Raw genomic sequence first — 542,488 nt, forward strand, 5'->3', positions numbered from 1 at the left:
ATAGTTTTGTTGTAGAAATGGCTTTAGCTAGCAGTCTCCTTAACTTCCCAGCCACACAGCCATGTGAATGGCTACCAGTGGTATCTGACAGAGGTGTGCCAGTCCCTCCTGGCTGCAGAGAACAAAAATAACTGCAGAAGATAACTTGAGTGTACTTGAACCCAGGTGGCAGAAACCCAAACAGTTTACTTAAACAATACAATTATTTGAAATAATAAGGTTGATAATTTTGGGAAAAGAATTTCTATTTTTAAGTCTCTGGACAGGTTTACTTTTGTAAATATAAACCCCTTCTCATATAGCAAAGAGGGAGAAACTTCTGGTAGAAGTGCAGTCCTGGACTGGCATGAGTCCCCTATGAGGGAGAAAGTGAACACTGGCCCAATCCCAGATCACTCCCTGGAGAACTGGTGGCAAACAGGCAGGAGAATGTGTTTCTTGTGGTTTATGTGGTGAAACATGGGGCTCAGCCTCCTGTTTCCAGCAGCCAGTGTGGAGGCTGAGTCCACAGTAACCAGTCTGCTCAGTGATGGTGACAGAAAGCCCACCTCCATGCTGGGAACATGGTGACAGTCCCTGCTCCAGCTGGGGCCTGCTGCCTTGCTGGCTGTGGTGGGCAAGGAAGTTTTGTGCTGGGGAATTTCAATCAATTTAATTTATTGCCATTGGTGATAAAACCAGAAGTGTAGAGCCAGAGGCACAGTTCCTGTGAAGAGTTTATTGGTGTAGCTGTTTCCACTACAATCAGAAGAGTCACAATGCACAGAAACAACAGGCCTCCTACACTACACAGGGAGGACAGGACACACACGGCCACAGACACACAGAGACACTCGTCTCTCTGCCCCGGGCCCTGTAGGGGCCAGGCTGTGGGCAGGACCTGCTGTGGGGAGGCTTCTTTCTCTGATGGGATATTTCTGCAGCCTCCCGAGGAAGGCATTGGACCCTCCCGGTAATGAAGCACCCACCATCTCTCGCAGGAGCCAGGCTGGTACATGGGAATGGGGGCAGCATCTTCTCCCAAGTCCAATGGTGAAGTGAGCATCCCAGCTCCCTCTGGAAGAACAGTCCAGCTCTGACCATCAGGAAGAGGCTGAGCTGCCTTTCTCTCCTGGCACTAACCTTGGAGTTTCCAGGGGCAGCAAGGGCACCATCAAACAGTTCCTGGACCAGCTCTGCACAAAGGCTGCCCGCTCGAGGACACCCCAGGGAACAGGTCTGTCAGGTGGGAAGGTGTGATGCACAGCAAGTCCCACCTGAACACGAGGAAGAACTTTACTGTGCAGTGACTGAGCACTGGAACAAGTTGCCCAGAGAGACTGTGGAGTGTCCCTCCCTAGAGATATTGCAGAACTGTCTGGATACAATCCTGTGCCATGTGCTCTGGGATGACTTGGCTTGGGCAGGGAGGTTGGACCAGATGATCCACTGTGGTCTCTTCCAACCTGAGCCATTCTGTGATTCTGTGAAGCTGCCCAGGGGTGATGGGGGCTGAGTGCTGGGCACCCTGAGTGCAGCTTCTTCCTACCTGGAGGGCACCACTGGATGTGAAAGGCGATCTCAGTATGGCAGCAAAACTGGGGCTGGGGTTTCAGTGACTTCCTTGCAAGCTTGCAGCGAGCCAGACTCAGTGGATCACTGCACAGGGAAAAGGAGGGGACCCAAAGGACTGGTTTGTGCTCCAGCACTATATTTCGTGTGTAGCTTCTTAAACATTGTTTGTTCTCAGAGACGGGAATGTGGGGATCAGGAACTGCGACACAGCCCTGTGATGAGTGTTTACTCCTGTAACCTCTGTGGAGGTGCAGAATGGCAGAGGGCTCCTCTTAATTCCTGCAAGAGGGCAAGCATTCAAGGCTTCTGAATACCTGTTTGTCTCCAGCCTTTCCTCCCTGTGCAGTTTGCCTTTGGAAATAAGGTTAGGAAAACTGAGAGGGAGAGGAGCCAAACAGCCTCTTCCATGTCAAGCAAGAGCTGAAAACAGTCAGTTGGGAAGGCGACTGGACAGAAAACGGTCCAGAGGACTAGGGGCTAGGGTGCCAGTCCCTCTTTGCCTGTCTGCCAGGCTGCAGCAGCCTCGTGGGCCAGAAGCTGTGGCAGAGGCTCGGTGTGAGCACTCCCAGAAGGGGGCAGAGAGAGCAGGAGCAAGGCATCTGCCAGCTGAGCCTGGGAGAAGAGGCAGCTTCTGGCCCATTCCTGTGAGTGCTCAGTGTCACGTGCTGAGATGCCCAAGCTACCCAAGCATCATGGTAGTGGAGGGGAATGCAGTGGCACCAGCTGGCATGGTTCCCCTTCACCGCCTGGACACCAGGCACAGGCTGCCTCCAGCAGGGAGGGGACAGACCCCTGACCCAGGGGCACTCAAGACCCACACAGCTTTGGGATGTGAGAGGCATCTCTCAGCACACCAGGTCCAAGAGGAGAGAGACTCACAGCCTCTGCTGAGCGAGCGATGGGGCAGCCAGAGCCGGGCTGCATCCTGCAGGGCTATGGAACAGCCATTCATTGGTCCAGGCAAGAGACAGTGTGACTCATGGCAAGTCTCCAGTTAGTTCTTGGGAGGGGTGAGCAGGCCTGAGCCGCCTGTCTCACGAGCAGGGAGGGCAGCTCCCAGCTCACACAGGCATGTGCAGCTCGTTGTACTCATCCCGGCCATCCTCGTCGAAATTTGGCTCCGCATCTTCCGAGTCCAACTGAGAAGAGGCAGAGACCAGGCTATGAAGGCCACAGCTGCCCCCACTGTGGGGTTAAGCCTGGCACAGAGGGATCAGTACACAGCCACCCAGTCAGCTGAGTTGTGCTGGGAAAAGCAAAGCTCTTGCTCCTTCCCCTCCCAACAGGCTCCTTCTTTAAACCCTCATGCCCATCCATGCGTCCCCAGCCCAATGCCCTTTCTGTTCTAAAGCCTGGGGCTTTGGTCCAGCACTGCAGCTCCTTCCTCTCCCCCTGCTGGCAGCACTCACTTCTGGGTGCTGCTCCAGGCTCTCCTCCAACAAAAGCTCAGGATGTTGACAGCAGCAGAGGAGCTGCCAGCTCTTGAAGAGCTGCCAGCACCCTGGCACTGTGGTTACATGCTGAAGTGCCTACAGCCATAGGCTCTGATGTGCTGCTGGGCTGTTCTTGCTGCTGGTTCAGTGGGGAATTGGTGTGTTTCTTGATGAATGAGCCACAAGATGGAAGGGGAAATCCTTATTCCAGGCCTCTGCCTGGTAGGAACCTGTTTCCTTGCCCCAGGCTGCCCATCCATCTCTTACTGCGCTCCCAGGGCTACAAGATCCAAGGAAGCCATCCACCCACTTACTGCTATTGAGCAAACACCCTCAAGGCTTTGCTGGCCCATGATCTCCCAGCCTTTCAGGCTGCCAAATCTCCTCAACCTTATTCCAGTGTTGCAAGCTAGACTGAGGACAGCTCACCGCTTTGAGTTCCCTGTCGTGGAAGAAGCGGGGCAGCACGAAGCGTCGCAATGGCACTGTCATGATCAGGACAAAGGGGAAGGCCAGTGATGCCACTGTAGATTTCACCACCCAGAGCAGTACAATGCAGGCCAGTTGAATGCAGGTGAAGAGATTCATTCTCCAGGTCTTCACCTAGTAGGTAAATCCAGTCTAAGAACACATTATCTTTCCACACAGATTAACAAAGACCCAACTGGCAAAACAAAACTCTTCTGTATAGCATAGTACAGCAGAGTACTGCTGCTGCAGAGTCCATCCTCCTTTACTCTACAGCCAGGTAGAACTCCATAACACATCAGCCTCTGTGCTACCTGGCAGCATACCTACCTGGCAAGGCAGTGTCCCTCTACCCCCTCAAGCAGTGCATCAATCCTACAAATTATCTGTCAAATCCATACAATATCCTGGCAATACACTCCTGGGTGCAGCCTGCCAGCATTGTACCACCTCTCTGCATGCCTTGCACTTCTCAGCACAAACTTGCAGCCAAGCAGGATCACTAAGCCAAGTATCACTCTAACAAAATGCCATCGTCCCCTCACCTGTTTCTTCTTCCTCTTCTCCTCATTACCTCGTTCTGTGCAACCTGCCTTTGCTCACCTTGACAACGTAGATGTGGTCAGGGTGGTGCTTGGATGGCATGAAGATCAGGAGCAGGCGCTCGTAGAGCTGGATGCCGGTGAGCGATGTAACCCCCATGTAGAGGAAGATGCCGAAGAGCACGGCCAGGGGGATCTGCCTCAGCATGTTCCCCATCACAATGGACAGACCTGCACAGACAGAGCTCAGGGCATGCGTGTCCCACACCAGCCCCTCCACAAGGCACCTCAGCCTCCCCACCTCCTCTGTGGCCTGGAGCACAAGGGAAAGGCAGCTCAGTATGGGTAGGTGTGGGCACTCCTGCAGTGAGCAGGCAGAGCATGGACAGGCCCATGGGGCAGGGACACTGCCAGGAGATTCCAGTGCTCGGTGCTGACCTCTCCCCTCCCTTGCTCCCTGAGCAGAGGCTCACCAACAAGGGCAGCAATGAGCACTCCGGTGACACGCTGCTCCTTCACCTCCTCGATCCTGGGCTTCTCCCCGGGTGCAATGGCCTTGCTCATGACGGTCAGGGCATTGACGTGCGTGACGGAGCGCACCGTGGCCGCCGTCAGCCAGGGCAGCCCGAAGAGAGCGCACAGGCCCCCCATAGTGCCAATGAGCAGAAGGTCCAGGTGGAAGCCAGAGCCTTTCAGCAACTTCCTCTCCTTCTTGCTAACAATCAGCCTGGAAGAAAATAGAGCCTGGGTCAGTGCAAGGCCCAGGTCAGGGCCCAGGGACAGCACTGCAGCTGGGGACAACTCGCTCTCTGGAGACAGCACACATGGGGATAACAAAAAGATGGCTGAGGAGGGGGATGGTGGCTGCTAGCCTCAGGTTAGCAGTTTCCTCCTGTGCTTGGCTGAGGCAAGTCTCCACCACAGCATTTGCCAAGAGGGGAACCAAAGGATGACGGGAGAAACCAAGGTACAGTCTGAAATGGCCAGAATCCTGCTCTTGCTGTTCCTCTGGGATGTCCGTTGCATTTCCAAGTGAACCAGCACCCATCCTGGCCTTGCCTGTCTAGGGGTTAGCAGTGGTTGAGGTTGGAGGGGGAGGTACTCACGTAGTGATCTGTGTCTCCATGAAGATAAGAATGAAGACCAGGAGGGCAGGGATGGCAGAGGCAAACATCATCCACAGTGGAAAGGTCCCACTACTGCCCATGGGGTGGATGAACCAGCCACGCTTGTGAGGGGATGTGACCGACAGGCCGGAGGGGACATTCAGCTTCTGGTGGTGTAGTTGCAAAACCCAGCAGTTACTCATTAATACAAACAAGCCCACAGCCTCACACAGCTTTGATCCTCCTGCTCTCCCTATTCTGAATGCCTCCAATGATGGGATAAGCCACCCTGAACTGAGCAGGACTTTCTCATGGATAATCCCCTTCAGTATAAAAAAATCCATGTTCTTTAACATAGGCCGGTGTCATTTCCTTTCAGCTACATAAATTCCCTTCATTTTTTCCAAGAGACCAAGGAAATTACTCTCAGGAACGTCGCTCCCATGTCAGTCCTTGCAGACCATGGTTAAAATGCTTCCTTGACCTCAGCTTGGACAAATTAAGTGTTCTGAACTGCCTACCATTTTCTGAGGTGGCTTTCTAGACTTTCCAAGGCTTTTCTGAGACGTTTTACAGCATTGTTTTTGAAGTGCAAACCCCAGAAGTGGCCACATTCTGTGGAAATGACCTCACCCTGACCATGTTCAGAGGGAATATCATGTTTGTGCTCCCATCAGACCACACAGACTCCTAGCTGTACATCATCCTGACCCTGCGTTCATCAGCATTTGAACCCTTGGCTCTGTGCGGCTCTACAGCAATTTCTGCTATCTGCACTGCAGGCAGAGTTTATGATTTGCATTTATGTTAATCAGCATAAGTATGAATAATATTTCTGGAATGTTTGTCCTTGAGTTAAGCTGTGTAACTAAGTACCATTTTCTCGGAAAGCTTTGTACATTTGCTGAGTTAATACTAAAATGATAATGCTTTTGATATTAACTGGAGAAGTGTAGAAGGGTATGAAAAGAATGTAACAAAGTGCATGATTTTACTAATGTCTGATAGACTGAAATTTTTCATTGAAATTCAAATGAATAAAAATGCATTTGGATTCCACCAGGCCTTGGGCTGTTTTGATAAAAAGCTTGCATGATGAACAGGAAATACTTTTCAACCTCTTCCCAATCTTAGTGCAAAAAAAAACCCCAAAAAAACCAGAAAAACAAAAACCCAACCCAATATATAATTCCATATCTACTGAAAAAGGAGAAAAAAAATAAAACCTGTGAGATATGTTCGTTCGATAACATTAAGTTATGAAACTTAAGTTTGTGCATAAACTGGGAAAAAAATTGTATTTGAGATAAAGTTATCAAAATATTAGTATCCTACCATCAAGAAAAGAATAAGTACATTGAGTACTAAACTCATGACAAATACCCCCATTGAAGCTATTCTACATGCCACCTTCTTCAGGGTGCATAAACAGTTTATGTCTTGTCGATTGAATGCAAGTGTTTAGTGTTGCAAAGAAGGAACGAGCTGCATTGAATCTCCCTAAAGCCCCTAAGATTTCTCCTACTAGCAGCTAGAAGAGCAGAAGGACACTGGGGCACTCCAGTCCCTGTAGCTCTGGCCTCAGCCTCAGCAAGACCTTGGGAGCTTCCCTTCAGCGTGGGAGTGAGGATGAGGGGAATGTTTCTGTTTGCTTTGTGCTGTTATGACTAAAGAGGCAGGAAATACAAATTCCCCTTTGCACAAGAGCAGGCCAGTGCCACAGGGATCACTGCTGGGCTGCAGGAAAGGCTCGGCTGGCACCTACCTGTGTGTATGTGTCAGTGATGGTGTAATCCACCAGCACCATGACCAGGATGGAGATGGGGATCCCAAAGTCTCCGATGATCCGCCGCGCCTGCAGAACACAGACCTGTCATTAGCAAAGGAGCAGGGCAGCTCCGTGCATGCACAGGGAGCCTACGGCAGAGAGAAGCCCCAAATGGGGCCAACACCACTGCAAACCTGAGCACTGCTGATGGGCAGGGCAAGGAAACCCAGCCTTAACCCCTGGGGCTGTGCATCCCACTGCCCACACAACATGCTCCTGTATGACTGGCTAATTGCTCCTGCTGGCCTATTTACACAGTGCTCCAGGTACTACACAGGTACCCTGCATGTAGAGAGATGTCCAAAGAGAAAAACTTGTAAGCTCTTCTTCTTATATTCTAGTTTAACAGACTTGTATCCAATCCAAGGAGCTTTCCCAAGGTCCAGAGGACTTTCCAGCAGCCTCACTGGAGCAGGACAGTCCAGATACCATCATCAACAGTCAGCTCTTGTCTGCACCCTAGGGTGGGCTACCATCCCTCCTGCAAGGTATTTAAAGGGTTTCTTGTGTTTCTTTGGGGGACGTCCAAGTGTTCTGGACAATAAAGATCTGTAGCCAGAAGCATTATTTGTTTGGTGTGTCCCTTGTCCTTGACATGTGAATCCCACACACTTCTCACCTTTCCTCCTAAGAAGCGGCTGTTCTTGAACTTGCGCATAAAGAAGGCAATGAAGAAGGTGCCCAGCATGAGGATGAGGGAGAGCAGAGCAGTGTTGGGCTGCATCCTGGTTCCCAGTGACATCGCATCCGTAGAGAGCACGCTGGCATTCACGCTGCTCTGCACGTTTGGTGGGTAGAACTTCAACAAAGGATGTTCTGCAAACACCTGAGCAGGTGAGAGAAGCAGCAGACAAATTACCACAAGGAGGGGCAGGGGGCACTGTCACTACTGGGGCAGGGGGAAGCGGAGCTGTCCTGCTCTGTGGAGGGGTGAGGGCAGTAGATGGTGGGCACGAACAATCCCAGCATCCGTCACCTCGCCTCGCAACCTACCCAGCTGGAGAGGGTTGGGGAGAGAAAAGTGGCCCCTCTTTAATGCCTCCTGCAGGAAGAGAAGGGGAGAGAGACATTAGGGCTCTTCCTGCCACTCTCTGTGGTGGCACAGGAGCCAGCTGGGCTGAGGCATGAGACCAGCAAAGAACTGCTCTGCAGAATGTCTAGGAAAGTTGTGGCTGAGCTGGCCCTGTTCCCTCACCTCCTGTGTGCTAAAGCAGCAGGTTCCTAAGGGATTAAGAGATGCAGCAACCCATCTCCCCAGGGAAGGTTCACCTTGTACAGTTTGTAGAAGGTCTCATAGATAAAGATGAGGGAGATGAGGAAAGCAAAGATCTCCTGGGTGAAGGGCGAGATGTAGCGCACCAAGAAGCTTCCTTCTGCTGCCACGATAATGAAGATGAAGACGATGAGCCACAAACCAATCCACACTCTGCCTGTGAGATACTCAATGCCTTGCGTCTGGCAGAACTGAAATGGAAAGGGGAAGGAGTTACTCATGTCTCCTCAGGCTGCCTCCTGCATCCACTCCCCATTAAGATCAAAGACTGTCCTGGAAAAAAGCATCTACATCTGCTTGGGCATCCAGCACAGAAACAGTCAATTCATGGCTAGAATCACAGGTAAATTTGCAGACTTTGCATTAACACCTGACAGCTCACACCAAGCAGGTCTTTACTGCTCCAGTCTTTGTAACAGTACCTCCTTCATGCTCTGCTGAAGCCAGCCCAGCATAACACTCCCCATCCCACCCATATGGAGGTGCCATTGCTCAAACACAGCTCTCCGCTGTTCCATGCACTCAACAGCACAAGCCTGTTCCCTACAAAGGAGAGCCTGAGCATCCTGCTACATCCCAGTGCATAAAGGCCACGATCTCACACAGCACCCTGTGTACAGACAGTTGTATGTGCGTGGAGAAAAGGCCCCAGGCTGCCACCACAGAGAAGACCATCTCCACTGCATCTTCTCATCTACACACCCCAGCTGTTTCCAGGACAAATCACATCCCTCCCCTTTGCAGCCTCCCTCAGTACCACCACAGGCAGAGGTACTCCTCTGTACACAGTGACTGGACAAAGCAAAAGTGGTCAGTGAGAAGTGCAGTCACAGGAGAGCAGAGAAATTCCCACTCTGCAATAGCATCACCAGCTCCAAACTCTTGACAAGGTGAAAATCGAGCTGTAGAAAAAAACATGCTTTTTCAAAGACACAGACATGCTGGGAGTCAGAGAAAAGGAGAAGAATTAGATCCATTGCTTGAAGGTACAGTGATACAGGGATGCTTTCAAGAGCAAAGAGGTCATGCTACTTGAGAAAGAAACATATGCATCCTGGCTGGCCAGGATACCCCTCCACAAACCCTTGGGCTCATCCTTAGAGGTGGGAGTAATATATGTGGCACATCCCAAATGGGTGGTACACTCAATGTTATTGAGCTCCCATAAAAGGAAACCTAGACACAGATAAAAGTAGTGAAATGGACTTCAAAAGAAGCCCCAAGAACAATAAAGTTTTAGGATGCAGCAGCACAGGGCTGGGAGACAGTGCTGTCCTCACAATCAGCATGTAGAGGAGTGCTGTTATCAGTGTCACACCTCAAGGGATTATGGATACAATGGATACAGCAGTGGGAGGTAGAAGTCCTTGTAGTGGGACCTGCCAAGGGTCAGCAGAGCCAAGGGCAGCCCTGGCTGAGCTGAGAGCAGCCTGGAAGGACTCAAAGAGTTCACAGCAACAAAGACCCTTTGTATAGCTGAGAAATGCCAGCTGCCCTCTCCAGAGCAAGCACACAGTGAGCAGGTGCCAAGCACAGACACTGTCTCACATTTACCTTGTAAAAAGCTTCTTCAAACACCAGCAGAGGCCCTGAGAAGCCAATGACCAGGAGTGGCTGGGCTCCAAGCAGGGAGAAGAGGATCCCTAAAACCGAGGTGGAGATTATCAGCTCGGAGACCCCCATGAGACCCTCAGTTTTCTCTCCTGGGAAAGAGAACAATGTATGAGTGTTACAGCCCAGACACAGGCACCATCACCACAGACAGGAAGTTTTCGACAGAGGAGGCAGGTCCCCATCCCATCAGTCAGAGGTGCCCTGTGTTAGGCAGGGAGCATGGAGGGAGCCCTGGCAGCCGAGGCTGGAGAGGCCAAATGGCAGGGAGGGAACAAGGCAGCAGCTGAGGCACAGCACTACCACTCTCCCTGAGTGAACAGCACCAAAGCCCACCCCAGAACAGCATCACACAGACACAGCCAGTGTCCCAGAGTGCAAAGAGCAGACCAGAAAGCAGGCCCATTACCTAGGAGTCCCCCGAAGGTGATGGCAGGAGAGAGAGCAGCAAAGTAGATGAAGAGAACGGCTGCGAGACACTGGCTGTGCAAGGCGTCTCTGATGTCACTGAGGTATTTGGGGTACCTGCGCTTTATGTCCCGAACCAGACCTCCAAAAAAGATCCCGGTTCGCTTCAAAGGGTCATCCTCAGCTTCCTCCTCTTCTTCCTCAGCTTTCACTTCACACAGCTCTGGAGGTGCATGGAGGGCAAGGCTTCAGCAAGGAACACAGCTGGGCCCTTGGGCTGTCCCTCTCCCCAGTACCTCACAGAGCAGCACTAGCCTGGTGGGCCTCTGCAACAGCACATCCCACTGCCTCCAGCTGTCCCCAGCCACCAGGGCTGCCCACAGTCACTGTCCTGCTCCCCTTTCCTGCTCTCCACTCCCCACTGCAGGAGCCAGGCCCTGCTCACCCTTCTGCCAGGCTCTGGGAGGGGAGGGCCTATTGGTGCACACAGGGCACTAGGCACAAACTTGCCCAAATGTGAATGGAGAGACCTTTGGCTTCCTGAGCAGTGCCCTCCTTCATGGACTTCTGCTCCCTCTCCTTCCTCTTCTTCAGCAGCAACTTCTGGAAGGTGGCAATGGATTTGAGCAAGTCTTTCCCCTCCACCTCTGATGGGGGAATGACAATGCTGCAGTCCAAGAACTCGTTGATTGCATTGAGGAGGTCTTGACGGTCATCTGCCATGTATGCAGCCTCATGGAAGTGCTGGAAGGGGCAGGGAAAAAGAGAGAGGGAGAAGGGTCATACCAAGGCTAGACCCAGCTACTACAGCCGGGAAAGACAATGCTTGCTGTGATCTTTAGAGGAACATTCTCCCCCTCCATCCACTACTCATCTCACTACTGCCACTCTGTGACCCACACTCCTGAATCCCACCTCCTGTTTCGAGGGAGAAGCTGGTAGAGCCCTAAAGCATCACAGTTAGAAAGCACAAGAACCACAAACTGAGCAGGGAGCATAAGAGATTCTTGGGAGTGTCCACATGGGAGACAGAAAGAGAGCAAGAAAATAGGCATCTACAGCATGAGGGAAGCCATGCAAAGGAAACTAGGCAGAAAAGGGGAGATATTTCTGACAGCAAGAGCAGGCTAGCAAGGAAGGACTAAGGAGACCGGGCAGGGAGCTGCTGGCAAACAGGTGGAAGTGCTGCAGTGCCTCTGGAACATGCCTCCAGAGAAAAGGCTGGAGGATGATGAATGAGTGAACAGCCTGTAAAGGAGGTAGGGGACAGCTAAGGTCCCTGCAGCACACAGACTCCCTGGAGCCACAGCTTCAATGTAAATGATACTGTGCTCTCTCCACGGCGCCAGGACTGTGTAACCTTGCTGTGGCCAGTCCTGGCTGCAGCAGCTGGCTCTGCTCTTCCAGCAGGAGCACCAGAGACTCAAATGAATGAGCTCAGCCCACAAACAGCACTGGAGCTGGAATGGCACCTCTCCTCTTCTGGCTAAAAACACATTCTCAGCTGAGCCCCACACAGCTTCAGGGAAGGAATCTTTCAGTCTTGCTGCCTCTAATGCACTTTTTCTGATTGAGCCTTTTAGTCTCCAGTTCAGTGAAAGTTGTGCAATAGAGGCAGTGCAGGAAGGTTTGTTACTTGCTTATAGTTACATGGCACCAGCAGGAAGGACCTGTGAACCTCTGATCCTCTTGTGCTGGATGTATGCAGCAGATGCTCAGATTGTCTTTCCTTTCTAAGGTAATCAATTTCAATTTCTGCCATCTAGACAGATGGGGGACTTCTAGCAGTGCACTTGCTTGGGTGAAAAACCTTCCTCTCTCCTCATCTCTCCTATATGGATATGCTCCTCTGCATGGATGCCCCAGCCATGGGACTCAGCTAAAAAAGCTCCATCTAAACACCTGAAAACAGTCCCCAGGAACTGCTGGGTTTTTGTTAGTGTAGTCCAGGCCAGGTGCCATGGTCACAGGCATCACTCAGCCTCCCCACCTCTCTGTGAAATGTCAACTGAACACCACTCCTCTAACCCTGGGACATCCTTTTCTCCTGCTTTTACTCATGGTCCCTTTCTTCACCCAGCCTAGCACACTCTGTCCCAGCCAAATAAGTGTCTGTCCTACTCTTTCCTCTCCACTGGAGCATTCTACCTTGGCCAAGCCAGGCTGATCTTAAAAATCCCAGGTACTCACACCTGCCTACCCCACCTGAGCCATTCCATAGCTCTCATCTAAGGGCTGTCTTCTGAGGAGCCAGCAAAGCTCCCCCACAGCATCACTGCCCACCAGCTCCTCACCTTGTCAGACATGAGGGTGGAGATTGAGCGGCCAATTTCGTGGTAGTCCATGTTGGCCTGGCTAGGTCCCAGCAGCACAAAGATGAATCTGACAGGAATTGGGACCTCCAAGACAGATTCCAGGAAGACAGCCTCATTCAGTCGGACGAAGGCCATGGTTGGCTGCTCCAGAAACTGCACACAACCTACCAGGGGACAATGTTTGGAGCAGAGTTAATCTTTGGAGTGGGCTGTACTGGGCTGCCTTTAACAGCAGACAGGGGTTTTGGAGGTTCCTACAAGCCCTGTAGTCGTGTACTTTCTCCAGACCACAGACACAGCACTGAACTTCACACTGAGGACTGCTCCAAGCGCTTCACTGATCATTCAAAAGCAGTGCTACTTTTTTTAGCCTCCCAGTTAGCCCATTCTCAATCCCTACAGATGGGCTCTATTTACACTATAAGGGTCTAAGTTTAAATCAGAAGGTTTTTTTCCCACTTATGGAAGGAAACTTTTACATGTTACTTTTATCAAACAAACTTCTAATCTCATCAAAGAATGAAATCAGGTTTGTTTGACATGACCTATTTCCCATAAACCTTACTGCTTGGCAATAATTACATTCATATTCTTTAGCTCTTTAGTAATTGAATCCCATATTAGCTCTGCCACTATGCTGGTCGAGAAGGATGTCAGGTTAAACAGCCTATAGGAACTGGCTCACTGTTCTCCCCTCCTTGAGCTATGAGTTTTCTCTGTTAACTGGTACCTTCCCTGTATTCCTAAACTTTTTTTTTTTTCAGAGAAAAGTAAGTCAGTGCTCTAAAGACTCATAGGTGCAAACTGCACATTTTGTTTTACAATGTCTGCATCTCATCAGTGCTTGGCAGTCTCCTTGGTTCCTAACAGATTGGGAAGTACTCCTGCATCCTCCAGCACACCAGCCACTTCCTTCACATACCCAGCACAAATGTTTATTGAATACTGGTATTTCACTGGCATTATTACTGATCTTTCTGCCATCTGTGTCCAGCAAAGAGCTGTGCTCTATGTCAGGCTGGCAAATCTGGGCCTTCCGAGAGTCAAAGCAAATCCCAAGACACAGCCTTAGCTCAGAAACAAGCCAATGTTTAGTTATTTGAGTACTCAAAAGTGCACTTATGAACCTGAGTTGGCCTCATCGTGATTAAGCATCAGTTAGGTTGAGCTGCCAAGCCTCTTTGCCTGAGCTTTTAATCTACTGGGTAGACAATGACATTTATTTTGCTTGTAGTGTAGTTTGCTGAGAAGTTAATGCCAGCAAAGTGCCAAGAGGAATACTCTTGCAATCAGAAGGCACCAAGCCCACTGATGCTCAGGCCTGTCTGCTCACAGCCCTCCTGTACAGGGAAATATGTCCTGGTAGTGCTACAGTCATTACCTGAGACCTTGCCACCAGCCAGGCCCTGCTTCTGTCAGCTCAAAGCTTGCTGGCACACACAGCCAGCAGCCAACACTGGTCAGGAACAGGGCCCAGCTACTTGCAAGGTGTTAAGAGGCCAGACAAGAGAGCAGCAATGGTCAAGGGGCGGGGTGATGGCTTGGCCATCAGTCCCTCAGGCACCACTCACCTACTTCTGAGCTGCAAAACCAGACATACTGTGAGCCTGGCAGGACTTCCACCCCTAAGTTGGGCCCCAGCTCCCAGGAGCAACATCAGTCAACCTCTTTTTTAATTTAGGAAAAGAACTAGCCTGGCAGGCCATATATCTGCTATACACAAACAGAAGATGAACCATCACCAAAGGAGGGAGTGTACCAGGCTCACTCCCCAGCTGAAAACGTATGAGAGGACCAAATATCCCAGGGGAGTGAGGGCACACCAGGATCTGCACTAGTCACTGGGGGACTCTACATGCCACCTCTTACCCACAAGCACCACTGTGGCCTCTGCATCTTCAGGGATTTTCTCCATTAGCTTCAAGTATTTACGATGGCCCTCAGAGTTATGAAGATGTGGGTTTTTCTGCCAGGAAAGAACACAAATAAGTAAGGGTGAAGTCCCCATGCTTTGGTCTCCCTACACAGCCTCGTGCCCCACTGGCACAAATGCAGCTGGGCTTGCCTTGGCTGCACACTCAATGCCTGCTTCACAAGGCACCCTCACAGCAAAGGCCACCCTGCAAGTGCCAGGGCTGCTGCTGCCACTACATGCTCAAGCAGACATCTGCACACAGTGCAAAGCCATAACTAGGTACCAAAATCATAATGCAGCAACCCGATGTCCAGTGCTCCAGGTGATCCAGTCCTTGCATTACAAAGTTTCCCCACAAAGGGACTCAGAGGTGGGCACCATGGCCTGCCAACAGCTGTCCCCAGAGTGTGGAAAAAACACAGTAACCCCCCCCCCCCAGGTCACCCTCACCTCCTTGCACTCAGTCTCGTTGGCCTTGGGGTCAGCCATCTCAATGCGCTCCTCCCCCATGAGGGGCACACATGTGTCTGTGGTGTGGTTGTGATGGTGGTTCCCCACGATGGAGTTCATGCTGGAGCTGGAGTGGTTCCTCGGGAAGAAGCCCTCTTTCTCATCATTGGGATGGCTGAGGGGAGAGTGGTGGCCATGAGGCAACGTGCCTCCCTTGCCACCTGGGGCTCACAGGTGACCCCCAGCCCTGAGAGCCCGCACCCACATGCACCCACCTGTGCTTCAGCAGCAGGGCACGCAGCACGTTGGCTCGATCTTCTGCCCTGATCTGGTCAGAGATGATCATGGTCTCCACCATGAGGTGAGCAATGCCAGGCAGAGTGGTCTGCTCCAAGTCAAGGAGGACAGCACCTGCCAGCATGAGGGGAAGAGCCCTGCTCCTAGAGTGCAACACTCCCCATTGCATTCACACTCTGGGGACACAGCTGTTCCACCAGGAGCCAGGCTTTGGTTGGGGTACAGATTCAGCTGAGAGATTCCCAAGTGCCCCATGTCCTTTCTGTAAACCCTTGCCCCAAGAGAACCCAAAAGCTCCAAGATGCAGTTGTCATTCTGGTATCTCCTTTCATTTCAGTCTCCCACTCTGACCAAATTTACTGACCTCATCAAAGACGGGTCCAAGGCCTGCTGGCCAAGGCACAGCTGGGGGTTGCAGCTTCCATGTGCCTGAGACCAGTGAAGCAGAGTGTGGAACTAACACAGGCACCCTTGAGCTAATGCAAACCCTGAAAACAGGCTGCAGAGTGTGTCTCCACAGACCCTACATGAAGCCTGGACACAGATGTTGTTTCATGCCTCCAGTGAGGCACCTAACAGTGACAGAAGCTATCCAACAAAACCTGTCCTAGAGCAAGAGACAAACCCTGGTCTGCTCTTCCTCACTCACCGTGGGCAATAGTCTTCCTGAGCTCCAACAGACTGCGGAAGGACAGTGAAGCCACATGGGGCTTCCCCCACCTTGCTGTATCCTCCTCCACATCCTCCTCAAACTTGATCCAGCGGGCTGTCTCCCTCCAGTGCATCTCCTGGTTCTTATCCACCACCAGCTCATTCAGCTCCACAAACACCTAATGTGGACCACAAGGACATGAGATGCATACAGCTCTACCAGCAGCACACAGAAAGCCTCAGCTCTCTTCTCAAGGTACTGCCTGGTCTGACAGGATACTGGAATAGACCTGCCATGGTTTAACCAGAGGTGTACTGCACAGAAGCAGCCAGGATAAATATCACTGACAGCATGGCAGGAGTTTCCATCAGCACATGGAGCACCAGAAAGCTCCAAGTCACGTGATGTGGGCAGAAAGGAGAGAATAATGCAATGCAGCATCCCTTTCTACCAAACTGCTGCAATTTTGTCCTCTGCCTTCCTCTTGGTGTCCCCCTAATTTTCCCACACTTACCAAAGATAGCGATGCTACTGTGCTGCCAATTGCCACAATAACATCACAATTTCTGTGACTTTTAAATGTCTTTCCTAAAGTCAGAGCTTTGTGGTTTCAGGGAAATCTCCCCTTATATTGAAAAAAGTGTATTTTCAGCTCTCATGGTAATGGATAACAGCATAAAATGTCACCCTCAAGGTCATGTAAACAATTAATTATATTGAAACACATCACTTTATAAATTGCATGTTTCTAGTCCTGATTTATGGCTTCTGAACAAATGTGGGAGGACAGCACATGGATACCTCGTGGGGCTTTCTATCCAACTTCTTCTTCTTCTTCTTTTTCTTGACAGATGGAGTTGATGCTAATTTTTTGCTTGTCCTGGTGACCTGACTCCGAGATGGTTTTTTCATCAGATGCCTCCTCACACCTGGGTTATCTTCAAAGCGGTGGCCTGAAGACATAGGAAAGGAAAAAAGCCACCAATTTGTCTAGTGGATATACACTGTCTGGCAGGGAAACACATCCGAGCACATCCTTCTCTCATTAACTTAGGCTATCAAAACCCTGGCAGCTGTAGAACTCACCATCCTCCGCCAGAATTCTGAAGATCCTTTCTGCCTCATTTGCCTACTTTCATCTCTTCCAGAGATGTGAACTAACCTCTTCACAGAGAAGGCTTCCTCCTAGGCTGTGCTTACTCTTGGGGCTTCATCACAAATGCTTTTACTCGTGGCACTCAAACAAGTGGTGTGGGAATCTTCCCCATAATCTCCCAAAAAAAGCAACCTGCAGCCTTGCCTGCACAGTTCTGCACCCACACAGCAAAGGCAGGCACCTAGCTGGGCCTCACCCTTGCACCAGGGAAGGTCTAGTGCTCAGCAAGCATGAAGGGCAGTGAAAGGGAAGGCTATTTAGCTGCTGGTCTGGGAGACATAAGGAAATATCAATGTCTGTTTTATTTAATTGTGTGACGAGACTGTAGGATAACACTGCAGCCTGGGGCTGGCTCAGAGGCTGGCAGTGAAGTTGAGCTATCGCTGCTTCTAAATGATCCGCAGTGCTGCTGTAATGTCCTCAAAAAGGTCTGAGTTAGAGACTGGCTGGCTGAGGCAAAGCCTCACAAAGGCTGTTAAGGCTGCTCCACAGACCCATCACTGTGCTGCTGGCTAGCCAGTGACCACCAAAATGCAGCCACAACCATGCCAGCCTTTTTGCAATGCCAGAGAAACAGCACCAGGCAACAGCCTGCCAGGGAGGATTTCCCTGGACACTACCCAGGGACAGCAAGTGTATCTTTCTCAGCACAGACAACCCACAGGAATGTGGAAACCCTCAGAGCCTCATTACAGGATGGGCAGGCTCACCCAACTAGATTATGGAGTCAGGGCTCTTGCTCAGCTTTGGTCAATTGAGGTTTGCTGGCTGTGCTTGTAAGACAATGCCAAGGTCTTCTCCCTGGCAGAGCAAGGGCAGCTCTCCATTGGCTGGGGTGAATGTTCTACTTGCATACAGCTTTCTGCACCTAGCTTCAAGACCTGCAGCTTCAGGGTATGAGAGACAGTAAAAAGCACAGGGTTTTAAGTCTGAGTGGCCTCTTTGATGTTGCAGAAAAATATCTGTACACCTCTGGCATGGAAAGACACACCCAGTATCAGGCCAGGCATACCATGGCCTTGCACCTTGGAAATCTGGGTCGCTAAATTAAATATAAAAGGAATCAATACTGAGCCTGAGGACATTTTCCCCCATTGGCTGCCCTGCTGATGCACGTCCTGCTGATGGTGGGACTCCTCCCTGCTCCACTTACTGCCCTGCAATGTCGATAGGAGCCAATACCGGCCCAATAACCACCACGAACGTTTCTGGGAGCCGGGCACGTGTGGGGCTTCCATTGAGTTTCACATGGATTTCTCCGTTCCTGCACGCACAGCAGCCACTTCAGCACACTCAGTATGAGCTCATGCATGAAACAAGCAGTCCAGCATGCTGATGACCTTGGTATCTGGCACCTTTGCTCCAATCCCTGCAGTTTCTGATTCTCCTGTGCACCCTGGGACTCCTTCTCTCTGTGTCCCTGGAAAACCAGGCCCCAGGCACACTCTACTCAGCAAGACAAAGGACAGCAAGTTTTCCTCTCAGCAATGACAACTTATTACACAGTGCTCTTTAACAACAGCCCTAGAAAGCATCCACAGTCTTAGCCAGACAATGGCTGGAGGACAAATAAAAAGCAAGGAGCCACGTTTCCTGACAGCACCTCCAGTGACTCCCACACTCAGTGACAGGGACAGGAATCAGAGTGCTGCAGGGTCAGAGAGCATCAGTGAATGCATATCTCCAGAGCCCTACCTACAGCAGAATAAGGAGAGATCTACTTTGCTGCTCTTCCTTGGTAGTGTTTGTGGATATTGAGATGTCAGCTGGGGGATACAACTCATAGGAGCAGGGTGGGCACCTGGTCTTAATTTAGGAGAACCACTGGCTTAGGGAGTCCCAAACAGAACCCAGCTGAAATGCTCCAGGCTGCTCTACAGAGACCATTTCCGGTGCCTTCCCCAATGAAAGTCAAGCTCAAGAGAGCACCTAAAATTCCTTATTCAGGACAGGATCTTAGACTGAGACCAAAGGGTGATATGCTCAGGGCATACATCTGTCATTTTTGCTTGAAGCCAAACTCCCCAAGGAGTGCTGCTCTTGCTGTAGCTCCTCTCCAGTGCTCCCCATGATCTGAGTGTGAAGACAGTGACGTCAGAGGACAGAGAGCAATTCCTGTGGTAGCTCCACTACCATGAACTGGTATGTCACCCTCCCACACAGCATCTCCTACAGTCTCTTCCAGAAGATGATCTCGTCACGTTAGCTTCCACAGTCAGATTTTTTCAGATGAACATCTGAATATGACAAATATGACTGCACTGGTTAAAGTCTTCCCCAAGAATGCCTTCGCTAGCAGGCAATTGCCTTCAATTTACACCTTCAATAGCTCCTGCTCCCCTCCTTTCATTTCCCTCAATCCACAAGAAGGAAGACCAGAAAGAGGCATCCAAGTATTTGTATCAGTACTAGACAGCAACCTGCTATCCTGGCATCACAAGGATAATGGACACTGCCCATTCACCCTAATGCTTAAGCTATAGCAAAAAAAAGGACTTTAAACGCAGACTCTTGAAATATATAAAAAGATACTTCTGGAAAAAGCTACTGCCCTGTCATGCACAGAGCCCAAGTCTCTCCTGGCTGATGCTGAGTTCAGTGTGATAGGGATAGCTCATCCCTGCTGCCAACCAGGTGCCAGGTCCAGCACTCTCCACACTCTAAACAGTTAAAAGAATGCAAGGAGACCAAGGACTCCATTCTGTTCAAAATATATTCCTCCTGGATCTGAGCTGGTTCTGGAAGAGACATTGCCATGGAGTAAATAGGTGGGCAAGTGGCACTGGCTGAAAGTGAGCTGGCTCTACACAAAACAGACTCTGGTGTCTCAGCCATGTCTGACTCTGCCATACCTCTCTGCAGGATTGATCCACAATGTGGATTCATTATACAATTAAGAGTTTACTGTACAGAGCACCTACAGTATTAGCTGTAGCAATCAATGAATGTGTTAACTACTAGAAAGCCCATCTTCCCCACTTTGTAAGTGATGCATTATCACACCTTGCAGGGTGATCTGCCCCTTTTACCTTCCCAAGAATATCCATGTTTTCCAAGCTGAACCTGGAACAATTTATTCACACTTTTAATTTACAGCTCATTCAGCTTGGGACAGCTGATGGGACCAATTTGCTCCAGGTTTCTATTTTGAACTTTGCTACTATTATATGCCCTATCAATTTACAGTAACAAGTAGCAGAGCTGTTAATGTAACAGCCAGAAGCTAATCCCCACTAGCTGGTCCCTGCAGAAGCACACAGGCAGACATTTTTTCCTGAAGGCTTATAAGGATGGAACAGATGACAAAGAGAACACAATATTGGGACTGAAAGGCAGGGCAAATTAAGTTTTTTGCCTGAGATCAAACAGTCTGTGGCAGAGGCAGAAGCTGAACCGAGGCATCCTGAGCTCCAGTTACAATCACTCTGCTTTCCCACTCTTCTGTGTATAACTGTTTAGTGGGCTAGTTCTGGGACACCACCCTCCCATGTGCACTCCTAAAATCCCTTGAAAAATTAACACATGATCCAGATGAGGACACCCATGAGCCATGGCTATGAATAGTACCACTCCCAAGGTGGGCTACCTTTTAGCAACAGGTACCAAGGAAGGAGCCCTGTGAGAGATGGGAGTGAGGCTCTGGTTTCTGCATGGTCTCTGAAACAGCTCAGAGATTGCTCTGCAGGGGATGTGAAGGTACAGAAACAGATGCAGAGAACAGGAAGACATTCTTGACTCTCAAGATCCCTATTCTCTCCTTCCCTGCTTTTCCCACTCTTGCTTCCTTTCTTCCTCTTTTCTCCAGGCACACCAGCCAGCCTGCCATCAGCTAGTTTCACAGCCATGTTCAAGCATGCAGATACAAAGACAAGGTTATTTTTTTTTCCTTTGGGCAATTAGGCTACGGTGCAGAGCTAGAACCTGATACCACCTCTGCTGTCAGATCTGCACCTCAACTCAAATTCCAGGAAAAAGAGCAGCAGCACACTGTCACCTTGTGCTACAAATGGAAGGGGAAATCTCTTTGTCTTTACACACCTCAGAGCAGCTGCTTTTTCTCTGCCCACAGCATGGGCCACATCCTGACAAGCACAAACAGCAAGATGCAGCTGCCTCTGGAGCTGCTCGAGCAAGACACACGGGGAAAGCACCTCAGCACTACAACACAGATTGGTACCAAGACCTCACACAGACACACGGGCGTCAGGCAGCTCCTCTGGTGTCCCCAGACACACAGTGGGGCAGACTGTACTTCCTCTAAACCAGAAGACCAACCTGACACGGAGAGGGTACAGACAACAAACACAGGAGGGGGTTATGCACTGTAGCAGGGGGCTCTGATCTACAGCTGCAATCATGGGGTCACTGCTCTGGTACTTACAGGTGGGCTCCCCGCCTGGGTAGCCCAGATGGTTTCTGATGGCCTCCCATAAATCATAGTCTTCAAAATTGAAGGCAAATTCATCAAAGTCTTCATAGCCGAGTGAGTTGCGAATACAGGTGCTTATCACTACCTCCGGGCTGCTGCCCCCTTCTGATTCCTTTGCTGGCTCCTCTCTCTCTTGAAGGGTTGTCATGTTGTCCTTGTGAAGGTCAGGGGTCAGGTGTCATGAACGACACGCCTTCAGATGAGGAGCCAGGACAGGCAGGCTGACGTGTGGGAAGCAAGCTGCCCCCCTGGGGGATTCAGCACAGCCCTGGGGCCAGCCCCGGTGCCTCGCTCCCCTGCTCACGGGGCATGAAGATGCCGGCTGCAGCAGCCCCGGGGACTGATGAGGTTCCAGGAAGCCTGGCTCCACCCAGGGATGCTTCTGTGGGGGGCTGCCCACCAGCTCCTCCAGAGCAGGGTCCTCGCTTTTCCGTGGGGTCTTGTGCCAGATGCCCAGGGATGCAGCACCCGTGGCCCGGGCTGCATGTGCAGCACCGCTTTTCTCCCTCACTCCCCTCTGGTGTCTCCCTCCCTCTCCAGCCTGCAGAGCAACCTATTGAATTCTCCATGTCCTCAGGCCCGGAGCGTGCATTTCCATGACGTCTCTGTCTCTGTCCTCGTGCCACGCACAGGGGCAGTCCCCCTCTGAGGCGCTCCAGAGGAGGCAGCTGCCTCTGCCAGGAGAGCAGAGGAGAGGGGCGGCTCCTCACCTCAGGTTTTTGCAATAGCAGAGCTGGCAGTGTGTCGTACAGAGGGCTGATCGCTGGGAAAGTGTGTCAGGAGAGGAGAGAGCTGGGTCTCAGGGAAATGCTGGGAACCCTGAACTGGAGAGGACAGGGGGGTGGGTGGTGGAGCAGGCATCCATGGGGTAGGTGGGAGTAGAGATGCTGAAAACATAAAGATCAGCACTGTGGACAATGCAAAGCTGACAGAGATGAGACACTGATGGAAAAGAAGGATGTGGGGAGCAGGAAGGTGAGGACCAGGTCCTGTGGCAGGCTGAAGACCATGCCTGCAGCTGCTAGGGGAGAGCCAGAGAAGCATGGGACAAAGGGACACCAAGAGAAGCACAGGACAAAGGGACACAGGCACTGGTAAGACAAGTAGTGTTGTAAAGCCTCACTTTTCATGCCATCCAAGTCAGCAGACGCCAGCATCTGGGCCTCGGCCTCGTCAGTGGGGACGCGCTGGTAGGCCGCGCTCTCCAGGGTGGTCATGCTGCCGATGCACATCCTCTCCTTCAAGTCATAGGTACCCCTGGGGCCGCTCGCCACCTGGCCCCAGGCCTTGCGCTTCTCCCACCCACGGGACAGACGCTCTCGAGGCCCGGGGGGGCTGTAGGAACCAAAGAGACTGACAGTAGTAAGCAGGGTGAATGACAATGGCCAGTGGCCTCAGGGGTTGGGGTCCCATGGCCCAGCCCTGACTGGCAAGACCTTGAGAATGAGCAGGGCCAGGAGTCATCTCCTGCTAAACCTGAAGGCTGCTCCTTCTGCTCCTTCTCTTCCCTACCACAGAGTGGGATCAGCTTGTGCCCAGTGTCAGGGACCTACCCCTGAGTCAATGGCCTCATGGTCCCCTCCTGGGGCTTCCCAGCTTGCAGCTCAGCATGACAGCACAAGTTAGCTGCGAGGAAGGGTACACCAGGTGTGCAGCCCAGTGCCTCTAACCCCGCACTATGGGGATCCCATGGAGGTTGCAGGAGTCCCATGGAATCATCATCCCTCCAGAGAGCAGCCCTCTTGCTCACAGATGCTCTCCCTCTGGGGCGCATCCATGTCCCTTCTGACTCAGCAGGCAAGTTTGGGCTAAGCACAGCCACCTCCCCTGGGGACAGACTCTGTGCAGTGACCTTGAGCCAGGGAGAGCAGGCAGCTTGGCACTGCTCACCTACCTGTGGAGAGAGGCAGAGCCCTTGTCCTGCAGCAGATCAGCAAAGCGAGGCATGGGGGACAGGATGCCACACTCCTCCTCCACGTGGAACTGCGCGGGAGCCGCAGTGCTGCTGGGCTCCTCCTCATCGCTGCCAACGGTGAACTGCAGAGACAACAGCCCTGACAGCAGGAGCTGGGCAGGCAGCCTTCACCCCAATCCTTGGCACACGCATCCTCCCCAAAATGGGCCACAGTGGCTCTCCCCACATGCCCCATACCCTGGGACTGCTCATATTGAGCCCTCCACTGTACTATAAAACTTAAGAACAAGACACACTAATCTTCCCTCATGGGTCTTACAGCCCCAAAATGCTCATGCACACCCACCCCTGCATCCATACCAAGCAATGACTTACCTGTCACTGTCCTTTGGCAGCCGTCTCTACCAGACCAACTCTACTAGGCAAGGACAAAAACACTCTTCCCACAATACTGCACAGCTACAACTTCTTATCCCTGAGCAGCAACTTGCTGGCACCCTCCTACCACCTCCCTCCAGACTCCAAGCCCCATCCAGATAGGCACATCCTGGCCTTGCCTTTGGTTTGCTTGGGGACTCCAGCTTAGGGGATGTGTCCTTCCCACGAGCTTCGGCCTCAGATTTTACAGAGATTTCTTTCTCCTGGACCTCCTCTGCCTCAGACTCTCCTTCTTCCTCTTCTTCCTCTTCTTCCTCCTCTTCTCCTCCCTCCTCGTCCTCTTCCTGGATGGTGGGGGTCACCTCCGAGGGAGGTATTGAGGTTTTCTTCTTTTTCCTCCTCCTTTTTTTCCTCCTGCTGGCACGGGGTGGCCTCTTTTGAAACTTGAGGGCAGAAGGGAGGTGAGTGGAAAGGGGATGATGGATGTGGTGCGAGGTTTGGCGGTGGACTGAGAGAGAAAAAGAGAGTCAGGGGCAGGAAGAGGCTGGGAGGAACCTGCCAGGCGCCCCTCCAGGAAACAGCATGGTCTGAAGATCAAGGGCCAGGAAGGGCAAGGAGAGCCACCAGCCCACAGGGACATAGCAAAGCTCTTTCACTGATGTGGCAGGCTGTGTCCAGCCTGGGATAGGTGGGGATAGAGCCCCTGTGCAATCCCAAACCACCCCAACACAGCTCCACTGCCTGGGGGAAGGCAGCACTCTCCCTGTGCTGCCAAAAGCCATCTGCAAGGCTGTGCAGAGCTGCAGTGACCTGCCACGGGCAACATCCTCTTCCTAAACATGGGGAAATGTTTCTTGCATCCTCAAACAAGCATAATTTGGGCCCTTTACAAACTTTTTAGGGACATTAGTTATTGGTTAGGCCATGGCTTAGTGGTGGACTTGGTGTTAGGTTTACAGTTGAACTTGGTGATCTTAAAGGTCTTTTCCATCCTAAATGGTAATGATTTCTTTTCTGCATAATGTTTCTTTGAGTTGAATAGATGTAGCTTATTTATCCCCCAGGCTTTGACAAAAAACTCCTCCTACACAGCCACAGGAACAACAGTGCAGAAGTAACCTAAGTCCAAATCCCAGGTACTTTGAGAGTATGTGTTGTACCAGCCTCTGAAATTCAGGTTCAGTTAGGAGGCTGTCTTTTAAAAACCAGGGTAAAGAAACAGGGCAGAAGGACTTTTCTTTAAACTAATCTACAAAGAGAAATTCATACAGGTTTGACCTGGGTGTCATGGGAATTACAGAATGAGAAGAAATTAAGGACATTTCTGAGCCTTCATTCCAAAACAAAGGCAACACACCAGGCAAGGAAGAGGGTAAGTTCAGCACCCCACTGTGAGAGAAAGAGAAGCCATTGCTGCCAGGGCTCGCTGCAGGCACAAAGCCTCCCACGGACAGTCTACAGGACACACAGGTCCTGGGGCTGCACCCAGAGAGGCTGAAATCAGGGGGCACCAGCCACTTGGCAAGGGGGTGTTGCTCGGCAGCTCTTCCTGAGCAATTGTTTCCAGACGGTTTAGGTTTGGTTCCTTCCCAGCTTTCCTGTGACATGGCAGCAAAATCTGTTTATAGTGAAAACTACCTTCAAAGGACATTTTCAATGTAGGCTGTAACCTTCTCCCTGGGAGAGCCAGGCAGGTTCATTGTTCTGCTGTCATGTTTCCTTTCCTTTGGTTTCTCAAGTCTTTTCTTCCTTGTTTCCCCCCTTGGGAACAGCAGGGATATTTCACACATCCCCCTGTTTCAGAAGAAGCAGCTTGTGGCAAGATTTGAGGAGATTTAGAATGGTCAGACGTCTGCACATTGGAAAGAGTTTGAGTTCTTTAGAAACACTTTTCTCTCAAAAGTGTTTTTTTCTTTGACTTAACTGGGTGTACCCTATTTCATTCACAAGATGTGGAAGATAAACCCTCCTGTCCTGCTGCTGTACTTCCATAGCATGCCACAGGTAGGTCAGGCACGAATTTCTAATATAAGAAGCAAGGAAGACCCCAGCTATACACATGTTACTCCTTCAACAGCACAAAGCTGCTGATGAGGACACAGCCCATCTTTCCCTTCTGGCTTGTTCACTTCAGTCCAAGACAGAAACATTTATGTTTTGGATCAGAAGGAGACTGAAGCCTTGGGCTGCAGGGAAGGGTAGTGATGGTGTGTGACCTGGCACAGAAGAGGGGAGCACTGCTCTCCTCTTCACCCCTGCACTCAGCCTTCCTCAGGTCAACTGATCACATCTCCACAGAGGTGGTCTGCAGGTGGGAAAAACACACCTCTCCCAAACACGAAAGGATTCACACCTCCCTTTTCTTCCTCCTTGTCCTCCTGTGCACCCAGTCCCTGCCCTCCCTCCCTGCTCCCTTCCTTGCACTGCCTGCCTGTATGGAAAGTTACTGCCAAACTAGTGTCCCAGATGTTTGATTACATCTCTTGGTGAACTTGATACAAGAGATATGAAAAAATAATTTAGATAAGGAGCCCAGAAGGAAGAGCCTACATATTAGGAATTCCTGGCTTCGACTGAGGCAGGAAACATTTCTAAGCCTAGAGAACATTCACCTCTATGGGCTGGTAGGTTATCTTTAAAAGTCTAATGACCTAACCAGATCTTCCAGCTTTATGAATACAAACTGCATAAAACTTTTGATAACCAAGGTTGATGTAGCCCTACACAACAGAAATACATCAGGAGTTCGGAGGAAAACAAGCTTGATTCTGACAAAAGAAAAATTATTCTCCTATTAATAAGGGGAAAAAGCCCAACCCCAAACAGTACAAATCTCTAGTTAAAATTTTCAAAAAGCTTCTGCCATGCATGCTCAAGCAGATCATCCATGTCCTCCAAGCCAACCTGCACACCTGTGCACTCAGGCAGAGCTTCTGAGCAGGTAGGTCCTACAGGACAGGAATTCAACCCACAGCAAAGCTATCAGCACCTTGCAGCCATGTGCACGAGTGACTGTGAGCCCAGATGGGAAGTGTTATTTAAATGGAGCCTCTGTAGAGAAATGACACAGGCAAAAAAACAGCAGCTGAGGTGCACTACAGTAATAGACTTTTACCAGCAAGCTTTTATAACAGCCATTGGAAATGAGTGGCCAAGCAGAAAACAGCCTGGTGATGTACTTGGGACATAATGTTCCCAAGGTTGTAGCTCATCAAAGCCAAACTGGAAAAGAAGCAATATGTGACTGTGCAGAGCCACAGACTGGGAAAATCTCCCAACCACTGCTACGTGTCTGCCACACAAACAGGCTGCTGGATGGGGGCCTCTTCCTGCCCTTCACTGCTGTTACTACAAAGTAACATCACCCACCTACACCAGGCAACAGCTTATGGTCACTCTTGTCAGTACATTCTCATCTAACACACAAAGTGACTTTGGGCAGGCCAGCTGCCTTCATCATGAAAGAGCAGACAGAGGAATAGATATGCTGCTCAGATGAATTCAGGTGAGATAACTAGATAACTACAGCACTTTAAATTCACACTCCATTTTTATTTTGCAGTTCCTTTCTTTGATCAGATAAGCCCAGTGGATTCTCGAGTGCTATTTAGAAATACACAGGCATGTCTGACTGGAGCCATCTGCTTTCAGACTGGGGAGGACAGCCTGTCTTCTGGTCATGTTTGGTTGTTTCTTTGCAGCCACATGGAAGAAAAATTGTTTCAAAACTGGAAAATTCAACTTGGAGAAGTAGCTGCAGAGGTCTCAGAGACTGGTCTAGAAGGTGAACAAACACCCTGGGCTGAGCTACGGCTGCTGGGTGGGGTGTGCAGCAGCTATGCCTATGGAGACAGAGAAAACAGGAACAGACTGGAAACAGGCCATGGGCACTGGTGCTAAACTGTGTGTACACAGCACCTTGGGAATGCTCTGGAGGAAGGAAGTGAATAGCAGGCTAATACAATCTGCAGTCCTGGCACAAGGCTGCAGAGCACATGGGACTGAGAGAGGGCTGGTGGTGAGGGTAGAAGGGGGTACAACGTTTCGAAACCTACATACATTCAAAATCTCTCTCACTGTAGCTGCGACTTTGCTTCTCCAGATTGCTCGATGCTGACTTGCTTATCAGGTCCCCAAATCTCTCGATTGACAAAGTCTTATCCAAGTCCTCATCGTCCTCGGCACCAGGAGAGGCTTTCTCTGCGTCATCTCTGCCCTGCACAGAAACCGCCAGGTAAGAATCAAACACGGCAGACCCCTAAAGCCCTCTGGATCCTCCTGCCCTTCCAACAGCACCAGGCTCCATACAACAGGCCTGGGGCACAATGTCTCACATAGAGGCACAGCTCTGCTCAAAATCAAGTGCCAGAACGGACCATCAAGCTCCAAGGCACACTCTGCAGGGATACCTTAGTGGTCCTCCACACCTCTCTTGAGTGGCAGGTATCAAGGGAATATGCCAGCGCCAGTTTTCCCATTACAGGAAATGCATAGCTTTTGTTTGGCTGGGATTGCTCTCTCCTCACATTTAACTGCTGCTCTCTGGTCTTCCCTTTGCCCAGTCTGCATCTCTCTCATTCTTAGACCTCCTCTGTATTTCCCCTTGGGAGACAGCATCCCTGCTCTGGTAAGTTGCCCTTGGGTCAGTGACTACCCTGTGCCTTCCCACCTCCCCTCCACAATCTAGAGACTCCCCATTCCTCTTGGATGCCTTCTTCAGGCTTTTCTGCCCATTTTCCTCTAGTTTCAGACAATGGGAACTTCTCTGCCTTTTGCTGGTGGAAGTGCCCTGACATGAGCATCACCAGGTGCCCGCTGGCCTTTCTTTCTTTCTTTCTTCCTTTCTCCTGAGCAGCTGCAGCTGGTAAAATTTTCCATCAATATAGCCGAAATGCCAGCGTGGAGCTGTTGTGGACTCCCGTGTTTCCATGGAAACAGGAGGAGGCCCAACTGTGACAAATCTGCTAGGCAGAAAGAGGGAGCAATGCAGCTTTAGCTGAGAGATCCCTCTCCTCGCATCACTGTTCTTAGCTGTGGCCTAGGAGCAGCTTTGTGTCTGTGGGTGAGACTGCTTCTTCTCTCACCTTAGCTCAGGTGTCCCAAGCCCAGCCTAAAGAGGGACAGTCTGTTTTCAAGCTGCTCAGCCCCTCTGTCACTTGTGTAGCCTACCCAATGGCATGTGGAGGCACAGGGACCTCAGAGAGCAATCTCTGGCCTTTCCTGGGCTGCAGTTTGCTGTCTGTGTGCTGAGGATCGAGGCTCATGGGCAGCTCGGTGCAGCCTGTCGCGGTAAGCACAGCTGTGTCTCCTGCCCTGCTGCAGCACGCTACCAGGACACCCAGGACACTGGCCCTGCTCTCAGCCAGCAGGAGCACGGCCCCCGGGGAAGAGACAGCCCCACTGCTGCTGCTGCTGCTGCTGCTGGATTCCCAGCTCACCTGCTGCAAGTTGATGAAGACATCTCCTACGGGAGGGGACTCTCCAGCTGCCATTTTGGTTCAGGACCTAAGGGCCTGGGCAAAATATCAACCCTTCTCTTTCACCGGCAGGCACCCAGCAAACCTGGAGAGTGGCATAACCTGTGGAGAGAGGGCAGGACAAGGGAATGTCGTGGGAGACTGCTGGCCACTGCCCTCAAGCCCCTGGCTCCTGATCCAGAGGTCACCTCAGCAGCCCCTGGAGAACCTCCCTGGCATCACTAGGACAGGCCTGTCCCCGGCAGTGTGCAGGGACAAGTGGCCCAGCCCATGCTGCTTTGGCCACCAGCTCCAGCTGATCACGGATAAATGGGATCCTGTCCTTCTCTGAAAGGTCACAGGGGCCAATGGAGACATCAGCTACATATAGCTCCTGCATGGGCTGCGCAAGGGAAGGGAACGCTTCCTGCTCAGCCACCTCTACAGCAGCACACCAGTGCAAAGCTGGGGCGTGACCACCAGGGAAAGAAAAAGTGGGAGAGATCAGGTGCTGGGGGTACATGCCAGGAGCAGGCAGCAGAGTGGTCCTGTGGCACCTAGCTTTAACTGGACAGATCCCAAAAAAGGCCAGAAGGAACCACAGAGAGAGCTGTGCAGACCACAGAGATAGGACAAGGACAAACAGTTCATCATTCAAACGCCACACACAAAACAATACATGTTACAAGGAGACCAAGGCTGCAGATCTGTGCTCTGGCAGGGCTAAAGGACACACAAGTCCCTGAGGACAGCACAAATAAACAATCTGCTCAATACACAACTGCAGGTGAGGAAGGCAAAGAGGTGCTATGCTTGACAAGGACAGCAATACAGACTAACACAGAAACACCTCAGGTCAAACCATCTACAGCAGCAGCAGCACAGCCTAAACAGCATGGGCTGCACTCCAGGAAGAACTGGAGATGATACAGAGGCTGGCACTGGGAAGATCTCAAAAAACTCATCTGAAACAGAGAAGATGTAAGCATATACACAGTGATTTGGGCACAGGGAGAAGCAAAGTGTCCTCAGCTCACAGCACAAGAAAAGGGACATTCGTTAAAACTACAAGGGTAGAATACAAATGAATTCAAAATTGACAAAATGGGTTTTTTTCAGTGATGTCATCAAGAAGCAAAACACTGCAATGTCAGAGGATAGCTTGGCCATCTCTCTGGTAACAACTTGTATTTATGGCAAATAAAATTAAGAGAAATTAAACCCATCTTTCAGAACAAGCTATTCTCCAGCTATGAAAGCTTTGGAGTAAGTACTACAGTCCATGTCCTGGCTATCTGCTGAGGGGCTTCTTACTATCTCATCTGAAGTACCTAGCATGGGACACTGTTCAAGACAGGTGACCAAAACACTAAAGATTGTCTAAGGAGGAAACCAGTAAGGTCACTTCATCATTCCTTCTATCTTTGAAGATCTCCAGAACATCTACAGTCTGCTTACTCTGCCGACATGAAGAGCTTATTCAAATCAAAAATCCCAGGGCCATCTGTAAGGCAAGATTTTGAGGAGCTAATCTGACCACTGATGAACGATGGTCCTTTGCTCTACCTTCCTAATTATCAGGAATGAGGCAAAACATAATGGAAGAACCCCCTGAAACACACTTCATTGGACTCATCACTAATTTCATCCTCAGTAAGACATCAACAGCTCACGAGAAATAGGCTGCCAAGACAGACATCTAAACAGCAAATGCAGCAACCAGGCCATCCTTTTAGTAGGAGACATGATAGAGAAAAGGTTAATATCCGTCCTTTTTTTTAGCTTTTTTTTTTTTTTATTTAATTCAAGAAAAGGGTATAATTCCATGAAAACAAACAGCAGTACTTTTGGAACTGAAGGCAGGGAACGTTTTATTCCAGTGGGAAGAGCTGGCAGGGGAGCCTCACTTTGCAGGGCCATGGCATCACCATGGTTAAAGAAAGGATTAGACATTTTTAAGGAACAGAACAGTCACAGCTACAGAATGACTGAAAAAAACATGTTGCAAGGACTATAACTTAGGGAGTAAAAAGATAATGGAGCTTTGGACAGCGGGTCCTGTAGAGGCAGAATCCTTAATACTTAGCAAAACGGTAAGAGTAATTTAACAAAAGAAATGCTAATGCTCAGCTTCACCTCTGTGCCACTAACATGCCTTGTGGGGCCTTTGAAGTAAACTAAAACTATCAGCAGGGCTGTGAAGCAATGTGCTTTGTTTCAGGGCAACCTTAGGTACGTCTGAAGCAAGGCAGAGGCTTCAGGGGCATTTTGTGCTCTGGGAGGGAGGAAACTCACATCCTGGAGAACTACTGGGTGCAACATATTTTGCTGACACCAGATTTCTAAGATGTTATACTGCGTTTAAAACTACAGCCCGACTGCCTAAGTGGAGTTAAAAGGGAGGGAAAATCCAGCACCTAGTCTTTCTTTACCCATCATAGCAGCACATTCAGAATTATGCTGAAGCCATCACTCTAATGAGGCTGAACAGCTAAAAGCCAGACAGTTGTAGTAGCAGTAAGAGAGCCCTGGGGACTTGCTTTGAAATTTCAGAGGGACTGGGAGATACCCACGGGGTTTCCATCAATGAAAGCACGATGCAGTGTGTGGGCACCTCAATCTGACAGGACTTGGGGCTGGAAGGCTCTGACGCTTTGGGGACGAGAGAGGAGGTGAGGATGAGAGGTGTGTTCTCTGATTCTAACCCTACCAGCTCTCCTGGTCCTGAAGAATGGAGAGCCCACAGCCTGAAACACTGCTGCTCACATTCAGCACATTCACGGCTGTCCACGGCCACTAGAGGCCACTTGCCCCTCACTTTGTGACACCTCTGGAGGAAGGTGGGATGGAAACCTTCAGGATCCTGCCTGGCGTTTCTACCACCCTCAACAGATGGAGTTCAGAGAAGAGCAAAATTTTGCCAGTGGGCCAGAGGGATTGATTTATAAGGAAAGGTTAGGAGCTAATTTTATCTAGCACAATATGGGATGACTAAGATGGGGATGGAACAAACCAGCAGTCTGGAAAGATCTCAAGGATGTAAAACACAACTGAAGATTATTTTTTTGTCAGGCAGCCCTTCATAAAGAGACTTAAGAATAGGTTAAAATTGAAAATAGAAACTTAAAAGGAGTATCAGGGAGAATTCTGCTAATAAGCACCATGCTGAAGTGCCCAGCCTGCTGGCATCACTGCCTGGGTTGCCATAAGAAGAGCACAAGATAAAATGGGAAAATAAAAAACCAAACACCACTAAAGAAAAGCAAATGACTGATACCTTCATCCTACTGTATCTCCTGGTTATGGGGAGTACGTGATTCAGCATTCCCGCTAGAAGTAATTTTCAGTAATAGAAGCGTCATGCCAGCAGGCCAGATTCAAAGGGAGGCCAGAAAAATCCACAGCCTGCCAACCTGTGTGCACTCACACATCCCTGCTCTCTCCAGGAGCACATCAGTAAACAGAACTGGCTCACAAAAACCACCATACCTTGTACTGACCATTGTACCAACCACCTAGGCTTAAGGGATTCTGAAGGAAAGAGAGCAGGCACATCCCTGCGATGCTGGCAGCTACAGCATCTCCCACATGTTGATCACAGGGACTCCAGTGGGGCTCTCCCTCATCCCCAAAGGCTGCTTCACAGTGCCAGTGCTTCCCTGTTTTGCTGAGAAAAACAAAATTTGGCACATCTTTGAGGGCCAAGGCGAGCAGTTCACGCTGTCCCTTTGTAACAAAGATGAGTCAGTAACGCTGCAGGCAGGCTGCCCCAGCTCCGTGGGCAAGCGCCTGCATGGAGACAGCCATCAGGTCCCACATCCATCCCCTCAGCTCTTCCTTAATCCCTTGGCCATTGGCTGAAAATAATTTAGCTGTGGAGTGTCTAGACTAGGAGTGGATGTTAAGATAGGGATAAAGCCACAGGGGCAAAGCTGGTTTGAGGATAGGGGAGGAGAAGGGACTCTGGCTGATAGGCACAGACTGGAAGAGCTCACAAAGGAGAAGGATTAGAGGCCTTGGAAGATTTTCCTGGGAAGAAATACTGATGTGCGTGTCCACAGAGAAAAGGAGCAGGAGGGGTGCTGCTGCATACATCAAAGCATTTGGATGCTACTGTGACACTCACAGCCTCAAAGCCAAACAAAACAGGAGTGGGCTGCGCTGCCCCTACCTCTCCTCTGTCATGGCCGAGGAACAGGACACACATACCAGAATGAAAAGGCAACACATAAGACAGTAAACACACAAAGTTTTGTGGCACAAAGGTTTTAACCTGTAGATCTCTCTCCCACATGGCTATGTTGAAATCTGTATTATTACACAAACACTTTAGAAGGCTTAAATATTTCAATGAATCCTCTACTCCACTGAACTACCCTGGAACCATCACAGCCATTCACTCCTAAAGCACTGTCTGTTGCGTGACTCTCCCTCTCAACAGGCCCTTCACAGGGTACCAGACGGGACGGAGCCTGCACGGTCCACAGACACATAAACGAACACACGGAACAAAATTCACTCCAGAACGAAGTGCCAACACCAGACAGTAACAATAAGCCACCCCTCCACTGGACGTACGGACGGCTCTGACAGACACACGTACAGTCGGGGAAGGAAAGGGACACAGACAGACAGCCACCGGGGTCACTGCACCACCTCCGTGCCGTGCCGTGCCGTGCAAGCCCGTACGGTGCGGAGCGCGGGACTGCTCCACGCCGCGCCGCATCCAGCCCCGAGCACCGCGCTGCGTGCCATGCCGTGCCGTGCCGTGCCCCGTGCCATGCACCGCCCCGCACCGTGCCGTGCCATGCACCATGCCCCGCACCGGCAGCCACCCGCACCGCGCCACGCACCGTGCAGCACCGGAGCGCTCCGCAGACGGGCCGGGGCAGGGCAGCCAGGCGGAGCTGCTGCAGCCGGGGCAGCAGCGCAGGTACAACCCACCCCCCGACCCCCTCCCTCCGGCCCGTACCTCGCACCGCCGGAGCAGGAGAGCCGCCCGCCGCCGCCGCCGCGCCGCGCCCCGGCCCCGCCGCCGCCGCGCTCCGCCCGACACGTGCCGTGCCGCGCCGCGCTGGCGGCGGGCGGCGCTGCTCCCCGGCCTCCCGCCGGCCCGGCCCGCTCCGCGCCGAGCGCCGCCGCTGCCGGGCCTCCGCCGCTTACCGGGAGGGCTGCGGGGCGGCGGCGCGGGGCGGCGGCGGGGCGGGGGCCGGGGGGCGAGGGCCCCGCCGAGCGGGAGGGGGACGCTGGGGCGGGCTCCATGGCAACCGGATGTGAGCGGCGGCCGCCTCGCTGGTGCGGCGGAAGGGCGCGCCTCGGCGGCAACGCGGAAGAGCGGCGGAGCGGCGGCGGGACCGGCCGGGCCGTGCCGAACCGGGCCTCGGCCTCCCCGCTGCACATGGCGGCGGCCGAGACGCTGGTGCGCGGCCTGGCGCGGCTGCTGCAGGACGCGGGTGAGTGGCGGCCGCCGCGGGCCGGGCCGGGCCGGGTCGCGTCAGTGCCCCCGGCGTGTGGGCACTCACGGCCTGTCCTGTCCCTTCCCTGTCCTGCAGGGGACCTCGTCCTGGACGGCTCCAGCACGCTGACGCTGCTCACCTCCACCCTGCAGCACCTCACGCAGGTCTTCGAACAGCACCTGGGCTCCCGCAACCAGAACCGGGGCTTCGTAGCGCTGCCCTCGCACCCCGCCGAGACAGCCGCCATCCTCCAGGCGCAGTTCCTTTTCGATGTCCTGCAGAAGACTCACTCTCTGAAGGTCCGTACCCAGCGGGGCCGGGCCGGCCAGGGGAGGTGGCAGGCACAGCCTCAGAGCAGCCTCCTCTGGTGCCCATTGTCCCCGTGTGACCTGCGGGCCCCGTGGGTCACAGGGCTCCCCCAGGGCTCTTGAGTGGAGTCGTCGCTTAGCACGATAGTCTATAGCTGCTTACCTAGGGTCAGCCGTGCAACTCAGCAGAAAGTTTATCGGAGTTAAAAACGGGAGCAACAGGAGTTAATTAAGTTCTGTCCTTGGTAAGGTGTTGTCATTGTTGGGGAAATTATTATTTCCTGAAGAGCTTGAGCAATTCAGGCAGCATCTGGCACCTGAGCACCGCTGAGTGCTCCTGGAGTGATGATTGATGTGCCCAAGGCAGTGGAGCCAGGGAACTTGAGCAGACAGTCAGATGCTGTGCACACTCTGAGGCTGCTGCTTACTTCGGCAGCCTGGGCAGTGGTTCTGGTTGATGAGTTTCACAGCACAGGATATGTCTAGTAACGTATCTTCATTAATTTTAACAATAAATAGGCTGTAGTAAAGAGGCTGTAATAAAGATATAACTGCAGATCAAGAAATTCTTCCGAGAGGTTTTCGAAAGGTGGCATGTGCATTGATGCTGCACATGATTCTGCTCAGCACTGAGACATGCTGGGTGGGTAGCAGAGGTGAAAGGAGCCTGAAAGGGGGAAGAGGCATTAGCAGCTGTTCTGGGCTCTGCCATGGGGCTCAAAAGGTATTGCGGCTGAGCACTAAAATCTGTGGTGTCTTTAAAAACTTGTTTTCCCTGTGAGAGTGGAGCAGTATCAGAATGTTGTTGGGAGGATTTTCTAACAGTGTAGTAAAGAGGGGCACAGAGTCTGGGGAGAAACATGGGTCTCCTGGCAGGAGGAGGCAGGGAGGGACGATGCAATCAGAGGGATGTTGTGGTGAGCTCATGTTCTTTGGAAAATGTGCTCTTTCTGGAACAAGCCTCTAAAGAAGCCCCTGCCCATTGATGTCTGGTAACTCATTTACTTGGAGAAGCTAATAATTTATATCAGCCTGATAGATTTTTAAGACGGTGGAGGGAGAGGAGATGATCAAGACACAGCAAGAATGGCATCTGAAATAAACTTTGCTAGACCTGGTCATTAAAGCTTGCCAGTGCAAGCTCCACTTACAAATGCTCTTGTTCAACGCGCAGCATTACTGCTGGCAGGCAGTGGGCAGTGATTCATTCCTGGCAGGGCTGTAGCTGTGGATGCAGTAGTGGTGATGAGACCTTAGGATGTCAGTTCTGCATCTGATGAGTCACTTCTATGTGAATGTATATGTAACTGGCAGAGATGGTCTTTCTGGTTGTACTTTGCTGTCCACAGTGGAAGTGGTAACTGTTTCATTACTTACTTTCAGTAGCAGCCAGAAATACTGTTTATGTGCTAGAAGGTTAGAAGGTGGTTTTAATAGGCTGCTTTATGGTGCATGAACACAGCCTAACTGCCCTGTGCTGAAAGGACCTGTGGCTGCACTACAGAATGCAAAGAGGAGGTTTGCAGGCACCTCAGTCTAACACTAACAGTTTCTTGGAGACCAACTCTGTTTTCCATTCTATCTGCTTGTGATTTGCCTTATTTGGCCTCTTGTGGTGAAATGTACATGCACACCTCCCACCAGAGTGCTAGTTCTACTCAGCTGCTTGATAAACATACCTCCAGCAGTTAGTTTTGTCTTTAGTAGATTTGCTGGTTGTGGCTGATGAGGAATCCAGCTGTCAGACCTCCCAGTGGCGCTGAAAGTGGCATAGCCATGTAGGCAGGGGAGATGAAGAGGAGCTCTGTGGGCTGGCAGACCACACTAACTAACATGCTGTTCTCTGTGACCTCTACTGTACTATGGATCCAGGGAGACAGTGCCACTACCAGCACTGGGAGAGGGCTTTTAAGGGATCACCCGAGCTGGAGGGACAGCCTGTTCAAGGTGCTGCAGTTGGTGCATCAGGAAGGTGATAATGCAGCACAAATCAAGCTTGACATGAGACTTCTTTTCTAATTTCTCCAGCTTGTTCATGTTCCAAACTGTGTTTTGCAATCTGCTGTGAAGATCTTCCCTTTCAAGTCCCTCCGGCATCTGGAAGTAAGTATAGATGGCAAGAGTGATTTTGAGTCTTGCTGTTTGGGTTTTCTTGGCTAGTTTTGTGGCTGCAGAATGCCTCTGCTCCTAAAAACTGGGTAGGCTTTTGTGGCTTCCCTGGAAGGCTAAGATTAAGCTCCTGCAACACTTGCTTGGGGTAAAACTTGGACCTGCTTCACCACTGTAATATTTTGATGTATGTTGTTCTTACTTTCTCATCACTGCTGCAGTTGAAGTCTGTCCCTCCACACTGCCTCCGGGGACTGCGATTTGTCTATTCTCAGCTGGAATCTCTAACCTGCTGCAAATGTATCAGTACACTGGAGGTGAGTGTCTACACAGCTTATGGGTCAATTGCAAGAGAAAGGCTGTCTTCATCCTACAGCTTCTATAGCTCTTCACACAGGGAAAATGTAGGAAACTGTGTCACTCCTTTTATTCATTCATGTTGTGTATGGTTTCATCTCCCTTCCTTGTTCTGGGGTCCTACTCCTGTCTCAAGCAGTGTTGAAGGATTCCCTGCTTGCAAGCACATGTGCTCTGTAATCTTCTCTTTAGCTTCTTGAGAATTTCTGGGTCTAGACAACATTTGTGCCAGCTAGGTCTGACAGCTCTGTGTATCTGGCTGTTTCCACATTCAAGGACTGCAGCTGGTCAAGGTTTATTTCATTATACCTCAGCAGCCTTCTTAGAGCTTATTGTCAGAGGAAATACTGTGCCACAGTGTCTTACCTGCACTGCTGCCCAGCACATTTCTGAGATGTGAAGGCAAGCTCCAGCCATGAAGAGCTGAGTAGCATGGGCTGTGCTGGCCATGGGCCTCTGGGCTTCTCTCTGGGATGTAGAAGCAGACACCTGCTGGAGAGCAGGGGCTCATAGTAGGGAGTGCTTTCAGAGCTCTTTATCTGTTAGGATACAAGTGTGTATCTATCTTGCTTTTATTTGAGGGAGACCTGGAAATGATTTTGTTAGCATGAATCTTTGTGCTCAGTGTTCTGAGCCTAAGAAATCTAACAGATTAGGTTAACTATTGCCACTTCAGAGGAAACAAAAGCATCTCCTTTCTTTCTAAATATCTGGCCATGGGATTTGCATCACCTCCAAATACTTGAATTAGGGACATAAAAGTCACTGCCTCTCTAAGCAAAACAAGTATGTCAGCCACCTTCTAGACTGTTCTCCTGTGTTCATCTGCTTTTACTATAGCAGCTAGTACTCACCAAGGTATGGCTCCTCTCTTCCTCCTAGGAAATAATTTCAGCATGCGGTGGAGATCTGAGCTGTGCTCTCCCGTGGTTGGAACTGCAGACTGTGAACTTCAGCTATAACTCAATCACTGCCTTGGATGACTCACTGGTGAGTGGGGCATCCTTCCTGCATGGCTGAGGAGAAGAGAGGAGGTGATCACAGCCAAGAGCCAGGCCTTCTGTTACTGATGCTGCTAGGTCTGGGTGGGAGGGAGCAGGCAGTGTTAATTTTGCTGGCCTCTCCCAGCAGGAGAGGCTTTTCATGCTGTAACAGAGACAGTTGTAGGATCTGATATAGTATCTTTTTGTCCCTCAGCAATTACTGAATGCTCTGAGGGTCTTGGATTTGAGTCACAACAAGATCCAGGATTGTGAGCACTATTTAACGGTGAGTATTTTGGGCTGACCACCAGAGCTTCCTCCTATGCAGAGGATGCTGCTAAAATTCTGTAATCATTGACATCACTTTCCTACTAGGTGAGGTACAGTAAAAGAAGTTACAGATGTGATGTGGCTTAGAGCTGGTGCTTGCAGCCTGAAAACCATTGCCCTGTGTGTGCAGTCTGAGTGCCACTGAGGCAGAGAACGCTGTGTTCCTCACCTCTAAGACAGAGAGTTAGCTCTAGTTGTCACTTGGCATGGCTGAGTGGTAAATGCACTGATACACACAGGGTACTCTGGGTGTACAGCCCCCCCACAGGGTGGGCACTCCACTGTGACCAAGGCTTTGCTGTAGTCTGTGCAGCCGGTGAGAATTATGTAGCCAGGCATGGGGCTGTAGTTCAGTTTGTCCAAACTGCCAGCAGCATTTACTTCCTGCTCTGAGAAACTGGTCAGTTACTCTAGAAAAGGAATAGTCCATCACAATGGCATGTGTGTTTGTGGGGAACAGCAGTGAAATCCATGCTTTGCTGGGCTGGATCTGCTTCTTTGAAGGAAAGCTATGAAACACTCTTTTTGTGTAGTTGGTGGGCTCACAATGTATCATTCCCTATCATCTTTACAACAGTAAGAAAGGGTTTATTTTGGTAGTTCACTCCTTTTGCTGAGGCAGGATGTGCAGTCCTTTCCTATGCTCCATCAGAGTTGGTGAGGAAAGAGAAAGGTGCTCCTGGTAAATTTTGTAAAGCAGTCAGATGATGCTGAGTGCCCCTAAACAAACCACTCCCAATGTGAACACCGAACTCTTCCTACAGAAACAGTCTAAAGAAACTCACTTGTTGGTTCACCTTGTTGGGATGAAAAAAAATGGTAGAAGCTAGTGCTCTGCCTTGAGTTCAGGGCCAGGCTTTGAGATAAGGTCCCAACTGATCCAATGCTGCTCTTCTCTCTGAACAGACCCTTACAGAGCTAGAATACCTCAATCTGGCATACAACTTCCTGTCCAAGGTGCCAGCCCTTGGCATCTTCAGCCGATCCAAGCTGGTGACTCTGATCCTGCGCAACAATGAGCTCGACAGCATCAATGGTGAGCCCACAGGGGAGAAGCATTTCTGAGTTTGAAGCATTTCTGTCGTCCTTGGGAATGAACAGAACTTGGAATCTTGGGCACAACTATTTTTACTAGGGTTCAGTTTTGGGGAAGGTTATGTTGTCTAGTATGCTGATGGCTTCTTGCTTTGTTCACAGGGGTGGAACAGCTTGTGAATCTACAGCACCTGGATGTGGCCTATAACCTGCTGCTGGAACATGCCCAGCTGGCACCATTGTCCACTCTGCACTGTTTGAAAAAAGTAAGCATAAAGCCTGATGATTTGGTAAATTAGGGATTTCATGGTGAGGGTGTGCAAGATGGAGACTGTGTAGTAACCAGAGAGTTTTGAAAGATAGGTTCAACTCCTGAGCATTTAATTTTATTGCAGGAAACTGATGGGGCAGCCTTACAGAGACACCTGTGTTTCAGCCTTCATTTTTAGTGACCCTTCCTCAAGCTAACCTTTTTTCATATATTCACCGCCATTTCCTTGCTCGCCCTTTCTGATTTTAACATTGTCAAGTTCAGTTAAGATCCTGCCATAATCCTGTTGTGGATTTGTGTGTTCAGAGAAGTCTGAAGGAGCCTGGCAGTCACTATAGTGCTTGTGAAAGAAGATCATAGAATCAGAGAGTGGTTTTGGTTGGTAGGGACCTCAAAGGTCTAGTTCCAACCCTCCTGCCATGGGCAGGGACACACCTCCCACTAGACCAGGTTGCTCAAAGCCACATCCAGTCTGGCCTTGAACACATCCAGGGATGGGACATCTACGGCTTCTCTGGGCCTGCAAAGGACTGTTCTTTCAACACTTCTCAGAGTCAGTACTGAAAAAACTCATAATGATTTAGGTCATGAATAGGAGGTACTTTAATCTGCTTCTCTATTTGCTGAACTAATTTCAAGAAGAATTTTAAAAGCCTAGTCCTCTCCTGGCTTGATAACTGTTCCACTGCAAGGATATTTCTTGAAGCAGAGAGAAAGACTGGAGCCTGCAGGCAGGATAGACTGGGGTAGAGAATATTGCTTCTAATAACAACTTGTGTGTTTCCCTCACCCAGCTATATTTGGAGGGAAACCCAATATGGTTCCATCAAAATCACCGATCTGCAGCCCTTGCCCATGTGTCTCCCAGGGCAGCCTTCTCCAATGTGAGTATTAGCCACCTGCCTTCTGCCCCTGCTGTTGAAGGCATAGGGTGTTCTAACACTTGGGGCAAATGAGGGAAAAGAAACTTATAGATTTATTCCAGCTGTGTAACAGTGGTGATTCTTTTGTGGTTGCTTCTTTTTCTTTTTTTTTACCTGCAGTAGAGTAGTTTAACCTTACATTTTTATGTCATGTGCTGGCCAGCACAGAGTTGAATACTGATCTCAGGTTTGCAACACCTCAAATCTTAATATGGTTTCACTGTCTACCTCTTCAGTTTTGCTCACTGATGGAACTTTACTCTGCTCATGCTAGATAGTAATGATGTAGCTGGACTGTGCAAAGAAGGAGCTCACGTCTTTGCCCACCTGACCAAAGTATGTACTGCTTTGGCAGACATGGCCACCTCTTTGTCTCCTTCACTCTGCTCTCAGTCAGGTGTCATTACTGTTCCCTTACACTCCAGTGCTTAGGTCAGTTCTTGGTAATCTGATTTCAAATAAAGAAGCCAGCAAATCCAGTGTTTGGCAGTTTAGCAGAATAAACTTACTTGCTAAGGGTCAAAGGTGTTCCAGAGCTGGTCTGCCCTTCATATTAGTGGCAAATGGCTGGATTCATTGTCTTCAAACTGCATCTTGGAAAAAGCTCAAATTACTGGAAGCTATGTGAAGTCAGGCTAGAAGTAGGATAAAGGCTTTGAGGTGAAAGTGAATACCTTTCAAAACAATTTGAGTTGTTGTAGAATAATCCATTGTACCTCTTCCGTGAACTGTCTTGGATACGTCTCTGGAAGTTATAAAGTCTGTAAACAGGAAAACCACAACGGTCCCTTCTGGCCTTACATGCTGTTAGGTAGCTACAGCTAAAGGAGTGGTGGATAGGCAGGAACAGGGTTGTTTCTTTGCAGTTTTTTTGCCAGGGATCCCAACCCTAGGGTGGCCTGAAGGGATGTAGGAGTCAGCAGAAGTTGTCCTGAGTATGTGCCAGCCAAATGGAATCTGACTGCAAATGGGTCTCTAATTACAGTTCTTCTTGGACGGGGAGCCACTCTCTTCCTCAGACCTAATGGTAAGTATAATTGTTAAAAACTGATCTTACTGGCTTTGGGACTGGGAACTCTGACAGGTTTTTGCATTGTCATGTGTCCTATTAAATCTTTATGGGCTACCTTGACTTTGACACAGATCATTTTGTCTCAGTTCATGCTGATTCCTAATAATTGCTGGAACTGGCCAGTGTGATTTATTCTGGCTTATGTAGCCTTGCAGGACTTGGAGCCTTGCCTGTTTTCTCTTCAGGTACTATATGGTACTTGACACTTGAGCTACATGTCAGCAAAATACTTATCAGTTTCCCATCTGCTATTTTTAAGAAAGGCAGAGATTGAGGTAAATGAGAGTGGTTGTGATAAACAATCCAATCAATCAGGCAGGATCTGTTGTCAGTGCTTAGAGATGGTGAAAGCTTGAGGTGAGGAGCAGGAAAGCTGTCAGCCTGAATTGTGGCTTGGTTACCTTGTCTGCCCTTTGCACTCAGCTGGAAATACTCTCTTTTTCTTGTTTTAGCACCTTCCAAGACTTGTGCAAAGTGTGTCCCAGTCCATCCACACTTCTACCTCAGAGAAGACTGCACTGGACCGCAGTGCACTGGAGAGCTCCTGTGCTGCAGACTTCAGTGACAGCCAGTCCCCATCAGAGAATGTGGCTGTCAAGGTCTCTCGAAAGAAAAGCAAGGTCAGGGACTGACATAGCTTCTTAGCCATGTAGCTGGTGTGTTGGGTGAAGGGGATGCCTTGATGTGAAAGCCTTCTGCACTGAGATGTGGTCTGGTACTGACTGCGTGGTTAGTGAGCCTCTACATTGCTGTGTGTTAGGAAAGGGCTTTAATGTTAATCTTCATATACCCTCTGTTTCAGGGTGTGTCTCTATACTGTAACAGCTATAAACCCTTCAGCTTGGCAGAGCCCCTCATCAGGTGCTGTTTTCATTGTTCTAGTTTCACAACTACTTTTATCCTGTTTTTTTCCAGGGAAAAGTCAAAGTGCGCAGAGCAAGTATTTCGGAGCCAAGTGACACAGAACATGAGCCCCAGGCATTACCCCTCTCTGCTGGTGAGCCTTGTTGTCTCCTTAATAACATAGCAGCTAAAGTGCCCACAGTAAGAGTGTTCTGGCCTGGTGACTACTTTCATACTTCCCAAGTTTTCTCTTTGCAGGTCTGGTCCTAGAGCATCAGAAGGAGATGAAGCGCCTGGCCAGCTTCAGGGATCGCTTTGGTGCTGACTGGCTGCAGTACAAGAGACACCTGGAGGAGCATGACCAAGTGCCCGTCATGTCCCACAGTCGCTCTGCAGAGGAGATCACAGGCACACCTGCTGCAATGGACCAGCAGAGCGAGAGCTCTGACCCAGAGCAAGGAAAGCCCCAGGTATCCCAGGAAGAAGGATCCTCTCCTCCTTTGGATGACACTGCAAAGGAGGAGGAGCCTGAAGTACAGCTGGATGAGCCTATGGAAGGAGAACAGAGAGAGGAGGAGGCAGACGAGCTAATGCTTGGAGAGGAAGAAGACGAGAAGGTAGAAGGTAAACAGGTCCTTTCACTGCTGTTTTTAAGGGCTTGGATGAGAACAAAATAGATTAATCAAATGTGTTTTGTTTCTGAAGCTGTACCATGGTGCCCAGTATTGTGGGAATGCTAAGGACCTAGGTCCAGCAGGACTGAAGGCCTACTGCATGTACTGACCTGTATTGTGTCTTGTTTGGCAGTGGACCTGTGCCAGCCAGTGCTGGTGAGCCAAATAGAAGGAGAAGGGGACCCAGAGCCAGAGTGGATCTTCCTGCGAGTCACAGCTAAGCATGTGATTGAGGTGGAACTGAAGGCTGCCAGAGTCCTCCACAAGCTGGAGCTGAAATGCCTGAAGAATGTGGAGACCTCTGAGTTGACCTGGAAGAGGATGGTGAGTTACACTTCTCTGTGACCCTTTGTCTTACTCCCTGTGTATGGCAGCATTCTAGATTTGGGCTCCTGTCGAGAATCCTGCAGGTCTTTCCCTAGCTCCTGCAAAGCCTGATTGAGCATCCCTTCAACCCAATGCATGTGTATCTAATGGCATCTCTATTGCTTAGACTAACTGTGATAATGCAGCAGAAGCCAGCATCAAATCTGTTCCAAAGCTGGAATTTAAAGACAATGGCTGGAGTTGTTCTGGTGTGGAGGAATGAGAGGCTTCTCAAGAGGAACTTAAACGTAATGGCGATCTCCTTCCCATCCATTCCTCACTGGGATATCACCCTGGTCTTGGAGGACTCTTTGTGGATTGCATTGTCTCTAGAGCAGCACAGAGGCTAGTTTGGCAGCTCAGTGGGCAGTGTGCCATCTGCTCTGGGTGCACACTTTAGCATTACCAGCCCTATTTGGCTTTTGTGGTTCTTTAGAAATGGAGTCTGGAAATCCCTTTTTCCATGTGGTAAGATTTTAACATTCAGTCTGCATACAGACATGTTCACAGGTTTCTCTAATTCTGTTTTCTCTAAAAGCTCCAACTCATTTTTAAACCCTGCCCTTGTGCCTTTTTGAATGTTTGTGGTTTGATATTCTTCTGAAATACCTTTATGAAAAAGATGTTTTGTTTGAAACGCTTTGTTCTAGGCCTTGAGAGTTACTGTTGTAAGTTTCAAGCGCTCATGCAATTTTTCAAGCACTCAATGCAAGTCTTGTCAGCACTTAATAGCTTTATATTTGTTTATTTATTTCTGCCCATTTTACCAGACTCCCAAATGCTATCAGCTGTGGAGGGATGCTTAGGACTCACTAAATTAAGTGCTTGTATGGCCATGTTTCAGCCCTTTGCAAGCAAATGTAGTCTGTGAAAGCTTCTCCCTCATCCTAGAAAGGGTGTTTTCTGTCTCCTGCAGGACCTGGAGCGAGTTTTCCCTGTCCTCACGTTGCACTTCAGCTACATCCGCAAGGACCGGCAGAAGCGCAGATACGTGGTGCTTGACGACTGCCCCGAGCAGTGTCTGCAGGTGGGGGCCTTGGGGAGGGGCCACTGTCACTGCAAGGCACTGAATTATTCCAGCCAGCACAGGGCTGCTGTTCTCAGAGCACACGAGCACCTGCTGCCCATGTCTGGCTTGTAGGGATTTCTTCTTCTGCACAGGTGACCTGTGGAGGGCCCTGTGAGCATGGCTTGGGCAGTGGAGCTCCTGTAGCATAAACATTGCTCTCAAGGAGAGAGTCTTGCAGTTTCCTCCCTCTTGGGATGAAAAGTTTGTAGTCAAGCTAGTGATCATTACTTGTACACATGCAATGTAATGTTTTGTGGGTGCTAAGTGATGTGCTGGCCTGTGCTTGGTCCTCTGGACAGTGAATGTCAGTGCTATGTCCACACAGCTGCTGTAGGGACTCTGGTCTCTCATTCAGTAATTTCTCTCAAGATTTAAGTACATTTGAACAAGTTGTTAGAGACAAGGCACAAATAGATGGGACCCTTGTGATCAGAGTTCCAGAGGGAGCCTGTCAGTATGTAGCTATCAGGCACAGACCTGCAAAAACAGGTTGTCTTGGTCTTCTGCAGTGAAGCTCCATGCCCTTGGCAAGTCTTGCACAGCTGGGAAATATTCTTGCACCCCTTACACTCTGAAATGCTATAGTGAGGCATGTGAAAAGACTTGCTGGTGTCAGAAGCTTGATTTTATTAGTATAATCATAGCTACCTGACAGAACCCTTTTCCCTGTGCTGCTATTTATAGTGTATCCTTGAAGTGTTGTCCCCAGCTGTTGAGGAGAATCGGCGAAATCAGGACCAAGAGAAGGGGTCCATGAAGCTCCAGTGCCTGAAATGCAAGCAAGAGTTTTCACAGTCCCTGCCCCCCTGGCATCAAGGTTCCTATTCTTCAGAGCTTGGAGACACCAAAATCCTGGAGACTCTAGTTGCCGCAGGTCAAGGTAGGCTGTAGTGCCAAGAAGAAGGATGTTTGCTAATTAATGCCCAGGCAGACTTCCAGGGTGGCAGTTGTGGTGCAGAGCATGGAGTGTATAGGAGATGTGTTGTCTGTACTGGAATTTAAAACCTATTTGGGATGAACTCTCACTTGGCCTACTTGGACTGGGAAAAGCCTTGTTTCCTAGCAGGAATAAACCACTGGTTTAAGGTTAAGTAAACACCACTCCTGTGCTGAGTGGCCTGGGGGAACACAAGGGTGCTGGAAACTGAAGTCTGGGAGAGGAATTAAAGGTCATGTAGTCAGTTCTGCCACAGAGACTTTATTTGTTCTAAAGAGCTTTTGCTAATGGAAGTTTCCAGGGAATCTGCATCAGTATTTCAGGTAAAACTTTGGCTGTTAGACATCAGAAAAACAACCAGAACCCTAATCTAAGTCTCCCTGTCTGTGATCTTAAGCCACTCTTGCTGCCACTTCAGAGGAGCAATTTATTTTTTTCTTTGTACTTGAGGGCCATTGTTCTCCCCTGGCAACTTTTCCTAGTTTCTGTCCTCTAGACTAAATAAGCTCAATTATCTAGATAATTTACTTGTCAGTCATATCTCATACATTCAGTTTCTTGCTGGTCTTTGTACTTTTTCCCATTTGTCCACGCTTTTCTTTGGCTGTTTAAAACTAAATGTGGTATTTCAGCTGAGATGTGGCTATTCCTGTGTAGGCATCTTGTGATTGCTGTGTTTTTTGAAGCTCAGTTTATATTCCAAGTGGGGAGTGCCATAGCTGAGAAGATGCTGTTTTGAGAAAGTATCCTGGGATTGAAGTACTGCAATGAACACAGAAGTGCTGTCCTGGCTGCAACACTTTTCTCCACCCCAGGATACTTTCTTGTCCCTGCCGGAGTAATGGGAATGCCATGATCCAGCTGGGAGTCTGTTCTGGTGTGGGTGAAGGGAGCAACAGGAATCAGTGTCAGAAGGGATGAGGGCAGCTGGGAAAGGGACACAGCATGCTGGGGGTGGAGGTGGCTAAGGAAGACTGGATTGACTGGTCATGAGCTTGGGCTTCTGAGGTTCTGTGGGCACTTGCAGATGTGAAGTGAAGGAAAGTCACGAGACAAAGCCCTGGTACAGTTTCAGTTGCAACCACAGCACACACTGGGCTACCCTAAATCTGAGCAGAACTATTTCATGTGGCACTGATCCAGAATTTCTGGTTGATTTGTGAGGGGAGGTATGTAGGATATGCTTCTGAACAAGTTGCTCAACAAGCTGCTCAAGTCAGACTGTAACTATTCTCTACTTTGAAAAGGGAGGTTTCTGTTAACTATTCTCTACTTTGAAAAGGGAGGTTTCTTGGTTTGCAGAGGGGGTGGGGGGAAGTAAAATCCTGCCTTTTCTTTATACCTGGCAAACTCTTTCACAGGTCCTGCAGCAGCTGGTGAACCCATAGCCTGTCCCAGTTGTTCCAGTGACCATGTGGTCATTCTGCCTTCAGAGGAGTGCTCCAGCACGCCTCTGCTGCCTGGTGCCGACAGCACGAGTGAGGACCTGTCAGACTCCGTGCTGGAGGGAGGCAGCCAGCAGGAGGGCCCAGAGGAAATGTCTGTCCTGGCCACTGGGAGTGGGCAGTTCTACATTGGTGGGGAGGACAGCTCGGAGATAGACACCAGCAACAGCGCCAGGAGCCCGGAGCTGAGCGCTGAGCCTGAGCCTGGCAGCACTCCTCATCCCACGTGCCGTGGATCAGAGGGTGGCTCTGGGAAGGAGCAGGGTGTGAAGAGCCAGTCCTTGTCCCTCAGCCACCCGGACACCAGCGGGGGCAGCCTGGTGGGAAGCTGCCGTCACAGCGCTTCTCGGGGGCCCACGCCTTCCCCGCTCTCTGTCAACTCTGAGTCCGAGGAAACATGGAATCTCAGTCCTTGTGAGTATGAGGAAGCTGTGCAGCGTTTAGGGGTGTTGGCAGCTTGTTGCTGGTTTTATCACTGGTGCTTGCACGGTACACTTTCTCCTGTTTAATGGGGAAGGGGGACATCAAGTGTGAGCAGCCATAAACATGTGGTTCTTATAAGCAGAGACTTTCATTCCCCTCTCTCTTAAATCCTCATGCCTGAAGGTAGGAAAAGTGAGTCAGCTCCTAATACCTATTATTGCTTAGACTCTGAGTAATAGGGTCTTGTTCTAGAAGCTGCATTGCCCAGTTATGGACACTCTGGGTTCCTGTGGCATCCATGAGCTGCCAGCTGGAGCATTACCTTTGGAGAGTAGTATGCACAATTACTCTCTATTTATTCTTGGCTTAAGTGCAGTGTGAGGCTGGTGTGCTAGTAGGAGGCTCTGGTTTGTGGATCTACAGTTCTTGTGCTTTCCTCACTTTTTTTTGTGAGCTTCAGATGACAAAACCTGTCCAATAGACTGCATGCTGGCTGTGTGTAAGTCTTACATGACTGAGTGCTGTCATGTAAGACAGGAGGTCCACAAATTATTTTTCTGAAGGACCTTGGATTTCTGATGTATCAGATTGCCTTTGGCTGGGTAGCAGGTTGTGATTTACAGAATAACAAGTTGGAGAGGAGCTGTGGAGGTTATCTGGTCTAGCCCAGCAAATGACTCTACTGCAGCTGAGTGTAGTTCTGATTTATAACCCGTTGTTTTATTGATCTATAGAGGTCTCCCCCAGTCCTTCAAGACTGCTGTGCCTCAGAAGAGGAGTCAGTGTAGAATCAAAGTTTTAAGGTTGCTAGGTTCAGTCTTGTACAGTTGAAGTATGAGAAATAAGGCAGTCTCTTTTCTGGGGTCAAATTGCGAGGTCCCAATTTAAAATGGAGCCTATGGAAAGTTCCTGGTGAGGAGTGGTTGATTAATGTAGCATTTCTGGTGGAGAACAGGCTCTGCTGGGAAGTGCGAACTCTCGGGCAGTACTATGGCTGTTGTGTAAATTTTTTGGTTATACAATTTCATGACAAACCTAATTATACTATTTAGCAGTTTTATTGGTGTCTTCCTCAGGCCTCTTTAACCTTGCCACGATCAAAGCCAGTTAAAAAGTTGACCTGAGCTGACACCAGCTGAAATAAGAAATATCTTTCTGGCTTTGTGATAAAGAATTGTCCTCCTGCCAAATCCACCAGCACAGTGTCCTTCTGTGACTAAACAGCCAAGAACAGTTTGAATCTGACTTAGACCAAAGCTTTGTATATCTGAAAAAAAAGCAAGTGTTGGAGCAATGAATTCCTCTTTTATCTCCACATGGGGACCTGTGGCCTGTAAAGCCCACAGGTTTGGCCCTTTGTCTTGAGGAGAGACCTGATGGAAGCAGGTGTGCAGAGGGGGTGACACTGTGTCCTGGTGCCTGTGTGCATGCTCAGGCAGCCCCTGGCCAGGGGACAGTGTCATTGCTGCCCTCTGCTCTCCTCAGCTCTAAACAGCGTCCTGAACACGAGGGACTTCCGCGCAGTGGATCATCGCCTGAAGCTCTACCTGGACATGGAAGTGTTTGAGGAGAATGCTGAGGAGTTCCAGTGCTTCCTCAAGGTGAGCTCCCACAGCACCACTCCTACAGCTCTTCTGCTGTCCCTCTTGCCACCCTGCGAGTTCTGCACCGAGGTGGCGTCTCAGAGACTGTGGGGTGCGAAGGGAGCTGAAGTGTCTTTGAGTCTGGCCTTTCTGTGGATGAGCTGTCAAGGGGCAGGCCAAAGCTGTGACCCACCCTCTGTGTGCTCTAGGTGGTCATGGTGAAGTTTGGCCGGCCAGGAGAGTTCCTCTCAATCCTGGTTGCTTCTGACCTCAAGATTTATGTGCTGGAAGTCACTGGAGCTATCAGGTGAGGACCCTGCAGCAAGTCTGCGAGTGCTGGGTAGTGCCAGCCTGTGCCAGCCTTGCTGCCCTTACCCTGCAGGGGTGGTGACATGCACAGGCCCTGCTGGCAAACCCCCTGCTGCAGTGGGAGAGGAGATGGGGCAGCCTGCTGCAGCTGGGGGCTGTGCTCTGTGATTAGGGGACAACCTGCAGACTGGCTGAAGAAGAATGACTCTCACTACCTGTCTGATATTTCTCATCTGGAAGTGGGACTCTGCCACCAGACCTTGAGAATGGAGTTTGAGAACCCAAAAACTTCCTACAATCTGCTGATCCGGAACCAAAGCTGCTGTGACCAGTTCCTGCAGACCCTGACAGGTAAGAGTAGAGCTGTAGGGGCGTTGGGCAGAGGATTTGAAAGATTTGTTCTTGGGGAACTATCAGGACAGCTATTGTTGGATAGATGTTGGAAATAAACTTCTTGACAGGTCAGAAAAAGAGCTGGGAGAGAATCTCACTGCCATCATAACTTGGAACACCTCTCTGAACAGTAGAGAAGTGTCCTGAGCTGTTTTGTGCTGCCCTTGGGTTTGCAATAAAAGACACTTGCCTTCTTCCCCTCTTTAGATCTCATGCAAGAACTGCCTGCTAAGCACAGGAGTAAGGTGAAGGAAATCCCCACTGTGGAAATGAATCCCCAGCACTGGTTATGGTAAGAGCCTGTGAGAGGTTTGGATTTCAGGTAGGAAGGGATGTCTGCTTGTCCAGCAGACCCTGGGAAGCATTGGGGGTAGCACAGAAGGAGGCACCACTGGAGTTGCAGCCAGGCCTGTGTTAGTGGTTTAGGGCAGCTGTCTCAAGTCCTGCTGCACAGAGGGTGAGCAGGCAAAGGGTGTCATGGGCTGAGCCAGGCAGGGCAACTTCAGCTCTTCTGGAGCAGCCAGACTATAATGGAGGGAGTAAAAGTGGGAGGCATAGGGCAGCCTTCTTACTTGCAAGAAACATTTGGCTCCTGGCTGTCAAGGTGGTAGTCAGAGGACCAGGAGAAGGAGGACTTTGCATTATCTGGGAGGCATGGGTCCTTCCCTTCACTGGGAGGACTGGGAATAGTAGCTAGTTCACAGCAAGCCTAGACTGGAAACAGATTGCTTCCTTATCAGCCCAGTGTTTTATCTCCTCCAGGCCTCTGCTGGACTCCAAGAGCACAGATTCTGCAGCTGCAGATGACACTTGTTTCTTCTACCTGCTGGCATACCTGATCCAAGGTACAGGAGATCTCAGCAGCCAGATGTCCTGCACATTGTGCTGTCTGCTTACATGCTTGTGATTTTAGTGCACAGTCTGGGGGAAAAGAGCTGTGCCTTTTTTCCAGCAATGAAATGGGTTAGGGGCATGGGTGAGGGCTCTTTTCTAGTGTTGGGCTGTGTAGAATAGCAGCATACTTCTGTTCATCCACTAAATCTCCCAGTCCTTTTCTACATGGAAGTCTAAGCTCTAGGGAGCAGCTGGTCCTGCACACACAGTTTTGGTGACAGCTTGAGAAGCTGGAGATTATGTGAGGGCTGGATCGTTGCCCTGATCTGAAGGAAAGATGAGGAGTCATAAAAACAGATGGTTTGTCTGAGTTGCTGAAAGGCTTCTTCATTTGGGAAAACAGAAGTAGGTGACCAGAACCTGAGATAATAGTACAGGAGGAGCCTGCTGGAGCCCTTCAGGTTTTGTTCCAGGCCTTGCTGAGGGACAGACGTGTTAAACTTGAGGTTTGAGTGAATAATTCCAGTGTTGTCATAGCTTGGGACACTGAAAAAAAGCAACCTAACTCTTAATCACATTCTGACCAATCTGCTAAGCTTTTGCACCCCTGATCTCCATTGACCATCGGGGAGGCATGGGAGTGTGAGGATCAGAAGGAACCTGTGGGAAGTATGTTTATTGCTATCCTTAAGCTGAACAAATAGTATGTGAGAGGGAGAACTTAAAGTGTGTTTTTCTTACTCTAAAGTTTTCTCCTCTTTTAGAGTATGGTGCCCAAAACTGGACACAGTTCCAGCTGAGATCTCATTACCAAGTAGACAGGATTAATTAAACATCCCCTTTCTGATAGTCCTACTAATTCACAAGAGTGAGATGTGATGAGAAAAGCAACATACTGCTGCATCAGCTTGTGATCCCCTGTGACCTCAGCCAGTTTTGCTAATGGTTTCTATTACTGTGCATCTAACTTATTCCCAAGTTGTAGTGCTTTTAATTTGCATCAACTGAAAGAGCTGGATTATATTTATGTTGCCTAAAGTTTATCAAAACTACTTTACTTCCTGTCATATTTATGATGCATCCCAGCTCGGTATTAAACTTTATGTGTGTGCTCTCTGTTCCACCCATCAGATATCTGCAGCCAGAGAAATTCAGGCCAAAAAAGGCAGGCTTTGAGCTGCAGCTGTCAAATTTTAACTAAGGAGTAGTAAAATGTTGTTTAAGAGGTCAAAGGACTCAGATGACTCTTCCTGCCTCACTTGAGGGCATAGCAGGACAAGCCTTGCTGGGCAGTGGTGCATGCTCCTGCAACAACCTTGGATAAGCTGGTCAAGCCCAGCCACATTTCAGTACCCTGGTCTCCTCTTCACTCAGGAAACTGGATAAAGTCATTCACCCAAGTTATTGCTGCTGTAAAGGATTTCCCTAGGGGAGGAATGGAGAGCAAAGCTGGTTCTGTGGTGACTCAGGCTCTCAGCAAAGCATTTCTTATTCCCTCATATCCTTTTAGGGGCATCTGCTTTTCCTGTGACCCTGCTGAGTACCCGAAGCATGCTATTTCTGCTGGAGGAGAATCACCAGTGGCAGGTGCAGCCCTCCTTGGATGAAGACCACGAGGCAGAAATGCCTCCCAGGAGCAACATGCAGTTGAAGGAGAAGCAGCCAATCACCAGTATCAGCAATATCATCACCTATCGCCTCTGTCCTTGTGACATCAAGCTGATGCTTTACGATGAGGTAAGCGGGCGGTGCTCATGGGCTCAGGGTGCTGGGGGCTGACTGTGCTCAGATCCTGTTCCTGCAGGAGTGTCTTGGAGCTGTCATCTCCCATCCTAACCCAGGGCCTTGTACCACAGAGCCAGGGGAGCACACTGGAAAGTCTTGCAAGGGACACTCGGCTGCTGGCAGCAGAGAGGGTCGAGGAGGTCACAGAGGAATTAGGAGGAGCCGGCAGCTGTGCTGGGGGATGGTGGCTCAGGCTGATTGGTGCCTGTCGGGCCAGTCTGCTCATTCCCCTGCCTGCCTTTCCTCCCTGCCAGGTGCTGAAGCTAGAGAGCACGTGGCACATCCGCACAGAGTGCCCGGAGCTCCTGGTGGAGCTGGTGGAGTGGATCCGCGGGCCCTGGGAGGAGATGTTCTCCATCGAGCTCCGGAAGGCTGTGCACGAGGCACTGGAGTGAGCCTGGGGGCTGGAGCAGCCGGGGCCTGCAGCCAAGTGCTGCTGTGCCAGCAGTGGTGCGCAAGTGTCTCCCACTCCATCTGGCCTTGCCGTCCTGTGGCCTCTGTTTTCCACTCTACTCTTGCCCCTGGCCCCTTCTGGTGGGTAAGAGGGGAGCACACGATGGTTCGGGCTGCACAGTCAGTTATTTGCACTGGATTGGACACCCAAGAGAAGGTGGAGAGTGTTCCTTGTAATAAGTAGTGTGTAAGGTACCCAAAGGCAGTCAGGTGCCATTTCTGGCAGATGCATTTGCTGCCTTCTTAGCTGTTTCAGGACAGCTATCATCATATGCTGATGATTTTTTTTTTCCTCTCCCTCCTTCTTGTCCATGGTTTCCCTAAAGCTACCTGCTTCAAACTGGAGCCTGATTGCACAAGGGGATGAAGCATGTTGTGCACAATCCCACAGAGAGCCCTTGCCTCTGTGCCTGATGGGGCATGGCTCAGTCTGCTGCTGTAGTCTTTCACTGTCACTGGGAGGAAGGAGCCTCGAGGTTCTCAGCACAGAAATGTGTTGCTCATTGCTTAGGGGTCAGGACCTTGATGGGCACCAACAAGAATAAGCAAGGCTTAGGCTTTTTCTGAGAAGTCCAAAAGCAAGAGTCTATTTTAACATGAGTTTTACTATTTTCTATTGTAATAAAAGCTTATATTTATTGAATTGTCATGTTTTCCTTGTTTCATTCTTTTGCAGTGGTGTAATGTCTTTCTAAGGGCTTCCATACTGCTGCCTCAAGGGTTCCCTAACATCTCACTGGATTTAGGCCATTCTCCCTGTCCTGTTCAGGGTGGGTGTGAATGGGATGCTAGGCTAATCTTCTCCACTTTCTTCCAAGGAGCAACAAAGGAACAATTTTAAACAGGATTAGACTGACACCAGGTACAGGTTGTGGTGTTCTCCTTTGACTGTTGCCCTTATGTGGGCATCCTGTGGCCTTTCAGCCCCAGCTGCTTACTGGCTGCACAGGCCCTCAGAGGCCTGCCTGTCTCAGGAACTGTTGTTGGTGTGGCTGTAGAGGTGGGAGTGCCTGCCTCTATGTTCTTCCCCAAATAGAGGTTTACCTTGTCTCAACTTCTCCTACAGAGTTAAATGTGCCTCAAAAAATGCTGCTGCCTGGCCAGGGCTTTGCTAATTTCACAGTCTCTGCCCCTGCCCAGTGAAGAGCAAAGATAGAACTGTGTGTGATGTTTGATGCAGTTGAAGCTCCCTGTGGGGGTGGGCAGAAATGGACCTGTTACATTAGCTGCTGATAGTGGGATCTGATACCCTAAGTAGGGACCTTTACTGATGGTAGCTTTTCCCAGAACAGCTTCTGTTTTCCTATGAATGTTCAGTCTGCAGCTTCAGGGCAAGTTTTCTGACTGTTCAGTCCTTAGTGACAAACCTGTATTTTATGTCAATGTGATCTTGATTTTTATGAAGATGTGCATTTGACATTCAGTGACCTGATGCCTGTTTTCTTTGGATATTGAATATAGCAGCTATTCACAGTAGTCTGTATGACATTTAAACTTTCCACATGCCCAAAGTTGGTGTCAGTGGCTTCAGTTTCTGTCATCGAGAAAACAGCAGGGACTTGGCCCCACTGCATCCTGCTGCTTCCCTGAAAAGATGCAATAAAGTTTCCCTTCCTGCTCAAACCCATCTATGCCATTCTCATAGCCTTAGGAGAGCAGGAAGTTCAGTTTCCATCCTGGGTCTGAAGGCCACTCTTTCTTGGGGTCACTGTACTATTGGACGTTTTTCTGTCACTTCCAGAGGCAGCTGAGTTGCTGAAGGCCCACAGTGGCCAATATTTTTATCCAGCCATCTATAGACTTGATAAGATCTGTACTGTCTGGAGGCAGATGTCACAATTCATCCCACTTTCTCCCCTCTTCCTCAATCGGCTGCTGCTCTCTGTTCCTTTGGGGATCTCAGACTGAGTGAGCTCAGTCCCCAGCTTTGTCTGGGGGAAGGACTCTGGGAGAGCTGAGCCAGTAAACACCAGTAGGGTTTTATGTCTTCATCTTGCCATTTAAGGAGCTTGTGTGTAAGTTCTGCCTTCACCTTCTATAGCTGCGTTTTTCACAAAGGGCAAGAGTCAAATTTGGAGTTACTGGACCAGTTCGTTGATGTCTCTTCTGCTCCAGCTGATTCCCTGAGAAAACTCATCCCGAACTTGCTTTTCTGGTCCTAGCCAAGCTGCACCTTTGCTACTCCAGTATCTGGGTGTGTGTTGAGGGGTCTGACAAAGTGTGGACTGCCAGAACCAAAGGTTTTGGTTGTGTGCCTGTCCACAGCTCTTCTCACGTTTTATTTCAGAGGTGACTGCTTATTTGCCACTCTTCTTTGCCATGTCTGTCGTAGTCTGTGCTCCCAGCTCAGCACCAGCCTCTTGGTCCCCTTAACAGCACCTTGCTTTTCTGCATTCCTTTGGCTGCTGCACTGACAGGAAAGCTCACATGCACTACTGCAACCTGTCTCTCCTCTTCATGGAACACTTGCTTTGTTTTCACTTAGCGTGTTCTCCTGGTTAGTACAGATTAACCCCTTTTTGCTTACTCCATAATCACAATGCTTTGCTGTAGAGCTCCTGCACCTGGTGCAGTGACTACATTAACTGGTCTCCTTGCATCAGCTGGGTGTGTGCAAGGGCTCCCCTAACACATTCCACCATCCAGCACTGCAGGCATCCCACTGATGGCTGTGTGGGAGCTGGGGCTGTATAGGACAGCTGGGGTTTGCAGAAAGGTGGAATAGACATTGAACCAGCCGCAGATACCTTCTGCCTGTCTCAGTTTTGATTATGCCATCCCCTAGCTGTGCTCTTAAACAATCTGGATTTTGCTCCTCCTTCTCCTTTTCTGGGTGCACTGTGCTCCAGCACTCAGCTGCTAGCACAGAGCAAGGCTGGTCTGACCCTCTGTTTCCCTGCCTGTGCTTGCCTGTAGCAGTCTCTTCTCGAGGTGTATGTAGCTGCAAGGATTCCCAGGCCGGGGTGGCCACAGGGCTCTGGAGACAGGCTGCAGGCAGCCGTGGGCTCAGGAAGCCATTGCCACCAGCCTGAAGCTACCACCACTGCTCCATGGGCATGTACCAGCCCTGCTTTGCTCTGCTGTTATCAATGAAAATGATGCCTTCAGTCGTGGGCTTGGCTATTTCAGTGCTTCTTGCTGCATCTCTGCCCTCTAAAGCAGTGCTGCCTTGAGCATATATAGTTTGTATGCTCATAGTCCCCTTGCACTGTGCTGAACTAGAGAAGCCTGGTGACTGGAGTGACTGGTCATTTACTTCTAGCAGAATATCCCTGCTGCCTCATCTCCAGGGGATGTGGGATGTACCAGCAAAGGGCACATGTTCCTCATTTGTCATGGAGCTGTCTGGGCAGCTTCATCTCTCCAAGGTGCCAGTGATCCTTACCCAGCACACAGAGCAGTGTCCAGGGCCTGTGTAAAGCCCTTCCCTATGGGCTGCCCTCCAGTTTGGCAGGCAGGGGAAGAGCAGCCAACGCAGGCTGGGCTCAGTGCTGTGCATGGTGCTGGCAGAAGTCACCAGAAGCACCCAGGAACTGTGAAGGACACTGTAGCATGAGAGAGGAGAGCAGGGGCTGTGCCCCCACTGTGCTGCATAATCAAGTGGGGGGATAAAAGGGAAGGAAACTATTTTAAAGCCATCTTAGCCTTTGCCCAGCCTCTGATGGAGGGCATGGTCATTGCCCTTCGTGCTGCTGCAATGGAGTGTGCCTCTGCCCCTTATCAGAGGAAGGGTATTAAGCTAGTTATGGAGCTGTCCTGTGTCAGGACAAACAATCCCTAATAGAATTGTCTGCTCCCTGTCCCAGTGCCAGAGAAGTTGTTTAATCTGGGAAGAGTGTGTTTGCTGCCAGGGCTACGTGCTGCCTACCTGCAGTGCTGCCTACCTGTAGTGCTGCCTGCTCGGCCCTGCCTGGAGATGGTGGAGCTGGCTTCCTCAGCCTGCTGCCCTGCACCAGCCAGGCATTGTCCATGTCACCCCACAGCAAACACACCCAGGGCGCCCAGCCCCACCGTCTGCTTACTGCCACTGTCCCCAAAAGCAGAGGCAGTCATAGCAGGGCCCAGCCCATCCTGCTATATTGATCAGAGCAGAAACTGAGGCTGCTATCAAGAGCCAGGCTGGGCCCTGCATGCTGTGTCTGGTGGCCAAAGCAGGGGCTGGCACTGGCATCTCAGAGGGTGCCTATCTTGCAGCACTGTGCCTAAACAGAGAGGGAGTTCCTGCACCAGCTCTTGCCAATGTCCATCCTGAGCTGCAGCACTTGTCCAAGAAGTGGATGTTCTTCTTATCCCTATGCTTACACTCCCCCTCAGCCACTATCTCCTCTTTTGCCAGCTCCCCTTGCTCTCACTGGGCTGTGCAGCTGCCCTTCCGTGGCTCTGCCCCACAGACTCAGTGGTTTGGGGCTGATCCTGGTTTTTGCAGTTAGTGACAGTGCCCGTTTCCTCTGCAAAGCTGGTCTTTGGCCAGAGCCACAAGAATGCTGCTCTGTACATCCTTCCTGCCCACAATGCTGTCAGCCTCAGCTGATGTGGAAAGGGATGAGGGTGGGCAACACCCTTCATCCCCCGTCTTCCCTTCCCAGATGATGTGGGTTTTCCCTCTGCCCCAAGCTGAAAGAACGATGCCTCCGCAGGCATTTGGATTATGCAAGCTTAAGAAAAGGGTAGAGTGCAGGAACACCCAGGGCAACAGCACAGGGGAAGCTGGAGGGCTCTGACGCCAATGCTCGGATGCTGACAAGCACAGTAATGCTGTCCGTGGGCTGTGTAACACCAGCCCCAGGCCTGGCCTGCCAAGGCCATCCCCACCCTGCAGCCCAGGCTTGGGCTGAGCTGTGCTGAACAAAAATGCTGCAGCAGTGGTGCCTGACCCCAGTGCAACAAGCACCTTCTCTCTGGGCACAAGGGCTTCATTTTGCAGCGCCCCAGAGGTCACACTCCCGGTTTAACGTGAGGCTGGTGAAACAGGGGCTTGCTTTTAATGCACTGAGCACCAGAGTCAAGGGGTCACATCGGTCCCTTACCCCTGGCAAACTGCTCGGCTGCCTGGGGTTGAAGCCAGGCTGGAGGCAAGCTTTCCAGGCTGGAAGCACTTGAAAACAAGTGGTTACAGTGGGAAAGCCACAAGTCACTTCACTGCCAGGCAAGAGCAGGAGGTTGAACATGCGCTGCTTGACCTCCCCAGCATGCTGGAATGCCGTCCCCATGCTGGCAGCCCACTGCCCTGTTCCCACCTCTCCATGCTGCACTGCAGGTGTCACTTTCCTGCAGCTCTGGGTTCCATTTCTGGAGCTGAAAGCTTCCCTACATCCCTCCAAAAACAAAGCTTGAGTTTCCATGCACAGCTTGCTGTCTCCTTGCATCCACCTCTTCCGTTTCTCCTGGCCTGGGATGGAGATTGTGACCAGAGTGTCTGTGCTGAATCTGGAACACACTTTTCCCTTACAGAAATGTTAATGCCACAGTTGCATGCATGAGAATGGAATTCAACGGAAACTATTTCTTCATGCCCTGGTCAAATTCCTCTCCATTTGCTGCAGCTCTCCCTCCACAGAACTTAATGTGTTACCTGGGACTGACCCATCCATGGCCAGAAGGAATGAGTGAGCAAGAGTCCAAAGCAGGGCCCTTTCCCCCAACCTGTTGTGCACACACCTGCATCTCTGTCAGGGTACAGAGCACTGCTCTGGGGGGTTCCAGCTGCCCTCCCATGTCAGAGCACTAAGCCTGTGTCCAGGCTCTGTGAGTGCTGATGCAATGCCCTGGTGGCTTTGCTGATTTAGGGAAGAATAACCAAGACCCCACACTGGATGTGATGGCCACAGTCCCCATAACTCTCCTTGCCCCAGCCTCTTGGCCTTAGCCCTGCCCCAGCCAGCCCCAGTGCTGCACCAGAGTGCCAGTTCATAGAAACCCTTCAGCAGAAGGAGCAGGTGTTTCAGTAAGGAGAAGCAGTGCTTCATGAGCTTATGCAGACACCAGCTTTGGCATGACGATTCGGGTTGTGCAAGACTGCCCGGTATCCCTTTTCGTCCCCACACAACGGGGCCCAGGATGTCAAGGGTGTGGTTGGCCCAGTGTGGAGACTCAGCCCCAACAAAATTCCCACAGAGCCAATTTTAGCAATGCAGAAGTTCAGTGGCCAGGGTCCCTTGGTGAAAGGACAGGGCACGTCTCCAGGGTGGTGACTCAAAGCCGCTGCTGCCTCTATGCTGGCCTTGGCGGTGCAGTAGGCGACTCTAAGGGCACATCTCGAGGTGCTGCATGCTCAGCCCGGTGCTGCTGCAGGAACTTGGCCTGGGACACCAGAAGAAGCACGGGCTTCAAAAAGCTTGAGGCACATTATCACCACACAGGCACGTCTTGTTCTGCGTTCCCACCATGTGTGCGGCCACCTCTCCTCTGTGCACCAGATCTCTCCTTTCTTCCATCCTCGCTCTCCACTGGGCGGGGAAGAACGCGATTAGGAACAGGAGGTTATTGTGCAGAAGCCTCTCAGGCCGGAGCGGGGGCTCCCTCCTCTGACCCTGCGGCCGGACTCACCCCTGAAAATCCCGCGGGCTGAGCCGCACCCGCGCTTCGCAGCGAGCAGCAGGCAGGGAGGCTCCGCTTCGCCCAGGGAGGGAGCGGCCTCCCGGGAGCGCAGGGCTGCGCTGGGCGCGGACACAGAGCCGGTCAGCGGCGCCGGGCGGAACTGCTGGGGCGGGAGGCGCCGCTGGGAGAGTTTTGGCCGGCGCCGGTCCCGCCCGCAGCCCAGCGCGGCCTCCCGAGCCGCAGCACCGAGGGCGGCACGGCCCGACGGGCGCAGGAGGCGCGGAGCGGAGCGGGGCGGGCCGGGGCCGCCGCTCGGGCCGCGTGGCGCGGGCGCTGCCGCCGCGGAGCGGGACCCGCGGGGCGGGGATGCGAGCGGGGCGGTCGGTGCGCACCGGCGGGAGCGGGGCGGGAGCGGGGCGGGGCGGCCCCGGGCCCCTTTGTTCGGCGGGAGGCGGCGGCGCGCCGCCCCACCGCTTTGTCCGCCCTGCCGGCGGGAGCCGCTCGTCCCGGTGCGCCGTGAGTGGGTCCGGGGGGCTGCGGGAGCGAGCGGGGCGGCGGGGCAGGGCCGGGCAGGCGGGCAGGGCACGGTCCCCGGGCGGCGGGAGCCCCAGGAGTGCGCTGGGGCCGCGGGCGGGCGGGATCGCGGGCTGGGGGTCTCGGACAGGCGGGGCCAGCTGGGCTGGAGGCCCTCGGGGCGCTGGAGTCGGTGGGAGCGGGGACCCGGGGAAGGCTGGGGTTGAGGGCTGGGTCCCCAGGGTAGCAGGGGTCGGTGGGACAGCGACCCCGGATGGGCAGGGGCCGGTGAGCCCCAGGGGAGGATGCTGCTGCTGTGCCCCGGGCAGGGGAAACTGGGGGTCTCCGGCAGGGCAGAGGGGACTGGGAGCCCCTCGCGGGGGGACTGGGGTCGGTAGGACTGAGGGGTGGGCGTGGGGCCCAGCCAAGGTGTGTGGTGCTAGTCCTGACTCCCAGCGTGGCCGGGAGGCCCTGGGTGGCTGTGCTGCTTTGGAAACTGGCCTCTGGATACCTGCCCCGGCTGGGGGACAGCCTGCAGGTAGTTGTGCCCCGGCTGCCATCCCACGTTGCCAGCCATTCCCATGCCACACTTCCATAGTGTGACATTGCCATCACAGCAATGCCACCCTATTTTTGATTTCCTTGGGCTTGGTACCTGTCGTGGTTTGACATAGCTTGGGTTTTAGTTCCTGGAACTGTCCTCCTGCCTCGTCCTCTCACCTTGTTCTTCACCCCGGTGCCAGGGTGGTGTGCTGCTAGAGACTGGGGTAAAGGCAGACACAAAGCACCCACCTTCCAGGGAGGTGCTGGGGGAGAGGGGCTCACACCTGGGAGACAGGGCAGCACTGAAACCTTGCAGGGCATATCACCACAGGAGGATGGTGGCCCTGATGTGCTGAATTTGGGCCCCTGGTGCCGCCAGCCTGTGCCACCTTCTGCAGCAAGAGCATGTCCCCAGCACAGATGCTTGTGCTGGAGGGACTGTTCTGCTTAGGTGAGGTTGGTCAGGAGGCTGGCTGAGCTTGGTGTTAGAGATCCTCTTGTTCTGGACAATAATGGAATCAGTGCAGCATCAATCATCATCTGCAGGGACATGCCCTGGCCAGAGGTGATGGGATGGGGCTGGCAGGGGCTGCTGGGGGCTCTGTGCAGACACCAACCTTCTGCTCCCCCTGGGCCATCCCTGCCACCTGCTGCCCTGGCTTGCATCATCTCATCCACAAGCTGCTGAAACCAGGGTGGGCAGTGGGTGTGGGTGTCTTGTGTCTTCTTTGGTCGGGAGATGTGACATGGTCCTTGTAATTTCCTCCCCAGTCTCTAGTGTCAGCTGTTTTGCCAGGGTTTTGTGCAATTCCTTGGCTACCCCACACTGCCCCTTGCTATCACTGTCCTGTTCCCTGTTCCACCCCCCACCAGCCCTTTCCATTGAGCTGCAGGGTGCTGTGAGCACTGGCCACTGCAGGCTCGGGGGGCTGGGGTCCTGCAAGAGAGAGGGTGCAGTACGGAGGTTTGGTGGGAGAGTGATGCTGCATCTCTACTGGCCCTCGGAGGAGAGCTCTGTGGAGTGAAGGGGACGTGGCTGGTTAGCACATGGGGGGGGGATGCTGCTCTGGGGACCTGCCCCCCTCAGCCAGGGCTCAGGGCTGGCAGCTGCAGTGGGCCAGTGGAGCTGCCATGTGTTGCCTTCCTCCAGTGGCCCGTGGACCCCCGTGGGAGGCTGTGAGTGCTTTCACAGGGTGTGACGCTGGTTAGGGACCTGTTCAGTGCCAGGTGATAAAAGGGTGTTGTGTCACTAGGGGAGAAGGAAGTGGTTCTGCTCCTGCTTGTCCCCTCACAGTCCCCAGCTGGTGCTGCCCTACGCTGGCATGTTTGCTCTGGTTGTGACTGTGCTCACTCTTCCCCTAGATATGTCCCTGCAGGCAATCAGGATGTCCCAGCCTTTCCCCATCCCTCCACCCACCTGGCTGGCGGCAGGATGGGAGCAGGATGCAGACGGGAGCACAGGGAGGCGGTGCTGAGCAGGGAATAAAGTTTTGGGGAGGCAGCTTCCTGAGTAGGGCTGTGTTTATGGATCTGTGGGTAAGGGAAGGGACAGTGGTGCTGGAAGAGGGAGCGGGACAGAGCTGGGCTAACGGCTGGCAGACTTCAGGGTCACGGTGAGATGTGAGATGCCTGTGAAATTACTCAGTGCCTCTTTGCCTGCCTCTTCCCTGCAGGATTTGAGTCAACTGCCTGGTCAGGATGAGCTGGAGTTTCCTGACACGGCTCCTGGAGGAGATCAACAACCACTCGACCTTCGTGGGCAAGATCTGGCTGACCGTCCTCATCGTCTTCCGCATCGTGCTGACGGCCGTGGGGGGAGAGTCCATCTACTACGACGAGCAGAGCAAGTTCGTGTGCAACACGCAGCAGCCGGGCTGTGAGAACGTCTGCTACGACGCCTTCGCGCCCCTGTCCCACGTGCGCTTCTGGATCTTCCAGATCATCATGGTGGCGACGCCGTCGGTGCTCTACCTGGGCTTTGCCATGCACCGCATCGCCCGCATGCCCGAGGCCTCGCGGCGCCGGCCGCCGGCAGCCCGGCGGGCGCGCATGCCCGTGGTGCGCCGGGGAGCCGGGCGAGACTACGAGGAGGCGGAAGATGACAATGAAGAAGATCCCATGATCTTTGAGGAGATCGAGGTGGAGAAGGAGAAGAGCCCGGAGGGCGGAGAGAAGCACGATGGCCGGCGCCGTATCAAGCAGGACGGGCTGATGCGTGCCTATGTGCTGCACCTGCTGTGCCGCTCCGTGCTGGAGATGGTGTTCCTCTTCGGGCAGTACCTGCTCTACCGCTTCGAGGTGAGCCCCTCCTACGTGTGCAGCCGCAGCCCCTGCCCACACACTGTCGACTGTTTTGTCTCCCGCCCCACTGAGAAGACCATCTTCCTCCTCATCATGTACGCTGTCAGCGGGCTCTGCCTCTTCCTCAACCTCTGCGAGCTCTTGCATCTTGGCGTGGGGCGTATCCGTGATGCCCTGAGCCGAGCCGATGGCCCCCCACTCCCAGCTGGCGACAGCCCTGCGCCACAATACCCCAAGAAAGCCCCCAGCGCCCCCCCCACCTACCACTCCCTGAAGAAGGAGCTGCCGCAAGCCCCGCTGACCAGCAGCAAGCTGGACTACCGGGAGAGCCTGGCCCAGGGGCGCTTCGCCCTGGCTGGAGCTCCCCCGGTGCACGAGCTGGACCGGCTGCGTGAGCACCTGCGCCTGGCCCAGGAGCACCTGGAGGTGGCCTTCCACCTGCAGCCCCCACCACGGCCCCCCAGCCCTGCCCGCAGCAGCAGCCCCGAGGCCAACGGCATCGCCGCCGAGCAGAACCGCCTCAACCTGGCCCACGAGAAGGGGACCGCCGCCTGCGACAGGACCACGGGTGAGCCGGGACGGGGGATGGATCCCGCCCACTGGCGTGGAGGAATGGGGGGCTGCCCCGAGGCTCCCCTGGAGAGAGGATGCTGTTCCCCCTGGGGTGGGTGCTAACGTGCTTTTTGCTCCCCACAGGGCTGTGAGTGTCGCCAGGGACGACAGCGGTGTCTGCCGGAGTGGCTGCCGCTGCCACCGTGGGATAGGCGTCCTGCCAGGAGCACAGGGCAAAGGATGCCACACGCCTGCCCAGCGGGGCAGTCTGGACAGCCCTGTCCCGGTGGGCAGCAGAGGGGTCGGGGGCCATGGGGTTCATTCCTACTTAATTTTCAAAAAGGGAATATCTTATTTTTGTACGTTTTATAAACTCATCAACATGTGCACCCTGGCATTTTTATACTCCATCCCAATCTCCACTCTGGCCCTGTGCCCCCCCATCTCCTGTTTCACCCACTTTTCCTCCTCCCACACCCATTTTCCCCAGCATGTTGTTTTCACACCTCCCTGTGCCCCCCATGCCCTCTGCCACCCGTGTCAGCACTGGCTGGTGCTGTGCATGTGCTGGTGATTTTGGTACTGTTCCCTGAGGTGTGGGGGACTTAGGGGAGCAAGCTAGGGGTCTGGCTGGCCGGGCCAACTGTGGGACAGAGGGCTGGGCTGGCATTACTTTGGAGGCGGTGGGAGAGGTTCTGGTGGCACTGCACTGCCAGAAAGTGACTTTGTACCTTGGGGGGCCGTGCTGCGCAGCATCCTGGCACGGGGCTGTGAGTTGCGTGGCTGGCCTGCTTGGAAATGTCTGTGCAGAGGTCAGGGGCTGTTGTTCCCACTGCCTCCGCCCTGTCCTGGCAGGCCGCCCTTGGACCAAAACTTGTCTCCTCCCACTCTGGCTGCAGGGCTGGGACCCCCTGCACGGAGCCAGACCCTGGCCTCACAGTGGGGACGTGGTGCCCCGAGCTGGGCTCGGCCGGGAGCCAGTGGAGCATTCCTCATCATCTCAGCCTGGGTCACATGGGGACTTTTGTAGCGTTGTTTTTTACTCGGAAATGATTGTCACTCTGTTTTTCTTTTTTTTTTTTTTAATATCTATATTAGTAAAGGCTGAAGACGTTTTGTACTGAACTGCTGCATCCGCTCATTTGGGAGGAAGGGGTGGGAAGGGAATCCTGTGCGTCTGGGCTGGCGCTGCCGTGCGTGCCTTGGGACCTCCCTGCTGCCCTGGGTGACTCAGTCATTCCTGCCGTGAGGAGGCGGCTGCGGCCGGCCGGGGCGGCCGTCATCATCCTGCTGGAGAGGGATTGCACTGGCCACATTCCCATTTGGCCCTATCCCTGTCAGGGGGCCAGGTGAGGGGCTTTCCTCTGCCTCCCCATCCTCCCACCATGCCTGTGTCTCCCCAGCCCTCCGCTGCCCCCGTTCCTGCACAACCTGCTGCCCAGAGCAGAAGGGATGTTGCTCTGCTCTGCGCACCCCTGCCTGGGGCAGGATCAAACCCAGCCACACCATGCCCATTTTGGCCAGCATACTCCAGTCCTCACTCTGGTACCCCAAATCAGAGCTAGATTCCTCTCACAGTATTTGCCCATCCCCTCATTTCTCCCTCTAGATAGAAGCTGGCACTTCTAGGCTGCTTTAGTAAAGGGAACAGGTTTATTTCACTCATCCCATGAAGCTTTCCAACAAGCTGTGCTGCTGGAAGAGGGCTCACTTGTGGTGCCATGTGTGCTACCACCCTGCCCACCAGTGTGAGGTTCATGGGCTCACCCAGGCACCTCCTGATCCTGCTGCAGCAGCCTGGCTCTGCCTGGAGCACGGGGGATGCTGTTGAACTCTGCAGGAGGAGGAAGACACTGATCTTTGTGGAGGTGCAGAACTGCAGGAGGGAAGCAGGTGGGAGAGATGAGGGCTAATCTGGTTGCAGACGGCAGCCTGGCTTTGGCAGGGCAGCGATGCCTTTGCCATAGGCTGTGCCTATCTATGCCCAGCCATGCCCTGATTTGCTCTGAGCTGGGACTGGCCCTAGGCCAAGTCTGCCAGTGTGATGGTACCAGGGCCAGCCCAAAAATCCGGCGTGTGCAAGGGAGGGTGGTACAGCCAAACTGCCCCATCCCAGCGGCCAGGGTTCCACTGGGCAAGCAACTCCTCCTGGGTGGGCTCAGGGTCCGGGGCTGGGCTGCAGGGTGCCCTAGACACAGGTGCAGTCCTGGGCCAGGATGTTGGGCACCGTCTCGTACTTGAAGGAGTATCCGCCGTCGGAGGTGGTGCGGACGCGCAGGGAGCGCATGGTGCCGGGCAGGGCGGCGCAGCACAGCTGCACGCCCAGCCGGTGGCTCAGCCCGTGGCCTGCGGCGCAGCTCCCGTGGCAGTAGTGGAACACAAAGCTGCTGGGATGCACGATCCACTTGTCCCAGCCCAGCTCCTCGAAGGAGATGTTGAGGGAAGCCCGGCGGCAGTTGGTGTGGGCAGCAAGCTCCTCGGATGGACGCTGCAGCAGGCTCAGGGCGGCTGGGGACCAGGGCATGGCAGAGCGACGAGCCCTCTCGCTGCCCTTGGCCCGGGTTGTGGCCGCCAGGAAAGGCATCTTGTCCCCATCAGCCAGGCAGGGGCAGCCAGGGCAGCGCACCAGGAGCACGAAGAGCGGCTGCCAGAGCTGGGGCAGCAGCACCGGGGCCAGGTGAAACACGGTCCAGTGCTCGGGCGTCCGCTCCACCATGGCCGGCACCGGCACCCGGCCCTGAGGTGACAGGGTCAGCACGTCAGGGGTGGAGTGGTTGGGGGCGGCCGAGGGGCCCGTGTAAAACCAGAGCTGGGCAGAAGTCACTGCACGGCTCAGGGTGTGTGCCGAGGGCTGGAAGAGGTAGGTGAAAATCCCTTCTTCCTCCAGCAGCTTGTCTGGCTGTGTGGACTCACAGGGAACATCTGTGGGGTGGGAAAACATGATCAGGGTGTGCAGCCAAACCTGGGGAGAATCCCCAATGCCAGATGGCAAGTGGGATGTTGCAGAGGTCCCTGGAGTGCTAGCAGGGCACCTGGCTGCTGGCACAGGCGGTGGCAGGGTGCAGGGCAGCTTGATGTGCTGTGCAGCAGCTTCTGTGCTGTGCCCCACAGCTGATCCCTGCTATGCCCTAGGCTGGTCCATTACTGTCCCCTATGTCCCCTAGTATCCTGCCCCACAGCTGGTTGGGTTGCCCCTTTCCCCCAGAGTCCATATCATGCGCTGTCCCCCAGCATTCAGCCCCATAGCATTCAGCCCCATTCAGCCCCATTGCTGGTCATCCTGTCCCCGTGTCCCATCCTCTGCATCCTGACCATCTCCCCAGCATCCTGGCCCATCTCCCAGTCCTGTCCCATACCTGGTCATCCTGCTCCTTTCCCCCAGCATGTACATGCCATGCCATCCCATCCCATTCCCCAGCGTTCTGCCCCATCCCTGCTGTTATAGCTGATCATCCTGCTCCATGCTTCAGCATCCTGCCCTGTCCCTTAGTATCCCAACCCACCTTCCAGTATCCTGCCCCATTCCCTAGCATCCCACCCTATTCCACCCTGCTCCTCAGCCCTCCCCATGTCTCTGCATCCTGCCTGGCCAGCTGTTTCCCAGCCTCTCAGCACCCTCTTGTGCTGCCTCTCCCTCTGCCGTCTGTCCTGAGCTGTTCTGCGTGTCCCTGCCTGCCATACCTTTCCATCTCCGGGCTCTCCACCAAATCTCACTTGTGCCCATGTCCCAGCCTGGCACACCTTCCTCCCCTTCTCCCCCAGACCACCACATCAGGCTCTCCATCCTTCAGCATCTGCCTCGCTCCAACCCCCCACCCCTGCTTCACCCTTTCATCAGGATGTCCTCACCTGTGGCAGGGAACAAGATCACCTGGGAGGTGTCCTCCAGCTCCTCTGGCTCCACTTCGGTGCTTTCAAGGACGTCTCTCCGGTGCACCCTCCTGGCTTCCATCTGCGGCTCCTCCTGGAGCAGGGGGGGGCTCAGGTGTTCCAGCACCCGGGCCCGCACCTTGGCCAGGACGAGCTGCCGGTCGGGGCCGGCCGCGGTGCAGCTGGCCAGGGCGGCGCTGGGCAGCATGGCAGGCAGCAGGTGCAGCAGCAGCAGCATGGCCGTGGGGCGCACGGCTGGCAGGCTGGCAGCTCGGGGGGCTCCTCTGCCGCGGCCTTCTGCCTGCCCGCCCGGCCCGTCTGCCCGCGGCGCTCCCCCCGGGGCAGGGTGGCATTGAGATCTATCTGACACTGACGCAAACGTCTGCTCGCCGTGAATATTATCTCTGAGCTGCGAAAGCGCTGAGACGTCTGGAATGCGAGGACTGCAAGGACAGTGTGGTCTGGGGGGGCCGGCGCCCGGGCAGGGGGGTGTGTGTGGGGGATGCTGCCGGCAGCAGCGAGTGTGTGGGGCTGGGGTGGTGCCAGGAGCCAAAGCTGGCAGGGATGCAGGGGGGTACCTTGGGTAGCCCTGCAGCTGCTGATGCTGGGCGCCCCCCGGGCGGAGGAGTTGAAGGTCTAGGGCTTCTGGGGAGCTAGTGGGAAGTGACAGCAGTCGTGCACAGCAGGGATATCCGGGCAAGGACCTGGCGGGGATCAGTGACCTGTGAGGATCTGGCATGGGGGAGGCACTTTGCAGGTGGCAGTGCCCAGGGCAGCCAAAATGTGAGGATGGGGCCTTGAAAAGGGCGAGGTGAGGGGCAGGGTGGTTGTGGCATCTCCATGTCAGTCAGGCGATTGGCAAGGTCCTGGGGACATGAAGCAGGAGGGATGGCAAAAGGTTCCTGCTCTACCTGGGGCTGCAGAAGGCTGGCCCAGCTTCAGGGGGAGAAGAACAGATGAGACAGAGGCAGGCCCAGCTGGAGACCCTACAGCAGGTCCAGGAGAAGGATCCTAGGGTGCTGTTCGGCTGTCTAGCCACAGGCTGGCTCACAGGGTGGGAGCTGCAGGAGAGGCATGGGCTGTAAGGAGACCAAGCGCCCTTCCTCTCATCACTGCCTGAGGGGACAGTGCCAGGTGTTCCCTATCCACTAACCCTGTGGATGGTGGGCAGCCTGTGCATCCCCTCTGTGCCTCTGACGGCTCAGTGTCCTGCACACCCCTGGCACCCCATGCAGCACCCAGTGCAGCACATCCCCCCGTGCAGCATGTCCCGGGTGACACGTCCTGTCCCGCTGCAGTCTGGTGTCCAGCTCAGGGTACAGCACACCCTGCACACCATGCCATGCTCTCCACAGGGCACGCTGTCCCTCGCTGCTGGCTGGGGCAGCACAGAGGCACAGCCAGGCCTGCAGCACCCCTGCAGCTCCCTGGGGTGGCTGCTATACATAGGTAGGCCAGCCCAGCCTCGGCGAGGCGCTGAACGGAGCAGGCTCACTCTTATCAAGCCCGCGTGTCATCAGAGGGTATTTTTGGGGACAGCAGCTGCAGGCATTTGTAACATTTGGTCCCTGCGCACTGACACCCCGGAGGGGAGCTGGGGGAAGCAGCAGGAGCTGGGTGCCGGCACTGAGACGCAGGGAGACGCGGCACAGCGAGGTACCTGAGAGGGGCAGGGGCTGGGCTGGGGCTGCCTGGGGCAGGGGGGCCGGGGAAGGAGGGGTTGAAGGGTGCAATGGCGTGGCTGAGCCATCAGAGCCGTCCCTTTATGTCCGAAGGAGCTGCTGTGGGGTGGCCCACGGGTCAGGGCCGTGTGGATGGAGAGGTGGCTCTGGATGGGTGCACTGTCCCGGGGGTAGGGCTCTGGGAGGAGAAGCTGGCCGCAGTCCCTGTGGCTCCTTGGGGACCAGCCCTCTCCTACCCTCTGGCTCATTCAATAAGTATTTTTGTTTCCCCTCCCCCTGCCTGAGCAAGTCACAGACGACCCTGCCCCTGTCCCGGCCATGGTGAGCAGAGGGTGGGGTGCACTAACCGGGGGGTGCCACAGAGCCACTCCTTGCCCCACTCCTGCTCCTGATGGTGGGCACGGTTACCCACAAAGCCGGGATGGAGGCAGTGCCCTGCAAAAGCAGGACCCACCTCCCCGGCTTTCATTTATTCTGCCTGGGACTGATGATTTCCAGCTGTAGTTTTGAGTGCACAAGGGCTGGATCCTGGCTGTGGGACCACTCTCTGGAAGGGGCACCCTTTCCAGAGCCCCATTTTGTCCCAGGGCACTGCCCCGAGGGCTGGCACAGGGGGTCCCCTGCCCACCCAAGTCTGGGAGGAAGTCCCAGCCCGGGTCCAGCCGGGGCCTCGGGCCCGTGACAGCCCCGTGTCAGCACCTGCCCGCTGAGCCGGCCCAGATGCTGCAGGAATGCGGCTCTGCCACCACCCGATACTGCAGGAATGTGAATGCCCGGCGGGTGGGGAAGGGGCGGGCGGGGGCCCTTTCGCCTCTGCTGTCCCCCAGCCCCAGCACCCAGCAAGCAGCTGCCCATGCTCCCTGTCTAGACAGGGGTCCCCCACCTCTGGAACTGGAGTCCCCTCTGCATCCCTGGGATAGGCTCCAAGTGTCTCAGCCCCCCGGGGTGCAAAGAGCCACCTTTTGTCACCTCTCCTATTGCCTTGGGCTGGGAAATGCATGATTTGGGTGACTCGGGGGCAAATCCAGTGGGGCTGTGCTGCTCCGAATGAGGGTGATGCTCCTGAAGCAGGGCAGGGGGTCCATGATGGGGATTTGGCTCCAGGTGTGGGTCCCTCCTGGCTGGGGGCTCCACACTGGTCCATCTCTTTGGTGAAGCCCAAGCCTCCAGTCTGGTCTGTGTGTACATCCCCTCAGGCTGATGGTCCCCACTGCTGCTCCAGCCAGCTGCCTGCTGTGACCCTGGGGAGCTGGTGATGGAGGGGTTCGGGGGAGCCCCCAGGTTCCTGGCCTATCCACGCGCCTTCACGGTCCAAAGCGGCACCGACGCGGTCCTGAGCTGCCAGATCATGGGTGATCCCCAGCCGAGCATCCTCTGGGAAAAGGACAAGAATGCCATCGAGCCCTCGGGCCGTTTCCACATGGAGTCCAAAGGGGACCTGTACAGCCTGCTGGTGTCCTGTGCCACCCCCAAGGACAGTGGACTCTACGTCTGCAGGGCCAAGAATAGCGTTGGCGAGACTTACGCTGCCACCATGCTCAGGGTGGAGCCAGCGGAGCGGCGAGGGGAGGAGGGATGCTCAGGCAGCGTCGCGCCTGCCTTCCTCATTGCCCCCTCGTCCCTGCGGGTGTGCCGGGGGGAGGACGTGATGTTCACCTGCAGGGTGTCTGGGCAGCCCTGCCCTGTGCTGGAGTGGGAGAAGGACGGGCACAAGCTCTCCGAACTCTTTGAGAGCAGCCACTTTGCAGTGGGGCAGAAACCAGAGGACTGGCACTTCCTGAAGCTGTTCAGTGCCCGGCCCCAGGATGGAGGAGTGTACGTCTGCCGGGCACGCAGCGGCTCCCAGGAGGCCCTGGCTGCTGCCGTGCTCCTGGTTGAGCCCCGGGCGCTGCCGGACGGGCTCCCCAATGGCTGCCCCCCGGCCAATGGCGCCGAGGCGCTGGTGGAGCGGCAGCGGTGGCGGCGACATGCAGCGGGACGGCGCCTGGCACCGGAGACCTGGGTGCCCAATGGAGTAGTGCCAGCCAGGGTGCCAGGGGCCAAGGCATTTGCCGTGAGCGCAGGGAAGCACGCCAAGTTTCGCTGTTATGTTACTGGCAAGCCCAAGCCAGAGATCATCTGGCAGAAAGATGGTGAGCCCCTCGCCCCCGGCCGCAGGCATCTCATCTACGAGGACAGGGAGGGCTACTTCATCCTCAAGGTGCTGTACTGCAAACCTCAGGACCAGGGGCTGTACATGTGCACCGCTTCCAACACTGCTGGCCAGACCCTGAGCGCAGTGCAGCTCCAGGTGAAAGGTAGGAACATGCCCAGGCAGTGTCAGAGGTGGCCGGGCCCTGGGGGCTCAGGGAAGTTTCTGGCAGGGGTGTGTCTGTGTGGGAGCCCAGCATCCCTGGGCTCCTTCCTGCCCCGTGCAGCCAGGGTCACCCCAGGCTCCTCAGGACAGAGCTGTGGGCTTCTCCAGGAGCTGTGTCCTGCTCCATGTCTCTCTCCTTGCAAACAGAGGTGTGGCTTCTCGAGATGACTGCAGGTGTCCAGCCACAAACAGGGAAGAGGGAGAGTGCCTTGGTGACAAATTCCCCTGGAAGTGCTGAGTGATTTTGGCAGCCAGCCCTGCAGGGCACGGCTCCAACATTCTGCACTGGCAGCTGCCCAATTCCCCCCGAGCCATCCAGCCAGCTGGGGACAGCCCGTGGCTGGGTTACCCAGAACTGGTGCAGCCCCTGCCTGCACCCCACTGCTCCCCTCCACTGAGATGCCTGCTACAGCATGCTGGCTTCCATGCTCCTGCATCCCCCAGAACTCCCTGCTGAGATACTGGAGGCATCCCTGTGTCTCCCCAGGCTGTGCCCTGGTCCTCCCTGCTCTGGGGGATGTCCTTGTCAGGGCAGTGTCTGTCTCTTGCAAGCCAAAGGAGAGGGCAAAGGAGGGACAAGGGTTTGCTGCTCTTTGTGAGCTGGGAGCGCCTTGAGCGAAGGGCTGACAGTGGATGCTGTACACCGCATGCCCTAAGCTCCTGTCTCTTCTGTGGCAGAGCACCGGCTGCGGTTCCAGGTGCAGCTGGCAGACGTGGAGGTCGCAGAGCGGGAGGACGCAGTGCTGGAGTGCCAGGTGCCCTTGGAGACCATCCCCACCTCCTGGTACCTGGAGGACAGGGAGCTGCAGCCCAGCCACAAGTACGTGATGGAGGAGCAGGGGGTGGTGCGGCGCCTGACCATCCGCGATGCCCGCATCGACGACGACGGCATCTACCTCTGCCAGATGAAGGACAAAGGACGCAGCATCGCCGAGGTCTCTGTCCGAGGTGGGTTCAGGCCTCCGGTAGCACAGCTTTGCCTTCCTATTCCCCTTGCCCGGGGAATCCACTGCCCCCTGCATTCGCCTTCCCTCCATTTGGCTGGTGCCTGCTGCTGCCCCTCCTCCTCCTCCTCCTCTCCCACCTCAAAGCGCCTATCCTGGTCCCCAGAATTCCTCCCTCATATATCTCTTCTCATAGGGGTGATTGCGAAGCGGCTGCCACGGAAGCTGGATGTGATGGAGGGGGAGAATGCAGTTTTCTGTGTGGAGACACGGGATGTGGTGGAGGGCAGCTGCTGGAGCCGGGACGGGCTGCAGCTGCGGGAGTCACCCCGTACCGTGCTCAAGAGCTTCGGCAGGACACACCTCCTGGTGCTCGTGCACGTCACCCGCCAGGACGCGGGCATCATCTCCTTCACTGTCGGGGAGTCGCAGACATCCTCCCAGCTCCGAGTCAAGTGTAAGCTCCAGCCTTGAAGGGGTCCTGTGCCCTCTCTCCTGCCTGTTTGAGAGAGATGATGCAGAAGGGGGGATGGAATAGGCACCCAATATGCTGGGGGGGTGATGCTGCAATGTGTTTTCTGGGGAGGGGGCTTTGAGCAGGGCTCCAGGATCCCAGCTTTACAGGCACTCACAAACCCCTGTAGCCAGCTACATGAGAGCAAGACCGTCCTCTCCATCAGAGAGAGAATCCCCAAAGAAACAGGCTGTGTTTCTGTGCCCACTTAGCCCTTCTGCCGTCCCACCTAGAGCCTCCCCAAGCAGGCAGCCTGGGCTGTGACTTGCAGGTGTGAAGCACGACCCTCCGAGCGCACCGGTGGCAGCTGAGATGAGCGTGGTGGAGACTAACACGGCTCTGCTGACTTGGTGTCCCGCGCCCGATTCCCACCTCCGCCCCGCCAGCCACTACCTGCTGGAGCGCCGGGAGGTGGCGGGAGGGGAGTGGGTGCAGTGCCTTGCCACCGACCTGCCCAGCAGCGTGCGGGTGCTGGGCGACAGCGTGCCCCGCGAGGCCGACTACTGCTTCCGCATCTCTGCCGCCAACAAGCACGGCAGGAGCAGCCCCGTGGAGTTCCTGGGATCCGTGCATCTTGGTGAGGAGACAGGCAAAAGCTGGGATGTGGTGCCACAGTGTGCTGGTAGTCAGTGCCACTGGGGCTGAATACAACTGTGCTCCAGCCCCAGCAGCTCGTGTGGAGAGGGGTCTGCAGGACGCGTGGGTGAGGGATGGCGAGGACGCGCAGTTCTCCCTGGAGCTGTCGGCTGCGGTTCGTGGGTCCTGGTTCCTCAACGGTGCCAGGCTGCCTGAGGAGGACATGGGCGGCCGGTGGAGTGTACAGCGCCATGGGATGGAGCACTCGCTGCTGATCCGAGGAGCACGGCTGGTTGACAGTGGGGCCCAGGTCACCTTTGTGTCCGGTGGTGTGAGGGACTCAGCTATCCTGCATGTGGAAGGTGATCAGGGCACTCACCTTGGGGTCCTACCAGGACCCCAGCAGCAGGGGCTGTCATGCTGGAGGATGCTTCTCACCACTCCTCAATGTCTCTCAGCCCCACAGGTCCGCATCGCCCCAGTGTCTGAGGCTGAACGGCTCCGAAAAGTGCCAGCAGGGATGCCTGTGCTGCTGGAATGCCAGGTGTCCACCCCAGATGCCCCTGTCTGCTGGCTGAAGGATGGCAAGGCCGTGCCCCTGGATGACGTTATGGCAGTGCAGGCAGAAGGCTGCGTGCGGAGGCTGCTGCTCCGCTCAGCGTGTCCCTCAGACACCGGGGTGTACACCTGTGACACCGGGGATGATGCCGTGAGCTTCGTGGTGACCGTGACCGGTGAGCTGGGGACTGTGTGTGGGAGCCTGGCCTTTACCTCCTGATAGTGCTCCTGCCCTGCTTCTTGCCCCATCATGTGGCTGAAAGCTGCGGCCAGTCATGCTGAGGCCCACGTTATCCCTGGCAGAGGTGCCAGTCAGGATCGTCAGCTCCAACGAGGAAGCCCCCCACACCTACATGGCCGGACAGCGTGTGGAGCTGTGGTGCCAGCTGTCCCGCCCGGCAGCCCCCGTGCGCTGGTACAAGGATGGAGAGGAGGTGGAGGTGGGCCAGAGCCTGGTGCTGGAGCAGGAGGGGCCACGGTGCAAGCTGGTGCTGCCCTGCGCTCAGACACAGGACACAGGGGAGTTCGTCTGTGATGCTGGTGGGGACTCTGCCTTCTACACCATCACTGTGGCAGGTGAGTGTGATGCAGGAGGGCTGGTAGGGTCTCAGGGGGCTTTCTTTGCCGGTGCAGGATGCCACAACACATGTGCTGGTGTCAGTACTGCTGTCACCCGCTGTGATGGGATACTTGTCAGACTTGATCTTGCCAGGTGCTCGCCAGCAGTTTGGTTGGTTGCTCAGTTGGGGTCCTTGTAGGACTCAGACCAGGGGCCAGAGGGAACAGCTCACTCAGCCTGTCTGAAACACTAGAGCACACGAGAGCACCCAGCACCTGCACACCAGGGTGTTTGCCGGACTTCTGCCATGGCTAGTAACCAAGCCCTCCTGCAAGGTCCTAAAAATAGTGGGCCTGGCACCTGGCATGAGGTGACTCATGGTTGGTCATTGCTCTGATGGACAGCGTTAATTGCTGACCTGAAAATGAGCAGTTGCCTGGAGACCGATGGCTGGGAGGTGTTTGCTGGATGGGAGCAGGGCTCAGCACCTGGGGCGGCTGCCCCGGCTGTGGAGCGGCTGCTGGCGTCACCGCCTGGCACAGGATAATGAAAGCTGAAAGCAAACTAAAGGCTTCCCCTTGCTGGCCCCAAAACCCACATCCCACAACCACAGGAAGGCAAGCAGGGGCAGAGCTCAAGCCCAGTTGAAAGGTGATGTGACCACAGTGGTAAAGCCTTGCTGTGATATTAACACACGGCAAAGGGCCAAAGTTGATGGCCAAGGACGTAGGAGTGAAGATAGGATGAGTGATAAGAGAAGCTGAAGAGTCAGTGGAGTGGTAACTGCTGGGAGGGTGAGGAAGGGAGGGGGTTCTAGTGAGATAAAGGTTAAATTGCCAGTGGGAAGGACAGGCAGCAGGGGCTTTGGGAAGAGGCAGGAGTCGTGTGCTGTGTGGGAGTGTGGGGCATGGAGAGCTCTGCTTCCCTAGGCTGGGAGAGGGAACACCATCTGCTGAAGCTCAGCCTTTTGGCTGAGCAGCTTTGCATAACTTTGACAGAAGGGTCTTAGGGAGGCTGTCTTGGTTCAATCTGGATTTGGACATCAATGTCACCGCAGGGCTGGGGGTGGGTGCCTGGAGGCTCAGGCTGACACCTCTCTGGCACAAGTGCCAGGCTGGCTGCTGCAGTCAAGCACTGCTGTGGCACGCTTGGGTTTCCCTGAGGCATCTCAGCTATCGGGCTGCTATGGCATGTAGCCTGCCTGCCTCAAGTTCGGCCATCCCCAGCATCCTCTGGGTTTTCTGTCAGCTGTTGAGCACTGGAGCTCCCTCAGAACTAGCGAGAGGCTGAGGCCAGAGCGATGCTGCCCACTGCGGGCTGGCACATTATCCATCCCCTCACTTCAGCGCTGCTCAACATCTCCAGCTGCACTCCAGCAATGTGATTGCTTTTAGCAGGTCCTGGCAGGGAGGCGGCCGGCAGTGCTTTGATCAGGGGCTGGGCGGATGCAGGCTCAGCGTGCTGCAGGTTAATCGCTGCGAAGCGGCGCCGCACCGCTCCGCACGCTGCGGGGCAGCGCCGTGCTGCTGAGCCTGGGCAGCGCAGCTGGGAGCTGTCTGGGAAGCTTCCACCCGGACACCCAGCACGGAGCAGATGAGGGCTGTGGAGGGGCAGGTTGTGCTTGTCCACCATTGTGGCCCAGAGCCGGCTGTGCCTTGTGCCCGCATGGAGCCGTGGGCTCTGTGAGCACCATAGTCGAGACCAGCTACGGCTGTCTGCAATGTGCGCGGCCAGGCAGGCAGTGCTGGCTCTAGGTGGCATCCTGAACTTTCCCAGGAGAGAGGAGGGCTGGTCAGATAAAATTTGTGCTGGGAGCCCCTCTGTCTTTAGAGCTCTGACTCAATTCAGAGGGGCGGTGCGAGCAGTGGCACACATTTTATATAGCAAATTAATGGTGATTTTAGTGATTACTGCAATCTGGAACTGGGTCCTGGGTCCTGGTGAGCTGGAGGGACGGGGCTGCTGGCTGCAAGCAAACCACGTTCCTGTGCCACAGGATAAGCAAATGTCAAGGCTGAGCCAGGACAGAAGCACTGGCTGGCACTTGAATGGGGAGATAGGCAGAGGGGAGGGCAGCCCCTGGAAGAGCAGCTGCAGGGGCTGGTGCTGGCACCACAGACAGTGGTTATCAGTGCTGGGGCTTGCCTATATGCATCCTCCCTCCACAACCTTCAGCTCCACCACAGGGCAAAGCAGGGCAGGTACCGTGGGAGCAAGGGCACTGCAGCAATTTACAGCCAGTTCAAAGCCTGGTGCTCCTCCTGGTTGTAGTGTGTGAGGAGAAGAGGGAGACTTAGGCACGATGGTGCAGAAGCTTGTGCTATGTAGAATGTAGATGATTGGTATCTTCCAGCCTTAAAGCCAGCAAGTGGTGAAGCCATCACTCCACACAGGGCTGTGATGGCCACCACCACTAGCTCTGGTGCTTATGTCCTGGCTGAGCCCCACGTCTCTCCGTGACAGAGGAGCCGGTGAGGATTGTCAGCTCCAACGAGGGGGCCTCCCATGCCTACATGGCCGGACAGCGTGTGGAGCTGTGGTGCCAGCTGTCCCGCCCGGCAGCCCCCGTGCACTGGTACAAGGATGGGGAGGAGGTGGAGGCAAGTGAGAGCCTGGTGCTGGAGCAGGAGGGGCTGCAGTGCCAGCTGGTGCTGCCCTGCGCCCGGCCACAGGACACAGGGGAGTTCGTCTGTGATGCTGGTGGGGACTCTGTCTTCTACACAGTCACCGTGGCAGGTGGGTACAACAGACACCTACATCCCTCTGCCCCTTCTCCCTCTGCCCCAGCTCCTTGCTCACGCTGTGGCTTCAGCACCTCAGCTGCCTGTCATCTCCTTGAGAGCAGTTCCTTGCCCATGTCCGTGGGCTGGAAGGGGATGTGGGCAGGAGCATACAAGCTGGTCTGTCTCCTCCCAGAGCTCTGTGTCACACTGCCCCCCCTACACTCCAGAGCACAACCATCTGCCTGCCTCTGGGTGATGCCACCTCACACCCCAGCCCTGCTGTTCCCTCAGCTTGCAGCACTGCAGGGCTGGGATATCCATGGCCACAGCTGCCAGGGCAGGTAGGACAGGAGGCCAAGTGACACAAGGTCTTGGTCCTCTCACCCCTGAAGGTCTGTCTCACCCCAGTGCTGGAGGCAGAGCAGCTCTGGGAGGTGTTAGCAGGGCAGCCCTTGGTGTTGGAGTGCCAGGTATCCCCTGCAGATGCCCCTGTCCACTGGCTGAAGGACAGGGAGGCTGTGGTCCCCATGCAGGTCCTGGCCATCTGCTCAGAGGGACGCTCACAGATGCTGCACATTGCTGCAGCTGCACTGCCTGACTCAGGGGGTACCTGTGCCATGCTGGGGACAATGCTGCCAGCTTTGAGGTGACCGTGAGCAGTGAGCTGCCCAGGGGATTCCTGTCCTCACGTGAGACTCACTCAGCAGCACAGCTGAGCCCTGCCATGTCCCCAGCAGAGGTACCAGTGAGGATTGTCAGTTCCAACAAGGAGGCCTCTCACTCCTACGTGGTCGGGCAGCGCGTGGAGCTGTGGTGCCAGCTGTCCCGCCCAGTGTCCCTGGTGCGCTGGTACAAGGATGGCAAAGAAGTGGAGGTGGGCGAGAGACTGGTGCTGGAGCAGGAAGGGCTGCAGTGCCGCCTGGTGCTGCCCTGTGCCCAGATACAAGACACAGGGGAGTTCCTCTGCAATGCCAGCGATGCATCTGTCTCCTACTCCATCTTGGTGGCAGGTTGGTGGCACAGCAGGGACATCCTGGAAAGGGTAGCACTGCCCCATCTCTGTGCTCTGGGGTCCCCAGCCCTGCTCCCTGCCCTCAGCATTGTGGAGGAGGGCATGCAGTTCCATCTCTGTGCCTGCTGCCCCTGCTCTGAGCAGTTCCATCCTCTTTGCCCTGGGGTGAGAGGATGTAGCTTCCATACAGGGATACAGGTGACAGCAAATAGACACAGCAGAGCAGGAAGCAGAGCACTGAACAGGTCTCACACTCTTCCTCTACACCCCCAACAGAGCCACCAGTGAGGATCCTGCAGCCTCCACAGCGCTCACTGGAGCTGCTGGTTCAGGCGCCGGGGTGTGTGGAACTGCGGTGCGAGCTCTCCGTGCCGGATGCTCCGGTGCACTGGTTCAAGGACGGCCTGGAGGTGGACGAGACTGACAACCTGCAGCTGCTGGTGGAGGGGGCCTGGCGCTGCCTCTTCATCCCCAGGAGCAGTGCAGAGGATGCAGGCGAGTACATCTGCGAGACCAAGGATGAGGCCGTCTCCTTCGATGTCAAGGTGTCAGGTCAGTGCTGATGTGGTTCTGGCCACAGTGGGTGCCCATCCTCTGGGTCACCCAGCACAGGGGCTTACCTGGGGCTGGCAGCAGAGGGGTGCCCAGGGCTGTGCTGTCCCTGGGCTGCTCTGTATCACAGATATGCCATACCTGCAGAGCCCCCGGTGAGGATCCTGCAGCCCTGCAGACCTGTCCCTGTCATGACGGTGTCCCCGGGGGAGACGGTGACACTGTGCTGTGAGCTGTCCCGTGCGGATACACCTGTGTGCTGGGCAAAGGAGGGTGTCAGGCTCGAGGCTGGGGGTGGCCTGGTCCTGGAGGAGGAGGGTGTCCATCGCCGGCTGCTCATCCCCGCTGCCCAAGCTGAGCACTCTGGAAAATACACCTGTGACACCGCCAATGACACAGTGACTTTCACCATCCAAGTGTTGGGTGAGCACGAGGGTAGGGAAGAGCCTGGTGTGGGTGTTGGGTGCACAAACCCCAGAGACCTCAGCACTATTGGTGCTGGATGCTGCAGATCCGCTGGTCAGGATCCTGGAGAAGGATGTCCTGCCTACCCACCGGCGTTGCCAGGCCATGGAGGACCTGGTGCTGGAGGTGCAGCTCTCACACACCCACGGGGAGGTGAAGTGGTACAAGGATGGGGAGAAGCTGCAGGACACGGGGCGTGTGCGGCTGGAGGAGGACGGGGTGCGCCGATCCCTCGTGATCCTGGGTGCTACGGGCAAGGATGCTGGGGAGTATCTCTGTGACACTGGTGATGACAGCATCGTCTTCTTCATCACTGTAGAAGGTGAGCAGGAGGTCCTGGTGGGGATGGTCGGGGGAACAGGAGTGAGGTGGGTCTGTGGCTGCTGGCAGGGTGGTGTGAGGCTGGGTTGGGTGGCAGTGAGCACAGGGAGGCTGGTGGGGGGCACGTGGGGAGTGGGCTGCATCTGTATGGTGGCCCTGTGGAAACCCCTGCGCTGCTCAGCTGCAGCCAGAGGAGTCTGGACAGGGTGTGGCTATTGTGCCACCCAGCACAGGCTGCTGTTGGGCTGACAGCCCATCTCTCCAGCCCCAGAGCCACCGGTGACCATTGTGGGCAGCACGGGCGCCGTGGCACATCGCTGCCTGGTGGCTGGGGAAGACCTGGTGCTGGCTTGTGAGCTCTCTCGGCCCGACGCCGTGGTGCGCTGGCTCCGGAATGGCCAGGAGGTGCAGCCGGGTGAGCGGGTGCAGCTGGAGGCCCGCGGGGTGCTGCGGCAGCTCACCATCACTGGGGCACAGCCCAGCGATGCGGGGTGCTACATCTGTGATGCTGCCAGCGACCGCATGGTGACAAACGTGGAGGTGTCGGGTGAGCTGGCTCAGAACCCAGGGACCCCCAGAATGGTGGGGTCGTGCCACAGACACAAGGGGAGGGGAAGCCTTTGTGACCCTGCTGATGCAGAGGCCGGGGTGGCAGCATGGCAGGGAAGGGTGGGAGCCCTGTCCCCAACCCTCCAGGAGCCGTTGGTTAGAAAGAGACGCGTCAGGGTCGTGGCGAGACATGTCCCTGCTGCCTCCCCCAGCCAGGGGCTGTTTAAATTTAGCCTTGGCTGGCTCCCAGGCGCCTCTCCTCCTGCTTCAGCTGCCAAAGGCTGAGCTCAGCCTGGACCCTTATCAGCTGGAGATGGAGGGCTGTGCAGGGTGGGAGGGGGCCTGTTGCAGGCGGGTGTCCTGGCTCCCCAGCAAGGTGTTCTGGGTGGGCAGTACAATTAAATTAATGGTCTCAACATGGCAGCGGTGCTGCCTGTACAGGGAGTGCTGTGGGAGTGATGGGCTCTGCGGCTGTCCCTTCCCTGAGGGAACCCTGAGCTGCCAGACCTCTCCATTCTGCATGCCTGCCCCTTGGGACCCCTGTCTAGTCCCACTATGACCCCTAGCCAGCCCCACAGCCCTTCTGCCCCATGGTGACCCACTGAGGGATCACCTCTCCTCTTGAAGCATTGCTATCCCTGCACTGCCCCACACTGTGGGGACATCCCTGAACCCTGTCTTGTCCCCTGCACCCCTCAGCCCGGCCTGTGTGCATTGTCAACAAGGAGGAGGCGCAGAGCCCGCTGGAGGTGCAGGAGGGGGACAGTGTGACACTGGTGGCTCGGCTGTCCCCGGAGACAGCGGCAGTGCAGTGGCAGAAGGATGGACAGACGCTGTGCTCAGGTGGGCGGCTGCTGGTGTGCAGCGAGGGTCCCACACGCAGCCTCACCATCAAGCAAGCGGAACTGGGTGACGGTGGCATCTTCCTCTGCGACGCCGGTGATGATGAGGTGCATTTCACACTGCGTGTGAAAGGTGAGCCTGGAGGTGTCCCTCGCCCATGCCAGGGGCAGGTGCAGTCTCATCCTGCCTCACGCCGGGATGCTTGGCATCCCCATGCCATGCTGTGCCGCTGGCAGGGCCACAGCTGAGCGCAGTGCTCCTCCGGCAGAGGCACCCGTGCTGTTCGTGAACAAACGAGAGGAGCAGGAGAAGCTGCTGGTGCTGGAGGGCGGCAGTGCCGTGCTCTCTGCCGTCACCTCCACGGAGCGCTGCGATGTCACCTGGCTGGGCCCGCGGCAGGCGGCGGTGGCCGGGGAGCGCTGCGAGCTGCGCCGGGACGGCCGCGTGCACAGCCTCATCATCCTCAACGTGGCCATGGAGGACGCGGGCACCTACACCTGCCTCTCACCGCACGACCAGATGCAGTTCGACGTGACCGTCCGAGGTGGGGGCAGGGGGGCAGTGGGGGTGCCCGGGGATCCCCCTGCGGTGCCAGCGGGTGCTGATCTGGGGGGTTTGACTGTGCAGAGCTGCGGGTGAAGTTCCTGCGCGGGCTGTCGGACGTGCGGGCGCGGCAGGGCGAGCGGGTGGTGCTGTGGTGCGAGCTCTGCAAGGCGCGGGGCGACGTGGTGTGGCGGAAGGACGGGCGGGTGCTGGCGCCTGGCCCCCGCCGGCAGATGACGGCGGAGGGACGGGAGCGGTCGCTGGTGCTGAGCCGCGTGGAGCCCGGGGATGCCGGCGAGTACTGCTGCGAGTCCAACGACGACCAGACCCTGGCGACGCTGACGGTGCAGGGTGAGCCCAAGGCATCCCCACCACCTGGGGGACGCCTATTCCATGGGGGTGGCGGGGATGCCGGCACAGCGATGTCAGGATTGCAGAAATGCTCAGCGTCTCCACATGACGGGGGGTCCCTTATGCTGTGCCCTGACAACCTGGGTGTAGTCCCCAGGGTGGTGGAGATCATCACGGAACTGCAGAACCTGACAGTGCTGGAGGGTGAGGATGCCACCTTCAAGTGTCTGGTATCCCCCGAAGATGTGGCTGTGACATGGCAGCTGAATGGCCAGCCCGTGGTCCCCAGTGAGCGTCTGCTGGTGACAAGGAGTGGACTGTGCCACAGCCTCACCCTCCGGCAGTGCCAGACAGGTGATGCAGGCACTGTGACGGCCAATGCCGAGGGGCTGGTGAGCACAGCTCGGCTGAGCGTGCAAGGTGAGGGGGAAGGACAAAGCTGGGGCTCAGCCCAGGACACAGCCCTGGGGCCGGCTGCTGACCCAGCACACGGGCCATGCAGAGGCACAGGTGCTGTTTGTGCGGAAGCTGCAGGATGTGGTGGCAGAGGAGCAGGGGGACGTGTGCCTGGAGGTGGAGGTGAGCCACGAGGCTGCCGAGGTGCAGTGGCTGAAGCAGGGCATCCTCCTTCAGCCGGGCAGCAAGTACCAGCTGCGGGAGTCGGGGTGCCGGCGCACCCTCACCATCTGCTGCCTCGGCCCTGCTGACCGCGGCACCTACCGCTGCGAGAGCCTGCACGACCGCACGCAGGCCAAGCTCCACGTGGAGCGTGAGTACCGGGATGGGGGTGGAAGGCAATGGGGAAGGGAATGGGGACAGGGAGGGCACCCAACTGCTGCAATGGGAGCATGTGGGCAGAGCTGGTACTTGGCTGGAAGGGGTGCTCAGAGAGGTGGGTGCATGGGCAGGGGTGGGAGTCCTGTACAAACAACTCTATTTAGATGATCACTCCAGCAAGCACAGACTGGGAGCTGGGGTTCTGCAGTGGAGCAGACACCTACTCACAGACATGGGTCCCTCACAGCCCGGAAGGTGTCGATCCGGACACCGCTGACAGATGTGGAGACCTTTGAGAAGGAGACAGCCACCTTTCACCTGGAACTGTCTCACCCTGGCGTGACCGGGGTGTGGACACGGGACGGCATCCGGGTGAAGCCCAGCAGTACGTGCCGGATCAGTGCCACGGGCTGCGGGCACAGCCTGACACTGGAGAGGCTCACACTGGAAGACTCAGGCACCGTCACCTTCACTGCTGACACTCTGCGCTGCAGTGCCCACCTGCGTGTGCGGGGTACGGTCCCTGGGGCAGGCTGGGGGTGGGTGGCACTGGCGCTGTCTGACCTGCTGCTGTTCTGCACTGGGACACACTGAGGCTGAGCTGGGCCACACTGGGCACATGCATTCCCCTGTCCTCAGCAGGGGTGATAGAGTGCTGGCAAGTGTCCCCCTGTCCTCAGGGAGGAGATGTGAACTGAGCAGTGGGGACACCCAGCCAGGGTCTGGGTCCAGAGCCAGCTGGAACACCACTGACGAGTGCTTGCCCATGGGTGGTGCCACTCTCACCCCATGCTGAAATGCTGCAGGCACAGCTACTCTTCCCTGCAGCCCCAAATCCATGCCTTGTCCAATCAAGCCTTCCTGTCCTGTGTCCTGACTCCTCAGAGCCTCCAGTCACCATGGTGAGGGTCCCACGAGACCTGGGGGTCCCAGAGACGGGGGTCGCCAGCTTTGAGTGTGAGCTGTCTCGCCCCAATGCAGAGGTGAAATGGTTCAAGGTGAGGGCTCACCCTTGCCCCCTCCACCAGCACCTGGCCATGTCCTCCTCCTTGTTTTGTCCCCTGGCCGCTGCCCTCCCTGCCAGGGCTGCAGGCAGAGCAGAGGGGCCAAAGCAGTGGGGTGCTGCCTGTTTGCTTCCATGCAGGACGGGCAGGAGCTGCGGCCAGGGCCCAACTGCCGCATCTACTCGGCGGGACGGCGCCGCATCCTGCAGCTGAGCCGCTGCGAGCTGAGCGACGCCGGCAGCTACACCTGCGATGCGGGTGACTGCCAGGCCTCCGCCGTGCTGCACGTACAGGGTACGGTCACCCAGCTCCCAGCAGGGTGTACACCCCCAAACCCTGCGCTGCCTGCTCCCCCCATCCTTGGCTGCCCTGGCACCCTGTCCATTACTTGCAGAGCGCCAGGTCCACATTGTGCAGGAGCTGCAGGATGTCCAGGTCCGGGAAGGTGACAATGCAGTCTTCACCTGCGAGGTGTCACACGGGGATGTGAAGGGCGAGTGGTTTCGGGACGGGGAGAAGATCAAGCTCTCCAGCACAGTGAAGATACGGCAAGAAGGTGGGGATGCAGGTGGCTCCACACCCGGTTTGGGGCTGGGATAGGGCAAATTCAAGCAAGGAGAGTTTGTGTAGACAAAGGAAGGTCCCTGTCCCCCTGCTTCCTATGGGTGTGCATTGCTGTTGCCTTGAGCCAGCCTCTCCCTCCCCAGGGACCCGGCATTTCCTGCTGTTCTGTGGTGTGCGCCCTGAGGACCAGGGACTCATCCGCTTCACAGCCAGGACAGTCACCTCGGAGGCCAGTCTGCAGGTGGAAGGTACCAGTGCAGGCTGCAAGGTCTGGCTGGGCTCCAGCACCAGGGCTGGGGTGTACCAGGTCAGCTTGTGGTGTGCCCATGGAAGCCTGCTCACCCCACAGTGCTGACACCCTGTCCCCACCTCCAGCACTGCCAATCCGGATTGTGAAGCCACTGCGGGACAAGACGGTGCTGGCGAGGCACAAGGCGACACTGGAGTGCACCGTGTCCCACGCCCGGGGCCGCGTGCGCTGGCTCCGTGGGGACACCGAGATCTTTGCTGGTGACAAGTATGAGATCTGCAACCTGGACTGCTACCGCACACTCATCATTCACCGCGTGGGCCCCGAGGACGAGGACTCGTACACCTGCGACGCCTTCGACGACCGCTCCACTGCCCGGCTCCTTGTGGAGGGTGAGTGGGCACCTAAGGGACACCCACTGACAGCTGCCAGCGCTGCTGTGCCTTACAGTAAAGGGACACCAGAACCCGTGTCCCTGTCCCCCATTGCTTGCGAGAGTCTGAGTGCTGGGCTGGAGGCAGCAGGTTGATACAGGGCCAGGGTTCTGATCCTCCTTGTCTGGGATACAACTTTTGGGTGGCACAGCTGCTCTGGCAATGCCCCAGCTCACTCTGACTCCCATTGTTCCCACAGGGAGCTAGAAGCCAGGATACAGTTCTCAGGGCCTGCATGGACTGACAGATGCCACTGCTGAGAGATGGGGTCATGCTCCCCCTGGCATACACAGACACATGGACACCATCCCCAGCCTGCTTCAACCTCACGGCTCTGCATTAAACAGCCTTTTTTTCTGACATGGCTTCTTCCACACCAGCAAGCTGGGGTCTCATTAAGAGAAAAGGTTGTGGCACCACTCTACAGCCTGCTCAGCACCCCTGGAAGCCCGGCCCTCTGGGCCCCCTCACCCCTGCCCCCCGCTCCCCACAGTCCTTGGCTTTGCACGCCAGACTCCGAAAGGCTCTTTACTGTGTGGCCGAGGCCTCAACAGCGTTTGGCACATTTACAAAAGAGACTGAAAAGGGGGATGGCAGCACAATGCTGCGGGAAGGGGGTGCCTGGCAGAAACATGCAGTTCCTGGGGCAGCGGGGCCAGCTGGGCTGGGCTGGGCTGGGGGGGCTCCCAAAGCCGAGGGCTCCCCGGTCCAGTCTCACCACCATCCTGCCTGCCTGGCCATGGGGAAATCCTGGCTCACTCCATAATAAGTTAATACAAATCACAGCAAGAGAAATATATACAAGGCGTGAGCCTCTGCCCGCAGCAGTGCTCTGGGCAGGGGCTCCTGCCCTGCCCTGCCCCAGGGTCCCCCGGCCACTATAAAAATCCAGTCGCCAGCAAAACAGCGACGGTCTCTGATGCTGCAGGGGTCCCCGCATCCCTGAGGCAGCCCAGCCTTTGCCCAAAGGCTGGAGCCAATGTCCTGTCTCCCATCAAAACATTTTGTGGGGGATGCACCCTGCCAGCGCAGCTCCCGCTGGGCAGGCACCGATTGCCAGCATCACCTTGGGAACCACCTGGCCGTGGCAGTCTCTGCCCCAGGACCACCCCGGTCCAGCTTGGGAAAAAGGAGTGGCAAGCCGCTCTGGGGTGTAGGGAGGGTGGCTAGGGCAGGAGGATCTTCTGAGGAGGCAGATTTTGGGAAACACTGCCTGGGAGCTGCTCTTGGGGACAGGGTGGGACAGGGCTCACATGCTCAGGGAATTCCCGGCTGGGAAAAGGGCCATGGGACCTACTCTTTGAGGAAGGGACATAGGGGACAGGCACTTGGGGAGTTGCTGGGGGTGCAATGGGGTGGGGAGCTGCTCCTGGTAAGGGGAGGGACTCAAATATGGGGAAACGTTAAGATGCAGGATGAGCGTGCCCGGGCCATAGGGTAATGCACAGCAGTGGGGGCTCGGGGACCCACCACCCCAGCAGAGCCACTCGCACTGCACGTCCATGGGTTCTGGTCCTTGGGCTGAGTCCCTGCCAAAGGGCTTTCCCAGCACCTTTGGGCCCCACTGGCAGCTGGGGCTTCCCCAGACAAGTCCCATGTGTCTCCAAGAAGGGTTTCCATCTGCAGCCCCAAGCTGCATGTGGCCACTTGGGGCCGAGGACAAAGCCCTGCCTGTCTCAGGGGGTCTGTCAGAGCAGGCTGGGGTGCTGGTGTTGCTCGAGGTCACTGGGTTGGCTTATACCCTCACAGCAGGGCCAGAGCCCGAGGTGAGGGGCACGGTGGAGCTGCAGTCATAGTCCAGGTCCACCACGGCATGGGAGCTGGCGATGAGGCTGTTCAGAGACGGTCCTGTCTGCCGCTCTCGGAAACTCTGGATGTAGCTCTGTGAGAGAGGAACAGAAAGTGAGGGGGGCTCTGCTCCTGGACCACTCCACCCCATCCTAAATGCTGCTGCAGCCCCTCCCTGCCCCCCCCTCAAAAACAGCCCAGTGAAATTCCCAGCACTCAGGCCCTCCACAAGCTGGCCACAGCAGGGAGCACAGTCTTATCCCTCCCCTGGGCATTTTGCACCTTGCCTACTGCTTATTTCTGCTATGCCAACAGTGCTCTTGGCCAGCAGTTTCCATTTGCTTGCAAAGGCTGAAGTGCTCCATGGTAGGAACGGCCCATTCCAACCTGAGTTGCTCAATCCCTGGGACACCCCAATCCCCAGTCTCATCCCTTGAGAAGCTCAGATGTTAGCTGGTGCCTGGGCACCTCTCCATGCCCCAGCCCCCAGTGTGGAGAGGGAATGAGTGTGGAGACTGGGGGAGATCTCTACCCTGGCTGCGGGACTCACGGGGGAGAGCACGTCCCCATCAAAGCGGCGCACAGGGTTGGGCTTGCGGCGGTAAGCAGGCTCGGGGGGGTGGGCCTTGTGCTGGTGGGGTGGGGGGTGGTGGGGTCTCCGCTTCTTCTTCTTCTCCTTTCGGTCCTCCCGCTGCTTGATGCGCATCAGCTGCACGCGGCGCTGCTGCCGGCTGATGATCACTGTGGAGCAAAGCGGCCTGTGAGCACTGGGGAGCACATCCAAACGATCCCCACAGCCAAACCAGCACCAGCTTTGTGCAACCAGGTCTCCCTTGGGTAGTGTGCCACCACAGAGTCCTGAACCCCGTATCTGATCTTGTGAACTGCATGCTGGAAACATCCACTCCAGTCCCCAGGTTCCCAGTTCCTACACTCGCCCTGTGCCATGCCCATCTGCCACACTCCCCACACACCTTCTGTATGGGAGTAGCCCTCAGCTGTGACCTTCCACTGGACCAGGACACCCAGTGTGGTGAGGAGCGGCCAGATGCCCAGGATGACCCAGCTGTACCAGCACACGGGGCGAGCAGGGGCCACCTTGATGCGCTCATAGATGTACTGCACCAGGAGGAAGAGCTCGATGAAGTAGTCGACAGTGACGGTCATGATGGCGCTGCCGAAGACGGCGGTGGAGAGGGTGGTGAAGAAGCGCTGCCACTGCAGTGTGAGGACAGCAAAGAGCATGCCCACCCCCAAGAGCAGTGCAATGGGGATCCACACCGTTGGTGGGTGGTAGAATTGCTCCATCACCACCAGCGTGGCCACTGCCAGCAGCAGCCCCAGGAGCAGCCCCACCATGAAGAGGCCAACGCTGCGCACCAGCATGGTGACCAGCCCACACAAGACCCCAATGCCCAACCCAATGCCCACTGAGGCTTCCACGCTCAGCTGTGTGTCCAGCACCCGCTCCTTGTAGCACAGCATGAAGATGATGATAGAGCCGAACATCAGCCCCGTCAGGAACATGACAGCCTTGAAGCACCGGTAGCCTGTGGAGAGACCACCATAGTCAGGGAGGGGATGGCCAGCACCCCCCAGCTCCCCTCTGCCCTCCTCCCCACTTGCCCCACCAGCCGTTGGGCTGGCCTGGCTCACCGAAGAAGCAGTAGATGATGCCAAAAAGGCAGCACATGGCGCACACTACTGAGGGCACCACCTGGTAGCGACGCTCAATTTCCTGCTGGCAGCTGTGCCCCCACTCCTGGCCTGGCTCGTGCGGCAGCAGCTTGAACCGCAGCGTCTGCACAGTTGCAGTCATGGCTCTGGAGACTCCTGGGAGAGGCATCAGAATCTCCACTCCTGCCTCATAGCCCGCCAGCAGAACTGTGTCCCGGCACCCGCCCCACCTGGTGGGAAAGAGACAAGGAGAATGGAGGAACTGGTGGCACACGCCCGGCAGCCATCCCACCACTCACCACTGGCTACCAGAAATCCTGCTCTGTCCCCCCACTGTGTGGGTAGGAACAGAGGGAATGGGGGAACAGCCTCATCAGTGGGGGTGCAGACAGTCACCCAACCTGTGGCTGAAGGGATGTGCTGTCCCCAGAGAATCTGACTGTGTCCCTGGGAGCTTCGTGTCGCTTAATAATTTGTCTGTGACTTCAATTTCCTGCCCATGCCTCTCCGGCACCCATTCCCTGTTCGATTACCAGGAGACTTCCACAACTTGGTATTTTCTGCCTGTGAAGTAATTATGCTCAGTAATTAAGTCACCCCTCAGTCTTCTATTTTTATAGGCTAAACAGATTGAGCTCTTTAAGCTTGTACTCCAAGGCATTTTCTCCAATCCTCTAATCATATTTCTGGCTATTTTTCATCTCTGCTCCAGCTCCCACTGTCCTTGTAAAAACAAATTGGGCCTTCATGCTAGATCCAGCCCTCCCATGCCAATCCATGGGGCTGGAAGGGCACCAGCTGTAGCTGGCACTGCCCCTTACCCAGGGCTCACCCGTAACACTGTGGCTACGCCGGGATGCTGAGCAAACAGTTACCGGGCCCCCTGCAGCGCCTACACAGATGGAGGGGTCATAATCCCCTGCAAAGACTGATCCAGCTTCAGTTTAAACCTAATTACAGCGTCCGTCTGCCTGCTCCCACCTGGAGCCAGTTCCATCACCCCTTCACTCCCCTAGTCCCTTTATAGGCTCAGTTGGTTTAGAATGGGTTTATTGTCACAAATTGTCCCCAGGCCAACATCACTCCTTTCAAGTGCCAAGTTTATGCGGCCAGTTCAGGACAGCTCACAAAAACAGCGCTCTGGGAAGGAGCTGGGAAGAGGGCAAAGGCTGTAGGCATGGCTTCCTGTTGCCCAGCATCTTGCTGCTGCCCAGACGGGCTCCACTGGCATCTCATCCCTTGCCGACAACCTCCTTCCTCCCTTTGGCTGGAGAAGGCAACACCAGCCCCGGCAAATCCCCGTGGGGAAGCCGAGCAGAGCCTAATCCCAAGGAAGCAGGCGGGCAGGCAGTGGGTAGCCAAGCGCCGGGCCCCTTGTCGAGCCCGCGGGGGGACGCTAAGCAGGATTGGACTTTACCCGCAGAGCCCAGACGCGACGCTCGGGCCCTGCTGGGGATGGGCGATGGTGTGAGGAGTGCGAGCAGGGCTCTGCCGGCCCGGGGGCCCGGGGATGCGGCACGGCAGGGCTGGCCGGCCGGTGCGGGGATGGCACGGGCCGGCACGGGCTGCGGGGCCGGGCTGCGGGCAGCGGTGCGGGCGGCTCGCGGCGCCCATTGGCGCGGGCACTGTTGCTAGGGGAGCCCAGCGCCTGCTCATTGGCGCCGGGACTTACCCACCTGCTGCCGCCCGCCCCGGGCCCCCGAGCCCCCTCCCTTCCCCGCAGGCCACGGCGCGGCGGGGGCCGGGAGCGGCGCCCGGGGCTCAGCCCCGCCGCGGCGCCTCCACCGCCGCCCCCCGGCCGGGCCCCGCTGCACCCGCCGGGCCGCCGGGCCCCGGGCCGGGCGCGGCGTTGCCGAGCGACGGCCGCAAAGGCCGCCGGGGCGCGGGGCCGCTCCGCCCCTCTCTTTGTTCGGGGCGGGGGTCCCGGGGGCGCTACGGCGGGTTCCCCGCGCGCCCATCCTGGGCTCCGCGCTCGCTCCGCCGGACGACGGAAGGATCGGGAACCGAGTGCCCCAGCCCTTCCCCCGAGGGGTCCGGCGCGTCACCCGCCGGCCGGATCCCCTCGTGCTGCCCCCCCTCTGCCGCTCCGCCCGCTCCCACCTGCGCTCCCGGCGCGGCAGCGGCGGCGGCCCCGCGGCGCCCGGCGCTCCCGGCGCTCCCGGCGCTCCCGGCCGCGGACCCCGCGCATGGTGGCGGCGCGGCCGCCGCGCGGTGCTGAGCGGACAGCTCCGCTGACGTCACCGCGCCGTCACCGCGCGCCGGCGGCGGGGCCTCGGTGGCCGGGGCGGGGCCTCTGCAGGGGGCGGGGCTGAGGTGGGGTAAATGGGGGGTGCACTGGGGTGCCCATTGGGGGTATATAGGGGTGCGCATTGGGGGTACACCGGGGTGCCATGGCCTGTGCCGCAGCCCAAGGCTGTGTGTGAAGTGTGGCACAGCACACCCTGCGCTGGGCCATGTGTGCCGTGCAGCTGCTGCGAGAGCTGCAAGCTCCTCGGCACAGTGTGCGGGGACAGAGCAGTACAGGGTGCCGGGGTGTGGATGTGGGAGCTGCAGGATAATCTTGTGTCAGGTGGGACCTGGCGGTGCACTGTGCCAGGGCCATGGGGACTGGAGTGCCTGCGTTCAAGAGGGCCAAACACACATGTCAGGGGCATCTAGAGCAGCTGCCCACCTGTCCCCCATGAGAGGATGGGAGATACGGCCATGGCAAGCAGGTGGGGGGACATGGTGCTCTGCAGAGGCAGAGCTCTCTGGAGCTGGCACCTCCTGGCTATAGCGCCTAGGGACCCCCAGGAAATCCTGGCACACAGAAGACTGTTGGCAGCAGCTGCCGTTCCCTCTGGCAGCCCCTTCTTAGCCCCTGCCAGCACTGGGGAGACAAAGGCGGGAGCTGCAGCTGGCAGGGGGCTGAGAAGGGGCTGCTGGAGGAACGGCACTGCAGCCTTCCCGCTGCTTCCCTACAGAATCTTCCAAGGCTGCTAGGCATGGGGGCCCTGGGCTCAGCCACTGCCAGGCAAGCCCTTGGGGAGGTGTGTGCTCTGCCCTCAGCTTCCCATGCATGTTTCCTGAGCTCAGACTCTGGAAACTTCTTTACTTTCTCTGATCAACACCTCTGTCTGAATATAAGTTTAGATCAACAGGGTCATTTCAGAATGAAACATCTCATCCCTCACATGAAATGATCTGGGTTTGTGTAAGGTGGCTAAAGTTAAATATTCCAACCCATAAAGGAAATCAAATACACCTATTTCTAATGCATTTTGCTATGTACAGAAAACAGGATACTTTGGTTTTTGTTTTTTTTTTTTGGTTTTTTTGTTTTTTTTTTTGTTTTTTTTTTTTTTTTTTGTTTTGTTTTGTTTTTTTTTTTTTTTTTTTTTTTTTATCATCATGGCTGTTTTTTGACCTCTGTGCATGGAAGATCTCTGTTCCTTTCTTAGCTCTGCATCTTTTTTTCCTCGTGGTATCTCCTCATCCCATCGCATTCTCTCTGATTCTACTTTTTATATGTTCTTCATTAAACTGCCATCCACGTGACTGCTTTTGCCTATTGCTTGTCTTGGTCTATTCAAGAGTAAAAAGGCCTATGAAAAGCAGCCAGGCTTGGATGATGGTCTAGTATCTCAGGGGGGTGGGATGCTGCCAACTGCTTTCCGATGAAAACAGGCTGCTTTGTTTTAGAAAATGAAAGAAATCCTGGAGCTGAGTGGGCCCCCACATGCCCTCAGTGCCCTGCAGTGCTCCGTGGCTGCTGGTGCTCCCCGGGGCAAGTGGGCTGTGTTTCATGGGGAGGGTGGAATGGTCTGCCCGCCCAGAGTAAATCCAGAGGCGCTTGAGAGTCCCAACAGCTGCAAGGCTGTGGAAGTGAAGCCATGGGCTGGGAATGGGCGGAAAGGCCAGGTCCTCCTTCTTGCCCTTATTCAGCAATGCCTGGCACCGAGCAGCCATGTAGGGCTGCTTGCCTTGCAGCTTCTGGGTTGGATCATTCCTGTGCTGGAAGCTCCATTTGTGCAGCAAACTCTGCCCTGATACGGTTCTTTCAGCTCTGTCTGCCCCAGGGGCTCTTTCTGGCGGCCGGTGCGATGGTGCATGTATGCTGCAGGACAGCTCACAGTGGGATGGTGACCCGACCCCAGCTGGAGGAGCTCCTTTCACTCCCGTTTGAAACACATGATAAAGGCCCCTGCTGCTGGGATCTCCTGGTGTCTGCCTGCCCTCCGACTGCCCAGGATGGTTTGGTTCTGTGCATTCAAAGGACTTCCAGCCGCCGTTCCTTTGCTGCTATGCCTGCCCCACAGGCACCCGGCGCGCCCATCTGCCTCCTGCAGCCCGCACTATGCTGCTCTGACCTCAAACACTCAGGCCCCGCTGGTCCCCCCGACGACTCAGCCACCAGCCACACCGAGGGGACGACCCTCGGGCAGCGGTTTGGGGAACCGAGCGCCGTGGCTTGGGCTGTCCCGGGGAGGGGATACACGGCCCTGCGGAGGCTCTCGTGTCCCGGGCACAAAAGGCCGGGGAAATGCTCCCTGAAGCCCTCTCAGGTGCCGGTTCCCGGCGGATGCGCTTTCCGCTCTGTGACCCGGCAGCCGGGGCCTGAGGCGCTGCCCTGCTGGCCCGCAGCACCGGGGGCGCTCCCGGCGGCCCAGCCGGCGGGGCACGGGGTGCGGAGCGCGGGATGCGGGGCACGGAGTGCAGGGCACGGAGTGCAGGGCACGGAGCAGTCCCGCGGGTTGCGGGGTGCGGGACACGGAGCAGCCCCGCGCGCCGTCCCCGGCCCGGCCGCTGCCCCGCGGTCTCCCGGCAACCTGACCCGGCCCCCACGCTTGCCCCCTCCCCCGATTGGCCGCCCCGCCCCGTGACACGTCGGTCGCAGCGCGGGCCATTGGTCGGGGCGGGTGACGCGCGGCAGGGCGGGGCCCGCGGGTGACACGTCGGACGGCGGCGCCGCCAGCGGCAGCGGCAGCCGGTCCCGGTCGCGGTCCCTTCCCGGCCATGCGGCTGTCGCTGGTGTTGTCGGTGCTGCGGCCCGCCGGGCCCGTCGCCATCGGCGTCTCGCTGGGCTTCACCCTCAGCCTGCTCAGCGTCACTTGGGTGGAGGAGCCCTGCGGGCCGCCGCCGCGCCCCGCCACCCGCCCGCACCCCGACGGCGGCCCCGCGCCGCCCCCCGGCCCCGCCAACGGCAACGCGGCGCGCAGGCCCAACGCCGTGCCCGCCGCGCTGGGCGCTGACAGCTGGGAGCCCCGCGTCGTGCCCTACCGACCGCCCAGCCCCGGCAGGGCCGCCAAGAAGGCCGTCAGGTGCGGGGGGGCCGGGCCGGGCCGGGCTGGGGACTTGGGCCGCCGCTCACCGGGGTTTATCTGGGGGTAGCTGCCGGCGAGCTTCCGGTCCCTGCCTTGGCGGGGCTGGGAGGCTTCAAAGGGGGCTTTACAGAAGGCTTAGCGGTAGGCTGTGCCCTCCTTTCAGCCACCGAGACGGGTTTTTCTCACTGAGAGTGCCTTTCCCCTCTGCTTCCTTTCCTCCCCTGTGCCCGACTTCACGCTGATCCCAGCCCGCAGCGAAGAGCCTCCCGCCCATGCTGGTGCCCGCTGTGCCAAGGTTGCCTGCTGCAGCACGTGCTGCCGGGCACCCTGCGACGGTCCCCTCCTGTCTGAGCAGGGACCCCTGCCGTGGTGGCACGTCCCCAGCCAGTGCTGCAAACGCCAGCCGCTCCGGAGTCGGCTGCAGCCCCATCCCAGCGTCCCCTGGATGACAGGGAGCAGGCAGTGAAAGGGCCTCCTTGTCCTGGCGAGGTGGTGGGCGGATGAAGGGGGCTGAATGGGGCCACTGTGTACCAGGCGGCGGTGGGGGGACGTGCTGGGGGGGGTCGCTTCCTGCTACTGCGCCAGACTGGGAGAATTAAACCTGAAAGTCATTGTGAGTGCGACGGCTGGGGGCTGTGCTGGGGAGGGGGACACAACCGGCCCCCTTGCTGGCTTCAGCAACCTGTGTGGGGCCTGGCTTCCCCCGGGAGGGCAGTACAGGCTCTCCTGCCTGCCTGCTTTAGAGTAGTATGACTGGCATGGATGGCAGGAAGGTGCTTCCCAGTTCAGACCTTTCTGGGGCTAGCCTCATGGTTGGGGTGTCTGGTGGGTCATGTCCCTGCTACAGCTGGGTTGTGCAGCCCTGTTTCCTGCTTTGAGCTGCGATCAGCCTTTTGAGAGCATCTGTTTTGAGCTGGACTGGCCAACTTGTGTGAAAGTAGGGTCCCCTTTGATGTCATGTTGACAGGGGACCTCAGCAAAGTGCTCTGCAGTGCCTCTGAGGCAGGTGTAGTGGCAGCTGGTGACACTGGGTGATGTCTTATGTGCGTGGCTGAAGCCTGGGAACAGTTCCAGCAGAGGAACCGAGGTCAATGCCATTGGTTACAGCAGGGAGGTGCAGGCTGGGGTGGGTTGCAGTGCCCTAGGGGCTATACATTGTCTTCTTCTTGCAGGACCCGGTACATTAGCACCGAGCTGGGGATGCGGCAGCGGCTCTTGGTGGGAGTGCTGACCTCCAAGAGCACACTGAACACGCTGGGGGTGGCTGTCAACCGCACGCTGGCCCACCGCCTGGAGCGCCTGGTGTACTTCACCGGCACGCGGGGCCGCAAGGTGCCCCATGGCATGACGGTGGTGACACACAGCGACGAGCGGCCCATCTGGAACATGTACCAGACCGTCAGGTACCTTCTGGACCACTACGTGAACGATTTCGACTGGTTCTTCCTGGTGCAGGACGATACCTACACGGAGGCGCACCGCATCAGCCGCCTGGTTGCCCACCTCAGCATTGACACCCACCTCTACCTGGGCCGTCCTGAGGAGTTCATCGGCGGGGACACTGAGGGACGTTATTGCTATGGAGGGTTTGGCTACTTGCTGTCCCGCAGCCTCCTCCTGCTCCTGCAGCAGCACCTGGAGAGCTGCCGCAATGACATCCTCAGTGCCCGGCCCGATGAGTGGCTGGGCCGCTGCATCATTGATTACACAGATGTCAACTGTGTTGAGGAACATGAGGTAGGTCCTGAAGCAGAGATGTCTGGATCCATTCCCAGTGTTCTCCCTCCTCCCTGTGGGCTCTCTCAACCCTGGGAGGACTAGCTGTTGCACCCTGACATCCTTTGAGCTTGCTGTGCTGGCATCTGGTGGTGTGGGAGTACAGGTTGGGGCTGGCTGTGACCTATCTTTCCTGGCTGGCACAGGGTCTGCATTACCACTATTTTGAGCTGGGGAAGAACGCAGACCCCGAACGGGAGACCGACCTCCGCTTTCAGAGCGCCTTCACTGTCCACCCTGTGCTGGATCCCCTCCAGATGTACCGGCTGCACAAGTACTTTGCACAGGTGGAGCTCGAGAGAACCTACCAGGAGATCCAGCAGCTCCAGGTGAGACCTGGCTTGGCTGGGAGGGTCTTGGTTCTGTTTGTCATCCCTGTGGGCTTTCTGGTTTCTCTGATCCTGCTGTTGGACAGGATCAGCTGAGTTCATGTGGCTACAGAGGCAGTGGTGCTGTCTGGAAAGCAGCTTTGAACCTAGATGGGTCCTGGAGATGCAGTGGTGGTTCAGGGTGATGAGGACAGAAGGCTGCAGAGGTCTGTCACAAAGGCTGGGTAGGGTGGGGGAGAAAATCTGAGGTGCTGGACAGGAGTCTGATTGACAGCAGAGTTGTTCTGGCACTCCTTTTTGAGCCAGCTCTGGCTAATCTCTGTGTATCAGAAATCAGTTTGAGTGCTGCCAGAGCTGGAAGACCTGCTTGTGCCTGCCTTGGCTCTCACTCATCCATCTCTTGTCTTGCAGATGGAGATCCAGAACGCCAGCAGCCTGTCTGCGGATGGGGACCACATCGCCACATGGCCCATTGGCATCCCACCCCCATTCCAGCCCAAAACTCGCTTTGAGGTGCTGCGCTGGGACTATTTCACAGAGGAGCAAGTCTATGCCTGTGTGGATGGCTCCCCCAAGTGTGAGCTGCATGGTGCGGATCTGGCGGACGTGGCCGACGTGGTGGCCACGGCCATGGAGGAGCTGAACCGCAAGTACCAGCCGGTGCTCCACGTCCGCAAGCAGCAGCTGGTGAACGGCTACCGGCGCTTCGACCCCACACGTGGCATGGAGTACACGCTGGACCTTCAGGTGGAGGTGGTCACCCAGAAGGGACACAGCCGCTCCATCACTAAGCGAGTGCACCTGGTGCGGCCCCTCAGCGAGGTGGAGATCATCCCCATGCCCTATGTGACAGAGGCCAGTCGCATCAATGTCATCCTGCCGCTGACGGCCCACGACCGGGACTACGCCGCCCGCTTTCTGGAGGCTTATGCGGCAGCTGCTTTTGAGAGCAGTGAGAACGCAGTGCTCACCTTCCTCTTCATCTATGACCCCTTTGAGGCCCAGCAGGTCACCCAGAATGACATCTTTGCCTCTGTGAAGTCCCAGATCACCGAGTATGAGCGCAAGTATGCAGAGGTAAAGATCCCCTGGATCAGTGTTAAGACAGACGCGCCCTCCCAAATCAAGGTCATGGACATTATCTCCAAGAAGCATCCTGTGGACACACTTTTCTTTGTGGCTGGCGTGGGGACAGAGATCACCATTGACTTCCTTAACCGCTGCCGGATGAACACCATAAACAACTGGCAGGTTTTCTTCCCCATCCACTTCCAGGGCTACAACCCAGCCATTGCTTACCACAACCAGGTGCCACCCACCACACTGGACCTGCTGAGGGACATGGGGCGCTTTGACCGTGACGTCTTCCACGAAGCCTGCTTCTACAACGCTGACTACATGGCAGCACGCACCCGCATGGCGGGGGACGTGCAGGAGAATGAGGACATCCTGGAGACCCTGGACATCTATGACATGTTCATCAAATACTCCAACCTCCACGTCTTCCGGGCTGTGGAGCCTGCCCTGCTGCAGCGCTACCGGCACCAGGCTTGCAATCCCCGGCTCAGCGAGGACATCTACCACCGCTGTGTGCAGAGCAGCCTGGAGGGCGTAGGCTCTCGCTCCCAGCTGGCCATGGTCCTTTTTGAGCAGGAGCAGGGGAACAGCACCTGAACCCTGGATGGTGGAGGGGCTGGCCCTACCATGTTATGCCTGCCTGCCCGCTCCACTTCTTCTTCTGCCCTAATCTGTCTTCCTTCTGCAGTGGCTGCAGAGAGTGCTGGTGTCCAAGCTTGTGACCTGCCCCCCTGGGGCTCCCCAGGCCGGGGTCTGCCAGCCCAGGGTGCCTGGGTCTTTCTCAAGCAGCCATGGCTGTGCAGACCCCGGGCAAGATGGGGTCAGAGTCACTGAGCTGCAAGCTGGAACACCTGGCTCCTCACTCAGAGCTGGTGGCTGCTGGCCCCATCTGTCTGTCCTGGCCCTGCTGCTGAGCACTGGGGAGATGGGCTACTGTGTCTCTTGTTGTCCCCCCTTAACTGGGGGAATGTAGAGCCCAAAGTCCCCCTTCTGCAGGGCTGTGACTGCCACAGGGCCTGGAGTGATCCCTCGTAGTTCTCCCAGTGTCCTAGAATGGGAATGTGCTCCTTGCTCCTTTGGAGCATTGGCCTGGTTGTACAGGGAGGGTGATGTCCCTGTGCCCGCCACAAGCTTGGACAGTGGAATGGGGCACATCCCATCCCAAAAGAGCAATAAGGATGTTGGTTTGGGGTTTTGCCACTTGGCAATGAGCTGGAGTGCTCCTGGCCGGTTAGGGTGTGAGGAACTTGGGCCTCTGAGGCTGGTGGGTGTAGGGGGTGCCAGAGGGGATCCTGCTGATTTCATGTACCGTGAGCTGCTCCCCATGGGAACCATGACCCAGGCCGCTTCGGCCTTCGCAGTATTGATAGGACGTCGGAGGTCACAGCCCTCAGACGAGAGCCTCCTGACAGAGGTGGGATCCCTCCCCACTGTGGGGCTGCCCTCAGGGTCAAGGGACATTGTGCCTGACACTGATGGGCATGGCAGAGGGTTTGGCTGTGCATCTCCTAAGGAGAAAGCGACTGAGGAGCTGCTCACTGCTCCTGGTTTGTATTTAATAGGGGGGAGAGGAGGGGGGATGGGGTGCATTTACACTAATAAAATGGAGAGATGTACTTGTGGGTCTGGCTGATTCTCTCATGAGGCAACTGTGGGTGTTGTGCTGGGGTCTTTGTGGTGGTAGGTGCTGGCTGCTTGTGTAAGTTCTGTCTGCAGCTGGCTGGACAGATTCCTTACAGAGATGCCTCTTTCCCTGAACACCTGCAACATCCTTTAACTGAGCAGGGAGATGCCTGCTTCTTCAGGAGGCTGTGGGAGCCCATTGCCTTATGGACAGGCTGGCAGATGTGCCAAGCAGACACTTGGAAATACCTGCTCGAACCCCTGCAGCTTGCAGTAAGAGTCCTGCGCTTCCTCTGATGCTCACAGTCTCTGGGGCTGTCCTGCTGGAGCTGCCTGTTGCCATCACTAGTGGTGTGGCAGGATGCTGAGCCCCTTGACGTGGAAAGTCCAGTGCAGTGTCCAGTGCCCTGTCTTTCCTGTTGCTGTAAACTTGTGGTCCCACTGACCAGTCCTCCTCAGCCCTGTCTGTGGGTGGAAAAGCACCAGTAAAGGGCTGGTGGAGCTGTGTGTCCTCCCACATCTGCTATCTCTGTAACAGCCTTCGTGGTCTGTATGTGAGTCATGGGGGACTCCTGGCCCATGTCAGAGCAGACTGAGCTGGCTGCTCAAGTGAGGTGAACTCTGCCCTCCAGGATCTGGGATCAGCTCTCAAGAAAGCTCCCAGGCTAGAAACTTGATCTGAGCATTGTGTTGGATCACTGGTGCTGGATCTGCTCTCTGCATTGTTCTCGCTCTTTTTTTAGCTGTTTTACATCTCAGGGCTTCTCAGCACTTGTGTTTTCCAGTTCTTAGTTGGGTAGAGCACTGTGGTACTGTCCTGGACTGTTTCATCACCTAACACTCCTATTTGCATTATGAGGTGTGGGGACTGTGTCCCCTGCCTGTGCTTCCTGCTCCAGGCATCACTTTCATAACTCCATGTGCCCTTCCCACCAGCCCTTTACTCATCATGTTTTACTGCTCCATGAAACACACGTATCAAAGAGACACCCTCAAGAAAATCAACTGAACCTACTCACTATTACTTATCAAAGCTGCTAGTGCTCAGCAAAACTCATGGAGGCCCCTGGGCTGTGTGGTATGCCTTTTCCAAGGATACCTCATTCATCTCTTCCTGCTCCCGTCTCTGTATCCATGGTGTAGGAGTGTATATGTTTAAATATAATTTTATTATATTTCAGACAGTAACTGTTAGCTTGTTCTGAGGATTTCTATTTTTGGTCTTCCCTGAGCAGATCCTTAATTCCCTTCAAGTGGAAATCTGGGGCAGAGGGAGTGAGGCAGATGCAGGTGTGTTACAGATAGATTTATCCTTTGAAAAGTGGACCAAGTAGTAAGATGTGATTAGGCATTAGAAGAGTATCCAAATGGTAATAAAGCAGCTTCAAATCAAGTTGGCTGTAAAAAGAAACCCAGAATTGTCATTTAATTATCATGAGACTGTCAAGATAAAGTTGCTGTTGCCTCACTGCTGTTCACCCAGACCGAGTTAGAGGTATTTGCATACTTAATGCTTTGCACCGTCAATACCAGCAGAGGCTCCCTGCTCTGGCATATGTATGAGCAAATGACTGCTTGTGGCACTCCCAGCACAGTTACTTCTCCCTTTCCAAGGGAGCTTGCAAGGTTTGAAGCTGTTTTAGTGTTTGCCAGGCTATCTGCAGCATCATAACATGTTGAAACCCCAAAGAAGGATGTGCAAAACTTTGGGAAGGGGGTTGGTGACGCAGGCAAGGTGAGCGCTGGCTGTGAAGTGAGCGCTGGCTGTGCTCACTGGGACGTGGCAGAGACCTGTGGCAACAGGGGCAAGGGCACAGGTGCACTGCCCCTCTCCTGCCCTCATAGGGCTAGCAGGTGCAGGCAGGGTGCCAGACTGGGACAGTGACACCTTTGAAAGGGGCGGAAGGAACAGCTGATGTGGGCAGATGAGAAAACAGAGACATTCTGTGATCCCTCTTCAGGCTTGACCTGTGCTTTCATGCAATGTGTGGATTTTTGCACTTATCCAGTTGCAGAGGCAGGGCAGTGAAAGGTCAATTTTAGAAATGAGGCAGGAGAAAACTTGTCTCCTGCATTGCAGACTTCTGCTTCCCTTGCAGAAATGTTCTAAGTGTTACTGGCTCACCACAGCAATCAACAGAGACAGAGCAATGTTCTCTTGGGAACTATTTCAGAAGAGAGAGTGAAGAGGTGGTTCAGAGCACTCTGAAGCACAAGGGCATGTCTGAATACACTGGGCCTGGGTGGGCACCTGACTTCCCTCTTGCCTCCTCTCATTTTTGCACTGTGGCAAGGAAAGAGACTCAAATTAGGGAAAACCCAAGCTACTGCTATTCTCCCCTCCCCATGGTTTGTTTTCCTGTGTATGCAAACACAACAGTGAGCCTGTGAGCACGGAAGGCAAAACCTACTTCTCTAGCCTTGCTTGGGTCACTTCAGGCTGTGCTCAACTCTGTGGCAAAGCTACTTCAGGCCCAGCAGTATTAATTGGTTTGATGGCTGACCTTTGGGAGGATATGGGAATTGGGAGGATTGGGAATTGCAGCCGTGCCACGAAAGGGCTGGAGGGCAAGGGGAAATGCAATGCCCTTTCTTCCTTGTGCTTTCTTTGGGAAGGGGCCAGGGGTGCCTGCCATACAGGAGCAGCTCTACCGACCATGGGCCAGGACCCAATTCCAGCAAACATTTCCTCCTCTCTCTAAGTGAAGGCAGAAGAACCTGATCTGCTTGAGGAGGAGCGGACAGGGAGGTACCAAGCTGTGCCTGCATCCAATACCTTGGATGTCCAACCTACTGCTAAGGCCCTCTGAAGGGTGAGAGGGGCTTTGGTTAGGGGGTTTTCTGGCCAAGCTCAGGGAAATCAGAGCATTTCAATGAAGAAAGAAGGCTGTAGGTGGAGGCACAGCTGCTGTTGGTGTGTGCCTGCCTGCAGGGGTTTCTTTCCACGGGGTGTTGGCATATCTGGCTATGCCCAGGGATGTCCCTTCTGGGGCCACACCACCCCAGCATTGGCAGAATATAAGACCCTGAAGCTCTGGCACTGGGGGAAGAGGCAGGCAGCTTGCTTGGACTTTTTTTTAAAATTGCCTCCTTAGTTTTTCCAGCCTCCTTGCCCACTGTCAGGAGCTGAGTACTGGAAAGTGGATGCTGTGTGTCCCTTACCTGGCCCAACTGATTGGCACCACCAGTCCATTTTTCCAGCAAGGGCGTCATGGACAAATGATCAAAGAGCAAAGCAGTGAGCTTTGCATGTCATACAGACATGCTGAGAGTCACTCCTTTCTCCAGGTGCTGCCTGTCACCATCAGCATCTCCATGCTCGGGGAGGAGGTGACAGCAGTGAGGCCACATGTCCCATTGCATTTCAGGGCTTACTTTCAAGCCCTCTGCTCCCAAGCTTTTTCTTTCATTGAAATGCAGCTTTTCTATGAGAACAGCTGTAATTACTGTTTGTGGCAGTGGTGGCATGTTGGAAAGTGCCCAGAGGAATGCCTGCCCCACAGACAGAGGAGATCCTTGCTGCCTGCTCCATCCTGGTGCCTACTCCCTACTGCCACTCCTGCTGTGTCTTCTGGGGTTGTCACCTCTACGGTGACAGAAGCTGTCGCCAGTACAGCCGGTCCTGCTGTGATCAGGTACTTGGCATTTGTCCAGAGCACTGTGCTCATTAAAATTAAGGGCCTGTTTCACTGTAGTGGATCTCCTTCTAATTATGCCCCAGCTATTTCATGTGGTTCATTACAGGTGTTTCAAGCAGTGCTGCGCTGGGTGAGCCCCAGGTGGCAGCATCTCCATCTCTGGGCAGGACTAAGCCCCTGCTGGCCCTTGAACAGGCACAGCATGGGAGGGGGCACCCAGAAGCCAAAGCATCGGGGTTTGTGGTTGACCCTGGGGTGCTAAACCTGGATTGTCTCACTGGCCCTCCTCAGCCCAGTGCCATCTGTGCTGGGACATGAGGCATATCACAGGCGGGAGGTGGTGCTGGGTTCATGTCATCTGCCTGTCCTGTTTGGAGAAGTGGAAGTGACAGGAGCTGTCACTTCCAGATAGCACCTGGAAGTTGTCAAATTAAAGAATAAAGGTGCTGAGAGCAACAGAGAAAAATACATGTCAAATCTTCGTTAGGTTATCACTACAGGGCTCCTGGGAATGGTCCTGAGGCTGCTTTGTTGACATAGAAGCCAGAATGGGCCATGCATGAAGCTCAGCCTTTCTTTCTGCCATGCTTCACTCCTGTGCATGGTGCTGGAGGAGCTGGAGGACATCGTGAGGAAGGACCTTGTGGGCCCACCACACAATCCTGCTCTCCTTACTCAGCTCCTGTGACACGTCTTCACATAGAGCAGGAAGAACCATGAGGCTCCCAGTTACTGTCTTGGTGCAGGTGAAATGATGGGGCATCATGGAGGGGCAGATGGGTCAGAATCTGGTGGCAGGGACAGTCTCATCCCACAGGGATCCAATCTTCTTACTTGATGATAACAAGATGTGGAACATGCAGCCATTTCCCTGCTTTTCCTTTTAGCACCCCAGCTCAATGCTCTTCTCACAGAGCATGGTGTAATCTGTGGGATGTGGCCCTGTGTCCCAGCTGCACCCAGGTAACTCAGGCTTTTTCAGCCCTCACTGCTTTAGAAGGAAACCTGTGGTGCCTGGTGCTGGCAGCCTTCTCCAAGAGGTCAGCTTCTGTTTTCACCTGTGCTTCAGGATAGCTGGGGCAGATGGATAAATTTTTGGAGAAGGCAGGAACAGGAAGAGCATTTCTGCCAGGGGAACCCTCAGCAGGGCCCCCTTCCCCTCCACCCATCCTCTGTCTCCCCAGTTTCAGTTCCACCCTGCACCCCTCATACATGAGCACAAGGCGGTGAAGTGTTCCCTGGGTCCCACCACCATGTCCTCTAGGGTGGTGTCTCACCCATCTCTCTGCCCCATCAGCCCTCACAGGCATCTCTGGACCTACTTGTGCCTCTTTATTAGGGAGTATTTGTACATTTATAAAACAGTGACGCACATCTCTCACGTTCACCAGCACGAGGGCAGTTTGTGCTGGCCTTCCCACCATGGTGTCCGTGCCCACCCCGCTCAGGGCCTGCTGCTCCCACTGGCAAGAAGGGGACACATCCTGCATCCCCCTTGTCTCAGGAGACCTTGGTGTAAGGCTGGCTGGCATGGCCGTGGCACATTCCTGGGATAACATGTGGCGCCCCTGTGGGAACCCTCCTGCTTGCAGGTTGGCACATGGGAACCCCATGGGGAGCTGGCACAGGGTGCTCTGGAGGGCTCCCTGGGGAGCACCAGTGTGGCTGGCCTGCTGGGAGGCTCGCTGTGTATCCCCCACACAGGGGAACGTGGAACACCACGCAGCTGGGTGCTTGCACCCACAGGAACATGCTTACTGTGGGTGCATACTTCAGGGGAGCTGTTGGACCATGCAGACCCAGAGCCAGGGCTGCTGTGCCCCGGTCCCTGCCCTGCGCCTCCCATCTGTGGGGCCTTGAGGGCTGCAGGGATGATGGCTCCTCCTGCGTCTATGGCTTTGGGCACGGCACAACATGGCCGTGATCCATCTGTGGGCACCAGGGACGGGAACCAAACCAGCAGGGCCAGAGGCTGCCTGGCTCAGCCCCAGCCTTCCCCAGAGGTCCCAAATTCCTGCCCTGGGGTCCCCCTCTGCCAAGTGTGTGTATTGAGGGGGGCTTTGCCAGCTCACCCCCCCTCCTGAGATATTTTGGGGCAGTTTGCCCTGCGCTGGTGTCTGCTGCTACAGTGGAGGGGGTGGAGGCAATGTACAACAGGACAGGGGAAGCGCTGCGGGTCCTGCTGTGAGTCCTGCCGTGCATCCTGCCATCTCAGGGCAGGCAGGAGGGCTGTGGGCGCCAGTTTGGGCCAAGGCTCCAGCCAGTGGGCTGGACTGTGGCTGTCTGGACAGAGCTGGGCACGGAGCACCCTCCTAACCATGTGCAGTCTGGGGGAGGCACAGAGGGTGCTCAGCACCTGGGGCCGGGAGCATGGCAAGGGGTACGTGCACGGTGCAAAAGGGCAGCGACAGGCAGGGGAGGGAGGGCAGGACCCGCCACGCTGCCTGGGCTATGCCAGGCAGCTACACCAAGGGATGAGCCACTCTGGGCAATAGCTGGGCAAGGAGAGGATGGGTTCACAACAGATTGGGGCAGGAGATGGGGGAGGCAGTAGGTTTGCAGTGCTGAAATGACTGGGGATTATTGGGGGCCAACACTGGAGTGGCAGGGGGAGTCACAGTGCAGGGGTCTGGCTGGGAACAGTGAAGGTGGGGCTGCAGCCCTGAGAGACTGCATGAGGTTGGGCGAGGGTGGGCAGATGTTTAGGGGAGTGTCACAGTGGTGGTGGTGGTGCCAGGGTTCAGGGTGGTGCCATGCAGGTGTGGCTGCAGTTGGGGTGTCCCTGGGCTGGCCATGGGGGCCATGCTGCTCAGAGGGGTGCCCTGCAATGCTGCCCTGCCCTGCAGCAGGAAGGGAAGGAGGTGGTTCCCAGGCAGAGGGAAGCTGTTCCAGGTATGTCTCTCTCCTAGGGAAAACCATGCAGGGCAGAGACCACCACCCAGGAGGGGTCAGCAAGGGAAGGCTTGGAGGGGCTCACAGGAACCTCAGCTTCCCCCTTCATGCTCTGCAGCACCAGGGCCTCTCTGGCCCACACCTGCTGCTCCCCCAAACCCCCCTGGCATGCCCATCACCCTCCACGCTGTGTGCTTGAAACTGGGCTGAGCCCACGTGCTAGGGGCAAGCAGAGGGGACAGGCAAAAGGGCCAGGGGGCTGCTCCAGTGCCGGGGCTGAGGCAGCTCCAGTGGCATCACTGGGGGCGAACGGTGTGGCTGGTCCTGGCAGTGGGGTGGGGGAGGCAGGGGCCTGTGCCCACCGCACCCAGTGCCACTGTCCCTCTCCAGAACACTGGGGAGGGGGGTGACAGGTGGCTGCCCCCCCAAACCCAATCTTGCCTAGCAGGCGAAGTCCTCGAAGACTCCCTGGTGAGGGTAGTGGTGGCGGTGGTGGTGGTTGGGCAGGATGCCCGCGTTGTAGGCGCCCTCCACGTGCCGACCCAATGTCTCACAGGGGCTCTGTGGGGAAGGCAGGCAGTAGGGTGGGCACAGATTCCACGCATCCTCCCACCTCCCTAGTCCTCCCACCCATCACAGCCTGTCCGCAGGAGCTCCCCAGGGGACACCCAGCTCCCTGCCCCCCTGGGACTGCTCTGACTCTGCAGCCTGAAGGCACCAAATACAGAGCCACACAGACCCTTGATCTTGGGATGATGTGCCCTCCCCATGGAGTGGGGGCAGACACATGGCCAGGCCCTGTTCTCACAACCTCCAAGCAGCCCAGCCCTGCAGGGGTACCTGGTCCTTCATCTCCTCCAATCCCAGTGTGGCGATGCTGCCCGAGGGCTTCTTCAGAGGTGGCTTGGAGCGGCGCAGGACCCGGCTCACCTTATCTCGGATCACCTGGGTGCAGATGGGGGGTCAGACCTAGACCTGCACACAGGTAGCACCCTGTCTACACAGAACTGCTGCCTGCTCCTCTCTCACCCAGGGATAGTGGAACAGTACCTTGGCACACCACCCTCCCTGTCCTCGGGTCACTGAGGAATGCAGAGGGACCCATTCTCCTCCCACTGCCTTGCTCCAGGTGTTCCCTAATTTGGGGGCTGCTACAGCCCTCTGGGGTGGCCACATATTTTACGCCCTCCCCAGGAAGCGTGTCTCTGTACCCACTGCTGAGACACATCCCTGAAGGCTAACACACCTCATAGATGTAGTCCAGGATCTCCAAGATGGTGAGGATGCTGGCACCGATGAACAGGCCCATCTGCCCCCCGATGTCCCCTGGGGAGGAGGATGGGAAGATGGTCACCAGGAGATGCTGTGCAGCCCACTGGAAGCCTGGGGTGGGCCAGCCGGGCAGTGCCAAGGCTGCCAGATTGTGGGGCACAGAGCAGTCATGGGGCAGGGTCAGCAGGATCGAGGGCATGGGGAACATGCAGGATAGGGGACAGTCAGCAGTGTTCCACCCTTCAGCCAGCCTGCGTCTGGCTGCTGCTCTGTGTGATTTCTTCCCCTCCAGACCCTCATCTTCCCAGGGCTGGGACCCAGAGCTCCGCGCCTTAGGGCCCCAGAGGAAGGGGAGGGGAGTCACCGAGAAGCCCAGCAAGGTCATAGGCTTTCTTCTGCTCAATGGCTTCGTAGTTGAGCGCCTCAAAGAAGATGTCCAGCACCAGGAAGTTCTCCCTGTGGGGACACCGTTGTGCTGAGCAAAAAGGGCTGATCTGGACCCTCCTTCATCACTTCCCACAAACCTCCCATGTCCCCCAGCCCTCCAGCTCTCAGGTGCTCCCAGATGCTCCCATGGCCCTCATGAATATTTGGGCTGGTGCAGTGGGGACATGGATGGGGCAAGTCCCAGGCCAGGAGAGACAGTGGGGTGGGCAGGTGCTGGCAGGAGGGCTGGGAAGATTGGACAAGTTGGGAAGAAGCTCTAGTGAAAACACCTGCGCACAGAGGATGCTGCAGCAACCAAGTGTGCCAGGACCCTCTCTCTGCATGCTGCCAGGAGTGGAGTGGAAGTTCCCCGGGTCCCCAGCCCCCTGCCCATGCCCTGGAATACCCCAGTGCTGGCAACTCACCGAATGTAGGTCTCATTCTTGTTGTACTTGCGGGCGAGGTAGCGCGCTGAGCCCTTGTTGGGGATGCGGACCATGGAGATCTCCTTGCCATAGCGTGTCAGGTTGCACGGCGTGGGGCAGCTGCAGCGCTCCTGGCTGTCCTCCACTGCTGCATCTGGGGGCAGACACCCATTGGCACAGGCACAATCTCCAGCCCCCTCCCTGGGGCACTCAGCCAGCCCCTAGATGCCCACCCACTGCCTCACCTACCCAGTGTGTGGTCAGCACACTCGATGTACACATTAGGGGAGCAGATGGACTCATTGCCTGTGGAGAAGCAGTGGTTGGGAGGGGGGGAGTCCAGTCAGATTCTGCCCCCCCCACTCTTAACTCACTCCCTTGGAGGTAGTGCAGAGGGCAGGGTGCAAAGAGGATGGGGATGAGTGACCCTTGGGTGCAGGTTAGTTGAGGAAGATGTGGCCCAGGTACAAGGCAAACAGGGAAGGTGCTGACCTGTGGTGTGAGGAGGGTAGGACAGGGGCTGACCCAGCATGTGGAGAGGATGGGGTGGTCCCTGGGTGGAGAGAGATGGGGCCAGGGGAATCCTTGGGTACAGAGGTGATCTTTGGGTGCAGACTGCAGGGAGTTGGAGCAACCCCAGCAGGACTGTTGGGGCAGTGGGGCGCCCCTCACACCATCATGCACACCCCTCACCTGGCATATGGACCATGCGGCAGTGGCAGCTCTGCACCACGGCCTCCTTCTCACACTGGAGGCGGCAGGCAGCGATGCTGTAGGTGTCATAGCCGGGCAGCAGCTGCTCCCCCTGCATGCTGGCCCGGCAGTTCCCCCACGGCTGTGGCAGGTAGGTGAGCTGGTAGGGTGAGAAGGGCATTGCTACAGGGCTGTGCTGGGCTGAGTGCCAGCAGGCACCACCCCGGGGCTGTGGGGCATCCCACCTTACCCGCTGCTCCTGGCAGGACACAAAGGTCTGGAAGCCAGGCGAGACACCAAAGCCCAGCTGATGGATATAGGGTGGCTCGTCCTGGCTGTGGATCTGGACCCGGATGCCAGCTTCAAATGATGTCTCATCTATGGGAGTACGGAGGTGCTGCATGCGCTGACCCAGCACCTGCACCCCTCTGATGCCCTGCTTCATCCATAGTCCCCTCACAGGGTGCTCTGCTTGCCCAGCAACCTGCATCCTAGCACCCATCACCTGTGCCCTGCCTGAGCCATAGCCCCACTTACTGGTCTCTCTCCAGATGGGCAGGTACTCTTCCTGCTGGATGTCCAGCATGATCTCCAGCCCGTTGCCCATGCCACCCTGGCGGGTCACACGTGGATTCCTCCGATCCCCATTGAAGGTGTAGCACTTCCCATAGCGTGTGTAGACCTGGGGATAGAGAGAGCAGTGGTAAGGGAGCAGGCAGGGATCTGGTCGAGTATTCTGCAAGCAGGATGAGGTCCAGAAACTCCTTTTTGATTCCATGGAGGTGATGGAAGGAAGGTACAGTCTTTCATGACCTTTGGAAAGGCTCATCACAGCCTGACTCCCTACTATACCACTCCTCCACCCTGGCAGGACGGGGAGTGAAGCATCATTCCCAGTACCCATGGGGCAGCCCAGCTGTCCTGCACCTTCCAGCAGGGAACTCACGGGAGTGAAGTGCTGGGGGCCACAGCGCTCTCCCTGAAAGCGACACTCCACCAGCATGTCCTCGATCTGGTGGCCCAGGCGGTGAAAGAAGCTCTGCATGGTGCGCTCGGAGCGGCGGGGTGGCAGGAAGCGCGAGTAGTTGGCCAGACGCGTCAGCCAGGCACGCTGGTCCTCCCCCAGCACGGCCAGCATCTCGGGCACCAGCGAGTGGTTCTCCCGGGCCAGCCCCAGCCACTCTCCCACCGAGTAGAGGTCGGGCTTGGTGAGGTGCAGGAAGCGTGCCCGGTTGGGGTTGCAGAGGGTGACAGCCGGGAAGCGGAGCTGGGGTGCCCAGGCGAGGCGTGCGCGGGTGTGCACGGGCCGCGAGAGCAGGTGGTGCAGGCGGTCGGCGGCGCCGGTGGCCAGCAGCCCGGCGGAGGCCAGGAAGGCCAGGCTCCAGAGCAGGCGGCGCAGGCGGGACTGGGGCCGGGTACACATGTAGTGCAGCCCGGGGATCCGGGTGGCTCGCAGGATGCCGACAACGAGCTGGGGCGCGCTGCTGTCCTGGCGTCGTGTCAGAACTTCCCCGTCCTGGCAGCAGGCAAGGGGCAGCGGCATGGCTGCATTCAGGATGGCTCCTCTGAGGGTGGAAAGTGGGCTGCAGACTGCCCCTGAAGCTGCCCAGGGTCCCTGCTCCCCTCCAGGGATCTCTCCCTCCTGGGAGGCTTTTGCTCTGCACCTTCCTGGAGATGAACAAGGCAGGCGCCTTCCTGAGCTGCTTCGGTGATGGGTGAGGGGAGGGAGAGGAGGGGGTTGCTGCAAACACGCCTTTCCCCAACCTGCATTCAGGAATGGAAAATTCCTTCTCGAGCTGGGTCGGGACAGGGGTGTGTGTTGTCTTACCCCAGGCAAGCTGAACTGGCAGCCCCCAGTGTCCCAGCATGGTGGGCATCTCTGTCTGGATAGCAATGACCTGTCTCAGGCACACTGTGTGAACCCTGTGCCTAGGAATGTCATGCTTCAGCTCTTCCTCCTTGTCCCTTGCCTTGCATTTCAGTGTCACCACAAAATATTGCCTGGACCTCAAGGGTTCCCAGTTGTGTCTGCTTGGCAGCTGGGTACTCTGCCCCATGGAGGCAGGACAGTGACAGCACTGGGAGGCCATCACCTGCTGCAAGTTCTGCTTGGGACCTTGTCTACCTTGTACCTTGGTCTCCCTGTCTCTGAAGCTGGGGTCCTCAGTGCATCTGGGCCAGGTGGGGCGGGAGAAGCGAGACTGTGGGTCAGGAGGAGCGGAACCATGGGGTGGGAGGCTGCACGACAACCCACCTGCGCCTGGCGGGTGCTTTGAAGTGACGGGAGGCTGTGATCAGAGCGCAGCAGTGGCGGGGAGGGGGGGTGGGTGTCTGTACCCAGCTGTCAGCGTGGCTGGCAGCGCCCCGACAGCCTGTCAGCTGCCTTCAAAGCTCAGCACTGTACTCTCCTCAGCCTCTCATCTCCTGCTGCTGCTGCTTCCAGGCACCCACCTTCAGCGCTCACCGGCGTGGGCTGGCATGGGGAGGGGGTGTCCCTCATGCTCCACAGCTCCAGGAGAAGTCAGGGCTACTGGGCCCTGTCAAGAGCAGCATCAGGGCAGAAAAAAGCCAGTGGTAGCAGAAGAGATTGGAACAAAGGGAACTCCTGATGATCTCAGCAGTGACTCCCCAGCACCATCCCTGCCGCAGGCCTTGATGCCTGAGCAGCACGTAACTATAGCCACGATGGGGACACGGCCAGGATCCCATCTGGCAGCTTGGTTACAGGTGCAGGAGGACTTCAGGCCGGTCAGAAGCAGGACAGGCACCGAGGGGGGTGAGCGGAGGCAGCGGGCAGCACCCAAGGGCAGCAGGGCCGCCCATGCCGTCCCTCGCAGGCCGCGCCCGCTGTCCCTCGCAGGCCATGCCCGCTGTCCCTCACACGCCGTGCCCGCCGTCCCTCACACGCCGTGCCCGCCGTCGCTCACAGGCCGTGCCCGCTGTCCCTCACACGCCGTGCCTGCCGTCCCTCACACGCCGTGCCCGCTGTCCCTCGCAGGCCATGCCCGCTGTCCCTCACACGCCGTGCCCGCTGTCCCTCGCAGGCCGTGCCTGCCGTCCCTCACACGCCGTGCCCGCCGTCCCTCACACGCCGTGCCCGCTGTCCCTCGCAAGCTGTGCCCGCTGTCCCTCGCAGGCCGTGCCCGCTGTCCCTCACACGCCGTGCCCGCCGTCGCTCACAGGCCGTGCCCGCTGTCCTTCGCAGGCCGTGCCCGCTGTCCCTCACAGGCCGTGCCCGCTGTCCCTCACAGGCCGTGCCTGCCGTCGCTCACAGGCCGTGCCCGCTGTCCCTCACACGCCGTGCCCGCTGTCCCTCACACGCCGTGCCCGCCGTCGCTCACAGGCCGTGCCCGCTGTCCCTCGCAAGCCGTGCCCGCCGTCCCACACAGGCCGTGCCCGCGGTGCCGGGTGCTCGGCGGGCGCTGCCCGGCAGGGGGCAGCAGCGCCCCGCGCTCCGCGGCCCCGCGCCCCCGCCGCCCCCGGGCCCGGCCCGGCCCAGCCCCAGGGCAGCCCCTGAGCCGCACCGGGCGGCCGCTGAGCTCTCCGGCTCCTGCTGTACCCCCGCCGCCCAGTCCAGCGCTGGCACCATCCCCGGCGCGGACGCTCCGCTCCCTGCACGCTCGGGACCCTGCGGTACCCGCCCTGAGCTGTCCCCTCAGCGCTGTATCACCGCAGCAGCGCCAGGACACGGCTCAGCCCCTCTCTGTGGGGCGGCTGCAGCCGGCTCGGCTCTTCTCTGAGATTTATCGCGGCTGTGAGCGCCGGCGGCTGCCAGCCTGATACCATCAGCCACGGCACACCAGGGCAGCTTCTATATTAGTTTTCTTTAAACGGAGGATTTTCTCCCCAGGCTGGAGAAAATGTCATTTCTGTGAACGCTTCCATCTCGTGTCAGTTCAGACATCTCCGGGCGGCATGGCAATCACCCGGAGGGGGTGAGGGATGGGGATGGGATGCAGAGGCTGGGGCATATGGGGACAGATCTTAGGGACAGGGACCAGTGTTGGGCAGGATTGGAGGCCCAGGTCCAGCTGTGGTGGTGGCCGTGTTCCAGGCAGGTGGGCACAGCTGTCGGGGAGGGTGAGGAGCAGGGGTGCCCATGGCGTCCAGCTGAGTTACTCACTTGTCGGGTACTGGGGTACTGAGGCCAGCTGTGAAATCACACTGGCGAGAGCACAGCGCAGTCCTGAAGGGCTTTGCCTTTCCAGCATGACAAATCCAATTAGATAACAGGGAGCGCATGAGGAGGAGGAGGAGGAGGAAGAAGAGCAGAGGAGAGCCTGCCTGTACCAGGAACAGGATTTTCTTCCCACAGCTGACCCAGAAAAATACCTTGCAGGACTGAAGTGCACATGTCCAGCCAAGGATAGCAACTGAGATATGGGCCCTTGGGCACCCAGCTCTGCCTGCTGGGCACCCATGCATGTTGCAGTCTTAGGGCCAGAGACACAGCGTTCCCATGTTACATGCTGGTCTCCTTGCCCAGCCAGTGCATGCCAGCATCCCCACACCATGCTCACATGCAGGGGAGACCCCATTTAGGGAGGTAATTTCTTGACATGATTCCTCATTTTCTTCTCTCTCCCATGGAGACACGCTGACCTTGACAGAAATAGCTGCCTGCGCCTCGGCAGGCAGATCCCAGTCAGTTATTGCTGGGGCCCCCGGCATCTTCTTCCCAAATCCACACAATTCTGGGGGCCCCCAAGTGCCCCCCATGCTCCCAAGACTTGCCTCCCAGCCCCCTTGCTGTGGGGAGCTTTTTGGGAGCAAGATGCTGACTGCCAGCATCCTCATCCTGGCTCACGGCAGCCCACCCGTGAGCACTGGGGGCACGAGGACCAAGATCAGGCATTCCCAGTCCCCCATCCCCAGTGCTGCCAGCCCATTGTGCCAGCCTCGGGCTGATCCCAGCTCATGCAGGTATTTCCACGGCTTACACGGCTCCCCATGGTATTTAGCCTCTGGAAGACGACGTTAAACATTGCAGGCAGTGACAAATCCTGATTGCTCTGAGGAGACAAGAGGCCGCACTAAGCTTCCAGCCAAATGTTTTCATGCAAGGGGAACGAGCTGCAACATGTGTGGTGCCAGCGGGGCCTGCTGCTGTGTGCCTGGGCCACCCAGCCCTGCTCCCACATCCCCACGGGGACAGCCAGCCCTGCTCCCACATCCCCACGGGGACAGCCAGCCCTGTTCTCACATTCCCACTGGGACATGCAGCTGACGGGCAGGCCCTGGGCATGGGCACACCACACAGGAGCAATCACCCCAGCATAGAAGCACCCCTGAGAACAGTCATCACTGGGGCCTAGTGGGGATGGAGACAGGAATGGGAGGACACCAGAGTGCTCCCCACCTGGATTTGGTGGGGATGCTAGCCCAGGGGTAACCTTGAGGGGCATGTCCAGGTACTTGAGCCCAGAGAGCAAATTAGCATGGGCAAGGCTGTGACACAAAGGAAAGCAGCCTCCAAAACCTGAAGTGCTTTTTCCTGCATGAGTGCAGGCAGCTGGAGCACCGGGATGTTCCTGGACAGGACACACGGCACAGGAACTGGGGCCAAACTGGGATGACACTGGTAGAGCTGGGGCAATGGCACACCCAGGCACCCTGCCTCCTGCTCTGCCCCTGCCCCACACTGTGGCCATCCCAGCTCTGCTGGAGCCCCTCCCCATGCCAGAGGCCCCCCCCGAGGCAGCCCCCATCCCCACCAGCCCTCTCCCCCCGCACAGCACAGCCAGCCCCGCCTGGGTGCCCCGGGAGGGAAGCCGCAGCGCTGACGCCAGCATTACAACTGCCCGGGATATGAGATCCGCTTGGATTCAGCAATTTCAACTCATTTCAAGCCCGATTCTGCAGCAATTTTCTGAGCCAGTGGGATGTTTTTGCCACTGCAAACGTCCCTTCTCATGCATGGTCGCACCATTTCCTTTCCCCGCTCCCAGGAGGATTTGGGGAACGGTGCCAGTTTGGCTCGACCCCAGCTCTGGCAGTAGCACAACCATCTCCCACACTAGCAGCCCCTCAGTGCAGCCCCTGCCCCACACGGAGCCGCTGGGATGCCTCCTGCAGGACACACAGCCCTGCATATGGGCTCTGGGGCTGCTGCCTCCATGGGGCACCAGGCTCTGCATCCTCAGCCCAAACAGAGCAGGGCACCTTAGGCACAGCACACACAAGTGATGGTTTAGGCTTTTTGTTTCCCCTATCCTGTGAAGGACTAAGCTCTGGAATATCTCCTGCAGCTCCCTGATCTACCTCCAAAGGAAGAGGGAAAACAGTGTGGGGCAAGGGGGCCAGAGGCTGCTGCAGGCATATCCAGAAAGGCCAGGACCCCTCTGCCACTGCAGCTGTGCCTCTCTCTGTGCTACAGGACAGCCCTTGCCAGCTGAGTCCCCTTGGCTAGGCCTGAGCCAGCAGTGGAGCTGTGGGCGTGTGGGGCTGGCAGAGCCCCTTTCATGCCAAGCAGGCTCGCTGCTGGAATACCAATATCTCAGCTGTGCTGCAGGCTGTGCTGCTGGCCAGCCAGAGCAGGGGGAGACACCCCAGCCCCAGCACTGGGCAGGGCAAGCATGTCACAACCAGGCTGCTGCCTCAGGGACAGTGTGTAACCCATGTCCTCAGGAACAGGTAGGATCTAGACCAGGGCATCCTGCTCCTGGTGGCTCAGGAGCGTAGGGATGCAATGCAAGGCAGAGGGGAGCACATGGGCAAGGACACCCTCCCAGAATATCTGCCCAGTACTGCCAGTGGCTGTTAAAGCAGGGGGACGTTGGCACCATCCAGCTTTCAGGATCAGCACCTGTGACAGCATGCCCAAATTCATGTGCCAGAGAAAGACCCTTCCCTGCAAACCATTGCCTCAGGAGTCCTGCCCTGGCCAAGCCAGAAGCTGCAGAGAGCTGTGCTGTTTATGCCACATGGAGCCAGGGTGGCTGTGACACAGAGGGGAGTAGCTGGGGACCCCAGCTCCTCATCTCTTGACTTCACTGCACAGGCATGGCAGCACACTGCACACACATGACAGCCTGTTGTAGCAGGGAAAAGTGCCATCATGTGGTTGTGCTTTCTACTCCTGCTGCTCCTGGGGGGAATTTGTCCCAGAATCTCACTCATTTCCAACCTAAATTTATTCACGGCCAGTTTTTACCATTTGTTCTCATGCCAGCATTGTCCCTTAGCTTAAATAGCTCTCTTTCCTCCCTTGTGTTTACTCCCTTGATGTATTTATAAACAGCAATCCTATCCCCTCGCAGTCTCCAGCCTGCCAGCCTTCACGTGCCAATCGCTTCTGGTTTCCTCTCCTGATTCAGCCTCTGCCTGCCTGCACAGCCCGGCTGCATCAGCTCCAGCTCCTCAGCCCTGCTTGCCCAGGGCTCACACACAGCTCTGCTCCTCATTCCACAGCAGCCTGCCTGCCCAGGGCTCACACACAGCTCTGCCCCTCATTCCACAGCAGCCGTGGGGCACCATCCCACGCCATTCCAGACTGCTGCCCCAGCCAGGGGTAACCTGCCCCCTGCAGATTTCCCGGCAGCTTGTGCTTTCATACAGCTTGTTTTCATTGTAAGAATCCACCAAAAGTGACACCTGGGCAGGTGAAGGAGCCAACGCCAAGGGAATTGCAGAAGATGAAGTGCCAGTGGCCAAGACATGCTGCAGTGCAGGGCAGGGATATGAGGAGGAGGGCGGGCAGGAGCAGTGAAATGAGGGGGCAGGGGCTGGGGAAGTCCAGTTCATCCTGTTGGCAGCCAGAAAACCCCTCTGAGTTGCTGAGCATGCTGCCCACCTACCCTGATCTCCCCTGTAGTACGAGTGGGGTGCTGGAGCTGCAGAAGGTTTCTGAATGATGTTTCTACCTCCTGCTTCAGGAGGAGATCAGGGTCCCCACGGGAAAGACTGCACCAAAGCTGCACCCCCAAAATGCCACAACGAGTTTGTCGAACTGCCAAGACACTCCCTAGCTTGGATTTGGAGTGTGCTGAGCAGCAATCCTGCCATCTCTCTGTGCACCCTCCGGCGCTCTCCAGCCGGCTTCCCACCCTCAGACACCCCCACGCCGGGCACGCCGCTCCCGGGCACACAGCACAGCACAGCACAGCACGCTAGGGATAAGCGCTGGGATGGGCTGCAGCTCAGCCCCCCTGCTGCAAACCCAACAGAACACTCACATACACAGACGGCAATAATGATGGGTTTGGGTAGCGGGCTCCCCTTGGCACTTGGAGGAGATCCAGCACCACGCACGGTACTGTGCAGACACAGCTGGCCCGTGCCACTTGTCTTCAGGACCATAGAAGGATCCCCAGCCCTGTGGTTTCACAGAGATGTAGCACTGAGCCCACACGTCTTGCAGGCTGGAGGAAGCAGGGAACATCAAGGACACCGGAAAGCGGGGTGTGCAATGTCCCCGGGGCTCCTTTGTGGAGCTTAGGCAGCCTCTGTTGTTCGACTGTTGTCACCTCGCAGGAGCCCCAGTGCCTCTGCATGGTGCTGGTTGGGCGCTGGTGGCTTTTGGCTGCAGATCCTGGGCACCGCCGGCCCTGTCTTGCTGTCCTTCGCATGCGGGGCCCTGCGGGGATGTGGCCCCGCGTCCCCCTTGGCTCCCGGGCAGCGCATCCCCCGGGGACCGCTTCTCTTTGAAAGCAGCCGTACAGGGAGCTCTGCCGCCCGTCCCCAAAGGGTTAACAAGCAATTTCCTTTGCTGACAGCTCGGAGACCGTTCTCTATCGACTGCGGGAGAATAAGAGGGGAGAAGCAGCGAGATAAAAAGGCAGCAGAGCTGGCACCGCCTGCTTAATCCCAGCGTTTAATCTGCTGGGGCAGCGCAGGCAGCCTTATCTCGCCGTCCTTCTGCTGCTCCATCTCATTACTGCTCCCACGGCTGCCGGGAGATGGGGGAGCTGAGCCGAGGAGCGGGGCCCGGGGCAGGGATGCCGCCTGCCGCCCCGCTCAGCAGCCCCCGCTCCTGGCACCGCCGCACCCCCCGGAGCCCGGCCGGAGCGGGGGGAGCCCACGCGGGGATGGGCACACAGCCTGCGCCCACAAAGCATGCTGCTCGCGCCAGGCCTGTCACACGGCCTCGGGGACACGCTGCCAGTGTCGCACACTCAGTCACACGTTTCCCAATCACTGAGCTCCGGTGGGCCAGCCAGCACGATGCCCAAGGCCCCCTGGGCTCATGAAGGATGCAGGGCTCCATGGGACAGTGCGTGTAGAGCACCCTAGGGTCAGGACAGCAGCCAGGGCAACGCCATCTTGTTCTGCATGTGCCCTTCCCTCCACCCTCACCCATCCAGGTATCCCCCTGCCGTGTCCCAGACCAGGTCCGCTCTTCCCACCACGCACACCATGGCCACTGTCCCTGGGACACACCGGCCCGGGCCTGGCAGCTCCCGCAGCCTCAGGGCACGGTTAGGCGGGAGGGGAGGGGGTCCCTCCGGCCGTGGCATTTATCTGTAAATCCACAGCACTGACACGGTGAAGATGAAGCCTCTGCTCTTGCCGGGTTGTCACGGGGGTTATCCTCCTGCCTACGGATGGGTTTGCACTGATAAGATTTATTGTCACCCTGGCGGAGGTGCCAGCACCTCACTGCCTGCTGCTCTCGCAGGGCTGTGCTGCCTGCCGGGGGGTGTTGTGAGGGGGACGAGCAGCACCTCAAGGAGCAGTTGCCAGTAGAGAGGGTCCCCAAACAAAAGGACAGCCAGACATGACCCTCTGCTCCCTGCTGGCGGGGCTGCTGAGCTCCCTGCCCACCTGTCGCAAGGTGCCTCACACACTCTCTGACCATTTCAGCAGGATGCAGGGGATACTGGTCCCTGAGCTGGACCATGCAGAGCAGAGCACACATCTGTGCTTCCACAGATCTGCTGACAGTGCTGGCATTGCAGCTCCTGTCACAGCTCGGCAGCTTCGCGGCGCTCCTGCACAGTGTGGGGTGATGGGGACTCGTGGGGCTGCTGGGGCAGCCATGTGTGCAGCCACCACAGGCAATATGGCCTTAGTGGGGAGCGGGGGACAGACAGCATCCTGCAGCCTCAATTCAGCACCAGAAGCTGGCAGGGTGGCTATGGGAACCAGGGCTTCATGCACCCCTGTGCTCCAGGGTGACATGGGACGAGCAGGAATACCTTCAAAAGGGGAACTTGGCTCCAAAACACTCTGCTGTGCCATGATCCCTCAGCCGCTCTCTCCTGCCTGCCCCCAGACCACAGTCCCCACCACTGATTTCCCTGGGGCCAGCAGGGATTGCCCTGAGCCACCTGGAGCAACCAGGCAGGGGCTGAACCAGGCTAAATCCCCGAGCAGCAGGAGGGGCAGCCACCTGCCAGCATCCTCCCCTTCTCTCAAGGCACCACATCAGCCCCACACAGCTCTCCCACCACCCTGCCCCATCCAAACCCCCACCTCCTCCCTTTCTCCTCCCCTCCAGCCGCTGACCCCCGACACTGCTGTGGGCTTTGCTCTCTCTGACAACACGAATTTGACTCCAATATGTCAGAACTGAAGGAAACAACATGCAAGCAAACAGCCCGAGTGAGCCCTGGATGCAGCCTCCTCCCCAGGGCCAGGAGGCCAGTGGGGATGATGGTGCAACCCGACAGCACACAGGGAGTCCTAGTGAAGTGGGGTGATCACAGCTCAGTGGGAAAGGGCTCCTTAATAGCTGAGCCCTTTTAGCAGAGATTAGGGAGCTGCACGGCTTTGATCTTTGATTGCCAATTTGCATCTTGAAGGCGCTGGGACCTCATCCAGCCTCAGCGCAGCCCTTTGTGGTTATCTCGTGGCTAATGGATTTGTTCTTAATGCCGGAGCGTGCAGGCTAAAGGCTGATTAAACCCTCTCCGCGGCGCTAAATCAATGGAACAAACATGATAGGGGTTGGCTTTCCCCAGCCTGGGTGCTCCCGGGCAGAGGGGCTGATGGAGAGAGCCCCCGCACCCGGGCACTGACAGGGGATCCCTCCTCGGGGCTGCCGGCAAGAGCTGCGGGTGCTGGCAGGCAGGGACAGCCCTGCAGCCCATGTCCTTCTGTCCCCATTGTCTGCTCTCCATGGAGGTGACGGGCTGGGTGTATCAGGACTCCCAAGGCATCTGCTTCTCCTGTGTGTTTGGGCCACATTGTCCATGTGCTGGTCCTTGGCACCTGCAGGAGCTCCTCAGCTGTCCTCTTCAGCTCCTCCCAGCTCCCAGGGCTTGCTGTGGGAGCAGGGACAGAAATGGGGTCAGGCAACCTGCCCCTGCAGCTGGGGACCTCCTTCTCCCCTCTTTATACCACTTTGCCTCCCACACAAAGGGGAGCAGCACTGGCAGCTCCCACCTCCTTTCTTCAGACCATTTCCCCTTGCTTCTGCTTGGATCCAGTGCCTCATTCCCAGGACTGTATGCTGCTCCCAGCATTCCATACATCACATGCTGGGAGCAGGTATATCTGTGCACACTTTCCATAATGCCTGAGGTGTCCATTGCAGGGCCAGCTTCAGAAAAATACAATTCCCATTGTGTCTGCAGGCAGCGTGAACAGAGGGCTCGAAATGCACCCTGCTCACTCATGCCCCAGGAACAGCTGGTCCTTCATCCTAATTGCTGCCTGGGCTGTGGGCCTGGGGATGGGAGCTGAGCACCTGAGACAGGCTGGACTAAAGTTTTGGGGACGAGGAGCTGTGGGGAATAGGAGTGAAGATGAGGTTGTGTGGCTGCAAGCTGGGAGGAGTCTGAGAGCATTTTGCAATTTTGCTTTTTGCAGGGCTCATGGCATTGGCCCAGCTGCTGCCAGGTCTCAAAGCTACCTGCAGGTGAGAGGAGCCCTGATCAGGGACCTTACTCCAGAGCCCTGCTCCTGTGCTGGAGGGTGACACATGATCTGCAACACAGGTAAGCTCAGAACAGCACTCTGCTGGGCACCAGTCCGTGGGGAAAAGGTGTTGGAAGCCCCCAATGGGCCCCAGACTGTGCCCATGCCAGGCTCAATCCTGGTGAGCAGCTGCCTCAAAGGCAGCTGAGTACAGCATGGAGCTGTGGTGGGTGGAATCACACACACCGAGATTCCCATCGGCAAACCTCTCTATTGAAACATCTCCTCTTTGCCAATATTTGCCAAGCACGAGAGATAAAGTGGCTACAAGTCATCAATGCCGGCATTTCACTCCACTAAGGCTGGCAGTGGAGGGGCAGCCGGGCAGTCAGGCAGCTCCTAGGGTGGGGGGTCCTGCCAGCTCAGCCCCCCAAGCCCCCTGCAGCAGAGCAAGGAGAGCCAGGATCCCTCCACACTGGTGCACAGCACCTCTGGAACCTGGGATGGACGCTGCTGCCATGGGCACCACTGCCTCTGCCACCCTGCCCTGGGCATCAGCACAGCCCCCCTCCTGCCAGGACCCCCAGCTCTGCACCATGACAGCCATCTCCTCCAGGTCAGCATCTCCCTGAAAGTCTCTCTGCAGCACCAGTGCCCTGCCTCCAGTGCTGGGCATCCACTCCATGTCATCCCAGTGACCCCAGTATCTCTGCCCTGCCCTGCCCTGCCTGCACCACACACTCTTTCCCCCCCTTGCTCCAGGCTGCCTGTGCAGTCTCTGCAGTGGTCCATATGAGGATGAGACAGGACACAATGCTGAGATACAGCTCCTGGAGGAGAAGCCCAGAGCATTATCAGCACAGGGAGTTAATTAAGGTCATGTCAGGCGATAAGGAAACAGGATGTCAGAGCAGCCGCAGCAGCACAGGGGGGTCAGAGCCTGAAAAACTCCCTCTGAAAAGCAGCTCCACTGAGATGTGATCAGCCAGGTGCTCGGGGACAGAGCAGCTGTCATGGCCACACAGGCAGGGCTCCATGTATGGCACTGTACATGCCGTACCATGCCCAGTACAGGATAGAATGGGATGGGCTGAAATGGGATGGGGATGGGGATGGGGATGGGCAGGAGGCCTGGTAATACACCATTTCCTGGGCCAGAAGAGCCTGCTGAACAGCCTGCTTACTTCCTCCTGTCCTTATGGAGAAGCAATGCATCTTGGTGTGACCAGTGTCATGCCAACAGGGCAGGAATTACTGTGAACCCCTGCCCATAATTAGCACATGTAATTGCAGACACTCTCTAATTAGCGGGATCTCAGAGCTGGGTATGGCAGACTGCTTGACAGCGCTTGCATTGCTCCTGCCTCAGACTGTTCACCCTCCTGCTCAGTGATGACTTCACCCCCGAGCCAGGCAGTGCCATGGGGCTGGGAGAGCCAGGCTGACCTGGCATGGCACACCACAGTCACAGCAGGGTGGTGGGAGCAGGCTGTGGACAGGGGGATAGGCATGGGGGACACACTGCTAGTGCAAATCCATCTTTCCTGCACAAATTGCAGCACGACCTGTAGCCCTGCCTTGCTGGGCAAGTGCTGAGCTGATGGGACATAATTAATACTTGCATCAATCTCAGCTGGATTTGCATAGTGCCCTCAGTCCTGCGCTGCTCAGGAAGGCAGGCTGCTCCCAGCCTTTCCCAGGGGCAGCAGCCCAGCAGATGCTGGGCTGGCCCTGCCACCTCTGCAGGAGTCACAGCGCCAGCATGGCCCCTGACTTGCCCCCACATGCACCCTAGCCCTCCTTGCCCCACTGCAGTGGGGACACTGCAGGCCCCTTCCCTGCCCTGCTCCAGCCACTGGAGCATTGAAGACACATGGAAATGCTTCTCTGCGCTGTGGTCTCTCCCGCACTCCTTGTGCTATGAAGAAATTGTGGAGACAGCGGCTTGGGAGTGAAGGACGCAGCAAGTTTTGGAGGGCAAAGGGATAAGGCTGAGCTGCAAACACCCCCAGGCAGCTGGAAGGCACGGCAGTGCCCACCTCTGCATGACCAGATGGAGTTAAAGGTCCATGAGAGAAAGGCAGCATCCACAGACAGTGCCTCTTTCCTGGAACACTCAGCTCCCTCCTGCCCCTGTGCTGCTCCCATGGCCCAGGCGAATCCCCCATCCCATCAGTGAAGGGGTCTGGGAGGAAGAAGATCCAGGGGAGAAAAGACCCTGGAGTGGTGGCAGGAATGCCAGGATGCAGGCAGGGACCACAGCCCTCACCTTGCTGCCCTGAGGGTGCACAGGCAGGTGGAAGAGGGACGGGGCAGTACAGGGATGTGCAGGGTGTCACTGACCCCAGAGATGACAGGCTGGTGACATATCCTCGTGCAGCTGAGCACAGTGCCTCTGCATGGCTGCTGACACCACTGACAGCTGCTCCCAGCCCCGTGACACCGCAGGGACCGCCGCACTCCAGGCACAGCCGGACTATCGATGGATACAGGGTGAGACACGGGCACATCTCCAGCCCCTGGCCCTGCTCACAAGCTCTCTGCAGCCCCTGCCACCGATGTGTTCCACCCCTGCCTGGCCAGAGGACCCAGAGCACCTGCAGCACCTGTGGTACCTGCAGCACCTGCTATCCAGCCCACCCTGCACACGGGGATGTGGCCACTGATCGTGACTGTGACCAGAGTGAGGGTCACACTGATTGCAGCTGCCCAGATGAGTGCATCCAGCTCAATCAGAGCTGCACAGCCCTCCTGCATGCCGGGCACCGGGAATTAAACTGCTAATGAGCTGCTGGCTGGAGGGCCGGCAGTTAGTGATTAATCAGAGGCTCTGCTCTGACAAGGCTGTGCCTCCTCTCCCTTCCTGCCCTGCACATCCAAGAGCAAGTGGCCAGCAGTGACCAGGGTGTCCCTCAGACCCTGCTCCCTGCCTGACTCAGCTCTCCAACACAAGGAGGGGTCCCCAACCCCCATGCCTCTGGGACACAGGTTCTTCCAGCCACTAGCTTTCCTGTCCCCCAGCTCCTCCTGCACTCACCTCCCCCAGGCTGCCATCAGGTGAAAACCTTTTGTTCTGCTGGAAGAAAACCTGTTGAGCCCAGCTGAGCTCAGCTGATGCTCATCATGTGCAGAGTGTGCTCAGCTTCTGTCTGAGAGCCCAGAGATGAGCAAAGTGATCTGGAGAGCATCTGCAGAGGGGCTTCACGAGGGTGGCAGGGGAGGAGCAGCCATGCAGCCAGTGACATCTCCTGGGGACAGAGCGGGCACATGCAGCAGCCCTGAGCCCAGTGCATCAGGGTGTGAGTCCAGTCCCCTGACCCAATCCAGCAGCGCCATTTTCCACCCTCACCTCCTTCCTTCTGCTGGCACAATGGTGGCATGGTGGGTGATGGGGCTGGCAGAGCCCAGCCTGTGCCTGGCACAGCGCAGAGGGCATGGTGGGGGAAGGCTTTGCAATGTGAGCAGGGGACAGCCATCCACAGAACAGTGCAGGGAGCTGCAGGGAAGCTACTTGACCTTGAGCCTGCCTGCTCCCTGCTCGAACCCTTCACGGTCATGGCAGAGTCAGGACAGGGCAGGACAGGGCAGAGGTGTCAGCACCCTCCTGTCCTCACACCCTCCCTTGGCTGTGTGTTGGGGCAGTGCCTGGGAGAAAAGGCCAGGAACCGGCAAGGAGCAGGTTAGAGATGCATGTTTTCCTCTATTGCACAATTAATCATGAGAACTTTTTCCTCCTTTCGTGCATGAAACAGAATTTGGCAGGGCGCTCTGACCACAGGGACTGGCTGCATGCTCTCCAGTAAAAACCCAGCCACATCTGGCTAAGAAACAACCTCAGAGCATCCCTGTGTGTGCAGGTGGAGAGAGACAATGCTGGGCCAGGCAGAAAAATCCAGCAGGGTTTGGTTCACAGCCCCTCATGTAGTGAGCATCTTCAGCTCCCAGTGTTTGTCAACCCCCCCATCCCCCAGCACACACATGGCCATGTTGAGTTGTTGGTGCCTTCATCCCTGCCTGCAGGCCCTGTTATTCCAGTCGTGGACATAAAAATGCCTAGGCAGGGACATCCACCCTGTGGCAGCATCCCCTGTCTGAGCTCTCATCCCACCCTGCTGCCTCCCCCTGCCCACTCCATCCACAGCCTGACTGGAGCCTCAGCCCATCCTTTCCCAAAGGGAAAGCGAGCTGAAGCCTCCCCAACAGCGTTCCAGTTATTTGTTATTGGAAAAAGGGGGAAATACGTTTTTCTACAATTATTGTTTTTTCCACCTGACTGGCTGCAAACTTGTTAATTTTTTTCTTTAATGTGTGAACAGTGTCGACGGCAGCTGCATGTCAAATGACTCTACGCCCTATCTGCGGGTCCCTGGCTGGCTTTCAGCACTCGCACCGCAAACATTGCCTTCTATAAATAAAGGCCTATATCTCATCAATGGCAGAACAGCAGAGCTTTATATAGTCGTCTTACATAAAACCGTCTCTCTTTATGGGCTTCAAACCATTTGCGTCACTTAGTGCAGCTCCGTAAACCTCCTTCTCCAGACACTCCCTCATGGAGGGAGACCCGGCAGGCTGCCCCATGCCCCAGGGAGGAGCTGGGATCCCCTCTCTGCCTGGGGCTGTCCCCGGGTGCCTTCGCAGGGCCAGGTGGCAGCTGAGTCCTTGTTCCCCTGCCCCACAGCCTTGGCACCAAGCGCCAGGATGGCAGCCGGCACTGCCAGGCACTCCAGAGCTTGGGGATGGCTGGCCAAGGGCCAACACCACTCACCCTGCCCTTGTGACCCTGTCCCTGACACCTGCCCTGGGGCAGCACAGTCATGGATGCTGGGAGGTGCTGTTCTGTCCTCTGTCACTTGGGAATCGGGGACCTGAGGGTGCAGGGTGACTGGGGACACGGTGCCAGGTGGGGGGACAGACCAGCTCACAGCAGCTCTAACTCTGACATGCAGAGAGCACAAGTCTGGCCATGGCTTTCAACCCCACTGCCCAGTGAGCGTCTGTAGCGCAGGATCCTGGGGGCTGCCCCCATGGCCACAGGTCCCAGCCCCAGGCTCCTGCGGTCCCCAGGGCCCCCGGCTCCATATGGCAGAGCCTTCCCTCCGGCTCGCCGCAGGCGCCTCCTGCACGCAGCGATGGATCGTGGGGGGGCGGCCAGGGGGTGGGGGTGCAGAGACTCCCGCTGGGGCTGCAGCAATGCCGGCCTGCAGGAGGCAGCCCACACCTCTTTGGGACTCTAGGAGCTCGGGGCTGTACGGGGGGGAGTGACAGAGCTGCAGAGACCGTGGTGACAAGCCTTCCTTTACCTCCATGACATCCCAGCTGACTACCCCAGGTGGCTGGAGCCAGAAGGAGACAGGGATATTAACAGCATCATGGCACTGGAGCCTGTGGTGCACTCTGACCCATGGCTGTCCCCAGTGCTGTCCATGGGACCCCTGCCACAGCGGGCACTGGCAGAAAGGACAGAGCCACAGCAATGCCCTTCAGCACTGGGGCCACATGGCATCCAACCACACCACTGGCACAGGGCACCTGCACCCAGCCAGCCCTGCCCCATGCCCAGCCAGCCATGCAGCACCCCATGAATCCCCCTGCCCCATCTGCCAACCTCCCCCATCAGCCCCACTGCCCTGTGTCCCCACTGCCCCATGGTCCCACAGGCACCAGCCAGCGCCAGCTCCTGGAGCCAATCCCCTCTGCTGTCTTGTTCCCATTCCTCTCGCAGCCATCCGAGGGGCCCAGCCCCCTCTGCAGCCAGCAGTGCCCCACAGTCACCCCACGGGTGCCCTGGCCCCAGCAGTGTCCCCCCTCCCCTCAGCCCGGCACGTGGGCCCAGCCTCACGGCACGTCCCACATCCCTGGGGAGACACACCAGGCGCGGGCGTCCTGGCCGCTGGCTCCCCCCGTATCACAGACAGGCTTATTAAGTGTGTGATATTAAATTACCCAGATAAGAGCATAAGAGCTTTTAAAGTCAATTCATTAAATATAATTATGAAGAGAGCTTTTTTATGCTCACGGTGATCCGATCTCAATCAGGGAGACGGTGGGAAAGCCGTCGGCTCCTCCAGCATCTCTGCTCCCCCGCTGCGTCGCCTCCGCACCCCCCTGCTCCCCCGCCTCACCCCCTCCTGCACGGAGCTGGCACCCACCACCATGGCCCTTGATGCCCGCCCCACTGCCCTGGCACCCTCTCTGCAGTGCTGCTGCTGGTGTCAGTGCCACCCTACATGGATGGAGGCGGGGGGGATGGTGGCACGGGGGTTTGCTCCTCAAAGGGAGGGGAAGGGGAGGGAATGGGTGTGAGATGGCTGGGGCAGTGGCAGGGGGTGGAGGGCAGCGGGGTGTGGAGATGCTCAAGTGCAAGAGGCAGGGGTCTGGGAGCTCAGTATGGGTTCTTCCCAGCCATGGATCCCCTTGTCCCTATGATCCAGCCCCCTCGCTGTCCCCTGCAGACCAGCCTCCTCAGACACCTAATGATGCATTCCCACTACCCTGGCGGGAGGGGTGCATGCTTGCCTCCCATCCCACATTCATTAACGGCACTTTGTGACCAATTAGCACCTGGCGACCAGGTGGCACCTGCCCTGACCCACGGCTGGATCCCTCATGTGCAGCCCAGGTGGCTGCATGCCAGGCCTTTGCACCAGGCACCCCTCTTGCTCCATGCACCCACAGCCATAGCCCAGGGAGCAGCTGCCCTTGGGGCTGTTCCCGGATTTATTGGGAGAATCCATGAGGAAGCAGTGGTCCCAAAGACATCTCATGAGCCCCCCAGCAATAATATCTTCCCAACCATCTGAAAGAGAGATTGCCAAGATGCCTGCTTGTCCCCTTGTCACCCCTCCCCACTGTCATGAGGGACCTTGCAGTGACATCCCTAGGTGCAGCCGACCCCTTGTTCTCCCACCACAGTGTCCCAAAATCCCATTATCCCCAAATCCACACGCTTGCTGCCAGAGCCCGAGCACCTGGGACAACAAGGAGCAGCAGCATGGCTGGCAGGGAGCGAGGTGGGCTCCACACTGGGGTCCCTGCAGAAGGCTTCGGTGGGGGCTGGTGGGAGCAGCTACCCGCTGCTGGGAGCTGCTGGACTGACATTTATTTTTAGACGTGAATTGTATAAATTAGCATTTCTCAGCGGATTAAGCAGCAGGAATTGTGTAAAATTAAATGGCAACGAATTGCATTAAAGTCCCCCGTTTTCTGGCACAAACAGCGCCTCGAGCCGTGCCCAGGCGGCTCATGTGTAACAACGCCGGAGATGGCGCTGCGCTGCTCCGGACAGCAGCCTGCACTGCCCGGGACGCAGGGCTGGAAATGCACAGGCACAGTGGCCAGACTGCGAGGATGGAGGGCTCCAGATGGGCTGTGAGCCCCTGGGTAGCTGGTTCAGGAGCTGGGCTGGGACTGCAGGATGTGGATGCAGTGAGTGGAGTGCCGTGACCCAGATGGGCACAGATGGGCTCAGCTGAGCAGCTCAGGGGCATGGGATCTGTGAGGTGCTCCAGTCTCTCCTGGGCACTGACAACACCAGCCCCAGCCCAGCCAGTCCCTGCCAGGCATGGCAGGACACACATCAGGGTCACAGCCGTGTCACCCTCCAAAGGAGGTGATGCTGTGCTGGGACCTGTATGGCACAGCCTGGCCCAAGAGGCACTCTGTGCCCCAGCCAGAGCAGGTTCTGCAGTACCTGGAGCCCACTGAGCAGCTGTGGGGGGCACAGCCCTGCACAGGAGTACAGGGAAAATGGAGTGGCTGAATGCCAGGGGCTGAGCAGGCACCAGGCAGGGCAGGGCAGGTGAAAAACAATCAGTCCATCGCTTTTACCCAGTAAAAATAGGTTGAAAATGTGACATTTATTAAGTACGATTCTGGTGGAAAGGTCAGAGAGTTCCCATGTCAGGAACAGTGGGAGAGCCTTGCTGGAGGAGGCGACGGCCTGCTGCCCCCGCCCACCCCCTGCACCAGGATCTCCCGTGTGCATGTGGAATGCAGCTGGGGATGTTGCCCGTCTCAGCACAGGGCTGGGGCGCTGGGGACATCCCTCTCACAGCCCCAATCCCGGGCAGGCAGGAGGCCGAGCATGGAGCGCCGGGGCCGCTGCCAGCTCCGAGAGGCACTGCCAGCTCTCAGCAACCTCCCTGCTCCCCCCCAGCTTCCAGCCCCGGCACAACTGGCTTCGGCAGCCACACATCACAAACAAAAGGCTTTTGACAACGAATGAGGTTTTGAGAAAGGCACTGGGCTCCTTCCCGGCCGCGAGAGCGGAGGCTCCTGCTGCAGCCACTGCCGGCAAACAGGCGGGATGCTGCTGCCAGCTGAGGGGGCCCCTCCATGCGCTTCTTCCCACAGCCCCCAGACTCCTGCACACCCCATCTGGCTGTACCCCCATCTCCAGAGCACTGCCGGGAAGGCTCCCCCTTGCCTCAGTGCCACCTGACGTGGCCAGAGCTGGCCTCGGGCTGTGGCTGTAGCGGGGTGCCAGGCAGGGCGGATAGGGGGATGCAAGCCACCCATGGCAGCTCAGCCCCAGCCCCGTGGGGACACTTCCCAGCCTGCTGGTGAATGGCATGTAAAGAGCACCATGGATTTCCTGCGCCAGCACCCTCAGCTCTGCAGCTGCACTGCACAGCCAGCAGTGCTCCCCACCAAGGCACCCATGGCACAGCGTGTTAGCGGGCACTGGGCAGTGCCCGAGCCCTGCAGGGCCTGGGGGCTGTGCAGCACGGTGGGCACGGCTCTGTGGGTCACAAGAGGCTCTCCAAGGCCCCAGCACGGCCCTCCAGCAGCCGGCATGGGGCACATTTGTCAGCGGGGCTGCAGGGAGCCTCGCTGCGGCTCAGGGTTGTCCCTGCCGCTGGGGAGATTTACAGCCCAGCCGGGCTTTATTACATGGAAGATGCTTACGCTGGGGATTTTTTTTTTCCCGATAGTTTCTTAATTTGCTGTCCCATAAAGAATGTGGATTTGTGACGTTGAATAGGGGAAGATCATTTAGCACTCACGGCTCTTACTTAAAGGATCCGCACGAGCTATTTATTGCATGAGCACGGGCTGCAAGCAGCAGTGTGAGGGGACATGCTCCAGCCCTGGCACTGCTCCTGCTCCTGGACAGGCAGTCAGCGGCAGCCCCACAGCTTGGCCACTCTCGTGCTGAAAAACTTCCAGCCTCTGGACAAAGTGCACCTCGTGCCAGGAGGGAAGGAAAGACTCCAGCACTCCTGCAAGCATGGCTGCAGGGAAAGCTCCTTCCCTTCTCCAGTGTCATCAGGGGACAGCCTCTGCTACACAGGCTGCTCACTGTGGGCTCGGTGCCCTGGGATCCCAAGCAATTTGCCCTGCTGGGATGTGCTGCAGTCTGGGAGCCCCCCATCACTGCTAGGACATGCTGTGACTCACACTCGCCCACAGCAGAGCAGATACAAAAGCTTTCTGAACATGAAGGCTCACATGGGGACCCAGAAATGGGACCAACAAAGCTTGGAGCTCCCCACCACATGAGCAGCCTTCACTGGGGCCACAGCTACGAGGCACAGGAGTACCCAAGCCCACACAGCACAGCTGGGACTCAACCCGCCTGCCAAGAAGCCTTGTTGTGTTTCAGTCATTCCCAGGAGGCACAAGGGACCAATTTGGCTTAGGGAATGGGAGTAGAAGGTTCCAGCTGCAAACGGTGTGATGCCTTGACAGGTCCCACTGTTGGCAAGGCTTTGGGACATGTTATGTGGCAGAGAGTTGTATCACATCTTCACCATCCCTCCCCACACTCATCTCTGCAGCCTCTCCTGCCCCAGGTTCACCCCTTTGCTGCAGGCAAGTGAGAGGGGACAGGTATACCCCTTTCTGCTGACAGCCCCTGATGCCTCAAAGGCCAGAAATGTTGAGCTGTGGACAGGGTGGGTGGAGGCTTTAGGAGCCCTATACTCCCCTTCTTTGGCCATAAGCCCATGGATCAGCTGGCACTGGCCATGCTTACACCTGAAACCTGCTCCGGTGCAGGGTGCCAGCACACCAGAGCCTGGCTGCCTGGGCATCCCCAGGGCATTCTCGTGAGCAGATGAGGCAGGCAGGCCAGCTGGTCCTGCACGGCCACATGCTGAGAAACTGGGTCCCAGTGACTGTCCTGGTGGTCACCCTGCACTGCCACACAGCTCAGCACATGTCACACACTCTGTCCATGCTGTGGGGAGCCTGCACCGCTCCATCCACCCGAGCTCTGCCCTGCCAACATCACAGTGCGGCTCAGCACACACCAAATCCCATTGCTACGCTGCGCCTCTGCCCAGCACAAGGCTGGGCTCGCTGCCTCCCCCGCAAACCAAAGCTGTGCAGGATCCTCCAGGAGGATCCCAGGGCTGGAGTCAGCATGGCCAAGCCACGTGCAGGACGGTCCAGCACCAGAGCTTCCTGCTCCAAGCGCTGCTGAACCACACTGCTCCCCGGCAAACTCCAGCAGCTGGCGTGGAGCAGGCACAGAGCCCAGCAAATCCCCAGGAGGAGGAGTGGGGCTGCCCGCCCGCTGTCCCCCGCTCCTTCTTCCCCCTCCACTGCAGTGTCCCCTGCCACCACCAGCCCCCCGCACAGGGCAGCCCCCCCCGCAAAGTCTCTTTCTCAGGGACAGCATCACTCTGCACATTGAGCAGGCTTTGTACCGATGGGCACGAAGTGAAACGGAACATGCTGCATCAGCCATTTCCAGCCCCACGGAGCTTCCTCTCTTCCCCAGGATCCTGCACAGCCCATGGCATCCCACCCCGCTCCCCGGAACGAGCGGGTCCGGCTGGCAGCGCAGCTCCTGAGAAGGCGGGAGCCAGCTGAGCAGTAGCCCCTGGCAGCCGTAGGAGAGAGGCGGCTCATTTCCAGAGTCATTAAGGTCTGAAAAGGGTCCCATCAGGTATTCCGCCCGTTCAGCACATTTATTTTCCCAAACCACAGCGGGGATTTATGATTCCAGGCTCAATATTGGTGAGAGCTGCACACTGGCGGCGGTCGGCCAGGGGCTCTGTGCCTGGGCAGGCTGGGCGCTGCTCGGAAGAGGCCGTGCTGCCAGTCCCGGGCAGCGAGTGGGCAGCCCCGGGCATCCCCTGCTCGCCCGGCTGTGGCCGTGCCTCCAGAGCGGAGCGGCTCGGCGTTTGTGCTCGCCATGTGCACACGTGCGTGTGCAAAGCCTGCAGTCCCCACATTTACACACACCCCAGCGCTAATCCCGCAAAGGCAGGAGGGTTCCCCTGTGTGCAAAGGGTCTCAGCCTGCCCCCCTGTTCCAGCCCCTCTCGCTGAGTGAAGCACCCCGTGTCAGAGCACTTCGATCCGGGGTAAGGGCAGGCTGGAGCAGGACTCTGTGCCACAGCTTTCCCCCTGGCCGCCGCACACCCACCCTGGGGACCGCTGAACCCTGCTGCTCACCCAGCGCGGCTCCTGCCCGTGAGCCCCTCAGTGACAGACCTGCGACAGCCCAGTCCTGTGGCGCAGAGCCCTGCTGAGAGCTCCCACGGAGGATCCTCTCCCTCTCTCCATGTGAAACTTGGAGGGAAACTCAAACAGAGAGAGATGCAAACTTCAGCAGCCGGAGTGAGCCAGAGAGCCCCGCTCCGGTGCGACGCGGCCGGGTGGGTGCCCCCCGTGCCGGTAGGGGCCCCTAGGGAAGCTGAGCCAGGTGTGCACTCACCACAGTGAAATCGCGGGATGAGCAGTTCTCGCCGCTGAAGTTGCAGCTCTTGAGCATGTCGTCGAGTTGGTGGCCGGTGCGGTTGACAATGTCAGCCATGTCGGGGTCAGGGTAGAGCAAGTCCGTGGCCTTGTGACCGTCCCGGTCCTTGGGGGGCAGCCCGGTCATGTTGGCCAAGTGGAAGATGTCGGCGTCGGTGAGTGCCGAGTGGCGGTAGCGGTTGATGTTGCAGATGGTGATGGCCGGGAACACCATCTCACGGATGGCCTCCTCGTCCAGGGCCACGACGTGGGGGTGCTCCAAGTAGAGCAGCGCCGACTTGGCCGCCTGGTAGAGGAAGAAGGCGAGGGAGGCCAGGAAGGCAAATGCCCAGAGGGTCTGGCGCACGCCCAGCCGTCCCGACCGGCAGATGTGTCCCAAGCCATGCAGCGTGCTGGTGCTGGCAAAGGTGGCCAGATCCCGGGAGCGGGGCCGGGCGGGCTCCTCGATCAGGCTCTCCTTGTCCCCTTCTTCTTTCTCCTTCTGCTTCTCATCCTCTTCAGCAAATTTGATTTTACACACGATCTCAATCGGCATCTGCCCCGTGCAGCTGGTGTGCCCAGCCAGCGAGCTGCCCCCTGGCACAGGCACCGGCCGAGAGCCCGGCCAGGCGCTGGGAGGGGGTTCGGGTCCCCCCCAAGCCCCAGCACGGCACCGGGAGGGCCGAGCCGTCTCGGGAGGGAAGCGCAGCCCCTCTCAGCAGCTCCGAGCCGCCGCTTCCCTCTTGTCTCACTAGTCGATCGTCTCCTTGTGCCTTCGCTTATCAGCACAAATACAGCTGTCAAAAACCCCTCTCTCTCCTCTCCCTCGCTCTGTCTCTCTGCCTCTCTCCTTCGCTCCTCTCTGGTTAAGACCCCAGCAGATACAGGCAGCATTTAGGCATCATGTGCTAATAAAATCCAGGGAATACTTAATAATTCAAGACATGTCAACATTATTTCATCGTCAAATAAAGAGCAAGCGTCAGAGAAAAGAGGCAGTGTGAAGGGCCCGGCGCCTCCGGGGCAGGGAGCCACGCTGCGCCCTCTCCCCAGCTCCGGCCCCGAAGTGCTGCCGGAGCCACTTGTTTGAATGGCTCGGGAGCCGCCGGAGCCGAGCCGTGCCGAGCGGAACCGAGCCGTGCCGCGCGATGCCGAGTCGTTCGTGCCGCGCCGCGCCGCGCCGCGCGATGCCGAGCCGTGCCGAGCCGTGCCGTGGCGGGCGGGGCACGGAGCCTGTCCCCCGCCGTCGCCGCTGCCGCCGCGCTCTCCGCCTGGCCCCGCCGTGCCCCGCCGGCCCGTGCGCCCCGGGGCAGAGCGCGGCAGGCTCGGCGGGGGCGGGCAGCCTGCGGGCAGCTCGCCCGGCGGCCCCCTCCTGCTCGCCCGCCTGCGGACTCCTCCTGCCTCGGCGGCTCCCTGGCCGTTAACCGCCTCCCTGCCGCGGCCCGCCGCGACCCACGGCGGCCAGCGCCGAGTCACGGCCCGCCCGGCTGTCCCGGCTGTCCCGGCTGTCCCGGCTGTCCCGGCGGGATCCGGCCGGCGGGACGCCTCCGGAGCGGGGCTGAACGCGGGGCGTCAGGGGTGCGCTTTGCCGTGCCTCCCCCCGGCCCCGCCGTGCTCCTCGGTGCCCCGGAGCCAGGAGGGCGGCAGTGTCGCCTCCCGCGCCCCGTGTCCGCCGCCCCCCTCTCCACAGCGCTCGCTGTGCTCCCGGGATGGGCTCCCCCGGCTTCTTTTCTGCCCCCCTTCCCTCCCTCCCTCCCTCGCTGCTCCTCATTGTTCCACGGCAGCGCACAAGTGGGGGGCACCACAGGCAGGGACCAACTCTGCTAGAAAGGCTGAGCCGGGGTAGCCCTCACCCTGTCCTGCCCTGCCGAGCCCTTGCTCCTCCCGGGGTCTGCTCCCTCCAGGGCACGCTGCCGTCGACCCTCGCACAGCCCCATCAGCACCCAGCCCCGAGGCAGCGTTGCCCTGCAGGCAGCGTGACAAGCAGCGTGTCCTCCTGCCCCGTCCTGTCCTGCCCGCGGCAGTGGGGCTCTGCCAGCCTGGCTCGGTCATGAGGTGATGGGTTCAACCTTGAGGCGCCACCCACATGGCACCTGGTCTGTCTCTTCCCAATGCACAACACCTCTGCCAGGAAGTTTTGATCTCTCCCAGCTTCCTGCCTTGGTTTCACCAGCTGGTGATGGAGGGTTTGCTGAACCAACCAACTCACTCACAAGTCAAGCAACCCTCCGTGACAGTGCCTTGTGGCACAGTGGTGGGGGAAACACCATGTCCCTGTCCCCAGAGCGAGCCCAGCGCTGGGTACCCCCCCCCAGCAGACAGGGCTCTGCTGAGAAGGTGCGTGCCTGGCAGGGAATCCAGGGTCTCCGGAGGACAAGTGATGAGACAGCCGCCCATGAGCGCGACAGAGGCCTCGCCTCTCCTCGGGGACTGCGCCGCAGGTCAGCGTGACCTTCACTGTGCTGCCAATGCCAACGGCAAAGCTTTCCCCAGCCGTCCGGCAAGCGCACATGCATCTTCAATCTTCCCATCGATCTGTGCATGGCACACATGTTTCTGCCTCTCTGTGGGTCAATACAGCATGATAGGCTGCCTCCGGCAAGGAGCACGCACAGCCCCAGCCGCCTGTTTCTCCCTGCCCGGGGGATGCAGCACGCACGTGCCAGCCCTGCACCTCCAGCTCCCAAGGATGCGGTGGGAGCAGGCTGGGCCGGTGCCCCAAGCGCTGCTGCCACCACAGGCGTCCCAGCCACACAGCCACCAGAGCCCAGGTGCTTCCACAGGGACCCTTGGCCCCCTGGGGGCTGCTTGGCCCAGCAGGGACCATGGGTGGAAAGAGCCTGATCCTGTGGAAGGAGCTTCCACGGAGCCAGCAATGGCCAGCCCTGTGTCTTTGGTCTGCAGAGCTGGATGTGTAGTCCCTGCCGGCACCTCTCAGATGCTGTGGTGGCGAAGGACATGAGGGCATGGAGGCTCTGCCAGGCAGGTTATCCCATAAGCACAGACCTGAGGTACAGGGCAAGCTGAGCTGTGTGAGTGTGGGACCAGCTGGAGCCCAGGGTCTTGTGTGCTGGACAGTCATGGCACAGGAGCAGGACTGTCCCTTGGCTCTCCCCAGGACCCTGTTCCCCATACCAAGGGGATCACACACCCCTGCTTTCTCTGTCCCCCATAGCAGGGAGATCACATACCCCTATTTTCTCTGTCCCCCATACTAAGGGGATCACATACCCCTGCTTTCTCTGGGCGTCTTCAGCTCTATTATTAACTGCCACGTGGACTGAGGACATGTTTCAGCCATCCCCACAGCATGATCCCCTCCTTTGTGGCCAAAGAGGTAAGTCCTCTCCCAGCTTTCCTGCCTCTCCTCTCCTCTCCTCTCCTCTCCTCTCCTCTCCTCTCCTCTCCTCTCCTCTCCTCTCCTCTCCTCTCCTCTCCTCTCCTCTCCTCTCCTCTCCTCTCCTCTCCTCTCCTCTCCTCTCCTCTCCTCTCCTCTCCTCTCCTCTCCTGTTGTACTCTGCTCCTGCCTGTCCACCCAGCAAGGGCAAAGGGGTCTTGGGGACTCATCCCCTTGCAGGATTACCCAAGGCTAGAGTGCAGCCAGGGTGGGTTGGGATCAAGCTGTGCCCCAGTGAGTGGCATGCACAGCACAAGCCCCATGCCCAGCTGCAGCTGCGGGCCTGTTACAAGCCATGGAGAGGGGAGGACTATGGCTTCACAGCCAGGGAGCTCTGGGAGAGACAGTGGGATGGAGGTGCAGGGAATGGGGAAGCAACATGGCTTGGGAAGCTGGGCAGTAGGGCTTAGGGACTGCTTTCTACCCAGACAAGCAAAGAACAAAGCATGAGCTAGGAATGGCTGGTGCTGTCTGCAGTGTGTCAGTGTTTGCTGACACGTCTGCAGGTCCCCAAGGTTCCACACCAGAGCCTCTCACCTGTGGCTGAGTGCCTGCACATGGAGGCATGAGGCCACATGGGGGGACTCGGTGGTGTGTAGTGGGGCTCATCTGCCCCTTCACCCGGCCACATGCAGCTACAGAGTCTGTTCACCCCCCAGTAGTCCCTCATCCAGTGCTTGGATATGATGCTAACAGTCAGGAGAAGCACAATGCCCTGGGCTCCCATGCTGACTTCACTAGCCACCGTGCAAGCCAACAGGATGGGAGAGCCAGCCAAGGGCTTGCCAGCAGACTGGGAGAGTGGAGTCTCTCCTGGTTACCCCTGTGCCCCTCAGCCAGGGGAATGCTGATTGTGAGGGACTTGGCACAGGGCCCATGTACTACACTCAGATGATGGGGGGAGGCTGCGGGTGCCAGGGAAGACAGGACTGGAATTCGAAATGATGTTGACAAATCGGAGAAATGGCCTGAAAACAATCAGATACAATTCAAAAGGACAAGAGCTGGGCTGGGGTGGGAAGCAAATCTGCCCGGAAAGCAGAGGGCAAGAGGCTGGAGGGCAGGGCTGCCAAGAGGGCAGGGGGGCAGGACAGAGCCTGGCCCAGCAGTGGGCAGCAACATCAGCTTGTCTGAGTTTAACACCAGACCCCGGGACAATCCCAGGTGGATAAACAAGGCATGCAGAGGGGTGGAACCCTCAGGCAGGACATGTTCTGTAGGTGCTGTTATCTGTGCGAGCAGGAGCTGTTTCCAGATGCCCAGCAGCCAGGCAGATGCTTGGAAAAGCAGCTGGGAGTTAGGAGAAAATAGGAGAAACCTCCTTCATTTGGGATATGGGATCTATCAGTTTAATACGGGATCTCTGGCAGCCCTGCAACTGCACTGAACTCAGTGAAAAGGACAATGTTGCTCAGGGCTGCGTGAGAAGGAGAATCATTGTGAGGCATCTGAGGCGTTTGCTGGCGGCAAGGCCTTACTGGGAGCCCTGTGTCAGGTCTGGGACACACATCAAGAACAATCCAAACTAACTGTAAAGAGTTTAGAGGATGGCAGTAACAGAGAGCAGTGATGGAGACTGGCTGGAGACACTGGAGCTTTGGGTGAGAGCAGAGGAGGTTAAGAGGCTGTATCCATGGACAAAATAACAGCAGAGAAGGAGGGGGCTTTCTACAACATCAGGGCTCTGACACACCCACAGAACACAGCAGGAGACAGGTGAAGCCTACACATGGGAGAAGCTGGCCCCACAGTCTGCAGGGATGCTTGGTGAACCTAACCCTGCTGTGGTGCCCTCCATCACCCTCATGGTGATTCATCCCCTCCAAGACACAGGCACTGGCTGTTTCTATTCTTAGCCCAGTCCAGATGAGGATTTGGATGTGATTTCCCTCTCCTGTCACCCAGCCAAGGGATTGTATCTTCCATACCAAGACCCAAACTCCCACTGCGCTCCAGCCCTGGTGCTGTGCCCCTGCAGTGAGCTCACCCTCCCAGCCAGCCTGAGGGACTGCAGCTGTCAGGAGGGATGCAGGGATCAGCTCAGGGCACCACGAGTGAGGTGGCAGGGGCAGCCCTGGAGGGTGGGGACATGGGTGACCAGACTGTTGCAGACCTGGGTGGTCAGCAGGCAGGTGTCCAATGGGAGACCCCCATCAGGGAGCTCCCACCTGATGCCCTGCTGGCCAAACTGGCCAGGACATGGAAGCAGCTTGCTGAGTGCTTTACTGCCAGCCCAAGCCATGAGCTGGCTGCTACATCTTCCTCGCCAGCTCCTCACACTCCAGAGCTGGCGCTGGCCACGGCCCCACGCCCAGAGGGAAGTGGATCTGGGGCAATCATTACTTTTGATCTAATTGAAGGGAACGTGACTGCGGAGCCCAGCTGGCCGCAGCACTCAGCTCTGCCTCATGCAAGTTGCATCCTCTGAGACCCTTGCAAGCACGTTGGCTTAACAAGAACAGCCTCCTTCCATGGCCTCTCCGGCACGCTGCCGGCGCCTGCCCAGCAGGTCAGTCTGTGCAGCAAGGATGGCGGATGCCTCGGCTGTGGGGAGATGTGGGATGACAAGATGTCCACTCCAATTACAGGAGAGCAGGGCTGGCGACAGTGTGATGAGCATGCCAGGCATCAGTGCCTGCTGTGGAACTGGCTGGGGGGAGGCACAGGAGCAGTAATGCTGCCTGCACCCCACTTGCTGAAGCCTCTGCAGCATCCTCCTGCACCCACTGCGAGTGGTGGGGCTGGGAGTGGTGGGAGGGAGCTGGACACACCAGGGGAGGAGCGGAGCCATTGATGTGAGTGCTGTTACCACCTGCATCGTGCTGGGATGGGGAAGATGGCAGCTCCAGTGCTGCACACCAGCCTCACCGGTGGCCCTGGTCCCCAGTTTGGCCCACTGTGACAGATGAAGGGTCCGCCAGGGTCAGCAGACACATGGGAGATGCAGCACCCCATTAACGCACTGACCCTGTTTACGAAAACTACCCCCATTAAACACAATACCTTATTAAATGCTTTACCCCAATTAAGTGCAATACCTTAATTAATGCAACACCCCAATTAAAGACAACACTCCCATTCAATTTATTCCTTCATTAAGCACAAAACCTCAATTACAAAGTCTCTTTTGTAAGCTGTGTGCATGAGCTCGCACAAGGTGCCCTGGACACCTTTTGCTGCTGCCAGGAAAGCTGCACTGAGTTTATGTGGCTTTTGAGGTCCTGCCTCCAGAAATTTAGGAGCGGGTTTCAGTAGGATCTGGGTGTAGGAGCTTCTGTTTGATGGCTGAGAGGACAATGCATCAAAGCTGGGTTAAATCCCATGGACTCTCAATGGGATGATGGGTCCAATCCCTGCCTGATCATGGGAGAAAAGGGTTGAGCCCAGGCTGATTCCATGGTGTTTAACCCTGGTGAGTGGTGAGATCTCACTTGTCACCCTCCTGAATTCCTCTTCCCAGAAATGCTCACCCAGCCAGCTCTTGCCCCTGTGCCCAGGAAGAGGCAGCAGGCAGTGGACACTGTGGAGTTCCCATCCATGTGCAGCAGCCCCTGCTTCTGGTCTCCACCTGAGACACGCCACATGCCACAGACCTGTGCTGCCCTGGCTCTGCCAGGCTGAAAGCCAGCACCCCCTGTCTATGATTTTCTTTGACCCTGTCAGTGCAAACCACCCCCAAACTGAACCATTCACTTGATCACACTGCACAAATATTCTCACAGAGAGAAAACAAATCTAAAAGCCTCCAAATCTATGCAGAGGAACAAAACAGTATCCTCCCCAGGAGGATGCCCAGATGTCAGCACAGAGGGTGTTCAGCTTCCCCAGGAGGATGCTGAACCCAGCACCCATCTCCTGGCTCCGGATCTGGCAGTGCTCGCTGGCCCGTGACCAGCAGGAGGTCAGGCTCGGCTGGCGCTGCCCTCCAATCCTGCGTGGGAGGAGTGAGGAAATGGCCTCACCACCCTCAGAGCATCCCCCACGGCTGGAAAGGCTGGGGCAGACGTGACCGGGGAGCGGCTGCATGGCAGCAGGAGCCCTGGCTCTGTGCATGGGCAATGGATGTGCACAGTCCCTCCTGCCCTCAGCACTGTGAGGAAGGGGAAGGCACCCTGGGAGCCATCGCTGCAGTGTGCAGAGACAGCCATTTGGTTTTACAGCCTTTTACTGCTGCAGCTGTTGGTGCTCCCTTGTCCCTGCCATCCTGAGGAGGGCAGCGGGGCAGGCTGGCACAGGGCCACACTGTGCTGAGCAGCTCGGCAGTGCTGCACCCTCCTGGGGTGCCACTGGGCTTCCACTGCTGGCAAAAACACCAGCACAGCAGGGAAACAGGCTCAGCACCCTGCCGGGACAGTCCCCAGCACTATTTCCCTCACAGCCCCTCTGTCCACAGCCTGAGACCCCCCACCTCCACCACTTGTCACCTGCCTGGCGCTTTATAAAATTTTAAAGTTAATGGTGTAATAAACGCCAATAATTATATTGCAGCTGCAGCAGGGCATCCTGGGATGAATACATTATGGGAGCTGCAGCAGTTGGGCAGAGAGGGCAGCACTGGAGATGCTCCAGCCAGGCAGATACAGACGGACAAGCTTCACCCAGGTCCTGCTGTGAGCAGGGCAACCCCTTGCTTAACTCCCTCCCAAGTGACAGCTGAGCAAAGGTGGCTGGAGGTTGGCAGAGTGGAAGGGTGATGAATGCTGCAGGGCTGAAGGCCAACACAGCAGTGTCAGGAAGCCCAGACCAGGTTCTTCACAGGAGAAGTGCAGCCTGCAAGTAGCCCCAGTGCAGGGCACAGGAAATGCTGGCACTCCAGGAGCACCCACACTGGGCAGCAGGACTGCACCCCACTCCTCCATCCCATCTCTGCCTCTGAGGGATGGGAGAAGCTGGATGGGAGTGTGCCCAGCCAGTGGAGCATGCCCTGAAGAGACATCCTTCAGCTGCTCCCTCACACTCAGCTGTGCCCGCAGGCCCCATCCTGCCCCAACACCTGCAGTCATCGGTACACAGTCCTGGGTCAAGCACCCTGTGGCTCCTCCTGGCCCTGGACTGCTCCTCCTGCACCATCTGCTGCACTTCACCAAGGCAGCTCCTGCTTCCTATTTGGCTTTCCTAAAAACAACAGAGTCATAAACTGCCAGCAGAGCTGCCTCAGCACAGCAATAGGGCTGAGGTTTTAAATGCACCCAAGTCAGGAGGCTGGGAGTTATGGCTCCCCAGACAGCCATAGCTCAGCTGCATGGTGCCCATGACGGTCCTGCGCGTGCACAGCCGCGCGCCACGGGCAAGGGGCAGAGTTAGTGTTACCATGGGAACCATCGCTCCCCATTTCCAACATTTGTGTGATTAAAACCTCAACCTTAATGCCACAGCTCCACTGATGGCGGATATGGTGGGGGCACCCTGCCTGCCCTCTCCAGGCTGCTGGGCAAAGGGGCTGGGAGCCCAGGAGTGCCCCTGCCCCCTGATGGCTGATGGAGATGTGGTGGGCAGACTGGGTCTGCAAGGTGAGTGGGAAACTGGAGACAGTCCCTGGGAAGGGGACCCTGGACTGAGTGCAGCGTGGGCACAGCACACACGTGGCCACCAAGCACACTGCATGGGCCCCTAGTTTAGTCATGAGTGCTGAGGGCAAGGCAAGTGCCCACCTGGCTGAAGAGCACATGGCAAACACGGCACACATGCTGTGCCAGGGATTGAGGAACTGGTGCCTTCACCCTGTGTGCTGCAAATCCCAGGCACGCTGCTGGCACCAAGTGCACGTTGCAAACTCCAAACATCTCACTGCTCTTCATCTGCAGCACACTGCAAATAGGGAAAACATCCAACTGTGGAGCATCCTGGAAACATTGACCTCAAAGGTGAGCTGGGCCATTGCAAACATGTCACCATCAGGCACCAAGTGCCATCTCCCTGCAGACTGGCAGCTGGTGCTGAGCATGGAGGGCACTGCTGGTGCCATACGTGCCACAGACACTGAAAACTGTGCTGTGAGCATGGGATGCATGATGGACTGTGAGCTCTGAGTGCACTGGAGTGAGCCTCAACAGGGACAGCACAGGCTGCTGGCACTGCTAATGCAAGAGCTGGTGCTAGCAGTGCTCACAGACTGTGCAGCTGCTCCAAAGCAGGCGCCAAACACAGGCTGGACAGCAGGAGCACCTCTAACACTGTGCAGCAAGCTCTGTACATGGCAAAAGCATCAGGAACCTTGTGCTGACCACATCATGGGCTGCACTTACAGAGCACACTGCGAGTGAGCAGTACACTGGGCACTGGGGAGGGATGCAGGGCATGAGCTCACACCTGCGGGAGTGTGTGGGCAGCAGGAGCAGGCTGTGGGCACCCCACTGCGGGCACCGAGGAGCCCTCTGTGGGCACCAAGGCTGAGCCCATTGCAGGCACCAAGGCTGAGCCCACTGCAGGCACCAAGGCTGAGCCCATTGCAGGCACCAAGGCTGAGCCCACTGCGGGCACCAAGACTGAGCCCACTGCAAGCACTGCACATGCACTGGCACTGGGCACCAAGCTCAGCGCCAGCAGTGTGCTGTGAACACTGATCACACCACAGGAACCAAAACACTGAGCACAGCACTGAGAGCTGGCTGGTGTGAGCATGGGCTGTGCTGCAAATGCCAAATCGAACAGACGCAGGGCACACCTTGAATGGAGAGATTGCTGAGCGCTTGGCAAACACAAACCACAGCTGACACCAGATACTGAAGGTGCTGCAAACATCATCAGCGGCGGGGTGCACACCCTGAGCACACTGTGTGTGCCGAGAGCTGCTGACACTGAGTGCAAGGGCTGTGTAAATAACAATGATGCCACAGGTATTAAGTGCTGAGCACTCTGCAATTATCAAGCAAACTGTGGGCATCAAGCGCCGCACACGCCATGACTGCAAACACACTGCAGGCACCAATTTGACAAATACACTCCTGATAACAAGCATGTGGCTGGTGCTGAGGGCACTGAAGAGTGTGTGAGTGTGGGTACAGAGTGCTGCGGGCTATTGCAAACACCAGATCTAGCACAGGCAGAATGCCTGGGAAGGCTGCACACATCAGCTCAGGCATTGTGTGCGTTGCAAACACCCAATATAGCACGGGCACTGAATGCCAACCAAATCCTTCACTGGTTCCCAGCTATGTGCTGTGCTATAAGAAACGTGCCAAGTCACCACCCTCTAATGCTAATGCAAACACCAAGGGGATGCAGACGCCATGCAGTCTCATGCTGACCATCGAGAACTGGTCATGCTGCAGCCAGACCTCCTCCTGTGCCAGCCTCAATGCCCACTGAAAGGAGCAGCTTCTCTAAGTGCTGTGAACACCAGAGTTGGTGGCACCTAGTGCTGACACAGCACAAGTCACAAACCCACCCCAGGTGAGCCCCAGCAACTACACAGAAGGCAGCTCAGCCTGGAGGCTGCCAGCCCTGTGGTTCTCCCTCACCAGGGTGCGTGGGGTCCTGCCTGTCTCTTGGGGAGCGACAGCCACGCAGTAGTGCCAACAGTGCGGCGTGTGCCGGTGTGCTCAGGGCCTGTTATTTCATTTTCACTTGTCCCATCCCATTAGCACAGCTGTCTGCCACCAGAGAAGGGAAAATTGATGCTAAACGGGATATCAATTTATCATGGAGTGTGTCACCCGCCGCACGGCTCTGCCAGCCGAGCAGCAGCGACGCGCTGCACCAGCCAAGCAGCACCTGTAATTAACAGCTCGTCAGCCTCCCCCTCTCCTGCAGCCTGGGCACCAGCTGGCGGGTGTGGTACGGGGAATCCCAGCTGTGGTGCCACCCTCCACCCCTGCTAGGACCCTGGCATCACTCCTCAGGGCCATGCGTGCCTGCCTTCCAGCCAGGGACAGAGGCAGCCATCAGGTTGCGTGTGGGTGTACCGGGGATGCCAGCCTGAGGAATGGCTTGGAGAGAGAGGTTTGCCCCCTGCCCCAGCCCTGCCTCAGCCGTTTTCACCCCTGCCCTGACCCCTCCCAGCTGAGGTGCCCCAGCACCAGGCAGAGCTGCAACTCAAGTGGTGACAGTGCCCAGTGAGCAACGAGCCAGAGCCCGGCTCCCGGGCATGAGTTACAGTCGCTGCCTGTGCTCAGTGAGACATCAATCCCATCGGGTGGCGGGGACAGAAATGGAGAGTTCAGCGTGCCGGGAAGGGGCAGCAGGATGGGCCATCAATCCTGGGCAGGAGGGTGAGATGCCAGCACAAGCAAGGCTGGAGGGCATCCACTGAAACAGCCCCTGCCCACATCCCCATGTTCACCCCTGGTGCCCCTGGGTGCCCTCAGCCCCAAGAGAATGCAGGCTGTCATGCCCAGTCCACACTGCCCAGCTGAGGGGCCACAGCAGGAGGGATGGGCCAGATGTGGCTTCCCCCAGGCCTGGGATGCCAGTGGCCATACTGTGGGAACAGAAAGGAGGGAAGGGCCCACTGGGACAGCCTAGTGCAGAGCCAGGAATAGAGTCCCAACCGGGTGCCAGAAAAATGTCTAGGTGTTTTTGTATGAGCAAAACCATCTCCATCCCTGCCACTCCAGGCTGCTCAGCTGTGCTCCCACCTCCCCTCAAAGCCCCTGCCATACAGGGGTGCTGCAATCACACAGCCCCTTCCCCACTGGGGATGGCAGGAACAGGACGGAACCCCACCCAGCCTCAGCCGGGCACTACCACCCCTGCCCTGCACCCCGCGTGCCCGAGCGGCGCAGCAGTGGCCGTGGCTGTGACAGTGGCTGTGGCAGTGGCATGGTGGGAGGCAGCAGGGGAGCACGGAGGCCAGCTGAGCTGAAGCTGTTTGCAGCTTTGATGTTAAACAGCCAGAGATGAAATGCATGGCCCGGGGCTGGGTCCCTTGCAGCCAGCCGCTGGCCAGCCTCTGGCTGCGGAGCCGCGCCAGCAGCGCTGGGGCCGATAATTGGATGCATGTTTCTTCCAATGAGTTTGTATCATTTTTATGTAAATTTGACATTTTCCTGATGTTCTGTAATGTGCACAAAGCAAGTGCCGCTCCTGCCGTCGGCAAAGCCTATTTCCTTCCTGTCTGAAGTGCTGTGTTGATTTAAGGGCCTGCTAATACGCACAGCCAGGGCCCCCCCGTGCACACACACGTGCTCACACGTGGCTCGCTGGCTCCGATCTGTCTGCACCAGTCTCACGTGCTGCTCCCAAGTACCTTACCCCATGTCCTGCACCGGGACACCATGGAGCTGGGCTCCCCAGGAAAGCAAAGTACCTTCTTTATCCATCTCACGTGCCACCAAATGATGCTGCTTAGATGCTCAGCTCATCCTCATGGAGGTGAAGAGGTTCCCCCATGCCTTCCATTCCATGGAAGGAATGCTGCCAGCAGTCCCTCAGGGTTCCTTCATCTCCTATTGGAAAGTAGGAGGAGTTCAGAGCCCAGGAGCCAGAGCAGGAAGAGAGGAAACAGTGACCAAGAGTCACCTTTCTGCAGCACAAGGAGGTGCTGCCAATTAACCACTTTCAGGGGACCGTGCAGTGGGAGCTTTGGACACTGCTGCCTGGGAGCTGCCAGAGGGGCTGGGTGCATCTGCCCAGGCATCCCGTGGCACTTCTGGGCAGGGCTGCCGTGTCCTGGCCACAGACCATGTGCCTATGGGCAGCAGCTGTGGCACTGGGGTGCCTTCCTGGGGTAGGGGGCACCCCAGCTCCCACATCCCGGTTTCTCGTGCCGCACGCCTTTCCCGGGCTGTGTCTGCGGCGCAGGCGAGTGGGTTTCAAAGGCAGTGCTGCTATTTAAAGCCCTTATTGTTCGCGTCCTTGACACCGACAGCTACATCCTGCTGTCGTTCGATGTGAGCGCATCCTGGCCCGGCCAGCCAGAGGAAGGCAGCTAATGAAGAGCAAGTGCAAAGACGCCTCTTCTTTGTCCTGTTCACAAAGCAGCTTCCCAAACAGTCCCCCTCCGCCCTTCACTGAGCAGCTATTTATAGTTCCCCTTCCCCAGGGCATGCCGGGAGTTTCCTCCAGACAGTGATGCCCTGGGATCCCTTCAATGGGCCACAGGGACGAGGATTTGTGCCCCCTCAGCCCTGAGAGCTGGCAGCAAATCCCATCCCATCCTCGCATGCTCCCCTTCCAGAGGCAGCCATGAGGACAGGTGGGTCAGCCAGGGCCAGGGAGAGAGTGGGCTTCCCACAGGGTCATCTCCCTACCCAGCCCTGGCAGCCAGTGGTCCTGGGGGAGCTTCTCCATCTGGGCAGCAGAGCTGCCTCTCTCCTCCTCACTCCTGCAGGCAAGCACACATCTGCTGCTGCTGCTGCTCCCCTGCCCGCCTCAGGCCCAGGGCTGCGCAGCTGTGGGACCCAGCGGAGGGCTGAGTGCCCCATCTGAACCCTGCGTGCCCGGGGCAGCCTGTCTCCTGCCCCCCATCACAGCGGGCATCTGCTGTACCCCCGTGCCAGGTACTGCTCTCTCCAGCAAGAGGCTCTGACAGGAAATTAAAGATTAATGTTCCCCGCGGCACCTGTGCCAGCGGCGCCCACGGCGCTGAGGACGTGCCCAGCATGGCAACCTGGGGGCTGGGGGGGCGCTGGGCAGGCAGGGGTGCCTGGGGCATTTGACCAGAGAGCAGGGGGGCTAAGCAGGGGGCAGAGTGGCATGAGGAGGGAAAGGATGTGCCCTGTGCCCTGTCACTGCACTGGGAGCCAGTGCCAGGCAGGGAAATGCCCCTCTGCAGGCAGGGCAGCGTAGGGTTTGAAGGGGCTAGAGAGGCAGCTGCAGAGGCTCATAGATCTGGAAGTTCTGTGCAGAGCCCTCAGCCCCTTCCCTACCTCCTTCAGAGTGGGGAGCCACCAGTGCCTTGAGGGGACACCTCAGGGCAGGCCAGGGGATCCAGCATGTGGCTAACAGGCCACCTGGCACAGTGAGCAGGCCATGCAGCTGAGCAGGCAGCACCACGCCAGGAGCATTTCCTCCCTCCCACTGGGAGGGGATTAAGCTCAGCCAAGCTCAGGCTGGCAGTGGCCATGCCCACACAGCTGCATGTGTGGCTGCAGCTGCCTCCTCCACTCCCGGTGCAGCCGGGTATTGCACCCTGCTGCACCACCGCCTGCTCCTGGGGCAAGGCCCCGCTGCTCCCAAGGCACAGGTCTGTGCCAGATCCCCTTGCACCCTGTACCAACTCCCAGGGGCACATACTGAGGCCCACGAGGGTGGTGGCACCTGGTCCCCCACTGCCTGCCCTGGACACACACCCACCACGACCACGGGTCTCTCCCCACAAACACCGGGCACCTTGGTGTGCAGGGCTATGGTTTTGTGAAATATGGCCCCTATAAATCCCGTCGTGTGCGTGCCATAATTCTCAATATATTTTCAAATATAGTTCAATTATTTTTCCCATATATCATGGGGAAATTGCATTGGCGAGTGGCGGCACTAAGCAGGGAGCGCGTGGCGGGGCGGCATTAATAGGATTGTGCATGGTATTATGCATGAGGTCGTTCAGGACACAGTGGGGAACCTCCCGTGCTCCAGAGAGACGGGAAGGAATAAATCAGGCTATTAGCCCAGCACCTTGCTCAGGTCTGCAGGGGATTAATCTCTACAGCGTGCAGAGATCCCAGCTGGGCTCTCTCCCTGGGAAGTCTCCCTGGGCTGTTCTCAGAAGCTCTGTCCCACTCTCTGCCCAAAGCACCAGGGAGCAGAGGCAGTGCTCAACGTGCCAGACTCACCCAAGTGGATGTGACAATCTCTCTGGGGAGCCATTTACCATGACCACACGCAGGGCAGTCCCTGGGCTGTGTATGGAGACACTCTGGGAAAACCCTGGGTATCTTGGCCCTTCTCTGGAAAAGCCTCATCCTTGGCTCGAGCTCACAGCCCTCGTTCCAGCCCTGTGTGAGGCCCTAGCAGCCTCGTGCCCCACGCTGCAGGTGGGCACCATGGGCACTCTTGCTGCATCTCTCTGTGAGACAGCAGCTGGGCCAGCAGCACCTGAGAGAAGCCGCAGCCCTCAGGACAGGCGCGTATAATCAGCCAGGACAGTCACATTTCCTTCAGCTCGCCATGAATATTTATGCAATTTGTGCAGAGCTGCCAGAGCCGATCTGCTGAGCCAGAGGGGAGATGGCAGCCTGGGCCCCTGGGTCCCCTGGGGAGCTCCCTGGGGCTGGTCCCTCCGGTCTGGGCTGCTGCACACCCCTCCAGGCCACCACTGCCAGCAGTGAGGTGGGATGTGAGGGTCCTGGGAGCAGTGTCCTTTGGAATGGATGTAAGGAACCTCTGTGTCCAAGGTGAGGCTGGAATCTGCTGTACTGGCTCTGCAGAGGGAACATTTGGACTAGCCACTAACCCCATGAACAGCACCAAAATCAGGTCCTGGAAACTGGGCCTGTGGACTGCTCGCCTCCTGCCTGTTCATCTGGGAGAGCCTGGAAGCATTAGCACCACGTGAGCTGCTGCCAGCTGAGGGGAGCCCAGCATGCAAGCAGGACAATTGGAATTCCTACAGAGGCCGGACATCCAGGGCTGCCTGTACTCTGGTAGCACACAGGATATTCGTTCCCATGCACAGGGCTTGGCCCACTAAGGGCAATGAAGAGGTTCCTGGTGCTTGGCAGATGCCAGCCTGGTTCCTGGTGCTTGGCAGATGCCACCCTCGCTGGGTCCTGGGGTGTGCCTGGCCCTGCAGTGGTGCCCCAGAGCAGGCAGGGGGTGAGGGACCTGCAGGGCCAGGGCATGGGTGCTTTCCAGCAGTGGCAGAGCTGGCAGTGCCAGAGCAAGCAGCGAGTGCAGGTGAGGTTTACAGTAAAGGGAAAAACAAATTATTAATCATGAGAGCAGCCCCAGCCGGGCTGTCAGGGCCGCATGGGCTCATGAATATTCAGCATCGGGCTGAGCACTAAATCTCATTTAAATGTCAGGGACCATTAGGCAGACAGTGAGGGGGCTGGGATGGCAGCTCCCCACTCTGTGCCAAGCCCTGCATCAGACAGAGGGGCTGGGACTGGGGTGCTGGCACCCTGCTGGCATGGCTCACAATAGTGCTCTGTGTGTCCTTAGGCCAGCACCTGGGTGCTCCTTGGGGGTGTCTGAGACCCCCTGACACCTCTGTTTACCCCAAATATCTCCTGACTTCTGATGGGGGCTGAAAACCCACACCAAACACCCTACAGATGCTGTGAACTGCATGCTTGGTTCCCATCTGGCAGAGGAACAAACCCTAAAGGATCACCAAAGGATCACGTTCAGCCTGGCAGGACAGTTTCCTGGCCCCTGGCATCCCAGCCAATCCTCCTTACTCCTCAAAGCACACACAGGAGCAGCTCCATGTTCTTCCCTGGACACAGAGCTGGAGGGATGCCAGAGGGGCATGTAGAGGGATGTCTGGGAGGACTGAAGCCATGCCAGGGGGGTACAGGCAGCACACTCAGGGCTCTGCACTCTTGGAATTCTCCTTTGGAGCCCATTCTTGGTCAGTTCCCAGGCACCATCTCTCTTGAGCCACCTGCCGTCCATGCTTGGGGTGGCTGGTGGCTCTCAATGGTGCCCACAGTGGCAGGAGGCAGCAGCAGGCAGCAGGAAGGAGCAGGCACGCCTGGGCACTGCCTCCCTGTGCTGGCACTCACACTCTCTCCAGCTCAGCAGGGGCCTGGCAATTACACGGATACGTTTAAGCTCTTAATCCTAGTGAAGATTATTCCAAGGTCGGGGCACCAGACAGGTCCCCATGCGCTGCAGGCTGTGGCGCATCCTTGCTGCCACCTGCCGGGACAGCCCAGCTCAGGGCACGCTGGCACCTGGCACACAGCGGCCCTTGCCACGCCTGGGCCACCAGCATCCCTCCATCCATGGAGCTGGCCAAAGCCTTGAGCCTGCTGGCATCTCCTGAAGGCTGGGCTGGGCGACCCTGCTGCCAGGCTCTCCCAGGTGCCACTGGTACCTCCCCTGGCTCTCCAGCCTGGTTTTGTCTCATGGTGCTCCATGGGAAGCATGGGTGGCCTGAAGAAGAGATCTCTCCAGCAGAGCACAGGAAACATCTCAGGACTTGTCACGGGTGTGGCTGGGGATCCAGAGCTGCTGTGTGCCCATCCAGGGTAGCACTGAAGCTCAGAGCTGCAGAACAGTGCCTTAGCCTGGGTCTGAAGAACCTTGGCAGCCACAGAGATGGCTCACAAGCTCTAAAACTTTTATAAGTGCTGGCATTGGCAGGTGATGATCTGAGAGCAACAAGTGGCTCGAAGATGATACAAGCCAACCTGGGAGCAGATCTGAAGCCCACTGCAGAGCAGGGCCATTCACTGCAGCATCTCATGCCCTGGGCCATGCTGGGTCTCCCCCAGACCCCTCCAGGTGAGCAGAGATGCTTTATGGGGCCATGGCCCCAGCCCCAGGCAGGCAGTGTGATTGATCATAACTAAAAGGAGGGAACATGCCCAAGACAGGCAATAGGTGCTCAGCCTGGGCAGTGGCACACGGGATTCCCCCTCCTGCCCTCTGCATTGCTCATTGGAAATCAGCACCCACTCCTCAGCATGGCCTCGGTTCCTCCCTGCCCGTGCTGACAGCTGATGGAGCCCTGCAGGACCTGGCATTTCCTCCCTGGGAAGATGTGTAAATGCTGCAATCCATCACTGTCCCATCTCCTGTGGCAGGCCAGCTGGCCAAGGACGGGGCTCTGGGATGGGTGTGGTGTCTGGCATTACCAGCTGGAGACAGTGGGACTCCCAGGAGGCAGGGAGAGAATGATGCACGCTGTGTCTTTGGGTGCTGTGTGTGACCACACTGCACCATTTGGATCCACAGCTGACATCAGGCTCACCCTGCTGGGCAGGGCAGAGCCCAGAGCAGCATTTTGTCCGATCATCACCTCCAGAACCCCAAAATCCCGTCAGCAAGGTGCTTCTCCAGCTTGGCCCCCCATTCCTCCCGCTGCAGGGTGTGCTGGTGGCCAGCGCTGGGTTGCCCTGCTCTCCCCTCCCAGCAGTGCAGCCACCCCACACAGCACACACAGACACAGCACGGCACACCCGCTGCACCCCCTCCTCCCACACCCCAGCCCTGCAGCTGCTGCGCCCCAAACCCCTGCACCTCCTCCTACCGCTGCTTGGGAAGGTAAAAGAAAATATTAATGATTATTAGGAAGAGCTAAAGCAGAATTGCAAATGTTATTTCTCTGGTAGATGGATGATAGCAGGATGGATGATAGATAGCTGGATGGATGGATCTCTTTCCCTCCAAGCTGTAACCCCCTTCCAATCGCTCCCTCCGGAGCGCTGCTGTCACCTTGTCTCTGCTCAGAAGGGCTTTTACTGGCTCACTGGGGGATGCACGAGAACAGGTTATTAATACATGGAGAGGGGGATGGAATCCATTTGACTTGAAAATAGCTGAGAAACTGAACGGCACTTCTAAAATCTGCTTTTAATCAGAAGGAAAAGAAGAGAAGTTTGAACAATTAGGGAGTAATGAAGAGCTTTAGAAAAAAAAAAAAAAAGCAGCTCTCTGAAGATTAGCTAAGATTTTTACAGCACTTCAAGCATTTAAAGAGCTATGCTGGTATTGAGCAAAACGATGCAAATATTCCCTGCGAAAATCAGAGGTGGTGGGATTGACAGTGAGTGCCAGAGCCTGGATGTCCACAGGCAGGCACAGCTCTGGTTTGCTGCAAGCAGCGATGCTGTGCTGTCTGCAGGGCATTCAGAGCAGGCCAGCAGCCGGTGACAGCAGCAGGTGACAGCAGCAGGGCTCACCTGTGCCCCTGCCCGTGAGGGCACTGGGAGTGCGGCCAGGAGGCAGCCCCAGCTTGGCTGTGGATGGTGGAATCTCAAGTAGAAGTGCAGCCACCACGCAAGGCTGGACCCATCCCAACCCTTGGCAAGAGCAGGAGGGGCGATCCCCTATGGGTTTGGCTTTTGTGAGTCCAAGGATGCCCAGCATGGGCAGGGACTGCTGACAGCACATCCCTGAAGGAGAGCACATGGAAAAGCTTCCTCAGGTGCTCCCTGAGGCTCAGAGAGGGGCCGGGCAGCCGTGACACGGGCATTCCCTGCCCCGAGCCGAGCCGGTCCGTCCGTGCCAGCCGAGCTGGCGGCTGCTCCGCGGTGCCAGTACCTGCCAAGGGCCCGTCACCAGGAGGTGAGCGCGGGGGCTGCACAGCCGTGCTCAGCAGCAGCTGGGTAATTTTCATGCTAAGTGAAAAGTAAAGTGCACAGACTCTTTATTAGAGCGAGCACGGTGCGGGGAACAATGAAGGCAGTGATGATCGTTAACTTTCTAATCGGAGGAGAAAAGTCCTCAATGCAATTTTTATGGTAATAACATCGACACTAAAGATAATTGCTCCCCGCGTCGCGCTTAGCGCCAGGAAACTGTTTGGGAAAAAAACATTAATTTGCAGGAACTGAGCCAAAGTTTCCTTAAGGCAGCTGTTCCCTGTGCCACCCCGTCCCCAGCCTATGCCGGCACTGGCCGCTGGCCGACCCCTTGCCCTTCCAGCTCTGCCCACCCCTCATCCCTTGTGCCAGCCGGGCTGGGTTTGCACCGTGCCGGCGCTGCCTTTCCCAGCATCGGCTCCTGGGGCTCAGCTCGGCAGGAAACGCTGGAGACGGTGCAGCCCGTCTCTGCGGTGGTGGAAGAGGGCCAGGAACATTTTGGGTGATGTGATGGAGCGGCGCTCATGCTGCAGAGAAGGGGACGGGCAGGGCTGCCCCGTGCGCCGGGACCACCGCGAGCAGGGCGGAATGGGAGCTCGCCCTCCCTGGGGAATAATAAACACAGGAGGAATTACAGCCAGGTGACATTTTAACGAGCTGGCGTCCTGTGTGGCATTAATATTCCAGGGGCTGCAATTCCCTCGTGGGTGTTTGAGAGATGAAAAAAAAAATCCCAGCCCAGTAAAATCAAATAAATAAATCTCTGCCTAAGCGTGGCGTCTCCCCCGCCCCCGGCGCGGAGCGGGTGGCACGCGGTGTGATTTCCCCTGTGATCCCCTGCCGCCGAGCAGGCAATCGGCTCATCTCCGAGCGTGGCGGCACGATGGATGATTTATCCCGGCTCCCGGCGCCCCGGCTGGGGCGAGAGCGCGGGGCCGGGGATGATGCATTGGGCAGGAGCAGAGGTGGCGGCGGGGGGGAGCCAGGGGAGCAGGGTGCGCGCACAGGCCACCGCTCAATTCTAAATTAATTTTAATATTTGACAAATCAAATCTACTTAGGTGAGCCGTGGGCCATGCAAAGGAGATTTATGAGGGTTTGGGGCTGTGGGCTGCACGTGCAGCCCTCATTGGCCGCTGCCTGATGGGGCTCCAGCACTGGCAGCATCACTGGCTCCCCCTCCCCAGGAGCAGGGATGCACACAGTGAAACAGCACAGCAGAGGCAAGAAAAATGTCCCAGAATCTAAGTCCTGGTTATTAGGCTGGCAAGAGTGACAGACCCATTACCTGCCCCAGCTCTAAGCAGAGCTGGCAGCCAGGGCACAGTCCTGGCTATAGCTGGATGTGGTACCTGATGCCCAGGATGTCCCTGGGAACTCCAGCTAACCTAGGGAAGAGCAGCCAGCTCCAGGCTGGTGGAGCAGTTTCCCATGGGCTGGGGGGATTTTAGGCCTGTGGAGGGAAGAGCCATGCGGGGAGCAGGTGGTGGTGTGCAGGCTGTGCAGAGCCATTTGCCTGCAGGACCATTTCAGTGCCAGCTACATCAGGCCCACAGATTCATGGGCCCTGGGAGGTGACAGGAAACCTGATAGGTTTTAAGACAGCAACATGCCCTGAATCTGCAAGGTGCCTGAGCAGGCGAGGCAGGGAATCCAAAATGTTTACAGCCTCAAGGGACTGCGGAGCAGTGAAGGCAGGCTGGGCTGCCTGGGATGAGATTTCCACGCTGGGGACAGACTGCTGCCATCCCTAATGTGCTGCTGGAAATCTCTCCCTCTGCATGGGCATCCCCTCAGCTGCTGTGCAGAACTGGTAGGGGAGACTCAGGGAAGCCCACTGCCCCTGAGCTGAACCCTCTCCTGTGGCAAAGCCCCAGCATGGGGGCTCTCCTGGATTGCAGAGGTCTCTCACAGTGGTGCTAGAGAGGGTCTTTAGTGCTTTCTGCCTCAGAGCCCCTCACACCTGTCTGTGGGTGAGCACCAGCCTGCACTTGTTTCTTCTTGCTGATTACTTGGCGCAGTTGGGCAGCCATGCCCCAGTGCTCAGGCAGGGAGACCAGGGCTGCCCTCCACCAGCCCTCTCCTGCAGGATGCTATTACAGAGATGCAGACCAGCCCCATGTGTGGCTGCAGCCTCAAGCTGAAATATCTCAAGGGACCTGCAGCATGTCCCTGTATTGAGGGACACACAGTGGTCCAGAGCCCGTGGCAGGGCAGGCAGCCTTTCCAGCTCCTCCAGCAGCAAACAGGCAAGGGGTGCACAAAGCTCAGGCCAGCCCAGCAGCCCGGGTGGCTCCATTTCCTGTTCTGCCTGAGCCTCCCCCAACTCCCACTCTAACGATGGCAGAGCCCTCAAGCTGCCCCAGGTGTGCCAGGGAACAGCCAAGGGCCAGAGATGTGAGGTAGAGCAGAGACAGCCTGTATGCAGGGATGACATGTACACCTACACCTTGCAAGCCTTACAGTATAAAACAGAGACCACAAAGGTCTCAGAAGACTTTAAGAAATCTCTGCAAGTTGCCTGGACCAGTAGGACCAGCTTTCAGAGGTGATGGATGTAAGGAGAAGGCAGTTTCCAGCCCCTGCCTGGCCCTGTGCTTGGTCAGGCTCCCAGCTGGGCATGGGTGGCAGCTGCTGCATCCCAGCATGTCCCTGCACAGTGGGATGAAGAAGGATGGATGGAGGACCATGCCTCTGGGGCTGTGAGCTTCATCCCCACAATGGCACACAGCTCCTGACAGCCCTCTCCAGCCCACCTTCAGCCCCACAGCTGCCCCATCCACAGCAAACAGTGCCAGCCCTCGTGATGCACAGCCCATGGGAAAGTGGGCACTGTGTTACAGCTCCAGCTCTTAGCAAAGCGTATGTTCCCATAAAATATCTACATTTGGATGCAGAGATTTTCGGGTTTGGAGAACGCTGTGCTGATAATTAAACATCTGCTCTGCATTTGTCTGTCTTCCTGCCACGATGTCGCTCCAGCCCTCATTCTCCCTTCCCTGTCCTCTGGCAATCAGTCTGGACAGCATTCCCTGCTCAGTGCTCTGTGCTGGCCCTGAGCCACAGCACGCTGGGCCATGGGTGCTGGAAGAGAGATGGCAGCTCTGGGCACCCTCGGAGCAAACAGCAGCTCCACTGCCAGCACCCACAGTCTCCGAGAGGCTGCAGAGCCAACAGCCTTCTCTGTGGCTTGCACCAGCCCAAACAGCTCCTCTGAGCCCCACCAAGCACTGCCAGCCAGTGCTTGTCCATGCACTGTCCCCTGGGCTGAGTAGGCAGCTGCCACCGCCATGCTGCAACAGGAGAGCATCAAAACAAGCTCCAAATTGATCCCAGAGACTCTCCTGCGAGCCCCAGCCGTGTCCTGCTAGGAGCAAGCGTCTGCTCTAGTTACTGTCTCCTAGGAGAGCACCGAGGCCTTCAGGCTGTCACAGGAGGAGCAGACCCAAACATGACATCTCCATGGAGCCCAGGCATGGCAGGCAGGGCCACAGCACCACTGAGCAGATGGCACCAGGACCTGGATCGATGGGAGCTGGCTGGGGCCCAGGGGGGCTCTACCAGCTCCTCCAGGGCTGGGCTGGTGCTGGCACAAGCTCAGGAAGGGGCTGGGTCCCTTTCCTAGCTGTGGTACCTGACCCCAGCTGTGCCCCTGCCTCTGGCCAAATACCCAGCAGGGCTGAGCTGGGGCAGACATCCCTGCCCACACTGCCTGCCCTGAGGAGCTGATTCCTGCCTGCCCTGAGAGCTGCATCCTGCCTGCCCTGAGAGCTGCAACCTGCCTGCCCTGAGAGCTGCACTGCCTGCCCTGAGAGCTGCACTCCCTGCCCTGAGAGCTGCATCCTGCCCTGAGAGCTGCACTGCCTGCCCTGAGAACTGCACTCCCTGCCCTGAGAGCTGCACTGCCTGCCCTGAGAGCTGCACTCCCTGCCCTGAGAGCTGCATTCCCTGCCCTGAGAGCTGCATCCTGCCTGCCCTGAGAGCTGCATTCCCTGCCCTGAGAGCTGCATTCCCTGCCCTGAGAGCTGCATCGTGCCTGCCCTGAGAGCTGCACTCCCTGCCTGCCCTGAGAGCTGCACTCCCTGCCCTGAGAGCTGCATCCTGCCTGCCCTGAGAGCTGCATCCTGCCTGCCCTGAGAGCTGCACTCCCTGCCCTGAGAGCTGCACTCCCTGCCCTGAGAGCTGCACTCCTGCCCTGAGAGCTGCACTGCCTGCCCTGAGAGCTGCATCCTGCCTGCCCTGAGAGCTGCACTGCCTGCCCTGAGAGCTGCACTCCCTGCCCTGAGAGCTGCACTCCCTGCCTGCCCTGAGAGCTGCACTCCCTGCCCTGAGAGCTGCATCCTGCCCGCCCTGAGAGCTGCACTCCCTGCCCTGAGAGCTGCACTGCCTGCCCTGAGAGCTGCACTCCCTGCCCTGAGAGCTGCACTCCCTGCCCTGAGAGCTGCACTCCCTGCCTGCCCTGAGAGCTGCACTCCCTGCCCTGAGAGCTGCACTCCCTGCCCGGAGAGCTGCATCCTGCCTGCCCTGAGAGCTGCATTCCCTGCCCTGAGAGCTGCATTCCCTGCCCTGAGAGCTGCACTCCCTGCCTGCCCTGAGAGCTGCATCCTCCCTGCCCTGAGAGCTGCACTCCCTGCCCTGAGAGCTGCATCCTGCCTGCCCTGAGAGCTGCACTCCCTGCCCTGAGAGCTGCACTCCCTGCCTGATCACCAGTGGCAAGCTGGGGCACCTGCAGTGCTGTGCCACATGGGCACTGCCAGCAGCCACATGCCCACCTCTGCCCTGGGACCCAGAGCCCTGCAGGGTGCCAGCATCCTTGGGGACAGCACCCTGCTCAGGGTGGGGTTCCAGAGCCCAGGTGGGCACAAGGATGGGGAGGCTGTGTGGGGAGCACTGCAGAGCACCTGGTGCAGCACTCCAGCCTGTGCCAGCAGCATGCCCCCCCTTCACCAGGGCTGCCCTTCCTGCCATCCCTTGTCCCCTGCCTGCTCCCTGCCCTGCCTCCAGGCCCACACACTGTTTGTCACACTTGTCTCCATGGCAAGGGAGAGATTAGCCGTAGACCCTCCGCTCCTGCCCCAAGCCACTGATTCATATTCATGAGACTTCAAAGCATCTCTCTGGCTCTCCTGCACCAAACCTAATCCTCTACTGCAGCACGGTGCCAGCAGCCCCAGCCCTCCCCGCTCTCAGCTCCAGGCTGGGAGCTGGCAGCCCCACAGCCCTCCTGCCCTGGCTGGCCAAGGCCATGCAGCCACACACCCATCAGGTCATGGGGAATGCTCTGCACCGTGGGGTGGCTGCCGTGGGAGCCACAAAAACAGGGGTTAGGAGCACAGAGACGATGGCTTTTGTGTCCTCGCCTGCACCTGCCCGTCCCTCCAGCCCTCAGGGCTGTCCCTGCAGTGCCCTGCCTGGACTGCCAGCCCAGCAGCTCCACCAGGAATCACCAGCCCAGTCCCTGCAGGGATTGCAGTCATACCAACAGTCCTCTGTAGGGGATGGTTGATACAGGTGCCCCACAGCCCCCTACAACCCTGCCACAGTCAGCCAGCAGGCCTTGGAGGGGCAGTGCTGAGGGCAGCTGGGTATTCAGAGCACAGCCTTGCTGGGCACTCTTCCTGTGCCCACCTGTGACAAATCCTGCAGCACTGTACCAGCAGAGGAGTGACAGGGAACGTGCTGGAAGCATTTGGAGGTGCAGGCAGGACCACAGTGAGCTCCCAGCCTGCCCCTGCAGAGTTGTGGGGCAGAGGATGGGAGGAAAAGGCACCCAGGAGTGCTCTCCCACACCCCATTGCAGTGTGGGGCCATCCCAGGGCTACCTGCAGGTACAGCTCAGTGCCCACAGCAGGATCACATCGGGGCCAAACACAGGCAGCCCCACACACACAGCCAGTGGTACTGTGCCACCTGCAGGTGCTGGCAGCCCCGTGCCAGCCCTGGTGCTGGTGCAGGGAAGGTTCTGGTTCTGCGTGCAGGCCCTGGCCGTGGGCGGGCAGCGGGCGGCAGGTCCCCCACGGAGCCATCTCCTCCAGATGGTGAAGGCCATTAGAGCCGCTCTCATGCGCGTGGAGCCATAAAGTTTATGGGGCTCATCATTTAGCTGTAATGGAAATAGTTAAATCTGTCTCTCTTTAAGCAAACTCTGCCCTCGTGGGAGCGCTCGGCGCAGGCAGGCAGAAGCCTCCAGTGGCCAGCAGGCGCCTCTGCTCGCCATCCGTCACCCACACGCCTGGCACATCCAACCTGGCACTCCCTCCTGGGACATCCAACCCTGGCACTCCCACCTGGCAGCTGGGACATCCAACCCTGGCACTCCCACTTAGGACATCCAATCCTGGCACTCCCTCCTGGGACATCCAACCCTGGCACTCCCACTTAGGACATCCAACCCTGGCACTCCCACCTGGGACATCCAACCCTGGCACTCCCACCTGGGACATTCAACCTGGCACTCCCACCTGGCACCTAGGACATTCCTTCCATGTCAGGATGGGCACAGGTAGTGATCCCTGCACTACCAGCCCCGGTGCCTCAGTTTCTCCTCAGTGCAGACAATGCTAGAACCAAATTTGGGACGACCAGGCAAGATTGGGACTGCATAAATTCCCTGGGAGCAGAGGCTGAGAGGTAATGTGCAGAGAGGCGGGCAGAGAGGGCAGGGAGCTGCAAGAAGGATGGTGCCTGTCTGCTTCAGGCAGAGCACCTGCAGCTGTGTAGGGGTGAGGTGGATTTGGCCAATGCAGAGCTGCCCCGCAGGGCTTTGGCCCAGCAGCCCCAGCAGGACCCAGCCTGGAGCCTGCCAGAGCACTCTGCACGGGGCAGAAGAGCAGGTGATACACCAAAAGCCACTTTCCATTCCTCACAGGCACCCTCAGAGTGGGTAAGGAGGTATGATCCCAGCACAGCCCAGGTTGTGAGCCTTGCAGCAGGATCTGGTCAGGGAGAAGGGTTAGAGCAGCCCCTCAGTGCCTCAGCACCCCTCAGCCCTGGCCTGGGGGTGTGGGGCTGAGTGCCCAAATGCAAGCTGCCAGTGTGTTTATGGAGGGCCAGATTCACCCATGGGGTGGGTGGGGGTGCTGGCCTGGGATGGGGTGAGACCCTGGGGCTGCTGCCTCTGCTGGAGACACCCATACTTAGCCAAAGTGGTGCTAGGAGCTGCCCCCCCAGCATGCAAAGCATGATTAATTACAGAGTAAGTCATTAATATTCACAGCTAATTAAAGATCCTTATCATGAATAATGGAAATCACTCTCCAAATTATGGGACAAAGTTGGAGGAGGGGGGAAAAAGCCCTTTGAGAGGGGTCTACAGAGGGGCAAAGCTCTTGGGCAGGGGCATATAGGGTAGGGGTCACACCCTCCTTGTGGGATGCATGGGTCTGGCAGTGTCCTGCTTGGGGTGCAGTGGTGGGCAGAAGCCAAGGCAGTGGGCATTGGAGCTGGCAGAGGGTTCAGCCACACTGGAACAGGTTAGACACCCAACCCTGCCTGTGGGTCTCCAACCTGCCACCCCATCATGTGCAGGACCCAGTCTCGCACACTTTGTGCTGGCCCAGTGTTGCACATCCCCTCCTGGAGCAGGGATTGTCCTAATCCTGTGTCACACAGTCTCCAAGCCAGCTGGCCCCAGCAGGGTGAAGCTGGGATGGGGCTGCCTGGTCCTGGAGGGGCAGGTGGGAAGGGAGGGCATCAGCACTTTGCCTGAGCTCCTGTTATACAAATGAAAGGTTTTTAGTGGGAAAGTCTCTGGGAGAGTAATACATCTCCCATATTGATCGCAGGCCAGGGACCAAGGCACGGCTTAAACAGTAATTGATTTCTAGCCGCCGAGATGTGTTGGGGAGCATTGATTTAACAGCACTGCAGACACACTGCTACTAATCTGATTAAAGTATTTAGCAGAAATGTTATTCTTTAAAAAAAAAACAGAGGGAGGTGACGGTGCTGCCTGGGGCTGAGGCAGGCCTGTGGAGCAGGGACAGCCCAGCACCCTGCCAGCGGGGAGCTGGGGACACCTCTGTGCCCGTGCCCTGGTGAGGGTGGCACTGCCCAGGCACACATCCCCAGCCAGTTGTGCTTGCAGCCATTCCTGACGGGGCTGCCAAGGATTCCTGTGAGCCTGGCAGGATGCAGGCAAGGCAGAGCCAAGGATGTGTGCTGGGAGTGTGGACAACACGTGGAGGAGCGCCAAGGCAGTGACCCTGCCAGTGCAGCCACCAGCTGTGCTGGGGACAGGGCAGCAGTGGAGGCAGCCTGCAGAGGCAGCCCTGGGTGCGGGCATGCTTGGCTGGTGAGGCAAACACATGGGCCACACCAGAGCTGCAGCAGCCAGGGAGGTGCAGGAGGCCAAGGCCTAGCAGTGCCTGTGCTTGGAGGAAATGCTGAGCAAGGGGACCATGCAGGAACCATGTGCACTGCTGGCCTACAGGCCATGCAGCACCCCCATGTTCAGCCTTCCCCACACTGTGCCCTGCCACAGCTGGTCAGGCCATCTCCAAGAGCTCTGGCACGCTGTCCCCTCCTGCCCCTGTCCTGTCCCACTGCTGAGGGTGGTGATGGATGCTGGCCTACTGAGAATGGAACTCCCCCATGCCATTCCCAGCCCTTGTGGAAAGGTACCAAATGAGCAGGTGGAAGGGTTCCTGCCACTCCCCATCACACTCATCAGCCCAGTTAATTAACAGGCGATGTCAAACAAATAAATTATTCCTGCTTCCTATTGATTCTAATTTACTGGCCCCTGGAGAACCCAGGATCGTTTATCCCACCTGTCACCCCTGTACAGCAGCTGCACTAACATCTGCCCTGCTCCCTTCACCTCTCCTGCCCATCTAGCTTCAGGGCAGAGCTGGGCACAGCCATGGGGCCCACAGTGCCCCACATCACTGCCTGTTGTACCCCAGAATGCAGCTGAAGCCAGGTCTGCTTCTTGTGCTGGGAATGGCAGAAACACTGCTGCCAGAAGACGGGAGAGAAGCTGTCTGTCCATTGCTGTGGCACCCCTGCTTGCCTGGGGTTCAGCATCATTCAGGGGTTCCCTGGCTCCTGCCAGCCCTTTCCCCTCCCCAGCAGCACCAGAAAAGGTGTGGGTGTGAGTTGTGGCTACCTGAACATCCAGGCCTCCAGCCCAGGCCATGCCCACCGAGACAGCAGCCGGATTTCCCCGTTGTCCCAGAGCGGGGCCCCTGCTGCCCAGTCATCAGCCTTTGATGCCTGTCTCCTCTGCAGGAGGCTGATCAAAGCCTGAGCCCCTCCCAGCTGCCACCCCTATGGATGCTGGATCAATAAATCAATGCCAGCTCAGCTGCTGACTGCACAGTAAGCTCGGTTGGGAGATCCTGGTGAGGAACCTCCTGGCATCCACCCCTGCCTGCTCCAGGGCCTCAGCCATGGCTGATGTCACACTGGGCTAGAGATGCACCACACCAATCCAGGCTCTCAGGCAGGATGGGGATGGCTGCCAGCCCTCAGCAGCCAATCCTGTCCTCTGCTGGGGCCTGGGCACACCCAGTGCCACGTCCTGCTCCTGCCCTGGCCAGGGCACCACTACCCAGTGCAGCCTGCACTGTAGGCCGGAGGCTGCAAGAGCCTCTGGGCTCACAGGCACTGGTGCAGGTGACAGCATATATGCCTTTCTCTGGCCATAGGGTCATCAGCTGGCTCAGCTGAGGGATGCTCTGGGCTGCAGCCTGCCAGCACACAGCAGCCCTGGCCTCGCCACAGCTCCCATAAATGACAGACCTGGGGCAGCTGGAGCCTGGCCAGGGTTATGGAATGGGGTTGTGGGTGCAGCCTGCCTACCTGCCCACCTGCCTGCCTGCTGCTCCAGGCACTGGTGCTTTCCAGCTCTGGATAAGCTGGATTTCCTTGGATTGGAGAGATTAAATTGATCCCGGCCAGATGCCAGTAGCAGGCTGCTTGCCACATGCCTGTAGTGCGAGCCTGCCTGGAGCATTTGCTGCTTGGATGGGGGTCACCTGGCATCTGGCTTGGGAGGGGACACACAGGGCACTGGAATCACTGTTGGCAACCCTGCCATGTGTCTTGTGCTGTCTGTTCTTCCCCAAGCCCTTTGACATCTCCTCACAGCCCTTCCCCTGCAGAAAGGGGAGCAGCAAGAGCCCTGCTGCTGTGCCAAGGGGAGGGTGAGGAGGTGCAGGGGGTGCTGCTGCCAGGCCCTGCTGCCAGTGTGGCCAAGGCCAGGGGGCCAGCAGGTGACTCACTCGCCCTGGGTCATTCATCCCAGGTGGCTGGCAGGAGCAGCCAGAGAGCCAGGGGGGCTTCAGCTGCTTCAGGATGTCTGCCCAGAGCCGGTCCATCATCCTGGCCTCCAGGATAAATCCGCATGCCTGCTCCCACAAAAGTGCTCCTCATGGATGCAACCGGGCTGTACCAACCCTGGGAGGTGCCAGCCTCCCACCCCTGACCCAGCCCTCAGTGTGAGGACCGTGGGGTGCCCGGTGGGGCAGGGACACAGCTCCCACCGGGCCGGGTGTGCGGCTCTCACCGGGCCGGGTGTGCGGCTCTCACCGCCGGGTGTGCGGCTCCCACCGGGCCGGTGTGCGGCTCTCACCGGGCCGGGTGTGCGGCTCCCACCGGGCCGGGTGTGCAGCTCTCACCGGGCCGGGTGTGCAGCTCTCACCGGGCCGGGTGTGCGGCTCTCACCGGGCCGGGTGTGCGGCTGTCACCGGGCCGGGTGTGCAGCTCTCAGCGGGCCGGGTGTGCGGCTCCCACCGGGCCGGGTGTGCAGCTCTCACCGGGCCGGGTGTGCGGCTCTCGCCGCCGGGTGTGCAGCTCTCACCGCCGGGTGTGCGGCTCTCACCGGGCCGGGTGTGCTCCCCCGGCAGCGCCTGTCGGAGGAGCGGCCCCGCAGCCGGGAGATGAGCTCCCTGCTCATCCTCATCGCATGTGACGGGAGCGAGATTTATGGCTCCGAGGCGCGATTTGTGCGCGGCTCCAGCACACCGTATTGATCACTGCTGGTGGCTCCTGCTGCTCCCTCACCCCCCAGCCCCTGCCTGTTAACCCTTGCGGAGCCGCGGGCCCCGGGGGCCAGGCACCCTTCGGTGCTGCAGCAGCTGGTGCAGCAAGGAGCGCCCCGGGTCCAGGCTGGCGGGGATGCCAGGGCCCATCTCCTGGGAGAAAAGCAGAGTTTTTCCTGGCTGGGGCTCAGAGCAGAGCAGGCAGGGGGAGTCTGGCTGGGTTGGCACCTAGGAGCACCCCTTGGAAAGGAGAAGGGCCAAGGGGGCAGAGAGGGGCTGGAGGAGCCAAGGGCACAGGGATGGCAGTCAGCGATAAGGGAGCAGTGCGGAGGGGATGAGGCACCGTGCCAAGGATTAGCGCTGAGCGGAGGGGGACGGCAGGTGGTGACAAAGGAGCGGGTCCCAGGGGACAGCGTGCGATGGCCATGGGCAGTGCCAAGGGCACACGGACAGCAGCAGTCCCAGGGCCAGCTGGGGGCTGATGCCAAGGGGATGGGGATGGGGCAGCCGGGGGGGGACGGCGATGGGGCTGCAGGTGGCTCTGCAGCAGCAGCAGGAAATGATGTGTGAAATGAAGAGTTCCTGCCCAGTGCCCAGAGGGAGCGTGCAGCATACTGAGCAGGGCCGGGGCTGGGGAGGGGGCTGCAGGGGGCGCACGGCTGAGGGGGTCCCCAGCCCTGTGGGGACAGACAGAGGGGGCTGCTCTGCAGCACGGGGCTGCGTCCTTCCTACAGGAGGAGCGGGCAGGGGGCTCCTGGCATGGCTCTGCTGAGGAGCCGCCGTGGGGCTGGAGGCGGCGTGGGGCACACACAGCCGTGCCAGATCAAGCCCTCGGTGCTCCCCTGCCGCGCCGCCCCAGCGCCGTGTCCCCGCACCCCCTCCCTGCTCGCTGGTTTCCCGCTGCTCCGCGGAGATAATTAAATCCGCTATTTCGGCAGGTTCCGCATCCCCTGCCAGGCGGATCTGCAATCAGCCTCGAGAGGGCCGGGGGCCACCCACCTGCGCCCTCCGCCTCACCGCCCCCACGCTGGGGCACCTTGGCTGCCCCGACACCTCTGCCTGCACCCTCGGGGACAGTCCTGGCTGCTGTGGCAAGGGTAACACACGCCTCTTCTGTGCTGTCATATCTCCTCTCCAGCTCCAGGGTCACAGTCCCATGCCAGCTGCTCCTGAGAGGTGACTCCTGTCCCCAAGGCCAGCCTGGCTGCAAAGGGACGCTGCCACAGACCCTAAGGACGGGCAGGAGCTGCTCCCCACCAGCTGCCCAATGCCTCCAGCTTCCCATTCTTCCCCAGTTCCGATGTTATCATCTTCCTGCAGCACCCGGGGAAGATGTAAATAATTCAGGGAGGTGAGCTGGGGCACAGGTGCTCCCGCAGGCACGGCTGGGTGGCAGAGATAGCGCTGCTGTCCCCCCCGGCTGCCCAGGGCCCGCTGGCACTGCCAGCTGGGAGGGAAGGGCTTGGGTTGTTCACGGAGGAGAAGCACTGAGCACGTCATTCTGAGAGAGTTGAGCAGAGTCAGGAGGTGAGCAGGGCTCCCAGGGCCGCACACCGTGCTGCCCCCCTGCCCAGCCCCACGCCCTTCCCCTGGCCTGCCCAGCTGTCTCTCCTGCCTCCCTTCTGCCCCCAATCCACTATGCAGGGTGCCACATTGATCCCTGAAGCTGGCAGCTCTGGCTGTAAATTTTGATCAATAATTTAAGGGGGTAAAACTATTAATAGAATATTAAACTATCTGCTCTTGTGTGATGCATGAAGGTGGGAGTGAAGCTGAGGCTACCTGGAAGACCTGCACAGCTACCTCCTGCTTCAGCCAAAACCCCCACCAGGCCCTTTCCAGCGCAGAGGGGAGAGTGGCGAGCACTGCTGTAGCTAATTGTGGGCTGTGCCAGGAGAGGGGAGGGCGGCATCCATCAGAGAGTGCATTATTGATGGACTCCCAGGCTGCTATTACCTGCCAGCCCTGCTATTACACACACCATCACTCAGAGCGGGGCTCGGCCACCACGCCCGCCCCTCGGCGTGCCTTGCACCCTGCTGGCCGGGAAAACCACTGGAAGCAGCTATAATTACAGCAGGAGTGTTCCAGATGCAGCTCCACTACCTGTCCTGCTGGCTACACGATGCATTGGTGCCGTCCAGTGCTGCCTGAGTTTTCCTCTAGGTGTTGTGTGCCCAGCCCCAGCAGCGCTGTGCAAATCCCATGGCACATATCTGCCCCACCCCGGTGCCCTCTCCACTTTTTGCAACCAGGTTGGCCCCGCACAGCCTGGCTGAGCCACGAGAGGAGGCAGCCCCGCCATCCTGGAGGGCGAGCCGGCTGTCACCAAGCAGGTGCTGCCCTTGGGAGGCGCCGTGCTGTGCTGCCGAGAGCCCAGCGCAGCCTGACTCATTCCGGGAGGATTAGCCCCTGATCCCCGCTGCCCGGAGCCAGGGAGGGCAGCTCCAGGAAGCGTGGAAGGGAAATCAGGGAGATTAACCTTGTTCCCCAGTGGGATGGAAAATGGAGGCACATCTGCTCATCTGGATGGAAGGAACAGCTGCCTTATGGGGGAGCAGATAAAAATAGGCTGACATTTACCTGCCAGCCCCAAGCAGGGCAGGCAGAGGGCACCACGACCAGCCTGTGGCCCCAGAGGATGCAGGCATCCGCTCGAGTGCCAGGCACTCCTCACCCTCTGTCCTGCTCAGGCTGCAGTGTCACAGGCACATTTTATGAAAAATCCTTTTGTTAGGATTTTTTCTCCTGAGAAGCTGAGAGGCCTCAGGAACAAAATGTAAACTGTGAGATCTCAGCACTTCAGGACGGAGGTGCAGAGTGGCCGAGACCACCCTTGGGGGGCTCAAAAGTCCTAGAATGTTGCCAGAAGTGTCTGGTGGCTAGACTTTGATCCTACACAAAAGACGACAGTAAACAATGATTATCTGCTGCTGTGGAATGCAACGGGTGGATCTTTGAATAGTCCATGTTGGATGTTTCTAATTAATGGCCAATCACAGTCAGCTGGCTCGGACTGTCTGAGAGTCACGAGCTTTTGTCATTCCACTCCTTTCAAGCCTTCTGATGAAATCCTTTCCTCTATTCTTTTCGTATAGTTTTAATATAATATAAATCATAAAATAATAAATCAGCCTTCAGAAACATGGAGTCAGATTCTCGTCTCTTCCCTTACTCTGGAACCCCTGCAAACACCACACTGCAGAGACAGCCTGGGGCACTCAGCAGTGTGGCTGTGACAGCAGGACAGTGTCACAGGGCAGCACCAGTGATGGGGAGTCCTGCCAAGGCAGGAGTGCCTCTGGGCACACACAAGCACGGATGCTGGGCAATGGCACACAGGTTGTGAGAAGGGGATTTGGTGTGTTCAGGGCTGCCTGTGTGTGGAGGCGGGCAGCAGGGCAGCTGGCAGTGAGCTGTGGCATGGGAAGGGCAGTGAGCTCAGACTGGGCTGGGGCCTGAGCCTGGGGCCAGTTGGGTGCTATTGCTCCTGGAGGGGTGGTGGTGAGAAGGGCAGGCAGAGCTGAGATCCACAGCAGAGGTGCTCAGGCAGATGCTCGAGGATGTCAAAAGAAACCTTTTACCTGGGCATCCTTCCCTGCAAGCAGCAGAAGGAAACCTTTTCACCTGTCCAAAGCCCTGCAGTCTGGGCTGCCAAGAAGGGCTGATGGCACTCTCTGCTCTCCTATGCACCCAGGGGATGCTACAGCTGCTCTGAGCACCTCTGCACTTACCTGTAGCAGCTCTGCTTTCCCATGCACAGATCAGAGCTGGGCATCCTTCTACAATGGCTTTAACATTTCCCAGCAGTGCTGGAAGCATTTCCTTGGGATGACACTTGCCTCTTCACAGGCATCTCCAAGCAGCAGGGCCCAGCCACCCCAGCCACAGTCACAGAGGTCAGGCTGCCTCCTCCAGTACTGCCAGACTGGCATCACACCTCTGACAGGGTTTACCATGAGTGCCTGCCCAAGCCAAGGCACCGTCCAGCCCGGCCACAGTGATCCCAGCCGAGGCACCAAGAAGCCAGTGCAGGGGTGGGAAGGGTTAATGCTGTGAGAGCAGAGCCTCCCCTTCCTCCCCCTGCGCTGTGTTTTACAGGCCGGAGCTATTACCAGGAAATGTTCCCATCAGCACCATTGATCCCCTTGTTTACAGCCCAGTAATCCTCCGATGTTGACTCAGGAGCAAAGAGGAAAGAAGGGAAGGGAAGGGATGGCTCCCACTGGGGCATTGCCCCTGCCCTGCCTGCGTCCCACCCAAGCCTGCCTGACGCCCTGGGCTCACCCAGCCACACCCGCTGGGCACCGGAGTCTCTCAGCCCGTGGGAAGGCTGCGGAGGGTGGCACAGTGGCGGGGGTCCTGTGGGAGCAGCCACGGCCCCCATGGCTCACCCAGGTCCCCCCTGCCCAGCCCTGCCCTCCCGCACACGGCTGTGTCCCCGCTAGCTGCCCGACACCTGCTGGAAGGGCCCAGTGTGACAGCCCCGCTTTGTTCTCATTAGTCCGATGAGCAGAGGCGTCATGCCAGATTAGAGACCCTCCCAGCTCACAGCCCTGCATGTGCCAAGCTGGAGCAGCTGCCAGCTGGGAGAGCCAGTGGCAGTGGGCACTCCTGCTCTGCCGGGAGCGGCTGCAGCCCCCAGGGTGCCCGCCGGGCAGTGGGATGGCAGGGCTGGCAGGATCATTGGTGTGGGCACTGGCCTGGCACAGTCCTGCCCGCCACTCCCCTGTGTGTCAGCTGTCCCCAGCCCAGGAGGGCTCAGAGCCCTGGGCCAGGGCTGTAGCTCTCCCTCACCCTTGGCCCCACCGAGATCCCACAAACCTGTGCCAAGAGCACTTGTGTGGTGTCCATCAGTGGGACTTCCATGAGCTTTTTACCTCTTCTGGCTCTGATAACACCAGGGGCTCAGCCACCTCCCTGTGCCCACATCCCAGGTATGTGCCCATGCTGACTGGAAGGGCAGGATTGTGCCTTCCTCTGCTCACTTACTCTACTGCCTGGATTCATCTCCTGGTACCTGCTCTGCCAGGAGGGAATGTGCTTTGTTCCCTACTAAAACCCTCCAAGCCCGGATTTACCTCCCCTCCCTTTGCAAGCCCTCGGGAGCCTGGCTCTCCCCCAGAGCCCACGGCAGAGGTAAGGAGCCAGGCTTGCCAGGCAGGCTGGTGAAGGCCGCGGGTCACAGCCTGCCTCTGCTGGGGCTGATCCAGTTTGTGCCAATCCCAAGGGTGGGCCCCCAGCCCACCCTTTCTCAGTGCCTCTCAGCCTGCCTGCACAGCACAAGCACTGCCAGAGCCCCCCCAGCCCAGCCCCGTGCACCCCAGCTCTGCATGGGCTCTGCCCCAGCCCCAGCAGACCCAAGGCCTTACAGCCCACCAGAACTGGTGCCTGACATCTTTCCCCTTCCCTGATCCCTAGTCACCGGGGGCTGGGATCTCCTTATCAGCACCACAGCAGTGCACTAGGCTGTGGTGCCAGCCCAGGGGCCATGCCTAGCCCTCCCTGCCCCCAGCATGTCCCACTCACTGTCTGGAAGTCGCTGCTGTTGCAGTCCCCCTTGGCGAACGTGCAGCGGACGAGCATCTCGCCCAGCTCCAGCTGGTGGCCCGCACGCTCATAAAGCTCCTCCAGGTGGAAGGGACGGCTCTTCTCCTCCTCACTCGTGGCCAGCGTCCCCAGCAGAGCCTCCAGCCTGCTCCTCTCGGGGCTCTCTGGCACCAGGGGCTGGCCAGCGCTATCCAGGAGCCCCAGCATCTCCCCTGCCCAGTACAGGTCGTGGCTGGAGAGCTGCGAGAGGCGGACAGGGTTGAGGTTGCAGATGGTGACGGCGGGGAAGATCTTGTTGTGCTCCGTCTCCTCCTCCAGCTGGGTGCTGTGGGGGTACTGGAAGTACAAGCCCACACAGTTGGCATAGGCGTGGATCAGGAGGGCCAGCGAGCCCAGGAAGGCCAGCAGCCACAGCAAGTTGCGGGCGGTGTAGCGCCGGTGCCGGAAGATGTGATGGATGCCGTGGAGGGTGGAACGGCTGGCAAACTCCTCCAGGCTGCACGGGGGCTGCCGCGGGGCTGGGGCACTGCGTGCCGGCTGCCTGTCCGGGCAGTGCCCCGCGGGAAGGGCTGCAGAGGGCCAGGGCTGAGCCCAGGTGCGTGCGGGAGGCCGCTGAGCCTCCTCCAGCCACATGCTGCCGGCCGGCTCTGCTCTCCGCGCCCAGCCCGAGGTGCCGGAGCGGGTTCCAGGCGTGGGGGACCGTGCCGGCCCCGGGCGGGGCGGCTGCGATGTGCGGCACAGCCGGGCGGGACCGGGGCCGCCCGCACCCTGCCCCGAGCGGGAAGCTCGCCGAGTGCCGAGATCGCAGATGTACTTAGCGATCACCACATCCTGCAGGAGCTGCAGCCAGCGCCAGAAACATCCTGCAAAGCTCAGGGCACTCTCACTGCCTGTCCCCCGGGGTTGTGGGCAATTACTTGGAGTTCTGCTTCCACTTCCACCCTCTCCGTGCACTTAGTGTGGGTTCCCCAGGGAAGGGGGAGACAGGCAAATTCCTCATTTTCCCCGGCCAGGACATGTAGATGCCACCTGGGCAGGGCTGCATGGCCCTGGGCTCAGGAAAGATGCCTGGCCAGGCTTGTGTTGGGGGTCAGCGTGCCTTGGCATGGAGATGTGGGAGAACCCCAAGCTCTGCACCAGCTCTGAAGCACAGCTCATCAAGCTGGCCAAGGAGCCAAGATGTCAGGTGTCACTCTTGCCACAGCTCCTGTGCCCTTGGACTCAAACACCTCCTCTGGGATCCCCAAAAGCTGAAAGAGCACAGGCAAAAGTGAGGGGTGGCAGAGCACATGGGAGCAGTGACACAGACCTCGGGGGCACGCCGGGTGCTGGCACCACCTGCATGCCACTACAGGAACAATGCCAGGCTCTCTAGTATGGTGCTACCTCAAGGCCAGGATATCTGACAATGGTGGAGAGGCCAGCCCCACTCAGCATCCCTCGCCTTCACAGTGCACAGGAAGATGCAAAATCTTTTATGAGGCCAGCGCTGAAGCTGAAAGAAACAGTTGCTTGTGAGTGCTGAGAAGCCTTGTGTACCCAAAAGCTTGTGTCCCTTTCTGAACAATCTCAGTTGCTCTGGTAAAAGATGCTGCTTTCTCTTACTGGGCTCGCCATTCAGGACCTGTGTGAGCAGATCCCCCAGCCCCAGTTTGCTGTCAGGAGCAGAGCAGAGGCGCAGAGCAGAGCTGTGTCTGTGAGGCCAGGGAGGGCACACCAGCTGGGACAGCAGGCTGTGCTCTCCAGCCTCCCAGGAGCGGCGGTGGGGAAATCAGAGGTAAGGATGCTCAGACTCAGGGAAGAGGAGTTTCCCAGGCCCAGTGGGGCTGGAGGGGAGCAGGAGGACTGGGCTCTCTCCTGCAGATGTTTGGCCCTGGCTGGGCACCCAGCCCAGAGTGCAGCAAAAGGCACTGCAGGACGCTGGTGGTGTCTGTAGCCACGGGCTGGCGACACTGGCCCTGCCCAGCTGTGCTCCCCTGGCCTGTGCTCCCCAGCACAGCTTTAAATCCATTAGCTTTGCATAATTAGATTTTTCTCAATTACCAGATTATGATAATTAACAGCTCATTTGTAGGAGGCAGTGCCTAATCCCGGCATCATGCCTGGCTGGATGCCAGCCTGGCTCTTGGCTGCTGGTACTGGGACAGTGGGCAGCAAAGCAAACACCAGGACAGAGCAGCCTCAGGAACCCTCCCAGGACCCCCCAAAACCTCTCAACCACTGCTGACCTAGACCTCCCCTTCACTGTCTGGGCAGCACAGCCTGCATGGAGGGAAGGGATTGGTTCCCAAAAACAAGGGGAGTGAGAGCCCAGGCAGCGACAGCATCCTCTGGCAAAGGGAATCAGCTGGGTTTTAGAAATGGCTCAGTCGCCCACATGGCTCCAAAGATGCAGAAAATATCTAGAAAACATCCCGCAATGCCTCCTCCTACAAGCAGCCACCAAGGCAAAACATGGGAGAGGTTAGCATTGTGGGCTGGGCTGGCACGGCTGCAGTCATTAGGAGTCTCATTAATGAACTTTCCTAGTCAATAATGTTGTGATGAAGGACAGGAGAGCAGGGAGGCAGCTGCTGGTAAGGTACCAATCTTCATCACAGGAAGGCAGGGTAGTTCAGGCAATTACTGCCCATCAACAGAGCTTCATCCCTGGTAACATAATAGAGCAAATATTAAGAGAAAAATGCTGCTGAGGACCTCGAGGGCAAGGGAACAGGGAGCAATAAAGATATGCTTGGAGCTCACACAGAATAAATCTACTCAGTCCATCTTCGTAGCATTTTTTGGGGTAAAATTGCTAAATAAATAGATAGTGAAGAGACAAGAGGTATGAAATATCAGGCTTTTATTAAAGCATTTGATATAGCATCTCAAGGAACTAATTCCAGTTGGTGGGGACAGCCATCCCCGACTTGGGCTGGGTGCAGCTGAGGAGGTGAGGCAGATGGGGTGGCCCTGGCACAAGGGGAGCATGGTGTGTCCTGTGCCACCAGAGATGGCAGTGCCAGCAGGGCAGCCCCTCTTCTCCCATCCTGGTGAATGTGCTGCAGCTTCTGCTCCATGCTCTGCCTCCAGGGGTGGCTGTGGCAGGAGCACCAGTGTTACACATGGATAATCCGGACGCATCCCTATGGAACAGTGCCCATAGCCAGCCCAGTGTCCCCATTGCACTGGTTTGGGGCCACCATGTCCCCACGCCTGAGGCTGCTTCAGGGCTCGTCCGCCCCTGCCATGGGCTCTGCTTGCAGAGCTCTGGCTGGGAGGAGGCACTGAGCATGGGTAGCAGTCATGCCCAGCCAGGCATGACTGGATGGGATGTCTCAAGCTGTTCCCATGTGCCTACTAAGCGTGGCATGTCTGCTGCTCTGCAATGAGCCTCTCTAGGCAGGGGCTCTGGTCCTGCCTCTCCCCCCAGCATGGGCTGCAATTTTGGCTCATGCAGGCAATAAATCAGCCTGCTTGCCCTGAGGTGGCTGTGTGGCCCCTGCTGCTCCAGCTCACATTTCCCAGCCTCAAATTACCCCAGGCTGCCATAGAGCTGGATGATTTTGTGCCGCTCCTTCAAACACCCCCTGCTCTGTTTGCGTTGCCAGATTTTGCCAAAGCCCCTGGAGTATGTGCGTGTCCAGGCACAGCGTATTCCAGCACACGATCCCAACTGGCAGCTCTTCTGGGGAGCAGAGCTGCACCAGCCCCGACTGCTCAACACCACAGGGAGTAAGATGAGCCTCAGCAAGGCAGCTTCATTCAACCACAATGGCATTTGCTTCTAGACTAGATCAGGGTCAGAGGTCTCCTGCCAAATTTTGACATGTTTTTCTCAGTGGGGGAGCAGCCCAGAGCGTGTTTTTTGCTGGAAACCACCTGGAGCTTTTTTCTTTAAGACAGTTTTTCTCAATGGGGTTCCTTTGATGCTCACACTGGGAGCGCCACATGCAGCAGTTACACTCCCAGCTGGAGTCTCCTCTCCCCTCACTGACGATGGGAGGCGATGGCAAGCTCTCTGATGGAAAAAGCCCTGCCACGGGCAGCGAGTGAGGGAATCCTTCCACTGGCAGCACTCACAAAGTGTTGGGGATCATGAGATGCTGGGGTAAGCTTGCAGAGAAAGGGCTCATGACAGCACAGCTCACCTCAGTGTCAGGCTGCCCCATAAGAAAAGCACTAAATCCATGAAACTAGTCAGACATCTCAAGTGGGTGTGATGAACAAAGCACAGTGATTCAGGGGCCAAGCAGAGAGAGGAGATCTGTGTTTGTGCAGCATCGGCAGATTTCCTCACAGCCCCCATTTTTGGGGCAGCAGAGGAAGCTACTAAATGAGGCAAATCCACAGTGGTCCCAGCAGGATCTGCTCCCTTGCATGCTATCTCCTCTCTCTACAGCCTGGCTTCTTCCCACACCAGCCTCTTTCCAGCTCCTTGCACTGGTGCTAATCCCCTAATCTGTGCAAAGCAATAATTTTCTGCATGGCACAGTGGCTGCTTTTAGATCTGCACCCCTCCTCCTCCAACAGCCAGTTCTCTTATCAGGAGCAGGTATCAGGTGAGCCAGGCACCATCTACTTCCGATAAACCCATGTTTTATTTTGCCCTATTTCCATTTATCTCCGAGCTCGTAATTATCCCTCATCTGGCGGCGCGTTGTGCTGCCTTGCGTGCCGAGGCGCGGAGGCGACGCCTGCTCTGCCGGGCAGCCCTGAGCCAGAGCCTCCTGCCAGCGGGGTGCAGGGACCCCGTGGGACGGTACAGGGGGATGGGACCTGCCCACCATGCTGGCTGCAGAGCTGTGCTTCCCTTTCCCTGTTCCTGAGCTGCGTTGCCTTTAATCTCGCGCAGCGGTGGAGATGGATTTTCTCCCCGTGAGCCAGATGTGTTGCACGGAGCATAAACACCCGCGACAGTTGTTGTGCTCCTCGGTGTGAAGGCATCAGATGTCTGCATTAAAACAAAGCTCTCCACTTAATTACTCAGGCTGATAATTCAGCGCGTGGAGGCGGCTCTGGCTGAGAGCAGAGGGCTGGATCACAGCTGGGACTGGAGAGCCTTGGAGTGCACATTAATCCTGGCTCTTGCAGCCCTGATTAACGGTGCTGGAAACCTGCCCGCCCCATTCATTCCCAGGGGAAGGGTCTGTCACTGCCCCACCAGAGAGGGCCCAGAGTCGTGCCCAAGAGGCCCTGCTGGCCCTTCACTGGCCAAGACACCGCCTTCCCAGGGTCTTCAGGGTGAGGTGGCTGAGGATGTGAGGCACCATTGCTCTGAGGGTACTGTGCTGCCCTGGGAACACCCACCCACTACCTCTGAAGGCCACAGGAGCTGGGTCCAGGACAGTGAAGTTCAGGCAGGACCCGAGGATCACCTTGTGCAGGAACTGCTGCCAGAGCACAGCTGGAGAGAGCTGGAGACAGACCACGGCCGGGCTTAGAGCAAGCCAGGAAGACCATGCAAGGCTTTCTCTTTGCAGCCAAGGCTGCTTACTCCTGCTAACCTGAATTTCTCCTTCCAGGTCCAGCAAACACCTTCTGCAAGTTATCTTTGCTCCCCTCAATGATCACCAGGGCCTAGGGGGACTCCTGGGGGAGTCCTTCCCTCAACCATGTGCCCCTGGCCCATGAGCACCCACCTGGCTCTGCCAGTCTGTCTGGATGTGATGCTCCCTTGGACCTCTCTCCCTCCTGCCTATTCCCCAGCCCAGCCCCTCCCTCCTTCCCTCTCATCATCCCCCTCTCTCAGTGCCTGGACATCCCTCTCCCAGCAGAGAGAACCCCAACCCCAGAGCACCCCGTGGATCTGCCTGTGGGGTCCTGCCTCTCCAGGGAGACTGATTTCTTCCAGCCCAGCTCCAGCCCTCTTATCTCTCCTCCCAGGTGTGCGTGCTTTGCTCTGTGGCTGGGCTGGGTGGGAGTGACAGACGGCATCCTGCCAGGGCTGAGCACCCACGCTGGTGTGGGCACGCAGGGCACAGGGGCCCAAAGCAGCAGCAGGCAGCTGCAGGCAGCCAGTCCCCGCGGGGCCCCAGGAGTTAAATTGTCATGTATTCAGGGCCACGCGCTGGCCAGGAATTACACTTTTATCGGCATGCGGTGCTGCCGCCACTTGAATTGGGACTGGGAACTCTATTTCCGAGCTCACCCAAATTATTCTCCAAGAGATAAAGCGCGGTGCAGAGCAGCGCCGGCGCTTCATTAACATTCCCCAACCCATTCAGCTTTAAACGAAGATTGCCTGCCTCGGAAAATGATAAAATTGAACATGTGAAGCAGGGCATTATGTTCCATCAGCCGATATTATTTCCCACGCAGGGGCCGAGTGGAGACACAAACAGCTATTTATGCAGTACCTGGCCAAGCCGGGGTGGCTTAGGAGGGGGTAGCAGGCGGTGATGGGGACACAGGATAGGTGGCAAGTGCCCCCCACCCATCCCTGGGCATAGGAGGGGATGTCTGCTTGTTGCCAAGGCCACTCTGCCCTTCTGAGGGTTCTTGTGCCCAGGGTCAAGGTGGTCCAGGACCACAGACCTGCTCCATGCATTCAGTATGGAAAAGGGTTCAGGGGTGTGTGTGTGTGTTCTCATGGGCAGCACTGGCAAGGCTGGGGCATCTCCACCTGCTGCCCTGCTCCAGGAATGCATGTCCCCTGCTAGGGCTGAGCAGGCCCAGTGCTGGCTGCATATGCAGGATGGGGTCTTACCCCCTTGGCTGGGTGCTGGGCCAGTGGGATTGAGGAGCATCCACAGGGAGGGAGCACGTGCCTCCCCAGAGGCAGGCAGGGAGGGCTGAGTGGGCAGGAAGGGCTGAGCAGGCAGGCCCCCGGGGTTGCAATTGGATTTTGCTCGGCCATGCTGAGCCTATCGATCCAGTAGTAATTAAAGTCGCTCCAAAACCTGACTCATATTCAACCTTGGGAGGAAGGAGCTTTGCAGAGAGGCACCCTCTGTTCCCCATGGTCTGGCACAGGATGGAGCAAAGCCTTGCCAGGGTGCTCCCAGCCTGTCGCAGCCCCCAGTGGTCTCTGTCCCAAAGGGGGACCGTGCCTTGGCACTGTCTGGGGCCCAGGCAGCAGCACCCACCCAGCAGCATCGTGGCCAGTGTCCCCAGTGCCACATAACCTTGGTTATTGTAGAGATCCCAGCTATTTTCTCACTGAGTGCCTGAGACACATCCCTGGCATGCAATAGTACTCTCCCATACCCCTTTCTTGTCACTATCTAGGCTCTCATTGAGGGACTGGCACAGAGAGAGGAGCCTGCTGAGCCCACAGCCACTCCCAAGAGTCACCGAGGTGCTGGGATGGACCTGGTGCTGTGCTCTGTGTCCACAGGGTGCAAAACCTCTTCTCCAGCTCAGTGTCAGCTGAGGGGGTGTGAAGGCCTGCGAGGATTCTGCGAGCTGTTCATGAGTATTTCTATGTGCGTGTGTGTGTGTGTCTGTGTGTGTGTGTGTGTGTGTGTGTGTGTGTGTGCAGGGACTTGCACGCCCAGCCCTGCCGCCTGCCCCGCTGCTATTCCCGGTATTCGGAGCAGGTCGGGACAGGCACCGGGGAGCGGGAGCTGCCTTTCACCGGCGCCCCCCGCATCCTGCCCCGACCCTCCTGCGAGAAAGCAGCGCCGCCAGGGCCCGGGGCTGCGGCAGGGAGGGGCACGGGCCGGGGACAGCCCTGGCACCGCCGGGCAAGGGACCCGGGGCAGAGCACGGGCAAGGCGCGCAGCGGCGGGGCTGTGCTGCGGGGAGGTGGCTCCATCTGCAGGACACGGGCCAGGCCGGGAGAACAGCGCGGGGGATCCCCGCCCGCCGCTCGGTGTGCGGGACACAGCGCGGGGGACAGCGGACAAGGACATCGGCTCCTCTGGCATACCCGCGCCGGTGCCGGGATGCGGGCGTGGCAAAGCGGTGCCCCCTCCAGCATCCCGGTACCCCCAGCGCCTCTCACGCCCCCTGGTCCCCCCGATGCCGCTGCACGCCCCGAGCACCCCGCACCCACTGCCTGTGCACCCCTTAAGTGCTCTCATCAGGTACACCCAGAGCCTGGGCATCCCCTGCCCCCGAAGGCAACCCTCACCCTGCCCCGCAGCCCTGCAGCCAGTGCTGCCTCCACACCCCGGGGCATCCCCCGCCTTGGGATCCCGGGAATGCTGTCCCGGGCCGGTGGGTGGGAGCCCCGTGGCGGCGGGAGGCGGAGGCGGGGCCGGGACGGGCTCCACCCCGGCCCCCGGCCCACATAGGCCGGCCGGGAGGGCCCCTCGCCCCCTCGCCTGCGCCGTGCCGAGGCCCCACGGGGTATCCCGGCGGAAAGCGTGGGGCAGGAGCTGCAGCTGGAGACGTGCAAAGGGGGTGCCGGCTGCGGGGCCCCGATCCCGTCCCATCCCGGGCGGCGGGATGCTGCGGCAGCGTTGCGGGCAGCTCCTGGCCCGGCTGGAGCACGGGCTGCAGCTCCTGGAGCTCGGTGGCAGCGTGGAGGAAGGTGGGTGTGTGTAACCCTTCGGCCCGGGGCACACCGGCACCCTCTTCTCTGCCGCCGGGGCGGTCTGGGGAAGCTGGGGGCTGGCCCCCCGTCCCGAGTGACCACCCGCCGCTGTTGTGCCCAGACTGCATCCGGATCGCTCGGTGCTTTGAGGCGACACGCCAGAGATGCTGCCGGCTGGAGCAGGACGGGCGCCGTGCCCGCGAGCAGCTGGCCCGTGTGGAGGCCGAGCGGGCAGCGCTGGAGGTGAAGCTCAAGCACGCCCGAAACCAGGTGGAGGTGGAGATGAAGAAGCGGCACCGGGCAGAAGCTGAGCTGGAGAAGCAGGTCGGGGGCTGGCCGCAGGGGAACCCTGCGGGGTTGGCTGCGGGGCCCTCAGCCTGCTCACCACCACCCCGTTTCACTTGCAGGAGCGAAAACTTCAGCTGGTCCTCGAGCTGCTGATGCGGGAACCATGGGGCAGCGAGGCACTGAGCAGGGAGCAGTGTTCTGTTCTCAGTGCCCTGGCTGGCCGGCACCTTGGGGCAGCCTTGGCACCCGGCAGGAGGTGAGCAGGTCCTCACCCCAAGCCCTCGGGCAGCCCTGGGGTCGGCTGTGCCCCTCTCCCCCTCATCCCTGCTGGGCTTGAGGGGCTGGCTGGGCAAGGAAGTGCCTGGGCTCTGCAGAGGCATCAGCTGTGGGCTCCCAGCAGTGAGGGGGGAATTGCTCCAGCTGAACTCACTCTGCAGGTCATCTGCAGTGGACGAGTCGTGCCAGTCCCTCCTGTCCCACTCGGATATCAGCTATGACCGCACTGAGGATGATGTGGTAAGAAGTGTTTGGCTGTCAGTCTCAGGGCTTACCCCAATAGTGAGGGGGTCCTTTTGCCCCACTTCTGCAGTGGCACAGCTCCTTTGTATATCCATGGTTAGGGGTGGGCTGCTGTCGGAGCTGGAGATGAATGCTGGGGATGCCCCTGGCCTGATGCAGCCCCAGACTCACTGCTGCCTTTCAGGATGTTGATATGACACTGGTGCGGACCCTGAAGCGCAAAGCTCCGGACAGGCAGGTATGAGGAAATGCTGGGATGTGTTAGTTTTGGGGGCTGGTGTTGAGGTGGTATCTGTGCCTCTGTGTGGGTGAGGATCCCCCAGCTCTGATCACGCTCCCTCAATGTGCCCTTTGGGTCCCTCAGTGTGCATCCCAGGCTGGGGTGCTGGCCCTGTGCTGTGCAAGGTGAGGACACCCAGATACTCCTCTGTCCCAGTACAGGAGGCTGCAAGGAGTCTGGCAGGGAATTTAATTTATTGATGCTGTGCTGGGAGCATCGTCTCTCGGCAAACCTCCCACGATCAATAGAAACTCCATTACGCTCCACCGTCGCCCAGCTGGGCTCCTCAATAATTCATCACCATGTGCGGGCATCCCGCACCCCGCTCTGCTCACACCTCTGCATTGCAGGCCTGACCTGGCTTCCCCCAGCCCCAGGGCTGGCTCTCACCTGGTGGGGAAGCCTCAGTCCCCACCATGCCTGGTGTGGGGCAGGCAGTGCTTGGGGAGTAGCTGAGACTGGGACTTTTTGCTGGGCTGAGGCCACTTGGCTTGGGTGCTCTGGGGAGTATGTCAGGGAGGGGAGCATCTCGGCCTGCTCTTCACACTGTCTTCTGTTTCCAGCGTGTGTCCCTGGCCCCTCAGGTGGGCCCTGTGGTGATGGCAAAGCGGCACCGTTCTTCTGTGGTACCCCATAATGCCGTGAGTAGAGACCCCAGCGTGCCCTGGGCAGGGATGGGGTGCAGGGGCTTTCCCAGTGCCAGAAGGCAATGCTGCAGCCCTCAGCCCTGTGGATGCTGTGGGGACAGAGCTCAGCTGTCTCCTCTGGGTGCCTGTGTCCTTCAGCCTGTATCACCTTGGTCCCAGTGGGGACAACATCCCTGGCTATGCTGGACCACTGTCCTGAAGCCTGCATATCCCCCTGTTCCCATGGTGGCAGCATCCCTGGCTATGCAGGAGCACAGGGATGGGGATCAGGTGGACCAGTGATCATGTGGGAGATGTTGGAGAGCTGTGGGGCTGCAGTCACATGTCTTATTGGTGTCCCATTCTGGCAGGTGTGTGTCCCCTCTATGCCCCCTCCTGCTGAGGTCCCAGGCCCTGCTGACAACCTCCTGCCTGCTGTTCTGGTGCCTCAACGCCGCTCTCGCCAGGGACATCGTGTCTCTGCACATGCAGGTCACAGGAAGGGCTGAGGAGGGGTTTGATGGGTGGTATGGGACCAGCCTCAAGGTGCTGCTGTCACAGGAGAGGGAGGGGATCTGTTGGGGATGCTTGTCCCCACCGTGGAGGTACTGGGGCCCTCTGGACATGCCAGATGCCACTGTCTCGGGCAGAGATTCCCTGGGAGGTGGGAAGCCTCCTCACATCCTAGCTGGTAGATGGAGTGGCTTGTCTTTCAGGTGTCCCCCCACAGCCTCCTCCCTCTGCAGAGCTGACCACAGTTTGGGGCACCAGTGAAGATCCGGTTTCCCGTGCTGCGGGGCAGGAGAGCCACACTGAGGGCAGCTCAGTGGGACAGCCAGCACCAGCCCCCTTCCCCTCACCCCCACGGAGTCTCCCAGCAGTCCAGCACAAGTTCACCTCCAAAACGGTGCGTGACCCAGCCTCTCTCTCCTCTGGGGAGGTGGGCAGGGGGGACAGTTATGAGGTGGGAGGGCAAAGCTGTCCTACATTCCCCAACCCCTTAGCTCCACCTGCCAGGGGAATGGATGGAGACAGTGGGACCTGGCTGGGGGAAGTTAAAGGAGTGTTACTGGGTATCTGCAAGAAGGGGAGCCCCTGATCCTGTTCCCCCTCTCCAGGTGATCCGCCCTGAGCCGTGTGGTGTCTGTGGTTCCCGCATCCGCTTTGGGAAGACTGCCATCAAGTGCTGCCAGTGCCAGCTGCTGCTGCACACCAAGTGTCGGGAGCAGTGCCCCAGCCTCTGCACGCCCAGGCCTCAGCACCACGCCTGGCCCCAGGAGGTGAGGGGGCATCACACCAGTGCTTGGGGGCCTCTCCACATCCTTATGAGGCTTCAGGACTACTGGCCCTAGGATGCTGAGCCTCTGCCCACCGTGGCTGCAGGCCTGGCTGGTGGGCACAGCGCAGGTTGGCATTGTTCTCCCCAGGGTGTGCTGGCTGACTTCGCGCCCTCCACGCCGCCCCTGGTGCCCACGTTGGTGGTGCAGTGTGTGACCGAGGTGGAGAAACGAGGCTTGACAGAGGTAGGGGCCGGGATGGTGAAGGTGGCAGTGCTGTGGTTCCCAGGGGCTGAGCCCTTCTCCCTGTGCCCCAGACAGGGCTGTACCGGGTGCCAGGCGCCGAGCAGCTGGTGCGGGAGTGGAAGCAGAAGCTGCTGCGGGCCGGGGGAGCGCTGCCTGCCCTCGGCACTGTGACTGACATCCACGTGGTGTGCGGGGTGCTTAAGGACTTTCTGCGGGGACTCAAGGAACCGCTGGTCACCTTCAGCCTCCGCCCTGCCTTCCTGAAGGCCGCTGGTGAGCAGGGGTCCCAAGGTGAGGGAGGGGAAAGGGACTGCTTCTCCCCTGACACTGCTCCCTGGCGCCGCCACAGACATCCCGGATGATGCTGCCAGTGACACAGCCCTGCGCCATGTGGTGAGCAAGCTGCCCCCTGCCAACAGGGATACCCTGGCCTTCCTCATGCTGCACCTGCTCAGGTGAGTGTCTCATCCAGGCACAGGTCTCTCCTCATCTCCCCATCTCTCTGCCCCTCACCCAGGCTTTGTGCCTTAGAGCAGGGAAGCTGTGGATGAGGAGCCCCTGAGCTGGGCAGCATGCACACACCCTCTGTTCCCCCATTGTAGGGTGTCCCACAGCCCTGACTGCAAGATGGATGTGCTCAACCTGTCCCGTGTGTTTGGCCCTACACTGGTGGGATACAGCTCAGCCAACCCCACGCCACACGCCATCATGGAGGACACGCCTCGGCAGTGCAAGGTGAGGGGGCCCTGAGGTGTGGGGTGCACCCTGGGCACTGCCAGTGTCCCCATCCTACACCTCTCTCTGCCCAGGTGGTGGCTCGACTCCTTTCACTGCCACCCAGCTTCTGGAGAGGCTTTGTGGAGACAGAGCAGGAGAACCTGGTGCCAGTGGCAGTCCTGGGAGGTAGTGAACGTGGTGAGCACAGGAGCTCCAGCCCCCACCCATCATGGCCTTCGGCTTCCTTGAAAGGTGTCGGTGTCCATGGCTGGGGTGAGATAGCTGTCCCCAATCTGTCCTGCAGGACCCTTCTTCCAGCCCATTGGCTCTCCGGAGCGCAGGTCAGACCAGCTGAGCCCAGCTGGCACCTGCTGCCTCCCCAGCACCCTGAGGAGCTGCGTGGGCAAGGCCAGCCGGCCCCCGTGAGTGCTGTCGGGCGTGGGTGGGGCCCAGGGGAGCTCGCTTTGTACCCCTGACTCATCTCTCCCCACGCAGGCAGGGGCCAACCCCGAGGAAGGTGGGCCGGTTCTTCCCTTCTCTTGTGTAGCCTGCAGCAGTGGCTCCCTCGGGACACGGAGCTGGCACTGGAGGAGGAGCAAACGCTGCAGGACCAGACAGCTGCCTGTGGGGTGACAGTGCCGGGCTCAATGCTCTGCTTCCCTGGGGACTGGGGAGCAGAGCTGGCTCTGTCCAGCTGTGGTGGCAGGGACACTACACTAGTGCTTGTACTTTGAATCAGGTTTGTATTAAATGTTTGCAGCAAAACACACCTGGCTGTGGCTGCTGTCTGTCCTGCCCTGCTGCTGCAGGGTTGGGCTCACTGGAGCCTGGCTGTGCAGCAGACAGGAGCTGAGCAATGCTCCACAGAACCCGTGCTTTGGGAGGGCAGGCAGAGCCCCCTCCCACCCTGCTGAAGCCCGATTCTCCTGCTCTGGAGCCCTGGATGTGGGAGGCCCCTCTTGGAGCCCAGATTACTTGGCCTCAAGTAATTGGAGCTGCTGCCGCTCAGGGCAGGACAACCTTAAAGTGTTTCCAGACTTCCTGGCACCTCGGTGGAGGCCTCTTTAACTCCTTCCTCCCCTCCAGCTCAGGCAGTGCTACAGCTGCACAAAGCCCAAGCAGGGCTGGGCTGCACAGCTCCTTCCCTCCAAGAGGGGGAAGCAGGATCGTGCTGTAACGGAGCCATGTCCCAGGCAGGGCTTGTCCCCCAGATAACTCTGCAGAAGGGGCAACCAGGCAGAGGGAGTTTAGGGAAAAGAGGCATTACACAACAGGCATAAGAAATGCCCCTGTGCCACATCAAGCAGCCAATAAACCTTTGTCCCTACTAGAAGCCAGACCAGATGGGGCACATGAGAGAAAATTCGTGTGCAATCCTGAAAGCAAGTACTTTGGCTCAGTTTTCTCCAGTGCAGGAGTGTACACCAGAGGGCAAGGAAATTAACACATCCAAGGCAGAGGCAAAACTGAAGGAGTTTAATGTGCTTAAAGCAAAGGAAACAGCTAATCCCTGCCCAGGACCACAGGAGAACTGGCACAGGAAGGCACAGGGCTAGGAGCAAGGATTTACTCCAAATCCATCAAACTGGGATGGTACTGGATGGATGGAGAATACCTAATATAGTGCCTTGCTGAAAATGAGAGGCATGAAGATGGGGCCCTTGGTGGAGTGCAGGGCTTTAGCACAGAGTTCAAAACCAGGGAGGTAAAAGGACAAAGGGCAGCATTGGTTACTGTAGACAATCTATGCCAGGCTCAGGAGGAAACTGCCTTCCATAAAATCAGGTTTTTGAGGCAAGGTGAGTGCTAAATCTGTGCCACTTGCTCACATGTAAGTTGATTGCTCTGGTGCCCAGAGGATGTGGCTGGTGACAAGGGGAGATATGCAGTGAGCCCCCCCAAGCTCCAGCCATGCTGGTGTGAAGGAGGCTGTTAGCCCACCAGGGTAGCAGGGGCTTGCTGCCCTCACTCTGAGCCCTGCCTAGGCAGCAGGCACAGGTCTCAGCCTGACAAGAGCAGGCTTGGTAGGGCTGGCAGCTCTCCTGGCACGCACTGAGCCCAGGGGGCAGAGGTGGTACTGGGGGAAGGGGGTGTTCTTGCAGCTCCCCCCAGGGCCAGCAGGCCCCCAGTCCGACCCAGCCCTCATGTGTGTGTGCCAGTGCCCTTAGGACAGCCTGGCACTGCTGTTTTCCCAGCAACAGGCAGGAGCCCAGCTCAGGCTGTTGCAATCATGCTGAAATCGTGAGCCTCAATCTGTTCCTGTGGGGTGAGCTGCCTACACATGACAGGCACATTCAAAGCTCCCAGGTCTTAGAGATGGGCCAAGACCTTCCAGGGAGTTGCAGACAGCAAATAGTGCAGGGATAGCCTGGTGAGGAGTGGCAAGGTGGTGCTGGTAGTGCCCTTTGGTGGAGAAATACACAAAGTTGGACCCAAGACACTGCAGGCAGCAAGTGCTCCCTGCATAACACACACAGGCTTGTACCAGGGCAACGTACTGTCCCTAGAGCCTTCACCCTGGCCCAGGGCTGGTCCCTGGGCTGCAAGAGAAGCAGCATGCAAGGCTGATGCTCATCAGCTTTAATGTCTGTCTGGAGCAGTAGTCAGGCACTTGCAGGGCTCCTGGCCTGCACCTACCCCTCTGGGGGTGCTGAGAACCTCCCAGGATGTGAGGCCTCAGTGCAGGCTCTTGTTGTGGGGCACAGCAGGGAGTAGGGGGCTGGTGCTGCCCATGACTCACAGGATAATCTGGTTTTTGTAGCTTCGGCTCAGCTCCTTGTGAGGAAGGACAATGGAGTTGAGAATTACGACCTCAGCCGGGATGGTGACACTGCAGCCTGGGAGGGGAAGGCAAAGGCTTTAGCTGGAGGGGAGCAGCTGCCTCGGTGAGCAGGCCTGGGGTGATTCCACACAGCAGCAACATACCCAGGATTGTGATGGACGGTGTGAGGCGCCCGTCCCGGAACAGGGTCTCGCTGTCGATCTTGGCATAGGGATCGTTGGGGTTGGGGTCGCTGGGCGTCCCCTCCACCCGCGCCCAGCGCCCAATCGTGCTGTCCCAGCCCACAATGGTATTCAGGACACAGGTGTGGTCCTGGGGTGAAGGAGAGGGGAATGCAGGGTGCTGCTGGCTCCCTGCACGGGGTGGGGGTCAGCACCGACTCCCTCAGGCAAACCCCACTTACATGGAGCGAGGCGCCGTGCAGGACGATGGACTCTCGCACGCGCACCCCGGCGCCCACCGTCACACCCTCCCCTATGGAGACGTTGGGGCCCAGCTGTGAGGGCAGAGGCAGGTGATGAGGACAAGCACAGTGATGCCCTTGGCACCCCTGAGCCTGTCCCAGCCCCAGGGTCCCCCCAGCCTGCACTCACCACTGCAGTGCTGTCGATGGAGGCTGTCGGGTGGATGTACACGTTCCCTGCAACACAAGGCAGTGGATTCAGGGGAGGCAGCCCACAGGAGCCCCTGCCTCTCAGATAAAGGGAGGTCCCACTCGTGGGTCCCACTGCCTCCCCAGGCAGCCCCAAAAGTGTTAGTGTGTGAGAATGGTACCTCGGATGACAGGGCCTCCAGGTTTGTTCTGGGCCAGTCTCTCTGGGTGGCTTTTGCTGTACTGGTTCAGGTAAAGGCGGCTGGCATAGATAGCAGAGCTGGAGGAGGAAAAGCAGAAGCTTGTTATTGTCACTCTGGTGCTACCAGGGCAGAGGAGGATCCAAAATCAGCACCGCCCACCCGCCCCCACGGCTCTGCCTGAGCACCCTGCACTCCCAGCCCTGGTACAGATCACTCAATGCTCCTGCTACAGCAGCTCCAGCACTTACCCAGCTGACTTGATCTGGCTCCAGAAGCCATCAGTTTTGTAGACATAGAGTTTGCCACTCCCAGCCAGGGCAGTGAAAACGTCCTGCTCTAGTCGGATCACTTCTGCACGCTGCCAGCCATTGGAATTTTCCTCTCTGGAAGCAAAAGCCATGTTAGACACTCACCCCAGCCATGGCCTCACCCAAGGACCCCAGCAGACCTACCCTCCCCAAATTCAGGGACTCTGACAATCCCAGATTCCCACCTAGCCACGTGCTTCTTCTCGAAAGTGGGGAGAAGGCCGGCTGCCAGGCTGGGTTGGGACAGCCCCAGAGCAGCAGAGGGACAGCCAAAATAAGCTCTGAGCCAGAAGCTGATGGTGCAAGAGCCCCACCTAATCCAGGTGGGTGTATGATCCTGTCCCCAGTCCAGAGCCTGCACAGCTGGATTTTAACTTGGGTGGTGGCAGAGGGGTGAGGTGACAGGCTGGCTGGTGCAAAGAGCTGGAGAGGGGAGGAGAGCATTCCCAGGTGAAAGGATTGCTCAGCCTCTAGTCTAGAGCTGAATGAGAATGGGGTGGGAAGAGACAAAGGGAGAGGGAAAGTCTCAAGCTGACCAGGAGCAGAGCAGAGGAAACAGCAGCCTAGAGAAGGGAGGGAAAGCATGCATTACCACTAGGATCAATCCAGCCCAGAGAGCAGCGAGTGCAGACACAGAGGGAGACTTACCCAAGGTAAGGACAGCTGGTGCAGGACCAGGAAACAAGTGAGTGATGGCAGAGGAGGAGAAAAGATAGAGAAAGTATGGAGGATGAGCGTGCTGCTGCAGCCCCAGGAAGCAGGGGGGTGGGAGGGACACAGAGCAGGGTGAGGCACTCACAGTGCTAGCTCCTGTTGGTTCCTCTGGAAGACTTCACCAATGTGCTGGAAGATTGCAGGTGTGAAGAGGTAGATGCCACAGTTAATAATCTCACTGACAAACGTGCTGGGCTTCTCCACATAGTGCTGAACCTGGAGGGGAGGGAAGAGACATGAATCCCAGGGTGCAGCCCCTCCATCTGGCACCACACCCTCTGTGGCACCACAGACCCACACAGGTGACACAGCACCTGCCACCCACACTGAGCTCCACTCCCCAAGGCCCTCCAGTACCTCCTGTGTGCTTGCATTTGCCACAATACAGCCATAATTCAGTGCCTGTGTCCTGTTGGCCTAGGAAACAAGGACAGTGTTAGCAGTGGTGGAGCAGGAGGCACAGGGAGGCAGAGCAGATGAAACCCAGAGCTCTGGGACCCACCCACCACAGGAGCTGCTGGCTTCTAAGCCCACGGCAGAGCACTGCAGCTCTTCTGCTCCCCAGCACTGCCACTCACTGTGGTACCCAGAATGACAAAGCTGTGCATGTCCCCATGCTGCTGCCGAAACTCCAGCATCTCCTGTAAGGGGAACTCTGAGCACACGTCTGCGTTGAGGACAAAGAAGGCCTCAGCACCACCTGACAGGATCTGGTCTCTGAAGTGATAGATGCCACCACCTGTGCCCAGGGCTGCGTACTCCTGCAGATACCTACAAGCCAAGCAGGAAAAAGGGAGGGCTTAGGGAAGCAGGTGTCTAGTGGTACCAACCAGCAGCAGGGCTAGGAAGGATTGGAGAGACATAATCCTGCCATCCAGTGATGGGTTTCATGCAGGCATTGCACAGAAGGAGACTGTGGCAGCTTAGAGCTGTGCTAGAGAGGCATCTCTGGAGCAGGAACCATTCAGGGCAGGGAGCAAGGCAAAGGTGGTGGAACTAATGGGGGAGTCAGGCTGTGCTCATCCACGGTGGGACAGAGCCCACCTGACCAATGCCAAAGCGCTGACTGGGGGCTGCCAGGCTGGGGCAAGCAGGTGAGGGCTGAGCCAGGCTGTGCCACCGTGGGTGCCCCAGGGGTGAGAGAGCTCCTGCCCACCTGATGGGAACCTTGAACTCCTGCTGCGCCGATACGAGAAAGCGGCTGAGGGCCTCGTTGGGCTGGTAGAAGCCCATGAGCAGGATCTCCTTCATGCCGGGCACCTGGGGAGGGACGGAGGAAGGGATGAGAAAGGAAAGGAATAGCACTTCTCTCTTGGCTCTACAGTCCCAGCCCCCGAGTTCCGTACCTTGGCGCAGGCCTCGATGTGGTGCTGCACCATGGGCACTCCGGCCACGGGGAACAGCGGCTTGGGCACCTCGAAGGACAGCGGCCGGAACCGGGTCCCTGCGGAGCACAGCGGGGTCGGCCGGGCACTGCGCCGGCGGGGCACCCCGCGGGCCCGGCGCACTTACCCTTCTGCGGGCCCCCGATGAGGATGACGGCCTTGAGCGGCATCGCGGCTCCGCTCCGCTCCGGCGGTTCCGCACGGAGCCCCAGCTCCGCCACCGAGCCCCGCAACCCGGCCCGGCCCGGCCCCGCCGCCACTTCCGCGCACGTGGCTGGGACACGTCAGCGCCGCGCCGGGCCCTGCGCCGCCGCCCGCCCGCCGCCAGGGGGCGGCCGCGCTCTCTGTGAGGCGCCGGGGCCTGCGGGGCGGCTGTGCCGGGCGGGGGCGGTGGTCAGTGAGGGGCCATGGTCAGTGTAGGGGCCATGGTCAGTGTGGGGGCCATGGTCAGTGAGGGGCCATGGTCAGTGTAGGGGCCATGGTCAGTGTAGGGGCCATGGTCAGTGTGGGGGTGATGGTCAGTGCTGGGGCGGTGGTCAGTGAGGGGCCATGGTCAGTGTGGGGATGATGGTCAGTGCTGGGGCGGTGGTCAGTGAGGGGCCATGGTCAGTGTGGGGGCCATGGTCAGTGTGGGGCCATGGTCAGTGTGGGGATGATGGTCAGTGTGGGGGCCATGGTCAGTGTGGGGATGATGGTCAGTGAGGGGCCATGGTCAGTGCGGGGGTGATGGCCAGTGTGGGGGCCATGGTCAGTGTGGGGATGATGGTCAGTGTGGGGGCCATGGTCAGTGTGGGGATGATGGTCAGTGCGAGGGCCATGGTCAGTGCGGGGGTGATGGTCAGTATGGGGGCCATGGTCAGTGAGGGGCCATGGTCAGTGTGAGGGGCCATGGTCAGTGCGGGGGTGATGGTCAGTATGGGGGCCATGGTCAGTGAGGGGCCATGGTCAGTGCGAGGGCCATGGTCAGTGCGGGGGTGATGGTCAGTGCGGGGGTGATGGTCAGTGTGGGGATGATGGTCAGTATGGGGATGATGGTCAGTGCGGGGCCATGGTCAGTGCGGGGGTGATGGTCAGTGTGGGGGCCATGGTCAGTGCGAGGGCCATGCTCAGTGCGGGGGCCATGCTCAGTGCGGGGTGCCACGATCCATTCGGGTGTGCGGGTAGCGGCTGTGGCCGTGTGCGGCTGTGCAGGGCAGCGTGAGGGTGCAGGGCAGGTGCTGCGGCTGTGTGTGTGCCCCAGCGCTTCGGCGCGCCCTGCGGGGACACCATGAGCTCTGACACGCCCTTGGACACAGGCGTGCGGCAGGCACAGGTGTGCAGCCACGTGTGTGTGTGTGTCGGGAGCGTGTGACTGCCCGCAGGCACCGGGCGGTACGCGTGTGCCCTGCCCGCCGAGGCCGGCACAGCACCGAGGGGCTGGGGGGGCAGCGGGCTGTAACCGGAGCGGTCCCTGCCGGCACGGCACGGCCTCTTATGGGTAGCGGATATTTATAGCCAGGCATCAGGTCCCTCAGCGGCACCTGCCGGGCCCGCAGCAGGAGCCCTGCCCTGCTGTCCCGCTGTCCCAGCCACCATCGGGCCCTTTGGCACTCCGTATTTTCACTCCATGACGTGAGGGCCATGTGAATCAGCCCCGTTGCGCTCGCCCCAGTGCTTCACAGCTTCTCTTTTTCACCAGGTTTCCAACATGGAAGTCCAGCCTCAATGGAATCCTTTCTGGACTCAGGTCCTTAGGTTTTGGGGCATGGACCCTCCCGAGATACCAGGGCCTGCACTTCACACTCATTCCCTCCCAGGAAGGCACTGAAACAGGAGGGGCTGCTCAGAGTCTTTATTGCTGCTCTGGCATGTTGCTTGCTCCAAACCATGGGGACGTTGGCAACTCCAGAGCCCAGCAGAGAGGAGGGGACAGGAATGGGGACTGGAATGAGCAGACGCCTTCTCCCCAAAATCAATAAATAAAGCCCTATCACTACAGCAGCATGAGGAAGGTGAGTGCCCAGCCGCTGTTCCTGTGCCCCTGCTCAGGGCACCCCACATCGTGCCACCGGCCAGGGAGGGCTGAGGAGAGGGCACAGGGCAGGGCAAAGCACCTTGGGGTCAGGTGAGGGGTCTGGGACAGGCGGGTGGGCTGGTACTGGGGTACAGGGCAAGGTCTGGAGCTGGGTGGGCAGAGCACGAGCAGCGTGGGCCTGAGCAGACACAGGAGATGTGCATGGCACCTGGGTGCCCCCCTGCAAAGAGGGGGGGCATGCCAGTCCCCCACCCTGGCATGGGGCACAGCCGACAGCCCCAGGGAAGGCACCGGCATCGGTCCTGGAGCCACAAACCCACTTGCCAGGACCAGGGCTGGGAGGAGCGGAAGGTGGGGGGCTGGCAGCCCCCCCTCCCAGCTGTAAGGACTGGGGCTGTGCTGGCTGGCAGGGGATTGTGAGCAAGCCCCTCTCTGCAGGAACCGCTGGAGCAACCTCAGTCTTCTGGTGCTGGTGTGCAAACCAGGGGGAGCACGAGGACTGGCACACCGTGGCCAGGGGCAGCTGCGGGCTGCAGTGTAAGGCACACGGCTGATGGGACCCATGTGGCCAGGGCTGGCTAGCAAACTGGCAGCTCTTCCCCTCCCACCCGGGGCTTCCCGTGCCTCTCTATCTGCATCCCATTCTTCCCCCGACCCTCTGCCACATTCTCTGTTCCTTGCAGCAAGGCTTCCCACCACCCTCCCACTGCCGGACCCCACTGCTGGTCTGGCTGCGGCAGCGCCTCCTCTTCATCAGCACTGCCAAAATGACGCCGCTGGCCACCATCACCCCTGACAGCAGCACGTGAGGTCCATGGACTCATCCTGGCGCGTCCCGGCTCCTCCTCAGCCGCCCCGTACTGCGGCCCATGGAATGTTCCTCTGGCTCCCCGGCCCCTGGTGGCCGCGGCCAAGGCAGCAGTTACTGTGGCCCTGGTGGCTGGCCGCCCTGGTAGGAGCGCAGTAAGACCTTGTGCTTTGTGACGGCTTCGCCGCGGCGCCTCTGGTGATCCACCAGGAATTCCTTGAGGCGGTTGGTGGTGAAAGTCAGGGTCTGGCGGCGCAGCTTCATCAGGTAGGCGTCCTGGAGCCAGGCATTGGCGAAGCAGTCCTTCACCGTGGGGCGGCTCCTGGGGCAGAGCCAGCTCTGCATCAGGGACTGCCAGGGGTGCCCTCTGCTGCTCCACCCCCCAAAGCCAGCCACCACCCTTGCCCTGCAAAACCCGGGGGTCCCAGCCCTCTCCAAGAGCAGTGATGGACTCCAGGCTCCCACTGAGGATGTCTGGAGGGGTCCCATGTGGCGGGGGCTGGCTCAGTCACACGCACAGTCCTGTGCCATGTGTCCTCCCTGGCTGGGCTGGGCACTCACCAGGGGTGGACAGTGAGGACCTTGCGGATGAAGAGGGCAGCAGTCTGCGAGACGTTGGGGTACAGCTTGAAGGCATCAAAGCGCCCTGCCAGGATGCGGTTCTCCGTCTCGATGGGGTCCAGTTCAAAGAATGGGGACCGCCCACTGAGCCTGTGGTGATGGAGGGGGTGATGGGCTGGGGGGACAGCGATGGGAGGGTACTTGCTCTCCCACTTCCCCCCCATCCCTGGTTTGAAAAGCCACAGCTACCCAGGGTGTCTTCATCTCCCCATGTCCAGCTGGGAAGGGTCTGCTGGATTACAGCATCCCTCAGCCCTCCATTAGCTTGGTGTCCTCTGTGGCACCGAGCCCTGGGTGGGGCTGATTACACTTCAAGGTTCTCATCCCCCTGACCATTTGTCTTACATGATGTAGGTGAGGACGCCAACACCCCAGACATCTGCTGCAGAGCCCACCGGGTCTCCCTTCACCACCTCTGGCGCTGTGGGCAGGGGAGCAGGTCTGTCATATACACAGAGACACCAGCCCCAGCATCCCAGCACACATAGCATCCACAGTATCCCCAGCACTTACAGAAGTCCCAGATCCCCAGGATCCCCAACACCCACAGCATTCCCAACACCCATACAGCCAAGCACCCCCAGCAGCCACAGCACTTCACTGCAGCACCCTGACAGAGCCCAGCCAGCCTCCAAGGATACCCCAACTGCCCCACAGCACCCAGATTCTCCCACTGACCCCAGCGATGCTAAAGAAATTCACAGACACACCCAGCACCCCAAAGGCCTCCCACCACCCCCAAGGACACAGTTCCTCCCCATTCCCAAGTCCCCCAGAGCACAGGCATACATGCACCCCTTTGGCAATAAGCATGCCCCAGTTCTGTCCCTGTCCTCCAGGCCACTACACCCGTGGTGCCCCACTCACACATGTACTCCAGAGTGCCAGCACGCCGCCCCAGCTGCCGCAGCACAAGTGGGTTGTAGGTCTGGGCACTGCCAAAGTCGATGATCTTGAGGGCGTTTGAGCCTGAGACGATGATGTTGTCTGGCTTGATGTCGAGGTGCACAATGCGGCGGCCGTGCAGGTACTCGAGGCCCTGCAGCAGCTGCAGTACGTAGCTCACCACGTCATCCTCCGAGTAGCGGAACCTGGAGGCAGGTGCCATCAGCAGGTAGCCCCATACCAGCCACTGTCCCCGGTGGCCCTGTGCCCCCCTGTACCTGTCCACAATGCTGTAGAGGATCTCCTTGCCAGCACAGTTCTCGCAGATGAGCACCAGGTAGCGGGGGGTGATGTACGCCTCGTGCAGGGCCATGATGCGCTCATGGTGCAGCGCCTTGAGGATCTCGTACTCCTGCAGCACGCTCTGCTTCCGCTCCGCCTCGTAGGGCACAATCTTGGCCATGAAGTGCTTCCCTGTGGCATTCTCCTTGCAGAGCCGGATCACCCCGAAACGGCCTCTGCGGCACAGGGCAGGATTCAGCATCCCTGGTGTGGGGTGCTGCAAGAACACCCCTGGCAGAGCATCTTGTCCTACCGCTACTCACCGTGCTTTCTCATCCAAGAAGGTGTATGGCTTCTGGGGGACACCCTGCCGCAGTGATGTGCTGTCTTTTGCCCCTGGGACCCCACTAGCAGCTGGGGGCTCCTTGGAGGGTGGGGGAGTGGTGGTGGGCTCCTGCACAGGGGGTGATGTGGGGGGCATGGAGATGAAGGAGGTTACCATGTAGGGAGGCATCTTCCGTGAAGGCGTGGTGTTGGGGGTGGGAGATGGCGTGGGGGCTGAGCTGGGCGTGGTTGACACTGGGGAAACGGCGGGGGTCTTGGAAGGAGACGGAGCCTGGGGCGGGGGGGAAGTGTCCGTGGGGGGTGCAGGGGAGCCCGGAGTGGGGGTGTCTGTATGGGGAGAGGCAGCAGTCCGAGGAGGGGTGAACATCAGCTCAGGAGGCACATAGACAGTGATGTTGGGTGGAAGCTCAAGATCTGGTGGCACTCCCTCTTCATGGGGGGCAGGAGGTGGAAGGACCCCTGTGGGGGCACCCTCCTGTTCTGCTGCAGCTGCCTTCTGTACCACTCCCTTGTGCTTGCGTGGCGGTGTGGTGGGAGGGGCCCCTGCAGCCACAGGCTCCACGTGCTTCTCGGGTGTCTGGGTTGACCGGCTGGAAGCCACCTTCTCAGGAATGGGGACAGCAACATCCTTGGCTGGGGCAGCTCCGGCATCTACAGGGAGCAAAGGGAGGTGTGAGCCAGGTGGGGGTAAGCTAGGAGTGGGCTGTAAGTGGCACCTCATTTCCCTGAGCCCTGAGGGGAAGATGCCATGGGACTCAAGGATCCCCAAAGCACCCCAGGGGCCACAGGCAGCCCCATAGCCACCCCACGCCCATGGGACAGGGCTTGCTCACCTGCTGCCTCAAGATGCACCTTTACTGAGGGGTTGCTGTAGGGTCCCTGCCCAGCCTTGTTGACACAGGCCACACGAAACTTGGCAGTGCTCCCTGGAGGCAGCTCAGTCACATTGAAGTAGCAGTCAGTGATACCAGTGCTGACAATCTTCCACTCGTGCTCCCCTGCCACAGCAGAAGTAAGGTTAGGGGAGGGCAGACCAGGGACAGGGGCAGCCCACTGTCCCCTGCCGTTGATTTGGCCAAGCCACAGGGGACAGCGAGGATATTGGGCACTTTTTTCCTAGGTGCCCCTCCGTGAGCCCATATTCCTGGCTGTGGCTCCCAGGGGATGGCAGGCAGCCCCACATACCTTCCAGTCTGCGCTCCAGTGTGTAGGTGCAGGGGGCTTTGCTCTCAGCAGGCTTCCAGAGCACCAGCACCGTGTTCTTGTACTTCTGGGGGATCTCCGGAGTGCCTGGCCGCCCAGGGAGCCCTGCAAGGGTACAGACAGGGTGGGCTGGCTGTCCAGCCAGGGGCAGAGCAGAGCTGCTGCAGTGAGAGGGCATAACAACACATGGGTTCAGAGATGTTGGAAACACTCATGTAAAACCAGCCTGTCCTGTTTCAAAAGCCCCAGTCTCTTGCACGCCCCAAGAGAGCAGTACTCTAGTGACCTGCACCAACTGATCCCCAGCCATGTGCCCGACTTGTGCCCTTCCTGTCTCCCGAGGACCTCAGCCTCCTTACGTGCCACAGCCAGCGTGCAGGAGCTGATGGCTGTGCCCAGGATGTTGGCAGCTGCACACTCGTACAGCCCTGCATCCTTCCTGGAGACCTTGGCGATGGTGAGCATCTGACGTCCGTCCTTGCAGGAGATGACGTTCAGCCCACTGTCGGGCTGCAGGGACCTCTTGTCTGTAGGGGGAGAAGAGGAGTGGGATGATACGGTGTCTGTCAGAGCCCACCCACCGAGGCAGTGCGGGCAGCGCCCCACCTTTCATCCAGAGGATCCGTGGGGTTGGGCTGCCAGCAGGAAGGCAGCAGAGGGTCAGCGCCTCGCCCTCCAGCAGCACCTGGTCCTTCAGCTTGATGTGGAAAATAGGGGGGAAATCTGGAAAGCAGAGTGGGGCGTTAGGCTGGGGTGGGGATACACACCCGCCATCCCGTCCTGGGGCTGCACCTACCCGATTCACTGGGTGTGTGTGGCCGGCCGGCGGCGAGTCCCTCCTCCCGCAGAAGGCTGGAGGGGATGCTGGGCTGTGAGGCCGTCTTCTCCTTCTTGCCCCGGGAGAGCCCCCAGCGCTCCCAGCGGGACCTCTTCTGAGTGTCACCCCCACCTGTGGGCGCCCAGGGCAGGTGAGAGCGGGGCCAGGCCAGGGCGGCCACGCCTGCCGTACCCACAGCGACTGGGCCGTGGGCTGCCCGCAGGAGAGCCCCGCGGGATCGCCCTCATCGCTCACCTTTGACAGAGGCAGCGGAGCCGGTGCTGGCCTCGGAGCGCAGGGACTCGGAGGAGGGCGCGGGGGCAGGGGCGGGCCCCGGCCGCAAGCTCTCACCCTCGGAGCTGGCGCGACGGAGCTGCCGGGAGCCCTCGCCCTCCGGCCGTTCATCCGACACGCTGCGGAGCCGCGCCGAGACCCGCTCCATGGTGGCACTGATCTTCCTCCGCACGGCCACCGCCGGTGACTCGCTCTCCCCGCCACCCCCCGGCTCTGACTTGAGGCTCTCTGAGTCCCTCCGCTCCCTGGAGCTGGCCAGAGCCATGCTCCAGGAGAAGCGGCGCCCACCGGGTGGGGGGGTCTCAGTGCCTCCGTCCTCCCCCATGCTCTTCTTCCTCTCAGCCGGCGGGGTCCGCTTGAGGAGTATGGACATCCTCCGAAAGAAGCCCCCGTCCTTCTCCACCTCATGCAGGTCCTGCACCGACTTGGACTTGGCTGCCAGCCCGGTGGGCCGCTCCCTGCGCAGCTCCAGGGGCACGCCGGCCGGTGTAGGACGGTAGATGCCCTCGTCAGAGGCTGGGGGGCCGGCCAGGTGCCGGTCCTCGGAGCGGGAGCGGGTGAGGCGCTTCAGCCCCCGCGTGAGGGATGATTCGCGGCTCCGCTTGAACTTGGCCTCAAAGACCTCCTCCGAATCGATGTCCTGGATGACCAAGGAGCTGGAGGAGCCGGTGGGTTTCACCTCCCTCCTTGCTGCTGGTGCTGGTGTAGGGGGCTTTGCAGGGCTGGCTGGTGGGGTCTCCTTGATGGTTGGTGGGGGCTCGTTGGTGGTTGGTGGGGGCTCCTCTGTGGCTGTCTCCTCACCTTGAATACCTCCCATGACTTGCATCATCTTAGCATAGGAAGACTTTATGTGGGTTTGGGGAACAGGGGTTGTGGACTTTGGTGGGGTGGGAGCTCCTGTCCTGGCAGCCCCCTCCCCACTGGCTCCAGCAGCCTTGGTGGGTGTCTTGTCCTCCTGTCCCCTGTCCGTGGGCTTCTTCCCTGTGGTGGTGGCAGCCTTGCTGGCCCCAGGTGGGCCATGTTCCTCAGGGATGCGCCTCCTCCCTGAGGCGGCCTTTGCAGGGCCAGCCTGGGGAACAGCCATCTCTGCTGGAGGGGGTGTTGGTGTGCTTGGGGTGTCTGGTGGCGCTGTGGGCCGAGCATCAGAGAGGGCAGAGAGAGAGGGGGACTCCTTGAGCCGTTGGGCCTCCAGGCAGGCCACTGGGATCTCCAGGGGTGCACCAGAACGTCTGTGCCGGACGACAGGCTCGGCATCCCCGTGGCTGAAGGAGCTGCTCTTCTGCAGCCGGCACTCAGCGGGGAGGAGGCGCGGCGAGGTGGCTTCGCTGGAGGCTGCCCGCACCAGCCGTGGCACTGCTGGAGGCTCCAGGCGGGCTGACCGTGAGACTTTCTTGTCAGGGCTGACCCCCAGGGTCTCCAGGAGGGGACCCCGCAGGCCACTGACCTTGCTGTCCCCAGAGCTTCCCCGCAGCAGCCGCTGGCGCATCAGCTCCAGGCGCTGGGCATGATCATCCTCCCCCCAGACCATCTTTCTCCTTGGCAACTCCATGGAGGCTGCCTTGGCTAGGGCCCCACGGGGGTCCCGGGCTGCCACAGCCCCCTCCTCAGTCCCTGGGAGCTGTTGATGCAGCAGGGCGCTGTCAGCAGAGCTGCCCCTCTTCAGCTCTCCCCGACGGGCACTCCCTGGGGACTCCAGGCTGGAACCCTTCCTCATGGCTTTGCGAGGATACTCCGGCCGCTTCTGGCCTTCGGGGGCTTCCTCATCAGAGGAACCAGCTGCCTCCACCTCTGCACATGGTCGTCGTGGCCCAGCACTCCTTGGCCGCTTCCCTAGGGCCACCCCAGGCTTCCCTGTGCCCTGGCTCTGCCACTCCATGGCAGAGGCATCCCCCTCCGGCAGCAGCCCTTCGGATGTCCCAATGGTCTCATCGTCTGTGGGGATCTCATTGAGGGACATGCGGGAGCCAGAGAACTCCACCTGGTGTGGCATGGGGATGAAGGGCAGCTCATCCAGATCGTCTGAGTCTGAGGAGGATGACAGCGCTGGTGACTCCTTGAGATGCCGGGGCACGGCGATGGAGAGGTGGTTGGACGTGTCCTCCAGCAGCTCTGGGATCGGCCGCAGCACCATGTTGCACTTGTAGCTGATCTGTGAGCGCTGCAGCCAGCAGAGAGGGCTGGGTCAGGCTCAGGTGCGTGGCATGGCATCATCCTGCCATTACACATCCCCCCATCCTGCCCAAGACACAGTCCCACCTGCCCCCTCCCTGCCTCCCCAGCCCCTGCCTTCACCTGCCATTTCCGACGGGAGATGAAGAGCTTGAGGTGGTCGGTGCTGATGACCTTTCCTTTTGCCAGTGTCTGTGGGGTGAGGGAAGAATGGTGTCCCTTGGAGCCTGCAGCAGGCTCAGGGAATCCCATGGCCTCTTAGTTCTGAACCCAGGCTCACCTTAAACCAGGGATGCTCCAGGGTCTGTTCTGCATTGGGTCTCCTGTGAACCGACACCATTGGGTGAGAACACCCAGGATCACAGGCTTTGGCCAGGGGAAAAAGGGCAGGAGAGTCTGGCTGCCCATGGTGCATCCCAGCAGAGCTGTGCAGCTAGCCTTGCCCTTGGGTACCCTGATGCATGGGGGTCCCCACCCTCCCTTGAGCACAAAGCTCATGCTGAAGGGGCAGGGGATGGGGAAGGGGACCCTGCAGTACTCACAGCTTGTCATTGACCAGCACTTTGATGACAAAGCCCTTGGCTTCCCGGGTGAGCCCCTGGAACATCCTCTCCTCAAAGGCCACGTTGTAGTTGCGGATGTTCATCAGTGTTGTCTTGTCATTCTCCCCCACGAAGGGGGAGATCCCTGTCAAGCTGCCATGGAGGAGACACTGTCACTGGGCCATGTGGCCATGAAAAACAGCATGGAAAATACAGAGAACTGAGGACATGACCCCAGACCCCATCTCTGGGGTCACGGGGACAGCATGGGAAACAACATGGAAAGTATGGGAGACTGAGGACAGGACCTCAGACCTCAGCCCTGGTGCCGTGGGGAGGGCAGAGGTAGGAGCAGCTGGAAAGGAGGCTGAGTCTGTAAGGAGTCATGTGCATGGTCACAGCCTCAGCTCTGCAACTGGTGAAGGGGTGGAAAGGGTGTCCCTTCTGTGAAGACACACCAGGGCACTTACCAGAGGTATGCGATAACCCCCACAGGCCTGCAGAGAGGAGAGCACAGTTACTGCACATCACAAGCCCTCCAGGGTGCCCAGTCTCTCCTGGCATAGCAGGGAGCCCACCGACCACCCAAGGACCACCCTTACCAGATGTCGGTGACGCTGGAGACAGGGGTCTGGTTGACAATCTCAGGGCCCACGAACTCAGGGGTGCCATACTTGCAGTACTGTGGCTCCTCAGACGTCAGCTCCTGTGCATTGCCGAAGTCACAGATCCGGATCTGCTCGCTGCTCAAATCTGCCATCAGGAGGTTTTCTGGCTACAGGACAGTGCAGAGCAAAGGGGAGCTTGGCAGGACGCAGGGGCTTTACCCAGGGCATGAATGTTCCCTCTCAGAGGACCACTCCCACCCAGTGCACCAGGAGCCCTTCACTGGAGGCACCGGGCAGGAGGAGTCTGTAAAGACTCTCACTCACTTTGATGTCCAGGTGCAGGACACTGTGCTGGTGCAGGTAGCAGATCCCTTCCAGGACCTGCCGCATGTAGGAGCGGACCTGCAAGAGATGGGGTGAGGAGAGTGGGCAGCCTAAACAGGAGTCAGCCACACACTGACCCTGTGCAGAGGAGAATGTGGGCTGTGGCCCCCTTAGTAGCCTGATACAATGAGCGCTACACATATCTAGGCTGGGACAGACACTACTGTCCCCAGGATCCCTCTCTTCCACATCACTTTGCTCCCACAGTGTTCACTCACCTCCGACTCGCATACTGAAGGCTTCCTCACCATCCTGTCCAGCAGCTCTTCTTCAGAGCAGCTGGGCCCCAGTCAAGGAGCATAAAAATTCTGTGCTCCATTGTGCCCCACACCCAGCTCCTCTGCACCCCCTCTGCCCACCTGTCCCATGCAAAGGCCTCCCCTCCTCCCCTGTGCTGTGCACCCATGGAGCAGTGCCCGAGGATACAGCTCCATGACCATGATGACGGCATTCTTCTTCTCAAAGGCATCGTGGAAGAAGACAATGCGCTCGTGGTCCAGCTGAGAGAGAATGTGCAGCTCCCGCCGCGCCGACTGCTTGGCCTTGGTCCTCCCAGGGATGAACTTGGCGGCGAAATCCAGCCGGGTGCTCTTCTCTGTCACCCTCCGCAGATAGGAGAAAGCCCCCCTGCAATTCAGCAGAAGGGGTAAGGAGGATAAGAACGTGCGTGAGCAGGAGACCTCCCCCTTCCCTGAGCAGCTGGCACAAGCACCCACTCTGCAGGGAGCTGCTTGCAGCCTCAGCTGCCTCTGTTACAGAGGCACAGAGAGCCCAAGCCTGGCTTTTCTCTGACCACGCCAGGTCCCCAGCCTAAGCTGGCACAGGAGCATCCCCTGACAGCTGAGAGGAGCCCCAGCACACCAGGATCAGGCATATCATGGAGCTTAGTGCCCTATGTGGCGCCCCAGGGTGCAGCCTGGCTCCAGTGCCCCCGTCCCTGCAGTGCCCAGGGTGCCCCATCATGCCAGGCCCACCTACCTCCCGATCTCCTCGTGCACATCATAGTAGTCAGTCAGGCGTCGTGCCTTGTGCAGCGCATCCTCCTCCATGCTGGCATCAGCAGTGGGCTGGGCTGGGAGAAGGAAAGGCGCTGGCAAGGGGCAAGCCAGACATCCAGACTCTACCCTCAGGGGCTGGGGAGCCAGTCAGCCGTACCTGCCCGCACCACCAGCTCTGCTTTGCAGGAGACCTCCCCAGCCAGATTCTTGGCTGTGCAGGTGTAGACGCCGCTGTCAGGCTCAGCAGCACCCAGCACCACCAGCGAGCACTCATTGTCCTCATACACGAAGCTCAGGTGGCTGCTCTCCTCTAGCAGCTCCCCATCCTGGGGGAAACAGGGGTATTGGGGGTGTCCTGTCCCACCCCTGACCAACTCCCACCACCCTTTCCCCATGGGTAGGGCATGGGACACATCCTTTATCACCAGTGCAACAACCCCAGTGATGCTGTGAAATTTGTGGGTCTCGTGGGAATATGGTTCAGGAAGGGGATGGGGGCTCCCAGCCCACCTTGTACCACATGATGTCCGGCAGCGGTTTCCCCTCCACCACCACAGCGAATCGTGGTGTCTCCCCTTCCTGGGCATCAATGTCCTCCATGATGGACTCAAAGCGTGGTGCCTCTGCCAAGAGATGGGGCATGGGGCACCATGGGGCAGTGCCAGTCCCCTGCCAGTGGCACAGAGCGTGCAGCTGTGAGGTGCTGCAAGTAGGGGTAGGGGCATGGAGTGACATGGGGCAGTGCCACTCCAATGCACATGGAAGTGGGAGGACAAACCACAAATGGCATGTGTCTGCAGCAGCATTCGGCAGTTCCCCTTTGGAGTGGGGCACTGTGGGGCAGTGCCACCCTCAGCACACAGCCACGGGGCACTGTGGTAATGCATCTCTCGTTACATATGGATGTGGGGCACTGTGGGGCATTGTGGAGGTGTCCCTTATGGTTCTTGCCTGTAGGGCGCTGGGAGCAGTGCCTCCCAATTACACGCAGGGATGGGACACCCTGCAGCAGTGCCACCCATGGCATCCATGGCTAAGGGACACCATGAGGCACTGCCTCCCCATGTACACAGTTATAGGACACCTCTGCCCAGGTCAGACATGGGTATGGGACACCGAGCAGCAGTGCCAATGCATGGTTCATGGTTTATCATCCCCATGATCGCCGCCCTACAGGTCAGCATTGCCACAACATGCGAGTGTGAAGGACTGAGGATCAGTGTCACTCTATGGGCCAGTGCCCCCGTGGCATACAGGCATGGGGCACCATGGGGCAATGGCCCCCCCAGCATATGGGCTTGGAGCACCACAGGGTGCCCCCCCCAGCAGAGGGACACCCTCCCCGTGCAGGGGCACGTACCTGCGAGGCGGAGGCGCAGGGTGCAGTGGGCAGTGCCGTGGCGGTTGCTCACCTCGCAGGCCAGCAGCCCCCCAGCCCCCCGGCCCACGCGCAGCAGCCGCAGGCAGTGCTGGTCGTCATCTGGCATCATCATCTCACACGTGCCCTCCAGTTCCCCCAGCACCTGCCCAGCCCTGCAAGCACAGCGGCTGTCACATCACAGCTCCCCAGGCAGAACCACTGCCCCGTTGACAGATCCCACCCCACAGCCCAGGACCACCTCCTTACCCACAGTCAGCCCCAGTTCCCACCCCACAGCCTCCACAAGGGCTCACATTCTGTTGCTAATTCTGCCTCCTCAATGGCTCTTGCCCCTTAATACCCTACAGATAGCACCCCACAACTCCTCAGAGCCCTGGACATCATCCCTGTGTGCACACCCAGACCAGCCCCAGGGAAGGAGCCCCCCACCCACACACAGTGGGCTTCATGGAGAGGTGGAAATCCCTCTATGTGCATCTTGTGGGGCGATGCTAGGCACGGGGCAGGCAACAAGGCACAGTGCCATGTCCTACCTCTTCCAGGTGACAGTGGCCTCCACATGGTTGAGGGTGATGGTGATGGACGCTGGCTGGCCTTCTACCACATACACCACATCTGGTTTGTCCAGGATGACTGGGGCCTCCTCCAAGTAGGGACCTGCCAAATGCATTTTCACCAACCCCTGCCCACTCCATGCCACCCAGCCCTGGGCAGCTTGTCACCCAACAAGGGACAGAGACCTCTAGCCCAGCTACCCACTCCCTCCCCACTGCCCTTCTCACCCCGGTCCAGGAGCTGCACGGGCCCCACAGGTGGGGAGGGCTTGCTGTTGCTCTTGGGAGTGGCAGTGATGACACGGAAGAGGTATTGGGCACCCTTGGTCAGCCTGTGCACTGTGTAGGTGGTGTCCTGCACACCAGTCACCAGCACCACCCACTGCATCGTGCCCAGCACTTGCATTTGCACCACGTAGGTCACCGAGTTAGGGTCTGAAAGGGGAGAGGGTCAGTGCATGGAGCTCCCTGGCATGGAGCTACCTCATGCACCCCATCATGGCACTGCCCACGCCCTGCCAGCTTCCTGCCCATAGCCTGCCCCCTTACCTATGGCAGCGTCCAGCCACTTGGGCTTGTTCCAGGTCAGCGTGATGGCTCTGCCAGTCACTGAGGCCACAGTGGGGGGCCCGTCTGGGGGGGTTGGCACCACATCTGCAGGGGGAGGTGGGCAGGGATGTAAGCATAGGAACTGCCCCAGCTTATCAGGGCATCTGCCTCACGCTCTGGGAGATACTGACTGCGGGGATGGATGAGACCAGTAATTCTTTCTGGCTTCCTGGTGGGGACTCAGCCTGCCAGCCCCTGCAGGACTGGCACTGCCAGCAAGCTTCATGCAGCACCTAGTGGTCCAGGGATGGCTCCTGACCACACAAGATGAGAACTGCACTGCTGGCCCCACTTTTATGTTGGATTAGAGACCTCCTGAGGTCCCCTCCATCCAACCTAAGCTGCCCTGTGATCCTTTTCCTCTAGGACCTCATGACGATCCTGGGTCACAGCCTGGCAGGGTGGCTGCAAGTGGCCACACATCCCAGGTGGTGTCTGCTGCTGCTTACCGGTGACATAGAGGTGTGCATAGCACGTGGCCTTCCCCACTTTGTTGGCAATGACACTTTTGTAGACACCAGCGTGTGCGTGGCTCACAGCCGTGAATACCAGACGATGGATGTCTTTATCTGGTGGAGAACAGGGGGACACAGGTAAGACCCTACCAGCTAATAAGCAGCACAGAGCTCCCCTTCCTGCCTCATGGGGTGAAAAGGTCTGGGGGGTGATGCCTCCTATAAAGGTATTCCCCTTTCTCCCACCCCATGTAGAGGGACCCCAGGGGGTGGGGAAGGCAACGAGGAGTCCTACATTGCATCATCTTGCGGTCATCAGTGCTGTCAATTCGGGAGCCATTGTGGTACCAGGTGATGGAGGGGTAGGGCATCCCGGCCACCTGGCACTCCAGCACGGCCTCTTTCGACTCCACCACGTCCAGGTTGTGCAGTGGCTTCAGGAAATCAGGCATGGTGAAGCACTCTGTCTCTGTCTCCACCTGCTCTGGCTCCTCTGGGATGGATGGCATCTTCTCCAGCTTAGAGCTGCAAGAGCCCACAGATGCTCACAATGGGAGCATGGTGCAATGCCCCCAGCTCAGCCCAGCCCTAGGCTTTGCATAAGCCTGTTGGATACCAGCTCCCAGAGGGGAGCGAGCAGGGGGAAGCAGGTTCCAGTGACCATCCAGCTCTTACATCTGGGAGGCTGCAGATGGCCGTGGCTCCTCCACATAGAGCTCAGCAGAGCACTCCACATGGCCATGGATGTTCCTGGCAGTTGCCTTGTATTGCCCTTCATCTTCACTGCCCACGTGCACAATGACCAGTGAGTGCAGCCCTCCGTCCTGCTGAATCCGCACGTTCTCCCCCTCCTGCACTGGCAGGCCTGTGCAGAAACACACACCACCATCAGGAGCAGCATCCCCTCCAGCCCCAGCCAGCTGCAGCCTTTGGGTGCAGCCCCCAGGGAGATGAGGTCTCCCTGCAGGGCCCTTGGCAAGCTCTCTGAGCTTGGGGGTTACCAAAGTGAGTCCAGGTAACCGTCGGAGGGGGAGTCCCACTGATCATGCAGACAAAGCGCGCTGTCCGCCCTTCCACCACGTCCACATCCTCCAGCTTGCGGGTGAAGAGCGGCTGCACAGAGGGCTGCACCGTCAGCCGGGCACTGCAGGTCAGCTCATCTGCGAGGAGAGCAGGCCCTGTGAGCCCCACAGCACGTGCCTGTGCAGGGCAGGAGCAGCCTGTGACACCCCCCGGCTGCAGCCCAGCACCCAGTGTGCTGTGGGTGAGCATACCCCACACATGGTGTGGGCTGAGCCTGGGTGTGTGGGGTTCCAGGCTCTGTCCCTGTGCAGGGCAGGGGGCACTAATGTGTGCAAGGTCCCCATGCCCAGGGCTAGGGCTCTGATGGCAGCAGACTCCTCTTTCCCTTCTGCACAGCAGTGCAGGTGCCAGAGCAAGGTGGGGTGGGAGGATGCCCTGTCCTCCTCGCAGGGCAGGAGATCACAGCTGGCCTATCCCCTTGGGAATGGGGCAGCAATGCTTGAGCAGGTAGTGCCAGCACATGCAGCATCCAAGGAGCAGCATGGGGACACGAGCAGGCTTGATGCTCCTGGTGAGGGGATTTCCAGCAGGGACCACTTTGCCATGATGGTGTTGTCACCCACCCTGGGTAAGGATGGGCAACACCATTCTCAGGCACACCCTCACCTGCCTGAGCCCCAAACTGCTGCTGCCTTCAAAGCCCCATGGGAATACAGTGCCTTCATGGAGGATTGCACAGGCACCAACCACAGGGTGCAGGGATTGCTGCTTCTCCCTGCAATGCCCTCCCAGCCCTGCTGCCTAGATGGGCAGGAGAGTGGATTCTGTGTGGGTCAGAGCTGTGGGCAGCATGCACAGGCGCAGCTGTGCCAGAGCCATGAGACAGAGGCCCATGCAGCTCTTGCTGAGCTGTCATCAGTGATGGTTTGGTGGGAGAGGCTGGGAAGCTCTGACTCCTTGCCCATTTCCCCACCACCTCCCAAGCCAGCAGAGACACTTCAGTACTGGAGCAGCATGCCCACAAGCTCTGAAGCCAGGGGACAGGGACAGCTGGACTCCAGGTCTGCATCCACTGGGTGCACCCATGGAACAAATGCATCTTCCCATGTCTCAGGGAGCCACATGCATGCTGGCAGAGGAGCTGAGTGGAGTGGGGTGGGACAGAGCTGCAGGGCTCAGGGTACTGGAGTCCAAGAACTGGCACACACCAGGTTTCCCTGAGAAATCTTCCCAGCACCTGGGGCACCACCCACTCCCTATGCCCCTGTCTCCCTGTACCCTATCTCCAGCACTCACAGCTACATCCCTGGGAACAAGAGCCCCGAGCCCAAGGTAGGGGGGTCTTCCCCCCTGCTAGGGTCAAGCCCTGAGTGAGAAACCCCTGGGGGAGCTGCATGCCCACCGCTTACCTTTGGCAGTGCTGAGCTTGCAGGTGTAGATTCCGCTGTCATCTTCATGCACAGAGGTGAGCAGCAGCTTGCACTTGCGCCCATCAAAATGCATCTTGCATTTGAGCAGTGCAGGCTGGAGCAGCCGGCCCCGGGACAGCCAGTCCACGTCCATGTCTGGCGGGCCGGCCACCATGCACTCAAAGACCGCCAGCTCCCCCGCCCCGACCACCAAGTCCTGCAGGGGAACCACGATGGCCAGGGACTGGCACTCGGGGCGAGCTGCCCGGGGAGGGGGGAGAGAGAGAAAGAAAGAGAGAGATGCATCTCAGCAACTGAAAAGCAACCATGAGAGGTAGCAGAGATGGAGTGGGAGTACATGCAGGGCAGTGGTTCATGCAGGGAGGGGGCCTGGTGCAGCGGGCAGGGAGTGCAGCAGGGAAGGGTGGGATGGGAGGCGAGATGTGGAAAGCAGAGCTGAGCAGGGAGGGGGCTGGGGGTGAGGGGAGGTGTCCGTGCCAGGAACACACCACACAGCGCTTTACCAAACAGATTTTATTAGAGCTACAAAAAAAAAAGGGTCACGGCCTCGCAGCCCGCCCCCCCCATCAAGCCCCCTCCCTGGGAAGAAGAGACCCACAGCCAGGGGATGCTCCTGAGGGACCCAAGCCCTGGGGCTACAAGGGACGTGTCTTGGCGGCCAAGCTGGCACCTGAGTGGCCACCGTGAGCCAAAGGGGCCAATGATCTCCCTCCCGCCTGCACCTCACGCAGGGTGTTCCCCTGTGGGGTCCCTGGGGTCTCCTGTCTCCCGTGCTCCAAGGTGACTGTCACAGAGCTGCCACCGCCCTGCAGCTCCTTCCCTACAGCCCTGGCCGGCACGGCGGCAACCGCAGGCTCAGCTCCCTGCTCCCTTTCCCTGGGCAGCAAGAGAGAGGCAGCAGAACACACAGACAGGGACAAACGGATGGAGCAAGAGACAAGACAGCATCATATGGGCACCCTGGCCCGGCTGAGGGGCGCCTGCTGCTCCCCTGCTGCTCCCCCCGCCCGCCTCAGTGCCGCCTGCCCCGGCCATCTGGCGAGCCCCGGCCCGCAGTCGAGGCCCGCGCGTCCCCGCGGTGCGTCCAGGACGAGGCGGCGGATGGAGAAGGAGGTAATAACACAAGGTGAGGTCCACTGCCTAAGAGGTGTCCAACTAAGAGCCCCGCAGCCGCGGCTCTGAGAGATGCACCCCCTTATCGTACTCCCCCTGCGTACAGACAAAAACCGCAGTCAGCAAGCGGAAGGGTTAGTGCAGCGGCACGGACACACAGACCAGCGCCAGCACGAGGGGTGCGAGTGGGCAGCAAGGCACGGAGCCATCTGCTGAGCCCCCCAAGAAGGGCCGGGGTTCGACATCACCCCTCCAGCCCGGCTCCTGCCCGTCGTGGGACACTGGGACGGCTTCCGCTCCCGCCCCCGTGCCGCCGCGCTTTGCTGTGGGCTGGGAGCGCTGTCCCGGCAGGCAGCGTGCAAGCAGCGCAGCCAAGGCCTGGCTGGGATCGGCACAGCTCAGGGGGTTCAGGCAGCCATCAGCGGGGAGGGCTGGGGGAGCAGGGCACACACAGCAAAGGGCAAGAGGAGGGCGGCAGCATCAGTCATCCCTACAGGCCCCTTCCCTGGCCTTGGGGATACCAGGCCAGGTAGAGCCTGGCTATCAGTTCCAGCTCCCCCCTCACCCCCTCAAAACTGCACACATACTTTGGGGTCCTAGGAGGACCACAGCAGGGCTGGGGAGCCATAGCGAGGAAAGGGGAGTGGTCAGTGAAGTCCCGTGAGTATGGGACGTTGCTGGAAATGGGCAGGGAGGGACCCCCTGCAATTGCCCTGTGCCTGGCACAGAGCTTGCAGGTAGCCTGGGGCAAGGAGGGAGCAAGCTGCAGGGCATGAGGACATGTTTCCTACAGAGCCCCCAAGGCCAAAAGCCCTCCCTGGTGAGCCAGGGGCAGCACTTCGCCCCATAAGTGTGTGTGTGGGGTGAAGCTGGGCTGTGAGAAGCAGTTGGGTCTGGGTCAGATCAGTGGGGCTCTGGAACAGCAGGCAACAGGTGGGACCCAGGGCTGCACATGTGGAGGAGACAGCAAGGCAGACTGCCTTCTGCTGCAGGGCCAGCCTCTGCAGACAGCCCCAGGCACACAGCTCCACTTTCCTGTTCCCCACCTGTCCCACCACAGGGGGAGATGGCTTGTCCCCTTCTTATGTCACACCACCAAGTGGGGGGCCTGCAGTGGTGCCTTCCCCACAGCTCATGCAGGGCACTAGAGCCAGCTGGCCTCTCACATTCTTGGGTGACATACTCAGGGAGTTTTACCTCTGACCTCCAGCTTGGCCTCGCACTGCTTGGTGCCATACTCGTTGACAGCCTTGCAGGTGTAGAAGCCGGTGTCGGTGTGCTCCGCCGCCAGGATGTGCAGTGTGAAGAGCCCCCGCACGCCCTCTGCCTCCTCCGCGTGGTGCCGGCGCCCATACTTCACCGGCTGCCTGTTTCTCAGCCTGCTCCAGACAGAGGCAGAGCACCGCGGTCACACCTGGCCCTGCACACACAGCCTGCCTGTCCCCAGAAAAACCCTTCTCCAACACTCCTTGCTCAGGATCAGAGCTCCATGCAACCATCCCCAAATGGAGGGGTCACTGTGCCTGTCCCCCCCTTTTCTGCCCAGCTGTGATCCCAGAGAGCAGCAGGACTCACCAGTAAATGATGGGCTTGGGCTCCCCACGGACACGGACACTCATGCTAACATCCTGCCCCTCCAGCACCGACTGGTCCGACAAGGATACCTGGGGAAAGAGGGGTCAGAAAGCAGCAAGCACCATCTGCACCCCACCACTGCACCCAGGGCTGTCTGTCTGTCCCCTATCACAACAGGAGTGCCAGGGAAGATGGTGGGGTGGAGCCTGCCCAGCTGCTGGCAGGACCCCACATCAGACCAAGGGCTAGGAAGATCTGACTCAGCACCTCCAGGTACCGAGGACCATGGTACCGGAGTCACAGGGCACTGCACCCCTCTACCAGTCCTGGGGGATTTGCTATCTCACCTCGAAGGTGGGTGAAGCCTTGAAGGTGGTCTCAGGGGAGCCGCGGGCAGCCCCATGCTCGGCTCTTGGCTGCAGCTTCATGGCCGGTCGGTGCTGGGGGGTGCCGGACTCTGGGAACTCCTCCAGTGGGCTCAGGTACTCCTCGTCCGATGTGATGGGGCTGACCTGGCCGACGGCGGGGGGCAAGCTCCCATGCCGCTCCACAGCGGGTGCTAGCACAGGAGAGGCTGGGTAAGGAGCTGGCAGAAACCGGGGCCGGACAGGCGGGGTAGGGAGGGCACCCCTTTCCTCTACCCTGCATTACAGGCGTGGACACGCACCCCGCGGCCCATCCCGGCTCGGCAGGGGCCGGCAGCGAAGGGGTGCGTGGCCGCGCCGGGGGAGGGGGTGAGCAGCAAGCACGCCGCGGGATGATAAGGGGACGCGATATTCCGCAAGGCGACAGCAGGGCTCAAGTGGCTCTTACGCAGCAGCCCGCGCTCCCATCCTTAAGCCGCCCGGATTCCCGGGATGGCTGTCCCTGCCCGGGCCGGCACGGCTGAAGGTGACATTGGCAGCTGCGCTCCCTCCTGCAGCCCGCCCGCCATCGAGGGCCGCACTGGGGGACTCGCGGGGTGCGGGCCACGGGGGCCGGCGGGGACGGGATGGGGAGCGGCGACCGGCACGGGGGACCGACAGAGCCCAGTCGCCACCACGGGGATTCCGGCCCCCTCCGGCCGCCCGCCGGAGCGCTCTCAAACTCCCTGCCCTGCGCCGGGAGTGGCGGGCGGCCTTCCCGGTACGGGGCAAGGGCTGTGTCCCCGCGGGTCCGTGCTACCCGCGGGCAGCTTCCAATGGAGAGCTGCGAGCCTGAGCCCGACTTCCCCCTGTCCGCACCCTCCCCTCGCCCCCGAAGCACCCCGCACTCACCGGGGCCACGGCGGCCCCGCGAGCCGCGCCGCGCCACGCCGCCGAACCGCCCTCGCTCGGTGCCCGCGGCGCTGCCGGTGCCGGGCGCTCCCGCCCGCAGCGCCGTCGGCCCGCTGAGCCCTCCCCGCCCAGCGCCGGCCGGCCCCCGGGGCTGGGCCAGCAGCTGGGGGAGGGCCCGCGGCGGGCCGGGGTCTGCGGGCCCCTCCCGGCCCCCACCGCTGTGCCCTGCCCGGCCGCGGCTGCCCCTGGGTGCCCTGTCCCCCTAACCACGGAGCGGGGGAGTTTGGGGTCCCTCCAGCCGCCCGACGGCCGCCCAGAAACACTCTCTTGGAACGGGGAGGGCTTTGGGGCCGCAGCTGGCTGGGTATCCCCATGGCCAGCGCCGGGGGGTTCTCCCCGGCCAGCAGCTCGGTGGGCGGGCAGGGTGTCTGTCCCCACAGGTTTGTGGGGCGGGGGTCTCCCCGCGGATAGCGGAGCGGAGCACAGGGATATACCCACGATTTGCGGGGTGGGGAGCCGGCTGGGATATCCCCACGGTGCACATGCTGGAGGCAGCAGTACCCACAGGGTTTGCAGGCTGGGGACCGGGGTACCCACATGGTCTGCGGGTTGCAGAGCAGGCTGAGGTACCCCCATGTGTAGCGGGACACGGGGCAGGTGTGGGGGCCGGACACCGGGCTGCTTGCTGGGCGCCAGGGGATGCTCACAGCCTGACCCCGCTCCCCCCACGGCAGGATCCTGCCATGGCTGCCGGGAGCACGTCAGCTGCTTTGGTTCAGACCGAGCCTTGTAGGGTAAGGAAGCCGGTTTCTTCCCAGTGACAGCAGCGGCAGAGCTGGCAGCCAGCCTGCCGCGGCGCCAGCCCTCGCTCCCTCCCTGTCTGCCTCCCTCCTTGCCTCCCGGGGTCCCTCCGGCCGCGCTACTCACCGGGCCGCACGCTGAGGATGGCGCTGCAGCAGGTGGCGCCCACCTCGTTGGCCGCGGTGACCGTGTAGAGCCCGGCGTCCGCCACCCGGGCGCTACGCACCAGCAGCGTGTGGCGCTCGCCCTCCGCCTTGATGGGGCGCGTCGTGCTGCTCCGCAGCGGGACCCCGTCCTTCCTCCAGGACACTGCCGGCAGAGGCGCGGGTCACGCGTGGGCAGCACAGCCCGAGCTTTCCCGGGGCCCGCGCAGGGGCCCGGGGAGGCCAGGCGCTCCTTTGCCTGGCCTGAGAACCCATTTGCTATGGGGAGCAGCCCCGGGATCCCACGGCCCTCCGACGGAGAGACCGTGGCTGGTCCCTATCTGCTTCCTGACATCCTCCGGGAATTAGAGCGGCTTGGCTTCTGCCTGGCTTTGGCGACTGGCACCGGTCCTGGATGCCCAGCTGCCCCCGCGCACTTCCTGGATACAGCGTGCCCGGAGGCCATCAGCCCTAAGCTCCTGGGAAACCACAGGATTTGAAGACACCCTGGTGTCTTCAAGACGTGACGAAGAAACCATCAGGGTTGGAAGACACCCTGATGATCTTCTGGTTCCAACACGACCCCCCCCCACCCCCACCATGGGCAGGGACGCCACCCACTAGATCAGGTTGCGTCACTCACAGCGCTCAGTAGCCCTTCTCCCACTTTCCCAACAGCCCTGCCCAGCACTGGGGGACAGCAGGCACCCTGTCCTCTGACCCCTGTCCTGCAAGGCAGCACTCAAGCATTCACTCCTGTCTGAGAAGGGGTGCTCCCAGGGCAGGCACATCACCTCTCCTGAGACACCCAGCTCAGCCTGGGTGTCCCACTCACGCCTCACAGGTGGGACATGGGCATGCAGAGAGTCCCTCTGCCACACCGTGACCTTGACACCCCGCTCCAGGGCAGCTCACCTTCTGGCTGGGGGTTGGCCGTGACAATGCACTTGAGCAGCACCTCTGCCCCCATGACAACGGACATGTCCTGGATGGGGATCTCAAAGATGGGAGCTTCCAGGGGGTCTTCACCCGCTGAGACATAGGAGTCATCTGAGGACTCTGCGCAGGGAGAGAGGGGCCCCGTGGCTGTCAGCAGGGTGAACTGCGTGGGTGCTGTGCCATGCGGGGCTGCATGCAGGCAGAGCATGGGTCTCCCAACCCACTGCTCAGCCCTCTCTGGGGCGTGAGCAGGTACTCAGGCCATGCAGTGGATGGAATGGACACATCAGGATCCACCATGGCTCAGAGCAGGCACTGGGGACAAGACAGGGGACCGGGAAGGGGCAGGAAGCATACAGCTTGTTGTACATCCCCATAGGGCACAAGAAATGAGGTGACAGTGGGGTGTGGAAGAAGGAGGGTTATATAGCCTGCTGCATCCCCCACCCTGAACTTCCCCCAGTCCCTCATGGGATGGTGCCTGCTGCACCCCAATACAGCAGCAAGCACCTCCCAGCTCCCTCCCCTCTCATGGCCCCAGCACACGGACGAAAGTCCTGGGGATGTGCCAGGAGCCTCAGACACATGGGCCTGACACTTCTCTGGCTAGAGCAGAGCCTAAAAGCTGCCAGCCCAGGTATAGTCTGGTCTAACTGCTGCATGCTGGGATGGGCAGGACACCTCTCGCCCAGCCAAGCCACCTTCCCCTGGGGAAGCTTGGGCTGCATGCCCTGCCTGGACCACCGAGCATGGCCCAGACAGGACAAGTTGCAGTGGGTCCTCTGTGTCCCAGACCACAATTCAGTGTGCTGTATCTTTCCTGTGCCAGACAAGAGGTATGGAGAAGATAGCAAGCGTTGTAACCTCAAGGCCCAGCAAACTGGCAGCCAGGCTGGTCTGTCTTATGGCACTGCTTGGTGCCAACTACCCCAGAGTCTCATCCCTCCACCCCTGGGCTCACCACACCTCCCAGGGGCAGGATGAAGGTTCCCCAACCCACCCAGGGGCTGGCCAGGCCAGCTCTGTGCCTGCAGGAGGGCAGAAGGCCATGCCCATACCTAGCTCTGGAGAGGTGGGCCTGGCTCGGCGTCCCTTCCCCTTGCTCCGTGTGCTCCTGCCTTCTTGAGCCATCCGGCCACTCTCTTTCTTCTCTGACACTTTCATCTGCCTTCTCTCCACATCCCTGCCCACACCGTGCTGTCCTGCCCAGCTTCGCTCCAGACGAGCTTCCTGCTCCATGCCTGGCTTTGCCCAGGGCAGGAACCGCACTTCTGTGGGCGTCTCTGGCCGCCGGTACAGTCCGTGGGGCACGGCCAGCCGGGCAGCCAGAGCCTCGTTCAGTGCCCCGGGGCCACGGGCGGGGCCTCCATCGGGGTACAGACTGCCTTCGGCGGGCCCCGCCTGCGAGAGGGCCACCCTTCCCTGCGGGCTGGCTTGTTTCAATGGCCACTGCTCCTTCTTCTTCACTTCCCCAACGCCTTCTTGCTGCAGGCCCTTCCTGGCATCCTCCGCTGAGCTGGGCTGTCCAGCCGCCCCACCTCCCCCCACCGGGGCTCTCTTCCCGCGCTGCCCCCCCGGCAGCGGCTCCCCGTCAGGTCCCACCAAGGCCACGCTGGAAAGCGCCAGGTGCTGGATGACGTGCGTGCTCTCCGCCGGCGGGCCGCTCTTGGGGGGCAGTGCCTTGCGTCCGCCGGCGCCCTGAGAGGAGGGGGCGCGGGGGGTGCGGGGGGCGCGGGGTGCGGGGGGCTCGCTGGCCGCTGGGGGTGAGGGTGCCGGCGGCGACCCGGCTTTGCAGAGCTCCTGGGAGCGCCGCAGCTGCTGCTTGGAGACCGTCCGCTTGATGCGGCTCAGCTCCTCCGCAAACTTGTGCTCGATGGCGTAGACGCGGTTGGCGAACTTGCCTCGCTCGTCGAAGGAGGCGGCTTTCTGCCGGAAGGCCAGGCGCCGGCACGCTGCCGTGCTGCCCGGCTCCCAGCGGCCGCCGTCCCGCAGCTCCTCCCGCGAGCCGCCCGGAGTGCTGGCGCGGCGGGGCCCGCTGCCGGGCTGCTCCAGGGAGCGCGTCTTGCGCAGCGGCAGGTGGGGCCGCGCGGGAAAGGGACTGTCCTGCTCCAGGCTCCTCTGCCGCTCCTCGAAGTACTGCAGCCGCTCGAAGATCCTGGAGCCGGCACGCACCAGCTTGGGCGACGCCCGCACGGAGATGCGGCCGGAGGTGTCGCTCATGGGTGTCTGCGGGCGGGAGTCCTGTGTGCTTCCCTGTGAGTACCCAGAGGACTTGGGCTTCTTGATCTTCTCCTCGTACTCCTCGGGAACGATGTCCTGGTACTCTACCGGCACCGAGGACTTCTTGCGGGGGGTCACGGGTGTGAAGGAGGGGACGCCAGGGCCACGGGCGGCGGGCTGGGATGCGGCGCCAGCGGGCAGCTGCAGACCTGTGCCAGCGCGAGGAGATGGCGAGCGGACGATGGGCGGCTTGGCAGTCAGTGGCAGAGCAGCGGGGGATCTCGGGGCCTCTGCACCAGGCTTTGGAGAGACAGGGCCTCTGTGGAGGTCATCTCTCCGGTAGCCTCCCTGGGGGATGCTGCTGCAAGGGCAGAGACAGAGGAGCATGGCTTAGAGACCACCCTTGTACTTGCTTGGCTGCATTCCACCTTCCAGCCTGCACCACAGTGCCCAATGGGGCATGGCAAAGGGGTCAAACAGTCAGGGCAGCCTGGGGAGACCCAAGGGGTCCCAGCAATGGCGTCTGGTCACCCTCAGACCACTGGGAGCTGGCTGGGTTAGGTGAGAGTCCTGGGCTGCTGGGACCCCTTGCCCTGGGGTACTCATGTGGAACAGCAGGGTGATGCTGGGTTACCCAGTGAGTCCCTCCCCAGGGCCACCATGCAGACAGGACCAGGGGCTGGGGGGTGCCCCAGTTTGCTGGGATGTCCTGGTGTGCTGAGGCAGTGCAGCCTGGCCAGAAGGGGTCCCCAAGGCTGCAAGCCCTGCCTGTGCACACGCTGCTGTGGGCACATCTTCCTATCCCACTGCCCCCAGAGGGGCTCAGCAAACGCAGAGTGGAAATCATAAGGTGGAGATGAGGTTCTGGTGGAAGAAGCAGCCTTAAACAAAAAAAAGAGCAAGATGGAGGTCAAAGGAGCAGGCCTGCAGGTATGGGAACCAAAGGCGGCAGGGAGGGACGGGGGCTCTGAGCACATCAGCAGGATCTGGGGAGGCAGCACCCCTGCACCATGAGCAGATGCCTATGTGTGTCCCAGGCTACTGTGCACCTCCAGTTCCCCACACTGTGGGCTGCACCCCACCATGGTGGGGTGGAAGAGGAAAATGCCCATGGTATAGTCTGCAGGTGGGGTACTGCACCTCAAACAGTGGCACAGGAGATACATCCAGCCTCAACCTGGCCACAGCAGAACGGGACCCCACTCTACATCAGCCCCAGGCTGCATTGCTCCCACCTTCTCACCGAGAACAGGCTGCCTACTGCTCAGAGTCCCCACTCCTCGTCGGGGAAGGTGAAGGCAAAGAAAGGCCGGGTGGAGGGAAGGAGATGGCTGCAGGGGTTGGAAGGAGATGGCCCCAGCGCGATGTCCCCTCCGTGCGCTCCCGCTGGCTACTTACACGTGGAGCGAGAGCGCCCGTCCTCGGTACAGGCTGAAGGCGCTGCCGTACGGGTCGCTGGCCACCGACAGGCTATCCTCTGACCCCCAGCTCGTGCCCACCAGATTAGCCCGTGATGCCCGCACCAGCGGCTCCACGCCCAGGTGCCGCACCTCGGCGCCACGCGGGGCCGGCGTGTTTGCTTGCCTTGGGGTTCCCTGCGGCTGCGGCCAAGCAGCGGGACGGAGGTAGGGTCCCCGTGCAGAGAGGCTGGCATCCGTCTCCTTCTCCACCACGGTCTGCTGGCTGCCTGACCAGCTGGAGCGCTCCTCTGCCTGTGACAGGGCCAGCACCGAGGTTGGCGTTGTGTTCATGGAGGCGTCCACGAGGGTGTCAGACCCACCTGAGAGAAGAGGCATGAGCCAAGACTGGGTGCCTGTGGGACGAGCTCAGCATCCTCCTCAGAGAGGGCTGAACCACTGTGAGGTGTCCCAGCATGTCCTGAGCAGCACCCTGCTGCCTCAAGCCCTCCCCGCTTTGTATGGGTGGATCACAGCTCCCTCTCCATGGACACCCCCAAAGCCTGGCCAGCAGAGGCCTTGTGGGGAGTCATGGCCAGCAGCCAGTGTCAGGGCTCAGTGCCAGCCAGGCGTCCCTGCTCACCCGTGGGGGTGCTGAAGGCCGTCTCATCCTGGAGATCACTGCGCTGTGTCACCTGGGGGTCGCCGGATTCATCCTCACCTGTCTCCGAGTCTGGGGTGGGAGGGGAGAGTAGGGAGTGAGGGTACAGACAGACAGACAGCAGACCACACTGGTACTGCCTGTTGCAGACCCATTGGCTCCAGGAGCACGACAGCAGTGCCCAGGCAGCTCCAGGGCAGGAGGAATGCCTGTAACCTGCAGGGACAAGCTGCCAGGAGGGAAAGGCAGGACTAGGGGTGGGAAAGTCCAGCAGGGCAAGGGCAGGCAGGAACAGTGTTAGATGACGGGAGGAAGGGAGGCAGTGCCAGCAGTGGGAACACAGCTGGCAGAGGTGGCACGGGGACAAAAAAGCAGAGCAAGGGGACAGTGGAAGTGACAGAGCAGGGTGGCAGGCTGGGGCACAGGGTCCACTATAGGGACAGTGATGGCATTGGGAAGGCATCTTCCTACCGTAGCTTTGTTTCCTGCAGGAGCGGAAAACTTCGCTTCCATAGGGGCAGCAAGAGAGAGAGAGACATCAACACCCGGTTATCGGCCCGGCCTGCGGAGACGTGGGGGCAGCCGGGGGGCCTTGTCCCCAGCTCTTCCCCACCACGTCTCCACTCTGCATCACAGTCACTGCACACCGCTCCAGCGCTGCACACAGACCCTCTCCTCGCACACACCGTCCCACCGGTGAGTGCACAGCACCATTCCCTCCCCGTGCACAGCCACATCCCGCCCAGCAGGACAGCCACCCCTATCCCTGGAGCTGTGCCCTCACCACTGCAGTATCCATGCATCCCTCTGTGCCTGCAAGGCATCTCAGCCTGGGGCTGACCCTCCCAGTCTGTGCCCAGCTGGGCACTCCTGGGGGTGCTGGGGCACACGGACACGTGTCCATGTGCACACAGCCTCCCCTGGCATGTACAAGTCCATCCTCTGCCCCACCAGTGCAAGTGCTGTACAACACAGCTGTGCTCCACAGAACAACAGCGGTGGATAAAGCCAAAATTCTCAGGGCAGGGCATCACTAAGAGCTGCCCCCCACCAGGCAGGATGTGGCAAGGCCATTTCAGTATGACCCTAATGTGCCATTCCAGGAAAAATAGTGCCATGCTTCCAGGGAAGGACTGACTTTCCTCCTTGCCACTGCCCAAGCCCTCACAAGCTGCAGCAACAACTCCTGCAGTGAGAAACACATTCCCAGACCCACCACTGCTCCTGTCCATTGCACTCTCAAGGTGTGTGGGGAGCCACACTGCTTCCCCCCACTACAAGCTACCCCTCTGCAGCCCAGCACTCGACCCACTGCTTCGTGCCCTGCTAGTGCATCAGATTCCCAATCCTAGCCACAGCAGTCTGGCAGCCCCTGAGCAAGGAGAGCTGCAGGCCCAGGAGCAGACCAGCTGCATGGGGGACACTGTGAGCTCCTGGCTGACTGGGACCCTATTTTGTGGCTGGCAAGATGCAATTCAGCCCTGCCCAGCCTCTGCTTGCTGCATGGTGGTGGGCCCATCCTGGCACACTCGGGGCAGCGGGGGGAGTCGGGTCCTGGTAACTCAACGCACCATGCGTGAAGCGCCCGAAGCGCCGCGAGTGGCCGGTCTTCTGCAAAGGAAAAGAGAACAGAGCATTACCCGTGGCACGGTGATAGATACCTGCCCTGCACTCACACTGCTGCCACACCACACACACACACACACACACACACCCCATCCCAGCACACGCAGTTCCACTCACACCCACAACCTCTCACACGCACTCTGGCACGACAAATGTCGCCCCACTCACGCCCTCCCACAGGCAGGGCACACCTGGCAGCGCTGACATGCACCCCCGCTGCACACCCACGGCCCCACAGGCACACGCCCCCACGCACACGCAGAGATGGATGGCTGTAGGTGGGCACGTGCGGCGCATGCCCAGCCACGCACGCTCACACACCTGAGTGCACGCGCGTGCACGGGGTCCCCTCGGTGATGGCACTGTGCCCCCAAGCCCTCTGCTCCAGCCCAAGCCCGAGAGTGACAGTGGGGCACCCCAGATGCCCCAGAACTGCTGCCTGCAGCTGGCATAGCCTGCTGAGAAGTCTTTGCCTGGGCTGCTGCCCAAGCGCTCTGCAGCCCCTTTAAAGCCACCCAGCCAGCATGGGGATTTGGCCAGCAAAATGTCTTCCAGGCACTGGCCCAGACTCCACCATGGCCACTGTCCCAGCACGGGGACAGCATCCTTCTTCCCCTGCCGAGGCCATGCCAGTTGAGAGAGGCTGCCTGGCAGCAGGGCACCGGCCTGTCGGTGCAGGGGCTGTGCTCACCCATGCCGTCTGTGCGGGCAGGTGGGAACCGAGCGCGGGCTGGAAGCACCAGGAGCTCCGTGCCAACTTGGCTGCCCTCTGTGCTGCAGCCCAGGCCTGGGCACCTGCGTGCCTGGGAAGGGACCAGCTGAGGGCAGCCTGTCTGCCAGACCCAGTGTGCACTGACGCCACATCCCAGGAAAGCAGAGGGACGGGGTGATCTCCAAGGCAGGCAGGAGTGGGAATGTGGAGTGCAGACAGGCAGGCTTGGGCTGCCAGGACTGAGCATCCTTCCCAGGCAGTCTGGGTGACAGGGTCTTCGCAGGACACTGATGGCCCATGCCCTGTCTCCTTGGCAGTGGGGAGCCCAGGGCTGGACACCCCGCTGTCTCAAAGCCCTTTGCTCCACCAGCCCCTCCTGCCCCACCATCCCTCCAGCTCCAAAGCAGGTCACAGACAGCCAGACCCCAGGGACAGCCAGACACCAGGGATGGACAGCCAAGCATGGCAAGCAGCTAGTTGCCCTTGAAGGGCAGCAGGCTCATTTCACAATGCCCAAAGCTGCTGCCACTGCTGTGGCAGCCCCTGCACATGGGCAGCACTCAGGTTCTCACCAACCCCCTGCCTGCATGCAGTGCTGGCCAGAGGGCAGCGGCTGCACGAGACACATTTGTATTCAGGCTGAGCCAGGCTTCACCTCCCCTTCTCGGCTGACTCTGCTGGTTCTGGCTGGCAGCCCATCTTCCAGGCCAGGGAAAGATGAGTGATTAACTGCACCATCGGCGGATAATTCCCCCATTAAAAAATGAAAATGCAATTGAGTGCCATTATTGGGTACTCTCGTGGCTTCCCCAGGGACAGGCGCCATCGGCTCCCCATCAGATATGGTGAGTGTACCCAGAGAGCTGGGCTGCATTGCCCAGAGCTGCAGAGGGGCTGAGCCCCTTCCCCTTCATCTCTCAACAGGTCCCTACAGGATCAGGGCACCCTGAGGGATCAGGGCACCTTGCAGGATCAGGGCACCCCACAGACTGGACCCCCCTCAAGCACAGCACCCACCTGCAGCCCAGTAGGGAGCAAGTAAGTGCTGGGTGATGCAGGGCCAGCCCCAGGCCAGGAGATGGAAAGGGGGCAGAAACAGCTCAGGGCTTGGTGTGGGATCAGAGTCTGCACAAAGGGGACAGACAGAGAGTGGGGGTAATCCACCTGTGTGGGATTTCATTTGCATGTTGGGAAAAGGGGTGGAGGAGTCCCAGGAGCACACACTGTGCCACCCAGCCTGGAGCAGAGAGAGGAGCTGGCTGGGATCCACACCCAGCTTCGGCCCTGCGCTACGAGGCAGCTGGGTGAGACCTGGAGGTGTTTCCTTCCCCTGTGCCAAGCATGGATCCACCTGGCCAGGCTGGGGGTCTGTGCTGGCCCAGGCATGGGGCATCCCTCACCATGGCCATGGGGCCTGCAGGGAGAGAAGGATCTCCTGGGACTGTGGAGCTTGTCACCACCTAGCACGTGGAGCCCAGCACCACATGGCACTGCTGCCTATTGTGTGAGACAGGCAGACAGGGAGCAGGGATGGAATGAGGTGGGCAGGGAGTGAGTAACTTGCCTGGTGCAGAGGGACGGCGCTGTGGCTGTTGTGATACCCCTCCCGTGCTCAGCCAGCGCTGCAGGACCCTGCCCTGCCACACGGGCAAGCCCCTGGCCTTGCTGCCCCCAAATGCAGATGGGGCAGCCAGGCTGTGCGAACCAGCCTGCCCCACAGGGACCCTCAGCACCTGCTCTCCCTGGGGACCTGTGTCCCATGGCGCATCTCCCACCCCGGGAAGGTGCTGTGCCTGTCAGCCCCTTCCTGGTCCCCTCTGGGCCACCAGGCACAGTGACAGCGGGGATGCTGTGCGTCCGCATCGGGCCGGTGTGCCCGGGGGATGGCGGCGGGGGGTTCTGGAAGCGTGCTCCCCATCCTCGCCGCCCGCGGAGGCCAAGTGACGTCCTTGTTGCTCGCTCGGCAGCGGAGCTCGGCGGGCCCGCGAAGGAAGGAGCCGTGCCTGTGCCAGGCATGCTCCTGACGCGGAGGGGATGACGCATGCAAAGCCTCCTCTCGGGCTCCGTGACCACCGCCGCCGGGGCTGGGAGCCATGCAGCAGCCTCCATTTGCTCCAGAGGGCACACAGGGAACGGAGGGTGGTGCGGAGAGCCCCGAGGGGGTCCCGGCCCGGTGTTGGCGCCGAGCCCCTGCCCTCTGCCCCTCCTGCCCGGGCCGGCGAGGCCAGGCGAGCAGCCGGCAGCTCTGCAAGCGGGGCTGAAGCTGGCGCTGTGCAAAGCCCTGGGGAGCCCCGGGGGGCAGCGGAAGGGCTGGAGGGACACTCCCATCCCCATCCTTATTCGCATCCCAATTCCCGTCTCCATCAGCATCCATTCCCATCCCCAGCCGTTCTCGGCGCTGCCCCCTTCTCCCGGCACCCGCCGGCACGGCAGCCTGGAGCCCTTACCTGGAATCGCTTCTTCACCCAGATCTTCTTCATGCTTCTGCAGAGCCCTGCCGGCCCGGTGACACGGACTCAGGCCCGGCAGGACGGCAGCCCGCTCCCGGCGGGGTCCCCGCTGTCAGCACGCCGCGGCAGCCAGCGATGCTCCGAGCATCCTTCACCGCCGGCAGCCAGAGCGGCGGAGGGAGAGGAAGGGGCTCGCCAGGTTGGGCTCTCGGGAGGGCTGGAGCTGTGAGCATGAAGCATCACTGGCGTGCTCCTCCCTCCATCCTTCCCCCGCCTGCCTCCGCCTCCGCCTCCCCGCCAGCCCTGGCACACAGTGACAGCGGTGGGGGACAGGCAGGGCACAGGTGGTGGGGGGCGAGGGCCGCCGTCGTAGAGGGGAGGGAGGGATGGGGCGTGTCTGAGGCGGGTACGTGGTTTCTCCACCTCTGGCTTTGTCTGCACGGCAGGCAGGGGTCCGAGCCCCCTGCCAGGCGGTGCAGCTGTACCACTGTCCCCTGTCACCTGTGCATCCTGCCCCACTGCCCAGGACAGGGGTTGCACTCCTCTCTCAGGACACAGCCCCCCCACTACAGCCCCCACATGCACACCAGCTGGGATGGAATCAACACAGCACAGCAGCACCCTGTGTGCTGTCCCCAAAGTGCCCTCAAACAGGGCAGACCCAGTGCCACAGCAGGCACAAGCCTGCACCCAGCAGCAGGTTTGCAGTGTGCCATGGCACTGCCCAGCCAGGATACAGGCTCACCATCACTCTGCCAGCCTCTGCTCAGTGCCCCACATCCCCCAGGCATGGGAATGCAGAAGGATCCCCTTGCCAAGACACAGGTGTGGGTCACAGCCCAACTGTACATGGACAGGAACTAATATGGGCACAGTGCTTCACATCAATTCCCCTGCTGGCAAACCACACAGCCTCCAGTGCCAGTGCTGCTGCCAGGAGCAACCGTGTACCCTGCGTCCCGGGTGCCTCAGGACCCACATGGGTGCGCAGGGCTGGGCTGCTCAGCCCTGTCACAGCACCACTGCTTTGTGGCTGAGACAAGCTGGAGCTGGGAAGGTAGGCTGCTGTCCCTGTGGCATGACACACATGAGACCTCCCTTCCTGCAGGGGTGAGGACCCACAGCACAGCCCAGAGCAGGACTCTGTGCCAGGACCCAGCTGGGATGGGGCTCCTGGGATGTGGGCAGAAGCTGTGGGTGGCAGTCCCCACTGAGGCTGGCCAGGGACATTAGGACCTATAAGTGCTCCTGGGGCTGGCACAGCCCTGGCACACCTTTCCCAGCTGACCATCCTGAGCCCTGCTGCCTGTCCCAGTTTTCTGGGTGATGCTACAAATAAGCCAGAGGGGCAGTCCCAGCCTCACAGCCCCAGCAAGTCCTGTCCTGCATGCCATGCCCCTCACAGCTCTTGGTGCCCCATAGCTCGATACCTTCCCTCACCGACTCCCCAAGCCCTGCAGCATTCACCAGCCCCCTTCCCACGCCCTTGGAGAGGCTGCCAAGCTCCTGGCCTCACCTCTGTTTGAGCTGCCCCTTCCCACTGCAGAGCATCCTTGGGACGCTGCGGGAGGCCTCCCCACCCGGCGCTTGTCCCCACGCTGCTCACCTGTCCCCTGGGGAGCCAGCTGCTCCACAAGGAGCTGCTCACAGGCATCACGCTCCCCATGGTGCCTGGCAGCTCTGGGTAGCTTTTCTCTGCTTCCCCTCCCAGCTCATGACTCCAAACGTGAGGCTTTTCATGGCTCCATAATAAGTTGCAAATTACCCAGCACAAAAGGAGCTGTTTATACAACATTTCTGTCAGTCCCACAATCCAAGTGATGCTGCGGGGTTTCCGTGGAGACCCTGCACGTCAGACAAGTCCTACAAACGCTACAGCTGGCATTAAGGGAATCTCCTGTCAGAGACAGAGGTCTCTGCTGCCCCCCACCAGCCCGGGGTGGGGACAGAAATGAGTACCCTTGAGCCAGATCTAGGTAAGGAGCTGAACTGTGGGGCTCGTGTGTGCCAGGGTACCTGCACCCAGGGCTTCCCTGACAGGCACTCTCACCCTATCTGTGTCCTGCTGCAGACACACAGCCTGTGCATTCTTTTCACACTCAAGTGGGATTAAAACACTCATCAGGGATGCTGGGAAGAAGCACCAAGGCTCGGACGTTTCACACAGTGGTACCAGGGTGAGGGTGCTGCCACCAAAGCACCCACAAGGACAGTCTCAGGGAGGACCACCTTTGTCCAGCCAAAACACAGTCACTTGTATATCCTCCAGCTATCCTACATCTGCTCCCCATTGATCACAGCTCCTGGCTGGCTGGGCACACAGCTGTTCCCAGCAACTGTGACTCTGTAGCTATCCCTCAGCAAAAGCTTCACGAGCGACTCTGGGCTGTCCCAGAGATGCTGAACCTCTGGGAATAGCTGGGTCACCTCCAAGAGGCTGTGCCTATTGCAGGCACCAAAAGTCACTGCAGAAGGTGTCCTACAGGAGGTGATGGTCACCTGCAGCTAGGGCTGCCCTTCTGCCCTGCCCCAGCTCCTCTGCAGGTCAGGGACCCAGGACAGAGAATGGCAGCCAGTGCAGTGTGGCATGGACAAGAAGCAGACCTGGAGCAGGTGGCCCCACTGCCACCCAGCTCCAGCTCTGCCTGCTGGACACACATCAGCCCCAAGCAAAGCAGACAGCAAACACTCGCTCAGACTGCAGCGCTGATCCCACCTTTCCAAGAACCACAGCCCTCCACACCTTGCTGGCCTCCCAACTGCCCTGCACAGGTCCTGACCAGTGCCACAGCTCTGTCCTGGCATCAGCCCCCTGCCCTGGTCCCAGGCAGCAGCCCCTTGTCTCAGTGCCTGAATAATTGATGGCGGTGTGTGCATGCGGCGTTGCGAGTAGGAGGAGGTCTGGCCATGAATCTTTCATGCGTTTGCACCTCCTGGAGTGCTGGGGATGGTCGGCAGGAGCTGGGGATGTGCTGGGAGCCTGGGTAGGTGGCACCTTCCCTAGCTCTGTCCCCAGGGAAGATAAATACAGCAGAGGGATGTCCCTTGTCACTCGACAGGGCAGCGCCACAGAATCCCTGTGAGCCTGTGGAGGGGCAGTGCTGTGCTGTCCCCCTCTCCCATGGGCTGGGACACCCCGGTGCCCTCTCCAGCTTTGCCTCCCTTTGCTGCCACAAGAAGGATGCCTGAGCTCACAGTGCTCACTGCAGGCAGAGAGCGCAGGGATGCAAGGCAGCAATGTGACCTTGGGTGTCTGGGCATGGAGCGGGATGGCACGAGGCATTCCATCCCTGGCCTGCCAGCCTCTGCCATACCCCACAGCCGGGAGAGGGGCTGCAGGCTGTGGGGGAAAGCAGGCAAGAGTGCAGGCAGCACGGTGGAAGCAACCAGCAACCTGGTGTCAGGAGGCAGGAAGGGCAATGGCAGTGACGGCAGCCCTGGAAGGAGGAAGAGGCTGCCGTGCCCTCCTGCAGTCCCGAATATTGGTGCTATATTTACCCAGCTGCAGGCCTGGGTTTCAGCCTCTCGCCTGTAACACAAGCCCTGCAGGCTGCCAGAATCCGAGGGGATGGCACATTCCTCAGCAAAAATAACCCTCCAGCAGCAGGCGAGAGGGCAGGGGTGGAGGTGACTGACTGGACAGCTGCACCCAGCACCCCGCTCGCCACCGGGGGCAGACACCGCTCTGACAGACCCTGCATGGCAGTCTGGCACGCGTGGGCACCACACCAGACCCCTGCCCAGGTGGATGGGGGCAGAGGTGGGAGCCACTCTGGGGCAGCTGGCATTAAACACAGGCACGGAGCTGCAAGCTGTGGGACTAAAATTAGGCACTGAGATAAATGGCCAGAGATGCTGAGCCACCAGGGACACTGTCAGCACAGCCATCCCCAGTGGGCTCCATTGCCACTGCCATGCACCATCAGCTGAAAAATTATGCCAACGTGCCCCCACTGTAATTCCTCGCACAGCAAGGGTTTGTGCAGGGCCACCACACACAGGAAGTCTCTGTCCCCTTTCCTGCCCCAAATCCAGGCAGGTTCAGGCTGTTTCCTGGACAGAGGGAAGGCTCCAAGACAGTTTGATTGCTGAGTGCAGGTGGAGGCAAATGGAGCAAGGCCCTGCACTGGGAACCCAAGATGGACACAGCCAACCTTGAAATGAGAGGCAGCCTGGGTGGGGAGGATCAGGCAGTGCTGGCACAGTGAACGAGGGCTGGGCTCTAAAAGGAGATTAGCTCGGGTTCTTTAGAGGTGATTTAATCCAGTTTGCAGGGAAAAAATTCAGGAGATGCAGCTGAGAGGTGATAAAGGCTTTAGCAAGTCCAGGAGCAATGGAGCTGTGGCAGGGGCCAGGGCTGTCTGGAAGGATCTGGAGGCTCCCTGGGTGAACGTGGGAAGCCCCTGGAGCGGCCTGGTGCTGGTGTGAGGAGGGTCAATGCACTCTGCCTGCACCTGTGGGGCTGTGGCACTAGGGAGGGCCTGCAGCAGGACAGGGACAGTGCAGTGGGGCATGGTGGGGACAGCGTGGGACAGTGGGGATGTGTGCCCCTGGCAGCACCTGCATCAGCCTGGCCAGCCCCACACACGCTCTCCCACTCCCCTCAGTGAGCACTGACGCACTCGGGGAACCTGGGAGAAGAGCAGGAGAAATCATTAGTGGGGTGGAGCGACAGATTCAGGGCAAGAGATTAGAGAAGCTAAATCGGGCTTGTGTGAGCGAGGGGGACTGCTGAGCTGGTGCAGGAGGAGCTCCCCAGGTTGAGTACAGAGACTGGCAGCCCCCCCAGGCCACCAGCAGAGACCTGAGCCACCCTGGGGAGAGGCAGCGCTGGCCCCACAGAGATCTTCAGCCTGGCAGTACACCAGGGAGAAAAGGGGCTCTGTGCCCACCAGAGGGGGGCAGATGGAGCAAGGACACCACAACACCCCCAGACACAAAGAACCAGGACCCCAAGTCCAGAGAAAAAGCTGATCTTGCCAATGGAGCAAGGGCATTCCAATACCTCCAGACACAGGGGCCTGGGATGCCAAGTCCAGAGAAAGACTTTATCCTGCCTGAGGACCCTGCACACATCCCTCTTGCCCTAGAAGTGACCTAGCTCAGTGCCCCAGGAACAAGTATGGGGTGTCCCTTCCCAGTACAAGGATGGCAGAGCTCTGAGTGGAACTTCCGTGATCCCTGCAGACCTATCCAGCACCTGGCAGGATGGGGCACTGTCTTGGCACTGCCACAGCACACGACAAAGACAGCTCTGTGCCACCACAGCGACAAAGCCACACCAAGGGCCGTCCTGCTCCTCGCTCAACCCAGTGCCCCAAAGCCTGCACAGCTCCAGAGGTGTCTCTGGCCCAGGGATGCCTTTTTGGGAGGCTGTTTGCTCAATGGTGGTGCATCCATGGCCAAGAGCCTGCTGGGAGGAGTGCCCAAGGCAGGGTGACATTCACACTGCAGGTTAGGCAATCCTGGCTGCTCAGTCCCTCCCTCAGCTGCCCCAGAAAGGCGGTGGTGAGGGCTGGCTGCTGGGAATTGGGAGCAGGGAAGAGTGCGTCAGCACAACGGGAACGGGCACCTGGGGAAATCAGCCTGTGCTGCTGCTGGGCAGCACCACTGGGGCCCAGGCTGGTGTGGCCATGGAGGGGTGCAGCTGCACACCAGAGCATGGAAACAGGGTGACCCAGCTGCTGTGTGCCCAGGACAGGCTGCCCTCCCCAGGGCAGTGCACATCTCCCATTCTGCACACACTTCACCCCACACCCAACTGCACCAAAGGTGCACGGTTCCCAAGGGACCACTGTGTGATGAGCAGTGACTCCACACAGGCTCACTGCAGGGCAGAATCCCTGCTGCACACTCCTCTGCTCCTCCCGCTACTCTGCCAGGCTCCTGACCTGCACGTAAACCTTCCTCCATCCTCCAAACACCACTTCTCCACACTCCTGCCTCAGTGCTCCCCTTCAGCATTGTGACGGCTCCTCCTGACCCGCCACAGTCATCCAGCTCCCTGCTCAAGGTGCAGCACCTCTCGTGTGCCTCCTGTGCTGCAGAGTCCCAGTGCAGCTCCTTTCCTGGAGCCTCAGGGCTCAGTGCTGCTTCCCTCACTCCCATCCTCGCTGTCCCATGCAGACAGCACATCTCACATCTCAGAGCAGCGCCACCCGCCTCCACACTGCCCAACACTCAGGCCTTCAGTGTCCCAGGGAGGAGACATCCATCCTCCACGAGGAAGAATTTGTTCACCAAAAGGGTTGTCAAGTACTGGAACAGAGTGACCAGGGAAGTGGTGGAGTCACCATCACTGGATATTTAGAAAACACATAAATGCGGCACTTAGGGACATGGTTTACCAGTAGGCTTGGCAGTGCTGGGTTAAGGGTTGGATTGATCATCTTAGAGGTCTTTTCCAACATAAATAACTCTATGATAGCATGATTCCACGGTGATGAGGCAGAGGGGGCTGAGCCCCAAACCTGCAGGATGAAGCCCACCCATGCCAGGGCAGCAGTGCCCATGCACTCCCGCTCTGACTGCTGCACCCAGGGGTGATGGTGATGAGCAGGGGGGCTGCCACTGGGATGAGCAAACGCTTGTTAATTTGCCTTGGCTAATTAACTACCCGGTCTCGCACATCGAAGAGACACAGGCTCCGCCTACTTGCCAGCCCCACCTCTCACATTAGGCTCCTCCTCCTGCTAGCCCCATTGCCGTTCCAGTTCACCCGGCGCATTTCCAAAGCCTGGTAAAGCTGTTATGGTGACCCTACGGGAGTTCTGCCCGTGGGCAGCTGGTGGGGGGTGCTGAGGACCGTGTTGGTGGCTCTGGTGGGTGGTACCACCAGTACCATGTGCCAAATCCCCATCTCTCTCTCTCTCTTCTCTCTTTTCTCTCTCTCTCCTCCTGCCCCGAGCAGGCTTGGCATCACATGCTCCCAACACCTCTGTGCCCAGGCCTGGCACCCAGCCTGGCCTGGCAGGGGGTACTGTAGCCACATGCTCGCTCCAGGCTGGAGAGCCACCACAGCAGGGTGGGCACAGCAAAGCCCAGCAGCCCTGCTGCTGGTGGCCACGTCACCCTTACCTTCCATGTCAATGATGGCCAGCACAGCGCTGGTCATGGCCTCTCCCAGCTCATTCTCGGCGACGCACGTGTACACACCGGCATCCTCCTTCTTGCTGTCGCGGATCCAGAGGGTGCCATACTCCTCCCCACCCTGCGCCAGCTGCTCCTCGTTTCGGTACCAGCGGAGGCTGGGCCGGGGGTTGCCCACCACCACCACTCGCAGCCGGATGTCACAGCCGGTGCCGATCGCTGCATTCTTCAGTTTCCTCACAAAGCTCGGCGCTGCCGGGCGAGCTGAGCCCTCCTGGGCCGGCCCCGGCTCCGCCGTGACCTTGGCGCGCTTCGGGGGGATGCCGGGGCTCGGCGGGGCTGCCCGGGGCTCCCCCGCAGCCCTGCCGGTGCCGCCGCGCCCCTGTGCCCGGTGCATGGTCTGCAGCTCCCCCAGCACCACCCGCCGCCCCTGTCACCCCAGACCCGCACGTTGTGCCCTTCTTCTGCCCCTGCCTGCACTCTGGGGGTGCCTGACTGGGGCGCTGGGGCAGTGGCGACCCCCAGCCCGAATGCCCTCCGGTGCGGTGCCTCCCCCCACAGGCTGCAGCCCCAGAGGTCGCAGCACCGTGGGCAAGCGAGGGACTATATTTAGGCGGGGACTCGGGTTCCTGCTCGCCCCGCCGCCCCTCACCGAGCACCCTGTGCAGCGTGGCGCTCACACCCCTCGCCCTGCGGCAGCCCCAGCCCGCCCAGCGCCTCGGCACCTGCTCCTCGCCGGCCCGGTGCGAGTCCCGCGGGTGCTGCCCGCTCGCCGCGCCGTCCCCGCGCTGGGGCCGTGGCGTCCCCCCCTCCCCTGGCCCGTCCCGCAGCCCCCGGCGAGCTGCGCTCCCTCTGCCCCCTCTCCTCAAGTGGCAGCTGCCTCTGATATGTCACATTCCTTGGCCGGGCTCCCCCTCTCCGCGCCTGCTGCCCCGTCCCTGCAGCCCAGCTCCACTTGCAAAGATAGAAAAGGGCCAGCACCTTTCCATATTAGCTGAGAGGCTCGGGGGGGACCCAGCCTTCCTCCCCCGCTTCCCCTTCGCCGGCGGTGTCATTGGATCGGGGCACAGAGGGACCCTGACGGCATGCGGAGGGAAAGGACACCGTGACGCTTCCTGCAACGCAAGGCCCGCGGCAGGAGCCGGCCCTCAGGGCCCCTCAGCTCCGATCCCAGCAGGCAGCAGAGCTGGGCCTCCCAGCATCCCTGACCGCCGCAATCCTCCCGGCCCGTAAGGAGGGCTGCAAACACAGCAGGACTCCATTTCTCTCACTGGGCCCCTGCCTCTGCCCTGGGCAGTGTGGCTCCCGCCAGCCCTGCTGGAGCCGCTCGGCCTTGGGGCATCCTGTGGGAGCCACCACACGGCGGGCTCCGGGCAGCGAGCAGTCAGGCACGGTCTGTGCCAGGCGCTGCCAGGTCATCCTGGGCATGGCAGGGCTTCCCCATCTCCTGGAGCCTCGGCAGCCTCGGCACCCGGCCCCAGCCGCCGCGCCAGGGGCTGTAAATCTGCGTGAGCAGGAGGCCAGCCACACGACACGGTGCTTCCCAGCTGCAGGCCAGCCCCGGCTGCTCTGGCACAGCCCGCTGCCACCAGCCCAAGGGTGCCAGCATCAGTGGAGCATCACTGGCAAGGAGGAAATCCCAGGGTTTCCCAGCTGGGATGGCTGGGGCACAATGGACTGGGATGGGATGCCTTGCTAGAACCACAGCCTGGCTGCAGAGTGGCGGAGCCAGCCCCAGAAGGGGCCTGGGGGCCTCTTCCCTGCTCTGCAGGCAAAGGAATGTTTGTCCCCAGCCTGCCCCCAGGGGCTGAACTCTGGCACAGCCAGCCTGGGCCGGCCGGGAGGGAGGTGTCATCCCAACCCATGCAACCTGGGGACTGTCCACGATGTCACAGGGCCACCTGCTGGAGACATCCCTTGAGATCCAACACCTCCCAGCTGGGGTTTGCCGCGCTGGCCTCTCCATCAGGGACGCCCCCAGACCACTCCCCACTGCTGGCGGTAGCACACGCCTTGTCCCTAAAACATCACCCCGCGCCAAGCCCACTGCCCCCCTGGCATCTGCTGCTGGCAGAGTTCTGTGGACCCTCCAATATCTCCCAGGGCAGAGCACTCCTGAATTGCTCTCCCACATGGGATGCTCAGCTCTGGGCTCCACTGCAGCATCCCCCATTGCTGGGATGAAGGAGCTGAAACCAAGATGCCCATAACCTGAGCACAGGGAGAGGGGCTTGTGTGTTGGGACGAAGAGAGCATACTGTGTTGGCAGGCTGGGGTTGGAGGCTGAGCCTGGGATGCAAGCACAGGGTGCTGGGTCTGATGCTCACAGGATGTAGGACACTTAGGAATGAGGATAGCTCTGCTTGCAGGTTGGTGACACTTGGAGGGGCTTGGAAAAGTCCCAGGCAGATGTGGATTTGGGTTGGTTCTAAGTGGGGGTATAAAGGAGGTAGCTGTGCAGCTGAGAGCCACCAGGACATGGTATATGACCCTGGGTGTGTGAGGGAGATACAGAACCATCACCCCAGAGCCCCTTCAAACCTGCTCAGGGCTTAGCTGTCACTGTTCCCTGTCCCAGCAGGACTTTCCCACCCAGTGCAACTGGGAAACCGTCACCTCAGGCAGCAAAATGCTCGAGAACCTTCAGTGAGAGCAACACACACCTTTTGGGGGGCCCAGCAGCCTAGGGAGCAGACAGCCCAAAGAGCTGCTGGCTCATCCATCCACCTGCCCTTGTGATGCCTCCCCACCACCCCAGCCCCTCTCTGTCCCAGAGATACACTGAGACCACAGGGTGATGCTCCGCTGTTTATTTCAGCCGCCTGAAGAGTCTCATACACGTGGTGGGGTGGGGGTGCGTGGGGCAAGGGTTGGGGATGCCTGCCCTGGCCCCCCGGGCCTCTCTCCGGCTCCTCTCATCCTCTCCCCCCTCTCTCCCATTCACTCACTGCTCCTCTCTCCTGTGTCCACCTACGGGTACCCTCTCGGCTGATGAGCCTGGCCCCACGGTGCAGCCTCCTGCTGCTGGGGGTCCCCGCCACGGGGAGGGGCGGGCACTGCCCTCCTCTGCCCCATGGGGCTGCCTCTGGGGCCGGGGGGAGCGAAGGGCCGAGCCCCCCTGGGCTGGGGGGACACGCAGGCTGGGCCCCCCTCTCTGAGCTGGGCAGAGAAGAGGGGGCTCAGCCCAGACCATGCCTAGCTTCTCCCCATCCCTAGCATCGCCGCCGTGCACCCGGAGAAATGCCAGCTCCGGGGCGGCCGGCGGTGCTGGAGTGGGGAGGGGTCCCCACTCGAGTGGGATGAGCCCCAAGCCTGTGCCCAGGGTGGGAAGGGGACTCTGGGGGGATCCAGAACCCGCTGCTGGGACCGTCCGGCTCTCCGTGGAGCTGGCCCAGGCCACCACCTGCTCCCCCCAGCCCCTGCCACCTGTCCCGTCCCTCCCTCCTGCCGCCCCCCGGCCCCGGCCTGATCCTGACGCTGGCGTTGCTGCTGCGAAGCGGCGAAAGCAGAGCGAGCCTTTAGAAGCCGGAGGAGAGAGCCCAGGGGGTGCGGGGGGCCCAGAGGCAGCTGCATGGGGGAGACTCCTCAGGCAGGGTCGGGGGAGCGCCGAGAGGCGAGCTGGGGGGCAGGAGGGGGGCATGGCCGAGGGACGGAGGCAGGGACAGAAGGTGCCGGTGGGCTGCTGGAGCAGCCTCCTCTACAGCACTTCATGCTGCTGCTGAGTCGCCTCGCTCACCACCTGCGGGAGAGAGGCACCATGAGACGCCACGCCGTGTCACAGCAGAGCCCCGAGCGCGGGAACAGGCGCCGTCCTCGGTCCCCTCCCTCCCTCCCCAGCACCCTCCGGAGCCACCCTGCGCTCACCTCCCCGTCACGGGTCTCGATGGTTTTGATCATCACGGTCTTTTTGGTGTGCACCTCGGAGCCCCGTTGCTCTGGGCTGGTCTCTGCAGGAGGAGGACACAGAGGATGGCACCACAGGGACGTGTGGCATAGGGACAGAGGATGGCACCACAGGGACGTGTGGCATGAGGACACAGCCGTGGGGCTGGGATCACCGAAGAGCTTCAGCAGCCTTGGTTTAATCCCCCCTCAGTTCACAGCAACACCCCAACAAGTGCCCCATAGGGGGGCTCTGTGTGGCACCTGTGTGTCCCCAGCCTGCCAGCCTGGCTACAACCCCCCAGGAGAGACATTTGCCCCAAAAGTGGGGAACACGGGGGACGTTTCCCAGATCCCCTTCCTCATGGAGTGAGACTCACCTCGGAAATTGAGTGCAGAAGCGAAGGTCTGGTGCATGGGAATGCTGATCCTGTGGGAACACAGAGGGGAAAGCTTAGTTCCAGCCAGCCCTAACCCTCAGATGTGTCTTCATAAAGTTGGACCCCCAAAAAAACGCTGACCCTGCCAGTTCCCCCAGTATGTCCCACCCCCCTTGCACTCACCGGTTCTCCTCTCCCTCCAGCAGCTTGCGGTACGTGGCGATCTCCACATCCAGGGCCATCTTGACATTGAGCAGGTCCTGGTACTCGCGCAGGTGCCGGGCCATCTCATCCTTCAGGTGCCGGATCTCCTCCTCCAGGCGGGCAATGGTGTCCTGGTACCCGCCGGCCTCCCCTGCAAAGCGCTCCTCCATCTCCCGCATCTGCCGCATCAGCGAGTCATTCTGGGGACATGGGGGTGCTCAGTGAGACGGGAGCCAGAGGAGACAGGGGTGGGAGCTGGGGATGCCAGGGCATCCTGGGGAGAGCCCTGGTCAGCCCTGGGCTGGGTTCAGCTGGTGTGGGACCATGATGAGTGACTGTAACCCTTCACCTGCCCAGTGCCAGGCATCAGGGACTCATGGGGGCAAGCTGGGCATGTACTGGGCAACCCCAGCACTCTGGTGCCCAGGTCCCCCAGCAAAGCCATCCTACTCCGGCACAGAGAGCTGCAGAAGCACTGGATGGCTGCCTGGGGGTGGCACTGGTGCCTGCTGGCTGGCTCCTGCGACCACGACTGTGCCAGAATGGGACTGTTGTGCTCTGTTTGTTTGCAACCACCTTGCCAGCCTGCAACCAGACACCCTGAGCCCTGTGCCCGCCTGCCTGGAGCCTCCCAGGCTGGGTCACATTTTACAATCTGCACTTTGATTCCAGGACTCTGCCAAAATACTTTGCAGGAGCCCCGGCTACTGCTGGGGGAGGTGCAACCCAAATGTGGGGTACAAGGCCCCCTGCAGCAGCAACTCAGAGAGCTGGGAAGAGCCCCCCCACCCCAGAGATGTCCCTGAGTAGCCTTGGAGCAGCAGGTCCCTGCAGGGAAGCTGGGGATTTCTCAGTGCTGCCCTTTGCTCACCGTGCCCTTGAGGGCATCAATCTCGCAGGTGTAGGACTGGATCTGGTGCCGGTACTCCAGCATCTCCTGTTTGGCCTGCCTCAGCGCATCGTTGTTCTTGTTGGCCGCCTGTGTCAGGTCAGACACCTGGGGACAGAGCACCTGGGTCAGTGGGGATGGCCAAGGTGGAGCCCCCTGTGCTGGGGCCAGCCCGAGCCCGCTGTCTCCCGCACCTTGGACTTGTACCACTCCTCGGCCTCGGCGATGTTCTTGGCAGCAATGCTCTCGTACTGAGCACGGATGTCCCGCAGCGCGGCCGTCAGATCAGGCTTGGAGATGTCCATCTCCACCTGGATGTGCTGCTCCTGCAGCTGTGCCTGCAGCTCCCGGATTTCCTGCGGGGACAAGGTGACACCTCAGGGCACCCACTCCGTTTTCACTGCCCTGTGAGTGCCATTGGAAAAGGGTGCCACTTCTGACCTACCTCTTCATGCACCTTCTTGAGGAAGGCGATCTCCTCCTGCAGGGACTCGATCCGTCTTTCCAGGTCAATGCGTGCTAGTGTGGCTGCATCCACATCCTGGGAGGGACACAGGATGAGGGATAGTGAGGGGTGGCAGGGAGAGCACGAGGGCTGGAAGGTGCATAGCTGTGTCCAGGACCATGCCCTGGTGCTGGGGCCAGGCTGCTGGGGGGAGATGGGGGTGGAAAGGAGGGTAGGGTTCCCATGCCACCCTAAGGGGACAGGTACTCACAGCTCTGAATGCAGCGAGGTTGTTCTCAGCCTCCTCCTTCAGTTGGATCTCCTCTTGCAGCCTGTAGGCAGAGAAGGGAGGCTAGGGGGGTCTGGAGGGAGCTCCCTCCCTCTGTGTTGGTGTCCCCCCGAGCTGTCCTTAAGCCCAGCAAGGCCCAGTAGGAAGAAAACAGATTGTCCTGTGTTCCCGGCAGGCAGCAGGGGACTGGCGGGGGGCCAGGGGCTCTTCCTCCCATTCCCTATTATAGTCAACGCCAGAGAGATCACAAAGACATGAGGTCAGCTCAGTGCCACGCACACTGCCCAGCCCTTATAGGGGAGAGTGACCAGCAGCTGGGGGGACAGAGCGCAGGATCCAACACAGGCAGTCCAAGAGATGGCCACCAGCTGAGCTATCCCAGGGAGAGCAGCAGCACAGACAGGTTTCAGCAATGCTCTGGGATGGGATCTGAGGTGGGGACTGCTGTGGGGGAGGCTCAGTCAGGGCTGGAGATCCAGGCTTGTGTCAAGGAAGGGAACAGTACCTCAGGCTGCACGTCAGTGGAAAGGCAGCAGGGAGGAGATGGAGGCGCCCAGGTGGTGCTGGCACATGGGGTGGCAGAAACCAAACATCCGTTTGTTCTGGGCCCTGCTCCTCCCCTGTCACTGAGAGTTCCTCCATGCCACCGCCCCCAGCTCCCCAGCATCAGGGAGGACCCCAGCGCTGGCTGTCTGTGGTGGTGGCTGGGGTTACAGAAAGGGGCAGCAGGCTGTGCCACCCTGAGGGAATGGTGTCCCTAGGGCACAGGGTCCAGGAGGGAAGGTGTAGACCATCATCAGAACACATAGCTCCCCTTGAGTATCTGTCCCTACTGCCAGGTTCCCCACGCTCATCAGTCCCTGGGGGTTCCCTCAGTCTGGCCACCCTTGTGAATAACCCCCACTCTCTTGCCTAGCACCAGCCAAGTCCACAGCATCTCTGGGGTGTCCCACTGCTCACAGGGCACCATGGACACCCAGGGCAGGCCTGGAGCATCCCTGGCCTGTGAAAGTGCAGCTGCTTCCACCCCTTCCTCCTTCACGTTTGGAGCTGATAGAGCCCCTTCCCTGGGTCACCTGTCTCCTCACTTCTACCTGTCTGACTGCGTCTGTCTGTCCATCCATCCCACAGAGCTCAGCTCACCCATGGGCCCAGCAGCCCTCCCCTGTGTGAGCAGAGATGTGAGGTGCACTTTGATCTCCCAGTCCTGTGGTGTTACAGCCTGGCTTCAGGCTCACTGCAAGGGAAAGCACAGGGGACACCCCTGTTCTGGGAGCCACTCTCCCCTCTGGGCACTGCCCAGACAGTGCTCAAGGGGGACAGAGAACTGGGGTCATGGTGGGCTCTGGGCACAAGGCACGAGGGTGGCAGACAGCACCTGAAGAGCTGCCTGGGCAAGCCCTGCTCCCACCCACCCCTAGGGATGGAGAGGCACTGATGGATGCCCACAGGGACTCTCCAGGGCTCCCCCTACTCACTTCTGCTTGAGCTTCTGCAGGTCGTCGAGCAGGTTGTCACGCTCAACCTCCACACGCGCCCTCTGGCTGGTGAGCACGTCGATCTGGCGCCGCAGCTCCCGCAGCTCCTCCTCGTACATCTCGGCCACGCGGGTGGGCTCCTTGCCCCGCAGGCGGTTCACCTCGGCCACCATGAGTGCGTTCTGCTGCTCCAAGAAGCGCACCTTCTCGATGTAGTTGGCGAATCGGTCATTGAGCTCCTGCAGCTCCACCTTCTCGTTGGTGCGGGTCTGGAGGAACTCCTGGTTCATGGCATCGGCCAGGCTGAAGTCCAGCAGCTCCCCGGAGCCCTGGTAGGCGCTTTGGTAGGTGCGCAGCGGCGTCACGCGGGTGGTGCGGAAGGTGGACAGGCTGGGCACGGCCGAGGTGCGCGACACCTGGTACACGCGGGAGGTGACGGAGCTGCCGCTGCTGCCCTTGCTCCCGAAGGAGGCTCGGGGGAACACCGGGGAGCCGCCGAAGGTGCGGCGGTAGGAAGAGACCCGCTGGCTGGAGGAGTACGACTGGCTCATGGTGGCGGCGTGGGGAGGCGAGGCCGGAGCAGGGAGCAGGCAGAGGGCTGGCGAGCGGCCGGCACAGCTCGGAGAGGCGTCGGGAGGGGACGGCGCGCCGCTATTTGTATCCTGCGGACATCCCCGCCCCTCCTGCCGCCGGGCAGCTGCGGGATGCTGCCGGGGGGAGAGGGCCGGCAGCCCCCGCCCGCTGCCCCTCACCTGCACACGCCCCCGCCCACGAGGAGCCCCGGGCACCCCCGCAGCTCCCCGGGAGGCCTCGACACCGGCCCCCACTGCTCTTCTTGCCCCGACCCTGGGCGTGCGAGGGGAGCAAGTGGGGCAGACTGGTGGTGAACCCCCTATGAGGATGTAGTGCCACCCAAAGGGGGCCCAGACAGACAGACAGACAGACAGACAGACAGAGAGCCAGCCTAGGCTGACGCCATGAAGGGAAAGAAGTGAACCTTCACAGCATCACTTGACCCCCTTGAGCCAAACCTCATGCCAGGTAGCCATGATCCCCAAATTGGTCTTGAGCACCCCAAACGGCCCCGATGGTGCCCTGACCCACCCCCTGCCAAGAGCACCAGGCTCAGGTCTCCATGTGGGGCCAGACTCCCATCCAGAGAGTGATCAAGGAAGGGCCTGGAGAGGGGTTGATGCGGGGGCAGCCCTGCCCTGAGTGTGCTTGTACTGACTCACCACCTAAACCCTCTTTCTGACATGGGGGGCTGAGCACTGGCCAGGGTCTGGGTGCTTTTGGAGTGCTGCTGAGTGACCCCGAGCAGGTGCTGGGTCCGAGCCCCAGTGACGGTGACGTCAGCCCCTGTCCTCGCTCCGGCACATTCCCAAAGCAGCAGGCACTCAACCAAAATAGCCTTCCCAGCTCATACTCGTGGGGTGTGGGACACACAAACGTGGTATTTATAGTGGGGGAGGCACTCTGTTAACCCTTCTTGCTCCAGGCGTGTGGAGAGCACAGCTGGATGGGGACCTTGCCTGGAGCAGCCCCAGCCCCTCTCTGATCCCCATCACCCTAAAAGCAGAACGTCGTCCCCAGGTTATCCCAAGGCACAGCAGGCTCTGCCCTGTCTCCTCAGTCTCCCCCTTGGCCAGGAAGTACACTGGGGATCAGACAGCCCAGCCCAGCTCCCCAGAAACTCCCAGAATGGGGAATTTCTAAGTTCATGTGAAAAGCCCCACTGCAGCTTCCTGTACAAGTGGTGGGTCAGGTCAGGGACCCTTAGGGCCTGCACAAACCCACAACAGCTGAAAAGAACATCCTGAGGGAGGGTGCCTGTGCTGGGGGAAACCCTCCTGAGGGCTCCCCTTGCCTGGGCAGCACCCCCTCCTTCCCAGACCTCCAGCACACCTGGTGACCCCCAGCTCTGCCCAAGCTGGGCTGTTCTGGCTGACGTCAGCTGGCTCAGCCCCAGTGCCTTTGTCCCTGAAGGCCCTGCTGGAGGGGACCGCTGTGCCACTGGGCACAGGGTGACTCAGCAGCAGGACAGCACTCAGCCCTGCCTGGCCCTGCACCCCCAGCCTTCTGTCCTGGCTGTAACACAGAAGCCAAGCAATGCCACGGCTCACCCATGGCAGCATCAGGCGAAGGCCCGGGCTTGTTCATGGAAGCATTCTCCTCTGCCCTGGCTCTGGGAGGAACTCCCCCCTGCTGCCTCCCTGCTCCATGTCACTTGGGCAGCCAGCTAAAGTCTGGGTGGGCCCCACAGACATGCAGGTGCCCAGTACCCTGCATCCCTCCTGCTCCTGCAAGCCCCCATCCCTGGAGCCTCTCCCAGCCTCCCATTGCAGAGTGATGTAGCGTCTTCCCAGAGAGTACAAGCTGCCTGGAGGAGCCTGCCTTTAAAAGGGAAGGTATTTCCAGATGAGGTTGTTTCATCCCAGCTCAGGGAGAGAATGGAAGAAAGGGGGGGCTTGTGGGGGGAGAGTAGATGGAAAAACAGACAGCATCCTTCCTCCTTCTGGCCCCATTCCGAGTATGCCCTGCACATCCCAGAGCGCCGCACGTGTGCCCTGCCCGTGCCGCAAGTTCCAGCAAGCGGCCCTTGGCTGGAGTGCAGAGGGGCAGGTGGGTGCCCTGTGAGGGGGACTCAGGGCATCTGGGACAGCACAGCACCAGGAACAGCGTTCAGCCGTCCCTTTCCATGACCCCACCCCGCTGCTGTGCCAGCTGGGACTGTGGAGAGCATGGACTCCTCAGGGATAGTGTCCAGAAGTGCCTGGCACCCTGCCCTGGTAGGTTTCAGGTAATGGAAAGGCGATGCAAATCCCATCTCAGGCCTGGGTAGCCCTTGTTCCCATCCTCATCCCACAGAGCAGGTGGGGGCAGGGTTGGGGTGCTCCAGGGAGGGGAAATGCACTCTTGGGCACTGCTGCTTGGAGGGGAAGCAGCGCAGAGGGGTTAACTGGGAGTATCCTCCTGACCCTGCCCTGTTTGAAGTGGCCCTTCCTCAGCTGTGGTGACAGCCTTCCGGCATGGCTCTGAGCAAGCAGGGGCCCTGCGTCTTGCAGAGGGCAAACAAGCTTCTTAGGAAATCCCCGTCAGCTTGGGGGACCCAGCATGCCAGGAAGGAGGGATGAAGAGCAGGACCAGAGACCCTGCCTGAGTCCCACGGAAAAGGTGCCAAACACTCTGTGCCAGCTACAGACCCAGAGGCTGCAGAAAGTGAGGAGGCTGAGGAGGCCAGAAGAGCAGGGCTGCCTCCTGTCCTGTCCAGCCCGTGCAGCCTCTCCACAGCTCCATCCCAGGCCGGGCTGACCCAGACCAGTGGAGCCTGGGAAGTGGCTCCTGAACCCCCGCACTGGCCTGGTCCCAGTTTCCATCAAATCTTGGATGAGACTGCTGCCGGGAAGGCGTTTGGAGCTGGAATGTCAAACAACTCCCTCTGGTCATGACATCCCTGTGAGCAAAGCCAGCTGCATCCTGCAGCCGCCCCTCCCTCCTGGCCCTCCCTCCCTGCCGTTCCCCCAGGATTTAAACCCAGCCCAGCCTCCTTGGGCTGTGGGTGTCTTGGGGCTTGAAGCTAGACAGGATGTGGGGACAGGGTGCTGGCCCTTCCTTGTCCCTGTGCCCTGCCACCAGGACCCAATGCCCCCTTATGCCTGGCCTTAGCTTAAGGGTGAGTTGAGAAATGGGAATGAGAATGGGAATGAAGCAGCGGGGGTGTCCATTCCCCTCCCTCCTGACCCCTGACTGTCTTCCTTCATCCCGCTCCTTTTACAGCCATGAGCCTCCCAGGCGCCTTTACCCTAAGAGGGAAGGAGTGTGTGGCCCATTCCCCAGTGCTGACGGATCCATGGTGCATGCTATTGTCTAAATAGGAGGCGGTTCTCCCTCCCTGCCTGGACCAAGGCCCAGCCTGGCCTGATGGGGTCCCAGGAGCTGGTGGGTAAAGTCTCCAGTCCCCCCACACCCGCTGTTCATCCCAGCTGCCCCCATGCCTTTGCCCATTCCAGAGCTCAGGACCAGGGGGTGCACAGACTGTCTGTTTGCTCCTGGTCCCCACCCCCATGTCCCCAGGTGATGGGGATGCTGAGGACATTGTCCTGTCTGTGAGTGGCAGAGAATGCTGGGGGTGCCTGCATGCCCCCATGGCAAGCATGGATGCCAGGGGTGTCCAGAGGCAACCTGTATAGATGCTGGGAGGTGTTTGATCACCCCCCTCGGTCTTTGTATGTCCTCTGGGCAAGTTGTTGCCCCCATGTGTGACGAGCATGCTGGGGGTGAGCTGTTGCCCTGTGTAGGTGATGGGCGAGACCAGCTACTTCCATGTCCATGCAGATGCTTGACTCATACCCCTGCTCCATCACTCATCTGGAGCTGGCCCTGTGGTCCATGGGGATGTTGGGGATGTTCCCCCATCCTTGCTGCCTAGGGGCAGGCTAAAGAGTGTCCTGCCCTCATGGTCCATGGGGACATTCACCTGCCCAGTGCTGTGGAGGTACCAAAGCTGCCCTTGTGATCCACGTGGCCGTGGGGATGACGGAGTGGCTGAGTGTCCCTGGGGATGCTGCAGGCCTCGATCGCGTCAGCCATGCCAGTGAGATGAGGCAGCAGCACCCGCCGCATCGCTGGCGGCTCACGTAAGGCATGGTGGCTGCTCGCTCAGCCTCCAGCAATTCCTGGGCGCTGATTTCACTTTCCCATGCTCAGACACGTGGGCCGGGATGCGGGGGACCGCCTCGATGGATGCCATCCCTTTGCTCATCCTGGCAGGGCTGGCAAGGGGGGGTCCGGCAGCCTGGCAGGCACTGGGAGAAGGGGGTGGCACTTCCTGGAGCTCTGCTGTGTTTACAGTCTTTGTCCTGGGCCATCTTTCCATTAACCCCTTCCAGCAGGGCGGGCTAAGAACTGCCTGCCCATCCCCAGAGCCTGCTGCCAGCAGGGAACACTTCTCTTACAGAGCCTGCCCAGAACCCCACCTGGGCTGCCAGGGGACACAGGAAGGACCACGGCGCCCTGTCCCTGCTGGCCCTTCCCTGCCAGGCACCCCTGGGCACACACGAGCCCAGCAGCAGGGTGCATACACGTGGAGGAGGAGCTGATGCCGTTTTGGAAGGGCTGCCTGTGGCTCCCCGCTGCTCTGGATGATCCGTGGGGCAGCACGGGATGGGGGACAGCAGCACTGTCTTTCCAGGAGCACGGTGATGGGGTAGGGGGCAACCATAGCAGGTGCTGTGCAGCCCTTGGCACCCGGCCCGGGGTGAGTCAGAGCCCACCCGGATATAGCCATCAGGAGCTTTTTCTGGAAGTCCCGCTGTGCCGGGAATAGCTGTGGCACGCCGAGGCACTGCCCTTTGCTCGCAGCGGCGGGGCTGGACAGAGGCCACACCCGGCCCTGCCACTCACGGCTGCTCTGACAGCCCCGAGGCAGGCACGCCCTGCCCCTGCACACACACCCCTCGGGAGCCATCCACCCCGAGCACCCGCTGGGTACCCATCCCCTCTGGGCATCCACCGCTGGGAGCCAGGGCTCTAAATGTCCTCAGGCGTCCCTCAGGCACAGCCTGGGAACCATTCAAGAGCTTCTGGCCCTGAGCTGAGTTCTGGCAGCAGGGGGGTGATGCTGGCAGGAGGAGCGTGGGGATGGCTGCCTGGCACACAAGTGCCTTTGACACACGTATCCCAGCTCTGGGCTGGAGTGCTGGGTGCTCCCAGCCTGCTCCCAGCCCATCTCCAGCCTGGCCTGGGGGGGGTCTGGCCCTGTGTTGTGCTGTGGTTGACATGGAGACCCTCCAGCTGTCTGTTTGCAGGGTGCCAGGCAGTGGGAGAGCTCGTTCTCATTTGGTGGTGGGGAGAGGCAGGTGCTGGGGGCTGGGAGCATAAATCCAGAGCTGTCAGGAACTCTCAGCACGACAGGTCACAGGGTCAGGGGCAGCAGGACCACCAGTTTCCAGTCCTCAGAATACAGACAGCATCTCCAGCTCACAGGGTGCCCACATGGGTGACTCAGGAGCTGGGAATCCAGCTGGCACCCAACACCTGGGCCCCATGCAGCACTCACAGGCTGCCACGTCCATCTCCCAAGGCCACATACCCATTGCTAGGAAGAAAGGACCCTGCTGGGAAATGATGCATGAAGACTGATGAAACCCAAAACCTTGCTGCTGCACCCAGCCCATGAAGGGAACCCAGACAAGGGTGGGAGGCACCCTAATCCAAGCAAGACCAAGGGGTCCTATCCCTTGGGAGTGCTCCCGGGGCTGACAGGCAGCTTGGGTGCTGCCCTGCCACCGTGCCAATGCTCGGAACCCAGTGCATTGCTGTTGCTCAGAGACATTTGCCTCCAACATGGGACCACGGGTTTGTGCCTTGTTTCATGTGGGGGCCAGGCAGTGCCAAGGCAGTGCAGGATGGGGGGCTGCAGCTTGGCTGTGACCCACCCCACTCCAAATATACCTGGCCTTAGAGCGAGTGTGTTTTCCTGTGCACCTGCACCCCTCTGCAGGCAGGCCAACCCCATTCTGGGGCAGTCCCTGCTCCCCCAGTTAGCCCTACAACTGTGGCACACTGGGGCAGGATGGGTGACCATCTTTGTGGAGCCTGTCCCTGCCCCTTGCTTCCCATCCCAGTCCCTCCTGGCTGTGTCCCTCTTCCACCCACCCTTAATTCAGCTGTACCCCAGCCTTGTCAGGCTCTGTGTTTGCCTGGCCTGGGCCAGAGTACGGGGTGAGGGGTGCAGGCTGAGAGTGCAAAGTGCATGGCAGGGAGTACAGTGTGGGAGGCGCAGGGTGTGGATCGCGGGGCGCAGGATGCACATTGCCGATTGCGGGCTGTGGATTGCGGGGTGCAGGGCTGGGTGCAGATTGCGGGGTGCAGGGTGTGGATTGTGGGGTGCGGATTGCGGGGTGCAGGGTGCGGATTGTGGGGTGCAGGGCGTGAATGCGGGGTGCAGGGTGCGGATTGCAGGATGCAGGGCTGGGTGCAGATTGCAGGATGCAGGGTGCGGATTGCGGGGTTCAGGGTGCGGATTGCGGGGTTCAGGGTGTGGATTGCGGAGTTCAGGGTGTGGATTGCAGGGTTCAGGGTGCGGATTGCAGGGTGCAGAGTGTGGATTGCCGGGTTCAGGGTGCGGATTGCAGGGTGCAGAGTGTGGATTGCGGGGCGTGGATTACAGGGTGCAGGGTGCGGATTGCCGGGGTCAGGGCGCGGATTGCGGGGCGGGGATTGCAGGGTGCAGGGTGTGGATTGCCGGGTTCAGGGTGCGGATTGCCGGGGTCAGGGCGCGGATTGCGGGGCGGGGATTGCAGGGTGCAGAGTTCGGAGTCCGGGCGCAGGCCGCGCGTTCCTCCAGGCCAGCAGGGGGCGCTGTTCGGGCCGGCGCGGGGCGGTGGCGGCCATGCAGGTAGCGGGCGGGCGGCGGGCGCGGGACGGGGTCGGGTCGGTGCCGCCCGGGACGGGGTCCCCGGTCCCGCGGGGGTCCCGGCCCGGGGCGGGGTTTTGCCGGCAATGTGCGGTGACGGCGGTGCCCACAGGCGGCGGCGCAGGGCTCGAAGGCGGCGGCGCAGGAACTGGTGAAGTTCGTGAACCGCAGTCCGTCTCCGTACCACGGTGAGCGCCCGCCCGCTCCCCTCCCCTCCCCGGCCCTGTTCCTCTTCCCGCGGGCGGCCCTGACGGCTCTTTTCCCCTCAGTGGTGGCCGAATGCCGCAGCCGGCTACTGCAGGCCGGCTTCCAGGAGCTGAAGGAGACGGAGCACTGGGACGTGCGGCCGGCGCAGAAGGTGGGCCCGGCTGGGACGGGGCAGCGGGAGCCGGGGTGGACGGGGCATCTCACCTCTGCCCCTCTGCCTCCAGTACTTCATCACCAGGAACTACTCCACCCTCATCGCCTTTGCCGTCGGCGGCCAGTTCCAGCCCGGGAATGGGTTCAGCCTGCTAGGAGCCCACACCGACAGCCCCTGCCTCAGGGTAAGGTCACCTGGCTGGCTGCTGAGTCTTTCTCTGGGTTCCTCCAGTTTCATACCCCAAGCAGAAACTATCCTGACTACCCCTGTGCCCTGCAGCATCATTGTTGGGTCCCTGCACCTTCCAAATGTGTCATCCAGAGCAGCCCCTGCATTGCTCTGCCTGCTGCTGTCTCCTCTGTGTCCCTGGTCCTGAAAAACCCCTCACAGCACCCTGTGCTGGCAGCATCAGCAGTGAGGCTCTGGGCATGAGCTGCCCAGTTCCCACCAGCTGCCCGTTCCCCAGCGCTTCATGGTGCCAGCAGTGACACCTCTGCTGCTGCCCAGGTGAAGCGTCGCTCAAAGCGGGGACAGGTGGGCATAGTGCAAGTCGGAGTGGAGACCTATGGAGGGGGCATCTGGAACACCTGGTTCGACCGTGACCTCACCGTGGCCGGGAGGGTGATCATAAAGGTGAGTCTGATTTAGGGCACGCATGGTTGGATAGCTGTGTGTCTCTGGCACTGGGTCACTGACCCCCACGCAGAGTGGGACCTGCTGCAGCCTCTCAGCTCTGCAGCCTGGCCCCAGAAGGCCTCCTTGTGTTTCAGGACCAAGCCACGGGGCGCCTGGAGCATCGCCTGGTACGTGTGGAGCGGCCCATCCTCCGCATTCCTCACCTGGCCATCCATCTGCAGCGCAGCATCAATGAGAGCTTTGGGCCCAACACCGAGCACCACCTGTAAGGCCTGGCTCAGCCCCGACTCTTGGCCAGCCCTTGGGAGGGCTGGGACCCAGCTAGAGCAAAGCCCCACCTTAGCTCTCCCTTTGGCAGCCACTCATTGCAGTGGGGAGATCTGCAGTGGCTTTTAGCCCCACAGAGTACTTCCAGGAGATGCTTCCAAGCATTTGGGAAAGGACACTGGAGTGTCCTGAGGTGGCACAATAGATTTGTGTTTAAAATGTGCATTCTTCTTCCATTTGGCATATCAGTCATTCCCTGGAGGAGCAAGGCAAACACACCAGGAAGGGTTGGCAGTGTGTGACCCAAGCAGGTGAGGTGAGCAAAGCTCTGGGAGCTAATGTTGCTGACCCCCACAGGGTTCCCATTCTGGCCACTGCAGTGCAGGAGGAGCTGGAAAAGGAGGTGCTTATGGAGTCCACACCTTGCAGTGCTGCGTCCCAGGTGAGCTGTGTGCCAGGGATCAGCAGGGACACTTGCAAGGACCTCACACTTGCCACCTTTGATTTTGAGTCCTCAGGGACCTGCCACCAGGTTCCCCTTCTCCCTGTGGACTGCTGGTAACCTTCCACTCTGCCCAACAGTTGTGCACACAGCACATCTGTTCAGCCATCTCTCTCTTCTCACCCTTGCCTGCAGCCAGTGTGGAAGGGTGCATCTCCCTGGGGAGGGAGGGCAGGGCAGGGAGGGGGGCTAGCACAGGGGCATAGAGCTGTCCTGGCTGAGGTGGGGGCTTGAACATGGGAGATGTTAGTAGGAGAGAGGACTTTGCCAACATAAGCAGGATCAGGGACAGCTTTGCAAAAGGAAACCAGGAGTTTCTCCTGCCATCCACTGCCTGCCCTGCCCACAGCTCTGCTTTCTTCCCAGACAGAGCGGCACAGCCCTGTTCTGCTTTCCCTGATCTGCCCCCAGCTGGGGGTGAAACCAGAGCAGATTGTGGAGATGGAGCTATGCCTGGCAGATACACAGCCAGCGGTGAGTAAGGGCAGGAACCTCCGTCTGTCTGCACACAGCCTGCAGGCTGGCACTACACGGGTCTTACCGTGTTACCTGCTGCATGTCCTTTGCCTGGGGCATGCCAGGCTGGGAGCTGAATGGAACTAGAGAGAGCTGCTCCTGAGGGGCAGAGATAAGGGTACCAGAATGGGAATCCAGTGGCAGGTGCTTTTTGGTGACCCAGAGCTTGTGCCCCACTCCTCTTGGCTCTCTGCAGACGCTGGGTGGTGCCTTCGATGAGTTCATCTTCTCCCCACGTCTGGACAACCTGCACAGCTGCTACTGCGCCTTGCAGGTGAGAGGGGAAACAACCTGGAGACTGCAGCGTGGCCCCCGTGCACCCCAGCTCAGCTTTGGGCTGGCCAAAGGCTCTGCAGGGAGTTGTGTTCTCATGGAATGGGTCTAGATTGTTGGAGGACCTGGGGTTGGGTGCCCCCTTTGCTGCGTGTGTGGGATTCCCAGCAGCTCCCAGGGGTGACTCTTGCTGTCGCTGGGCAATGTGTGTGCCCACAAATCCTTCCTCCATGCTTTGGACTCTCCTGGGAGATTTCCTGATGGCTCATCCTGAGATTCCCAGGATGGAGTGGCACTCATGCTGGTGTCCATTCCCTCCTAATCCTGCAGGCCTTGATTGACTCATGTGCAGCACCCTCGTCCCTCTCCGAGGAGCCCAATGTGCGTCTCATCGCGCTCTATGACAACGAGGAGGTGAGCGAGGGGCACAGCCGTGGGGTGGCTGGCACCAGAAGGTGCTCCATGTTCTCTGCTCTTCCCCAGCCATGCCTAGCATTGGAGAGAGCATCCTAGCAGGAGAGAGATCCCACAGCCCAGTGGAGGAAGCAGGGATTTGCTTACAGCCACGTGGAGCATGGCCCAGGCAGGGGTGGGAAGCGCTGGTGTGGCAGGAAGCTGCTTGGCTGGCCTTAGGGAGCAGCCTGTCACTCCTGTGGCCCCTGTGGTGCTGGAGGCTTGTGCTGATGGTGATCCTTGGCAGGTAGGGTCAGAGAGTGCACAGGGTGCAGAGTCCTTGCTAACGGAGCTGGTGCTGCGCCGGATCTCTGCGTCGCCGCACAACCTGACAGCCTTCGAGGAGGCAGTGGCCAAGTCCTACATGATCAGTGCTGATATGGCCCATGCTGTGCACCCCAATTATGTGTGAGTAGTCTGAGCCGTGCCACAGGCCTTACAGCCTGCCCTGCTACCTGTGGAATGTATCCCCATCACTCCCCAGGTGGTACAGACAGGACAGTCCTTGTTGCAGCAGGGTATGAGTAAGAGTGTGAAACACTTCTCTTTTGCAGGGACAAGCATGAGGAGAATCATCGTCCAGCCTTCCACAAGGTGAGGGCAGCCCTCTGCTTGGCTCTAGGATGGTTGCTGTCTGTCTGTCCTGCAGTGCTGCTGCCCAGCATTCAAATGGAAAACATTTATCCTACAATGGGATTTGACTATGCCACATGTCTGATGTTAATCACTTGGGATCCCAGTCTTGTCCATAGAGCTCCTCCCTGCTCTGAGCTGGGGCTGTCCCCATGGAAACACTGTCCCCATCCCCATGGGCTCACCCAGGAAAGGGAGAATGGATGATATGTTGGGCATTGCCTGGGCATGGGTGTTTCCAGGGCCACTGACTGTTCCTGGGTCCCATCACAGGCCTGCCTTCCTTTGTGCAGGGCCCTGTCATCAAGGTGAACAGCAACCAGCGCTACGCCTCCACAGCTGTCACTGAAGCTGTGATCCGGGACATTGCTGCCCGCGTGGGTGTCCCTCTGCAGGTGAGCCAGACTGGGTGAGCCCTCCTTGAACATCAGGAGTTTGGGCTGCAGCCCTGCCCCTGGGTTCATCAGAGGGGGCCTGTGCCCAAGCTCCAGCCCTGTTACCATGTCTGACCCCACTGGGGTCTCTGTGCTGCCTGTTGCTGTGAGGCTCCAGCCCCAGGACTGCCTCAGGGAGCAGGCTGGTGAGCAGAATGGAGCCTGGCCTGAGCGTGTCCTATCTCTGGAGCGTTCTTTGAACCCTGGCATGGGTTGGTGCTGCTTCCCTGCCCCAGGTCACCTCCCTTCAGGGCTGAGGGCCCATGTGGGAGGCCATGGGGTAGCGTGTGGAGCTGCTGAGGTCTTGCCCCCATGCAGGAGTTCATGGTGCGCAACGACACACCCTGCGGCACCACCATCGGCCCCATCCTGGCCTCCCGCCTGGGGCTGCGTGTGCTGGACATTGGCTGCCCCCAGCTGGCCATGCACTCCATCCGGGAGATGTGCTGCACCTCGGGGGTGCTTCAGAGCATCACCCTCTTCAAGGTGAGCCCTGTGTCCCCCCATCCTGCGCTTAAGTTCACTCCCTGCTCCTCTACATCTCCCACATCCCCATGTCCCCAACCAATCCCTGCTTTGGGGCTGAACCCAGCCATCCCACAGAGCTCCCCAGCTCTCTGGAGCAGCTCAGGTACTGGCTGCTTCCGGAGGTGCCCCCTCTCATCCCAGCCTTCCCCAGTGACTGCCATCCCTAAGTAGTTCCTATGGCAACTGGTGCTAGCCTTGAGTCAGCGATGAGTTACTATGGCGACGTGGTCCTGCTCTCTGCAAGTAGCTGCCTGCTATGACGCTGTGACTGGGAGATGCTGCCTGCCCCCACTGCCTGTCCCCCCACCCTGCACCGCCTTGCTCAGCCCACCCTGACAGCCTCTCTTCTTCCAGGGCTTCTTCGAGCTCCTGCCGACGGTCAGCAGCAGCCTGGTGGTCGACTGAACATGGTGGGGAGGGCGTAGCAGTGGGTTTAGTCCTGGGGCCATTAAAGCATTTCTGTCTCACCAGCGAGTGGTCCATGACTGTGGCTGGGGCTGACGTATGTGGCTCCCCCTGGGGACTCCCATCGCTCGCACCTGTGCTCTCCTCTGGAACCGCGAGCAAGGCCCATCCACAATCCCTTGTCGAGGGGTGCTGGGGGTCCCAGCTAAGGGGCCGGAGGACAGGGCTCAGCTTTTACTCAGGGAGAGCTGGTGGGAGGATGTCCGGTCTGGTGCATCGCTGGGGCCGCCCCTTTCCCCAGGAACGAGCCTGCGGCCGTGTGCGCACGGATCTGCCGGCGCCAGACCCGGAGCTGCTCGCCGGGGCCGGTACAGGGGGTCCCTGCCCGGGCCGGGGGCTGCCTTCTGCCCGCGGCCGATGCCCGGGCGGTGCCGCCGGGCGGGGCACGAGGGTGCGGCTCCGCGCTCGCCGCTCATTGGGCGGCTCTCAGGGGCGTGTCCCAGGCGGGAGCCAGTGTGGCCGCGGGGCAGGGAAGGGGCGGGCGCTGATTGGCGGGGGCGCTGCTGGCGCTGTGGCACACCCCCGGGGAGGCGTGGCTCGCCCCCGGGGACGCGGCGATTGGCGGGGCGCTCGGCCGCCTCTCCCCGGAGCGAGGTGTGATTGGCCCCGCCGGACAGCGCGGGGCGTGAGCGCGGCGCTGAGGGCAGCCGCGCGGGTTTCTGATTGGCCGCTGCGTAGGGGGGCGGGGCGCCGCGGCAGCGCGCAGCGCGGCATTGGCGGGGCGGTGGCGGCGGGCGGGGCGCGCGGCGCGGCGGGGCGCGGGTTGGCGGCGGCGGCGGGGGCGCGGCCGGCGGGTGCGCCATGGTGCGGCCGTGAGCGGAGCATGGGGCGGCGGCTCCTCCGGGCGCTCCTCTGCCTCCTCCTCCTGGCCGGCCGCGGGCAGCTGCGTGACGGCGCCGCCGCCGCCACCGCCGCACACGGTGAGACCGCGACCCCGGGCAGGGCGGCTTTGCCCCGGGCTGCGCGAGGGCCGGAAGGAGATTCCCGGGGAGTGGCGGGGCTGGGAGTCCGCGGCCGGTGCGGTCGCCGCCGCTGTAGGGTGCTGTCACGGCGTGCAGCGGTGACGCCGGCCCCTGGCGGATAGCGGGACCGGGCGGCCCGGGACCGGCACCGCGGGTGCGCCATTGGCACCGGGGGCGCCGCTCTCCCGGGACTGCCGGGCCGGTGGGTGTGCTAAACCCGGGGCACCCCGCCGGCTGTAGAGGTGCCGCCCCGCCGGGCCCGAGAGCCAGCAGCTACGGGACGGGAGCAGAACGGTGATTGCTCATGCCCGGGCCAAAGCCGGTGCCGGGGCTGCCGCAGGGATGGGGAGCCCGGGCCAGCGGCCCTGAGCGTGGCTTGCTCCGAGACCGTGCCGCCCTTTAGCCGCCCTCCGCCTCTAAGTGCGGCCGCCCGGGCCGTTGCACCCGCTCTTCTCCAGGTCGGTCCGTGTGGGCCGTGCTTGGAGCTTTCGGGGACCCGAGTGTCGCTGTCGATAGCAGGGCTGCAGCCCACCGGCACGGCACGGCACGGCCCGGGCTCCGCTGACTCACTACCGGGCGCCCGAGGCTGCTGCGCCCCTCGTCCTCCGGCGGCCCGGGAGTGCCGGAGTGCATCCGGCTGGACCGCGGGGTCCGCTGCCCCCGGGAGCAAGCAGGGAACGGTGCCGGTGCCGTGACGGCTGCGGCCGAGCACTCCCCTGGCCGGGGGAGCCTCCCGGAGCCGGGGCCACCGCCCCTCCCGGCGGAGCGCGGCGTCTCGGCGGGAGAACGCGGCGCCGCTTCAGCACCGCGGACAGCGCCGGCCCTGCCGCCCTGCTCGGCCCCGCTGCCGCCGTCCCCGGGGTCTCCCTCGGCCGTGGGTCCCGTGCCCCGCACAGGCAAGGCCTCCGCCCCGGGGGACGCCGGCCGGGGGTGCCGGGGTTCCGAGGACCCTCATCCCCACTAGCCCCCTTCCCCCGCGGCGGGCTTGACGGGCCCCTCCCTCCCCTCCCCCCGGTTGTTTTCTCGTTCATTCCTTGCCATCCGGGGCTGAGTCATCGCCTGCTGCCGTCTCGCTGCTGACGGTCTTGGACCGAAACGGGGGGGGAGAGGAAGGGGGAAGCCGCCCCCTGCCCAAGTGCTGCCCGCCGAAGGGGTTGGAGAGGTACACACCGCACACCCCCAAGAGCACTACATCCGTGCCTTGGGGTCCGCCTCGCAGGGAGAGTGGATTCCCGTGTCACTGGGTTGCATCCCTTCCTCGTAGTACCACATGTAGGAGGGCAGCAGATGTGGTTTTGCGGGTCTCTGCTGCCTCAGTCTTATCTTCCTAACTGCCATCACCCCAAAAAAACTCCAGGCCTTCCCCACTCTCCAGAGCCAAGGGCATACTTTCTACACAGCCCCCATCTTGTCTCTGAGGGGCAGAACAGACTGGCACCGAGCCTCTGCCATGGGCTACAAAGCTGTGTCCCCTCCCACCATCGCCACATTGCGTTCCTGTGCTGCTTTTCCGGAGCGTAGGAATCCCCCGAGCAGCTGGTGATGAGCAGATTCCATTGGAGTCCCCCTTGAATGCTGTGCTGACTGGTCTGTCTGTCTGTCTGTCCCAGGCTGCCTGTTTGACCGAAGGCTGTGCTCCCCGCAGGAGGTGTGTGTGCAGGGTAAGTGGCGAGCAGGGCTGCAGGGATCCCCTCTCCCTTCCCACGTGTGTGTGAAGGGTACAAGGATGCCCTGCAGGGGTGCCTAGGGTGCAGTGCAAGGAGGCATGGCAGGAGGAAGGTGGGGCTGTGCCTGGAGAGCCTCACATCGGGGTGTTTGTTCATCCAGTCCCGCTCTCTTCCTTCTCTGGCAGATGGGCTGTTTGGGCAATGCCAGGGGGGCTCCGTGCAGGACAGACCCTACTTTCAGGTCACCTCTCCCGTGCTCCAGCGCCTGCAGGATGTCTTGCGGCATCTCATGGCACAAGGTGAGCGGGGGAGCATGGGGGAAGTCCCTGGGATCCTGCAGGGAGGGGATGTCGGGTGGAATTTCCTATTGGCACTAGAGCTGTCTGTGGTCCTGCCGGCCCAGGGTGGGCTGAGGAGGCGTGGGGTCAAACCCCGGCCATGGGACGCAGGGTCAGAATACCAGGACGGCATCCCCTGCACTCACACCACGGTCCCCGGGCTGCCTCCATGTCTCACAGCCTCCTCCCATGGCAGGGCTGTCGTGGCAGGACGGCATCACCCAGTATGTGATCTCTCAGGAGATGGAGCGCATCCCCCGCCTCCGCCTGCCGCCCTCGCTGGAGCCGGTGGCCAGGGACAGGTAGGAGAGCGCCGGCAGAGCTCAATGGAGCAGCGAGGGCTTTGTTCCCCAGATCGGGGGGGTAGGGGAGGGACGTGCCCCTTTACCCGGTGAGTTACCCCAGCGCTGTTTGCCTTCGAGGTTCCTGCCTCTCCGCAGCGAGCCCCGGCGAGCCCCGCTGGCCCCGGACCCCGGCCTGCCCGCAGCTCAGCATCTGGAGCAGCCCCCAGCGCTGCTGCTTTCCCCGCTGGTGCAGCGGTACCTGGAGCACGTCCTGCTGCCCTCCCCACCCCAGCTGGCCTACGAGGAGGCTCTGCTCAATCCCTACTCCTACCACAAGGTAAACTGGGGGTGAGCGCCTTCTCCTGGGCAGAAAAGTAGAGATTGGCAGGGAGCTGCTGCACTCCCAGCACTTTCCTGCAGGTGCTGGGGTACTCCCTGCCTCCACCGTGGGGTGACAGGGGACCTGTGGGGTTTGCCGTGTGTTTTGGTTGCAGTTCGGCTATCAGGATGGTGCTCACCAGCATCCCAGCGGCTCAGCCAGGCAGAGCTCTGACACCTCCTCGCTGCTGGGCCGGGTCCCTGCCCAGACCCTCTTTGGGGCTGGCCCTGTGCCCTCCTATGGCGGGCAGCCAGGAGTGGATGGGGGGCATCTTTTCCAGGACTTGGGCATGCTTTCCCTGCCCAGAGAGAAAGCTGGCCGCCCGGACCCTGCCGGCACCAGGCTCCAGCACAGCTTGCGGCTCCCCAGTGACTACAGAAACATAGAGGAGAGGGAGCAGCAAGCACCCCTGGCTGCCCAGCCACCCTCTGCACAGACGGGTACCTTGTTCTCCAGCCAGGCACAACCCTTGTCCCTGTCCTGTGCCCACAGCCACGAGTTCCTCGTGGCTCACACTTTCCCTCCTCTTTGGGTTTATGCCCATGGGCAGAATGTCCCTGCAACCCCACCTGCTCCATCTGCTTCATCCCTGGCCCCTGGCCTCCCTGCAGATGCAGAGCACCCAACCTGATGCTATGTCCTCTTGCAGATGCTGCCCTGAAGAGACTGGCTTCTCTCCTGGCCAGCTATGGCCTGGGACTGCCAGAACTGAGTCCCCAGCAGATAAGCAGCCTATCCACCCTCCTCCAGCTGCTCCAGAGCTCTGGTGAGCTGGGTGCAGGGATGGGACAAGCAGGGGCTGGCAGCAGATGCCCTGTTTCAGGGTAGGGAGTGTTGCCTTTTGGGGTGGGTGCTGCAGGATCTCTGTCTCTCTCCTTTCCAGGTGTTGCTGGCCCTGAAGTGCCCACAGCAAAACGGGTGGGTTTGCAGCAGGGTGATGCTGGAGGAGGTGCCATGGCACAGGTGGGATGAGGGGGAGGAGACATTTCCCCAAGGCTCTCCTCAGAGATTCCAGCTTCTCCTTTTTTCTCGCTTCAGGTGATGGAGGGGAACATGCAGCATGGAGAGGAGCCAGTGCCCCCTTCTTCTGCAGTGCCAACCCCCAAAATCCCAGCCAGCAGCTCCCCAGGGGATGGAACGAAGGGCAGGGCAGCACCCTCACCAGCTCCCCGGGCTGAGCCACAGCAGGGACACAGTGGGGATGCGCTCAGCCCCGGGAAGAACATTGTGGTGGAGAAGAAGAGCTACACAGAGATGAAGGACAGTGGGGCACAACAGGGCGTGCGGCCGCTAGACGAGTATGGCTACATCATCACAGACCAGAAGTGAGAGCTGGGGGTCATGCAAGGGGGTCTGCATGTGTCAAGGGTCTGTATCTCCCCACCAACAGCTATCACAGCTTCACATGCTTGGCCGAACCTGTTGGTTCTTTGGTAGGGCCGGGTTTCTATGGGGTCAGCTCCCACTGATCCATTCTCTACCCACAGCCCTTGTTCCACCCCAAAGCCTTCCTTTCCCAGCCCACACCAAGGCCAGAGCTCGCTGTTGCAGGATGGAAGGCTGGGAGTGTTTGTGCACGAATGTCTCTGCACACTCGTGTGCAAGGGGGGTCAGCTCACCCCCACCCACAAAATCACCACAGTGTCACCTCCTGCCCAACCTGACACCTGCTGTGTGCTTGGGACTCCCTGAGCCTGCCTGTCCCTGCTCCCTGACTGTGGGGAGCACAGGGCTGTCCCCTCACCCCTGCCCCCCCTCCTCACTGTGACACTGTCCCCACAGGCCCCTGGGGCTGGCTGCTGGCGTGCAGCTGCTGGAGCTCCTGGCCAAGCACCTCCACCTCTCCACCGCCAGCTTCATCAACATCAGGTGAGGTCCTGGTGCCACGGGGACAGGAGGGACTGGGCTGTGGCGAGGGTGGGTAGGGGGTCTGCATTTCCAGCTCTCACACTCTGAGAGCTCTCACACTCTCTCCCTGTCCCTGGCAGCGTTGTGGGTCCTGCCCTTACCTTCCGCATCCGACAGAACCCCCAGAACTTCTCCCTGGCAGATGTGGCCAGCCAGACTGGTGAGCTGGGCAGCATCCCCCTGATCTCGTTCCTCTCTTCCCCTCCCAGCTGTGGGGTGCCCTTCCCAGGCACCAGGGAGCGAGGGCTCCTGCTGTCCATCCCCCTGCCTTGGCTGCAGCAGGGGCAGCTGTCAGAGCTATCCCCTGGCTCTGTTTCTGGGGGCTCTCGTGTGGAGGGGAGCATGCCTCTGACCATCTCCTCCCTGTCCACAGAGCAAGTGAAGGGAGAGCTGGAGCACGAGCTGGGCCTCAAGATTGTGCAAACAGGAGTGGGAGAGGTAGGAGTGAGCAAGGATTCCATCCCTGGGGCTGAGGGGGGCAGGGATAGAGCAGTGGGGATGCTGCCACTGGGTACGAGCCAGGGGCCCCCAGCCCTGGGGTACAGGGGCCTTTGTGAGTGAGCTGTCCCTGCCACTCTGTGGGGCAGCTGGAGAGTAGAGGAGACTGGGCAGTGTTTGGGATGCTGTGCTGGAGATAGACTCCAGTCCTGTGTTGGAGGACTCCTGTTGGAGACTGCTCCACTCCTGTCTGTCCATCATCCCCCTCCACTGCCTGGCAGCCCCATCCTGCCCAAGGCTCTCAACTCCTTCCAAAACAGAAGCTCCACAGTGTTTAAAGGTGGTTTGAGAGGGATTCCCATAGGCTTTTCTTTCCCCCAAGACCAGAGGGGTGCAGGCTGTATCCCTCAAGGCTCATCCTCACCCTTGCCTCCCTCCAGCCTGCACACCCATCTCAGCTGTGGCCTGGGCGCCCGAGCACTGGGATGTTCCCAGGGCACCCCACAAACCATAGCTAGGCAGGCAAAATGCCATCATGTCCCCAGAGAATGGCAAAGCAGCTGGAGGCAGGGATGGAACAGGAGCCATCTGTTTGGAGAGGGGTTCCCCCTCCCCATGCTCCTCTGAGGAACCACAGGAACAGTCTCCTGGGGCAGGATACAGGGGCTGGAGACAAGGACCAAGCCTGGCTCCTGTGTTTGCAGCCTGAGGAGGAAAAATGGTGTAGCACATCCCCAGCTCAGTGTCCCCATTTCTCACTTCTTGTCATGTGTCTGTAGTTGTGAGCAGGGAGGAAGGAAGGAGGGAAAGAAGGGGGAACTTTGCAGGAGGCCATGAAGAAGGGGTGGCCTGGCCACTGAGGCAACCTGTGTCTATCAGCAATATGCAGAGTGTGTCCATGGCAATGCCTTTTGATGAGGCAGGTGGCAGGAACTGGGATAGATGTCAGAGATTATAAAGATGGAGCTCAGAGGAAGCTGAGGCAGCTTTGCAAACCCCCTTTTGCACTGACCTTCCCAGTTCTAACCAGCTTGTGCTTTTCCTTCATTCCCTCCCGGCTCTGGACTTGGTGGGGGTGGTGCAAGATTTGAGGAAGAGGGATGTAGGGAGGCAGGGAGACAGCAGGGCCTGGGCAGGCCTTGGAAGAGAAATCCCTTCTGTCCCCCCTGGCTCTGCTGACACCTCCAGGGGCTGCAGGGCTGCTGGGAGGTGCTGGGGCTGCTGGGTGCCCTGGCTGCAGGACTGGCTGCACCCTGATGGCAGCTGGGTGCTGGGGGGCAGTGGCTGCAGGGACACCCAGGCTGGGGACATCCCCAGGCGATGACGAAGATGATGATGATGTAGTTGATGATGGTGCAGTGTTCCCTCGGTAACCTCATCAGGCTCACAGCCAATGGGAGGCCGTGGCAGTGAGGTAATGCAGGGCTCTGGCAGCTCATTGGGCACAGGAGGTTTGAATTGGTGATGGCCCAGGATCCCTGTGCTGCCCTAGCTGGACCTAGGCAGTCATGGCATTGACAGGAACGTCTTGTCCAGCAAGGCCTGAGCAACATCCTGTGCCAGCACGGGGCTGGCATGGGTTGGGGTGTCTCCCACAGACACAGGGAAGGAGCCCTAGAGACACTACCAGCAAGGTGGCAGGGGCTGCTCTGTGTCCAAACAAATGAGGGCAACAGGAGAACTTGTCCCCTGAACAGCTGGGATGGTACCAGCAGGGCTGGCATATTGCCCGCCCTGCCTCCCTCAGGGTCCTGCTGTGTGGCTGCAGGGGACAGGCAGCCTCAGTTGGGCAAGTCCCTGGGAGTGGCACAGTCAGTGCTGCAGTTGCCTCTCCTACACCATTAACTCCTGAATTCAGCCCTTGTTGATCTCCAGCTGGGCAGAAGGTGGTCATGGAACCAGAGTACTAAAGGGCTATTGCCTGCCTTGTAGAAGGGCAGTCCAGGCTGGGTTTGCCTCAGGCAGCAGCCCTGAGTGCTGGAGGCAGAAGTCACTGCTACCTGGGCTTGGCTAAGCTCCTGCAGCTCCAGGGAGACCACTGTAGCTGTTCCCCATGTGACACAGAGATGGGTGCACTCTGCCTCACCCCAGTGACACCAGCTCTGCCCCTGCTGAGGGTGCTGGGAGAATCAGCACCCTCAGGAAGGGGAAGGAAGAACCCTTGCTCTGTTTTAACCCCCAGCAACCCCAGATGTGCAGCAGAATAGGGTCTCTGTCCCCCAGCCCCACACTAACTAACCCTTGGCTTGGTCCCCAGCGCAATGAGGCTGCTGCCTACTCACGCCCGTCCCGCTTTGGGGACGGCTTCCACTCGGTGCTGCTGACCTTCATCGCCCTGGCCTGCGTGGCAGTCCTTGCCATCGCCGTGTCCGCCGCCCTCTGCCTCCGGCGCCACGCCAAGCAGCGCGAGAAGGAGCGCCTGGCTGCCCTGGGGCCCGAGGGTGCTGCTGACACCACCTTCGAGTACCAGGTAGGGCCCTGGGGGGTGCGGGACCCCGCGGGACGCGTCGCTGCCGCGTGTCAGCATCGCTCAGGGTGCACGGAGCTGCCCTGTGGTGGCACAGTGGCCGAGGGACAGGGCTCTCGCTGCCTTCCCAGGAGCTGTGCCGCCAGCACATGGCCGCCAAGTCTCTCTTTGGCCGCGCTGATGCTCCGGCAGCACCAGCAGAGACTTCAAGGGTGAGCAGTGTCTCGTCCCAGTTCAGCGACGCCCCGCAGCCCAGCCCCAGCTCCCACAGCAGCACGCCCTCCTGGTGCGAGGAGCCTGTCCAGTCCAACATGGACATCTCCACTGGACACATGATCCTGGTGAGCCAGCCTGGAGGGAGGGAGCCGGCCCCCTCCCCAGCCGTGCCTCTGCCCCTCTGCTGCTGGGCTGACTCCCACCCTCTGCCCCAGGCCTACATGGAGGACCACCTCCGCAACCGGGACCGGCTGGCCAAGGAGTGGCAGGCGCTCTGTGCCTACCAAGCTGAGCCCAGCGTCTGCTCCATCGCCCAGAGTGAAGCCAACCTGAAGAAGAACCGCAATCCTGACTATGTGCCCTGTGAGCATCCCAGACACCCTGCCCCAGGGATCAGCCCCAGGCAGCAGCTGTCCTGCTGGAGCAGGGCGTGGGGCATGGGGACGCTCAGGGCCGTGGCAGGTTGCAGCATTAGTGTGCCTGCAGCTCCTCTAGCCACTCACCAAGTCTCCTGGCCTGTTCCCTAGATGATCACGTGAGGATCAAGCTGAAAGCCGAGAGCAACCCATCCCGCAGTGACTTCATCAATGCCAGTCCAATCGTGAGTGATCACTCCTGCCCTGCCACCCTGCTCCTTGATGTGTCCAGCCCAGGTGAGGTTTTCACTCTGGGATAGAGCTGGACTGAAGTTACATCCCTCAGGGCTATAGATGGGAGCTTTGTGCCTGCCCCATTCCTCAAACAATTGTTAAATCCTATTTTCATCCTGGCTGGGGCACCTGAATCTCCCTTCCCAGCCTTCCTATCACCCCTGGAGTATTTCTCTACTCCTTCAAGTGTCACCAACCCTTGGCTGAAGAGCATGAAGTGTGATACCCCCTTTCCTGCTCCAGATTGAGCATGACCCACGGATGCCAGCGTACATTGCCACGCAGGGGCCGCTGTCCCACACCATTGCTGACTTCTGGCAGGTGAGTGTCACACAGCTGTGCCAGCACATCGGGGTCCCTTTGTGTGCTGCCCACAAACTGGGTCACAGGGGCTTTACTGCCCTCCCCCCTGGGCTGTCCCCCAGCAGTGAAACCCCCTTGCCTTGCCCACAGATGGTGTGGGAACATGGCTGCACTGTCATTGTCATGCTGAGCCCCCTGGCCGAGGACAGTGTCAAGCAGTGTGACCGCTACTGGCCAGATGAAGGCTCCTCCCTTTACCACATTTATGAGGCAAGTGCGGCAGGCGGCCTGGGGCATGGAGCATCCTCCGGTCCCCGTCCCCCTGGGCGTCAGTGCAGCACTTGCCTGGCACTGATGCTCAAGCTCTGCCTCGCTTGGCAGGTGAACCTGGTGTCAGAGCACATCTGGTGCGAGGATTTCCTGGTGCGCAGCTTCTACCTGAAGAACGTGCAGTCGCAGGAGACCCGCACCCTGACGCAGTTCCACTTCCTCAGCTGGCCGGCGGAGGGCATCCCCACCACCACCCGGCCCCTCCTCGACTTCCGCAGGTGAGCGCCCACCTGGCACCGTGCCAGCCCTTGGGGAGCCGGCGTGATCCCAAATGCAGGCACTGATGGGCCAGGTGAGGACATCGCTGCCACGGTGATGGGGATCGGGGCCATGGCATGGACCAGGTGCAGGACTAGGAGCTGCCATGGATGGAGGGGGGAGCAGAAAATAAAGGTTTTGGCCAAATTGAGATGAGGCTCAACAGAGTTTGGTGGGTAAGAAACCTCTGGCTGACATTGCCAGGGCTCTCCAGCCTTTACAGGGAGGGTAGGAAAAGTGCTCTTCCCCTGAGCTGGCATGGGGGGCAGCATTGACTGGCACCTTCCCCAGCCATGGGTGCAAGAAATCCCCAGAGCCAGCCTCAACTGGCTGTGACCCATTGCTCCCAATGCTCTATAGCCAGTGGTGGATCCCTAGCTAGCCCAGGGCAAGGGCTGCAGGACTGGGACTGCTCCCAGGAGACTTGCCTGCCCAAGTCTTTAGGTCCCTGGTGGTGGTGGGCTCTTGGCAGGCACAGGCTGCTCACTGTCCCTGGGTTGTGTGGGGCAAGAGACCTAGCCTAGGGCAGAGGGGGTGTCTCTGAGCATGTCGCCCTCCTCTCAGTCCCGCTCACGCTCTCTCTCTCTCTCTCTGTCTGTCTCTGTCTCTCTCTCGCAGCTGCCGGCGTCATTTTTGTGATTTGCAGCTAGTAATCTGGCTCCAGTTGCATAGTCACAAAAGTGATCGTTGGCAGCCGTGCCTGCTGCATGGAGCATGCCAGGAGCCCCAGCGGCGCCTGGCCCAGCCTCACACCCCACCGGACCAGAGCCGCTCCCGGGGGTCCTGCCACTGCTCCCCTCCCCAGGCTGGCACCCGAGGAACTCAACTCCTTTCCCTGCCCACTTTCCACTCGTGGTCCCCATCCCATGTCCAGCACCATTGTGGAGGCAGGAGGAGCCATGAGCGGGACCCCCAGGGCCACATCATGGTGTGCTGCTGCCCTGCCCCACCGAGCACAGCAAGGGACACCTAGCACAGCCTTGACCCGGGCACAGCAGGGCACTGACCTGTTCCCTCTTATCCTTGCAGGAAGGTGAACAAGTGCTACCGGGGTCGCTCCTGCCCTATTATCGTGCACTGCAGGTACTGCAGGGGATGGAGGGGCATTTGGGGGTGACTGAAGGCTGGGACCTGCTGCCCAGGACCAGTCCCACTGCAACCAGCTCCCCTGGACCAAGCATCTGTGTTTTGCAGTGACGGCGCAGGCAGGACTGGGACGTACATCCTTGTCGACATGGTCCTGAACCGAATGGCCAAAGGTAGGTGCAGGGAAGCACCATTTCTGCCCTCTCCCTGAGCCTGGCCTGTGAACTCCCCTCCTAGCACCCCTCTCTCCCTCTGCCCCAGGGGTGAAGGAGATAGACATAGCTGCTACGCTGGAGCACATCCGAGATCAGCGGCCCGGTATGGTGCAGACCAAGGTACGCCCCAAACTGGGGCTCCTCTCCCTGCACATCAGCATACATAACCCCTGGGGCTGAGGTGGCAGGGACCCTCACGTCTCCTGCTGTGCTCCTGCAGGACCAGTTTGAGTTTGCACTGACAGCTGTGGCCGAGGAAGTGAACGCCATCCTGAAGGCACTGCCGCAGTGATGGCAAGGAGCCCTCCCTCCCCTCCTGTCTGCTCCCTGCCCTGCGCTTCGCACTCTCCTCACCGGCCTCTGGGCTGCTCTCCCTGTAAAATGGTGTCTGTGCTTCTGGCTCTGCTCCCCCTGCCCCCAGGCGCCCCTTCCCATCTCCCCAAGGACACTGACCTCAGGCCCTCTGTGTGCAGGAACCCCATCACACCCACTGTCACCTCACAGGGGACAGGGCTTGGTGGCCCTTATGCCCTGTGGAGGGGGACACCAGGTGGTGCTGCTGGGAACTGGCAGGGGGACTCCCCAGCCTGTCAGTTCTGTTAGCCCTCTTCTTGTACCCATGTGGGGGGTAGAAGTGGGACCAGGGGTCCTCCACAGTTGGGGGGAGCATGGGGTGCAGGGGGGCCTGGCCCAGCCCCACTCCAGGTCCCCTTTGTGTGCTCCCTGCCCAGTCACTCAAGCAGAAGAAAAATTTCTAGAGAACTATAATTTTGTATCTTGATGTGAATAAAGTTCGTGTGTCACGTTCGTGCAGCTGCAGCCAGGCCTGGCCTCTGACTGTGTGTATTGGGATGGCACAGGGAGGAAATGGGACGTTCATCCACCTCTATCCCTGCACTCTGCAACTGCCAGACAAGCACGGCTCACCTGCAGGCAAAGATGAGAACCCTGCATCCCCAGCCCAGAAACACCCCACAGGCAGAAGCTACTGCAAACAGGTTTATTGACAGCTGTTAGCAGAAGGGGGGTAGAGAGGGGGGCTACAGCGAGGAGGGGGGCAGAGCCCAGCCCTGCTGGCTGAGCCCAGCCATGCTGCCCCTCGCTGCATACAGCCAGCAGCCTAATCTACAGCAACCCCCGTCACCACCCTCTCCACCACCCTGCGGTGCCCGGGGCCTCTCCCCCCAGCCCCGGGATTGCTCGGCCACAAGCCCTGTTGTGCCCCCCCTCACCGCATCCCACGGAGCCAGAGGGTGCTGGGGAAGGGGGTGGCAGGGGGTGGCCGTGCAGGGAGAAAGCGGAGTCCTGGCTGGGAGAACCTTCGTGGGCCAGTGGGCGTGCGCGGTCCCCGGGCGCAGCAGCCTCAGAACACACCTGGGGAGACAAGCGGAGGGGGGTACACAACAGCACCTGTGAAATCCTCCTCGGCCAAGGGCTGGGGAGAGGCAGGGAAGGAGGGAGGAAGGTCCCAGGCGGAGGAGGAAGACAGCCAAGGCAGAACTACGGGCAATGAAGAGGGAAGGAACACTTGTGAACAGCACGGAGGGTCACTGCTGCTGTGGGAAGCAAGGAGGGAACGGTGCCCTGGAGGGTGTGCAAGGCATACGGAAGGGAGTGACCAGGCAGAGTCTGCAAGGAGACAGAGGAGCAGGGAGTACAGGCAGGAGCAACAGCATCCAGAGGGAAGAGACAAGACACAAGGCACCAAGCAGAGGCTATGTGCACAGCCCTCCTTGCAAGGAGGGGAGCTCAACTCAGCACTCCCTGCAGCCTGGGCAGGGGCAGGCTGCAGCCAGGGAGGCACCCGCTGGACACCCTGCCTGCCTGCATGGCTGGCAGGGAGAGAGGGGTGGGCACAGCCAGAGCATGCCTGCCCATGGGCCCCCCACACTTCCAGCAGACAGGGCAGGAAGCTGCCCCTCTTCCTGGGACCCCATCAAGGGGGCTCCTCTTCAAGCCACTACCTCCAAGTCTGGGAGCCTCCAACGCTGGGATGCCACTAGCCATCCGCTCACCTGAGCAAGGAGGCAGGGCAGAAGACACCCCCTCCCTTGCTAGGGGAGGCAGGAGCTGAGTTCCGAGCAGTGAGACTCCAGCCCTGCTTTCCTCTCCCTGTCTCACGCTCAGAGCAGGGGGCAGTGCCACAGCTTCACTCTGGGGGCAGGTTCGTGCCCCACTGCAGCAGAACTGCTGGCCCCCCGTGGCTCCTGCTCCAGCCCCCCCCGGGCACCGCGGGCTCTGTGGGCGGAGGACGGGCTGCTGTGGCTGCCCCCCGGTGCCGACAGGGAGCCGGGGCTGTGCCCACCTGCTTGGTGGTGCCCCGCAGCTTCCATCTCAGAGAGGCTGTAGGCCATGGCCAGCTGCAAGTCCTCATCCTCATCCTCGCTGTCCGTGTAGAGGCAGACAGGTGAGGAGCTCGAGGTCTGGCGGGGGGCCGGTGCTGGCGGTGAGGGGGGCCGTGGCCTGGGGAAGGCGTGCTGCTCCCGCCGGCTCAGCTCCAGCCCCAGCGCCATGTCATCAGGAACACCTGTGGGGACAGCGGCAGGGCTGGGGGACTCATCCACTCCAGTTCTCCAAAGATGGAGTGGGGCCCTGGCACCTCCAACCCACCCCACCAATCCTTCAGTGCAGAGCTCCAAACCAGGGCCAACCAAGGCTCAGTCCAAAACAAAGCCCGGATGCAGCACCTCCCAGACATCCCAAAGGGAAAGGGTGGAGACCTCAACAACTCAGTCTGCAGTGCCCCTTCTCACCATCGATGTGGATCGACTTCAGCTGCCCATCCTCCTCCACTTCCACCCGCTCCCGCCCGTTCTCAACAATCCTGCAGACAGACAGACAGATGGACGGTCAAGGGCCATGCAGCCCATGCAGCACAGCAGGAAGCTGCAGGGTCAGAGGCCGGCTGATGGAGGGAAGTCTGTGGGAGCAAGGTGGGCTGGCACTGCCCTCACCTCTTGGTGGTGATACGCCTGCCGTTAACAAAGGTGGTGGAGGTGGAAACAGAGCGGAAGCCCAGTCCTGCGTCTGGACCAGAGCTGAAGGATGAGGCGAAGAAATCTAGAGAAGGGAACAACAAGGTTGGTGTCAGGGTGGGCGGCAGGAGGGCAGGGGACAGACTCTGTGCAGGGGAACATGGTGCTCTGGGACTCCCCTGCTGGGAGGAATGGCAGCATCTCCTACCTGAGGATCCTGGGAAGGGGGAAAAGAAGTGGCCTCCCCCATGGTGCCGGGGGCCAGGTCCTCGCAGCTCAGAGAAGGGCATCATGTCATCTGAAAGGCAGGGATCCCCCCCATCAGCATTACCCCATCAGCTTGGTGAACCAGAAGCAGGGCACTGACATAGGAATCCTCTGCCAGGGCCAGCCATGAGCTCTATGCCCAGGCTCAGCAGCTGCCCCACAGACACACAGATGCCCAAGAGCCAGCCTCCCCTGCCCCACACACACCAAAGAATTCAGCAAAGGGGTCTCGTCCGCCAAAGAACTCCCGGAAGACGTCGTGAGCGCTGCGGAAGGTGAAGGTGAATTCGGGGGCCCCTGCACTGGCCCTGGAGCTGCCTGCTCCTGCTGGAGAGAAGACACTCAGTGTTAAATGGAGCCCTGGGTGACATCTCCCCTGAAGGGTCTACAGGCAGGGATGTATCCAGAGCTGCACTCACCCCCAGGGCCCTGCTCACCTGCTCCCATGAGTCCATCCTTGCCATAGCGGTCGTAGATGTCACGCTTCTGCTCTGCAAGAAGAAAGGGGGCTGTGGGGAAGCTGCCTGCCAGGTGGGGACAGGAGCACTGACACTTCTCCCAACCAAGGGAGGTACAGAACAGCAGGGAGCAAGAGGAGGTGGTTGGCACAAGCTCCAGCACTGAACTCAAAACCAAGTAAGACCACTGGGCAAGAATGCAAAAGCTTCAGGCCCACTGGGGAGAGCCCATTGTGGATGTCAACAGCTCGGCATCTCTCCCAAGGCTGTTTTGGGAGACATGTGAAGAAGTAACCAAGCCCCAAAAGCTGTGTGGTAAAGCTCTAGGGACCACTGCCTCCTGGAGACAGCCAGGGATGCAGCCTGGGCGAGCCCAGGAGCAGGACATGCCAGTGTGAACAGTCCCAAGGGCAGACACACACACACACACACACACAAGACATCACTGTGGTCTCTTACTGTCCGACAGTACTTCATACGCCTCGGCGATCTCCTTGAACCTCTGCTCAGCATACTCCTTGTTGTCTGGGTTCTTGTCCGGGTGCCATTTCAGAGCAGCCTTCCTGTACCTGCACAGAGGGCCAGTGATGGGCACGCAGCAACCCCCACCTGAGCATGCACCTCCTAGCCTGGGCAGGGGCACCCCAAGCTGCTTCCCCCAGCACCCTACAGCCTCAGGCACTGAACAGGAGCTCCTGGACTAGTTCTTCCTCCCAACAGTATGTGTTTCAATATATGAATATATATACACACATATAGATAGATATATACATGTTTATGCATACACACACCAACACACACAGACTAAACAAACAAACCAGAAATTACCCCAGAACTGCAGCACAACCACAGCAGAGCAACGTGTGCCCACCTCAGCTGCCCTCATCAATGGCTCTGGACAATGCTCACAGGTTTGTTCTGGAGCCTTCATGGGCTCCACTGTGAGTGTGCATGGACCAGGGCTTGCTAGGGGCCCCCTGGGGCCAGGAGAGCGCCAGCAGCTCTCTCCTCTCCACTGCAGCTAGCTAGGGTTAACCCATGCTTCTCAGCTTCTCCCACTCCCCATTGGGAAGCCCCCCACGGGGACCTCTGCCACCTGTTGGCAAGCCAGCAATCTGCTGGCATTCCCCTCAGGCAATGCCTCACCCCAGTGAGAGCAGCAGCACCTGGGCAGGGCACCAGGCAGGAGTTGCAGACACTCAGGAGGCTCTGTCAGCTCCCCAGCAGTACCTGAGGCACAGCACCCACCTGCCCACATCCCTAAAAGGGGACTGCTCTTCACTCTGTGACCTCCAGTCCCCTGACTTTGATGCCAGCAGAGTCCCTGTGCCCCAACTATCTGCCATCCCTGCACCCTCTGGCAGAGAGAGAGAGAGAAAAGGGAGCCTCCAAACACCACCAAGACTTGCCTCCAGCCCCAGGCTAACAGCAGGGACAGAGGAACCAACCCCACCAAAAGATGTCTTTGTATGGCAGCAAAGCCCAGCCCTGCTCTGGCATCCATACAAAGGAAACAAAGGCTGAATTGTCACCTCTGGAGCTGGGCCCTGTCCCCACTGCCCCGAAGGGAGCCCCTGCCTTGCTGGCACCAGGTGGGGGTGCTCGGGGGACTCTGCCCCACAGGCAGAGGCACACTGCCACACACTTACGCCTTCTTGATGTCCTCGGCAGAGGCATTGCGGCTCACCCCCAGCGCTTCGTAGTAGTCGACCATGACGTGAGCTGTCCCACGGGGTCACTGCAGGGGGAGAAGGCAAAGTCAGGAATCCACAGGCACAGCCCGGTAGTGCTGGGTGTGGGACAGCAAGGGCAGGCTGCTCACCCTTTCTAGCGCCCCGGCCACCCCACTGCCTCCCGAGAGCAATCAGTGCCACAAGCCATGCCCAGCTCCCCAGCACCCTGCCCGCCCCTCGGCCCCCCGGGAGCACCGGCAGCCCCGGACGGCGACCCTTGCTGCTGACGCACCGCCGTCCCGCCGGGTCACCCCGGCTTGCCCAGGCGGGGAGAACGGGGGAAGGGTCTCCGCTGCCGGTGCCGCTCCCTGCCCGCTCCCCCGGGGCTCAGTGGCGGGGCGGGGGGCGGCGGGAGGCCGCAGCCCGCTAAGGTGCTTAGCGGCTGGAGCGGATTAAGGGCTCAGCGGGGACCGTCCCCGGGCACGCCGGGACACTTCCACCGGCCGGCCCGCTCCGGGTGGGGGACAGGAGCAGAATGCGGCCGCTGCAGCCCCCCGCGACCCCCCGCGGCACCGTCCCGCCCCCGGTACTCGCCCCCGGCCCGTGAGTCCCAGCTGACGGGAGGGCGGTGCTGGCGCAGGCACCGGCACCGCCGCGGCACTGGGCCCGCCCCCCGGCCCGGCCGTAAACACGGCGCTGCCGGGGCCACCCGCCGCTGCTGGAAGTTTCCGCACCCCGCCCCGCCGCCACCGGCGGGCGGCCCTGGGCCGCGGCCAGCGGATCTGGGGCACCGGGAGGGGCGGTGGTGGCAGCACGGCAAGGGACGGCGCCGGCCCCGCTCCCCCCGTGCGCCACGGGCCGCCTCTCCCCGATGGCCCCTTGCGCCCCGCTCCCCCCGTCCCGGCCCGGGGCCCACCTGAGCGCCGCCGCAGAGCCCTCCCCGCCCGCCCGGGCCGCCCGCGGCCGGTGTCGCGCGTCCCCCGCGCCCGGGCCACCGCGGGCCTGGAGGCGGCTCCGCTGCGTGACGGGCGGCGGCCGCAGCCAACCGCGGGCCCTGACGTCACGCCCTCGCCGTTCGCCGGGTGACGTAATGGGAGGCGCGTGCGGACCGGCAGCGCGGCCGCTGCGCCGGTCGAGTCCCCCTCAGCTCCCTCAGCCCCGGTCTGGCCTCGTCCCGGTCTCCGTCCCCGCCGGCTCCTCCGCTCCCAGGGCCGCGCTGGGCCCCGGACAGCGCCAGCAAGGTGCGGTGGCAGCGGCCTGTCCCGCCGGTGCTGACAGCGCACCGCGCCGGGGCACGGCTGCAGCCCGGGGCAGCGCCCGGCGCCGCGTGCCGCTGGCTGCCCGCCGAGTCAGCTGCCCGGCCGGTCCCGCCGGCAAGGAGGAGCCGGCCGGGGGGGACAGCCGAGGTGACTCAGCGCTTTGTCGGGGCGGGGGACATGACGGGGCGCAGCTTGCCGGAGTGGCGGGCACAGCTCTCTGCCCGCAGCCCGGGCCGGCTGGCACCGCTGTGGCACCGCTGTGGCACCGCAGTGGCACCGGCAGCCCGGAGCTGCAGGCCACCCGCGCACCAGGGTGCCCGGGCCCCGTAGAATGCACCGGGAGCTGCGTTGTTGGCTTTTCTCGCTCACGGCCCCTGCCCGGACAGCTGCTGCAGAGGAGCTGCGCTCACCCATTCTCAGGGTCCTGGGCGGTCTCGGTCAGCTGCACCTCTGAATGTGTCCTCGCCACGGGGATTTATGATTCCCTCTTGTGGCCTGGATGGGAGAAGCAGAGAGCTTGATCTTTCTGCAGGGTCAGAGATTTTTGGATCCACTGCCACACCTGCACCACAGCTGGAAGCTTCATCACCTCCCAGACGTTCCTAGCTGGGAAGCCTGGCAGAATGAGGAGGCCTGAGACAGGCCATTCCCAGCACTCCTCAGGGACAAGTGCCAGGACAGATATCCCCGAGAAAAGCCTTCCCCAGCCATGAGTCGTGCGCCTGGGGTGGATGAAATGCCAAGGGCATCATCTCATGTGCCAAAGGCATTTCTCCCTCCAAGGGATGGGAGACCGTCCCCTGCCATCAGACGGCAATTTCCTTGATGATTTCCTTGAACAACAGCCTGAAGTACTTCCTGCCCCCGGGGATTTTTTCCCTGGATTCCATTGCCGCACTGTCCTCCTGTACCTGTTTGCCCACGAGCAGGGAGCGGCTCCCTGGGGGCTGCCTGTGGCCCGGGCCCCTCCCCGGCTGCCGGGGCTCTGGTTTGGCCCGTCGGCCCAGCAGTGGGTGCAGAGCCGGCATGGGCACTAGATGGAGCCACAGGCTGCTTCACAGGGATCCCATCCTGCGGCTGGGAGGGCGAGGAGGAGCCGAGTCTTGGTGCCTTGCTCTCCTTTCCCTGGCTTTTGCGGCTGATGTGAGGACAAGGAGGCCCCCGGGATGACAGATCTCAGCTCGCTCTGTGCGCACCGGTGGGGAGGCCTCTGTGCTGGGATAGGAGAGAGCTCCATATGCTGGCTGTGAATCTGGAGCTGGGGGAGCACGTTGCTGATGCCTTCATGGCAAAATTTTCCCTCGCACCCTGAGGATTTGGAGTGAGGTGGACTGACACCTCCCCGCTATTCTTAGGGGAGGCAGTGGAGAGCTGGGCAGTAGCCCAGCATAGCACTGGAAGGAGAGAAGGTGTGTATCAGCCACGCCTCATCCCAGACCTGCCACACTCCCTCTTCTACTCCAAATAAAAGAAGCCCATTACCCACTGGTGCCTCACACCTTCAGCTGCAGCACCCTGCCCTCTTTACCTGCCCTTTCCTCCTAGGTCTGCCTGAAGTCCTGATGCTCACATCAGCTTCGAATCAAGCACAGGCATCTTGAGTGTGTCTCAAGAAAACCTTTATTTCTTAACAAATTTTGAGTATTGCTGTGTTGCAAGCTTGTTTTCAGCTTTTCAGGGTCTCAAAAATGCTCATGAAATACTCTTGAGACTTTCTGAGGAAAGAGGTTTTGGGTGAGCAAAGCAGGATGCCAACGGACCAAATGTTTTTATCCTGGTTACCCAATCTCTCAGGAAGCCAACAGAATTGCATCATAAACCCATGATATATTATTACACAAACCACAAATTAAGCTATATATTTTTTTTCAGCACTGCACAACATTTCAGCTTTTGATTTCCACATGAAAACACAAGCCCTTTCACAGCCTTAACAAAACTGGCAATTATGTACTGAAAAATTGTATTCTTGGCAATTTTTGAGCTAAGAAGTGCTCAGCAAGTCGTGTGCCTGCTGCTCCCCTCATCACATGCAGCCAACTCCCTTCCTCTTTTCCCCATTCTCCCTTCCTCTTCTCCCCTATTCCTTGCAGTGGAGCTGCAGCAGGAAAGGAGCAGGAGCCAAAGCCACTAGGATGGAGTGAGAGGGTTTGAGCAGAGTCAGACAGGCTCGTGGGTGCCATTTCTGTGCCACCTTCCTCTGCCTGCCTGCTTCTAGGACAGTTGGTGTTGCTGGCCATCTCTTGGCATGGCCCAAAAAAGGGGTCAGTGGGAGCTCCAGGGCTTGCTCACCCCTGAAAGGGCTGCAGTAGATTGGGGACCCCCAAGTACAGGGGGCTGGTGAAGACATTGAGCAATTTTTAAAATGTCTATAGGTTCTTTTACTCCCATTTTTAAAGTCCACATTGGTTCTTTTACTCACAGTCCTGCTGTCTCATCCAAAAAGCCCTGTCCACCCTGCCTAACTTCCCTGCACAGCTAATTTCTTCACACCTTCATGTTTTTCATGTTCTGCATGTTTGTCTTGGAGGCCAGGCTCTCAGCCACCAGCCCATCTCCTTGTCCACTCTGTTCTCATCTCAGCTGGCTGTTTTAGAATTGTACCTTCTGGAGACTGGGGACAATCCAGGCAGGCAAAGTCATGCAGCTGCTCTTGGTTTGCATGGCAGAACAGAGAAGTAAGAAACAGCAAAGCCAGGGTGACTTTGGATCAAGCAGGACGATGACTTTGAGGCAGATTTAGCAATGTGACAGAGCCAGGCTCTGCGTCCCAGGCTCTGCCTTGCAGGGATGCTTGCGTGTGCTGACAACGGGGATGCTGCCCCAGCCAAAACCCAGGCAAAACTGAGGTGCTTGCAGATTTTAAATCAACAGAGTCAGAGGCTGGCAGAGATGGCAGAAGCCCATGACTGAACAGGTTATCCGTGATGAGCAGGCACACAGGCCCAGGGAGCAGCTGAGCCTCATGGCAGCAGGGATTTGCCCACATCCTTGGCGTGTGGTTGCTGACAGGTTGGGCTGGATAACCCTGTGGGGCACAGGAGCAGAACACCCCAAACTCATCCACAGGGAAGCTGGGAGCTGCATGGGCTGGATCAGATCCCAGGGGAAGAGAGATGAAAGATAATGAATAGACTGACACCACACACCCCCTCCATATGCTAGGGAACCCTCCAGCTGCAGAGGGAGCAGAAGCTGCACCTCACCCTGGACAGGAAGGGATTCTGTTGTGAAGCAAAACCTGATTTTGCTCATGCACACCAACATGTTCATGCCCACATCCTCCCAAGCTCCACATCCCTGGTGTTCATCTGGCTTGGCCAGGATTTTCTGCAGTGCCTGGTAGGACTGGGGTCACAGGCTGGCTGGTACTCACTGTGCCCTCCAGCTCCATGCCCAACCTTGGCCCATTGTCTTCACCTAGGCATGGCTCAAAGGCAAACAGTGAGCCAAGCAGGGACAGGCAAAAAAGGACATGGAGCAAATGCATTTGCATGAGAAGAAAACGAGAAAGAGGAAAAAAGAATGCCAGAAAGCAGCTTTCTGTGGTTTTCCACAGCCCTTGGTGCCTAACTACCTGAGCAAGAGTGGAACCTTGGAGACAGTGCTGTGGATGCAAAGAGAAGTCTGCAGTTTGGATGCCATCTGTAACATACCCACTGTAACACATTACCTGCTGAAATCGACATTTGCAGTTCATCAGGCCCACACTGAGAGCATTAGTGAGCCTAACCGAGGGTCTTGCTGAGCTGCTGATGGCAATTTTTAACTGAGCTGGGAAAACTGGGGTAACTCCAAAGGACTAAAGAACAGAAATCACTCCAGTCATTAAAAAAATAAACTGGTTGACCCAGGAAACTCTAGATTACTGATAATACCAGAAAGAAATGACAGAATAATTATTTTTATTCTATCAGCAGAGAATACTGAAAAATGTATTTACTACTGATATCCTTGTCTCAGGTAAGGAAAGTGTTGCTTTGCAAACTTGTCATCACCTTCAGCATGATTATATGTCTGGCTGATTCAGATCAACACCACTGGTATGACACCCTCACTTGGAAGCTGCCACGAGATAATGCTAACAGTATTTGCATAAATCGCGGCATTGCTGCTGAGAGGGGTGAAACAATCAGTTTTCCGTGTCCACAGATGAAGGAAGCTCAGAGCTGCTGCCAATGGTCTTTCCAGATCTACTTTGTGTGTTGCCCCTATATTTATTTTATTTTAATATTTATCTTGGCATGCCAAGCCAGCGTGTTTTGCACCAGAGACATCAAAGGTGTGCTTGTTAGCCAGGAGCAGTGGGGATCCCCAGGGCTGATTGCAAGGGCCACGGTGATAAGAAGTGTTTACTAAGAAAAATTTGGGATAATGCTAAGCTTGGTAGGGTAGTAGCTATTGAAGGGGACAAATCTCAGAGGTGGTTAAGAATTGTCTGATTAAAAGGCCACATTACAGCAAAATTGCTTGAAGTAATTACTTTGAGAATTTTAGGAAGGGGCAGTCTTGTCACTTATTACTCTGCACATCCTCTGGCCACCCTGACACTTGATCAGCGGTAGTGTGGGATTCACTTCAAGACCCTTGATCAAACCGTGGAGGCCAGGGGAGCCTGGCAGGAGTCCCAGCAGCTCTTTGTTGATGATTCACTGTTGCAAACCAGCACATGGGTTCCTGCCTCGCCGGCACCACGCCCTCCTCACAGCAAGTTACAGCCCAGCCTTTCTTCCTGAGCAGACCTGTCATCTCAATAACTGAAACCAGCAGTGTTTGGCAAGTGGGTCTTCCATGTTAATCAGCACCTAATAAAGTTGCTTAGGGTGCTCCAACATAGGCAGGAGTGCTTGGTGCCCAGCTCTTGCCAGACTCTGCATCCTCCTGCCTGGGAGGTGGCAAAGCTCTCCAGAATGTGCCCAGTGCCAGGCTATTAAGTGGCAGAACAAGAGCCAGGCTGTCCAGGCCACTCCATCACAGGGGAGGGCACAGCAGCCCTAGTTGTGCTCAGGGTGCCTGGAGGTGGCTTGCCCTCACGAGGAGGGACACATTAAGCATGAAAATTCAGCAATTGGTGCTCCGAGACTGTAACAGGGAAATTCTGCCAAATGGCTGTTATTTCACATGCACAGCCTGCCATCACCTGGCTTAACTCTGCTAGGAGGCTCTCAGATGCCAGTTTAAGCCAGGTATCCTCAAGATGGCCATTGAGCTCAAGGTGTCGGCCCAGTGACTTGAGGCCACTGGCTCCCAGCCCCAGGCTCTGGGAGGAGCAGGAGGACAGCCCTTGTTTCACAACATCACACTCTCTCTGCACGCATCAGCTCCCGGCAGGAGCACTCTGGGAGCCATTACCCAGCAGAGTTATTAAATGCATCTTTTATCACATTAACTGTTTCCCTCTGACATCCAACAGTGCTTGGCCAGCTGCCAGCACCTCCTTTCCATTTTTAACAGCTCTACAGCCATCCCCAGTACTCCAGGCTAGTTTCTCCAGGCCCAGCTCTGCCCTTGGCTTGCCCTGGGGCCAACAAACTGTTTGCATTATTATACAACTCACTTCCACGTGTAAGTGTAAAACAAAACACCTTTCAGACATCTCTCCAGCCACGGGATGCTCAACTGCTCTCCAAAGGCCAGGGCACAAGTGGGGCCGTTGTAAAGAAGCTTCTGTGACAGGAATTATTTATTTCCTTTCCCAGTGGGTGCAGGACTGGCTCACCTGGCTGAGGTTTATGTACCTCAGAGGAGAGGGTACATCTGCAGAGCTGCCCCGTGTGAATCTGCCATGTCCCCTGTGCTGCCCGGGGGCTCACTGCTGTCCCACAGGCAAGGCATGAGCTCCTGGGAGCAGGGGAAGTGGTGGCTGCTTCTTGCCCCATCACTGCCAGCTCATGTCTCTGGCATTGCGACAGAGCTGGCCACAGCTTTGTTGCTGTTCTGAGAACTTGTAAGACAGGAAGGCCTAAAGGGCTGGGCATGAAGACATCACCATGCCTACATTTCTGTCTGGTGTTTGGAGAGCCCCTTCAGCCTTCTGGGGTAACCCATATCCCTCCAGGAGCTCCTACCATCACACAACTTTGCAGAATTCATTGCACTTCTATTTCCAGGTATTCCTGCACTGCCTGTGCCATCACCAGCTCTGAGAGCTGATGGAGAAGATGAAAAGCATCACTGGCACCTCCACAGAAGCCCATCGGCATGGCACACGGGTATTCCCTGAGAATATGGGCCCACTCAGCCACTCAGTCCCTCTGCCACCCGCCTGGAGGCAGATTGTTCACACCAGGCATGCTCAGACCTCTGACATGAAGTCACTGCAATTAGCCAGGTGAGGTTTTATTTTGCTGCCGTGGGTGTGTAGCTGCCTTTCCCAGGACATGAAGAAAGGCAGGTGACACCGCAGCCAGGGCAGCTGGCTCTGAGCCAGGCAGGCTGCTCCCCCAGGGCCTGCCCTGCCTGAGAAAGAGCTCGTTCCAGCTTGTCCCACAGCCCCTTTTAGCCTGGCAGGCTGGGGCTTGGCTTGCGGGGCTGCCTGTGTCCCGGGAGTGCCTCCCGCTCCTGCCCTGTGATTCAGGGCTTAGGACTGTAGCGAGGTCTGGAATTAGCTTCATTGTTTCTGCGCTGGGGCACACGCTCTGGGCAATGCAGCACGCCTTGCACAATTGACTTCATTATATCTGAACCGGCAATTATGCTGCTGCTGCTCAGCTGCAGCAGAAAACTTCTGTCCGATCACTACTGTGCCCTACATCCCAGCAGGTCTCTGGGCGTAAATGCCATGTGTGGGTTGCTGAAGATGTTCAGTGAGGCCTTTATTGAGTCTCTTCTTGGTCTTCTGATTCTCCCCATTCTTTCCTTGCAGGCTGTGACATCTGGCCTTCCTTCTTTCTCATCTCTGGATCGGCTCTACCTACTCCAGATGAAGGATGAGGCCCTCAGAGGGCCCTCTCTGACCTAGACAAGGCATGCATATCTTAAGGAATGGCAGAGGGAACATCTTCTGCCCATGCTGTGCTAGACTTCTTCAGGGTGGCAAAGTATGTCCCAAGTGCTGCCATAGTAGAATCTCAGCAGCACTGGGACATATGCTGCTGGGCCATCAGCAGGAGCCAGCTGTGCTTTAGGGACCCTGCACAATGCTCAGTGGGACTCTGCTGAAGCAGTTGGCATCACAAGGGCCTTGCTGGAACTCACATCTGCAACATGCAGTCGAGCTCCGTGCTTTCAACAGACTTATTGGTTGCACCAGCCAACCTTGTCCAGCCTGTGCCACTGCTGGAGAGCAAACTGCACAGGGCACTGATGGGCTGGAGGTACATCCTGGCTTCTCCACCTCCCCACCTGCTAAGAGGATTAAGGGCAGAGCAAGGACAGAGGAGGGGTAAGCAGGGCAAGCACAGATACAACCTCTTTGGGAAGCTCCTGGCTGAGATTAGAGACACAGAGAGGAGCCCTGCTCCTGAAGCACCTCTCACCATCTGGTCTTTGCTTTAAAGTGGGGTGCACAGTGGGCTTCCTTGCCAAACCCACAGCACAGCTGTGCTCTGTTCTACCTTCCCAAGAAGGACATGTCCCCAAACCGCCCCATTACACTGTTTGTTCTGCCTGGAGCAGGCAGGGTGGAACTGAGGTCTGAAAACTGGAGCAATAGTTTGGGCTTTCCTCAGCAAAGAGAGCAGGGAACTGGGGTGTGGATGGGAGGTACCAGGCTGGGCTCTGAACTCATCTCCTCCCCAGTTTCAGCTCTGGGTGCTTTAGGTGTGGCAGTCTTTAACATACTTCTGGGAGACAGCTCAGCTATAGAGAGAGAGGCTTTGTTTGGGTAACTGCAAGCTCTGCTCAGAGGTGTTCCTGCACCAGCAGGTACCTGCCAAGAGCTGGCTGGTTTCTGACAGTGGCAAGCAGGGGCTTCCCCGGCAGCAGGCAGGGCTCTGCCCCTCAGGTATCTTCAGTGTTTTCCCCATCCTTCACTAAAGAGATGGTTGAATTCCGACTATATAGCCTAGAATTTTCCTTGCTTGCTATTTGCATCTCTCTGGTTGCTGATGCAGGGTCTAACTATGTTCTGAGCATCGATGAAAATGTTTCCTGAGCAATTCTTGTAATCGTGTGGCTTCTGATGTTGTCTGAAAACATTTGCAAGGCTTTCTTAGATGTGTGGGTAACATCCCTGCAAGGGAGGGGTTGCCTCAGGACAAATCCAGCCAGAGTGAGCTCAGCCTCTGCTGTGTGCTTTCAGGCTGCTGCTACCAGCATCTGGCAGGCTGCTGAGCAGTTAGGCACTGACAAGATGCAGCTGATTGGTGCTCCCTGGATTTAGCCAGATGTTCTTAAGCATTTCAAAAAAGCTTAGACATCTGTTTGGGCATTTCAGATCAGAGGCACGTGGGGATGTGCAGCTCCCAATGACTCACGGCTCTCTTGTCAGTTATTCTCGCTCTGATTGCCCAACGAAACAGCCTCTGAGTGGGTATTTTCACTGTGAACACGCATTTGCAGCATTGACAAATCAGGGACATTTCACTCTCAACTCTCCACCACCATGGTACATAAAATGATCCATGATTTTGCACCCCTGAGTACCACCAGATCATTATATGAATCTTCAGAATTTGGGTGAACTGCACATGCTGCTGGCTGCCTAGCTCTGCTTCCAAGCACGCTGAAGGTATTCATGCTATAAATGCCCTAGAATTAATTGGCACCATGGAATTAAGGAGGGTTCCAGGACACACCCAGTGAGAAGTGACTCCCTGGCATCCACTACGTGTTACAATGAACACCTTGGTGAAGATTTTCACAGGGAAGATGATACCATCACTCCTTTTCACTCCAATTAACTTCTGGGGCTCAAATTTTGATGCCTCAGTGCTACCAATCACTCTCTCACTCTCATGGACTGTCTGCATCAGCATGGTCTGTGTTATCTAGTGATCTCTGAGGTCACTCAAAGGACATTTATACCACAGGGAGGCATTTCCAGAGTTATCCAGTCACCACAGAATCCTCTGCAGGTTCAGCAGCACTTACTACCTGGGGCATTTCTGTGGGAAAAAAAAAAAAAAAAAACACAAAACCAAAAAACACAAAATTCTATATTTTCCCATCAACCTGATTAAACCCACTCTGATCCTCTGGCTCAGCCATTTCAGCAGGTCTCAAAAATGTGTTGCTTAGACACCAGCACAGGCTTTGCAGCAGTGCTCTTGCAATCAGTCACTTTTCACATGCTCATCAGTGAAGGTGACACTTTCCAGGTGACTCAGGCACAAAGAAAGGCTATTGTGGGTGGATGATTTAGGTCCAGCTTTCAACTTTCAGATCAAGCTGAGAGATGACAGCACTTTTCAGTGAAAAATCATTAAGTCAGAATGCTGAGGCAGATGCAGGGCTGGTTCTGCACCACAGTGGATGCTTTGAGTATTTTGGAAGGGGTAGGGCACATTATTCATTGTAGTAAGGCCAGACATCAGTGAAGTCACTGTAGATTCCAATAAAAGCCCTCCAAGGTGCTCCAAGCTCTCCCTGCACCCTCACTATTCATTTCATAAAGCTTTGTGAGATCAGATCAAACCAGTGAAGGTAATGCAGAGCCAGGATGGAGAAGCAGCCCTGTGGCAGGCAGGGCTTTCAACACAGCCCTGGGGCACAATTGTGCTTGAGGGGCTTGACACAAAGGACAGGATTGAGTTTTCCTGCTTTTTATTCAGTGATCTCCAAAGACGTTAGGAAAGTTTGGACTCGTCTCTGGAGGGTTTCCTCCACCAGTATTTCCTTCAGAAATTCTCCCAGGTGTTTTTCAAGAAGCCTTGGGTGGCTGCCAGAGACCTGGCTCACTGCTTGCTCAAGGATCACATCAGCACCTAAGCCCACCAGGAGGGGGGACCTGGGCCAAGCTCTTTGCTGCTTTTCCTGCTTCAACCCCCGAAGCCTCTCCTGGTTGTGCCTGGATGGTGCCTTTCACCAGCAGGACCCCAAGCTGGAAGGTGCCCTCTCTGTTCTTCAGCAGAACCCCTCTGCCAAGACTGGCAAGCACAGCAGGAACAGCACTTATGCCCCACTGCCCTTTCCTCGGGGGGACCCCCGGGTGCCCCACTCAGGGGATGCTGCTCCCCGAATGCCCCACCAGCGCACCCGCCAGGCAGCACAGCCCCATTTATGCAAATCTATGCAAATGTTCGCAATGCACGCAAATCTATGAAAGCGCTTGGGGCCGTCCCGGGCGGGGCGACCCGCCCCGGAGCGCCGGTGCCGCCCCCGGTATAAGGCGGCGGCGGCGGGGCCGTCCCGGAGCGCGGAGCTGCGGCGGTCCGGGGACAGGCGGCTCGTGCGGCAGCGGCGGCATCATGGTGAGTGCCAGCCCCGGTGCTCCCTGCCCCCGGTCCCACGGTGCTCCCCGCAGCGGGCCGGGCTCTCCGCGCCTTCCCGGAGGGCTCTGCCCGGAGCCCAGCAATGCGGGCGGCTGGCCACGGGAGCGCCCGCTGTGCTCGCCCTGCCTTTGCCTGGCTTCAGCCTCTTCCTGAGCTGCTCCCTGCCCTGCTCTCAGCAGCCTCCCGTCTTTAGGCATCCCCTTGTACCCGTGGCAAGGAAGCCACCAGCGAGTCCCCCGGCTGCGGACAAGCCCCGTCTCATCCCTCTGCAGCTTTGAGTAGTGTCGGCTCCTGCCCGCGTCCCGCGGTGCCATCCCCGGTGCGGGGAGCCTGCCAGCCCCCCACGCTGCCGGCCCGCAGCTCAGCTCCGGCAGTAAGCTGTGGCTTCCTTCACCCACTGCCCTGCTCCAAGGGTGGGCATCACGGTGGGTGGGCTTCCAGGCTGCCCTGCCGCCGTGGTCCTGCGGCCATCTCTGGCTCATGAGCTCTCCAGCTGCCCTGGAGAGCATCCCAGCCCCAAGGTTTCCCGGGCACCCTGCCTGCTGTCCCACGCTCCCAGCCCTTCCTGTGCCAGACTTTGCCGTGGAGAAGGCAGAGTCGACTGGCTGGAGAGCAGCAGTGCTGTGTCCTGGTGCTGCTGGGCTCTGCCCAGCCTGGTGTCAGCCTGGGTCCCACGGAGCCGGTCCTGGCTGCTGCTTGTTGTTGGGCTGAAGTGCAGTGAGCAGCATAACCCTCTGCCACCCCCATGCTAAATCACAGGGTCCCTTGCCAGGGAGCACTCCTCTCTCATCTCCTCTTCCTTGAGGTGCTTGCATCTGTGCCAAGTGTTTTCTGTGCCCTTCTGTAGAGGATCTTGGAAGACTTACCTCAGGCCTTAAGTCCTCAGGTCTTACCCTTGGCTCCTTGTGTTACACAACATTTATGGACCTGCTGGGAGGGATAGGTGGGGTATTGCTTTGCTCTTCTTGTACCTCAGCTTTGGGAAAGGTGAAGACATGGCCTTCTGCCTCTCACCATGGCTATCAAGGGCTTATTTTTTTGCCATCCTTCACTGTCACTGCTGGCTCTGAAAGGCAGCACTGAGAGCACTTTAGACACAGAGAGCCAGGACATGCTGCATCCTGTGCAACTTTGTGGGACAGCAGCCATTGCCCTGCTCCTGCAAAATGGCTGGTTCCACCAGCTTCCTGCCAGCTGACTCATACTGGGGCACCACGGCTCTCTCTGGGAATCCGCCTTGATTTGGATGCTCCTCTGACTCAGTTGTGCCTGATGACACATCCAAATCCTTGGCAACAGCAGGTCTAAGACTGAATATTTTCATTCTTACCAAAAGAACTGCAGGCTCTGGGGTGCTTCATCTGAAGGGAGTGAGGTGGTAGAGTCCACCATCACCTGGCTTCTCCTGGGGAACCCTTGAAGCTGTGAGCTAGGAGACCCTCCCACCTCAGCCTTTCTGTTGACTTAAAAAGTGCAGCTAACGCTTCCTCCCCCTCTAGAGCTAATTTAGGGAAGCTGAGCCTCAGAGCATGGCAACCATTCATGTTTGTAAATCCCCCCTCTTGCTGGGCACCCTTCCTCAGTGCCCTCAGTTCCCAGTGTCCTGGTGGTGCTCAGCCATCTCAGCCTCCAGCTCTGTTGTTGGAATAGCAACAGGGGCTGTGCCAGATGCTGCAGGGCCTCAGCCCTTAAGCCACATGGATGTTTGGGCAAGGGAGAAGGTGCTCACTGGATGCTATCCAGGGCTGTGGGTGAGGCCAGTCCAGGGGATGGGTGGCCTGATATCCTGGGCTGCTGCAGATGGGTCTGCATCTCCTTGAGCCCCTGAGGTGGTCAGTGCAGTGATGAGAGGCAGAGCACTAGATTTGGGAGAAAGCAGAAAACTGAAATGGACACAGGCGCCCAGGCACGAGGGCAGTGTGGCTTGCCCCAGTGCTTCCAGGGCTGTGCACTTCCTGCAGTGTTGCATTTCTGACCCTGCCTCCCCTCCGCAGCGCGAGTGCATCTCCGTGCACGTCGGCCAGGCCGGCGTCCAGATGGGCAACACGTGCTGGGAGCTGTACTGCCTGGAGCACGGCATCCAGCCCGACGGGCAGATGCCCAGCGACAAAACCATCGGCGGGGGGGACGACTCCTTCACCACCTTCTTCTGTGAGACTGGCGCTGGCAAGCACGTGCCACGGGCCATCTTCGTGGACCTGGAGCCCACCGTGATTGGTGAGTGCACCCCAACTGGGCTCTGATTGTGGTCATCATTTTGGGCAACAACCCACTGCAGGACATTCCCAAGAGTGCTCCTGCTACCTTTCCCCAGATCCAGTTAGCAAATCAATTTTGCCACTCTCTCCTAGATGAGATTCGGGGAGGAGTCTACCGGCAGCTCTTCCACCCTGAACAGATGATCACTGGCAAGGAGGATGCTGCCAACAACTACGCCCGTGGGCACTACACCATTGGCAAGGAGATCATTGATCAGGTGCTGGACAGGATCCGTAAGCTGGTGAGTGACTGCAGAGAGGGGATGTGTCTCCCTGGACTGGGGTCCAGCATCATTCGGGGGCGGGAGCGTGGCGTGAGCTCTGCTGCACCTTGGGAGGAATCTGCAGCTACACAAACAAAAGTCTGAAACTTCCATCCAGCCAAGTCAGAGCTTGAGGGAACCTTACTTGTCTCTCTCCACAGGCTGACCAGTGCACAGGCCTCCAGGGATTCCTGGTGTTTCGTAGTTTTGGAGGTGGCACTGGCTCTGGATTCACATCCCTGTTGATGGAGCGACTCTCTGTTGATTACGGCAAGAAGTCCAAGCTGGAATTCTCCATCTACCCAGCACCACAAGTCTCCACTGCTGTGGTGGAGCCCTACAACTCCATTCTCACCACTCACAGTACATTGGAGCACTCGGACTGTGCTTTCATGGTGGACAACGAGGCCATCTACGACATCTGCCGCCGCAACCTGGACATCGAGCGCCCAACCTACACCAACTTGAACAGACTCATCAGCCAGGTTGTGTCATCCATCACAGCGTCACTACGGTTTGATGGAGCCCTGAATGTGGATCTGACCGAGTTCCAGACCAACCTGGTGCCCTACCCTCGCATTCACTTCCCCCTGGCCACCTACGCTCCTGTGGTTTCTGCTGAGAGAGCTTATCACGAGCAGCTGTCGGTCGCTGAAATCACCAACTCGTGCTTCGAGCCGGCTAACCAGATGGTGAAGTGTGACCCTCGCCATGGCAAGTACATGGCGTGCTGCCTGCTGTACCGTGGGGACGTGGTGCCCAAGGACGTCAACGCCGCCATCGCCACCATCAAGACCAAGCGCAGCATCCAGTTTGTGGACTGGTGCCCCACGGGCTTCAAGGTGGGCATCAACTACCAGCCCCCCACGGTGGTGCCAGGGGGGGACCTGGCCAAGGTGCAGCGCGCCGTCTGCATGCTCAGCAACACCACGGCCATCGCCGAGGCCTGGGCTCGCCTGGACCACAAGTTTGACCTGATGTACGCCAAGCGCGCCTTCGTGCACTGGTACGTGGGCGAGGGCATGGAGGAAGGGGAGTTCTCTGAGGCACGGGAAGACATGGCCGCTCTGGAGAAGGATTACGAGGAAGTGGGCCTGGACTCCTACGAGGATGATGATGAGGGTGAGGAGTAGAGAAGCTACAGGCCTAAAAAGGACCGTGCTTCCTGCCCCTGTTGTCTGCAGAAACCCTTTGCAATAAACCGTTTCAGAGCCTCTGTGTGTCCCAGTATCCCCCCAGCTGTATCGGTTTCTTGCCAGGTCAGGTGTGTGATGAGTGCTTCAGCCCTGCTACTGGTGCTGCTGTGCTTCCTCCCAGCTCTTCTCCAGCTGCAGATCTCCCCTTGTGTGAGAGCCCCATAGCAGAGGGATCTGTCCAGGACACATGGCAGGCTCTAGGAAGGTGCTGGAGCACGTCCACCAAAGGGATCTGCAGGAGTGCTGCTGATGTGATAGAAGTACCAAACTTAGGCATGGGGTCCTCTGTCTGGGAGTACCTCTGCCCTCAGCCTGCCCTTCTCTGCCAGTGCTCTGCCTTCCCCCTGGGGCATGTGGCCCCACTCTACCCGGCCCAGATCATCTTCTGCATTTGTCCCCATTCTGAGTCCTGTCACTGCCCTGCCTGCTGGTAAGGAATCCCAGCATCAGCTCCTAGCTCCAGCTGCAAACTGGAGATTTCTGTTACCCATTATCCAGTGTGCTGTTTCCAGAGATTAATTTTCCCCGCTTACCACTAATGCTCCAGCTATATCGACCCACGGGGGCTGTCCTCCCCTGCCCTCCTCCTCCCAGCATGCACCCGTGTCAGCTGGAGGGGAGGTTGGGGCCAGCCCTGGCTGCTGGAGCACAGCCAGGCACTCATCCCTCGGCGCAGGGCTGCTGGCACTGCTCTGCTTGCCTGAGACTGGAGCGCCAGGCTCAGACCGAGTGGTGCCTGCTGCTGCTATGCCAGGGCAGGAGTCACTGCTCCTCACATCAGGTGCTGCTCTGATCCAGTCCTTATGTCTTGTCTGATTGTGGGGAAAGGAAGGAATCTGGTCCTTCTGAGTAATTTCATTGCTGACATCTTCCTGTGTCTTCACAGACATGACTGCCACCAGAAGGATGTAGGAGTTGGAATTGTGTCCTATAGCTTTTTCTAGAAGTTATCCTGCGCCTCTGACCTGGACAAGGGACCCAGTAGTGTCTCCTGGCATGCTGCTGAGCAGCAGAGGCCCATCCATCACCATGGCCAGGGAGGGGTAGCTGTGTGACCCAAGGTCCTGGCATCAAAGACAGAGCCCTCTCCCTGCTCAGGCAATGCTCAAGGCTGATGTCCAGGCATCCTCAGTAGCAGGATCAGCCCTGGTCTTGGCAGGAGTGGCTGCACTGGCCAGGGCTCAAACAGAGCTGCTGCTCTGAATGTAGTCACAAGTTATTAACAGCAAGCAGGCTGCAGTGACCCTTTTTTTGGCAGCCCAGATTTGTCATGCAGATCTGCAGCCTCGCAGGGTTGTGCAGCACTGCCTGTCTGTCCCCACCGGGAGAGAAGGGCAAACCTTGGCTGGAGCCTCCCAGAGCATCGATGGCAAAGGGAGGTTTGGGGGACAAAATGGGCTCCTGATTCTGATTCGTGTCTCTATCGTGTTTCTCCTCCTTTCTCCTGATCTAGAGGCCCAGGGGGACTCGGGGTCTCCCCACATCCCTGGGGGAGCTGGTAGCAGAACGGGTTAGGGACTGTTCTACCTGCTCTGCCTCCGGTGCGGGTGGCTCAGCACGGCCCGTCAGCCCTGCGGGCTGGTCCCCAGGCCTCCTGCCGACAGCCTGGGCCGCTGCCCCCGCCTTTCTTCGGGCAGAGATGGGGGAGCAGCTTCGGGCCGCGCACCTCGGGGCTCCTCCGCAGCCGGGCGGACCCCGCCAGGCTCCCGCGGCCCCGAGGGGGGACTCCCTCCCGCATGCAAGTGTACCCAAATGAGGGGGCGGCGCGGCGCAAGCCCCTCCCACCTATAAGAGAGCGCTGCGGCGGGGATTGCAGCAGCCGCAGCTCCGCGCCGAGCCGCGCCGCACCGAGCCCGGGACAGCCCGCACCGCCCGCCGCAACATGGTGAGTGCGGGCCGGGGGCGGGCACGGCGGCGGGGGCGCGCCCGGACCCCCGGCAGTGCCCCCGCAGCGCCGTGCCCGCTGGAGCCGCCGCGACGCGCCCCCTCCTTCCCGCCGTGACCTTGGGCAGCGCTGCCGGCCCCTGCCCGGGGCAGCCGCGCCCCCATCGCGCTGTGCCCCCCTCCCCGCCGCCACCGGCACCGGCACCGGGGCGCCTGCTCCCCCACCCCCGCCGGCACCGCCACCGGCGGCGCAGCGCGGGGGGGCGCTGGGACAGAGCGGGGTGACCTCTCCGGCGGGCAGCGGTGGCCGCGGATGGACGGGGACAGCTGCCGAGGGCGGAGGCGCCCTCCGGGCACCGGGGGCCGGAGCGGGGCGCTCGGCGGGGCTCTCCCCGCGGCAGCGCCCGCCCCATCGGGGCTGGCGGCGGGGAACGGCGGCGGGGGTCCCGTCGCTGCAGTCCCGTCCCGCGGGCGGCTGTTAGCGGCGGAGCGGGCTGCGGACGCTCTCGGGAGCGGGCAGTGGCCGCTGCCCTCGCCCGGGGCCGCATCTTCTATATTTAGCGGCTCAGGAGTGGGCCGGGGCCGTGCCAGAAGGCGCAGCGCAGCGCTCTGCCCGCCGCAGCGCTGCCCGGGCCCTGCCGGGGAACCTGCCCCCGGCTGCCCTCCCTTCCTCCCCGTGGCTGGGGCTGCTCTTGGCCCTCCCGCAGCAAGAAGGAGCCCTTGTCCTCCCCGAGTGCTGCACCGGGGCACGGACCCCATCGCGGCTAAGGGCACTGTGCAGTCGGGGAATGCAGGAGTGAACTGCTCCAGGAGCTCGAGGCTGAGTGGGGGTGTCCTGCTCAGGGAGGCAGGGGTGCCGGGAGCAGTCAAACAGGGATGCTGGGACTAGCAGAGGCGGGTGCCAGGGACAGCAGAGGAGGGATGCTGGAGTAGCGGAACAGGCCTGCACCTCCTGAATGGAGTGCGTGAGGCACATCTCCAGCTCACAGCCTGTTCCTCGCGGAGCACTTCTGCCAACACGGGTTTTGCAGCACAGGGTTAAGACTGTGTAGCCCAGGGAATCTGTGCTGCCTCAGAAACTGCTGGTCTTCATTGCCAGCCCTTACCTGGCTGCCACCTACCACCCTTGTGTCCCCAAGGCCCCTGACCCCATGATACTGCTTATCTGGCTCTGGAGCAGCAGGCAGAGGGGTTTGCCCATGCTGATTGCCCCTGATGGGTTAAATGTGTGTACCTGTCAGCTGAGCTCCTCACTGGACTGCTGTTGCACAGGGAAGGGGCTGAGGCTGCCAGGGACCCCAGCTGAGCCTGGCTCTGCTCCTCTTACTGCTGGAGGACAGGCCCAGCCAGAGTCCATTGAACTGGTGGCCCCTAGCGAGGGCAGGGGCCAGAGGGATGCCAGATCTGGCTTTTGATCCAGCATGGTGCCTGTGCATGGCTAAGAGCAACACCAGCTATGGGGAGTCCCTCAGGAGGTCACCCAAAGGAAAATGCCCTCTCTGGGGCTACTGACCAGAGCAGGTCCGGTGTGGGTGACTGTGTGGCACTGGCACCAGCTAGAGCCCTCCCTGGAGCAGGCAGGACAGAGCTGTGCCAGGATGCGACCCTGCCTCCCCTCCGCAGCGCGAGTGCATCTCCGTGCACGTCGGCCAGGCCGGCGTCCAGATGGGCAACACGTGCTGGGAGCTGTACTGCCTGGAGCACGGCATCCAGCCCGACGGGCAGATGCCCAGCGACAAAACCATCGGCGGGGGGGACGACTCCTTCACCACCTTCTTCTGTGAGACTGGCGCTGGCAAGCACGTGCCACGGGCCATCTTTGTGGACCTGGAGCCCACCGTGATTGGTGAGTGCACCCCAACTGGGCTCTGATTGTGGTCATTATTTTGGGCAACAGCCCACTGCAGGACGCTCCTTGGAGTTCACACAGCCTGAGGTGCCCCAAGGGGTGGGTAACAGGCATCTGGTGCTCGTGGTCTTCTGACAATATCCTGCACCGAGTTCGACCCGAGGGCCCTTTTTTGTCCCCAGGAGAACCACAAACATGAGCACCTGCTTTTGTTCTTGAAGTGTCCTAGAGTCAGCGGTGCTTGTACCACATGTGCACAGAGAGAAACCAGCCCAACCGGCACGGCAGCTCCTGCTGCGCTGTGGGCAGGCAGCTCCTGAAGGGTGGGAGAAGCTGAGCTGCGCAGGGAGGTGGCAGCCACCTCCTCATGCCAGAGAAACTTGATGCTGGCGTTGGCTCTGCTGACGTGTGGGTCCTTGGCCATGCCACGGGGGCAGGCGGAGCCAAGGGGAGGGATGGCTGCTAGCACCCACGTGTCTGCTTGGCGGCCAGCTCAAAGCAGCTGCCTCCCCTGGACTCAACCTGCCCCTGTTCTCTCCTAGATGAGGTTCGGGGAGGAGTCTACCGGCAGCTCTTCCACCCCGAGCAGCTCATTACTGGCAAGGAGGATGCTGCCAACAACTATGCCCGTGGGCACTACACCATCGGCAAAGAGATCATTGATCAGGTGCTGGACAGGATCCGTAAGCTGGTGAGTGACTGCAGAGAGGGGATGTGTCTCCCTGGACTGGGGTCCAGCATCCTGCTGGGGCTCAGAACACACTGCAAGCCATGCTGCGCCCTGGGTGGGATCCAGAGCTGACTAGGGCAGGGATACACCACGTCCTGAAGGGACTTGTGGACAGCCGGACTGTCACAAGAAATGTATCTCAGAGTAATCTCTCGTCATCTCTCTCCACAGGCTGACCAGTGCACAGGCCTCCAGGGCTTCCTGGTGTTTCACAGTTTTGGAGGGGGCACCGGCTCTGGCTTCACGTCCCTGTTGATGGAGCGACTCTCCGTTGATTACGGCAAGAAATCCAAGCTGGAATTCTCCATCTACCCAGCACCACAAGTCTCCACTGCTGTGGTAGAGCCCTACAACTCCATTCTCACCACCCACACTACACTGGAGCACTCAGACTGTGCTTTCATGGTGGATAACGAGGCCATCTACGACATCTGCCGCCGCAACCTGGACATCGAGCGCCCAACCTACACCAACTTGAACAGACTCATCAGCCAGATTGTCTCTTCCATCACAGCGTCACTACGGTTTGATGGAGCCCTGAATGTGGATCTGACCGAGTTCCAGACCAACCTGGTGCCCTACCCTCGCATTCACTTCCCCCTGGCCACCTATGCCCCTGTCATCTCCGCAGAGAAGGCTTATCACGAGCAGCTGTCGGTCGCTGAAATCACCAACTCGTGCTTCGAGCCGGCTAACCAGATGGTGAAGTGTGACCCTCGCCATGGCAAGTACATGGCGTGCTGCCTGCTGTACCGCGGGGACGTGGTGCCCAAGGACGTCAACGCCGCCATCGCCACCATCAAGACCAAGCGCAGCATCCAGTTTGTGGACTGGTGCCCCACGGGCTTCAAGGTGGGCATCAACTACCAGCCCCCCACGGTGGTGCCAGGGGGGGACCTGGCCAAGGTGCAGCGCGCCGTCTGCATGCTCAGCAACACCACGGCCATCGCCGAGGCCTGGGCTCGCCTGGACCACAAGTTTGACCTGATGTACGCCAAGCGCGCCTTCGTGCACTGGTACGTGGGCGAGGGCATGGAGGAAGGGGAGTTCTCTGAGGCACGGGAAGACATGGCCGCTCTGGAGAAGGATTACGAGGAAGTGGGCCTGGACTCCTACGAGGATGAAGAAGAGGGTGAGGAGTAAAGAAGCCTCAGCCAAAAAAGGACCACGCTCCTTCCCTGTGTTACCTGCAAACCCTTTGCAATAAACCATTTCAGAGCCTCTGTGTGTCCCAGTATCCCCCCAGCTGTATCGGTTTCTTGCCAGGTCAGGTGTGTGGTGAGTGCTTCAGCCCTGCTACTGGTGCTGCTATGCTTCCTCCCAGTGCTCTGCTCCAGCTCCAGCTTGCTACCTGTGCAGGTAAGAGCCCTGGGGTCTAGTCCCTGGTGCCGTGGCACACATCCCACCCCACTCGTTGCTCCAGCCAGGGGTGGGAACTGCTTCCTCTTGTGATATATGGCCCCGCGTTGTATCCTGGAGCTCAGGAGAGCAGATTTAGTCTGAGCAAGAAAAGAACGGCAGCTTTTAGGTCTTCTCCTCAAGTGCAGCCCAAGGGTAGGTGGGCTTGCCTGGAAAGATAGTGGTTGAAGCAGTGGGAGCAGTGCAGCCCTGCCCCTGTGGTCACCATCCAGGGTAAGGAGTGTGCCCGGTCTCAGGTGCAGTGGGTGCACCCTGCAATGGCACCCAGCATGGCACGGACCCTGCGGCTGCTGTACTGCTGTGTGCGGTGAGAGGATTAAAGGAGGGCAATGCTCCCTGTCAAACTGCTTGTCTGCATCTCATTTTTTACCCCCTCTCTGTGGGTAGCCCACCTGCTGGAGCCCCAATGAGCCCCTCTAGCCAAGGCTCCCCCCTGGGCTGGGGATGTTCTCAGTGTTGGGGTGGTTGTGCTGTCCCCATGCTCTTCATACCCCCACCAGAGCAGAGCTGCTGCTCCTGCCTCCCAAGGTCCGGCAGCTTCCCAGTCTGGGCATCTCCCTCCCTCTTCATGGGCAGCAGAGTTCTGCCTGTACCCGTGCCGCTGCCTGCCTGCCTGTGCTGATCCCTGTCCCGCAGTGCCCAGCTCTGGAGGCTCTGAACAGCAGTGTCTGGCTCCAGCTGCAGTTGTGTTAGCTCCCAATAGGAGCATTCTGGGGCCAGGGATTAACTTTCCCTGCTTACTGCTAATGCTCTGGCTATGCTGCCCCGGCTGGCCTCCGCTGCCCTTCGCCTCCAGCAACGCTTGGCTGCCTAACCCAGACAGGCCTGCTCTTCCCATGCCCCGGCAGAACCCCTCCCTGCAGACAGGGACACAGCCACAGCTCTGCAAGAACATACTTTACTTCAAACACAAGGCAACATCGGTGCCAGGAGCAATGGCAGGGTGGGCACTCCCTCTGCCTCCCTCCAGCACAGCACCGGGGTCCGGCCCGCAGCTCTGCTCCGGGCAGCAGCAACCTTCCTGGGGCACAGAGCTGCAGGACAGCGGCTCCATCCCCAGGAGGGGTCCCACAACATCCTCTTCTGCCACCCCCAGGGAAGGCAGCAGTTGGCAAGGGACCCATGTTTAGCAGCAGATCACATGTCCACAGCTCAAGGGCACAGACCAAGGCCCAGGCAGCAACATCCAGGGCACAGAACACTCCAAATCCAACACACCTCCGGCAGCTCTCCCCCAGGGCATCAATCCCCTGTGCAACAGGTCTGCAGAGCAGCAGGGATTAGGGCAGCTGCTTTTCCCCTGGCTCAGCCTCAGGATGTGTCATCACTGGAAGGGGATGGGCTCAGATCTGTGTGGTGTCCTGCCCTGCTGGTGCTGGCTGCAGCCCCTCCAGCTGGTGGATGATTTCATTTATGCTGGGTCTCTCCTGGGGATTCACTGTCATCATAGAGAAGAGCAGGCGTTGCAAGGCAGCCGAGTATCTGCAAGAAAGAGCAGGGGGAGGACCCATGTGGTGCACAGGACAGGGGGCCACCCAGGAACGGGGTCACCCTCCCCAGCCCCTCACCTGGTCGTGGAGGGCAACGTGAGGGGGTTCTGAACCGCCAGAGCCACACTGTCACCCTTCTGGAAGATGGCATCATAGGGGCCCTCTCCAAACATCATGCAGTACAGCACACAGCCTAAGGACTGGAGCGAGGTGGTGTCAGTGCAGCGCTGCAGCAGTGGGATGGGGGAGGCCAGAGGGCTGGATCCTTACCCAGATATCCGTACGCTCGTCTATCACACACTGGCTCGGCACTGTGAAGAGCTCGGGGGCACGGTAAGAGATGGTGCAGCGCTGGGCAGCCCAGTCCTGCAAAGGGGAGGATGGGGATGAAGGGACTGGAGCAGGGACAGGCTCATGGGGTGACGTCCCAGGGCACCCACCTGCACAGCCATGGCCTCCCGAGAGCTGTTGACTTCGATGCGAGCTTGGTTCATGGAGCCCAGGTCCATCAGCACAGGCTGGTCATCCTCATCCAGCAGCACATTGGTGGGCTTGAGGTCCCTGTGGGGATGGACATCACTGAGTGCCCACCGGGGCCCCTGCCAGTCCCCCCAGCCAGTGCTGCCACCCCTCACCTGTGTGCATAGCCCTTGCTGTGGATGGCCTGCAGCCCACGGCAGATCCCATGGAGGATGAGGAGGATCCGCTGCTCTGGCATGAAGCTGCCTTTCTCTCGCAGTGCTTCCACCTCTCTCCAGAGGGTTCCGCCCTGGCAAACACAAGCAGCTGGTCACCACCGCTGCTTCAGGGGTGGTGGGGCAGCCAGGAAAGCCCTCCTCACCTGCACATAGGGCAGGAGAAGCCAGGCTTCGTGCTTGGTGCCCTTCTCCACCATGCAGTGGGCCACCAGGCGCAGGATGTTGGGGTGGTCGAAGAGGCCGTGCATCTCCACCTCGTGCAGGGCGGCCTGGCGGTCCTCCTTGTCGTGACACAGGATGCGCTTCAGGGCGTAGAACCGCCCGTCCCGCAGCCCCTCCACCAGGTCCACATAGCTGAAACCCCTGCAAGGAGTCAAGAACAGCGTGGGTTGGGGGCTGTGACATCCATGCTGGGGCCCTGTGCCCAGTCTCATCTACAAGCACCCAGGGGAGGGGGACAAAGGGCAGCATGAATTCCCCAGGTGTGCACATCTCCCCATCTTGCAGGCACCTGTGAGGAACCCAAAGCATCCCCTCTCTGTTTGAAAAACCCCACTGGCTCAAACATCCCTACTCCCACGGCTCCAAACACCCACTTCTAAGAATGACCAACCCCTCCCTGTCACTCAGCAGGAGAATAATTTGTCATGCATAAGCACCCCAGTGCTGAAGCATCATCCTTCACCAAGCCCAAGTACTACCCCAAGCCCCAAGGTGACCTGAGCTCAGGCATCTCCCCACCCTGCCCGAGCATCCCGTGCCTGAGTATCACCCCATGCCCAAGCAGGTCCTCATGCACAATCACCTCCCATGCCTGAGCATCGCCCCAATGCCAAATCACCTCCCATGCACAAGCGCGCCCAAGCATCCCCCCCCACGCCCGAGCACGCCCTCGGCCCCCCCTTGCCCGAGCATCCCTCCCGGAGCTCGGGGACCCCCGCCCGAGCCCCCCGCGCCCCAGCCGGCCGCGCACCCCTCTGCCAGGCGGTGGAGCAGGAGGTACCGCGCTCCCCCCAGGCTGACGGTGCCCCGGGAGCAGACGCACAGCGTCTGCCCCATCGCCCGGCCGCGTCATCGCCCGGGGCCGCCGCGCGTCACCGCCCGTCACCGCCGCGTCACCCGGCGGGCGGGGCCGCACCGCCTCCGCCCCGACGGCCCGGGCTGCCGGCCCTCCGCCTTGCGGCGGGCTCGTCCTGTCCTGCAGCACCGCCCGGCACCCCTGTCACTAGCTCTGTCACCAGCTCTAGCCCTCGGCCTGGGGACGGTTCCCTTCCCCTCACCCGGCAGCAGCAGCCCTCAGTTTCCATCACCACCGCTCTGATGGAACAAGCGGACTGAGTTCAATGGAAGGCTTCTGCCTGCTGGTGACGCTTTTACAAGGCTCCTTGTCCCCTCACTTTGCTTGTCACTCCGCACCCCACTGGGCACCAGCGGTGTGCCCGCCGGCCGGAGCTGCATTCCCTGCTGGGGTGGGCTTAGCGGGGCTGGCCAGACCTGGAGGGTCGGAGCCGCCCATCCCTTTCCCGTGGTCCCGCCCCAGCTGTTCCAGCTGCCCGCACTTGGGACCGGGAGAAGGAAGCGCTGGCCGAGATCCTTCCTGGGTCATGTGATGGTGGAGCCACGTCCAACCTCGTCCCCATCGCGGGCCCGCTGAGCCCCCGGCGAGGATGGCACTGCCGGCCCTGGGCCTGCTGCTGGCAGCGGGGCTCCTGCACACGCAGGTCAGCGAACAGGGTGGAGAGTCTGGGCGAAGCGCACGGGACTGTGCTGTGAGGGAGCGGGTGGGCCGCCTCCCGAATTGCCGTCCCGATCGTCTCCCTGCTCGTCATGCTGTAGCTCCCTCCTGCAGCTGCCCATGTCCTGCCACAGTATCCCAGCTTGCATTCCCAGCTCCTTCCCTGCCTTCGCAGCACCCACCCCAGCAGCACCGTCCCCACAAATGCCACCAGCCCAGCCGGGGCGTTTGATTAGCGGGACGCTCAGCTCCTCCCTCCTGCTCTCGCAGCACAGTTTGGCACCCACTTCGGGAGAGGGCACCTCCAAGAACCAGCCCCGTCAGTGCCTGTCCCGGGAAGCACAGGAGGGGCGGCTGGGCTCGGGGAGGTTCTGCAAGCCTCCAGCTCTTCCCTTTTCCTGCAGGCCTCCCCTTCAGCACGCTCCTTCCAGCTGGATTACGAGCACAACTGCTTCCTCAAGGACGGTGCCCCTTTCCGCTACATCTCGGGCAGCATCCACTATGCCCGCGTCCCGCGCCCTGCCTGGAGGGACCGGCTGCTCAAGATGTACATGAGCGGGCTCAGCGCTGTGCAGGTGTAAGCCATGGCCACAGCCCTGATAGTGCACCCCCCATAGCCACCATGGCCTTTCTGGGGTCACTAGGAACAGAGACAAGGGTGTTGTCTGACCACAGGGAGCAAGCACCAACATTTGCATTTGGCTGTGAACCCCCAGACCACCCCTGCCAGACACAAGCATGAATGTGGGCTAGTTCCAATCCAGCCCAAGTTGCCATACTCAGCTCAGGCTGCAGGGCAGCTCCCAGAAGCAGAGGGACCAGCTGGTGGGATGGTTCCCTGTCATGCTGGGGTGTCCTTAGCTCCTGCATGCTGATCTCTCCTCTCCAGCTATGTCCCCTGGAACTACCATGAGACACTGCCAGGAGTTTATGACTTCACTGGGAACCGGGATGTGGAAGCCTTCCTGGACCTGACAGCTGAGCTGGGACTTCTGGTGATCCTGCGGCCAGGGCCCTACATCTGTGCAGAGTGGGAGATGGTGAGCCCTGGCCCCAGCCTGGCACAGAGGGGTGACAGGAGGGGTCTGGAAAGGGCACAGCAGGGTTGGCCCTTCTGGCTGTCATGCTGACTCCAGTGCCATGCCCGCTGTGCCCAGCCTGCTGCCCCGAAGGCCACAGGCCGTGCTGGTGCCAAGCATTAGCATTGCACTGGCTGAGTTCAGCAGTGTGCAGGGCCAGGCTGCTGAGCAGTTTCTCTGCCTCCCTCTCTGCTGTGTGTGTTTCTCCAGGGTGGCTTGCCTGCCTGGCTGCTGTGGAAACCAGACATCACCCTGCGTACTTGCAACCCTGGTGAGGCTCAGCACAGGGCTCTGGCCACGCTGTCCTTACAGCCTGATGGCAGTCTTGGCATTGTCTCCACACACCTACCAGCTCTGCCTCTGTGGTCTTTCCCATCATCTTCTCCATCCTCTGAGAACCCCATAGCTTGTGCTCCATCTCCATTTCCCTATCTCACTTAACCCTGCCCCATCTGCAGTGTCTTCCTCCTGCCAGGCTTGGCTGCAGGTGGATGCTGCAGCCAGCCCCTGCCCTGCCTCTGTCCCTCCAGCCTACCTGGCAGCTGTGGACTCCTGGCTCCATGTTTTGCTGCCCAAGATCAAGCCACGCCTGTACCACCAGGGAGGGAACATCATCAGTGTGCAGGTAAGGTGCTGTGAGGCCCAGCCCCGTGCCCTGCTCTGGGTTGTCTTTGGATGTGCCCCAAAAAGCCACCGGTATCCCCTACACAATGACCTTACCCAGCAAAGCTCAGATAAATCCCTCACAACTTCTGGACCTAGATTTAAATCCAAGGGCTGGGAATCTGAGGTACCACAGATATGGTTTGAGGGACACTGACAGAGCTGGAGCTCATGGTGGGACTGGAAGGTTATGCTCAGGACCCCCTTGGGGGTTGTCAGGACATCTGATGATGTCCAGAGGAAAGAGGGGAGGTTGGTGCTCATCCTACTGGGCAGGGGGACCTGTCTGCAGCTCTGCCACATGCATACTGCATGCCAGTCCCTGCCCTGCTCACAGGTGGAAAATGAATATGGGAGCTACTACGCCTGTGACCATGGATACCTGCGGCACCTGCTGGGCTCCTTCCGGGCACTGCTGGGCAGTGAGGTGCTGCTCTTCACCACCGACAGCACGGGAGCGCAGGAGCTGCGCTGCGGCACCCTGCAGGGGCTCTACGCCACCGTCGACTTTGGGCCAGGTATCCTGGGGGGAGGAGGAGAGGGAGGATGGGGGTCCCTCCTCTGTCCTGCTCAAACCCCCCCGTCTGCACCTCCACAGGATCCAATGTGACGGAGGCATTTGGTGCCCAGCGCCGCGTGGAACCGAGGGGGCCCCTGGTGAGCTTGGCATGGGTGATGTGGGGGGAATGACCCTCGACGGCTTTGGGGAGGCAGGGGCGCCAGGCAGTGAGGCAGGGAGGGGCGCTGGCCCAGGCTGCAGGTGACAGTGTCTTTGTCCCCCAGGTAAACTCTGAGTACTACACAGGTTGGCTGGACTACTGGGGTGAGGCACATGCCAGCACCAGCGCAGCGTGGGTGGCCCGGGGGCTGGAGGACATGCTGCAGCTGGGAGCCAGCATCAACATGCAAGTAGTCAGCTGGCAGAGGGCACAGCCACCAGGGCAGTGGGCATCACCTCTTGCCTTCATGCCACTGGGATCAGGCCAGCAGGGACTGTGGGTGCTGAGGGGAAGGGGCAGTGCCTGGTAAGCCCCTGCTGGGTCTGTGGGGTTGCTGACCAGGCCTGGTGAGCCCCTGCTGGGTCTGTGGGGTTGCTGACCAGGCCTGGTGAGCCCCTGCTGGGTCTGTGGGGTTGCTGACCAGGCCTGGTGAGCCCCTGCTGGGTCTGTGGGGTTGCTGACCAGGCTCTCTGGGTGTATCACAGGTACATGTTCCATGGAGGGACAAATTTTGCCTACTGGAGCGGTGAGTAGAGCCTTGCTCTGGGGAGGGAGGGGCACACTGCAGGGCTGGGGGCTTTCATTGGCCATCCCTGAGAAACCTGCTTCAGGCTCTTGTTCTGTCCCATGGGGCAGGTTGACACATAGTCAAAGGCCCTTGAACCCAAGCTTGTCTTCTCCTGGGGACTCCTTTCGTGCCTACGCAGGAGCTTACAGTTCTGGGCCATGCCTCCTCACATTGCACTGCAGCCAGAGCCCCTTCCTTGGCCAGGTGCTGACTACAAGGGCCAGTACAAACCAGTGACCACCAGCTATGACTATGACGCCCCCCTGTCGGAGGCAGGAGACCCCACTGAGAAGCTGTTTGCCATTCGCACGGTCATCAGCAAGGTAACAAACCTGGCAGGAGTAAGGGGACAGTTCTGGGCACTGCTGCCTGTGTAGCAGCAGGGCAGGGGACAGCTCCCTGCTTGCCATGGGGCAGCTGACAGTCTGCTGTTCAGTTCCAGCCCCTGCCAGCGGGCCCGATGCCACCTGCCACCCCCAAGTATGCCTATGGCTGGGTGGCCCTGCGCAAGGTGAGTGCCCATCCTGACGGCCGTACTGCCCCAGCATGGCACTGCTCACCTGCCCAGCACCCATCCCTCTCTCTGCAGTATGCTGACCTCCTGGATGTCTTCGATGTGCTGTGCCCCTCTGGGCCCATCCAGAGCCAGTTCCCTCTCACCTTTGAGGCCCTGAAGCAGGTGAGAGGCTGGGTGTAGTGGTAGACACTTGAGATGCTCTTGTCTGCCTGGCCCTGGCTCTGGGGCAGAGGATCAGAACTCACTTCCAGCTCCATTTCCCTTCCTGTGCCACTGCACTGTGTCCTGCAGGTCCATGGCTTTGTGGTGTACCACACACAGCTGCCCTGGGATGTCCCAGACCCAGCCACGCTGGGTGCTCCTCCCCACAGCATCTGTGACCGTGGCTATGTGATGCTGCAGAAGGTGAGGCTATGGGAGCACACCAGTCTCTGGGACAGTGCTCCAGAGGGCTCTGTCAGTGGGCACAGGTCTTGGGGACAGCCAGGGTGACAAAAGCCATACTGAGCCTTTGCAGGGTGGCTCTTGGGCCCAAATTTGCCTCCTTTGGGGGCAGAGAGCAGCCCTGGCTCTGGCAGCAGGGTGCTGTGTGCCTGCTGGCAGTGTTGGGGGTGGTGTGATCCAAACATGGGCCAGCAGCAGTGGCTTTGTGGCTTTAGGAGTACCAGGGAACGCTGGAGCGGGACGGGCAGACCACACTGCATGTAACGGGCAGGGCAGGGGACAGCCTGGACATCCTCGTGGAGAACATGGGCAGGATCAGCTTCGGGGCCAACACCAGTGACTTCAAGGTAAGGGGAGAGCGCCCTGAGGCTCCAGAGGGGATGGCCTGGCAACCCATGTGACCAAACACCCTCTCTACTGCCACCTGAGACAGAGTCCAGCCTTGGTGGGGCTAATCCCAGTCCTGCTCCCTGGTTCATCTCAAACCTGCCAGGACAGGCCTCAGAGACCAGCACCCCTCTCCCCTTAGGCTGCTACAGCTGCCAGAGCCCTTTGCTCCTTAGAGGGGATCCCATCCCACCTTCACTGCTGCCAGGGCTGCCCCGAGTGTCCTGGCAGATACTGCTGCTTCATTTCCCCTCCTGTTCCATCTCAGGGCTTGCTGGGAAACCTCTCACTGAACTCCAGGCCTCTCAGCAACTGGCTGATCTATCCCCTGGCGATAGACACCGCAGTCCAACAGGGCTGGCCCCACACTGCTCTGCCAAAATCAAGCAGTAGGGGCCGAGTGGGGCCAGCCTTCTACACTGGGACCTTTGAGACACCTGGCATTGCCTGGGACACCTTTGTGAAGTTCCCAGGTTGGAGCAAGGTAAGGCAGTGCATGACTGGGAAAGGGGTAAGAGTGGACCAGGACCCAGCTCAGTCCCATCTCCATCATCTTCCAGGGACTGCTGTGGATAAATGGCTTCAACCTGGGCCGGTACTGGAGCTGTCGTGGGCCCCAGCAGACCCTGTTTGTGCCTGGCTCTGTGCTGCACGCTGACCACCCCAACAACATCACAGTGCTGGAGCTGGAAGGGGCACCTCCCTCGCCCCTCCTGCGCTTCCTTGACCGACCCCTTTACAACAGGACACTTGGCTGCAGCACCACGGCCACGGAGTAAACACTGCTGGGCACTGGCCTTGCCTCTCACTGGGGCTGGGGAGATGGCAGGGGGCTGATGAAGCACAGGGGCTAAGGGAAGTGGCACAGGTCCTGGCACAGACCTTAGGGGACAGGCAGGGCCTGTGATAATGACTAAGGGACCCAGGACTGAGTTTGATTTGCATGTCAATGCCACACTCATCCCAAATAGTTCCAGTGACCATGCTGATTCCCCCATGGCCAGGGGGTCAAGGCACCTCTTTATTGACAATGTAGGCAGAGGAAGTAGCTGCTAACATGATGGCTGAGATGCTGACGGCAGCCAGGAGAGGCAGAAGCACAGCCTTGGTGGTGTCCACAGGCATGCTTGGAGGTAGCTCAGGGCTGCAGGGTCTGTATGTGTCAGGATCTGTCCTTACACCTACAGATAGCAACCTGTGAGGTAGCCATGAGAAAAGCTGGCAGCAGGACCCCTGGCTGAAGCCAGGCCACCAAACAGTCCCAGCCCCTCACACTAGCTCATGGAGACCTCTCAGTTATTAACTGTGCCAGATTCACCACCCAGAGTGATATTCATGCCCAGGGAGTGACATGGCCAGCTCAGTACCTCTGACCATCGCTGCTGCACAGGCTCTCCCTTGCTGCACAGCCAGTGCTCAGCCACGTCCCCACCACAGTGGTCCTTGGCAGGTGGCAGCAGCCTCCAGTGTTAGGTGTGGCCAGCCTGGGCCCGGCGGTGCGTTTGCAGGCAGGCCGTGGAGCAGAAGGAGAAGTCGAGGTAGTGGAAGGGGATCCGTCCCAACAGGGACTCTCCACACTGCCAGCAACGGCTGCAGGAAAGAGCAGAGCTGGCCCTGAGCAGAGGGGACACTTGCAAAAGAGTTAGTAGAGGAAAGGGTTCCCTGCCTGGACTGTGACACAAACACCAGCAGCCTGAGGGAGCTGGAGCTCCTCTGGTCCCAAAGGGCTGATGTGCTCGCCCAGTGGCCTGGCCAGGACATGCTCGCTGGGGAACATGGTCTGTCAGAGCGTGATGTGAGGTACTTTGAGGCAGAATGAACATTCAGAGGCTTGGCCCTATAAAGGTTGTAAAGCCCCTGCCCAGGTAAGCATAAGGAATGCTGGCTGCCAACAAACCTGGTGGGGTGGCAGAGGAAAGTAGCCAGGGACACAGGAGTGGCTGGGGCGTTGGCTTGCTGCAGATCTGGCTGCAAGTGGACCAAGTCATCCTTAGCAAAATATTTCAGGGGAGCAGGGCAAGAGAGGGAGGAAACTTTTACACAAGCACTACTGGGAATTGGGTGGTCAGGAATAGCTTTGGACTGGAAATGAGAACTGGAGCAAGAAAGGCAGGAAACAGCTGTACTGACATGGGAGGATTTGTCTTCAGACCATGCTGCTGGGATGGTTACCTGATGTTATGAGGAGTCGTGCTGGCGTCCTGCAGCTGTGCAGCCAACCTCCTCTCAGCAGCCAGTGCCCTCTGGGGAGCAGAGACAGCTCAGCCCTGCAGCCCTGGGAGCTGCTGTGCCCAGAGCCCACCACATCAGCACTGCCCTCTCTGGGCTGGATCCCCTTCCCAATCCTCACCTTCTCCCTGTCAGACAGGGCTGCAAACCACTGCTTCCTTTCCTGCTCCTGCTCCTGGCGCTGCTGCTCCTTCCGCTGTGCTTGCTCCCGTTGCTTCCGCTGGGCTTTCTGTGCCCGCTTCTTCTCCAGCTTCTTGGCCTCCATCTCCTGTGTCAGGGGCCCTGGCACCTGAGGGCAGGCAGCATCTCCCACTGAGCTGGGGCAATGCACGAGTGGGAAGGGAGAGCTTTGCTCTGGGGCTCCCCTGTGGGTGAGGGCAGCGGGCAGCACCCACCTTGGCACGGCTGTAGTCGTACTTGTCGGGATGGGCCACCATGAACTTGCGGAAGGCATTGCGGGTCTGTCTGTCAGCAGAGCTGCAGTATGGGGTCCTCTCCTGCCTGTCCCTGTGAGACAAGGGAGACCATCTCGCTCACACTGCCATCCTACTGTCTGCATCCTGCTGGGCTGGGAGCCCAGAGACCCCCAAGAGATGAGCGGTGTGTACCGCAGGCCACAGTATCACAGCCAAGGAGGGGGAAGTTCCTTATTCCTGTACAAGAATCCTCCAAGTCCTCCAAGTCTTTCTTAACCTCTCAAAGCCCCTGCATGGGGCTTTTGTCTCATCCTGGCCTTTGAAACAGGCCACCAATAAACCTGGGTGCACTTTGAGGCACTGCCCACCTGCTACCATGCCAGACCAGGCAGGCAGAGAGAAGGGTGGTTCAGCTCCTAGCCCTCCCATCCCTCCCATAAAAACCCCGATGTCCCGGGTCACAGAGACCAATACTGGCTGTCCCAGGACAAGAGTGGCACCAGTTTATTGTGGCTGAGACAGGAGTGAGTCAGTGGACTCCCACAGCTGAGGTTGTGAACCACTGGGTGCCCTGCAGCCATACCTGAGGGCAGGGTCCGCTCCTGCCTCCAGCAGCAGACACACAGCCTCAGCCCTGCCAGCCTGAGCTGCTACGTGAAGCAGGGTGCAGCCCTGCTCGTCCACGGGCTGGTTCAGCAGGGAGCGGGCCATATCCAGAGTCTGCCCATCCTCACTGTGCTCTGGCAGGCCCCCATTCTCTGGCACTCCCAGGAGGTGCCGCAGTGTCTGCACATCCCCTGTCTTGCAGGCAGTGAACAGAGCATCACAGAGCTGGGTCTGAGGGTCTCCTGTGAGGAAAGAACAGGAGGGGAGTCCCATGGGCATACTGGGCAGAGCAGCACTTTGGTGCCATGTGCTATGGTATTGCTAGGCACTGTTGTCAGCAACCAAGCCTCCTCCTAAAGCAAGACCCACTCCAATCCCCCCAGCACACCTGGCTTAACCAGGTGCTGCCTGCCGCCCTTGGCTCCAAACACACAGCTCACTCGAAGGCAAGTGACTGCACTAAAGACTTCCCAGACCCAGCTGTTCTGGGTATCTGCATGACAATGTGCTCTTCACCCCACTGAAAAGCCAGCAGTAAATGGGGCGGGCATCCAGCCAGCACAGCTCCAAACATCACTTACCTCCATTGCTCCAGGGAAGCAGCCCAGCCTCAGCCTCCCCCTGCAGCTCTGTCACATCCTCCAAGCCAGGCTGCCCATCGGTCTCTTTAGCACAAGGCCCTGCACAGGCAACATGTGAGGAAGAGGGTCAGAGTCAGTCTGCATCCCAGCCATGCCTTCCTACACTGCCTCTGCCAGTTCTTCCCCTCACCTTTCTCCACCTTCTTGTCCCTCTTCTTCCTCCTCTTGCGGTTTCGCTTGGGCATCACTTCAAACTCCCGGAGGTGCAAGGTCCCCAGTGTCTCTTCCACAGTCTCCAGTTCCCCTGCAGGGCTTTCTTCCTCCTCCTCCTCTGGGGCTGAGGGGGGTGATAAGACTGGGGCTAAGGCTCCACACTCAGAATTAATCACTCAGGGCTCTAAGCCAAGAACACCCAGTCTTTCTCCTGTCCAGCCACACTCCGAAGCTGCAAATCTGGCCCATGCCATAACATCAGACCCCTCCTGCTTGCTCAGAGTCACGTCTCCCTCCATGGTTCAACTCACCAGTTGCGTCCTCCTGCGGGGGATCCACCTCTGCCTTCTGCTGCCTCTTCTGCCAGACCTTCCTGGGGGACCCAGTGATCTCCTCCAGTGGCGTGTCCTTCCCTGGGCAGCAAGGGTGCTCCCGTCATTGCCTGGGGACAGGGAGCACCCCGTGTCTCCAGGGTCTGAGGGCTGAAGAGCTAGCACCTCCACCCCACAGGGTGGTGTCCCCTAATGCACGAGGGACCACGTCACCCCACCTGCCGTGACCCACAGGTATGAGGGCTGGCCCAACTCACCGTATACCTGCAGGCTGGCCAGCGCGGCGTGGACTCGCAGCACCTCCCGCAGGGTGGCCCTGCGGGTGCTGAGGGGGATGTGGCAGATGCGAGGGTCCCCTCGGGTGAGGGGAGGGTTCCTGCCTCCAAAGAGCAGCGCACGGTTGTGATGAGGGGCCCGGAGGAAGATGCGCTGAGCTTCACTCAGGTGCTGTGCCCAGGCTGCCAGGAGGTCCTGAATATCCTGGGGAGAAAGGAGCTTTATGGGATGCTGAGCACACTGTATGGGGCAAACATAGCTCTGGAGCAGGGATAAATCCAGAAGACAGTAGCCTCAGTCAGGCCCTGCCCTTTTTCCAGAGCCCACCGCCCCACCATGCCCTCCAGCAGCAGCGTGGCAGAGGCAGCAGGAGCACTCCCTGCCAAGTGCACCCTCACCTTGAGCAGAGCAGCCTCGTTGTAGCGGCGCAGGGAGGCCCCAGCGGATCTGGGGGCTGAGCCCGGGGTCTGGGCGTCCCGAAGGCTCTGCGCTGTGCCCCGCCGCGCTCGCACCGTGTACCGGTGGAAGGTCTTGTGCTCCTGCACCTGCAGGCTGTGGAGAGGGGCAGGCGTGAGCCACAGAGCTTAGTGTGCGTGGCATTAACATGCAAGAGCAGCTCCAGCTGCCTGTGCCCAGAGGGACAGTCCCGCTGTGCCCCGTACTCACCCCCGGAACACTGCTCCTGCGAAGTGCCCACCACCCATCATCAGCACAACCCAGCACGTGCTTGCACTGAGGCTCTGCAGTGATGCTGTCAGCTCCAGCGGCTCCTCAATGTCACCCTGATACACAGACACCCTTGCTAGTACCCATGGCATTACCTCCTTACCTCCTGCTGTCCCCAGGACAGAGACCAGCCTCTGTGCTAGCACCAGAAGCAGGTTTCTGGAAGCACTCCAGAGCCAAATAACAGCCACCAACAAGTCTGGGGCTCTGACCTGGCACCAGAGTCCACCCTTCCTACCACAGCAGGTAGAGATGTCAGAAAGACACCTACATCCAAGTGTCACCACCCTATCTGGACTGCCTCTCCCAAACAGCTGGGCTGTGACTTGCCTTCCCAGTGAGCAGCACACAGCGGTAGGTGGAGATGAGCTGGCCCTTGGCATTGCGGAGCAGCACTTTGTGGGAGCGGGGAATCTGGGGGCTCTGGCCAGTGTCACTGACAGAGGGCAGCAACTCTGACTCGCTGCTCACATCAGAGCTATCCGAGTCAGATCCTGAGATGCTGGACACATCACCTGTGAGGAAAAGAAAGATGCAGTGAAATAAAACAAAGATTATCGAACAGCCTCCCCAAAACTCTCTAGGTGACTTCAAGCACACTTGCAGAGTGTCCACAACCCCAGAAATGTTCTGTCAAATAACCCTATATATCACAAACAGGCTGTGACCTGGGGATATAGGAGTGTGGAGCTCTGGATCCCCAGACATGGTTAGGCAGGGGCTCAGTTAAAACATCCCCTTCTGCCTATAACAAATCCTAACGGCTCAGGAGTAGTGCTGGACCCTGAGAAGACCCCACAGGGACATAATAAAGGAACCCTGCACTAGCAGAAGGCTTCATCCCTGTACAGAGGAACCCCAGTGTTGTTGCTGACAGCCCCTGGGTTCCAATGCAGACAATCCAGCTTCTCACCTGTGCGGGTTTTCTCCTCAAACACTTCCTCAGGCAGTGTCCGGCGCCCCAGGAGTCGCTGCTTCAGGTTGAAGCGGTGCCAGTCAAGACGGTAGTGCTCAGTCTGTGGAGCAAAAAGCATGAGCTGGCAGCATCCTGGTGGTCCATGAAAGCCATCACCACCAAAGGGCATGAGGTGACAGACCCCAAGGACTAAACTGATGGTGGGCTCCTTCAGCAGTCCTGACTGGAAAGTCACACTATATTAAGGAGTTACCCATGAAACAATTAACCTGGACAAGTACAGGCCTGTGCTGCACTTTTCCTTTATTTCTAGTAAATGATACCTTTAACTGATAACATACAAGGTTTGAGTGCCAGATTCCAATAGGTCGCGAGCAGTGGGCAAACAGCCAGCACTTGGCTGCACCATGCTGGGGCTGAGCTTCCACAGCAGGATCCCACCAGTCATGCCAGCCCCAGTCCCACCTCACACTGCTCAGCCCGGCTCACCTGCTCCTCCCGGCTCCCAAACACCTGCCCGCAGGTCAAGCAGCACATTCTCTCTGGCACCTCGGTGACACCATGGGGCTTCTCCTCACAGCTGGCTGCTGCAGGTTTCTCTGGAAAAACGAGGGAGGGCTGTGCACAAGCAGCCCCGCAAGGAGTGGAGAGTCCTCTGTCCCTCCTCAGCCAACCCAAAGAAACATATGGTAGAAGGAGCTTCGGGGACCTTGGGGTGTCACCGGAAGAAAACCCATTTACCCGCCCACCCACCCACGCAGCAGGTAGCTCCCATGGCCAAGCTCAGGGGTGATCACCCAAGCTGAGTTGGGGACAGAACACAAATCTGTGGCGGACACGAGCTTAGTGAGATAACCTCCCTCCCGCCGTTCCCGGGGAGCCCCACGCACCGTGGCTCGCAGGAGCCGGCGGGGCAGCACCCGCATCCGCAGCAGCTCCGGTGACCAGGCTCAGCCCGCGCAGCAGTTCAGGGTCCTGGGCGGCCTCAAACACCGACCAGCTCTCCGGCATGGCTACTGCTTTCAGGCACGGGACAGCGTCTGAGGAACGGGCCCGTCGGGAACCACCCGCCAGCGACCGCCCCGACACCGGCCCCACCGCTCTGCCCCGGTCCGAGTTCTGTGTTCGGGATAATCCCGCACCGCGCCCGGGGTCCGTGCGCGATCCCCCTTCCCCGAGCCGCCGCAGCCCTGTCACCGCCGCATCCCCGTACCCCCGTCACTCCCGGGGCCGGTCCCCCGTGCCCGCCCCGCCGCTCACGCGCGGCCACCGCCGCCGGGCCCGGAAGCGCCCCTCGTCACATCCCGCGCGCCCATTGGCCTCCCGCGTCCCACCCCCCGCTCGCCATTGGGCGCCGTGCCCGCCAGTCGCGGGCGGGGCCGAGCGGGCCGCGCCGGGCCGGGCCGGGCCGGGCCGCGCCGGTGGCGGCGGCGGCGGCGGCGCGGGGCCCCGCCATGGCCCACTTCGAGACGCAGTACCAGCGCCTGGAGAGCTCCTCCACCGAGTCTCCCCCCGGCGGCGGCGACCTGCTCGTCCACGTCCCCGAGGGCGCCAAGTGTGAGCGACGGCACCGGGGGTTGGGGCCTGGCCGGCGGCGGGGTGCGGAAGAGGCCGGGGGCGCGGGGGAGAGGCAGGACACCGAGGGGAGCCGCGGCGGCGGCTGCGGGGCCGGTGTGGGGCGCCAGGGGCAGCGGGGAGGGGGTAGGTTGTGCTGGTGGCAGCACCAGGGGTGGGTGTGCTCAGAACCCCTCACCCTGTGCTGCTTCTTCCTTCAGCTCCGTGGCATCACATCGAGAACCTCGACCTGTTCTTCTCTCGCATATCCTTTTGCAGGGCGAGGGTCAGGCGGGATGTATCCCCCTCGTCCCGGCTCTAAGTACAGGGAAAACATGGAGCTTTGTGTAACTTTGTGTCAGCCATCCCTGTAGGACAGTACACAGCTCCCGAGGGGCTGACAGAACCCCCCGTGCCTTGGGACGCTGTCACTTGACACTGGGTCGTACACGTGCTTCTAGGAATTCTTGGGAACGTGAGGATGATACTGTTGTTACAGCTAATGTGTTATATTCTTAACAGAATTTTATTGCTAGCGTGGCATTTACAATCAGGGTAGTACAGGATTTCTGTAGGCAGAATCAGTGTAGTACAATTTTATAAGTAGCACAGAACAGAATTCTCTAGTATCTCTTAGTTTGTGGTTTCTAATCAGCTAGGCTCTTTACAGATCTGGACATATCTTAATATATGATTTGCTGTATCAATATAATGATCATAATGAAGACTCAAAAATCACATAAAAGAATTTGAGTCATTCACCTGGTCCTCATTGGAAGCAGATGACAGTGGGGGTATGCCTGGCTGCTGAGGGATCCCGGGTCTCACTGTCCACCAGCAGCTGTGATACAAGTTCCCACTCAGGATTTGTAACTCCTTGATTTTGTGGATAGTGCTCTGGGTGCTGTTAATACTTCCCTCTTCTGTGATGGGGTCATCACCTCTCTTGGGTTGGCCAGATGCCTGGGACCTTCAAGGACAGCACGGAAGAGAGTAATCAGCCTGGTGCCAAGGAATCTTGAGGCCCATGGGGAGGGAAAGCAGAAACCTGCTTGATTTATCTACTTGGTTCACAGGACCTTCAGTGCCTGATAACTGGGCAAAGGGTGACCCACTAATAGGTGACACCCTTAGTGACACAGCAGGGCTGCTTGCCTTATGAAATGGTGTTAGTTATGCTGACCACATTGCTGGGGGCAGGAGCAGGTGCCAGGTGCCACTACATGCATTTTGTCTGTCCCTGTCTTGTCCTGCCCTGCCCTGCCCACTGCTGTGCAGCCTGAGTGCAGGCTGAGTTTCTGCTCTGTGCTGAGCAGACCCCCGCTATGGGTGTTGAGTGCAGGAAGGAAGGAGCATGAACGAAGCCAAGTCCCTCTACCCCAGCTGTGCTTTACCTGGGCAGAGTGTGTTTGCCTTGTTTTCCTGCACTGGGGAACCAACTTGCTGATGAGTAGGGGTGGGAGAGATTTTTTTCTTGGTGGTGAAGGGAGGCTTGGCTGAGGAGCTGTGGAAACCAGTGGGACAGAAGCCTCTTCATCCTTCATCAGAAAGGAGTCTCCATGCTGTTTTCCTTGACTGTGGCTTCCACGTCTATAACCTGCATCAGAAGAATGGCTTCACTTGCATGCTGATTGGAGAGATCTTTGAGCTCATGTAAGTGCAGGTTCCCCTCTGTTGTGGCTGCTGGGGAACAGCCACTGGCATTTGCCAAGCACTTGCAGATGTGTAGGTGGAAGGGCTCCTTTCAGAATTGTCCTGTCTCCCCTTCATCAGGGTTTTGCATGCCCCAGACCTGCATTTCACTTTGAGGACCTGCTGTCTGTGGGTGTTCCTGCTGCCAGGGCTGTGGGATTGCATCTCCGTGGCATATGACCCTGCTGCTTCACGTTTTGTGGTGGAGCAGAAGGGCGATTCCCTTACAACACTTCTCTTTTTTCACAGGCAGTTCATCTTTGTGGTGGCATTCACCACTTTTCTTATCAGCTGTGTTGATTATGACATCCTCTTTGCCAATAAAGCATTAAATCACAGTCAGCATCCCACTGAGCCCATTAAGGTGACTCTGCCAGATGCCTTCCTGCCTCCAAATGTCTGCAGTGCAAGGTAGGGGCAGTGGAGGGCATGTTAGCCACTGCTCTTGTTTTCCCATGTACTCAGGGCTCCTGTCTGGGCCTGTGTCCCACTACTTGCCTCTTCTTGTTGCAGAATCCAGGCAAACAGCTTCCTCATCTGCATCCTGGTGATAGCTGGGGTTTTCTGGATCCACCGACTCGTCAAATTTATCTACAATATCTGCTGCTACTGGGAGATTCACTCTTTCTACATCAATGCCCTGAAGATCCCCATGGTAAGTCGCTGAGCCAGGGGCGGCATGCAGGGCTGCCGAGGGCCATGGGAGGCATTTGCTGGCGGTTGCAACTTGCCTTCATGCCTCTCCTCTTCTCAGTCAGACTGAGCACTCTTCCCTCTGCTCCATGGCCACATGATCTCCTTTCAGCCTCTCCTCCAGCAGCCACTTTGTTCCGTGTTACCCTCTCTGTGCTCAGTCTGCCTCTCTGCCTGCTGGCGCGTGCCTCTGCCATATGCCACCCAATATGTGTATTCTTCAGTGGTGGCCTTTTCTGTGGTGCCTTCCACAGAGACAGCATAAGCGAGGATATCCTCGTACCTCCCTGGGATGTGAAAAACCTCACCTTCCTTGTTTATTTAGGAGGCTTGGAGCTACTTAGTTGTGAAGGTCACACAGCAGATCAGTGTGTCACAGATAGGGTTGGAGGCTTGCATAGACAGCCTGCTCCAGAGTCCTCGCTCTGATGAACAACATGAAAAGGCGTGTGTGCATCCTTTGGAGGGAGAAAGTATCTTGAGAAAGGTGGGGTGAGCTGAAAGGCTTGGACTGTCCCCAGTTTTTCCATGGGCTCCCTCTGGGACACTGCTTAAGTCCCTTCCGTGTTTGTTTCTCCCTGCTGACTCCAGATGGCAGCTCTGGGAGGAACCACGGAGGCCTGGACCTGTGTTTATGCCTCCAAGGAAGGTGGTGCGTGCGTGGCTGGGAAACAGTCATCTGTGCTAATCTAGGGAGTAAAGGGCACCAAGGCAAGGTGTGGGGTTTGCCTGCTGCAGGCTGAAGTGGTGCCAGAAGGTGCCTCACGCCCTGGTGTTGAATGCACTCTGTCAGCACCCCAGGGTGTGTGCTGGGACCTGGCTTTTGTCCCTGGATACTTCTTGCTCCTAACCTTGCTGCTTGTCCACCTTCCAGTCCACCCTGCCCTACTACACCTGGCAGGAGGTGCAGGCCCGCATTGTGCAGATCCAGAAGGAGCACCAGATCTGCATCCACAAGAAGGAGCTGACCGAGCTGGACATCTATCACCGCATCCTCCGCTTCAAGAACTACATGGTGGCCATGGTGAACAAGTCACTGCTGCCCATCCGCTTCCGCCTGCCCCTGCTGGGAGACACCGTCTTCTACACGCGCGGGCTCAAGTACAACTTTGAGCTCATCTTCTTCTGGGGCCCCGGCTCCCTCTTTGAGAACGAGTGGAGCCTGAAGGCTGAATACAAGCGGGCCGGGAACCGCCTGGAGCTGGCTGAGAAGCTCAGCACGCGCATCCTCTGGATTGGCATTGCTAACTTCCTCCTCTGCCCCCTCATCCTCATCTGGCAGATCCTCTATGCTTTCTTCAGCTACACGGAGATCCTGAAGCGGGAGCCGGGCAGCCTGGGCGCCCGCTGCTGGTCTCTCTATGGCCGCTGTTACCTGCGTCACTTCAATGAGCTGGATCACGAACTGCACTCGCGCCTCAGCAAGGGGTACAAGCCAGCTTCCAAGTACATGAACTGCTTTATCTCCCCGCTTCTCACCATCGTGGCCAAGAACGTGGCCTTCTTTGCTGGCTCCATCCTGGCTGTGCTCATCGCTCTCACCATCTATGATGAGGACGTGCTTGCGGTCGAGCACGTCCTGACCACGGTCACCCTGCTCGGGGTGGGCATCACCGTGTGCAGGTGAGGTGGGTCTGTGCTGCCCCCGTGCTCCTGGCAGTGCTGTAGGGAGCAGTGGGGCTGGCAGCAATCCGTGTAGACATGCTCTTTGTTTGCAAGTGGATGTGAATCTGTGGGGATGAGGGGCATGGCTGGGGAGAGGTAGTGATCCTGGCTGCAGTGGTTGTATGGTGTGAGGGGCTGGTCTGGTCGGAAGGCTACAGGTGGAGCTGTGATGTGGGCCAGTCACCCTGCCCTCCCAAGATGACAACTCCAGGAACTGAGGTGTAATGCTGTGATATTTCCCTGTCCTGTCATGCAGGTCTTTCATCCCTGACCAGCACCTGGTCTTCTGCCCAGAGCAGCTGCTGCGAGTTATCCTGGCACACATCCACTACATGCCTGACCACTGGCAGGGCAACGCCCACCGCTACGAGACCAGGGACGAGTTTGCCCAGCTCTTCCAGTACAAAGCGGTGAGCTTGGCTTAACTGTGGGGCTGGGGACTCCCCCCCATCCATCACAGGATGGAGAAGGTGCTGGAGAGCTCAACAGCTCCTGGGCTTAGAGAAGAACAAGGCAGCATCCTCAGACATACCCTGTCCCAGAAGATGGAGGGCTACCTCTGGGGTGTTTTGGGATTGTGGGATTTTTGACCCTCAAGTTTGTGTGTTGAACCTATCATTTCTGTGCTTAGGTCTTCATCCTGGAAGAGCTCCTGAGTCCCATCATTACCCCTTTGATCCTCATCATCTGCCTGCGGCCCAAGTCCTTGGACATTGTTGACTTCTTCCGTAACTTCACCGTGGAGGTGGTGGGTGTGGGTGACACCTGCTCCTTTGCCCAGATGGATGTGCGCCAGCACGGCCACCCTGCGGTAGGTCCTGTGCTGCCCACCAGCATGTCTGCTCCTTTAGACCCATGAGAGGCTCGAACTCACCACTCCTGGCAGCCCACAGCCCAGCCACCCACCTCTTGGCACCACAGGTCTCTAGCTCCAGAAGGCTCTTGTGGCCCAGCTGTGATTATTGACCAGATGCTTTGGGAATCAGGCTCTGTCATGTCTTTGATATCATTGCCTGTTTTCACAGCCAAGGGTTCTGTGTCCTCAGGAGAGTGAAATGTGGACATTTAGAAAGTGTGGCCACTTCTCTCCTGCTTGTACTCAGGACAGAAGCAGTCTAGAGGAAATAGGAAGCATTTTCCATTATGAAAAATCTATGATGGAGGGAAAAGGGGTCCATCTGTTTTGTGTGCCTTGGAATTTAGATTACTTGCCTAGGGAAAGACTTCCTAGGGACACACTCATCAACTAGGAAGGAAGTGAACTCATTGTGACAGGAAACTTTTAAGAAGAGTTATTTGTTGACTCTAATTGTTCCTGTCTGTGTGACTGTTCCCAGTTCCCCAGTTCCCTTGCAGGAATTCATGTTCTGAGATGGAGTTGGAACAAACTGTGTTTGTAGCTTCTTCTCCTGAGATGGCTGAATGAGCATGGGGACTTCTGGTGTGGCATCTGCTACATAGGGTGCCATGGCCTTGCATGGGCTGGGTGTTGCATGCTTTGCCCAGACTGATTGCAGCATTCCCAGGGCTGGCAGGGTTGGTGGCAGGGTTGCAAAGCAGATCCTGTCTCTCATTACCTGTCTCTTGTCCACAGTGGATGTCAGCAGGAAAGACGGAGGCCTCCATTTACCAGCAGGCAGAGGATGGCAAGACAGAGCTATCCCTCATGCACTTTGCCATCACCAACCCCAAGTGGCAGCCACCCCGCGAGAGCACAGCCTTCATCGGCTTCCTGAAGGAGCGGGTGCACCGGGACAGCAGCGTGGCCCTGGCTCAGCAGGCTGTGCTCCCTGAAAACGCCCTCTTCAGCTCCATCCAGTCCCTGCAGTCAGAGTCAGAGGTGCCCAGGCTCAGGGCGTGTGGGTTGTTCTTGGGGTGCTTGCTACATGCTGGGAAATTCATCGTCAGGCCCTCTGGGTAATTTTTCCCTTGCCTGGGATGAATCTGGGGATGAAAATGTGGTAGATCAGCACTATCTGGGACACTTCTGGGTTTCTAGAGAAGGTAACAGGCTGTCCTAGAGCCCTGTGAGATGGGATAAGGGCCTGGATAGCCCAGCTCTGTGTGTCTGGTGAGATCAGTCCTCCAGCTCTTCACAGAACAGTGACACTTTCTCTTTGAACTCTGCAGCCTCACAGCCTGATTGCCAATGTGATAGCAGGCTCCTCAGCCCTGGGCTTCCACATGAGCCGGGACGGACAGGCTTCCCGCCATCTCTCAGAAGTGGCCTCGGCTCTGCGTTCCTTCTCCCCGCTCCAGTCTGCCCAGCAGCCTTCCAGTGGCTTCCAGGCATCGGGAAGGGAAGGAGAGGGAGCCCAGCCTCGTGGTGCCAGTGCCATGACAGCCTCTGGGTAAGCTGCTGGCTGGAGAAGGACAACCTTGGACATTCCTTTACCCTTTGCCCAAATGCCATCCTTTGTCCTAGATGCACGGTGGCATTTATCTCTGGAGTCTGGACAGCAAGGGACATTCACAAGCAGAGTTAGACTCAGGTGTGGGTGCTGGTGCCAGGTGCTAAGGCTGGCCCCAAAGGATAGTGTCAGGGTCCTATTGCTCTCCTGTAGGTACTACAATGGTGAGAGACCCCCATGTAAGGAAGAGGCAGTGCCATAGCAGGGCTTGTGTATTTTGGGAGATGCTGCAGAGGGGCCTCCTCATACCCAGTTCAGGAGCAGATCTCTGTGAGCATGACATTAGAGTGGAGAGGGGCTGGACATTGTGGGGGCACCTGGGCAGGAAACACTACTGGTGTGTTCTGTGGCAGTGCTGATGCAAGGACCGTGAGCTCGGGGAGCAGCGCCTGGGAGGGTCAACTGCAGAGCATGATCCTGTCGGAGTATGCCTCCACTGAGATGAGTCTTCATGCACTCTACATGCACGAGGTGAGCAACCCAGAGCTGGGCTGGCCTGAGGGGCCTGGAGCAAGGCAGGCAGGACTGGGCTGCCCTGTCCATTGTGACCAGAAAACCAGTGTGCATGCAGCGCTGTGGAGAGGGTGTGTTTGGGCATCTGGTTTCTCCCACGCAGCTGAGTCACTGTGTTTTGGTTTGCAGTTGCACAAGCAGCATGCCCAGCTGGAGCCCGAGCGGCACACTTGGCACCGCCGGGAGAGTGACGAGAGTGGGGAGAGTGCCCACGAAGAGCTGGACACTCAGCGGGGCGGCCCCGTGCCCATTCCCCGCTCTGCCAGCTACCCCTTCTCCTCACCACGGCAGCCTGCCGAGGAGACAGCCACGCTGCAGACGGGCTTCCAGCGCCGATACGGTGGCATCACAGGTACGGAGCCAGGGCAGAGGTCTGAGTCTGGGTCAGAGCTCTGTAACCCATGTCCTTTATGGACTGGCTAGACACTGGCAGTCCCCCAGGCAGCTGATCTAATTTCTTGCCTCTCTTGCAGACCCAGGCACAGTGCACAGAGCCCCATCACATTTCTCTCGCCTTCCTCTGGGAGGCTGGGCCGAGGACGGGCAGTCAGCGAGGCACCCAGAGCCTGTGCCAGAGGAGAGCTCGGAGGATGAGCTTCCGCCACAGATTCACAAGGTGAGGGGGATGGCTGTGGCTGAGAGGGGCAAGGTGTACTCTGATGCCAGGCTGGGGTGCCGGCAGCTGGTCCCAGTCGGTGCCACATTGTCTCTCTATCTTGCAGGTATAGCCTGGTAGACTGGGGATCTCATGGGGCTTGCAGATTGGGAGCCACCTGGACAGCAGGATGTGGCATGGGCTTGATTCTTCTCCTGTACTGAGTGGATATTTTGTTGCCATCAATTGCTGAAGAGACAAAACTTGCCAGGCCAGCGTCTTTGCTGTGGCACCTTGTGTCTAGCCATGTGTCAAGTCAATGCCACTCTGACTTGTGGGGTGAATGCGTGTGTGAGTACATAGCTGTGTCTGTGTTCACATCTGTGTCGTCCGTGTCGGAGGATCTCTGCAGAGCCTGTGGAAACTGATGTGACGGGACTAGCAGTGAGGAGCTGCTGGTGGACTGCTTTGGAGGTGGCAGCAGGAGCTGCTCTTCAAAGGGATGGGAGATGGCATCAGCTCCATCCAGATGTATGCCCGAAGCTGGGACCTGCCGTCAAAATGAGGGCAGGAGTTGTTGAGGGTGGTCTGAGGGAGCTCAGCCTGTAGCACCACACTGCCCTGCCTGCAGCCCTGAGAAGGTGCCTAGGATCATGTTAGTCCTCCCAGAGAGGACCAGTGTTGTGCCTCTCAGCCCAGAGCAGGACAACAGTGGGGCAGTCACCCAGCCCTCTGTCCCTGCACCCTGCAGAGGGATGGGCCCTGGTGGCTGCTGCTGGTATGAGTACAGGTGAGATATAGAGCTGGTGGGAAGAGCTCTGATTCAATCCAGAATGCTGCAGCTCTTCCCTGACTCATGACAGCTGGCCCATTCCCTGCATGCAAGAAAGGGTCATTGGAGTGATGCCTCCGTGCCAGGGCAGCAGCGTCCTCCCACGTATGGCACCTATGGGATGTGGGCTACTAGTGGGCTCTCCTGCAGTGCCAAAGAGACCCCAGTGTGGAGCAGCCTGGCATCTTCTGGGAGTGCTCACAGCCCACTCAGAGCCCACCATGAAGGGCTTGTGCTCTGTGTGTTGGTTCCTTTTCCCCAGGCACAAAAAAGACCAGACCTTTTTCCCCATGCCCAGGTGCTGTTGTATTGGTTCTGCCCTGATGCAGCTGTTCCTGTGGAACTGGGTCTTTCTTCTTCCCCGGCAAAGGGTTTGGTTCATCTCAAATCTTGCCCAGAGGTTCCCAGCTCCTCCTTTCCTCCTGAAACCTTCTTTTTGCTTACAACATGGTTTCAGCTGCTTTGGAGAGCATGCAGCTGTCTCATGCCTGGCAGAGCAAGGAGGGGCATCCTGAACCCAGAAAGGAGAGGCATGCCTCAGCCCAGACTTGGGATGGTGGTGGGGAATCAGGATCCTAGCTGTGCAATATAGCCTCAGACAAGACCTTCCCACCATCCTCCTGGTTTCCCTCTTTTCTCTTTGCAGCTTCTGGGGAATTGCATCCCAGCTAACTCCTGCCCACGACTTCCTTTCCATTCCCCTTGCCTCTGGCAGGGGCTGCTTGTTTTTGTCATGCGCTCTGCGAGCACTGCACATCCTCCTCTGCTGTTTCTGGAGTCCAGGGCCATCCCTTTTCTCGTGCCAGGGTTATTGCCCTCTGCCCTTTGAGCCTGGGACAGTTCTAAGCCACCTGCTGCCGGTGCTTCTGCACCTGGGTAGCCATGAGCAGGCCAGGGGGCTTGCACAGGGGCAGCAGGCTCCTTATTGCCATGGGGAGGGCTGGGCAGGGCTGGAGCTACAACTGCTCTGGGGTCTGTATGAGATCAAACAGAGTGTTCTAAAGCAGAGCTCAGGATGGGGATCAGCTCTTCAGTGCTGGGGTCAGGGCTCTGTGGACCTGGGGGCTGCTGGGGTCCTTCCATGGAGAAGTGGCTGCAACCACTCCATAGCAGCTTCAGCTTGGGACTGTCATGGCTTGGTGAAAGAAAGCAGAAAGCAAATCTCCTAGGAACCCAGATTTTCCAGTGGCTTCTCTTGGTGCCCAGGCTGCTGCCTCCCCTCTCTGGGCCTATGGGACACTGTGTCTGGGCTTCTTAATGGAGTTGCTGCTGGTCTGTACAGCTGAACGGCTGGAAGCAGTGCCCTGGGGCAGGGGGAAACTCTGGATCTTGCCCTGGGCTGGCAGGAGGGAGAGGCCAGGCATAGCAGGCCCAAGTCTTTGCCGCATGTTTTGCTTGTGTCGTCAGTGTCCCATGTGCATGGCGAGCCGCTCTTCCTCATCTCCTCCTGAGATGTGCGGGCACGGAGGTCCCTGGGGAGTGCAGTATCAAACCCCCGTGCCCTCGCTGTACAGCTGTATAGCCGTCTAATAAAGATGGGGTGTATCATCCCTGCCTGTGTCCGAGTCTCCCTTCGCTCTGTGGTACGTGCAGCCCACCTGCGCCTGCCTTGCGCTGGCAGCAGAAGGCTGGGAGGAGCCAGCCGCCTGCTCCGGCGGCACGGGGAGCTCCCGGCAGGAGACAGCGGCTATATTTATCCCGGGAGGGCAGTGCCCCGTCCTGCCTGACCTCTGTGGAGGCCCCGCGGGGGCTCCTGGGGCTATCGCGGCACCGCAGGGCCGGGCTGGCGGCGGCGATAAACGGGAGCGGGGCGTCTCACGTCGGAGGCGGAGACCCTCCGTGCCTACCGGCCCGGGAGTGAGCCCACGGCACCGACCGCTCCCCATCCCCGGCGCTGCGGGGGAGGTCCGTGCCGCCCGGGGCTGGGCCGGGGGCCCGGGGAGGGGGCACACGCAGGGGTGCCGGTGCCCGTGCCGGTGCCGGGAAGGAGGCGGGCGGCAGGAGCCGGCGGTGCCGGCGCGGGGCGGGGAGCGGGGCGGGGCGGAGCGGCGCCAAGGCCCGGCTGGCAGCGGCGGGCGGCGGCGCGGGGCCCGGAGCGGGCCAAGGCCGGCGGCCCAGGGCAGGTGAGCGGGCGCGGCGGGGCCGACACGGCGGCCGGTGAGACGCGGCGGCGGCGGGGCCGTGGCCGCCTTCGCCGGGCCTGAGCGGCGCCGGCACCGCCCGGGCGTTCATCCGGCGCGGCCTCTGCCTCGTCCTCCGCGGGCTTTTCCTCGATGCGTCCCTGTCCTTGCCCTTGCCTCTCCCCTGCGCGGCCCCGCGGCTCCCCAGCATCCTCCGCATCCCCGCCCGCTCGCCCACCCGCGCCCCTGCCGCTGCATCACCGCCGTTGCTCCCTCCCACTCGAGACCGTTCCCAGCTTCACTCTGCCTTCCCGTCCCTGCGGCTCCCGCTGTTCTCGTGTCCGAAGGCATCCTCGGGGGCCCGGGTGGCTCTGGAGGGCTCAGTCTAATGTTGTGCCCCCGTCCAGGGCACACAGCAGGTTTGATGCTCATGGCCATCCCCATGCAAAGCTGGCCCTGCTTGCGTGCACTGCCTTGTGTGTGCTGCATGCAGCATGTGTGTCCATGTCCAGCGGTACTTGCCCCTGCCCTATGAGGGCCCTTGCTGCTTGGCCATGCCATCCCACTGTGAGTCCCTCTGTGCAGATGGTACCACAGCCCATCCTGAAACCTTGTCTTGGGCTCTCTTCTTTCCACAGCTGGTGACCTGCCAGGATGGCCGTGCTGGGGGGCTACTGTGAAGGCAACAACTCCATCACCCAGGCCTGGGTCCAGCAAGGCTTCCAGCCCTGCTTCTTCTTCACGTTGGTGCCATCTGTGCTGCTGAGCGTCTGCCTGTTGCTGGGTGCCCTGCAGTATGCCTGCTACGCCCGCTTCAGCCGTGCCATGGAGCCCAAGTACATTCCCCGCTCTCGCCTCTACCGTGGCCAGGTCCTGCTGTCACTGCTCCTGGCCCTGCAGCCCTTTGGTGGGCTGCTGTGGCAAGGAGTGGGGCTGAGACAGCTCTATGGGTATATGTTGCTGTATGCCTGCCTCTGGGCCCTCAGCTGGGGCTGTGCCATTGCCCTCCTGCAGCTGGAGCACACCCGGGTGCTGGCCCATGACCGAACACGGGGCCACGGCACCGTCCTCCTCCTCTTTTGGGCACTGGCCTTTGCTGCTGAGAACCTGACCCTGGTGTGCTGGAGGAGCCCTCTGTGGTGGTGGGCACTGGAGGACACCAACCAGAAGGTGGGCTGGCGATCTGTGGCCAGAGAAAGGGGGTGAGGCACTTTTGGGGATGGGAGGGACTGCAGCATCACGGTGAGGGGCTGGAGTATGCATGTACTGCCATGCCCAGGGTGTTTACAGTTCTGGGTTGCACCCACACATCTGCCAGATATTTCAGTCCCAAGCTGAGTTATCACACATCTCTCCATGCTCCCACCCAGCTCCTGTCCTGCTTCTACCCAGCCCAGACCCAGGTGCAGAAGTAGGGCTGTTTCCCTGATTCCCACAGCCCTTTGCCCCCTTGTACCCCTTATGGTAGGTGCATCTTGAGCCAGAGGGCATGGAGCCAGATGATGTGGGGAGGAAGGAAGATGTCTGGGCACTGCCTGAGGTGCTGTGCTCAACCAGGGACTCCCACTGGGCTGTATGGGGTGTCCCCTGGCACACTGCACCCCATCCCCATGCTCTGCTCATTGTCTCTCTCAGATCATACCCATCCCATGCTCAGGGTTGTGCTCAGGGCCAGCTGAGATGCTGAACTCTCTCCATTCAGGTGCAGTTTGGCTTCTGGCTGCTGCGTTACATCTGCACATTCATGCTCTTCATCCTGGGCATGAAGGCCCCGGGGCTACCCCACAAGCCCTACATGCTGCTAATCAACGAGGAGGAGCGGGACGTGGAAAACAGCCAGGTGAGTCCTGGGACTGAAGCAATTTTAGGATATGGCCAGGAAGGAGCTGGGGATAAAATGGAAATACAGCTGCCTTGAGATCAGCATCTTCATGAGATGTGGGAGGACAAGGTTTAGGGCTGCCCAAGCTCCCTGCTTGCTGATGCAGCCCTGTTTAGAGGATGGAGGGGCACTCTGGAGTGGGACTGGATTTGTTGGGGTGTTGCCCAGGACCATTGCCAGCAGGATTGGGTGCCAGGGCAATGACTCCTTGCTCTGCTCTCCCCCAGCCACTCCTGACTGATGGCAGCAGGACCACCTCCACCTGGAAGGATTTCCGGAGGAAGCTGCGGCTGCTGGTGCCGTACATGTGGCCGAGGGGCAACCACCTGCTGCAGGGGCTGGTGCTGTTCTGCATGGCACTCATGGGGCTGGAGCGGGCCATCAACGTCTTCGTGCCCATCTACTATAAGAACATTGGTGAGGCACCTGGAGCTTGGGGTGTGAGGCTCGCCACAGCCTCACCAAGTGCTGGGGGGTGTTGAGGTGACCGGGAGGGCTGCAGGGGTTTGGCAGGAGCAGAGTCCAGGGGGTCAGGGTCCAGCACTGGCTGCTGGGGCTGGTTCCCACTGGCACCCTGGGATGCTCCCTGTCCCTCCATCCTGACCCTTGGCACACTTCCCACAGTGAATGAGCTGACAATGGGTGCTCCCTGGCACACCCTGGCCTGGACTGTCTGCAGCTATGTGGGGCTGAAGTTCCTGCAAGGTGGAGGTGCTGGTAAGGACCTTTGGGAAGGATGGGGCACTGACGAGAGATGATACTGGGCACATCATACCTATTCTGGGGTGGCCAGGGAAGTCCATATGCCCCATCACTGCTGCTCTCTTGGAATCAGCAGCCTGGGCTGGTCCAGGTTAGGGAGTGTGAATGGGCTTCATCCCAAATCCCCCTTTCCCAGCTGCACTTTTGGAAGTCTTCTGCATGCCCCAATGGGGCTGATCTCGGTTGACCTTTCAATGTTGCCCTGCAGGCTCCACTGGCTTTGTGAGTAACATGCGCACCTTCCTGTGGGTGTGGGTGCAGCAGTTCACCAACAGGCAGGTGCAGGTGCAGCTCTTTTCCCACCTGCACGGGCTGTCCCTGCGCTGGCACCTGGGGCGTCGCACTGGTGAGGTGCTGCGGAGCGTGGACCGGGGCACCAGCAGCATCAACAGCCTGCTCAGGTCAGAGTGTGCCCATGGTGGGTGGGGGGTTGGCTGGGCAGCCCCACCGAGCTGGGCTGATGCCCATTTCCCCTCCCACCCCCCAGCTACATCATCTTCAGCATTGTCCCCACCATTGCGGATATTGTCATCAGCATAGTTTACTTCACCTCGGTCTTCAGCGCTTGGTTTGGCCTCATCATCTTCGTGTGTATGAGCCTGTACCTGAGTGAGTGGTGGGGCTCAGGGTGCAGGGCTGCCAGGCTGTGGGGTGGCAGGAGCCTTGCAATGCAGCTTCCTCCTGTCCACAGCTCTGACCATCTTCATCACTGAGTGGAGAACCAAGTACCGTCGGGACATGAACACGCGGGACAACGAGGCCAAGTCCCGGGCCGTGGACTCGCTCCTCAATTTCGAGACGGTACCGTAGGAGTTGGGGGGGTCACTGAGGACTGCTTGGGTGCTGATACCAGCTCTGCTCCTGTAGGTGAAGTACTACAATGCAGAGAGCTATGAGGTGAACCGCTTTAACGATGCCATTGTCAAGTACCAGGTATGGGGTGCTCAGTACTTTTAGGGGCACCAAGGGGGAAGAAGCCAAACCTGTGGGGATGATGGAGATCACCACGGGTCTGGTTTTGAGGCAGCAGCATCCCACAGGACTTTGTCTCTTCCAGGTCTCAGAGTGGAAGGTTAGTGCCTCACTGGGCCTTCTCAACCAGACCCAGAACCTGGTTATTGGCCTAGGGCTGCTGGCAGGGTCCCTGCTCTGTGCCTACTTTGTCACTGAAAACAAGCTGCAGGTAAGGCTGGTGCCAGCCTGTGCATATCCCTGCTGAGGTGGGGCCCTGGGGCTGGTGGTTACAGACCCCTATACCCTGTCCCTTCCAGGTGGGGGATTTTGTCCTCTTTGGCACCTACATAATCCAGCTCTACACACCACTCAACTGGTTCGGGACTTACTATAGGTAATGCTGGGAGGTGTGGAAGTGCCTGGTGTCCCCCTCTCCATGGGTGACTGGGTTGGTATGTGCTCCCCAAACCCTTTGCTCTGGTCTTTGCCCTCTTCAGGATGATCCAGAATTCCTTTGTGGACATGGAAAATATGTTTGAGCTTTTCCACGAGGAGCAGGAGGTGGGTGCCACCTTTCCTGGACCTTGCTCCCTCGCTGGGCCTGTGGTCCTGCCCCTCGGGATTGGCTGGCTCTGAGCCTGAGCCTCTACTTCAACAGGTGAAGGATGTGGTGAACGCCAGCGACCTGCGCTTGGAGGCTGGGCAGATTGAGTTTGAGAACGTGCACTTCAGCTACATAGATGGGTATGGGGTAGTGGGCACAGGCTGGGACCTGCTACAGGGATGTGGGGCCATGGAGTGGCCCTGAGCCCCTCTCCACGTCCCTCTTCCAGGAAGGAAATCCTGCAGGATGTCTCTTTCTCTGTGATGCCTGGGCAGACCCTGGCTCTGGTGAGAGTGGGACTGTGAGTTCACTGTGGGAGGGAAGGATGGGGATAGAGAAGGTGGAAAATACGAAGGTGGGAAGGATGGCCCTCAGCAGGACCAGCCCTTTCCTGTCCAGCCCCTGGCCTACAGCAGCTGGGAATTGGCCATCTCTAAGACCCTTTTCCTTTGTATGTAGGTGGGACCTTCAGGCTCTGGAAAGAGCACCATCATCCGTCTGCTCTTCCGCTTCTACGATGTACGGGGTGGCTGCATCCGCATTGATGGGCAGGACATCTCCCAGGTGAGGGGGAAGGGCCTCCAAGGACCAGGGAGGACACACCTCATCTGGGCCCCAGCTCATCTGGGCAGCACTGCTCAGTGCAGGCACCAGCACCTCCCCAGGGCAGGGGTGAGCATGCAGCCCCTACAGCCCCTCTGCAGGCTGATGGCTGTGACAGAAGTGGCAGAATGGCACGACTCCAGGACCCCAGGATGAAATGCTGGGTACTGACCATGGCTCCCTGGGAAGGTCCAGGGCACTGTCAGGGCCCCCCCACTGCAGACTGGAGAAGCAGCTGAGCCTGTGGTGCAGGGCAACCCTACAGCACATATCTTGCAAGGAACGGGGCTCATGGCTGAGGGTAGGATTGGGTTTTGGAGGGATCTTTGCCCTGAGTGTGCCTGAGCCCTCTCCCCTGCCTCCCAGGTGAAGCAGGCTTCGCTGCGTGCTCACATTGGGGTGGTGCCCCAGGACACGGTGCTCTTCAACGACACCATCGCCAACAACATCCGCTATGGACGGATCCTGGCCACTGACCAGGAGGTACAGGAGGCAGCCCGGGCTGCTGACATCCACGACCGTATCCTTTCTTTTCCTGATGGTGAGACCCCTGCAGTTCCCGCCCTCCCATGGTCCCCTAAGACCTTCTAGCTGCCCTCACAGGTATCCGTGGGTGACATCTCCCATGGGGACACTACATGACTTTGTCTTGCTTTGCCTTTCCCTGCCTTCTTTCCCGGGCTAGATCAGCCCCTGGGCAGGGATAAGCTGAGGCTCTACCATGTGGCTGTGTAGTCACAGCATGACCTCCCAGGGCAGCAGGTCCCCATCTCCATTTCAGAGGGCAAGAGCACATCATGTTTCTGCTCTTGTGGCTGCAGGATACAACACCCAGGTGGGAGAGCGGGGGCTGAAGCTGAGCGGGGGTGAGAAGCAGCGCGTGGCCATCGCACGCACCATCCTGAAGGGTCCCCACATCATCCTGCTGGATGAGGTAACAGCAGCAGCCCCAGCCTTACCCAGCTCTGCAGCTGCCCCCACAACATCTATCCCTTCCTTATGTTGTGTCTCACCTTGCAGGCCACATCTGCACTTGACACAGAGACTGAGAGGAACATCCAGGCTTCTCTGGCCAAGGTCTGCGCCCACCGCACCACCATCGTTGTTGCACACAGGTAGGGACAAGGGGAAGGGCTGATCTGGGAGATGCTGGCCACATCCTGCAAGTGGCACACAGACCTGCCCCCTGCTCAGGATGTGAGAGCCCCTGGGGTTGCATCTCCTGGCACCGTGCAAACCCTCAGGAACTCTCTGCCACCCAAGTCAGGGTAAAACCTGCTTCTCCCTGCAGGCTCTCCACTGTGGTAGGTGCAGACCAGATCCTGGTGCTTAAGGATGGACACATTGTGGAGCGAGGGAGGTGAGCACAAGGGGAGGGCTGGGGGAGAGAATCCCCTCCCTGCCTCTGGGGCCAGCTCAGGACCCTGCATCCCTCTGCTCTCCTCACAGGCACGAGGAGCTGCTGCAGAAGGGAGGTGTGTATGCTGGCATGTGGCTGCAGCAGCAGACTGGGGACGAGGGCGAGAGCAAGGAGCACCACACTGAGAAGCCCCAGAGCAGCAAGAAAGTGTCATGAACATGACCAGGAGTTCTGCTGTGATGCTGACTTGGGTCCAGGCCCCCACACTGCCTGGGAGTATTTTGCTGGCTGCAGGCAAGGGCCCTGCCTGCCCTAGAACTGCAGGGCCTTGGCTGGACACTCCACTACATTTGTACATGTTTATTTTGCTGTTGTGTAGTTTCTTAAACCAGGCCCTTCCCAGGTCCACGCCTGTCTGCTCTTGGTGGGGGCAGGCAGAATTAGTGCCTGTGCCCTTGGGTCAAGTGGCAGCTCTGCCACGAGGTTGAGCTCCTTGGGCTTAGGTGTGCAGGGGGCTGAGCAGCCTGTGAGCACCTGCCCCATCCCCACACAAAGGGCTGAGCTTGGCAGGGGGCTGCACCCCAACAGCAATGGAAGAGCAGGGCAGCTGGTGTCCCCTCATCCCTATGTGCCCCCCACTTCAACCACTATCCACAGAGATGTGCCCCAGTGGGCTGGACACCAAGTGACTGCTCCCTCAGGTACCTCTGTACCTTGTGCTATGCTTTTATTTTCTCCCAAGCAGCACTTTGACAAGTCTCAGCATTCCCTGGACCCAGCCTGAACCCCACTCCCTCAGCTGCTCAAAGCAGGACAGCCCAGTCCTGTGCAGAACCAGGCACAGCCCTGCAGGCAGGAATGGTTGCAGCAGCAGGTGGGAAAGCAGCACAGCTCTGCATGGCTGCAGACCCCCTGCAAGAGGCCAGCAGGACAAATCCCCTCCGCCCAACCCGGCTCCAGGCTCAGGACTTTGTAAGGAGGGGTTCTGTGCTATTGCTGTCCAGGAGGGGATCCCCGGCAACACAACTGGAAGAACAGAGGCATTTCTACCCCAGCAGCATATAACAGGGCCCTGTTTAAGTTTAGGGCAGCAGGAAGGCAGCTGCAACCATCCCATGTGAGCGATGCTGCCATTCAGGTCACTGCCAAGGTTACTTATTCTATTAAACCAGAAAGGAAATGCAGCTCCATTCAGTCTCAGAGAGGTGGTGTGCCCCAGGCGAGCAGGGTAAGGCCCAACGTGCTCTTGGACATGCAAACAGCAGGGAGGCACCGAGGCTGTGGGGAGCGGGGAAGGGGCTGCTTTCACACTGCCGGGAGGCTGCACATTCAGCCATGCCATGCCCAGGCAAGAGACCATCCCAGCTACATTTGCTCTTTGCTGAGGGGCTGGCACAGCCCTCCCCAGAGCATGGAATCCAGCCCCCCACCACAGAAGGCAGCTACATCCCAGCTGTGTGTCTGTGCATGCAGAGACATCCCCACAGCTCTGCCCTTGCTCCACAGTCCCAGCAGTGTTGGGACATGGCCGTGCCAGCTGTGGGTAAGTGCAGACCCTGGGCTGCTGCTTGCTTTGGTCAGTGTGTACCCAGTGCCATCCTGTACACTCTTCACCTCCCCAGGAGCATCAGCAATTTGCTGCACTAATTCATATAGGTACTAGGGCTGAAGTGTCAGTGTATATTTGGTTGCTTACAGCTCCCAGGGAGATGAGCTGTCCTTGGCAAGGGGCTCTTGGTACCAGAGCCCCGGGCATCCATGTGGGAGGCCAGAGCCACTCCTCCGGTCACAAGCAGGATCCTGTGCGCGCTGGCCCAGCCTGCCTCCCCTGCCTACGACATGCTGCAGTTGGATGGCTTTGAACCGTGTGCCTGGAACAGAGAGAAGCACGCAGTGAGCAAGGGCAAGCAGGCTCCTTCCTGTCCTACGAGAAGGCACTTCTAGTGCTCAGGTCCCCAGAGATGAGTGCTCAGCAGTGATGCTGCCGCTGCCCCAGGCTGGGCTGCCCTCCTGGTGAGGAAAGCCAAGCTAGACAGAGCCCAGAGTAAGCAGAACGCAGGGAGGCCCCCTCCCTCCAACAGCCCCACAGCAGCAGAGCCCCGGCCAGCCTCACTCACCTGCCGCTGCGACTGCTGGTACTCGGCTTCGCTCGCCGACAGTGCCCGCGCCAGTGCCAGATCCTCCTCCTCCTGTGTGCTGCTGGGACAGTGAGGGGTGCATTGTGTGCCTCAGCCTCCCTCAGGCTCAGGGCCTGAGTGCTCAGAGCCCTTCTGGGCTTCAGCATCTCACTGCAACCCCCCAGCATGTCTTAAGGCAGGGAGCAACGGAGGATAACTTTGAACAGGCATGGGGTTGGGGAGGGAGCAGAGGATCCAGCTGGGGCTGGCAGCCAGGAATTTGGGCCAAGGAGAGCCCTGTTAGGTCCAATCAGTAAGATGGTGCTTTTAGCAGCATTGGGCACTGTGCCTGGGGACATGAGCTCCCAGGTGTCCTCCATGAACACCCCTACTCCACTTATCACATTCCAGCAAAACCCATTAGCTGACAAGTGGTCAGACAAAGGTTTGCCCTACTGTGTGTCTGTCACTGTCCCCACCAGCACCCCTGGGGCCGAGGGCTTGCTTGCTGAACAGTTAGTTCCCTGTCGGCTCTGGACTCTTCCTTTTTTCCCCAGTCAGCCAGAGAGGCATCATATGCAAACACGTGCTGAGAGGAATGTTATCCCAGAGGCACATGATGCTTCCCCAGGCACCTTTCACACACAGGGGAGTGCACAACACACCACACCACGTGCTTTGGGGCTGTACCTGGGCTGCTGTGCTGAGCTGCGTGCCGACTCTGCCAGGGACATCTCCAGAGCTCGCTGCAGGGCCTCTTCCTCACTCTGAAACAAAACACCTTGTCACCAGCTTGGCCAGGCTGGGGGGCAGGAGGCAGCCCTGAAGCACATGTAGTAGGTACAGTCTTTCCTGGCCAAGGGTGGGCAAATCTTCTCTCTCCAGGAGACCAGACAAAAAAGGTGAAAAAGTGGGGCTCTGGACAGACCAGCAGTGCTCTCCCACTGCCCAAGAGGACACATGCTTGCTAATGCAGGAGTATGCCAAGAGTACCAGTGGAAAGCAACTTCCAGTCTCCTCCAGCCTTTGGTGGTACTGCAGAAAGACAGCACCGAAGGAAAATGGCTGGTGCACTTTGTCCCTTTGGGGAAAGCTAAGCACCAAGTGCTTAGCTCTTAGTGCTTAGCTGAGAGCTGTCATTCACAGGCACCAGAGCAAGCTCTGGATTTCCCACAGAACATTCAGGATCACTGTCTGCTAGGGAAGACACAGCTGGGAGCAGTCACCTACAAAGAAAGCATTTGTTGCAGTCACATCCTGCAGTTCTTAGAGGGCACAGAAACCACCCCAAATGGCCAGGCCAAGCCACTCACCAGCCCATTCTGCAGCATAACAGCTGGAGGGGAGGTGCTGTGAGTCTGCGACGCAGCTGCTCTGCCTCCCCTGCAAGCAGAAGAAAAGCTGCATTATTGTCAAGGCAGGGAGCCCTAGTATGACTATCAGTCCTGCTGAGGCACAAGAAGAAGGGGGTTGTCACTCTGGCATTCCACAGAGAGCCAAGATGAGCCTGGTCATGCTCACCTCAGAATTACAAGTCAGGCCACCATCTCACCTGGCACAGGCCAGAGAAGAGGAGCTGTCTGCTGGCCGAGCAGCTCCGCTGCTTGATGCAGTGACTATTTTGGAGGAGGATGCCTGGGCTCTGGTAACTGCAGCATGCCTAGGACAGACAGGACACCTGTGAGAAACTGTCTACCATCATGAGCAATTCCCAGGCATTGAACACCTTGGGATATCAAGCTGGATAAGCGAGACACGCCCCTGGCTCCTCTTCCTCCCATGTTGTGGCTGTTATTCCCAAGAGTTTCAAGTGCTGTTTCTCTCCCTAAAACCCTCTACCAGGACAGTCAGAAACCACTGGCTACAGAATAACGGGCTGGGGAAAGGAGCAAGAGCAAAGCAGCCAGCAGGCAGTACTGGCAGCTTTTGCTGCAGGACAGACTGTGTATACCAGTGTGCTTGGTGCTACAGGAGGACACCCTGGCACACTCCCAGGGCAGGGAGTGTCAGAATGCAGCAGTCCCAGACAATGGGTCAGGAGGAACTGGGCTTCTTCCCTGTCACCAATCTGGCAAACACAGCCCCAGCCCTCCCAGCCTGTCTGTTCTCAGGCCCTCACCCTGCTTTGGAAAGGGGATGCCCTGCCCCACTGCAGTCATGGTCCAGGGGGTGCCGATGCTTGAGGCAGTAGTTCTTGTGGCACTGGTCACAGATCACCTTCATCATCTCCTTCTGCTTGCAGCCAGGCTTCAAACACTTGTTGGTGAAGATCTGAAAGATGACATGGCAGTGCTGAAAAGGAGCACATGCTGTGGGGCTGTCCCCTCTCTCCATGCCAGGCCCTGGGCACTGATCAGCCTTCCCCATCAGCATTATCTTCTGCAAGGCTCTGAAATTTGTCTCTGAATACTTTCTTTAGGTGTCTCTGAATAATTTCTTTAGATAGTTCATTAGTAATTCACTGGTGCTTCAGTCTCCATAGACAGGAGTCTCCACAACCACAGAATGCACAGCAGGAGAAAGAGTGCCTTGCCCAGGGACTCCTGCCTTCCATACTAGTGCAGTGATAGCCCAGGGCATTCCAGCTGCTGCCGGGCTGGATTCCTGCAGGGCCAGCTCCCTGCAGCAATTTCATCTCCGGCAAGATGGGGTAGCTAATTGCCAATTGCATTTTCCTAATAGCAGCATGCAGTTTACCATCCTTACGTCCCAGGTGGCTGCCCAGCCCCACTCCATCACCACCTTTCTCCCCAGACAGCCTCCACAAAGCCCTGAGGATGCCTCCAGCTCACCAACCCTCCCTGGATCAGCCTGTGTCAGGGCTGAATCTGTGTTGTTTTCATCCCATTGCCAGGCTGTGTCAGAGCTCACCTGGCAGAGCCCCACAGCTCCTACCTTGCGCTTGCGTTGTGCAGGGTCAGACTTGCAGTCACGGTCAATGTGCTCACCCACCACAACATCAGGCATCTCCCCCCGCCTCACAGGGACTGGGGTGTTGCAGAGGGGACACACTGGGACCTGCACATCCTGCAGAGACAACAACAGGGAGCTGGGAGCAGGTAGCTGGGCAACCTTGAGCACTGCACAGTCATCTCTCTCCCTTTCAGGACCTGCCTACCATGGCTTCCACAGCTTCAGCTGCAGTTTGAGATCCTGCTCGTGACCCTCCAACCAGCTTGCACAGCAGGTGCAGAGGCACAGACATACACTCTGGGAAGGGAAGATGGTGTGGCTGGGAGATGCCCAAACCACTTCACCCAGTGGGAGAGGGAAGGCTGGACGTTTGCGGCACTGAGACGCAGATCCTGGTTTTCAGATACATCTTCACATTCAGTACACATCCCAAGGGTGACTGCTCAAGCGACCAAAGTCACACAGATTATTATGATGGGTGACTACAAAAGCTCAGCAGCTCCATGCAGGAGGGTGGATGAGATCTGCTCCCTGCACTTACCTTCTTGTAGGCAGAGGTGCAATCGTGCTGGGCATAAGCGATGTGGTCGGTGCAGAAGATCTGCTCGCAGGCATCGCACTTCAGGGGAAGGAAGTCTAGGAGCAGGACATGGCATGGGCAGAGAGCATGGAGATCAGCATAGCCCACCCGCAGTCCGGGGGCCTCTCCGACTTCCCAAAGACAAACAGTGACCCCGCGGCAAAGCCAGAGCCGCACCTCTCATCCCCCAACACGAAAACAAAAGGGCTGCAGATCCACAGCCACGTCTTCAGAAATACCCAGGGCTCCTCCTCAAAACGTGCGGTCCCCGAGATCGGGAGTAGCACCCTGAATCACACGGAGCTCCCCGCGGGCTGCCGCCCTCAGACCGGTGGGGAGTGATGCTGACAGTCGCTACGGGCTGAGCCCACCGGGATAACCGAGGTATGGAGGGGTCCCAGGGCCCCGCCGCGTGCGGCCTCCCCAGCCTGCAGCACCCAGGCCTGGCACGGGGGTGCCTGTCCGGGCCCTGCCCCGCTATCCCCGGGCAAGAGCCGCTGCCCAGCCGGGTACAGCCGCGTACCCGGATACAGGCACCGGCGGAAACCCGGTGTACCGGCACGGACAGCCAGCCCCGCCCTAGCGGGGTGCCCGCGGGCAGCAGCAGGATCAGGGAACCCCTCCGCCATGGGCAGCACGGGCGACACGTCCCGCCCTTCAAGCCCCGCTACCGAGCGGGCGCCCGGCGCCGCCCCGCCGCCTCCCCGCAGGCCGGGCTGCCCGCTCCGTGCCGCCCAGGCCCAGGCCGCGGCCGTGCCGCCGGCGTGAGAGCCGTGCCCACCCCCCTGGCTCCCCAGCTCACCCAGGCGCTGGCAGGCGGGCCAGGAGCAGTGCGCGCCCAGGTCCGGGAACTCCATGGCGGCGCTGCCGCCACCGGCACCGGCGGCCCCGCCGCGCCCGCTTCCGGCGGGGCGTCACGGGGCGGGACCCGGCACAGCCCCGCCCCGGCGGGCACAGCCCCGCCCCGCCGCCCCCTCGCCCCTCCGTACGCCCTCGCTTCGGGAGCACCGCGGGAACAGCGGCTCCAGAGACCCGCCCGGCGCCCGGGGAAGGCTCAGGGCAGGGCAGAGTCCACGAGGGCTGTGGCCAGAGCCATCCCGCCTGCCAGCCCAGCAAGAATTGTCTGCCGCCATGGGACAGCTTGGACTTATCCCTCCATCCTGTCTCCCGTGCCCCAAGGGAAACCAACCGCGGATCCCGCCCTGTAACGAAGCTCCTGGCTCTATTCCAGTCACCTCGGAGTCTTCAGGTGCCATGCTACGATGCCCAGCAGAGCACAGATGGGGTGCTAGAAGGGTCAGTGGTGTGGAAGGCAAGAGATGCCACGGCAGTAAAAAACTGGAGTACTGAACAGGGCCAGGAGTGAATTTCATTGATTGCAAAAAAATCAACTCCACAGCCACCCATAACAGAACTCAAATGAGACAGGGAAAAAAAGCAGGAATCACCCAGCATCCTGTTCCAGCAGTGACACAAAAGACAGTAACAGTCTGCAGAAGAGGTCTCTTTGCACAACACCCGTCTGCCCTTGCCCTTACTGCTATCCTCTGCTTCAAAGACCCCTTTCCCTTTGCTTGCCCCTGAGAGCCACATTTGACTGTGCACCCCATCCCTCCCCCCAAACAAAACCAATGAAAGTTAAAATTATTTACACTTTTAGCCATTTAAAAACCCAATAAAATAAGATTGCATATGTCCTACTGGGGATGTGGGTATTAGCAGCAGCTACAGCTAGCTCGGTACTCAGCGTGCAAAACAAAAGACAAACAGAAGACAGACCGAAATACTGCACCATTACTAGGAAGCGTTTGCTGGGGTTGGTGTTTCAATTGTGGCATAAGGCTTCTAGGAGCTGGCTCCTCCCCAGCTGCAGCGCCTCCTGCTCAGCCAGTGAAGGCCAGGCTCTAGAAGGATGGAAAGGATTCATTATTCCAGACACAGCACATTAACACTGATGCGTTTCCATCCCAGTCAACACAAACATCTAAAAACCCACTGCACGTTCACTGTGTGAGTTTTTCCTTCTTTCCAGTGATGATGGAGGAAAAGGGGGAGCACAGGTAAGACCTAAGACATAGATGTTGCTGTCATCACTGCCTCCTCCTCATCTCCTTGCTTTGGCAGCTCAGCAAGCATGGGAGAGGAGGGAGACGGAGCAGCCTCTTGTGCCTCCTGCTCCTCTCCAAACCCCAGCTCTACATCTATTTGCTCCAGCTCCCCCTGATCCAGTAGCTCAAAGTCATCTGCTTCCTCCTCATCCTCCGGTGACGCTTCTGTCTCTGTCTCCGCCACTTCGCTCTCTGACAGGTGTGCTTGGAAGCTCAGTTTCTCTTCAGGCTCCGTGGGGAGGAACTCGGAGAGAGGGGGTCCCTCGCTGGCCTCTGAGGACCGCAGGAGGGCGGACAGGGTATTCTGCACCGCTGTGGTGATGGCAGTGGTGACGATCTCCTCGCTCAGCGTGTTAATGCAGATGCCCAGGCCCGGGGCAGGGACAGTCTTTGGCTCTGCATTGCCTCCTGCCGCTTGCCCGCTCCCATTGAAGTGCGTATTTACAAAATGGAGAGGAGACGCGAGGCGAAGGATGGAGAGGTCAGAGTCCGTGGCCTCTTTGTCTGCTGAGTCCAGCTCACAGGCAGCGTGGGCAAGCTCAGGACCCAGAGGCACACCAAACGCGTCTTCATCACTCTGTGGTCCCAGGTCTCTGGAATGATATTCTTCCACGGATGGAAACTCTGCCAGGTCCTTGGAAAATGACTCCTCTGGCTCACTGTGCAGGCTCTGCTGATCCAGGTCTGAAAGGCACCAGCATTAAGGTACATGTTCCCTCACCCTGACCTCCCACACACCTTCCCCAGCTGACACACCACAGCTGACTTTAAGGTACCTTCCCCGTCCTTGGAGGACAGCAGGAAGAGGTCTGCAGTTATTCCCTTCTGCCAGTGGCACGATTCATGTGTAATGTTTCTTTTGTGATCCTGTTCTATGTGCTCTGTGCTTAGAGAGGACTTCCCGCTCCAGCTCACACTCTCTGCATTTAGAGCTCCCATTAAAACTCCCAAGGGTCAGGGAAATTGTGCTTACATCACCTGCCTGCTCCTTCCCAGACACCCAAGTGGCCACTGAGTGGTTACCTCCATGTTCTTCACCACTAACCAGTCCTTCTCTGAGCTAGTAAGTCTGACCTGTTTCACCCAGCATCACATATCTGTGTGTGACTATTCTATTCAGTTATTTCTGTGGGACTTTGTGGGTGGCCTTGCTCCCTTGTTGGAGTCACAAGACTGCATTGCTTTGTGGGGCAATAATTAGAGGCTGATATCCCCTGAGGACCAGCTTATGATCAGCCATGAAGTCAGGGCAAGCTGCACTGCTTTTTCTTCCTCCTTTCAATGCTCTTCCCATGCAAATAGCTGGGTTCTCTCCCTGTCCTCCCATTTGTATGACCCATTGTTCTGGGCTAAACCACTGAGGATAAGGGGACAGCAAGGTGTTCCATTATGTACCTTCAGAAACGTCCGTCAGCTGTGGGGTGGTAGCCCTTGAAACAGAAAAGCCCCCACTCTCCAGGATAGAAGCCTCCTCATCAGAGAGCTCAGAATCTGTGATTGACAGTGCCAGGGCAGTTTTCTTCACATCCACCTGCATGGGATGAAGGCAGAGAGACAAATTCCTGTGTGTCTAAGTACCCATGATGCCTATGGGCACCTGCAGACCTTCCAGGCAGAGGTCCTTGCTGGAGGGACAGTATGCTGGCAAAGTGCTCCCTGCACTGGAGGGAAGGGTATCTCAGCTCACTGACTTTCCTGCAATAAATCACTGCCCAAAGGTTTGCCTGCTCTCAGTGAAGAACACAAAAGAGGCAGCACAAGACGAGATGAGACTGTAGGAGTCTCAGAAGGCTTTGATCCTTCTTCTCCTGGGATCACCAAGGAGAACACCCCTTCCCTTTTGCATTCAGAGTGCAACAAAGCCTTCTACAAGTAGCAGTGGTTCAAGTATCCACATTCCTATGGAAACAAACTTCCCACCTCACAGCCCAGCTCCGTGCCCAGAGCTGCTGCTCAGTTTGTTTCCGAGGTGCGAACATAGAAAGGTCACACACAATCTGTCTGAAAGCAGAGAACTGTGTAAGAGACACTAGAGCTGCTCAACTCCCTTTTCCGGTTTTGAGGAGCCTCTGCACATTACAGCAGGGAAGTTCATTTCTTCAGGAGACACTCACATTCTCTGAGCATGAAGCATAACCATCAAAGTAATTCTGAGGTCAGCACGAGGCTGGGGCATGGCTGGCCCTGCCCTACTATGGCATCATCAGCTCTGTGGCACCAAGTTCTCAATACCCAGACTGGAGACAATGCCCTTCATCAAACACATGACCTTTTCCCCTTAGAATTCTGCAAAGAGGTGATTTATTTCTCTGCTGTGTGTTATCATTGTTGCTGTACTCAGACGACTCCTTGGCTCTCAAGCTGCTATAGACCAGGGAGGAGGGACTGGCTGCTGCTAAGCTCTTTGAGCTCTTACCACTGGGGAGAAGCCTGACAGCTCTGCTTCGCTCTCACTCTCTGTCTCTGCTGTTGGCTCATCACCTGCTGCAGGCTCGCTCTTCCCTTGTCGTTCTGTGAGAAACAGAAGAAAGGCTTTACATGACACTGAAGGAATTTTCTGCCTTTACACACCATTATCCCCTACTTCCCCTGTGAAAGTGCACAGGGTTCCTGGAGACAAGCATAATCTGTTGCTCTCATGTGCTGTTCTCAGGATCATCTGGGAGCACACAGCTGCTCTCCACAAAACCCTTAAGTTTCCACCCCTGCTCCCCTGCAGCCTGTCACCACACAGTGCTGGCAGACATGGTCTCCTATAGTCCTTCGGCTACACCCTAGGAATACAGCATCAAAAAAAGCTAGAGAAGTTGGTTCCTTACTCTTCTTCTCGTGCTTGTGGTGCAGCGTCTCTGCCTTCATACTGTAGTCCAGTTTCATCAGGACAGGCTCCAAACGCGTGTACATCCTCTGGATCAGCTCATGGTAGACCACCAGAGGCCACAGCAGAATGCTGAGCACTGTGGACATGGAATGCAGCAGTGTGAGAGACAGATCAAGCACAACCTGACTCTTCCTGTAGTGGCACTGAGAAAGTCTTCAAGGGAAACACATTTCAATGGCATTTTCTTTCCCATCTGACTGCCTAAAAATCCTCATCCATGGTTCTTCTTACTCATTGCAAAGCTGCTTGATTAACCAGGTTTTACTGCCAGATCTTAGATAGAATACAGATTTATGTTAAGATGAAGCACAAGCCCTCCTCTTCAGCCACTGCACCCCAGACCCAACATGCAAAAGAAGCCCTAAAATGAGAATTAAAACTAAGTATTACCAAAATTTCTATATGGGTAGCTGCATCAAGCTCATGTGTAAATGCACTCACGGCAGAGCACCAGAACGGAGTTATTAGGGACTCATGATGCAGTGGAAAAGGTCCATTTACCCAACATGCAGCTTTGCTAACAACACTCTCGATATGGATTTGCCACCTTAGGAACTGAGACTGTAACTTCCTGCTTCCCTGGAGCCTCGGCCAGCACAGCCTCAGCAGTGGGGAACAGAGGGCACCAATGTTTTAGTGACGGCTCCCTCTCCTGCCTTTGCAGGCGTACTGCATGCACTTGCTTACAGAGACTTCCTGGAACACATTCCCTGTAAACTGATTCACCATCTAGCACAGATCCCCTCGAGAAAACTACAAATCTGCTTTTACCAGCCTATCAACAGCACAGTTAGGTCATGTCTCAGCTTAAGTCAGACAAGAGCACTGCTTATACTCACAAATGATGTAGGAGATCATTATGCCTGGAACATAGTGTCCAACTACAGCCAGAATCAGGCAGCCTGAACAGACACTCATGCAGAACTGAAGGAAGAGAGAGGAACAAACAGAAGTGACAAGAGGCAGAGATACATCTATGCAACCCATGCCAGAAACCCATTTAGTGCAACATGAGGGATGGCCCTAACCAAGTCAGTCAGCCAACTCTGCACCAAGTACATTCAGGGGCTGACAGTCAGAACTCAGACAGCTCGGGTGGGTTAAGCTGTAAGCATTAGAGGTTCAAGTGCTGGATGACCAAGGTAACCCAATGCCCCAATAAACAAATCAAAACTTTATCAGACAGTTCTTTATGAAGTAAATTATATTCCTTGAGGATATGATGGAATATTGCAAATTGCCACTTGTACATCTCTCTGTAGAGCTCAGCACTTCAGGAGAAAACTGTACTGTCCTGGCAGAGACAGGAACCTGTTACAGTGTCACCAGATGCTGTGCCACTGCTGTGCCATAAACCAGCTGGCAGAAGCACTAGCAGAGCCCACACTCCCATCAGACCAGGACCCTTCTCCTCTGGAAAAAGTGAAGTGTAATGGTGCAGCCCCTGGCTTGTCTTACATTCTCCTGGGGGCAGGGGGGGGAAATGACAATAGACAATCTGCAAACCAGGGCATGGGTTCAGATATGGACTATATCCTGCAATTAAGAGTTCAATTCATAATGGAGAGGGTCTGCAAAAGCTAAGGTTCCTCTATGGGCTTTGCTCCCAGTGATTTAATTCTTTATGGGCATCTTTGGACCTGGTCTTCTACTCCCTGGGACAGAAAAGGAGCAATAAGCAGGGTTAGAAACCCATTCCTTTCAGCACACTGGATGCCAGAAAGCCTGACACAATCCTAGTGGTTGGTCTGTCCTACTTTTTCTGATGCTAAGGCAGTTCCTGTCTATAAATCCTTTCCAAACAACATATCACAGCCATTAGAGCATGTTTAATGACAAGTTTCCATGCACTCAGAAACAGCGTTGCATTATGACTTCACTAGCAACAATCCTGGCTAGTGAAATAGGACCAGCTGAAGAATGGAGCTCATAAAAGGGCCAGAGACTGTAGGCTTCCCTTTTTTCTCCCCAGTCCCAATCTAAGAGTTTCCTTTGCACACTAAGAAATGAAATCTAGAACAGCAAGCCATTCTCAGGAGAGGTTAAGTTCAGCTCCAGTTTACAAATACTGGAAGTCAATTATTCATTATTTAAACTTCCCGTGGCATAGAATCTGCAAGGAACGAACAGCAAATATTGGACAGGGATAGCAATTGTAAAAATATTGAATTTACATTCTTCCATTTCTTAAGGCACAAGTAATGGAAATAAAAGCCCCTGCACAGAAGAGTAGGTATCTCCAGCTTACCTTGGCAGGATTTTGCCTCTTGTACTGTAGCAGTTCCTGCAGGTAGAGCCTGAAGGTGACCCAGCTCTCTGCCAGACAGTGGCACAGCTCAGGGACACTGAGCAGGTGAGGTTGTGCCCCTGAAGTCACCCCCTCACTAGAGACAGACAAGAGCAAGAAGACAATCTTTGAACACGGTCTGTTTTCCTGGGGGACAGGAACAGCTGCACCAGGAAGAAGAGTTCCCTACCAAAGCTTGACAATACTGACTGCATTTTCAACTGAACTACGGAATATGCTCGATTTGGTGACAGTTTTTCCCTTTAATCAGGAAGAAAGTCAAGAGACACCTGAGCAAATCAGCAGCAGATACCACGCCACAGAATTCCCATGCCACAAGCCCAAGATGCAAAGCAGTTTACTCAAAGGCACACAGGCAGAAGCACTGGAGGTGGAACTAGTTATATGGCCTCCTCTGGCACCAAGTCCAATGTGGCAGAAAGCAGTGCTCAGACCTACAACCACAGCCAAGGATGCCAGCCACGCCACCAGAGAGAGCACGTTCAGCCTCTGGAAGTCAGTCTCAGTGATCTCCTTCTCTCTGGAGGACTCTTAAAATAGCTCAGGACAGATCCAGGGAAGAAACCTAATAACTCCTAGCATCAGAAGTACTTGAGCTTTGTGGCTACTGAAAGAACACTAGCTTTCCCCAGAGTCCCAAACTGTGGCTCCTGAGCTGGTAAGCAGCTACCAGTGCGGAAGTCACTAGCAATGTTTCACAGCAGGAGCCATGCAGTTTATTAACAACAGGAAAAAAAGGCAGGTGAGATCACCATACTAAATTAAGGCTTCCCCACTATCCCCACACCAAGGAACACATCTGTGAACTTACCTCTCTCCTCCTGGCTCCTCTGATGGCTGTGCTGTAGAGAGAACACAGCAGATTAGTCAGCCAAGTAAAAAATACAACCCGACATTTTTACCAGCTGAACAGAGCAGAGCTGCAGATGTATCATCCTTAATTCTGGATGCAGCCTGGGGACCCTCTTTGTGCTCTCATGCAAGCAGGAATTGCTGGCTTGGAGCCTGAGCTGAGGAGGCTTTAACCAAGTGTGCCTGGAGCCTTGGAGTAGCAGAGCCTCCAGCACACCTTGCAGCCCAACACACACACAGCAGGGCACTCATATGTGTACCGTGGTGCTTACATGGGGCTGTCTGCTCCAGGGATCATGCAGCTTTTCCTGGTGTCCCACATGTCTGGGCAGTGCCATTCCCACAGTGGGTGCCAGCACTTGTCATTCAAAGGGGGCTGCCAGCACAGTCTTGGAGCTGGGCAAAGCTTCAGCTCCCATTTCGGAGCTAAACATGGCACCAGGAGGTCTGAGCTGCATTTCCCACTGACCAGGCCCAGTCCTTGGCAGAATGCTATGTACAAATACCAGAGATGTCCCTGTTGTCTCCATCCTCTCCCATGGAATTAAGTAACAAATAGCAGTCTTGTGCATAATTTTCTAATTTTAGGGCTCTTTTATGTCCCCTGACAGCCTTTTGTGCCAGGCACAGATATAACTATACTCCTAAGGTCCATCACTCTGGATAAGGGAAAGGCTCTCCCATTCCCCTCTGCACTGCAGCCAGTGATGATCAAACGGGGACTTAGTTAATGCAGTACTGAAAACAGGAGTGTTGTGTCAATAGCAGAGGTCATGTATGATTATGCTCTGCTTTTATTTACACTGAAAAAAATTTCTACAACTGAAAACAATTTCAACAACTGAAATTCATCAGCCTGGTTGCTCACAGATTTGGATATCTGTGATATCAAGCTGTCTGGTATCTCAGGATGTACAGGGCTCAACCAAAGCTCTTCTATCAACACAGTCTTTGTAAGTCTCCTGTGTTTAACAATGCCCTGTTCATGCTCTGATAGCTCACTGAGTTCTACCCTCCTGTACCAGTCTGCCTACTGTCCTAGAGCTGGCAGGGACTGAGATATCTTTAATGCTGTCTGACCAGCAGCAAACTTGGTGCATGAGGTTATCACCCTAACCCTGTCCCCTACACTGCACATCACCATGTCAACAGAACTGAAATAAAGGAAGAGAGTTTAACCTCAGAGACTAGACTTATAGTTGGAAATGGGCTAAAGAAATGCAACGTGTGCAAAAAGGGGTTTGAATCCTCCCTGGAGTCACCAGCCAGGCACAAAGCCTAAGAGTGGCAGCAACTCCCTCAGGCAAATGCACCAAAGATGTGAACAACCACCAGTGCAATCACCCAGTGAGACTTCAGACTCCACCCAGCCCAAGCCACAGAAGAGACCAACTGCTTGTAGCAGCCCTGCCACTGTTCTCCCAAGACACAGGGTGCTGGGCCAAGCCTGCCAGACTCCTCCTCCCGCTGCAGGCACTGCACCAGCCAGCTCAGCAGTGGAGCAGGAGGCCAATCACCCGGGGAGGAGGCGATTCTTTGAGAGCGTGACCCAGATTTCCAGTAATCAGGCCTGACAAGAGGAGCCCACTGCTCTCAGCCCGGGCTGCCCATCCGCTCCTCTGCCCACAAGCACTTGGCATGGCGGCTGGGGCAGCTCACGGAGGGAGCCTGAGCTGCAGTGTCAGTGTGATGGAGGCAGCTCCACCCCCACAGGGCAGCTGCTCCCCTCCTGCAACCGCCATTGCTGTGCTTTGTTGTTGTGCTCAGGAATCTAAAGCTGCTTAACTGCAGCACACAGAAATCCAGCTCTATCTCTAAGCCTCATCCATCACCTGCACTAAATCACCACTGGCACTGGCAGTCTGTGAGGGCTGGCTACACCAGTTGTACAGTGTACCAAATGAGGAGCTAGGATGCTCTCCGCCTCTGCTGGACAGATGTGCCAGCAACCCAGTAAGTGGGATGACACAGGAACCCCACTCCTCTCGACTGGCTGCAGTCATCCAAGCCATCCAAAATACGCCAGCAGAGGGAGTGAAACAATTCTCAGTTGATCCTGAAGGTTTCAGAGACACTTTGGGGAGCGGAACATTTCAGCAGGCTGCAGGGTCTTCACGTGATTTCAGCTGGCAAAACACAAGCTGTCTTTAAGATCAACAGTATGTTGCTTCCTGTAGTAGAGCAGTCTGCCTGCTGGCCATCTCAAAGCATTGGAGTCTTAGACCAGTTGTAGGAACAGCCCAATCCCAAAAAACGTAAAGCATTTCCAAAAGGAAATGTTCCCTTAGTTAAGGCTTAACTCCAACCTGTGCTGAAATACTGTCAAGCACCAGTATAACTAAGTTGGCAAACAAGACACCCAGAGCTGGTCTCAGATTATCAATAACTGGCTGAAATCTTTCTGTCAGCATTTCACACTGGACTGTGGATTAATACAAATCACTTGACACAGACCAGACTCTTCTGAGAGATCAGACAGCCATGCAGGAGTTTAGGTTACATGTTGGTACTGACAAATTATTGTTGATGGATTCCTTGGCTCTTACAGGTTTTCAATGCTTCTCCAAGAGACATTCTTCATCTGTGTGTAAACTTCAGCTAGAAAGCAGGGGCCCTTTTTAAGGAGTACTAGCATTCAATTGCAACACAACTTTTGCTAGAGCTCTTCCACGCTGCACTCTCCTGCACTGACCAAAACACAGCTGCCAAACAGTGATGCTACCAAAACATCCCTACTTGACCCATTTCAGGTGAAACTGAAGATGCTTCCCAAGTCCTTAAATAGTATCTAAGTAGAACTCCATGTTGATATTGAGGAAATACCCTGCATGGGAGCTGAAAAAATGCAGCCCCTTCTGAAAGGGCCTAAAAAAGTTGCACATCTTGATGCTGTTAGCATGACCCTGATCACAGTGTGTGAGTAACTGCAAAATACATGCTGAGGTTTTAGCATTCCTTCAGACGTCATCTTATAAGCAGTCATCTGAGACACACACACTGTCACAAGCTGAGGTTTATATGTATGTGCTGAGTCTTGAAGGTATGGTACTGACCCATCTCCCAGAACTCCAGAAAAGACTAACAGGAAGCACTAAGGAGGGTAAGCCACAAAGGTGCAGCTCTGCTTCAGCAGGAAGTGGGGGCCAAACAAGAACCCCTAAGTGTTCAGGAGTACCAATTCAATAGGAGGCCCCTCAGGAATGCAAAGCACCACTCCTTGCTCATGGCAGCAAAGGAAGCACGGTCCAGTGGGTCATGTCAAAATCAGGGCTGTGGCCTAAACAGGCACATCAGAAAGGTGTCCCTGTTCTCTGCAGCAGAAAAGCAGGAAGGTGTGAAATAAGTGAAGAACACTGAGAAGAGGTGCAGTGGGATGTGCACCAACTTCTAGAAGAGCTGATAGCATAGGATGAGCCTAATCTCTGGTGTTGTTGTTTTGTTTGCTTTTCTTTTTTATTCTTCATGGCTCTGCTTCATATATATTGATTTCAGTATGAATTTCCTATTTCTTCTATGACAACACAACTTTTACAGGCCAAGTACTTGCTGGAATGATTCCACCCCCACCTGCCTCAATGACACCATTCTGTACTGGACACCAGGCTTTTGCATTTCTGGACATGTTTCAAGAGAGGTGGTTTGGGTTGGCTTTAAACTATTCCCTTAAAAAAACAATGTGAATAAGCAGGAAATTAAATTGGCCAGTCCAGTTTAACTGCCTGGTTACCTGAACCACACAAAGCAAACAGTTTCAAGACTACAGCTGTAACATACTAATCTTATCAGGATTTCTGTGAAAGCACCCTTTAAGTCAGTTCCCTTTTAGGTCAAATAAAGGGCACCTTACAAACACACATATAGAGGGGCTTTCATTCAGAAACTCTCCCTAGAGTAGAGAGGCAGGGATGGAGGGCCCTGAGCTGCCTTTGAACAGTGGCAGTAGATGCAGTAGGCAGGTCTGGGCTGTGTCATTTAATAAACTCCAAAGAAGGAGGCACTCAAAGCAGACAGCAGCCAGTCCATGTCTACCATCTTTATGAGGCCATTCCTCTTGCTGCTTTTGTGCCTAATGTTGGCACAGACCCTTCAATAAAAGGGAAAGATAAGAGAGGTGATCAGACTCACTGATTAGCTGGAGATCAGATGCTGTTCAGTACAGGTACAATACACTAACTGTTGCTGCTGTCAGACTTCATCATCCACTCTGCTACCTGCCACAAGAAGTGGCTCTCATTTGCTCTGCTTCTTTCAGGGTGCAAGCTCACATTGAACTTAACTAAAACCAATGAACTTCCCTCCCCTCCTTGCCTTCCCTTCCCTCAGCTCAGCTGGCCATAAGTGCTCAGACTTGAAATGATCTTTTTGCCACATTTTCAGGAGAGAAGGGACACAGCAGAAACACATCATCCCTGTAATTAGCTTCCCTGGCAAGCTAGCTAGGCCCCTTAGTCACTCTCAAAATTAGCCACTCCCAGAATTTCTCAGCACTGGGAGCAATTCTCCATGCCCAGAGTATTAGGATACATGCCCAGAGTATTAGGATACATCCTAATCCTCTGACACAAAAGGATAAGAGGCAGCACCAGTACCTGGGCCTGCAGTTAAAGTAGGAATGGGGCTTACATGACTGCTGAGAGAGCCCAGGAAGGGCCAAAGGCACAGCCCAGCAGCTGGTAACACTAGAACCATATCACTGTCTACAGTGCTAATCATCACATACCTGAGAAATCAAACAGGAACCTGGGTTTCCACTTCTCCAACAAGAGGATGCCAAGAAGGGACATGCTGAGGAGAAAGAGGGGTCTCAGGGAGGTGGAGGAAAACAACCTAGAAAGGAAACAGAAATTGTTAGACAGGGAAAAGGCAGTAAATTACTGCTCCTGGTGAGCAAACAGATACAGCTCAAAGCAGAAATGCCCAACTGCTATGGGCCACTGTAGCAAGCATTGTACTCTGCAGACACCCACCCACACCACAGCACATTCTCAAATGGTGCCTTTGCCCACCACCAGACAGCTGACTCCCTGCCATCCTTCCAGTGCTCTCCTTCCCTGCTTCTGAGCTCCTCCCTAGGCTGCAAAACAAAGCTAATGCTCACTGGTACAGGTCCCTCCAAAGCCTCAAGGTGCAGGCTCTAGATAACATAAAGACAAACTGCTGTAGCAGAAACTGCTTGCCACTGAGCCTGTTTGCTGAAAACCTACATCCCATTTGTGATGGCAAGGTCCAGCATTACATGCAGGTAATGCATCTTGCCAGTCTAGGTGCCCATTCTCTTATCACAAACCTCTCCCTGTTTGACCTGAGCCTAGCTAGCACTTAAATGGTTTAGTTGCTCACTTGACTTTATCATAAAACTTTTCATGTCCCACATCCACACACTGGCTCAAGCCACTTGCCAGCTCACACAATATTACTCACACACAGCTGTGCAATGCCACTCAAAGAGTTTATCTGTCCACTCCACAGAGATTTGACAGCAAAGGTGCCAGGGTGCCACCTGTGCCAGCAGTGGCTGTCTGCATTCATCCTTTTCCCTAGTTCAGAAGAACTGCTTTTAACTCACTCAGAAAAAAAATACAAGGGAAATGCATTCACCTTCACCTCTTTAATGAATATTCCTTTCCAGAAAGGAGGAGCAGTTTTGCTTTTTTACCCTGCTCCTCTTCAGTGAGTGTTTGCCAGTAACTAATGACAAATACACTGAACGATGACTGTAGTCAGAGAGAATTTCACAGTGCAGAGCAGGGACGGGTTCCCACCAAGTCACAGGTGGAGAACTGGAAGTGAAATGTGCCTCACTGGGCACACACAGAACAAAAGCTGCACTTTCCATGGGCTTACAGGACCTTTAATGACCTAAATGACACTTGATGGCTGTTTCCTGGCTGATTAATGACCTAAACAATGACACTTGTACTCCTCATTGAACAGCAATTCTGTAGCTTAACACATCATCTCTGGAAGAATTTCCTATTCCATCTCATTTATGTATTTCAGTTTAAAGATGCTAGCTGAATCCTCTATGAGACTCTAAATGATTTTTCTTCCTCTATTTAAATCTCTCTCTGCTGTCCCATATTTTGGGCACTCTTTGTTCTTCTCCACCTTTTCAGGCAGTCTCTGGGCTGTCATTGTCTATTATCCCTGCCATCTCCCCTATCACCTGCCCCTCTCCCCCTCAGTCTCACTTCATAGCTCTGCTCTGACTTTTCAGCAGGTAGAGTAGTCCAAGAGTTTACACCTGGCTACCACGTACACTTCTGATAATCGTACGGATGAGGGAACAGAACATAAGCTGCCTCATCAGAGAGACTTTGAAGGCTGTTTCATCACTTATTTTTCCCTCCTCTAAATCCAGAATCTGCCCCTTCCTATTTCATCTGCAACCAACTCTATCCCTGGCCACTTCTGACCTTTCCTGCTGGGAAGGCCACTGGCCGAGAGCATTTTCATCAGTAAAACTGACTCACTGTTTATACAAACAAACAGGATGTTTTTCATTCCCATCCACAGCTGGGCTCTGCCACTCACACTCCCATCTCCTCACTGCCCTGCCGAAGAGGCAGAGAAGGGAAACAGGAAAGGGGGAAAGCTGTCGCGCCAAAGCCGAGTGAGAAATCAGCACCTCCGGGGAAAGATTACCGAGCAGAAGGGTTTAAATAAAACGCCCCAGGGCAGCTGCCGATGCAGGAGGCCGTGGAGCTCCCTGACCGCAGCTACCGAGTGAAACGAACTGATAAAAACACGGATGCAAAAATTAAACAGAAACGTGCCCGGGCGAGGCTCCAGTTGGGCCCATCTGCATTTTATTATCGCGGGACAAGGCAAATCCTCCTGGCACTTTCTCCCTTCAGGGAGGGGCCTGTTTATGCCTGTCAGAGGAAAACAGCGCGGCTACTCCCGGCCGTGCACACCCCACGGCGGTGCGGGCTGCGGGAGCGCACGCCGCCGGAACCCAGGCACATCGCCGCGGGCCCCGGAGCCGTGCCACGCTGCGGGCACGGGCACGAACCGGACGGGCGGCACCGACGGCTCCCGATCCCCCTTCCCGCCCCAGCTCACCAGAGGGCCCCGCCGAGCGCGGCCGCGGTGACCAGGCTGTGCAGCGGCCTCTCCCACACCAGCAGCCGCTGCGCCGTCGCCAGCGCCGCCTCCCAGCCCCGCAGCCGCTGCCGCAGCGCCGCCGCCAGACGCGCCGCCGCTGCCGCCGCCGCCTCCTCCTCTTCCTCCTCGGCCGCCGCCGCCGCCGCCTCCTCGGCGCGGCCGCTCGCCATGGCTGCGGGGGGGGCAGAGGGCGGAGGTGCCGCTGTCACCGGCCCGGGCGGGCGGCACCGCCTGAGGGACCGGCGGCCGCTGCCGCCGCGCGCGTGCGCCCGGGGACGGCCGAGGCGGGGGGGGGGGACCGGGTGACACCGGCCGCGCGTGCGCCCGGCGGCGGCAGGGGCGGGGAGCGGCCGCGCCCCCGCGCCGGAACAGGAAGGGCGGCAGGGCGGGCCGTGGCGGTCAGGCTGGGAGCGGCTTTCAGGGCGCCGCTCCCGACGCTGCACCGGGCCTCGGCCTCGGAGCGGACCGGCCCCGCGCCCTGACAGCCGGCCCCGTGTCGCCGGAGGGGATCTGTCAGCCCCCGCCCTGCCAGCGGGTAGGATGGAGCTGGACGAACTGCTGCTGGACGAGGAGGGCGCCTTCTCCCTCAGTGGGTTCCAGGAGTTCACGGTGAGTGTCCGCGGCCCGGCCTGCTCGTAGCAGGCCCTCGGGGTGATCCCGCTGTCCCCCGCTCTCGCGGAGCCCCGTGCGGCCGCACGCCCCGGCCCGGTGTGGCCCTGAGCTGGGGCGGGGGGGAAGGCGCGGTATGGGAGCGCTCTACCCTTCCTCAAGTTCCTCTGTGTGCCCACAGTTCCTGCCCAGGCACCAGCAGCTGAGCGAGAGAGTGCGGAAGCGGCTCTATTATGGCTGGGACAAAGACTGCAGCCTGGATAATCTCTCCAGCCCTGTGGCAGGTGGGTTGCCGATTGTCCCCAGATGGTAATGCTGAGTCAAAGGGGTTGGAAGTAGCCCAAGGGGCCGAGACCAATAGGTCACCTGCTTCCTCCCCAGCGCCAAATCCCACCCCTGCCCAGCCTTTCCCTCTGTACAACACAGCAGGGCAGGTTGCCAGAGCCTCAGGGTTTCTGTTCTCTGTTTTGTTGCCCTGTCTGGCTGTTGCTGCATTTTTGACATCGTTGTACTGGTGTATAAAGTCCTTTACGTGGCTTGTGAATTCCTTGGCAGAGCAGGTTGTGAACTTGTTCTTGATCAGAGCTGTCTTAGATAATTGCTTGTGCTCTGCAAAACACTCAGGGCTTTGTTCAGCTTCTAGTCATGAGCAGCAAGGTGACAAGTTCTTGCTGTGTTTGTCTGAATCACAATTTTTTTGCCTGTCAATTCAGCAGTGTTTTGGGGAACAGAAGGACAAGGTTGGGTTAAGGCTGAGGAGCTGGTGCAGGTGATGGTGGAGAGGAGTGGAAAAGGGCATGCAGTGGTTTGCTAGAGGGCCTTCACTGTGTGGAGTTCTCAGCATTTCCATGAGCTGCTTGCTAGGCGAAGAGTCTGAAGTTGCCAGGAGGCTGTGTGTGGTGTGCCTTGGTGAGGAGGAGGATGCTGAGCATGTGGGGCCAGGGCAGCCCCAGGCAGAGCAGCCAGCTGCCTGGGCACTGCTGGGAGTCACGAGTTCCAACACAAGCAGTGTGAGGGGGGCTTGAGGCTGACATTACACTGGGGTGCAAGGTGGGACTGTTCCATGGAGGAAGTTCAAAGGGTACAGTCATGCAGGAACACTTTTGGGGGCTATTAACTGTAAGGATTGCCTTGCACTCAGGAAATGCTGTGGTTCCAACAGCTGGGGGCAAAAGTGGCACATGGAGAATGTGTCCATGGGCTGTTCTGCTTTTACAGCCTTCCTTCACCAGCTGCTTTCTAAAAACGGGCCCAGGACTATGACATCTGTTTTGGTACACCTGTGTCATTGCTACATGGCAAGTTTATGGCACAGTCCTCAAACAAGGTAGAGGCTTGTTGGGAGAGCGGAATAGCAGGAAAAGGTCTTTGGTGTTGGAGGTTGGTTGCAGAGGGCAGTTTGGGGCTGGCTGAGGAGAGAAGTTGAAATGTGAATTTTTTCCTTTGGAGACAGAAGAATAGTAACCACACTCAGTGTGCTGTGCTGTGAGATGGGAAACTGATCAGCTGCTGTCCATTCCCTCTAGGACAGGACCCTGTTCTGAGTTGGATTTGTGGGCTGAAGAATTTGGCTCATATCAGGATGAGGCTGTAGGGATCCCTTGTGATGTTGGTACTGCCTCTGTGCTGGCACAGAAGTGGCCTGGAAGGGCAGAGAGAGCAGCAGCAGTGGGAGAGGCTGGGCACAGCCAGGGGTGGCTGGAGCTATGTGGCTGCACATCATAGTAGTGGTGTGGCCTGAATGGTGTGGGGAAGTTCCTCAGAGCAGTGTGTTCTGAGCTTGGTGGCTGCTCTATGGGCAAATCACTCATGTTAGTACAGCTGTTCTCTTTGTTACTGGAGAGACATAGAAAGGAGGGGTACAGTGATGCTTCCCCAGGTAGCTGGAAATGCAAGGCTGCTGGGATGAACTCTGCTCTCAATTCTGTCAGCCCAGGGCTCAGAAACAAAATGAAGTTTCCTGTCTAAAGCACTTCTTGCCTAGCATCACACTGTGGTGCTGCTTGGGATGCTCCAGCTGGTCCTGTTGTGTAGGAAAGTGAGATGGGAGCTGCTGGAGCCATGTGCCAATATGTCAGTGTCTGTGCTTGAATGCTGAGGCACATCCCTGGGTGCAGGGAAAGCAGGCTGGCCTGCAGTTACACCCTGTAGGTGCTTTGGTACCTGTTGGTGCCTTCAGGCTCCTGGTCACATGAGTGCCTCCTACTCCATCATCTCGGGGTGGTGTAGGGTGAGCTGGATGTGTGCTGATGAGATCTGGAGGGGGAAGATGCTTGTGATTGGAGGGGAGCAAGGCACCATGAAGATGTGGTGTGACATCAGACCCAAGAAGCAAGAAGGCTTCCAGAAGGGTGTCTGAAGTCCTGCGGGGTGAGGGCAGGATGTTCCTCTGCAGCTGACTGCTGGTGGTTCCCTGTGACACAGACCTGCTGATCTGGCACTGCTGCAGGGCCTTGGTCACTCACATCCTCTTCCTGCTGTGATTTGCCTGCCCTGTGTGTTTGTTCCTCACTTCTCCCTGACCTCTGATAAGGCCTCATTGTTTAATTTAAACTTGAAGGGCTGAGCAAACACCAAGACCTGATGGACTTGTAGGGAGAAGGGGAAAGGTGGGCATGGGCTGGACCACATGGGAATAACTCTTTTGGTGCTTTTCTGTCCTAGATATTGCTGTGGAGTTGCTGCAGAAAGTGGCTCCCAGTCCTATCCGCAGACTCCAGAAGAAATACGTGTCTCACGTATCTCGGTAAGAAGCAAAACCTGTCCCTTCATGTCCTGTGTCAGAACTTGGAGCTCTGGTCTTACCTGTGACTCAGTTTGTCTCCTGGGCCAGCCACTGGCTTTGTGCCTACGCCTGATTAGTGTCAAAGAGAAGCACAGACAGCAGTCACAGCAACTTCCTAATGCAGCTGGCTCCAAGTTTATCCTGCTCTCTGGGGTGCATATGTGCTCTTGTTACTGGGAGTCTGTACTGGCTGCATCTGCAGCTGCCTGGGTAACCAGACTTGAACGTGGAGTCTCCTCTTGGCAGCTGAGCCCTCGCAGCATGCCTTACTGCAGGCAGGGCTGCTCAGTTTGGAGCTGACTGTGCCTGGGAACACAAACCAGGGCTTTCTGCTCCCCACCCTGCATCCCTGGCACTTTCTGTTGCTGCAGCTCAGGACAGCTGGCACAGAGCTGGCAAGGCTGTGATCTGTCTAGCAATTGCTAAACCTTCCTACCCTCTGCATGGGGAGGGAGCAGCCAAGTTGTGTCCTGGTGCCTGGGATGTTTGTAGCATTGCCTCTTGTCCTGTCCTACAGGGAGGCTTGCATCTCGCCCTGCTCCATGATGTTGGCCCTGGTTTACATTGAGAGACTCCGGCACCGGAACCCTGAATACCTCCAGCAGATCTCCTCTTCAGACCTCTTCCTGATCTCCATGGTGAGCAGTGGGCAGGGGTGTAACTGGGCTGCATGGTGGGAGGTGAGCGCACTGGAGGCTGAGATCCTGTCCTTTGTGCTACTTTCAGATGGTTGCAAGTAAGTATCTGTACGATGAGGGTGAGGAAGAGGAGGTGTTCAATGACGAGTGGGGAGCAGCAGGGAAGGTGGACGTCCAGACCATGAACACACTGGAGATGAACTTCCTGAGCGCCATTGTAAGTGAAACTGTAACTGCTGCCGACTGTTTCACAGAGCAGGGAAAAGAGGCACCGAAGGGAGTCTGGGTTTCTGTTTTTCTCCCACATACTCCATGAAGGGATAGAGAAAGATGTGTCTGGGTGCTGGGTGACTGCACTGACCTTTAACTGCTGTCCCGGCAGGACTGGAGCCTCTACACAGATCCTCGGGAGCTGTTTGAAGTGCTGAGCTGGCTGGAGGGACGGTAGGTGTCTAGGGTGGGGGTGATCCCTTTATCTGTGTTGCAGCCTGGCTCTGCCCCTGCTTGGAGATGGCCCTGCTGCAGTGAAATAAGAGGCTGGGACACCTCTGAGTCTTAGCTAGCCTCTGCAGCTCCCTTCTAGAGAGCTTAAGCAGGGTCTTCTCCAAGCCTGCCTGGGCTGAAGCTGCTTTTCTGCTTTTCTGGGGAAGGTCCATATCCATCATTCCTTTTTTTTTTTTTTTTTTTTTTCTTGCAGTGTGGCTGAAAAACAGGGCATGTGGCGTGGCTGGTTCACCTACACAGATCTGTGTGTCCTCATGGAGCAGTCCATGTGGCAGCATGTGCTGGGCCAGTTCTACCAGCAAGTGGTGAAGGTAAGGGTATAGGAGAGCAGCTAATGCAAGAAAATGGAACCCAGTAGGCTGTGGATTTGCAGCAGGACTCTTATTTTCCACTGAGGGCAGCACCTTGGTTTATTCTCTGTTGAAAAGGGAAGCTGTCAGAAGATGCAAATCAGCTGCACTGCCTGAGGCACTGCAGCCTGGTGCTGGGTAGTGTGCCCTGTGCCAGACCACAGCTCCATAAGTCATAGTGCAAGGACATGGTGGTGGCATGGAGGCAGCTGGGTACCAGCTAGGGTTTTGAACAGGAACTGTTGGCTTTTAGCTTTTAGGGCATTTTGGTTTGTGATAGTTAGGCCCAGCTTTGGGCAGGCTGTGTGCTGCCCACCATTAGCAGTGTGGCTGCCTGCTCTCAGCAGGCAGCCCTGGAGCTGGTGATGCTTTTTCCTGTCAGGGCTGCTGGGTTGATCATGGCCATGCTGCATCATGGCTGGTGGGGAGTGCTGCTGCTGGGGTGTCTGGGCTAACATTTGCCTTCTCCCTAGCTGGCCTGCCTCCTGGGTGTGGTGTACCTGACGGGCTTCGCAGCCATCTTCGCCTCCATCGCCGTGGTGCACCGGTCTGTGTGCCTAAGGAGTGTCAGCTCTGCAGCCCCCCGGCCTGTGCTGTTCCCCGAGGAGGGCAGGTGCCAGCTGGATGCCCAGCCGGCCCCAGCCCCTGGCCAACCCCAGCCCGAGCTGCCCAATGTCTCCTCGGGCAGCTGCACCCGTTGCCTGGGGGAGAACGAGACGACCAAGGAGACCAAGGAGCCCCATCGTGGGGGTGTCACAGCCACTGCACTCTACCTGTGGAGCAGCGTGATGACAGCCCTGTCCTACCCAAAGGCACCTGACCTGGCCCAGCACAGGCACCTCCCACACGGCCCTTTCCGGAAAGTGCCCACTGCCTGTGAGAGATCCAACCGCACCGCCCCCCGCGCAGCCCCCCGCCAGCCCGGCCCCTTTGGACTCGCCGTGCTCCCGGCGCCCCCGGCGCTGCACTGCCACGCCTGCTCAGCCGCCGCGGGCCCCACATGGCATGCTGCCCCCAGCCGTGAGGACTGGCTGGACCCCCTGGGCCTGAAACAGTGCTTCCTGCACACTGCAATGGATCTCAGTAGAATCAAGAGCTTCATTTTTCCCAGCTAGGAGTATAGGATGGCAGCCCCTTTCCCCTTCCCTTCTAGTGTGGCACAACTCACTTCCTTGCACTTCTGGGACCCCTGATCCCTGGAATTGCAGGGGGCTGAAGGCCCCTGCATTACTTTCAAACCAGCACTTGTGTCCCCCCCCCCCACCTAGGGCAGGGATGTTCTTCACTTGGGGCTGCTGGCACAGGTTGGCATAGAGCTGGCTTGCTGGGGTGGGAACTTAATAGCTGGAGGGTAAATATGAGTTGCCTTTGGGCTGGGGTGCTCGTGCTAAAGGGGGGTATTGTACCTCTTGCTGTAGTGAGTGGTGTTGGACAGAGGTGGCATATGGGATGTTGGAGGCTGGGACTGTGTGTGCAGGGTGGAGGGGCTAAGGCAGTGACCACAGTGGGAAGGTGGGGTGCCTGGGGTACAGGAGAGGAGGTTGAAGGAGGTGGGAGTGAGCAGTTTTTACATTTGGGGGCTGTTAGGCCACCTCTTGGAACTTGCAAAAGTGACACCAGGCAGGTACCCCAATGTGGCTGTGCTCCGCTGGGCTTGGTGGGGATGAGGTGTGGTTAGGGCTGAACTTCCTTATCCTGCTTGTCTTGGGTGTTTTGAATCTGGGGTGCTGTGTGACCCTATCCCAAACCCCAGCTGTCTGTGTCTGTGAGAAAACAGTGCCTGACTGCTCCTCAGAGTGGGAAGAAGGCACCTTGTCTTGCTGACCAGGCCAGCTCATCACGCCCCTTCTTTTTACTGTGGATTTTACACCTGTTTTTCACTCTTTTGTAGATGCAAATCTCTTCCAATAAAAGTAGTTCTTGCTGTGTGCCTGCCTCGTCCTGCTGAGCTGCTCCATACTGGCAGCATGCCTGCCCCAGAGCAGAGCCATGCCCACGCAGCTGTGCCTGCTCCTGCAGCTGCTGTGCAAGACAAACCCTAGGTGCTGCCAGTGAGCCCAGGAGACCTGCAAGGCCTGTCCTGAGTCTCTCTCCTGACAGGAGGGATATTGGGTCTGGTGCAGGCAGGGACAACAGGAGAGAGGAGGATCCCCATCCTTGGGAATGTGGGGAATGCATGTTCTCTTCAGTGCTCTTTGCTCTCCAAAGCCTTACCTGTTAATGAGTGAGCCTTGAGCAGCACGGGCTTGACCAGGTCACTGACACAGCCACCTCTGCCCCGTGACAAAAACATGAGCATCCTTTTGCAGCCAAGCAGGCAGCTCCTGTCCCTGGCATCCTTGTCCAGTGGCAGGATTCAGTACTCTCCTAGGAGAATAGGGGATATAATAGACCCCACTAGAGACCAGGCTGGACCAGGAGGGCAACAGATGCCCCTGCAGATGCTGGGGTGACACAAGCATGAGCAGGGCATACCAAAGCTGGAGGATGCTGCTGGTGGCAGTAGTCTGAGCACATGGAGGACGAGGTGTCAAGGCCTGCCCAGTGCTTGCCCACAGAGGCAGTGATGGGACCCAGGCTGTGGGTAGTTGGCATTGTAATAGTGTCTGATGGCCTGCTTTTGGCTGCCTGTCACCTGGCCCTCGCAGTGACAAACCAAGGTGACACTTACATTCCTGGCCACAAAGGCAGATAACTAACCAATCCAAGTTAATGGCTAACCCTGGGGCAGCTCCTGCAGAAGGTGGAAGTTCAGGCATGTGAGGATTTGGGAGGAGCTCTTGGCGGTGCGAGCCTGCCCACCCTCTGCACTGAAAACTGGGAGCAGTGTGGGGAAGGCAGCAGCATGAATGGGGGCCGTGGCAGAGCACCTGGAGCTGGGAGCCCCATGCTCACATCCTGCTCCTCCCAGAAGATGTGCTCCTGGATGATGAGCTGCTGCTTAGCCCTTCAGGTAAGGGGGGACCACAGTGAGCAGCCAGAGAGATAGGAAGACGAGAAGAGGGCAGGGGCTGCATCCTGCCAGGCAAAGGGTGTGTAGGGCTCTGGTCAGTGTGGCTGGGAGAGGAGTGGGCAATAGTGAGTGCTACCCAGGTGGTGTCAGTGGGCATCCACCCTCTCAGGGGGCCTGGGCATGGGGAGCTGCAGCTCTGGGTGCTGCGAGGAGTTGTGACTGCTCCATCTCTTCCCTGCACAGCACCTGGCTGTGCAGACCTCCTTGCTCTGCATCTTCCACCTCCTCCTGCTGCCCACCCTGCCCCAGGAGCCACCTCATGCCCACACCACCAGCAAGCTGCTGGCACGAAGTCTCTTCGCCTGCGGCATCTCCACAGTGCTGCAGACCACCCTGGGGAGCCGGTGAGCAGGGGAAGTGGGAAGGGGCACAAGGAAAACCTCTCTGTGCTGCATCTCTGCACAGTTGTCACAGATGTCTTCTCCCTCTCACACACACCTCTAGAAAAACTTTCCCTCTAGCTCCTCGCTGCCTTGCTCCAACATCATACACAGCTCCTTCACACCATCTGATGCCTGTGCAGCCCACACAGGCTGGTATGGGATTCAGCAGCTGCATCCACTCCATGTGCTGTCGCTTGAGATGTACTTGATGTACTAGGGCACATGCAGAATATGGGGTAACCTCCTGCCAGTTTGGGGGGGGTTCTTATCTGCTTCCCTTCCCACCCCTGTTCCTCTGGCAGTCTGGGCTTTTGGAGCAGCCCTGTTCCCTTCCCTGTCCTTCCTCCCTAATGTGCCATTGTTGTCCCCTTCCTCAGGTTGCCACTGGTTCAAATCCCATCCTTTGAGTACCTGGTCCCTGCCATGGTGCTGAGCTCCCACCTGTCTCCTGGTGCCAGCACAGACAGGAATGGTAAGCACAGCCCTGGAGCCTGTGTCCCTTAGGGCCTGGGCCATGCTGGTGCCAGGGGAATGGCAATGATGGTACGTGGAGTAGGGATGAGGGGTAGCAAGGGGTCCTGCTGCTGGCCCTTCTGGTGATGCTGCACAGCATCCTACTCACTCCTGAGTGCACTTGCAATGTATCTGGTCACCTCGCCAGGGCCAGGGCTCATGGGACGGAGATGCTGGCACACCTCCCCTTCTGCAGCCAGCAGTCACCTTACTGCAGCCTCTTGGACACAGCTCCAGGAGCCCAGGATCCACGTGTATCCCACCCTTCCAAAATTCCCTTCCAGGTACAGCCATGGCCAGTACATGCCTTGTACCTCATTGCAGAGACACAGGGAGCTGGGCGGACTCACTGCAAGAGGTGGGTGCTCCTGTGCTGGAATGAGGGTTGCTATCCCTCTCCATCAGCTTTCCACTTGTCACCCGTATCCCTGCACCCCCAGTCTCTTTTCCTGGGATTTGCCATGAAGAGAGTTGTGAAGGCAACGGGGATCATGATGCATGTCCATGTATATTTTTCTCTGTGCTTGGGGTGAGCAGAGCACATGAAACAAGCGCTTGTTCCCAGCTGCTGGGGCGGTGGGATTGGGGCCAAGGGAAGGTTGGACTGCTCTCCATGTACCCTGCCCCACAGGCCCATCCTTTCCTCTTACAGGTCTCTGGAGCAGTGCTGATCTCTGGGCTGATTCAGCTGGCGCTGGGGGTGTCTGGCGTGTGTGGGTGGGCAGCACGGCACTGCGGGCCCATGGTCCTGGCCCCCAGCCTCTCCATCATCGGGCTCTCTGCGTACAAGGAAGCTGCTTTCTTCTGCTCCACCAGCTGGGGAGTAGCACTGCTGTATGTGAGCCCAGGGGCTGTAGTGGTGGGCAGCTCCTGGGCCTTTCTTTCACCAGCAGGACAGGGATGGGGCACCCCCGCAGTGCACGGTGCACATTTGGGGCCCCATCGGTGACTGTGACGCTGTGTGGTGACCTGTGCTCACTCTCCTAGGCTCGTGCTCCTCGCTGTCACCTTCTCCCAACACCTGCGGTCCTGCCGCCTGCCCTTCTGTGCCTGGCCCCATGCCTGGGAGGGCACCACAGAGTATTCAGCTCCCACCCTGCGCACATTCTCGGTACTGGGGTTTGTCTGCTCTCTTCACTGTCACCAGGCTTCTCTCTCCAAGCCTGGCTCTTTGGTGTGAGACCTGGTGCACAGGCAGGCATGAAAAGCTTGGTTGTAGCTCCCAGAACATGGATGCTTCTGGGGAAGTGCTAGGGACCTAGGGTGTTGGACCAGAACAGCTTGGTATGTTTCCTGCAGGGGTAAGGGGAGATGTGGCATGACATCCTTGGGAGATGTGACAGGACAGGGATGGGGTGCTAGCCGTGGCAGGTAGGGGAGGAGCGTCCCCTGCTGAGGGTCCCCTTCTGCCTTGCAGGTACTTCTCCCATTTGGTGGTGTCTGCATTGTCTGTGCCATCCTCAGCTACTTCCACGTTCCCTGGGAATCACTGGATGTGACCATGGCACAGCTGTCCTGGGACAACAGCACCTCCAATGCCCCTTGGATCCACATCCCCTATGCAGGTAGGGGGCAGCAGGGTTGAGGGCAGACATCCACGTCTGGACAGGATTTCTATCCCCTGTCCCTCTTCCCTCCGCTGCAGGAGCGTGGAGGTGGCCGCTGCTCACGCCCCGGGCGCTGGCAGTGGGCATCGCCATGGCCATGGGCTGCAGCATGAACTCTGTGGGCTGCTACGTGCTGTGCAGGAGGCTGCTGCGAGCCCCCCGGCTGCCCCCTCACGCCTGTAACCGGGGGCTGTGCATGGAAGGGCTGGGCAGCCTCCTGGCGGGACTGCTGGGCAGCGCAGGGGGCACGGCCTCCAGCATCGCCAACACCTGCGCCGCCGGCCTCACGCAGGTATGCCAAAGCAGGGGGAAAGGGGCTAGCAGGGGTGGGGAGGCAGTCAAGCAGGTGGGCAGGACTACACATAATTGCCAGACTGTCACCGAGGCAGCGCTGGGAAAGGCAGGTGTGTGTGTGTAGCAGAAGGGGGTGGGAGACAGAGCAAGGGGTGATGCTACCCATGCTCACTTTCCCACTCTTCTTTCCCAGGCTGGCTCTCGCCGCTCGGTGCAAGTAAGCGCCCTGCTGTGCATGGTGCTGGGCCTGTCCCCGAGGCTGGCAGGGCTCCTCACCCACGTCCCACTGGCAGTTCACGGTGGGTACCCCGCCCTGCCCCTTGCTGCAGCACCTGCAGCCTGCCTGGCACCTCCTGACTCCTGCCCCTCGCAGGAGGGGTGCTTTGTGTAACCTACGCCGTGGCTGTGGGCACGGGGATCTCCTACTTCCAGTACACATACATTGACTCGGGGAGGAACATCTTCATTGTTGGCTTTGCCATGTTCATGGCACTGCTGGTACCGCGCTGGTTCGGCACGGCTCTGGCTCCCCTGGCCACAGGTATGAGGGACACTCCCCAGGCAAGGCAGAGCCTTGAGTCCCATGGCATGGTGAGCGCACATCTCCAGTGTTCTGGGAGCCTGGGTCAGCTCATGGCAGCAGGCAGCTACCTCTTAAATCCCTGATTCTGCCATGGCTGCTCATGCCCCTTCTCCCTTGCTGGGCTGGGACCTCCTGGCTGATTCTGGCACTGTCCCTGCAGGCTGGGTGCCACTGGACCTCCTCTTCCTCTCCCTGCTTATGGTCCCTGTCTTCTTAACTGGCTTCTTGTCATTTTTTCTGGAGAACACGGTCTCAGGTGAGCGGCTGCCCTAGGTGATCTGCATATGCCCTGCTCTGAGGACTGGCTCTGTCCATGAGGCAAACTACCAGCTCTGCCTCCAGGCTTTCCTACTGAGGGTGCTGGGGCTGGTGTGGGGTAGGAAGAAGGGGGTCTCATTTCACTGCCTGCCTTCCTGCTTGCAGGAACACTGGAGGAACGAGGGCTACTTCCTGAGCAGCCATGGAAAGCCAGAGCTGGAGACTGTCACCTCCATGGAGAGAGAGGGAAAGCCAGCCAAGCATATAAGCTCCCTGCTGGGCTAAGGAGGCTGCTGCCATCTTCCTGCAAAGCCTTTCCATGCTGCTTCCTCTGCCCAGGGAGTGAGGAAGAGGAGGAAGGCAGCTGTGCCACTGAGGAGGGGACTGCTGGCCCCGGGGAAGGGACACACCTGCTCCCCAAACCCAGCTCTGGGGAGCTGCAGCCAGCAACAAGGCCAAGCCAGACAGACATGCCTGCCTGGCACACTGTGGCCTGACCCGGTCATCCGAGGGTGCCTCGTGTGTAAACAGGGCTGTGCCCTCAAGGCAGCTTGTGAGCCACTTTGCTCCTCATTTCTGAAGCCCTCCAGGACTGAGCTTCCACCTTCCTAACACAAACCTAATTTCCCTGCTTGAGAGCAAGATATAAAAACCTTCACCAACGTTGCCTTTTCCAGGGGTTTTCTTTCCAGCTGGGATTTACCTTGGGGCTCCCCTGTTGCCCTGAGGACTGTGACAGGAGGGCAGGGCCACCTGGTGCCACTGCAGCTGAGGGTGTGGGTACCTGTAAAATCCACCCTTACTCTGTGGACATGACATTGGGAGGGTTCAGTGCTTTGGCCAGCCCCAAAGGACTGTCACTGTGGCTATGTTTACCTGCTGGCACTGTGCTCAGGAACAACTGGCTGTCCATCCCCTCCTCCTGCTGTGTCCGAGTTGTGTCTATGGCCCCTCGATGCCCATGGCACCAGGTATATACCAATCTCTGGCACTCCAGGATGCTCCAGGGTGGTGGTGCAACTCAGCTCAGTTTCCCACACAATGAACACCCTTTCACCTACAGTCAGATAGTCCCTGTAGTGCTCACCATATAAATACCTCCTAGGTGTTGCACTTATGACTACGGTAGCTGATAGTGGATTTCCCTGAAGAAGAACATCTCCCTCCACTTGGTCCCAAGATGAAACACCCAAAGGTGGATGCAGGGTGGGAGGGATGAGGTGGCACTGTGTGTGCAGATCCTGAGGTGTAAGCTCTCTTTCCCCAGCTCTCTGTGACCCCCACAGTTGTACACAGCAGGATAATGCCCAGCTCATCCTCATCCAACCAGCACCCCCACGTGACCTTAAATTTCAGCTGTGCCCGAAGTCCAGCTGGGTCCTGCACCCCCAACCCGATCATGCAAGCTCGTCTGTCCTGCACTGCAAAGTCCTCGCCTAGTCCAATTTCCCTGATTCCCTGTCAGGATGCACACCCTGTGCCATGACCCCACTGCTCTGGGAGGTGGCTGCAGCTGGCATGCTGGGGAGAGGGGGGAGTGGAGGGGTGTGTGCAGAGAGTGTAAATGGGAGACTCAGGGGGAGTGCAGCAGGAGCAGTTTGTGGGCCCAGTCTGGATGGCCTCAATGCACGGCGTGCTGGTGGCAGATTACAGCCAGAGAATGGGTGATGAGGTTTGGAAATCAGTGCCTGGGGTTAGGGTGGGCCTCAGTGTGGAGGGAACTGGGATGTGTGGTGTGCCAAGCTGGCACAATGCTGCTCTGTGTGCAGGCCTGGGGACAGAGGCACCCGCAGCCCCAGCCATGCAGGGCTCACTGCGCTGCAGCAGCCGGGTCCCGCACCCCTGGCAGGGCAGCGGGGCGGGTGCGTGCCCCGGCACCCTGGGGCTCAGGGATACACCTGGGGCCAAGGAACAGGAGCAGCCCCAGCTGCTTCTCCGGCCGCACAGGGCGCTGTACCCAGCTGGGCACTAGTGCCAGGACATTTCGCAGCACACGCAAGCGCAGATAAAAGTCCTAAAGCATTTCGATCCCCATCAGCATCTCGGCCGTGGCACTCCCTTCGGCAGCCGCGGCCGCTCTAGAGGGACATCCAGCTCGGCTCGCTGTCCTTATGAGCAGGCAGGGGAACACCAGGCTGCGGGGAAGGGACGGCCATTCTCGGAGCGCAGGGAGCGCACATCCCGGCGTGCCCCGGCCCCGCACGCCGCGGAAGAGAGCAGCATGCCGGGAGCTGTAGTCCGCCCTGCCTCCGGCCCGGCGCCGCTCCAAGCCCGAGGAGTTTTGGAAAAAGAGCCCGAGGCTCTGCATCCCCCGGCCGCCGGCTCCTCCTGCCCCCGGGTAATGCTGCGGCTCCGCAGAGCCCGAGGCCCGCGGGCAGCCGCGATCGCTGGGTTCCCGAGTGCTTTGGGAGCGTGGAGCCCGTGCCAGGGAGGAGCGGGAAGCGGCAGTGGCTGCCGGCACCGTGCCGGTGTCCGTGCCGGTGTCCGTGCCGGTGTCCGTGCCGGTGTCCGTGCCGGTGTCCGTGCCGGTGTCCGTGCCGGTGTCCGTGCCGGCAGGGCTCGCCTGGAGCGCAGGGATGGGATGCCCCAGCAGGAGGAGGGTGCAGCGCCCAGCTCCCCGCCCGGTGCCGGTGGGGCAGCCTCACTGCTCATTTGGGCATAGAGGTCTTGGCATGTTAGATCCAGCAAGCAGCGGATAGCCCGGGGAGGCGGCAGTTCCACTGCCGTGCGCCTGCTGGAGCGTCTGGGGTGCTTCTTGTGAGCTGCGGCAGGACGTGCCCTGCAGCAAGCCCCCAAAACACACGGCCCAGCTCTGCTGCTTGCATGTGTGACCAGAGCTGGCTGAGTATCCTCACTTCTGTGCTGTCGGGTCACAAATGGGCCAGCTGGGACTGCCCGTCCCTTGAGGCCGCCCCAGGGACCAGGTGTGCCTGGGCGGGGGTTGAGGCAGAGATCTGGTTGCTCTTTTGCAGATGGAGAGCTCCGAGGAGCTGGAAAGCAGCCTCCTGACCCAGCCCTGGGCTTCTGTTCGCTTTGGTGAGTCCAGTTTTCTTGCCAAAGTGTGCTTCAGGGATACCGGCTATATCCTGCTGATCTCTGACCTCAGCTGTGTCTGGTACGAGAGGGCAGACGCCGAGGCTGTGGGACAAAGGTCCAAGGTGAGTATCTGGAGAGGCCAAGGGCCTCTTTTTCTCCTCCCAGCAGCTGACATTCCCGCATAAATTGCTTGGTGACACAATGGCTGCTGGGTCTGACTGGGCTCGGGTGCAAATGCCCAACCTGGGGAGTCCCAGTGCGGCTCTGCCCAAGCCCTGTCACCCCCCTTGGCCAAACACCCTTCTCCTGGGAGAGTGGGCCACTCTGTTCAGCATGCCTGGGGCAGCCAGGTGGGTCTGCATACAGAGGCTGGCACAGTCTCTTCACTTGTGGGCTGGATGGGCAGCTGGTTTCCCCAGGGTCAATGTACTAAAGAGGAGCTGGAAACAAGGCTGCCTTCTACTCATGACAGAGAGATTCTGTTCACATTCATAGCTAGTCTCTCGTGGGGCATCCTGTCAGCTTGGCCCCCAAAAATGCATGGAGCTGTGCCTCATCTGCTCAGCCCATGTGCCCAGGCCCTCATGTGCCATTGGAGTGGCATGTCCCTGTGTCACATAATGCTGGTGGCAGCAGGGATGGGCAGATGGCTGCAGCCATCCCCAACTCTGGCAGATTGTCCTGCTGTGGGCTCTCAGCCAGGCTGTGGTGCTTGTGGTGGCATGCAGAACAGATGTGCTAGAGCAGACTGCTGCACCCTGCCCATTCTGGACTGGCAGGATAGGAGAGTCTTCCCAACATGGCTGGCTTGGGAGAATCAGTGAGGAATGTCATGTCAGCTGGAAGCCAAGACCCAGGGATGGCTTTTTGCACTGGAACATGCAGTAGTTTGACTCCTTTGGTGCTGGGATTTCTGCTGGTTTTTCCCCAGTGCTACACCCCCTAACCTTGCCTTTTCCCAGGAGCTGAACAAGCGGCTGACTGTCCACGTGTCCTCCTTCCTGAACCACTTGTGCAGCTTGATGTGCCCCTTGCTGGCAGGGCAGCCAGGTGCCACCACTGCCTTCTCCTGCCACCGCTCTCCCAGTGGCCTCAGGCTGCACGTGAAGAGCGAGCTGTCAGGACTGCCCTTCTACTGGGACTTCCACTGCTGCCCGGCTCCCCTGGACATGGTGAGCAAAGCTGCAGGGACTTCAGGGAGGGGAGTGGCCAAAATTAAGGATTATCTCCTTAGGCCTCTCCTTAGAGGCTTTTGAGTAGTCTTGAGCCAGGCTGGTGACTGTAGGTTACCTTCTGCCTCTCCCAAGGGTTACTGTCCCCATTTCTCCCCATTGAGGCTTTGGTTTGTGCCATGCAGTTACACAGGGATGTCCCAGCAAATGTTGCTGCTGGGGCATTAGTGAAATGTCCTTGTGAGAGCTCATCTAGAGTTCTGCATTCAAATATGGGGTGCTTGACACAAGAAAAACATTGATGTGTTAGAGGGGATCCAGAGGAGAGCTACAAAGATGGTAAGAGGGCTGGAGCTCTTCTCCTACAAAGACAAGACAGGTTGCAAGAGATGGGATTGTTTGGCATGGAGAAGAGAAGGCTCTGGAGAGACCTCATTAAAGCCTTCCAGTACTTGAAAAGGGCTTATTAAAAAGAGGCAGAACAGCTTTTTGCATGAGCAGATAGTGATAGGACAAGGGGAAATGTTTTTCAACTATAAGAGGAGAAATTTGGATTTGCTACTAGAGAAAAAAAATCTTCATTATGAGGGTGATGAGGCACTGGAGCAGGTTGCCCAGAGAAGTTATGGATGTTCTATTCCTGAAAGTGTTCAAGACCAGGCTGGATGGAGCTGTCTACCTGATCTAGTGAGTTACATCAAAAATCCGTTCCAAAGCAAACCTTTAGATAATCCTATGTCCAGTGTGGGGTGATGCCCTACTAGCACTCCGTAGAGCAGAGTGATGCTGTTTTCTTTAGGAGCAAGCCTTGAAGCTGGGCAGAGAGCAGCGGGTACCCCCAGATGGCCCGCAGCTGGTCTGTCACGACGGGCGGAATTAGAGCGGATTCTCCCAGCTTTTAAAGGTTTGCTCCTACACGGGCACGTTGCGTTTGCACAGGCAGCCCCTGCGGGCCCTGCAGGTGGGGCTCCCCCGGGCCCTGCGGCCCTGCGCGCACAAGAGGGCGCCCGGCGCCCGCGAACCGCCCGCCCGAGCCCCGGGCCCGGCACGGCACTGCGGCCCCGAGCCGGCGGGAGGCAGCGCCCCGCAGCCCCAGAGCCCCGCAGCCCCGCAGCCCCGCTCCCAGTGCCGGCGGGAGGCAGCGCCCCGCAGCCCCGGAGCCCCGGAGCCCCGCTTGGCTGACGGGAGGCAGCGCCCCGCAGCCCTGGAGCCCCGCAGCCCCGGAGCCCCGCAGCCCCGCAGCCCCGCAGCCCTGCTCCCGCTGCCGGCCGCGGATCCTCTGCCCCCGAACGGCTGTGCTTGGGCATGGCGGGGCGACAGGCGGGTTCCCCAGCTGCTGCCGGGGCTGCTCTCACCGTCAGGGTTGAAGAGGTAATCGGGGTCCTGGCTTGGCTTGCCCCGGGGCTTGATGCCCTTCCTCGGGCAAGATGCACAGAGGCTGAGCTGAGGAGGTGCAAAGCCCCTGTTCCTGGCTGCTCCTCTATCTTGGACACACACTGGGTCTCTGCAAGACTCCACGGAGGTGGGAAGCAGATGGGGTGCTGAGTGTGGCTGGTGGGGATGCGGTGATGAGGATCAACTCTGCCCCAGCCAGGGGCTTGAGGAGGGCATAGAGCCTACCTGGCTTGGTCTATCCCACCTCTGCTACAGGTGGTGCACTCCAAGTGCTCCAGTGGCTGATGGCCATCACCTCTGGGCTCATATCTGGGGGTGGGCAAAGCACAGAGCCCACTGTGGGCTTGCCATAGGAGTGAGAATGCTTCAGGAGCAATGCTGAGTTTGCTGTCCTCTCACCCATGGACTCAGCCTGGCCACAGAAACAAGGGGCACCATAGGTTGGGGGATCTCAAATACCCTTACAGGGACTGAAGGAGGTGATAGGGGAGAGGCTGCTTTGTGTGCCTGCTGCGCCAGGATGGCCCAACTGGGCTCTGAGACAGAGGACATGCCCAGGGCTCTGCGTGGGGCTTGTGTGGTGTAAGCTTAGAGGGCATACTGCAATGGAGGCTGCAATGGAGAGCATGCATGAGTCCTGCCTGTTGAGATTCTTTTGCTTTTCATCTTACTTCCCTGGGAGTGCCTCTCCTGTTCATCAAGCCACAGTTTGACACCTTGTGTCTTTCTGGTTTTTCACCCAGCCATGCCTGTTTCCTGCATAGGAACATGCCATGAGGAGTGCAGAGCCATGGGGAGGGTCTGGGTGGCACATGGGGGGCTCCTGTTTCCTGCTGGACTCCAGGTAGTGGGTGGAGCATTGCCTATCCCTGCTCTCCCACCTAAGCTCACCCCTGCTGCAGCCTCAGCTGTGAAAGGATGGGGCTGGGATGGAGGGATGTGTCCCACAGCATCTGGCCTGCCTTCTCCCAGCTCACATCTTTTAACCATTTCCCATTGGATGTGGGTGAGATGTGGGGTATTTTGTGGAGCCCTGTGTGACCTGGGCTGCAGCTCTTGCTAGGACCTTGCTGGGTGCCCTGCTCTGACCACTCTGTGGACAGCTGTGTGCCTTCCTGGACCCAGACCTTTCCTAGAGCACCTCTCCTCCGTTGCAGGTGTCCCGTCACCTCGTGCGGCCCCTGATCCAGATGAACCTGGCTCTGCAGTGCCAGGTGCAAGAGCTGATTTCCCTGCTGCTCCAGAAGGATGCTGAGATTGAAGATTACAGGGAGAGCGGGGCCACTCTCAGCAGAGGTGAGGAGGGATGCCTGGGGCAGGGAGCAAGTGTCCTCCCCAGCACTGGGCTGGCGTGCTTTGCTCCCTCTGGCTGTTACCCAGCCTGGCTTGTGTTTCATGTTTAGCTGAGCCAGCAGCACAGCAGTAGCCAGAAGGCTGGGAGCAGCCTCTGGGGTGAGCTGGGGGAGGAGCAGCCCTTGACTGATAGCTGTAGGAGTTAGGGAGTGGCCAAGGGGCTCTCCAGTACTCTGAGGGCACCTGGCTGGTCCCCAGGAGCCAGGGGGGAAGCCTCAAGGGCTGGCCCTGCCGTGGTGCCAGGCTCCCTTCCCAAGGGCAGTAGCTCACTGAGTGCTTGGACAGCACCCAGGGGCTCGGGGCTCTCCCAGATGTGGGAAGTGCAGCCGAGCTCATGGGCCCCCCTCCAGTGCCCAGCCCGCTTTGCCATCGGGGTGATGGGCACACAGGAGCCCCCCTGGGCAGGACATGGGGCAGGGGGAGCCCCTTGGGGGGCGGTTTGTTCCCCACCTATGGAGGTTGGCTGGGTGCTGTTTTTTGGTCATCCCTTGCTACTGCCCTGCTTTGTCCTGCTGTCACAGGTGATACTTGCGCTTCTGCAGGAGCATGGTGCCCTGGGCATGCAGAGACTCATGGGGGTCAGCCTGGGCTTGTGTATCACATCCAGGAAGATATTGTGGTCCAGACCCTGTCCCATGACTCGAGCCCCACCACAGGAGCCTGTATTTGCCCTGTAGGTGCACTAGAGCTGCATTGGCCAGCTGCACTTCCCTCTGTCCTGCTGCATGCAATCTCTGCAGGGCTTGGACCAGCCTGGACAACCTGTCTTGGGTCCAGGCACTGATGCTGGTGAGCAGCTGGCCTCTCTTGTCCCTTACTTGGTGCAGGGCAGAAAGCTGGGGGAAGCATTGCACCCTATGGCTGAGCAAATCCAGCCAGCTGCTTCTCCAGACCACATCTTAGCAACAATGTGCAAAAACTAGTGTTTTGGACAAGGTGCAGAGCAGAATATAACGGAATATAACGGGGGTTTGTCCCTGTCCTGCAAGAGAAGGACACAGGCTGGCTCACCCCTTCAGATGAGCAGCTGGACAAGCAGTGCCCTGTCCCACAGACTCAGCTTGTTCCAGCTGGAAGGTCTGGGAATGATGTTGAGCATATCCTGCCACTGTTCCCTACTCCTCAGTGCAGAAGTGCTGGGACAGGTGTGGATGGACTATTGGCTCTGCCTGGCTGCTGTGTGCATCAGCAGGCTCAACCATGATTTTCCAACTTCCTTGTGGTCCTTGCATCTTCTGCTAGCCAAATTATACGTCCCTAGCCCAAGAGGCCTGCTGGTGTTTCCTGCTGATTCTGGGAAGAGCGTGCTGGAGCTTTTCCCCTGCAGCATGCTCACCCCATGGTCAGATAAAGGGGCAGCTGGGCTGGGAGGTGTGGCCCAAGCTGCCCAGGCTGACCCGTGTCTCCCTTGCAGACCGCCTGCGGACAGAGCCCTTCCGGGAGGAGGCCTTCCAGCAGAACTTCGTGGCTGAGGTAAGGAACGGTGCAAGTCCTCTCTCCTTTGCCCAAGGGGTGGTTTCATCAGCAGCTGCAGTGTGAGATGTGCCAGGCTGCATGGGAGCACTGATGGGGACAGCTAGACTTGCCCAAAGAGGGGTGATGCCCTCTGGCTCTCCCACAGCCCTCTGTGTGTCCTTGCACCTCACCTCTGGGGCTAGCAGAGCTGGGAACAGGCCTGACATGGCTGGATGGGAACTGCCTGGTTGTTGGGAGCTGCCAGAGGTGCTTCACAGGAGTGTGCCCTCACTGGGGCATATTCACCATATTCACCTGCCTCCCAGACTCACTCTGGGCCCAAACACTGCTGCTGATGGCAGGCAGGGATCAGGTGAATGAGGAGAAGCCATCTCTTTTTAGTTCACCTGTTGCTTTTAGAGGTGATTTTGCAGTGACACATTTTGGAGACAAGAGCTTTTCAGCATGTTATCCATACTCTGCCTATCACTGTCCCCTTGGCACACTCAGCTCTAAAATCAGATGTGTGCTTTGGAGAAACTGGGACTGGAAGGAGAGAGTCTTTGATCCTTTTGCATTACTGGAAATCATCACAGAAGCACTGAAATGATTCAGATTGATGTGTCAGGGTCAGAAATGTGTGATGCCCATTATGCAAAAGGACTTTGGACATTTCTGAGTGTTCCTGTGCTCACTGTGATGGCACAGGAATGGGGCAGTGGTACCTGCTGGGGTAGTTCAGCCAGGGTGCCAGTGGTATCACACAGGCTTTGGGAGGATGGTGCTTTATGAGATAAGCTGATGATCTTTTGCAGCCAACAATAGATGATCTGCAGAGTTTCTAAAAATTAGAGATGATCCCTCTTTTATATGCGAGGCATTGCATCCAGTGCAGGCAGCTTTCCCCTGGATTATGAAGGATAGAGATGAATCCACTGCTGGACTGCAACTTGAAGGTTGCCTAGGGACCAGTGATCATGACCAGATTACATTCACCCTGGGCACAGAAAGGACATTCCTAAGCAGTAATTTATATCCTTCATGCCTTGAAAGAGCAAATTTCCCAAAGCAGGGGGGGAAATTATGAGTGAAATCAGCTCAGAGGAAACATTTAGATAGAAAAATGTGAATGAAAATGGTGAGCTCTTTCAGAAGAATTTCAGAAGCCACAAAAAGCCACAATTCCACAATCAAGAAAGAGGGCAGCGCTGGCCCAGAGCCCGTTCTGGTTCAGCAGCAAAGTGAAGGCAGCAATTAGGAATAAAAGAGCAGTTTATAACAAATGGGAGAGCGGGAGTAGATAGCAATCAATATAAATTAGAAATTATGAAGTGTAGAAAATGGGTAACAGAAGCTAAAGACATCAGGGAAAAATCATGGCGATGAACAGAAGGAACGGCATTTATTTGGTGTAGCAGGGGAAAACCCCAAGCTCCCAGCAATAGGATAAGCTTATTAGTAGACAGAGGTGGTAAAATGATTTATACTGGACCAGACATGGCAGAAGCAGTCAGTAAATGTTTCAGTGCTGTCGCTGGAAGGGTGCAGGCAGATGTGCCAGGATAGGGGGATGGTGAAGTGTCTTTGTAGAAGAGTCATCTGAACAACATCTGCTAAAGATGAACATCAGGCTTGAAATTCAGAGTCCTCCAAGAGCTGGTCGGGTCTGGGCCATGGGGGAGGGTGCAGAGTGGGCAGGAGGGGAGTGAGGCAGAGGCTGGCAAAAGCAGCTGGTGTGGAGCACATCTGGCACAGACTGAAAAGATGGGATGGTGGTTGGTGCTGTGTGTCCTGAGAACAGTCCAGAGTAGTGTCTTGGAGCCAGATAGGGAATGGAAAGCTCTGGGAGACGCTGCCCCTCTGCGTCCTCTGGTAGCCAGGTCTGAGCCCTGGCTGGAGGGGAGAGGCTGGTGGAAGGATGCAGTTGTGCTTTGGTCTGCTGGGAGGGTGTGTGTCCTCTCTGCATTCATCCCATTCTTTATAAACCCACTGGTGATGCCATCCTGCAGCAATGAGCTGTGAGATGCAAACAGCTGCTGCCTTTGGTTTGAATGTGGTACCCCGTGGTTCCTCCTGATGCCTCCTAGGTCTTGTGTTAGTGAGAAACACCAAAAACGGCTTTTCAGCTCTTCACCCCAGTCTCTCCTCTCATTTTGCAGCAGAAAGGTGGTCTGGGGGACCTCATTGTCTCTGTGCAGTTACTTCAGAGCCTCCAGGCAATTTAACACTCTGTTTGTCACTCCTAAAAGGAGCAGCACAGGGAGCTGGGGTCCCTCAGGACATGCTGTGGGGAGCTGGGAATGCAGTGAGCAGCTCCCATGTGTAGGTTTCCAAAAGATGCTGGACAATCAGCACAGAGTCACAGGAATGAACTGAGCACTGGGGAGAGAGCCTGGCATTGGGGGGTTTGGAAGGGAAGAGCACTGTCTAGCTTATCAGGGAGAAAATTGAGAGTGCCTTGATTGTAGTGTGTGTGGGTCTTTAAGAGGAGAAAAGGCTGGTTGGGGAAGGGCTCTTTAATCCTTCGGAGAGCACTGGAGCACAAGCCAGGCACTGGGACATAGAGCCAGGGAATTTCAAGTTAGAATGGAGGCGCTTGGGTTTGCTCCTGCCAGTGATCATGGCATGCTCCCAAGGGCAGTGGTTGATCCTCCATCTCTTAATGTCTCCAAAAGTGGGCTGGGAGCCTGCCTGGAAGAAAACCAAGTTGCTGGGTTTGGTCTTGTAGAACATCAGTGAACAGGAGGTCAAGAAGAGAGATCTATTGGTCCTTCCAGTATCTCCATCTGTGAAATGGGGCTGCAGGTTGTGGATGTTTGGTTGTGGTAAGCACCTCTGGGCTGGAAAGGGATTGTGATGATGTGGTACAGGGCTGGATGTGAGCAGGTGCTCCACAGCTTTACTCACTTCCCAGATATTTGCTGTATCCCGCATGGAGAGGAAAGGACCTGTCAGTCCCCCAGGGCAGAGCTGCAGAGCCTCTCGGCTTAGGCATGCCCTTTCTCTGGGCTTGTGTGCGCTTGGCTGTCCAGGGCATTTTAACTAACCATGGGGAGTTTTCCAGCAAAGCCCTGGTAATATTTATACATTTAGGAAATGATGCTTTCACACACACAGTTTTTGGCAAGGGTTCACTGCTGAGCAGCTGCCTGGGCTCGAGCAGAGCTGGAAGGAGCAGTGGCTGTGCAGAAGCCGAGGCAAAGCTGGTGGCTTTTATTGGCAAGCCCAGGGGTTCACACCGTTAGGGGAAGGAGAAGGCGGCTGGAGAGGGCTCAGTGCTTCAGGGCTTCCCCAGCACCGTTCCCAGCAGTCTAGGACCCAGCAGGCTGGGGGTATTTGTCCCCTGGTGTCCCTCTGGGTTACAGAAATGGCCCCACAGGGCAGGGTGGGGTGGCCACCCATGGGTTTTGAGGGCCTGCTCCAGCTTGGCTACGGCCAGCGTTTCATGACACAGCTTGTTCCAGAGTCTGCACTCCGACTGAGAGGGAGAAGGGTGAGCAGGTTCCTGCAGCGCCGTGCCCCTGCTCTGAGGAGGGCAGGCCCAGGTACACCGAGGACAGGCTCACGGATGCCATCCGTGCAAATATAGCCCCCGTGCCCCAGGATGCTCTGCCCTGTGTATTTTTATCTGCTGTAACTGGCCGGGGGCGGCTGCTCCGCACCTCCGCAAGCGGAGCGCGGGACCTCGGCAAACAGGACGCGGCGGGTTCACGGCTCGACCCCGGGGCGCGGCGAGGAGGAGGAGGATGTACCATCAAAACAAGCAACGCTGCAGAGGAAGATAAACAAACAGGCAGCTTCCAGCGCGGCCCCGGCCGAGGGCGAGCGGGAGCCCCGGGGCCGGGGCTGGCGGGGGTGCCGGCAGCGCTGCTGGCTGACGTCAGGGCGGCCGGGGTCAGCATCCCTCGCATTGTTTCCCACCCGGGCTGGGAGCCGGGCCAGCCACCCGGGCCAGGCACCGGCCCCCTCCCGGCTGGGGACACAGGCCAGCGGGGCAGGTGGAGGGTGGCCGGGATGTGCTCTGCAGCGGCCACAGGGCATTGCCAACGCCGGTACCTGGCTGCCGCTCGCTGCCTGCCTCCAGCAGCCGCTCTCTGCTTTTTAACAGGAAGCAAAAATAAGCCCTGGGTAGCGGAGTGGCCCCGGTCTGGCCGAGGACGAAGGCAGTGGTGGCCTGTGTGCTTTGCAGGGTGGGGACGGCATCCCTGAAACCCACGGCAGCTCAGGGCAGTGCAGAGGAAGCAGCCCTTGGGCTCCTTCAGACGAGGGATGTTTGTAATTAGCGCAAGGTGGCTGCGTCTTTGCAGCTGTGACTGGGCCAGACTGGGGCGATGGCATGTGTGTGACATGGACTGCGTGCACACAGGGTGCAGGGCTTGGGAGAACGTGCTGGGGGTGCTCTGCTGGGCTGGGGCCCTTGGCATGGGGCTGGGGAAGCAGCTGTGGCCACAGTGCTGCTGCTGGCAGGGCTAAACAGTGCAAAATTTGCACAGCCCTGAGCAGGTTGGCTCAGGGCAGAGGTGGCAGCATTGGGGTGGCTTGTGGGGCAGCTTGGACGAGCAGAGCAAGCTCTTGTGTGCTGCCAAGCATTTGTGCGGTGAGCCCCATGGGTAATGGCGTCTTCACCTGGACTGGGGCCATCTGGGTGGTCCTTGCTTCATTCCTGAGCAAGCTTTGGTCACATCATCCCATCACTGCCCTGGGGTCTGAGTTGCACACTGGAAATGCAGTGGGCCATGGCTGTGCTGAGCAGAGTGGGATACACACTGCCCTGCACACACGTGGTCTCAGGGAGCTGCACACTGCTGCAGCAGGAATGGAGCGAGGGCTGCTTGTACTCAGTGTGAGCACAGGTACCAGAGCAGGAGTGTGAGAACAGCACTAGGAGTGTGCATGCTGCTACTGATAGGAACAAGGGGCACAGTGCCTCATCTGCTGCCTGGAGAGGATAGGGGACAGGGGACACAAATAGTGTCCACAGTGGTGCACCTGGGGAGATGCACTGGTGGTTATCACAGTGTGGGTGCTGACCACCAGCTGGGCACAGCCCCCTGCAGTGTTTGCCATAGAGGCCCATGGTGGTCGGTGCTGCGGTGTTATTTATTTATTTGCTGAGGCCCCAGCAGGTGAGGGGCACCCAGCCAGGATGCACTTTCGGGGCTGCCACTGGCAGCCACAGGCTGCTTGCACAAGCAGTGAGTCAGTGGAGCTACATGCTGCTAAAACCAGACTTGGCACAGGCACCCCAGAGCAGCAGTCTACCCCAAAGTGCCCAGACCACGGGCAAGCAGTGAGTCCCTGGCTGCTGGACCAGGGCTAGGCTGGCTGTGATTGCTCCAGCCCTTGCCTCTGCCAGGGATGTGGATGCTGTCCCAAGAGCCCTGAGGGGATGTTCCTTCTGGGGCTCGGGGGGTTTCACAGCCCAACCCCCTGTGACTGTGGCTGTGCCACTGTAGAGAGTGGGTGGCACCTGGACCAGGTACAGGCAGCTGTCTGCTTGGTCCCAGCATCACCCCATGGTTTGTTTGGGGATGGAGGGATGGACAAGCACCATCACAGTCACCCTCCCTGGGGTGCTGCACAGCCCTTGTCTGGCATATGTGGTCTGGCATGTGTAGAGAGCCCTCCTTTGCAGTCAGGGTACTCCTCATCCTCTCCATGCCATGCCATGCTGTGCTGTACCATGCAAAGCTGTGCCGCACTCTGCTGTGGTGTGCCAGGTTGTGCCATGCTGTGCCATGCACTGCAGGCAGCAAGGGGGGTGTCACAGATCTTCTGGCAGAAGCGGCCAGACCCTGCTGCTGCGGGAGAGGCCCCAGCCTGTGCTTGGGCACTGCTGTGCAGGGCTGCTGAGGAACAGCTCAGCTCGGGGGATGATTGATCTCGTGTCAGCAGGCAGTGGTTTGAGCCAGTGCCAGGCCTCAGCTCAAATGGGAGCATTGAAGGGGGAGAGCCCCTTCCCCCTCCTGAAAGCAGAGCAGCCATCCCCCTGCCACCAGCCCCAGCTCTGCTCCCACATCTTGGCCCTTCCCAGCCCTGCAGCTGCAGGCAGTGCCCAGCCCTGGGGAGCGCCAGGGGCAGCAGGGAGCACGGAGCTGTCTGGGGTCCCAGCCCCACCACGCTGGGCTCTGTGGCTGTGTTTGGGCTAGAGGAGGGCAAAGGGGACATGCAGGGATGGCTGGCAGGGGAGAAGGTGTGGGGCGTGGTCTGCCCCTCACCACTGTGCCTTGCAGCCACCTGTCCCAGCTCAGGATGTGGCAGCAGCTCCTGGAAGCAAAGGATCTTTTGGGGAGGAAAGCAAGGTAGACTTTGGTGAGGCACTAAAGGCACTGCTCTGTGTTAGCAAAGGATGTAGCAGCAGCTCTGTCCCCAGCTGATGAGGTTTGGACTGGGGTGTTGCCATCCCCACTGTTTCCAAGGGCAGGGGAACAGTGCTGCCTGCACTCCTGGTGCTGCCCTTGCAGCTCCCAGCACCCCTTCTGTGCTTGAAATGTCAGTTTTTTTCACCATGTCCCTGTGTGTCCTGAGCCCTTCACTAGCTTCCTCCACACCCACAGCTGCATCCCTTCTGCAGTGGCATCCGCTGGCAGCTTTTATTGGTGTTTCTGAAAGCTGATCCCTCCCTATCCCATGGGCCAAAGCCTCTGTAGCCTCCTCCAGCTGTGCCAGCCCATGCAGAGGTGATCCTGAACAGCTGAGACATCTGGGCAGACAGCAGCACCTGGGAATGGGCTGCTCTGCTCCCCAGGGGATGCAGCCATCGGATTCCTGAGTCTGCCTGCTCCCACTCTGCCCGGACCTTTGCACTCTCTGTATCTGTGTGAGGAAACAGGGCCATTCATGTATTTCTCTCTCTATTTATACCTCTCCCTTTCCGTATTTAGTGTGTGCGCAGGCAGAGGGGGCAGCAAATGCCGGGGCCACTGATGTTCTTGGCTCCAGCACCGGCTGGAATTTCGTCCTGGAATGTATCCTGAACCGCTCTGAAAACACGAATAAATCTCTGTGTGTTGTGTGCATGTGTGTACACAAATACATAGACAACGTATAGACATGGAGCCATATAGGGCATTTGTGAGCTTTGCTATTTAAAGGAAGGAGTAGTTAGAGGGTTCTCAGTGAGGCAAACACCTCTGGATCAAAGGGATGCAGGGTGCTCTGCTAGTGACCAGGCATCTGAGAACGTAGCTGGCACTCGCTTTGTCCTCTCCAGGGAGCTGAAGCCACCCTGTTGGTGACATGCCCAAAGTAGCACGCCCTTCAAGCACCAAGCAGTGCTCTGATCCCATGGTGCCTACATTTGATTGAGATCTCTGCTTCCTGGCCTCCAGCCTCTCAGTGAGAGCCCCAGAGAACCAGCTCCTGTGCTGCTAAGAGAGGCTGCAGAGCCTGATCAGGAGCTGGATGATGTTAGGCAAGGATATCAACCCCTCTGTGGCACAAGGTGGGCTTCCAGAGCATCAGGGGTTGTCTCCTGAACATCAGCTTGTGCTCACAGCTCTTGAGGAGAGATCATATAGGAAAGGAGGAAATAAATGCTGGGTAACAGGTCCCAAGTAGGTGCTGAGCTGGGCATCTCCTCGAGATGCTGCTGCATCTGGTGGTCATGGCTGTCTGGGAATGACAATGAAAAGGGGAAAATATAAATTTGGTACCAGATCCCAAACAGGACGTTTGGCCATGCCAGTTCTTCAGGAGGTGCTGGCAGCTGCCTTGCTATGGATCCTGGATGGGGCCTTCTTGGGAGCACTCGTGGGTCTCCCAGCACTTTTTGGGAAGGAAAAGGCATCCTTTTTTAGCCCAGCTCAGGGTCACGGTGGCTTCTTTTCTTCTAGATGCTGAAAAACCTGATATCTTGGGTTGAAAATGCCCACGTTTGGTCTCTGGCCAAAGGCGATATGTTTGTGGGTGGGGGAAATTGGAGCAAATTCCTGCTGTGAGTCCTGCACGTGTGCGCAGGCGTGCGGATAGGGGAAATATAGTTTTCCTTTTGAAAAAAAGCCCTGCTTATTTTTATACAGAACTCCAGAAGGGCTGAAGGTGGAAACTTCATCTGTCAGCAGCTTTCACAGGGGAGCGGGTCCCTGCCTGAGTTTGGGGGGAAACCACAGCTGGGTGTTAATGGGACTGTTAATGAATTAATGTTGGCTGCTGGGGGCCAGCGGGGAACCTGGCTCAGTGCAGCCGGAGCACATGGAGCCCTGCCCGCACGTGGGCTCAGCACAGCTGCAGAAAGCCCCAGCTCTGGGAGCCATGCACTCGGGGAGGTGTGAGTCTCTCCAGTCATGCCTCGCTCTCTGGGTTGTGGAAACACTTGGAAATGTGGCCACATTGCCAGGGGGAGAGGGTCCTACCCGTGGGAGTGTGGGTGTGCTACCTGTGGGCATCTGGGCTGGTGATACCATTTAAGGCTGGGTCTATTCAGCTGCTGAAACCAAACCTTTAAAGCAATATAAAGTGAAGTGAAATCCCCCCAGGTTTATTTATGGGTTGGAAGCCTGCGTTGCTCAGTCAGTGCAATGCCTGCAGCAGCACTGGTCTCTGCACAGCACTGCCTGTCTGCAGCCCTTCTGAGAGCTATTTCTTTCTTCCCAAAATGTAGAGGAGCACTCTCTGTGAATGCAATAAGCACAGCCATGCCCCATGCTGCGGACTTAGCAGTACCTTTGCAGATTTTTTGCAGCTGGTTTGCTGGGAGCAGCTCTAGAGGACAACGAGGAGGTCGTGCTAATGTGCTCACCTGATGCCAAAACAGTAGCATGCAGTGAGGCTGAGTAATAGCATTGTATCCTGCTTGGACTGGAAATCAGAGGGGAAAATGCAGAGACCATCTGGGAAAGAGGGAGTAAATTCTTTTCTGCAGACCTCTCCTGCTGTGTCCTTCAGGCTCTGTGAGTGAGATCCCAGCCTGTGAAATTTGGGCAAGCCTGTGGCATCTCCTGGGATTTCTCCCTCCAGTATCAGACTCCTGGTGAAGCAATGGGAAAGACTGGCCATCCTGAGGGACAGCTGACTGTGCAGAGCAAGGGATGACAATGCCAAAGAAGGGATGGCCATGCTGAGGAAGGAAAGAGTACACCAAGGAAGGGACAGCTATACTGGAGAAGTGAAGAGCATACTGAAGTAGAAATGACCACGCCCAGCATGGGACTGTGGATGGACTGGCTCCCCAGCAGAAGATGCTGTTATGGATGGAGAGAGAAAGAGACAGAGCCTCCTTCTCGGCTGAGAGGAAGGCTGAAATAGCCTGAGTCCTTGGGAACTCTGCTTGCTTCCTGGGGATACTGTGCTTGGTGCAGAGGCCACTTGGTTAGACAGACTCTCACCTCAGTAAGGAAACCTCTCTGGGCATTTGGACCCGGTACCCTTCCTGGGACTTTGTGCTGGTTTTTCATCATCAGTCTCCAAGTATGTAGCCAACATCTGCTATCCAGTGCCAAGCCCAGCCATTGGGACTCAGTGCCTGGAGAGGGCAGTGGCTGGGCCCTCTGGCAGGGCTGCTCTTTGCAAGGGTGGGCTTTACGCAGCTTGCTCCCCAGCACTGGAGAAGGTCTTTCAGAGGATCCTGAATTCCAGCTTGGAGGGACTCTGAGGCGCTTCTGTGCCCAGCTGCCTGCTCTTGCAGTCCAGCTCTGGCTCCACTGGGCCTAGAGCCCTTCCCAAGCCTGTCTTAGACAGACGGATATCCCAAAACCCACTGGTCCCAGGGGCTCCCACTCTGGGTCCCTCTGGCTGAATGAGGTGGTGTGCGTGTGCCCAGACTGTCCCCTCCTGTGACTGTACAGTACACACAGCTAAATATATGTCCGTGCAGATACAGGAACTCAGAGGGGCTGAGTGATGCTCCTTTTCTATACCTCTTTTCATGGGGAGAGTTAATGAGATTCATGTCATTAAAGGGCTGATGTTTTGTGGGATGGGAACCTTTTAAACGGGATGTGTCCTGGCTTAGTCATGGCAAATATTTACCAAAAAAAAAAAAAAAAAAAGAAAAAGAAAAAAAGAGAAAGAGGAAAAAAAAAAGGGACATACCGTATAAAATTAGAGTTCTGAAAATAGTATTTAGACCAAGTGAGAGAGAGGAACCTAAAACAGAAAATACAGCCCAGTCTGTTCAGGAGTCAGGGGAAGAGAGAGCGGGGAGGCGGGGGAAAGCCAGAGATAAAACGAGAGAAACCTCGGCAGTAAAAACAGCATCTTGGTAAATAGACTATTAAAAAAATTCTGACCCGCTTTATGGCTTTCTTGGCTGCCGTTCAGCTGTGCTGCCCTGGCCGGCACGGAGGGAAGGTAGCAGGAGCCGGCGTCTGTGTGGATGCTCAGAGCCCCGGGACGCGGCTTCCCCCCACCCCCGCCCCGAGCAGCCGCACAGGGCGTTAAATTTAGCCGCATAATGATGGCCCTGAGGAGGCAGCCTTTTGTAGCCACACTATAATTACTGCCTCGCTTATAAATTTTATTTTTCTTATTATGTTTCCTCCTCCTCCTCTGCTGGGGAAGGGGTGGAGGGGTCTCCCACACCCCCGTCAAACCCACAGCTCTCTGGAGAGAAGGGGGTGCCATGGGATACAGGGGAAGGTGGGCATGGCTGCCCAAACCCTGCGCTGCTCTCCTGCCCCAGTGCAGGGCTCAGCCCTGCCTTTGGGGTGGGCGAGGTGTGGAGCTGAGCCCGGTGTGGTAGGGTCCCTAAAGCATGGGTGTCCTGTCCCCCCTCATACTTATCCTGACCCTCTCAGGCTGCTTTGGAGATCGACTTGCGCAGGCAGGACCAGGGGATCTCTGGTGGGGCTGTGAGCCCGTGTCACAGCCAGGGTTGTAGGGGATGCAAGGAGAAGCTGTCTGGCCCTGCTTGGCAAGTCACGGGCTCCAGCCCTGCTGCTGGCAGAGATGGGAAAGGCAAAAAGGGCGAGGGATGGCCAGGAGCGGGCAGAGGGTTCGGCTCCTCTCCAGGCCAGTGCAAGTGGGGGACAGCTTCAGGCCGGGCAAGAACGTGCCAGAAAAGGTCTCGTTCCCCTCTTGTTTTCCCAAAACAAAGGAAACAGCCTTGCATTGCTGGAAGTCGCGTGCTTGGGCTGTGCTAGCTTGTTATCATCCGATAACCTGGCGACCTGGGAGCTGCCCTGCTCCTCACCCGCCAAGCCTGCACTACGGGATGCGAACAGCTTCCGCATGAGCTGCCCTTTGCAGAGATCCGTTTTCCGCTTCCCGGGCTGGGGGGACAGAGGTGGGGGCACACGATGGCCCTGGCTGGCCCCAGGCTCACCGTGTGCCACATGCCTGGGAGGAGATCTGCCCCTGCAGCTGATGATGGATGGTGAGGGCAGAGGAAATGCAGAGATAGCAAGTGCCTTGGCATCCCATGTGCAGCGTGGAAGGAGATTTGCGACTCTGCTGTGTTTTGCTTTGTCCCATGCAAATTCCCTGAGAGCACAGTGGCCAGGCTTTGCTGTGGGGCAGGTTGGGCAGTGTGCAGGGCTGGGGGTGGCAGGGGTCCCTTGGGGCATACAGTGATGCCTTCAGGGAAAGAACCCTTGCAAACTGCCGAGGAAGGCTGTCCAGCACCAGGACTGCCTGCTTTCCCTTCTCCCAGGCTCTTGCCTTGGGGAGGATGCAGTGATGCCAAGCTGCCCTAGGGACTTTGATGGTATGGGTGGTCACAGTGGTGTTCATCTATCACTGTGGGCACACATGTGGGAGATCATCTCCTTGGCAGAGCTGTGTATGGGCACGTGCAGAGCCACAGCAGTCTCACCCAGCTGTGCCCAGGGGAGCTGGCTCATCCCAAAGCAGCCCCTTTCTCCTGCCCCGTGCTACAACGGCTCTGTTCAGCACAACGATGACCTGAGGCAACCTCCATCCCTTGCTCAAGTACCCGTTTCAGGGCAGGTAGGACAATACTAAATCAAGTCCTTTAAAGCCTCCTGACCTGCAGCCCCACAGACGTGCCGGTCTCCATCCCTCCCTCATCTCCTGCGGGCACGCTGGGGTCTGGTGCTCTGGCCAGCTGCCCGGGCACGGGGCTGCCTCGGCTGCTGGCCAGCAAGCTCCTGGCCTGGCTGGGGCTGTGCCCTCACCCTCCACCCCACTGTGGGTCCGTGGCTTGCGCCAGGCGCCAGGGATTCAGCACCGAGGTGGTCGCAGGAGTCCCCAGGGACAGCAGCCACCACCTCACTGGTGGTGGCTTGGGAGCCTGGAGAGCGCTGTGGAGCAAGAGACAAAGTGCCCTTTCAGCCTAGGCCCTGGAAAGGTGTCTGTGTGTGTGTGCAGAGGGTAATGCCTTCGGCCCTGGGGAGGGGAGAGGAGAGGAGAGGAGAGGAGAGGAGAGGAGAGGAGAGGAGAGGAGAGGAGAGGAGAGGAGAGGAGAGGAGAGGAGAGGAGAGGAGAGGAGAGGAGAGGAGAGGAGAGGAGAGGAGAGGAGAGGAGAGGAGAGGAGAGGGCATGGGCTGGCTCTGTCCCCACCAGGAGCCATCCCTGCACGTGTGCCTGTGCATGTGCTTGCGTGTGCCTCTGTGTGCAGGAGGCTTATGCATTTCCGTCTCGGTGTATTTACATACGTCATGTGTGTATCTTACTCATCACTGTGTTTTTCTTTCCTTGTTCTTGGGTCTTTCCCCCACCCCCGCCATGGATCTATAATTCTTATGGCATTTTATTCTTCGCTTTTATTTTTTTTTTGTTCAAATCTACAGTTTTAGAAGTTGCTGCCTCCTTAGGAAAATAAACTGTATTTTTAGTGCCTGACTGCAAGGCTGATGCTGCCTGCCCCTGCTCATCACTTACTCACTACTTGTTTAAGCTTTTATTTACCCCTCGCCTCGTGCTGGGATGTGGGGACAGCCAGCAGTGTGCTGGGGCTGAGCAGCATGGCAGGAGCACGCCAGAGTTGTCAATGAGTGAAAAGCAGCTCCAATCTGGCCTTTATTGAGGTCTGGGTTTGCGTAGCTCTGGAGCAGCCTGCCCTGTAATCAGTCAGCCACCAGAGTTGGCAGCCTTGTAATAAAGTGGCTCTATATTTATTTGTTCTGTTTATATGCTGCTCTGTAATAAGTTGGGAGTCTTCCCCACTCCCCCCATTTTCTTTGGGAAGTTCCTCTGGGTCTCCATGAGGATCTGCCATCCTGTGTGCAGGGGATGCTTGGGGCCCTGCATCCTGCCAGCTGCTCTGGCCACATCTGGGCTATGTGCCTCCAGCTCCATGTGCCCCATACACCCCAATGTCCAGCTGTTCCCAACCTCTCCCCAGCATTCCAGCCCCATTCTCCAGTGCAGAGAGCCCCAGTGGCTCCCCTGGTACCCCACATCTCCCCATGGCCCCTTCTCCTCCATCCCTGTTGCCCCTAGTGCTGCCTCTGTGAGTCCCCCTCCCTCCCTCTCTATTTCAACCTTGGGTCTTTTATAATACATTCATTAAAGGGAGCTCAGTTGCCCTTTCCCCAGCGAGGCTGGAACACTGACAGCCTGTTCACCCTCGTGTCTGTAATTAAACTCAATCTCTGGGTGAATACAACAATGTGACTGCACAGAATAATTCCTGGAGATCCTGACGCCGAGGAGGAGTGTGGCCTGTAAGCAGCCCATTCACGCCTGGCTTTCTATAAATACTTTACTATGTGGCATTAAGAAAACTTCAAGCCCTTTCTCCCCCCCCTCTTTTTTTTTTTTTTATTAGTGCTACATAATATAGTAATTGTGTGACTAGAAGGTCCCCCCTGTGCCTGCCCGGGTTCACAGGCCTGGGTGTGACCTTGCGCTGCACTGGCCGAGCACGGGAGCCATGCCCAGGGACTGCTGTGCCCAGGGACCTGCCAGCCTCACCAAGGGGATGCAGGTGGCCTGCAGAATCCTCCATCGCAGAGCTCTGCCAGGATAAAAGGCTTACATCCCTAAAATCCTTCCCAGTGGTGTCCCTGCTGGCAGCAGTGCTTGGCCGATACATGTTCTGTGGTGCTGGGAACTGTGGCTGCTGGACGAAGGCACTGATGGATATTGGGGAAGAGGGATGAAACCTCTAAACTTGTCCCACAAAAGCTGCCCAGTGCCTCTGGAAGCCCTTGGGCAGGGTCTGCATCTGGTGGTGCAGAGTAGAGTGCCAGGAGAATTTCAAGTGCCCCCCATCTCCTCCATCTCTCACCCCCCTCTGGCTGCTTTGCTGCTGAAGTTCCCCTGCATGGCCCCCACCTGCCCCACTTTATTTATTTTATTTATTTATTTAGTGGGACAGCCCAAACTGCCCCCCCAGCCCCAGCACTAGCGGCTTGGACCCCAAAGGAGGAACAGCTCGGCGGCATTTGCATCCCCATCACTGGCACGCTGCTGCAGACTGGATGGATGCCGGAGCCGCGGAGATGTGGCCGCGGTGGGTGACAGGGACGCGGCAGATGGCGCCCTGGTTCCGGTCGCCGCCTGCCTGATGGGCGGCGGCGGCGGCGGGGCTGCGGATCCGGCACGGCACCTCCGCACCTCGGGCACTGCATCCCGCATCCACAGCATCTCTGTGTCCTGGCACTGCAGTGCATCCACAGCACTGCACCTCTGTGTCCCATCCTGCATCCACAGCCCTGCATCTCTGTGTCCCATCCTGCATCCACAGCACTGCACCTCTGTGTCCCATCCTGCATCCACCGCCCTGCACCTCTGTGTCCCATACTGCATCCACAGCCCTGCACCTCTGTGTCCCATCCTGCATCCACAGCACTGCACCTCTGTGTCCCATCCTGCATCCACCGCCCTGCACCTCTGTGTCCCATACTGCATCCACAGCACTGCACCTCTGTGTCCCAGACACTGCATCCCGCATCCACAGCCCTGCACCTCTGTGTCCCTGGCATTGCATCGCCCTGGCTGCAGCCTCTGTGACAGGGGTGCCTGAAGGCAGCAGGGCTGGTACCCACATTGTGCTGTCACCCTGGTCAGAGGTGCAGCAGGAGCTGAGCAGGCTGTCATGCAGCCAAGGAGCTTCCCCCATCACTGCAGCATCAGCCCCTTGTGGATTAGGAGCAGGGGTGTGCCTGCAGCTGGTCTTGCCCTGGTCTCCCTGCTGCAGAGGTCCCTCCATGCTTACTTTTTTCAGGTCAGATGAATCAGGGCAGATGCGTGAGGTTAGGCTTCAAATTCAGGGGTTGTTGGCCTGTTTTTTCTTTTAGGAAGGCCGCAAGAAGTGAAAGGTTTTGGTGGGAGCAGCAGAGAGCTGGGGCCCAGCTCCCCAGCCCCTGCCGGGGCAGGGCAAGGACTGGAGCCAGCTGAGTGCTGCCCAGCACAGTGTGGGGAACAAACAGCATCAGTGGCTGCAGCACACCTCCTCTCATTATTTATTGCTTACTCCTCAGAAAGGGCCTCTGTTTGCCTATTTGTTAATGATTTTGCTGCAAAATCTGTTGATAGAGAGATCAGAAATTTTACTTAAACCTCAGCTCTTGAAGTGATGGTACTGCTCCATCAACCATGCTCATCCAGTGCTGGCTCTTTCATTCCAGCTGGGGTCAGCAGTTGTTCTCTCAGACATCAACACCACTGTGGGCTGTTGTCATCCAAAGAAGAGACCTTTATCCATTTCCCCTCTGCTGCCTTTCACTTGTCACTTTGATAGCTCATCCTCAAGCTGCCTCCAAGTTCAGGGGTACTGCCAGGGTCTCCCCACAGCCAGGTCTCCTGCCTCTGCCCATAGTGAGGGCTTGGGCTTCTGGGAAGCTCTGGCAAGGCTTCCTGAGACCTGCACAGTGGTCTGTCCCCTGCAGCTCCACAGAGATGTCCCTGTGTTCTGGAGGCTTCCCTTGGGCTCAGGGCTCAGCAAAGCTGCGCAGTGAGAGCCAGGGTGCCCTTCCCCTGGCTCCTTTTCTGTGCCAGCCTGTCTGGGCAGCTCCCAGTGCTGCTGCCTCCCCTGCCTTTCACTTATGTGTTTTTACGGCTCAGAGGGAGCCGTCCTGCCCCAATTCCCCGCATGCTCCTAATTTCATAGTTCTCTCCATATATCCATATATATCCATATGGCATTTGATACAGGTTTTATGGGCATTTCCATACATTTTACAGACACAGCCATTACAGAGCCAGGTTTCACCCGAGAAACCTCAGGGGAGCAGAGCACTGAATCGCCTTAGTCTTGGCCCCAGAACAAGGCTCTCTTCTCTCCCTTGCCGGGGCTGCCGCTATCAGCGCTGCAGAGGGCTGGGGGATGGCTTGGGGCTGGTGTGCCAGCCTTGGGAGCCAGGATGCTGCCTGCAGCCTCATCCATCCTGCTGCCTGCAGCCTCATGTGCAAACCCCAGGGCTGTCATTCTGCCCTTTGCTCCCTCTCCAGATGGATGCTGCTGGCAAGGGACTGCTCTGAATTCAGAACCACAGTCTGTGTGGCTGGGTTGCCAGTATCCAGCCTGTGTGCCTGGTGTTGGGCTGTACATCCAGCTGGCTGTGGGGACTGGAAGCCCCTGGCTGTGGTGCAGAGAGTGATGCCATCCCAGCTCTCAGGGCAGGGACACCAGTGCATAAGGCTCTGAACTGCAGCTGCTGCAGTGCCTGCAGAACATCTGACCTCTGACACAGGGGCTTCTGGCTGCTGGAGGAGCAGAAAACACACCCAGGTGCATGCAGCTCTCTGCACGTATTTTGGCCTGCCACAGAGGCTGCCAGCACTGCTGTAATGCCCAGCACTGCACAGGGGCTGATTGTGTTCCCAGCACAAGGGAAGAAGCCTTGGATCTTGTTTAAAAAGAAGTTGGATGGCATGTGTCTTCATCTTCACTGTGGCCAAACCCTGGAGCAGCCTGAAGTGCAAATCTGAGGCATCACCATGACATTGACATGGTCTCTAGGTGCTGGGCTGTTGAGCACTGTCTGCAGGGGAAGATGGACTGGACAAGTCCATCCAGGATTGCATGCACTTAGCACCCCCACAACCTATGGCTGCTTGACAGGGGCAAACAGCAGCATTTGGCCTCACTTCAGGACCCCAGCTCTCCTGGCCTTGCGCTGGACTGATGGGATGAGGAATTTTCCACCCTGTGTGTGAATTTGCATTTGCAGGGCAGATGCCCACTCCCACCCAGCACTGCCTCAAGGACTGCTCCTTGATGCTCAGCCATCCTAAACACGGCTGTGGCATCATCCAATCCAGCCCTGCATGTGAGCAGTGCCCTGGATCAGCTATTAATAGCAGCTCCCCTCTCCCCTTTCGAGGGCTGGTGGGAGTCCAGGGTACATCCCACTCTCTTTTCTTGAACAGATCCTGAAAGCAGTAACCATTTGTGGCTTCCCCAGCCAGCATGTCTTTCCTTGGCCTCCAGCATGTTCTATTTTCTGTGCTGTTTACTGTTCTTCTGTGGGCTGTCAGGTTTCCACGCTGGGGAAAGGCTTGTAAATGGGGGGTGGGCAGCGAGTCCGGCCGGAGTGGCCACGGGAAGGCAGGGATGGAGGAGCACAGACATGGCCTTTATCACAGCCTAGGGGATGTGTGCCTCATAAATCCAACCCAGGCAGATAGGGGATAAATCATCCCAGCTGGGACACTGGTGGTTACCCATGGTTAGAAATTAACTTTGTGTTGGATGGCTCCCAGGCTGTGGGATGAGAAGGGAAGGCTGCTCTGGGCAGTGTGCCTCCTGCCTGGACAGCCCTGGAGCCAGGCTGCAGGCAGGCAAGGAGATGCCCACTGCTCTGGCCCAGGCAGGCAGAGCTGGTGGGCACAATTACAGCCAGAGTGATGAAGCAAACACGCTGGGATGGATACTGTGGATGAACCTGTGCTGTGGGTGACGATGCTCTGGAATTCACTATGACCTGCCTGGACTTTGGCACTCCGATAAGTGTCTGTAGCCACTGCACTTGTCATCGTGGGGCTGCAGCACACTGGGCACTAGGACTGGTCTACATCAGAGGGGACAGGGAGGGAAGGTGGGAGGGAAGGCAGCAGGGTGTGCTTTCAGGGCAGGAGAAGGTGTGTGCTCACAGCAGGACTGTCACCTTCCCCCTGCAGTTTTGGCAGAAATGGAAGCTGCATCTGGTATCACAGCAACTTCCAGGCTGGGGCAATCTCTGGCCTGGCTCTGTGCCTCTGAGGGTGGGAGGAGGCAGTGAAGCCCACAGACCTGTTTCACTTTCCCTCTCTAGCTGCAATATCCTTCTAGCCCCAGTTCCCCTTTCTCCCATCCCTAGTGTTCCCTGCCCAGCTCCATGAACATCCCCAAACTCTACTGTGTGGAGGGCCAAGGTTTCCATCACAGCTTTTTAGGTATGCAACTACAGCAACCTCTTCTTCTGCTCAGGTCAAGTGCCCACAGCTGGGACCGCGTCCCTCTTGGAGTCTCAGAGCACCCACTGAGGAGGAAGAGGGGAAGGGGCAGGGGTGATGAGGACACCCCTCCTGCAGTGGGTCTCCAGGCATCTGGCTCCGCTCACTCCTGGCCAGCTCTCTAATAGCTCCCCAGCTTTCCTTTCTAATGAGGCTCTAATTGGAAGCCGGTTGTGCTTCCCTTCCCCTCCTCTCAGAGCTCTCCAGTCCCAGTGCTGCAGGGTGATTAAGCTGAGGTTTTGGGTTTTTTTAATATGGCAGAATTATTTTGGAAGGGCCAGGATCGTTACATGACGGGCTTCTTGAAAAACCCCAGGCTTCGCCTTTCAGACGAGGCCTTTTCAAGTGGTTTTGCACAGTACACGTCTCTGGGCAGCGACCGTCTCGAACAGTTACTGTTAATTATAGATGCCTCTTTCCCGCTCGCCCATTACTCAAAGGATTTTTGTGTGTTTTAACAGTGTTTTACATCAGCCTGAATAAGACTCTATTCAGTATTTCCAAGAGCTGGAACTTGGGCATCCCCTGCTGTATGTGTCGTGCTCTCCTCCCCGCATCCCTGGGGCCAGGGACCGGGCAGCCAGCATGGGCACAAGCCTTCCTCCCGCTGCCCAGCCAGTGCATGCACTGCTCTGGATGCTCTGGATGCTGTGGATGCAGGAGCTGTGCCTGCTGCATGCACACTCCCTTGGCACCCTTCTGGCTATGTATGGCCTTGGGTCTGCATTCTCAGCTCCTTGGGCCATCTCCTGGATCCACCCTCCATCATCCTTACACTGAGCTCCACTGCCCGCTGGTGCAGGCTCAGCCACACCATGTGCTCACATCCGTGTCATCCTCTTTGCCCAAGGATTCAGAGTCAGCTACAGCCTCAGGCACAGTGGTCCCATCCTGGTCTCCTTGGGATGTCCAAGGTCATCTTCTCCTTGCTGAGTTCCAGGCCAGTGTGTTCCCCTTGCATTAGCACAGTAGCTGGGGCTGTTCCCCAAGTCCTCCTTCATTGCCCAGCTATTCAACACCAGCTTACTGCACTGATGTCCTTGACAATGCTCTTACCTCCCATGCCATCCCATTTGTACCCTCTGCCTGCAAAAGCCACCATTTATTCCAACTTGCCTCCTCTGTTTTACCTTAGGTGTAGGCTGTGAGAAGAGCTTGCATCTTCTCCCATGACACCCAAGCTGGTTTAGGCATCCTTCTTGTGGAAACATCTCATCTTAGGTATTTTCCCATTCCCACTTCAAACCTCCCAGATGCTCAGCTGGGCGTGCTGGTTCCTTTGGAGAGCTCTGGTGGGTTTTAGAGGGGTGATTTCCCAGTGCAGAGTGATGCTGTGCCTTCTCTCCAGCTGCAGACTGCTGGTGCTTCTGCTTCTGAAGCAAGGTGAAGAACCAAGCTCTGGGTCTCCCTTGAGAGATGGGAACTCCCCCCCTGCCAGGCTGTGCTGAGCACTCCACAGAGAGGGCACAGACTTTTGAGCAGAGCCACCTGCCCAAATGCTGGGCAGCTAGGCTTGGCACTGGGTGCCCCTGCCACTCTTTAGTCAGTGCAGAAGTCTAGAAGGGTTGGAAGATAAGGAGCAGCACCAGGACTGTTCTGCTGACCAATTTCACAAGGCCACAGATGACAAGAGCTTCCCCTGTGTCCTCTGTGAGCTGGTAGCTGCTCCCCCAAGAAACCATAAGTTGGAGGGAAAAAGTGGAACCTCACACCCACCATCCATCCTCCTAAAGGCTTGAGTGGGGACTGGGGACAGTGAGGGGGCACAGTGGCATTGTTCAGGCAGAGCCACATTTAGGGAAGGGGGGGATGCACCTTGTTTGGGCACCTCTGCAGCCCTTACCTCCTCCACCTCAGCATACAGGGCACTGTGGTCAGGCCCATTTATAAAGCTGGTAAATATATTGGCAGAGTTTGTGTCCCCTCCAAAGGTCAATATTTGTGCAGAGTTTAATTTTAACTTAACAAGCAGTTGTTTGCAGAGGCTGCCCTGTTTGTGTGTGTGTGTGTGTGTGTGTGTGTGTGTGTGTGTGTGTGTGTGTGTTTCCCCAGTGCTGGGTGCCCGTGGGGAGCAGTGTGAGTGCTGGGCTGTGTGCACTGACTCACTGGGGTGCTCAGGGGGTTGGTGACACTCCCCGCTCCCGCAGATGCTCCGGATGCAGGGGCAGCACTGTGTGGTCCAGGAGATAAGGTCCAGGGTCTGTGGCCGAGTCTATAAATGCAACCCACAAACCTCTCCAGGAGGTGACAGTGGGCAGCGTGTGCCCTGTGAGGCTCCCAGGGAACAGCAGCCAGTGGGGACAGTGGCTTTCCCAGCCTGTTCTGACCGGTGCTCTGGGCTTGCTACAACCTCACAGCCCCCAGCCTTGCCCCTTCTGAACCCGGGTGGCTTTTGTGGCTCTCATCCATGTTCTGGCAACGTGGGTCTCCCAGCTGAGCACGTACTGTTATTCTAGTATCACTGCCCATGGGGATTTATACCCCCTGCCCACACTCCCACCCCACCAGGTAAGGCAGACCTGCATCCCACATGCACCTGCAACATCTCCCCAAGGTTCGTGGCTCCTCTTTGGGAAGTCTAGAGCTGAAGTGCTCCTGTGCTGGCAGGGAAGAGGGGAGGGGTTCTGGCCTGGTCTGTGCCCAGACACCCAAGGCTTCTGTTCCTGCTAGACCCAAAGCTCCTCTAGCTGAGACCCCAGGCTGTGCTTTACCCAGAGGCAGGTACCCTGTCTGGGCTTGGGGACAGGCTGTGACACTCATTCACTCCACAGCATCTCATGCCTTGGAAGAGAGGCCGGGATCTCTCAGTGCCTGCAGTGCATCCTGGCATCCTGGGGCAGGATAGGTCAACAAGCTGGATCCAATACCTTCCCCCAGCCCATCTTGCTCACAGTACAGAATGTGTTGTCTGTGGGTAAATGGGAGAACATCAGTGGGAACAGCTCTGGCTTCAGGAGTTTTTCCAGCAGCCTAGAGGCAGGAAGGGGGGGTGCAGCTGGGGGAGAGGCAGCGAGGACAGAGCCCACCATCCCCGCAGTGCGGCTGCTGAGGCTCCGTGTTTTGCAGCCTGCCTTGTGGGCGCTGAGGTTTGGTTTCCTTCTCTCGACTCTTTTCCTCTTCCTCGCCAGGCCCCGGGGCTGCTGAACTGACCTCAAAGGGAAAAGCAGGCTCCGAGGGACAGCAGCAGGGATGGGCAGGGGTAAACACGGGGCTGGGGCCGGCCAGGCAGTGGGTGATGGAGCTGAAGTCATGGCGTGACGTCAGGCCTGTGGCTTTGGGGACAGCCGTGGTTAGGCTGCTCAAGGAGGGGCGGCTGTTTTCCTGCAGCTCCGCCGCTTGCTCCTGGTGCCCGTCTAACTTATAAACTTTAATGGCCAGTTTAAAAGGTTCCTGCCATGGGCACCTTGTTGCCAGATTTAGGTTTTTAATTTGGAAACTTTCCCCTCTGTGGTCAGAGGAGGAAGGACTTGGGTCCGCTCAGGGCCAGTCATCAGGACACGCGGGTGCCAAAGAGACAATGCAAAAGGACCGTGCTGCCGTCACTGGTGTCGGGACGGGGCTGGCCAGCACGGGGCAGACGGGCTGCAGGAGCCCCCTGCTCCCCTCCCGCTGCCCACATATCGGTGGAATAAATTTAGCTCCTCCTCCGCCGCTGGCTGGGGAGCACCGTCAGCTGCCACCTGCTCCTGATCTGCACAGTCCTGCCCCTCGGGCCCAGGGGTCAGCACAGCTCTGGGCTCTGTGGGCAGCATTCCCATCCTGCAGCCCCCAGGGACCCACAGACCCCGGCTCACAGGGGTGAGCATTAGGCTGCAGCCACGTTTGCTTCTGCAGGTGCCAGCAGAGCCGGGGTTAGACACAGAGCTGGGGTTAGACACGGAGCTGGGGTTAGACACAGAGCCGGGGTTAGACAGAGCCAGGGTTAGACACAGAGCTGGGGTTAGACAGAGCCAGGGTTAGACACAGAGCTGGGGTTAGACACAGAGCCAGGGTTAGACACAGAGCCGGGGTTAGACAGAGCCGGGGTTAGACACAGAGCTGGGGTTAGACACAGAGCTGGGGTTAGACACAGAGCTGGGGTTAGACACAGAGTTAGGGTTACACAGAGCCAGGGTTAGGTACGGACATAGGATTGTGCACAGAGTCATGCCTGGATGTACTGCTTGGCAGGAGGATGGGATGCAGGGCCAGCACTACAGGAGACACTGAGGGCATGGCACTGCTGCTCTTCTTCCTCTTCCTCATGTCTCACCTTCCCTGAAGCCCTTTGGCAGCCCCTGCCAGGTGTGGCTTAGCAGAATCACATTTCCCTACTGCAAACTCGGCTCTCCTCTGCCTGCAAAGACTCAAGAAACCCTGGCAATGCTCAGGAGTTGTTGGGTGCTGGTACACGGGGTGCGGCCTAACTCTTGCATTCAACAGGGAAACCGGCCTGTAAGCTTGATGGGAGCCTCCCCACAGTCTTTCCACCCAGTCCTGGGGAGAGCAGGGACATCTTAACCCCCTCAGCTGCTGCCACTGGAGTTACTAACAGTGGGGTCCAAGGAGTGACCATGGCTTGGCTGGGTCTCTCCTTGTCACCAGATTGGTGTGGTGGGGCTTGTCCATGTGTTCGTGCTGCACAGGCTGGATGTCAGAGAGCTCTGCATGCTCTGATCCAGCATGCTGATGTGATGGGCTGGATCAGAGCCCATCCTGGAGCATCTTAGCCACTAGGAGGGTCCAGGACTTTGCTGGGGAGATTAATGGCAGACAAGATGGCTGGCTTGGCAAAAATCAGCACCCCGGGGGTTGAACTTCCCCAGGGTGGGCACCCAGAGCACTATAAATAGCACATGAAGCCAGAGGAGCAGAGGAGTGGCCCTGGTTTACCAGCACTTTCATACCATGGCTTTCAAGTGGTTCCCCTGCCTCTTCCCCATGAGCCAGTGGCACATCTGGGCCTCCAGTGCTGTGCCACGTGCTCTGCGGCTGCCGGGGCTGGTGCCACGTGCCAGCCCTGGGGCAGCCCTGCCTTTGCCAGCCCTGTAATTGATTCCTGCTCTCCTGCATGGGTGGAGGCTGCAGATGTGTACCCTGGTAGGAGGCAGTGGGCTGTGGGCACCAACTGCAGGAGCCAGCCTGGGCAGAATGAGGAGCAGCCCAGTCCTTGCCTTGGCTGTGATGTCGACTTGAAGAATTGCCTTTTGAGCTTCCAGGTGTTGGAAGAGGTCTCTGCCAACCTTAGTTCCTGGAGGCAGGGCATTTGAGGGAACCCTGTAACCCACTTTGGGGCTGCTGGAGGAGCTGGAGTACTATTTGAGATGATGGCAGCTGATGGCAGTGCAGGGTGGGTCTGTAGAGGTCCCTTGTTATTCCCCCTGAGCCTGCAGAAAGACCTGGCCAAGGTGATGGCAGGGGATTAAGTTGGGGAGGATTTTGTAGCCTGGCACCATATAGAAGACAATATATTTGAGCATGTTATTGTGAATAAGGTTGAAGATAGATCAATTTTTACACTGGAGAGTGATGGTGTTCCAGGAGAGAGGGAGTGCAAATGGATGAGATCTTACATGAGCACAGGGCAGCTGCAATCAGATGTCCTTGCTACCTTGTTTTCCGGTGCTGCTGATGACAGCTAGTGCTAAATGGAAGAAAACTCCGAGAAAAATAGGCATGAAAATGGTGAGGCTTTTAAAAAACACTGTATTTAGTCAAAGGGCATGGTTTTGCTGTCTGGAGATGGCAAGGAGTGGGTGAACCCTTCTGAGCAAGGCAGGCATGAATGGAGAGAGTGAGGTGATGAGTGGGCAGGGGGCTGGAAAAAGAAGCAATTGTCAGAGCTGAGGAGGTCTTTGCTCCTCATTGCCCGAGGGGAAGTGGTGAAGCTCTGAGCATCTCCCAAAACAGGCTGGGATCCCCGCCCTTGGAAGTGAGCAACTTGGGCTGCAGTGCCTGAACCTGGCAGGACAGAGATGGAAGAGGCTGCAGCAACAAGGGGAAATCTGCCTGCCCAGGTGGAGTGGCACAGCATGAGGCAGGGTTGGGGCCACAGCTCCCAGCTCCCCCAGCCCTCTGTGCCCCCCGAGGGAGCACCACAGGGACCCCGTCCCTCTCTCCAAGGGCGGAAAGGGCCAAGGTGCCCTGACAGAGTGTTTTATTCGCAGCAGGTGCCTGAAATCCAACCGTGGTGGTGCAGTAATCCCTCCCCTCACCTGGAGATGAACCCAGCTTGAGAGCATGGCTGTGCAGGGTCAGGCCCTGCCGGTGTTGGGGTTGCCCTGCCACAAGCAGAGCGTGTCCCTGGCAGCCTGACGGGCTGGTCCTGCCGCGGGAGACAGGCGCGTAATGCCTGATTTCACAGCACTGGCATGCTCTGTTTGCTTGTGGCAATGATCTCTCCTGCCCTGTCCAACTCCAGCCCTTGGCCAGACCCCAAGTGCAGCTCTGTCAGCTGGGATTAGGTACAAGATTTGGGCTAAAATGTCTTTGCTCTTGGCTGGAGCAATGACAGAGGGGGGAAAGGTCAGCCTGCCATCTCTGGAGATGGAGTCCCTGCCCTGCCACCAACCCAGGTGTGGCATTCCCCAGAGCTGCCTTCAGCCCTCACAGCCACCACTGGGGCTTTGCAAGCCCCACACAAAAGAGAAGGAGGAAGGCAGAGACTCCCCCATCTCTCTGATGCTGAGGTTGACCATGAGATGGTCATAGGTCCCTGGGCTGTCTGGAACAAACCAAGAGAAGGAGAGAGGAACGGGAGTGGTTCATACAGAGTCTCCCATTTGCTGTGTGCTCCCAAAGTGCTCCTTGCTGTGTCCAGCTTGTTCCAGCAAAGCCTTGTCTGAGAGCAGGATGTGTGCAGCAGCAGCCCCCTGCCCTTAATGCCTCCAAGAAGAGAACTGGGGGTGGCTTGGCAGCAGATAAGCAGTGATGCCCTGTGGGATGGCTGGCGGCAGAGCAGGATCTGTGACACCCTGGCAAACTCCAGCCTTGGACTTACAGGAGCACTCTATCTGTGTCTCCCTACTGCACAGTGCTGACTCCAAGCCAAGGTTCCTTATCACCTCACGGCGAGGTGCACAGCCCTGAGCAGCCCTCCGTGTCCCTGCAATCTCGCCCTCTCTCAAAGTGCTGCTTCCTGCTTGTCTTGCCGGACCCCGGCTTTGTTGGCTGAGCTTGCTTAGCTTTGACAAAGTTTATAGTCCTGGAATGCAGAATGGCTGCTGGCCTCCCTCCAGCCTAAACATCCCCACCCCAGCGTGCGACAGGCGCTGATAAGGGGCAGTGCCACAGCAGGCAGGTATCTCGTGCCCAGCCCGCGACCTCTCGGCCACACGGCCTTGAAGGATGTCACGGCTGTCATCTGTCACACGCGCGTGTGTGTGAGCACACGAGCTTCTCCCATCCCCAAGAAATGTTCTCCACATCCCTGGCTTTCTCTCCAGGCCAAACCCACATGCACGTTGCCCGAAACCGACTCCGAACAGACTCCTTTGATGAGCAGGGCTTAAATATATATTTGGAATTCCAGCGGCAGCGTGCCGAGCGTGGCCAAGGGTGTGAAAGTGTTTGCTTGACAAACTCCGGGGGCTCTCGCCTCTCTGCTGGCTCTGGGGATTTGCAGGAGAGAAATATCAAGGAATTTTTCACCTCTCTGTTTTGTTTTGTGTTTTTATTTTGTTTTCCTTCTGCGAGTGCATTTTTAGCTCTGGTGAAAAGTGCCTGATTGACAGTCATAGAGACTGAGTCCCCTCTCTTTGGGACAGCAGGAGCAAACACGGGAGAGGAAACAGCCCTGAGAACCTTGCACTGAATGTGGGGGCTCCCATCTCCTTTCCACTGTGCCTGTCCCCTCCATGAGTCCAAGGCTGTCAGGAACCGATTTGGGTACCAGCAGGACAGAGATGCCCCACATCCTCGGAGTCCCAGGCTGTGGTCTTCTCAGAGCTGGCTCTTTTGCAAAGACCCTCTCTCTGCTGAGGGCAGTGGGTTCCAGTCACCACTCAGCTGGCCTCAGAGAGCTCCAGCACCACACTGTGGGGACACCCGTGCCCATTGCTCCACCGAGGATGTCCCAGCAATGTCCCCCCATGCTGTGGCACCAGCGTGGGGTACGTGCTGCTCTCAGGCACCTTTGGGGTTGCAGAGGGTTTGTCATCTTGTGCCTCTGGGTGGGGAGATGGGGCAAGTGGAGCAGAAGAGTGTCTCCATGGGCAAGTTGCAGATGGACAGGCTGGTTGCTTGCAGCCTCCTGAAATGATGCATGAGGTGTGCTGGGGGCAAGAAGTCAAAACCCTGAGTTTCACTTGTCACTCAGCTCCTTCTGGGCTGCAGCCTGTGATGGGGCAGGAAAGGCAGCTCCATCACCAATTTCCATGCGACACAGGATCCATGGAGGGGCTGGGATGTGCAGAGCAGACCAATGTGCAGAGCTGGAACCCTGGGCTTGGATGTGAGCCCGGACATGTATCCTGCATGGGGAGGAGGAGGAGGAAGGCAAATCTTCCTCATTAGTCCAGCCACTGCATCCCGCACCTATGGAAAATGGGGAGGGGAGCCCTGGGCAGTGGATTTGGTTTCAGGGCCCATGTCTGCAATGCCTGCCAGGGTAGCCTGAGAACCTGGCTGACTCCTGGGGAGGGGGCTGAGGGGGCTGCACCTGTGTGTTCCCAGCTGTCCCCAGTGTAATCCTTTATGAAAGAGAACCCTCTGCCCTGCTGCATCCCCACTGTCAGGTCACAGTGCTGCCTGACCCTAAATCACCTGCCACTCCCCGCCTGATGGATCACCATGGAAAAAGGGGTGCTGCCCCCAGACCAGCAGAGGAAAAGGGTCTGGGGTCTGTGGGGCAGAGGTCCAGATTCTGGAGGCTGCAGAGCAGGGGTTAGGATGCTGGTAGTCTGTGGGCAGATGCTCGGTGCCCAGCGACTCCAGGGCAGAGGTTGGTACCATTTTGCAGAGGGATTGGGCTGCTGTGAATTACAGCTGCTGAGAAGGGGATATGGAGGGATTGTGGAGCAGGGTTTGGGATCCTGGGGGGCCATGAGTTTGGGGGCAAGCTGTGTCCCTGGGGTAAAGGCAGGCTTGGCTTGGGCTCCTCGAGGTTCCCTTCCTGGCCCACTGAAGAATCGCTGGCTTGTCTGAAGGATCATTGACCTGTGGATTTCCTGGGCAGCAAGTCCCTTTCATGTGGCCGCTTGCAAACTCTCATGACATCACCACGGGCAGCTCCTCCTGGAGACAAACCCAGTGCTTTTTAGGGTTTTGCCTTCCCCCCTCCCCAGGCTGTGTGTTTTGGCCAGGGGGGACCCGGCGAATCACGTCCAAGAGCAGCCACTCTGGCAGGGAGATGGTGCACAGGGCTGGGGGCAGGGAGAGGGCAGAGTGTCCCCCCCCTGCTGAATAAACATGGGCTGGCCAGCGATGGAGGGGGCTTTTCCAGCCTGGACCACACCCCGGGGGGCTATTTTTGCCATGAATGAAAGGGCTGTGTGCTCACAGGGCAGGCTGGCCTCCTGCCGCCGCTGCTGCGCATGGAGAGCTCTCCTGACACTCAATCCTGCTGCCTGGCCGGGGACCAACATCTGCACTGAGCACAGCTGGGCACTGCCCCTGGGACACCTGGGCACCTGGCACAGCTGGGCACTGCCTGGAGGGACACCTGGCACAGCTGGCACTGCCCGTGGGACATCTGGGCACCTGGTACCAACTGGGCACAGCCTGGGGTGACACCAGCAGGCTGCCATGCCTGGGAAGCACGGTCTGTCACAGGGCAGAGGGAAGTGATGGTGACTCAGTGGCTGTGCCAGCAGCAGTGCCAGGGCTGCTGGGGCATGTTGGACCCAACCCTGGTGGGGCCATGTGCCCGGGGACGTGCCCGAGGCAGCTCAGTAAGCCCTGCTGCCCCCCTGCCCCACGCAGAAACGCTTCCTGCTGCAGTTTCGGGTCACAATGGGGCAGCATCCCCAGGGGCTGCCCCTGTGGCTGCACCTGTGCTTGGGAGGAACTGCAAAGCCACAAGGGTGGAGCAACTGCCTCCTGCTCAACCTTGGTCCCAAACACACCCAGATTCTCCCTAAAAGCCCCTAATCCCACCTGGCTCAGCACCAGCTTCCTCTCTGGGCCCTGTTAGCTCAGCTAATCCCCTGTGTGCCAGGTTTAGGGATGTACTGGGTGCAGTATTTCCATGGCTGCTCCCCTGTCATCCCCAGATTTTGTTTCTCAAGGATTATGAGGGCTGCTTTGCCAGTTCCCAGCTCTGACCCACACTCCAGCTGCCTCTGCCAGCCCCAGTGCCCCACAGGTCCCAGGGGACCCATGAGTGCTTGTGCCCATGAATGAGTGGCCTGTCCTGGCTGGGTGGAGCCGAGGTGCTGGATCCCACCCATCACTGTTCCTTATCACCACACAGCATCCTTGTGATTCACCAGGTGTGGCTCCCTTTCCATCATCCCACTTTGCAGGAAGTTTCCTGGCCAGCCCCCCATGAGCTCTGTGCAAGAATAACAAGCTGGGATGAGCTGGCTGGCCTTCCTGAGCAACCCTACAATAACAGAGCAGCGCAGTGTGTCCAGCTTTCCTGGGCAGACAATAATAAACCCGCATGAGCTGGCACACTTTGCGGAGGAACCCTACAATAATAAGCCGGGATGATGTGTCCATATTCACCCAGTCAGCCTAAAATAACAGGGCAGTGTGAGCCACCCAACTTCCTCACAGATAAGCGGGGTCTCTGAGCTGTCACTCTGGGAGAGGAGGCATGCTGGCCACCAGGTTTCCATGTCTTCTGCTCTTGACCCTGGAGGAGGCAGCCTGTGTCAGTGATGGGTCAGGCTGGTGGAGGGGAAGGCCATAGGTTCTATCAGCCTGCCTTCTTGGAGGCAAATCCTCACTTAGTCCTGGCATGCTGGGACCTGCTACGCTTCAGGGCATTCTCCTTGTCCATCTCCCTTGCCAAACTGGCACCCGGTGCCAGCTTCCCCAAAGGCTCTCCTGCTGTTATCTCATGGGCTGCTGGACAGGAGGATAAACGCTCATGGTCAGGCTGGAGCTGAGAGTGCCACCAGCAGCTGCCACCAGACCCTGCACAGCAAGGCCCAGCATCTGCCAGCACTGCCCAGGTGGGGAGGCAATGCTAGTGCTGGGCACAGCTCTTTTTCAGGGAGTTTGTTGGCGCTTGGGCAGGGGGAGGGCTTGGATGCCCATGGGTTTGCTTGGCAGCATGGCAGGAGGGCCTCTTTCCAAATGGATTTGGGTAGGGCCTGCCCACTAGGGCTGGAACCACTCACCTCCCCCAGGGTCTGTGCCAAGCCCCAGGCTGCTCCGGCTGGGTTGGTGCTCACATGACTGGGGAGGAGATGCTGCAGCCTCCTGCCCTACCTGCGCTCTGCCGCTGGCCCTCCTTTCCCTGGGTTTATCCCTGTGGGTGCAGCAGCGAGAGGGCAGGGCAGAGCATCCCTCCCTCTCTCCATGGGGATCCAGCATCCTCCCCGGCGTGGCGGCGGCACAATGCAGAGCCCCCGCTGCACCACGCCCTCGCTCAGTGTCTGCGAGAAAGGCTGTAACCCAAGGCACAGGAACAGCACAAGGGGAAAAGAAAAGGGTATTGAGCGGCGGGGCTGCTGCGGTCGCGGGGCAGCATAGACTGCTGGTTGTTAAGCGAGTGGCTCGCTTGCAAAGGCTGCCTTGATGAAGTGTGAGACAGCACTTACGGAGGGACGCGGGCAGGCATTCTCGCTCCATCTTCCGCTCACAGTGCCGCTCTTTATGTGCCTGACATTTGCTCGCTGGAAAGGCCCCTGAAGTCAGGGGGAAAGGAAAACATTGCAGGCAGCAGGGCCAGAACGGTGCTGGGAGGAGTGCTGTGCCGTGCCGTGCCGTGCCGTGCCGTGCTGGGCCGGGCTGGGCCGGGCTGGGATGCTCCTCTGTCCCTGCCCCACCACCCGCTCTTCCCCGGGGTGACCCCTTCACCTCTCAGCAGCTCTCCGGCTGCCTTCCCCAGCCGGCACCGCCACTTCCTCCAGGTGTGCTCAGCCTGGCTGCCTGCCTGCCTGTGCAGCCCTGGCCATCCTGCCCCTGCCTGCTCCAGGGCGGGCTGGCAGCGCCGCCAGCTCTGCTGCTGCTGCTGCTGCTGCTGCTGCTGCTGCTGCTGGTGCTGCTGCTGCTGCTGCTGCTGGTGCTGGTGCTGGTGCTGCTGCTGCTCCTGTTGCTGCTGCTGCTCCTGCTTGTCCCCTGGAAGTGTATGACGGGGGATGGAGACAATGACAGAGTGAGCTCAGAGCTGGTCCTTTAGCCTCCTGCTTCTGGGGCATGCAGTGTCCCAGCAACTGCTGCAGGCTTGGGGGTTGCAAGTAGATCTAAGGGCCAGAGGAGCTGGGAAAGGGCATCAGCGGTCAGTGTACAGCACCTTGGGGTGCCTGGAGGTGGCTTTGTCCCCAGGGAGAAGGTCACTGCCCCATAAGGAAGCTGGGGCAGGAAACTGGGCTGATGTGGCCTGCTTCATCCCAGGGAATAAGCACTCCCTTTCCCTGCCCTTGATACCGGCTGGAAGGGGACAGTTCAACCCTCTCTATCTATGTTCTTGCAGACAGATCCTCTGCTGCTGGCAGAGGATGGGTGAGCATCTATCTGGATTCCAGAGGGGGCCTCTCCCTAGCCTGACATTGGCATAAGCATGGGCAGAGATGCCCAGCACAGATCCAGCAAGCCATTCCAGCCTCATTCCCAGGAGCATGCACAAAGCCCGTGGCAGGGTAGAGTGCCAAGGGCAGCCTGTGAATGTGCCAGCCACGGAGCCCTTCCCCTGCCCACCATGGACTGCCACAGCAGCACCAGCCTTCATCCATGCCAGTGTGTCAGGGCCGTGCCTGGTGCCAGAGAGCCACTCTGCCATTCCTGGTCTGTCACTCCACCACGCCGCTTCCATGGAGCCCACTGGTGGGGGCAGCCTGGGGAAGCCATCCTCCCCCTTGGCACACGCCCCTTGGCTCCAGCCCCAGCAGGAATTATTAAGTGTGCCCCTGTGGAGCATGTGCTGAGGCTGGCCACGGGAATGTGGGCAGATCTGACATACAAGCCACAGCAGCCAGGCTATAATTTCCAAACAGGCCCCATTCGCTCTGTTTTCCAGTTAAAAATATATTAAAAAATAGGAATGTGGGATTTGTAGTGAAGAATGTTGGTAACCGCTTCGAATGTCTGGTGTGATAATGAAAGGGTCAGTCCCCAGCTTTGAGCGCGACCGATTTAGACTCTGGTGCTTGGCAGTGCTGCGGGGGCCCAGCATGATCCAGCCTGCCTGCAAACCCATCCTGGGCCAGGCAAAGGTGATGCTTCTGTGCTCAAGGCATGGTGCTGGGCAATGTGCCCCTTCTGCTCATACTGTCAAGAGACCATCCAAATTGCTGTCCCTTTTGGCCCCTTGAGACGGGAGTCTAGGCAGGGGGTGGGGAAATGCAGAATGCCTTGGAGATAGATTTTGTACCCTGCTGCATCTCTGTACTGGGGTGCAGCCCCATAGCTGCCCACTGGGTTGGGGGTCACTGAGTGGGGCTGCAGCCCAGCTCCCCCTGAGCTGCCCCTCCACACTGTGGGCTTGCTCTCAGGGTGATGCCAGGCACCTGCCCCCCTTTGGTGGGCACACTGCTCCCCCCTCTCCCCCAGCTCGCAGTTCAGGCTGTGCTGTGGAGTCTCCCGCAGCCTTGAGTCCCTCTTGATACTGGGGCAGCCCACTTGGCCTTGTGGCCAGGTAGTCATAACAGGCCTGACAAGCCATGCCAGCTGCCGAGGCATCGCTCCCTGGTGCCTGGGGAGTGGCGTGGAGCAGCCCAGCCAGCACTCCCCCGGCTGCCAGCTCTGCTCTGTGCCTCCCCGGACCTCAGACATCATGTTTATCCTGGAGATGGGTAATCAGGGAAAAACAAGTCACCAGAGGCCAGGGCTGATGTTGCAGTGGGGCCAAGCTGTCTGCCGCAGGCTTCAGCTTCGGAATGGAGCAGTGGGGCAAGGAGGAAGGGGAAAACCAGCTGTAGCCAGGGCTTGTCCCCCCACCCAGCCCTTTGGGGGACACTTCGTTGTCCCTCTCAGCCTTCAGGGCCATCAGGTGGCCGGTGGCTGGCACAGCATGCTCTGCTCCCTGCTGAGTCATAGCTGTGCAGGGAAACGCTTCCAGCTCTGGTTATAACCCATTTCCCTCCGGGGCTGTGAAGCGCAGCCTCCCAGTCCCGCCGCGGGCCAGCTCCGGCCACCCCATGGCCCTGAGCCCGCGGGCTGCAGCCGCCGGGAAGGGCAGCGGCAGGAAGTGGCTGCTGACTCCCAAATTCCACCCTGGGCCTGCTGGAGCTGAGCCCTTCCCGCAGGCGTGGGCAGCAGGTGCCCTGCACCTGCAGACCCCTGTGCCACCCCGGATGCCCAATGCCCCTGGTGGCGCTGGGCACTCTGCTTCCAGTGCCTCCCCACGGTGCCACATCAGTGGGGGGCTGTGTGCAGCTCTTGGGGACACTGGGTGGCTGCAAGGATGGTTTGCCCCATCCCCAGGGACATCTGGGCAGCTCAGCTGGGGCTGAGCACTGAGTGAGCAGCTGCCCTGCCCAGATCCTTGCTTGAATGCTGTGAAGTGGAGCAGCCTGGGCAGCCCTGGGGCTTGGGGCACATGCCAGATGCCCTCCTGAGTGGGTTGGAGCAGAGGGGATTGGGCAGCACCCTGCACCTGCAGGCACAGCCTGCCCCATTGCCCTGGCATTGCCCAGCCCCGTTGGTGGCAGGCAGAGGGGACGAGCACCCCGAGCACTGGCACCCAGGGCTGGCTGGCTCTGCAGGGGACTCTCCTGCCCTCCGGGGGCACTGACCCACGCAGTGCTATCTAGTACACTTTGCTCACTTCACTGCCATTCCTGGCTTTCCTGGGAGCTGCTGTTTGCTTTTCTCTGAATTATGACTCCAGCTTGTGCCTTTGATCTGGGCTGTGTTGGCCACCCGTGACCAGGCCCTCTTCTGCCTTTGAAGTGCACTCACCTTCCCAGCCTTGGATGCTGCTTTTGCAGCCTTGGGTGCAGCCCTGGCTCTGGGGTGAGACACACAGGGCAAGAGCATCCTTGGGGTACCCGAGGTGCTCAGCATCCCTCCTTCCCTCTGGGACCTTGTGATGAGCCAGCACAGCTAACAGCTGGGAGGCTGGGCACCGAGGCATTGAGAGCTGTGCTGGCCCAGTACCAAGCAGTCCCAGGGATGCAGGTGGGATGCTGGTGGGATGCTGGCAGCAGAGCATCGCTCCCTCCAGTGGCAGTGGGCAGGGACAGAGGAGGTGACCTGCATAGCAGCTGGTCAAAAAGCAGATGCCAGTGCATTTCCTGCTGCCAAAGGGTTTTCATGCCTGTGACTCCAGCAGAACAGATGAGACCTGCATGGAAAGTGTCTGTCTGGGCAGCAGCCAACCCATCCTGGCATCAGCCCTACCCTGCCACCCAGTCTGGCAGGGAGCAGTGAGGAGGGCTCAGCCTACCTATCTGCCCCTGGGAAGCTGGGGTCAGGCTTTGGACTCTGGCCTTGAGTGGGTCTGAGCGTCCCCATCCCCTCCCCACTTTCCTGGCCAGAGAGGATCCTACCTTATCTGTTACACTTTGTTCTCCTGCTGTCTGGGCGTGGAGCAGGGCAGAGATTAGTGTGTTCAGACCTTTGGCACACACACACACACACACACACAGAGGCACAGGCACACAATCAGCCATGCGTGCACCCACAGCCACGCTCGTGTGCACACTGCTGCACTCACAGTCCCTGTGCACGTCATCATGGCACACTCACCTGCACTTGTAGGCCCATGCTGTGCTCCACACCCCCCCAGCACTCCCTCCAGGGCACATACCCGTTTCCCTTTCCCTGTGCATGTTTGTTTGAGCACTGTGAGCTATGCTATGTTCCCAGTGGAGTGTGGCACTTCCCCAGCCTGCCAAGATCTCTCATGTGCATCAGCACAGCCCAGCAGGAAAGGTGGCATCCTGCTGGCAAGGGGTGCAGGCAGGAGGAGGGGGGCTTCCCAGAAATAAAAGTGCGTGCAGGGAGGCAGGAGCTGTTCTGGCAGACTGGAAGCAAACCTGAGCATCCCTCATCTCACTGTCACATCATTTTCACTTTCTGTGGGGCCAGCAGAGATGCCTTGTGCTGGAGGCTGTGGTGGCAGGCAGGGGCTACCTGTTCCTACCTCTTATTAGCTCATGTCCCTGCCCAAGGTTCACTGTCCATACTCACAGGCTGCAGCCCATGCTGCTCCAGGCAGGGCAGCCACGGCCCTTCCAGGGCCATCTTATCTCCAGCATTTCATGGACGACCCAAAAGCCTCTGCACAAGGCATCTGAATGGGAAGAGCAGGTGTGTGGAGGTGTGCACGTGTGTGTGTGTCTGTATGTCTGTGTGTCTGTCTGTCTGTGGATGTGCAGAGCTGGGAGCAGCCACATCCCACCCAGTGCCAGAGCTGCCTGTTCCCACAAACTCTGTGCTGCACTGCTGGGGTGAAACAGATGTAGCCTGACAGGCAGAGGGGGGCACAGCCCCTCTGTGCCCCACAGCATTCCTGTGGGCAGGGTGATTTCCTGGCAGTGATGGTGTCTGTGCTTTCTCCCGCAGACCCTGCCCCGGATCTGCAGTGCGGGAGAAGGGCAGGCATTTGCCTCTGCTCTGCAGCAGCTCTACACTGCAGTGACACAGCAGGAGCTCAGGCAGGCTCGGAAACGCCATTGCTCTGGTGAGGAGCTCCCTGGCTGTGGATGGGGGCGTGTGGTGCAGCTGTCCCCTCGGCTGCTGAGCCCCATATCCCGGGGTAAGGGAAGTGTGGTCCCGCCAACAGCTCACCCCATGCAACAGTGTCCCCCTTGCTCTCCGCCATGGACTAGGCTCCCAGTCCAAGCACAGCTCCTGGAGTGGGTTTGGGTAATGCCCCATGCTCCCTTATCTCAATCCCAAATTGCATCTTTTTCTGGTACCAGAGGATGACGTGGATACAGCACCCACTGCAGAAACCATGAAGCACCCCCATTCACCTGCTGCATCCCAGGAGGATGAAACAACCTCTTCCAGCGAGAGAACCTCGGTGAGTGCAGCTCTAGAAAGTCTCTCTGTACCAAAGGCAAGGGGCCCACATCTCCTTCCCCTCCTCTCATCCAAGCACTGTGCCCCTCCAGGATGGGCTAGGAGTCTCAGCTTGGTTGCTAGCCCATTCTACCCCATCCATCCTGAGTGTGTGATTGCACATGTGCGTATATTCTGCCCTCCCACGACACAGATGTCAGGAATGTCACTGCTTGCACACTTGCACACATCCTGCATGACTCCCCAAGGTGGAACTGACACTGCCTCCTCTTTGTTTCCAGCCAGCCTCCTCTCCAGCTCAGAAGCCCCGGCTGCCTGCAGCCAAGGCCAAGCCAAAGAAGGCAAAAGGGCTCTTCAGCTGAAAGATTGCTGCCGTAACTGATGAGGTCTCTGCTTCCCCCAGCATCCAAGAGAGGCAGTGCAGACAACCCATGCATCGACTGCTCTTCTCTGCATCTCCTCACGGGCCCTGCCCAGGTCATGGTCCCCTCCCATGATGTCTCCAGTTGGGGAGATGGAGCTCCTTTCTTCAACAGTGTTTCAGGAAGCAGCTTTTCTAACTCTTCCCTGGTGCAGAGTTTGCCCAGGCTTCCTCTCATGGCAGAACCACTGCTGGACCTGAGAGAAGTGGGAGGGATGCTGCCAGTGGGTGTGGGGCAGCTGGGGCTCGGGCAGAGCTGTGGGGTTTGGCTGCTCTTGAGTGGGTTTTCAATAAAGGGCTGTGTCTGGGTGAGATTCCCTCTCCTGCTCTGTCCCACCAGGCCTGTAGTGTCTAGGAAGGGATGTAGCCTTTGGTGCTGCTGAGTCCCCCTCAGGCCAGTTCTGATGTCCCAGGTGCTTGCAGTGACTCTGGACAGTGAGGTGAGGGCAGCTCATGGCTGTGGCACAGCACACAGCTCCCAGCCATGCTCACTCTGAGCAGCAGTGTGTGTTTTGGGGTGTGCACCAGAGGATGCCCAGATCATGGGGACACAGCTGAGGGGGCTGGACCCATGTTCTTGTCCCATACCAGGATGCACACCCTGTGTGCTGGTGCTGGCAAAGGCCCTGATAGGCTGAAGGACACCCTGCATTTACAGGCACCTCCACCACAGTTATTGGGCAGGTGATACTGGCTTGACCCTTGCTTTGGCCTCCAAGAGCAAGAGACAACCAGAACACTGACACACTGAATGCTGGGAGCAGCCCTGGAGCAGGTTGCAGATGCTCCCTGGACACAAAACACCACATCCATCCCTTCACACTCCATCCATCCATCCATCCATCCATCCATCCATCCATCCATCCATCCATCCATCCATCCATTCCTGCTCTCCTCTTCCAGCCCCTGGGTCCACAGGTTTCCTTTCAGGTCTGGGACCCCCTTCCTGTGCCCAGCTCAGGTCTGAAAGCAGCAGGCAGGGAGCCAGGCAGCAGGCAGGCTGCAGGCAGGGGTGCTGCCCTCCTGGACAGGGACCCATGCCCCCAGCTGCCCTGCTCCCTGGGGCTGGGCCAGCTGCAGTCATGCTGCCTGCTCTCCTGGGCAGCAAGGGGGAAACAAAAACATCCGGAGCAGTCCCTGTGTCTGTGGAGGGGAATGAAAGGGCCTTTGCTGGGCCACAGCCCACCAGTCCCAGTGCAACCAGTGGCTTTTTATATTTCCTTTCTGAGGGAGCAGCATGCAGGGCAGGGTGGGTGGTGGGAAGGGAAATCCATGGGATGGGGAGCTCGTGCCGACTGCCGTAGCTTATATATCCTGCATTTTCCCATCTGCAAACATCTTATCTTGGCAGCTTTGAGCCTGCCTGCTGGGCACTTGCCCCCCAGGGAGGGTCCTGCTGAAGGGTAGGACCAGGGCAGCAGGAGCTTAGCAGCTCAGCAGTTTCCTGTATCTTCTGTCACCTGGTTGTCCCTGGTGCAAGCCCTGCTCCATCCATATGCACTCCATCTCTGGTGCAGGAGCTGCTCTGTTGTGAGCCTCATCCCTCAGCTCTGTGCTGGCTCTGGGGTTTGTGCTGTTCCCCCATGTTCAGGAGGAGTGCTTATCACCCCAGGGAGGGCACCTGGTTTGTCTACCCCCTTTGGGTCTGAGGAGACATCACAGGGAGAGGTAGGGCTGAAACAATCCCGACCTGGCTGTGCCAGTGGCTGGTGGACTCTGTAGAGGAGGAGTGGGTGGTAATGCACCAGTGGGTGGTGCATCCCTGGGTCATTCCTGTGAATTCCTGTGTCTCTGCTTCGCCCTGGGGTGCTCAGCTCAGAGGAGCCAGTCCCAGGGATGCTGCAGAGAGGTTGCTCATGAGCCCTGTCCTGCTGCGAAGTCTATGGAGTGTCCAGCAGCCCTGAAGACCTGCTGCAGGGACAGATCTTGTTACATTCACCTCTCTCCCAAGGCAAGGGGAGGTGGGGATGCGGGAGCATGGATGGGGGGTAAATAAAAGCAGCAGAGGGAAGACAGTAGGAAAAAGAGCTTTGCCAATGTCCCCCAGGGAACCGCAGGGACCCTGGCCCTCAGGGCTCCAGCATGGGGCCACTGGTTGTTGCCAGCACAGGGGAATGTCACTACACATTGTCCCATGCTGTCCTGCTGTGGTCTCCTTCACTGTCCCCACCCCCTCCTCCCTGGAGCCAGCTGGATTTGAGCTCCCGACACACATTAAAGGCCACAAGTTCGGCCTTGGCCTCCATAAATTTGATTCCATAAATATTAGTTTTCGCAGGGTTTAATGAAGCCGTTATGCTGGGCACGGCCCAGCACCCCGACCCGTGCCCTTAATAAGGGCTCTGTGGCCTCGATTAAAGGGACCTTTCAATCGCTGTCAAGTATTTTTAGAAAAGGAAAAGAAAAAAAAAAAAAGAGAGAGAGAGAGAGGGAGAGAGAGAGAAGAAGACGACCAAGGCAGCGAATAGGGAGAGGAAAATCCCAAACCCGTGCAGTGCAAAAATAGAGAAATAGCACCACCTAGACTGCCCGGCTCGGCTCCGCCGCCCGTGCCTGCTCCCTGCGCGGCGCCCAGCTCCGGGCAGCCCTGGGAGCCCAGCGAGGGGCGGGCGGGATGCTGCGCTGCTGCCGGGCAGGGACAGCGCGGGGCCGTGCTGGGGACAGCCGAAGGGCAGGGGAAAGAGGCACTGGTGCTCTCTCGGAATGCAGGCAGGAGCAGCGTGTCCTGGCATCCTGGCCAGAAGTGCCTGAGAGGGGCCGAGTGCTGAGGGAAATGCCGTGTGAACAGATGCTGCATCTCTCCCACTGCAGCAGCAAAGGTCCCTTCCCATCAGTTGCCCAAGCAGGACTCCCCCTCCCCAGGCAAAGTTTCCCCCTTTAACACTGGTTATCCCAACCCTGTCTCAGCCTCCAGCCGCCTCCCCGCACACCCAGCTTGGCTCCCCTGTTGTGCCTGGTGTCCCTGTCCCACTCAGCCCTGTGTGCCCAAAGGCTTTGCCTGGCAGGAGAACTGGCTGACGTTGGGAATGCTGCATGGAGAGGCGATGGACTCTGCACCCAGGCACAGGGCACTGCCACTGCCTGCTGTGGCCAGAACCAGTGCACAGTGCCACGGGCAGGAGTTGCTGTCACCAGCAAACCCAACTCCCTGTCTTCCAGCCTGGGCCTCCATGGGACATGAATGCTGTCACCAGCAAGGGCAGGGCTAGGCTGCTACTGTGAGCCTGGAGCTGCTGGGAGGGGGACAGTGGCTTGTGACACGCACACTGCGTGCTGGCAGGCTGCAGAGGTTATTGGGAGGTCTGGGTTGGTGACACTGGCATTCAAAGGCAGCTTCTCCCTGGGGAAGTGCTGCAGCCTCCAGATGCAGTGCTATCCCAGATCATCCTGCTTCACAGGCTTGTCGGAAGCTAGGCTCCTTTTGTTGGGAGTACAAACCACCCTGGAGGAGCCTGTGAATCGAGTCTAGAGTCCATAGGGTCTAATTTTCCTGTGCTAGGGACACAGAGAGAGTTGTGTCCCTTCTGCATCCCTGAGAAGCCAAGGGCAAGGATGGAGAATTGTGCTGTGGTGCGTTCCCTCTGCTTTCTCTGCTGATGCCCTTAGGATGCTCCACTGGAAGGATCAGCCAAAGAAGTGTAGAAGTGGGGTGGCCTGGGGCTGCTGGTCAGACTCCCCAGCTCCATCATGTGCAGGGACAGTGGGACAGCTGCATCTCACCATCCTGCTCAGTGGCAGGTCTTCACAGAGGCCCTGGGCACTGCTTCTGGGTGTGCAGTGTGAAAACCGGTACAAAAACCTGATGGACTGTGGCTACTGAGTATGAAAACCTGATGGAGACACCTCTGGCCAGCTGCACTTTGCCTGCAGCTCCTGCAAAGGGAATGGTCTGCTGGGGGCATGAGATAGCAGCATCCCAAGTCTGTGGGTGATGCTGTCTTCCCAGCCTGCATCCCTCTTGCCCAGGTTGCCTGTTCCTGCTGAGAGCAGCAAAGCCTGCAGCCACAGCTGGATGTCTGGCTGGGCTATTCCAGCCTGGCCACGGTGTATCCCTGTGAGTGAGCCGTGCCCTGCGCTCACAGAAGAGCTGGTGAGGGAACATCCCTGGGAGAGCCTGTGTGTGTGTGGGCATCCCAGGCACTGCCTCACCTGGGAAGATCCCAGGGAACCAGAGGGTGCTCAAGCGGACCCGTGCCGGACCCCTCCCCGGCACACAGCTGGGGGAGAACCGGGGGGGGCCCTTCAAACCCTCGCTCCTGAAATCAGGGTGTTATATTTACTTTCCCCTTTTGGCAGCTAGAAGGGGAAGCCCATCCCAGCCCCTCATTGTTGTCTCAGCGAGTTAATCAGATGCCATAATCCTGTTGTGGAAATATCGGGCCTCCCTGGAAACAATGGGGAGCGAGAATATTGTGGTTAAATTTCAACCAGCTGCCTCCCTGCTCTGTTTGATCCCCGCCCGCAGGCCCGGGCCCCTGGCGAGCAGGCGGCGCGGCGGGGGCCGGAGCCCCGGGGGTGCCACCCCGCGCCCACTCCGCCGCACGGGAGCCCCGCGGTTCGCCCCGCCGAGGGGCCGAGGGTGCGCGGCGGCCCGGGCGCACCTTGGGGCGACGGCGGGGCTGCCCCGGGGGGCAGGTGGCGGCGGGCACCCCCGCTGGGGTGGGCTGCGGGGCTCGGCAGGGGGGAGGAGGCTGCGGGCGGCCCGGGGCAGGTTCCACGGGGAGGAGGCGAGAGAGGGAGGGCGCTGGGAGGCTGGGACACGGGCAGGGTGCGGTCCTGGCGGTTCCCGGTCCCGGATCTCTTCAATTTCCCCTCTCACTCCTGCCCAGGGAGCCGAGGCAGCGGCGGCTCCGGCTCCGGCTCCAGCCTTGCCGCGCTGACCGCCGAGGCGCAAACCGCGGAGGGCTCCGGCAGCGCCGAGCCCCGCGCCCCGCAAGCGGCCGCTCGCCTGCCAAAACAAACGGCCCTTCGCTATTTATTGCCGCCGCCGGGCCACGGCAGCTCAGAGCGGGCCGACGCCAGCTCGCCGCACCGGGCAGCCGGAGCGCACCCGCGCCGGGCAGCCGCCGCGCCCCGCCGCCGCCGCCGGCACCGGCACCTGCCCGCCGGCTGCGCGCCGCATGGGGAGCCCCGGGCCGGGCGGCGGGAGCGGCGGCCGAGCTTAGTGGGACCCGGAGCCAGCGGTGCCCCGGGCCGCCCCGGGGCCGCCGGGCGCGCCATGAAGCCGGCGCGGCTGCTGCTGCTGCTGAGCGGGTGCGCGCTGCTGCTGGCGCCGGCCGTGCGCGGCTGCGGGCCGGGCAGGGTGGTGGGCAGCCGCCGCCGCCCGCCCCGCAAGCTCATCCCGCTCGCCTACAAGCAGTTCAGCCCCAACGTCCCCGAGAAGACGCTGGGGGCGAGCGGCCGCTACGAGGGCAAGATCGCGCGTAACTCGGAGCGCTTCAAGGAGCTGACGCCCAACTACAACCCCGACATCATCTTCAAGGACGAGGAGAACACTGGCGCCGACCGGCTCATGACCCAGGTACGGCACCGCTGCCGCCCGGTTCTACCCCCGCGCCGGGCATCTGCGGGCACCGGGGCCGCCTCAGAGCGCCCCGCCACCCGCTCTCCGGGGACCGTGTGGGCCCCGCGCTGCGGCTTCCCCGTCCTGCCCCGGGCATCCCGGTGCCGGCTTCGGGCTGCCGGCGTGCGGAGAGTGCATCTCCCTTCGTCGGGCGCTCTGTCCCTTCGGCTGCGCTGTGCGCGACGGACAGCACGCTGCGCCTTGGGACGGCAGCACCCTGCTCCCGGAACCGGCAGCACCTTGTCCCCCGAGGTGCCAGCACCCTGCCCCGCTGCTCCTCGGAGCCTGTGGCACCCGTGGCTTGCTGCACCCCGAGGAATGCCCTTGTGACTCCCGAGCTGGCAGCACCCTGCGTTGCTGCCCCTCAACTCTCGTCCCACTGGTCCCCAGGCTGGCATAACCCTGCACTCCAAGCTGGCAGCTGTGCCCCTGAGCTGTGTCAGACTGCCCCCGATCCGGCAGCATCCTCCCACATCCCCTCGATCCGGCAGGGCTGTGCTGCGCTGTTCCCTGGTCAGGCAGCACCGCGGCCCATGCAGCCATCCTGCCCCTCTACCCTGCCTCCCCACTGGCAGGGCAGGCAGCCTGCCTTCGGATCCCGGGGACAGACCAGAGCCTCGTGTGCTGCTGTGTCCAGGAGTGCCCTTGCTGACCTTGTCCCCACTCTGACACTGAAACCCTCAGTGCTCCCCTTCCTGCATGTCTCGTGTGGGATGGTGCAGGGTGCTCAGGGGGAGCTGCTTGCTGTGCTCAGGGCTGGGGACAACCTGTTACTGCCAATGCCTTGTTGCAGTCAGCTCCCAAGTACCCAGGGCTGGCAGGAAGGATGGGGGGGTGGACGACACAGACGACAGCAGAGGAGGGGGGGTGATGCTGGACGAAGGTTACTCTGTGTTTTAATATTGCCAGGAGAATGCCTGAGGGTTTCAGGAATGCAGATAAGGAGCCGCACGGCCTTGCTAAGAAACCTGGCTACCAGCCTCAGCAGGGTCACAGCCTGAACGAGCTCCTGGGGGAAGCAGAGGGGAGCTGGGCTGCCCTTCTGCCCACTGCACCCCCGGTCAGGGGCTGGCAGGTGGGTGAACGTGAGGGACTGTGATGGTGGGCACTGAGCAAGGCCCTGGCCATAGTGTCTGACCAAGGTGTTCATAACATTGGGAGGAGAAGCTTCTTGGGTGCTGGCTTGACAGCTCTGCAGCCCCGTGTGCCCTGAGAGCAGGTTCCTCAGGTCAGGGACCATAGTCCAGGTTGGTTTTCAGGCTGGGGACTGTAGCAGAGGGAGCGGGATTCCCTGCAAGGCAGCAAGCTTGGGGAGTTGCACAGGTTGTGGTTGCTGGTGCCTGGAGCCCTGGGGCTGGGCTGTAACCTGCCTCCCCTGGGGAACAGCCTCAGGGATATTTGAGGAAGCAGTGAGCTCCTCTGGTCCATACATCGGGGAAGTGGATGACATCATTGCAGGCAGGAGAATGCTTCTTGCTGTGTTTTCTCCTGAGAGTGCTCCCTCCACCTTCTGTAACCCAGCCAGTGCCCCTCAGCACACCTGGGAGAGGGAGGTCTCCGTGTGCCAGCCTAACATTTCATGCTGTACCACTGCCTTGTTGGCAGAGCACCCAGAAGCATCTTGGTCATCCTGGGCTGCACAAATGAGGGTTCTTACTCCAGTAGGGACCCTGACCACCACACATCCATGCACAGATGGGTACCACAGTGCTTTGGGCAGCTCTGCAAGGAATTGTTCCTCTTGCTATGGAGGTGGCATGATTTCTGGTAACTTGCTGCCATCCCACAGCCCTCTGGGATTTTCCTGTGGGCCCTGGCTGGGGGAGATCCCCCAGATACGGGAACTCTAGCTCTGGCACCAAGTCCTGTGTTGCTATGGGTTGGGAAAGGCCATTGACCCAACTCCTTGTCCCTTCCCCCAGAGCACTGGCTTTTACTGCTGTTGACTCACTTCAAACCTGTTTTCTTTCCCCAAGTCCAAGGGTCTGGGTGTCCCAGGCAGCCGGAAGATGTCGCCTGCTTAGAGGAGTGGGTAGTGCTGCTCTCTGCCCGCCTTTCCTTTATCGTTTCATCTTCCTCAAGAATTCCAGTGTGTTTGCTCTCACTGGTCCCACTCGGAGGTGCTGAGATAAGGCTGGAGGCAAAGCCTGCCTCACCTCTCCCCAGCAGCCTGGCCCAGGAATGCCGTGGGTCCCCTGCCCCCATGGAGTCCCAAACCCAGCCTCTCCCCACCCCAACCACCATCCCTTGCAGGGATGTCCAACTGACCATGGAGACCATCCTTGCAGTGGTGAGGAATCTCTCATGAAGACCTTGGGGTAGGACTTTTGGCTTCCTTTGAGGGGAACCTCCCTTCAGGAGGAGATGCTAGTAAGACCCCTCTTCTCCTGGCCAGGCTCTGGGAGTGGGGGTAGCTGTGGCCAAGCACACTCCATTCACAACACCTCTGCTGAGACTGTGTTCACACCTGAGTGTCTTTCATACCTCCCCTGAGATGACCCTGGGGTCCCTGCTGACTGCCCCCCATCTTGGAGCTCTGTCCTGCTGCCTTCCCTAAAGCAGTTTGGCTTGCCCCACAGGGCATTGTCCCATCCCTGGGACACAAAAAGGGAGATGCAGAGGTTGGGCAGAAGGTGGGTAGAACTTCTTTGCTCAGCCCAGCCCAACATCCCCATGATCTTCACCATGAGGTGCATGGGACAGCAGAGCCACCATGTGAGCTGGGGGTGCCTGGTCGTCTGCACCGCTACAGGGACGAGCTGTGCCCTCCCTGCCATCACCATCAAACACAGAGCCCGTGGACAGCCCATGTTTATGAATGTTCTGGTCCCTGCCTACCTGTTCGTACAGGCAGCAGAGCCCCTGGGCAGGCACTGCCCATCCCTACCTACTCCCTGCAGCTCGTGTGTGCTCCCTGAGCACTGCTGCCTGCTCCTTACCCACCGCTGTCCATCCCTGTCCATCCCTGTCTTTTGTTGTCTTCTCTCTGCCGCCTGTGCCTGCTCCCTGCCCATCCCCACCTGCTCAGCCCTGCCTGTCACTCCTTGCTCCCTGATTATTTTCCCTCATCCCTGTTTCCTCCTCATAATTGCTTCTTCCCCGCCGATCCATGGTTGTTCCTGGTCCGCTGGTGCCCTGCTCTCCATTCCCCCCGTTGGTACCCGCTTCCTCGCCGCCCCGCCTGTGCCTGCCCGGTTCCCGTCCATCGGTCCCCGCTCCCCGCGGTCCCCGCCGGTCCCCTCCGCGCTCTGACACCTGCTGGCCACCGATGGCACCGGCAGAGCGGGGACAGGGCGCTCCTGACGCTGTCCCTGCCTGGGGGAAAGGCTGGCACAGTCTCGTTGTTTTTGTGCGCGCAGGGTGCCCCTGGAGGACAGAAAACATGGCAGAGAGGGCCGGAGGGGTGCCCAGAGAGGGGTGCTGGCAGGGTAGTGCCAAGGGAATGCCTGGAGTGATGGCTGGGGGATGCAGGGTGGCTCCGGGGATTCCCTCCTCATTTCCAGTGCTGAATTCCCTTTTTGCGGGGTCCCAGTGGGGCCAGGGACCTTGGGAACAGCTTGTCACATGTGCCAAGTGGCACCACGGTGGTGCTGGACGGGGACAAAAGTCACTCTCCTCCCTATTCCTCCTCCCCTCACCTAGCAAACTGTTTGTCCAGCACCTTCCTGGCTTATCTCCCCACGCCCAGAGAGCTGTGGGATGACGGCAGGCCTCATGTGGGGCAAAGGCCTGCCTGGCACTGCCCTTCCCTGGGCCTGGACCCTGCCAAGGGAGAGCAGGGTTCCTCAGGAGCAGCAGCGCCCACCTTCCTGGGACGGGAGCAGGTGCTTGGGGACAGGGTGAGGACATACATTTTCAGCAACCCCTGTGTTGGGGCATTTCTGAGCCTGAGGATGTAGCCAGCATCAGGTTTTAAAGCCCTGGCTCATGCTTGCTGTAACTGTCTCAAGACCCAAGGCATGCTATGGTGGGGAGCTCCAGTTCTGAGCTGGGCATCATGCAGAAACGTCCCCAGCCGTGGCTGTGTTTTAAGCTGCTGTCCAGTCATTTCATTTAATGCTTCCCAGGACTGGCTTTGTGCCTGACCATGAATGCTCTGTCCTCTGCCCTGATTTTATGGGGCACCTTGTTTCCTGGGGAATGGCAGTGAGAGGAGCCCTGGAGGCAGAGCTCTCCCACCCAGCAAGCACTGGGTGGTGACAATGGGACTCCTGATCCAGCTGGCTGCCTCAGAACCAGCTGTATCTGTATGTGTGAACCTCAGCCTTTGGAGCCAGTGTAAAAACACCCCAGTCTCAGCTTGTGTCTTTTAAATTGCCTTAAGTTTTATACAGTTTCACTTGGTGTGATTCTCAGGGTGTGCTGTGCAGGGCCAGGAGTTTGATCCTATGGGTCCCTTCCAACTCAATTCTATGATTCTTCAGGACCTCACAGAATCTCCTTTCTGGGCTGCACAGCCCTAGTCCATTCACCTGGTTTTCTGTAGAACCTCCCATATTCCTTTTCCTACACCTTTTCTATCTCTCCTCCATCCCTTTAGCAAGGGACCAGAAGCTGGGGCTGTACTTCTGCAAGTCAAGCACGAAGAGTTTTGATCTCTCCCCGACCTTCATCTGTGGCTGGGGGATGTGGGGCAGGGCAGGGTAAGGCTGGGAGGACTGTGAAACAGGCATTTGGGGCTGGCATCCCTCTGCTTGCTGGGGAGGACTGCCATGGGCACCTACTTGCATGTGTGACCTCTGTGGCCGCGAGGTCTGGGGCCTTTAAGATCTGCTGCTCTTCCTCAGCCCAGGATTTTCAGCCCTAGTGCTGCAGAGAGGTGAAGGGGGCTTCACTCCACCTTCTTTCTGTCCCAGCACAACAGAGCTCTTGGGCAGGTTTGGCACTTCCCCTAGGAGCAGAGGCTGGCTAATGCCACGGGGCTGCCTAGTGTTGTGTCCTTGTTACACAGACTTGAGCAGCCACACCAAGCAGAGCTGTGTTCAGAACAGGGCAGGTTGTTTAATTTGTGCCTGGAGACAGCCCTAGGGTGCCTGGGACCCCCTCCCAGGCAGCAGCAGGATTGAAGCTCCTGTATCCTCCTCGTGTCAGATGGGAACTGCTGGGGTGCAGTTAGCACGGGGCAGCAGAGCAGAGAGGGTGTTTCAGCCCAGCCCAGGCTGTGTTGCCCAACAGGCTCTCAAATGAGCCTGGGATGGGAAGAGAGGGAGGAGAAGGGTGCCCTGTTGGGTGCACTCTCCTCTGCCCAGCAGTGGGCTGTCAGGCTCTGCAGGGAGTTTGGAGAGCGTGGGGTAGACAAGGCCCCTCATGTTCTCAGATCTTCCTGTGCTGGACAAGCCCAGGGAGGATTAATGGAGGCACGGTGGGATGCAGCCTGCCAAGCAGACAGCCAGTTCCTCCCTCCAGAAAGCTTTTACTGACTCTGTCCCTCTGCCCCACAGCGCTGCAAGGACCGCCTGAACTCGCTGGCCATCTCTGTCATGAATCAGTGGCCAGGGGTGAAGCTGAGAGTGACCGAGGGCTGGGATGAGGACGGGCACCACTCGGAAGAGTCGCTGCATTACGAGGGCCGGGCTGTGGACATCACAACCTCGGACAGGGACCGCAACAAGTACGGCATGCTGGCTCGCCTGGCCGTGGAGGCTGGCTTCGACTGGGTCTACTACGAGTCCAAGGCACACATCCACTGCTCTGTCAAGTCAGGTAAGTGTGGGCTGGGGGCAGTGAGCGGAGCTGGGGGCCAGATCCCCTCTTGCAGCATACTGGGGAACATGGGGAGCCTGGCTGGCTGGGTGGGGTGCTCCTGCAGGGGGTGCCAGCTTTTGCATCCTGGTTTCCCTATCTGGGGCAGACAGTCAGGTGGGGAGTGAGTCACACACCTGTGGCCAGCCAGTACAATGGGGCAAATTCCCCATCTGGCTCCCACAGACCTACATCTTGACCCACCCGCTCTACCCTCTTCCTTTTCTCACCCCACATCCCTTTCTCCCCCGGCCTGACCCCCCAGTATGTCCATCGCCCCTGTCTCCCTTGCCTCTGCCCTTGCAGTCCCTTAGTGCCCATGCCCAACCTCATCCAGCCCTGTCCCTCTCCACTGCTGGCTGCTTTTGAGCTCCTGCTGTCACAGCAGCATCTGTCCATCCCTGCCTAGCCAGGGATGGGGTCAGGGCCATCCAGACAGGGAGAGGCCAGGGTACCCTGGGCTCGGCTCTTGGCTGCGCAGCACCATCTGCAGAGGGGAGCAGAGCTGGGTGGTGCTTTCAGGGCTGCTGCCGTCGCTGCTGGTGTTTGCTTCCTCCTGCGCGGTGCGCTGCAGCGGGGGCGGCAGGGTGGAGGACGGGGCGGGAGGTGCTCCCAGGCCCTGCCCGCGGTGCGGAGGGGATTGCGTGGGCTGCACGCCCCCCGTGAGGAGCAGCCGTGCCCGGGCTGGGCTCCGCGCTGGCTGCCGGCTGCAGAGGGCAGCAGCGCCCCGCGCTCGGCTCCGGCCGCCGGGAGGGGCCGCGCCGTGCCCGCGCTGCGGCACACGGGGAGGCTCTGCCCGGGCCCGGGCACGGAGCGAGCCCCGGCGGCTGCCGGCACCCGCACCCCGAGCGGCAGGGCCGTGCCCGCACACGGAGCCCTGGCACGGCCGTGCCCGCACAGCCGTGCCCGCACACCGTGCGCGGCGGTGCCGGGTGCCTGTGCCGCCCCGCGCCTCTCGTCCCCGGGCTCGGCTCAGCTGCCACGGCACTGTGCCTGTCCTACCGCCCTAGCCCGCAGCCAGCGGCTCGACGGCCCCAGACGGCAGCCCGGCCCCCCGCGCTGACCCGCTCCCCGTGCTGATGCCAGGACGGGCACCAGGCCGGCCGGCGATGGAAGCGGGGCCGCCGCGCCGCACAGAGGGAGCCGTGCACCCCCGGAGAAGAGGGACAAAACGTGGCCGGAGGACCAGGACTCCCGTGCCCCCGGGCACCCTGTGGGGCTGGCAGCAGGAGTGGGGCCAGGCTCCGAAGCAACGACCATGATCTCACAGCTATGAGGCTGGCCAGAGGAGTGGGGCTGTGCCCCTGGAGAAAGACAGAGGCTTTTGAATGCTCCCCTTGGACCAACTGAAGAGGGATGCCCTAACCCAAGCAGCAGACTGGGGCCCTGAGGCCCTGAAGGGCTTCTAGAAGCTGGTTATATTACCCTCACTCTGCAGCAGCTCCTCAGGGCTCTGGGTGACCCCTATTTTTCCCCAAGGCCATGGGCAACCCAAGAGTGTGTGGTGGAGGCTGTGGGATACACACCCTGATCCCCTCAGAACTGTGTACAGAGGGCAGCCGGCTGCTCCTGCCTCTTAGTAAATGGCTTTTATTTTTGTATGGATGGCCACATGGCCTGTTGTATGTATTGTGTCTCCTCGGGTCCTTGCCTCCACCCACCGAGCCCTCCATGCCCAGCACCTATGCCATCCACTTCTGCCAGGCACCCCTCTCACCCTCCTGCTCTGCTGCCTGCCAGGGGATGCAGGGTGCAGGATTTGGGACCTGGCCTCCGGGGCAAGGACAGGGCAGACACTGCACCTCTTCGGAGCAATAAAAGGATTCTGTCCCAGAGATGGATGCCTCTCTTCATGGGCTTGGGGGCTGGGATTTGGCTCTGCCCAAACCTGGGGAGTGATGGGGGCAGTGCCACCTGGGAGGGCACATTCAGGGATTAGATGAGAGAGCTGGGAGAGGGCCCTGAGAGGTGGCTTAGAGCTCAAGGATGGAGCTGTGCAGAGCTAGGAGCAGGACCCTGAGGTGAGATGTCACTGGCAGAGGGTGGGAGGACACATCATATAGACACTAACTTGGGAGTTGCTGGGACTTGGGGGAACACTGCTGCTGGTGTAGCTAACCACCATTCCTTGGGAAGCCAGGATTCCCCTGCTAAGTGCCAGAATGGGCCCCTGGTGACACTTCATGTGGGGAGGGCCAGGAGCCTTGTGCCACCATCCCAGGAGACTAGCCCAGAGAGTTTGGGTCCTTTACCCTGTGGCAATCCCTAGGGAAGCCCTGTGCAGGAGGCTGGTAGCTTTTGCACGATGATGGCCACAGGTTGTGACCTCTCCCTACAGCCCAGAGAAGCAGGAGCTGGCTGGCATCAGTGGTGCAGGGGTGAGCAGCTGGGAGAAGGGAGCAGGACTGCCACAGGGGCTGGAGGGCGCTGCAGTGTTGGGAAAGGGCGCTGCATCCTGCACTGCTCCTCGCAGCATCCTCCCAAGCAGTGCCCAGGAGCAGCTCTGCAGGGAACAGGGATAATGTGGGGGTATGCAGGGTGAGACCGGGCACTCTGCTCCTCAGCCTGCCGTCCTCTCAGGGCCCTGCCTCTGCTTTTTCAAGCTTCAGGTGCCCCCTGGCAGTGTTTTGCACATTTCAGGCTGTGGTTGTGTCCCATTCGCCCTGCCTGTTTTGGGGCTTGGCTCTGTACAGCAAGCTCAATGCCCTGGGACCATGCTGGAGTCCCCAGGTGCCACCTCAAGTGACGTGGTGGCTGGGGAATGAAGTGCCATGGGGACATTGGTGGCCGGGGGTGTGCAGGGGACGAGCTCACATTGGTGATGCGTGGGTGGGCAAAGCCGGGCAGACCCGGGAAGGTGTCTGCGCCCAGTGGAAACGTGGTGCTGAGGGTGTGGCTGATGGGTAACCCTGGTGTCTCTCTCTCCCTGCGCAGAGCACTCAGCCGCTGCCAAGACGGGGGGCTGCTTTCCCGGGCGGGCCCTGGCGACGCTGGAGGACGGTGCCCAGACGCCTCTGTGGGCACTGCGCCCGGGCCAGCGAGTGCTGGCGATGGACGGGGCGGGCAGGCCCACCTACAGTGACTTCTTGGCTTTCCTGGACAAGGAGCCCCGTGCCCTCACCACCTTCCTCGTCATCGAGACCCAGGAGCCGCCGCGGCGCCTGGTGCTGACGCCCACCCACCTGCTCTTCGTGGCGGAGAACGCCTCGGCGCCCGCCGCCCGCTTCCGCCCCATCTTCGCCAGCCGCGTGCGGCCGGGACACTTCGTGCTGGTGGCGGCCGGGGGGGGCAGCCTGCAGCCCGCTGAGGTGCTGCGGGTGCGGCACCGCAGGGACGTGGGAGCCTACGCCCCGCTGACGCGCCACGGGACGCTGGTGGTGGACGGCGTGGTGGCCTCGTGCTTCGCTCTGGTGCAGGAGCAGCAGCTGGCACAGCTGGCCTTCTGGCCGCTCCGGCTCTACCACAGCCTGCTGGGGTGGCCAGGGGAGCAGGGGGATGGTGTGCACTGGTACTCAGGGCTGCTCTACCGCCTGGGCAGGCTGCTCCTGCCCCCTGACAGCTTCCACCCACTGGGGGTATCCCAGGCGGAGAGCTGAGGGTGCCCCGCAGCCCCGGCCAGCACAGCTGGCGGAGGTGGTGGCTGCAGGGTGACTCACGGGGGGCCAGCACCCCCTCCCAAAGCTGGGTGCCCGTGGGGAGCTGCCTCCAGCCCTGCCTGCTTGGGGTACAGCCACCTCCTGGCTGGGGGGCACCGAAGCTCCATGGTGTGCCTCCTCCATGCTGACCACGCCCTCCTCACCCCTGTTCCTGGGGACAGGAGGGAGGCATGAAGGGTTTCCCCCGGGACAGGGGCTGCCCCCGGCTGGATCCACATGCTGCTATGTGTGTGTGTGTGCAATGTGTGTGTGCGTGTGCCGAATTAGCTGATGGAGTCTGAGTGGGAGGGGGGAGAGCAGAGAGCCCTGGCTGCTCCACCGAGGTTCCCAGCCTGCCTGCACCCAGTGGGGAAGTTTTGGGAGAGGGGCCCAGGCCCTTTGCTAGGCAGCCTGGGTGGGAAGGCAGGCAATGCTATTTCCAGCCCTGGGATGTGGCAGCTGGAAGGAGGGTGACCCAGGGACTGGGACTGTGCCTTGTCCTTAGCCCAGTGCAGGGGCACCCAAAACAAGCAGGGGTGGGGGGTCTGGCACAGCTCTGGCATGAGACCTCCGACTTTGTGACACAAGTTCCACTGGAGAGATAGACTGGGGAGTGAGGTGCCGAGCTCTGCCCAAAGCCAGCACCAGAGCCACCCAGCTGGGCATCCTGTGGGGCTGCTGTGACAGCGTGGGGTGCTCTGGCTGGCAAGGGGGGCTGTGGAGGCAGACACACAGGCAGAAGGGTGCAAATGCCAGCCAGGAATAGACACACTGGTAAGAGCAGGGATGGGGAGAGTCAGGGCTGCAACCCCAGCCTGCTGGAGCCTGAAGAAAGAGGCAGAGGAGAAAAGCACCCCAGCATATGGCCTTGAACTGGCTCAGCCCGAAAGCTTTCCCCACCCCAAAGCTTAAAAAACTCCTCAAGCTTCAGACCCTGGCTGGCCTGACCTCCTCAAGCCCCCAGCACCCCAAACCCTCAGGGTAATTCATTGCTGCTCACCCACTCTGGGACCTGGGGAGAGTCCCACCAGAGCTGCAGCCACAGTTCCCCCACTCCAAACCGCAGCCAGAGCCTCAGCCCCCCCAGCTGCACATCCGTGGAGGGGAGGGGGCTGAGGCAGGCAGTGACCCACGTCCCCCTTAGCATCGCGCGTCTCTATTTATTTATCTGCTCTTTGTGTGTACCAGAGACGGGAGGCAGTGTGGGCGCGTGCAGGGTGAGATGGAAGGGCAGGGCGGGGGTGGGAAATCGTTTGGTTGGGGTGGGGTGGTGATTTTTTTTTTTTTAACAAAAAGCAGAAATTATTTAAAGATTATTTTAAAGCACAGCTTTGATGGTGATTGTTGTCCAGGATGAAGTGGGGGAGCGGGAGTGTGGCCAATGGATGGCAGGTGTGTTTTTGTCTCTTCACTGGATGCACCTCGCCTGGTTGGGGACACAGCCCAATAAATCCATTGTCTCCCCAGAGGGAGCTCAGAGCTGTGGTGCAGGGAGGGCAGGCAGGGATTGGGGGTGCTTACTGCACCCACTGTTCAAGGGCAGGCAGGGCTAGAGGGCACCATGGGCTTCTATAGGAGCAAGGTTTGGGCACCCCAGTGCCCTCCAGCAGAAGGATGGCATCTCTCTCCTCACCATCCATACCCGGGCGAGGTGGGTAACTGGAGGTGTGGGATTGACCCAGTCTGCACGGGACCAAAGTGTCATCAGAGCCAGCGGGAACCTGGGGCAGGATGCAGTAGGGACAGCCACTGTGGGACTGCCTGCCAGGGATACCTCTCCATGCCAGCCTGGAGTCACCACCTCAGTGCCCGTCCACCCTGCTGTACCACCCCCAGTCACCACAACACTCGGAAGATGGAGCCTGTATCCTGTAGACAGGTTTCCAGTGTCACTAATGTTAGTCAGTGCCGTCCCTCACTCCTTGTCAGCCCTCCCGCTCTACCCCATCCTCATGCCAGCAGAAGGAAAAATGCACTAGGCAGCACCCCACCCCACCCAGGCTCCCCACGCCTGCGCCAGCCCCACACCTCTCTGGACACACCCTGCCCCATCTCCACGCCGCCCTGCCGAGCTCCCCCGGGCCGTGCTGGGATCAGCATCGCCCTCGGGCTTTCCCTGGACCCCCCAGCCCGGCAAGTGTGAAGCAATTCGGCAGCAGGCTGTCAGCGAGGGCCCTCATCACCCGGCTAATTTAAGGGCTCTGCAAGGCGGCAGAGCTAATTTAATTAGGTTCTTATTACACTGAAGGACAAATTGGTCCCCGGGGGGCCACGGGGGGTCAGGCTTTCGAGAAGTGCTTTGTGGAGTGAAATTTCAATCGGGCTGCTGCGGCAGGCAGGGGGAGCCAGAGGCAGAGGCTGCACAAGGAGGGATGTGCTCTTTGGGGGAGATCAACTCCTGGTCCAGGTTTTTAGGGAATCACTGAGAGTGGGGGGAAGAATTCTTTGCCCCATTCTCCATTAGGAGAATGCTGCAGGGTCCATGGCAGCCGCTTTGGGATGGAGGCAGGGAAAGCAAGGAGGGCCTGGCTCTGAGCTGGCTTCAGGGCAGTGAGAGGGAGGGAAAACATCCCTAAGAAAGATGCTAAGGTCTTTCTGAAGCTCCATTAACTTCCCCACAGCTCCATAACACCACATGAAAATAATGTTGAGGACAAAATGCTGACACCCAGGACTTTTGGGGGTCTCTTCCTTGCCTGGATGTCATAATCTGCTTGTCACTCAGCCCCAGGAGAACCAGGACAGCCTGGGAGCTGCCCCGCTGCCGGTGGGCACATGAAGCAATCCCATCTCCCAGCGTGCCAGTGCCAGGGGAGGGATGATCCCAGCAGGGTCCCAGCTGGGCAGTGATGGATGGGGCTGCTGGTGGGTGGCCGGCAGAAGGGCCGGGCTGGAGGGTCCCACAATGGCTGTCTCTCCATCAATTTGTCCTCATTACCATATAAATGGTGGGTGGGAGGGAGAGGAAGGGCATGTGGCGACAGGAGACACCCCCACATGTTCCCATCTGGGCTAGCACGTCCCCCCTCCCCATCCTTCCAGCCGTGTTAAACCAGCTCCAACAAGCGCGGCCCCTAATTCAGCAGAAGAGAGGTACCACCCCCTATTCAGAGCCTTGAAAAGGCTACAGGGTCCGGCGCTGTTAACAAGGGGGGACACGGTCCCCGTCCCCGCCTCTCCCGTCTGTCCCTCGCCCCACGGCCCTTCTGCCGCGGCAGCGCCAGCCCGGCTCCATCCCGGCTCCCGCTGGGGCAGCGCCATGTGTGCTGCTGAGCCACCCTGCACCCCGAACTCCCTCCGCCTCCCCCTCTGTCCCGAGCCCCCCACCTCTTGCCCCTCTCTCCACCGTGGCACCTGTGTGACAGCATCACTGGGAACGGCCCCACCACAGGTGCTGCAGAGCCCCTCTGCCTGTGCGTGGCAGCTTCCTCCGGGCAGGGATGGAGGTGTTTTAGCAGGTAACAGCCTCTGGGTGTCAACCGGAGCCTGCTGTGCCTGTGTGAGCACCGCGGACAGACTGACAGATGCACGCATCCTGCCCGCTACACACACCTTTATTCCCTGGACAGACACCTGCCCACCAGCGCACTGGAGCCCCAGCAGACACCCTCCAGCTCTCAGAACCGCCACCCAGCGCCACAAAGCGCTTTATTTTCAGCTTGTATCCTTTATATCCCAGGAGCACTCACATGTCCCTGGGTCCCTATCTCTGTTCCCTCCAGGAAGAAGCCGGAGGGTGCATGTTACTATAGGGACAGCGAGGACAAGAGGACATGGGCACGCCGTGGCAGTGCCCACCTCTGCAGCCATACCCAGCCCTGCAGCCGTGCCCACCTCACATCTGCCAGGTGCAGAGAGTACTCTGGACCCCTGGAGGGGCCTGACAACCTCTCCCAGCACACAGGGTGAGCCCTGCCGACCCTCCTGCTGGTGGGACACCCTTAGCTGCCGCTCCCGCAGTGTGGGGTACACGGCTGACACATCAAAACCCCCCTGTCCCTTCGCTCCCCCGCTCCCCAGGGACACACTCAGCACCCACAGCGGGTCCCTGCTGCAGAACTGGGGGTCATGCTGGTGGTCCCCACCCTCCAAAGGAGGGAAAGGCAGGCAGGGGCAGCCGGGGACAATGCAGGGGCAGCCGGCATCAGTCATGCCTCATGTCTGGGTAGGAGCTGGGGGCTCCCAGCGCTCTGAGGGCGCTCAGCAGGGCACAGCCCCGGGACAAACGCCACGGCCATCGGCACTGACTGCAGCGGCCGCTGCGCGGTGCCACAGGGGCCGGCGGGATGCGGCTGTGTGAGCATGCAGCCACACGCTGGGGACGGCTAAGAATCTAATCAGGGTCCTTTTCCGTAATAAATCATTTGTCTTAATCCAACGCCCTCCCTCCTGCTCTAATAACTCCCAGCACTGGGCCCCACAGCCACAACAATGCAGCTAATGGAACAATTTATTTTCATAATGGTGCTGGTGGGGAGAAGGGGTGGCCGGGGTGGGGGCAGCATGGTCTAGGGCAGGAGTTTCTAATTAGTGAATGAAATTTGATGTAAGGCTGGAGGAAGATGGATTTGCTTCCTGACAAGGGGCCTTTCAGCTCATCAAAGCACCCGAACAGGGAGGTAAATTAAATTATTTCTAATTCTTCACTAACCTCCAGGGAGTCACCCTTCCACCAGCAAAAGATGGGTCCATTCCTGAAATGAAGAGGCACTTGAAGGGCTGAGATTAGGTAGAAGGGACCGAGGTAAGAGATGGGGATGACAAGATGGGATGGGGTGGGACAGAGAAGCAGGACAGGCTGCCATTGACTTTGCCGGAAAAATAGGGAGGGAAAAGGTGCTGATGGAGGGAAGAGTTGCAAATGGTCAATAAATAAACAACTCCAAGGACTAATGACTAATTTGCTGTGAGTTTTCCATCCATCCCTGTCACCTAAGTAGACCTGGAACAGGGCTGAAACACAGCTGGTGCTGGGATGGAGCAGAGCAGCCTAGAAGCAAGGAAACAGCATCCCAACCCTCAGGGAGTTTGAGCAGGGACAGCACTAGACTGTGAAGGGTGACTGATGCTGAAATAGGCAAAGGGCCCAGTGTAGGGGATTGCTTCAGCAAAGGCTCCTGTTCTCATGTCTTTGTATAATTTAAGGCCAACACCAATGAGTCAATGGTTGTGGCATAGAGCTGTTCCTGGGATGCAGTGTTTTTTTCTAAACGCCCAGCTCCTGCAGTCCTGTGATGGGATTTATTTTACAGAACAAGTGCACTCCCTCCCAGCTCTCCCTGTTTTACAGAACAAGTGCACTCCCTCCAGAAACTTCTGCAGTTTCTCCCTCTTGCAGAAAGACCTTCCAATGTCAACCTGCCCCTAGCCCAGATGTCCCCAGCACTAGAGTGGAAAGAAGCAGTCCTGGTGCTGTGGCTGGAGTCAGTCCCTGGCTCTCCATGGAGCAGGGAGCATCACAAGCTGTCCCCAAAGCTGTGTCACAGCTCTGTGGGGCTGAGGAAGCCCATTCAGGAACAGCAGGTGGGTTCCTGGGGACTTTCCCTATGGAATCATGGACTGCATTTCCTGCAAGACCTGCCCTCCCAACCATCCTCAGACTGCCAGGCACAGCCCAGGCAGTGAAACGGGGATTAGGGGGGCTGTGTATTTCTGCAGGGAGTGGGGAGGCACGGCAGAGCCTGCAGCAGTGCCCGCGTTTGCTGCAGGCTGGGCGGCACAGTCCCCTCCCCACGGCTGGGGCAGGCGCAGAGCCGGCTCTGCTGACCCAACACTCCAGGAATTTAATTTGTTTAATATATTCCCTGGGAAAGAAGAAAATAAATAAGTGGCACCTCGCTTGCCCCCGTGTCTCACTCTCGCAGGGGAGGTGTCAGCTTAACGAGCCGAAGCCCTCAGGCTGATTAAGCGGCGCAGCTCCGAGGCAGGGAGCGCCGAGCAGCGTGATGGATGTACGAGAGCATCAGCCCCCCTGCCTGGGGCTGCACGGCTGCAGGGACACACATGCCTCCCCACGGCCTTTGCTCTGCACCCCGCACCCAGCCTTGCTCAAGGGCATGGCAAAAGCCTCCTCTTGCCCCAGGACAGATCATGCTGCCCCGTGGCTCTGTGGCACAGGCAGTACCCGGGAATGTGAAGCTGGGGCTGTTTTCGACTCTGGAGGCAGGGATGGACACTCTGGTGGCTTCTCACCGCCTGTGGGTCTGTGTGGCACCTCGTCAAAATAGGGGCTGAGGACCAGAGGTGTGCAGGGCCTTTGTGCTGAGCTCTAGGTCTCATCCCCACTGTCCCCCGTGGGCTGGGGTGGGGACACTTGGGGACACTGAGGCACAGGGATGTGCTAGAGGGGATGGGGACAATGCAAGGGGAGCCCACGACTCTTGGTAGCCCCTTTAGCGCTTTTACCAGGTAGCCCTTGCCGGACTGCTGGGGAAAGACAGTCCCCCTTTTCCCCATCCGCCCCTCTCTCAGGCTCTCTGCAGCCCTGTTTGCCCACGCCTTCCCCTCCTGGTGTCCCTGCAGGAGACGTCACCGTGTCCCACCATTCCTGTCCCATGGCATCACCTCGGGAAAGGGTTAATCAGCAGCCAGGAGACAGGGTAATAAATGGCCGTTATCTTGTTAATGAGCTGACATTAATTAGAGCCCAAGGTCCTGGGAGGAGCAGCTGATTTATTCTGTCATCCCGGGAGCAGGTTAGGGGCTGACTCCATGGAAAGGCCATTAACAGCCAGGAGGTGAGGCTGTGTTTTTGGGGAGAAGAGGTGTGTGCAAGGGTGTTCCTCCTCCTCACTCCTGCACCCCCAGACCCCAAACCTGGCTCTGTCCCCCACATGCAGCAGTTCTGGCGTTGGGACAAGACACAGTGAAGCCAAACCAGAAGATTGTGGAGGTGACAGGACAAATCAGAGCTGGGGGATCCCCCTGGGGCCAGGGGGAGGTGACCTTGGCTGTGCCAGAGATGTGTGACCCTGGACACAAGGTGCTGGAGTGCTGTGCAGGCCAAGGGCTGCAGAGTGGGGCTGTGGGGAAGCAGCAGGAGGGACACGGTGCATTCAGTCACTTCCCTGCTTTCCTGGATGATGCTGAGCTATGGAAGGTGCTGGCTTGTTTAGTCTCTCCCCCCAAAAGACAAGACCTGGGGTGAGGACAAACACTGAGGATGAGCCAAGGTGCTGCTCCTTCATTTGGGGGCCGTAGGATGAAGGAGATGTCTCTGAGGGTGCTGTGTGCTCCTGGTGTTTCAGACCCAGATGTTGGAGAGAGGTCAGGGGCTAACAGGACTGGAAATGCAGCATTATACTCTGAGTCCTTGTAAGAAATAGATCCAAGCTGTGTGTGTCCCTGTCACTCCAGTCCATGTGTGGACGTGTCACCCCATCCCACATGTCCCTGTTGCTCCATCCCCATGTGTTTACAAGGGGACAAGTCCTCTGTCTGCACCCTTGAGTACTTTTCAGTGCATTGCTGAATCCTGGGAACCCAGCAGCCCCAGGGCATCCCCTGCAGTGCTGAGGCCGGTCCTGAGGGGTGCTGCCAGTGTGCTGGGATCAGGTGTGACACTGCAGAGCTGCCCTGGCTCTTTGTGCTGGGGCAGGCACCCTCCCTGCCCTGCCAGCCTCCCTGTGCTGGTTTGCTATTCCCTGCTCCACAGTGGGAGCTGTTAACACGTTTTTCTGCTCAGCCTTGCCCTGTCCCATCCGAGATGAGGCTGCTTATTTGAGGAATTGCTTGGCTAAACAAACAGCTGCCCAGAGATCCCTGCAGGAGGCCTGTCTGGGAGGGACTGGGCCGTGCTTGCTTTCCCTGTTAACCCTTCCCTGGGGGCTGGTACCTGTGGAGGGAGGGTGGGTGCTGGGTACGGGGGCAGGGGCATGGAAGCACGGGGATTTCTGCATTCCAGGACAGAGCCCCACCTGTTGGACTGAGCAGCTGATGTGCAGGAGGCAGAAACCCTCAGGAGCCTGTGGCTGGCCTGGAAGTCTCTGAGGTGGGTAGGATTAGGCCAACCCGCATGAGAGGGGATCCAGGCAGGGACAGAGCATGGCAGGGACTGAGCAAGGACCCTGGAAGCAGGCAGGGAGGTGCCTTCACTGACTTGTCCTCTGTCACCATCAGAGCAGGGGGAGTCCCCTAAAGTCAGATGAGAAGCCCTGTGAGAATGCCCTGAGAGCATTTCTGCCCTGCTCCCATGGCAGTGTTTCTGCAGAGGGGACAGCCCCCACGCAAGCTGGGACCTCGGAGCTGCCCGTGCCAGATCTGACACAAGGTACACTCAGCTCCCACCACTGCTGGGCTGATTAAGACCGATTATCTGGTTGGTTAATGGCCCCAAGCCACTCACAGGTGACTTAGACTGTTCATTTAGTCACAAATCATGGCTGGGCTGGCAGTTTATTTACCTTCCCCACCAGCCTCCTGTGGCTTCCCAGACTCTGGAGATAGCGGGTGGCCTGGCTGTAAGGGGCAGGGCAAAGGCAACGTCCTGCTGTGGGCAATGGCCAGGGCTCCCACAAACCTGGGACACCCCAAAAGGGGCTCTTGCACCTAGCAATTCTTACCAGGGGCTCTGCCTGCTCAGGGATGAGGGTAGGGTGCTCCTACAGCCTCTCTTGTGGGGGAAGAGCTAGAAAAACACTTCTGAGCAGGCTTACATCCAGTCTCCAGAATTAGTGGTGACTCCAGGCTGTATTTCTCCACTAGCTGGGCACAGACTTTGGAAAGGCACAAGATGACCTGAGGCACCAGGTCCAGAGCAGCAAGATCTCTGCTTCCTCAGAGATGCTTTAACAAGGCTGACACACCGTGGGTTTCTTACTGAGAAGTCATTTCTAAAGGTGGAAAGCTCTTGGGGCTGTGACCTGTGAGTAGCTAATGCTTAGCAAACAGGTACAGCCATCCTGGAGACAGACAGGGAGCTCTTTCAACACCTGAGAGCCTAAATGGCCTGGTTAGAAATCAGGGTTTCTGTCATCTCTCTGGGATGGGCTGAGCCCTGATTCCTGCACAGTCTCTGTGCCAAAGGTAATTTCTATTGACTCAAGACAGGAGGTGACCCAAAGCTGACAGGAGGACCTGGTGCTAAACTGTCCATCTAGGAAAGCCCAAAATGAAAGGCTGGGTGAAAATCAAGACACCCCAGCATGGGTCATGTCATATATTGTGTCTGGGATGAAGACTCGATCCTGGGAAAATGGGAGTCTGGTCCCAGTTGGGAATTTTTTTATCAGGGTATGGATTTTCCTCGGCACCCTTGGCTTTGATCTTGGGGCAGTTGCATTTGCTGAGGGACATTACGTTGCTTCCCAAGGTGATACTGAGGAAGTAGTGGGGCTGTAAAACTGAACTGTGGTCCCAAATATTACCTGTGATCTCCATGGCTTCTTTCTGAGGGCTCAGGTACTGCTGGCAACAAATTGGGGAAGTATGTGCAGTGCTGTTGGTAGTGTTGTGGGACTCTGGAGCTGCTGAAAACTTGTGTACACCAGACCTGGGTGTCTTTGGTGGTCGTGTGGGGGTTTGTCCTTCTAGTTTTATTCCTGGTGCTTGACCTTACATGGATGGGAGTCACAATGGAGTCAATTCACTGCAGGCTATGGACACAGTAGGAGCTCCAGGTGTCTAGCTGTGTACCTTCCCATCAGCAGTAAAAAAGGCTTTGCAGGGTTCATGTGTGCCTGCAGGGGTGCTGCTGTGAGTGCTGCTTTCAGGTCACTCAAGGGGGACTGAGCTCTCCATGTCCAGCTGAGGCACATCCAGAAAATTCCCCCCAGGATACCGAGGCAGATTAAAGAATCCCAGGAAGCTCAGGGCTGTGTGAACACTCCTGGTGATGCCCCTTGCCCAGCGTGGGATGCTGTGATCAGGGTCTGCCCCAGAGAGGTGAGGGAGCCTGGGCAGCATGGAGCTCCTGCAGGTCTGCACTTTCTGGACAGAAACAGTCTAAGTGGTTAAAGTGGAGGTAGCTTTAGGGCACACTGAACACGAGGTGCATCAGGCAGGGGACAAATGGAGATACTGATGGGGTAGGTTTTAGCACAGAGGAGCTGTGGGGGGACTGGGAGCAAGATGGATGCTGACAGGGAACATATCCCCTCGAACTGCACCTCATCCTGAACTGGGGGGTTTCCTGGGAGAGCTTCTGTCCACAGGGCCCTCAAACTGGAGATCTCTGGCTGGTATCTTGGGGTCTGCCACCTGTGCCTGATGTTCAGGGTTGCCTTACACCCTCCTGTGCAGGAAGGATGCTGGGCAGAGGTGAGGGGCCAGGCCAAAGTCACATTCACTTATTACAATCCTCTGATTTAGTTAGCAACCAGGTGAGCTGTCACTGGAGGATTTGATGGATGGGAAAGAGAGTTCCCTCCTTCCTGAGGCGGGAAATGAAGCTAATCAGACCTCGGACACCTTAATCCAGCTCTGATCTGATTAATGACCCTGAACACTGTGAACTCATCAGCACCCTGGCATCTATCACTGCCTTGCATCCTGCCCCTTCTGCTGTCCACCACCCAGCCCAGCTCTTCTGCACACAACCATGGACACCATCTCCATGGGCTGTGTGCCAGCTGCTGTGGTCCTGGACAACCCTCTTAAAAGGTCTCAGGCTCTGCTCCAAATATTGCCACTCATCATCCCTCCATGATTTCTCTAGTTTTCTTTGTTCAGGTATTTCCAAATAAAGAAATAAGCCAGGTTCTACTGCTCTGTCAGCAAAGGTTTCTTGCTTGTGCAGTTCAAAGGCTGCAGCCTGGCTCGTTGCACTTGCATCACCCTGGCATCAGTGAATTGGGCACTAGCATGAGCTGCTGATCCTTGAGAGAGTTGCTTGTCTTTGGAAAACCTCCTTGGGTAGTGTAGGGGACTTCCATGAGGACAGTAAGGCTGTGACTAAGAGCTATGACCAGACCTCTCATTCAAGCCCTGCTCCCACTGCCTGAGCTACACACTGGGTACGGTCACAGATGGTCTCAGGGCTCGCCAGGAGTTACCTGGGCTGCCTACCTGCCTGGTAGGGTGATTGAGGCGCTGATTTCTCTGTTGTGACCCAGTCTCTGCTCCAGGTCTCAAGGCACCTTCCCTGTACAGAGCTAACAAACCATTGCAATCCTTGAAGTCAGTCCTGAGGGCTCAGGCGAGGAAGTGATGGCTCCCCCTTCCCATGCAGGCCATAGACCTGCAGTGGAACACTTGTCCTACCTTCACTGTGCTCTCTGTTCCCTGGATATCTCTCGTAGTTTCCCCCTGTGCTCAGGAGTCAGTCTGCTCTGCTCCTCCCCAAATCTTGTCCTGTCTGTGCCTGCTGCTTGGCTGTGCTGCCACTTCCCATGGCAGGAGGGAGAAGGTGCTTGGTGTCCTTTTGCTTGTGGGGACATTGGCTTGTGTGCTGGCAAAGCAGAGGGGGATGGAGTGGGGGGTTTTCTTTAGCCATTATTACATTTAGGCAGGACAATAGCAGCTGCCTTACTTCCCTTCCTAAGAGCATGACCCATCACAGAGCACAAAAAAAATCAGAGGCTTGTGTCACTATGTCAGAAGGACAGAAAAAAGTGGGAACTAGAGACAAACAGGAGTAGACCCTTAATGACAGAGATTCCTAAAAGCACATTTCACACATGCCCTTTGCTTCTCTCTAAAGGCAGGAGATCTGGAGCAGCCCTGCTCCTGCTTACCCACCATTCCCAGACCAGCCAAAGCTTTCCTCTCCATCCTTCCCAGGTGCTGTTCTCCAAGCTGTGTCTTGCCTAGGAAAGGTCAGACCAGGCAAATGAGTAACAATCTGCCTGTGTGAACCTGCTGGGCTGCATCTTGCACAGGCATGGCTGATGGAGGGTGGTGGTCCTTTGTGTGCCCAGCTCGGGTCTGTTGATCTCCCTGGATCACAGCAATGCAAACAGCACAGCTGGGGACAGGTGGTGATCCCAGGGCACGGGATGCTTGTGAGTGAGTGCCCCTCCTGCCCTCCCAGCTCAGCACTCTGCCCGGGGGCTCCACGGTGCCAGGGCAGCACTGGAGCCCAGCAGGGCTTTGCCTACATGCGCTGAAGTCTCTCCGTGTCTCCTCCAGTTGCTGTAACCACAGAGCTGCGTCCCTGCCACGGGGCTCTGGGTCAGGATGATGGGCTCAGCGCCCTGGGTGGGTCCTGGCCGCTGTGGGGACCCCTGGCTGTGGAAGGGCTGGGGAAGGGGCAGCGTGGCCCCGGTCAGTGCCTGGCGTTTGCCCACGGCTGCGGAAGCCGGAGGAGGGCGGCCGCTGGGGAGGGCGGGGGGCCGGAGCGGAGCCAATGGGGAGCTGGGGTAGGTGGAGAGGGGGTTAAAACCCACCCCGGTGCCGTCGGGCGAGCGAGTGCCGGGAGGCGGAGCGGAGAGGAGGGCTGCCCTCGAGGGCAGCCCCGCTGAGCGCGGCGCGGCCCGCGGGTGGATGCCCGCCGCTGCCGGGGCTCGCCCGGGGCTGGCCGGCCGGGCTGTGCCCTGGCAGGGGAGCGGCGCGGCGCCGGAGGGCTCGACGGCTCCTCACGGGGCACGGCCATGCACAAGCCCATGGAGAAGTCCCAAAACTTCCGCATCGAAGCGCTCCTGGCCGAGGAGCCGGCGCGGAGCGCCTCCCCGCCGGGGCTGAGCCCCGGGAGCCCCGCGTCGAGCCCCGGCCCCGCCGGGCGCTCCGACACCCCCTCACCGCGGGCGCCCCCGGCCGCCGCGCCCCTCGCCCCGGCCGGCTTCGTGCCCAAGCCCGGCTTGCTGCACCTCTCCGGCCCCGGGCTCGGCGCCCTGCCCGCCCTGTACCCCCCCGCCGTGTACCCGCTCCCGACCCTGGGGGGCCAGCACCCCGCGTTCGCCTACACCGGCATCCCGCACCTGCCGCCGCCCGGCGCCGAGCACCTGAAGGCGGCCGTGGCCGGCTCCTTCCCGCTGGAGCACTGGATCCGAGCCGGGATGCTGGTGCCGAGGCTCTCCGACTTCAACGGTGAGTGAGTGACCGGGCACCGACCCTCCCGTCGGGCGGAACGCGGCTCTGGGCCCTTCCGCCCCGGCGGCGTCCGCCGGCACATCAGGTGCGGCTCCGTCCGACAGCCCGGCACCGAGCGTTCCCGACCCCACCCCTTCGAGGCCCTCCGGTGGTCCGGGTCGGGAGCCCGCAGGGACCCTGAGCCCTCCGGCTGACCCCGATGCGCGGCTCGCTCTGTGTCCCGGCAGGGCAGGGCTGGGGAGGTGGAGTGTCCCGCTGCTGGAGACCTCCGAGGGCTGCGAGGCCCTGGCGAACAGATCCGAAGGGCAAAGTCTCGCCGTACGCGGGCCCGGTGTTCCGGCAGAGCCCCGAGGAGCGCTGCCCGCGCCGCCGGCGGCACAGCCGGACCGCGCCTACGCGGGCTCCGCGGGGCGGGAAGGAAACGAAAAGAGAGAAACGGCGGCAAAAAACAGCACCGGGAAACGAATAAATCCCTCCCGGTGTGTCTGGGAACGAACCCGCCCCAGTCCCGCTGCATGCGCGGCCGGATCGGGCTCCGTGCAGGGCCGGCGCTCCGGGTCCCGCTCGCCTCGTGGGATGAGCGGCCAGTGGAACCGGGCGGCCCGACAGCGTGCTCGGCTCCATCCCTGCCCCAGTCCCTCCTGGTGGGCACCACCAGGGCTCGGGCAGGCATCGGACCCCGCACTGCTGCCGTGGATCCTGCAGGGCACGGAAGGAACAAGAGCTGACTTGAGGCGCTGGTCCCGTTGGGGTCTGGCAGGTCTGGCACTCCTGGCGAGTGTGACCTGTGATCCTGCTCTGTGCTGGTCAGCGAAAAGATGGGCATTAAACCGAGCGTGACTGGTTAATACAGCCCCATCAGAATATCCAGATTTGTTAGCTGAATGTAAAAAAAAAATAAATTCCTAAAAATCTGGAAGCCCATTTGCAAAATAATAATAATTTTTAAAGGCTGGATAAATAATAGTGCAAAAATTTACAGAGAATTACTTGGGAAAAAACATATATTACTCCTACCTCAAACTATTCCTGGTCGGGTTAAAGGGAAACACGCTGTTTTTTCCCCACGCTGTCTCCCTTTATCTGGCTTTCCCTAGACTTTAGGAATGCTCCATCTGTGAATCTAGAGTTGTAGAATAAGCCTTCAGTGCTAGGGTTATGTATGCTCTTCAAAGATGTCACTAAGACAAAAAAAAAAAAAACAATCCTGATTAGTTGAAGTCTTTATTATTTATTGCATCTTCCTGCATCTCTGCAGAGGCCATGCTATCTTTGAAGGGTCTGGGTCTGTTGGTGAATCTCAGCATCCTGGTAGCTTCATACAGGGCTGTGTTTCACCGCAGTGGGAATGCTACACAGCATCTGATCTGTAGCCCTGAGTGCAGCTTCTGGCTGGGATAACATAGAGATATTTGTACATCAGCCCCATTCCTTTCAAAAGCAGCATTTGATCTTCAGCTGGTTGTATCCAAAACCTCACCAAAATCCCAAATTATTGGCATGAGAACAACTTGTGAAGGGAGCTCTGCAGAATGTGCTGGACCAGAATGTCAAAGGGTCTTGTGGGAAACACTGGGCAGGGGCTCCTATGGAAGTTCAGAGGGAAGAAAAGCAGTTTCTAGCCCAAGTGTTACTTACTTGGGTTCTGGAGATCCCAAAGCAGGGTAGACACCTTGAAGTGTAACAAGGATGCAGGAAAAGCTGCCAAAACCGTAAATTTTTAAATCAGGATGACCACTGCCTCATTCCATGTCCTTACTAAAAGGTGTTTGTTCCCAATTCCAGGGAGCCCTTTGCAGTGGGGATTCTTTCTCTCCATAGTGTCTTGTCAGGTACTTCAGCAATTCTTCTGCTTATCCATCTTCACATCCTTATTTCTGTCCATTGGTAACCTTAGGGTTCTTAAGGGTGTCTTCAGCCCTTGCCCCTGTGGGCTCGCTGAAGCTCTGAAGTCAGGTCATTTGCAGCATGCCTTCTCCTTGTACCAACAGCTGCAGGCTCCAGCTGCAGGCTGTGCCTGTGCCTGGGCTCAGATTGCCCCAGTGTGGTGGCAGTGCTTGGGGACAGGGACAGCAAAGGGCACCAGCCTAGGATCTGCTGCCTCCACAGCCCTTCCTCACCTCTCTGAGGAGTTGGGTGGGCTGGGCAGGAGCCTTCCTTCCATTGTTGGCACAGGGCTCCTGGGCTGCCTCTAGTTTGTGGGAGCCCCTGTCCCACCACCCAGCCTAGACAGACAGATGGACAGACCTGCCTGGCTGAAGTTTCCAGAGTGACCAACTACAAGTGTCAAGGCTGCTGTTGCCTGTCAAGTTTAACTCTCCCAGGAGCAGTGGGCAGGTGCTGTAAGAGATGAATCTGAAAGCATTCTAGGACATATTATGGATCATTCCAGGGGGTGATCACCCTTGGGATTTATTCAAAGGGAATTCCAGGAGTAAATTCTGGAGTAAATTCCGTCTTTGGGTGCATGTGTAGCAATGTTTTGCAGGTGTGGTCTGGTTTGATCTCCTAGAGACAGTCAGGAAGGGGGAAGCAGCAAGACAGCCCATGAACTGTAAGCTCTGTGGGTATTCATTGCACACATTTGCCCTGCTATCACCCGTGTGTGGGGCTGCCAGGGAGGCTGTCTGGGATGGTTGGCACCCCCAGGGCCTGGCCTGGGTGCTGGGCCCACTGAGAGGCAGGGTGAGCGCCTCTCCCTCCCTGGCTGTGTGTGCAGAGCCGCACGCGGTGCTGCTGCCTCTGCTGCAATGCGCACTCTGCAAGGCCTGGCTGCAGGAGCAGGCGTGCCCTTGCTGCAGGAAACAGGGATGCTGCCTGCCCAGGTTCTGCTATCCCCAGCCTGGATCCCTATCCTGGCCTTTGAGCACCTCCTGAAGCACCCAGGGGTAGCATTTGGCACTGGAATGCCAGGCCTATTAGTTTTTCTGGGAGCTGTGATTTATTTGCCTTGTTTGTCAGTGTGGAAATGTGGTGCAGTGGTGGGAGCCAGTGCACGGACCTGCTGCAGCTGAGAGCTGTAGAAGTGGGGAGCAGTGACAGACAGCTGTGGGCTCTCAGGAGGAGCAAAGGATCCTCTCTGAGGGACCCAGTGCTTAGATGGCTTTGCTGGCACACCACTTCCTTGCATCACCAACAACTTGATGGCCTGGAGCCCAGATCAGAACCTGCCCATGATGGCAGAGAGCTTGCTGATGGGCTGTGCTGGGACAGGAGAGCAGGCAGGATAAGTTTTATCAAACTTGTTCAAAAAGCAATGTCTTCGAAGGCTCACCAGGTGTACAGCGGTCTGGTTGGAAATACGGGCTGGGAAATTGCATGCAGCAATTGAGGTTTAATGGTGGAGCAAGCAAGGGGCTTGCAGAGGTAGCAAGTGCCCTTACACATGCTGCCCCACTGATAATGGCCAGGGCTCCTGGCAGGTCAGAAAAAGCCCGTGATGCTGACCCTGATGCTGAGACTACCTCCCTCCCTTGCAGCTCTGACATCCAGAGAAACACCTAAAGCAGTCAGGGTGTTAATTTCCTCTCCTTTATCTGCCAGACCACAAAGTGAAGTGAACTATAGTTAAACAAACCAAATTAAAAACAAGTGAGTTAATATCAACCTAGGATTACCCCTGTTATCAAGTAGGCGGAACTGTATCAAATAAACCAACAATTCTTTATAAGCTTTATCTAATTATCCAGGAGGCAGCTGCCTTGCAGAGCTCCTGGCCTCAGACTCAGAGGGCATTCCTGGCCCCAGGCCAAGCAGTTTATTTACTGATACTGCAGCCAGATGCCAGGCACCCTTCAGGGGGTCCAAGCCTTGCCAGGCTGAAGGGATGGTGAGACAAGCTCTGATCCTGGATGGAGATGGCTGAGCAGAAAATAAATCCTTTGGCAAGCAAAGGTGTGACACTGGGGCAGTCCCTGGTCTTCTGGTCGGAGCTGGGTAAGATGGAGAGCTTTCCCAAAGGGTAATACTTTGTGAGATGCTGATGGTGATGGGGATGGGTTCATAGCTTGGTGAGTGGAGAAGGTAGGCCCTGGGAGGCATGCTTGCTGTGCACCCCTTGGGAGGATTCTTTGTCCATGTGGCAGCCTGCCACAGGGCAGGGAGGGATGGGTCTCAGCAGAGCATGCTGGCAGTCTCAGCTTCTACCTCCTTCCTTGTTTCTTTTCCCAGTGAGAATCTGCCATCCTCTTCTGCCATCCTCTTCTGCCATACTCTCTCCACACAAAAGAGCTAGAGCCCTTTGGGAAAGGTAACAGCAGAGCTGATGCCACAGATGTTGATCATTCATGTCCATGAAAACCTGCTGCTGTGGGTGGCTGAAGGTCAGCTGTATTGCCTTGGGCTTTCTCAACGTGGTGTGGAGGCCAAACCTTGAACAAGTGACAGTGGGGAGCAGTGGGGATGGATAATTGTAGCTGCTGGAGGGTGTGTTGTCAGAGGAGGTCACAGATGAGGTGGCCAGCCACACTCTGTGGGCTGGGCACTGAACTGGTGCTGGCTCAAACTGTATAACAGCAGCACAGAGGGATTTGAGGATTGTTTGTTGGGGTTTTTTTGGTCATCATTGGGGCAGGAGGCAGAGTGAGTTTCCAAGGAAGTCGGGCTCTGTACAATATTTGTAATGGGTACACTGCCCTGAAACGGAATTGAACACTGAGAAGGAGAAATCAGGGCTGGCAGCAGGGCCATGCTCCAGAAATCAGTCCCCTGGATTGGTAGTTCTTTGGGCTATATCCTGTTTGGGTTTATTTGACTTTTGGACAAACTTTCTGTTCTTCTTTTCCCTGCTAGACCAAGTAGTCCTCAGCAGCTCACCTGGGGAAAAATTAGTCTCTTGAGATGGTGTTGTCAAAGCAGGCTGCCTTCCAGGCTCCTCTGAAGCTGGACAGATCAAACTTGCATTGCTTTTAGGATTGAGATTCTTCTGTGAGGCACTTCTGTGCCTCTACTCTTCCTGCATCTGGTTTTAGTCTGGTCACATATGACCTTGATAGAGGAGGCACAGAGGAGCCTTTCAGGTTGATCTGAAGGATTTCTGTGCTCTCTGGAGCCAGGACACAATGCCCTAGGAGTTGAGCCCTGGGCTCTCTGTTTTGGAGTGGGGAATTCAGACTGGGAATATGATATCTCTTCACTCCTGGACCCTCCAGGTCCAGAAAGCTCAGAACTCCTGGATTTTTGGATGCTGAGAGGGCACAACCTCTTCTCTTCTCTTTCCCCAAAACATTCTCTAGAGACCATGCTCGGAAAGAGGAATTGATCAGAGGGGCCCTTCCCTGACCTGGTGCAGCCAAACTGCACAGGGCAGCCTCGTTGCAGGGAGGGATTCTGGGGCTCCAGATGCTCCAGCCACCCTCCTGTCTCTGTCAGCAAAGGAGGCTCACTGGGACCCAGAGTCCTTGGGCTGCTGGACACTGCCTGGGGCTGCTTTGTGAGGTACCCCCACCGACAGAATGAATTTCCCCTTCAGTTGTCTCTGATGCATCTCTGGGCTTTCCCTCCCTGAGGAGCTGCAAACGATGTTAGCTTGGGCTGCCCCATCCCTGCAGATGCTCGTTCCCATAATACCTCCTTTTCTTAGCCAGAGGAAGCTTTTGCAGACCTGTTTGGTCCCATGTTTCCATGGGGGATTTGTACAGCCCGAGCATCCACAGCCAGTCAGAGCCCAGATGGCTGTTGAACTCTGCAGAGCTGAGACATCTCTCATCTCTGTTTTGTACTGGAAATCTTTTGAACCTCTCATTCAGTTTTAGCCTTGAATATGTTTCCTATGCGAAATAATGCATCGTGTGTCAGAATCATTGGCACAGTGTGCCTCTGTTTGGTCAGTCCCTTGTTTAACTGGCCAGTGGCTGCAAGGTGGGTCCCACAGACTGTCTCTCCTGGCACTGAGGGGCTACAGGCAGAAGAAGGGGTTGTGTCTGTCCTGCTCCCAGGAGGCATTTGCACAGCCCTAGCCCAGCCTGTGTTCTAACTGCTTGACCCAGAATCCGGGTACTTGGGATCAAACCTGTGTTGTGATCACTTAACAGCTCTTTCATAAATTCCTGCCCCATGCGTCATCGCTGTGTTTGTGAAGGGCTCGGGGGACACCTCGGGAGATGGGCAGGTTGGGATCAAAGCTGGAATCTGGGGGAGATAACATGAATGGTGCCCCATGTCCAGCAGAGTGGGTGAGTTGGAGTGGCCCTTGCCAAGCACTGCGCACTTTTGGGGCCAGGATGCTCCAGGATCTTGTTGCCCTAGATGTGGCAGCAGGGATGTGCCAAGGTCCTTCTGCATTAGTGCCCACCACCACCTCCTGCCATTCTCCCCCACGCCCCTCCCTGCTGCTCCAGCCCTTCATTCCCAGCTGCAAACCCCTGGGATTGCCACCATGGTGCTGGGAGAAGCAGTAAAAGCTGAACCCCAGGGGGACAATAAAGGCAGTGGAGAGGAGATAAGCGAGGATCAAACAGAGAGCGGCAGCCACCCCGTGCTGGACTCTCAAAGGTGCCTTTGTTCTGCTGCCTCCTGGTTCAGCGCCGCTCTGCCTTCAAGGGCTGCAGGCGAGATAGCGGCGCTCAGGGCAGCCCCAGCACAGCCCCTGGCCGTTGAGCTGCCACCTGTGCGGCCCAGCAATAAAAAAAGAGAATTAATTTCAGTCTCAGCACTGATCCCAGTTGTACACCGAGGCCTGATAACGTATCTCGCTGGTTCCTATCAGGCAATAAAGCCATTATTGGGGTGGGAGATGATGGAGACATTCACCTTCCTCCTCATCCTGGGTTTGCTGAGGGTTTGTCCCCCTACCAGTGTGCTGTCCCCTGACCCCCACCCGCTGTCTGCTCTACAGCTGCCCCGCAGTCTGGTTTGATGGGGAAGTGCCGTCGGCCCCGCACAGCATTCACCAGCCAGCAGCTCCTGGAGCTGGAGAACCAGTTCAAGCTCAACAAGTACCTGTCCAGACCCAAGCGTTTTGAGGTGGCCACGTCGCTGATGCTCACTGAGACACAGGTACCTTGCCCTGGGGGGATGGAGCATAGCACCATGGAGCTGCCATGGGGGCAAGGCAGGGTCATGGGCAGTGCTAATGGCATCAGTCCCACACCCCACTGCTCCCATCAGTGCCCCTTCAGAGCATCTCTTGCAGACACCTGCCTGGTGGGCTCCAGGTGAAGGGCATCCCAGATATACTGCTCCTCTTTTCACCTGGCACCCCCAACTTGGATTTCAGAGCCTTCCCATCCTTCAGCATGCTGTGGGAGGGATCTTTTTGTGGGGCTAATATGAAAATGTCTCTGTGCATATCCTTGGCTGGATGGGAGGAAAGGCAGCAGCCCCCATTATTCCTATCCCTGTGACAACCTCATCCTCTTTGTACATACCTGTAGCACCACCATGGGATGCCCCACAATGAAGAGGTTTTGGGGGAACCCTCCCTGCAGGGAAGGTGAGGGGGTGAGTGGGGACAGGATGCAGCAGGGTACATCCTCTCCCCTGGGGCTTTCCCTTGGCAGGTGAAGATCTGGTTCCAGAACCGCCGCATGAAGTGGAAGCGGAGCCGCAAGGCCAAGGAGCAGGGGGCTCAGGTGGAGCCTGAGAAGCAACGAGGGCTCAGCAAAACCTGTGAGAAGCTGCTGCCCGGCGAGCCCCAGGGACAAGCTGCCAAAAGCCCCGAGTTCATGGGGCACAGCCCTGACTCGGGCTTCCTGCACTGCAGCGCCGCCGAGCTGAGCTATGGCCAGGACTCATCTTGCTCGGGGGGCGAGGAAGAGGAGGAGGACGAGATGGGCGCCACAGAGAGGAAGATTGGCTCTGTGTTGTGAAAGGCGAATGGAGCCAGCTGGGGAGAGGGGCCAGGCTGTGTTGTGGGGGTTCTCTTTGCTGGCAGACACAGACTGTGCCTGGAAGGAGCAGGGGGCCGCAGGGCACCTGCCACCCTTTAACTTATGTGTGTTTGGATCCTATTTAACTTGTAATTATTCCTCTGTGTGTATCTGGAGGAGTCCCCAGATCCCTCCCCTATAAAGCTGTTATCTGGATGCCTGTGCTTTTCCTTAGGGGACAGGAAAATCCCCTGTCCTGCTCCTGTGCTGTCCTACCAAGTCTCTGGGGAAAAGGTGGGGAGAGCAGACCTGGACAGCTGGCAGGCTGCTGGCACAGCTGCAAGAGGGAGACCCAGACCCTTCTTTGACTGCACTGCCACTTCCCTACAGATATGACAACGCCTGGAGCAGCACATGCAGTGTGGTGCCAGCTTGTCCTTCCCCTTGGTGGCATGAAGAGCTGGCAAGGATGCCCAGGTTGCATGCCAGCCTGCCTTGCCTCCTCCTGCACCAGTACATCCCTGGTAGGGTCTGTGCTTTGCAGGGAAAACTGTCCTGGGAAGCAAAGCTGATGCTGTTTTCCATGCTGCAATTGGCCTGCTTGCATTGGCGTGGCATTGTCCCAAATAAACGTGGGGAAAGGGAGGCAGGAAAGTGCTCAGGCTGTGAAGGCTCAGTGCTGTGGTGAGCTCCCCTTGCCCCCTGGTGATGCTTAACCTCTCTAGGTTCTTCTCTGGGCTTGTTTCATTGAGCTCTTGGGATGTTGCTCACTCTGACTGGGCTGAAATCAACCCGTGGCAGGAGGATGGTGACTGAGACCCTGTTCCACTTCCCTGGAAACACTGGGGTTGAGCCCTGACTCCCTGTAAGTCAGCAGGCTGCCCGTGTCCTCACAGGATGCTGGAGGGTCCTGGAAGATCTCCCGTGCTTCCTGTGCCTTTGTGGCTCTCCCCTTGGGGAGCTGAGATGGCCGTGGAGGCAGAGGGGCTGCGCTGCTTCAGCACTGCACTGCGCCGGGAGCTGCAGGGGTGGAGCGGGCTGGGCCGGGCGGGGTGACCCTTCCCAGACAGACCGTGATGTCCCTCTGTCCCACACCCTGCTGTCCTGTCCCCTCCCCGGCTCTGCTGAGCGTGCAGGGAGGGCTGTCTGCCCCGGGACTTGTGCTGGGGTGGGAATCGCTGAAGCACAGCAGCCCCTGTGGAATCCTGGCCGTCTCTGGCAGTCAGTCGGTGACAAAGGGACAGGTAAGCGTTGGTGTCACACATCGCAGGGCTGGGAAAAGCCCGTCGGTGTCTGGGGGCCGCACCCTGGGCAGGGGGACAGAGGGGTGGGCAGGGGAAGCAGGTGACAGGAGAGAGGAGCGTGGAGACGGACGGACGGACGGACTGATGGATGACGGTCCTGTGCGGGGGGACAGTGACCCACAGTGGCTGCTGGCAGCTCAGCAGTTTCCCCCGGGCACATGGCATCCTCACTGCCCAGGTTCCCTCTCCCCTGGCAGTCCCTCTCAAGACTCGCAGGTCTCCAGATGCCTGGAATTGCCCCGTGGGGATCTCTGGTTCTGGGAGGCTGCAGCCCTTGCTCCAAGGGGGGAGGTGTGAGCTGGGGCAGCAGCAGGTGCCAGGAGCCTGCCATGGGTGTGTAATGTGGGGCAAGAGAGAAATAAATGTGGTGTAGGGGGAAGAAATACAAGGAAAGGAGGAAGGGAAGGGGAAGCATGAAAGGATGGTACCCAATTCCCTGCCATTGCCGTGTCGAGACAACAGAGGAGGAGAGACCCATTGCTCCAGGAGAGCTGTGCCAGCTCCCAGCACAAACGCAGGACTGGGCACAGAAATGCTGGCACCTGCCAGCCCGTGGCTGCATGAGCATCAGGGCCAAAGACATCTATCAATCCCCTGATGTGCAGCCTGGCTCAGCAGCAGACCACAGGGAGTACTACACACTGGAGCAGGGCTGAAAGGGGGGACGGGGATGGTAGAGGCAGAGAGGAAAAGGCAAGAAGGAAAGCAACAGAAGTGCCAGGGAGGAGGAGGGGAGCTGAAGGCATGTCACAGGCTTAAAACATTCACCTTGATGGGCCGTGACAGGTTTAATTTGCAGAGTACAATCGTTAAAGTGATGGATGGGAGGCGTTCATCTCGCGCCTGCTGCACTCAGGCCCACCGTGGCTGCAGGAGGGTTTGTTTTGTTGCTGTTATTTATGAGCTTGTTTCTGGAGGAGCCAGGCACTCGTCCAGAGCTAGGGGGACAAAGGAGGGGACACAAGTGATGCTGGAAGAGTTAGAGTGCTGATTTACAGCCGGGCTGCTTAGCTGGATGACTCATTTGTAAACACTGACAAATGCCATTAAAGCTGCATCTCCTTCCTGCCTCTGCCGGGCACCCTCCCTGTGCGGTTTGATGCGGCCAGCCCCGCTCTCCACCAGAGCTGCCTGCGCACCCTGGAGGCACTATCTGTCTCTCTCCACCGGAAAAATGAAGGTCCTGTCTCCCTGAGGGTCATGCAGGGCACTGGGAAGATGTAGGACTGTCCCTAGGATGGTGGTGGTGGTGCCCCATGAGAATGACACCTGATGGGCTCACACAGTCAGGGCTCTCCATCCTCTGTGCCTTTGCTGGTCTTGACCCCGTAACTACTTTTGGCAATGATAACAACTTGTTACCTGTGTCACCAACGCTCCAAGGAGCTTAGGGTGACCTGGCCCCATTAAGGTGTCACTCCATCCCTATAAGAGCACCCTCCAGCCTGATGCACCTGTGACCCTTTGCCACCCAGCAATTCCCACACTCATCCATCCGACCCATCCACGGACTTCACGGCCCCTCTTTGTTGGCTCAGCACCAGCAAAAATCCTCAACACCCCTCGCCGCACGCTCTCTCCCGCACCCCTGCATCCCTCCCTCCTTCCCCCGCCCTCCTCCATCTCCGTGCCCCTGAACGTCCCATCTGTCCCTGATGTCTGTCTCCTCCCTGCACCCCTGAGAACCCCTCACGGCCTCCTTCCCGGAGGGGTGCGGAGAGCTCGGTGCTCTCCGGACCCCGCCGGGCTCAGCCCGCGCCTTCTCCCTGCCCCGCTCCCGTTCCATCTCCGCCTCCCTGCGCGTCCCTCCGCCGCCCCCTGGCGGCCGCCGCTGCCCGCGCGGATTGACCCGAGCCGGCCGCCGTCGTCGCTCCGGGAGCCGCTGCAGCCGCGTCCGGTCTCCATGGCAACGCGGGCCGGCCCGCACGGCGCTGAGCGGCCGCCACCGGCACCGGCACCGGCAGCGAGGTGCCCCGGGCTCCCGGTGCTCTAGGGAGCCGGGCTGGGATCGAGGGAGCCGGCCGGGCCCGGGGGCGGTGGTGACTCGGGGCTCGGGCTTCTGCTCCGCTCCGGGGGCAGCCGGGTCATGCTGGAGATGGCCGTGCCCCAGGGAGCTGGGCGGGCGCTCGCTGTGGGGAGCGGGGTCCCGCCACACTCATCCACACGGGGCTCGGGGCGGCCAGGCCAGGCCGCAGGGCACAGCCGTGCTGTACGGTGCTCTGTGGGCCGGTAGTGGGCAGGGCTGTGCTGCCCAGCGCCAGGGAGAGCCCCTCCGCAGGGGCTGGGCTGTGACCCACATGGGGACAGCCGTGCGCTCTGGAGAGGGCTGCACCGGGGACACAGCGGGGCTGGGGACACAGCGGGGGCTGGGGACAAAGCGGGGCTGGGGATACGGCGGAGGCTGGGGATACAGCGGGGGCTGGGGATACAACGGGGGCTGGGGATACAACGGGGCTGGGGACAGAGCGGGGCTGGGGACACAGCGGGGCTGGGGACAGAGCGGGGGCTGGGGACACAACGGGGCTGGGGACACAACGGGGGCTGGGGACACAGAGGGGGCTGGGGACACAGCGGGGGCTGGGGACACAGCGGGGCTGGGGACAGAGCGGGGGCTGGGGACACAACGGGGGCTGGGAACACAACGGGGGCTGGGAACACAACGGGGGCTGGGGACACAACGGGGCTGGGAACACAACGGGGCTGGGGACACAACGGGGCTGGGGACACGGCGGGGGCTGGGGACACAACGGGGCTGGGAACACAACGGGGGCTGGGGACACAACGGGGCTGGGGACACGGCGGGGGCTGGGGATACAGAGGGGCTGGGAACACAACGGGGCTGGGGACACAGCGGGGCTGGGGACACGGCGGGGGCTGGGGATACAGAGGGGCTGGGAACACAATGGGGCTGGGGACACAACGGGGGCTGGGGACACAACGGGGCTGGGGATACAGCGGGGGCTGGGAACACAACGGGGCTGGGGACACAGCGGGGCTGGGGACACAGCGGGGCTGGGGACACAGCGGGGCTGGGACACGGCGGGCGCTGCTCCCGGCAGGGAGGGGGCTCAGCGCCCCCAGCAGCCTGAGCAGGGCCGTGGGTCGCTGGGAGTGCCCGGCTTTTGGCAGCAAAGGGTTTGTGGCCGCAGGAGCAGCGCGTGTGAGGACTTTTCCCTCTTGTTTCTCAGATGCTTGCTGAGCTGCATGATGAGCCCCAAAACTCTGACTGTTTTTGGAAGAGTGGCTATGACAGGAAGGTGAGCGAGGAGCAAAGAGTGCTACTGACTTGGGTGGGTTGTCTGGCAGGCTGGGAGAGGAGAAACATGAAAACGCCTTTCATCACACTTTTTAGTATCTGCTCCCTCTGCTGTTTGGGCTGTGGCCAGGAGGTGTCCTCTCTGGAGCCCGTAGCAGGGCTTTTGGAGACTCCTGCAGTTTTGCCGCGGGGTGGCTCCTCTCATCCGCTGCCAGAGTCAGAACCCCTTAGCGTAGAGAAAGGGCTGTTTAAGTGATTTCTCCTCCCTTCCTCCCAAACTGCTACTCCCTAAGGTGTCTCCAAGAGAGGCAAAGAAGAAGAAAGCCATATTCTGGGGCATTGAGGTCCCTGAAACACTCAGTTGGCATGACTGGAAACTTGGAAAAGAGGTGATCAAACACCTGACCTTGAAAAATGTTCACAGGAAAGCCCAGAAGCTCAGTTACAGGTGCGTGGGAAGTTTGTTTGTCCTTTGTACTCCTCACGCTCTCTCTGCATCCTCACTCCTGCTGTATCAGTCACATCTGCACCTTTTCTCAGATTCACCTTCCCTCTCTCCCCTTGAGTGCTGTGCAGGAGACAATGGGTGCACCCTTACGTAGCAGGACAGAAACCTGCTAATTCAGAAACACGGGCCTTGTTCCTGGCAGAAGTCTGTTAAATGAAATGCCTTGTTTTAAATTCTGTTTTGCTGATACTTCTGTCTGTGAGGCATTTCCAGTCTAGTGAGATTTTAATTGTGGATGTATGCCAGCCAGTCACTAGTGCGACCTAAAACCATTGCTCCCGGAGTCCCTCTGCATGCTGAGCCATTCCAGCAGTCCCTGTGACCCTCCCTGCTCTGAAACTCAAATGTGTCTGCCCTATGTGGTGTGCTCATACTGCATGTCCTGAAAACATAAAACATTGTTCAAGGAAGGGGTGGGTGCTTCGAGATGGGAATAGGTTTTCAGGACACCGGCGTTCTGTCCCTCTCTACTGTTTTGCTGCCAAAGTACCCCTGGGGTCCAGCATGTAAAGTGCTTTAAAATTGTGGGGTCTGGAGATGTTGGTTATTTATTCTCTTTTCTGCTCACTGAAGCTGCCCACTCTCAGACAAAATCTCTTGTTCTGGTTTTGTTGCCTAGAGCTCCTTCCACGCCGTCCTTCCTCACCGTTTTCCCGCAGCCCATCACTCTGAACCCCGGCATGTCTGTGAGCCTGCCTGTGGTTTTCCGGCCCAGTGAAAAGGTAAAGCAGCACCATCACAACTGCCCTCGGTGCTCAGGCTGCACTCTGGGGGACAGCAGTGGGCTTCTGCCTCTCTTGTCCTTTCTGATTTGTTCTCACTTGAATGAATGAGTCCTTGGGGGAATTCCAGCATAGAAGGAGTGGGCAGAATGGCCTTCCTGATCTCTCCACATCTTCATTACCTGAGGGAGTCCTAATCCCTGACTTCTCTGCAGAGTTTCCAGTAGTTATGAGAGGAATCCTCACAAAAAGTATTATTCCCAGTTTTTCATGTACTACTTCTGCCTTTCAACTCAGTAAGATAAAGTGCTTAAACCGTCCCCACCGGTTTGATCCCAAGGGAGCACATTTGGGTGGTTTTAGTGCAGAACCTTGGGCTGAGGGGCTCACTTTCTGCCTTCCCACAGGAGATTCCAAACCCTCTACATTCAAGGGCTACCTGTTTTCTAAGGGCTATGTCAGGGGCCGCCCTTCTTTTGGATGGAGGGTGTTTCTGTAAGCTTTATTTTAAACAGCAATTGTTCTTTTTATCCAGACCCTTTTCTTATTTTTCAGGTTGTTTGTAGTGTCTATCTTGGCTCTGGGTGTTGATCTCTGGCTCTTGTTGATAGCTGTGTGTCTTTGATGTGTATCTCTGTCCTAGCCATAGAGCATGGTCATTGGACAGATTCCCAGTACCCTGCTCTCTTAGTATCATGATTTTCTGATGACTGTTCAGTGTTCCCTTTATGAAATAAGCTGCTGGCCTTGTTCCATTTTCAGTGAACAGTTTGTCTGCAGCATATCAATCGCTTAAACGGGAGGCTGCCTTTCTTAGAGAGAGCAAGGACTGTGTGTGCTGCAGTGTCCAAGGTCTCTCCTTACCTGTATAAGTGTTACTCAAGAGGGTGACAAATGTGAAGCATATAAAATAGATATGTTTCAATTCCTTCTATCTTGGCTTGTCAGCAGATGTCCTGAGGCTGTTTCTACAGAGTGCTGTCAATGCTGCATCTTTAACTTGTGTTACCTGCTTGGATCTCTAGCTGACAAAGCATTTAATCAGAGATTGATACTTCTGTGCTCATGGAGCTCAAAAAAAAGCTGTACATGCTTCAGTTCAGCTGAATTGAAAATAGTGAAAGAAGTCCATCTGCCTTGAAACAAACCGGGTGAAACTAATGTGACCTTCAACTGCTCTTCATGGGAGTATTTGTGTGTTCCCTGACAGAGGAGCATGCCTGAGTACCTTCCACACTGCCTGCCCTTTCTGAGTGATTCATATGCTCTCTGTCCTGCACAGAGGCCTCCACTGGTGCCTCTGTTGCCAACATTTTTTTCCCCAGCACTTGCAGACTTGCAGTGGTGAGGGTGACAGGTATTCATGGGCGGAGCTGCAGCACCTGCGAGGTGGAATCCATCTAACTGCTGTCTCCCTTTGCTTTTCTGTGCAGAGGGACTATGAAGACAGTATCCTCTTTATGAAAGCTGAGGGTGAGTTCTCTGTTAGCCTGCATGCTCTGCTTCCACGCTGCTGTCTGTCCATCCCAGCTGCTGTCCAGTTGCCTGTCTGTGCTACCTACAGTGCTACGGAGGCAGCGCTTCCTATCTGCAATGTTGGGTGAGTGAGAGGTGCCTAAGCAGACACTCCTTCTGTTTTCTCAGGTGTTTTGCCACTTTCTTGGACTCTCCAGTGAATGCAGCTCATTTCCAGTGGTTATTAGTTCTGTTGGCTGCCTTAACAACAGGCAACTCTGCCTTCCCTAAGGTGCTGGCAGAAAGGGCAGCAGAATGGTAGTACAGGTCATTGTGGGCACATCTTGGTATCTCACATCTGTTTGTTGCCAGCACATGCTGAGAACCATTCATGCACAGGAACTAGGTGGGGACAAGCACAGGACATCCCAGATTCACTGAAGAGGCCTGGGCTTCTGTTTAACCAAAGGCAACCTGCCCAGCATGAACAGGGAGAGATGAACTACCAGCTGGAAACATTTTAGTCACTTAGGAGCAAGGATGCTCCCAGTTACCAAGGTTTGTCCTATTTTAATGAGGAAGGACTGTACTGTAGAAAGGGATGCAGTGAAGTTCTCAGGCAAAGAGGAGGTGTACTTCCAACCAAGTGATTCCAACCATTTCAAGTGTTTCAGTCTCCACTTGGAGAAATAATTTGCTACCAGTGATAGGCCCAGTATGTTGGAGGATAAGGATGGTAAGCAGCACACAGCTTAGATCAATAAAATAGAAAAAGCTGATGGCATATCATGTTCTTTGCAGAAATCAAACAAGCAAAGGGGGTTCTGGAAAATTGAATAAGGTATTAGGGAAATGGCTCAATCCTCTTTTCTCACCTGAGCATATTACAGAGGAAAAAATAGTCATTTAAATTAAGTAGCTGCAAATTTAGATACAAGAAAAGCAAATATTTATATGTGGAACTGATTTGCTTGCTACCTAATGGTCATTAATAAAGTTCTTAGCTGTAATAACTAAGATTCTTTAAAGTGTGAGCAGAGCAGAGACTAGAGACAAATTTCTTCACAGCATCACATGTTTGTCCAGCTGCATTTGGGATTCTTCCATTCAGCACTGGTTGCTTCACATCCTAACAACAACCTATTGGGAAAGGCGCATCCTATGCATGCACAGGCAGCAAGTGATCCATTGATCTGCTAAATATATATCTCCATTTCCTAGTGATGTTTTTTGCGTCTTTGACTGGGAGACATCAAGTCCTTTCTTCATGAGTCCTGAGAGTGGCTCACTGAAGCCGGGTGCTAAGTGCTTGGTCAAGGTGGTCTTCAAGCCCGAGGTGGCTGGGGTGCATTATGCAACAGCAACGTGCTGGTTTGGAGGTGAAGAGAAACAAAAGAGGACAATCATGCTAAAAGCCCTGGGTGAGTCTTTCTTGCATTAAACACTCAAAGAAATGTGTATCGCCCCTAACTCTGGAATAGCATTCCACAGGGATACATGGAGGGCTCTGCCACATTTGGCTCAACCCAGTGATGAACAAGCAAAGCTCACAGTTTGAAAGTGGCCTGTGGAATTCTCTAGTGTACTTTTGCCAATTTGGAAGTGTTATCTGAAGGGACAGAGGGTCCAATATGCCCTGTGGCATGTTTTGGCCAAAACAGCATTTCTAAGGCCTGTTTGAGTTGACACAGGGGAAGAAATTAGAGGAATTCACTGAAAAAAAGCCTCCACAAACTCCTGGCTTTGTCTGCACTCAGCGTCTCCTGTCTGTCCCTGCTAGACAGAGAAGCAGAGGGAAATTTCTAAACCTTTCTGGATGCAAGCTAAAATAAGCAATGATTTCATTAGCAAGTCCATGCCCGAAGTGACTTGTATGGCCACTGACAAGCAAAAAAATGTGATTCCAAGTAAATTAGGGCAAGAAGGGAGTTTACTTCGTTCAAAACAGGGCCAACTTTGAAGGTAGGTCTAACTTCAGAGTTATCTGAGGTTCTTCAGACCTTGTCAAGTGTTGAATATTCAAGAGTAGAGGTTCCACCTGTCTTTCCTAATCCAGTATACTATTCTCTTTAACAGCCAAATACCCCTGCCTGTGGGTGAGCGTGACAGGAAAGAAGCCTGGAAAGTTTCAAGATGTCCTGCATTTTGGATCAGTTCCAGTGGGGACAACTGTGGAGAAGTCTGTGGAAATCTTCAACGTGTCTGTGGTATGGGGAGAGGGAGATTGACTTCTTGTGAGAAGCTGGCAAGCTTACACATTTCCCTGGGATATGTGATCTTGTCTATCTCCCTTTAAAGCTGCAAAAATAACCTAAGTGTGAGTGTGAATGAAGCAGAGGTGATGAGCCTTCCCCTACCAGCCATGCCATTCACCCTTACCTCCCAGCCACAGTGCTTTTGCAGTTTCCCCCTGCTTCCCTTCTGTGCTTGGTCCACATCACCGTGTCCTTTGCACCCTGCAGCTCTCCTGCCCACCCTGGACAAGTCCATCAATCCTGTGTGGCACTTGTGTCAGTCTCAAATTGCTGCGTGTGTGTCCCAGGCAACTGATGGATCTTCCACTGCCCTCCGTGGAATGTAGCCCAGTGAATTGTTCAAAAAGTCAAATGGATTTGAGCACCTTGTTACCTGTGCCAGCTCAGCCCTTCCCAGCCTCTGAAGTGATGGATGTACTCAGAGACTGCTGACATAGATGACAGCAGTGCTGACTCCTCCACAGGCCCTGCAGCTTGGGAGTAGAAAAGACACACTCATTTTTGTACTGTTATTATCCGCACTGCAGGGGTGCTCAGCATTGCCAGGCAAGCATCAGGACATTTTTTAAAAGGGTCTTGAGTACGGTGTCAGAGCACCAGCTTTGTTTTCTTGGGAAAAGAAGACCCATAAACAAGGTGGAACTGTGGATAGAGGGAAATAAGTTACCTGCCTGCATGTTCCCCTGGTCACAGCAGTCATTTATGCTATTTTTGCCCCTAGGGACACCTTGAGCCATCTTTCCACCTACCAGGAGGGGCACTCCAACCCCAGAGATCACAGGGAGTTTTGCTGCAGCCTGCTGATTTCTGACAATGTTGAGGGAGCTTGAGTTGCTTGAATTCCTTGAGTTGCTTGAGTTGCCACCCGTTCTCCATCAGAACAAAATGGCAGAGGTTTGCTGCACAGTGGTTCTGTGGCGGCCTTGGTGTTCTTGGTGGTGTTCAGCACTGTTGAAAACAGCAGTTCTTACCTGATTAGTGTCCTTTATTCAGAGCCATCCTGGCTCATGTTGGCTCCTTTGTTAACCTGTTTCTTTTCTACTTGTAGGTTGATGCACCATGTATAATAGAACGAGCAGAAAACCCTCTGCTTTATGGTTATGTTTTCTCCTGTAATGCGTCCGGTGATGTTGTCCCTGCCAAAGGGAAGCTGCTCTTGTGCATACGGTTTCAGCCCCAAGTAGTAGGAGAGCACAGCACTGACTATTTCACGATCACATCTGCTGGATGCAACTTGAAGACTGTTCTGAAAGTGGTTGGCTCATGTACAGGTACCAAAGCCTTTCCTGTTTCTCCCTGTCAGCTTCTCTGGAGGGAAAAGGTTAGTGCTTGCAGAAGGGCTTGAAGTTATCATAGCCTGAAGTCACAGACTAAACTCCTGCTGGGATCTGGCTGTTCCTGGTGTACCATTTGGGATTTATACTTGCTTGACTGTTTTAAGTGAATGTCCAACTGTTTGCTAGGACCAGAAGGTTTGCTGAAGAGTTTAATCTGTTTGGGAATATCAGTTAAGTGCAGCAGTGTCTTGTGACATGTTGGAAGAAACAGCTATGACAGGTCCAGGATCTTATCTTGCGTGTTGTGCTAGGTCCTTCCGTGTCCCTGCACCAGCATTCTGTGAGCTTTGACTGGGTCAATCTTGGAGAAAGTTTGATGCGGACACTGAAAATCAGCAACAGGTCCGATGTCCCGGCCTATTATCAGTTTGATATTGATTGCAAGGGGAGTGTCTTCTCCTTGGATCGCCCCAGCGGAGTCTTGGAGGGCGCAACAACTCTGACACTGAAGGTGACCTTCCGACCTACCCACCCCATAATCTACCACCGCAGAGTCGCGTGCCTCGTCCACCACCAGGTATGGGAGGCAAAGGGTGGTTTCATTGCTGTGGTACTTTAGATGCATCTTCACTGCCGCCCAAGAGGACTGGCCTGTCTCAGTAGTCTCTGCAAATCTCTTCCCACTGTATTTTCATTGATAGCTATCATAGACTCGTCAAGATTGGAAAAGACCTCTAAGATCATTGAGTCCAACCATTAACCCAGCACTGCCAAGTCCACCACTAACCATGTCCCCAAGTGCCACATCTGCATGTCTTTTAAATACCTGCAGGCATGATGATTCAACTACATCCCTGGGCAGCCTGGGGTGACAACCATTTTGGTGAACAAATTTTTCGCATTATCCAATCTAACCACTGCCCCAACTCCACTTGAGGTAATTTCCTCTTGTTCTATCACTTCTTACCTGGGAGAAGAGACCAGCCCTCACATAGCTTCACCCTCCTTTCAGGTAGTTGTAGAGAGCAACAAAATTCCCCCTAAGCCTTTTTTTTTTCCAGGCTAAACAGCCCCAACTCCCTCTGCCATTCCTCATAAGACTTGTGGTCCAGACCCCTCACCAGCTTCATTGCCCTTCTCTGGACATGCTTCAGCTCCTCATTGTTGTTCTTGTACTGAGGGGTGCAAAACTGAACATAATAGTCAAGACACAGTCTCACAATTGCTGAGTACAGGGGAACATTCACTGCCCTGGTCCTGCTTGCCACACTGTTTTTGATACAAGCCAGGATGCCCTTGACCTTGTTGGCCACCCAGGCACACACTGGCTCATGTTCAGCTGTTGTCAGCCATCACCCACAGGTGCTTTTCTGATGAGCAGCTTTCCAACCACTCTGCTCCAAGCTTGTAATGCTGCCTGGGGTTATTGCGACCCAGGTGCAGGACCTGGACTCTTGTTAAGCAGAATCTCCATGGTGCAGGTTCCTATCAGCAATAGGATGTGGACAGTCAGTAATGCCTGCTTTACATTACAAAGGGCTTATAAGTGCCATGAGGTGCATCCTCTGTGGCTCTTGTCTGTTCAGGTCTCTCTCCTAACTTTAGCTGCATGGCTGTGCACTGATTGCCTTTAATTTTAACTCCAGTTTCAAGAAAGTTATTGTCTGACATTGAGACATAAAGTTAATGGCAGCCGAAAACTGTAGATGCTAAGCCTTTCCCAGCATGGTTTTGTAAGTGATACTGGTATGGTGAAACTCTCAAAGCAATCACAGGACAGTTTACTTCTTATTATCCTGTCTTGTGTTTTCCCAGGAACCCCAGTATGTGGATTTTATTGGTACCTGCCATTCTGACACAGCTAAGCCACCCATCCTTCAGAAAAGACACCTCTCCTGGTACCGAACCAACATGGTGAGGGGACTGACCTTCTACCCCCCTGATATCCTGAGTGAAATGCTGAAGAGTGAGAAGTTGCAGATGGATGAAAAGGGAGCCCTCATGCTGCCCCCTGAGGTATGAGCTGCCCTCCCTGGAATCTAAGAAACTTTCAGCTCTTCTCTATAAACTCTGGGTATCTGTTGTACAAAAGACATATCTAGAAGGGCTTGCAAGTGCCAGATTGATTTCTTTAGTATTTCTGCTGTTGATGTTCCCAGTACACACCAACACTATCTTTGTCAGGTGGCTTTTACCCTAGCTCAGCTTCTTTCTGGCATTAACTCAACCATGGGGTAATTTTTTTTGCTTCCTCTTTAGTCTCAGATTGAGGCTTACAAACAGAAGCCTCCTTGAAGCCTAGACTTTGAGCTGTCCTAGGAACTCTTGCTGAGGTGCATCTTGCTGAAGTGCCTTCTTGCTCATGAAGGCAAGCAGCACCTGGTGTCTCCCACAGGCACACTTTCCTGACTCACACTGAGGTATTTCCATCCTGTAGATTTCTGAGGACCAGCCGCCCAAGGAATACTTGGAACCCAATGCCATGGCTGAGTATTTCAACAAGGGTGAAAAAAGCAACCTGGCCTTGTTTCCTGCTCATGTTAGTGTCAGCCCCAGGGAGTATGACTTTGGATGCTGCGTGCCACCACAAAAATCTCTTTCTCTCTGTGTGACCAACCACACCAAAGGAAATATCATTGTTGCCTGGACTCCAAACCATGACAGTGCCTTCTATGTGCGCCCTGAAATCTGTGAGGTGCTACCATTGAAGTCTTCAACCTTCCATGTCTTTTGCATGCCCACTCAGGTCAACAGTCTTTATGGAGCAGAGCTGGAAGGTTTTGCTGTTTATAAGGTTAGTAGGAATTACTAAGACTAGAGATGACCTAGCAAGAAACTTTTTGCAGAATAAAGTATTTCAGGGGAGTTAAAATTCAGTTTAAACCCTATAAAACTAGCACCTCTATTAACTCTTTTGGCCACTGCTTTGATACACTGTTGGGTTAAAGTTTCTCTTTCACCTGTATCCTGGCAGAGTGAGAAGTTGCAGAGAGAGAAATGGCAGAACAAGTCACAGCTCATGCACTTGCACAGCCACACTTACTCTTACCTCTAGGAAACATGAAGCATGGTACACCTCACTGAAGGAGGAATTACTATGAATTACTGCACTATTAGTGTAGATGTGAGCCTTCACAAGAATGGTTATTTTGGCCTGGGTGATGGGCAAGAACTTGGTCTTTGTGTCAGGCCCTTCACAAGTAAAGCTGCTGAGGGCACTTTCTCTCTTCTCCCAAGTGACATGGGATTCATGTTACACGAGTCTGCAGTTACAGGAGATTTAGCACCCAGAAATGTCCTGGTAAGTGAAACTTAGCATTTGCCATCTGTTTCTCATCTGGCACTGGTCAGTCCTTCTTCCCTGAAAATGTCAATTCCTTAGCCCCAGGGCTGTCATTGAACAAGCAGCTGCTTGAAAGTAGTATGTGCACTTGGTCTCTTCCAACTCAGATTAGTCTGTGATTCTGTGAAACACCTAGCCACACTCCCTTCCTGCACACACCGTGTTGTCCCTTGTGTGTCTGCAGGTGATGAGACACTACAACAACATTGAGGATGATGCCACCATCTGCCCGTCATGGTGCCTGACTGTGAGGCTGAGAGCACACACATATGAAGCAAAACAGGAGCACATCATTCCACAGTACATCCTGGATGTCCCCAAAGTGTGTAACTGATTGACCTTTGGATCTTTGCAGAGACACTCAGTGTTCTGAATTCTTTACTTTGTCTCCCATTGCACTGAGATGTGTCTTTGGTGGTTTCTGATGGTGTGGAGGCTCCTGCTGTGGTACCATAGTTGGCTGTTTCTCCTGCATTAGCTTCCCCACCTCCACCATGTCAGCTGTACTAACCATCTCAGTAGTTCTGAGAGAAAAACTGTTGGGATCACCTTCTTTTCTGTTTAGGTGGACATGGGCACTAACAAGGGGAACCTAGGAGCCTCAAAAACTGCATGCACTTGGGCAAACAGAATGCTCATGAAAGACAAGTGGTTGTAAGATAGAGGGGAAGGTTCTCTCTCTCTCTTCCTGCGGTTTCTGTAGCACAGTAAGGTGTTTTTCCTATGAGGTTAGGGGAGGTCTGATCCTAAGGCATAAGACTAGTCTTGAGAACCTCTTATCTCTTCAGCTAATCTAGGCTATACAGCCTTTATTTGATGTGCATGAAGTGGAGCAAATTCCAGTCTGCTGGAATTCTTCACCCAGGATGTCACTGTCCATGCAGAAACTGCAGGCACCAGCAAGCAGCTCGCTTACTGGATGGGCATAAAGCATGGCATGATGGAAAATAGGTTCACCAGTCCCATGAGGGCCACTATGGCAAGGGAAAAGACCATAATTTGTGTGCCCTTAGGTGGTTTAATTTCTTTCCTTGAAAGGAAGCAGTTAGAAAGTTCTCCATAGACACAGGATAGTGCTTATTGGATCCTGGAAATTAATGCAGTGAAAACTTTTTCTTTAAGCTGCTTTTTAAACCCAATGAAAGCAACTCTTTTTGTCTCCACCAGACTTTTCCTCCTGCAGTTTGTAACACTGATACCTACTGCAGCATGCTGTTGTCCAACACGAGCACCTCTTTGATAACCTTCAGTGTGAACTACACTGAAGAATGTCCCTCTGTTTTGGTCAAGCCCAGCTTAGGACACGTCATTCCAGGAGGCCACCAGATTTTCCTTCTCTACACTCACCCAGTTACGACAGTCTTGCAGCAGCATGTCCTGTCTTTGGAGCTGAACTCTTATCCTGCATACACCAAGGTAAGGAGAGGGAAGTGGACAATGCTGAGCAAAGTTTTGTTCCCTTGTAGCCTTCCCTTTTCACAGTGACTTGCACTGGGATGCTTATTACATCTCCTAATGGTTAGTTTAGATTTTTCTCTTTGGAAATAGGAATGAAAGAATATTTAAAAAATTTAATGTGGAGTCAACATTGCAGAAAAAAGGCCTTTGTGGTGCCAAACATTCTGTGCCCCTTGTTCCTTACATTTCTATCTCTTGGAATACACATTTTATTCTGCTAAGGGTCTAAATTGACAGCACAGCCTAAAGCCCTTCCTCTCCTTATTAAGATCCAAATTTTTCTTGCTTCTCTCTTGGAAGGAGCAACATCTTTGTAAGGTTTCTCCAGAGGCAGCTGAGACTTCTAGCTAATGTCTGTTACTTTTTCTCTTAATTCCACAGGAGATTGTTCTCCAGAGTTGTGGGCAGTCCCTTCATTTGCTCTTAGAAGGTGATGGAATTCTCTACTTCAAGCCTCTCCAGATAGGGACCTCCTCTACACGAATGTACACCATTAAAAACTGCACAAGGCTACCCATGGTTTTCACATGGAGGATCCGTCACTCAGACAGGAAGATCCTGTCTGTCAGCCCCACTACAGGGATCCTCCAGCCCTATGAAGCCATGGTAAGTTCAGATTCTACCAAAGTTGTGGTTTGATCTCTACAACACAACCTCAGCCTGGCTTTGAATCTCTGGATGTTCATTCCCACTGTGAATCTTTGATGCAGATGGAGGTGGTGTGTCTGTAAAGAACTAGGTTAGCTACAGTGGAGGAGAGGACTAAATGCAATTGTTGAGGTGTTTGGGTTTATTTCTGGACTGGAGCTCCTGTGGCCACCCTTCCCTCTTGTGATTGCAGGCTCAGACATGGACTTTTAGTCCTGACAAGGAAACCAAGTATGTGCTGCGAGCTGTGGTGTCTGTGAAGTGGAAAAGCCCACAGTCTCCCACAGAAGCCCATTATGTCTTACGGGTCATTGGAGAAGGGGCACTGGGGGCCATCAGGGTAAGGAACAGGAGCCCACTGAGTACTAGGAGGGGGGACCAGGGTGGGATGGGGGTCTTGGACTTTCTCTTTTCCCTGTACTGGAGGCAGCCAATACGGATTCACAGCAAAATTCCCAGACACTGTTTTCAGTTTAAATGACAGTACTCATTCTAGTGGCCTAATGGCAACATGTTGTAAATGTCCTGCCACTTCAAATACAACCTTAACAAATCCTCTGGGATTGCTCTGTTCCAGACTAAACCAAGCAAGCCATTTGGCTCCTTGGGAATCATGGTTCTCTCCTCTCATTCTGTCTGTTCTCCTTCTCCATTTGTTTTGCTGTTAGTCTGATTTCAAAGTGTAGTGGACCTTTTAAAGTGGTATAGCCAGTACACCTCCATGTGGCTCTCCTCCTGTTATCTGCAGGTCTGTGCAGCCACTTTCATTTTTAGTCAGGTTTCTTAACAAACCAGAGGTAAATAAAATAATACTTTGAAAGTCACTGCCCAATGTCAATCATGTTGATTGATGGGTGATAATTTCTTCAAGGTATGTAGTCATTATAAATTGTATGAGTGCACAACTAGCCAAAAGTGAGGGGCACTCTTTAAGCAGTCACAAAAGGGCCAGCAAAAACCTCTCAGCCTTGACCCAAGTGCAGCTGGCCAGCTAGTGTTCTCACAGCCCTGAATATGCTACATCCTACCCAGCAAACAGCCTAAAAAACAGTAGGAGAAAGCATTTGGAGGAGGGATTGAGTCCCTCACAGACCTGTTCCACATTTTATTGTGCTCCAACTACCTGAAAGGAGTTTGTAGCAAAGTGGGTGTTGGTCTCTTCTCCTGAGTAATAAGCAATAAGGCAAGAGTAAATCACTTTAAATTGCATCAGGGGAGGTTTAGATTGGATGCTTAGAAAAATTTCTTCAGGAAAGGGGTTGTCACTCATTGGAATGGGCTGCCCAATTAAGTGGTTGACTCATCACTCTTGGAAGTATTTAAAAGACGTGTGTACTCAGGGACATGGTTTAGTGGTGGCATTGACAGTGTCAATGGTTGGACTAAGTGATCTTAGAGGTCTTTTTTAACCTCAACAATTCTATCTCCCAGGGCATGCCAGGTCCTACACAAAGCAGGGAGTCCTTTGCACTGCACTGTACTTGGCATGTGCCAAGGGATCAGCATGTGGTGAGATAAGTGGTGGCTACACTCAACACTATGTTTGACATGTTAAAGTGACCTCAGCGTGGTGGGTTTGTATTCCAGGCACACAAGGACTATCTGGACCTTGGAAATGTTCTAGTTGGTGATCAAAAAAGCTACAGCATTGTACTGCTAAATGATGGGATCTGTACTGTGAATTACATTCTCAGTGTGGAGCAACTCTTCACAGGGCCCCACAATCCTGAGGAGGTCCGCAGCGATCTACTGGGTACTGTAAAGGAATTAACATGGGACAGGACCTTAGTTTTCCTCTCTTTTCTCCAAAACCAATCTAGAATTAACCTGGAGGTTGGACTGCTTGCTGGTTGGCTTGCACTGATTCTCTCAAACCTTAAGTTGTCTGCCCCTTTGTATAGGACATGACTTTTCTATCTTGCTGGAAAAAGCATAATCCAGAGTCTGACAATTGAAGTTAGACCAATCTGGACCTTGAAATAAGATACAATTTCCCAGCAGAGGAGGAAGTTAAATAAAGGACCTTCCCAGAAGAAATGTTGCCAGCTCTTAGTTGCCTATCTAGGGACCTCCAGCTGGGAAACTCCCTGCTCTTTGCTGGCCAGAGGCAATCTGGGTAGTCCCAGTAAGCTGCCTACAGTTGTAGTCTGGGAATCCCAAATTCAGCACTTGAAGCTAATCCTAACTATTAGGCAAGGGGTGGCAGTGGCTGGAGTGCTGGTAGACTTAGGGATCTGTGTGCCACAACATATGGTGTAAGAGACAGTAATGCCAAGAGCTCATACCACCTCTTGTATCCTACAGCTCTAGAGCTGGAACATTCCAGAGGAACAATTCCTGCAAGATCAAAAGCTTCTGTCAGAATAAAAGTAAGGCCAGCCCGTCGGCTGCAATACACCTGGAAAATCAGATATGATATTTGTGCACCCAAAGGTGAGATGGATGTTTTGAGGTGCTCAGAGATGGGGGACAGTGTTTGTAAAAGAAGAGACTGGCAAGACAAGGCGTTTTCAGCTTGGAAGGTGAAAAATGTAACGTAATTTGAATGAAAAGGGAACACAAGATATAAGTAACTGTTTATGATTTTTCAGTGTGAAAACAAGGGGAACTTCATAAAATGTTTAGACTGTAGGTTTAAATCAAAAAAAGTTTTTCTCACATAGTGCAAAACTAAATTGTGTAAACTGTTGAAAAGGATCACATTCATAGTCTTCTGATGATGTCTAAATGCAGAAGACAAGGTACAACTAGAAGTCAGTGGTTTAGGGGTTTTGAGAAGCTGCCAAACAAAAGACTATGTACAATGCCCATTCTTTCATTGTTCTTGGTAGGGCCTCCTTCCTCTTTGCTGCAGTCAAAATGACCCAGGCAGCAGCCCCTTAATGGTACATGACTACTTTTTGGTGTTTCTTTCTCCCCCAAGCTACAGGTCTTGCAAGTGTAAAAGAGAAGGAGGAGTTCCTGTGCCGCGTTGTAGCAACAGGCGTCTACCCAACTTTGCGCATCACAGACGCCTGTACAACAGGGACTGCCAGGCGTAACACCAAGATGCACATCTGGAGGCTCTTCTCCTTGGACACACTGAATGAATACTTGGAGCAAGACCCAACTCCTGGCGAGCTCACCTACAAAGTCCCCACAAGGCACAGGTGAGATGAGGAAATGGCTCAGTGGATCGTTGAGTCCCTTGCATGAGCCAGACAGAGATGCTGTGGCTTATTGGCATGTGTTGTAGCTCCTTGCTGCCTGGCACCCTGCTTTTCCATCCTAACTGCTGCAGGCAGTTGCTCACTTCCACTTTTCTGCTTAAGCTCCCTTGAAAGGAGCCACAGAAACAGAGAATAATTTAATTGCAATAACCTCCAAAAGTCTCAGATGTAGCAAAGCAGGGACATATAGATCAGGTTGCTCCAGACCTCATTCAGTTCTAAATATCTGAATATTCAGTGCTGAATATGTCTGAGAATGGAGAAACTACAGCTTGTCTGAGCTCCTGTTTAACCATTTCCATGGTGAAAACCCTTTCCTTAGTATCTCATCAGAATATCTTGTATTGCAACTTGTGCAGTTGCCATCCCTGACCCATCGCTTCATAAGGCTGAACAAGTCCAGGTGCTTTTGTCCATCCTTGTAATCACAGAATGGTTTGGATTGGAAGGGACCTTAAAGATCATCTAATTCCAACACTTCTGCCATGGGCAGGGATGCCTTCCACTAGACCAAGTTGCTCAGAGCTCCACCCAGCTTGGCTCCAGCTCTCAGCCATTTTAGTGGCCCTCCATTGGGCCTGCTCCAGTATGTCAGTGACTTCCTGATACTGAGGAACTAAAGAGAGACTTCAGGCTAAGCAGGACTCTCTTATGTCACTCACTTTCATTAGACATACATAAAAGATTTTGAAAAGAAAATCAGGTCTGCCTTATGCCCAGTGTCCTTTCTCTCAAAAGGCTCAAGAACATAAGGTCAGACAAGAATTATGAGGAAGACAGCCAGTGTGGAATGACCTTTCCCCTGTCATGCCCTGATGACCCTTCCTCCTATTTCAGTTTAATATCTTCTTTCTCTCCTGTGACCAGCACATGCTTGATCCCCCCGGTGTATACCCCTCTCCTGCTGGATTTTGACTTTGGGTCTGCCCCAGTAGACTCACAGCCTACCTGTGTGATGCTTCTGCTGGAGAACAAGGGTGTGGTACCTGTGGACTGGTAAGCAGTGCTCACTGGAGCTCAGCCTTCTTTTTGGGGGTCTGGAAGTGCTCAAAGGGCTGTGAGAAATTTGCAGGTTAATAGGGTGGGTTTTGTAGGTACAGCTGCAGCTGAGGTCTGTTGATGAGTCAGGCTGGAAAAGCAATCAGGGAGATACAGATCAGACCTGATGAAAAGTAATGTGGCCTCCAGGTGGGCTAAGCCCATTTGGATTGAATATGTGACCACAGCCCTGGGGAAGTTGCATATCCTCGTTGCTGACCAGCTGATTGGTTCCCTAGGGCCTTCTTGTTTCCTTCTGATCAGAAGATGGACATAGAGCGCTGGGCAGAAGATGTTGACTTTACCCCCCAGGAGCTGCATCAGATGAGAATTCAGGATAACCAGCTCTTCAGTGTTTCCCCCAAGTCAGGAACACTTCTTCCAGGGCAGGAGGAATCTGTCCAGCTCTCACACAGGTGATGACAAGCACCTGTTCTTCAGAGCCTCATGCTGTGTGCCAGAACAACACATGCCATCAGTCTCCTGAGTTTCCATGCCAGATTTTCCTTCCTCATCATATGTTCCTCAGCAGAGGCTGGGCAAGTAAAAATTCCTGAACATGTCCAGTTTCTGGACCCCACAGAGCTGGTCTTCCTCAGGAGAATGTTTTAATGTCCCTTAACACTACAGAGCAAAAGGCATTTACTGGGATATGCTGGGGACACTGCTTGACCTGACAGTTGAGGAGATGAATGATGCTGAACTTCCTGCACTTTTGATTATGTAATGATATTCTTTTTTTTTTTTTGTCATCAGCTAGAACTGCTAGCCCTTGGGTGCCTGTAGAAGGTATGAAGAAAGCTGAATGCTTCCCCTCTCAAAGCAGACCATATCTGAGAAGTTCTGGCATTTTGTTGGCCTAAAAACTTGGGTCCCTGAATAGGTGTATGACTAAAATCAACATTGTATCACTCATTTCCACCCAAACACCCTCTGGGTTCCCCCACTTCCCCGCGGCCCTTACGCAGCAGTGACTCTTTGGCTGGGAAGTGAATTGTCTCTAATGTTCTGTGTGACTCTGACTCTGTTATCCTGGGCACCAGGTTGATTTCTACTGTTTTCCTCTCTCTCCTCTTTCACTGCTAGACATGATTTCATTGGCAATGATCGCCTCCCTGTCCTGCTGAAGATTTCCTATGGCCGTGAGATTCTGGTAAGATAGCAGGTGTCCCTTCCTTCCATTTGCTGAGCAACAGCAGGTAGGAACTGAATTAATAGGTGTTTTCCCCAGAATCTGCATAGTGTACAGGGGGCTGTGGCCTTCCCCTGGAATTTGCACTAGCCAGGCAGTAAGAGAGGGCCAAGCAGAGACATAAAAACAATGTTCTGACAAACTTGTGCTTCCAGCAGAAAGTGATGTGGGCAGTGCACTGGCAGAATGACCCTTGGATGTTGCATCTGCTGGATTCTTCATCAGAGCACTATTATTATTTATTTATTTATTTATTTATTATTAACCTTTGTATTTTATTAATGGTGTTAGTGCAGAATTGCTTCTTCCTTCAAGACAACTCCAAGTCCAAAACCGCCTTTCCATGTTTTACAGTCCCTGCATATTTTCCACACTCTGATGTAACTTATGGTCAGGATTCTTGTGCATGCCTCCCCTCATTTCATCTGCCTCACTGTGAGTTGTTCCATGCCGTTCCTGGAGTTCAGATCTGCAGCCCATCCTGCTTCTCTCTCATGCAGCTTTCCTGAATCTCTCCATCTCATCAACCTTCCATACTCTACAACCCCCCCGGAATATGCTTTTCTCCAAATATGCCACCATCACCTTCTGTGATGGTAGTTTGGGAATGCACAGGGTGGCAGAGGATCCTCCACCTCTGGGGTTACAGGGTCAGCTCCTTCCCCAAGCCCACAAGATAGTCCCTGGGTTCCTGGTTGGCTGCAGCCTTTGTCCACCCACTTATTTCTCCTACCAATGATAGAGGAGATTCTTACTTATTCTTCCCACTCGACTGCTTTCTAAAGCATCCCAGAGCTGATCTGTGGTGTGTTTTCCCTGAGCATCTCCTCAGGCTTGGAACTAATTTCTCTCTCTCCCCCTCTCTCAAACTGTCAGTTAGAGTCAAAGTCACCTTGTGCTCTGCCAGGCACCGCTCATGCCCGGCTGAGCCTTCCCGTCTGTCTCTGAAGTTTCCTATGAGACCATTGTGTTCACATATCTCTTTTATTTTTCTTTTCTTTCAGGACTGTTGTCAGCTGAAAATCCAACCCTTTGACCAAGCTGTTCAAACAGTGGCTTAACTGTGCCTTCCCTCAAAGCCCTTGGACAGGCTCCCTGTGCTCTGCCTGCCTGGCACAATCCTGAGAGTGACTGTGGGGAAGAGTTGGCCAGTGAGGGAAGAGGCTTTGGAGCACCAGCAGCCTATAGGGCATACATCCTCTCTTGCCATATGGCCAGTGGCTTTGGTGGCTACCAGAGGCCACCACCCTCTGTCTTGCTGTCCCTGCAGAAAGAGCTAGAAAAGCGTGGGATAGCCTGGGGATGAAATGATCTCATGGTGCCTTTGAGCTCTGGCAATAGGAGCTGTAGAAGCCAGTGCAGACACATGGAGCAGTGCAGGTGGTTGCAGCCTGCAGAGATGCAGTGTCAGTACTGAACTGCTGATATCAGAAAGTAGGAATGGGAAATACTTCTTGTGCAAGGAGGGCAGCTGAGGGACTGAGCTGTGGGCCTGCTTTCCTTGCAGTCACGGCATGAAGTGCACAGAGTTTCCAGCTCCTGGGGCAGAAACTGCCCTAAATATACTTCCATTCCAGGGCTGAGCAAATCCTCACCTGTGATTCTGGTGAAATGTACAGAGCATATGCTAACCTTAAGCATATGTTAATGTTAAGCAAATGCTGTAGTGTCACCCCAAAAGTTAAGCTTTGGAAAATTACGAAAGCAATAAGCAGAGGAGGAGCCCATTGGGCTGGGGTATTGCTTGATTACTCTGTCAAATTCCAAATTATTTGGCTTCATAGCTGTGTGGTTAGCCACCTGCAAGCCAATGCCTGTTTTTCCTTTGGGTTTAAAATCACTTCCGTGATGACTTTACCTACATGGATAGATCTGACCTCCTGTTCCTCTGTTTCCCCAACTTAATTTTCAGGAGAAGCTTCTTTTTCTGTTATTCCTTCCCCATTCAGTGGCCAATTTTTAGTCCTCTGATGATTTATAGGTACTCTGAATAATCCAAACTGATTTCCCATTGGCAATTTTTTCTGGCTGTAGGAGGAGACATCTGTAGCACTTCTGTGTTTCCAATTCCTTGTGCAGCAGGGAAACAAGGCCTCCCACTGCCTAATGCTTTCACAGATTGTCCTTTGCCTCTTCATCTGAAGACTGCTTGTTCTCAGAGCTCAGAGATTGTTTGGCCAGGCAGAATTTGCAGCCCCCAGCAGTTTTAGTAGGAAAAGCCCATCCAGCTCATGTGTTGCAGGCTGAGGTAGGCTGGTTCACAGAACTCCCTGGAGAGAAGGGCTGGATCCCAAGGAGAATCCCTGAGCACACAGGTTTTATAAACTGCAAGTGTTTGCACTTCACTTCATAGCTGCTAGTTTGGTATTGTGAGATGTTATCACCTGCAGCTCGTGTTCTCCAGGCAGCTCTCCTCCCTGGGGAATCTGGCATCCCCTGGCATCCCTCTTATGATCTTAAGTCTTCACTGTGGGATGAAGTCTATGCACTCTAGAAGGAGAATTGATTGCAGCAAGTCTTCACTTTTCTCCATTTGTCTCTCTTTAACTGATAATCCTCTAAATGTCATATCCTGTGTCAAATGGAAACTGATGACAGTTTTTCCTGAGCAGTTCTGGTCTGTTGGAATGCAAGATGGGTTTTTGATCAAAGTTCTATAAATAGATCTTTCACTCCCAAAGCTCAGGGAGGTTCCTGTCCCTTTTTCTTTTGAAGTTTGAAAGCAAAGCTTTTGTCTTTCTCCTACTTTCACTTCATCTGGCAAGCTGTGGTTCTCAGGAGGCTGAATACTCATGTAGTGCTTTGAAAAGATCCCATGTGAGACCTTGCTAACCTTGTATTTCTAGTTCTTTTTCACTCTGCATTTTGTTTATAGATCTGAACTGAAATGGTTTTTTTAAAAGGAGTTGTCATTCTCTGCTTTTTTTAAAGTGACTGATACAGTATCTCCTGCAGGTGTCTATCTTTGCAAATATTTTTTCTGTCTTTTACACATCTATTTGAAAAATAGCCATGCTTCAGGCTTAATTACTGTGAATTGCAGCTACTTGGTTCCTGTTGGCCCACGCAGAGACATTGCTAGGTGACTGCTTTGCAGCCTCTACCCCAAAGCAGACAGCTCAGGGGTAATTGGGAGCGATCCTGCAGAAAACAGTGCATCATCAGTGCATCTTCAACCTGATTGTGGTTTTCTCAAAATGCAGGAGCCTATGTGAATGTAAAATCTTTCTGTGAAATAGCTCTGTAATCTCTCCGCTTTGCCTGGAGTGCCTGGTTGCTGCTTTGCCAACAGGATACTGTTGATTATCACTTGGTCACTAAAAGTTCAGCTGGAATCTTCTTGCTTTTGGACTTGCTTCTAGCTTTTGGGCTGCTAGACACATTCTTGGAACACTCTAGAGTACATGCAGATGATCCTTTCCAAGACGAGGCCATTACTTACCTAAATCCTGTCTTTCCAAAGTGTTTGGCTGTGACGGCTGCACACTCTCCTATGTGCAGTCCAGACACTTTCATTCATGGAGAATTTCCACCATACACTTGCACATAGAAGCACTGATGCTGGCATAGCAGAGAGAGAAGTCTTTCTGATAAAAGAAGAGAGCCTTTAAGAGAAAATCTGGAGCAGAATCTCCATCTCCTTGATTTTCGTCTTAGGACACACTATCCTGGTATTACCAATCAAAGTTTGTAACTGTGTGGCCTTCCATTTGCAAAGTACTTTAGAGTCCTTGTGCAGATGTTAGTCCTTGTTAGTGATGGGACCAAGGCTCTGTGGGGAAGTGACTGCCTTTCTCTCCACTGTAGCTGACCTTCAGTGGTGTGACAGTGGAGCGCGACCAGCGCTACGTCCATTTTGCATCCACCAAGCACGTCTTTGCACCCGTCGCTGTGGGACGCTCCCAGCCCCCCACACAGGTGAGCGTCCTGGAGCCAAAGCCAGCAGAAGTGTAGGGAAGGAGCTACACTGCTGTGTCCCAAGGACAGGCAGTGTCTGAGGCAACTCTCAGAAAATGGAATGGCCTCTGTAGTGAAGCCTCACAGGAGAACTCTGAGGATAGCTCTAGGCAGAGTTTGGAAATAGCTCCTGGGAAAGTACATCTCACCATCTGCAGTTTGACAAGATTTGGTGTTCACTCTGTAATCAGAATGCTTATGAGGTGTGTTGGGCTGTTCACTTATTCTCTTGCATTGTATCTGAGTGAAAACTTGCCTAGCTGCTCCAAGTACTCTGGAAATAAACCCTAATTAGTTTTTTAGTAAATTAATTTTACTTCTTTAAATGCTTATTCAGGAAAAAGGCAGCTTTGTTTATGTTCTGCCTAATTTACTTGGGAAATGAACAAGTCTGAATTGAATTAAGAGCACTTTAATAGAAGTGTTTTTGCATTTTACGTAATCCGCTTTACAATGATCCCTTTAGCTAATCTGTATGAATTTTCCCCTAGTGTGAATTGACAGGACACCATTTGGAAAGGCACTTTGCTTATCAATGTACATGTGTGGTGATAAACATTCAGCACAGCTGCCTATCAGAGCCTTGGTGTTAAATCTTGACACTATAAGGTCTTCTCATTCTTAGGAGATAAGCTGATTAATTAAGTATTAATGCTTATCAGCGCCCCCTGGGGAAGCATTAACTAGTTTAACTTGTACCTGGTATAAAAAGCGCTGCTCTTTCTGACTTCACTTCAGATTTATAAACTCTACAATGGTGGCTCCATGCCCGTGACATTTGAGGTTCAGCTGGACAACCTTATGAAGACACAGGAGGAGAATTTTCAGCATCCTGTGTTTGCCTGCCTAACTCCTAGAGGAGAAATCCCCCCAGGTGAATCAGGGCACATTGGGTGGATCTTCTCACCACTGGAAGCTAAAACATACACGGTAAGAGCCTCCTCATGACTGAAAGAAACAGATTCTGCTATTGACCTAAAATTCTTTAGGTTTCTTACAGGTGGTGGCAATGTAATGCTGCAGCTGAATTGAGCTCTGTGCCTCCAAGTAGCAGAGTCGTGAGAGCAAATGAGTGGCTGGTCTGGTCTGGAAATGGAGCAGATAAATTTGTCTCATATGTTTTTTCTTCCCAAGAAGAGATATCTTCCACAACCAGAGTCATCACAGTATTTATTTTTCAAGTAGCAAACAGTAACTGGGGATATCAGTAGTATCTGTTCAGATTTATGGTTCATTGTTGGCCTCCAAAAATTCCCACCGAAGAGACTGAAGTCAGTGTCTTCTATCACTGCAGTGTATACTGCTGCAAACTTCTGAAAACAGCCTTCCCAAAGACCTCTGTCCTGGGCTGCAGCAGGCAGGCAAGGCCAGAGCTCTTGCACTACTTGTTGCTTCAGTCTGTGGTGGATGCATGGATAAATAAATAAATTTAACTTTAAAACTCCAACCTTTGCTCCAAGACTCTGTCCATCTCATACTGTAACTGGCTAATTGACTATTTAACCAGCTTTCCTGGGCTAGCAGGAAAGGCCAAGGCCTGAAAGAGCAAAAGAGACTGGATTTGTCTTTATCCGCGCATGGGGTGTATTTAGACCAGTCCATTAGCAAGTATGCTAGCTTATTGCACATCTCTCCCAAATATGACTCTGGACTTAAAACTTTTATCTTGTCCGAGGCAGGTTGATGTTCTCATCCAGATCCTGGAGGGTGACTCGACCCAGATTACTTTCCAGGGAGTAGGCTACAATCCCAATGATGTAGAAGAGGCTGCCACATCCAGAAATTTTTTTTCTTCTGCAGTCATTCCAGGTTCTGCCAGGCTAACTGTGCCTGGGCAGGTAAGTCCAAGTGTGGGATATGAGCAGTATGATCAGTCCAGAAATGTGTGAGAGACTGAAATATACAAGTGGCCCCATCTTGCAGTTGTCTGTGTTGCAGGAGAGTTCATTTGCCATGAGACAGAACAAGACATTTCCCTTCCAGCAGGTGATCTAGAGCTTAACTCATGGATGCTGAAAGGTGTCTTCTTTCCAGCTTGTCACTTCCATAGCCATTAGAACAAAAAAGGGTTTGGATTTGTTAATGTAATTTTTTCTTAGAAGTTACCTCCCATCAGAGCTGCCTTTCTTCTGTGCAGCTACACCTTTTTCTTTCCTAAATCATTCTCAAAAAGACCATTATACTCCTGCCATGCTCTGTCAGGGCTTGGCTGCCACCATTTCCCAGCCAAACTCAGGTGATTCATAACCTGAATGCTGACTGCAGGATGGACACCTATTCAGGCACATGCACAGGAATGCACTGGTCTGACCTGCTGCTGGCTCAGCAGGAGCTTGGCTGGCCTGGCTGGAGCTGGCCTGCCAGCCTGGACAATCTGTTAAACTCACCCACAGATCCAAGCACAGTGAATGAGCATTACACAGCAACAGCAGCAGCTTTCTCCTGGCAGGTGAAGGATTCAACCTGTGTGACATTAGCATGCCTTCCTTGGAGCCAGCCACAGCTCCCCCTGCTTTTCTGCTTCCAGCAGGGCAATTACAATCCTGAGAAGAGCAAAGAGAAGATGATTGAAAACTGCCTCAGTCTGACAATGAAGATGGCATTCTGCAAGGCTCTGTTGTCTGAAATGAAGTTGCTTTCTCTAATGATAACTGTACTTAATTAGAGATTGCATTGTGCCTGGAGAACAGGACAAACTAGTAGCATACAAGTGGCAAGGTGTATTAGGGATTGGTTTCCTAAAGCTCACAGTCAGGTTGATAGGGATTTTGCACAAGCACACACCTCATGTTTCTCAGCTGAAGTAGGAAAAGGCCTGGATTGCAAGTGCAGCACAGAGAATTGGGATGTTACTGGTCCTCTGTGCTCCTGAGATGCTCTCCTGTCCAGCACCAGTGTTATGTCTTATTCATTGCTCACTCAATCCCACTGCAATCCAGCTGGCCTTCTGATGTAATGCCACTGTAACCAGAGCAAAATTGAGAGAATTGTTACACTCTCTCAATTTCCTAAAGATACCTGATATTATCTGTGCATTGCTGGACTTAGAGATGAGTATGACTTGGAGATGACTGTATGATCAGGTCCCATCTTCCTTCCCTGCTGTTCCTTCTGATTTCTCCTTGCTTCCTGCAGGCAGCCACCTTGTCCCATAGCAGGATTTGCCTTGGAAATATCCCAGACTGCACCAAAGCTGGTCGACTTGTCTTTCTCAACAATATCTCGAAGAGCAAGGCAGTGGTGTTTAACTGGCAGATAAATGCTAAAGAAATGGTGAGTCCTCTTTGATCTACAGCCTTCCTGTCCATCTCTGTTGTGCCATGAAAGGACCTTACAGCTCCATTTTCAACAAGGCACTCAGTTCTAGGGAACTGGCTTTCTACTGGGTGATGAAAGGAAATGTAAAGGCAATGAATTGGACAGATGGAACAACAGGAATTCAGAAGGGAAATCCAAAGACTTTGGTGAGGTTATATGAAGCTGGAACTACAAAATGTGATAACAAACCTCAGGACTCAGCCAGCAAAAGCCGTGTTTGTTGTTAGAGTGTATCAACTGCATCTCTCTCATGCCACATATCTCTGAGGAGAGGTGTGTTCCCTGCGAAGAGAAAGCACACAGGAAGGTCCCAGGACAGTGAAATAGCTCCTCTGGGTTTTTTATTTTTTTATTTAATTTTTTTTCCTCCTCCTGCCCTTCACCCAGGTGTTGGAGATTGTTCCAAATTCAGGAGTTGTGCAGCCTGGAGAGAGTATCCCTTGCTTCATCACACTGCAACCTACAAGGAATCCCTATTTCTGCAGAATAAATCTGGCGTGTGAGGTGAGACCCAAGAGGTATCTGTGTATTACCATGGCCTGGGCATGTTATTGTGATTCCCAAATGGCTGACCCCAGCAGTCAGCTGCCTGCTGCTTCCAGCTGAAACAATCCTTCTCACACACTTCTCACTCCTGAAGACACCTAGCTTCATCCTTCCTGATGGTTTAAGCATCTTTCTGTCTGTGTGGCTCACTAGATGAAGTGTAATTGTGTAATGTATGGATCTGTGAGGGGAGCCCAGCTGCTAGAAGTGATGGTTTGAATGGGAATGGCTTTCAGTGGATGCCAAAGACTTGATATCTGTAAAAAACAAGTCTTGCTGCTTTAATATTACTGGAGGCACAGACCAACAGTAACGTCCTCCTCAACATTTCCCAGGTTCTTTTTTGGCAAGAGAGTGTATCTTCTCTGTCTCAGACTTAAAATACCACTGTTTTTTCCTTTTCCTGCCCTGGAATACATGGAAAGCAAGTGGATTTCTTCCTGGGACCTTCTGAAGGAGAGAAACAGGCATGGACTTAAGCCATGGACTGTTATTTGCATCTCTTTTCTAGCCCTGCTCCCTTCAGTTATGGTTTGTTTCCTAGGTGTACATCCAGGAGTCCCTGGTTCAGTATGAGAGGGACCTGCACGAGTGGGAAAAGGAGAAGGAACGGCAGGCTGTGGAATTCACCATCACAGAGAAGGACCTTGACACCAAGAAGAAGCTAACATCTCCCTCAGTCGTAAGTGCTCTCAAAACCTTGCACCAGCTTAGCTTGGCTTAAGGAACAGCAGCCAGTGTTGACAAGAAACATTCTTTAGGAAAACCTAGGCAGTTGTTAAGAGTACATGAGACTCTGATTTGTTAAAGACCTCAAAGCTGATCTGTGGTTAGAGGAAAATGAGATCTTGTTTTCTAGCCAAGAATCATCTTACAAACTCTGAAATTTCTAGTGACCATCTGAAATTTGGAAGTGCATGAGAAGCCTTTGGAAAAACAAAGCCAGTGGCTCTGGAAACCAATGGTTGGATTTTTAGCCATGAATAAACACTGGAGAGAAATGTGTGGCTAGCAGTAAGAATGTGGTCTGAGTGAAGAATGGAGGATGAGATCATTGACTCTCAGCTGGCACAAAGTTTAAAAAAGATCATAAGCTTTTGTTCTTCTCTATATCTTCCCTACGTGGTAATTCTTCTTCCCTTTTTTTTATTTAATATTTTATTTTTCAGAGGTTATCAGATTCTGCTGAAACAGAATATCTTTCAAAATCCTCACCTGTGATAAGGAAATACAAGGTAAGTCAAGCCTGTCTCACTCGTGGTAGAATCAAACTGACTGCTTTAGAAAAGAGGCAAATGCTGGATATCACAGTGTGGGAGTCTGGACAGAGAGCACAGCAGGATTTGTAGCTTCAAGGCTTTGGGAGACAGACTGTTTGGAGGAGGCAGAAGAATCACACTGTCTGGCTGTGTTCTCTGGCCAGTAACTTTCCAGCTGAGGTGAACGGGAACTGAAATTGGCATCAAATGTGCACCCATGACTGGAGAAAGGGGGAAAGGTTTCAAATAAGCAGAAAAAATGCACACAGACAGGGCAATTGGTGTCTGTACTGGTTGCATTTTGGGCCCACAATTGAATGTGTGCCACAGCAGAAAGCAGCAGGACCCTGGCAGAACATGGTGCAGACAGCTTTTCCAGCAGTGGTGGGAAGGTGTGAAACAAGGTCCCAGTGAGTGCTCTGCAGAGCTACCTGGGCCCCAAGAAAGAGCCAGCAGTGCCTATAGCCATCAGCAGGATGTGCTGTGGGAATGACAGGGCTCAAAGCTAACCCAAGATGTGGAAAGATTTGGGGGAGCTGAGGGGAGGCTGGGTCTGAGAGGACTGAGGCAACAAGGAGATGCAGCTTGTTATCAGACCCCATGAGCACCTTTGCATGCCTTGCACTGTTCTGTGTGAAGGAATCAGCTCAGGGCAACTCTAGCTTAGACTGTTTTTTCTGTGCTGTTTGGTGTGATCAGTGATGCAGGTCAAAGCATTCACTGGATGAACTACAGAAAGATAACAAACATTGTCTTTTAGTCCTCTAGTGTTTTAACCTCTAGTGATAATTTGGAGCCTGCTGTGTCTGTGTAAGGAGAAGTGCAGGCCCCTAGCCTCATTCTGAGAGGCAGGACAGCCATGTCTCAATGATCATTGAAGTCCTGCAATGCCTGAGGACTTCTCCGTTTCTCTGTGGTGTTCTTCTGGCCCAGGCATCCTGGCTACTGCTCTAAGGAGCTTCCCCCAATCTGACTGCTGCTAATGCAACCCCAAGTTGGCCCATGTAGTGTGACTGGGGTCAGTTCCTGGTTTCCCTTCAGGTCTGGGGGAGGACAGTTTCCCCACGGATTCCATCCATGTACATCGCTTCTCCTGCAGCACTGCCAGTGTGCTTGCAAGAGCTTCCATGGTGATGGATTGGAGAACAACAGCCCCAAGTACCTTAGGGAGACCCTGAAACCCTGTTGACACTTGGGGCTGGCACACTGGTCACTGAGAAGGGAACAGACCTGACTTCCATTATGGCTGCTCCTGCCTGTTATCAGTACTGCGGTGCTAAGATCATTTTGACACCCAGCATCTGGTGGCTCTTCTTGCTGGGCTTTCAGCTCTCATGCCTGTGCTCAAACCTACACCAGCCTACTTGTGGCCAAAGGACCAACGATATGCCTGCCATTTCTTTCTCTCCAACAGACATTACCCCCTATTAAAAGCCAGCCTCCACCCAGTCAGCCACCTGGATACACTGAGAGGAGGCTGCCATCGGACAAAGATGCCAGCCAGGTGTGGGTCAAACCAGAGCCTCCCACGCCCTTGTCCTTACACCTTGATGTGTCAGCCAGGTCCTTTGCTATTGAGGACTTTCTCAGCAACTTTGCCTTGGATTTTCCCAGATACTTCTTGTCCCGGTAAGAGACAGAGTTTTTTGGATTGGCTACTTCATCTGAGCCAGGGCTGCCCCATGCTCTGATATGCACTGAACTTGGTGCTCTGCTCCGCTCCTCTCTGTGCCTCAGTATTAAGAGGTGTCTTGCTTTCCCCAGCATTAGCTGACATGACCTGTTTCTCTCCCCACCTCAACTGTCAGAGCTCAGTGTTCCTCTTTCATGACAGCGTCCCTGCTCCTGTCAGAAATACAACAGCTCCCACCCCTCCCCTGCTTGCCTGCACCGCTTGCCTGACATGCTGCTGCAGTGCTAGCAGGGTGCTGGTCTTTGAGAGTTTGGTTCTGTAGTGCTGCCACTGATGGAACAACTCCTCCTTTCTCAGCCCTTACAGCGCCAAGCCCTCCGACAGCAAATTGGTGGATGGGAGTGGGCACAGAAATAGGACAGACACGGAGTGCGAACGGCTGGCCCTGGCTGCTGCTTCCAAAAAAGAGCTGGAGGTGGTGACCGACATACTCGCAGGTGTCATCAGGTGTGTGCTCCTTCACCCTCACCTGGTCTGGAGCCCCTGTCTTCCAGAGAATGATTGTAGCATGGTCAACCCTCTGTTAACCCTGGAGGAATCTGTGCACTCTTGTTGCCAGAATGGAGGTATCCCCTGCTAAAAGCTGTCTTGGGGACTGTGAGCTCAGATCTTGGAGTGACAGCCAAGGCAGGGGCTTCCTCCCCAGCCAGGGGGGCTGAGCTCATTTTTCCAGAGTTCCCAGGAACCAAGGAACTCTACCTACTGTGATCTTAGAAACAGGCTGCATTGGGGTACACCTATTTGATTTGTGAGCTGTTCAAAGAACCAGCACAGGGGAAACAGAGGTAGTTTCACTGGCTCAAGCCCTCTTGCTGCTTCCCTTAGGCCCAGAAAGCAAGAAGGTACAGACTAAACACTGACATCAGCCAGTGATTTCCTCTGCCTTGTGGTGTCTTGTAATAATTCTCTGGGTCATGCAGATAGTCAATTTGCTGAAACTTATCTTTTATTTTCCTCTTTCTAGAAGCCTCTTGGAGAATGGCCACTTCCAGAAGTCAGTGAGAAAAATCGAAGATGAGCCTATTCCATATTTCACCCAGTTCCACTCTGCAAAATCAGCAGAACTCCAGGACAGTAGACAGGGCTCCACGATCCCCTCCAGGGTCTCTGCTTCCACAGATCTTGACCATGAGAAGGATGGAGAGGGGAGAAATATGAGTCAGGAAGCCTCTCCCAGTGATTTGCCGGAGTCTAGCGAGACTTTTCACCATAAGCAGTTGAGGGTAAAGGAGATAATAAGTAGGTGAGGAGGAGCTCACATGTAAAAGCCAAGAGCTGCACAGTCAAGAGAGCCATGGCAGCACACTGCCTGGCCAGAAATCCATTTCTCCTCCAGCCCTGCAGCGGAGGTGTATTATGTGTTGTCTGGGTGGAAATCAATGCTAGCCCACCTAGCCACCCTCTCCCAAATGTGGTTGTGGGGAGAGATGGTTTGTTGTGTCTGGGGTTGAGCTGTGGGCAGTGCCAGGAGGCTGGTAGTGAATGATGCCTACTCTCAGGCACTCTAGGCCATATTAGACATTGGGATGCAGTATGTGCTTACCTTACCTTTTATTTTCACGGCAGTATTTCACCACCTTTTGTTTGCTGTGGCTGTTCCTTTGTACACTGCTACAAGCTTCAAGCATTATTCACTAATAGCAGCTACAGCACAGCTTGGAGGGAGAAACCAGTAAAACTGTAGTCACCAAGCTTTGTTTAAGGTCAGGGCCTGACACCAGCTGGTGACAGTTCTGGGACAAGGGTCAGCAACCCATTGTTCAAGTCTTTGGTTCATTGGTCTCAGCATGTAGGAAACAGTGTGTGCTCCACTGCTGTGCCTGATGATTCCTGGCAGGAGTCACAGCAAGCAACCTGCCTTATCTGCTTTCTGATAGCTGTCCTCTGTTGTGCTTCTGTCCTTCTAGGCAGCCAGTTGTTGGGAACCTCGTGGAGCTGCTGCTGGAAAACACACTGCAGAACATAATGATCGAAGCCAGTCGTGGGGAGGTGGTGCTGACAGCCCAGCCCAGGGTCATTGCTTTACCCCCCAGTGCCTCCCAAAGGTAGCAGAGTGTATGTGTGCTCCTTAACATGTCAGGCTGAAGCACAGCCCATTTTCTAGACTATGTGGCTTAGCTGAATCCCTGCCTATCAGTGCCAAGGCTGCCTGTGCAAAACAAAGAATCCACTCCCAACGTCTCTGCCCCCTCTTGGCTTGTCCTGTGCCGCAGAGCAGAGGTGGTAACAGTACAGCCTGTCTGTGGACCTGAGACCCTCATACAGCTCTGGGGCAGGGCCCTATGTGGGAATGGCTGGCCTGAGGCACTGGAGAGCCTAGCACAAGGATGGTCCTTTGGGAAAAGGGGTCAAGGAGCAGGCTGCACAGCCTTTGACAGCAGAAAGGGAGCAAAGCTGTCATAGTCCAAGGGGGTGTGGGATCTAGTTAGGTTGAGGGAATGGCCACTGGGAAATTAGATTTGGACCTGAGTGAAAAGCATAAGGGTTTGCCCTAGCTTGGACAGAAGTGCAGAGAGATGGGATTGAAGAGGGTTGTTGGATGTAGATGTCATCTCCAGAGCTGCCATCTCTTTTTCAGAATCACCATCCCTGCATCCCCACCCTCCAGAGTGTAGCTGCTGGGTACTGTGCTGCTTAAGCTCCTCAAGCACATCAGCTCTCTCCATTCTTCATCCCTGTGATATCCAGAGCAACTCGGACCCTCCCACACCATGACCTTAGCTCAGCATGCTGGCTGTCTCTGGGGAGGTATGTCCTGATTATGTTCTCAGCACCGATTTGCATCCTCTGACAACTCCACGGCAGAGTTCATGAGATATCTCTCTTCTGTGGCTGGCCACATCATCGGAGAAGAACCCTGTGCTACAGGGAGTACATGGACAACCACTATGACAATTCCCACTATCCTCAGTCTGCACCGGCTGAGAGGAGTGGAATCTGCTTTGGAATGTAGCTGAGGAAGGACTGACGTCTGGGCAATGAGGTTATGGCTTCAGCAGGATGCAGGTACGGAATTCTCCTCCCCTCCTTGCTCTGAGGGGGCAGCTGCAGCACAATCAGTACACACAGCAACCCAATAAAAGCAACTTGACCTTCAGACACCGACACCGTGTGTAACATACGTAACTCGTGCATCTGGGCTTGTGAGCTCTGGACAAGGTCTTCCCTTTCCAAACTGCAAGGCTGTCACCTAGGGAAGGGGATCCTCTGAGCCTTGGCTTGGCCTGGGGAGTCTGTCGGGCTGCAAGACGTATCACAGTAAAGGAGCATGTTTGTCACAGCCGGGAGGTGGCAGCGTGAGTTGTGAGAAATCCCGGTGGCCAGCACAGAGCGGGCTGGTGCTGGATTACAGCTGCTGCTCCCAGGCAGGAGCTGCAGGAGGGCTGTGCCAGGCAGTGGGCTGCATTTGCAGCATATCCCCTGTTCTGCCATACCACTATGGACTCTGCAACATGGGGCTCATGCAGCCACCCAGCTCTGGTGAGGCTGCAGCTTTGGTGTCTCTCTCCAAACCCTCATGTCTTGTTTCCCAGTGCTAGCACCCAGCCAAGACCAGAGCTGCGTCTTCTTCCCTCACATCCTAAGAGAAGACTGTGCAAAAGGCACTGTGGAGGGCTTTTGCCCCGCTCAGCAGAGGGCAGTTGCCTGCTGTGCCTGGGGCACTGTGGCTCAGCCAGCTTCACCCCAGCACTCCTCTCTGTGCAGGAGCCCTGCGTGTGTAACCATTACTAAGCCCCAGGGCTGAGCTGTTCCTGTTGTCAGAGATACAGCAGAGGCACTGCCAGCTCCTGAACTCAGCCTGAGTGCCTTGGGCCTTCACATGGGTCCTGGATCCTTCTCATGAGAAGTGCAAACCCTCTCCTCTCTTCTCAATACTTTGCATGACAGGTATCCTACATCACAGCAGTCTTTCTGTATTCCTCTGAGCTTTGGCTAGTGCTGAACAGGTAATGCAGAACCAATTCCTTCCTCCACAGCTCAAGGCTGCAGCGGGGCCTGGCTGCTCAGTCCACTTGGACTGATTGTCCTTGATCCAGGCTCCTTGCTAGGATTTGCTCACTGTAGATGCTCCATTGTCCTGCAGCAAAGTTCCCAAATGGATAACAAAGGCAGGGATAGAAACCTCACTGTTGCCCTAAAGCAGGTCGAATCCAGCTACCCAAGGGCAGCATGGAGCAATGAAGACAGAGTCAGTCAGTTTGTCCATCCTCAGACCTGCTGTGTGATCTAATGCTCTTTAGGCTGCATCACTGCAGCTGCACCCTTGCATCCACTACCTGGAGGAGCTGACATGGGAAATGCTGTGTGTTAGTCTGGTGTAACACCCAAAAAAACAAATTGAGAGAACCATCAAATGTGCAGGAATTTTTTTATGCCTTTAAAGCTCCTGTTCTCCCCACTTTCCTGTGCTCCCAGCCTGGACCTGGAGAAAACAGTACGCACACTGTACTTTCCTGTTGGAGCACTATTAGAGGGAAATTCACTTGTTTGATAAGCATCACTCTAGTAGGAGAGATCTCGAAGATGATGCCTTAAACAACAGGTGAGTCAGGAAAACAGACTTGAGATCTATTTACACCTGTAAAAGAGAAATTTTTCTTCTCTCAGCTCTTATTAGGGGCTGTGAGATGGTCATGTGTTCCCTCTGTTGTAGGTCTTTAGTGCCTGTCAACCAGAACCACTCTGAGTGCACTAAGCAAAGGGAGTAGCAGCTGTCACACACTTTTCTTCTTTTATCCTCATCCTAAAATATAAATACACTGAGGCAGACTCTTTCCCAGGTTGGAGAAATTCCCAATTCCTCTTCTCAGGCTGGGAACTAGACCCTGACCCTGGTTTTGGGAAACATTTCAATGTGTGACCGAGCCACATCACTGTCCTGTTAGCAAAGAGAGACAGCAGCACTCCCAGATAGTGCTGGGGGTGAGCTCTGCACAGTGTGGAGGTTCTCACCCGGGGGCTTCTCTCTTACTTGGATTTTGGGGCAATGGGGAGGTGAGGGGAGGGCAGAGAATGTGCAGAGCTGGCAGGGGGGGACTTTCTCTTAGCAAGAAGTTTTGTTTGGTAGCCACTGCCAAAGGCTATGAATTTTTGGGGCTATAAACTCACATCCCAGCTCAGCACCCAAAAGAGAGGAGAAGTCCTGTTTCTGCTAATGGCATTTGGGCTCAGGCAGAAGGAAGTCTGAGCTTGTTGTACTGTCTCCCAGGGCTGGATTTGGCCCCTGCCCAACAGAGCGCATCTCTCCAACAGAAATACTGTAGGTACAGGTCCTGCTTCTGCTCTGGTGTTTGGGCAGTGCAGTGGGTGATGTTCCCACGGGACCGGGGTGGGTATCCAGGCCAGGCTCCCGGCAGGTACACAGCCAGCACGCCCATGGCTGAGCACGAGCTTGGCGAGCTAACGGGGCTCCCCCTCTCCTTGTGGGGATTATCGGGAGCCCTCAGTCACCAGGCAGTTAATGCACCACACAACAGGAGCTTTCTTCTTGCCTGTTACTGCTGGCTCCCAGGCAGGACTGAAATGGCCTTGGGGCAGGTGGGCAACAGAAGCTATCCTGAATCCCATTAAAACATTTAACACCTGCTGAATCGTGCCATTGTGTGGGAGATAAAGGGAAGGGAACAAAGCTGCTCTTGGGCTTCCCTGACAGGGTGTCTGCTGTCCCATTGCAGCTGGGGAGCCTGAATCTCCTGCAAAGCCCCACTTGGTGGGTCTCTGTGGCAGTGTGAGGAAGGCAGCAGTGTTAGGGGACAAAGAACCAACTATCCCCTGGTTGGAATCATCCCCTTCTCCCTCTGTACAGTGTATGCGGTGGGAACCTGGAAAAGTCCTGCAGTGTCTGAAGAGCAAAAGTGTGAGGGTGATCCTTCCAAAACCCTTGGCAAAGCTGGACAGATCCTTCACCCCTGGCCTCCTGTCTCCCAAATACTGGGCTTTGCTGGCTCAGCTGTCACTTTGGTGTTTGGGATTGGGAGCCATGCTCAGGCCAGGCCAGGGCCCCATGCTGGCTCCTGATGGACACAAGAAGTGCTCTGCTGTGAGCCAGTCAGTCCTCATGGGACAGTGGGGCAGCACAAGCCCTGGGCTCCTGCAAGAGGAGGCTGAGGCTGCCTTTCCAAGGCCAGCCCTACTAAGAGCTCAGTCCTGGTGCTGCCCACCTGCCTGACAGGGAAGGGCACAAACTGCTAAATGCTGCCCCAGAGATGCCAGAACAGAAGCATGACATTCCCCAGGGTAGCAGTGCAGGGCACTCTGCAAGCTCAAGGGACCTGCTTTGCTCATGTTTTCTGTAAAGCAGCCCTGCAAGAACAGTATTTGCTGCTATTTAGTGGGAGAGAGGCTCTCTTGCAGGAGAGAGGCTGAGGTGAAAGAGCATTTCTGACACAGCATATAGGCTTGGAGATGTCTGCTGGCACTGCAGCAGCACCTGTGCTATTTGGGGTTTTTGCTTCTCCAGAAAAAGGGGGCAGCCTATGCCAGGAGCTGCACCTCTGCTATGCTGGTGTGTGCCAGGGCAGGGAGGGGTGGCAGTCCTGTCCAGCACACTTCCCATACCAGGAAAGGAGAAATATGTAAGTCCAAGCATCACAGCCTGTACAGCACCAAAAGGAAGGGGAGCATCACACTTCTTCATGGCACCACAACCCAGAGTATTGGTGGTATTGCATTTCCTTTGCTGCCAAAACTATTGGAAAAGGACCAGGATGAGCAAGGGCAGCAGGTTGGCATCGCTCCAGCCAGGTCTGGGGGACCCCAGGCTGCAGAGGCAGCAGCAGGGAGGAGGGATGGAGCCTGCCTTTCAAAATCCTGAGTGTGAGAGGGTCAAGCCTCCAATGAAGGAGAATTGGGTGGCAGTGGCTGCTAAGGATCTGCCACTATGCTCTTACATTTGGGAGTCCATTTACTGCAGCCTGCAGGTACACTCCAGCTCTGGAGGGAGCAATGGTGATGGTTTCTAAAGCACACGCAGGACAAACTCCTGCAGGTGTACGCCGTGGGGGTTAAAGCAGCGTTACCCCCTCCCCACCCACAAACACACCCATCTACACAAACAAACAGGCCACTGCACTTGCACAAAGGAGCTTCTCCTGCCACTGCTGCTGCACTTCATGCTCTGTTATCCGAGGAGCTGTGGGTGCCAGAGTAACTGGGAGAGAGAGCCCAGCTCCTGCTGGCTCTGGCTGAGATCAGCACAGGGCTGCCAGGGCTGAGCCCCAGGGCTGGGCACTGGAGGAGTGTCCAAACTTCTGCTGGCTTCCATGAGCTCTGCTCCCAGAGCCAGCACAGGCTCTGGTTAACCTGCTGGGCAGTGACACAGCTGGGACACGAGGGTGCTGTGACTCTGGGATGCAGTGACCCACGGGGAAGCATGTGCACATGGAGTGAAACACATCCTGTTCCAGCTGCTGCGCTAGGACAGCTGGCTCCTGGCCTGTGTGGCCATGCAGGGAACACTCCCAAAGACAGTGCTCCCAAAGTTTTATTGAGCTGTGCTTTGCTGCCTAGCTCAGAAGTCTGTGCACTGCTCTAAATGACGTGTGAGCATTGTGCTGGTGTGCCATGGACATCTTCAGCATGAGTAGGGGGATTGGGGTAAGAACAAGGAAGACTTTTCTATCACTGGCACTCAGACTGCTTGGGGTGGGCACTAGATTTGCTTTTCTGCCCTGAGACTTCACAACTCCCTGCCTTTTCAGCAGCCCAAAATACTGCAAGAAAGTCACTGCTATCCTAGAGCTGCCCAGGTAGGGTATCCTCACAGCCGCTTCCCCTGGCCCCCTGCTCTCCTCTCATCTCTGCTGCAAAGTGAGCCAGGCAGGTGGGTGGAAAAGTGACAGCTGGTGTTGTTCCAGTGCAGGTTAATGAATGTCTCCTCCTCTCCCCCCCACCTCCTCCTCCCCACCACCCCAGCACCCAGGCTCCTGGCTCCTATCAGCCCATCAGGCTCCCATTAACAAAGGCAGCCCTGGAGAGTTTGCATAGAGACCTGCTCTGCCTCTAATCTAGGTGGGCTAATCGCCTCCCTTGCCCAGCCTGCCTTCCCTGGGTCAATATTTGCTCTGAGCAAACACAGAGCTGTGACAGGTGTGCTGGGGAGAAGGCTCGCTGCCGCCAGCCCAGCCCTCCTGCCTGTCTCTGCTCAGTCACATCTCTCCGGCCCCCCGATCACCGGCCAGCCAGCGCTATTTTTATCGGGACTATAAAAGCCCCATCCAGCCAGCGTCACCCTCATTTTCTGCCTGTGAGCCGGCGGGGGAAGGCGAAGCCACTCACCTGACAGCTGCCAGCGTGTCACCGGAGCCAGGTGAGCTGCTAGAGCCCAGCACACCTTGGCCAGGATCCTGCCTGCCTGGCTGGGAACAGGGCACTGGGCACGGAGAACATCCTGGGGGCTTTCCCGGAACAAGGACTGGGAGTCCGGTCACACACCCGAACTCCCGGGAGGGAAGAGAACTGGCTCGGGGGACACCGTCCAGCCTGTCCCTTTTCCTGAACTCTTCTCTCTCACCTGTGTTTTCCAATCCTTTGTGTTCCCCTCCCCTCCTCCATTTACTTTCTTTCTTTCTTGCCTGTTCTCCACCCTGCCATGCCAGTTAACCTGGCCCTGCTCTGTTTGGCTTTCCCAGGCAGCAGGCGCCAAGCATCCACTTTCCAGACTTTACCCCCGGAGGAGCCGGTTTGGAGCGGCGTGTGCAGCAAAGGACACCCAGCCCGGACGGACCCGGCTCGGGAGGAAGGGGCTGCGGGCAGCCCGGGGCAGAGCCCCCCTCCAGCCCACACTGTCCCAACTCGGAGCATCTCTGCACTTGCCTGGCGTCGAGCCCCACGTGCAATACCTGACCTGAACGTTTTGTTCGTTCGGCTCGCGTTAGGCAGGTCCAGCCCATCTGCAGGCGCACGGCCGCAGGCGCTCACCCGGCCCCGCCGCAGCCGCTGCAGCGCGGAGGGAGCACCCGCCTGCCTGCAGCTGCTGCGGGACACACGGACACGCAGTGTGTGCCACACGGACACCCGGCCTGTGTGCCACACAGACACACAGCCTGTGTTCCACACAGACACGCAGTGTGTGCCACACGGACACGCAGTGTGTGCCACACGGACACGCAGTGTGTGCCACACGGACACACAGCCTGTGTGCCACACGGACACGCAGTGTGTGCCACACGTTCACCCAGTGTGTGCCACGCGGACATGCAGTGTGTGCCACACGGACACGCAGTGTGTGCCACGCGGACATGCAGTGTGTGCCACACGGACACACAGCCTGTGTGCCACACGGACACGTAGTGTGTGTGCCACACGTTCACCCAGTGTGTGCCACACAGACACACAGCCTGTGTGCCACACGGACACCTGGCCTGTGTGCAGAGCAAAGGGCACCGGGGACAGGCACAGCACGCAGTCTCACCCAAACACACGCGGCAGTGAGCAGCCAGTGCACACAGATGAAGCAATCCACACATAGCATACAGGAACGCCATGGGACTGCCACATGGCACTGTGGGAGCCAGGTGACAGGGGTACACATGGCCTTTCTGGCGCTCAGCTTTGTAGGCTGTGACGTGTCCATGTGCCCATGGCACGTAACACGCTAGGCACACACGTAACACGCTAGGCACACACATCCTGCCTGTGTGGCTGAGTGCTGCTTGGAGCAGCCTGCTGGGGAAGGGCAGCCTGGCCCTGGCAGCGCTGCAGAGCCATGGCAGGCACACAGAGCCCTGGCACGGTGCTGGCCCAGGGTGGAGTTTGGCAGGCTATGCCAAGCACCCAGGTAGGTCTCAATGGTCTGCTGGCACCCAGGGAGCTTTGGCTGCTGACAGGAGCAGGAGGGAGGGCAGGAGCAGGCAGCAGGCAGCAGGAGCAGGGCAGAGGATGAGGGGTGTCACATCATTCCTCACCTCCCCCTGCCTTGATTCACTCCCGGGACCTGCACTTCCCAGCCCTTCCAGGTCTGTGTGACTGTCCAGGGCAGGTGTTTCCTGTTGTGCACCTGAAGCCTGCGGGCCAGGTGCCAGATCCTGCTGGTGGCAATCCCTCTGCCTCTGCCTGCTGTGGAAGGATAAGGGGGATGGTGCTGGCAAGCTGGCGGGTTTCTTCCAGGACAGCCCTGCTCAATGCCTGCCCTGCTCTCCAAGCACAAGTGCCTGACCTGGACTCCTGTCCCATTCCACGTCCTGTCCCATCCCTCTCCCCCAGCAGCCAGAGAAGACATTCAGAGCCTGGGGCTGCTCCTAGCACCATGGAGGCTGCAGGGAGTCATGGAGAGCTAGGAGATGGGACAGCAGTAAACCTGCTTTCCTCCCATCTCAGGATATTTTTTGGGAATAGAAAGATCCCTCACCTCCCTACTGTCTATGCCTGGCCCTGCCTGTGATTTCTGTCAGCCCTGAGCTGCTTCTGCCCCGCCCTCAGGCACAGGCACATCCGTAGCACAGGATTGTTCCGGTCCTGCCATGCTCAGGGATGCTCTGAGCTTACAGGTGGATCCTGAGCCCATCTGCAGCCTCTCTGCAAACGCTAAAAAAGCTCAGCCCATCCACCCAGTGTGGACAGAGGAGAGGTTGGAGTGAAGGAGCTCAGGAGTGTGCTCTGTTCACTCAGGGGCTCAGAGGAGCTCTGTTCAAAGGGATAGGATGGTTCCTGCTGCTTTCCCTCACGCCCATGCAGCTACGCACAGGACAAAGCTCAGCAGCCCTGGTCCCAGAGCAGGAGAGTTCTGTTGCCTCCTTGGGGTGCCCCTGCAAGGGGCAAGGATGAGGCATCTCCTAGGCTTCCTGTTTGGGTAAATGCTTTGGGAGTTTCCATCAGGTGGTGTAGGTAGGGGCCAAAATCAGAGAGCATCTCCAGGGTTGCTGCGCTCCCTGCATCCCTCCAGAGCTAAGGCTCCATCCCAGCCTGGGAACAGCCCCAGGACGATGCAGTGATTGGCCATCATTGTGGTCATGGGCCCCTGGGGCTGTGTCTCCAGGCTCCGTGTCCTCTGCTACCAATCCTGGCAAAGTTGAAAAGCTGAGAAAGCACAACACATCCCCCGATATGCACAGCCCTCTGCAGCTGCCCTGCTCAGGCTGGGATCAAACAGAACATGATTAATAACTCTGAGCAAAGCCAGACCCTCTGTCCATGTGCTGCAGTGGCTGCACGTGTGTCCCTGTGGGGGCAGAGCCTGGGGGAGATGCTATCTGGCAGAGCAAGGCTGTGAAACGCGGCCGTGCCGCCTCCGCCTTCGCCTGCCTGCTCCAGCTCCTCTGGGCTGTCTTGTGCCCTGGGTTATGTGTCCCCCTGCCACCTTCCCTGTCACTGCTGTCACTGCCCCAGCTCTGCCAGCCCAGGGGCACTGGGAAGCTGTGAAACCCTTCAGAGGTGGGATGGCCCCAGCAGGCACACTGTGGCTGTGTTATCTGGAGAATGACTGTCTGGGAGGATTAGCACCCAGGGGTGAGCTGCTCCTCACAGCAGGCAGAGCCAGAGGCATTAAACACCCATTTTACATGTCAGAGCCAGTGCTGGCACCACGGGTACCAAGGCTGGCATGGGATGGGGCACAGCAGGGTATTGCTGTCCGTGCTGGGTGGTGCTGTTCCCCAAACAAACCCCAGGCTCTGCATGGCCAGTGGCACGGCTTTGGGGACCTGGGGACCTGGGCTGGGGATTTCCATGGCACAGTTCCTCAGCAGGAGGATTTGCATGGAGAGGGCAGGGGGCAGGAGGAGCACTGGGGAGCTGCAAGTGCCCAGGTTTGGATTTGCACACAGGTGTAGTTTCACCCAGGTGTGTATGTGCACGCGTGCCTGTGTATTTGCATAGGTGTGTGCACAGCTGGTGCATCCCTGTCCTGTGTGTGCCCCTGTGTGTGTTCTGCTGAGCTGAACAGTGCTGGCCATGCCCTGTGTGCTTGCTGCTCTGTTTCCTGGTGTGTGCAGCTGAAGGTGTGGGTGGGAGCAGAGGTGTGCACTGCTGCTGGCAGCCTCTGGGCAGCCCATGTCCTGCCCAGCCCGGATGGGGTGTGCCATCCTGGGGCAGGCCCTGCTTCACTTCAGGATGTGGGAGAGGCAGCTGGTTGCCCTCAGCACACCAGGGCCCCAGCAGGGACCAGCCCCCAGGGCTGTGTGGGCACCTCAGGGGCTGAGAACCAGGGTGGTGTGAGCATCCCTCGACCTCATATGACCCCACTCAGCCTGTTTGGCACAGCTCTGCTGTGCCTGAAGGAGGTGCCCAGGCAGAGCAGGAGCTCCCTGCCCCTCAAAGTCTGTCCCAGCACCACTGTGGGTGCCCAGACAGTTTAGAGGCTGCCTGTGACACTGGGGATGAGCTAATGTTGGAGGCCAGGGTGCTGCTCCAGCCTGCTCCTGGCATGGGGCAGGGAGCATAGGGACTGTCCTCACTCTGTCCTGGGGTCCTGCACACCCCTTGCCAGGCTGTACCTTCAGATACTGTCACCAGGCAATGAGTCCACCCCACACACCACCCCCAGCTGAAGACAATAAGCAGAGGCAGTTTTCAGTCTGCCTGGGCTCTGGGACAAGCTTATCCCCCTCTGTCAGACAGGGTGGACAGGAGAGGTGGGTCCCAGGCATGGATCTGCATTCTGCTGTGGTGAAACTGCAGGAATTGCACACTCCAGCCCATTCCTGGCTGTGGGGAGTATCAGGGACACCATAGGTACAGCCTGGCATCCTTCCCCTGCACCCACACACCACTGGGGTGAGGGGACATGTTTTACAATTGCCCCAAAATATGTCTTTGAACCCCCATTAGAAAAGGGAATAAGGGAGAGCCCTGATGAAGGATTCAAGCTGCTGGGGGAAAAACCCCAGGGTTCATACTTGTCCTGCATCTTGGAGCACATCAGCCCCACCCTCCCACGGGGCCTCCAGGGAAGGGGTGAGTGCTGGGGCTCCTCTCTTCCCAGCCATGGCTCTGGGAAGTGCGTGGGCAGCCTGCCCAGGGATGGACACTGAGCAGGCTGCCAGGGCTGCTGCTCCTGGCCCAGCTAGTGCTGGCTGCAGGAGCCCTGAGGCAGCTGAGGCAGGACGTTCTGTTCCTGTGGCAGCGCCTGGCTCAGCCCCCGCCTGTGCTGATCCTCAGGGCTGCTGGAGGAGGGGACCCAACCTTTCCATCTGCCTCCCGAGTGAGCATCACCCAGCTTGGGGTGCCTGCCTCTGCAGACGTGGCCGACAGGGCAGTGCAGGAGCCCTGGGGAGGAGTGGGACCTTGGCCAGGTGCCAGCTGAGCTGGTATCCCCGGCTCTGAGGCTGCCAGGGGCTGCCAGCCTTAATCTTGCACTCTGCACCTCCATGGCAGCACCCTAGCTGCCACAGGGAAAGCTGGCATCTGGGCAGCTGTGCTCACCCCTGGTGTCCCTCCACAATGACACAGTGCACTGAAGGACATGCATCAGCAGCTGTGCCCAGGCCAGGCTGGGTGTGGGCTGGGATGTGCTCCCCTGTCCCCATCACTGCAGCCCTGGGACTGGTCTGCACTGGGCACTGTGAGGACCAGCAAGCTCCTCCAGGACACTGAAGCTATGGGGTGCCCTGGAGGTGCCAGGCTGAGGCACCTGTGGTAACGAGCAGGAGGTCACAGTGGCTGGCAGCAGCAGGCTCCCTTCCAGGTCAGGATCTGGGGCAGAGGAGCAGACACTGCCTCCCCTAGCCCAGTGCCTGGCATCTCTGACTGGCTAAGGTGTGACAGAGGGGACACCTCAAGCTGAAAGGGACATGCCACCCTGGGCTCCCTTCTGGTTCTGTGCTGCAGGGCTGGGCTCAGCTGGGGAGCAGCCTTTGCCAGCTGCTCACACCCAGGCTGTAATCCACAGGCAGGAGGTAAGCAGCTGGCGGAGCCTCCCTGACCTTCAGGTGGGATTAGTCCCCATGGGAACAGTGGGGAGCAGGCAGGTGAGGCCACAGCTCCCCTGGCAGCTCGTGGGGACTGAGCACACCCCATGTGGGGACAGCCAGCCTCGGGTGGTGAATGGGTGGCACGGGGTGAACCTGTGTCCCTGGGAGCATCCTTGTCTTGGAGGGCTGCTGCAGGTGCAGCCCAGAGCTGTGGGTGCCACAGGCAGGGTGGGCAGCCACAGCCCCACCAAGAGGGGTGAGCAGCGTGCCTGGGGTGGTGCCAGGGGCACAGAACAGCTGGCAGCCCACGGTGTGCGTGTGCACCTGCGTGGGAGCTAATCCCTGCAACATCTGCCAGGCTCCTGCTGTCCCAGGGGCTCCTGGCTGCAGGGGTGGCACGGCTGCGTGCGCAGGGGACACGTGCCTGTGGGGCAGCTGGCAAGTGCCAGGGCTCCCTGTGCGGGGCAGTGCCTGTCAGGAGGCTCCCGAGGCAGATGTGTGCTGTACACCTATGGCTCATGTGGCCAGCAAAGCCTCTGGAGGGGACAAGTGGCGCTGGGGACCCCAGCAACCCTCTTGGCTCTGGGATCCAGGATTCAGTAGGTGGAAGTCGGGGTTTTGGCTGGGATTGACCAGTCCTGGTGTGGCCATGTTCAGAGCAGCCCTGAAGCACAGGTGACTGGAGAGAGAAGGAGGGTGATTATCGAGCAGAATGATTTCCCACAGAAATGAGGCTAGGGGAGAAAGCAGAGGAAAGAGGAAGCAATGGGGCTGTGTGGGGGCAATGACACACCACCCCTGATCTAATCAGCCAGACCCTGCAAATAAAAGCCACCTGTTTTGGCCCTGACAGCAGGAAGACATCCCTAGAACAAACAGAGCACCAGGCAACTGGAAGAAAGACAAACAGGGGCCGGCACCAGCTCCATCTGCTCCTGTAGGGCCCAGCCCCCAGACCTCCAGCCCCCTGGAGTGCTGGTCCAGCCCCCAGCCGGGCTGGGGAGAAGGGGAGAGCAGCTAGAGGTCCTGCAGGGTGTGACCAGGGCCCAGCCCACGGTGCCAGCCAGATGGACCACACACAGCTGTGCTGCCTTGGTCAGCCAGCCCAGAGATTCATTGATGTTGGATTCCTAACATCGATGGGTGCAGCTGTGTATTGCCACAGACAGGGCATCAGCCTCAGGGTTCTGGGCAGCCCCTGCCTCACCTCTCTTGTGGCTGCCCTTCAGCCTGCTCTGCTCCCCAGCTGGGCACAGGGTACAGCCCCATGGTCTGGGCTTGGCAGGGAGCGCTTGGGTGCCCTCGTGCTCCCACCGTGCCCCCGGGCTGCCGCGCTGTGCCCAGTGGCACTGAGAAACATGATCTGTTTTGCTAGTGCAGGGAACAAGCTGAGCTGGGAGCTAGAGGGGCCCTTATTAAATTAGCCTATGCAGGAGGCCCAGGGCGAGCGCTGAGCAGCTCCCACAGCCAGCATGAGCAGCTGCCCTTGAGCAGAGTCACTGCCTGCCCCCGCAGCAGCCTCTCTGTGCCCCTGTCTCAGCTGGGCAGGGGTGCCTGGGGGCTTGCAGTGACCCAGCCATGCAATGCTGGCAGGGGACAGAGAGCACCCGGCCCAGGGAGGACAGGCTGCATCAGCATTCTGGGATGCAGCCGGGGACGGCTCCTTGTGAGGGACCCCACTGATCCTGTGCCCTGCTGTGGCTGTGGCTCCCACGTGGCTGCCCTGAATGTACTGAGCAGGAGGTGAAGCACATCCCAGTGGGTGCAACGTGCTGAGGAACAAGGGAGGGGCATTGTCTGCATCTGGATTTCTCCTCTGCACCTTCCAGTGCTTTTATCCAATTGTTTCATGGGGACGGCTGAGTGGCTGGCTTGCTCCTCGTGGCACAGCCCCAGTGCCCCACACATGCACATCCCACGTATTCTGTGGTGCCTCACGTCCTGGGGCTCTGTAATACACCCCATAGTGCCCTGCCCCTTAGAGTCCTCAGCTGCCCTCATCCTCAACCTCCCCAAACTAACCAGTGCCCCACAGCTCTGTTCTCACAGCCCAGGCAAGGCATGGCAGCACTGTGGGGAGACCCTGCAGTGCACTAGCTCTGCATCTTGCCTCACCTTTGCCAAGGTGATGGCTTCCCTAAATCCTGCCCAGACCCGTCTCCCAGCAGTTTGAGAGATGTCCCCAGGCCACCAGGCTGCACCAGAGTGCTCTTCCTTCTCCAGGGAGCATCCCTGTCCTTCCCTCCACCTTCTGCTTCCCCAGACAGCTCCAAGAGCATCTCCCCCTCCCTGCTAGGAGCACTTCAGGCCACGCAAGCTGAGGGTCGCCTCCCCAGCGCCTGTCCCCTGCCAAGGGCCACTGATGTCCCTGAGCTGAGCGCGCTCCAAGCGCTGCCAGGCTGCACCCTCTGCTGGGACCCGCAGGCATCGGCGCGGATCCGCACCGAGCCTCGGGGCCACCGAGCAGTGGGGAAGTCACGAAGGGGACCCCCGAGTCCTGCCCCCAGCTCGTCCTTGCTGTTACCCCTCAGTCCCCGATTCTTTTTGATGCCAGGTGTACTAACACCACGCCCAGCTGCTCACACTGCACTCTCCATAACCGACAATGGTCTCTTGTGATGCTGACCCCATGCCCAGGACCCCCAGAAGGGCTGGATTTTTCCTGGGAGGGTTTGTGGTGCTGTGGTCCAGCCCTTGCCCAGTGGCCAGCGTGGCACCTGCCCAGCTGAAGGTGGGGAGTGCCCGGCCTCACACAGACTACACAGGGATGCTGCAAGAAACAGCTGCCTAGACACCCAGGATTTCACAGCTCAACAGGGCCCTCTTCCTCCTTTCCAGCCTGCGCTGGCCTCGTCCGTCCCAGCTCCTGGTAGGAGCCACTGGGGATAGCTGTATGGTTGGTGCAGTTCCAGGCAGGGCTGGTCCTGCCCAGGTGAAGGGCACAGCTCTGTCCCGAAGCTGGTCCCCTCCTGCTGTGCACAGAGTCCCTTGCCCCTGTGGGAGGGGAGTGGGAGCACAGGGAGCTCTTTCTCAAGCCAGGGGAAATGCTCAGGGCATTAAAAACTTTTAACTGGGGTCCATCAGCGCCCATTCTGCAGCCAGCTCAGGAATCCCTGCAGGGCCCGGCTGGAAAAGGAGCCCGTGGTGGCAGAGTCCCACCTGGAGGGGCAGAGGCAGCCCCAGATAAGCCCTGTGTTCCAGCGTGAGGACATGAGTGCCCCTCAGCTCCCAGAAGGTAAATCTCCACTTCACCCTGGCACCTCCTTCCCACCAGCCTCACCCCTGGCAGAGGCTGCGGGTGCCCTGGGAAAGGCTGGCTCCCTAATCCCTGGGCCAAGCGGGGACATTGTGCGGGGGCAGAAAGGAAAGCGGCGCGTCAGGCCCTTTGCCCATTGTGCCCTGAGCCCCTGCGCAAACACAGCCCAGCACTTTCATTGTCAGCCCGGCCGGGCGCGGGGGGGCCGCTCTCGCCACACTGCCTAAGTGGAATGGACAGCCGGAGTCTGGGCTGGCCGAGCAGCCGTGCCCCGTCCCCTGGCTGCTGACACAGCGCCCTGGCCGCCGCTCCAGCGCCCGCTATAAAGGGCCGCAGGAGAAGCCGGCGCCGGCACCGCCACCTCCGCCTCTGTGCCCTGCCCTCCGACCAAGTAAGTACCAGGCTGTGAGCCCCAGCCCCCGTGCACAGGCGCTGCCCCACAGCAAGCCCCCAGCCGGCCGAGGCTCACCCTGGGGAAGGGCAAGCGGCGCGGCGCTGTGTGCCGCAGGGGCAGGAGGGACCCCGGCAGGAGGGATGGAGGAGCCGGGCTGCTCTGCCCCGGGGCTACAGCCGCATCTGAGCTGCGGTCACCGCCGCCTCCCAGCAGTGGGTACAGTGCCACCGCACCCAGACAGCTCCCGGAGCCACGGCAGGGAGCTTGGGAGAGGAAAAACTGAGGCAGTCCTGGGTACATCACATGAAGAGATGGGACACTGCAAATTCCCCCTGCAGCCTGGGGCTCACTGGACAGAGATCCCCCAGCAGGGAAGGAAAGGGAATGGGAAATGTCCCCGTGCCAGCCTGGGAGGGCAAGGGGCCAGTGGCATGGGGCGTGTGAGGGCAGCGCCACCGGCATGCCAGGCTCAGCAGCAGGCAGGAGGGTGGCTGGGGGCTGGTGGGGGGCACCGGCCCTGGGGTGATCCGTGGGGCTCTGCCAGCAGCCGAGAGACCCGTATGACCAGCAGTGAAGCCATGGACACCCTGGGGCAGTACAAGATCACGGTGTGGGAGGAGGAGAACTTCCAGGGCAAGCGCTGCGAGTTCCTCATGGAGTGCCCCAGCATCATGGAGCGCGGCTTCCGCAAGATCCGCTCCATCAAGGTGGAGTCTGGCCCGTAAGTGCCCCGCCGGCCCCGCGGCCCCTTGGCACGCCCCGCACCAGCAAACCCACTGCTCCCAGGCACTCTTGGGAGCTGCTGGGGAGCCAGAACTCCCAAGTTCTTTCTCAGCTGTGACACAGCCTCATCGTGTGTCCTCCCTGCTTGTGCTCCTTGTGTTTTCCCATCTGCTAGTCAGGGAGACCTTACCAAGGCAAGGCGTAGGTTGGAGGCAATGATGTGGATCTGGGGAGAGGGGTCCCACTTTCAAAAGGGACATTTGCTGCTAGCAAGGACCCCAACATCTGTGACAGACCCGTAACCTGCCAGGATATCTCTGTCCCCTGCCCAGGAAGGAGAAGCTGACCCCTGACTGATCCTGGGGACTGTGTCGTACATCTCTGAGGGTTTTCCTCCTCTTCCTTCCAGCTGGGTAGGCTTCGAGTACCCTGAGTACCAGGGACAGCAGTTTATCCTGGAGAAGGGTGACTATCCCCGGTGGGAGGCCTGGAGCGGGAACAGTGGCTACCGGACCGAGCACCTCCTCTCCTTCCGGCCTGTCAAATGCGCAGTGAGTTACTGGGACACCACACGGGGAGGGCTCAGGGCAGGCAGAGCCTCCTCCAGGTAGCCCAGCACGGAGGGAATGAGGGGCAGGCTGGAGGATGACATGGGGTGGAAGGGTGAGGTGTTCACAGAGGTACACGTGAAGTGGAGGAGTAGCTGCACGCACCAGCTCCCACCTCCCTGCAGAGATCCTGGGATGCACTTTAGGTCTAAAATTTAGCCTGAAGCACAATTCCAGCTCCTTCTGCTTTGTGCTTCGGAGAGCCACCTGCCAGGCTGGGGTCCCAAGGCCTTGTCCCCCAGCCCTGATTCCCGGGGCTGGGATGAGCAGGGAGGAGCTGTTGGGACCGCAGGGATGCTCGGAGCGCGGGCCCGTCCCCTCGCAGCGCGGGCAGCTGGGGCGTGCCCAGGCAGCCGCGGCTCTATCGCTCCATCTGCAGAGACACCGCTGCTCGCAGCAGCGGCACGTCTGCGCCTCCGAGCGGGGGGTCCCCCCCCAACTTTTAATAATCACCAGGCAGATATGTTCAGGCTTTAATAAAGGGGATGCGATAAGATCACTCCTTGCTGGCAGGACTGCTCCTCGGTGCAGATAGATGCATGTGGGGGCTGGGCACGGGGGACAGTGCTGCATCACTCAGTGTCCCAGCCATTAACCCCACCGTGCCCAGCACCCAGAAAGGCCCCACAGAGCTGAGGGGACCTCTCTCAGCATCCTGCCTCGCCCTGAACCCTCCTGCAGCCTTGGGGAGTGTGGTGATGCCGAGGGCAGCAGTCCGTGTGCGTCCAGAGGTTGTAGCCACCAACTCTCACTGACAGCTGTGCACTGGGACCACAGGGACATGAAAGCAGCATCCTTAGGGCAGTTCTGGGGTGTCCCAGTGAGGGGGTGCCAGGCTGAGGGACATCCCCATGCATTGCACCAAAGCTGCTCACGATGCCAGGCCTCTCAAAGTGCCTTGGTGTGTGTCACACTGATGCCACATCCCCTATCCCTGGGCAAGCCAACCCGTTCCTGCTGACCTCCAGCTCTGTCTCTCTGCAGAACCACAATGACAGCAAAGTCATCCTCTACGAGGCTGAGAACTTCCAGGGTCACAAGTTTGAGCTGAGTGACGACTATCCCTCGCTGCAGGCCATGGGCTGGGGCAACAAGGAGGTGGCATCCATCAAAGTGAACGCCGGAGCGTGAGTGCAGCCAGCGGGGCAGGGTCTGGGGGTGCCAAGAGCAGAGGCTCAGAAGCACCTCCTTGCATAAAACACCTCCACAAACCCCACAATGTGGAAGGGGGACCCCCTCAAAAAAGGGATGTATTCCTGCTACTTTTTCCTTGAAAATACAAGCCATTAGGTATTTTCTGTCCCTCTCCTCCCAAGGCAAACAGAGGGATGGGATGGGATGGGATGGGATGGGATGGGATGGGATGGGATGGGATGGGATGGGATGGGATGGGATGGGAAGGGATGATTTGGCTTGGGGCTCTGAGCCAAGGCTCTGCCTGCAGGTGGGTGGCATACCAGTACCCAGGATACAGGGGCTACCAGTACGTGCTGGAGCGGGACAGACAGAACGGCGAGTTCAAGAAGTACAATGAATACAGCAGCCAGGCCCACACCAACCAGATCCAATCCATCCGCCGCGTCCAGCACTGAACTGGGGCAGGGCTGTGTGCCCTGCAGCCTCCAGGCTGCTGTGCAATAGACCTCTATCCGGTAGCAAATAAAGGCATTTGTCAAAAAAAGACTGCTCCTGCCTCTGCTCTGCTCCTCAGGGGTTGCCATGCTGGGAGGACCGTGGTGGCAGCCTGGAAGGTTTCCCCTTCCCCAGGCAGTTTTGGGCTCATGGCCAGCTCCACCCTGGGCTGAGCTCTCTGCACCCACCTCTCATCTATGCACAGTTCCACTGCTGTGGTGTTCTGACTGGGAAAATGGGAACCTGCTGGGCAAAGAGAGCACTGGATGTGGGAGAAGGCACCAAGAGGGTTGTGCCCTGGGATCTCCTCCCAGGATCAATGCCAGGGAAATTGGTTGCTACAAAGTCTGCCAGCTCAAGGTCCCCTTTCTCTGCGCCACTCTGGAAGAGAGAAGGGGGTCCCTGCCTGCTGTGGGCCTGGGAAGGAGGAAGAACATAGGGGTCATCTGGGGAAGGGACTCTGCCAGCACATGGGGCAGCCACAGCTGTGCTTGGGGGCACTGGCACAGAGGGGCTGGGCAGGAGGTGCAGGTGGTTGTGCAGGGGAAGGAGGCCTGGGGTAGTGTTCCACAGGTGGTAGGGGCCTGGCTTGATGCTCGCAGGTGTGTGTGTCCTCCTCCTCCAGCCTTGCCACGCCAGCATATCCGTGCCAGTATCCGGCTCCGGGACACCGGGAGCCCCACCCAGCCTCCTCCTCCTCCTCCAGCACCCTTTCCCAGCCTCCTCCTTTTCCATCTGGCTCTGAACCCTCCTGGGGTGTGGGCTACCCATCCCCAAAGCACTCCCTGCACCCAGCACATTGCTTCCTCCTCCTCTCCTCCTCCTTGCCTTCTCTCCTGCTCTGGCACCCCAAAGCCCTCCTGGGGCACAGGCTTTGGTCCTGAGGCGCTCCCCACACCCAGGACATGGATGCATGGTGGAACAGTTCTGAGTGCCTCAGATTCCTGGGCACTCTGATGCCCACCCTGCTAAAAACATGCTTGGCTCTGAGAAAGGGAGTGTCCCAGAAAGCTGCTGGAACACTGGGTTGGGGGGCAGTCTGTGCACAGCCCTCACCCAGCAGGGTGCAGAGACCCCAACCCTGGTGTGTGTGTCAGCCTGTGCATGGGTGTGCAATGGGTGTGGGTGTGCGTGTGTGAGAGAGAGAGAGAGAGAGAGAGCTGCACTCAGCTGAGCACACACACGTTTCCCTGCATGCCCCCTCTCCCCTCCACCCCAGTGCTGCTGTGCAGAAGACCCAGCCCCTGCGTGTCCCCATCCCACATGGCATCCCGGCTGCAGAGTGCCCCCCAGCCCGCCCCTGTCTCCTGTGTCCCCAGAGGCCCCACCCCGGCCGCACGGCCTCTCCCCCAGCACAAACACATTCCGGCACACCTGGCCAGGCGCAGCCAGCCCAGGGCCACGTCAGCTCGGCTCCGCTCCACACCGCCGGCTCACAGGTGAAGCTTTCCCGGGCACTGCACACAGCGCTGTGATGGGGGGGCAGGGGTGGGCTGTGGGGGGCATTGCAAAGTCGCGGGTCCTTATTGCCCCACCTGGGGTGGGAGGAGAGCCCTGGAGTGGGGGGCGGGGGGCAGACTGCCTCTTGCAGCTGGAGGGACCTGCAGCTGCTTCCAGCTGGGCGTTCCAATGTCCGGGCTCCATCCCCAGTAGTCACACAGACCTGGAACCTCATCTCCGAGATCCCCCTCAGACCCACAGCCCAGTCCCTGTTCCCCCATGGACATGGGCCCCTATTTCCTGGATTTCTCATATACCCTGCCTTCCTCATCCTCTGGGTCTGCCCCAGCTCCCCCATGAACCTGGGGTCACATCACTCAGGTCCCCAAAGCTCTACATGGACACAGGGCTTGCCAGCTCTTAGGATATGACATTCCCTGTCCTTCTGCACACTTCTGACCCCAGATCACTCAAAGACCCCAGTCCCCTCACATCCCACTTTAAGCCCCCTACCCACTGGCTTTCCCAGGGACCCAGGAATCTCCATCCCCAGTGCCTTCCAAAGCACCTCCTTCTCCAGCTCCAGCAGCCCTTAACCTATTTCTGATTCTGATCCCTGCTGCACCCCCTTCCCACTCTGGGCTGATGCAATGACCCTCAGCCCAGGCCCCCATCCATGCTCTCCACTCTGCAGTTTGCTGCAGGAGCATCATGGTCTCCCCTTGGGCTGCCAGAAGAGGACGGGTGGTGGGTCAGGCACGCCCCCACCTCACCCCGCTGTCTCCGGGGCTTGTTTTCTGTTGCCTGCGGTTTGTTTCAGTGACTCAGGCAGCGAAAGCAAGTCTGGGAGACTGCGGAGCCACTGCGGGGAGAGCTGCACCTTGGGGGCTGGCAGGAGAGGGATGCAGGGAGCAGCCAGGGCTGCTGGGCTGTACAGAGCTGGACACCCCCCAGAGGTTCAGGGGAGCTCAGGAGACCAGCTGGGGGAAGAGAAGCCTTTTAAGGGCTGTTACCTCCAAACAGGATTGCCGGGGAATTTCTGGGGAATACCATGGTCTCTGCTCGTCTCCCCTGCCAGCATCTGCTCTTTGTCCATGATGGAGATGGGCAGCAGAGGTGGAGCACGTGGAGCAGAGGTGGAGCTCGGTAACCAAGGGACCCTCTGTTTCCTAAACACCTTGGACACCCCCTGTCAAGAGGAGACACCAACTCTGTTGGACTGTGCCCCCTGATTGAGCATCCCTCCCCTTGGGCTGCAGCTTCTTATGCAGGGCACGCACTGTAAATAAAAACTGCGAGTCTGGCATGGCTGTATCCTGATTTCCATTAGGTCCATATCTTGTAATGATCACTTTCCAAAAAGGCAGCTAAATCCAGCATGAGAGTTCATCCTTTTGCCAGACATCAGTGAAACACTGCAGAAGAAGTTGTGAGCTTGGCTGTACAGTGTTGGACTCACGGAGGAGAACTGGTGACAGCTGCTGGCACACTGCCTGGCTGCCTCAAGCTGTGGGATCCTGTGGGGGGTCCACTCCTGGCCTGGGGGACAGAGACTGACAGCACCCCACAAGTGCATATAACAGCTGGGGCCATGGGTGACAGGGAAAAACCTGGCCAACTGTGTCTTTTTGGAGCTGGTATCACAATTCTCCGTCATAAGTTTCTCCATTAAATGTCCTCCTGTCTTCAGAATGTACCCAGCTCTGCCCAGGACAAGCAGATGAAGATGGAGCCATCCTGGTTTGTGTGGGTGTTGGGGGTTACCCAGCATCCATGGATCCTAACAAAGATGCGCAGCAGGTTGGGACAGGGCTGGGTGCTGTGGGATGGTCACAAGCTTACTGTTCCTGGGACAGGGACTATTCAGGAGAGCACAGAGGAGCCAGGGAGGTGGCAGAGCTATGGGATGACCTGGTGCCACCAACTGCTGGAGATGACCTTACCCATCCCAAAACTCTGGGCACTGCAAAGGAACCCCGTGACCATTGTCCTGGAAGTGGAGGGCCCTGGTGAGGACACACCTGGCCCACCCCAGGACTCTGAACTGCAAGGAGCCCCCAGGAATGTGCTGATGATGCTGAAGCTGGGGAAGGGGCAGGCACGGAACCCCAGAGCCCGCAGCACGGCGGCTCGGAGGGCCGGGACGGTGGGGCAGTGCCGGAGCTGCTGCCGGTGCCGTGCCGCGAGGAGCGGGCTGCGGACCGGTCGGGTGCGGGTTCTGGGGCGCTGCGGGCCGATCGGGAGCGGGCTCCGGGCGGTACCGGCCGGTCGGGAGCGGGCTCCGGGGCTGTGCCGGTACCGATCGGGAGCGGGCTCCGGGGCGGTACCGGCCGGTCGGGAGCGGGCTCCGGGCGGTACCGGTACCGATCGGGAGCGGGCTCCGGGGCTGTGCCGGTACCGATCGGGAGCGGGCTCCGGGGCTGTGCCGGTACCGATCGGGAGCGGGCTCCGGGGCGCTGCTGGTGCCGATCGGCGGCTCGGGAAGGGAGGCGCTGGTGGGAGGCCGGGCCCGGGCGGTCTCCAGGCAGTGGCCGGGCCCGCTCCCAGCTGGGATGTCAGCGCCGTGTTTGCGAAGAGTTAAGGAGGCGGAAGAGGCAGGAAGCGGCCCGAACCGCTCTCCATAGAAACCCGCGGCCGTGATTAAAGTCTGATGCGGGCCCGATAGCGGGGGGAGGGAGGGGGGGGCAGCGCCCGCTTTAATTACAGCGGAGGAAATTGCTGGAGCCGGGGCCCCAGCCCCTGCGAGTTGCCTGGAAACTCCCCCTTCCCCCGCCTCCCCCGGCCCCTGCCCGTCCCCTGCCCGTCCCGCTGCCATTTATTCGCCATCAGCTGCTCCCTGATAAAGTGGAATAATAATAATAATAATAGGGGCAGGAATATTAAAACATGCAGCCCGCGGGCCGCCCCCACAGCTGCCATGAGACACGGCACCGGAGCGGTGCCACTGCTGCTCAACATGTACCTGCCAGGTACGGGCGGATCCCTCGGCCGCTGCCCCACCGCAGCGCCGTGCCCCGCACAGCGCCCAGCCCCTGCCCACCCTGTCCCGCTGAGGCCCTGGGGCTCTCCTCTGCCCCATCTCCTTCCAGCGCCCACCCTGTTATTCCCTCTCCCGCTGTCCATTCTCTCTTCCTGCCTTCCAGCACCACAACCATCCCTTCCTTCTTCCTTTCAGCTGCCCTCATAGCTTTCCACACCCGCACACTCATCTTCCCATCCTTCATCCACCCACCGTCACCCTCTCCTTCCATCTCTTCGTCCACCCTTCTTTTCTTCCAACCCATCTTTCCACCCACCCACCCACCCTTCCCCTGTGCTTCCATCCATTCTTCCACCCCACTCACTTGTCCCTGCATCCCCCTTTCCATCCCTGGTACCAGCCGACCCCTCCATCCACCCAACGTCCCTTCCATCAGCCTGTTTTTCCATCATCTTATCCATTACCTGCCCTTCCATCCATCGATCTCTCGCACTTTCTTTCCTCCACCTACCCACTCACCATCGTCTCTTCCGTCCTTCCATCCATTCACCCATTTCCTTCCTTCTATCCATCTGTCCGTTTATCTCTCCTTTCCACAGCAGTCCACTCCCCAAATGCCGACAGACATCCTCGCTGCCACCCGCCGCTCCTGTCACCCATCCTGCCACCCACCCGCCTCCTCTCCCTCTCCCCCTGCCCCACACCTCTCTCCCTCACTCCCTTTCTCCTCCCTACCCCAGCCCACGGGATCGTCTATTCCTATTTAAAAGCTTCCCCGGCTGGGTCGGAAATCGGATTTCCTTTTTCCTGGACGCGTTTCCTGGCTTCGCCGCAGCGGCGGGGCAGGCAAGGGGGAGCGGCCGGGGGCTGCGGGGACGCTGCCCGCGGGTGGGCGCTGGGGTGTCGCGGTCCCGCCTGGTTCCAGCCCTCCCTCCACACCACCCGCGTTCCCTTTTTCCCCCCAGATCCAGTCGGGGAAACTTTGTTCAAAGACGGGAAGAGCCAGGCGTGGGGGTCTCTCAGCCCCGGCGTGCAGAAAGGTAAGAGCACCGCTGCCCCTTCCCCTGGACGGGCCCCGCTCCCCTCGGCCGGCACGGAGCGGGGACCCCGGGGCACCCGCATTCTCTCCCGCCAGCAGCCAGCGGAGCCCCTTTGCCGTCCTTTGCCGGGCACTGTCCTTGCAGGACACGGCCACACGGAGCCCCCGTTCCCTGCTGCTGCCAGTGCCTCCGGCTGGGAGCATCCGCCGCCAGTTCCCGCGGGGACAGCGGCCAACCCCGACGGTCGGGAGCTCCCGTCCGAGGCGTCAGAGAGGAGCGGGGAACGCATCCCCCCGAGCCCCGCAGCGGGGAGAGTGCGGGGTCCCAACTCCGGTCTCCCGGGAGCTCCGGGACATCCGACGGGAGGGAGCTGCCAGCCATCCCGGGAGCGGGGCGGGCTGATCCGGGCTCGGGAGATCCGTTCCTGCGAGTGCAGAGGAGAGTTGGGACACCATTCGTGAGGGAGCTGCCACTGAAGTGCTGGAGCTCGGGAGTGATGTGTCCCCGGGAACCGGAGGCATCCGTCTGGAACAACCCGAGCTGGGGTCACGGGCATCGGCCAGCGCTGGCCAGGGAGCAGCCTGGAGCTCCCAGTGCTGACCAAGGAGCAGCCTGGAGCTCCCAGTGTTGACCAGGGAGCAGCCTGGAGCTCCCAGTGCTGACCAAGGAGCAGCCTGGAGCTCCCAGTGCTGACCAGGGAGCAGCCTGGAGCTGCCAGTGCTGACCAAGGAGCAGCCTGGAGCTCCCAGTGCTGACCAAGGAGCAGCCTGGAGCTGCCAGTGCTGACCAAGGAGCAGCCTGGAGCTCCCAGTGCTGACCAGGGAGCAGCCTGGAGCTCCCAGCGCTGATCAGGGAACAGCCTGGAGCTGCCAGCGCTGACCAGGGAGCAGCCTGGAGCTCCCAGCGCTGGCCAAGGAGCAGCCTGGAGCTCCCAGCGCTGACCAGGGAGCAGCCTGGAGCTCCCAGCGCTGATCAGGGAACAGCCTGGAGCTGCCAGCGCTGACCAGGGAGCAGCCTGGAGCTCCCAGCGCTGACCAGGGAGCAGCCTGGAGCTCCCAGCGCTGGTCAGGGAGCAGCCTGGAGCTCCCAGTGCCAGTCAGGGAGCAGCCTGGAGCTCCCAGTGCTGATCAGGGAGCAGCCTGGAGCTGACAGTGCTGACCAAGGAGCAGCCTGGAGCTCCCAGTGCTGACCAAGGAGCAGCCTGGAGCCTGCTTGGGAGTGTGGCAGCACTGGGGGTCCTGGGGCCAGCACTGTGGTGTTTGGGCCATGTAGCTTGCCTGTTTGCTAGGAGGCAGGGACCAGGGACTCCCCTGAGCAGGAAAAATGGAGCCCTGGTTTAGTGGTGGGAGGGGGAGAAAGATAGAACTGGGGGAGCCCTTTTGCCTCTGCACTGCAGACTCTGCCCAGCCATACTCTAAACATCGTGCTGCAGTGAGAGGGATCTTTTTGGATGCCTGGATATCTCCTTAGGGAGCTCTCAGGTGCATTATCATGTGCTGCACTGTGCAGCAGGCAGGACTGAGCCTCACCACCCCACCCAGATCCAGCCCCCAAGACCTCCCTGACCTCCTTGCATGGGGTGGAACAGCCACGGGTGGGAGATAGCTGGAGGCCAGGGTGGGGCTGTGGTGATGGAGAAAGGGCAAGGGCTGCAGATGCACCCTAGGGAGGAGAGATCCCCTGCCTTTGTCCCAGGTTGGGGAATTAGGAAATACAACACCTAGGAAAGACCTGGGCTCAGCTGCCTGGGTCAGGATGTCTGAGTGGGTTTTGGTGGAATGGGAATCGATGGGGAATGGCTGTTCCCTGCTTCTTCTAGAGCAAGATACAGGGAGAACAAGATAAAATAGGTGGGTCTAAAACAAGAACAAGATTTTTTTTTTGGTGGGAAATGTAGCAGAGCTGTAGGACTTCTTGTTGCTGAGGTCATGGGTCCTAAATCTCCGTATAGGATCCAAGCATCTTTAAACAAAATCCTGTAGAAGAGCACAGGGATAACTGCAAAGGCACATCCTCTGCTCTGGAGAGAGGCTGTGCTGCAAGGAATGGCATCATGAGCAGGGATGTGCAGGGGATGTGCAGGGGATGCTGCTCAGAGGAGGCAGTGGGGTGCCTAGGGAAGTGCAGGGCTGCTCTGCAGGGTGGCCGGGTCCCAGCAGTCGGATTCTCCTTGCCCAAAGGTCCAGATTCCCTCTCCTCTCATGCCCTCTGGCCAGACCCGAAGGAGCGGGTCCTTGTGTTTCACCATGGGTGTGTCGAGTGTGCCAGGCTCCAGTGTGTGCACAGCCTGGCACAGGGGCACCACGGGCACCCGCCAAGGAAACTCCTTGGTGCAAGCTGCAGGTGCAATGGCCATGGCTCAGGGAGGACATTTTTCCTTTGGAAATGAGGAACATCATTGATGCCTGATTCAAAGCCACAGTAGATCATGCTCTGTCCCTGTCTCTCCCTCCCCTACATTTGTCTGTGTCTCTCTGTGGTGTAGTTCAGATGAGTGTTCCTCCCTGACTTGAGTTGACCGTGGAGACATCTGTGCAGGGCACAGTGTCCCTAGAGCAGGGGCTGTGAGAGCAGCCCAGTTTCCAGCACACAGGGCAGTGGGGAATGCTTGTGTTGGGATGGATCTGGGCTCTGCCAAGATAGGTCCTTCTTGGGGCTGCTGATAAAAGAACAAGGCCACGTCCTCCCACAAAAACAAACAAGCAGGTGTTCATCCTCAGTGGTGCATGAATGTGGGCGGGATGGATGGGGAGACTCTGGATCCAGACTGCTGCGACCTGTGTTGACCTTTGAGCACTCCTACTCCATCTCAAGGTGCAGAGGCATCTTCTCCTCATATCTGGGGGTGTAGGATGGGGTTGGGATGTTGCAAAGGAGACAAAACCTTGTTACCACCTTATGTGTCTCTAAAGCAGGGAAGATGCAATGAGGTGCAGCCAGAACCTGGGTGTGGGAGAGGGTGACTAACAGTGGTTTGGGGGGATTAGGGCACATCCTGTCCCTCACCCTGTGCCCTGGGAAGGAGCTTTAACCTCTCGGGGGCCTGGCCTTGCAGGCAGCGGGCAGATCCAGCTGTGGCAGTTCCTGCTGGAGCTGCTTTCGGACCGGGCCAACCTGAACTGCATCGCCTGGGAAGGCACCAACGGGGAGTTCAAGCTGATCGACCCCGACGAGGTGGCGCGGCGCTGGGGCGAGCGCAAGAGCAAGCCCAACATGAATTACGACAAGCTGAGCCGCGCGCTGCGCTACTACTACGACAAGAACATCATGACCAAGGTGCACGGCAAGCGCTACGCCTACAAGTTCGACTTCCACGGGCTGGCCCAGGTGTGCCAGCCGGCCACCCCCGACCACACCCTCTACAAATTCCAGGGCAACCTGGCACCGCTGCCCTTCTCGGGCATCTCCAAACTCAACCTCATGACCTCGGGAGTGACGCCGGCTGGCTTCTCCTACTGGGCTGGCTCCAGCCCGTCCCTGTACCCGGGGCACGGGCTCCAGCCCTCAGCCTCGTTCAGCGCCATGGCAGCCTCCCACCTCAACAACATGAACAACCATTACCATTAGGGGCTCGGCTGTGCCACCTGGATGCTCCATGGCCCTGGCAGCGTGGGGCTGCGCATTTGGGAAGCTCAGCGGGGAGGGGTGGGGGATGGGATTGTGCCCTGCTCTCACTTGTCCCCTTTTATGTTTGATGTGGTGTGGGGGATGGGGGGTGCTCGCAGGAAAGTTGGGTTTGTTCTCTGATGTGGGTGGCTGGAGGAGGGAAGCCATCTGAATTTAAGATGAGGAAGTATCCATGATCCTGGGAATGGATGTGGATACCTAAAGCAGGGTGTGAATGGAAGCAAAAACCATGGGCTCCTCTCCTGGCAGGACCATTGCCCCACCTTTCCTTTGTACCATGCTGTCCATGCCATGAATGTCCCTAGCTCTGCCTCCAGCCTCTGCCTGCCCTCCCCATTCCCTGCAGAGAGGAATCAGCAGCTGGGACCCTGGGGCAGCTGTGTCCATGAATGAGGGTCCCACTGAGCAGGGACAAGGAAAGGGAACCTTCCTTGACCACTTGGTCCCCTCACCTTTGTCTCCAAAGGCTTTGTTTCCTCCATCCCTCCGATACCTGCTCCCTGAAGGTGTCTTCCTTCAGACCTCAGGAGAAGCCTTGGTCTGGAGAGCAGATGCTTTCTGTGGGTTCACTCAGATCCAGGCAGGGCTCTGGGGTTGGAGGTGCCAGGGACAAGTGTGGGGCTCACTGCCAGTCCTCAGGGCAAGACCAGAGCTTGGAGGCAGCATAGCCTGGTCTCTGCTGCTCTGCCCTGTCCCCAGTGCCCAAGGATTACACTAGGACAGTCCCTGACACCCTGCACATGAGCCAGTGTCCTGCTCATCACTTCCTAGATAAATGTTCCAGTTTTACTCCAGCTTTAGCCTCTCACATGCAGGGCTTGGTGGGACACCCTCCATAAGTGGGAACATCCCCAGGGACAAGGCAGCATGGGTGGTGGAGCAGAAGAAGGGATGACAGCAGGCCTGGGAGCCCCAGGCACCAAGGGGCAGCCCTGGATCTCTCCCCTGGGCTCAAGGAGCTGCCCCCATCCTCTGGAGCAGGACTTTGGCCCAGTGGATGCACGAGAGCTGGGCACGCTGAGCTCCGCACTGGCTGGGGGTGGGGTTGGTGTTCAATAAAACAGAGAGGTGCTGTCACCTGTGTCCTCTCCTGTCTGAAGGGAGCTGGGGAGAGGGGGAACCACTCAGCAAATCCTCTCCCATTTGAGCCAGAACACCTTCAGGCCTGGGGTGGGGAGGATGTGGCCATTGTCCGCATCATCTTTTCTCCAGGCGTCACCTCTGGTTCTTACAATCCCCAGGAGGGAGGACAGAGCTGGAAACCTCTGGGTTACCTGAGATTCCCCTTCAGGAAAGCCACATATGCTGTTCTCAGGCTCCCAGGATTGCAACAGGGATCAAACCAGCTGTGCAGGGGGAGTCATGCAGCTCCCCAGCCCATGGAAAGGGTGACCAGCCCCCACCTCCTCTCCCTTCATTCCCCAGACCCCAGCAGTTCCCACATCTGGGGGCTCCATGCTGCCCCTCCTGCATCCCTCCGGGGTCTGGTCACTCACAGCCTTGGTGGCATCTGCTCCAATGCATCCTTACTGCCCTAATCAGCTTAAGGGAGTGGGATCTGATGTCAGTGTGTCCTCTGGGGAGGGCTCAGGCTGTGAACTGGGGGGGCTGATGCAGAGAATCCATGAGAGCAAAAGGAGTTTGCTCTCATGTTTGACTGGGCAGGGGGCTGTCCCTGCCTCCAGGGTTTGTGGGTGTTGCACAGACTGTTCCCAGGCACGGCAGGAGGTGAAGTGAGGGGGAAAAGGAGGAGTTACCCCCACGCAACCAGCGCCGAGGCAGGCTGGAGACATCCCCTGCCCCCAAGTTTCACTTAGCAACAGCAAAATGGGGGAAATGGCCACAGCGGCTCCCTCAGAGACGGGGCAGAGGCTGTGCCCTCGCCGGGGGAGCTGCTCGGGGCTTAGGTAACTGCGTGACGCAGGGCAGGACGCGGATTAAGGGATGTGGGTCACTGGGAGCGGCTCCCTTCCCCCTTCCCCCTTCCCGTCCCTCTGCCGGGGCTGCACCGGGGATGCCCAGGTGAGTCCGGCCCGACCTTGCAGCCCGGATCCCCGATGGATCGGAGGCGGGACACGCTCGGGAAAGGGGGACTTACCTGTTCGGGAGAGGGAGGGCGGCCGCACACACCCGGAGCAACAGGCGGCTCGCTCCTCTCTGCTCCGAGCCCAGCTGGCACCGTCCCAGCGCTCTGTCCCCTGGGTGCCACCGTCCCAGCGCTCTGTCCCCTGGGTGCCACGCCAAAGGCCGGGCACCAGCCCTGCTCTCCCGGGGCCGGCAGCCGGGAAGGAGGCGGAGCAGGGACGCCCATGCCGGGCCTCACCAGCGATGCTCTTGCCTGCCTGAGGATGCAGCCGCCGTCCCCATGGCAACGCGGGATGCTCCCATCCCCAGGCCCCACTGGGAGCCGCCTCCCCTCACACGTTGAGCTTATCGGGGGGCTGAACAGAGCACCAGCTTCACCCAACCCAGCCTCCCTCCTCCTCAAAACCCTGTCTGACCCAATCCACCAGCAGTGCTGCTTTCTGCAGGTTTCCTCAGTCACCAAAACCACGGGCTCGGAGCAGACTGCAGCAAAATCCTGCCAATGGGCAAGCAGGGCCGAGCCCAGCACAGCTCCCCCTGGAACATCATCCCTGGCCCTGGGCAGGGGTGCCCAGCCCGGGGGCAGAGGGGCAGCACTGTGTGTGGCTGTGGGGTGCACCAGCTGGTGGGGAGCCCATTTTGTGTGGCTGAGAGCTGCACTCTGCACCTGTGGGCTCCCAACCTACCTGAGGGGAGTCCTTGGGTGCCCTGTGTGGGGTGAGATGGGCAACACAGTCCCAAAGGGCTTCAGCCTGTGCTGGGAGGATTGAGCAGAACACATGGCCCAGCAGCTTCCTCTGCTGCCCTGTGATTAAAGGAAGAAGGATTTTTTTTCTTCCTACTGAAAAAACAAAACCAACAAAGTATCTTTGTGTCTGGCTTTGCTCAGCTGGCAAGAGGGCTGCCCCAACCTCAGCCTCTTGCCAGCATGACAGGGGGACCTCTCCAACTCCTCCAAAATCTTCCAGCCACCCCATAATGTACCAGAGGGGGAATGGATTAGTCCCTCTCCTATTTTAGTGAAGTCATGTTGCCACGGTCTTCATTTCTCATGCTGGGAAGAGCCTTTGCAGCACAGCCAGGCCATGTCTGCCCTGGGGGACACAGCCTGCCTCCCTGCCCACTCCTGCACCCTCTCCAGCTCTCCTGACTCCCACCTCCTTCCTTCTCTCCTCATCCCAGCTGCATCTTCAGCCCCCCACACCCGAGTTGCTGACTCACATCCTCTCTCCAGACACCACCTTCTCTTGGCCTGGCTCCCTGCAAAGTGCTTCGTGACTGTGTGGCTCAGCCAGAGCCTGCAGGTGCAGGCAGCCAGGCTGCAAACCCCCTGTGAAGTCCCTCCAAGAAAGCAACAGGGATGCTTCCAGAAGATTGTCTCTCCCTTGGCAGTGTGCTGAGGGGCTGTAGTGCCCCCATAAACCCAAACCTTGTCCCTGCTGCCACCTCCCCTCATCAGGGGTGGCCAAGGAGAGTGTCCTGGTGCTGCTGCTGCCCAGCTGTACACGGAGACCTTGGTGTGGGCTTTGCTGAGGGCAGGAGAGCTGGATTAATGCACTAATGCCAGATTATGCTCTAATGCAGGCCTTCTGATGAGGGAGCAGTCCCTGTTCCAGCCAGGGGACACTCACGCCCTGGGGCAGACTCCCCACATCTGCCCTGGGTCACAGCTGGGCTCTGCCTGGCTGTCCCCTGAGGAGCCAAGTCCTCAGAAGTGACAAAGGACAGTGAGGCAGGCAGGGGACACAGCACAGGGAAGCCTCCACGCTCAGCTCTCAGTGGGCTGGAGGTAACGACCCAGCCTCTGCAGCCCCGGCCTTCTGCTCTGCCAGGCTCTGTGGCAGCAGGATCAACCATCCCAGCAGGACTCCAAGGCAGCCAGTTCCCCTTCCTCACCTGCCCAGCCTCCTGGCACTGTTCCCAGTCTGTGCCCTCATTCCCAAACACATCAGCCAGGCAATGCCTCAGGCCGTGCTTTGGCTACAGTGAGAACCAAACTGCTGCCACCCCACCTTCCTCAGTCCCATGCCTGCCACTGGGCCACCCTAGGCACAGGCAGAGCTCTTGCAGCCTTCCACCCAACCTGGATGTTTCTCCATCAGATGAGACCCTGTGGCAGCACCCTGCCCCTCCCTGAGCACAAATATCTCATCAGCCAATTCAGTCTGGGACCCTCTGTCTCTCCCTGTCCTTGCTGCCATCTCCCTGGGCCATTTTGCCCCCATTCCCCGTGAGCAGCTGTGACTGAAGTGCCACAGAGCAGGAGGTGACCAGAGCCCTGCCCCCATGAGCCATCCCCATTTCAACAGGGCAGCAACAGCCAAAGCTGCAATGGAGCCAGGGCTCCAGGGGCTCCCACAGAGGCAAAGAGAGACCTCCCACTCCCATCTGCCTCGAGGAACATCATCCAGCATCCCTGCAGGGAAATGAGGAAAGGCTTTGCAGGAAGCTGGGCCAAGGCAGGTCCTTCAGCAGCCAAGCAGGTGCTGGGTCTGCATCATCCACAGCGTTTTCCTCCCATGGAGCATCTCCAGGTCATTCTGGGGGAGGATGACAACTCTTAATAGCTAAACCGCGGCTTCCCTGCTGTTTGTGTGACATGGAAGAGGCATGGCTTGCCAGGCTGGCTGCTCCAGCTGCCTGTCACCCTCCCTGTCCCAGTGCTGTGGCCAGCTCATCCAGCCTGTGGAATTTGCTCCACAGACAGAGCACCCAGGCAAGCAAAGTCCCACAGAGCTTTATCCATGACTCCAGGCAGAAACTCCCTTTTTCACGTGTGACTATTCATCCTTGGAACCCACTGCCAGCCAGGGTGCATCCAAGAGCCCTGTGCACCTTGGGAAGGAAGATAAGGGTGCTCTGGCCTGAGCAGAGACCTCCCTGGGGGAGGAGGGGCTGAACCACTGTGGGCTGCAGTGCCCACCTCTGCTGCCGCACTGTGGAGCAGATGGGGCACCCACTGTGAGGCATGGAAAGGAGATGTGCTGCTGCTGGAGCAATTTCAAACTGGGAAAGCCCTGGGATCCCTCACCTGGATCCCTGCAGTGACTGATCACTGATTCGGCCCTGTTGCTCCACCTCCAAGTCCCAAACCCAGTGTGAATCCCCCCACCCCTGCAGCCCCAGGCACTGCTGGGCCCTGTGGCTGGCAGCACTGGGGGCTGCCCAGCCCCTCACTGCTCCTGCAGGGATCACAAATTTGGACACGAGCTCTCTCCATTCCCCTTGCTGGTGTCCGGCAGCTGCTCCTGAGTCCAGACCATCAATCATGCAGCAGCAAATCATGGTTTTAAAGAGGGGAAAATCAAACTCCCAAGCCTGAGATTCCCACCCTCAGTACCCAGCCATCTTGTGTTCTCTCCTTTGCCTTGGGGGGAGCAGAAATCTCCCAGACAAAGTAAGATAAGTGCTACCCCTGCCTTGCTCCCCCCAGCAGCTCAACAAGGTCCTCTGGGATAGGGAAAACCAGACATGTCTGCCTCCCTCCCCCCAGCAAGGCTCTGGCTGAGCCAATGATGCATATTTAAATGCATGGGAGCATCTAAGCTCCTCTCTCATTCCTTGACATTTCCAGAGACTCCAAGCTGTCTTCAATTACCAGTCTGCAATTAGCTCTTCCTAAATCCCCCAGTGAGGCCTAGGACTCTTAATCAATGAAACACAAGGGAGGAGGGGAAGGACACGGCCTCACTGCAGCTGGAAGCAACTTGAAAGGCTGGGGCTTGAGGCTGGAATAACCCTGTGAGTGTCTCTAAGGAGATCTGTAGGGTGGGAAAATCCTCCAGTGCTGGGAGGCTGCTCAGCTCCGGGAGGAGACTCCATAAAGCCCTACAGCTGGGAATAGAAATCACGTGTTTGTGGACAAACACCACAGCTCAGGGTAGAAATGGCTCAGGTGTTACCCTGTGATGCAGACTACCTTGCTGTATTCACCTCACTGTGCCTCAGTTTCCCTCTCTGCAAAACGCTGGTAGGAGAGAGTCAGGGCTCTCCCAGCAGCCCCATAGGAGCTGTAAGGCCCCAGTTCCACCAGTTGAAGCCAAAGTTACCTTTCCCATGACAAGGTGTGGGTATGGCCAAAGTTGGCGTGGGTTGGGAATGCCTTGTGGCCCACAAGGTCACCTGAATGTCACTCTAAAGGCACAGAGAGGAGCACCCCTGAGGAGAGGGAGGGCAGGAGCAGCGTGGGTCTCGTTGGGTTCACACAGCCACGGAAAAGCCCCGCACAGCGCCCTGCCAGGTCAGCCCCGTCACAGGGACATCTGTGCTGTCTTCCTGGCAGCACAGCTTTGCCTGAATGAGCCAGATTGGGCCTAATTAGCAGCTCTGCTGATGCACACAAAGGTAGAGGGAATCCAGCTTACCCTCCATGACCTGCAGAGCCAGCACAGCCCTTCCCAGCAGAGGGGAGCCCAAATGCCTGGCTCAGAGGGGCTGGGAAGCCCTGGATGCAGACCCCAGCCAGAGAGCATGTGCGGCAGCCTCTGCTAAAGGAGTCCTGGAAAATTCAGCACCCTGAAGCGTAGCAACCAGTTTTATAAAAGGCAAAGCTTTCCCGTGCTCCACCCCTCTCCCTGGAGGTCTGCAGAAGCACAGGGCTGGTAACAGGGATAGCAGCACAGCTCCCACAGCCTGCTGCTGCCAGGAAAAGGGAGCCCATCCCTGCAGAGCAGAGGTAGGGAGGAGTAAGGTGAGGGAGGGCATAGCTTCAAGAAAATTAAATTTTAAAAAATGGAGGTGACATAAACTGTGGCATCCTGTTTAAATTCAGAGTGGCCCACAGGTATCAGCAATTTCCATCTGGAATGGAGAAGGCCAGGAGAGCTCACAAGGGTCCAAGAGACACTCAGGTGGACCAGAACTGGCCTTGGGCAGAAAGAGGGGTGAAAATTTGACCCCCAACTCACACCAGGGAGTAAAACCCCTTTGGGAACCAGGGCCCCCCATCCCTCTCGGGGAGGAGTGGGTCATGACCAGGAGCTTGGGATGTTACCCCAATTGCCCTTGCGCCCCACAGCCCAGCAAGTCCAGGAGCCACCGCCAGGCCCATCCAGGCCACCTCTTTATTCTCCAGTGAAGCAAAGCAAGAGGAGAGGAGACCCCCCCTCCCATAGCAGGCCCCTCCGTTTGGGCACCCTAGGCCTCCTGTGGCACAGACCCCTCTTCCCGCAGCAAGCCAAGGACGGGGAGGCATCACCCCCTGTTTCGGGGGGCACACGGGGGGGATTTGCCCGAGGGGAGGGGCGTGGGCGCCCCCCCTCCACCGGCGGCTCGAACAAAGGGGTTTGCGGGCGGCTCCCGCGGGGTGAGGGGCAGCGTCGCCCGTGCTGGGGGAGGGGGCCCATTCACCACACGTGGGCGGGGGAGGGGGGAAAGGCATCGCCCACAGAACCCCCCCAGCCGTGCCCGCAATCCCCGCCTTTGTCTGCTCAGGCGCGGCAGCTCCAGCACCACGGACAGCGCCGGGAGCGCTGCGGAGGCGCGGGGCGGCCCTGCCCGCGCCAGGGACCCGTTCGCATGCACCCTCCGCACCCCAAAATCCCCCCCGAGCCCTCCTGCCCCCGGCCCCCACATCCATTTCTTCACCCCTTTTTTCTAGAGAACGCGCATCCGGGAGCCTCCGCTCCTCCGCAGCCTCCCCCTCCCGCCCTTGGCCGAGCAGGGAGGGGCAGCGCTCCCCCTCCCCGGTCTTCGCCGCCGCCTCGGGGCTCCGGAGCGCAGCCCCCGGCTGGGGTCGGAGGCGGGGGAGGAGGGCAGCCGGATCCGGAGCGGGGAGGGTCCAAGCAGCGTCTCCGTGGAACTGACGGCCGGGGAAGGGGGAAGGCGAGGAGGATGCGGGGGCGGGGGGGGGAATCCGACAGTCCTTCGCCTCCCCCGCCCCTCGGTGCGCGGCCCCTTCCGCCCCCGGCGCCGGGGGCCTGGTACCTCCCTAACGGTCCAGGCTGATCGTCCAGTGCTTGGACCCGTCTCCGCCCTCGCCCTCGCTCTTGAGGTCCTGGAAGAGTTGCGTGAAGTAGTGCGGGTCCGCGTTGATTCGCAGCATCTTGGCGCTGAGGCGCTGGATGATGCCCAGGCAGCGCTCCCAGAAGCGCCCCTTGTCTCCCTCCACCAGGAAGGGCTTGAGCGGGTAGGAGATCTCGTTGCCCATGTAGGAGTAGGCGAGATAGAGGCAGGTGAGGAAGGCGGCCTGCAGCTCGGCCTGGCTGCCGATGTCTTCGCCCCGCAGCGCTTCCCGGCACAGTAGGTAGACGAACACCAGGTTGGCCGGGGTGATGAAGCCCTGGTCCTGCCAGCCCTGCAGCAGCAGCGAGCGGTCCACGCTGCGAAACCACGAGATGAGTTCTCCGGGGCTCAGCTCCTTCAGGCGGTAGCAGCGGCGGCACACGAAGTCCCCCAGGCAGCGCAGCAGCTCTCCGGTGGACGCCTGCACCACCACGCGGCGCGGGGATCCCGGGGGGCGGCTGCCGGCCGGCGGCGGGGGCGGCGGCGGCTTTCCCCCGCCGGAGCCCGGGTGCAGCTCCTGCGGCGCCGAGGGCACCGTGGGCACCGGCACGGCCAGCGGGCCCTGCTTGGCACCGTCGGCCTGCCCCACCACCGACTTGCGCAAGTTCTCGCGGTTGCGCTGCACCACCAGCGGGTCGGGCTGGCCCGGGGCCCCCCCCGGGGCCCCGCCGCCGGGCTTCGGCGTCACCTTCTTGGTGCTTTTCTTCTTCTTGGCCGAGGCGGCCACCAGCCGCTTCCAGGTGAGCGCCGAGATGAGCACGCCGGGGCGCTTCAGCCGGCTCTCGCCCTTGCCCGGCACCCTTCCCGGCGCCTTCTCGGCCAGCAGCCCCCCGCCGCCGCCGCCCTTGCCCGAGGAGGCGGCGGGGGAGAGGGAGAGCACCGTGCCCATGCTAACGCCGAGCGGGACGGGCGTGCGGGGGCCGGGGCGCCGGCACCGCCCATATGAGGCCGGGAGCTGCGGGGGAGGCGGCCCGCACCGGGGCCGCGGTGCCCGAGGATGCTCCGCCGCGCCCGCTCTGGGCTCCGCGCCCGCCGCTGCAGCCAGCCGCGGCCCCGCCGCTCCCCGCCTCCCCGCCCGCAGCCAATCGCCGCCGCACGGGGCCCCGGTGCGCCCGCCCCTCGCCGGTGGGCGGCGGGGGGGGAGGAGAACACGGCGCGGCTTTGCCCGGCGGCCGCCGCCCCGGCGTGACCTTCACCGGTGGGGGCTCGTTCGGTGCGGCCGCCGGGCGGATGGGCTGGGACCTGCGAGGCTGTCACAGACCCCCAGCCCTTTGTCTGGGGGACGTGGGGAGAGCCCAGAGGACAGGGGCCGCGGGAAGGGTCTGGGAAGGGCTGCTGAACTCGGCTGTTCCGGCCAAGTCCTGCTCTGCTTTCTTACCTACAAAGGGGAGGGATGGACCTTCCCAGACCAGCAGAGCCCTCTGGCCCAGTGGTGCTAGGGGTACACGGTGGGCAAGAAGCCTTTAAAATTGCTAGAGGAAAGGCTGAGGAGGTGTGAGGATCAAGAACGGGTGCTCAGAGGGAAGCTGGAGAAGGCTTGGGGTGGGTGCAAGGCTGGCTGTGACTCGCAGCCAGCATGAAAGGCTTAGGCTTGGTGGCCGAGCCGCATCTCTCCCGATAACCAGCCCAGGCCTGGACGTGGCTCCACAGGGAGTCAGCAGGTGCCACAGGGGAGCACTCCCATGACCTGCTGTGCAAGCGTGGGGTCCTTCACCCACCCTGCCTCTTCCCACTCAGCTGTGGAAGGGAGATTCACCACCAGGCTGACAGTCACCAGCATCAGGCAGCAGTCAGGGACCTCAAAGAAACAGGACAAGATCACCTCCGTGTTGCCAAGGCAAGACCAGCCAGCTCTGCTGCCCAAAGCTCCCAAAGCCACAGGGAAGGAGGGGAGGGAAGAGATGCTGCACTTCTGCATCATTGCAAATGGTGTGCAATAAACCAGCCACGTGCATGAGCATAGCTGCTGCTTCTCCCTCTATGGAGCAGAGCACGCCATAGATGTTGCTGCCTCTCTGCTCCACGCAGATCCCCTTGTATATCTCATGAGCTGCAGCCCTGATTTCTATGATTTCTACGATGTTTGCCAGGCATCCATTAAGAGCAAAACATCCCAATTGCAGGGACTGCTCCACAAGTGAAGCGCTGGGAGAGGCAGCTGGAAAAGGTTTCAGGGGGAATGTCTCAAGGATGCATTTTGATACAGCATTTTATGTGTGAAATGAACACATGTCGTTGCCAGGATGTAGCTGCTGCAGGATGGAGCCAGGCTAACGGGCGATAATGAATTATCAGCTGGGAGGAGCCAAACCAGCCCACCCTCTCCCCTCCCCACTTCCTCCTGCACTGCCGATGCTGGAGGTGTTTGCAAAGAAAGCGCAGACTCGGAGCCATGTTTCAGGCTTCTGGACTGACCTCCTGATGCTTGGGGCTGACTTGCCCCTCGGGGGGCAGGGGAGAGGCTGTGCCCTCTGAACCATGGCAGGGAAATAGAGCAAAGTTTCATTCCCACACATCCTGCACTGTGACCAGCAGCCATCCCAGCAGTGGCATCTGCAAGAACAGGCACGTGTACACACAGACCCTCAGATGCAGAGGTTTGCTTTGGGAATGGCCAGAACCAAGATGGATCTGGGCCAGCATTACCTGCTTGAGGTCAGCTTAGGCTGGGCTGAAGTAACCATGAGGAGTTGGTACAGGGGTATAAATACAGAGGAGGAAAATCAGGACAAGGTTTGTGATGACAATTAAGTCAGCACCTTTAGATATACATAGCCAGTTTCAACCTAGCCAAGAAGATGGAGGAGCCCTAGGGAGGGGATAGGAGGGGGCTTGTTGTCTTTGCTCTCTTTGCATGTTTAAGGATTTTCTGGTGTGCACATGTGGACAGAAACCCTCAGCTGAGGTGGGTTTCAGGTGAGGAAGCAGAGACCTTTCTGCATTCTACTGGCTCCTGCTGAAGTAAAATCGCTCTCAGGTCGCTTCACACGGAGCCTCCCCCACGCTGTGTGAGCTCTCCCAAGCTGGCTTCCCAGAACTCATTCATAAAGGTTATTCCTGTTTGGCAGTGATGAGCTGGACTGCACAGCAGAGGCCAGAGAATTCCCCAGCCCTGGCTGGGCTTGTGGCTGCTGCACCACTCTGCTCGGTGTGCGTGCGCCTCCCACCACTCCCAGGAGGAGACATTTGGCTGAAGCCTCTTTAAAAATCCATCTCAGGCCTCTTTAGTGATGCAGCTCAAGGCCTCAGCTACGAGCAGCACAGGAGCTCCAGGGCATTATTCCCTTCTTGCTTGCAGCTTGTGTCCTGCTGCGGCAGCAGCTTGGGGCAGAGGAGGTCAGCGGGCCCCTAGTCCTTCTCCAAGACAGCATTGCTGACAGTGGCAACAGCTTCCTGCAAGCACTGTGGAATTACCCAAGCCCCAAAAGAACAGCAGGATGTTTCTTACGTGCGTAAAGAAGCAGCTTTGCAGCTTACATGGGAGGCAGCTGCACTTCCATGTGAAAGAAGAGGATCTTTTCCTCACCCTTTAGTTTTATTCTTCAGGCTCAAGCCCTGAGGCTGGCAGGCAATGCTATAGCACAAGCTACATCCCTGAGACCATCTTTTCTTGGCTTCTTTCTTGGCCAGCTGGCAGGGAAAGGCACAAAGCAGGAGGGAAGGGCAGCATTTCCCTTCCCCAAGGAATCTGGGTTCCCACTCCAGGCAGCAGGAATGAGATGCCCTCAGTTGAAAGGGAGGAATGAGGTAGATCTTCAGGCACAGTCAGTCTCAAAGCTCTCAGACTTCTGCCCTTGGCTCAATATTCAACTATTGATGGGGTGGATTGCAAGGACACTGTTGGCATACACAGATCCTCTGTGACCAAGGGTCTCTCTAGCAGGGCAACACATACTCCAGTGTCCTGCTAGCACCAACAAAAGGATGTTTTCTTGTCCAAAACCCTAATCTGGGCCATGTAAAGGGGTATCCCTGTCCAGAATCAGGGGTGTTCCAGATGGGAAGTTGGTTCCAGCACAGCTGACTGGGCTGTAGGGATGGAGACTGGTGGGAAGACAGCAGCAACAGGGGAGAGAAGCTGGTGTAAAACCAGTCCTGTAGGTAGTGCTGTAGAAAGTCTTTGAGAGAGCTAGCACTGACCTGCAGGATCCACACAGCTCCCTGCAGGTGCCTGGCAGTCTCTCGCTCTGCTGCACCTGACCTGAACCTCCCAGCACACAGAGCTGTGCAGTTCTGCCTACCTGGTTCAGGTGGGAATGGGGGGCAGCTCAGGCCCTGGCTAGGCTCATGCCAACTGTCACATCCTCTCCAAACTGTCTCTGGCATGATGTTCCCATGCTGGGGCTCTGGCTCAGAAATGCATAAGCTCTCAGCCTGGGGCAGGACAGCTCTCCCAGCACCCCCACAACATAAAAGGCAATTTGGAGGGTCCAGGGCCCCCTAGTCAGCTTCCAGGCTACTGAGCTGTTGGACACAGGCTTGTGATGGGTCCTGGCTTAAAGCAGTTGGCACGTCCCTCTGCCTGCTCCAGAATGATGAATGAGCATGTGTTTGCTGGCTGGCTAGGGCTGCTCTTTAATAGCTCACTTGCTGTGCTGTGGTCTGTCTGTACTGGCAAAGGCAGGCAGGGAAAGGACTGTCTCCCTGGCAGCAGCTGGCCAGCCAGCCCCTGCACTGCCTTGCCCATGGAGATGGAGCTCAGTGATCCCTCAGTGAGCAGGTCTGACAGCCCTGATGCTCCCCCTCCCACAGAGCAGACAGCTTCCAGCTGAAGTCCTGCCTGTGTTGGTAGTCCTGGGGCTGGGAAGCCTCAGAGGACCTGGCTGGCAGGATGTCTGCAGTGCCCAGGGAGGAGAACTGGCTCATGCTTCTGGGTGCCCAGGCCCAGGCATCTCTCCCTTTCCCATTCCTGGTTACCTTCCCGCTGTCTCTTGTCCTGTCCCAGCCCTCAAGGGCAGGGGGCTACTGCTGTGTGTCCACCACAGCTTCCCCTGCAATACCTGCCTGGTGTGGCTCAGGGTGGGGAGCAGTGCCCACCTAGGGGGGCTGGAGGAGCTTGTGCAGCCCCTGTTCTGCAGTCAGTCCTGGATTCACACAGCAGAGTGAAGCAGAACACACTCAAGTCGAGCAGCCCTGTTGCAGCCCCTGGAGAGAAGCTATTTTTGTCCTGCCATTTGCTGAACAGTGGTGATGGGAATGGCTCAGAGAGCTGGAGAAATGCAGCTTCTCTGGGTGGAAAACATGCAAGGCAGAGGCGGGCTTGAATCCACATGAAAACACATCTCCGATTCCTAATCTACAGGCAGAGAGATGGGTCCAGCACTGGGCTGCCTGGTGGGAGAGGCAAGGCAGTCCTTGCTGACCGAGGGGTGAGGATGTGGATTGATTGCCACCAAGGCGATGCCTCTAGCCCACATCCCTCACAGGATTGCTGCCACTAAAGCCTTTAGGGAAAGAGCTCTAAGCGCTGAGTGAGACAAGAAGGAATAACTGGGAAGCACGAGGTATCGCCATGGGCTGCTCAAATTCCTGCCAGCACACCTGTAAGGTCTTGTGGCAGGAGAAAATCCGCGCAGCCGCAGGGTGGTAGAGGCTGATGAAGGGCTGATTATCCTCCCTGCAGCCAGTTCAGGCTGCAGCAGGAGAGCCCTCCCGGCCCAGCGGGGGGAGGTGACGGTGCTCTCTGCGCTGGAGCCCCCAAAGGCGGAGGCGGCTCCGGGGGTCTCGGGGGTGGTCGGGCCGGGGCTGCGCTGCCCTCTCGCGGCAGCCGCCCCCGCAGCTGCTCCAGCGCCGCTCGGCTCCCCCCATCTCCAGGATGTGTCTCTAGCGGCTGTGTGCCCAGCTCATCACCGAAATTCCTTGCCTCCCTCCGCTTTGGGGATACTGGCTGGCAGGGGCACTGCACAGCTGCGGGAACATCGCAGGGCTCTGAGGGAAAGCGTCTGGTTGCCAGTTTGGTGGCTGATTCCTTCCTGCTGTCTGTCACCTGCAAAAACCCAGCACCTCCCAGCCCGCCAGAAGCTCGGGGCATCTCTGGGGTCTCCTGGCAGTGAAAGGGCTGAGGGCTCCGTGCTGGGATGGAAGGGACGCCACAGGATGCTCTGTGTGCAGCGAATCCTGGGGGAAGAGGCCAAAGGGAAGCATGGGGCATAAAGGCATCTGTGCAAGTATCCTCCTGGGCAGTCAGCAGAGATTTATCCAGGATTGTGTCGCTGCCGAGTGTTGAGCCCAGGACCCCAGGTTTCCAGGTGAGAGCTGTTCCCACACCTCCCTGGCTGGCAGGAGCTGTACAATCCAGTCCCTCAGGATTGCTTCCTTCTGGAAGGCAGACAGCTGCCTTGCTTTATGCTCTCCTGCAGGCACATGGGACCCTCAGGATGCCAAGGGCAGGTTGTGGGGGCACAGCTGGCTCTGCACCAGCTCTCCTGCTGCTCTCTGCCCAGGCTGTGTGCATGTGCAGCTGCATGCTTGCAGCAGTGTGTGCATGCACAGGTCAATGCTGCCTCAGCATTCCAAAGTGCTGGAGCATCCCAAGCGCTGGGACGAGGCTGCATCTCCCGGTTCTGTTTCCAGTGGTGACTGGGAAGGCAGAGCGATAAGCTGCAGCTCTTGGGGTGCCTTGTCTCCGTGTGGCGGCCAGGGGGACTCGGTGACACTGGGGAAGGGGGGGGGGGGGGGGGGGCTGGCTGTCCACCAGGTGGAGCTGCACCCCACGTTTTGGTGCTGCTGGGGCGGCCTGGGCCAGACCCGGTCTCTTGCTTCTTTTCCCGGTCCTGGCAAGGAGGGACCCTGGCTTTCCCCAGCCCTCCAGGTAATGCACATGTGAAGGACAAGCATGTACATCATGTACACATGCTCTGGTGACAAGTGCTGACCCCCACTTGCCCAGCAGTAATTGCCTGCTTGCAGGTAGCCAGTGGATATTGACACATTTTGGAAGCCTTCTCCCCAAGAGCAACTCAAGGGAACTTGGGAGATTGCCCTCAGTGTTCTGGCCTCACATTTTTCCAGGGCTTGGGGCTAACTGCACTCTCTGCATGGAGGACAGGGTGAGTCCTAGCTCCTGCCGAGCTCTTCATGTAAAGTGGATCTTGCCCATTTGAGTTGTGTGTGAGTCCCCAAGGATCCCCTGGGTCTCTGGAGCTGCTGCTGGCCATGCCACCAGTTCTGCTATGACCAGTGATGGAGAATTCCAGGCTGTGTGCCTTGTGGCCCTGTGCTCGAGGTGCATCTGCTCAAGCCCTGTGAGATCAAAAGGACTGTGAGGACCTGTGAGAAGAGCCTGCATTTGCCAGTCCTCAGCAGCCCTGCACCAAGGACTGGCAGCCTGAGATCCAGCTGCCTTAGCTTTGAGGGGTTCAGGGGTAATTGGTTCAGTGATGATACCATGATAACCCCCAAAGATAGTTTGGCACCCACCAGGCTCCTCTCACAGCCCCAGACCTGCCTCATGGAGCTGGGACCTGAAAGATCCCCTGGTCAAGCAATCCATCACCTTCCTTTCTCCCCTGGTGCTTGCCAGTCCCATGAAGGGTTCCCATCACTGATTGCCCCCTGTCTTTCCAAGGCACCCCAGTGCAGGGCTGGGAAGGCAGGGTGCTGGAAAGGGTCTGTCTGCTCTCAGCCATGGCCAGGCTGGGGCCTGCAGGAGAGTCTGCTCCTTGCCTGGTGGGATGCTGTCAGGCCTGGTCTGCGGTGGAACCGAGGGAGGCAGCTGTACAGGAAATAATCACGGCTTGTTCCAAGATTAAATCACTGGCGGGAGTGCGAGAGAGGATAAAAGGAGCCGTCTGTCGTTAGAGGGAATATTAACCCGGCAGCGCCTCGGGAGGGGGGAGAATTTTATTCCTTCCACTTGCTGGCTGCCAGGCCCGCTGTGCACACAGGGCTCAGCACTGACAGCATCTCTCAGCAGGACATGTGCCCTCCCTCCCCAGCTCAGCCCACATCATAGGCCCTTTTCCCTCCCTGCTCCAGGAACGCAAGCTTCTTGGAGCAGGGGCAGAAGGAAGACTTTCAGAGAAGTTGGGAAACTGAGGCAGGATTGTGCTGCATGTCTGACACCACACGGAGGCACTGAGGCACTCTGTCCCTCTGTGCATTGCTGTTTGCCCTGCCCAGGCCAGGCCTTCTCCCAGCTCCTGTGGATGAGCTCAGCTTGGCACAAAAGGTTCTTGTTTGGTCTGGCCCTTATCAGGGCCCTGCCTCGAGGCCCTTGGGCATGGGAGCTGGGCTGGAGCTGGAGCAGGTGAGGCCAAGGAGCAAGGGACAGGGCAGAGGGAAAACAAGACACCAGCTGCAAAGGGCTGAGCTGGCGGGGAGATAAGATAGAGGGAGAAATGCAAAATATGATGGGTGGCAGGTGGGAGGAAACGTGGGAAACTACCGGGCACCTTGGCCAGCTGAGAGACACACTGAGCAGGTCAGACCCTTTGGGGGTGCCAGCGAGCCATGGTGACAAGGTCCCAGCCCTGCTCATGTCCCCTCACCCCCCTGGGGCTGGGACCTGCTTTCAGGTCTGTGAGTAGCTGAGATGGGACCCCAAACACTGCGCCCTGGTGAGCCCGAGCTGCTCCAGGGCTGTGTGGGGACTGAGCAGGGCCCTGGAGAGCTGTCAGAGCCCTGCTGCTGCTGGGGTTGCTGCAGGGAGGAAAGCCACATTCTCTGGGCCAGATCAGGGCTGGATTTCACAGGGTCCCCTGTGCCAGGATAAACAGCCCCATGGGGTTCAGGGTTTGCAGCAAGTGGTTGATGAAAGCCTGTGGCCCTGTGCTGAGGACTTCCTTCCCTTTGAAGGAAGAGTCCTGGCAAGTTCCCAAGCAAGAAGGTCCCAGCCCCTTCCCCCTCGTCTTTTCTTTCCCCTCACAGGCCATTCCCTCTCCAGCTGAGGCCTGGGCTGAGATAAGAAGATGAGCTATCCTTGGCTGCCTGGTCCAGCCTGGTGCTACCCCACAGAGTCAAGCCCTTGCTTCCACGCAGGTTGAAGCCCCCAGTGTTTACCCTTCCCACAAGTAGAAGCCTGGCTGTGTGCAAACTACTTGAGCCTGGTCTGATTGTGCCTCACCAGCCTCCTTTATTATCCTGCTCCTTCTCTGGGGAAAATCATTTGAGGAAGGCCAGTGCTGTTGGGAGCAGCCAAGGCAGCCATTCCCTCACCAAGGCAGCAGAAGCACTCAGCATGCACAGCTGCCTCCTCAGCATCCACAGTCAGTGCTGGCAGTGCCCATGGGTACTTGCTGCTGGTTGCTGCCCATCTTCTGGGCCCCAGATTTACCCACACCTGCCAAGGGAAGGCTCCCATGGCACCAGCTCCATGGCACCAGGCACGGCTGAGATCTGCAGGGTGTGCACCTCCCCAGCACCCCCAGCAGCTGCCAGCCCTTGTGCTCTGGACAGAGGAGCTGGGGTGGATGAAGCCCTGCAGGCTGCTGCAGAGCCCAGTGCAGCTTTGCAGCCGGGGCAGGTTTGGCCCTGCTGCACACCAAGCCCAGCGAGCCGCCGTCGCCAAGACGCTGCAATTTCCAGGCCGACATCAAAAAGCAGCTGGGGATTGGCTCACACACGCTCCCACACAGCACATCCTCTCTGCTTTATGAGTGATGTTTTACAACATAAGTGCTGCTATATTAAGCCACGCATCTAACTGGAAAAACAGGAGATGGAGAAGCAAGAGCAGCTCCCTCAGTGCCCGCAGATGCTTTAACAGTGTGTGAGTCCTCCTCCTGCTCGGGTTCTTGCCTGCCTCTATCCCCCTGCCTGCCCTTATGCAGGCAAGAGGGCACCTTGCCCCATTCAGCTTGCCCTTGGCCTTTGGATGGGGTGTTTTCCTACCTGCTGAGCTCCCCATCCCCCAGCTCTGCTCCAGGAACAGAAAAATGGGGACACTCCCCATATTTTGGGGCAAAACTGCAGGCTGCCAGAGGCTTCAGCTGGCACGTTTCAGATCCTAAGCAAAGGCTGGATGTTTGAGGAAGGCCAGCCCTGCTCACTGCCAGGCAGGTGGAAGGAGAAGGGGATCTCCTTCCTGGTGGCTCCAGGAGCGGCTGCTCTCTGCCCACAGCTGCATGCACACCTCTGTGGCACTCCTGCACCCACGGGGCCAGGGCATTGCCCAGTTCTCCCTGTGGCCTTGAGAAGCAGGGGGAAGCAAAGGGCTTGGGCCTGTACTCCCTGGATAGACCCTTCTTTTATTCCTTACAGTTTCCCAGGTAAGGATTGGCCCAGAAAGCCTAGGTTTCCAACAGCTAACATTATTGGTCCCTGATCTGCACCTCATCCCTTGTCCATGGGGGTGGGCAGAAGTAGTGTGGCTGTGTTGTGCTCTACCTGGGGACTGTGGAGGGAGCAGTCATTGGCAAGCCAGGACCCTTGCAAGAGAGCAGTAGAGTTGATTTATGCTCCTGACATTTCTCTCCCGGTCAGGCAGAGCTTTTAATAAAGAATGAGTGATTTATGGCTTCTTTTAAGTGGGAAGGAATGTTACCTAAGGCAGTCTGCCCCCAACACCCCTGCCTCTCTGTCTCACTGAAAGCCTAGCATCTGGGCTTGCAAGAGGGGAGCAGCCACTCTCTCTGCTCCTGTCCTCTCCCAGATCCCTCCCCACAGCCGTGGTAGCCCCAGCATCCTGCCCTGTTCCCATCAGCAGCGCCCCTGGCCCTGCCCAGGGATGCCCTGGCAGGCAGGGAATGGTGCTGTATCCCCTCCAAGTGGGGCAGTGTGCAGCCCACAGGCCACCTCACACACAGCAGTGATTCAAGCAAAGCTGCTGTCCTGAGACCCCTCTGAGAGGAACCCTGTGGTGGCTGGCCTGGGGACAGGATGACAGCTCCACAGCAGTTGTCATGGTTACTGGGTATTAATGGATGCGGGCACGACTGCTTCCCAGTGATGAGCAGCTCCAGAAGGAAAGGGCTGCCCTTACCCTGCCCAGCTGCAGCCATTCCACAGGGCTTGGCCATGGAGCCCCTCCATACCCCTCCCCAACTGCTCCAGACCCTGAGCCAGCGCTGCCTAAGCCAATTCCAAACCCAGAGGTGGCAGCAGCTTGCAACTGCAGGAGCTTCTTGGAGTCTGAAATTATTCTGGGGTCTTCCAGGACAGGAAGGAAAAGGATGTCTCTCCTTTGCTCCCAGCCCTGCTACCTAGGGACAGCTGGAGGAGGCCAGGGGGACACGGTGGTCAGCAGGAGCAGTGACACAGCAGAGCTGCAGGCAGCCCCTTTGCCCTCTGGAAAGGGCTAATGAGTGAGGACAGGGGATAAGAGCCGGGGCAGAGGGAGCATCACCCAGACTAAAGCTGCCCCAAGAGCCTCCCAGCTGCTAATGAAGATAAAGTGCCCAGTTCCTTTTCTTCTCCCGGTGAGATCTGATGGCTAAGGGGGAAAAAATGCTTTCAAGTGTATTCATCTCTAACTCGGCCTGGGAGGCAGGGATTCCAGCAGGAGCAGCAGCCAGCTGAGGCCCTGATCTCACACTTCACACACGTGCACACGCACATGCATGTGCAAGCAGCCCCGAGGCAGGCTGCACACAGGCTGTGTGAAACGCCCGCAGAGCACACGCACGCAGACATCAAACGCCGCCGCTCTCTGCATCCAAACCGCAGCCGTAGGTGAAGGCAGGTGTGGAGAAAAACACCCCCTGCCCACGCCGAGCACCCGCAGCGGCTGCCAGATCCCACACGTGCCCTGAAATGCAGATGGCAACTGCAGTGCCAACACGGGCACACGGCACGCTGGGGCGCCTGCCCTGCATAAACACACACACACACACACACACACACACACACACACACACACACATGTGAGTGCACACACACACACACACACACACACACATACATGTGAGTGCACACACACACACACACACACACACACACATGTGAGTGCACACACACACACACACGTGAGTACACACACACACACACACACACACACACGTGTGTGTGCATCCTCACCCCCACTCAGGCCCAGCAGGTGTGCAAATGCAGCTGGTATTGTGAGGCCACGGTGGGAGAGGGCAAATGATGCCTGAAAAGACCCGGATGACTCCTTCAGAGTGACTCCAGTGTTTCACTGAACATGTGAATAAATCTTGTTGCTATTGATGTATGTGGGAGACAGGTTTGGGGGGAAATGGGATGAGGCTCTCCTGTGTCATGGATGGATGAATTTCTGCCTCATCCCACCAACAGATTTTGTCCCAAGCTCTTCCCATGCCTGCAGTCCCACAGTCCAGCCATTGAAACTCTCTCTAATCCTCATCCTAACCCTGACTGCACAATATCTACAGAAAAGAATCATTTTCCGGCCCTGGCCTAGGAGATCCTCTACCCAGAGGCCTCTCCAAATGCCTGGAACAGACATGGGCAGTGAGGCTGCATTTCCAAAATATCCATTCCCAGTCTCTCTGGGAAGGATTCTCTACAGCCCTATGATAAACTGAATAAACTCGGGAATTCTCGCTGCCCCTGGGGACCTCTGTCACAGATTAGCCATCCTTCAGGCTGTGAAATGCATCCTGCAAATGGACAGCCTGTGTGCCAGATCCTGCTGGGATTGTTCCTGACCCAGGCTAACTCCTAAACCATGAGCAAAAATTGTCTGGATCGCTGCAAGCTGGCCCGAGACAAAGTCATAAAAGGACAGTGCTAAAAATTCCCATAGAGACAATCCCAGTGCTGTGCCTGGCAATGCCCTGGGACTGTTTGTTTTACCAGTGCAGACATAACCAGAGATTCCCACTCCTTTCCTCTGGAGGCTTGGAATTAAGTGGCCTGTTTACAGAGAGGCAGTGAGGGAATAGAAGGGATGTGGAGAGGGAGCAGCTCTTCCTCAATATATCTGGCAGCTAGACCCACCAGAGACCCTCTAGGCATCAAAGCATGTGATTGTAGCTCCTCAGACAAGTAGAGGTGCTGCAGAGAGTCTGAATCTGGCCCTGTTGACACACTTCTGCCTTCTTAGCATCATGCAGGGGCTCATGCCTGGCCAGACCCCACTGGCTTGTTGCAATCAACTGCTCTATGAGCTGGGCATGAAGGCTGGCCATGAAGAAATGCCTCTCAAGTCTGGGGCAGAGCAGAGGGGAGCATGGGAGCTGCTGGCAGCTGCATCACCACTCACTAGGGCTGGCTTGGGCAGGTACACCACCATCCCACAGTTCCAGCTGCTGCCAGAAGCTCCTTTGAGCCTCCGAGCTCCTGGCTATTAATTCAGATGGATCTGCTTGACTGGGGCTGGGGGAAGGAAAAGATGGATGGATAACTGCGTTACACTTCCAGCAAATAATGGGAAAGGGGTAGAGAGGGACCAAGGTCAGTGGAAAACTAGGAAAGGTACGGAAAGGAAGGCTGGGAGTGGCATGGGAACAACAGATGAGAGGGGTAGAAAGAGCAAAATCCGCCCGTGATGAAGCTGCCAGTGCCCGTGGCTGTCCGACCCCAGCAGCCCCGCACGGCTCAGCCCCCTGAGCTGCCCGCACTCCTCAGCAGAGGGCAGTGGATGCACACGCACCTGCCCGCACACCTGCCCGCACAGCCCCAGGGGCCCGGGACACCCCCAGGGGCCCGGCACACGGAGGGACACGGCAGCACGGAGCAGCTCTCGGGGCTCCTGGTGCTGCTGAGCGGCTGAAAGAGCAGCCTGACACCCCTGGATGGACTGCAACACTTCCACGGGACAGCCAGAGAGAGTCTGTGCTTGCATGACCCCAGCCCGGGCCGTTTTCATGGCATTTGTCACGGCAGCAAATCAAAGCCCTGGGCAGCAAAGATGTGGCCATAAAGGCAGTGCTGACAGTGGGAAGGGCAGGGGAAGTGTCCACATGACACTCCGGACTGTAAAACTGGAACCCCTCCTTTATTGCTGTGCAGGGGGAGGTGAAGAAGTGTCTGCATGAATGTGGGTAGTGATCCCTGTCAGAGTATAAAGGGGTCCCCCCTGTATGAGCAGAGGTCCTTACAGTTATATCAGGAGGAACACTATAACCATATAAGCAGGACCACTGTGGTGGTCTAAGCCTCAAGATTCCTCCTCCACCTGTGGGACAGTCCCCTGTGCCAGCCCATCCCTGAGGGAGACAAAGCACCATCCCCTCCCAGTGCATCCCAGCCTCTCCCAGTATTTCTGGTCTCACTGTCTTGGTGATGCCTGACCCAGTTGGGCTGGAAGAGAGAGAGGGCAAGCCTGGCAGCTGTGGAACATTCAGGCCAGATGTGGAAGGTACACTTTACAGCAGCAAGCCATGAGGAGGCTGCCGAGCTGAAGGCCTGTACTTAGCTGGCTGCGACATGGCAAGGGAAGAAAGGACATTCCTCCCTCAGGAACAGTTTGCACACATAGCGTCATCCCCTCGTTATTAGGAGGGAAGCCACAGAGAGGGTGTTCCCAGACCCCAACCCCAGCGCTCCTCTTCAGGCCAGGGTGGCCCCATGAAGGGTGGTGGAGGGAGCAGGGGTCTTGTGGGATGCTGCCTTTGCCATCAGATCCCCAAGTCTGTGACGCTCTCAGCCTCTTGGTTTGCTGGAAGTGTAGGAGCTATCCTGGCCTGGATTCAGCCAAATCAGCACTTTGTGTTGAGCCCAGCTGTCACAGAGCCCAGGCTATGGCTGAGCATGCCAGAGGCTCACCAGATGCTGGAGTATGTATGCCTTTGCTGGCCATCCAGTTGTGGCTTTCCTGGGTTGGGGGAAGCCTGCAGCAGCACTGGCTGAATGAGATTCCCAGCCCATCCTGACAGAGGTTCTTGCCTGCCTTGCCAGGAGAGGCATGGTTTGAGGAGCTTCGCTCGGTGCCTCTTCCTTGGAAAACCCTCCCAGGAGAGGTGCCTGCACTGGCCCAAGGTCCTGAAACCCTGTTTGGATGGAAGAGTCCTCAGCTGGGACAAGGCACAGAGCCACTCCTTGCTGGGGATGGGACATGCCCTGCGCTCGCATTCACAATCCAGCAGAGCTCTGCTAAGACAGTGGGAGCTGGGCCTGCCCCAGACCCCAAGGTCTGTCCCACCAGCCCAGCTTCAGAACAGACACAATCAACACTGAGAGTGCAATAATGATTTCCCTGCCAAGGAAAGACTAAGCTGCCCCACTAGCCCTGCTTGAGATCCTGCTCCCTGAGCCCTGCGCTAAGCTTACACAAAGCCCTGCCATGAGATGGGGCATGGAAGGTCAAGAGATGGAACAGAACAGCGTGATTTCAGAGCCGGGAATTATAAATTCAGAAGAATTTTCAGAGACCAGGGAATCCTGGAAAGTAGAGCAGAGAGCTTGTTCCTGCCTCTGCCAAGGAAGGTCATCGGTTATCAGAGCAGCAGCAGGAGGCAGACCTGGTGATTCAGAGCAACAGCTTGGGTATGGGATCTTACTTGCCTAAAGCCAAAGGATGCTTCAGAGCGATGGGACAGAGGGAAGGGCAGAGCAATCCTGCAGCCTTTGCAGCTGGTTTTGTCCTGTCGGGAAAAAAGCTGCCTTGGCAATCTTCCCACAAACCCTGCCTGTTTGTTTGTCTCATGACCCGTGCACTGGGAAGGGTAAACCCTGAGCCGATACCCATCCATTGAATCCAAGGTCTCAGGGAGAAACAGACCCAACCCCTCAGCCAGTGTTTCCAGCAACCACAAGGCAGCAGCCGTGCCCAGGTGTCGGGAAACATCAGAGCACGTGTGTCCTGTCTGCGCGGTGAGAGCGGCGTGTGGGCGTCGGGACACACCTGGCCAGAAGAATCCCAGCAAATTACTTCTCCTTGATGTCTGCAGGTTCGTCATGGCACAAACACGGCGTGCAAAGGGCTTGGTTTGCAAGGAGCGCCGAGGGGTGCCGGAGCTGAGCTGCTGCCAACTCACCTGTCACTCCTTGCACGTTGCCCTGGGGCTGGCAGGCTGGGGGCAGGCAGGTGCTGGGGAGCCAGCCTGGCCGCAGAGCTGCAGCCGGGGCAGCGAGCAGCTCGGGAGCTGTCTCTCCCAGGATCCATGCTCCGGCTCTGCCAGGTGGAACGTGGCTGTGGAAAGTGGGAGACAGATTCAGATGTGTTTTCTGCCCCCTCCCCATGACTTTGACAGAGGCCTTTGCAGTGGTGTTGATGGGGAGGTTGTCCCGAATTGAGAGTGCTCTTGTAGGAGGGAGCACAAGATTGTGGGGCTGGGGGAGACTTGCTCACCCCTGCTGGCAGCCAGAAGACCAGAGGCTGGCTGTGTTGGGAAGGAGCAGCAGGCAAGAGACCTGCAGAAAAGACCATCCTGTTCAATAACCAAATCTGGCAGCCAGGCAGAGATGAGTATCAGGCAGTGAAGGGGGCAAGGGGCCATGCTTGCAGAACTGGGGACGGTTGGGGTCCATGACAGCTGCATGAAGAGGTGTCTGGATGCCATGAGATGCTGTGCAGCCTCTACATATAACCCATGAGACTGTAGCACAGGGTAAGCCAGATTCTGATGCTTTTCCTCCACTTCCTGTGGGCCAGCAGAGCCTTGGGGCAGGCAGGCTCAGAGGGGCTGATATACACCCCTGCAGCCAAGCAAGGAGCCTCTCTCAGGCTGGCTTGGAGCACAGGACCCTGCTCAACAAAGAGGCATCACACAGGGGCAACTCTCCTGCACTACACCTCCCCTGTGTGGGCACAGATGAGGAGCAGATGTGTTCTGGTGGGCACAGATCCCAGGTTAGAGAGATGTGCTGCTGTGAACATGGGCCCCAGCCCAGCTTGGTGAGGGTGAGCATGTGAGCCAGCTAGGTCCTTGCCTTTTTTTGTGAGGTTTTAGTGCAGAGACACACAATGTGTCTGGTTGGTGCTGGGGATGGGCCAGGGCAATGCTGGAGATGTGCAGCTAGGGAGGAATGTCAAGCAAGACCAGGCAGTGTGGGCAAGGACATGCTTGCAAGGACAAGGAGAGTCCTGGAGACACTTGCCAATTTGATTGAGGTGCCAGCAAACAGAGAGGTGGCACCACCAGCAGCCAGGTTTGTTGGTGACACACAGGTTGGAGGGCGCTGGCAGGGAGCAGCACAGAGCCTGGCTGCTTGGCTTAGCCCAGTGCCAGGACGAGGACAAGGGCAGGTTGTACCTGCAGGACAGGAGGCTCTGCTTCCATCACCCGTGACAATGGATAGGGCTGGAGGAGCTGGGAGCCAGCTCTGCACCATGGGCACCCCACAGGCTCAGCTGGGGCACACACATGGGAGCTGAGACTGCCCGTGGGGGGTAGCTGGGCATTGCTGCATAATCCAGTTTTCTGCTATATCCCAGTGTCAGGGAGATCTGGCACAAGAGAGACATGATCTGTTTGCCCAAGGCATTGATGGATCTTCCTTTCTTAGTTGAGAGCACTGCAGGAGCAAAATCTTCCCCTGGCAAGGAGGGCCATATCCCAGCACCATCAGCCATCTGGACATCAACATTACTGGGCATGGACAGGGATCTAGATGCTTGAAGGCTAAAGGAGCTTCCCCCAGCAGCAAGGCCTGTCTCCTACCACACTATGGGCATCTCTCACCTGCCCACAGGAGTCCATGGAGCCTGCAGGGGTCCATGAAGATGGCCCAGCAGATGCTCTTAAATCTTGGAAGCCCTGTGCCTTGGGTCTTTGGCCAATGTGGACCAAAACATCTGTCTCAGATGATGCTTTCTCTGGCATTCAGGACCAAATTGGAGAAGAGGTTACAGCCTCCACCCCACTGCTGCTGCCCTCAACCTGGCTTCCAGATAGAGGCTGCCAAGACCCAGTCAGGCAGTGGTCACCATCTCCTGGTTCAGATAATGAGGCTTCACCATCTGCATCCCTTGCTGCTCTCCCAAGGGTTTTTGAGGCCACTGTTGCTCAGGGTTTGGCACCAGCATTTGGGATAGAATGGAGGCAGTCCTGCCACGGCCCCTTCCCATCAGTGCTTTGTCCTGCTGAGGAATGGCTGGTGAGGAAGGTTTTGCAAGGCTCCACAAAGGAGCCACTTGGCTCCCTGTCATCCAGGCAGCACAGGATGGTACCTCCCAGCCACGAAACCCTGGGGATGCTGAACAAAGCTCAACTTGTATAAACCAAGCCAGCCCTGGTGAGGTGTCTGCCACCTCCCTGGCCTCCTGCCCTCCCTGCTCAGCCTATCTCAGCCCACATTTAACAATTACCTCCTCTCCACACAGCTCCCCAAGTGCTGTAAGAAATGCAGGCCAATTCCCCACTGGCAACTCCCATCTGCCTCCCAGGAGTTACGTCAGTGGGGAGTTGGACCATGCACATCTTCTGTGCAGCACCTGGCTGTGTGGGAGCCAGCACCAGCCCTGAGCCTGCCAGGGGTGATCCTGGGCATCAGCTGAGCATTCCCAGGAGGAAACAGCATCCCTTCCATGCCCCAGCAAGTGAAAGATGGTGCCCTGACCTTGAATTGCAGGGAAGGGGGTTCTGGCAGGGGCATTTACCTGAGATGGAAGTGGTCCAGGGGAGTGGATTTGACACCCTGGCTCTGGTTGTAGGGGAGCATCAAGACAGCAGGGCAGAAGGCAGCATGTTGTGGCTGAAACTTGGAGCATCAATCCCAACACAACTCAGCACTCTTGCAGTGTGCTGAGATAGTCTGATCCATCCACAGTGTCCCTGCCCTTGGCTAACAGTGCAGAGACACTGTGCAGAGAGTCAGCCTGGAAGCCACCACCCACATGTCCAGCTCTGTCCCCTTGCTGCCAGCATGCACAGCTCAGCCCATGACATCTGGGTGCTATGGCCAGCAGGAATCACTCCCACAAAACCAAGTGTCTCTCAAAGCATTGCCACTGCCTGTGCTGGGACAGCCATGCCCAGCTGGCATGCCACAGCACTGCGCTGTGCTCAGCCTGGCACTGCCGCTGGGTGTGGCAGTGTGGGCTGTCCCTGTCCCTCCCTGTCCCTGTATGGACACTGTGCTGTCACCATGGCAGGCAGTGGCACTCCTCCCTGGGCTGGCAGGACACCGCCACTTCCTTCCAGAGGGACCCAGCTCTGCGGGCTCGGCACGGGAGGCTCCTGGTGGCAGCAGGCTGGGCGAGCAGCGAGGAGCACGGGCACGGTGACCAGCACCCGGGCACGGGCACCACAGCTCAGGAACATCGTGCCCAGGGTTGCCTGCTGGGAGCACTGGAGGGACTGGGAGGTAAGGCAGGGAGCAAAGGTCTCCTGCACCCATCTCTCCAGCTGGGACAATCCTCCTTCATTCAATCTCTTCTCCCAGTCCTCTTTCATCCATGCAGCCTCCTCATTCCCTGCCTTCTGCTTCCCACACACCTCCTCTTCTCTTCAGTGGTACCCAAGGGAGCTCTGGGTAGGGCTGAGAGGCTGGAGCAGGGGGCAGCACTGGGGGACACTGAAATGATGTAACATCCTTGTGCACAGAGTGGGATATCCCTCATGAGATAGTCTGGGCTCACTCTGCAAGAGATGACATCACTGGGGATCTTCAGGTGATCCCTTGTTTTGGGCAGCCTCACCTCCCTGCCTGGCCTCGAAGGGTTCCCATCACTAAGGTATCTGAGTGCACACACTTAGTCCCTTGGCTCTGGAGCAGACACAACCCTGAAGTGGTGGTGTGAGAGAGTGACATGGGTGGTGATGTGGCCCAGGGTGCTGATGTTGCCCTTGTGCCTCTCTCTGCCAGCCCTTCTGGGCATGAGGTGGCTCTCTTATCTCCTGGATGGCTGGTGCTCGCCCTGGCCTGGCTTTTTGAGATTCCCTGTGCCCTTACCCATCCTGGCAAAGGAGAGGGAGCCAGCAGCTGGCCCAGGGGCTGGAAAAGGCAAGGAGACTCAAATACCCACCGGGAGGTGGAAAATGGCCCAGAGCAGGAAGCGCAGCAAGGTGGGGTGTTGACGTCTGCCATCTATTACTCCCGCTCTGCATCAAAAGGCTGAGATGAAAGTCTCTGGCCACAACCCTCACCACAAAAACGTGGACCCCTCTCCAGAAATTACTGCTCCCCTTGAAGGAGGAGAGCAATTTGCCTGAGCGGTGGAGGAGAAAGCCATGTTTACATGCCAGGTTTCAAGTGCTGCTCAGCAGCTGCTTCACTGTAATTACGTCGTTGGGAGGGGATGAGTTTCTGGGGCTTGGTTCTGGGGTGTTTGTTTATTTGCAGCCCCAGTGCGGGGCAGCTGGCAAGGGAGAGCCACTCTGCTGGCAGCTGGAGCACCAGGCTCCCACCGAGCCTGGCCCGGGGATGCTGTGGTCCCCGCTGAGCGTGGGGCCAGGCCAGCCCCAGGCTTTGCAGAGCCACAGGGGCCTGGTGGAAAAAGACGTCTCCCCAAAAGAGTAGGGATGGAGCTGCATCCCCAAATCCTAAAGGGCTGGGACTGCAGCAACCTGTGACAGGAATGGGGAGTCAGGAGGCTCCAGGAAGCACACGGACCAATTGCATCTGCAGCTCTGCTCACAGCTTGAGCACCCCCTGAATTGTGCATAGCTGGTCCCCAAGTCAAGAAACAAAAGTGCTTCACAGCCCTGCCCAGTTCAGCCTTGATTTAGAACTATGCTGCACTGCAGGGCATACCTGCCATGGGGCATTCACCTCACAAAATTCCTCTGAGGATGTCTCTTCAAGGCTTCTTCTACTAGCCTACTCTCTGCTAAGAGTTTCCAGGGGAAAATGGCTTATCATCCAGCACATCCCAGGTTTCCCATTGCTGTCAGGCTCCTCTTTCAGCCCAACCAACACCTCCTGAAGGGGAGCCCCTGCAGGTCTGGGATATCTGCACTGCAGCCGGGGCTGCTGCCAAGGGACCTTGCAGGAGTGGTTTCATCAGGCAGCGACACCAAGGACAATCCAGGACACTCCATCCCATGACAGACTTCAGCATCCATGAACAGTGAGTGTGACACATCATGACAGCACAGATTACTTCTCCCTGTAAGGCTGGGCAGGCAGTGTGTGCAGGTAGAGGGATGGGCCTTCCACTTCACAGCCACTTCAGGTTTACTGTGGGTTCTACCTCTGGAGGCACATGGCAGAAGTCTTCTCCTGATTTTGCATCTCTCCTGTCACAGCCTCCACCTTCTGAGGACACTCAAAGGTTATCAGCTCATCTGGCTCAAACTCCTCAAGCACTGCAGACACCTTGGTCCTGGCTAAAAGCATTTCAGCAGTATGGTGTCTTCTTGCTAGCCCAAAAATAGAGAAATTTTGAACTCCCAGCCTTGTCTCTCAGGAAGTTTGGAGCACACCTTTAGCCAGCACAGAGCTATCAATACCAGCCCAGCTTTGCTCAGCAGAAGCCCCTTCCTTAGGCAGGTATTTACCCCAGCTGCTCATGGCAGAGGACTCGCACTGGCAATGTCATGGTGTGGTACATCCTCATTTTTAGGCAGCTGTTGCAAACAGCTGGAGCTTTTGGCATCAGCTTTTTCCTCATTCCTTACTTGGAGCCAGCCCCTCAGGATGCCTCCAGGGACATGTGCATCAGCGCTTGGGCCGAGAGCACAATCAAGCACAGAACCTGGGAGCCTTTTGGGATGACACATGCTCCTGGTCTGGTGCAGGGAGTGTGGTCAGTGGTGTGGCAGAGGGTGCAGCCTGTTCCAAGCAATAGGATCCTGCAGCAGCAGAGGAGCAGCTGTGAGTGAGCAGTACGGGTGAGGCTCACATGGACGTGTCCCCGTGCATGTGACAAGCATGCAGCCCATGCCCATGCAAGCAGCAAATAACAGCAGTCACCAGGCACCACTACTGGCGCTTGTCTTTATTCTTTCGCTGTGTTGCTCATCTCCTGATTTCTGATCCTCGCTCAGCAACTCCCTTGGCAATTCATTCAAACAGCGATGCTCAGGCTGGAGGGAGCCAGTAAGACCCCCCAGCCCACTCTACGCCTCAGGCCAGACCCCGTGCACTCCCTGTGCCAGGAGGAAAGGGCATTCTTCCTCTCTCCTTCCTCCGCAGGACCCGTGCGCTACGTGCAGGGTGTGATGGGGAAGCGGGCTCTGCCGAGAGGGAGCTCGCCGTTCACCGGCAGCAGTGGGAGGGCGAACGGGATGGAGCCTCCTCTCCCGGTGCAGCACCACCGCCCAGGCTTGACGAGGTGTGCGCTCCTGAGCCACCCGTACACGCCTTGTGTGCCTCTGAGTGTCTGGGACAGGTATTCACGGTCCTGCAGGAGGAGCGTGCCCTATCATGCCTTCGTGCCACGGCGCCTGGCAAGCGCCTCCCCTCCCTGCAGCTGCGGCTCTGCTGGAGCATTCCTCTGGGGAGGGCTGGCTCGTACCTGCGGGGATGGGGACCTGCGGACAGCCACCTCCTGCTCTCCACACGCGCTGGGCTCCTCTGCACGGCAGCGCCCTCACCACCTCTTCAGCTCCGTCCCTGAGGAGAGACCCCGCTGCAGCCGTGGAGTCACCACTCCCAGCCAGCACGGAGATGTGCTCCCAGGAGCAATTCCAAGGCTGCTGTGCAGTTGTGGGATAGCTGGGATTGCTGTGTCCCTTCCTTCCTGGGCGTGTGGCTGGTGTGACCCGTGTGGCACAGAGCAGGAGTCAGATGTGGCGTGGGCAGGGACAACGCATCAAGGCTGAGACCTCCCTGTCCCGTGGAGGGTCCCCTTGCTGAGTGTGGATGGGGTAGACCAGAGGAAGTCAGGATGCTTCCAGATGTTGCCAAAAAAATGAAGTTAGATGGGATCTTCCCAGAGGGGAAGCCTGTGGAGCTGGCAACCCTGCTCCATGAGAGCCTTTGGAACAGGAGAGTCCTACAGAGTGACACTCACTAGGGGCTCAGAGGAACTCACTGGCCAAGCTGCCTCTTTAGTCTTGAAATTGGAGATGGGGAGAGGAAAATCTCTGAGACAAGAAGGCAAAGGCAGCTTCTGGTGCTGCTCAAGCTGTCAGAGTGATTTCTAGCTGAGCTCACCAGGTTCATATAGGCACAGGAGAGAAGGTTGGGGTGGGCAAAACTGATACAAGGAGGAAGGGAGGCATGGGACACCCTCCATGGGCACCACGTCTGCTGCCCCACTGCCCCAAAGATGAGAAGAGAACCTGCATCCCTATTGAGCCCAGCATCCTTGCAGTCAGCAGTGGTGAACAGGAGGCTGCCAAGCAGCAAAGTCATCTGCTATGGGAAAGAACCCCCCCAAAGTGGCCTGAGCTGGGCATGGACAACAGAGATAACCTAGGTAACAAGTGCCTTGAAAGGGCTGCTTCAGTATCTGCAGTGGCCTGATTTTCAGTTTGCCTTGGAGCAGTCAAACAAACGGCCCAGTGACCCACCAGGATGGGTTCCAGCTCCACGTGCCAAGTCCTGCTGCATCCCTGGTACCCAGAGCCAAGCCCAGCAGGCAGTATGGCACTTAACAGAGAAATCTGGAGAGAAGGACCAAGCCCATATGGCCCCTTCACCCCCCACCTTTGTGACCTCGGAGGGTGTCCCTGAGAGGCCACCCCATGCTGATGCAGGTTCTGTTTGAGCCGTGCTCTCCCTGGCTCAACCTCAGGCTCTCACCCACACCTCTTGGCTTTGCCCCTTGACCAGCCAGGTCTGTTCACCCTGCCCTGGGCCAGCTTTCCCCAGAGCAGAGGGGACCACGTCTGCCATCTGGCCCTGGCCCCCACGGGCTGTGGCATCCCGGGGCGTGCCGCGTGCCAGGGTGCCCCTGGACCCCGCGTGCAGGGGCCTGGCAGGCGCTGGTTCAGTCATGTGTTTTGTGTTGGGTTTCTCCCCCTCCTGGAAAGTCCCAGTGCGGAGCGGTGGGGCTGAGCCGACCGCACACAGCTGCGGGCCACCACATGAGAGGAGCCAGCTCCTCGGGGATTACAGAGCCCCGGGAGCCTGGGGAGGAGGCAGCAGCACCCGCGCCGTGGCCCTTTCATCTCTCCCCTGCCTCACTCCCCCTTTCATCTCTGCCTCTCTGGCCACGCTCTCTTTTCCTCCGCTGCCTTTGCTCTCTTTGCACTTGGCCTCTTTTCCCTGCCTTCCCCCCAGTCCTTCCCACTGCACCTGGCTGTGCTGGCTGCCTCTGCACCGCTTCTGTCACTCCCTCCTCCTGGACCCTGTGCTTTCATCCCCCGACCCCCAGCTGCCTGCTCCCACCCTCCTGCACCGGTGTCCTGCCCCTGTGTCAGATGTGCCCCTCCATCATCTCCCTCCTGAGCCCAAAACCTCCCTTTGCAATGGGGGAAGGAGAGGAGTAGCACAAGGTCTTCCCCAGGTGTTCTCTATCTATGCCCAAAAAGCTTTTCCCCTTTCCCCACCTGTCCCCAGGTGTCCCCACCAGGCTGCTTCCAGTCTCACATCCTTCCCTGGTGTGTCCTGTGCTGTCACAGCCAGGCATCCTCTTGCCTCCTCCATCAGCCTCATGGAAGCAATGAGCTGGGAGTGCTGCTAGACCCTATTCACAGTGGCCAGGGTTGGGCACTCCCTGATCAAGGGATAAGGAAAAGTGTTGGGTACCCTATTCTTGCATGTCACAGACTTGTGCCGGGGGCTGGTGTTCCTCACACACTCTCCAAGAGGTCTGGGGTGTCCCTGGTGTTTTCTTGGCCAGAGGACCACATTTAGGACTAATAGAGTAAAGAACATTTGGGTCAGCCACTGGGGTCTGGGCTGTGGAGGACCTCCACATCACCCCCTTCCCAAACGATATCAGCCTCCTTCCTCATGCATCTCGCCACCTGCTCTCACTCCAGTGTGCCCACTGCCTCTGCTCAGATCTTTTTTCTAAGGGGCACAGTGTACCCCAAACTCTTCTCAGCCCAGATCTTTCCTATCCCTTGCCCAGCCTCCCCCTAGAGGCTGTCCTACCCCAACCTTTGGAGCTGCCCTGGGTCCACCACACCCTTCAGCCCAAACCCTCCCTCTGCTCTCCATCTCCGCATCCCACCCATGTCCAACTTCTGCAGGCGTGTGGTAGCCCCATGGCCAGGGCTGGTGCAGCTGTGGCTGAGCAGGGAGGCTGCAGTGTGCCCAGCCAGTGGTGACACTCCCAGAGCCTGGCTGCTGCCAGCATATCTGGTACCCCAATGAGATCAACACAGTGGTGGCTACAGCCTCCTCCCTGGGTAGGTGACCCACCCCTCATGAGGGAGGGCAATGCCATTGGAACGCTGTGCCAGGGGGTGGTGGGCAGGAGCTGGGCCTGGTGGGGGGAGCACAGGACTCCTGGGCTCCTATCCCAAGCCAGGTGCTGCCTCCCTGTAGGTACCTCGCCTTGCCAAGCAGGTCAGTCAGGGCCAAACTTTTTTTCTTCTTCGGGGGCTTGCACGGGAGCTGGTGCCAAGCACGACATGTTGGGGCTGAACGTCAGGAAAGGCTCGGAGCACCTCTCTGCATCTCAGCTCACACAACAGTGCCAGCCAGGCTCTCAGCATGGGGCTCAAGCCATGGCTACTTGCTTCTCAAGCATGAAGGCCAGTTGCCCAGACTAAAGCAGGAGAGGGGCTACCCTCTGCTCCCCTTGGATAAGCAGACACAACGAGGCTTTGCTCTCTCCTGGCTTCCAGTAGCCCAGGTGCATCTGGCTGCTCTTGTGGGTCAGCAGCTGACCAGGCTCAGCCAGCCAGCACCGCTAGCCCTGCCCACGCCCATGCTTGTGCCACCCCAGTGGGTGGCATGGGACAGGGGCTACCACTGAGACAGAACTGTCCACTCATAGCTCTGCTTCATATTGAGAGCTCTGATGGGAGCAGGAATGGAATTTGGATGGGGCTGGGCGTTCCCGTGCAGTGATTCCCCCAGGCAGGATCTGGCTCTGATGACTGTTCTGTGAGGGGAAGAAATACCAGAGGAGTTACTCACGGCTCATTGGGGCATGATGTAGCAACTCCTCATCGGTTCCCCCCACCCTCCAGCCAAAGTTCCTCCTGTGATCTCCTGGGGAAAGTCCCAGCCCCCCCACTACTCCCCTGCCACCCCCAGAGACCTTCCCCACCCTTGCTGGAGCTTTCCAGAAGCAAGAGATGAGCTGGGGCTTTGGGTGAGAGGAGAAAGGAGCCAGAAACCTGCTGTGCTGGAGGGAATCCACTGTCCCTTTGGCTCTTCCACTCTGTGTCTCTTGGTGGGCACAAGGCCAGGGTCTGGGAGAGCACCAGCCTGGGTTATCGGGTTATCCACATCTGGACAGCCACAAATCTGGCAGAAGTACAAACTGATCAGACCAGCTCAGGTCTCTCTATTGCCTTCTCAGCAGTCACACTCAGGTCAGGCTTTCCCATCACTCTCCACAACCACAGGGGCAAGAAGTGAGATTTACTTTCGGTTTACTGGAAGGTTTCCTGCCCCTGGGACCAGGAAGTTCAAAGTTTGGGAAAACCACTGGACTTCACACTGGGCTGGTGGCTCCCTCGACAGCAGGGACCCTCAAGGACGGAGGAATTTATAGAGCTTGGGCCAAAATACTTCATGAAACTGGAATAAGTTTTACCTGGTTTTGCCAGCAAGGACTTGTTGTCTTCTTTAGAGCCTTCAGTGTCCTTTTATGACATGCAAGTGAAAGGAATGGCCATTTCCTTTTCCAGTTTTGGAATTCCCTTAGTGATTTGCCTCTGTAGGAAGATGACTGGGAAACACTGGAGAAATCTGGTCCCCTTTACTGGAAACCACCTTCATCATCTACCTGGGCTGTTCTACACTGACGGTCATTGTTCTCTCTTGGGTGAAGAACCTTGACCCTTCCCACTGGAGCCCAGAGCTGTGTGCAGTGCTCTGCGGGGCGGAGATGTCCCTCATGGGGCAGCAGGGGGCCATGCACCAGCATGGGCAAGGCTGGAGCTCAGCAGGCTTAAACAGTCCCTCTGTATGAGGACAAATGGGTCTTTGGTGGGACTGGGACATATCCCATTGGTGCATCAGGGAGGGTGGTCCATGGAAGAGAAGTTTGGAATGCCCAGACTTGGGGAGCCAAGCCCTCACTGGCAGCTGGCTCTGGAAGCTCAGCAGTGGCCGTGGGGAGAGGAGGTGTCCTGCACGCACTCTGTGCAGCAGTGTGGTTGTGAAAACAGCTGCCCAGTGGCTGCTTCCTAGCTAGGGAAGCATGGGGACACTGTTTTTCGTAACCACAGGCACACTGGCACCTTGCCTGTGGCTCCCAGACACTCAGCAGAGAAGCCACAGAGCAGATCTTGAAGACTGGTATTGCACTGGGAGCCAGCTGGCCCCAGGAGGAAAATGAGATGCTGCAAGCAGGATGCCTGTGCCCTGGAGCTGCCTGCACCCAGAGCGTGCTGCCTGCAGCCCAAAGCACCCCTCCAGCACAGCACCTGCACCCCAGCCATGCCTCCTGCAGACTGACAAACACCAAGGGATCTTATGTTTTCCTCTGAGTGTCGCAGGGTCTCCAGCTCACACAGGGTCTCTACAGAACAAAGAGCACAGGGCATTGTGCTGGGAGTCTCAGCCAAGGTGTGCTGGCATTACTGGTATGCTCTTTCACAATGCCATTCCTATAATAGCCTGGAATGCAAGAGCAAGCTGCAGTCCTTGCAGATCCAGGATGCCCAGAGCCTGGTGCCTTGCTGGGGGATGTGATACATCCTTGGGGGGAATGGCCCTGCCCTGCATCACTTCTCTGGGCATCATCAAAACACCTTGTCCCCACTCTGGTCCTCTTATGGGGGAGTCATATCCTAGGATCCTGCTGTGGCAGAGCGGGTGGTCTGGGATTAGCAGGCAGGGGGTGAAAGGGCCAGTGCAGAGTGGTGAGAGCTTCCGTGGTGAGTCAGTCATCACCCCAGGCAGCCCTGAGATCACAGGCATCTGCAAAGCAGCCCCGGGGAGGTGGGAAGCCAACGGCACCTACCAAGGACTGGAGCATGATGGATGTGCAGAGCTTCCCTGCCCTGAGTAGCACAACCTTAGGTTTGGCCAGCCTAGGAGGGAAGGGAACCTCGGGGGGTCCAATTAGTCCTTGGGCTAATGGCCAAAAGGCAAAAGTCTGTGGGATCTGGAAAAAGGGCCTTGATACTGGAGATGGATATTGGAGATGGAAAAGTAGGATCTCAGGAGGGAAAATGAACTGCTGGAGCATGCCCTGTCAGAGTAAACTTGCCCCACGGGAACAACATTGCTTTCATGCCTCACAGGGCAAGCCTGGGTGCCCCAAAGCCCAAGCTGAGATCCTGTTCCCTGCAAGAACACCAGCCCAATGTCTCTGCTGCTGGGAGCCACCATGGAGACCTCGTGTCTCGCTGTCCCTTCTGTGCTGGCAGACAGAGCCATGCAGGTGCCGCAAGGTCACTGAAGCTCCTGTGCTTCCTTTCAACACCTACAGCATTCTCCTCCTCTCCTCACCTGGTTCCAGAAGCAAGGACCCCATCCACATGGTCCCTTCAGGAGGGAAAAGCCAGCCCTCCCCTGCAGGGGTGGTGAAGGGCAGAGCATTTGTCCCGGCCGATGCAGCTCCAGCTGTGTGCGTGAGCATTATGAAACGAGGACACGGGCCACTCCCTGCTGGACCCGGGCTGCTCGCTCCCTTCCAGCCTGGTATTTTCCTCCTTGATTTAGTTTTTTTTTAAATTCACTTCTTTTCTTTTTTTTTTTTTTTTTTTTTTTTTTGTAGCCCCAAGGGGTGCACAGCCGTGGGAGGAGCAGGGAAGTTATCAGCCAGGAAACAGCAGCAGCATGATTCACTGCCTGGCCTCTGCAGGCTGCTGCAGCCCTCCCGAACACCACAGCAAGCTGCCATTTGTGGACCCCCATTGCCTGGCCCACCCGTGCTGCCTTCCCCTCTCCCTGCTCTCTAGCCCCACCATCCCTGTCCTGGAGTGTGGGACACAGTGGGGCAGCTCCCAGCTCCGCATGGTCACAGGCACGGGGGCAACAGCCAGGATTCCATGGGATGGATGGGGTCTAGCATGCATCCAAGTGGGCAGAAGCTCCCCAGCAGCCACCTTGCAAATGTCTGGGATGCCTGTGATGGGTCCTCACCTTCTGCCAGTCTCCAAACAGCTGACAGGACAGTTATTATGGGATGGCAGGAGAGCACCCGAGAGAAAGTATCACACAAGTAAGCCAGCAGCACCGAGGGTTGCCCTCCAACCTTCTGTCACCCTAGAGGAACGGAGAGCCCTTGGCAGCAGGAAGAGCAGGGTGCTGCATCCTGAAATACCGTGTGCAGTCTCCAATCCACTTTTATTCACAATCAGAAAATAACTTACCATATAATAACACAGACACAGCACAGCCCCGGGCACCCGCCCCTCTGGCCGCGAAGCCCAAGCCAGCCCAGAGGTAAGAGCTGAGCCCCAGCCCGGGGAGCCGTGCCCCTTCTCCATCCCACGGGGTGCTCCGACCCCATCCTGCTCCGAGCACAACCTCGCGTGTGGTTGGAGGAACTTGTGCACAGTGCTAGTGTGTGTCCCCCCCACTTCCCTCCCACCCTGGGCTCCCCATGCCCTGCTGTCCACGACCCCATCCTGCTCCATACCGCTGGGTGCCAGCGGCAGTCCCCCACCCCCAGGCCCTCCCTCCGCCCCCCCGAGTGGTGCTGGTGTCGGCGGTCTGTACAGCATGGCCGTGGGCTCCCCGGGGCCAGGAGCCTTGGTGCTCTCATGTGGGGTTGGGGGGCAGCGGGCAGCCCTGCCCTGCCCTTCCCGGGTGACGACAAAGTGCTGATTTTGGAGGGTGCCGAGCATGTCCTCTCCTGCTCCCTCGGAGCGGAGGGAAGCGGGTATCGCGGCTCCACTACCCCCGGCGCCAATCCCCGTCTCCCTCCCCTGCCGCAGGCAGGCGTGCTTGTCCCTGGCACCCTGGGGTGGGCACCCAGCCCTGCCTGGCTACTTGCACACGCTGACCCACTCGGTGATGCGGCACTCCTCGCACGCCACGAAGCAGCACCAGTGGAACTTGCAGTTGCAGCGCTCGCTGCGCGTCTGCCGCAGGATGTTGTGGCCGCGGCCGCAGCACAGGCTCTCGCAGTTGTCCATGCCCGGGCTGGTCTTGTTGCACAGGCGCCCTTGAGTGCCCAAGGAGTCCAGGGCCGGCTCTCGCTCGCAGAAGTCGGGTGACTTCTCAAAGTAAACCAGCTCGCTGATGCCGGCCCGGCGGCGGTGCCGAGCGTGGCCCGGCTCCAGCTGCCCGGCATTCCGGTTGTGGGGCCGGATCAGGGTGGCCCCGTAGAAGCGGTCCTTGAGCAGGGACCCCACCAGGCGAAACTCAGGCGTCACCTGCCAGCATGTCTTCAGCTGGCAGCTCCCTGAGGTACCGTGGCATTTGCACTTTCTCCTCATGTTGTCCATCACCACCTGGGTGGAGAAGGAAGGACACAGGAGTGAGCATGAAGGAGACACGTTTTGGGGACTGGAGAAGCCACAATGGAGCTTTGTGTGGGTTGGCACCACGGGAACATCAAGGGCTGGCATGAGTAGCCATCAAAGCTCTGGAACTGCAAAGCCAGCAAGGCTGCGCCCTGTTGCTGTGCCCAGTGCAACTCATGTCCCACACCCTGTCCCTTCCCATCCTGGTAATACCAGCTGGCTTTTATGTTTCATCAAGGGATTGGCACCTAAAGGAGAGTGTGAGCTCTTTGAGCACAGGGAGGAGAAGCAGCCTGGATCTCACCTCCCACTGCTGCTTGGTTCCAGCAGCATCAACCTGATCATGGACCCCACTTACAAGTCAGCATGGCTGCATGTGTGCAGCCATACCTCCCCAGTTCAAGGGTCTCCCACACATCTCACCAGGCACTAGCATTGCAAGTGGGCCAGGGGGAGGGATACTTCCCCTTCCTTTCCCCACCCCAAGGCCTTCATCCCATAAAGCCCCAGTTCTGGGAGTCCTAGGAGCAGCTCTGCTTTTAGCTCTTGCCTGCTGTCCTTCAGCCAACCTGGTCACAGTTCCAAATTCCAAGCAGGGATCACATCCCTCACTTACAGTTTGTAGAGGCTGCAGTGTGGCCAGCGCTACCCATTCCCCCCTTCAAGGGCCAGGGTGCATAGGCTGGGCTCTGACTGTGGTTTGGGCCAGCCTGAAAGCGCAGCTCGTGCAGGGGTCAGAGGCCAGTGTGGGGTTCCTTGGACTCCCTTGGCAAGGCTGCTGAGCCCGCAGACTGCATGCTGGGAACCCCTACATCCCTCATCCCTGTAAGGGATACTGCTGTGGCCAAGCCAAGAGAAACAGCTCATGCCCATCAATCCTGAGGGGCACAACATGGCCACACATCCCCACACAGGCTGGAAAGAGGCAGTTTATAATGTCCTCTGCTCTGTCCCAACAGGGATTCCCTCCCTCCATATCCATGTGCTCACACAGGCTTCACCAAGTTCCCTTCCCATGCGGACACCCAAACCTCACCAGGAGTTCAGATGGGGCTTGCAGACTACAACAGGCTGATTCCCATACCCAGGGCCCTGCTCCAGGGCTTGTGGGGCACTCCAGGGGACACCTGTCCCTGTGAAAGGTGCTGTCCTACAAGGCCAGTCCTGCCCATCTACCTGGCTTCATGCCTGCCACATGTTGTCTATTCCTGTCCCCCTCCCTGGGAGGGACACATGTGACAGGAGAGCCTTGTTTAGGTAGGGGTGGGTAGTTTTATTCCTTGTTTTCTTGTTTTTGAGTAAATCTCCAAGTTGCTAAGCAGTTATGGTAATGAAACACGCCTGGAGCTTGGGGCACATGGCGGAGAGGTCTGGGCTGGGCTGGAGTTTGGCTTTCATCCTGCTCAGAGTCCTGCTCCTGCTGGGAAGAGCCTCCACCTCACAGGTAATGAGCTACCTGGCCTCTCCACCATGTTCTGGGTGTGACACCAGCTGCTCACCACTGTTCTTGTCACTATCCCTGGGAACAGTCTAGCACTGTCACCCTTTCCCACATTCCCACCCTGCTGGCTTGGCTGGACCAGGAAAAATCTGCATTCAGGGCTGTGGCTGGCAGTCTCTCTACGAGGATGGAGGGGACAGTACTGTGACAGCTGGACAGGGATTCATTTAGGCCTACAGCTGGTCACAGCAGGGGCTGAAGAAGGTGTCAAGTGTGGCCATCTCCATCACTCAAGCCATCACTGCTGAACATCCTGAGCCCTAGCACCACAACACCTGTCCACCCCTGCACAGGTAGCACAGAGGGGACAGGACCCTGGCGGAGCTGGGACATGCAAGAAGGGCCCATCTGAGTCCTGGCCCCATGCTTTTGTCATTGAATTCTCTCCATGCACCCTTACCCGTCCTTTCCCTGTCTCATAGACACCCAGGTTCGACACATGCCTGGACTCGCTGGTGCTTTCTTTCACACATTCCCAGCTCCTCCCAGGCACGCTCATAAGAACTTTATCGTAGGTCTTTGTTGTAAGGGTAATGGGTAGTTCCTGGCTTCCTTTCATCCTCTCTTGCTCTCTGATCTGGTGAGTTAGGAGGACCTGCAAAGCTTCTCTCACACTCCTGCTGCTCCTTGCTGGGGAGCTTGCTGCCTGCCAGGGATGCAGAACACCCACCTCAGTCTTGAGTTGGACCAAGCAATGATTGTCCCAGGGCTTCCTATTCCTCAGGAGCAAGGTAACCACTGCAGGGCTCTATCAGAGGATGCTGTACATCCCTTGCAGCTGCAATCCCCTGCCCAACCTCATAGCTGGGTGTGAAAAGGAAAAATCAGTGTGTTTCTGCCTGGTTTCGAACCAGGGACCTTCCGCGTGTCAGGCGAACGTGATAACCACTACACTACAGAAACCACCCCGGATGGCACCTGGGTGCCACCATCCATGGAATTGTCACCTCCCTCCATCATTGAAGAGTCTGAGCTGGGAGACAGGCTCACCCACAGGCACAGCACCCTCGGGACACACAGGAACCACAGAGAGGATGCTCAGCATCAGTGAGATGCTGGAGAGCTCTGGGTGCTGCAGCTGCTTGGTGCATGGAGAGGGATGGTGCATGGCAGGGCATGGCACGAGGCGTGCACGTCCACATCACTGCCCTGCTGAAGAGGTTCAGCCTCAGGACTTGGAGGGGAGGACCACAGAGATGCTGCAACCAGCACAGCCATTCCTTTCCAGGGAAATCCCAGGAGATTGTTCCTTATTACAGCAGGAAAATTGCTCCTAGTAGTAAGTGGGGCTTGGGTGGGTGTGGGACCCACAGCATTGCTGTAAGGGCAGGTGGGGAGTTGGAGAACCCATCCCAAGTGGGAACCATCCCCAGGGCCAGCTCTGGCAATACGCACAGCACCAACAGACACAGACCAGGCACAGCATCATCTCCTTGCTCCAGTGCCCGGCACCCACAGCACCACACATGGGCTCACACCTTCATCTCAACAAGGTTCCAGAGCTGCCTGTCCAGGCATTGCTTCCCCACCTGCACAGGTACCATTCCCCTTTATTCCTTTAGTCTTCTTCTGCTTCTTCTTCTAGCTCCCAGGCTCCTTTCATCAGTCCAGATCCTGTCTCTGAAGCCACCAAGAGCAGACATTGCCAGTCTCGTGGCTGTCTGTCCTCAGGGACAAGCAGACCCCAGGCATTCTCACTGTTACTGGATCCCATGGGAAAGGTTTCGTGACATCCTGCCAGAGCAAATATTCCTCTCTCACCTTCCCTTCCTTCTGCAGGCTGTGAGGTTTCCCTTGAGAAATAGGGAACATGACCACAGGTTTTTGAGCACTGCCAAGAGTCCTGGAGATCTGGGGCATGGAGAGATGTAGGGGAATCAGGATGAGCCCTGCAGTCAGAACTGGAACAGGGGTCTTGCCCAGATTGGGCCAGAGCAGTCTGCAGAGGATTCAGCTGCCTAACACGGAGTGAGCTTTCACCACACACAAGCAAACAAAGCCAAACAAATCAAAAGTTTTGGTATTCCCCAGACATTTACAGCTTGGCCAAACTGGGGTGGCTTTTCCAGGGCAGTAAACCTCAGCTCCAGCATCAGGGTAAGCCACACATTAAAGTCCTGCTCTGCAGCATCCTCACCTCACAGCTGGCCTCAAACTTGCTCAAAGCAAGAGACACATCCAAACATCTGAGCCATCCCAAGGAAACATTCCCTGTGGAATTCTGGACTTTAATTATTTATTCTTGCAGCCTCTACACATCCCTTGGCACGGCCCTGGCAGCATGTGGCTGGGGTCTTGGGGACATGTGTCCTGTTGGATTCAAAGGATGTGATCTCTCAGGCACCTGCTGTGAGCAAAAGCAGGCAGGGAAAGGCAGCCATCCTCCCAGCCCCTCCTGCCTTCGTGCTTATTGTCTCCAGTGTTTTAAACCTCAGCTTCCAGACAGAGTGAGCTACTAATTAGTACCTGTAACGAGACCTGACATCATAAGAATGGAGGGGAGGCTGTCCTGCTTGCCTGAGCAGGCTCCAGCACACTGCTCGAGATGGGGGACAAGGCTGTGGGCTGTCACCTCTGCTCCCAAGGGCATGCTGTGTTTCCCAGCTGGCATAGGAGCCCACTGCCCAACTCAATCTCATTCACATCTGCCTCCTCAGGGCACTGGCTCCCTTTCTGGAGGCAGACACATCTAGGTGCTGCAGAATCTGTGCTGTGTCCCCATGATGCCAGTGACTTTCTCCTCCCTGTCTTTAGCATACCCCACTGCAGCTGCCCAACACCAGTTCACTCTGTCCCTGAGAGGCAGGAGCCAGAATCATTGCTGTGCCACCCCAGTAGCACCGCTGCAGCACAGAGAGGTGACAGTGTCCTGGCCAGCGTCCCTTGGCAAGGCCACAGCAGCAATGCTCAGAGGTATTGCTCCCAGCAGGTGCTTGGCCAGCATATCCTTGCAGCCCTGTCCTGCTAAAGGCATCACTGCCTTTGTTCTGGGCAAGACTGGGGAGAGGGGGTGCCTTGGGGGCAATCCCAGACTCACAAACGGTTCCACAGCAGCCAGCACAAGTCCCTCAGAGCCTTCTCACACATGTCCTGGGGAGCCTGTTCCCCCCATCCCCTCCCCACAGCCGTGACCGGCGCCCCACTCACCTGCCGGCCCACGCGGTTGTTGTGCAGCCGCATCCGGGAGTGGATATCCCTGTAGGTTTCCCGGGAATCGAGGAAATCCTTGGAGAACTTCTCTCCATAGTCCACATCAGGGCTGCAGCCTCCCCATTCCCAGGAGTCCTGGAGGCCAGGGGTCTCAGCGGGCATGTGCTCCATGTGCACGCCGTGCACCATGCCCTTGCCGCGGTTCATGGCCTCCAGCTGCAGGCGGTGCAGCTTGCGCCGGAAAGCCTCCTCATCGCCCCGGCGCTTCTGGTCACAGCCACAGGCCTGCAGCTTCCCCAGGGCACAGGCGTTGGACACGGCGTGCACCACGCCGGCAGCCGCTATGGCGTAGGCAAAGGCGCTCTCCCGAAAGCCTGCAAGGAAGGACACGCTGGGTCAGGCTGGGTGCTGTGACCCCCGAGTGGGGCTGGGTGAGTTCATCGTCACACTGGGGTGCAGGGATTGGGAGGTTCAGCTTGTGTCTCGCTTTTTCCTGATGCACCAGCTCCCACACAGGCCAGGAGTGAATCGCCACTCTCTGCTCTCCAGCCCCATCCCCACCAGGACACAGTGCTGCCCTGAGGGCCAGCCCTGCCCTAGATGGGACCCCAGTTTCCACCATCACCCTGCTCTCACATCACTCCAGGAGATGCCACCACAGCACTGCTCAGGCATCAGGCTCTGATGGGAAAGGCAATCCTGCCTCCCCTCTCCACTCAGAGTTTCCTACTATACTAAATATAACACTGGCCGAGAGATATTTCTGCTGAAGAATGGGCCACTTCTGCTTACTCACAGGGTGCAGATTAGGCAGTAAAAAGAGCAGGCAGCACTGCCTGTCCAGCCCCATTCATCTGCCCATATCCCTTTCCACCCTGAACCCTGCCAGGTCCCACAAGAAGCTCTAAATGTGACACCAGGCTGGAAAAAATTGAGCATCCCTCATCAGTTAGAGCATGGCGTGATCATACCGTGCACTGCCAGAGCCAGCAGCTGATTGTCATTAAACACTAGGGAGTGAGGACATCCACAAGTGTCATTAGCAGGGGACAGGGCAGATGGGGACAGGGACAGGTCTCACACAAGGGGCTTCATCAGGCTCCATGTGGCTGTGAGTAGGGAACACCTGAGAATCTCTTGGCTTCACTGAAGCCAGGTGAGGACCCTCTCCTCCCTGGGAGTTTCTATTCTATTTGAAATGCAAAGTACTATTTTTGTTTGTGGTTCCCAGGTCAGGCGGGGAGCCTGCAGTGCCCTTTGCTTTGGTGCACACTGACTGGCCCCAGCATGAGGCAAGGATGCAGGGAGTGCCAGATTTTGTGCCGTGGCGTCACATGTGAATAAATAAATAGCTGGAGTTCCCAGCCTCTCTCCCTCTGTTGGACATGAGCAGTTTGCCTTTGACACAGCTGAACAGACAACAAATTTTGGGGTGTTTTCTTCACCAAATCCATGCCATCAAACAGGGGTCTGGGGTGAGCACCCCAAAGCCCTGCCTGTGCCCCAGAGCCAGGAGCAGGGAGAGTGCAAGCGCTGCTGCTGGCCGTGCTGGGCAGTGCTCCCATCACGCATGTCTCCTCCGCGGTTACTGCCGCCCGCTGAGCAAACGCTATGATCTTATTAAAGGAAAATGAAATGCAGCCCGGAAACCTGCATTTAAAGTCGTGCTGCTCTTTTGTGTGTTAATTTGACACTGGTGCGTTTAAAAAATTAACGAGGCACTGCTTAAAAGCCAGCAGGAGCCTCTCCCAGCTTCCCCTCGGTGTGGGACAAGCTTGCTCTCAGCCTGCCTCTTTCCATGCACAAGTTGAACAACATTTTTCAGCGGGCAGGTAATGGGGCCGCTGGTGCGTACACTGCGCCGTGCAGCCTCCCCAGGGAGAGTGCTGGCAGGCAGTGCCTGCAACACACCCACAGCGCTGCTGGAGCATGAAGGCCCACATCTGGGCAACTTCAGTCCCCAGGTGAGCGAGGGAGGATGGAGAACCAGCGCAGAAAGGTCTCCTGGATTCCCAAATCCTCCCTATGTCAGCTCTCTGATCCCACCATCTGGGCCAGCTTCAGCCATTCATATGCCAAACCTGGGCACAGCCCAATTCGTCACTGCCACCCTGCTGGGCATCCCCAGCTCCTCGCACAGCCAGTGCCTGGGGACAGGGGCAGCGAACCCTTCACCAGCACAACACCTTCCTCTCAGCCCTGCCTCTTTCTCACACATTTCTCCAGTCTAAAATATAATTTCCGGTGTGGCATCTCCTTAAAATCTCTTCTGAGCCCAGACACAAGCTCTACCCCACCCAGTCCGTCTAGCAAGCCTGTGTCCTGACAGGTAAAGAGGTCAGGTTGATTGGGCACCCTCCATGTCTGGGAACCCCATGGGTTAAAGCCCTAGTCCTCCTTCCTCCTCTAGTGCTCTCCCAGTACATGTGAGCTGATGGATGATGTATGGGACCTCTTGTCTGGAGCTGCCATTCCCCAGGTTGTGGGCAGGGGACAGACTGGTCCCCAAGACATGGCATCACAGCATTCAGGAAGTCTTGTTCCCATCTCATCATGGTCCTTTCCCTGCTCAGTATCACTCTGCCTGGCCCCACCACTCTTCCCTGCCTTCTCCCCTTCTTCCCTCCCCTGCTCTCATGGGGAGCTGTGAGCAGAGGGGAGGAGGGGTCAGGGCGGCACTGGGATCACAGCAGCCGTGCCAGTACAGTTTTGCTAGGAGGTTCAGTTTACATTCCTTGCTCTACCCCAGCCACACCAGAGACAGAGGACTGAAGCAAAGCAACGAGCAACATGGCTGCAACAACCACCTGCCTCGTGGGCTCAGCAAGGCTGGAAGCTTCCAGGAACCACAGCCAAGAGTGGTGTGTGGTGGCCAGCCCTGAGCCCTTTGTGGGGAGGCTCTCCAGCTACCCCAGCCACCTAAAAAGACCTCAGCAGTGATTTTTGAGTCACTCTATCCCTCCAGAGACCACAGAAGGGGTGTAGTTGTGGGAAGTACAAGAAGTATTGCATCCTGCAGGGAAGAGAGAAAGGAGGACACAATCCTGACACCACCACCAGCATCCAGCCTGCTGTATACTTAAAGACCATAGACAAGGACAGGTCGGAAATCTCTTCCCCAGGTCAATTCCCAAAGCAGGGAATTTTCTTAGGCGGGAAGGTTTCACTGTCAAGCTGTGCCTAAGAGATGTGGGGTCATTTAGCAAGACCGCAAGTCCCAGCAGCACTGGACCTACCACGGACACTGCAGTTCCTCCATCCTTCAAGCAGCTGTGCAATGAAGGCTACAGGGCTGGCTCAGGCACAGCTCTGGGCTCTATGCTCTGTAGACCAGGGACAGCTGGAGGCACGGCCTTCCTCCCACAGCTCACCATCACATCCAGGCAGCAGCTCCCTCCCAGCACTGATCACTGCAATGCCTGGCTGGCACTGAGGGAGCCACGGGACAGTCTCACGCAGGCCCACCCCAGGGTACCCCAGGGATGCTCAGCTGCCCCCTTCATGGCAATACCCCCCAGGATGGGGTGCAGCTGCCAGGAGCTGTGGGCACATTGCCCCAGCCCTGATATAAGGCAGAGGAGAACTTCTCCCTCCACCTCCTGCGAGGCCTGCCGAGATGGCCAGTCCCGACATGCTGCCTCTCCCCCAGCCCCGCTCCCTCCCCTCCCCTCTCCCTAATTAAACTGCAGGTGAACCTGCCAGGGTCTGGCCCAGCACCAGGCACTAAATGCCTCCCTGCAGATCCCAACTTGCCTCCCTGCACCTCCTTGAGCGTGCCAGGGACAGCCCGCAGCCCTCGCTGCTGTCCGCCCACGGCAGCGTGAGGGAGCAGCCCTCGCTGCCGCGCAGGCTGCAGGGAGCCCAGCTCGGCCCCACATCGCCAGCAATGCTGCCTGGCCCCAGGGTCTCCCTTCCACCACCAGTGGGGAGAAGGTCCAGGGAATGGGGGAACCCACAGGGATGAAGCCAAGCCTCCACAGTACCCGCATGTGCTGCAGGGCCAGGTGGGCAAAGCCCTTGGTTTGCCCGGGGGTGCACAAATCCCTGCCAGCAGCCCAGCTGCAGGTGCGCCAGGCCAGGCGCTGCGGTCTGCGGGCTCCAGAGCTTGGCTGGGGCTCTGCAGAGCTGGGTGCCGGGGTCCTGAGCTTGGCAGCATCTCCCTGGATAGCTGAAACAGCACCTGCCTCCCTCAGCATGCGGCAAAGCTTCCCCAAGATCCGTTTCACAGCTGGCTGGGCCCCAGCACCTGGTGTTTCCAGCCTTGCAGGGAGTTCCCCACTCCCTGCTGGAAGAAATCAAGATCTGGCCATGGCCACACAGACCCTTTGTCACCAGTGAGCCCTTCTAAGGTGGGCATAGGGCATGGAAACATCACCCATCTCTCCAAAGGCTGCAGGAACCAAGAAATACTGCACTCCAGGGTCATGTCCCCTCCAACCACGAGCCTTTGAAGGCCTTCAAGGACATCCAGCCCCTCCATGGGGGTGTCCTAATTTTTTTCAGAGCTCCATGTACATGGGGCTTGGGTTGGCATGAGCAAAAGGGAATAGTCAGTCCCATAGCACACCTCAGACAGCCCCTGCCCAACAGCCAGAGAGTCCCAGCCCTGATGGCATTGTACCCACCCATGGGTGCACACACACTGGACAAGGACCAAGACTCAGTGACCCACCACCATCTGCAGCTTGGTTTTTGTCAGACAACCAGGCACAGGTCAGCCCAGCCAAGCCACACAGTGCCTGGCAGCCCACAGATGCTGTGGTGGGACAATACATCAGGACAACAGGCCGTCCTCTCCAGCAGGGTAGGCACAATCATGCTGCTCACCCTTGGAGCAGGAACATGGGATCTATTTCCACTGCTGGTGTAGATGGAGCCACCTGCCTCGACCTCATTGCTCCTTCCCCCTACCTCTCCTGAGGCCAGAAGAGAATGTCTCTGTCAGCTAGGTGAGCACATGGAGGGAGAGGGAGGTACAGCAGAGAAGGATGGGACCAGAGACAGCACTGGAGAGTCCTGGCAGAAGTGACAGTGCCAGAGAATGGGCAGGAAGGTGGTGAGCACAGGCAGCCAGCTGGGGAGCCAGGGAAGACTGGAGGATTTGCAATAGCACTGTTGAGCCTGGCTTTACAAGGACATGGGCCAAGGAGGACGAGGGGTGCAGATGGCACTGGAAACTCAACAGAGGTTACAAATGACATCTCACACCCCAAGGATGCAGCATCAAAAGACCAGACCTGAAAAACCCACACACCATGGTGGTGTCGCAAAAGAACCCAGTGGCTCTGTGAGAGCAGGGATGGTGAACCCCTGGGCATCCTCCTTGCCCTCCACTAACCTGATATTGAGTGTCACAGCCACTGTTTCCCGTGCCCCAGGGATGGCAGCATCTCCCAGGTCTGTGCTCTGCCCAGGATGCTGGCAGCATCCCTGTCTCCAGCTGTGCTGCTCTGAAGCCACCCTAGACTCCCAGCCCTGTCTGATTTGAAGCCTCTCCTTCCTGTCTCCCCGGAGCTTGCACTGAAACTTCTGGGATCAGCTCAGCAGGATGAGGAGATGGGCACCCATCTGCCATTGTCCTCTTCTCTGTCCCCAGGGGATGAGGTCCCTGGCAGCACTGAGTGCCTGGATACTGGGCACTGAGGGGTGGGCACCATGGGACAGCTGGAGCAGTGTAGCATCCTGTCTGGCTCATGCCCACTCTGAAGAAGACGTGAGAGATGCAGGAGGACAGGACAGAGTTGGGGAGCGAAGCCAAGCGGGGAGAGCGGGAGGGAGAAGCCAGCTACAAATAATTTAAAGTGAGATTCACGCACGACTGAGCTGATGGCAGAAGAAGTGGGAAAAGGAATGAAAGATTAAAGGGGTCTGTCACTTCGGGTTACAAACAATGATCCTACAAGCACGTTGTGTTCCCAGGCACGGCAGGGATGGGGCAGGGCGCAGAGCAGAGCCCTGCTCCCTGGAGCTCAGGTGCATTAAAGTCTGCGCCATGGAGCCTGCACCCCTCACTTCTACCACTCGCTGAGATGCATCCCCTCTCTGATGGCTGTGCCTGGAACAGATGGAAGGCAAGGCTCACAGCTCCAGCACTGCTACTCAGGGACATGAGTGGGTTCAAACTGGGCCAGGGCTCTGGTATCAAGGCTTGCTCCATGCCAGAATGGCTCCAAGCAACTACATGAGATGGCTTAGGGCTCATCCTGGAACCCCTGCTGCCAAAACAGTAGTGCCATGAGATGCCTGCCTGCTCTGATGCTCCAGCCCTACCTCCATCCTGCCCTGCTGCTGGATGTCGTGTCTCCATTCCAGAGAATGGGATCCCACCAATGCTGAGAGCCTGGGCTGAGCCATATCCAACAGCTTGAGACAGGGGCAGGACTCCAGGGTCTGTGGGAGTCCCCACATCCATCAGTCACAGCCCTGACAGCAAGAAGGGCTGTAGGAGCATCTGAGACACAAGTGAGGTGCAAGGCCCTGGGGCCAGCAGCAGACAAGGTGAGCTGAGGGAGGGATGCAGGCCACTGCTCTCTGCTGCTGGTGCTTCTCTCCCAGCCTGGTGGTACCCAGAGCAAGGCAGCTTGTCTGGGTGTGTGAGCAACTCGAGCCAGCGTGCCAGTGTCTCCTGTGCCCGAGGAGACTAGAAGTGAACCACATTCCTCAGAGGACCTGGAAATACCTCGATGCTTATCAGGGCTGACAGTCCCCACCCTTCCTGCCAGGCCCTAACCTGAGTACTGCTCACAGAGGGAAGACACGCTGCCCTTCTCCAGGCACTAAGGTCCTGAGAGGGACCGGAGCTGCTCCATGGCAGGACCACAGCTCTGATGCCGCATATGCTCTGAGGAGCATTCCACCCAGCGAGGCTATCCAGGCTGCCCTGGACATCTTGGACACCAAAACACTTCTGTGATCCCCTCTCCAGCCTTCTCCCCACTTGCTGCCTGTGGGCTCCTGCCACCACATCCCCTCAATGACATGAAAGCCTCAAGCTGCCACCCTCTCCTCATTGAGACTCTCCTCATAGTCCCAGGGAAAGAAGATGTAGGATATGGAAGGATGTTTGAAGAAGAGTGGATGGTTGCAACTCTCTGCTGGGCATCAGGCTGAGAGGCTCACAAAGCGGGTATGTGAGCAGTTTTTTGGGTAGTTTTCACTTTTCTTGGGGGCTTCAAGAGTGATCTGTGTGCTGGGCACGTGGCCTGCCCTCAGCACCCTGGCTGCTGGCCACTGGCACCACACTGTCCTTCCTGACCATGCCCTTCCTGTGGCAATGGGCACTTAGAAATATGCTGAGGCACAGGTTTCAATGAAGGGTACTCGGGTGAAAATATACATTCAAGTCCTCTAGATCCCATCAGGTCATAACCCTAATCTGCACCATGCAGGCCACCCCTCTGCATCCCAGAGACTGCTCCTGAGGGAAAGAGTATCAGCCAGGGAGGCTCTGACACAGGCAGAGCCAGACATGACTGCGAGGGAGAGGAGATCCTGGCACCAAGATCCTTGGCAGAACGTGGAGAGCTAGGAGAGCTCTCTCAGCAGCACAGCTGGGGGCTCTGTGGGCAGGTGAGCTCCCAGGACAGCCTGTATCCCTGTCCCCTCTGCCATCATGCTTTAGGGTCCCACAAAACAGCGACCCCTTAGCCCTCTGCACTGGGCAGAACACCAGGGTGACAGCTTCACAGAGCTATGTCCCATAGTTAGGGGCATTTCAGCTCATCACAACACACTAAAACACCATCCCCAGAGCAGGACTGAGCCAAGATGTTCAACTGTATCCACCAAACCAAATCCCAGAGCACGGCATCCACCTTCAGACCCATCAACTATGCTGCACACCCATGGCACTGCTCCAAACACCAGCCTACACCACACAGGGAGAAGATGCCAGAAAGCAGGAGGGCCTGGAAAGAGCCTTAGGAACAGCTGGAGTTGGTCAGGGAGGAGCAGCTCAGGACAAGGGCTAGTGCAGTACAAAGGTGCATGGAACAGCTTTACCATAGTGCAGTGCTCCTTTGTCTGGGAGACCATAACATTTGTCTGCTTCATCCATGGGGGTGCTAAAGAGCTCACCTCATCCTCCCCTGGGCCAGGGAAGAGCTGTGCAGGGGCCCAGGGGGAGCCCATGAGAGCTCCAGAGAGCAGGGGCTGGATAGCAGGACAGGAGGGGAACCGTCCAACCCTTACCTCTGCTGAAGATGATGCTCTCATATGGAATCTTGTTCTTGGTCTCAAGGCTGGAGCAGTTCCAGCGCTGGTCCCGGAACTGGTGCTGGCACTCATGGATGGCGATCTGGATGCCCTGGATGGCCGAGGCGGTGACGTCGGGGTGGCGCACGCACACCTCCAGCTGCCGCCGTGTCAGCCCCGGCAGCGTCAGGCACACCGTGTTGGCATTCAGCACCGGCTCTGAGGGCAGCTTCAGGCCCAGGATCTCATTGGAGCACGAGCTGGGAGGGAAAGGACACCCTTGAGCTCAGAGCAAGCAATGTGTCAACCACTTGATTTTCTATTTGGGGAAGGGGAAAAGTCTGTGGGGGACACAGACAGGGAAGGGAGAGGCTCCTCAACTCACACATTGCCCATTGCCTATAGGGAAGGCTGGAAAAACTCAGCTCAGCTTATCCAGGCAGAGAAAACCAGCAGCACTGGGGCTGCAATCACCTCCAACAGCATAAGTACAGTACAGGCACCCTGTCAGCCTCTGCCAGCAGCAGTTAAACCTGGCCATCCTGCCCCTGGAGCCCAGCATCTCCCAGGCTTGCTCTCTCTGTGTGCTCCACCAGGGATCTCCCACACCAGCCGTGCACTGCAGACTCTCAGCACACAACGGCCCAACTCGCCTTCCACAGAAAGCGTGGGCTTCCCCCTGGGAGAACTGACAGACCCTGGAGCAGGAGGACCATTCCAGCCAGCGTTGCTGGCTGATCCCCTCCCTGCATCTCCTGCATCCCCCCAACACTGCTGGTCCTTACAAGGG

At 57.9% G+C, this 542,488-nt stretch overlaps 33 protein-coding genes and 1 non-coding gene across 55 annotated transcripts in view; 20 read left to right on the top strand and 14 right to left on the bottom strand.

The window, feature by feature from the left end:
* Positions 1-2,170: 2,170 nt before the first annotated feature.
* Positions 2,171-34,221, bottom strand: SLC4A3 (solute carrier family 4 member 3). 3 transcript variants are annotated; one of them, XM_058027446.1, is made up of 23 exons: positions 34,159-34,221; positions 29,169-29,309; positions 27,790-27,946; positions 23,910-24,238; positions 23,332-23,474; positions 22,561-22,772; positions 16,654-16,805; positions 15,850-16,030; positions 15,179-15,314; positions 14,904-15,078; positions 14,408-14,504; positions 12,518-12,702; positions 10,754-10,967; positions 10,225-10,446; positions 9,759-9,907; positions 8,201-8,395; positions 7,551-7,757; positions 6,869-6,958; positions 5,104-5,270; positions 4,471-4,724; positions 4,059-4,228; positions 3,417-3,590; positions 2,171-2,693 (listed from the first exon to the last, which is right to left on the bottom strand). In XM_058027446.1, exons 2-23 carry the CDS (start codon positions 29,220-29,222, stop codon positions 2,616-2,618), a joined length of 3,741 nt encoding a protein of 1,246 aa, XP_057883429.1. In that variant the 5' UTR covers positions 29,223-29,309; positions 34,159-34,221; the 3' UTR covers positions 2,171-2,615. The 3 variants fall into 3 exon arrangements, with proteins under 3 accessions (XP_057883429.1, XP_057883430.1, XP_057883431.1); XM_058027447.1 differs by lacking the exon at positions 34,159-34,221 and adding an exon at positions 34,040-34,102; XM_058027448.1 differs by lacking the exons at positions 27,790-27,946; positions 29,169-29,309 and having other exon boundaries at positions 34,159-34,207.
* Positions 34,222-34,579: 358 nt separating this feature from the next.
* On the top strand, positions 34,580-53,746 carry STK11IP (serine/threonine kinase 11 interacting protein). The gene is made up of 24 exons (XM_058028373.1): positions 34,580-34,639; positions 34,739-34,941; positions 36,979-37,053; positions 37,281-37,376; positions 38,299-38,406; positions 38,614-38,685; positions 39,636-39,765; positions 39,927-40,030; positions 40,830-40,919; positions 41,944-41,985; positions 42,483-42,650; positions 42,946-43,027; positions 43,132-43,497; positions 43,681-43,871; positions 44,830-44,940; positions 45,667-45,862; positions 47,281-47,778; positions 49,273-49,388; positions 49,580-49,677; positions 49,852-50,030; positions 50,280-50,364; positions 50,835-50,917; positions 52,417-52,643; positions 52,946-53,746. The coding sequence occupies exons 1-24, from the start codon at positions 34,585-34,587 to the stop codon at positions 53,084-53,086; spliced, it is 3,516 nt and encodes a 1,171-aa protein (XP_057884356.1). The 5' UTR covers positions 34,580-34,584; the 3' UTR covers positions 53,087-53,746.
* Positions 53,747-60,158: 6,412 nt separating this feature from the next.
* On the top strand, positions 60,159-64,634 carry LOC131085658 (gap junction gamma-1 protein-like). 2 transcript variants are annotated; one of them, XM_058028070.1, is made up of 3 exons: positions 60,159-60,190; positions 62,411-63,606; positions 63,735-64,634. In XM_058028070.1, exons 2-3 carry the CDS (start codon positions 62,436-62,438, stop codon positions 63,740-63,742), a joined length of 1,179 nt encoding a protein of 392 aa, XP_057884053.1. In that variant the 5' UTR covers positions 60,159-60,190; positions 62,411-62,435; the 3' UTR covers positions 63,743-64,634. The 2 variants fall into 2 exon arrangements, with proteins under 2 accessions (XP_057884053.1, XP_057884054.1); XM_058028071.1 differs by having other exon boundaries at positions 60,177-60,197.
* A 1,144-nt stretch (positions 64,635-65,778) lies between these two features.
* INHA (inhibin subunit alpha) lies at positions 65,779-67,698 on the bottom strand. Its single transcript, XM_058028352.1, has 2 exons — positions 67,440-67,698; positions 65,779-66,512 (listed from the first exon to the last, which is right to left on the bottom strand). The coding sequence occupies exons 1-2, from the start codon at positions 67,696-67,698 to the stop codon at positions 65,779-65,781; spliced, it is 993 nt and encodes a 330-aa protein (XP_057884335.1).
* A 2,699-nt stretch (positions 67,699-70,397) lies between these two features.
* On the top strand, positions 70,398-85,492 carry OBSL1 (obscurin like cytoskeletal adaptor 1). The gene is given in 22 exon segments (XM_058028503.1): positions 70,398-71,439; positions 72,177-72,446; positions 72,639-72,899; positions 73,228-73,533; positions 73,619-73,894; positions 73,991-74,266; positions 74,394-74,666; positions 77,113-77,385; positions 77,781-77,975; positions 77,978-78,028; positions 78,107-78,382; positions 78,661-78,936; positions 79,084-79,359; positions 79,448-79,723; positions 82,159-82,428; positions 82,511-82,777; positions 83,033-83,299; positions 83,671-83,783; positions 83,930-84,083; positions 84,184-84,345; positions 84,497-84,601; positions 84,729-85,492. Coding segments are annotated over 22 exon segments (6,069 nt in total). The 3' UTR covers positions 85,133-85,492.
* A 60-nt stretch (positions 85,493-85,552) lies between these two features.
* Positions 85,553-90,640, bottom strand: TMEM198 (transmembrane protein 198). The gene is made up of 5 exons (XM_058028449.1): positions 90,603-90,640; positions 88,482-88,732; positions 87,800-88,375; positions 87,376-87,566; positions 85,553-86,919 (listed from the first exon to the last, which is right to left on the bottom strand). Exons 2-5 carry the CDS (start codon positions 88,669-88,671, stop codon positions 86,773-86,775), a joined length of 1,104 nt encoding a protein of 367 aa, XP_057884432.1. The 5' UTR covers positions 88,672-88,732; positions 90,603-90,640; the 3' UTR covers positions 85,553-86,772.
* Positions 90,641-93,474: 2,834 nt separating this feature from the next.
* CHPF (chondroitin polymerizing factor) lies at positions 93,475-98,603 on the top strand. The gene is made up of 4 exons (XM_058027917.1): positions 93,475-93,802; positions 94,978-95,542; positions 95,728-95,910; positions 96,322-98,603. Exons 1-4 carry the CDS (start codon positions 93,498-93,500, stop codon positions 97,582-97,584), a joined length of 2,316 nt encoding a protein of 771 aa, XP_057883900.1. The 5' UTR covers positions 93,475-93,497; the 3' UTR covers positions 97,585-98,603.
* Positions 98,604-103,567: 4,964 nt separating this feature from the next.
* Positions 103,568-132,544, bottom strand: ASIC4 (acid sensing ion channel subunit family member 4). The gene is made up of 10 exons (XM_058028029.1): positions 131,426-132,544; positions 108,494-108,638; positions 108,207-108,334; positions 107,957-108,116; positions 107,513-107,569; positions 107,264-107,417; positions 106,777-106,868; positions 106,387-106,466; positions 105,981-106,085; positions 103,568-105,701 (listed from the first exon to the last, which is right to left on the bottom strand). The coding sequence occupies exons 1-10, from the start codon at positions 131,999-132,001 to the stop codon at positions 105,582-105,584; spliced, it is 1,617 nt and encodes a 538-aa protein (XP_057884012.1). The 5' UTR covers positions 132,002-132,544; the 3' UTR covers positions 103,568-105,581.
* A 43,342-nt stretch (positions 132,545-175,886) lies between these two features.
* LOC131085621 (rac GTPase-activating protein 1-like) lies at positions 175,887-180,474 on the top strand. Its single transcript, XM_058028028.1, is given in 16 exon segments — positions 175,887-175,971; positions 176,096-176,298; positions 176,382-176,518; positions 176,700-176,778; positions 176,966-177,019; positions 177,625-177,702; positions 178,059-178,179; positions 178,434-178,594; positions 178,806-178,967; positions 179,115-179,210; positions 179,282-179,483; positions 179,560-179,665; positions 179,813-179,945; positions 180,020-180,210; positions 180,212-180,349; positions 180,423-180,474. Coding segments are annotated over 16 exon segments (1,998 nt in total).
* Positions 180,475-181,381: 907 nt separating this feature from the next.
* Positions 181,382-186,149, bottom strand: GMPPA (GDP-mannose pyrophosphorylase A). Its single transcript, XM_058028030.1, has 12 exons — positions 186,039-186,149; positions 185,873-185,970; positions 185,683-185,786; positions 185,105-185,297; positions 184,884-184,943; positions 184,612-184,742; positions 183,753-183,887; positions 183,484-183,581; positions 183,303-183,349; positions 183,113-183,205; positions 182,853-183,021; positions 181,382-182,764 (listed from the first exon to the last, which is right to left on the bottom strand). The coding sequence occupies exons 1-12, from the start codon at positions 186,079-186,081 to the stop codon at positions 182,664-182,666; spliced, it is 1,272 nt and encodes a 423-aa protein (XP_057884013.1). The 5' UTR covers positions 186,082-186,149; the 3' UTR covers positions 181,382-182,663.
* Positions 186,150-187,595: 1,446 nt separating this feature from the next.
* Positions 187,596-219,894, bottom strand: SPEG (striated muscle enriched protein kinase). 6 transcript variants are annotated; one of them, XM_058028024.1, is made up of 44 exons: positions 219,833-219,894; positions 218,224-218,449; positions 215,010-215,049; positions 213,910-213,939; positions 213,421-213,510; positions 212,779-213,160; positions 210,219-211,741; positions 209,137-209,280; positions 208,205-208,387; positions 206,369-206,580; positions 206,022-206,110; positions 205,644-205,825; positions 203,313-203,573; positions 201,882-202,040; positions 201,556-201,745; positions 201,176-201,405; positions 200,875-200,994; positions 200,366-200,470; positions 200,045-200,251; positions 199,796-199,919; positions 199,242-199,414; positions 198,392-198,504; positions 198,039-198,207; positions 197,862-197,955; positions 197,310-197,510; positions 197,102-197,162; positions 196,824-196,901; positions 196,494-196,666; positions 196,362-196,388; positions 195,892-196,044; positions 195,630-195,672; positions 195,473-195,541; positions 193,142-195,338; positions 192,866-193,018; positions 192,676-192,792; positions 192,429-192,596; positions 192,052-192,174; positions 191,700-191,864; positions 190,845-191,517; positions 190,518-190,757; positions 190,222-190,445; positions 189,700-189,775; positions 189,295-189,444; positions 187,596-189,055 (listed from the first exon to the last, which is right to left on the bottom strand). In XM_058028024.1, the coding sequence occupies exons 2-44, from the start codon at positions 218,254-218,256 to the stop codon at positions 188,848-188,850; spliced, it is 10,152 nt and encodes a 3,383-aa protein (XP_057884007.1). In that variant the 5' UTR covers positions 218,257-218,449; positions 219,833-219,894; the 3' UTR covers positions 187,596-188,847. The 6 variants fall into 6 exon arrangements, with proteins under 6 accessions (XP_057884007.1, XP_057884006.1, XP_057884009.1 ...); XM_058028023.1 differs by lacking the exon at positions 219,833-219,894 and having other exon boundaries at positions 218,224-218,539; XM_058028026.1 differs by lacking the exon at positions 219,833-219,894 and having other exon boundaries at positions 212,965-213,160; positions 213,910-215,049; positions 218,224-218,540.
* An 8,256-nt stretch (positions 219,895-228,150) lies between these two features.
* Positions 228,151-233,490, bottom strand: DES (desmin). The gene is made up of 9 exons (XM_058027916.1): positions 232,883-233,490; positions 231,387-231,447; positions 231,116-231,211; positions 230,865-231,026; positions 230,653-230,778; positions 229,761-229,981; positions 229,578-229,627; positions 229,180-229,262; positions 228,151-229,054 (listed from the first exon to the last, which is right to left on the bottom strand). The coding sequence occupies exons 1-9, from the start codon at positions 233,431-233,433 to the stop codon at positions 229,013-229,015; spliced, it is 1,392 nt and encodes a 463-aa protein (XP_057883899.1). The 5' UTR covers positions 233,434-233,490; the 3' UTR covers positions 228,151-229,012.
* A 6,758-nt stretch (positions 233,491-240,248) lies between these two features.
* Positions 240,249-245,372, top strand: DNPEP (aspartyl aminopeptidase). Of its 2 annotated transcripts, XM_058027757.1 has the most exons (15): positions 240,249-240,281; positions 240,412-240,487; positions 240,569-240,657; positions 240,731-240,844; positions 241,168-241,293; positions 241,431-241,561; positions 241,921-242,005; positions 242,432-242,539; positions 242,778-242,855; positions 243,185-243,268; positions 243,555-243,715; positions 243,862-243,901; positions 244,234-244,335; positions 244,693-244,860; positions 245,257-245,372. In XM_058027757.1, the coding sequence occupies exons 1-15, from the start codon at positions 240,276-240,278 to the stop codon at positions 245,305-245,307; spliced, it is 1,419 nt and encodes a 472-aa protein (XP_057883740.1). In that variant the 5' UTR covers positions 240,249-240,275; the 3' UTR covers positions 245,308-245,372. The 2 variants fall into 2 exon arrangements, with proteins under 2 accessions (XP_057883740.1, XP_057883739.1); XM_058027756.1 differs by having other exon boundaries at positions 244,693-245,372.
* Positions 245,373-246,158: 786 nt separating this feature from the next.
* PTPRN (protein tyrosine phosphatase receptor type N) lies at positions 246,159-257,687 on the top strand. The gene is made up of 23 exons (XM_058028259.1): positions 246,159-246,287; positions 247,940-247,990; positions 248,182-248,295; positions 248,531-248,636; positions 248,757-248,955; positions 249,113-249,437; positions 249,647-249,763; positions 249,881-249,960; positions 250,036-250,322; positions 250,780-250,866; positions 250,986-251,065; positions 251,279-251,343; positions 253,601-253,813; positions 253,942-254,151; positions 254,242-254,389; positions 254,554-254,627; positions 254,920-254,997; positions 255,130-255,249; positions 255,361-255,527; positions 256,597-256,650; positions 256,762-256,826; positions 256,915-256,988; positions 257,089-257,687. Exons 1-23 carry the CDS (start codon positions 246,191-246,193, stop codon positions 257,158-257,160), a joined length of 2,883 nt encoding a protein of 960 aa, XP_057884242.1. The 5' UTR covers positions 246,159-246,190; the 3' UTR covers positions 257,161-257,687.
* A 167-nt stretch (positions 257,688-257,854) lies between these two features.
* Positions 257,855-263,241, bottom strand: DNAJB2 (DnaJ heat shock protein family (Hsp40) member B2). 5 transcript variants are annotated; one of them, XM_058027879.1, is made up of 10 exons: positions 263,158-263,241; positions 262,218-262,306; positions 261,028-261,137; positions 260,548-260,601; positions 260,318-260,437; positions 260,052-260,141; positions 259,823-259,928; positions 259,622-259,692; positions 259,174-259,395; positions 257,855-258,242 (listed from the first exon to the last, which is right to left on the bottom strand). In XM_058027879.1, exons 2-10 carry the CDS (start codon positions 262,280-262,282, stop codon positions 258,232-258,234), a joined length of 849 nt encoding a protein of 282 aa, XP_057883862.1. In that variant the 5' UTR covers positions 262,283-262,306; positions 263,158-263,241; the 3' UTR covers positions 257,855-258,231. The 5 variants fall into 5 exon arrangements, with proteins under 5 accessions (XP_057883862.1, XP_057883861.1, XP_057883858.1 ...); XM_058027878.1 differs by having other exon boundaries at positions 257,855-259,395; positions 260,318-260,434; XM_058027875.1 differs by having other exon boundaries at positions 257,855-259,395.
* A 10,548-nt stretch (positions 263,242-273,789) lies between these two features.
* On the top strand, positions 273,790-277,699 carry LOC131085491 (tubulin alpha-4A chain-like). Its single transcript, XM_058027741.1, has 4 exons — positions 273,790-273,852; positions 275,868-276,090; positions 276,225-276,373; positions 276,556-277,699. The coding sequence occupies exons 1-4, from the start codon at positions 273,850-273,852 to the stop codon at positions 277,525-277,527; spliced, it is 1,347 nt and encodes a 448-aa protein (XP_057883724.1). The 5' UTR covers positions 273,790-273,849; the 3' UTR covers positions 277,528-277,699.
* Positions 277,700-279,374: 1,675 nt separating this feature from the next.
* Positions 279,375-283,816, top strand: LOC131085490 (tubulin alpha-5 chain). The gene is made up of 4 exons (XM_058027739.1): positions 279,375-279,475; positions 281,098-281,320; positions 281,866-282,014; positions 282,225-283,816. The coding sequence occupies exons 1-4, from the start codon at positions 279,473-279,475 to the stop codon at positions 283,194-283,196; spliced, it is 1,347 nt and encodes a 448-aa protein (XP_057883722.1). The 5' UTR covers positions 279,375-279,472; the 3' UTR covers positions 283,197-283,816.
* A 538-nt stretch (positions 283,817-284,354) lies between these two features.
* On the bottom strand, positions 284,355-299,183 carry STK16 (serine/threonine kinase 16). 2 transcript variants are annotated; one of them, XM_058027521.1, is made up of 20 exons: positions 298,958-299,183; positions 298,557-298,666; positions 298,065-298,167; positions 297,482-297,666; positions 297,092-297,207; positions 296,824-296,977; positions 296,407-296,629; positions 296,129-296,230; positions 295,795-295,941; positions 295,605-295,703; positions 295,001-295,265; positions 294,397-294,508; positions 294,123-294,290; positions 293,945-294,015; positions 285,804-286,023; positions 285,598-285,731; positions 285,403-285,523; positions 285,233-285,328; positions 285,041-285,162; positions 284,355-284,954 (listed from the first exon to the last, which is right to left on the bottom strand). In XM_058027521.1, exons 1-20 carry the CDS (start codon positions 299,076-299,078, stop codon positions 284,816-284,818), a joined length of 2,808 nt encoding a protein of 935 aa, XP_057883504.1. In that variant the 5' UTR covers positions 299,079-299,183; the 3' UTR covers positions 284,355-284,815. The 2 variants fall into 2 exon arrangements, with proteins under 2 accessions (XP_057883504.1, XP_057883503.1); XM_058027520.1 differs by lacking the exons at positions 293,945-294,015; positions 294,123-294,290; positions 294,397-294,508; ... (9 more) ...; positions 298,557-298,666; positions 298,958-299,183 and adding an exon at positions 286,634-286,735.
* GLB1L (galactosidase beta 1 like) lies at positions 286,838-292,567 on the top strand. Its single transcript, XM_058027519.1, has 16 exons — positions 286,838-287,381; positions 287,800-287,972; positions 288,285-288,435; positions 288,685-288,745; positions 289,005-289,099; positions 289,475-289,655; positions 289,736-289,794; positions 289,921-290,042; positions 290,342-290,382; positions 290,629-290,747; positions 290,861-290,935; positions 291,014-291,103; positions 291,233-291,346; positions 291,601-291,732; positions 292,041-292,256; positions 292,333-292,567. The coding sequence occupies exons 1-16, from the start codon at positions 287,328-287,330 to the stop codon at positions 292,549-292,551; spliced, it is 1,902 nt and encodes a 633-aa protein (XP_057883502.1). The 5' UTR covers positions 286,838-287,327; the 3' UTR covers positions 292,552-292,567.
* A 301-nt stretch (positions 299,184-299,484) lies between the features above and the next one.
* On the top strand, positions 299,485-309,572 carry ATG9A (autophagy related 9A). Its single transcript, XM_058027518.1, has 14 exons — positions 299,485-299,624; positions 299,843-299,885; positions 301,209-301,274; positions 301,563-301,724; positions 301,827-301,968; positions 302,881-303,629; positions 303,928-304,081; positions 304,303-304,482; positions 305,266-305,511; positions 305,802-306,022; positions 306,436-306,553; positions 306,725-306,947; positions 307,069-307,211; positions 307,318-309,572. The coding sequence occupies exons 1-14, from the start codon at positions 299,522-299,524 to the stop codon at positions 307,321-307,323; spliced, it is 2,556 nt and encodes an 851-aa protein (XP_057883501.1). The 5' UTR covers positions 299,485-299,521; the 3' UTR covers positions 307,324-309,572.
* A 193-nt stretch (positions 309,573-309,765) lies between these two features.
* ABCB6 (ATP binding cassette subfamily B member 6 (Langereis blood group)) lies at positions 309,766-316,670 on the top strand. Of its 2 annotated transcripts, none has more exons than XM_058028194.1 (20): positions 309,766-309,927; positions 310,781-311,312; positions 311,845-311,982; positions 312,252-312,441; positions 312,649-312,741; positions 312,995-313,187; positions 313,274-313,395; positions 313,478-313,587; positions 313,654-313,719; positions 313,844-313,969; positions 314,058-314,134; positions 314,238-314,301; positions 314,399-314,484; positions 314,574-314,631; positions 314,804-314,908; positions 315,314-315,488; positions 315,769-315,881; positions 315,968-316,062; positions 316,239-316,307; positions 316,397-316,670. In XM_058028194.1, the coding sequence occupies exons 2-20, from the start codon at positions 310,797-310,799 to the stop codon at positions 316,521-316,523; spliced, it is 2,523 nt and encodes an 840-aa protein (XP_057884177.1). In that variant the 5' UTR covers positions 309,766-309,927; positions 310,781-310,796; the 3' UTR covers positions 316,524-316,670. The 2 variants fall into 2 exon arrangements, with proteins under 2 accessions (XP_057884177.1, XP_057884176.1); XM_058028193.1 differs by lacking the exon at positions 309,766-309,927 and adding an exon at positions 310,092-310,145.
* Positions 316,671-316,745: 75 nt separating this feature from the next.
* On the bottom strand, positions 316,746-322,818 carry ZFAND2B (zinc finger AN1-type containing 2B). Of its 2 annotated transcripts, none has more exons than XM_058028196.1 (9): positions 322,720-322,818; positions 321,879-321,973; positions 321,320-321,451; positions 320,544-320,695; positions 319,977-320,084; positions 319,738-319,807; positions 319,115-319,191; positions 318,425-318,503; positions 316,746-318,178 (listed from the first exon to the last, which is right to left on the bottom strand). In XM_058028196.1, the coding sequence occupies exons 1-9, from the start codon at positions 322,772-322,774 to the stop codon at positions 318,140-318,142; spliced, it is 807 nt and encodes a 268-aa protein (XP_057884179.1). In that variant the 5' UTR covers positions 322,775-322,818; the 3' UTR covers positions 316,746-318,139. The 2 variants fall into 2 exon arrangements, with proteins under 2 accessions (XP_057884179.1, XP_057884178.1); XM_058028195.1 differs by having other exon boundaries at positions 318,425-318,506.
* Positions 322,819-323,261: 443 nt separating this feature from the next.
* On the bottom strand, positions 323,262-337,343 carry RETREG2 (reticulophagy regulator family member 2). The gene is made up of 9 exons (XM_058027891.1): positions 337,132-337,343; positions 334,787-334,893; positions 330,026-330,056; positions 329,155-329,290; positions 327,746-327,830; positions 326,845-326,982; positions 326,442-326,536; positions 325,421-325,556; positions 323,262-324,709 (listed from the first exon to the last, which is right to left on the bottom strand). The coding sequence occupies exons 1-9, from the start codon at positions 337,341-337,343 to the stop codon at positions 323,985-323,987; spliced, it is 1,665 nt and encodes a 554-aa protein (XP_057883874.1). The 3' UTR covers positions 323,262-323,984.
* Positions 337,344-337,561: 218 nt separating this feature from the next.
* On the top strand, positions 337,562-343,982 carry CNPPD1 (cyclin Pas1/PHO80 domain containing 1). Its single transcript, XM_058028067.1, has 8 exons — positions 337,562-337,782; positions 337,964-338,066; positions 340,447-340,528; positions 341,085-341,205; positions 341,294-341,422; positions 341,588-341,649; positions 341,903-342,020; positions 342,533-343,982. Exons 1-8 carry the CDS (start codon positions 337,714-337,716, stop codon positions 343,172-343,174), a joined length of 1,326 nt encoding a protein of 441 aa, XP_057884050.1. The 5' UTR covers positions 337,562-337,713; the 3' UTR covers positions 343,175-343,982.
* A 919-nt stretch (positions 343,983-344,901) lies between these two features.
* On the top strand, positions 344,902-349,207 carry SLC23A3 (solute carrier family 23 member 3). The gene is made up of 12 exons (XM_058028313.1): positions 344,902-345,012; positions 345,256-345,416; positions 345,833-345,927; positions 346,253-346,326; positions 346,621-346,802; positions 346,956-347,079; positions 347,386-347,533; positions 347,614-347,867; positions 348,063-348,168; positions 348,243-348,410; positions 348,613-348,708; positions 348,876-349,207. Exons 1-12 carry the CDS (start codon positions 344,905-344,907, stop codon positions 349,205-349,207), a joined length of 1,848 nt encoding a protein of 615 aa, XP_057884296.1. The 5' UTR covers positions 344,902-344,904.
* A 1,740-nt stretch (positions 349,208-350,947) lies between these two features.
* Positions 350,948-393,178, top strand: NHEJ1 (non-homologous end joining factor 1). Its single transcript, XM_058028141.1, has 8 exons — positions 350,948-351,048; positions 351,683-351,868; positions 352,709-352,918; positions 355,471-355,609; positions 357,081-357,139; positions 392,003-392,120; positions 392,362-392,465; positions 392,746-393,178. The coding sequence occupies exons 2-8, from the start codon at positions 351,683-351,685 to the stop codon at positions 392,824-392,826; spliced, it is 897 nt and encodes a 298-aa protein (XP_057884124.1). The 5' UTR covers positions 350,948-351,048; the 3' UTR covers positions 392,827-393,178.
* A 4,925-nt stretch (positions 393,179-398,103) lies between these two features.
* On the top strand, positions 398,104-407,786 carry IHH (Indian hedgehog signaling molecule). Its single transcript, XM_058028271.1, has 3 exons — positions 398,104-398,406; positions 403,890-404,151; positions 407,125-407,786. Exons 1-3 carry the CDS (start codon positions 398,104-398,106, stop codon positions 407,784-407,786), a joined length of 1,227 nt encoding a protein of 408 aa, XP_057884254.1.
* Positions 407,787-420,352: 12,566 nt separating this feature from the next.
* LOC131085864 (motor neuron and pancreas homeobox protein 1-like) lies at positions 420,353-428,599 on the top strand. The gene is made up of 3 exons (XM_058028381.1): positions 420,353-420,788; positions 427,627-427,787; positions 428,291-428,599. Exons 1-3 carry the CDS (start codon positions 420,353-420,355, stop codon positions 428,597-428,599), a joined length of 906 nt encoding a protein of 301 aa, XP_057884364.1.
* Positions 428,600-433,024: 4,425 nt separating this feature from the next.
* On the top strand, positions 433,025-464,134 carry CFAP65 (cilia and flagella associated protein 65). Of its 6 annotated transcripts, none has more exons than XM_058027870.1 (32): positions 433,025-433,160; positions 433,453-433,607; positions 434,287-434,389; positions 435,823-435,989; positions 437,066-437,265; positions 437,921-438,051; positions 439,148-439,370; positions 439,688-439,953; positions 441,192-441,392; positions 441,814-442,170; positions 442,904-443,041; positions 443,887-444,135; positions 444,559-444,783; positions 445,019-445,165; positions 446,413-446,578; positions 447,130-447,258; positions 447,749-447,974; positions 448,902-449,030; positions 449,312-449,488; positions 450,159-450,225; positions 454,072-454,182; positions 454,960-455,151; positions 455,901-456,059; positions 457,357-457,494; positions 457,927-458,043; positions 458,630-458,767; positions 459,255-459,320; positions 460,759-460,973; positions 461,335-461,484; positions 462,002-462,280; positions 462,945-463,092; positions 463,616-464,134. In XM_058027870.1, the coding sequence occupies exons 1-31, from the start codon at positions 433,092-433,094 to the stop codon at positions 463,084-463,086; spliced, it is 5,232 nt and encodes a 1,743-aa protein (XP_057883853.1). In that variant the 5' UTR covers positions 433,025-433,091; the 3' UTR covers positions 463,087-463,092; positions 463,616-464,134. The 6 variants fall into 6 exon arrangements, with proteins under 6 accessions (XP_057883853.1, XP_057883852.1, XP_057883854.1 ...); XM_058027869.1 differs by having other exon boundaries at positions 462,945-463,082; XM_058027871.1 differs by having other exon boundaries at positions 462,002-462,260.
* Positions 464,135-475,042: 10,908 nt separating this feature from the next.
* On the top strand, positions 475,043-481,457 carry CRYBA2 (crystallin beta A2). The gene is made up of 5 exons (XM_058027874.1): positions 475,043-475,072; positions 479,089-479,255; positions 479,667-479,808; positions 480,850-480,992; positions 481,310-481,457. The coding sequence occupies exons 2-5, from the start codon at positions 479,095-479,097 to the stop codon at positions 481,455-481,457; spliced, it is 594 nt and encodes a 197-aa protein (XP_057883857.1). The 5' UTR covers positions 475,043-475,072; positions 479,089-479,094.
* Positions 481,458-485,854: 4,397 nt separating this feature from the next.
* On the top strand, positions 485,855-490,553 carry FEV (FEV transcription factor, ETS family member). Its single transcript, XM_058028504.1, has 3 exons — positions 485,855-485,906; positions 486,883-486,957; positions 490,013-490,553. Exons 1-3 carry the CDS (start codon positions 485,855-485,857, stop codon positions 490,522-490,524), a joined length of 639 nt encoding a protein of 212 aa, XP_057884487.1. The 3' UTR covers positions 490,525-490,553.
* A 7,165-nt stretch (positions 490,554-497,718) lies between these two features.
* Positions 497,719-499,674, bottom strand: CDK5R2 (cyclin dependent kinase 5 regulatory subunit 2). Its single transcript, XM_058028074.1, has one exon. The coding sequence runs from the start codon at positions 499,559-499,561 to the stop codon at positions 498,599-498,601; it is 963 nt and encodes a 320-aa protein (XP_057884057.1). The 5' UTR covers positions 499,562-499,674; the 3' UTR covers positions 497,719-498,598.
* Positions 499,675-528,080: 28,406 nt separating this feature from the next.
* WNT10A (Wnt family member 10A) overlaps positions 528,081-542,488 on the bottom strand; it is a 16,799-nt gene continuing 2,391 nt past the window's right edge. The window contains exons 2-4 of the mRNA XM_058028019.1: positions 541,696-541,958; positions 533,503-533,879; positions 528,081-528,842 (exon numbers count right to left, since the gene is read on the bottom strand). Of these exons, the coding sequence (XP_057884002.1) occupies positions 528,375-528,842; positions 533,503-533,879; positions 541,696-541,958 (1,108 nt within the window). The 3' untranslated portion in view covers positions 528,081-528,374. The remainder of the gene's footprint in view (positions 528,843-533,502; positions 533,880-541,695; positions 541,959-542,488) is intronic.
* TRNAV-GAC (transfer RNA valine (anticodon GAC)) lies at positions 531,186-531,258 on the bottom strand. Its single transcript has one exon. It is a non-coding gene; the product is annotated as a tRNA-Val (tRNA).

This window comes from Melospiza georgiana, chromosome 7 (assembly GCF_028018845.1).
Source record: "Melospiza georgiana isolate bMelGeo1 chromosome 7, bMelGeo1.pri, whole genome shotgun sequence".
NCBI classification, from domain to species: Eukaryota; Metazoa; Chordata; class Aves; order Passeriformes; family Passerellidae; genus Melospiza; species Melospiza georgiana.

Excerpts from the sequence above, each read along its gene's own strand:
- TMEM198 (XM_058028449.1), bottom strand. The coding sequence starts at position 88,671 with ATGCCTCTCCCAGGAGTCTCCAGAGCCATGACTGCAACTGTGCAGACG. Across the intron at positions 87,567-87,799 it reads GGGCTACTCCCATACAGAAG|TGATCATCAGCCGGCAGCAG; the intron begins GTGTGTGGGGAG and ends TTTGCTCCACAG. Across the intron at positions 86,920-87,375 it reads ATGGGGACGTGCTCTCCCCC|AGCTACATCCAGAGTTTCCG; the intron begins GTGAGTCCCGCA and ends CCTCTCTCACAG.
- IHH (XM_058028271.1), top strand. The coding sequence starts at position 398,104 with ATGAAGCCGGCGCGGCTGCTGCTGCTGCTGAGCGGGTGCGCGCTGCTG. Across the intron at positions 398,407-403,889 it reads CCGACCGGCTCATGACCCAG|CGCTGCAAGGACCGCCTGAA; the intron begins GTACGGCACCGC and ends TCTGCCCCACAG. Across the intron at positions 404,152-407,124 it reads CCACTGCTCTGTCAAGTCAG|AGCACTCAGCCGCTGCCAAG; the intron begins GTAAGTGTGGGC and ends CTCCCTGCGCAG.
- CHPF (XM_058027917.1), top strand. The coding sequence starts at position 93,498 with ATGCGGCTGTCGCTGGTGTTGTCGGTGCTGCGGCCCGCCGGGCCCGTC. Across the intron at positions 95,543-95,727 it reads ACTGTGTTGAGGAACATGAG|GGTCTGCATTACCACTATTT; the intron begins GTAGGTCCTGAA and ends TGGCTGGCACAG. Across the intron at positions 95,911-96,321 it reads AGGAGATCCAGCAGCTCCAG|ATGGAGATCCAGAACGCCAG; the intron begins GTGAGACCTGGC and ends CTTGTCTTGCAG.
- RETREG2 (XM_058027891.1), bottom strand. The coding sequence starts at position 337,343 with ATGGCGAGCGGCCGCGCCGAGGAGGCGGCGGCGGCGGCGGCCGAGGAG. Across the intron at positions 334,894-337,131 it reads GCGCTCGGCGGGGCCCTCTG|GTTGTTTTCCTCCACCTCCC; the intron begins GTGAGCTGGGGC and ends TTTCCTTTCTAG. Across the intron at positions 327,831-329,154 it reads AGAGGCAAAATCCTGCCAAG|TTCTGCATGAGTGTCTGTTC; the intron begins GTAAGCTGGAGA and ends CTCTTCCTTCAG.
- GMPPA (XM_058028030.1), bottom strand. The coding sequence starts at position 186,081 with ATGCCGCTCAAGGCCGTCATCCTCATCGGGGGCCCGCAGAAGG. Across the intron at positions 185,787-185,872 it reads ACATCGAGGCCTGCGCCAAG|GTGCCCGGCATGAAGGAGAT; the intron begins GTACGGAACTCG and ends GTCCCTCCCCAG. Across the intron at positions 183,350-183,483 it reads TGGAGGCCCTGTCATCCGAG|GGAACGTGTACATCCACCCG; the intron begins GTACCATTCTCA and ends CTTGTGTTGCAG.
- DNPEP (XM_058027756.1), top strand. Across the intron at positions 241,562-241,920 it reads CCCAACACCGAGCACCACCT|GGTTCCCATTCTGGCCACTG; the intron begins GTAAGGCCTGGC and ends TGACCCCCACAG. Across the intron at positions 242,006-242,431 it reads CTTGCAGTGCTGCGTCCCAG|ACAGAGCGGCACAGCCCTGT; the intron begins GTGAGCTGTGTG and ends CTTTCTTCCCAG.
- CNPPD1 (XM_058028067.1), top strand. The coding sequence starts at position 337,714 with ATGGAGCTGGACGAACTGCTGCTGGACGAGGAGGGCGCCTTCTCCCTC. Across the intron at positions 337,783-337,963 it reads GTGGGTTCCAGGAGTTCACG|TTCCTGCCCAGGCACCAGCA; the intron begins GTGAGTGTCCGC and ends GTGTGCCCACAG. Across the intron at positions 342,021-342,532 it reads TCTACCAGCAAGTGGTGAAG|CTGGCCTGCCTCCTGGGTGT; the intron begins GTAAGGGTATAG and ends CCTTCTCCCTAG.
- CRYBA2 (XM_058027874.1), top strand. The coding sequence starts at position 479,095 with ATGACCAGCAGTGAAGCCATGGACACCCTGGGGCAGTACAAGATCACG. Across the intron at positions 479,809-480,849 it reads TCCGGCCTGTCAAATGCGCA|AACCACAATGACAGCAAAGT; the intron begins GTGAGTTACTGG and ends GTCTCTCTGCAG. Across the intron at positions 480,993-481,309 it reads ATCAAAGTGAACGCCGGAGC|GTGGGTGGCATACCAGTACC; the intron begins GTGAGTGCAGCC and ends CTCTGCCTGCAG.
- NHEJ1 (XM_058028141.1), top strand. The coding sequence starts at position 351,683 with ATGGAGAGCTCCGAGGAGCTGGAAAGCAGCCTCCTGACCCAGCCCTGG. Across the intron at positions 357,140-392,002 it reads AGCAGAACTTCGTGGCTGAG|ACCCTGCCCCGGATCTGCAG; the intron begins GTAAGGAACGGT and ends TTTCTCCCGCAG. Across the intron at positions 392,121-392,361 it reads TCGGAAACGCCATTGCTCTG|AGGATGACGTGGATACAGCA; the intron begins GTGAGGAGCTCC and ends TTCTGGTACCAG.
- SLC4A3 (XM_058027446.1), bottom strand. The coding sequence starts at position 29,222 with ATGGCAGCTGGAGAGTCCCCTCCCGTAGGAGATGTCTTCATCAACTTG. Across the intron at positions 22,773-23,331 it reads GGCTCTGCCTCTCTCCACAG|CCCCCCCGGGCCTCGAGAGC; the intron begins GTAGGTGAGCAG and ends TGGTTCCTACAG. Across the intron at positions 10,447-10,753 it reads CACTGCTCAGGAAGCCAAAG|AGCTGTGTGAAGTGAAAGCT; the intron begins GTCTCTCCATTC and ends ATGCACCTCCAG.
- ABCB6 (XM_058028194.1), top strand. The coding sequence starts at position 310,797 with ATGGCCGTGCTGGGGGGCTACTGTGAAGGCAACAACTCCATCACCCAG. Across the intron at positions 314,135-314,237 it reads TGGTTCGGGACTTACTATAG|GATGATCCAGAATTCCTTTG; the intron begins GTAATGCTGGGA and ends TGCCCTCTTCAG. Across the intron at positions 316,308-316,396 it reads CACATTGTGGAGCGAGGGAG|GCACGAGGAGCTGCTGCAGA; the intron begins GTGAGCACAAGG and ends CTCTCCTCACAG.
- STK11IP (XM_058028373.1), top strand. The coding sequence starts at position 34,585 with ATGGCGGCGGCCGAGACGCTGGTGCGCGGCCTGGCGCGGCTGCTGCAG. Across the intron at positions 40,031-40,829 it reads CTCTGCACTGTTTGAAAAAA|CTATATTTGGAGGGAAACCC; the intron begins GTAAGCATAAAG and ends TCCCTCACCCAG. Across the intron at positions 43,028-43,131 it reads GGCATTACCCCTCTCTGCTG|GTCTGGTCCTAGAGCATCAG; the intron begins GTGAGCCTTGTT and ends TTCTCTTTGCAG.
- CFAP65 (XM_058027868.1), top strand. The coding sequence starts at position 433,092 with ATGCTTGCTGAGCTGCATGATGAGCCCCAAAACTCTGACTGTTTTTGG. Across the intron at positions 450,226-454,071 it reads CCTATGGCCGTGAGATTCTG|CTGACCTTCAGTGGTGTGAC; the intron begins GTAAGATAGCAG and ends TCTCCACTGTAG. Across the intron at positions 461,485-462,001 it reads ATACTCGCAGGTGTCATCAG|AAGCCTCTTGGAGAATGGCC; the intron begins GTGTGTGCTCCT and ends TCCTCTTTCTAG.
- DES (XM_058027916.1), bottom strand. The coding sequence starts at position 233,433 with ATGAGCCAGTCGTACTCCTCCAGCCAGCGGGTCTCTTCCTACCGCCGC. Across the intron at positions 231,448-232,882 it reads CTGCAGAAGCTCAAGCAGAA|GCTGCAAGAGGAGATCCAAC; the intron begins GTGAGTAGGGGG and ends CTCTGCCTACAG. Across the intron at positions 229,055-229,179 it reads TCGAGACCCGTGACGGGGAG|GTGGTGAGCGAGGCGACTCA; the intron begins GTGAGCGCAGGG and ends TCTCTCCCGCAG.
- SPEG (XM_058028021.1), bottom strand. The coding sequence starts at position 215,157 with ATGGGGTGTGTGTGTGTGTGTGTGTGTGTGGTGTGGCAGCAGTGTGAG. Across the intron at positions 213,940-215,009 it reads CTTCGGGCGCTTCACGCATG|TTTTCCGCTCCTGCAGGAAA; the intron begins GTGCGTTGAGTT and ends ATGGAAGCGAAG. Across the intron at positions 190,446-190,517 it reads CTCTACAGCATTGTGGACAG|GTTCCGCTACTCGGAGGATG; the intron begins GTACAGGGGGGC and ends ACCTGCCTCCAG.
- LOC131085490 (XM_058027739.1), top strand. Across the intron at positions 281,321-281,865 it reads CCTGGAGCCCACCGTGATTG|ATGAGGTTCGGGGAGGAGTC; the intron begins GTGAGTGCACCC and ends GTTCTCTCCTAG. Across the intron at positions 282,015-282,224 it reads TGGACAGGATCCGTAAGCTG|GCTGACCAGTGCACAGGCCT; the intron begins GTGAGTGACTGC and ends CTCTCTCCACAG.
- ASIC4 (XM_058028029.1), bottom strand. The coding sequence starts at position 132,001 with ATGCCGATTGAGATCGTGTGTAAAATCAAATTTGCTGAAGAGGATGAG. Across the intron at positions 108,117-108,206 it reads TGTCCTGCCAGGAGCAGCGG|CTCACCTACCTGCCACAGCC; the intron begins GTAAGGTGGGAT and ends TCACCCTACCAG. Across the intron at positions 107,570-107,956 it reads CCGCATGGTCCATATGCCAG|GCAATGAGTCCATCTGCTCC; the intron begins GTGAGGGGTGTG and ends GCTTCTCCACAG.
- CDK5R2 (XM_058028074.1), bottom strand. The coding sequence starts at position 499,561 with ATGGGCACGGTGCTCTCCCTCTCCCCCGCCGCCTCCTCGGGCAAGGGC.
- LOC131085658 (XM_058028070.1), top strand. The coding sequence starts at position 62,436 with ATGAGCTGGAGTTTCCTGACACGGCTCCTGGAGGAGATCAACAACCAC.
- INHA (XM_058028352.1), bottom strand. The coding sequence starts at position 67,698 with ATGCTGCTGCTGCTGCACCTGCTGCCTGCCATGCTGCCCAGCGCCGCC. Across the intron at positions 66,513-67,439 it reads GATCTTGTTCCCTGCCACAG|ATGTTCCCTGTGAGTCCACA; the intron begins GTGAGGACATCC and ends CCCACCCCACAG.
- FEV (XM_058028504.1), top strand. The coding sequence starts at position 485,855 with ATGAGACACGGCACCGGAGCGGTGCCACTGCTGCTCAACATGTACCTG. Across the intron at positions 485,907-486,882 it reads GCTCAACATGTACCTGCCAG|ATCCAGTCGGGGAAACTTTG; the intron begins GTACGGGCGGAT and ends TTTTCCCCCCAG. Across the intron at positions 486,958-490,012 it reads CAGCCCCGGCGTGCAGAAAG|GCAGCGGGCAGATCCAGCTG; the intron begins GTAAGAGCACCG and ends CTGGCCTTGCAG.
- GLB1L (XM_058027519.1), top strand. The coding sequence starts at position 287,328 with ATGGCACTGCCGGCCCTGGGCCTGCTGCTGGCAGCGGGGCTCCTGCAC. Across the intron at positions 287,382-287,799 it reads CGGGGCTCCTGCACACGCAG|GCCTCCCCTTCAGCACGCTC; the intron begins GTCAGCGAACAG and ends CTTTTCCTGCAG. Across the intron at positions 291,733-292,040 it reads CCAACACCAGTGACTTCAAG|GGCTTGCTGGGAAACCTCTC; the intron begins GTAAGGGGAGAG and ends GTTCCATCTCAG.
- STK16 (XM_058027521.1), bottom strand. The coding sequence starts at position 299,078 with ATGCCGGAGAGCTGGTCGGTGTTTGAGGCCGCCCAGGACCCTGAACTG. Across the intron at positions 298,667-298,957 it reads GCCGGCTCCTGCGAGCCACG|AGAAACCTGCAGCAGCCAGC; the intron begins GTGCGTGGGGCT and ends TCGTTTTTCCAG. Across the intron at positions 285,163-285,232 it reads ACGAGCGTACGGATATCTGG|TCCTTAGGCTGTGTGCTGTA; the intron begins GTAAGGATCCAG and ends ACCTCGCTCCAG.
- LOC131085864 (XM_058028381.1), top strand. The coding sequence starts at position 420,353 with ATGCACAAGCCCATGGAGAAGTCCCAAAACTTCCGCATCGAAGCGCTC. Across the intron at positions 420,789-427,626 it reads GAGGCTCTCCGACTTCAACG|CTGCCCCGCAGTCTGGTTTG; the intron begins GTGAGTGAGTGA and ends TCTGCTCTACAG. Across the intron at positions 427,788-428,290 it reads TGATGCTCACTGAGACACAG|GTGAAGATCTGGTTCCAGAA; the intron begins GTACCTTGCCCT and ends TTCCCTTGGCAG.
- PTPRN (XM_058028259.1), top strand. The coding sequence starts at position 246,191 with ATGGGGCGGCGGCTCCTCCGGGCGCTCCTCTGCCTCCTCCTCCTGGCC. Across the intron at positions 250,323-250,779 it reads TACATCATCACAGACCAGAA|GCCCCTGGGGCTGGCTGCTG; the intron begins GTGAGAGCTGGG and ends CTGTCCCCACAG. Across the intron at positions 254,390-254,553 it reads CAATCCTGACTATGTGCCCT|ATGATCACGTGAGGATCAAG; the intron begins GTGAGCATCCCA and ends CCTGTTCCCTAG.
- DNAJB2 (XM_058027875.1), bottom strand. The coding sequence starts at position 262,282 with ATGGTCGACTACTACGAAGCGCTGGGGGTGAGCCGCAATGCCTCTGCC. Across the intron at positions 260,602-261,027 it reads GTATGAAGTACTGTCGGACA|AGCAGAAGCGTGACATCTAC; the intron begins GTAAGAGACCAC and ends TTCTTCTTGCAG. Across the intron at positions 259,929-260,051 it reads CCCCTTCCCAGGATCCTCAG|ATTTCTTCGCCTCATCCTTC; the intron begins GTAGGAGATGCT and ends TCCCTTCTCTAG.
- ZFAND2B (XM_058028195.1), bottom strand. The coding sequence starts at position 322,774 with ATGGAGTTCCCGGACCTGGGCGCGCACTGCTCCTGGCCCGCCTGCCAG. Across the intron at positions 321,452-321,878 it reads GCACCTCTGCCTACAAGAAG|GATGTGCAGGTCCCAGTGTG; the intron begins GTAAGTGCAGGG and ends TTGTCTCTGCAG. Across the intron at positions 320,696-321,319 it reads CTGCACAACGCAAGCGCAAG|ATCTTCACCAACAAGTGTTT; the intron begins GTAGGAGCTGTG and ends GTCATCTTTCAG.
- SLC23A3 (XM_058028313.1), top strand. The coding sequence starts at position 344,905 with ATGAATGGGGGCCGTGGCAGAGCACCTGGAGCTGGGAGCCCCATGCTC. Across the intron at positions 347,534-347,613 it reads GATCCACATCCCCTATGCAG|GAGCGTGGAGGTGGCCGCTG; the intron begins GTAGGGGGCAGC and ends CCTCCGCTGCAG. Across the intron at positions 348,169-348,242 it reads CGTCCCACTGGCAGTTCACG|GAGGGGTGCTTTGTGTAACC; the intron begins GTGGGTACCCCG and ends TGCCCCTCGCAG.
- LOC131085491 (XM_058027741.1), top strand. Across the intron at positions 276,091-276,224 it reads CCTGGAGCCCACCGTGATTG|ATGAGATTCGGGGAGGAGTC; the intron begins GTGAGTGCACCC and ends ACTCTCTCCTAG. Across the intron at positions 276,374-276,555 it reads TGGACAGGATCCGTAAGCTG|GCTGACCAGTGCACAGGCCT; the intron begins GTGAGTGACTGC and ends CTCTCTCCACAG.
- ATG9A (XM_058027518.1), top strand. The coding sequence starts at position 299,522 with ATGGCCCACTTCGAGACGCAGTACCAGCGCCTGGAGAGCTCCTCCACC. Across the intron at positions 301,275-301,562 it reads GGAGAGATCTTTGAGCTCAT|GCAGTTCATCTTTGTGGTGG; the intron begins GTAAGTGCAGGT and ends CTTTTTTCACAG. Across the intron at positions 304,483-305,265 it reads GCCAGCACGGCCACCCTGCG|TGGATGTCAGCAGGAAAGAC; the intron begins GTAGGTCCTGTG and ends TCTTGTCCACAG.